The 576,716-nt window shown below is 44.2% G+C and overlaps 1 protein-coding gene across 1 annotated transcript; it reads right to left on the bottom strand.

Annotated features, from left to right (window-relative positions):
- Nucleotides 1-11,530: 11,530 nt before the first annotated feature.
- Nucleotides 11,531-398,293, bottom strand: DIPK1C (divergent protein kinase domain 1C). The gene is made up of 4 exons (XM_086965226.1): nucleotides 397,735-398,293; nucleotides 203,803-204,483; nucleotides 50,693-50,857; nucleotides 11,531-13,966 (listed from the first exon to the last, which is right to left on the bottom strand). The coding sequence occupies exons 1-4, from the start codon at nucleotides 397,912-397,914 to the stop codon at nucleotides 13,727-13,729; spliced, it is 1,266 nt and encodes a 421-aa protein (XP_086821352.1). The 5' UTR covers nucleotides 397,915-398,293; the 3' UTR covers nucleotides 11,531-13,726.
- Nucleotides 398,294-576,716: the final 178,423 nt, after the last annotated feature.

Consider the following 576,716-nt stretch of genomic DNA (forward strand, 5'->3'; position numbering starts at 1 on the left):
TAGACTTGAAAATAAATGTCTTCCCAAAAAATTATGCAATTTTTGATGATCAATGGTGTGCTGAGTGCTATATATATTATGATAATGAGAAAACATTATAGAGCTTATTTCAGCTTGGTTAGAAATCTCAACATGTGTGAGCGAATATTTTAACAAATGAATCATATTAGAAGCGGCTTGAGCTTTAGCCTGCCAGGCTAAAAATGTTCCTGTGAAGTTGCTTTCTTCGTAAACTTGTTGAGATTGATTACGAAAAGCCTCTTCACTCTGTGAATAGTAATAGGCATTCAAATCATGCTTTGCATCATTAAGTTGTTCCTGAACATTAGGAGATGGATTCAAATTTCGTTGTATTATTAAATCGTAAATTTTTTGTGAAAGAGAGTTTCTAATGGTTTTTACAGCGTGCCACTCAGCTGCGTCTTTACTTATGATTATGCCCCGAATAAAAGCCTTCAGAGAATCCCAAATGATGTGTATGGGGGCTGATCCCAAATTTCGATTTATAAAATCTGAAATCTCTGTTTTAAGTATCGTCACCCAATTTGTCTCTTGTAAGTAAGATTTATTAAACATCCAACGTTTAGGTATCTTAATGTTATTGTGGCTCAGAAAAAAGTTAATAACTAAGTGTGAGCGGGAAATCCGTTACGCTTGCGGATTTTGCGGATTTTTGGGAAATCCGCAATCCGCAAATTTTGCGGATTTCCCGCAAAATCCGCAAAAAAAATCCGCGAACGTAACGGGTTCAAAAGTTGAACCCCCACTCATGCAACTATTTTACAATGGCGCCAGCAAGCTGCCAGCGCCGTTGTAAAATAGTTACAAAGTTAGCTTGCACAGGAACCACTAGATAAAACGAAGCAGGTGCTGCTTTATTTTATCTAATTGCTTCCTGTGCAAGCTAACTTTGTAACTATTTTACAATGGCGCTGGCAGCTTGCTGGCGCCATTGTAAAATAGTTGCATGGCTGGGCACAGGTCTGCAGCTCGGTCAAGGGACCCCTGCGCCCTTCAGGGCGATTGCATAGTAGCACACACATGGTCGCTCGAACTAGTTGATGCTCAAATTCAGTGACTCATTCATTAGCCCAAAAACAATCGTGAGCGTCGTCGAGGCTGGACAGGTGTGCCTTCTTCCCAAATCTACCGTGGAAAATCAGCTGTGATGCTGGATAGGCTTTGCATCCTTGACTTTCACGAGCGCAATACCCGTTCTGTTCCTGTGACCAGGAGCTTCTTTCTCTTCATCTGCTGAACTGATATTTCTCTGACCTTTTATTCACACAAGAGGCACATACCCTACTGGGCACATTGTGTTCGCACGGGTTTCTGCAAGTTCGCACGCGTTTTGTACAATTTTGCAATTTGCGAAATTGTACAAAACCCTCGCGAACTTGCAGAAACCCGTGCGAACATAAAAAAAAAAAATCCGCAAATTTGCGGGAATTCGCGGATTTTGCGGATTGCGAGTCCGCAATATTCGCGAGCGAGAGATTCGCAAAATTCGCCCATACTTATTAATAACCAGCATTGCATGATCTGAGAAACCATTGTGACAAATTTTCTCATGTGCGATTAGCTCACAACGAGGTGTAGCCCTTTTTTTTTAATGAAAAACTAGAAGTTGAAGTTGTTCAGACGGATCAGGATGATCTAGGTCAATGGTGTTGGGCTTCATGCCGTTTCAAAACTCAACAAAGACTTATTACTTTTGTCAGTTACTATGCCCCTATAGAGGATAACTCCCAGATTTATGACGCAATGTTTCAATCTCTGCTGCTATTAAGAGGGGATATGGTCATAGGCGGTGATTTAAATTTACTGATGAACCCTAAATTGGATTCTACTTCATTTACAATGTAAACCTAAATCCCTTCGGATTATGCTAAATAATATGACAATATTTGATCTATGTGATCCATGGCTTGTGAAAAATCCAAAGAAATGTGAATTTACTTGGTGGTCAACTCGGTTTAAGACATGCTCTCGAATTGACTTTTATTTGGCATCTAGACAGCTTAATTTCACTTCACAGAAAATGTTGGATAGGGAATAGTTTAATTTTCTATCCAACACCTTCCCTACTATCCACGGGGACTGGAGTTGGAATAGAAAATTAAACTATTCCACTGTCCAGCGCCCCCAACACAAGTCGTTGTAACGACTTGCGTTGTAATACCTGCGTTGTAAAGGCATGCGTGGTAAAAGCATGCGTTGAAACGTCATACAACCTCCCTGTAATGTACCCTTCCCAGGACACATACATCCAGTACAGTGTCACTACTCCCACATTGGGCAGCACTTTACATCTAACTGATGTAGACCAAGGGTGAATTAATCACTCAGCAGCAGAACTTTTAAAAGGTGAATGAACCGGTTGGCCTCAATCCAGTGACACAGGGCAACAAGGTCACATTCACTACTACTGAGCACTACATGGTATGCTGCCACCATCTCGCTCATGCTGCTTAGCTATTGTTGAAGGTAGTAGCCTTTTACCACTTTGAGGGTAGTGCTTTGGGCGACACTCCCGTTCCAACAAGTCCTCAATCCATGAGACAGGCCTATGTCATGGTACACACGTGATCGGTGTTTGCAAATGACAAAACAAATCCGCATTAGGAATCTAAACAACAGTAAAGTTAGGCACTGAGGGCAGGGGTACATGCCTTTGCAATGAAGTGGACTTTTCCATCCCAACAAGGGAATGACCAGGGGAATCGGGATCACAACAACTAATTCCCCATGTAAATTCTCATGTCCAAGAGGACCCTCAAGGTCTGACTTGTAATCCCTTGTAACTATTACTCAGGACCCGTAACTCTTTTGGGTACAGAGGTACCGGGGCGATTCTTAGGGACCTCATAATAATGTAAATGTAAATGTGTGTATACTTGTAAAGCGCACTATCACCTAGAAGGTATCTTGGCGCTGTATACCGCTGTGAAACCCTTCCTGGCTTTCCCTGTGAGATGCCCCTTACTGGGCACCTCCAAGGTGAGGCCAGGCATCCTAGCGCTTTTGGGGCCGTTGTGGAGATTAAGTAAGCTATTGCCCAGAGTTGCAGAGTGGGACCCATGATTAGAGTAGGCCCCTAGGCGAGAATTATCGAGTCCGTGGACATTGAGCCCAAGACCCTGCCGCGTCAGGAATTGAACCCTGGTCCTGGGCCAGACCTCTGCCTCAGGGTCTGCAGCTCTAATCGGTGAGCCACACTTCTCAAGGCCCTATCACTGTCATTTCTTGCCCCTTTTCTGTCAGTAACAAGAGTTACCAGCCAAATTGAAATAACAAGATCGCCAGAAATTCCATTGATTTGTGGTGTTTTATGTTGCGATTCCAACTGCTCAAAACAGATAGTGTTTCATGGTTAGACACTGCGGAAATGAGGAATTACCATGGGAATCAGGTCAGAATTGCCACTTACTGATTGCCTTGTAATTTCCCTGTGGGTCCTCATCTCTAAAGGGACCCTCTGATTCCAATTTCAAATCTCTGGTAACTCCACCCATTGGATTTGACCAATGTTATTTTTATTGATGTAGTATGTAGAGCTTAACTTACAAGGTTCTTAGCATCCTTATTGTTTTTGGTCCTTCAAATGGGATAGGAGGAGATTATCATGGGTGAGGCCAGCTGGCACAATGGGAATTATTTGATAGCATTGCTTTGGCAAAAGTGAAGCTTTAAGGCATTTTTGTAGTTGGTGAGTGATTGGTTTCAACAGATGTGAAGGGGAAAACTATTCCAGAGGATGCAGCGTACATAAAGAATATTCTTTATGTTGCTTCTTTGTAAGTGTCCTGATAGGGTGTAGGATGACCAGGATGAGGTTGGTGGCAATTTGCAGGGTTCTGAGTTGGTCAATATGGCATGCAGGGCTGCCAAAGCACTTGCCAGTCAAACAATCAAGCAAAAGATTTAGGGCCACATGAATCAAAATTGGAATTTGTGATTACCTAATCGCTATTTTTTGAGAATTGCAATTAGTTAATTGCAATTTCCAATGTGTGAAACTCCATGAGTTTCAAATACCAATTTGTAGCAGGTCGCAAACCGACCTACCTCATTAATATTAATGCAGTATATCGAAATTTTTGACCCTCTAGGATTCATAAATCTGTGATTGACTTTAAATAAGGCAATCTTTTTTTTGTAAAGCAGCCCGTTTTCCTTAATGGAAAACGGGATGCTTGGGGTCACTTGGGAACCCCTTCCTATTTGCGAATGGGTTACCACCTTCTTGAAGTAGGTGGTAAAATGCAAATATTTTGCAATTGCATTTCTTCTCAAAACATTCATACATACCAATGAGATTTGGTATTATGAAGGGATGCTGTTAGCCCCCCCTTACTAATACCGAATCGCAAAAAACCCAATTTGTGATTCGGTAACAGGTTACTGAATCACAATTTGGTTTTGACGCATGTGAAAAGCCTTTTTTGAGTTCTCAATGGACCAATTCAGTGAATCAGCCTGTTGCGAACTCTAAAAGGCTTCATACATTTGGCCCTTAGAATTGATATTAGTGCTGACCGCTAGACAATGAAAGGATGTCAGATATGGCCTCACTTTTAAGGTCTAGCTGCAGACAACTTTGGCTGTTTGTCGTTAATACTTCAAAAAGAAGTACAAAAGAAGCATGTATTTAGAGAGAGTGGGTTTTGAATCAGCCCTATTCATCCATTGGCTTTCATGTGTTCTTCATGGTTTGCTAATGCTTGGATGGGGTGTTCTTCAAGGCCACGGTATTTGAAGATGGTCTTGTTATTTGATTTGTGTTCCCTTTTGATTTTAGTGATAGGCCAAGTAGTCCTTTTGATAATCCAAAGATGCAACAAAATGTGTGGGGTGAAACTGAGGCCCAGTTTGTGATTCCTGATGTGTTTATTTCACAACAAAGCTTTTCTTGTTGATGACTTTACTGCTTGCTGTTTGGCTGAGTAAGCATGCTATGGAATAAAGGCACAGTGCTATTTACTACTCACCCTTGTGCTTTCATTTGTTTTAGTATGCTGTCAAGATAACATGTTGTTCTACATATAGCATAAAGTAAAGATTTGTGGATCACACACGTTCTTAAAGAACAATAAGTATATTGATTCTTTCCAAAAGCCCATACAGTATAATATTTTGCTCTGAACATCTTTTAAATTCACCACTTTCAAACTTCATCTTTTGTCTCAGTTTTATAACACTTTTCTTTGATGATAATAATAATGTTAAAATAGTAGTTGTTGTTATTAATAATAATATTAATGGCAATAATAACATTATTATTAGAAGAGGAAATTAGGAATTACTGGGGGATCTGTAATTTCGGCCCTGGTCCCAGGTAATCCCCTATTTTCCCCAGGCTTTCACATAGAGATTTTGGCTCTTTTCAGTAACTAAACCCTCTATGTGAAAATACAGAGATCTGCAGTGTTCCCATGGAGTTCCTACTTTCAAAAGTCAGTAGATTTAAAGTTGGGCAGGCAAATGCCGCCAAAAGACTGGTGATGTCTACCTGACTGGTGCTATTTTGTCAGCAAACGTATTGTTAAGGAAGTTGCAGGGGAATTGATGAGAAGATGAGACTTCCATCTGGAGACAGGGATGAGCAAAGAAGGCAGGGGGATTTTACTAAGGAGCACCACAGGGAAGGACATGTTGCCTACAAAAGGGGAATGAGTATTTGCGCTGTTTTAAGCAAAGTATGCCTAACAACTTGGTCTTTCCTGCTAGCCATACGCAATGCGGATATAACAGGGCTTGAGGGAAAGCTTTCCACCAGAAGACCATTGTGTAGTTCTTCTCTATATTTGTTCCCATTACCTTTTCTTTCTGGCTGATGTTGAGATTGGTGACTAGAATATGTCGAGCTTCCAAGTCAAACTTAAACAAAAGACAGGGGATGGGTATGGCAGTTCCAAGCACATGTCTCTTCAAAGAAATATTGGCACACCATATCAGCACACCTTTCACAGGTGTTCCTTCCTGTGTATGAATTGTGCATCAGCCTGAACATTAGGAGAGTTTGGTTTAATTTGTATTTGGTTCCTTGCTCCTGTTTGGAGTGAGCCATGCATGCCAAATAAGCATCAATAAGAACAACACTGAAGTCGAGTTGTTTTTCATTTTATTCTAAGCAGGCATTATGTATCTATGTATCCATTTATTTAGGTTTTAGTATCGTGGGATCTGGGTAGTTTATACTGAAAGCATAGTATCTTAATAGCAGATGAGCTACAATACGATACCTGGAAATTGCTTATGTGTGGGTGACATTTCAGTAATCCAGTTATCCAATGCTTAAAGGGTTTGCAAATCAGACAAATACATGAGTAAAATGTGATGTCACTGTTACACTGTTGCGTTTCATTTGCACTGATCCCAAATTCCTGTGGGACCCCAACCCTGAACCTCCTTTTTTACACTGAGCCCAGCCAGCGCATGAGCTGCCTCTTTGAGACATGCTGTATTCACTCTGTGTTCTCCGAGCCCGGCCATCGCCTTTTTATTTTCTCCCTTCGATTGTCATTTAAAAATGCTTGCTTGCTAGTGGTTAATACTTCCTCTTTGTCCCTCCTTTTTGTGTTTGGTTTCCTCCCACAGACAGTTTTTTTCTTTGATTCCAACTCGTGTCACTGTTTGTCCATCTTCAGTGGTTCAGCTTTGGCGCCTGTCACTTAATCTCCCCGTCCCGTTCAAATACCAAGATGAAATGTCAGACACTTCAGAAGCTGTTTTCGTAATTGCCTCTTTCATTTTCTCTGACTTAAAAGTGTGAGGATTTCTCCCAACCCCCTTCCGCTTCGCTGCTTGTTTCTTTAGTGAACCTCGGTCACCGGAACTTCAGCAGCCCTACCTTGCATCACAGTTAAGGGCAAGGCTTAGGCAACTCCTGTTGCATTTTTTCTGATGCTTATTTATATAATGTGAACTCAAGCGACCCTAAGATGTTGGAGCACTTTACATGAGCTAGTTACATTATGCAATGTGAGGTTAATTTTTTTGTTTTTAGGTGCGCGGCTATTAAGTGAAGCCAACGCTGTCCCTTTTATTCATTATTTCTCCTCTCACTGACAAATGGGAGCAGCATTCGTCCCTCCCACATAGCTGCATGTCCGCCCCATTGTCTTTTGCTGTTGTCCTCCTCCAGTCAGAGCTCTAATTTCAAAGCTCATTCACAGCATCTTCCCTGGGACTGTGAGACATTATCTATTACATAATGCAAATGCTAGTAGCCCAAAGGTGTTGTAGTGCTTTACATGAGCGCTAGTTACATTACACAAGATGAGATTAATTTGGAGGGGGGGGGCATTTTCATAGAGTGCAAACTCGACTGACCCAAAGAGATTGGAGTGCTTTAAAAAAGCATCAGTTACATTACACAAGATCAGTTAATTTCTTTGTTTCTAGGTGTGTGGAGATTAAGTGATGCTTACAATATTCCTGTTTATTATTTATTTCCACTCTACCTTACAAATGGGGGCATTTTGTTGTTGTTGCTATGTCAAGCTTCCTATACCTAGGGGGCTGGGATAGAGGGTAGGGCTGGGGTAAAGAATGGTGCGAGCAGTGTTTTCAATGGAAAACTCTTAATAAGCGTGCCTGGTGAATAAAGGCCTGGGGGAGGAAGGATGTGACTTCCCCACCATTGGGAAGTGCTTCACTGCTTTTTTTCAAAGGCTGTGTATTACTCTAGTGATGCAGTTGCACACAGAATGTTATAGTGGAAACTACTTGCATTGAGGCAATTATCTTTCTGTCTGTGCACTAAAAAGCCTTGAAATGTGTCCATACATTTTTTTCCTGAGGCTACCATGCATTCCATGAATCACACTGTATGACCCAGTATGTAGTAATTGAATAGTTCTTCAATCTTTGGCAGCACAGCACCCAGGATAATGTGCTGCATGGCTAAACAATTAAAAGGTCCCGGAGGTAAGATTTATTGCTATGCCATGCTTTTTTCATAGGCTGTTCAATACTCTAGTGATGCAGTCCCACAAAGTGCTGTTGACTTGCATTGAGGCACTTGTCTTTCTGTCTGTGCGTTAACAAGCCTTGAAATGTGTCCATAAATGTTTCCTGAGGCAAGCATGTACTATTGAATCACATCGCACTACATGACCAGTATGTAGCAATTTATAGCTCTTCAATTCTTGGTGGCACCCAGGATAATGTGCTGCATGGCTAAACACTTATAATGTCCCAAAGGCAAGACATATTAGCTGTGCCAATGCTTGTTCTGTTATGTGTACCCTTATTTATTTCAAAGATGCAACTAACATGAATTCTACCACTACAGCTTCTAGAGGTCTTGTTCTTATTTTATGTACCTTAATATTCGAAACTGGTGTAGCCAACATTGAAAAACAACTTATTTTACCAAAACAGTCTTGGAAAATATGTTTTTGTCTTTCTACAATTGTAAAATTGTTGTGTTTTATTATTTTCCCAACTGCAACAATTTTCAGATCAATACAATTTTGCATCCGTTCTTATCAGGATTTCTCTCTTGCTTTTTCAACATGATCAGCAATTAACATCGTGGGCCACTATATTTTTTGTAACTTCTTGATTTTGTATCCACTGTGTCGGATGCTACTTTATAATAAGTAAAATCTGTACGGAAGATAGATCTTCTGTATAATCCAGGGCACTCATGTTCCAGTGTTACCCTTATGAAATCTTGAGGGCCATCAAGACGATCATCGTGTGAGTTCTTAGTAATAATACAATTTAGTTTCAAACTCATCCCTACCTGGTACATGGCCAAATTGTTGTTGGTATGAATGGATTTTGAGCTCCTTGTCTTATGATGGCTCCAACAATTTGTTGAAATTAGATGGACAAGCTAGGCAACAATACTTTCTCTGAATGATTATCTTTGGACTAACCAGTTACCAGCCTCTTGGAAGGAAAGTGTCACAAATGTTTTTTTTTTTATATGGAGAAAATGAAAATAGCCAACTTCACAACTGTACATCTCCCGGCTGGATCAGCTTGGCAAATATTGGTAAACATCTGCAACTGCATTACAAATATTGTAGTAATGCTATTACAATTCAATGCCACGTTGTATGAGTCTGCCAAACAAGTGCAAGAAAAGCATTCAATAGTTATAAGGCGTAACCTTTTAAATAATAAAATATAATTTGAGGTCTGGTCGATTAAATGTAATCCTCTATTTAAACAGCACTGGCTTCCAATTCCGCACTATTAGAAACGTTAAATGACAAACATTTGGGATACACTTAGTTGTTTTTATTTAAAGATCATTAATAAGAAACGTTTGATGTGAACCTCATAAAATGAAGTAGGCTTTCCATACAAATAAATAAATGGAACATTGGCTTTTAAAAATGACTGTGAGGAAAAATGTTTTTAAAAAATGTGCATATAAGATGGAAATTGGACAGCAATTGGGGAGCAAGTTGAATGGTAGAATTAACAAGTGGCCCATTTCCAAAGATAACCAACCATACATTTTCCTGAAGCTCCCCTCCAGCGCCAAAGGAACTATCAGTAAATACAAGAGAGGCATTTATGTGTAATGCACAGGGTTCCTTTTATGCCTCAATTCGAAAGAAGGTTGGGTTAGACAATTTATCTTTGAATTCATGTACAACAGAAGCTAGAAATGAATGCATGGGACCTCCAGTCTTCTTATTTATACAGATAATGCAGAGAGTATAAGGCAGTAGTTACTCAATAGTTCCTTGTTATGCCATTGGTGAAGATGCGTTTTCAGCTGCATAGTCATCTGTCTTGGTGTCTGTACCAATAAAATATGTAGGCAGCTAATGTGGTTAAGTCCAAGTTTAAAGCCACAAACGTGCAGCAATCTTCAACCAACCTGGAAACTATCCCAGCAATTACAGACAAAATTATAAAGACAACTAGTAGGCTTGGTACCCAAGTATCTTATTCAGAATATCACCAAACATACATATCATGTATTAAATATCATTCACAACAATATTGCATTTGGAGGTCATTTTGGAAAATCTCCTGCGAATGGGACAATATTTCTGTAAACGATATTTAGGGTATGATATTTATGTTAGACGCTATTTATGACTATGATATTTTACAACTCGGCCAGTGTGGAGAAAAAGTTAAGGACCTGAGAGTGTACCTGATCTGGTAATCCTCAAGATCGTCATCAATTTTGCGACTAGCGTCACCCAATTTGCTACATCAAAATGCACAATGCACATAAGAGGACAGTCATTATTTATGGGATAGGTGCTGGAAATTCCAGTTCTCAAAGCGAGGGAAAACAATCAACTTTCCAGTTGGATGTGTTGGTAAAAAGCTAAATTTCCTTAATTTCCATATTTTTTCATATTTTGTGTGTCAATTAAGTGCGTTTCTAATCCACAAACATTTTCATTGGCGTCCGGTCAAAAGCTGCATAATTTATGCATTGAGTACATTCTCATAGGAACCTTTCAGTAGTGAAATAGAAAGCTAACACCTATTCCTACTCTTCCCAACAATGCGCCATTTTTATAAAAATGTCATAAATACCACTGCGTCCATTTTATGGGCAATTTTACGACTGAACAGGCACAACGCAGCCGATTCGACAAAAGAAAAAAACAATGTAGGCCGACAAAAAGTGACGTATCCTCAAAGATATGTAAGCTTGTAAATATGGGGGCATATTTACTAGAAAATGATGCAGAATGGCGCTGTAAGCCATCTTGCTGCACCAAGCATCATCATTAGGAAATACGATGCATCCCTGTGATTTTCTCTGCGCTGGCGCACAATTGGCTGGCTAGCGCCAACGCATGCACCCTTGCACCATGGTGCAAGGGTGCCTGCATTGCAGGGATGATTGTGTTTGTGCAGGAAGAGACACCTTCCTGCACAAAAACAGTAAATGATTGTGTTTTCCTGGAACACACATACGGAGAACAGAAAAAGAGGAAAATAAAGGTATTTCTCCTCGTTGCGCTTTAACGCCTCCCCTGAGGACACCCACATCAACATCCATGGAACACCACTTTCACACAGAGTAATGCGTGAAAGGGGGCCATGTTTACAAGCTCACGAACGGCCATGCAGGGAGACTTTACATGGCCTTGTAGCTCCTTGTAAATTAGCTCCTCAGTATTTCCAGGTATATACCTGCTCTTCAAATACTATTCCAGCAGAAAATCTGGAGGTTTACAATTTTAAATATTTTGCCTTTCCACATTTTTACCCTAAGGGGTTTTGTAAAGTTTCAATTTTGTGCATTTTTCCAACATTCCCTATGGCCTTTTTGTTGCTAATCAATCCACTGTGAACAACAACTTTAATTTCTCTTTACTACTCTTGTGAATGGTAAAAAAAACTTGTGCTTTCAGATTTCTGAGTTATGGACACCAGCAAATCTGCAGATCCTAAGTCTCTAAATTATGATCTGTCGTTTGTGGCACACTCACACGTTTTGAGCCTCTACATTTCAAATAAGTGCACAATAATATGCTTTTCAATCAAGTCAGATGTATTTAAAGATGAATTTGACAAACTAATATTATTCAGATGAACTTCTTTATTAAAAGGTGTTTGTGATGGAGTGTGGTTCATACAGCAAAAAATAATACAATAACTTAGTCCTCTGCTTGCTAAGTAAGGCACTTCCACGAGCTTTAGGCGTTGCATACAAAAGCTTGCAAGGACTTCTGTACAATCATGGGGATGGCCACAAAATGTAAACTTTCATTATTCAAGTGTTATAAGAACTATGAAGAAGTAGGACACTGTACAAACATGGTAGGACAGAATGCAACCCCATGTGGTGTGGAGCGCAACCTGAATGAGTCAGTAGTGGCTGAAAGTTCTCGAAGGAGGATGACATATAGCACCTTTTATAAGTTTTGCCCTGAAAAGGGGGCATGGCGAGTATTTTGGTGCCTACGTGCCTTTTTCCCCTGTAAGATTCTTGATAGGTTTGACATACCAAAATGTAACAGGGATTGTGGGCTTCATTGAACTCAGTAATTACCGGGTAGGATCAAATCCACACCACTCATACTACCAACCCTTACTCAAATAGGGGATTTGCTCAATGTATTGGAATGTTTCCAACTGTTGGTAATGAGAGCCATAGGCTTGGTGAACAATGTGAAAGAGGTGTGTGATCTCAGTTGATTTGATAACGGGTGATCACCCACTCGTTCAAACAACATCTGTGAATTCTACACTGATCAACACATTTTGATTGCAATCATCACCTTAGATGGAAAGCACTTCTTGTGTTCTAGAGTTACACTACCATCCTCTTCCATGGTCCTTGCAAGTTAGGGGCTTAAGGGATGTTTGGTGAGCACTGTGAGGTCCTTTTGCTGCTTTCGCCCTGATAGTCCAGTGAGCAGTGCTTAACTTGTCTCATTGGTTTCCAGTGCTCGGCACCGGCACTTAGTTGTCAACACCGGCACTTATAAAGGTCTGCCACATGGTGGCGCTGTCTGTTTAATATAGAAATGAGCACAACAACACTCATTTATTAATTCAATACACATTAAAAAGGAGAAATACCTGCTGCCTAAACCATTCTAATGGCTGTGGGGGCTGAAATAGTCTGAATTATCACACCTGTAGGAGTGTGGTAGTGAGTTGTGCTAGTACTTTCATTGGCAGCGCTGACAGGGGCAATGGGTAGTACAAGCTACAGTGGCCACCTGACGAGGGCCCTGGCACTTATTTTTGTACAAATTAAGCACTGCTAGTGAGGCACACACACACTCCATCTGTTAGGGACAGTGGCATGTTTTAGTTAGCGTTAACTTGCCGTCAAAGCGAGGGAACAACTAGGGGCACATTCTGCATGCTCCCAAAGGATGGTGTGTACAACGGAGTCATGGTAATGCCATGCGCTACCATCGCATCTTGTGCGGCTTGGATGATGATGTTCGAAAATCCAGAACAGAGTAGATACTTTTTTTGAAAGGGAAAAAAACTTTACAGGGTTCTTGAATTTGTTAAGGAAGCATCATTTTGAGGCACAATTACCTCATATATTTTACATTCTTTCTTCACTCTGGTTGTAGCTGCAGAGTCTGACAGGCACATGCTGTACCTCTGTGTGGGGGATATTTTAGGAGCTGCTTCAAAAAGCTATAAAACAACTTATTACAACATCTGTCTTTAACTTCCTATCCCCAGTGAGCTTGGGTGGGCTCTTCATGTGATGGAATGGCAACAAGTTTGACATTACGGGCTGTTTCTGGCAGGATATGACACCTTACATTTATGTGCAGCGGGGAAGCAAACTTGGGAAGGTGATTCATGCCCCTCATGCTAATGAAGGGCGTTGTTTATGGACTGATCTCTGTCCTTTTCTACACAGCACTGGTTAAAGGGGGCTTCAGGTGAACAATGTTATAATAGGTCTCAAAACCCAAGCAGACATCATCAAAGGAACCTTCTGGGATGTCTATTGGTGGTGATTGTTAGAGATGCCAGACTGGTTAAAAATAACAGTTTTTTATCTCTACACTGGGTGTCCCTTTTCACGTAGTGGGCAACTACAGTTCAGTGTGCGGAGCAAGAGATGGTTCCTATACAACCTGTGTAGAGATCATGCTTGTCACTGGTACAGCAGTGTCATACAACACCATGTGCTCAATAAGTGGCTTTAATATACTTTGATCACCTTCCTTAAATTCCAAGAACAAAGGATAATTTAGTTAAGAGAAGCAGAATCTATTGGTCGTTAATACTCAATCAAGTCTTTTTAGAACCCAAAGAAAAAGAAAATGTCCCCATTGCTCTCAAGTTCTTTTTGGCTGTCCTGTAGCAAGCTGTACAGCTGGGAGGCTGATGCGAGAGATGGCCCATTGCTGGTCACATCCGTGTCCACTGGCTCAGCACACTGCTGGACTGCCCTCTGTATTCGCAGCAGCAAATCTGGGGACACCGAAGATCCCATAATGCTCGGCAGGAACCAGTGACGGAATATCTTGTCGCATATTACCTGAAGAAATAAGAGATAGCTGGTTAACTTTTTTTTACAGGAGACCAGTAAAAGTCATACTCTCATCTAATTGCATGGTAGCAGGACAAAAGTAGTGCATCAGTCCATTGCCTGTGTTTTGTGCCTGGACAGCATTTTAGTCTGGCATTTAGACAGACCGACAGCCTGTATTGTTATTCCCTACTCAGTGTGGTGTCGTCGTTTACCTTACCAGCACTGTGTCTTAGGTCCACACCACATTAAACAGTCCTAGATATTTTAGTGCCAAACTGCAACTCTAAGGCAGTGGGAGACTCCCTTGTGAGTACAATACTTTCATAGGTCCTTTACTTATGATTTTAGCAGCAGGGGAAGCTTTTACACACTGCCTCTTGCATTAAAATTAATTTGAACTAACCATAGGAACATGCATGCCATCTGCCCATTAATAGAAAAGTACATTTTAATAGAAGCAGCAATGCATTAAGGCAACCACGGAAAAACTGGGCACCTCCTGTTTGCCCAGTGTTGGGATTGTGAGAGGTACTTGGAATGGAAATTTTGGAAGTCCAGGCACTTACTATCACAGAGTACCTGTTTGCTTTTGAGATGTCTGCTACTCTCCTCTTAAAACTATTTCACTCTTGCTGAGAAATGCTGGTAGTCGCCTGTTTAAATTAAATAAAAGAAGAACAAGTCCTCAGTACCTGAGAGCACCTGCCGATTTAAAGCACAGACTGCGAGAGACCCATAGAGTTCCCAAAGTGCCCACAAGTCTGCACTGCAGGGGCAGTAATGCCGGCATTAAAAAATTGTCCTTCGAAACGCCTGCACATACCTGCCAACTTGAACAAAAAAACTCACTGTCTGCGGAGGGGGTGGTGCCTTGGAGTGGGAGGAGCCTCGTGCAGAGAGGTACCTATGAGGCACTTTTGAACACCTCCATGCCCCCAAGACCCCTTCTCCTCCCCCGAAAAAAGCTTGCTGAGGTTGGTGTTGATGTCCTGGGGTGTTTTCACACCCATTAGTGCCTCGGAAAATGAGCTGAAAAACAACTATTTCCAGTGGTTATTCAGCTCCTTTTCCCTGCAACAGTGTGATATCGGCTACTGACCATGTGACTGTGTGATGGGAGCCGATATCGTGTGTCACATTGCAACTTCGAGTCAGGGGCAAGCTGTGAACCTTCCTAAAGTCTGATGCTTGCATTGGCCAAAAGGGAAAGCTGTCCCTGTAAATCAGCTTCAAATTATCTCAGTAATCATGCTCTTCGTTTGAGGCAAGGCCCTGTTCTGGACTTGTTGCCCAGTTCAGGCCAACTATTGCATTATTCTGAGTCTATTCAGAGCTGAACGATTAAGGATCTGATGATGAGTGAGTCAGAGCAATGGTGCAATTTATCACACCCAATAAAATCCGCCTTCCGCGGTTCAGAATCTACCAAGTGCAGTATTAAGTTTTTTGGTAATAACATGCAGATTTTGGTGTTTATCAAATCAAAATACCACAGTAAATGCTAAGCAAGTTTTCCAGTTAAATTACAGCAGGTTTAACTTGTCAAAATGCAACAAAGGGTGAGGACTTTATCGTACCCGATATTTAAAGAGTGTGATAAATTCCAATCAACTCTCAATTCTGACACCTTCACATACTGAGTTTGCACAGGGGTTGGAAAACTTCGACCCACTCATAATCAGGGCGTGTGACTTCTTTTCTCACAACTAGCAATGAATTTCAACTGTTTTTAGACTTAGGTTTACAATAGTTTTGCAAGCCCGGTGCTGAACTTATGGAGGTGCATGGAGCTGCAATGAACAGTGTGCATAGAATTAATGAGAATTGCAAGCTATGGGCAGTATTTCGAGTGCTTTTGCCCCCACGCTACATTAACTTTACCACTTTGATTCTACTGAACCAATATATCATATTTAAGACACCACTACAACAACTCCAATACAGAAGATAATCACTTCATCATCAGCCTCATTCAGCATTATTTTTAGGTAAGCAACATATATCTATTTTTTTCAAAAATGTGCCATGTAAAGAGAAACATTTTAAAAGAAATAACAGAAGTGTTAAAGTTTTAAAGTGTCCAAAATAATAGAGCTTAATGTAAAAAAACTAGGCTTCTTATTTTGGTGCACTGAAGCATTTTTGTGTCTTCATACTTGTTTGTTGAAGAAGGTAAAGATCCCCCCATCTCCACTCTTACATTTCTCAAGATATCTCACATCTTTATAAATATATATATATATATACGAAAAACAGAGTCGGTAATGAAAGAGGGAATGCTAATGCTGCCAGTCTTGTTAGCGTGATCAAGACGAAAGTCGAAACGCGGTGCTGTGCAGTTGTGGAATAAATTATCTGCAAACGACTCAAGGTGTCCCTGATATTTTTGGATACGGAAATCATTGGTATTTTGGCATATATATAGGTCATGTGATCAAGGGAGGGATCTCCCGAAACGCGTCATGGCGGCATTGGCAAAATAAAATGATGCAAAAACCTGGGTCTACGCTTGTCTGTTCGAGTTTTGGATTTGAAGTAAAAGGCGAGTTTGGAGCTATATATATATATATATATATATATATATATATATATATATATATATATATATATATATATTCACTTAAAAAACCATAGGTTTCAGGCCTTATATAGTTAGGAATTAGCATTTAAAAAACCATTGAAATTGCTCCTATATAGTTAGTTGTACTAACTATATTTCGCGCACCCGCAATCCACTGCTCATGATGTCATATATTACATCATTCATGACATGGTCAGTGACATCACTGATGACATCACTGATGACATCTCAAATGACATCACTGATGACATCACTGATGACATCTCATTTGACATCACTGATGACATCACTGATGACATCATCCAGTGACTGTGTGTTTCTGTAAAGTTTAAATATGTTTTACATATTGAAGAATGAGTGGATGTATAAGTGTCAGAATGAAGGATTTAGTAGATGCGTGACTGACTGTATGAGTGAGTGATTAAATGTGTCTTACTAAATGCATGGGTTAGTGACTAAACTGTCTGAACGTGTGCATCAGTATGTCTGTTGTTGTGTTAGCTGCTGCATGTGTTGATCAGTAGCTATATGAGTGGTTATATGGGTTATTGATTTGTTGCCCAAGTATTTGAATGGGAGACTGAGTGTGTGTGTGGGTGGCTGGGAGGTGTGTGACTGTGCATAGATGTGTGAGCAGTTGATTCACTAGGTGTATGAGTTCAAGAGTGCATGTGGAAACAGCTATATGGGCGGTTGACTGTGTGCATGGGTGTGTTGGTGAGTGAATGGATATCTCAGTGCTACATGTCCAAGTAAGTACATATGTAAAACACAGTGCATGTGAGAGTTGGCATATATAAATGACTAAACATGAGAGCCAGTGAATTTGCGAGTGGCTGTATGGATCATTGTGTACTTGTATCAGTGATTGTATAAGAGAGTAAGTATGTGTTAATATATGTTTGAATAACTAAGGTGTTGTGTGTATAACTGTATAGTTGAGGAAATGGAAGTGTGGTTGATTCTTTGCATGACTGACTAGGTGTGTGAGTAACTCCATGGATGAGTGGCTGTGTGTGAGTGTCTGTATAGGTGTATGAGTGCATATGATAGTGTTGTATTGATGAGTGACTGTATGTATGAGTGATTCTATGGGTGAATGAGTGAATGTGTGGGTAGACCTAGGAATCAGTGAGTGTGTATGTAGTGACTGGTATTGGTGTGTCAATGGTTTCAAGAATGGTAGTCTGTATTTAACACTGGGTGTATCAAAGGTTATATTAGGTAGGAGGAGGTGCATCGTATTATCACATGAATGATATCATCAGTGATGTGATCAGTGATGTCAAATGAGATGTCATCAGTGATGTCATCAGTGATGTCACTGACCATGTCATGAATGATGTAATATGTGACATCATCAGCAGTGGATTGCGGGGGCGCGAAATATAGTTAGTACAACTAACTATATAGGAGCAATTTCAATGATTTTTTAAATGGTAATACCTAACTATATAAGGCCTGACACCTATGGTTTTTAAGTGAATTTGCAAGGTTTTTAAAATGCTATTTCCTAACTGTATAAGGCCTGAAACTTATGTTTTTTTAAGTGAATTTGCAAGTTTTTTTAAATGCTAATTCCGAACTATATAAGGCTTGAAACCTATGTTTTTTTCAGTGAATTTGCAAGGTTTTTTAAATGTTAATTCCTAACTATATCAGGCGTGAAACCTATATTTTTTTTCAATAAATTTAAAATGTTTTGTAAATGCTAATTCCATTAGCGGATAACGTTTATTTATGTTATTATCCTTCTGGGACCACCTGAGCAGCCATCTTGTTTCTCAGGAGAAGTGAGGCACAAGAGAGCACAAAACAAGAGTGGAAAATGTGAAAAGGGGGCAGTGTTGAGACCCCCTGACGCCCTAGCCCTTCTCAGGGGGTCCCAGAAGGACCACCAAGTGCAAACATTTTTTTTTTTTTTTAAATCGCGGGGTATGTGCACTGTCTGCGTACGGTGCGCGAACCCTGTGATTTTTAAAAAATTTTATTAATTTTTTTGCCCTTGGGGGTCCTTTTGGGACCCCCTGAGAAGGGCTAGAGGGTTGGGGGGTCTCTACCCTGCCCCCTTTTCGTGTTTTCCACTCTTGTTTTGGGCTCTCTTGTGCCTCAGTTCTCCTGAAAAACAAGATGGTGGCCAACACTTCCTGGTTTGGACAGTTTGAAACTCACTCGCGCATGTAAGCGTACGCGCACGTACGCGTACGGTTCGCGTACCGTATTCGTACGGTGCACGTACGGTGAGCGCATATCAATATATAATTTGCTCAAATTCAAATTTCTCAACAACTACTAGAGGGATTTTCACTAAATATAGAAAAGGCACTGCTGCATACCTGTCCCTACCATTTTGCCAAGTTTGGTGTAAATCCGTTCAGCCGTTCGGGCTGTAGCCGTGTCTAAAGGTCCCATAGAAAATGCCTTTTGAAAAATTTCAAATTCTATTTTTTCAAGAACTGCTGGAGGGATTTCCAAAAACATAGCAAAGGCAAATCTGCATACCAGGCCCTACCATTTTGCCAAGTTTGGTGTAATTCCATTCAGCCGTTCGGGCTGTAGCCGTGTCTAAAGGTCCCTATGGAAATTAACATTGTGAAATCTTTATGAAGAGGTTGTTCCAACAATGGCCCTAATTATCAAGAGGTGATGTAGATCCTATTACTTCAAAACATGTGACAGAAGTCTAGGAAACAAGTAATCATTTTTATTACTATTTTATTAGTATTTATTATGTTTTTTTCTTTTCTCTTGTTCGATATAAAACGTTATCTCATTTGCATATTTTATAAATATTTTCACTCAAAGGACATGATTTTTAGCAAATATATACAAAGTATCACAAAACAATTGTAAATACACCAATTACACAATTTGAGAAAAACACCACTTGATATCATATACACACACTCAAAAATTCATACACCCTCACATCCAAACTTCATTCATACTACACCAATAAAGGAAAAAGGGAAGAATAGATTCTGGGTTGGCCCGATCTCAATGCCAATATTAAGGTCTCAAAAGGGAATTGAGAGACCCCTCCACCAGGTCGACGCGTGTTTCGGTGGCTCTAGGCCACCTTCCTCAGGACCTTCTTGTTAACAGATTCCTTCAAGATATCAGGGGACCTAAAGATTATATGAAGAAGGCAAAATTCTGTCACTGGAGTAAAAAGGGGTAAGTTGATAGACTTGAGTAAATACGCATAATTATGATTAATTCAAAGACTCCTCACATAACCAGAGGTTGTGACAACAAAATTCATAATGAATGTACATAGGGGTGTACTGGACACAAAGACATTTGTTAGATGAGCAAGAAAACAGTTGTACAAAGACACCAACACAGAGATTTTCTAATTTCACTTTTCCGTCCATAATATGGAATCATGATGTATCAGATTTATATGATCGTCTACTTACATACAACAATGAGTTTTTCTTTTTAGTTTGTGTTTCTAAAATCCTATTGGCACCAGAGATCGACAGTATGGGTAGACAGGGTATATATATATCATGCACCCGAAAGATGCATAACGGTGTCTTAAAACTCCATATTTATAAATAACTTAACTTGTGTTGATTTATGCCTAAAAGAAAAGTGTTCTTACCTATTATAGGGACCCCATAATAGATACAGAAAGATGGAATAATATTTGTGATGGAGTTCGTATATTCCTTTCTATGTCCAGCTGGTAAAAAGGAAAATATTCTCTATTTAGAGGTGTTGGCTAACCCAATCTCGATGTAACAAAGTAGTGTAGTGAGAACACACCTGCTTGGCGGCTGGCATCTAACGTTCTGTTTGATACGAAGTAAGGTGACAAGAGCGGATATTTCTATAGATAGGGTATTCTCCTCATGTGAGTTTCTAAAGAAAATCAAACAAATGAAGGTCTTAAAATTGAAACGCCAGCTCTCGATATCTAATACCAGACCCCTAGGGATCCAAAGAGAAATCGGCTACATAAACAATGCCTCGAAGCGGAGGTGTCTTACACTTATAGATCTCCAAGAAGATTGTATTTATTTATTGGATACGCACCTTCTAAAAACGCTAACAGCTGCCGCACTGTTAATCCAAGGTTGGTTGAAGAAATAGCTGTTTCTTAAGGGGGAGTTATTTTCTTGTAGCAAGTTCTAAAAATGACAAAGAAATGAGGCTTAGAAAAATGAGAGCACTCAATTAGTTGAAATGGACCCCAGGCGATCTAAATCGTTTCAGTTATACATTAGATACGTAAAAATGAAGAGAATCTTACATTTGGCAATGTCGATGAGTTCTCAAGGGAGTGGAATTAAATATTAAGGCTGCTCGGTGGCTAAGTCCGGCCATCTGCAAAAAAACGGGATAAACGACAAAAAATCTGAAGGTAAAATTTACAAGAAGTAAAACCTCTATGGGTTCCACAGAGGAAGGAATCAGAAAATATAAGTAAAAGTGCCTACGGAGGCAAGTGCAATATGGTTGCAACCGAGAAATAGTTGTTCTAGCCGACATGTCTTGAATGTAAAGGATAGTACGTATCACAGCTACCATATAGGTCTTGCTTACCGGCGTTTCCTAACTCCGTGGCATGCACTCCCTTCTGTCTACCGATCTCGTGGTTCAAACGGCGTCCTCAATTCAGTGTCCGGTTTTATACGTCATATGAAGGTGTCCCTCCCCAGAAAAAACAACTACACTGCTGGCGTTCGCAATAGCACGTCATGGCGCTCTGGAAATAGACGACAGACTATGTTTCGCTCCACGATTGCTATCCGTAAAAACAAAGATTCGAGTGAGGACAGCAAATAGAGATGTCCCTTAATACGAAGGAAGGCTGATGCTTAAAAAATATATATATAGTACCCATGTTGTTGGCACTCGAAATGATGCATGATAACAACCTCTAATTAGCAAAATAAGAGAAAGTGGACCATACTACACTGCACAAGTTATCAAAATTAAGGATCAATGGACACGAAATAAGGACAAACACTAATGAAAGATTTCCAATCCAAAAAGAGCGATTCATACATGGGTCAGTGTATAAAACAGAGGGGTTTCTCATCCTGTGTGCATGGAGAACCGATCTGAAAGAAGAGTGATCGTATATGCTACCCTTTACAGTTATAATTCAAAATTCATAAGAAATAATTTTGTGCAGGTCTGCATACATGTATACAGTGGGTAACTGTACAGTTTAGTTCATTAGAGATATAAAGAGCAAATATTGTGCTACAGCTTAGATATCACAAAGGACTGAGATGGAGGAACAAACAGTTTAATTCATTAGAGATATGAAGAGCAGATAATGTGCTACAGCTTAGATATCATAAAGGACTGAAATGGGGGAAGAAACAAGAAAGAATGTGGTCAGAATCAAAAAGGGATCACCAAAGCTCTATTTGGTAACATACCAAGAAATCTCCTCATTTAGGGCCCGATGTAGGTAAATCCCATTTACCGATTTTGAAATACCGATTTTGTCAAGGGTGCAGGGGGTGTCCCTTTGACACCCTCTAGCACCCCCAAAACGGGCATGTGTGCAATGTGGCACACAGACATGCCCTAAGGGCACGTCTGTCTGTCACATGGCACATGTGTACATGCACAGATGTGCATGTACACAGGAATCGGTATTTTACCATGGATTTGTATACCATGGTAAAATACCGATTCTGTCAGCCATGTGCCAAAGGTAAATAGCCTACCTACATTGCATTTTCGGTAATTTTACCGAATCGGTAATTATTTTACCGATTCGGTACATATTACCGAATCGGTAATTTTACCGATTCGGTAATGATACCGATTCGGTAAAATTAGCGAAAATGTGCCCCTACATCTCGATAGCCCTTTACCGATCGGAAACGGCCGAAAATCGGTATTTTCGGCCGATTCCGATCGGTAAAGGGCTACCTACATCTGGCCCTCAGTCCGTGTTTCACGCAATCCAGATGGTAAATCCAGAAGGTTTCGCGTTTCTTCCGTGTAGTTTCATTTGATTGGCCTGGCCTCAACATTACCTTTTCCAGAATGGACCATCTGATTTCCTGCTCATTGGGATTTTTCTCCAGGCAATGTTGAACTAAAGGTGCCATAAGTTTTTTAGTCCTGATGGCAGACTTGTGTTCACTAAAACGTACTCGGAATTCGCGACCTGTTTCTCCCACATAGGCCAAACCACAACTGCAGAATAGAATGTAAATGATATTGTTACTGCGACAGTTTGTCAAAAAACGCAATTTTATTTCTTTATCGTTGTATTCAATGACATCAGATGTGATAGCTGAATCACATGCGTGGCATGAGCCACATCTGTGATTACCAAGGACAGCTGGCAAGCCTGTGACAGAGCGTAAGTTGTCTGAAAATGTACTTTTTATTTGTCTGGTATGAACCAGCATATCTCTGAGACTTTTGCTTCTTCTGAATGCTAACAGAGGAAGAGGCAAGGGAGGGGCATGTTCGTCAGAGTTCAGGATTCTCCAGTTCTTATTAATGATGTTTCTGATTTTAAAGTTCAAAGTGGAATGATTAATTACACAAGTAATCCGGTTATGATTTGGACGTTTAGTCCCCTGGAGTAGTGCCGCTCTGTCATAATATGTAACTCTTTTGTAAGCATGTCGCACAAGACGATGGGGATAGCCCCTCTTGATAAGTCTTTTTTGAAGTTCATCTCCATGTTTGTGAAAGGAATTCATATCCGTACAATTGCGACGGATACGCAGAAATTCCCCAAAGGGAATAGATTCCCTTTGGCAGTTAGGGTGGTAGCTGTCGAATTTAAGGATGGTATTTTTTGCTCTGCTTTTCCTAAAGAGGCTCACTGTCAGATGTCCATCATTGCCCTCAATGCTGATATACAAAAAGTCTACTTTCTGGTTATTGAAGATCACTGGGAATTTCAAATTTGTATAACTGGCATTAGGCCAAAGGATAAATGTTTGCAAAAGGTCAACTGAGCCGCTCCAAATAAAAAAAATATCATCTATAAAACGCTTCCAAACAGAAACATTTTCAAAAAATAGAGCTAGTTCATTATACATATACAGTGTACTATACCCAATAAATCAAAACAATTATAGATGAACTATAATAATAGACCTGGGTACTATACCCGAAAATTGACACATTACAATGGATATGCCACAGTGAACTTTCAGTCACAAAAGTGCAGTAATTGAAATGCACACAATGTCCTTTTTCTGTTACTTTTATTTTTTCTCACTAAATTGTAACTACAATTCCCATAATGCTTCATAACCGGCTAACATGGGATAGTACAAAAAGCAACACTGTGGAGGGACTAACCGACCGTGAGCAAGGCCAGTTGTGGCTGAAACGCGTTGGTGGGGTTAAGTGAAATAAACAAGGCTTGAAAAGTATCCTGGTTGTGCCGCCTCCTTTGTATACTCAATTTTCCCTGGGTCACACTGCGGAGCGCTCTCGACTGGCTTAAGGATCACTTTTAAGTATGGGCGGAAAATCCGTTCCGCTCGCGGATTTTGCGGATTTTCGGTTAATTCGCAATCCGCGAGATTCGCAAATTTCCCGCCAAATCCGCGCGCAGCGGATTTTATGGCTTGCTCGCACTGTTCGCGTGAGTTCGCGGCTTCCCAGTTCAACTTCGCGCCCCGCGAATAAGCGCTAAATTGCAGAAATACGATCTTAGCAAAACTGAAACTACTTACCAGGTTCAAAAGTTCAAGCTCATCATTAGTAGCCATTTCCTGTAGTGCTTCCTGAGTGGCCCCTCCAGAGTTCAGTTGCCTACTTGCAACTATTATGTGACCCTGCTCTGACCCTCAGAATAGTTACACATATGCCACAAAGGTCCTGAATTACAGCTAAGGGAGACAAGCAGGAGCCAGGCTGGAAGTTCAAATCCAGTGACACATTAATCAGCCCCTAATTCATTATTGTCAGTTGGGGCAGGGCAGGTGTTGTAACTAATTTTGCAACAATGAAAGCACTTAGCAAGTGCAAAAGATCACTAATCAGGAAGCACTAAGGAAGCAGGTGCCAGCTAAAAAAATATTCTGTGACACATTAATCAGCCCTAAATTAATTCAGGTCACTTGAGGCAGGGAAGGTGTGCTTTGCTTTGCCACAATAATGTACACTGGACAACCAGAGGGTGCTGTGATGAAACAGAGGGTGGCATGGGTGGGCCAGAGGGTGGCATGAGTAGTCAGAGAGTGGCAGTGGTGACAGAGGGTGGCAGTGATGAAGAAGAGTGTCCCAAACAGGCTGGACACGTAGAAACAACAAGTTCGCAAAACTTGCGACCCGACAGGTAAGTTCGCGTTTGCGAAATTGTACAAAAACCCTCGCGAACTGGCAGAAACCCGCGCGAACACAAAAAAAATCCGCGAGAATTCGCGGATTTTGCGGATTGCGAGTTCGCAAATCCGCAAAATTCGCGAACGCGAGATTCGCAAAATTCGCCCATGCTTGATCACTTTGTGTAGCGATATATATATATATATATATATTTATTTACTTCGATGGGGTGGACAGGGATACTATTAGGCATATGAAAGTAACACCAATGTCGGATTTTATTTGTTTTATTTGTGAATTATTCGTTGCCTTTTATTTACGACTAATTATTTAATGTGATGTGATTAAGTTACAAGTGGGCTATCGGAATTAAATTGTGACACTATGGACTAATAGTACACATTCAGGAAATTAGGACATGTATTGGCATTAAGAATATTATAATGTTTATTTGATTTTAGAAGATCTGGGACAGTAATTGCCATTGCTCTCAATGTAATGTCTGATCAATTTATAAAGATCGTCAAAAGAATGCCAGTGAAAAGCAAAAGGAATAACAGATGCTGGGAATGAGCATTACAATCAGAGTAACACATTCTAAGATGGCCCCCATTGTAAAAGTATTCGTTCTATGCATCATTTGGATTGAAACATACAGTTTTTGTTGTAGATGTCACTATAAACATGATCTGTATAAATGGGGCAATATGGCGTGTGGGTCTCCGACACAGAGATAGCAAGAGCAGAAACGCTTCTGTTTTGCGTATCTACTTGGCTATACATTGGTATATCAGCTACACCCCAGGAGTGCCTGTCTTCTGTACCGTGGCGAAATACCAAAATGATAAGTGAGTTATACCCTAACTGACTACGGCACCTGCTGATCATGGAGCTGTAGCTCAGTCGTGGAAAAACAAATGAGCATCACAAAAGAGACTTCACAGGTGATGTATGTATATAACGTTTGATTCAACACACACTGACACACAATAATGAACATCACATGACGATCATGTATTTCTGGGCATAAATCCCACTTGGAATTATTACTACCAGTACTGGGCCCAACTTTGTTAAAATGACATCAATGGTATGCACACTTGGGAGAGATCCTTTTCTATGCCATCAAGCACACTTATGTGGTGCACACTTGTGAAAGATCCTATTCCACACCCCCTGCACCTTTATGCAGTGCAACACATTTTCCACCCCAGGCCCACGCTGGGAATTCTTATAATTCAATACCACACAGTTATAGGGTGCACCCTAGGTCACAACAATATCAGAAATATGTTCAGGCAAAGAAATATAACACTTTTAGGCAGCATCGAAGACCCAGGACCCATGTGAAAAACCAATGTCAAACATAGTATTCTTCTGGCAAGAAATCAACACTGCCAGCAAGTGTCGTTCTTCACAGGCAGTACACAGACTTTCACTCATACATACACACTCACTCGGGACCGATACATAGTGCAACAATTATCAGGCAGGTCTGTATTGGACGCACTCGTACACATACGCACACAGCACCGTAATGCTGTGCAAATGATATCCAGCAGGCCAATTGATAGCACACTGCAGACCCCGTGGCCCAAGCCTCCCTTCACCCTCCAACTTACCCCGACTACCCAATGCCCACGGATTGGAGATGACCAGCCCGCCCTCTAGATACGTGCCCACTCAGGCCAAGGTCACACTTAGTCAGGGTCCCAGGGAAAAGGTTGGGATAGGCAGCAGGACTAATTAGGAGCCAGTCGTCAAATGGGGATTTGGCCACCACCCAGGAAGTTCACTGACCAAATGCGGAGCAGAAGCAGGCTGAGGGAGACAGTTGATCATTCAAAAGGGTTCCACAATGTGCCTTATGGCACCAGCCCAGTTCTGCGAAGCACAGGGGAGGGGTCATGCAGTCTCTTGACCTGTTTCCGATCGCTCTCAGAAGCATTTTTTCAGCCATTTAATCACTCTCACTACCTAAGGCTAGATCTGGACAACACTACCTGGCAACACGATGTTGTCAGGAGCTGGGTGAGGAGAGAGCAGTTGTTACGCCACACTGAGGGCCCAAAAGAAATGAAACGATAAAAGAGGAATGACGCAGGGAAGCCTCTCAGAAGAACAAGTTACCCCGGCAGGTACACGTTGATCAGAGTTGCACTCTGGCAATCTGAGCACAAATCTGGTGAGTGATGATATGAGTTGCACCAGGCAATTCGGGTCTCACACAATACAGAGTTGCCTTCCTCCCTGGAAATGGGGCACAACGTCTGATGCACGTTGCTCTGAGTCGCACCAGACCATTCCGGTCACACACTATGAAGCGTTGCTAATTTCATACCTCCCTGGATATGAGGCACAATATCCAGTGCGCATCACACCCGACAATCCTGGTCACACACAACAAAGAGTCTTAAAGTCCAGGCCTCCCTGGAAAAGTGCCACATAAGATGAGGCATTACTAAGGTTACACCCCCACCTCTGAGTGTTGCCACCTGTAATTCAGATACCGCATGCATTGAGCAAGCAGTCGGCGTGCCACATGAGAGAGATGCGGCACGATTGATCAAGTGGGCCACGCTGGATCCCACAACCAGTGAATTCGCTCACCACCAACAGGACGCTTATTCATGTGGAGGTCTCCACAATGCAGTGGCCCCACTCCTTAGCTGTGGGCAAGACTTCTGGGGCTCTGCACAAGGAAATATGGCCTTACAGACATAATTCTTAGTTCCACGCTCAAGCTGTGCTACCAGTTGGGATCCAGAAGATGATGTGGGCACTTAAGAGGGCACTGATCTCCATGTGTCACATGTGGAAAGTGTGGGTCCCTCGCATGAGATCTTTGATATCTGTGAGACATCCAAAAGAACAGGTGGCAAGCCAACAAGCCCTTGGAGAGCACACTTCATCACTTCATGGTGCCACACTGCAACAGGTAATCACCCATGGCCAGTCACTATTCAGGAAGGGCGCACGGTCCTTTATGAGGCTGCTCCACTGCAATCGTCTATTGCAGCCTGAAGTAATTTCAACAATCCCCCCCATGTTAGCCTATGGGAAGAGCAAACCTCATAGATAGTGAAAACATAGATGGGTATTCTTCTCTACCTGGATAGGGAACACATGTGTACCTTCCCTGCCTGTCACGTAACACTCACTTCACCCCTTATGATGTACCTTAGGGGTGCTCTAGTGGTAGTGAAAGGTCCCCCCAGGATTAGCTAGTGGTTTAGAGAGCCAACCAGAGCACAAGTGCAATTGCGCACACATCTCCCTGCAATAGCAGGCTGGACACATGTCTAAAACACCATAGGTGCACGTGCGCAAACACCGACCTGCAATGGCAGGTTGGACACTTATTTAAAACACCATAGGTGCAAGTGTGTGCACTCAGGCCTGCAGTGGCAGGCTTGAGATATACATTTAAAAACATCAGGTAAGCACCCCTTTCTAATGTGTGTAGGAAGGGCGCGCACACTTTCACACTTCATTTAGAGTGGTGAAGTGCCCAGAGCCCTAACGCCACAAAAAGAGAATCAGCAAAACCCAGGAGAAAAAAGCAAAAAGATTAGGGAAACACTATCTGACGAGTTTCAGGTCTGCCAAGGGCGCTTATTGAAAACATTGTTGACAAACATCCTGTACCAAAGATATACGACCTGCTTTCTATGTTCAATGGACCCACAGTATTTTCTACTTTAGACTTACATAGCGCCTAGCATAGCACCAAATAAACTTGGTGAATTCAAAGCATTTGACTGCTTTTATCACACCCTGTAGTATGTACCAGTTCAAAAGGATTACATTTGGTCTAACATCAGCATCTTCGGTTTTCCAGAGAGTCATGCAAAATATGTTCATGGATATGGAGAATCAAGTAAAATACTTTCAGGACGATATCCTGGAATTCGCCAAAACAGAGGAGGGATGTTTCGGTGTTCTTCAAGAGGTTTGCGGGAGACTATCCATGAAAGGTCTTGTTTTGTGCATTGAAAAATATAAATAGTTTGAGTCCCAAGTGGATTACTTGGGACATACAATGTCTGCCAAAGGTGTGGTGCCCTAAGAGAATCTTGGTGATGCTATCAAAGCAGCAACCGTACCTGATGAGAGAAAGAAATTGTTCTCCTTAATTGGGCTGTGTGAGTACTATGGTAGATTTGTGATATAATTTGCCACTGTGATGGAACCTCTGAGGAATTGATTATGTAATGATTACAAATATGTGTGGGAAACTGACCAGCAAAATGCATTGAGTATATCAATTCACTAATTATAAATTCACCTAACCTGCAGCCTTTTACAGAAGGAAATATGTGTGTGATATCAGTGGAAGTCAGTGCTGTTGAGCTTGGTGCTGAGCTGTCACAGAGATGAGGTATAACTGAGTGGAGAAGGTGGTAGTGTGTGCTTCTAAGACATTAAACAAAGCCAAATGCAAGTATTCCGTTATTGAACGTGAGTTATTAGCCTGTGTTGGCTACAAACTACTTTAGACATTTTGTCTGTGGAAATCGTTTTGCTATTGTGACGGATCACAAGCCCACTAGACCAATTTAGTCACCTAGCAGTGGAAGAAATTCTACTGCCTGTATTACCAGATTGTCCTCCAAGTTACAGGAGTATAGTTTCAATATTAATCATGTACCTGGACAATTGAATAAAGCAGCATATTTCCTCTCCTGTTTACCCCGATTTGAGATGAGAGAGAAAAATGAATGAGGATGAGGATTTTGATGTGGTGGCCCGTTTAAATGATGTATGTGTAAATAGTGCAGAAGATAATGAGGAAGATATGTGGATTGGTGAAGATGCTACGGTTGAAGAACTTAACATGGTCCAAAAAAAAATCTTGTTGAAGGCTGGCCAAGTATTAAAAATCGCTCCCTTTTGTTACTGTGGATACTCGTGGGGGCACTTGGTCACTCACCCCTGTACCCTGACTTGCTGGTTGCCTGGTCTCCTGTCCATCGCCGCAGTTCTTCAGCCTTCGCGGTCGCAGACCAGAGGGGGACTACGTCATCCAGGCTCCCTTGCGGCAGAAGCCGCCACCGCCATTTCCGCGCCCGGAGGCGCTTTAAAACTGAGGGCAGCCCCGCGTCGCGTGACCGCGCGCAGGCTAAGCCCGGGCAAAGGGCGGGCCGTCTTAGGCCGTCAAAGCAGGAAAAGGCTGGGCTGGGCAACCCCTCGAACATTCAGAGAACTGTAAGACATATCATCATCTTTGACTACCCTTACTGTTAATTAATGATTGCTGTTGCTTTGAGTATTGTTGAATCTTGTTGAGGTCTAGCTCCAATGCCTAAAGGGAAGAAAACAGGGGTGGGAGGGTCGGTGAGTGGTACGCTGGATCAGTTCATCACCAGGGCTGCGTCAGTCCTCAAGCATGAAATTGCCATCACTGAGCGGTGTCTCTCATTCGATCCAATGTACATTAGACGCTCATCCCTGGGGCCCCTAATGTGTGTCACCTCCCCAAATGTGGTAGAAGGGCCTACCTCTCTATTAACCAATGAGGATGATAGCCAAATGAGCTCAGATGAAAGTGCTTTAGTACAGCGGGTGCCTGCAAATGATGATCCATGTAAAATTGTAATAGCTTACCCGCAGACACGGTTAATAACAATGGGGCAAACACAAAGAGGAAGAGACTGGAGGTCACACATAAGGGGAGAAATCCTAAAATATCGAAAACTACTAAAACAACAAATCCGAAACAAGGGCCATCTATGAGCGATACCCCATTATCACCAGGTGCAGACCCACTGACTGATAGCCGAAAGATTCCAAATGACAGCGGGGCAATTAATTCTAGTTCTACCTCTCAGCAAGCTGGAGGATCAAGTGCTCACACAGAGCAAGTTGTAAGATCATTGATTCTCCCACTTCTTGAGAGGATAAAAGTGGTAAATGAAAGGCTAGAGAGATTTGAACAAACGACCCTAGATAATTTCTTCTCTCTAAAAAATTTGATAAAATCAGAGGCAAAAGAAAGATCGCAAAATGGTGCGGTTCCTTCAAGGGAAACTGTAATGGTACCAGTGGCTGTAACTAGTGAAGCTGCTGTGCAATCCTTAGACACCATAACACAAAATAGTTCTACTACTAACAAACAGGCAAGAATAGCTCCTGGTAAAGGCATACAAGGATCCAGTAGTAACACATGTAGATGCAAGTCGGGGAAGGGAACTAGCCCTAAAAGTGTAGCCAAAGTGAAAGATAATAACAACAGTAACTTGAAATCCTCATTGGCTACTGTTGATCTACCGCCAGAGTCACTACCATACGTTGTTGTACTCACCGGCGTACCTGAACTGAAGAGTGGAAAAGTTGAATCCCACCAAGAACTAAAAAACAAAGTGACATTCTGGCTAAGCAGGAATAGGCCGCTTCCAAGAGACATGAATGGAGAAGTCCTGTTTGTCAGAAGAGTCAACTGGGTAGGTAGAAGAGCTAAGGATATACCTGGGGATTTGATTATTGTAAACTTTAGAGATAGGCATGTAGCAAGGCTTATTTGCAATGAACAACACTATATGGACTACAATGGAATTGGCACACAAGATCTAAGTTATTTTTATAACTTAGCGGCTGTGCTACCATTGGCCCACCGCTCGGGGGGGGGCTCAGGAAGGGGTGACGGGCAGACTAAACACTAACTTCTCAGTAGTTACTAAAAACCAATTTGCAGGGTTATATGGGCTAGAGGAGGAGGACTGACTGGGGGAAGACGAAGGACGGAACCTAGTAGCCACAAGGGTTGTTGACTCAAAGGGGGTGGGCCCCAATACAAATATCAGTGACCCAGAAATGACTAAACAAAGTACAATAGACATGATGTTGAATAACAAACTCTTTGAAACAGGGAGCTTGGGGAATAGCATCAATATACTTAGTAAAGATAAGGCCAGCAACTTTCAGTGGGAAGGGAAAAATAAGGGTAGCACTCCTGAAGGCCTGAGTTTGATCGAGCTCGAAAAACCAGGAAATGTTGTCCCTAAAATAGTGATGACTGAAGGTGTAAAAAATACGGAATATAATACACTGGGCACTAGGCCCCAAGCAGAGGTTAAATTAATGTCCTGGAATTTTGCGGATATAAGGAAAAACTTGAGTGACCCCGCATGGCATGAGTATATTGATAATGGGGACATTATTTTGTTCCAAGAAACGTGGGGGTGGACAACTATTTCAAAATAGGATACAGATCTTTCCATATAGCGGCAATTAAATCAAACAAAGGAAGGCCCTCTGGTGGCCTGGTCATCTGGACAAAGATCACACTGGCAATTGACTATAAGCAAATTGACTGTAATAGCCCTGACATTTTAGTAATAAAGTTTAAAGACACTAACCATAGAGATGTCTGTATTTTTAATATCTATAACAGACCCATGTCTTCAAATAAGGAATCAGAGACCATAGTCCAACTAGATGATGTCATCTCTAGATTTGATCATAAGACCATGATGATTATAGGAGGCGACTTCAATCGGAAGTTCGAACCCATAACGGGCCTAGAAAATACCTTCGAGCTGGAAGATAACGCTAACAATATCCCTCTGCTGTCAGACTGTCCGATCAAACCTACTTTTAGACGGGGCTGTTGTGCTAGTCATCTGGACTATATAATGGTATCAATAAGCTTGTGGCCAAGGACGATAGATCTGGTGGTGGAAGATCGCATAGAGAGCGACCTCTATCCGCTCATCCTGACCCTTTCAAAGTCACTATTTATGCTGCCTGCAGAGGGGATAGCTCACCTTCAAAGCACGAGCACTTACCCTTTTGTGTCCAACAATCGTAGAGCACTGAAATGGCCCGTAGTCATGGGAAATGACTGTATTAATAAGAAAATATATGAGTTCTATGCAAAGCTAATGTCTCCCTAGTTGATGGTCCTGCCAAGAAAACTCCACTAATAGAGGTGCACGGAAAATTGATACCGGGGCTTAGCGAAATACTTACTAAAGCAATTAAACGGGCAAATACTGGGCAAAGTAACCCACCAAAGGATGGAATATGGTATGATAAAACATGCCAAGGAAAGTGTTATCCCGGTGCACTCAATATTTTTTGAAATTTTCAACAAAGTTAATTAATTGTTAAGGTGGTGCTCTAGTCGTCACACGTAGTCTGAACGTGCCTTACAAATGACCATGAATATTGAGGGTAGAACACACTATCCTCGAGGCTGAGCACTCTTTTTACAAAGAAAACAAGTTTCTACTCCAAGTTCATCTTTTTCAAGTTCATCAGCTTTATTTTCGTGATTCAAATTTTAGCAGTTGATGCGTTTTATACGTTTAGGCAAAAAATTCCTGACAAACATAATTCCATTCTTATGTAGTCATAGTGTGATTTTCAAAGATGTTTCCATCCACCCAATGCATTTTGGGTCCACAACAACATGACCCTTCGTCAGGGGTCTGAAAATTAAGCGCAAACAGGACCAAATTAGTCACTCTCATATTATAAAACAACACAAGACATTACACTTTGTCACAACGCGATACCAAAACTCTTCAAGTGATAGATCAGTGAAAATAAAACAGCGGTAATTCACATACTTTTTCCGAAGTTTAACCTGCGACTGCATTAAACTCTAACCAACAAATCTCAAAAATGCATATTAGACTCTTAAATCAAACTCTTTATCACTTACGAGTAACAGGACGCAACGGCGTCTTCACAGTTGGGATTCAAATTCCGCGTGTGTAAACGGAAGTTCTAATCGCGAGATTTTAAATCACATGATCGGGCTCGCGGCCAATGGCAGCGCGGTGGAACCGGTCATGTGAGAAAACTTCTCCGCTTACCGAACAGTCAGCATGGGAATGGTTCAGAATTTGAATCTCAAACTTTATATGTATCACATATGAATGACAATATATTGTGCTAAACGGTGACTTAAAATCTTGCTGTAATAAACAAACAATTCAAACATCAAGATACTGAAACAGTATATGGGGATCAGACAATGTCAAAAGTCAACGCTCTAGTTTAAATGGATCATAAAAAACATGCATGTTCAATCCGATCATTTAGCCCGACGGGCTGGGTTGAGTTCAGTTTTTTTTATCCAATGAAATTCTGCCCTTAGTCTCTGTTTCGAAACATTCCGCCATGACAAAGTGGAATTGATAGCAGCTGTAAAAGGGAAAGATATATTAACCGTAAGAGAAAAAAGGAAGCAATACAAAAGAACAACAGTGATGGTGAAAAAGGGTTGGGATGAAAATGTTTGGTCAGAATTGCTGGAAGCATGCAAACTAAAAGACCAGTCAACGTTCTGGGGTCCCCTAGCTAGGGGAAAGAAAGAAGGGACTTGTTTTTAGAGGCAAATGTCTGGGTCACACATTTGGCGGAAATGATCAAAGGTGTAATGAAGAAGATGTAGGACCAAATTGAAGTGTGACACCTTTATAGTTTAGCATGATAGATACTCTAACAGCCATTAATGCAATTAAATTGGGGAAAGCACCAGTTCCCGACAAAATACCTGGGAACCTTTGGAAACACGAGAACATGTTGTGGGCCCTCATATTAATCTTCTTAGTAATGAAATTGCAAGAGGTGCCCCAATTCCTGAGACATGGAGGGGTGCTGAAATTGTGACCATCTTTAAAAAGGGGGATAGACTCAACCCAGCGCATTACAGACCTATCAATCTGACTGACGTTCTTCAAAAGGTTTTTGCTCGCCAAGTACTAAGCAAGCTAAATGCTTGGATCCAAGAAAACTCTATTTTAACTAAGCACCAGGCTGGTTTTAGAGGGAAAATTAGCACATTCAATCAAGTTTTTAGATTTTCATGTTTGATATGGAAATACATTAATATTAGGAACTCCCACCTTTACGTGGCTCTCGTTGACCTCAGAGCGGCCTTCGATCTTGTCCCCAGAGGCAGCCTGTGGATAAGACTAAGGAACCAGGGTGTCCCTGGGGAAATACTCGAACAAATTAGTAGGCTGCACGAGGGCAATTATGCAAGGGTGAGGTGGGGCCCAAATGGAGAACTATCGGAGAGTATAGATATAAAGAGAGGCATCAGGCAAGGCTGTGTGCTGCCGCCGACTCTTTTCTCCTTGTATGTAAATGACATACCGGACTCCCTCTTGGGCTGCGAGCATGACTCTCCCAAGTTGGGTGGTCAAGCAGTGCGGCATTGTTATTTGTAGACAACACTATTTTAATCTCCCAGACCCCAAGAGGATTACAGAATTTGCTCAATAATTTTCAATCCTATTGTGTGGATAAGAAGCTGGAGATTAATTTGTCTAAAACAAAGTACATGTCAATTAGTCCCCATAAGAGTTTCAAAAAATTAATTACTGTTAATAATGAAATGATCGAGCACATGCACAGTTTTAACTATTTGGGTTTTTCACACTTGATGCAAAAATGAACTGGAAGCCACAAATTGATAAATCCAAAGCATTTTAACACAAAACCTAGCACCTATAGCCAGAAGGCACAGGAATAGTTATACCAGAGCCGTATCCCCCGCAATGGAGCTGTTTAAGTACAAAGCTCAATCTGCCACACTTTATGGGGCGGAACTATGGGGCCATACTGCCAAACATGCTTTTTAAGTACATGAAAATATCTTTTTTAGACAATTACTAGCAGTACCACATCGCACCCCCTTATCCCCTCTTTTTCTGGATTTGAATATACACCACTCTAATGACCATGCGATTTTAGATATATTGGATACGCCTGTGGTCAACGGACAAATTAGTTGACTACAGAGAAGCACTAAAAGAAATAATGGAAATAAGGATCACGACTCGGTTGGTGTGGTTGGCCCATATCAAGAATTGGTTCCTTAAGTTGGGGTTATATCATTACTGGACAGACCCCGGTTCTCTGACCCTATCCTGTAAAAAGGTATTGCGGGAAAGGTTCTGGGAATCTGTCCTAAACTCCATAATACATAACCCAAAAATGGGAGTACTGACCCTTAAGTTCCTTGTTGCGAAAATATAAAGTAAATTTGAATGTTTTATGGACGAAATTTTACCAACCACAGCAAAAGCATTGTATCTGAAGTTCCGCTATGGCATTCTCCAAATTAAAGCTAGCACAGCAAAATGGGCATGTAATAAGGGCTCTATGGGGAATGTTATGTCTGAAAATTGCGAACTGTGTGATATTGGCACAAGGGAGGATGAGGCTCATGTCCTATTCTCCTGCACGGCATACCATCATATTAGGAAGAAGTGGCTAAAACCTATTTGTCACCTTCTAGGTTTCAGACATATTAAGGAAGCAGAAAGAGTGTTTAAAGGTGAAACAACACAGACTATTGTATTCAGCTTAAGTCGATATCTCCTTGCTGTGGCAATAGTATGAAGAAGACGAGGTCTGAAACTGTAACAATCTGTGTTGTAGGACAAGATATTGGACACTAAAATAATATTGATGTAAAGTGGTTCTGTGTTTATTGGCGGGCACGAAATTGAACTATTCGTACATCCCAGTTCTGCTAAACTCAATGGATGCAATACCCTTTAAATTTTAGACGTTTTTAATATGTTTTTAATATTGCTAGTAACATTAACTAATAATAGTACCTGGTATTTATTACTATTTATTCTTGTTTATAACTTTAATACTGCATTTTCCTTGCACTGTGCGAGCCAGGATGGACTGAATATTATAGTGGGCTTGTAACTGAAAATGTCTGGTACCGTTGGTTTCCTTTAGAGAAGCTCTTATGATCTGTTTTAACTTGGAAATTGATATTTTTTTGGGATATTGTATTGATGCACACGACTCACTGTTGGTTGTTTTTAGAGATTGTATTGTTTTTATGCCTATGACTCCTTTAAGGTTTGTTTTAACCAAAATAAAGATTTTTGAATTAATGAAAAATATCTTGTAGTCCTTTACATTCCTTTGCCCAGGTTGCATCTGAATTATCTATGAATAGAAATTTCTTGTTTCGTAATGACAAATGTATTCCACCAGTGAAACTGCGAAACTGTCTCCTCAAATGGAGTCACCATGTAAAGGTATTTAGTAGAGAAGGCTTTTCTGAGAAATTGGTTATAGACAATGGTGTGCATTTCATTTTGGTGTGCAGTTCATTTCTAATCAGATGACACAGTTTCTCCAAACTCAAAGGATAAAGCATGTACATACAGCCTTATATGATCCACAATACAACGGTTTGGTAGAACGATTTAATCATTATTTGAAGGAAAGTATACACTTGACTGTGGTAGGAAAGATTCCTTTCTTTTTATCTATTCGCAAAAGGTTGTGGGCCTGTAGAATCACTCCTCAAACAATCACAGGGGTATCACCTTTTCGGCTTATGGAACGTAGACAACCCACCTCATTGATCTCTCCTTGGTGGTTTAAACTCAAATTCTCTAGGTACAAGGTAATAAATGAACATGTCATGAATGTTGTCAGAAGAAATGTTAGTGACAATTAGTGCATGTCAAAGAGACAATAAGATGTGGCACATAAAGTCAATCCACACAATATATCTGTGAGTGATGTTGTGAGAATAAGATGGGGCAGCAGAATAAGGGCAGGAGCAAATTCTCTTAACACACCAAGCTGACTAAAATTAGCAAAGTAAGTGTCATCACCCAAGATGGTAAATGTTGGCGTATGAAGAGACTTTCTAAATGCACTAATGAGGGGATTAGAAAAATGCCGGGGGAGTGCAGAAGAGATACGGAACATGATTTTATAAAAGAACCTAGTGTAGCAGACAGTGGGATGTTCATTGAGGAGAATTTGAGGGTAAATGAAAAGAGCTCAAAACCACGAGCTATGGAAACTATTTTGCCTAGGACAGGAAAAAGCTCTGTAGACTATGATAGCCCTACAGCAAGTGATAAGCCAAACTATAGAAAACCGTGTGAAAATTGCTCCAAGGTCTAGAGTACTGTCAGGCAAAATATTGTTTGATGCTAAACTTATAGTCTCACACACAGCATTGGACCTGTTCACACGGTGACTATTGCGTTGATTTCAACTGATGTCACCTCCACACTCTCCCTCCACTAATGTTAAGAGAATTTGTCCAGTGAGTGAGAAGAGATATGAAAGAAAAAAAATGTGAGAGGGCTGGTGGTGCCTCACCGAAGTAGAACCATGGGGTAAGCAGGAAGGTACTCACCTGCTACCTCAGGTTCTCACCATCAGCAACCACCAAACCTGAACATAAATTGTGAATGTGAAAAGAAAAAAAGGGTGAATACTGGTGCTAGGATGTTGAACACTGCCTGTACATCAGTAGGGATTCCAATGTACTGCAGGATCAACCTCACAATAATGACTACGGGGCCTGGACCATAGCTCCACTGTCCCAAATTAAAACCGGGCTGGATCACACTGGCTATTGGACTTTTATTCAGTGCTGTGTGTCTGCCCATTTAAAAGCCGACATATTTCATTGCCCAAAGAAAAACTCACAGGAATTTCTTCAGGGCGTGGGTTCTGTCACTCCACCCTGCACCAATTTAACTTTTATTTTAGAGTTCCTACAGGAGACAAAAGTAGAAAACAACGCAACATGCTCAGTTGGCACCTGATCACTAGATCTACTATGTTCATCAAAAACTACGGGATGTCATAAATATTTACCGGGATAAAGCCGATTCTGGGCATACCTGTACCCGTACTTGAGTTTGTGCTAAGACACTATCTCACTGGTTATCAACCGCACTGCCACAGTCAGTCTGGAAAACATAGTGTGTTAAGATGAATCATAACAGTATCAGACAAAACATATTCATTATATGGCATGTCTCACTCTCTGTAAGTCAGACTGTACTCTCTCTCCTATTTTTACACTCTTTGTGTTTGAGGACCTCATTCAGCTATGTTCTCAAGATTAATGCCTCACACCACCTCCAACTTCGTATTTAAATCCTTAACTTGTTAAACAGAATTTCCTTTGTGGTATAATAACGCATACGCTTAACATTGAAAAGCCAACACAAGTACTGTCTTTTGTTACACTTCTCACTTACTAGCTGGTGATAACACATTTATTGCCATGAGTGCGGAGTGTAACTGGCAGCTCAGCTCTCCTTCTTTAAAAGAGCCCATTTAGAAGCGGTGCGTGCCTCGCATCGTATTCACTCATCTTAGCCTTCCCCTCCATCATGGCCTTACTTCTAGATCTTAGTGTGGCTCTAGTTCCAGCTCTAAAAAAGCACCCCGCACTTACCGTGATCTCGTAGGTGTATCGCATCAACTCAGCACCTACCGGGTTCGGTACGCGGTAGGAGTTTGTATGGGTGCATACTTGCCGCGTCATCATGCGGGTCACGTGATTCTCAGTACCATTCTAACTAGGGGTAGGCGTAGTTCACGAAGTAGCGCTACGCGAAGCTACGCAAAGTGCACTTCGCACTACGCGACCTATGCGTAGCACTTCGCAAACTGCGTAGTAGCATATTCGCACTGTGCAAGATGTCGTTTTCAATGATTGCACAGTGCGGAAAAGCATCCGGCACTGTGCAATCATTGAAAATGGCATCTTGCACAGTGAGAGCTGTACTTTTCTGCAGCTCGAGTAGATTTTTACTCGAGCTGCAGCTTTCTCAACGCGGACTGGTAGTTTCTCATCGCGAGCTGTCGCGAGCATGTGTGACCACTCGCAATGAGATACCTGACCTCCCCGCGTTGAGAATCTCACCGGGAGGTTTATTTTCAATGCTCGCCATCGCGAACAAGGAAAAAGTCTTGCGAGGATGTAATTTTGCTTGCTCGGGTCGCCAACTTGACTTTGAGGACCGCCAGCAAGCAAAAAATGACCGCTGCACTACGCTATGCTACACATGTTTGCACTGTGCTACGTGCAGCTCGCGTAGTGCGAAGTTGCGCAAACTTCACAAACTACGTGAGCGTAGCGTAGTGCTTTACCCAGGGTTAATTCTAACCTGTAGGCGTGAGCCCGGGCACCATCTCAAAATGTACTATAAATGCCATATTTGATGTATGATATAGAATTTCCTTGTATACCGGCGCACAAACCTGGAGCAAAAGCTCTATGTCTATACAACTGTTTTTGATTTAAATAAATCAACGAGGAGCATACATAATTTAAGGGATAGTATCCTCTTTCACAAGTCCGTACAAAACACCATTTTGGGGCTGTAAAAAAACTCTTAGTTTACAATACATTATCTTGGTGTCACAATACTGATATATGGCCTCTCAATTTTGGGCAACCAGAAGTTCCTATTCCTAATGAGGAGCGGTCAGTTGTCCTTCTGCATCTTTATTGAGTGGCTGCAACTTTATTGAGTCCTGCTATTGACAATGTACCATTTGCAAGGTCTGATACCACCCACGATGAAGGGCCTGCCTTGAACAGGGTGTAATCAAACCCTCTTCCCACCATATCGTAGTTCACTACAGGTTTAAGGAGACACCTCAATCACAACTGTTTGTGCCCTTGTAGCTAGTGCACTTGCATGAAGTATGGGCTACTTGAAGGTCAGGTATACTGATTTAGGCAGTGACTTTGCCCCATTCAATGAGGTCATTCAGCCCCTGTTGGTCCACCCTCTCTTGGTAGATTCAACGTGCTTCCCTTGTGCTCAGTCTGCTTTCAATGTTGTAATGGTCGTCCACTACCTTCTCGAGCACTACCCACCGGATTTCTCTCGGTGTGTGTTTAAGTGCCTGAAAATGCTGCATCAGTTTTGTTGTGAATTTCCACATGCGTAGAGCACTCAAATGTTCCTGTATCCTTATTTTGACTATACGTGTCGTGAGACCTATATAATGTAGGTTTCACGGACACGTCAGTCTGTAGATAACGTTGGTGGTATTGCAGTTGCTGAACTTGTTCAGAAACTATGTCTTGTTCCCTGCGACGGTAACGCTTTTAACCGATGCTGTGAGCTCACAGACCGAGCAGTTCCCACATGGGAAATGTCCCTGTGGCACATTAGTCTCTTGTGATTCTATTTTCAGCCGTGAGTGAACTAAGCGGTCACGCAGATTGGCTGATCGCTTGAAGGCAAAGCGAGGTTGGGGCATTTTCATATTCTTCGTGCTGAGTAAATGCCAATGCCTTCTGATAATCTGTCTGATTTTGGTGGACAATGGTCCAAAAGTGGTGACCACTGGGATACACTCTCCTCTACTCTTGGGTGTCCTCTCTAACAGGGCAGCGCATGGGGTGTTAAGCGCTCGTTTTCTTGCCTGTCTAATCTTCCAAATTCATAGAGAGGTCCTGAGCTTGTTCAGTAAACTCTTCTAATGATGAGCAATTCCAGCTGTAATGCAGAAATTGTCCAACCGGTAAATTGTCACGGAGGGCTCAACAAAGGGAATAAAGTATAACAAGTTGAGGATTTAAATACGAAGATGGAGGTGGTGTGAGGCATTAATCTTGAGAACATAGCTGAATGAGGTCCTCAAACACAACGAGTTTGAGAATAGGAGAGAGAGTACAGTCTGACTTACAGAGAGTGAGACATGCCATGTAAAGTATATGTTTTGTTATGATACTGTTATGATTCATCTTAACACACTATGGGGCATATTATCAACAAATCAACAAAGGGCAATACATTATCACTGCTTTTATCGGCAGGAAACTGCTGCTAAAGCGGCGATAATGGGCTTGATAATATACCCTTGTAAATTCCCATAGAAGCCCAGGTTCTGGTGTTAACCTGGGCTTCTATGGGAATTTACAAGGGCATATTATCAAGCCCATTATCGCCGCTTTAGCGGCAGTTTCCTGCCGATAAAAGCGGCAATAATGTATCGCCCTTTGTTGATAATATGGCCCTATGTTTTACAGACCGACGGTGGCAGTGCATGTGATAACCAGTGAGATAGTGACTTAGCACAAACTCACGTTCGGGTACAGGTATGCCCGGAATGGGTTATATCCCGGTAAATATTTTTGACATCCCGTGCTTTTAAATGGAAATAGTAGATCTAGTGATCAGGTGCCAACTGAGCATGTTGCGTTGTTTTCTACTTTTGTCTCCTGTAGGAACTCTAAAATAAAAGTTAAATTGGTGCAGGGTGGAGTGACAGAACCCACGCCCTGAAGAAATTGCTGTGTGTTTTTCCTTGGGCAATGAAACATGTTGGCTTTTAAATGGGCAGACACACAGCACTGAATACAAGTCCGATAGCCAGTGTGATCTAGCCCGGTTTTAATTTGGGACAGGCGGAGCTATGGTCCAGGCCCTGTAGTCCTCATTGTGGGGTTGATCCTGCGGTACCATGGATTTCCTACTGATGTACAGGCAGTGTTTGACATCCTGGCACCAGTGTTCACTCTTTTTTATTTTCACATTCACAATTTATGTTCAGGTTTGGTGGTTGCTGATGATGAGAACCTGATGTAGCAGGCGAGTACCTTCCTACTTACCCCCATGGTGTTACTTCGGTGAGGCACCACCAGCCCTCTCAGATTTTTTTCCTTTCATATATCTTCTCACTCACTGGAAGTATTCTCTTCACATTAGGGAAGGGAGAGTGTGGATGTAACATCAGTTGGAATCAACGCAATAGTTTGAATTTTAGATTGTGTTTTAAAGTGGTGACCCAGATCCGGAAAGTACAGACGATATAATTTTGACTGCTGCCTCTACAGATAACATAGTATCTAGGTGTGGATCTGAGAAGGAGAACAGGTCCAATGCTGTGTATGAGATTTTGAGTGGGGGATGACCTGTTTTCTACCCCTATAGCTCCTTTGTGCATAAGGTGATGATTAACTTATGACATAGTTCAAATACTGTTAAGAAGGGAGATGTGTCATGTTTTAATTCATATGCATTTTGTCATATAGCATATCTTCTATGTCCTTCCTTATCTGGTTCTGCATTCCCTTCCTCCCTTTCTCATACCCTTGCCATTTCCCATGTACCTATTGGATATTGGGCTTTTGCCTGGAATGTTGAGGCAAAGAGGAACAGGAAAGGAAACAGTTGGGCATTATTACTGTACAAGGCGCTGATAAAAAAAAACCTGGAGATTTAAGCCTTCCGAGCCCTGTTTTTCAGAAAGCCTTAGGCTTCAAAAACAAACTTGTTATCGGTTGGAGAGGAAAAGGATACATCACCATGGCTCTATGAAAAGGGAAGCGTATAAACAGTTGTTGATAATCTATAAAGAGTTAATTCTCAAGGAAATAAAACCTCTTTACACTTCATATATTGATGCCTCAAAAAACTCATCTGAGGAACTGTTTGCCACCGTGAAAAAAATTGCTAGACCTCCAGAGGTCGTAAACACAAACATCAGCCAAGGGATTTGTAACTCTTTGGCAATTTTCTTCCAGGATAAGATCAAGTCCGTCGGTAGTAACTTTTCAAGCACATACTGTTTCGGACAACCTTTGACCCAGTGTTCGATGTTTACAATGAGCATTATAGATGCTATTCCAGACACAGCAGTAGACTCAACTAACATCCCTACTTTATCATTCTTTTCACACCTCGCCATTGATCATGTCAAAAACATGCTTCTTGAAACTGAGTCCGGTTCCTCTCTTGACCCTGGATCCCCAAGATTTTTCAGTTAGCTCCAGTACCTTTGCGAAACATCCCTTAACCATCTTTTACCAAATGTTCTCCTCATGTATCTTTCCCACCAAATGGAAGTTAGCATCAGTCCTTCTACTTTAAAAAAAGAGTCCAACTTCGACAACACCGATTTACTAGAAACTCTTTCCTGGAGCTTTAGCACACAAACTTGCTCAGGCATAGAAACAACACTGCCTACTCATTTTCACCATTTGTGATGTCTGTGTAATAGAGAATGGAGAAAACGCTATTTCATAAATAGTTTTTTCGTTATTATTATTACGCGATAAAGTGGAGAATGGACATTATCTTCAGTTATCAAAGTGAAAGGTTGGATTAGATTTTAGGCAATGAAACTGTTCCATTTTTCACGTAAAAACAGTGTAAAATCAGTTTGCTCAACATTTTTGTTATTACATTGGTTGATATTGGATTAGGGGTTTTTTGGAAAGGTATTATTGGGACAAAACAAGAGTACGATTTAAGTTGATGCAATGATTCCACAATCCATTTGCTCATTTGTGGGTTAGTGCAAAATATTTCTGTAATATGGAGTAGGGAAAAACATATTTGCTGATTTCCGTTCTATAAGGCATAGCAGAATAGAGCAAATTGTTTCTGTAATACAGCTCCAGATAATATGTGCCTCTCGTCCTTAGAATGTGAATCATTTTCTCTCTTGAGCATCACAATATCACCTACACTGCAAGAATATTATAAAAGAATATTTTCTTAATGCTTATTGTTGAATAATTATCCACCATGTTCTTGATTTATATGGAACTCAACGTCTTGTTTAAACCCCAGTTATTTGACTAAGGACATTACGTGTAAGTAATGTTTTCGTCATGGTTACAGCAAGCACTCTCGCGCGAAACTTGGCTCGAGCAGAAAATATCTTGGGGCTTATTTACAAGCCCCTTGCTCCACCCGTACGCCATTTTTCTCATGTATAAAGGAGAACCAGACTGGCCGTGGCAGGCACTGGGCTTTTTCCTGGTGTACTGGAACAGTGGGGGGTGGTTTTCGAGAACTAGGGGCTGGATTTGCAGTAGTGCTGCAGTATCGGTCCTCTTAACAAAAGCAGCATGGGTGCGAAAGTAGCCAGTAGTGCTTCTCAGGAGCATGCCCCCCTTCCTGGGCCGGTCCAGATGTATTGCCAGGGCTGGTTTGGGTTCCTGGTCTAGCCCTGGTAAAAAAGTGATGCGCCTGCGGTGCAAGGGGCTTGTAAGTAAGCCCCATTGTGTGAAATGGGAGACCAGATGTGTGATGGTGTCGAATGTGCAACTTTAGCAGTAGCGGCATGCACAGGTAAGAGCGGCGGTGGGGCAGGGTTTGTGGTGGTTGAAGTCGACATACGACAAGATAAGTAATATTAAATAAATAAATAAAACTACTTACTTTGCACTTGCCGCCCCACTTCGGCGATGCGAGGAGCGCAAAGTAAGTGGTTTCATTTATTTATTTATTTATGTAATATTACTTATCCCGTTGTCTATTGGCATCTACCACCCCCCACCCCGACCCGCTCCCACTGTGCCCCAGCGGCCTTACCTGTGTGAGCCAGCACTGAATTTTAGCAATGTCTATTGTGACTTTAAAGGCTGGATGGTCAAACGTTGGAGCTGGCATCTTACGAGTATTTTATATCCGGGTACCACATACAATGTTCGTCCTCATGTAATTCTCATGAGAATTGCAGGATTCCTATAAGAAATACATGATGGAAACATATACAGTTTGGAAAAGTGTGCACTGTGTTGAAGAATCTACTGCTGTGCATAAATTAGAGTGATAAATACTGCTCAGATGTGTTTCCCACTTTACTGCTACTTCCTCTGGTGACCTCCCTGGCTGAGAAGAGACTTCAAGACACAAATTACCTGAGGATATGCCGCAATGGGGCCTTTTTCAATTATGAGCTTCTGAAGCTGACACTTGTCGGCTCATCAGACGAGGGAAGAGGAGATTCAACCATAACGTCCAGCTCAACAGCATGCAGCGCATATACTTTGTTGATGACAGCAATCCAGCTGTACACTTGACACTTAGGCCCAGATTTACTAAATTATCAAGCGCCACAGGGCAGCAGCCGTGAATGCTGCTCTGTGAAGCAGGAGAGAGCTGGAAAGTGCCAAATTCATAGAAAAAAAGCACTCTACTCTCCTCTACCTAGAGCTGGTGTGGAAATGTGCTGGTGTGCACCACATACATACCTTTGCACCATAGTGCAAGGGTGTCTGCGTGAGTCTAGCATAGGTTTTGCACAGGAAGGATACCCTTACAGTACAAAATACTATGCTTAGACTAGCTTTGACATTTTCAAACTTTGCATGTGTGCTGTACAGTGCGGCACACATGCCAAGTCAGAAAAGAAAGGAGAAATAAAAGCATTTCCCTCTCACAGCGCCTGATTCAAGTTGGTGATATTTCTTGAAGCAACACCCTGTCTACTTTTTTTATTAATCGGGGTTTGCATCTACCCGTGGGTGGTCCCATGGGAACGCCCAAGCACACCGCCCTAGGACCACCCGTGCAGCACCACTGTGGTGCTAAATAATGCAAAGCAGCGCTATGTGCTGCTTTGCGCCACTTTCAAGTGATTTTCTAGCGTAAAATAAGTTTTGTGCTGATTAAAGTAAATCAGTAAAAAAAGATTTTCTGTCGAATTGTGTCACTTTTGTGACACAAACAAGTCGCAAAATCTTAGTAAATATACCTCTCACTTTTGACACATTGTGGAATAATGCACCAAGGAAACACTCTAGAAGGCCTTGTCAGTGCTTAATTTGAAAATAAATAAGCTCCAGAGCCCATCGTGTTTTATGCGAGGCTGCATCGCGTGACACCACCCACTGCCCAAACGGATCCGATAAATGCTTATGCCATCGATGCCCTCTAACTATCACATGCTGACAATGCCACTGTTTTGCCGATTCTTTCGCACCCAATAAAGATGCCAGGTCACGCAGGCTGTGAGAATTGCCTGTACGACCTGGTATTTTTACTTTTTAAATGTATATTCAGTTGTAGGAAACTGTTGCTGATGCGCTGGACAAAAAGAGACAAAGTTAAAAACACACATCAGTAACAATTTCTGCAAGAATACATTTTTGTCACACTGCAGACTTCTAAATCTAAATAAAAACAGGTGTCAGATTCCAGGTGTCACTAGAATTATTCTCATCGTTCATTATCACATGTGCTTTATTGCATGGTATACTGTCTCTATTGGCTTTCTTCCAAAGATTCACAAGAGTAAGAAAAACACTATGGGCATGAATGGGCCATTGCTAAGGATCACCAGGATGAAGAGGACATGGATATCCTTTTTTCAAAGGGTCCTCAAGGGACCAAACTGACATTAATTTCCCATCAGTTAAGTAAATACTAGTGAGTATAAAAAGCATTTAAGGAAATTAAGAGTGGCAGTAGGAGACACTCTCTTACACAGGGCTGATGTCGTTAAGCACATACAAGGCACCATCGATCACTACCTCTCCCATAATGCAAACTCGGATACGACCCTTGAAACCCAATGGGCAGCGCTGACGGCCGTTGTTACGGGGGAATGTATTGCTCTCTCTATTGCTGACAATAGGGAGCGCCAGCGTAAGCGCGATGAGCTCACACAGCGTGCCCATAAATTGGAGCAGATGCACCAGAGGACGGGAGCCCCGAGAGTGTGGCGACAGCTTAAGACTCTGCGCCACCAATTAACGGTGCTCGACCAAGACAGAGCAGAGCAGAGTTCGAGGCCCTAACACTGCAACACGCTTATTATACCGGGGGAGATAGGTGTGGGCGCCTGCTGGCCAACAGGTTGCGAGAGGTCCGTCAGCAACAAGGGGGGGGGGTTAAAGAAATTGTCAGGTCTGATAGGACTTGCGTATCAGAAGACGCTGATATAGCAGAAACATTCTGTAACTTTTATGATACTCACTATACTGGGAGCCCGTTAAATAGCTCGGTTTCCCTGTCCTCCCTGACAGCGGCTCAGGCCGAACAACTAGATAGAAATATCCAAACGGAGGAAGTCATCGCCAGTATTTCTCGCCTTAAATTGGTGAAAGCCCCAGGGCCGGACGGCTTTTCCTCCATTTTCTACAAGAAGTTTTGTGCGGTGCTCGTCCCAATTCTTCCCCGACTGTTTAATTTATTTGCTGAACGAGGAGCGATACCGAGTGACCTCTTAGGAGCCTCCATAGTAGTCATCCCTAAACCTGGGATGGATAGAACTAAATGCGGGGCATATCGCCCAATATGCCTTCACAATGTCGACCTTAAATTGTATACAGGGATTCTGGCCACTCGTCTAGCCCTTCATATGCCCGGCCTCATTGATCCGGACCTGGCAGGTTTTATTCCTGAACGTCAGACGCCAGATAACACCAAGCGGATTCTCCAACCAATAGAGAAAGCTACTCGGGTGCCCGGGGAATACATGATGTTGGCCATAGATGCCGAAAAGGCGTCCGATCGCGTTCATTGGCCCTACCTGGAGCAAGTGCTGGAGAGGGTGGTGATACAGGAGAAATTTTGCACCTTTATTTTTAATTGCTACAGATTCCCTACGGCCACGGTCAGAGTGAACAGATACACCTCCTCTAGGTTCACCATTTAGAGGGGCAAAAGGCAGGTGTGCCCACTATCACCCCTTCTCTTTGCCCTGTACATGGAGACACTGGCTCAGAAAATGGGGCAGAACTCAGCAATTGAAGGGATCAAGTTTGGTGGCTATGTCCACAAAATCAGCTTATATGCAGACGATGTGTTGATCTCACTAACTAATCCAAGGATAGCCTTGCCGGTGTGCTTGGCAGACCTAGACGCATTTGCCCGGGTTGCCAGATTCAAAATGAACGCAGACAAGTTGATAACCTTGGCTCTCTCGCTGTCCCCTTCCACCCGGGAATATCTGCAGAGCCTGTTTCCCATTCAATGGGCGGTGGATACAATCCCGTATTTGGGAATCCAGCTGTCCCCCTCAATTCCTGCCATGGTTACCACCAACTACGATATCCTTCACGGGAAAATCCGACTCGAAGTTGGTCAGTGGAAGAATTACCCTCTCTCCTGGTTAGGTAGAATTGCGGCGGTCAAAATGACTATTTTGCCCCAGATACTATACCTCTTCCGTGCCCTCCCTCTCCTACCGCCTGTTGGATGGATCCGACAGACGCAATCCGACTTGGCCCAGTTTATATGGAATGGTCCGAAGCCACGAATGCGGAGAACCCTGGTGGCGCTTTCCCAGGAGATGAGAGGTTTGGGAATCCCCGATCTCCAGCTGTACTTTCAAGCGGCACAATTGCGATACCTAGTCTAGTGGAGCAGATGAGAATCAGAGAAACATTGGCTGTTTCAAGACCAGGCGGTGGCGGCAAGACCATTACAGGAAATTCCTTTCCTGTGCAAGCCTCACAGGCCCCCTAACTTGTATTCCCCCCCACATAACACAGGTTCCCCTTGAAGTGTGGGACGCCACTAATATTACACACGATCTTACAACCTTCCCATCTCCCCTCACCCCAGTGGTCGACAACCCCAATTGCACCCCGGGTGCAGAAGGGGCGGCCTTTGCACATTGGAGGCCTGCTGGTTGCCGGTTCTTGCATCACCTGTATGGAGCTGAGGGGGTTGTTCCGTTTTCCCAATTTAAGCAGGAGTACGGCTTCCCGGAGACTGAACAACTAAGATACCTACAGGTGCGGCATTGAGCATTACAACCGCAGGTCCGCGTAACTGCAGATAGACGTTTCTCCTCATACGAACGATGGCTCATCACCTGCACGTCAGATGCCAAGCTCATCTCCGACCTCTACAAAATGTTACAGGTCTCCCGGGCATACTCACATAATCCAGCCAGGGTGCGGTGGGAGAGAGAATTGTGCAGGACACTCAGCCACAAAGAATGGGAGGAGATATACTATAGGGCCCGACACTGCGTACCACATGGGGCTCACATAGACATTCATGAAAGTTGTAACATATTGGTATTATACCCCAGAAAGACTGCATGCGATGGACCGCAACCGAGAGGCGACTTGCTGGCATGGCTGTGGCCAGGTTGGCAACCTGGTGCATTTGTTGTGGGAATGCGTACATATCCAGCCCTACTGGGCTCAAGTGTTGGATGAAGTGGACAAGCACTTTGAGACAGAATCCCGTGCTTCCTGGCTTATGTACTACCAGGTCGCTCTAATCCCCTGACCTACCCTTTAAAATCCCACAGAGGCAGGCAGATGGCTATTGCACTAGTTTCAGCAGAACAAAACATACTTACAAATTGGCGCACGCCCACCACACCCTCTTTTGTAGGATGGCTTCACTGATTATGGAACATGCTCGGGATGGAGAAACTGTCACTCACTATGGCAGGAGAGGGATTCACATATGACTACCTTTGGCACCCATTTCTGTCACTCTTGGCCACTGAATTCTGAGAAATCACATGTCCCCTTTATCTTAGGCTGCTGCGTCTCACGGAGCCACAGAAGAAGACTGTTAAGTAGGTCACTAAGGGCTTAGCATTGTTGGGGGAAGAGACGAGGGTTAGTGGGGGATAGGGGGTACTGGACGGGAGGAGTGGGGTACCTGGGGAAAGGGGATTGCTTTTTCTCTTTTTCTTATTCTTCCAATTCTTCCTCCATGTGCGTGCACTTGGCCGATTCTGTTTCGAATGCTGAGCTTATGCCTCAATTGGCTCTGTCCGGTTATACTGTTTGGTCCATGATTGACGACAGCTAAATGTACATGGAGATGTTTGCATGTTTAAAATCAACACAGATATTTAAACCATAAAGACAATTTGGTGTTTCTATGTGTACCTGGTCTTAGTTTTCGGTGCTGCCCCATCCTTGCAAATATGGGGCAGCGTCAAAAAGCAATGGTTGTTGCGTCAAAACGGCCATTGCAACACCCATTGCACATGCCTTTCAAGCTAAGTGAAGCGTAAAGAGGGTCCTTATTTACAAGGCAGCGTTAAGCCACGTTCAGTGGCTTAGCGCAGCTTTGTAAATAAGGAGAAGGGTATTTCGCCATCAGATCATCACTAAAAGTGACTTTCTGGAGGTACTACCCCCTTGCAAATATGCCCCAATGTTTTTTTAGCAATATCTTTTTGTTTTGTACTTGAAGTACTGTTTTCACAAGTGGTAGAAAAATGATTATGTAATACTCCTCGATTTTAAGATCTGTTGCTTAGCAGCAAAAGCAGGAAACCTTGTAATAATGTTTGGAAAGAAGACCGAGGTGGGGGTGAAATAGGAATATATTTAAAAAAAATGAGCAGGCTATTCAGTTTTTTGAATAGGAATATCAAAAGGTACCACTTACTTGCAGATTATTGTTGACCCTTTGAGCTCCACATCTATTAATTCTTCGATCACATTTGGAAAAACAATCAAAGAAGTTGCAGTCTTCATCGCCCGTGCAGTTCTGGTCCAGGATTTCACGCATCTTGGGTTCAAAAAACGCCATGTCCATGTCAATGGCCACTACCTGCAACCAAAATAGTAACATTATTTTTTGGGAGAATTGAGGTCAGAAGCAATGGCAGTGGGGTAATATTTGTGCAAGTTTCTTAAGCAAGCATTTTGGTAAAAACAAAACACAAAAAAACAACGACGACAACAGATTTGAATGCTAAAATCAATTGTGAAATTTGTAAGGGTTACACAATCAAGATCCTTCTCCACCACCCTGCTATCCCTATTCTGCTTTGGCCAGAAGTGGTCTTCTCCTGTCCTACACTTCCTGGCCCTTCTTCTGGTCACAGGAATTGGTCTCCCCATCGATAAAAAAATAGATGAGCTCCTAACTTGGTAGTAAAGCGAAGGGAAACAAATGCCAAATCACATCATTTTTCACAGCAGAAAATGTAATAGCTTCTAACATGAGTCATGCAGTGACTCACTCATATGCTCTAAGCATTATTTCAGTAAAGGTGTAAAGACAGAGGGGGTGGTCTTGCATTTTAACACTGGGTGATGTAACCTGTCACTTCTATGTTGAAGATTTTAGAATAATGCTGGCAGGTTGTTTCCTATAGTTCCTTTCAACTGTAGCCTTGTTTAATTGACTCTATGAAATGAGATGGTAGACTCCCTCTCGAGATTTTCCTGCTATTATTCCAGCCACAGTTTACGCCATTATGACAATGCCTTTCTCTTTGAAGTTTGAAAAAGGCGCAGGAGAATATAGCTGAATATGGTGACATTGAGGGGCATATTTACAATAAAGTGGCGAAAGATGTGGTTAAGCCAAGAAGTATAATGACATGCGTTTCACTTTAGAAGCATAGGGCTGCACCATATTTACTAGAATATGGTTCAGCCCTGCATTTCGCCTGTTTAAGACCAGGTTTTAACAACAATGGAGGAGTACCCCCTAGATGCAAGGTATACAGTGTAGGGATTTCCTCTGTATCTAAAGCATAAGGCTTAGGTTAGCAATAAGTGTCCCAACCTTGAACCGGACAAAAAATGTCTTTTTGAGAAGACCCCTCACTCACCAACCTAGTTGGTGACATGCTTCATCATCGGGGTCCCACCCCATAAGCCGAATGCCTATGGGGTGTGCTGCGACACCTGGTTACAGTGGAGCGGGTTCTTTGTTTTTTTATATGTGAGAAAAAAATTGTGTAAGGTGTGTTAAAAAGGGGCAAAGCTGCTCACTACAAAGACTTTATTCCTGAGTGATTTGTCCCTATTAAAAAGATCGTGTGGCACCCGTGCCTATTTAGGAAGGCTGTGGTGTCTCAAAACGTGTGGTATATATAAAAATAGCGTAGTGTGCTATGTGTGGTTTTAAAATTTAGGTCTACATGTTTCAACCATTTCAAAAAGTTCTATTGGTTTTCTTCAGGACCGTGTTTTTGAACGGGGTGGTCCGCACACGCTAAGGCGCGTCCAGCCCACGTCCAATATAAAGACCACAAATTATGGTCTTGTGAAAAAAGTGGTGTTTTATCCTGAATCAGGAAAAACACGTGAAGCGTTAAGGTATTGCTTCATGGGCAGCGGGAGTTCCAAGACGGCAAGTGTCCGTCACTTGCGGCTTCTGCTCGTCTTGTTTTTAAACCTACTTGGTTTCCTCTCACTCCTGCCCCGTGGAACCAATAGAATCTTTTTGAAATGGTTGAAACATGTAGACCTAAATTTTAAAACCACACATAGCACACTACGCTATTTTTATATATACCACACGTTTTGAGACACCACAGCCTTCCTAAATAGGCACGGGTGCCACACGATCTTTTTAATCTAATTATTGCTAACCTAAGCCTTATGCTTTAGATACAGAGGAAATCCCTACACTGTATACCTTGCATCTAGGGGGTACTCCTCCATTGTTGTTAAAATCTTTACTAGGGGACCAGGAGTTCCCACTACACATAGCCTGTGTAATTTCCCTTACTCTCTCCTTTGATTTGCACATAAGACCAGGTTTTCCCTGGTCTTAATTCTGGCACTGCCTCCTATTTAGGGCTCCTTTGTCAATAGGAGGCAGCGTCAAAATCAATGGGTGTTGCGGTGGGCGTTTCCCTCCCCTTTCATGTTAAATACAGAGTGAAAGTGACTTAACGCTGCCTTGTAAATAATACGAGATCCCTATCGCCATCACAAATTCACTGATATTTCATCAGATGAGCCGAATTAAAAAGCATAAACCACAAATACTGATGCAAAGAACATTGAAAAACAGATTATCATACAGTGAGCTCCTTGCTTGTCTTGAGCTTCCTCAACAATAACATTAAAATACGGTTTAAGAATGCAGTTCACTTCTTTTCCAAAAGTGTATTTTTTTACATAGTAAATTGTATTAAATTTCACAAGGTGACATTCCAAAATAAGAGTATAGTACATTTTAAACTCTGCTTTAATGTAAAACAGGCTTGTAGGTTAGTCACAGATACTATTACGATTCATAAACCCCATGGCATGTTGTATCTTAAAGCCCCTGATCAATGCAAGGTTTAGGGTCTTTCTTAGAGTTCGATGGATTGGGACCACCCCCAAAAAGTAGTGTATGTACTGTCTGCTGCACTTGGTGTGTCACCAACATCAGTGCAATCATACTATGGCGGGTGGGACATCTGCCAATTTTGGTGGATTTCCTGCACCGATTTAACTAAAAATAAGCCCCTTCGTTTTTTAGATCAAGCATTCAAGACCTCTTGTATATACTTTAGTATATACTTATATGTGCATGTACTTTGTGGGCTCTGGAAATCAGCCCTAGGACTTGTCTGCTTCTTTCTATTCAACTGGCTCTATTTAACTATCTTGATAGAAAACGACCAGCAGAGGTTAGTAAAATACCAGAATCACCTTAGCATTCTCTAGATTCCAGTCCATAGAAATTGTTTCCCACAAGCACCCGTAGACAATGATATTTTTTTCAAATCTTGTATTTTCAGTGATATGACCACTGTAGACCCTGATTTTATATTAAAACAGGAGCTTTGGGCTATACCATTTCCGGCTGAAAGGCAATATTTCTCTCCCTGTGTTCCAATACCTGGTGTGTCACGCAGTTTGGTGCTTACTTTCCCTCCATGTTAAAGAACAGTAGATGTTTCAACACCCAGGCTAATGGGCTGCATAGCTAAATACATATAAGGTCCCAAAGGCGAGACCGATTGCATTGCAAATGCTTGTTTTACATTAGGCTCACAAGTTAATTGTGTACCTTGTCCCCCTTCATGCTCTCGTGGAGCACAATAGGGGACAATCCTTTTAAAAGAACTGTTTGAGGAATTAATGTTGATATTTAAATCACAGCATTAACCACAAGCAGTTTGATAAGTAACTTGTTGGCAATCAAACAGAGGTCATACCAAGAGTGTACAACAGGGCGTACATTAAGCATGCAAAGACATTAGCAACCTTAAGGAGATTGGGAGACCTTAAAAGAAGCAGGTTGAAACGATCTCCTTCTTTTAAAATAAAACCAATAACGTGTAAGGGAGCATTGAAAACAGGTTGCCTGTGAGTTGAACGTGTAAATGCGCAGTGATCACATGCAATGAGCCATACCTCCTAAGAAATGTTGTTCCATCATCTCTGCACTACTGGAATAAAAATATTTTTTAAACTAGTGGAACAAAATATCAGAAACAGAAACAACAAAATACAAAAATGGTGGCAAAAAATATTGAGGACATATATATTGCCTTTTCATAATTTGAATATAAAGGACAAAATATCAATTAACAAAATGTCATCCCAAAATCGGTAAGTGTATAGAAATTTTGATATTAAACAGTAAATTAATATAACAAAAAGTAAGCATAAATAAATTACATGTAAAAATACATTTAATATACAAAACATAAAAATATATTTTACAACTTGCATAACAAAGTACTAAAAAAGAAAAGTAAAAAATAATAAAGACTGGGTATTAATATAATTATGGGATATACATTAGTAATAAAATAAAAATCCTGCTTCTAATAAATAATTAATACTACTCTTTAAAACATTAAAATATGTAAAGAATAACATTATTAAAATATGAAACATTCAAAAAATAGTATTAATTCAAAAAATGAAATGCAAAACTGAAAACATAAATTAAAATAACCTTTAAAATGAAATCAACAAGAATACATCTTTAAAAAAATAATCATATAAAATAATTAGAATAGTAGGGGTCAAATGTACTACTCCCACTCTAAAGTAAGCAACAGTAAGACAAGTGTAGGACTTTGAAATGATCACATTTTCCCTTCCCACTCCCACGTAAACAACAATAAGGCAACTGTTGGACTTTGGAGAGGTCAAATGTACCATTGCCACTTCAATGTAAGCAACAAAATGTCAGATTAACTATTTCTACTCCAGCTTAAACATTAGTAGGGAATGTGTTGCAGATTGGATGGGTCAGATTTATTACTCTTGCTCCAACTTAAGCATCAGTGGGGAAAGTTTTGAGGGGTCAGATTTACGATTCTCACTCCATCCAACCTGAGCAGCAATATAGAAAGTGTTGGGCTTTGGAGGAGTCAAAGTTACTATTTCCACTCCAATATAAGCAACAGTAGTGAAAGATTGGGCAGCCTAAATGTAGTAATACCTCTAATTAAAAAATATATACTTAAAAATAATAACATAAAATATAACAAATATCTGAAAAATATATTTTTTCCATTCCAATGTATAAAATAATTACAAATTCAAATTAATACATTAACAATCGAGAGTACATACAAATTACACTTATTTAACATTTAAATACATCACAAAATATGTATTTGAAACTCTTCCCGGCCTACTTGCCCAATAATCCAATGTCCACAAATACAAATTAAAAAACTACCTGAAAATAAGCAACAATACACAATACTTAGGAAATAATAATAACAAAACAATTAGTTATAAGATGTATTATAATTAATTAGTATACTAAGGGGCCTATTACGATGTGGGTCGGTAAGACTCTGATCGCTCGTCAGAGGCTTACCAACCGGCATGGTAGGTTTACAACCTGACCCCCGAATTACAATGCCGGTGGTCAGAGTGTAAACCGGCCGGTCAATACGACTGGCTTCCGACAGGCTCAAGGAGCCAGTTGGCCAGTTTTAAAAACTGCCACATAATCCCTTAAGGACGTTCTTTCCACTGGTGGGATTATGATTTCCGACATTGAAAGGCTGTCGGAGTGCAACTTTGGGAGCACCTCAAAGAGCCTCCATCTCCCCTGGCTCTCCGGTGGTGGGCCTGGGGGGGCACCATAGGTGCCCTTCTGTAATTCCCTGCACAGTGTGGCAGGAACCTCATTACAGATTTACAGAAACTCCCATTTCTCTATGGGAGCTTGTGCTGCGACAGGTTTCCGACCGCCGCACAAGCTCCCATAGAGAAATGGGAGTTTGCGAAGGCACCATGTGAAGTTGCATCGTAATTGCAGATTCAGGAAGGTCAACCAGAGGACGGTCGGTTCTGCAACCACAGAGATGTTGGTCAGAGGTAACTCTGACCAACATCATAATGAGAGCCTAAGTCTTAAAATCAAATACATAATTTAGATAATATAATTAATCAATTAGCAGTTACAACAAATAATTACCATTGTATTTAAATTGTTCTAGTAAATAATTTACATATTTTAAAATCACATTGAAACATTTTTTTTCAAATCATAAACACCTAAGAATATATGTTAAAAAAAACTTTCCACCGAATTTCCCTACAAATCCAAGAAAGCACAATAAATTAATTCAAATAAAATAAAAAAAATTCTTTACCTAAAATATCAAATCATAAAATATAAACTATACTTCAAATTAATATAATATTCACTTAAAAAACAAAAACTATTAAAACAACAAAACAATTGGAAAACAATATTGTATACAACTTTATTAAAATAAATATCAAGAACCTACACAAACAATCTTCTTACCTTCGATTTTATGTCCACAATAGTTTTCACATCACAGTTTATTTGGCAAGATATTTGTGTCAAACTGTATTTTTTAAATTGCAATTTGGAGAAACAGCAGCTGGAACAGTGTTGGATGGCTATCCTGATTTATTTGAGAAGGGGCTATCCCGGCAATGTCCCAGTCGTGAATGCTTTGAGTTACAAGACAGACTTTTTTGCAGATGGCACGGAGGACAGGAAACACTGTCCTCATATGGACAAAGGTGCATATCTATGTAGGTCAGTTCCAGTGCAAAGCACCATTCCTCGACCATAAAGCAGAGGATGCTTTGCTCAGGTGATGCAGCCGAAAGGAGAGAAAGGTCAACTTTTACAGAGAAGTACGCAGGGAGCGTAATCCAGCATTTAGTGCTATTTTCTTACTGCAAAATGCAGCCTTGCATTCAAAATGGACCTGTGGAATCAGTTTGTGCTAACAAAATGAAGCTAAATGCAACAGAACACGAAAAGAAACAGCCAGCATCCTCTCGTGCTAACTAAGTTCATTGTTTCTGTGCTCCTGCCGTAAAAATGTTATGGCAAATTACTTACGTGAGCAGGCATAATTGCATAATTTTCAGTCATTTTGTATCAAAAGAGAAATGGAAGCTTACTAAAATTACTCCGATGATTCCGGAGTAATTACAATTCTGCCCAGGCATACTATAAATTCCTTGAGAAGCTTATGATTAAGGTAATCCCCTGAGCACAGTTTACAGGATTTGTGAGATTTTAGCATTGACATAAATCTGGCTCATTTCTTTACATTCTAGTCCCTCGTGATTATTAAACAATCTACATAACTCTATTCTTCTTTACCTAGATGATATTGCCCTTCTGAAGCACACCAAAGAGAACAATTTATCCAAGCTTCAAATGGATTACATATGGCCTACACAATATGAAGGAAGTTTTTTTGGAAGCTTGAAACATATCGGAGATCCAGCCATGCCTCTTTGCCAAAACTATCTATCATTTTGTCTTTACAAGTTCAAAATTGCCCTAATTTACAAATGTCGGCCACTTTTTTAGCAATTTGATTCACTAATAGAGCAGCTTTTATTTTGGATCCTGGGCCTTTTTTGTCTTGGTCCTTACTTGATAGGATGATTTCCATAACATTATTTCTATACTTAATCCTGCTTAATGACCTTAGGGCCAGTGGCCTACAGCACTGCTGCTAATAGTTACTACTATTTTAGACCTGTTTCACTACATCTGGTAAATGCTTTCTTAAGCTCTGTCATGATTTCTGACAAGCTAAAATCTGGAGCAGGTGGGGGTTACTGATCTCTCAGGGCCCCATTTTGAGTCGGGCAGTCCACGGACGGCCAGACTCATGAGGGCGCGGCTGTAGCAGTCTTCCAACCATCCTATTATGAGCAGGGTGTTGGCCACCCTGTGACCATCACAACTGCAAGGGATCAGAGATCCCTGGCGGTAGCACTGCAGTCTTGAGGCCGCAATATGCTTGGCGGGGACACTGTGGCCTCGCAAAGCATATTACGAGCTTCCTCAACGTCACACTTGTCATGGTGGAGATACCGCTTGAAAAGTGTGGCGGTAAGGAAACAAAAGGGATCTCTACAGGGCCCCTTGTGCCTCTGTGCCATGGGGTGCATGCAGGGCGGCACATGTTGTGCCCCCCAGTGTTCATGCACAGCAATACCTGTACGGCATGGAATGCAGTAGTCTATGCGGTGCAGGTACTGGTTTTGACATTCCCATGGCAGCACGTATTTCATAGGCACCGCCAAAGAACCGCCTGCCAGACAGGAGAAAACATTAATCAAGCAGGCGGTTCAACTGCGGGTTTAGCGCTGCAGCCCGTTCCTAATCCACCAAACTCAATAGAGCCCATAGACTGAGCCGACTATAGGCCAATCTTACACATATTCCATTCTGCGTTAAACTGCTTGAGTGCACCCTAACTGCACAGCTCCAATTGTTTCTTGAGGCCAGGCAGGTTTTGGATCCCTATCAAACAAGTTTTACCCCCCAGATATGATTATTGCGTGTTTAGTCAGCAACGGCCCGTGTAGGGCGTGCCACCTGGCGGTGACGTGGGGTGGGGAGGGGCAGGTCGGGGGTTGTAAAATGCAGGATACAGACGATTTCAGGTAAGTACCGAAAAAAACAATTTTCGCGCGCCGCTGCATCGCCAAATGTGATGCAGCCCGCACAAAAAAATTCGTATTTTTTTTCGGTACTTACCTGAAATCGTCTGAATCCCGCATTTTACAACCCCCCACCCTGCCCCTCCCCACCCCACATCACTGCCCGGTGGTACGCCCTACATGGGCCGAGGCTGTGTTTGGTTGTTTCAGTCATAAATGCTCTTTGGATGTTGGTTGGAGCCCTGATACTGTGGAATCTTTTAGCAGCCTTCGACATTGTGGGCAATAAAAGCGTATCTAGTGCTTATTTGAAAATACAATTTGTAAACTTTCTTTCAAGTGGTCTCCTAGTTAATTTATCCTCCGATTCCCAAACTAGTCAGCTATTTCTTTTTGTGCCCTTCTCTAAGTCAATGAGTTGTGGCATACCATAAGCCTAAGATGTTTCTCACTTTGGTTTATATTGACCTGTTGGCCCCATTACTCCATTACTATTCAATAGAAGTATTCTGTTCATCAATGGCATAGACATTCTTTTCCATATGAGGGCGCCCTGAAAGCTCCATCTGCTAACATGTCTTTGCGATGGCCACTCTTCAGGCATGGCTGCATGGTGGATGATTAGCAACTTAATAAACATATCAGCAATACATCTGAAAATGATTGCAACACTCCTGACATTGGAAAATAAGTACAATTATCTTTGAAAATCAAACCTCTTACAAAATTCAGCTTTTCCCTTCTTAAAGTCTTGAGCTAAAAGACTAATGGTTTTGTAGCCTTCTCCCTCAGAGTGGCTGCAATGAAAGCTTTTGTATAATGCACACTGACGTTTGGAAATGGAGTATATCTGAGTTTTCAAACAAATACACTCCAATATTTAAGTCATATTTAGAATGCTGCACGCAGAGTCCAATTAGGGCTTAAAAAATATAATAAAGCTTTTAGGGTGGAAAACTGTGCTCAATACTTGGAAACTGTCTACCCTTCGGTTAAAATCTGAAGGAGAACATTTACAATTCTGCAAACAACAAGACATTACTGTTTAATATCTAGAAAAAAACCTTAGCAATTTTCTCCCCCCACCCTTTCAACGAGTTCATATTTGCTTCAATTGACAACACTGCCAAGAGGTGTTTTTAGGGTGAAAGTGTGCGCTATAAAATCTACATGACATGACATTGCATAACATGACATGGCATGACATAACATAATATAACTAAACATAGCATAACTAAATATAACCATAAACTCTGGTGGAGTGTGGAAGGGTCAGATATTTGTTTGTCTTGGTTTCAGTGCTCTCCTCTTCCCACACAGCCGAGACAAGCATATTGCTGATGGGAGCACAGAGAAGGGGAAGGCAATGTATATTCCCCTTATGAGAAGGAAGGTGGGTGACACTGATGAGCATTGTGATGCAGCCCGAGGACTGTGATTTATGTCGATGTTTTGGGGAACACTGGAATGGTAGGCTCTACATGGGAAAGAGGCCAAAGTAAAGACAGTGACATACTATTAGTGGACTCTCTACTGCTCGGGCAGAATAATGAGTAACAGTGAACAGGCTAATTAAATATGAATGGGCATCAAGAATTAATAGAGTATTTTACTGGGGAATGGCACATACTATTGCGGGACGATATGCTAATAGCAAAATAAAACATCATGGTATATAATGATGATCTTATCTGATGAGCATTCCACACTTAGGGATGCTGCATAGAACTACATATAGGGGCAGATTGTGGGGCAGATTTACAAGCCCCTAGCTCTGCCAGTACGTCACTTTTTGTGACGCACCGGCAGCGAATTTCTTTGCCCCATATTTACAAGGACAGGAAAAGTCACCTTACGTGGCTTTTCCAGTCCTTGTAAATATGGCTCCTTTACACGCAGCACTTTGCTTGAAGGGGGCATTCAATGGGTGTTGCTGTGGGTATTCTCACGCAACACCCATGGAACCAGACACATTTCCAGATATACAAGAAATCTTAAACCTGGAAATGGTCAGTATGCTACGCCACCCTAGGGGTGGCGTAGCGAGGTGCAACGAGGAGAAATGTTTTCATTTCTCCTCGTTTTTTCCTCTTTCAATGTGTGCTGCATTCTACAGCACGCATTGAAAGAGGAAAATGCCTGTAGTGATTGCTTTTGTGCAGGAAGTTGGCCCTTCCAAAAACAATCTCCCCATTACGCAGGCATCCTTGCACCATGGTGCAAGGGTGCCTGAGCCGGCGCATGGCAGCAGTTTGTGCGCCAGCGCAGGGGAGAGCACAGAAATGCAACATATCATTGTAGATATATCGCATTCCTGTGCTCTGAAAGTGCTGCAGCGTGGCACAGCCAAAGGGCTTGCGGTGCTGCATGCAGCCCTCTCTTGTAGATCTCCCCTGTGTATTTATTCACGCAGGGCAGTGCAGCAGCTGCAAATGCTGCAATGCGTGAGAAGGAGAAAGGGGGAGAGCACCAAATTTGCTGAAATATGGCACTCTCCTCCCCTATTCCTAGTGCCAGCGCTGAAATCAGCTGCTGTGTGCCACGTAGAAACATTTGTGCCATGGTGCAAGGGTAAATGTAAATGTAAATGTAAATGTATTGGCATTTATATAGCGCACTACTTACCCGTAGGGTCCCAAGGCGCTTCGACCACTGCGAAACCCTTCCTGGCTTCCCTGAGAGATGGTCCCTTAATGGGTATCTCCAGGGTGAGACCAGGCATGCCCGGCGGTCTGGTGGGGCCGTTAGTGAAGATGAGGCAAGCTAATGCCCAGAGTTGCCGAGTGTGATCGCTGATCAGAGTGGGCACCGAGGTGAGAGAATTATCGAGTCCGCTGACCCTGGTCCAGAAACCTGCCGCGCCGGGAATCAAACCCTGGTCCCGGGCTGTCCTCTGCTCTCGGGTCTGCCGCCTCTAACCAGTGAGCCACACTACTTCACAGGGTGTTTCCAGGAGTCCAGTATTGGTCTTCTACTGGATGGGTATCCTTCTAAAACAAAAAAACATGCTTAGACTAACTTCAGCCCTTTTCCCCCTTCGTATGTGTGCTGTAAGGTGCAGCACACGTACAATGTCAGAAAAGAAGGAGAAATTAAAGCATTTCTAATTCCTTGTGCCTACTTCAAAAGAGTGCAGATTTTTTATGCTAAACACTGTCTATGTTTAAAAAAATATATATATACATCTTTTTATTAAACATACTCGACATAGAGGTACAATTCCACATAGGTCAATAACAGGGAGCACAGCGAAAACAAGATAAATACAGATATAGTAGGATAATATTTGGAAATCACGGGGAGGAGGGATCATCACAATCAGGGTTACAGGGGGAGCACATAAATTGCCTCGGTGTTCATTCCATGGAGCCCAAATCTCAGACCATTTTTGGGGACATCCTCGGGCTGCGTACACTGTTGTTTCCCTCAGCATGCACCAATCAAGATCTTTCTTCCAATCTGCAACTTTAGGAGAATGTGCGCCCCCCGGAGTTGAGCGACGTTTCTCTTAGCAATCATGCAGCCAGTATGACCCATTGTATGGCGTGTGTGTTGAGGTAAGTGGGTTCCCAGATATTGAGAAGGCATCTAGGGACATCTGGCTTAATTTCAATTTCCAGTGTTTCGCTCATTGTTTTGTGAATTTTGTGCCAATACTTCTGGATTGGGTCACATTGCCATATGATGTGTATGAACCTGCCCATGTGGGTGCATCCCCTCCTGCAGGACCCGTCTGATGGACCACCCATGTGTATCAATTGGGGGCCTATGATGTAAATTCTATGCAGTATTTTTAGTTGCACCAGGTGGAGACGCGCTGGGATGGTGACAATTTTGGGGGAGGAGACTGCCGTCTGCCAGTTTTCGTCATCTAATTCGATCCCGTTTCCACCCCATTTCTCTCGTAGGGACAGTAGGGGATTGTCTATGTTGTTAATGAGTTTTCTGTAAGTCAGAGAAATAGCCGTCAAGTAATCTGTCTTCTAATGTGGAATACGGTACAAAAGGGGGTGGTGATGGACAGAGCATCTGAACCAATCAAACACTCACACCCAGTCAACAGATCTGGGTTTAATCCATCACCGTTCTTTAGCCCACTCTGCCACCCCAGTTCAGACATGGCCATATGCAAATCAGTCTGACCCTGTGCCTCATGGGAACAGTCCAGCCCGAACTACCAAGCCATGCCTTCCCTGGACCGGAAACAAGCTTCCGAGGACCGGTTTCTGGCATTTCAGCCGTCTTCAGCCCGGCTTGCTTGAATCCAGTGGCAAAGTGAGCAAGGGACTCACGTCTGAGCATACCCTGCCAACTTATGGCGAACAAAGCATTACAAAAGGGGGTGGTGATGGACGGAGCATCTGAACCAATCAAACACTCACACCCAGTGAACAGATCTGGGTTTAATCCATCACCGTTCTTTAGCCCACTCCGCCACCCCAGTTCAGACATGGCCATATGCAAATCAGTCTGACCCTGTGCCTCATGGGAACAGTCCAGCCCGAACTGCCAAGCCATGCCTTCCCTGGACCGGAAACAAGCTTCCAAGGACCGGTTTCTGGCATTTCAGCCGTCTTCAGCCCGGCGTGCTTGAATCCAGTGGCAAAGTGAGCAAGGGACTCACGTCTGAGCATACCCTGCTGAGTAATCTGTCTTCTAATGGGAAATAGTCAGGTAGGGAGGAGTCACGGGGCAATACTGTTTGCAGTGCTTGTCGGATTTGCAAGTAACGAAAACACTTTGACTCTGCCATTTTGTACTGACGCTGAAGGGTGTCAAAGGTCTTCACAACATTTTTGTCCCAAAGGTCTATAATGTAGGAGATGCCAATTAGATCCCATTTATCAAAGCCCTTTGGAGTTGCCCAAGTCACCCAGCTTCTGGGAGTCCCACAAGGGCGTGGCAAGAGTCAGCCTATTGCTCCAACCTAATGATGTAGTCGCCGAATGCCAGATCTTGACTGTGTGGTTAGTGGGACCAGTAAGTGGATACCTGTTCGGTTTAGAGTATAGGGCTCGGGTGTCGGTTCCATTTGGGAGGATCCATCTGTCCATATTGAACCCCGGGTCGTCGGGCCGCTCATAGGTGTCATGGTTTATTGCTATAAGATGTGCTGCCCAATAATATTTCTTGATGTCGGGCAAGCCAATGCCCCCATCATACCAGCTGAGCATAAGTTTTGGTAATGCGATACGTGGCCTCCCATCCCACAGAAGGTCCCGCTGTAGCCCCTCTATTTCTTTAAAGTATGAATTTGAGACAGGGTCGGCCGAGTTCTGGAGGACATAAAGGAGGCGGGGCAGGGACATCATTTTAAAAAGGGAAGCCTTTCCCAACGAAGAGAGTGGGAGTGATTTCCAGTTGGTAATATCACGTTTGAGCCTTTGCAGCGGGGGAACAAGGTTACGGGCAAATCTGAGTGAGCTATCAAGCGAGATGAATATACCCAGGTATTTGAATCCTTCTGAAACTATTGGAATGGGGCAGTTTTGAGGTTTCGGGGGTCTCCACAGAGGACATATAGAAGAGATTTCTGCCAATTAATACAAAACTCGGAGGATCTGCCTAAGATGGCCAAGATGTCAAATACAGCGATAAGGGACCGTTTGGGGGATGCAAGCTATAGAAGCATGTTGTCTGCATATAGGGAGATACAATCTTCCCAATCTGCCGACCACCGCAGACCTCGAATCATTACGTCCTGACGAGTCCAAGCCGTGAGGGGTTTGAAGGCCAAGGCGAATAACAAGGGAGAGAGTGGAAATCCCTGACGGGTCCCTCGGCTAAGTAAAAAGATTTCAGATTTTTTGTTATTAACAACTACCTGTGTCATAGGGAAGCTGTACAGCAAGCGCACCCACTGGCTAAATCCCGGTCCAAATCCCAACTTTGTGAGTACAGCGAAGAGGTAAAGGCACTCAATTGTGTCCAAAGCCATGGTGGCATTGAGGGAGACAATGACAGCATCTTCACGGATGGTCGGCGCCCTGCCCAAAACCCCATGGACTCTACGGAGGTCTAAAGCAGTGTTTCTCCTGGGCATAAACCCGATTGATCCAGATGTACCAGACCACCTATTACCTTTAGCAGCCTGTTTGCAAGCACTTCGGCCAAGATTTTATGTTCTGCATTAAGCAATGAAATAGGGCGGTAGGAGATGCAGTCAGTTTTGGGTTTCCCTTCCTTATGAATTGCGACAATGGTTTGAAGTGCTCGGATTGCGGTCGCTATTTCATCAGCGGTGAGGTCACTGTCCATAAATGCCCGGTCACCATCCAATAGCACTGGGTGGGTGATATATCTTAGGAGTTCGGAAGAGTCCGTCTCACTATACAGTGCAACAGAGCTGTAGACTGTGTGAAAGTGCGTTGCAAAGTGGTCGATTATGTCTTGGGGATCTGTTATGGGGGATCCCTCAGCCGCATTTAGTTCCGGGACAAGTCTACTGGCATGCTCTTTTTTGTCCAGCCAGGCGATTAATTTCCCTGCCTTATCTCCCCAGTCGTAAAGTCGGCCCAGTCTGTCTTGCCCCAGTAATTTAGCACGGTCAGTGACCAGCGCCCTGTATTCGTCCTGTCGGAGACGTAGGGTATGTAGCGCATGCGGTGACAGATCAGAATTAACGTCCTGCTTGAGATGATAAATCTCTTGCTCTACATAGGAGATGTCTTTTAGGTTGTCTTTTTCGGATCCCGCTAGCAGAGAGAGAGCCTCACTTCGGACCACCGTTTTAAAGGCTTCCCACAACATTTGTGGTGAGTCAACAGTATAGCCATTTTCTAAAAAGTAGTTGTCAATAGATTTGATCAGGTTTTTGCGTATTTTTGGGCTTTTTAGATACCATGGGGTTAATTGAAGCAACACGTCCAGCCTGGGATTGGTAAAGAACAATGTGGACCCAAAGGGGGGAGTGGTCAGAAATGCCCCTAGTTAGATGCTGTATCTCATGGATATCTGTAACCTGTGGGGGAGGGACAACTATATAGTCCAAACAAGATAGGCTGTTATGGGCCCCAGAATGGAAAGTGTGCTGGATCTTGACGAGGTGGTTCATTATCCAACCATCGACTAACCCCATCGCTTCCAAGAGGCTAGAGGAGGAGTGAACCCTGTCTATTTTATTTAGTAAATAGTGTTTAGCGTCAGAAACCTTGGGTGGTTGCATGGGCACGCCCATGCTCCACCCATTTTATGCCCCCTTGGCGCTAAGTAATGCTTTTGCGTTATTTCCAGTGATAAACAAGTTAGGCGATGGAAGGTAGATAAAAAATATATTTTGCGCTGATTTGCACCACTTTTGTGATGTAAACACGGTGTAAAATCTTAGCACATCTCCCTTTGAATGATTGAGACTAGAGCTCTGCAATAGGGGGCGGTAAATAAACACACTGATAGAAAAGCTCACTCTACTGTTGGCTCCCATATATTGAATGTTATTCTGTATTATGGGCCACTGCACTGAGGGTCTCTAGATAGGGATGAGCTCTAAAGTTGGATGAGCCCTGGTTCACGGGACTTCTATTTTAAGGCAGGTGCATTACACTGATGAGCATGAAAAGAGCCTATTGAGAGACTATCTTTGATAGCTTGGAGGTTGGCAGTCTAGTTGATGTATCTAGGAAATTAAAAGTAGGTAATGAAGAGGATGTTATAATTAAAGCAGAAATATTAAAGACAAGACGTGTGAAGAAGAGAAGAAACTTTAGAAATGTTAGATAATACTTTCAAAGAAAAACATAAGGGTTATAGATGCTAAGTGTACAGAAGCAGCCAAGTGAATGAATGACGCAGACAAGGTCTGAGGGGCATCAACTGTTTAACTCTATACAAGAGACAAGGAGAGGGGGTTTTGAATATCACATCAATAGTGCTGACTTTTCCAATTCACAGGAAAGGTTTTTTTTCCACAAAATATTTCAACTTAAATAGAAAAAATGGGGCAGGCACACCTAGAAGCCATTGAGACCTATACCGGGTTTAGAAAGTAATTGAAAACTTGGCTGTTACCAGCCTAATGGATGCTAAAATGTATCTTGTTTAATGTAATCTCTCAGTGGTTAGGTTAGGCAACAAATAAATAAAGTTCTTACATTCAGACAAATGAGCTTCACAAAATGCAGACAGCCTTTGGTGCTATATAATTAACAAACTGGGAACCTCGAAGATACTATTTAAATTGTATTTACAAACCTATCCTGTGTTATGAAGAAGTCTTCCTAGCATTCTTTTATAATCACAGATTTTGAAGACTAGAAAACATTGTGAGTCTCCCCCTAAAATTGTACCTCCAAAATCTTTAATGTTATGTCCAAGGTTCATAAAAAATGCACAATATAGCACCATTTAGAGTTTCATTGGAAAAAGACCCCCAAACTGCACTCTTCTCGGGAATGCTCAATCTCATACTCTCGAACAAAAGGCACGCCTTTCCCCATCAGAAGTGTTATTCCACAGTTCCAAAAAGAAAAACATTTTACTAGATATGTTCACTGTATTACAGAAGGCTTTGTTTTGTTACTTGGCTAATGTCTCTCTGTAGTTTGCTTCACTTCATAGGTTTTGCGCTTTCAATAAAGCCCAAAACGGAATTACCTATAACACAACATACCCCATAGCATAATATAACATAATGACACTGTTCACTTGCAGTGGGTACATTATAGATATGCAGTCCCTTTCCTACAGCAAAGGCGAGACTATCTCATTATATATCTCTGCTCCGGCTTTACCAAATAATGAGACGGGTACATATCCTAAATGGCATAGACATGAGGCCTTTTGTCAATGCTAAACATGATCAGAAAAGTATGTTTTGACCAAATTTACCTGACTTACACATAGCAGGAATTCACAAAGGGATTTCTGGCAGGCTTAAGCATGTTAATGTACATGGCGATCTGAGCCACAACTGCAGAGTTGCCCACATCTGTGAATCTCACTCAAGGGGTGGGAAAGTGAGCCTTCCAAAGCATGGTTAGCCTTGAAGTTTGTGAAAACCCACAAGCGTGACTGTGTCATGAACTCCTTTCCTACCACTTTTCACCATGGAGAGAGTGCTGGCCACCGGGTGAGCATTAAGGGTCCTATTCGAAAAGGTAATCTTGCTTGTGTGTGTATGCTCATGTGAAGATCTACAACGAGGTGTAAATCTCCACTCTTTCCTTTTCCACCATAAAAAAGGTCGGATTTCTACTTCAGTGAGTGCCTGATATGAATCTCTTTTCAGGGTGTTCAGGAGAATAGATCACCCCCAGATGTAGGAGTTGTAGGGGAAGGGCATTCTCTGAACAGAACAAAATGTCTGTTTGCCCAGGGGAGCCTATTCTTCCTGTGAGAGAACTCCTCAAGGTTCAAATAGGGCCCCATAGCTACTAGTGCATGACCTTTACAGGAATACGTGGAAGTTTATGCCTGGCATAGCTTTTTCACGGGTATTCCTGGGAATGTGTTTGTATTCCAGAAATTAGCAAAGGTACACTGGGGCCTAGGTGTAAACCTATGAGTGCAGATTTACTCCTTTCTTTGTAAATTGGGCCCAGTCTGTTGAAGCATGTTATCTCACCACACTGCCTGGCCTGAGGGGACACCTGAGAACGGAAGAGCCGCAGGATCAATGATGTCCCAGCGGCGGCGGTCCGTGCAGGTGAGTGTGGTGGGGCAGAAAAGGGAAAGTTAAATAAATAAATCATTCCTATTCCGTCATCTGTCGATATCCCAACCCCGCTCAATCGCCACACCATGCTTACTTGCACGGACGGCTGCTGAGTCTGTGTACCTAAGGTGCAAATAACACCAAATGGAGCTTAATAGGACAATCGTTGTACTTACTCATTCGGGCTGATAGCGATGGTGTGCAGCAGGGGCGGCTCTAGGCTCATGGCGGCCCTGGGCAGGGAGCGTAGGTAGGGGGCCCCAGACGAGGGGGTCCGGGCGGGACGGTGCGCGGAGGCCAGTGAAGGGGGGGGGGGGGCAGGGTGTTTGGAAGTGGATCAGAGCCGGAGGCTGCCAAATCTATGCCAGGGCCCACCACGCAAATATGTATCCATCCTCAGAGGATTATTATATTAAGGATATATATTAGTGTGGTGGCCCCTGTGGTTTGGTGGCCCTGTGCATGCCTAAGGCCGCCCCTGTGTGCAGCTTTCTTTCCCACACTGCTCCGGAACTTGCTGGCCGATGACAGCCTGGATTGGCTCACAAACAAATACTACTTCCCAAATAAGAATTCTTCTGGGTTTTTTACGAGCTGCTCAGAAGCATTCACACCATCCTGCAGTCTGGTCAGGCACCAGGCTCTCATGGATTGTAAACACACAACTCTTATTCAAGCAGCTTTAATCAACAGAAAGCTCTTTATTGGGTGACATCCCTCCAGTAACTATGCTTGTGCGCTTTCTCTCCCCTGCCTAAAGACATAGACCAGTTCCTCTGTGTTTCTAGATAGATCTGTTCACTAGAGCGTGCCATAATATATACAGATTAGATATTGTTAATGTGAATATTTAGTAAAGTTGTTCACACAAAAACCGGGCCCAGATTTACCAACCTTTTGTGTTGTGAACGCATCACTATTTTTTACTGCCACGACGCAAAATGTAAATTGGGAATTACATGGCAGCACAAAGTCTGATTTGGATGACTTTGAAAAAAAAACCAAAAAAAATCCCAGTGCAGAGCGCTGCCTTGCATTGCCCTTGCATTACTTTGCATCGAGGAGGTGTTGCATGGGGATGTATGGGCGTTCCCATGCATTTAAACATGTATTTTGATAGAAACCCTGATTTACTACAGTATGTAAGCCTAGGTTGGCGCCAAAATGGTGTGCCTACCCAAGGCTGGTGTAACGAGAAATATCTTTATATTCTTCTTGTTACTTCCTCTTTGTATGTGTGCTGAATTTTGCAACGCACATACATGGAGGAATAAACCTCTAACCTCTAACCATCGTTTTAGTATAGGAAGGTATCCTTCCTCCACAAAAATGATTCTGGCCACAACACAGGCGTTGTAGCACATGGAGAACGCATTGGCATTAGGATGCTACAATTGCACTAGCACAAGGAGGGAGCGCAAGTGTGACATATCTTAGTAAATATGGAGCATTTCTGCTCACTCACTTTCACGCAGTGCAACATAAGGGCGCATATTTACTAGGAAACTGTCGGAGCGTGGCGTTGAGCCAAGACGGCTATCACCACACTTCTACAGTTTCCAAATGCAGGGATGAGCCGTATTCACAAGAATCCATGCACCCTGCCTTTACCTTAATGTTGGAGCTAAATGTAGCTGCCTAGTGCCAACACAGGCACTAACGCACTATTGTGTAAGGGTGCCTGCATTGCAGGGAAAGATTGTTTATGTCTGTTGCATTAGGCAGCAGACATAGAAGTTGCAAATCGTATTTTTTTTAAATGATTGTTTATGTGCAGGAAGGGACACCTTCCAGCACATAAGCAATCATTCATGGTGCTTTGCTGTTTCTATATGTGCCGAACAATGCAGGCCACATAGGAACAGCAAAAAAGAGGAGAAATAAAGCTTTTCTCCTCGTTTTGCCATGTTAAGACCAGGTTTTTTTTTTAATCTTAATTTTAGTGCTTCCTCGTATATACAACACCTTTGTAAATAGGGTGCAGCGTCAAAATCAATTGGTATTGCAGTAGAACCTCTACCGCAACACCCATTGCCCACCCCTTTCATGCTAAGTATAGCGTGAAAGGGTTCCTTATTTACAAGGTGGTGTTAAGCCACACCACCTTGTGAATCAGGCGAAACCCCTATCGCCACAAGAATGTTGATAAAAGTGACATTCCTGTGGCGATAGGTGCTTGTAAATATGCCCCAAAGTTTCCTTGCTGCACTGGATGAACGCTTAGTAAATTTGGTTCCCCATATTAGACTTTGGCTAACATATGGCAGCAAAGAGCTCCACACACAGGAGCTCCAGAGTTTTTATTCTATAGATAGGTATTAATGCCCCTATTCCATGCTTCACTTTAGTTCTCTTACACCTGAGTTGGAATTTAGGATTTTTCCTCATGGGAAAGAGATTTCACACTCCTTTCTTACACCACACTATCTTCGTGTATACCTACGCCATGCAGCGTTTTCAAAGGAAAAATGCGTAAGATGATTTAGTTTCAGTGGAATGTCACCATATTTGCTCAAGCCCCCTATTAATTACGTCTTTCATCACAAAGAAAGTGAAATTTGTTTATTTCCAAGAGGCTGAAATCAAAGACTAGCGCGGCAAGTCCTTTGACCGATGAGTATGCTAAACTTAAGGTGTTTTGGGCTTTGAAAATTAATTTGGCTCTTTAAAATTGGCAGCCGCGGTCCTTGCAGATAAGACTGTTGGAACAGCTTGGGGGGGGGGGGGGGGGGGATTTCGACAGGCGATGATGAAGAAAAATTAAGTATTTCTTTATTTTCCCTCGTCATCGTCTGTCGAAATCCCCCTTCCCCCGCCCTTACATGCAAGCTTTTATGTACTCTAACATGCCTTTGTGAATAGACCCCAAAACATCTGAAATGGAAATAAAATGGGACTTTTTAGGTAGCATTATATACAATTAATACAAATAGAAATTACTGTGTCCGCTAGGCACTTTTACTAATAGCCTAGTTGGACGTTTTGGGGTGTATTTACAAAGGCACTTAAGAGCACATACTTCCTGGAGTAACACTTCCCGACCATACTCATACAACCTTTTGTGAATCCGCCCTATAGTTTTTAAAGTTTTGGCTGGGCATTCTACCACAAGATAAGTTTCCAGAAAGCAGCGTTACCTTGAATAAACCGACCATAATTTGAATGATGAGATTGTAGATGCATTTTAAGAAATTGAATCCATGTTACGCAATGGCTGTTGCCGGCATAAGGACACATGGACATAAGGATTATAAAATTAGCTAAAAGGATTGGTTAACTTGACCATTGTATATCTAATGTAGTGTCAAGCTACCTACAGTTTTCCTGAAAAGCCGGGAAATGTATTAGATTAGCTGTATTATTGCTTTGCTTATTTTGATATTTAAACACTTTCATTAACAAGGGACTATTTAATGAAATCCCCTAGGATCAAATTCACTGCAGCATCCTGTGGAGAAGCCATGGAAAATCAATGCAATTAATTTCTCGAATGCCCTCTTCCTTTCTGTACTTTATTGCCAGTCAGTCATAACCTTTATTTCGATTTTAAAAAAAATCCTAAAAGTCAGAACAACATTCAAGGGAATAAAAACAGAGGGTATCTAACATACATTTAAAAAAAAAATGTAACTAGATTTAAAACAATCACCCTGACATTTCATGATATTACAATAAATACCTTAGAACACTAAATCTCACGCCAACAACACTAATATCTGGAGAGCCATCCTTCATTGATCATGGGGCGGCATCATACAATAAAGTGCATAGTGCTAGATTGTTGATAAGCTCCTACAAAACATAGACGTAACATTTACCCAGTCGTTCTTGCTTTCCAACGGATCACCCATACCCAGGCCAGAAACTTTGCAACAGCAATGACTATGGGACCTTCAATAGATGTTTTTAAGATCCTGAATGCCTCGCTGCTGGACCTGGTCCCCATGTTTGAGCAGATTGGTTTCAACCATTGGGACCTGGGTTTATGGTACGATGGGCAAGCAAAAAAAATGTGTGCCACTGGTTCCTTCTTATCACAGAAGGGACAGTTACTATTGTTGGAAGCGCACCATTTGTTGATAAAAGCATTTGTGGGAATCGAACCCACCCTAAACTGGTGATACAGTTTCCTATCTCTTGGGGTAGTATTTAGATCCCAGTAGCCCTCATAAGAAGCCGCACGCTTGCTGTCAAGAAACAATTTGGACAAAGATGGGTTAATGTTAGCTGAGAACCGCCTCGTAATTATCATGTTCCAGTACGCTGCCTTTAACTCAGTTTTTGAATAAGGGTGTTGTCGGCAAACATTAATAGGGGGATCTTGGATCCAGCCAGGGATTGTGCATCCGTGGGAAAGTTCTCAAAGTACTGCACTACCCCATTAATATATATTGAAAAGAGGGTTAGTGCTAGCACGCACCCTTGTCTCACCCCCTTTTCAACTGCAAACTTATCGGTAGTATTGCCCCGCGCATCCCATCTCACCTGCGCGAAATTGTCAGTGTGCAATTTAATCAGTAAAGCCAGAATATCCAACGGCATACCAATCTTCAAGAAACGACACCACATCTTATTGCGGGGGACGAGGTCAAAAGCCGACTTAAGGTCGACAAATGCTGTATAGATTTTACCTCTCCCTAGTACAACGGTATGCCAGTATATGAGGATAAGCCTTAGCACCTGATCTAGAGTGCTGGTGCAGGGCCGAAACCCCGCCTGGAGATGGGATAGGATTACACGTTCTTCCAATCATGCCTGGATTCTACCCAATACCAGCCTTGCTGACACCTTTTGAATGCAGTCTATATGGCTTATTGGCCTGTAGTTCCCAGGTAGGGAATAATCCCCCTTTTTGTGGATGGGGAGGATTATTGCTCCTGCCCAGGTGGCGTGCATAGGTGCTCCATTAGCGATGGCATTCGCAAGAAGCTGAATGTATGATGCCCACATGTCTATATCATGGAGGAACAGGTCAGCGGGAATGCAATCAGGCCCAGGCACCCTGCCTCTTGGGACTAATAATAATGTGTTTTCCACTTCTTTCTTGATAAAATATAAAGTGGAAGTAGGAGTAGGCAGTTCAAACTGGTCTTGTGTATCTCCAACACTTGCAAACTGTGCTGTAAAATAAGAAACCCACTGGTCTGGTTCTACGTGGTTCGCGGGCACCTTACTGGGGGGTCCTCAGCCCTACTTAACCAAGTGCCAAAAAGCAGTCATATTTCTTCCCAAACATGCATTGAGCAATTCTGCCCAATGTTGTTCGTCCCAGTCCTTTTTGGCACAATGTTGAGCAACCTTATATGCAGCCCTAGCCTTACAAATGTCATCCCTGTCTTTTGACCTAACTGCCACTGCTAAGCTCCTATAAGCCTTACGACAGGAAGAATTATACCAGGCGGCAGCTTTGTAGCCCAAAAGAATCATTGGTTTCTTACTTTTTGTAATAAAATAGCTTTTAAACTTTATAAAAAGATCCTCATGGACCTGGACAACAATAGTATTAAGCTCATCCTGAGTATCACAAGTCTGTAGGGTGCCTAGGGCTTTAACAACCAAACTACTCATTTGTTCCATATGCTCTGCCTTTGAACTTACATTCGCCCATTTCACTCTGTTGCACTTTATTTGATACTGTTACATTAATTGTTCTCTTTGAAATACCTAACATTCATGTTGAATATTGGTATCGATTGTACAATATTATCTATATCCTAAATGTGAAGGTTTATATGTGATATTTCTGTAGCACAAACCTAGCGAAAAGGCATAAAGTCTATGACTGTACTACACTGGACACCAAAAGAGGGGGGTTTCCTTTCTGTGGTTCTTAGATAATGTTTGTACAATAAATCAGACCAATAGAGTAAGACCCCTGTTGCAGGACAAGTATACAGTATCCTCAAAAACATATACCTTTAGACAGAAAGATGTATCAAAAATTGTCACATTTATTTAAAAAGAAAAAACAAGCATTGGTATTCAAAGTTTCAACAGCAAAATACATACATATACTTATTCTTCCTAATATTACAGTATAAAATATTTTAAAAACATCATTTTCATTTTGCTATGCTTTTAAAGTAAGATTCTTTGACCACTAGTAGTTTAGACCCTGTTTCCAGTGAGACAAAAGTTTGTTTGAAAAAAATCCTCAAGTGCTTTGTATTAATTATATGCTATATATGTTTCTTTTAGATTTATGAAGTTTTTAACCATAAGTCCTGAGGAAGGTGTTCGATCTGAATAAGCACCGAAACGCGTCGACAACTTTGTTTTTAAAATATTTTATACTGTAATATTAGGAAGAATAAGTATATGTATGTATTTTGCTGTTTACATGTAATTGTTTGAAACTTTGAATACCAATGCTTGTTTTTTCTTTTTAAATAAATGTGACAATTTTTGATACATCTTTCTGTCTAAAGGTATATGTTTTTGAGGATACTGTATACTTGTCCTGCAACAGGGGTCTTACTCTATTGGTCTGATTTATTGTACAAACATTATCTAAGAACCACAGAAAGGAAACCCCCCTCTTTTGGTGTCACTATTTCCCAGTCCTTTCTGGGTTGCTTTGGGAAAACTCTCTTGTTTTTCGCTGTACTACACTGGAGCCTTAGATTTAAACGCTTTACAACAAATGTAACAACATTAAACCCCCATCTACCACTCGATTTTCGAATGTATTAGGGAACTGTTGTACTTCTAAAATATGTATGAATATGTTAAAATGTCCTAGATTCCATTGTGAACCCTTATGACCGCAAGTAAATGCTTCATATTTCCTAGAAGAAAGGGTTGGAATGTTCCAGCAATTTCTTCAAAACACAAGCCTGATTTAACATGCGTGGAAGACACAATGTAAAAACTGTTCTATTCGCAAAATGAATATACAAAACATTTTATTGGAGGACATTTGCACAAGTGGCTAATTTATCGACTGCAGATCAAAGAGACTTTGATTTAATTCTGTTTCCCTACTTGAACAATAATGTATAATTGTGTTCAAAATAAGCAACACTCTTGTGCCTATGTTCCCATATCTGCCAAAATGAATGAGCAGAAGTCCTTGGGTGTTGATTCACCAGAATGTCAGAGGTAGTGGTAGTGACAGCACATGTTTTGACCCCAATGACATCACAGGAAGGGATGTTGTCTGACTTTTGACACACTAACACCCTCCCATCAGCTGTTTGTGAACTGTTTAACTTTTCTGTTATCTGTAACATCTTTCTCACCAATTGTTGACTTTTGTTTGCCTCTCCTGTTTACCTCAACGGTGTCCTTCTCACTGATCTCCTTATAATACGTTGTCCCTCTCTGTCTTAACTTTCTCACCTGTTCTGTTTCTTTTTTCCACTCTATCTCACTTTTCGCCCACCCCCCCTACTCCCTTACCTGTCCTTTCTCACCTATGCCACAGTATTATTGGTGCCTCTTTCATCCCTCTTTGTTACTCCCAAATATTCATCCCCCTGCCTTTTTCTCTTGAACTCTCACCCTTCTCTTTGCAGTGCCTTCTTCCTTTCGTTATTTTACCTTTACTTTGCCTTAAATCCTTTTACCTTTACCTCCTTTCTCACTTTCTCCTTCCTTCTCTCCTCTGTATTTCTTTCTTACTCTCTCCAGAAGATATGAGGCAGTGGGAGGCATGGAGACAATCCACAACACTTTCAACAATACGTTTTTTTTCTAAATCAGCTTCTGTCTTCAAGGTTACAGGGTAGCATTGACAGTGGTAATGGCCCCAGAAGGGAAATCATTGACCCCAGCACACCTATTTGTTCTCCCTGCTGAAGGATGCTTCAGTGTGCTATAAATAAGTTGACGTTGATGATCGTGTTGCCACCGATGCAACGTTTTAGATGTGCTTTGCCCTTGAGTACGTCTGATTTATAGAACTACATAGTATTCCTTAATGTTCAAAGTTCACATTCCTCTCTGTATCTTTGACTATGCAGTTAAAGATGTGCACTGGCAACATTTCGGGGATCATGCCAGCAGGTGCATCCCATAATATTAAATCAAATGGACATCATTTAGGGGTCGCAGCTGCTACCCCTGGCTTACCCTTTGCGACTACTCCTTTTGTGATCCCTGGCCTCAGTGGTGGCAAAATCAGTGCCAGGAACACAATGACATCTTCCCTATGGACATCGGTTGATGCTCAACTCTTTGTTTTCTGTTAATTCTTTTATTAAACTTCTGGTGAATAGTATTATATTGTTCACCATCAGTGTAATAAAAGGTGGTGTTCAATTAGCTGCAATGTGACCTTTCAAAGCAAATGAGATAAGTAAAACATTCTTTTAAATGTATGTTGTATCCGTGCTTGTAGGTGAGAATGTAGTTAAGTGAGGGAGAGTGTGTGTAAGTGTGAATGTGTGTATGTGTAAGCGTGTGTGTGAGTGAAAGTGAAGGTCAAAGGGCAGGTGATTTCACTTCTGCTACCCCTGGCATTTTGGTGAATTGACATCCATGGTGGATCGACAAACAACAGAGGGTGTGTTTTCATTTTGTGCTTTAAATTATGGTTGGGCAGAACTCGTGGAGTTTCACTTCATGGAGGATATTATAGTTAGCCTCAGATTTCACTTGTACAAAAACAGTGAAATTCAGCAGTTATACCCACCTGATCTAACTATAACTTACGCCTCCGCAATGCACTGCTTATGACCTCACATAATACATCACCCATGACATGGTCAGTGACATCACTGATAACATCATCAAGTGTGTGAGTGTTTCGTAAATGTTTTTGAGTGTTATACATATATACTAAGGCACTACAAAAGTAAATTTGCATGTATACCTTATGTAATATTAATGAATATACTATTTCAAACATATATTATATCAGTGAATGTGTGACTTTGTGTATCCGTGTATAAGTGGGTGTTTGAGTGGCTGTATTGGTGTGTGGGTGGCTGTATTGGTGTATAGGTTGAAGTATAAGTAGCTGTATGGGTGAGTCAGTGGCTGTGTGAGTGGCTGTATTGGTGAGTGAGTGGATGTCTGAGTTGGTGTGTGGGTGAGTCAGTGGCTGTGTGAGTGGTTGTATTGGTGAGTGAGTAGATGTCTGAGTGGGTGTGTGGGTGAGTCAGTGGCTGAGAGAAAGGCTATATGTGTGGGTAAGTGGCTTTGTGAGTGGCTGTATGAGTGAGTGACTGGGTGTGTAAGTGGCTGTATGGGTGAGGAAATGCTGTTTGAGTGGGTGTTTGGTTAAGTGAGCTGGTGTGCAAGTGGCTATGGTGAAGAGGGTCGTGTGAGTAGCCATATGGATGAGTGAGCGGGTCTGTGAGTGGTTATATAGATGTGTGATTGGGTATGTAAGTGGGTGTGTGAGTTGTATGGGTGAGTGAGGTTCTGTAATGAGAGGCTGAAGAGGTGTGTGAGGGGCGGTATGCATAAGTGGTTGTGTGAGTAGCTGTATGGTGAGTGAGTGGTTGTTGGAGTGGCTGTTTGAGGTACTGAGTGTGTGTGTTATTGGCTCTATAGATGAGTAAGTGGGTGTGTGAGTAGTTGTATGGGAATGTGAAGGGGGAAATGAGTGGTTGCATAGGTGTATGAGAGGCTGTATGGGGTGTGAAAGGGTATGTAAGTGGTTCTGCGAATGATGTAATCAGTGATGTCATGAGTGATATCATCAGTGATGTCACTGACCATATCATGAGTGATGTAATATGTGAAGTCATAAGCTGTGCATTGCAGGATCATTAGTTATTGTTAGTCCAGATAACTAACTGCTGCATATCTATGGTTTTATACATGTAGAATCTGAGGATAACTATAACGTATTAACGAATAGAGGAGGGACTAAGGGCTATATTTATCCAGGTCCAGCATACATGCCGTAAAGTACTACAAAGCAGAACGGTATGCAGTTCCTAGTTAACACTATAGGTTGATGTGTGGTTAGTGTGTAGTGGATCACACACTAGGGGCAGGAGGAAATTTCCTCCTTTCGGAAAAGGGACCCTCACAAACCCTTCATTAGTGGGGTGTCTTGCTTCATCATCGGGTCTGCTCCTTATCGGGTTGGCGCTGCAATACCCGATTGGCGCCCTTAACGGGGCCTTTTGGCAGAGAACTTTATTTCCTTTTGCCGTAAGGTGCAGTGCATGTGAGGGCCCTAGTGAGTGTAGATGTAATAAGTAAAGAAGTGCGATTAAAACAGAAGGTAGTGGTCCACCCAGAACTATTTTAATGATTGTGGCCACTCTCCTGGTTAAAAAAACGTGAAAATTATGCACCCCTGTTATAAGGTCACAGGGATGTGCACGTTTGAGGTCAACATGTTTCTTGCCATTAATTCTATTTGAAGGCAATTCTTCAGGACCAAAATGAGATCAATCCACACTTTTTGGTAGTGGTACACAATTTACTAAGTGACCACCCATACAGCACCCTAAAAAGTGGTACCTGAAGATCTAGGACATCAACCTGTAGAAAAATATATAAGTGTAGCAGTATATCTAGGCATTGCATGAACCTACTATACTTATCTTGTGTTCTAATTATGCATTAAAATGTGGTAAAAAGGCATGCATCACACAGGGTGGTAGTGACCATGCACACAGCGATATGGAGTAGCAATTGAAGTAACGTAAAAAAATAAAAAATAATGATGAGCAGTATGTGTGGAATCTCAGTGCTCCTTGCGTCCAAAGAACTCACCCAGTTAGGGTCAGAATAATGTTTCGTCTGTGGCCGGCGAGTTCAAACACTGAATAGTGCAGTGTCCTTAAGGAGGCGTAAGATAAATGGAGATTATGTCAAGTTCTGGAGAGTAACTGAGAGTGTAATGCGGTAACGCAGTACGAAAGAGGCTGAGATACCCCAAGGCTGAGGGTTGATGCTGTTGTAGAGCATATACCATGTTATCCCCACATCACTTTAGCCGGTGTAATCCCCGAGTCAATCACCCCCAGAAGTCACCAAGCAGGTAATGCTGAGGGGCTGACAGAGAGAACTCCACCCATGCCTAGTGCATGGGAATAGCCTCCCCGTGTACATTGGCATCGTATCTACGTAATCATCAAAATGTTGTTGACAATGAGTCCACCTCAGGTTTGTTGGTGAGCCCCCCAATATCCTCAATGCAACCACACCCCATCTCTCAGTTTCGGGTCATAATTAGGCATTGGTGGCATTGGTTAGGCTAATCAACATACAAGTAATAGGCGCCAAGATGCCCCTGGGTAACTGCGCGCGTTACAAATTTTATATAATAATAATACTTGTGGGCTCAGAACTAGTTCTCACGTAGTCCCTGGTGTGGGTAGTAATCCTGCCAACAATGTTCCACACAACGTAATGAAACGGGCGCAAGTACTTACTTGGACATCCATGTGGATCGCTGAAAGACCTACCCCGGCACTGCCGGTCCCGGTGGCATACTGGAAACTGCAAGCGCTTTCCTGTATATCCACCAAGTGGCAGACGCAGGGGGCGGGTACTTCCGACCACACGTAAGCCACGCTACAGTGTGTGCCCAGTTGTCATTCGGCGCCATCTTGGGATTGGGGTATGAGGTACGTGGTTGGCTCGGTACGTAGCCAACAAGTAATGATGTAGCGTCAGGGGTCTCATTACTCGTATGTGTTGATGCCATTCGAACGCAGGCACACCGTGTTCTGCAACATATTAATGGGGTAATACCAGGTATGTTGTGGTAAATATTTTACCGTATACGAGTTTGCCATATAATTTCGGACAAGTAAAGAATAGCTCAATCAAATGAGAGGCAGAGTCCGTGGTGTCTGAGTCATAAGGGCTTTAATCATGAATGACTCGAGTCATGGAAATCAATTCCATCAGTACAAGGGTTCGGGGGTATGCAATGATGGCAGAAAGATGTCAACGATTTATTAACAGTACATGACATATATAGTAAAATGACACAATGGCAGTGAATACAGTAGGCGTGACAAGTGAAATGTATATGATAAGAACACATGTGCGTAGCAGAAAAGGCGTGTACAAGGGTGTGCACAGAGGCGTGTACTAGAAACGTCACAGAAAAGTGTCATAAGTGGGTGGATGCATAGAGAATTCTGCAAAGTCAGCAGGAAGTGCGGATGCGCGCGCAACTAGCAGGACGTGACATAGACGTGTAACTGGGGAGAACTTTAACACTAGTAAAGGAGACAGAAGTCTGGGATGTCAGTACGACCTGGACCTATAACATATCTGGTATCTCATGTTTGGAGGATGTTTTATCTGGAGTAAAAGGTCTCTCGGCCAGAGGCTATACTATACTGAATGCTAGTGCGTGCATAGGTGTCTGCGTGTCTACGTGCGGAGCCATGGGCCTACTATGGCAACGGGAACTGTGAATTACTTGCACGGAGACAGGAAGACTTGCTCTTTGCTCTGCAGCCGGGGATATGTTTACCTAAATCACTAGACAGGAATGTGTTTTCGAGGAGGCTGAACAGATAACTTGAGGCAAAATACCGTTTCTGGCAGGCAGGCCAGGCCGAGCCAGGCATCGCTTCGCTTGGCAGGAAGTAAGGCAGAGGTCAGGGATGCATCTCCATGCTGCAGCTTTCAGAGGCAGAGACAGAAGTGGCTCGAAGGCAGAAATCAGGGCCTAGCTCGGCAGAGCCAGGAAAAACGTGAAAATGCACCATGTAAAGACGGTGGCACGGCATACTTAGGAACTGAATTATCGATCCATTCATGGTGGATCTGATAGAGGACATGTTAACGTTGGACGCAAATGTATTTGCGTCTTCAGATTCGGTTGTGGAGGGAAACTACATGTACTTAAAACTTGTACATGGAGCCGTTGGGGTACACGTTAGGGGACACATTTGACCATAAAAATTTCAATTACCTCATTCCCTCCTTGTCCCCTACGGACCCTTCAGGATATGTCGATTTTCATGAGACCATCAATCTGTTCATATAACATCATCTGTTCTTCTTTCTTTATTCGGGAATGGGAACGTGAACTTGGATGGGGAACACAAGCTGTGGCGCACAAGCCGCAAATCGCTGGCCCACATTGTAGACATAGACAACAACTGAATACTATGGCCAATATGATTCCTAGGAATGACAGTAGCTTCCATCCCCAGGCTGTGATTACACTCCAGAGCCAACCGGACCAAGTCCAGGAGCCTGGATTCTGGTGTATCAGATGGGCAATTTCGTGAAGTCGGGTAATGGCCTTATAGACTGATGGCGCGTTATTAGGAATAAACACGCAACAACTGGATCCGATGACTCTACAAGCTCCGCCCCTATCGGCCAGGATGACGTCAAGGACAAGGCGGTTCTGAAGAACAACAAGTCTCATAGCAGACTGCTCCTCTGTTAAGTTGCCCAAAGCAGAAGTAGTCTCATTCACTACTGCTTCAAGTATTCTGGTTAATTTGCGTATCAGTTTACTATTGGAGACAGTGCCTAGATAGGGAAAGAATCCTTTATTGAAATCTGTATATTGTTCCCATGTAGTTTCAGTCTGATCGACTATTGGGAGACCTCTCTTGTGTCTAACGAGATCGAGGCGGGAATTCCTGTGATAGTCAGATGGGGCTAGGAAAACTGGTGGCAATAGAAATGCAATGAAACAGGTACCATCCCAGTCTGGAGGTAAACGGACATACGCTGTCTGACCACATATAAAATAGGAATGTCTGGAAGCTTTGAATGTAGACTTGCCTTTATCACTGAATTCGACCACAGTAGTACAGTCACTGTGACCTAGATTTACTGAACCATTCTTTCTGACACATAATACACCTTTTGCTGGTAAAACTGATATAGAAGGTAAGTCTGGACCGGTCTCTGACTGAACATTTAGAATCATGAGGTTAAGTGTAAAATTGCCTAATCCATACACTTCATTTTCTAGATCTGTCCCTGTCATTTGTGGAAGACCCTCCTCGTTTGGGAAACATGCTTTGTTCATGACTGTGTTCAGATTTCCCCATATCCAGTTGCCTTGGGAAACTCTGGATTCGTTGTCTATAGAAGATATTAAACTAAACCACGCACCACAGGAACCATTATGTGTAAACGGGTAAGGAAAAAGGGGCAGAGCTCCCTTGTAGTTCTGATAGGGAGGGAGTCGGCCACATATCCAACAATTGGTAGCATTGTTGATCTGGTGAGAATGGTGTAACATACGAATGAATGTATTGTTGCGCAGCGCAAGTCAATAAGACAATTCGTGTGGAGGTAGAGCACTAAACGTGTGCTCGGCAGTGTCATTAGAAAAAGAATGTGCAAGAGGAAAATACATGTATAACATCCAACTCATAATAATAATCGTAAGACTCAGAAAAAGCATAATAAGTAGTGTGCAGACGCATCTGCTTCGGAGATTTTTACAATATTTCTGTTTCTTGATCTCCTGTCTATCTCTCTCTCTATTTGGGTCTAACTTGTACATGTCAGAAACTGCCTAACCGCTTCACCCAGGAGGGGACTTAATCAATTAAACTGTCTGACTTACTAGACCTCAATTTCATTCGAAACTCCTCTTGGGGAGTTTTCTCTAAAAGGGGGAGTTTGGTATCAGTCTCTGGAATGTGAGAGTTCTGGGAATCAGTTTTTGGCGGAAGTCCATAAAAACGTTTCACATGGCTGGAGTGTACCCAGCCCTTCCTCCCCTCTAATTTCACTGCAGTCCTGGTTGTTAACAAAACAATCTTCGGCTCCTTCCAGCGAGGCTCCAGAGGTCTTGACCTGTCGAAATTTCGGACTACAACGACGTCCCCCGGGACCAGTTCATGTGGCTTCACCTCGGTGTTGTCTGGGAAGGCTGCCGCAACCTGTGAACGACATGATTGTAGTGCAGACATCAAGGAAGCAAGGTAATCTGTCAGCATATTACTGTCAACATCGGTTATTTTGCGCGGCAGAGGCGTCCCCCACATATTAGGAGGTCTACCGAAGACCACCTCATACGGGGATAGCCCTGTCCTGGAATGGGCTACCATTCGCATATAAAAAAGGGCAACTGGCAAAGCTACAATCAAATCTACTCCTTTCTCTTTACACACTTTGGCAAGACGAGTTTTCAGAGTCTGATTGTGTCGCTCCACGAGACCTGCTGCCTCGGGATGTCGGACACAGTGAAACTTCCACTGGTACCCCAAGAGAAGTGAAACCTGCTTCATAAGTTCAGATGAGAATGGCTGACCGTTATCTGAATACACGACACGGGGCAAACCGTATCGAGGGAAAAACTCACGAACCAACTGCTTGGCAGTGGTCGGGGCAGTGTAATCTGGGACGGGATATGCTTCTGTCCATCGGGATAGGGCACATACAACTACGAGGACATATTTGAATCCTTGGCATCTTTCCATCTGGATATAATCCATCTGGAGGACTTCAAAAGGATGGTCGGGAGGATGAAATCCACCTTGCTCTACGGGAATCCCTTTTCCTGGATTGAACTGACAACAGATCATGCAGGTACGCACTTTCTGTTTTGCTGCTGCTCGTAAATGCTTGTTGAACCAGAGGTTCTGTAAACTGTCTAACATGGCTTTTTCTCCTAAATGTGCTGGACTATGTGCTGTGTTGATGATAACTTGAACCATAGAGTCGGGGAGAAACCATGTGGTCTTTCCCTTCGTCATCCATCCCTGGTCTGTCTGGACCCCTCCTTGTTCAGCCCATTTCTTTATTTCATCTGGAGTAGCATGTGTCTGTATGTCGATGACATCTTGTGTGGGGTCCCTAACTGTCATGCAATGTGTCAGTGAGGTTACGTCAGTCTTTGTCATGTCAGTCGTTTGAGTATGAGTCAATGCTGTATGTTTTGCAGTTCGATCTGCAAAGTCGTTACCCTGAGAAATAGTGTCTGTGACTTTCGTATGTGCCTTGCACTTCATGATAGCTATGGCTGTAGGCAAATGTATTGCTTCCAACAGAGCTTGAATGAGGGGACCATGCTGGATCTTGGCTCCGTGAGAGGTCAGAAAACCTCTTTCTTGCCAGAGGACACCGAAGTCGTGTACGACTCTGAATGCATAACGGGAATCTGTGTATATGTTTACTTTCAGGTTCTTGGCTCGTATACAAGCTTGAGTCAGAGCAATAAGCTCTGCCGCTTGAGCTGACAGGGTGTCAATGCGATGTGTTTCTATGACTTCAGTTCCAGTGGTCACTGCATACGCGGCCACTAACTCTCCTGTACTTGTTCTTAAACATGAACCATCCACATAGAGTGTCAGGTCTGGATCGGATAATGCAACATCTGTCAAGTCTTGTCTGGGTTTCGTAAAATCATGTGGATGTAGGATCTGTTGTGCTCGATGGTAGAAGTGTAGCAGGATTTAGTGTATTGCAACGTCTGATTTCTATGTGTGGTTGGAATAATGTCAATTCATAACATGTCAGTCGTGCTATAGTCAAGTGTTGGGTCTGTGTTCTGTTTAGGAGAACCTCCACTGAGTGTGGGACCTGTACTGTCAATTGATGTCCTAATACAATGGAGTCACTTTGTCTGATTGCTAGAGCTGTTGCTGCAACTGACTTTAAGCACGCAGGCAAGGCCTGGGCTACTGGATCTAATGTACTCGAAAAATAAGCACACGGTCTGTGTTTGTCTGCATGAAGCTGAGTGAGAACTGACAACGCTGTGCCATCACGTTCTGTGACAAAAAGTGTAAAAGGTTTACTGTAACATGGTGTTGCTAAAACAGGTGCTTGACATAAGGCTTTCTTTAATTCGTCAAAAGCTTGTGTATGTTCCTGTGTCCATGGGAGAACAGTCGAAGACGCTGCCTCCTGTGTTGTCAACTGTATAAGTGGTTTCGCTAGAAATGCATATTGTGGAATCCATTGTCTGCAATAAGAAGTGAGTCCAATAAAGGCTCGTACTTCTTTCTGTGTCTTGGGTTGCGGTAATTGTGCAATTAACTGAATACGATCAGGTGTCAGCTGCCTACCCCACTTGGACAGCAAGTGCCCAAGGTACACCACTTGCTGGGCACAGAATTGTAGCTTCGAAGGAGACACCTTGTGTCCCTTGTCCGCCAGGAAATGCAAAACCGTCAGTGATGCTTGTTCACATTCTGGTTCACTACGGGCGGTGATCAATAGATCATCGACGTATTGGAGTAGGGCAGTGTTGGCAGGCATGTGAATACTGTCAAGTTGTCGTTTCAATGCTTGGCTGTAGATGCTGGGGCTTTCTGTGAATCCTTGAGGTGCGCGTGCAAATTTGAAGCTACGGCCATTTAAACAGAATCCGAAAAGGTATTGGCTTTCCGAATCAATGGGGACACTAAAGAAGGCGTTCTTGAGATCTATTACAGTAAAGAACGTCGCTTCAGAATCAATAGCTGTCAATAGTGACGAAATGTCTGGGACCACTGGATACTGTGGTACAATGCATTTATTTAACTCTCGCAAATAGATTACTAATCGATAGACTGGAGGTGCATTTGGATCAGTGCGTTTAAGAATCGGAATGATAGGGGAATTACAAACATTGGAGTCGGTTTCTACAACCACTCCTTGTGCAATGAGCTCGTCAATGATTTTCAGTAAAGCCACTACAGCATCAGGTGGTAACTTGTATTGTCGGATACGTGGTAGTACAACTCCTGGCTTGAGTGTGACACGGTATGGAGTAATGTGCATACAACCTACATCAGTGGGGCCTTTTGCCCATAAATGCGCAGGTACATTCTGTAACCTAGGATCAAAATCTCTCAATACATAATGTCCCTTAAAATCACGAAGGAACAACCTTACTCCTTCCGGAGAGCAACAAATTACAGCTCCTAGAGCTTTCAGTGTCTTTATACCAAGCAAGTTTTCTGGACATGATTTCGTGAGCAATAAGTCTGTAGTACGGGATAATGGACCAACTGCAAGGGGAACTGGTTTCGATACTTCATTAACAATAGGCTTTCCTGAAAATCCAAGGGAAACATTTTGTGAGCCTGAGAGGGGTGCCCCTGGAACCTCGTCATGACTGATGGTAGTTCTGCTTGACCCTGTGTCAATCAAGAACTTTCTATCCTTCCCTAATACCTGACTATGTACATAAGGACCCTCTTGATCTACAGGAACCTCAATAAGAGGCAAGCCAACCTCCGTCTCTAGGCTGTTTCATGTGTACTGCTGATAATCGGGGTAGTCTGATTGTGCATACTGGTACATCTGCTGTGTAACATGTTGTGTTGCGGCAATGGGCTGAGGCTGTGGTACCGCTACGGTCTGTTGTGGGATCTGCATAGGCTGTATATTCTGTGGGACGTGTTGTTGGACCTGGTCCTGTCTGGGAGGACGCGGTCTCTCTTTAGTTTTACCTGTGGCTATGTTGTGTTTCAAAACTGCACAATCGTTTACATAGTGACCTGGCTGTTTACAATAGTTGCATGTCCCTTTAACAGGAGCTGCTGAATTATTGGACTGTGTCGTACCCCTTTTATGACCATCAGTTGGAACTGACTGAGCAACTAGCACTTTCATTTTCGTGTCTTTCATGCATCTCTGTTCGTGATCATGTTCCTCCCTGATTCTATTCTGGTGATACTGTAACATCTGTAACATTTGGGAAGGCGTATTTGCTTGCCATGTGCTCTCGACCTTCAATACACGGTTCTTAACCTGGGGCAATGAATTCTCGACTAGTTTTGTTACAAAAAGATGTGGGTATGACTCGCTACTGGTTTTCAGGCCACTGTTAATAATAAAACATTTCTCGAATCTGGAATAAAAATCACTAGTGTCTTCGTCGTGTTTCTGTTTGCAGGCTGAGATTGCATCCCAGTCCTCCTTTTTAGTTGCCAACAATCTTGGCAAAACCTGTACTAATAATCCCGGTAATGCTTTAGTTTTGTCCCCAAGACCTAAACCTGGGGTTCGACCAGTTTCTTCGTTTTCTAATTCAGTCCAATTGATCTTTTTATCTCCCACCTCCCATTCTTTTTCTTTGAGTTTCTCGTATATACCGGCAGGCAATAATACTTTCAATATTTTCATAATGTCGGGATATGTGTAATCTCCCATGAGTAACATGAGTAACATGTCTTTTATTTCACGGTGAAAACCTGCAGGGTCTTTATCATGACTTGGCACTATTTTCTTCATTTCCAATAATTCCATTTTAGTTATGGGCGTGTATACAAACACGCGTTCAAATGTATTATCTGGTTTCCTGACTGGATGTACTTCTCGTAAAGGGTTCTGTATGTCTAGGTGATATGGTTGTCTTACTGGGGGTGGAACGGTAACAAGATGTGGAGTAAGGAAAGTTCTGTACTTGTGACGTTGTTCTAAAATGATGTCAATTAAATCGGTACCTAGACCTCTCCATCTTCTCAGGAGTAAGTCTTGCAGTAAATTATATAACGGACCTGGATCAGATGCTTGGTTTTCATACTGTACAATGAGATGTTGGGTCATGTATATACCAGCTAGTCGCTGTTCTTCTGGAGTATGACTTAAAAATGTTTGCACTACTGAATCGTCTTTATATATACTGTCATCCCCGGCCCATTGGACTGCGGACCGGGCTAGTTCCTGATCTCGTAAAGTGTTGAGTTTGCGATAACCTACTCTTTCTTTCAGGATTATATCAGTAGTTTGGAAAATATGTTCAAGGGAACATCGCTCTGGTATCGGACAAAGGTAACGTTTCTTGTTTTCTAAATGAATGGGTCTGTCGAAGGGCCTATCAAGAGGATACTGTCTAGGGAGTTTCTCTCTACCTACGTACGCTAACAGGTCTCTAGTTTCTGCGGTATCCTCTGGTTCTTCCTCATCTGAGGTTTCCTTATTGTCTGACTCGAGATGCCTTTCAGACTCTCGTCGGGCATGTATTGCTACTATTACTTTACGGATCTTTCTAGTCATAGCCTCTATACATTTCTCTTTATCATGTTTACACTCTGCAATATTCTGACTCCATTTTGACAATCCCTCCATCTCTTCATGCGGAAAGCTTGGCTGGTCTTGTTCCCTTATCAAACAATTAATCAAAAACCGCATTATTAAAGCGTGTGTCTCAACTTTCTGATGTGCCATGGCTTCACGAATACACTCTGGTCTCTCTCCTGTTCTGATAAAATGATATATATTGTCTAGATGTTCTGGCATTTCTGGTAATAACATCAAATAATCTGTAACACGTCTTAAACGTAATGAGGCTAACATCATGGGTCCTACTTTGCCAGGCACTGTATCATATCTACAATCTGTAAGATATTCTTTAAGCTTTTCGGCTGGGGTTGCTTTAGGTGTACGCTGCATTGCTAATTCTCTCATTGTCATTCGTTGTAAATGTGGCGGGGTGCCAAAGGGATTAAGCGGATTAATAACAGGGGGAACAGTAGGGGAAGTGACAACAGGTGCGGGAAGTTGGTGACGTGGAGGGGTCATGGCTTGATCAGCAGGAATCTGCTGTTGTAGATTATTAGCAGGCGGAAGCAGATTATCATTAACAGGTTGTACGGGTATATTGGTATATGCGGGAGCTACATCGTCTAAATAAGAAGAAAATGTCTGCTGCGGTCTTTTTATGACGTAATTTAGTCGGAACCAATGGAGGGGGCAGATCTTTCGGTATTTCCGGGGTCGCCTTGGGCAGGCCCTCGGCCAGAACTGGATACAGTCCTGTTATTATTGCATTGCTCTGTCTGTCGTGTTGTTCCATTCTGACTCGCTGTCCTTCTTCCAGCAGTTCTTTTTCTTTAGCTTTTTCGGAATCCTCTACTTTTCTCTGCTTTTCTGAGTGCTTTCTCTGTCCGTCTATGTGATTCTTTACGCCATAATTCAATGGCATCTTTCTGTGACTGTCTGGCTTTCTTTTTCCATAACGCTTCCTCTACTCTCATGATGCACTCGGCATCCCATGTCCCTGTAACGGGCCATCTCTGATTCTCTCCCAAGTCTTTGGTATAATCCACCCACAAGTCTAAGTATAGAATGGCATCTAAGCCGTGCTTGTGGTACATAAAATATCCAGGAGTGTCCCTAGGTGGGATGGGAACTGCTTCTTCAAGAATCCCTTTCCTAGTTCCTATCTGTCGTAACTTTGAAAACAAAGGCATTGCTACCTCGATCTAGACTCAAACACAATAAACACAGTAAAGAAAAACAAACAATCACTCATACCACGACATTAAAATACATTGAAACATGTCGAACGAATACTGACTCAACAAAAATATTGAATAACTGAATAACTGAATACTAGATGCACTGCTAAACAGTACAGATACACTTCTAAAACAGTGCAGACCGGATCTGTGTACCCAAACCCGTCTTGACCGGACACAAATTAATGCACCCGTCTTGATGCGTCCCCAGCAACGGTACTCACCGGGAAGCACGGAACGGAAGGCCTCGGAAACTCGACTGGACTGGACCGCTACGACGTCACTGCTGCTGCTGCGCACTACGCATGCGCCTCGACGCTACAGGTGGGCCTCACGATACCTCGGACACTGCTCTCTCGGCTGGGCTCTGGTCGGGATCCTCCGCACTCCTCACCGCCTCGTCTGGATGTCGACCGCAGTCTCCGTCACCTCCGTAGGCCTGAGGGAGATACAGGAAAACCTGCAGATGCGCATGGGGTCCGTCACGGCTGTGGCAGGGGGCAAGGCCTGCGACGCATCACCGGCGCGTGGGGTGGGGGAGGGGTACCTGTTCGGGCGCCAAATTATGTGGTAAATATTTTACCGTATACGAGTTTGCCATATAATTTCGGACAAGTAAAGAATAGCTCAATCAAATGAGAGGCAGAGTCCGTGGTGTCTGAGTCATAAGGGCTTTAATCATGAATGACTCGAGTCATGGAAATCAATTCCATCAGTACAAGGGTTCGGGGGTATGCAATGATGGCAGAAAGATGTCAACGATTTATTAACAGTACATGACATATATAGTAAAATGACACAATGGCAGTGAATACAGTAGGCGTGACAAGTGAAATGTATATGATAAGAACACATGTGCGTAGCAGAAAAGGCGTGTACAAGGGTGTGCACAGAGGCGTGTACTAGAAACGTCACAGAAAAGTGTCATAAGTGGGTGGATGCATAGAGAATTCTGCAAAGTCAGCAGGAAGTGCGGATGCGCGCGCAACTAGCATGACGTGACATAGACGTGTAACTGGGGAGAACTTTAACACTAGTAAAGGAGACAGAAGTCTGGGATGTCAGTACGACCTGGACCTATAACATATCTGGTATCTCATGTTTGGAGGATGTTTTATCTGGAGTAAAAGGTCTCTCGGGCAGAGGCTATACTATACTGAATGCTAGTGCGTGCATAGGTGTCTGCGTGTCTACGTGCGGAGCCATGGGCCTACTATGGCAACGGGAACTGTGAATTACTTGCACGGAGACAGGAAGACTTGCTCTTTGCTCTGCAGCCGGGGATATGTTTACCTAAATCACTAGACAGGAATGTGTTTTCGAGGAGGCTGAACAGATAACTTGAAGGCAAAATACCGTTTCTGGCAGGCAGGCCAGGCCGAGCCAGGCATCGCTTCGCTTGGCAGGAAGTAAGGCAGAGGTCAGGGATGCATCTCCATGCTGCAGCTTTCAGAGGCAGAGACAGAAGTGGCTCGAAGGCAGAAATCAGGGCCTAGCTCGGCAGAGCCAGGAAAAACGTGAAAATGCACCATGTAAAGACGGTGGCACGGCATACTTAGGAACTGAATTATCGATCCATTCATGGTGGATCTGATAGAGGACATGTTAACGTTGGACGCAAATGTATTTGCGTCTTCAGATTCGGTTGTGGAGGGAAATTACATGTACTTAAAACTTGTACATGGAGCCGTTGGGGTACACGTTAGGGGACACATTTGACCATAAAAATTTCAATTACCTCATTGTGAAAAGTCAATCATAGATTATGCCAGGCATATGTATATCATCAGACTAAAGCATGCTGAGAGCTATTAGCAACAGTGTGTTTGGTATCATGGTCATTTTGATGACGGGTAGTGTATGATACCACTGTAGGGTGTATAACCATTCTCTAGTGTCCCTTAACCCGTTTGTATTTCATATGCTGTTATGTTCTCATAGTGCAGGAGTCAATTTTGTAGTGACTGGCTAAGAGTTAGGCTCATTGGTAGTCTATTCTATAGAGGGTCATAGTATAGGATCCTAGGGGGGTGTGTGCCTAGTTGAATCCTACCACAAAATGGTTGTGTAACTGATGATGACATTCACTTTCATGACCTCAATGTGGTGGCACTAATACCAGAAGTATATCGGGCCCAAGTTGGATATTCATCTCGTCAGAGATGCCCAAGGTATGTCGTCATTGAGACCCTCTCTATTAGAGGCTAATCTCAGTACCCATCTTTGTTCGATTCTGAAGAGGGCACCCTTGGTTATCCCAGGGTGTGCTTCTTGGACACACCACCTGATGGAACCTGGTGGATGGTGTAAGAGGTCGAAGTGTGCTGTCATTTTGGTGTTGGTCTTGTGGCACCTGAAATTCCTGTGGTGTTCTGTGATTCGAGTCTTTATGGGTCTAGTGGTCATCCCTATATAAAGGAGACTGCACGGGCACATCAACATATAGCTACAGTTAGTCGTGTTGCAGTTGGTGTGTTTATTAATCAGCCACCTGAACCCATTAGCAAATGTGATCCATTTTGTCATTTTGGTGAATGGACGCACAGTACATGAACCGCAGGGGTAGTGCCCCTTCACAGGTGGCAAAAACCACAGTATAGTGTGCATACATAATTCAACTGGCATGAGAGGATCTTTGCTACCCGCAGTATTATTCTCACCTCTTTTCTCATGTGTTATAAACATTGTTTTTACCACAGGGCAGAACGCAAAGCAGTTTTTTCATGGGCAATAATAATACAGATCCTCTCATGCCAGTTGAATTATGTGTGCACACATCGCACTGAGTTGTGATTTACGATTATTCAAAATATTGATGAAATGAATTGTAAAATGCATATCCAATTATGAAATATTATTATGTATTCTTAAATTATTTTGGATGCATCTAATCCTTGTTATGAAATTTGGTTTACATTGTACATTGTACATAGTAGTCTGTTAGATAACGTGACAGTATGTTTACTATGTCTAGTATGACGTGACTTCCTTGTTTACAAATTGCCGTGATGCCCACTCCCTGGCAACTTGACAAAGGCCTTCACGGCTGAAACGCGTTGTTACTGGGCAATAAATTCTCATGGTTCCAACTGGTGTGCCGCCTCTCTCCCTCTGTGGTTTGAATCAGGCTATATATATATAAATATATATATATATATATATATATATATATATATATATATATATATATATATATATATTAGCTCCAATTGCACCAACAGACCGTTGCACTCGTGGGCGGGTGCTCTTCGCGGTGGTGCCCCGCGATATAGATTAATGCTCCAAAGTAAACTTTCTTCTATTCATGAAAAGCCAAAAAAGCACTCCAGTCGGGCGGCGTAGAAGATTTTAATCAGCCAAGCAGTGGTTCAAGACAGACGCGTTTCGTTTCCTTCGTCAGTGTGATTGTTTTGCACCGCGAGGACGTCATTTTAACTATTTGCCATTACTAAAGCCACACGCCCAGCAATGGCAAAAGCATATACATTTATGAGAAAATTGTCGGCCATCTTAGCAGAGTCAAATTACTTGTGTCTCTATAGCACAAATCAGAGTCACATTGCTAAAGCTTCGTCATATTTACACCAAATTCTTGCGGTATGTTCAGGGAAAATCCATGCAGCAAATCTCAAATTATTAAAATGCAATTTTCATCCTACCCGTTTTCGGCATTATTTTTAATAATACATTGTATATCGATGTAGTTATTTCAAAAATTACTTTTCTGATAGTATTGTGTGTATATCTAGATGAAATGAATGACACACATGCTTATATTCAGCATTTGCAACCCAGACATTCAGCATATTGCAAAATTTGCACCATTAATTGGTGTATATCAACTAAACCCCGAAACTCGGGAATAAAGCCGTGTATCGGCTATCAATCATATTGCTGATAATAGCATTGGTGTAAAAAACTCTCAGACCGGTATTCTTCTCATTGGTGCACATATATACAGTGTAGGGTAATTAAATCAAATCTTATAGAATAAAGGAAACATCATCAAGCAAAACATCAGAAAACTAATCATGAAACTCTGAAATTCAGTAAAGGCCAGGCATACTCTCAGAATAGTATTCTATTAAGGATAATGTTACATCATTCTCTTATGAGAGATGATCTCTACCTAAATATGAGAACCCTAAAAATGTTCATCTGCCCAAGTGTACAACTAATTCTTCATGAGTGATTTGATATTCACTCATGCACGAATCAACAAAATTAGTATTCGTAAAATTTCACAGGAGCCAAACTGAGAGATTCGGCCTGATCAAATGACCTTGGCAGGATAGAACATTTTTGGTAACATTATGGAGCTGGTGTAGCACAGACAAGGTCGGGCGGAAGATCTACGTATATGACGATGTGAGGCGGCATGCTCTTTGTGGCTTGCGAATTAACAAATAGAAACGGATCTCCGAGAGTCAGGGATCGGCCATCTTGGGGCCAGGCACATTGTAGTGGTGTAGCGAGGCTCCGATTATAGATGTGCGGGCTTGTTTCTGGAATCTCAGGTCATCCCTGAACATATAGAGAACGTAGGAGGCCTTGCTCTTATAGTTGGGGGCCCGGGGCTCTGCGAGCCCTAGTAGACATAGATGGATGGGGCCGTAGGATGTGCAGTGATGGCCATTTTGAGGACAGGCATTGGTGGCTTGTGGAGCAAGGCTCTGTTGGGGGCTTGCGCGCTCGTACCTTTACAGAGGAGCGGTCCTTGTCCCGGTGAAGACACTCATCAGGACAGGTGAATCTTGCATAGATTTGGCCATACGACGTGAGGCTGGTCCGTGACTGCTGCCCAGCATATCATCCTGGGCGCCGCCATTTTGTTTCTCCCTACAAGGGCGTTTGGATATGGGGCACACACCAGCATTACCTCGCTCTCCTTACGAGTAACACCGCGGGTTTTCACATCTCGTTGTAACCCCTCATTCGTCCTGATTCCTCTGCATATCAGGGCATCGCCATTTTGCGTCCTCCCGGCTCCGTCCCTTGCCCGGCCGTCACACTTGTTTTTTGCAACATTAGACCCTCGCTAGCAGGTAAGTGAAAATCGCATATTATATCCCAGGCATTCCGATGGTCATTTCAGAGGGCTGCAGGTACTTACTCATCATATGTACTCATACACCTATACATCCTGTTACACACCGCCACTCATCCATAGAGTTACTCACACACATAGTCACTCATGCTAATAAAGAATCAAACATCCATTTACTTGCATATACAGTTAAACACACACCACCACACTTACTTCGACAGAAACCTACACATACTTTTAAGAATCACTTATAGAAATACATACTTTTTCATACAGGAACTCTTCCAATCTCTGGCTCTTACATATACTCACTTATATACACCAATACTCACATATACTAGATTAAAATATATGTAGTTACTTATAAAGACACTATTAAGATAGTCATTCACTCACTAACACACCCATACACACACTCATCCACCCATACAGTCCTGCACACGTATTGTCTTCAACACATAAAAACAGTGACTCACTCATTCATGCATGTATGCACTAAGTAATACCCTCATTGAACCATACAAACACTCGGACACTCATACTGATAATCTAAAAACCAAGTAATAACCCATATAGACACTCATGTAGCTACTAACCAACCCAAGCAGTCCCTTATACACAAAGTGAGAGACTGATACAGATATTTATATATTTAAACATTACTCACTAATCCATGTATTCACTAAGATTCAGTTAATCAGTCCGTTATACAATCAATTTTACAAAAAAATGCATCCATTTAGACACTTATATACCCATTTATTCTCCCATCGACCTTGAAATATACATATAGAAACATATTTAATTTTCAGAAAAACACACATTCACTGGATGTTGTCATCAGTGATGTCATTTGAGATGTCATCAGTGATGTCATGAGTGATGTCACTGACTATGTCATGAGTGATGTAATATTTGACGTCATCAGCAGTGCATTGCGGGCGCGCGAGTTATAGTTAGCTGAACTAACTATAACGGGGGAATTTCAATGGTTTTGTACGAGTGAAATGTCCAGGTAACTATAACGCCCCTGAAACCTAAGGTTTTTTTAAATGCAAATTCCTAACTATAGCATGCCTGAAACCTATGTTTTTTTCAGTGAATTCCAATAATAAATTTCAAATAAATATATATAAATATAGGATGTTACTTGATATGTTGTCTTTTTGCTTAGAAAATAACCACTTCCTTCTTAATGGCCAATTTTATCAACAGGTGCAGGGTGTAGCTATGGAGGCCAGTTTCTCCCCCAGCTACACCTGCCTGTTATGGGCTGTTGGGAGGAACTGGTCCTCAGGCGTAAATATGAACATATCTGCACCAGTAACATAGTCTCCTCAATGCGTTTTATTGATGACCTTTTTATTGGATGGCGTAGAACTGAGGAGAGTGTGTTGAAATTTATGGAGGAAATTAACCAGAATGATCTTAACCTAAACCTTAACTTTACTTTTAATATCAGCAAGTACTCAGAGACGTTTTTAGATGTACAGGTTTTAATACAAAACAATGTTTTAACAACTACCCTTTGTAGAAAACCTACAGCGGGAAACACTTTACTACACGCAACAAGTGCACATCCCCCACATTTAGTAAGGAGTATAACCTATGGGGAGATGCTTCTTATCCGACGCATATGTAGTGACCCAATAAATGCGAAGGAGAAGCAAATGGAGAGTCTCGCCAAGTTTTTAGACAGAGGGTACAGCTACAGAGTAGTAGAGGCCGCCATGAAAAAATCTCAATTGAAGCCAAGAGAGAAACTCCTTAAATATAAAGTTAAGACCAAACAGGGAGTTGAAAATAATAAGGCTGATCCGGTCCGACTGATCCTGACATACTCTAAACAGGAAAAGGAATTGAGGAGCATTATAAGGCGTAACTGGCACTTTATCCAGGATGATCCTGTGATTGGTGACCTACTGCCCTCGAATCCTGCTATTACCTTCCGTAGATCAATGAGTATGGGCACCATGTTGGTGAGTAACAGTCAGGAGAGTTTTAAGAAAGATACCTGGCTGTCTTCCAGAAAGGGTTTTTATAAATGTTTAACCTGTAGGGCCTGCCAGTTTGGTACTAACACTAAAACCTATAGGACAGCATTTTCAGAGACTACTAGAGAAATTAAACAACATCTAACATGTAAAATGGAATATTCCGTTTATGTCCTGGAATGCGAATGCCATCTGATGTATATAATCAGTACCAAGCTGGCAGCGCACAAGCGTATTCTACAACATTTAAGTGCTATCACAAACAAAGATCAGAACTATCCTGTTGCAAGACACGTTCAGGCTGTACACAACAGTAACCCCCAATATCTCTGATATTATGCGATAGAGTCTATACCTTTGACAAAGAGAAGAGGGGATAGAGAGGCCCGTCTAAGAGGATTGGAGAGGAGCTATATATTGGAGTTCGACTCTAAGTGGCCGGGGGGACTGAACGCGACAGAGAATCTTCACACTTTTTTGTGATGGATCTTAAGCTCTAGTATAGCCTTTTTGTATATATTTATATCTGTACATTTATCTATAGTTCCAGTAGAAAACACTATGTATAGATAAGTTGAACCCCTGAATTTGAATGAGAACCTGTCCTCAGCTGAAAATTGGACGAGCATAAGGTGAACCCTCTGTATTTAGGTATCTCCTGGGCAATGTTTTTAATGATTGGTTTTATGACATTTTAGGTAGGTTTTATGTAAGTGTCTTTTTATCGGTTGTTTTAGACGTGTCGCTGGGTGATGCTTATTTATATTGGTTTTATCAATGCTGGGCAATTTTGCACATTCTCTTAGAACATCACAATTATCCGGAAGAATAACACCAGAACCTATGAATCACATTTTTTTGATGAACTTCTAATGACTATCTCAATGTTTGCACTTTATTAGCACTAGTCACTTTAATGTATAGTACTGAGGCATAGGTCACTTTAATTCATAGTACTGTAGCACCATGGCACTTTAACTCATTCAATGAATTATGTATTGAATGATCAGCCTATTAGTATGACTGTTTTGAATAGACAGTATTAGGCCCAGGAAAGGGTATATATGAGTTTGTTTATTATATCTTTTAATATGTAATTATGATTCTGCTGTAAACTCATAAAAATTATTTTGCATTAATTGGTGAAAAACAGTTGAAACTATAAAATGATTGTTGCTGGAGAAAGAGTAGCAAAGTGACTGTAGAGATTGCTTTTTTATAAAATGTTGTATTATTAGTTTATACACATGTTTAAATTTCTTTTCACGTTTAGGTGAGCACGTAGGAGTGAGGATTTATACATTGCACCTTATCAGTTTAACATTTATAAGATAATATTTCACAGCATTTATGCAGAAAAGTTTGTCTTGAATCTAATTTATTTTTAGAATTTGTAACTTTGATGAATTATTTATTTTTGTAAGCATTTAAGCTGTTATTGTTCAAAATAATAATTCCGGATTAAAAATCATTGCAAGACATTTTATATGTATTTATACGGAAAGTATTTTCTCTATGTCTCCTGATATTCTGATACATTGGCAGTTTAAATTTGGGGCTTGTCATCACGCATGGTCAGGTGATCAAGGCCGCTTGGACAGCCGAAATGCGTCTTGACTCAATGTAGAAAATAAAATAATGCTGGCACAAAAGTTGGTCTGCGCCCGTGATTCCGCGTCTAAGCGGGAGAGTATTGCAAGCTATTGCTGATATATATATATGCTTCACGATTGCAAAATAAAATCTACCACTGCTGACACGATTTTGGTGTGATGGCGATTTACTAAAATCTTGATTGGACACTTGGGGAGAGAGGTCAGCGCCTGCTAAGTCCGCGTTAATAGCGGACGGGACTGTTTTCGATATACATATATACATATATATATATCAAACAGCACTCCTGACCACTAACGAAGCGGCAATTCAGCAGGCGCAGACCTCTTCTCACTTGAATCAATGGGCTCAAAAGTAAGACGCCATCACACCATCAAATCAAGGCAGTGGAAAGTTTAATTGCAAAAGTGCAGAGCAAGTGCTCTCCTCGACGCGTTTCGCTCCGTGGAAGGAGCTTGGTCACATGATGCGCCCAAAGTAGATGTAACAATAAATTATGTGCAAAAAGCTCTATCACCCGTAGAAAACAGGATTAAAAGCATAACAAAATCGATTGGTATAGCATAAATTCATGGATTCAATGTCTCTTATCTGTTTGTGTATCATACATAACATTTGTACAACGGAACAAATTAAAGCATAGTGCTTGAATCCGTACATAGAGGAGACATAAATTATGACAAAGATTGTGCTCAATGTAAACAAGATATATAAGGGACACACCTATAAACAATTCGAGCATAGTGCTTATGTATATAAATGTAAGGTTGGAACACAATACTTATAGTTCATTAATAGCGGTTCCACAATCAAGTATGTTGTATTTACAAAATGGTCAGTCTTCATTTTTACGAATTGAATTTCCAAACATAACTCACTGTCCTCTAGAGTGTGATACTCAATCAATATATCGCAAAGTTCAATGCAATGATCGAAAAATTGTCAATGAATCAACTGATGACCCAACCATGATAATATAGACAGTGTGCCTCCCTTACAATACTAGACTGCACAACACATGATACATTATCTTAGTATGCCAGCCAAAACAAAAAGTGCTCTTGTGATTAGGGTGAAAAACTGAAATTATAAACAGTGTGTGATATTCAACGGTTAAGGCTGAAGCAGATTGTTTGAAAATCAACATAGTTCATTCAATGTAGCAATAAACTCATAAATTGTCTACTCATCATATAATCATTTAGACTAACATCGGGTGAACCTTCTCAAAATTTCAAAAACACACGATCCAATCAATCATTAAAGAAAATTATGCAGTTCATCAATGGCGTTTAAACCATTTGGTGCCTAAGAATCGAGCAATAAGATGAAATAAGTCTCTTTTTGTCTAAGGAGTTTCTCTCTATCCCCCCCCCGTCCGGGGTTGGGAACTGATCCTAATAGTGTGTATTACAAATCCTTTAATCTGTTTTCATGAACAGCCTTAAAGTGGCGAGCCACCGGGTAATTGTTGTCGGAATTGACAATTGTACGTATATGTTGTAAGATACGTTGATTGGCTGGTAGTTTGGTGCTGCCAATATAGGTGAAATTACATGTGCACTTGAGTTGGTAAATCACATGGTCAATCCGGCATGTCAAATATTCTGTAATCGGAATTGGTTTATCATTAAATGCTGACTTATAGTGCATCCCATTGACTGCGAACGTACACGCACGGCAGGACGTGCATTTAAAGAAATCTATGGTTTTTTCACTGAATTTCAAAGGTTTTTGAATTGCTAACTTCTAACTATAACAAGTGTGAAACCTATAGGGCCTTATTTACGAACCCCTTGAGCCTCCGGAACGTCAATTGTTTGTGACGTTCCGGTGGCACAGAAGACTGAGTGATGTTTATCAGGCAGGACTAAGCCACTTTTTGTGGTGGAATCCTGCCTGATAATTATCAGTCCCTTTAACGCAGTGTCCTGCGTTAAAGGGGCGTGCAATGGGTGTTGCTGCGGGCGTTCCCAGCAGCATTAATGTTCTTGAGTAATTTATAGCATCCTCAAAGACAGTCTTTCAAAAATTCCAAAGTAAAGGACATGTTAATCCAAATCCAAATGCTTCTCAAGAAAAGTCATAAACCGTGTACTTGGGTCATATCTGCCCAAACGCCGATATTCGGAACGATTGAAAATGACTTTTCTTGAGAAACATTTGGATTTGGAATATCATGTCCTAGTCTGACAGGGCTGAGGTATTGCAATCTAACGTTACTTACAGAGAAATGTTGGTGGAATGGAGAGAAAAAGGCTCACTAGAATTGGAGGAATTTTACTATTTTTACTGCCCACACCCCCGCATTCCAGTTCTCTACCTACTGCCTAAGCTCCACAAGAACCGGGTGGGCCCCCCAGGGAGACCCATAGTGTCATCCATGGGATCGCTCTTAGAGAACACATCGAGATTTATTGACTATTTTCTGAGACCGTATGTTCTGACATTGCCATCCTATCTGAGAGACAGTACCCACTTTCTGACCAGCATTAATGGGATACACTGGGAAGATAATTTTGTTCTAATCACCCTCGATGTTGGTAGCTTGTATACCAGCATCAAGCCCCAACTGGGACTCAATGCAATCAAACACTTCTTTAAGACCCGTTCCATCTCAATGTTAGATCATTCCAATATGATCATTGGGATGATTGAATTCTGCTTGAATAACAACTTTTTTGTTTTCGATGGGGGCATCTATAGACAGTCACAGGGCACGTCAATGGGCACCTGCTTCGCCCCCAGCTACGCGAATCTTTTCATGGGCTTGTGGGAGGAGCAGGTGGCCGCACGCATGGAGGAATTTGACACCAAGGTTGCCCTGTGGCTGCGCTATATTGACGATATTTTCGTCATTTGGAATGGCTCTGAACAAACTGCCATTGATTTTGTGAAGAAGCTCCATGACAACAACCTAAATTTGGTTTTCACTGCTAATTTCAGTAAAAAGGAAATCGAGTTTCTCGATATAGCAATCAACATCAATGGTCCTAACATTGAAACAAAATTACATCGCATGAAAACGGCAGGGAACAGTATACTGAGGGTTGACAGTTCACACCCCTGCAAACTGGTACAGAGTATCCCCTATGGGGAACTATTAAGGGCCAAAAGATACTGCAGCACCACTGAATCCTTTGAAGCAGAAAACCTGATAATGTGCGGCAGATTTAAAGACAGAGGCTACAGTACTAAAACCATTTCCACTGCATGTAAGAGGGTGGATGAGATTGCAAGGAATGATCTACTCTACCCAGCTATGGAATTAAACAACTTGAATTCATCACCACTTACTCTGGCCAAGCTAATAATATAAGGGATATTTTCAACAAACATTGGTATGTGCTGCTAAGTGATGAACACCTCAAATCAGATTTGGGATGCAACCCTCAGATCACTTTTAGAAAAAGTAGATCGTTATAAGACAAATTGGTCCACAATCATGTCACACATACCAGGAAGACAACTCCTGCTACCCAAGTAGGATACAAATGTTGCAATAAATGTAAAGCTTGTAGGGGAAGTGTGAATTGTGAGAAATTGGTGGTTCCACATACAGGGAAGGAATTTCTCATAAGGAAACACTTAGCTTGTAAGACGACCTACTGCATATACATGTGATATGCCCCTGTAACAAATGGTATGTAGGGAGTACCAAACACACTGGCAAGAAAAGAATCCTGGAACACCTCAGAGCTATCAGGAATAAAAACAAAACCTACCCTGTAGCCCAACACTTTCAGTCACACCACTATAGTGATGAAACCAAGCTACGAATGGTGGTGATTGACAATGTGGATTTGGGAATGAGAGGTGGTAACTGTGAACTTTCTTTGCGCAAACTTGAATCAACCTATATCATTGATTTCGAATGCACTGTACCTAATGGACTCAATGTGAATGAAGAATTGGCAATACACTTACATTAAGTATAAGTTTGATTTGCTATGATAGCCTGTCACAGCTGCTTTTCAGTAATTTTAATCTCTTTTCTTGCAGGTACATAGGACTGTCTGGCAAGATTATGTTTATTATGTGTGAAGCATTCAATAATCAGCACGCACTGGACACCTGTAATGCTACGACCCAATAGGTCGCCCACTTGGGCGAGGAGAACTTTGTTAGTCTTTGATTTCGACTTTATGACCTTTTGAATTGCCCACTGGGGCGGAACTGGTTGATTAACTTTATTGGGATGTTCACTGCACAACGTGGCACTTTGGCTCAATATGATGTGATATTTTACATGAATATGATCATTCATTTGGTGCCTTGCAACTTGACTATGCATTTATGACCACTTAATCTATACTGGCTTAGGTGATATGTTACAATGGCCGACACCTTTACTGGCATTCTATGGTGACCTGCAAAGTTGTCCTTTGTTTATGTTCATGAATGTATGTGGATTTAAATGGCATTTTTACGACAAGATGGTTAGCCTGATCAAGGCTTAATCGCCGAAACGCATTGTTGTTGCCAATAAACCTATATTTAATTGCACAAGAAAGGTGTCCGAGCAGTCTGTCTGTATCCAGCTGACTTGGAAGTACGTGTTTTGGGGATTCCCGGTGCCCTGGCTCGGACCGCCCGCTGACAGCACACCTGACTTTACCGGAACTCGTGGAGAGAAAATATATATATATATATATATATATATATATATATATATATATATATATATATATATATATATATATATATATATATATATATATATATATAAACAGTCCTCATCCTCTGAAGAAAAGCCAGGAAGGACACTTCTTGCCGCGGTGCACCTCCGGATCAGAGGCAACCCGGCTAACAATGCCACTCGCCGTGCAATTACGCACACGTGCACTCCTCTCAGCTAAATTACGCCACAGTCCACCAATTTACTGCAAAGATGTTGCTTTATTGCATATGAGCCAAACAAAAGAGCACCCTGCGCGTTTCGGCGTTGCCGCCTTGGTCACGGGTAAACTCATAACTGAATTCTACGGACATTTAAACAAATCTAGTGCATGTGACCAAACATAAACATAGAAAGTGGCTGTCTTCCAGAAAGGGTTTTTATAAATGTTTAACCTGTAGGGCCTGCCAGTTTGGTACTAACACTAAAACCTATAGGACAGCATTTTCAGAGACTACTAGAGAAATTAAACAACATCTAACATGTAAAATGGAATATTCCGTTTATGTCCTGGAATGCGAATGCCATCTGATGTATATAATCAGTACCAAGCTGGCAGCGCACAAGCGTATTCTACAACATTTAAGTGCTATCACAAACAAAGATCAGAACTATCCTGTTGCAAGACACGTTCAGGCTGTACACAACAGTAACCCCCAATATCTCTGATATTATGCGATAGAGTCTATACCTTTGACAAAGAGAGGAGGGGATAGAGAGGCCCGTCTAAGAGGATTGGAGAGGAGCTATATATTGGAGTTCGACTCTAAGTGGCCGGGGGGACTGAACGCGACAGAGAATCTTCACACTTTTTTGTGATGGATCTTAAGCTCTAGTATAGCCTTTTTGTATATATTTATATCTGTACATTTATCTATAGTTCCAGTAGAAAACACTATGTATAGATAAGTTGAACCCCTGAATTTGAATGAGAACCTGTCCTCAGCTGAAAATTGGACGAGCATAAGGTGAACCCTCTGTATTTAGGTATCTCCTGGGCAATGTTTTTAATGATTGTTTTTATGACATTTTAGGTAGGTTTTATGTAAGTGTCTTTTTATCGGTTGTTTTAGACGTGTCGCTGGGTGATGCTTATTTATATTGGTTTTATCAATGCTGGGCAATTTTGCACATTCTCTTAGAACATCCCAATTATCCGGAAGAATAACACCAGAACCTATGAATCACATTTTTTTGATGAACTTCTAATGACTATCTCAATGTTTGCACTTTATTAGCACTAGTCACTTTAATTTATAGTACTGAGGCATAGGTCACTTTAATTCATAGTACTGTAGCACCATGGCACTTTAACTCATTCAATGAATTATGTATTGAATGATCAGCCTATTAGTATGACTGTTTTGAATAGACAGTATTAGGCCCAGGAAAGGGTATAAATGAGTTTGTTTATTATATCTTTTAATATGTAATTATGATTCTGCTGTAAACTCATAAAAATTATTTTGCATTAATTGGTGAAAAACAGTTGAAACTATAAAATGATTGTTGCTGGAGAAAGAGTAGCAAAGTGACTGTAGAGATTGCTTTTTTATAAAATGTTGTATTATTAGTTTATACACATGTTTAAATTTCTTTTCACGTTTAGGTGAGCACGTAGGAGTGAGGATTTATACATTGCACCTTATCAGTTTAACATTTATAAGATAATATTTCACAGCATTTATGCAGAAAAGTTTGTCTTGAATCTAATTTATTTTTAGAATTTGTAACTTTGATGAATTATTTATTTTTGTAAGCATTTAAGCTGTTATTGTTCAAAATAATAATTCCGGATTAAAAATCATTGCAAGACATTTTATATGTATTTATACGGAAAGTATTTTCTCTATGTCTCCTGATATTCTGATACATTGGCAGTTTAAATTTGGGGCTTGTCATCACGCATGGTCAGGTGATCAAGGCCGCTTGGACAGCCGAAATGCGTCTTGACTCAATGTAGAAAATAAAATAATGCTGGCACAAAAGTTGGTCTGCGCCCGTGATTCCGCGTCTAAGCGGGAGAGTATTGCAAGCTATTGCTGATATATATATATGCTTCACGATTGCAAAATAAAATCTACCACTGCTGACACGATTTTGGTGTGATGGCGATTTACTAAAATCTTGATTGGACACTTGGGGAGAGAGGTCAGCGCCTGCTAAGTCCGCGTTAATAGCGGACGGGACTGTTTTCGATATACATATATACATATATATATATCAAACAGCACTCCTGACCACTAACGAAGCGGCAATTCAGCAGGCGCAGACCTCTTCTCACTTGAATCAATGGGCTCAAAAGTAAGACGCCATCACACCATCAAATCAAGGCAGTGGAAAGTTTAATTGCAAAAGTGCAGAGCAAGTGCTCTCCTCGACGCGTTTCGCTCCGTGGAAGGAGCTTGGTCACATGATGCGCCCAAAGTAGATGTAACAATAAATTATGTGCAAAAAGCTCTATCACCCGTAGAAAACAGGATTAAAAGCATAACAAAATCGATTGGTATAGCATAAATTCATGGATTCAATGTCTCTTATCTGTTTGTGTATCATACATAACATTTGTACAACGGAACAAATTAAAGCATAGTGCTTGAATCCGTACATAGAGGAGACATAAATTATGACAAAGATTGTGCTCAATGTAAACAAGATATATAAGGGACACACCTATAAACAATTCGAGCATAGTGCTTATGTATATAAATGTAAGGTTGGAACACAATACTTATAGTTCATTAATAGCGGTTCCACAATCAAGTATGTTGTATTTACAAAATGGTCAGTCTTCATTTTTACGAATTGAATTTCCAAACATAACTCACTGTCCTCTAGAGTGTGATACTCAATCAATATATCGCAAAGTTCAATGCAATGATCGAAAAATTGTCAATGAATCAACTGATGACCCAACCATGATAATATAGACAGTGTGCCTCCCTTACAATACTAGACTGCACAACACATGATACATTATCTTAGTATGCCAGCCAAAACAAAAAGTGCTCTTGTGATTAGGGTGAAAAACTGAAATTATAAACAGTGTGTGATATTCAACGGTTAAGGCTGAAGCAGATTGTTTGAAAATCAACATAGTTCATTCAATGTAGCAATAAACTCATAAATTGTCTACTCATCATATAATCATTTAGACTAACATCGGGTGAACCTTCTCAAAATTTCAAAAACACACGATCCAATCAATCATTAAAGAAAATTATGCAGTTCATCAATGGCGTTTAAACCATTTGGTGCCTAAGAATCGAGCAATAAGATGAAATAAGTCTCTTTTTGTCTAAGGAGTTTCTCTCTATCCCCCCCCCGTCCGGGGTTGGGAACTGATCCTAATAGTGTGTATTACAAATCCTTTAATCTGTTTTCATGAACAGCCTTAAAGTGGCGAGCCACCGGGTAATTGTTGTCGGAATTGACAATTGTACGTATATGTTGTAAGATACGTTGATTGGCTGGTAGTTTGGTGCTGCCAATATAGGTGAGATTACATGTGCACTTGAGTTGGTAAATCACATGGTCAATCCGGCATGTCAAATATTCTGTAATCGGAATTGGTTTATCATTAAATGCTGACTTATAGTGCATCCCATTGACCGCGAACGTACCCGCACGGCAGGACGTGCATTTAAAGAAATCTATGGTTTTTTCACTGAATTTCAAAGGTTTTTTAATTGCTAACTCCTAACTATAACAAGTGTGAAACCTATAGGGCCTTATTTACGAACCCCTTGAGCCTCCGGAACGTCAATTGTTTGTGACGTTCCGGTGGCACAGAAGACTGAGTGATGTTTATCAGGCAGGACTAAGCCACTTTTTGTGGTGGAATCCTGCCTGATAATTATCAGTCCCTTTAACGCAGTGTCCTGCGTTAAAGGGGCGTGCAATGGGTGTTGCTGCGGGCGTTCCCAGCAGCATTAATGGACTTGAGTAATTTATAGCATCCTCAAAGACAGTCTTTCAAAAATTCCAAAGTAAAGGACATGTTAATCCAAATCCAAATGCTTCTCAAGAAAAGTCATAAACCGTGTACTTGGGTCATATCTGCCCAAACGCCGATATTCGGAACGATTGAAAATGACTTTTCTTGAGAAACATTTGGATTTGGAATATCATGTCCTAGTCTGACAGGGCTGAGGTATTGCAATCTAACGTTACTTACAGAGAAATGTTGGTGGAATGGAGAGAAAAAGGCTCACTAGAATTGGAGGAATTTTACTATTTTTACTGCCCACACCCCCGCATTCCAGTTCTCTACCTACTGCCTAAGCTCCACAAGAACCGGGTGGGCCCCCCAGGGAGACCCATAGTGTCATCCATGGGATCGCTCTTAGAGAACACGTCGAGATTTATTGACTATTTTCTGAGACCGTATGTTCTGACATTGCCATCCTATCTGAGAGACAGTACCCACTTTCTGACCAGCATTAATGGGATACACTGGGAAGATAATTTTGTTCTAATCACCCTCGATGTTGGTAGCTTGTATACCAGCATCAAGCCCCAACTGGGACTCAATGCAATCAAACACTTCTTTAAGACCCGTTCCATCTCAATGTTAGATCATTCCAATATGATCATTGGGATGATTGAATTCTGCTTGAATAACAACTTTTTTGTTTTCGATGGGGGCATCTATAGACAGTCACAGGGCACGTCAATGGGCACCTGCTTCGCCCCCAGCTACGCGAATCTTTTCATGGGCTTGTGGGAGGAGCAGGTGGCCGCACGCATGGAGGAATTTGACACCAAGGTTGCCCTGTGGCTGCGCTATATTGACGATATTTTCGTCATTTTAGAATGGCTCTGAACAAACTGCCATTGATTTTGTGAAGAAGCTCCATGACAACAACCTAAATTTGGTTTTCACTGCTAATTTCAGTAAAAAGGAAATCGAGTTTCTCGATATAGCAATCAACATCAATGGTCCTAACATTGAAACAAAATTACATCGCATGAAAACGGCAGGGAACAGTATACTGAGGGTTGACAGTTCACACCCCTGCAAACTGGTACAGAGTATCCCCTATGGGGAACTATTAAGGGCCAAAAGATACTGCAGCACCACTGAATCCTTTGAAGCAGAAAACCTGATAATGTGCGGCAGATTTAAAGACCGAGGCTACAGTACTAAAACCATTTCCACTGCATGTAAGAGGGTGGATGAGATTGCAAGGAATGATCTACTCTCCCCAGCTATGGAATTAAACAACTTGAATTCATCACCACTTACTCTGGCCAAGCTAATAATATAAGGGATATTTTCAACAAACATTGGCATGTGCTGCTAAGTGATGAACACCTCAAATCAGATTTGGGATGCAACCCTCAGATCACTTTTAGAAAAAGTAGATCGTTATAAGACAAATTGGTCCACAATCATGTCACACATACCAGGAAGACAACTCCTGCTACCCAAGTAGGATACAAATGTTGCAATAAATGTAAAGCTTGTAGAGGAAGTGTGAATTGAGAGAAATTGGTGGTTCCACATACAGGGAAGGAATTTCTCATAAGGAAACACTTAGCTTGTAAGACGACCTACTGCATATACATTTGATATGCCCCTGTAACAAATGGTATGTAGGGAGTACCAAACACACTGGCAAGAAAAGAATCCTGGAACACCTCAGAGCTATCAGGAATAAAAACAAAACCTACCCTGTAGCCCAACACTTTCAGTCACACCACTATAGTGATGAAACCAAGCTACGAATGGTGGTGATTGACAATGTGGATTTGGGAATGAGAGGTGGTAACTGTGAACTTTCTTTGCGCAAACTTGAATCAACCTATATCATTGATTTCGAATGCACTGTACCTAATGGACTCAATGTGAATGAAGAATTGGCAATACACTTACACTAAGTATAAGTTTGATTTGCTATGATAGCCTGTCACAGCTGCTTTTCAGTAATTTTAATCTCTTTTCTTGCAGGTACATAGGACTGTCTGGCAAGATTATGTTTATTATGTGTGAAGCATTCAATAATCAGCACGCACTGGACACCTGTAATGCTACGACCCAATAGGTCGCCCACTTGGGCGAGGAGAACTTTGTTAGTCTTTGATTTCGACTTTATGACCTTTTGAATTGCCCACTGGGGCGGAACTGGTTGATTAACTTTATTGGGATGTTCACTGCACAACGTGGCACTTTGGCTCAATATGATGTGATATTTTACATGAATATGATCATTCATTTGGTGCCTTGCAACTTGACTATGCATTTATGACCACTTAATCTATACTGGCTTAGGTGATATGTTACAATGGCCGACACCTTTACTGGCATTCTATGGTGACCTGCAAAGTTGTCCTTTGTTTATGTTCATGAATGTATGTGGATTTAAATGGCATTTTTACGACAAGATGGTTAGCCTGATCAAGGCTTAATCGCCGAAACGCATTGTTGTTGCCAATAAACCTATATTTAATTGCACAAGAAAGGTGTCCGAGCAGTCTGTCTGTATCCAGCTGACTTGGAAGTACGTGTTTTGGGGATTCCCGGTGCCCTGGCTCGGACCGCCCGCTGACAGCACACCTGACTTTACCGGAACTCGTGGAGAGAAAATATATATATATATATATATATATATATATATATATATATATATAAACAGTCCTCATCCTCTGAAGAAAAGCCAGGAAGGACACTTCTTGCCGCGGTGCACCTCCGGATCAGAGGCAGCCCGGCTAACAATGCCACTCGCCGTGCAATTACGCACACGTGCACTCCTCTCAGCTAAATTACGCCACAGTCCACCAATTTACTGCAAAGATGTTGCTTTATTGCATATGAGCCAAACAAAAGAGCACCCTGCGCGTTTCGGCGTTGCCGCCTTGGTCACGGGTAAACTCATAACTGAATTCTACGGACATTTAAACAAATCTAGTGCATGTGACCAAACATAAACATAGAAAGTGGACTGAGGTCTAAACACAATTGTTGTCGGCCATCTTGAAATACATTCTGCTTTCATATCCGATAAGCAAAGATGCCTAGTACGCTAAGTGTACTCCATTCTTCGTACATATAAATAAATAAATAAACGTTGTGGCTTCTTCTGCATAATATATTACTTTGAAGAGGCAGACAATTTGAGGCACAGTTACTGCATAAATCTCATCATATTTACGATGTTAATTAAATGCGTGACCTATTGCAAAAACAATATCTTACACCAAACAATTGAAAACTTATATTAAGTTAATCTAGAAATCTCCTTGAAGTGGCACATTTTGCGATCTCAAATACTATACACTCAAATTTCCCAAGTGGGTTAATTCATAGAGATCTGTAACATACTCTTTTCTTGAGTTAACATTCCTGCATTACAAAATAAATGTCCCAAATGGGCATTCTATGGGCACTTCATAATTTTACACTTTCTTACAACAAAACAGAGTTTAAAAGCACTACTGTTGAAATACATCTTCCCAAGTGGGGTAACGTCAATGTTCATGCACAATCTTCATTATCGCAGTTGGCTGTAACTAATTTCTGTATTCACATTTCTGTGCCACCTACACAAAAATAGAAAACGTAAAGGGCAAAAAATACATTTTAACTTATGGTCTGACAGCAATACATTCTAATGATAAAAGATTGGTGACAGTGAATTAAATACATAATTGATCTAGAAATCACTTGCAGAAGGTTTTGGGATACATCTACTCTTTGAATATTTACAATGTTTATATACATCAATACAGTATCACTCCAGAACAACACAAGACTTGTGTATAAGTACTAACTCCAATGTAACTATTCTCCTAAGTACCAGGACATTTCTTCTTCAGAGTTTAAACCCACAGGAATTTTAGAATCAAGTTCTAAAATATACTGGGATTCCAACTGCCTGAGTTTGTGGATCCTATTACCACCTCTAATGCTGAGAGGCACCCTGTCAATCACAAAAAAACGAGTAGATCGCGATTACTTTTGTGAAACTCTTCGAAGTGCCTGGCTATTGGACATAGCTTATCCTTATTTTGAATCGCTCTCATGTGCTCAAGCACACGTTTTTTGGCTGCAAACATTGTGCTGCCAACATATTTCTTGGCACAAGGGCACATGAGAACATAAATGCAGTGGTCTGAGAGGCAAGAAAGATATTTCTCAATCGGTTTTTCTATGTCATTTATGGGGTAGTATACTTTCTTCACATTACTACTGTATTTACAAGCTTTGCAAGATATACAGGTAAAACCTGAATCTCAAAACTAGAATTTTCTGCTTGCTTCACATCATTACTCCACAATTTATCCTTCAACGAATTGCTTTTTCTGTAAGTGATGTTCGGATAATTATCTATTGCGTCTTCTAAAGACGGTTCAGTTTTCAAAGTTTTCCAATGTTTTGTGAGACTTTTTCGCACGGAGAATGAACTGGAGTTAAAGGTGGTAATGTACCTGATGGTATTAGGTTCTTGTTTTGGGTCAGAAGGAACTAGTAGCTCCTCTTGTTTGAAATTGGAAGCACGGGAACGGACTGATTGGATGGAATCTAGATTGTAGCCCCTTTCTAAGAATCTTTCAGTCATGCATTCACATTCTTTTTTGAAATCCCCTTCCGTATTACAATTTCTTCGGGCCCGAAGAAATTCCCCATACAGGATACTATGAATCAGGGTTGTCGGGTGACTGCTTTCAGCGTGCAGTAAAGTGTTGCCCACAGTCTCCTAACGATAAAGGCTAGAGACCAATTTGTTGTTAATCACCCTGATCTGTAAATCAAGAAACTCCACATTTGTGTCACTTACTCTTCCTTCAAATTTCAATTTGACATTCATTCTCATTTAAGATGGAAATGAAATTCAAAGCCTGTTCATGCCTGCCTCGCCAAATGATAAATGAATCATCAATATACCGCAGCCATGCGAATACATGGCTGTGGTACTGGTCATGAACCATGGCCACCTGCTGCTCCCACCTACCAATGAAAAGGTTGGCAAAACTGGGAGCAAAACAGGTGCCCATAGCTGTGCCCTGTTTCTGTCTATGGAACAAAATATTGAAGATGTAAAAATTGTTCTCAAGGCAATATTTGTTCATTTGAAGAATCATCACATTGTGTTTAAAGAACGAAATGGAACACACTATAAAATAATGCTTGCAAGCCTGTACACCATCATCATGCCTGATTGTGGCGTACAGGCTGCATACATCCAGGGTGATCAGGAGAAAGTCCTCCTGCCAGATGACATCCTCAATCTTCTTTAGAAAATCCGTACTATCCTGTAGATACGAGGGTAAAGACTCTACAAAAGGGCGCAGAAAATTGTCAATATATTTTGACGTCTTCTCCAAGAGTGAGCCCATAGAAGATACTATGGGCCACCCTGGTGGTCTAGCAGAGTCCTTATGTAGTTTGGGCAGTAGATAGAGGATGGCCACTTTCGGGTTGCGATTTAACAGAAATGCATACTCATCCCATTCCAGGATTCCACTGGTATGCCAATCTTTTAACATTTCATAATAGATAGAGTAGGATTCATCTATTCTGTTTTTGGGGACCTGCTCATAACAATCTGAGTTACTCAGTATGTATTCTTCTACATTTAAGATGACAATGTTTCACCCTTTATCCGATTGTCGGATCACTATATTGCAATCTGTTTGGAGGGATTTCACTGCCAATCTTGATTTTGTGTTATATTGTCATGAGGCCATAGTTTCTTTTTTGTCAATTTCTTAAAATCATTGATCATTACCAATTTAGATGTATCAATACCACTAGGAGGTAACACAGGGTTAAATGTAGATTTTGATCTAAAATCGTTAGGACAACTCAAATTGACATTGTAACCCAAAGATTGTGCATCAATAGGTGGTAATTCCGCATTGTCCCGTTCAAGTTCCTTTAAAGTAATCAGTGTGTCTATCTCATTCATAGATTCAACAGCCGGTGTGCCCGCTGTCTTTTCCCTGGGATGCATTGTATTTTTCACTTTCAGTTTATGCCATTTGTGTAATTGCAGTTTCCTTGTGAAATGATATGAATCAATTCTCTCACCGGGGATAGGAGTATGTACTGGTGGGGCAGAAAAATAAGCCAAATTGTAAAACTTCATATTAACAACATTTAAAATGCGATTAGAAAGATTTATCACATTTCTGGAGATCGTTTTCCTCGTCGTTTTTGTCCCCTTGTCTCCACTCCCACGGGCGTCGTCATTGTTTTTCCACCATCCGCCCCTCCTGACTTGTTTGCGGATACCGGTGAATCTCCTGAAGTTTTTCCTCTGCCTTGTCCGGTAAATCCTCTTCCTCTCCCTCTGCCCCTTTCTATTTGCCAATTGTGTTGATTTAGCCTCTGATTCATCATCTGAAATTCCTCCCAATAATGTATTGCCTTAGCCGATGTTTTTGCAGCCTGCGGTGTACCATCCTCAGAGACATTGCTTTCGCTGACATCACTGTCAGATCCTCCAGCACCCAGTGTACTATCCACACTGCCTTCGAATCCTTTGCAGCTCATGTTGTCGTATTTGCGGCTAAAGGTAAAAATCCTGCCGGATTGATAGTCAATTTTATCACGCAAAAACTTTCTTTCTTTCTTTGCAATAAATTCCTCTTCATGTTTCTTGATCTTCTTCTTAATTTCCTCCATCTTAGTTTTAAACATCTCAGCATTCTCCTCCTTTTCAATTAAATTTTTTAATTCCTCAATTGCTTTAATTAGCCCATTTCTCTCCTTCCATGAGAATTTTATTAGAATCGACAACATGCGATTGGAGCAATCCATTAGGTTCTCTGCCCATTCGTCTGCTAACTCAGAGTCAGGATCCTCATATGATGGAGCAATGAGAATCCTTAGTACATGTGGGACTCATTTTTCTTCCTGATATTTCTCTAATGTAATAGCTTCCCATCATTTTGATATTTCCTTCCTCATCAACCTTTCCAGCTTTAAATACTTTTGATGCAGGGAAGTGGGTGCTGTTATCTTATCCTGTGCCTGTATCTGCTCTGTTGTCTTCACAAACATTGTTTTATCCCTTAACCTTCTGCGTGATTCCGTGTCCTGATCCATGATTTGGCTCTACTTTCATGCAGATATTAACTGGATGACATTTGTTTCCATCCACTATCTTGTGCAGTGTAATGATTAAGTGCAGTCCCACCCGGGACCACACGGGCGCTGGCTGAGAGCCACTGATGAGAATGTTCTGTTCAGGTTGCGACGGGCACTTACGTGGAAGGCTGCGATGCAGTAGGTTTGGATATTCGGCATTCAATGAGCCCCAGCAGTTCTCCGATCAAATGGACATACCCACACTTCAAGGCAGATGCTTCAGACCCCAATACCATGCGTGTTAGAGCTTACCGGCAAAACTTCAGCATCTAAGTTCTTAATAACACGCTGGTCCAAATCCGGTTCGGGTCTTGCACCCGTGTTGCGCTGCCACAGTCCAAAATGCTCATTCTGCGTCACATAGTCACGAAAGAGTCCCTTAACATCGCGGTCAACCGGCTAAATGAAACAAACAGTCCTCATCCTCTGATGAAAAGCTGGGACACTTCTTGCCGTGGTGCACCTCCGGATCAGAGGCAGCCTAGCTAACAATGCCACTCGCCATGCAATAACGCACGCATGCACTCCTCTGAGTGAAATTACGCAACAATCCACCAATTTACTGCAAAGATGTTGCTTTATTGCATATGAGCCAAACAAAAGAGCACCCTACGCATTTCGGCATTGCCGCCTTGCTCACGGGTAAACTCATAACTTGATTCTACGGGCATTTAAAGAAATCTAGTGCATGTGACCAAACATAAACATAGAAAGTGGACTGACGTGTAAACAAAATTGTTGTCGGTCATCTTGAAATACATTCTGCTTTCATATCCGATAAGCATAGATGCCTAGTACGCTACGTGTATTCCCTTCTTCGTACATATAAATAAATAAATAAACGTTGTGGCTTCCTCTGCATAATATATTACTTTGCAGAGGCAGACAATTTGAGGTACAGTTACTGCATAAATCTCATCATATTTACGATGTTAATTAAATGCGCGACCTATTGCAAAAACAATATCTTACACCAAACAATTAAAAACTTATATTAAGTTCATCTAGAAGTCTCCTTCAAGTGGCACATTTTGCAATCTCAAATACTATACACTCAAATTTCCCAAGTGGGTTCATTCCTAGAGATCTGTAACATACTCTTTTCTTGAGTTAACATTCCATATTTCACGGTGAGTTGCATAAATATATATATATATATACATATATACCACCAAATGTCACATACTGCCAAATAGTCTCATGGGCGGGTGCCTCCGGCGTGAATGTATCTATCACGCAAAACACAATCCAACAAAAAATCCCCTTTGGGACATCGGAAAAAGGAGCACTAAACGGTTTTTCAACCTTCATTTTTATTTGAATTGGCAAACACATTTCAGCATAACAACCTTTTTTAATGCATTTGCACATCATTTCTTTTGAACTCACATTTAAAAGACTCCTGTCCTGTGCTAATTGGACAGATCAAAGTGCGGTAAGGGATGACGGACTGCCATATCCACAGTTTGTTCCCAATATTATGTCAGCCATTTTTGCATGATTCCTTTCAATTATAATCTCATTGTGAGTTTGTCTGCATGCTCGTTAACATTAGCATAACACTTTGTAGTGATGAGCGTGTACTCTGTAAATTTATACCATGCCTTATGTTTCTCACCATTTGTGAGTCACAAGTGAAAGCGGTCCCTCGCCCTGCCATGCTCCTCACCCATTCGGAAATGTAGCCACACGATTCAGTTATTGTACCCCAGTACTTCCTTTCTAGTAAAGGTGACTTTGTGTCAATGAAACAATCCGAAAGCGTTTGGCAGGGGTTCTTGCAGTATCCAATATTCATACCACCAAATACCACCTACTGCCGAAACGTCTCACAGGCAGGTGCCTCCGGCGGGAATGTGGCTATCACACAAAACATAATCCAACAAGAAATCCCCATTGGGACATTGAGCACTCAACGTTTTTTCAGCCTTCACTTTTATTTGTATTGGCTAACGCGTTTCTGCATAACAGCCTTTTTCAAGGCCATTGCATATAATTTCTTTTAAACTCACATTTAAAACACTCCTGTCCCTTGCTAATTGAACAGATCTAAGTGCGGTAAGGGATTTTGGACTGCCATATCCCCAGTTTGTTCCCAAAATGATGTCTGCCATTTTTGCATGATTCATTTCAATTATAATCTCATTGTGAGTTTGACTCCATGCTCGTTAACATTAGTATAACACTTTTTAGTGATGAGCATGTATGCCGTAATTTTATATCATGCATTATGTCCCTCACCATTTGTGAGTCACAAGTGAAATGGTGGACATAATATTGGGTGGATATGCCAGTCCGTCATCCGTTACTGCACTTGGATCTGTTCAAGAAGAGACATCAGATATTATTACCTCACACATATGATTATCAGGTATATTATGAGTACATTTAAGTGCATTAGGGGACATAACAAATAAGATTTGGGGTCGGGGTTGTGCCACAAACGTGGGGCAATCCTAATGCAAAATCTGGGCCTCACCTAAAACATTTATTTTTTCAAGCCCTGCCACAAAGAAATTGGCAACAAGAAGAAGCATGACCATAGATCTGTTATGCTTAATTGGTTGCAAAGTCTACATTTAAAAATTTCTGATTGGGTTAAGGCATCTGCTGTAAAGGTGTCAGTAAATCTCAGGGGATTGTAATAATGGTGAGATAACTCTGGAATTTAACTCATTTGTTGGAGAGATTTGTATTTTGTGAAGTCCCAGATTTGTATCAAATTAGTATAAAATTTATGGGGCCAATTCCAATTCTGGAGAAAAAAACGTCGTACAAATCGTATTCGTAGCCGTCTCCGTACGAATGAAAAAAGACCGTCCGAACTGCGTAGTACGATCCGTATCCCGATAATACGTCCGAATTTCAGCAAACCGTACGAACCACAATCGAAGACCCGTACGAAATGGCGTCGGAACTCAAACCATACGATTTGTAAACATGCTGTACGACCAAACAAGTATGATCCAGATCGGGGACCGAGTACGCGATTTATACGGGCAAACGTGGTCGCGCCTGAAGCATGATTCGTACGGAATACATTGCGTATGAGCGAGCTGCAACAACAAATACGAACCGCACACCCCTCAATAAAGCATAAATAAACACCCTCCACCCCCAAACGGCCCGTATCAGCCAGCCTCACCAACAAATACGAGCCGCACACCACTCAATAAAGCGTATGCGAACCCCCACCCCGAAAACATCACGTATCAGCCAGCCACACCAACAAATACGAACCGCACATCACTAAATAAAGCGTACAGGAACCCCCACCCCGAAAACGGCACGTATCAGTGAGCCGCACTAACAAATATGAACCGCACACCAATCAATAAAGCATACACGAACCCCCACCCCAAAAACGGCACGTATCAGCCAGCCGCACCAACAAATACGAACCGCACACCAATCAATAAAGCGTACACGAACCCCCACCCCGAAAACAGCACGTATCAGAGAGGCGCACCAACAAATACGAACCGCACACCACTCAATAAAGCAAACACGAACCCCCACTCCGAAAACGGCACGTATCAGCGAGCCGCACCAACAAATACGAACTGCACACCAATCAATAAAGCGGACGTGAACCCCCACCCCGAAAAGGGCACGTATCCGCGAGCCGCACCAACGAATACGAACCGCACACCAATCAATAAAGTATACACGAAACCCCACCCCGAAAACGGCACGTATGATCGAGCCGCACCAACAAATACGAACCGCACACCACTCAACAAAGCGTACGCGAACCCCCACCCCGAAAAATTCACGTATCAGCCAGCAGCACCAACAAATATGAACGGCACACCACTCAATGAAGCATACGCGAACACCCCAAAAACTTCCTGTATGAGCCAGCAGCACCAACAAATACGAAACGCACGCCCCCCACTAATAAAGCACGCCAAGCCCTAAACCAGCACAAGGAGGGTGCAAACTAGTTGCACAACACCACAAAACATGTCTCCTGTGTACACACCATTTTAAAACAATGCCCTGGCCACATCCAAACAGCCAAACAGAGGGCCCAAGTCACACCCACCCCTTATAACACACCCACCAAAAATTTTAAATAAGCCACACCCACAAATGGACCAATAAAAGGGCCCACACATACAACCCATCATCCATTGCAACATACCTATTTGCGCAGAGACACTGACAGGACACTAACAACTGCACCCATACACCTTCACACATACATCCTATCTCATTCACACCCACACCACCCCCTACACAATCAGACCCACACACCCTCATCCATACACACCATCACCCCCTCAATCACATACACCCCACACCATGACTACAACAAAGAATCCAAAGTTCACTAACCCGGAGGTGGAGATTCTCACGGATGAAGTCATCAGAGTTGAGCTACAGCTGTTTGGTGCATTGGTCAGACAGACCAGCATTGCAGACAAAACCTGCTTGTGGGAGAAGATCATCAATAAGGTCAATGCTGTTGCACCCATCAGGCGCACCAGGAGGGATTGCCAGGCCAGGTGGTACGATCTGCAGAGGATGGTCAAGAGGAAGATGGACGAAGACTACGCCAATGCGCATCACACGGGAGGTGGTAGTCCCCGCAGACCTGCCCAATACCAGCCCTGGGAGGAAAAAGTCATGGCCCTGCTACCACCGGTGGGAGTTCACAGAGTCAAAGGAGCCCTGGAGCCTGGTGAGTATCTAAACAACTCATGTAACATGGGGGACTCCCATTAGGGCCTAACAGTATGGGGGTGGGTGGTTATGACTCCCAGCAGTGCCTAACACTATGGGGGTGGTATGTGTGTGGGTGCAGAGGACTCCCAGCAGTGCCTAAGATGACTCCCAGCAGAACCTAACAGTATAGGGGTGGGTGGTCAGCACTCCCAGCAGTGCCTAACAGTATGGGGTGGTATGTGTGTGGGTGCAAAGGACTTCCAGCAGTGCCTAACATGACTCCCAGCAGTGCCTAACAGTATGGGGGTGGTATGTTGGTGGGTGCAGAGGACTCCCAGCAGTGCCTAACAGTATGGGGTGGTATGTGGGTAGGTGCAAAGGACTTCCAGCAGTGCCTAACATGACTCCCAGCAGTGCCTAACAGTATGGGGTGGTATGTGGGTGGGTGCAGAGGACTTCCAGCAGTGCCTAACATGACTCCCAGCAGTGCCTAACAGTATGGGGGTGGTATGTAGGTGGGTGCAGAGGGCTCACAGCAGTGCCTAACAGTATGGGGTGGTATGTGGGTGGGTGCAAAGGACTTCCAGCAGTGCCTAACATGACTCCCAGCAGTGCCTAACAGTATGGGGGTGGTATGTGGGTAGGTGCAGGGGACTCCCAGCAGTGCCTAACAGTATGGGGGTGGTATGTGGGTGGGTGCAGAGGACTCCCAGCAGTGCCTAACAGTATGGGGGTGGTATGTGGGTGGGTGCAGATGACTCCCAGTAGTGCCTTACAGTATGGGAGTGGTATGTGGGTGGGTGCAGAGGAATCCCAGCAGTGCCTAACAGTATGGGGTGGTATGTGGGTGGGTGCAAAGGACTTCCAGCAGTGCCTAACAGTTTGGGGGTGGGTGCAAGGGGGTGCCAGAAGGCTGGAAGGTGGAGGGTGAGGGGGTGCAAGGTGTAGGCTAGGAGGCTGTACTCATCCCATATGGCCCAGGTACACACCCATGCACCATGCCAATGCACAGGGAGTGTGAAAGTACTGACAAAATAGCTGACACTGGGCCGTGGTGTGGGCGGCACAAGGCCCTCCTGTGACCAGTGCAAACACTAACACCAGGACAAGGTCAGATATCCTGCACAGAAACTCACAACCACTGTCATGGCAGCATGCTTCATGGGGGGACAGACACACCACGAGGAACGTCCACTTGCAAATCACACTCAAATTACTAGCATGGCCTGTCACACACACCCCTTACAGAAACAGAGCCTCTAGGGACAGGCAATGGAGTGCACCACTGTCACAATCGTCATGTAACACAACAAAACAAATACTGAAGTGATGACGCATCCAAGATAAAAATACACAGTGCAGAATCACAAGTCCATTGTGCCTCTCACACAATGCTGTGGCCACAGGTTATGGACGCTGTGGATGCACTTGGCTGTGAAGCACCATGGACCTGTGCATTGACAAGGTGATGCATCTTTGAGAAGTGCCACGTTCTGAAGCCCAGTGCCACAAGTAGGTGTACTGGTCCAGGGGGGTTGGCAGTGGGTGGCCGTCACGCCACAGCAACAGCTCACAAAAGTTGCTGACTGAAATCAGAAAAACTTCCCCTCTGTCTCTATCATAAACATGCTGCATTTAAACCCTGTGCATGCTTGAACACGGCATAAGGATTGACGCTGCATTGTGCAGATTGAGGCACACGGAGCGCAGCTGGATGTGTGTCGTGCTGGCGACACAAGCCACAGCAATGGCTGTGGCAGTCATCGTAAACAGTACCGAACATTTCAATGACCCCTGAGCACATGTCAATCTGATTCCACAACATACCCATACACAAGTGAACTATGACAACAATCCAAAGCAGGTGGAACAGTGCTAATGAAAATGGACAACAAAATTGGATGTTGCATGATAGTGCATTAACAGTGTCTGTCACATAAAAACCCACAGGGCAACGTGTGGAAACTACCCCAACCAGGGGGAGATGAATCCCAGTCCCAGGCTCCGCAGGACTCTGACCCCACTGACAGCGAAGTCTCTCAACACACTGTGGTTGACCCCAACCAACCTGGCCCCTCTGGATCCCAAACCTATGCAGCAGCTGGATCAGACACATCTGTGCCAACCACCACACCCATTCCCGCCACATCCGAGCAGACAGCTCAGAGCCCTGACCATAATCCACAACAGAGCCAGTCTGATAATGAGGGACAAGGTTTGCCGGGCACCCAGGAGGTGGCAGACAACACCACCACTGGCATCACTCATCGGTCCCGTCGATCCGATGTGCCCACAAGCGCAGGCCAGGCTCGTTTTGGCAGGGGTGGTGGGAGTAGCGCAAGGCGGAGGCTAGAATCTGACCAGCAAACTGCAGGGACCGGTAAGTCAGAACTCCGAAACATCATGGAGGCATACCGGCGGGACATCAGGGAGTTCAGCCAGGTAGTGGAGACCCTCAACCAAATGAAAAGTCATCAGGTCGAGCAACATGCCAGTCAAGAACGACACCAGGGACGGATGGAGGCAAGACTCGATTAGGTCTTGACGGTGCATTGGGAAATAAGTCAATCACTCCGTCAGATTGCTGTCAACATGCAGCACCCTCCCTGTGTCACCAGGCCAGAAACATCAAGGCAAAGAACAACACCAGACACAGGGAGGGAGGAGGAGGAGGATTTGTCTGATGGAGCGTCCCAGGCATCGTCAAGCCCAGCACGTGAGGGTCCCCCAAGGAAGGTGGGTCGTCCATGGCTAAGACGTTGAGAGGCAGTGGGCAATGCACAACTCCCAGGTCACCTGGGAGCTGTGCATCTTGCTTTTGTGTGCAACAGCATCACCTTATTGACTCTCCCACATGGACTTGCTGGTCGCAGTGTGCCCAATGATGCCAAGCACTGTGGCCTGGACTCTGTTGACTCACACTGTAAGGCATCACATCTCCAGCTGTGAACTTTGGATTCCCCCACTTTTTGTACAGCACCTACTCACGTTTCACGCACAAGATCAGAAAATAAAATAAATAATATAATACGCAGTGGTGGAGACGTTTTGTACCCAGATGCAAAAACATATGTGTGGGGACATGTAAAAAATGCCAGAGTGTTGAACAAACTGCAGCCATCCACACACTGAGATCTGAGTCCGGTTGAGGACACACATAGGTCACAATATTCCAACAACTACATACATGGATGGCAATACACACCTGTGATGGTTACAAAATGTAGAAGGGGGGTTGGCTTGCAATACTGCAATTACAGACAGGTACAGAAGAGTCACTTGGAGGTGTACAGATCATGGGTAATATGTAGGTGTCCACGGAGGGAGTTCCAGGATCTGTGTTTGGAGGTATGAGAATTATCTGCTGCATGCAGTTGTACTGTGGATGGCATGAATGGTGCCCAGGCCAAGGGTGGCAGGACGGACTGCGGGCAATGGGGTGTTGGATGGTAGACGTCCATATTAGTTTATTGGCCTGGGCCTGTGGAGTGCCTACTGAGTGTGGCTGAGGAGTATGAATGTGAACCTGCAGTTGACTGTGGGACTATTGTAGGTATCTCAGGTGGACGGTCATGTGGCAGTAGCAGGGGATGTTGAGGATGAGGTGTGTGCATGCACCCTGGAGTTGCACAAGTACTCCTGGAGTCTGGTACTTGAACCTGTGTTGAGGTTCTTTCTGTAGTTGTGCTGGCTGGTGTCGTTGACGTCGACCAGGCTGAACACCACCTCGTCAACAGACATCACCATAGCCATCCCAGAAGGCTATAAGATCTCCTGCAGACAGCGCACCAACAGAGCGGGATGAGGAATCGCCATCATTCACATGAACACTCCCAGAGTCACTACCAACACCAACGACACCCTCCACACCACCTAGCACATGCACTTCCAGATCCACACTGACGCCAACAACACCCTCAGGGAAACACTCATTGACAGACCACCTGGACCCGGATCACAATCCATCAACTCTATCCCTGACCTCATCAGAACGCACGCCCTCAGATACACGGATTACATACTCCTTGGGGGCATGAACTTCCAGCCTGAGAACAACAACAACGCAAACTCCACTGCCATGATTGACAACCTCATCAACCTCTGATTAAAACTACTCATGACAACACCCACCCACACCGCTGGACACACACAAGACCCCATCTTCTCCGCAACTCCACACGTCTCCTTCAACCACACCACCGAACACCACTGGACAGACCACAAATGCCTCCACTTCATCTTCAGTAAACTCACCACACCACCCCGCACACAGCACATACCACGCCGCTGCTGGTGCAAGGCCAACGTGGACTAACTGACCGCCACCCTCGCCCTGGGATCACCCGCCGACCACACCTACCCCGACTCGGCTCCCATCAAGCTCAAACAGTGGATCAACGACTGCGCCAACACCCTCGCCACACTCAAGACCTCCACCACCTATCACAACAACAAGATAGCCACATGGTTCACCAAAGACCTCAGGACCTCCAAGTGCACCTGTCGAAAGCTGTGGAGGAGCTGGCTCCACAACCAAACACTATACAGCTACACCGCACACAAGAGCGCCACATGCAGACACCACCAACTCATCAGGACCACCAACAGGACAGCCTAGACAGCAATGCACACAACAGCAAACAGCACATCAACATTGTGATTGAACTCACAACTCCCACCTACAACACCAATGACATAGCACCATCACAAGACCTGTGTGACTCACTGTCCACCTTCTTACACTGTAAGACCATCGACATCCACAACAGCTTCCACTCCGCTACCCCCCCACACAAACGAGTCCACCCCCCCTTAGACCAACACCCACAAAAATTACCTGACCCCCTGGTACAACGAGAGCCACGAAGACACCATCAGAACCATGGACTCCATTCACTCCGGATCTCCATCTGACACATGGCTTCTCAATATTTTCAACAAATCCAGCTAAGCCAGCGCACCCCTTCTTCCAAAAACAATAAACATCTCCTTCGAACAGCTACCTTCAGTGGGAGCTGGGAGAATGCTGAGATCAACGTCTGAGTGAATATACAAAATGCGGACCACAAATACCTCAAGAACTTCAGGGCCATCTCCCCTTCACAGAAAAGGTCACATAGAAGATCGTCAACAGACTGCTGACCCGCTACCTCGAAGACAACAACATCATGGGACAATCTCAGTCTGGATTCCGCAGCAGCCACTGCACGGACACTGCCCTCATCACCGCCAACAACGACATCAGCATCCTCATGAACAAAGAAGAAACAGCCGTCCTCATCCTTCTGGACCTATCACCAGCCTTCCACACGTCTGCCAAGACACCCTAACAGCACGCATCCATGACGCCGGAATCCAAGAGATTGCCCTGGCCTGGGCCACATCCTTCCTCTACGGCAGAGCGTCTGCCTCCCACACTTCCATTCCAAGACCACTGAGACCATCCGCAGTGTCCCACAGGGATTACCCCTCAGCCCGACGTTGATCAATATCCACATGGCACCACTCACCCATGTTGCACTACAACATAGCCTCAACATCATCTCCTACGCCAATTACACACAGCTGATCATATCCCTCACCAAAGAAGCACACACTGCCAAAGGAAACTTCCACAGAGGAATGAAGGCCGTTGGCAAATGGATGAAGGACAGCAGGCTGAAGCACAATTCTGACTAAACGGAGGACCTCATCCCCGGCCCCACCACCTCAGCCTGTGATGACTACTGTTGGCCAACATTGCTAGGAACAGCCCCAGAACCCACCAACTATGCACGCAACCTGTAGGTCATCATCAAATCCTCCCTCACCATGACCAAGCAGGACAACGCCATCTCAGCTTCCTGCTTCAACACCCTCTGAATGCCCAGCAGGATCTTCAAATGGATCACCTCAAACATGTGAGAAACAGTCATCTGGGCCCCTCTCCACGAGCTCACTGGATTACAGGAACGCTCCCTATGCAGCTACAACAACCAAACTCATGAGACGGCTGCAACGCATCCAGAACGCCTCGTCACGTATGATCGGTGAATTCCCCAACACACCCACATCAAGCCACACCTGAGAGGCCTGCACTGGCTCCCTGTCAACAACAGGATCACCTCCAACCTCATCATCTACGCTCACAAAGCTCGTAACCACGCCGGACCAGCATACCATAACAACCGACTTAGCTTCTACACACCTACCCGCAGCATCCGCTCTACAAACCTCGCACTTGCCACAGTCCCTCACTTCCGGAAAACCACGGTCAGTGACAGATCCTTCTCCTACATTGCCTCAAAGACCTGGAACACCATCCCTACAAGGCTACAACAGAACCAGGACCTGCTAGCCTTCAGATGACTTCTCAAGACCTGGATTTTCAATCTGTAGCACCCCCCCCCCCCCTCCAGCGCATTGAGACCCTCACTGGTAGGTAGGGCGCTCAAAAAATTAATAGATTGATTGTTTGATAGATGGCCTAGCCAAATTGTGTGTGTAGGATTGGAGAGCTGTAGATGATAGTTACAATGAGGGTGGTCAGGCTGTTGGTGTGATACCGGATGTGCAGATGTTTGACAATGCGGAGTGTGTCCTTGGTGTTGTATGTGACTCTGAGGGTGTCCCTGGTTAAGGTGGAAAAATCATAATCCTGGCTTTGGTGTGTGGTCCCTGTGGGTTTTGGACTATCCGTCTGTGATGGCTATGTAGAAGTGGTGTGCTGATGTTGCGTACTGCCACGTTACAGTAATGAAGGCGATGTGTGGTGCTGTTGTGTTGACGTGGTAACGAAGTACAATGTGGTGCTGCTGGAAGTTGTGTGTGTGCTGTACAAGGCACATGACCTGGTTGTACGTAGACACACCGTTATGTGGGGCTGCATCGTGTTGCTAGTATGAGTTGCACACACAGGCTGAGAAGCTGTCATGGATGTGTTTGTGGTAGTGTGATACCAGGTGGATGATTGTCTTGTGTTCACTGTGTGGAGGGTGACTGGAGCAATCAATCAATCAATTAAGGAATTTGTAAAGCGCACTGCTTACCTTCTCGGGTCTCAAGGCGCTGGGAGGGGGGAGCTGCAGCTAGTGGTCGGAGAGCCAGGTCTTGAGCAGTCTTCTGAATGCCGGGAGGTCTGCGGTCTGTCGTAGGAGGAGGGTGAGGGCATTCAAGGACTTGGCGGCGCTGTGGGAGAAGGATCTGCCCCCTGAAGTAGTTCTGTGGATGCACAGGATGGCGGCCAGGGATAGGTCGGTGGAGCGGAGTTTCCTGTTGGGTACGTAGAAGGAGAGTCTGTGGTTGAGGTAGGCGGGCCGGTGTTGAGGAGTGCCTTATGTGCGTGGATCATGAGTTTGAATGTGATTCTTCTGTCGACGGGGAGCCAGTGCAGGTCTCCCAGGTGTGGGGTGATGTGGTCACGGTGTGGGACGTTGAGGATCAGGCGTGCGCAGGCGTTCTGGATTCTTTGGAGTCTGTTGATGAGTTTGGACGTGGTTCCAGCATAGAGGGTGTTTCCGTAGTCGAGTCGGCTGCTGACGAGGGCGTGGGTGACGGTTTTCCGTGTGTCCGTTGGGATCCATCTGTAGATCTTGTGGAGCATGCGGAGAGTGTGGAAGCAGGAGGAGGAGACTGCGTTGACTTGGTTGGTCATGCTGAGCTTGGAGTTTAGGATGATCCTTAGGTTGCGTGCGTGGTTGGTTGGTGCTGGGGGGTTCCCAGTGATGCTGGCCACCAGGAGTCATCACACACTGAGGGATTGGGCCTGAAGATGAGGACCTCCGTCTTGTCCGTGTTCAGTTTGAGTTGGCTTGCCTCCATCCATTCGGCAACGGCCTTCATGCCATGGTGTAGGTTGGCTTTGGCAGTTAGGGGGTCTTTGGTGAGGGAGAGGATCAGCTGGGTGTCATCAGCGTAAGAGATTATGTTGAGGTCGTGTAGTCTGGCCATGCAAGCGGGGGGGGCATGTAGACGTTGAACAGAGTCGGGCTGAGTGAGGATCCCTGGGGGACGCCGCAGATGATAGTGGTGGATCCGGAGTGGAACGGGGGAGGCGGACTCTCTGGGTTATGTTGGTGAGGAAGGAGGTGGTTCAGTCCAGGGCCTTGTCTCGGATCCCTGCATCGTAGAGGCGTGTGCGCAGTGTGTGGTGGCCAACGGTGTCGAAGGCGGCAGAGACGTACAGGAGGATAAGCACCGCTGTCTTGCCGCTGTCGAGTAGGATTCTGATGTCATCTGTGGCACCAATGAGGACGGTCTTGGTGCTGTAGTTGCTGCATAAGCCTGACTGGGAGGGGTCCAGGATGCTGTCTTCTAGGTAGCGGATGAGCTGGGTGTTGACGATCTTTTCCATGACTTACGCAGGAAACTGAAGCAGGGAGGTGGGCCGTAAGTTCTTGAGGTTGCTTGGGTTAGCCTTGGGTTTCTTCAGAAGGACGTTGATCTCTGTGTGTTTCCAGCTCTTCAGGAAGGTAGCGGTCTCGAAGGAGAGGCTGATGATGCTATACAGGTGGGGTGCGATGATGCTGATGGCTTTGTTGGCGATGTGGTGGGGGAGCGGGTCAGACGGGGAGCCTGAGTGGATGGTGCTCATGGTCCTGGTTATGTCTTTGGTGCTCACGTTTGTCCAAGTAGTCAGGGGGTTGAGGTCGGTGGGGCTCGAGGTGTTCGTTGTGGCGGGGTCCGTGGGGTGCATCCGGGAGGAAGCTGTTGTGGATGTCGGTGATCTTGCGGTGGTAGAGGCAGGCAGCGAGGGTGTGGCACAGGGCTAGTGATGGCGGGATGGCATTGGTGCAGGAGCTGGGAGAGAAGAGCTCTTTCACAATGTTGAATAGCTCTTTGCTGTTGTGTGCGTTGTTGTCAAGGCGGTCTTTGAATGAGGCTTTTTTGGTGGTCCTGATGAGGTGTTGATGGTTGCGGATGGCATCTTTGTGGGCTGTGCGGTTGGCGGGTGTTCTGTCGTTGAGCCAGATGTCTTCCAGTTTCTGGCAGGTGCGCTTGGAGGCTAGGAGCTCCGGGGTGAACCAGCTGGCACTCTGGCTGGTGTCTCTGTCAGTGGGTTGTTTCATGGGTGCTATGGTGTTGGCGCAGTCCTCCATCCAGAGTCTGAGGGTACGGGCACCCTCCTCGGGGTCGGTGGGGCTGGTTGGTGGGTTGAGTGCAAGGTGTGTTTCTAGTCGGACCTTCATGACTTTTCCTCAGCGTTGGCGGGGAATCTGTAGAGTGCGGTGGTGGGAGACGGGTTTCTGGAAAGTGAAGTGGACGCAGTGGTGGTCGGTCCAGGTGAGCTTGAAAGTGTGGCTTAAGGCAACGTGGGGGCTGGCGGTGAAGATGGCGTCGAGCGTGTGACCGGCTATGTGGGTCGGGGTAGTGACGATCTGTCTCAGTCCGAGGGTGGCGAGGTGGTCGATCAGGATGGAGGAGTTGCTGTCGTTGTTGTTTTCTATGTGGTAGTTCAGGTCGACGAGCAGGATGTAGTTTGTGGAGGTCAGGGCGTGCGTGCTGATGAAGTCGGCAATGGAGTTGCAGAATTGGGGGCTTGGGCCTGGTGGTCCGTAGATGAGGGTGCCTCTGAGGGTGGTCTTGGGGTCGGTGTGGATCTTGAAGTGCATGTGTTCGGTGGTGGTGATGGTGTCGTCGGTGTTTGTGGAGAACTTGATGGTGTTCTTGTGGATTGTGGTCTCTGCGCAAGATCTTGTATCCGTCGTGGATGGCCACTGCGATGTCTAGGGTGGAGGCATCGTTAATCTGGTCTCGGTCAAGAAGGCCACATCTGGTGGAGTGGTGGTGAGCAGGTTCCAGAGCTCGACGGCGTGCTTGCGTGCGGAGCGGGTGTTGAGCAGGATGCATCGTAGTTGGTTGTGTTCCGTAGCTGTGGTGGTCTTGGCCTTGTTGTAGCAGGAGAAGTTGCAGTTCTGGCAGGTGAAAGCGATGTGTGCTCTTGGGGGTGGCCTTGTTGCAGTTGGGGGTGCGTCCGTGGTTGAGTGCGATGAGGGTGCTGGCATCGTAGTGGTGGCGTGTGTTGCGGGTGGTGTAAGGGCCAGGGGTTCTGGCGCTGGGCAGGGTCCAGGCGCGGACGGGCGCAGACGGTCATGCAGCAGACGCCATTTAAGGGTAGGTGGGAAGAGAGGACCAGCTAGAAGGTGGGAGGCGGGAAAGAGGGCAGCGAATGGGCTGGGGGGCGGGGCCACAGGGGAGGCAGCGGCGGGAAAAGACAACGGGAAAAGCTGAGCAAGTGTCTGTTGTGTCACATGAGTCAGGAAATGAGCTGAGTGTCTTGCAGTGTGCTTGTTGGCGGTGCTGACGGACCTGCCTTTGTCATGGAGGTTGTGCAACAGTGGCACAGACAAGCTGCGGCATGCTTTAAGAATAGATGGATGGAGGAGTATCTTGTAGGCGTGTGTGGTGCAGGATCTGGCCACTCGGTGCTGCGTTGTGGCTGAGTATGCAGCAGCAGGAATGAGTGAACACATGACGGCAGAAGGGGTGAGACAACATGCTAAACAAGCACACAAAACTAAGGATTCTAGCAGGGCACTAAGTGACATGTGTATGTGAAGGCTGGAGTGTCTGGTTACCCATGGGTCACCGCAAGCAAAATTTGTTAACAGTCGCCAGAGATCATGGGCACAGGGTGAGGCAGCCTAAGGCCAAGCGGGGCACAGGGCACACAGCGTCAGCAGTGTAGCCTGCACGTCGTGTGTAGCAAGCTAAACAACACATACACAACCATGTACATCAGGCACAATATGGTACATTTGCCATTACCAACAGCATGCATGTTGTCATTGTACACGTAAACATATATGAACAATCATCGGAAACAATGCCATATTGAACACAGGCAGACTGGCAAGAGATGTGTGTTGACAGCAATGAGGCGCAATGTACTGTGGTAAACACACTTTCTACACAACAGGATAAAGTTGTTTGTGAGGCCATGCTGCATTAGCCAATGTACATGCCCAATGGCATTGCTCCGAAGACAATAACAGTCATGCAATGATGTTACCTGTAATGCTGCTGAAAGATTCTCCACACGACTGCCAGGGACTGGCCGTACCTTTGATCATCAGAGTGGTGCGATGCTGAAAGGGTTCCATCTCCAAATAGCCCCTTGGTCTGAGTACAAATGACAGACACAAAAGGGAGATCAGGCGAGGGAAGGAGAAGATGGGAACTGCATGGAGGGAGATCTGAAACAAAGGAAAACAAGCATAAGGTTTCAATACTTTTGTCACAGAATCACAGAATACCATGGGACCTGCACTGTACCAGTCACACCTGTGAAGTGTAACCACTGCCACTGTACCCTATGTGTGATCACAGATTGAGCAATGAGACTGGATCAGATGCTTGAACACATATACATGAATAGGTAGTACAGTTTCTCACCTAAACAAAGCAAGTGTAACACTCTCAAGGCTGCCACTATGCAATTAGATCCATGCGGCCATCAGATCTTTCACAGTGTATGACTGAGGGTCCTAATCTCAGAAAATGTAATGTATAGCAGTGCTTCTGGCACAAAGCCAACAATCCTTATTTAGCCCTGTGAATCCGTAAGGGCCATGACGGGAAGTAGACATCACCCGCAAGAGCCATTAGCAGCTCCTCCAATGAGGAAGGGAATGACCTAAACACAAGGAAGCCCCGCAGGATCCAGTCATTGGCTCTTGCAACTGTGCCCACTATGCTAAACATGACAAGCAGGTGGGACCAAACTCAACAGCGAGTAATGAGGAACAAAGCCACAAAAATAAGCCTACCGTGACTATGAGATTCTGCACGGCACAAGATAATCCTGTGAATAACCTCACTCGACTGGTGCCATGGAGATTTAACATTTGCTACAGCCCAACGTTGTGATGACATTAGTGCAACATACCTGGCATCATGGGAATGGAAAGTTAACATCAACTCACAGAGAAGGCTAGCGAAGCAGGGTTCTCCACCGGCACTGAGGTAACGACATGACCGTGACATGACATACTGGCACAAGGGGCAATGCATCCATGCAAACAAACTCACAGGGCAGTTGCATGAACATGTGGGACATAAACTGGCCCACACCTACCCAACATGGTTTTTGGTAAATCAAACTGTACTGGACCACAAGGTTGAGTGGATGATCCAGACACATCCTGCTGCACACAGCGTGCAATTCCCCACAGAGGCCGTGGTTGTGATGTCCCACACAATGTCAAGCCGTGGTAATTGCAATGTGTCAGGGTCAAGGTTTACACACATTGATGCATTCACCAGAGTCAAAACTCAACTACAGATGACTGTCAAGAAGGTGACTGTCCTGTCATGGGAGTGGGGTAACATGAAATTTGAGACATGGTAATGCTACATGAATGTATGGTCCGACCATATGCGCATGAACATTTATCACACGTTTGAAACCATACCAACACAAAACAGCCTGTTTGTAATCCTTACCCAAACTGACATTTCAACATGTCTGTGCATGTACAGCTGATTCGGCTGACGTTGCTATCTTCATGAGGAATAGCAGGAGGACTAAGATCACACTAACAGACAACAGGCAGGGCGACCTGGGAATGACAGTAACACAAGGGGTCACGTTCAGAATAATTCCATTCATACATGGTCATTTATAGTACACTAAGTATGTAGTACACTTGTACATTCCATGTTCACACATTGCACGTATGTGTGTGGCATCACATCAGCACTTGTATGACACTGCACAACAAACAACAAAGTGACATTGCATACAGTCAGCTGGACCCACAGTATTTCTACATATGCCACTCTATGGTACAAGCTTGCACAGTATTTTACTAGGACTCACCATCATGAGAAGAACTTGCGTATGAGCTGACTCCGGATATCATCCTCCTCCTCCTCCTCATAACTTGAATCCTGGCCAAGGCCTACATCCTCAACAGGTGGATGTTCCAGCTCATCAGGATCCAGGATGTGTGGCACGACCTTCTCAAATGCCATGTTGTGCAGCATGCAGCACACAATGAAGATGTTACACACCTTGAGCGGGGCGTATGGGAGGGATCCACCAGTCTTGTCGAGGCACCTGAACCGGCTCTTCAGGAGTCCAAACGTTCTCTCCATGACTCGCCTGGTGTGCCCGTGTGCATTGTTGTACTGCTGGTCTGCAGCTGTTCTGGGGTTGCGGAGCGGAGTCATGAGCCACAGCATGTAGGGATATCCTGCGTCTCCTACAAATTGACATAATGGCAATGAGTGTGTAATGTGATGCCGTCAGAGAAATACATAAAATTGAGACATACATGAGAAACAGAGTTTACCCACCAACAAGACATGCCCGATGGTTGTGCAGCTGCAGGATCATCTGTGGTACCCTGCTACGCCTCATGATCCATGCATCGTGGCACGATCCTGGAAAATGTGCACAAACATGTGAAATCAGCATGTTAGCAAGACACACCACCAGGGCATTTATGGAGTGGTAATGTTTCCTGTTGTGGTAGACCTGCTCCTGAGCTTGTGGTGGCTTCAAAGAAACATGTGTTCCATCAATGAACCCAATTACATGTGGCATCCCACCCAGGGCATAGAAATCACCCTTGACACCTGTCAACTCTTCTGAAGCAGGGAATTTGATGAATTCATCAATGTGACTCAACATAGCAGCTAACACATCACGTAGTACACGGCTGAACATGGTCTGAGACATCCCCCCCACATCGGCTATGGCAAATTGGAAAGTACCTGGGGCAAAGAAATTTAGGGCTGCCATCACCTTTACCTTGGATGTCAGCGCAGTTGGATACCTGTGTCGTGGTAGGAGATGTGGTTCCAGCCTGTCCGTCAAGTCCTGAATCAACTGTTGAGTGAATCGGTATCGGCGGATGCAATGACGTTCCCTCATGGCATCCAAGTCTGGCAACGGCCTTGGCAGAGGGGGTGCCCTGCACGACATGTTTGTGGAAAAAGGTGTACAACTGTCAGCCAACAACTATTACAATGTACATAGCACAAGCAACAATGCTTCAACACATTAAATCACCATTGAGTCTGGCATGGGCTGTACATCAAGGACACATATGCCAGCTGGCTGGCACTCGTCCATTAGAACTTATACACCTGTTGCCTGTGAAATGGACATGACATGCACACTAATGATCTGCTGGGCTGGTCTGAGTGAGCAGGACAATGTATCACGTCCGTGACACACGTCACGTGACCTGCATGAGAAGGTTGTCAACACATCCAGACAGCTGACTGCAAGGCACACACCCACGTCACATTTGCTATCAATTGCACAAATATGTAATATTGTGAATGAGGTGTGCATTTGACTAAACTACACCAAGCCATTATCAGAATGCAGACCTGTATGTTTGTGGACAAACGTTCTATGATGCCATCACACACATGAGCAGTTGAAATGGCCCTGTGGCATGGTGTGCGTACATGGGAAACCCTTGCAATCACGGCACATACCCATCATAGATACACCTACAGCAGATTAAGTATACAGGATACAAACAGCATGACTAATCTTTCACATGGCACACACATTACATTGTCACACAGGGTCATGCTGGGCGTCAATTTTACAAGCGAGGCAGTGCCCCTGTCCCTTGCATCATGTGACAGATGCCCATACTGAATAGTGTGCTATCCCAGTGTTGATGTGCATCACAACATGTTTATGAGGTTACTTATGTGACAAGTGTAAAGGTCATGTGACCCACATAGTGCCCCATCACAAATGACATGTCTCCACAGCTCATCACACATCAACTGTGCCACATGACCACATGCCCTGTGCTATATCACTGTCTGCCACACCTAGGGCCTGCTGATGTGAGGATGCCATGCCAATATATACATCGACATCCTCATTCTGAACTTACACCTACATCCCTGCCATGTGTTTTCCTGGTATCACTATTGTAATGCTGCCATGCGTGAGCTCGTAAAACGCACCGTACACATGCATTCACTAGAGCGCGTCAAACGCCCAGTACCCTAATAGTACGTGCGTGTATATGGGTGGTTTCACTATTACATTTGAGCCATACGCGAGCGGAGCGTACCCCAATAGTACGTGCGTGTGTTTGGGTCATTTCACTATTGCATTCGAGCCCTACGCGAGACGAGCATACCCCAATAGTACGTGCGTGTGTACGGGTCATTTCACTATTGCATTCGAGCCATACGTGAGCGGAGCGTACCCCAATAGTACGTGGGTGTGTACGGGTTGTTTCACTATTGCATTCGAGCCATGCGCAAGCGGAGCGTACCCCAATAGTATGTGCGTGTGTACGGGTCGTTTCACTATTATATTCGAGCCCTACGCAAGCAGAGCGTACCCCAATAATACGTGTTTGTGTACAGGTCATTTCACTATTACATTCGAGCCATACGCGAGCGGAGCATACCCAGCCATTGCGTGTGTGTGTGCGGGACGTTTCACTATTGAATAAGTTGCATTCGCAATGGAAAACACACTGTACTTGTGTGGGGATCCCAGAAAATACATAGGGAACATCTAGGGGACGAGTAGAATGCCCAGAATGCAGGCTAGTTGTCAAGGAAACAGAGATTTGAGTGTGTTCTACAGGTGTTCAGAAAAATTAATTTGGGCAAAACTATACATTGTTGAAAATTTGCTGTGGTGCTCAAGCTCAATTTTTAAACCATGCAAATGTGTGTCATGGCCTTATGTGTAATGGGATTGGATAAAACATAGGATGCAAACTAATCTGGCCTATCACACTGTACTCCTTGGACGGACAGCCCCTCAGCAGCACTGATTTAAGGCTGCATGTGGCTGTGAGAGGGCACTTGCCTGCACAACATTGGAGTGGACAACACTGCTGCTGTCTCTGCATTCCCTGGACCCTGATTTTGCTGAGCATGGAGAGGGCACCTGCATTCAGTGAGGAGGAGAACAAGGCCCTGCTGGATGCCCTCCTGCCAAACTACAGCAAGCTGTATGGGAGACTAGGGGAGCAGGTGAGTGATGACTGCACTACCTTGGACTGTGCACCTGTTGTTTGTGTGACTCTACAGCCATTGCGTATTTATGGGACAGAGATGCAATGTTGTTTGGATTGAGTGCCAGATGTGTACATTGTGGTATCTCCCATGCAGTGAATGATGTGGTGAAATAGTGTTTACTGCTTACCTGCATTGTGCTAACTGTGACATTCAATGCAATGTGAATCACACTTTCTGATGTGCCACACCTTGCATGTTTTTTTTTGCATGATTTACTGAGGTGTAACAGTGTTCCCCCCAGAGTGACAGATGAATGTACTCACTGTTGATTATTGTTTTTCATGACCTGTGCGGATTTTGGACAAATGCATGCTTTGAAGTCATGGACATTGAAGAGTGTGAATGTTCTTTGTCACCAGGTTAATTGTGTATGTGATTTTTTGCAACACTGATGCATGACGTATGCCACAGCTGTACCCGTCTGATGTGACAAGTATGCAGTGCCGTGTGCATGACTTGGACAGTTAGCATGACGCCTGTGTCACATCTTTCTAAAGTGTGACATGTACAAAGTGATGTTGTATACACTGTTGACAATGACAAGCAAATGATCTGTGCCAGGGTGTGCATGTGTGGTCTGCTGAGGGTTCTTAGGTGTAGTGGGATATGTGACAGCATGTCACGTGCTGTCCACCACCCTGAAGTAGCATATCTTGTTCAGTGTGTGCCATGCTCAGTGAGTGGTCTCCATCCCTTATGGCATCTGTTGCCTTTCAAAGGCATGTAGTGCATTGGTGTTTGCTCACAGGCCACATTCACATGGAAAATGATGCAAGTCCGGTCAGCATCCTATGCCCTGTTGTCATCGTCAATGTGGTGCAAGTGTGTGTCTTTGGGACACAGACCAGGTGTACTGATGTTGTTTCACTTTATCTTCCTGACAGGTATCTGCCTATGAGAAGGGGGAGATCTGGCTGGACATAGCCAGGGCTGTCAGGAGTGAGGGGGGCCTTCACCGAAGGATCCGTAACATCAGGAAGAGGTGGCAGGACATCCGGTGCTGGACCCGCCGTATCGCCCGGGTCCAGCTGAAGCTTGAAACTCCATGCCGGCATGGCGGCACCCGTCACTTCAACCCCCACATGCTCCGGGTCCTGGAAGTGGTTTTTCCAGACCTCCATAGGCAGTTGCAGGAGGGACAGCAGCAAGGAGGAGGTAAGTACATGTCTGTTTGTTGTCATGTGTGTCACATGCTACCTGCAGTGCTCAGAAGCCTGGTAACACTCCCACAGTTGGGGTGGTGTGGTCAGACAGGCAATTTATGCATTGTCATTTTGATGACCCATATTTATCTGATGCTCTTTTACATCCCTTCCCCTCCTCCACATGTGTCACCTGCTTTGGGTATTTCATTTTTGTGCATGTACTCCTAGGGTGAAATGTATTAGTATGCATAGTGCTTACCACATCATCATGTTGGAGGGAGTTCTGTGACACGTGTTGGTACCTTACCTGTTCCACGACCTGTGCACTGTGTTTGCCCTTCATGATTTTTTGGCACTTATCATGAGTCTCAACATGGAGTTCAGCACGGGTCTGCCTCAGTGGCCTTTGTACCTGGTATACTTTGTATTTCTCATGTGTTGGCTACATGTGCACATTGTCCATGTATACAATGTTTGGCTTGTGCATACTCGCACTGGGCGGTGCATTTGTGCATAATCAGAAGAATATGTTGCTGGTTGTTTGTGACTAATATGGATGGGCTGCCACACGAGGTGACCTTGGGTTAATTTAAATTGCTGCACAGTTATTGATACCCTGAAACTGACTTTTGACTACTTGAGCTGTATCACTCACATTGACCGGGTGATGGGGTTGTTGTGCAGGGGAGGTGTGATGGGCCAGCCTGTTTCGCCTTGTCAGTGTTGAGTTGTGTATATAATTTCTGATGTGAACTCATCACTATGCACTTACCCTGTGATGCTGGACAATGCTGTCATTGTTGGATTTAGAGGCTATGTTGTTGGCTCACAGAGATGATTGTTCCACATAGATTTGTGCAACATGTATGTATTGGTGGAGCTACGCAGTTTTGTCTTGGTGTGCACACTACTGTATTCACATTTCCCATGTGGTTGATGGTGTGTCAACAATGCAGCGATGTTTTTAATATTCACAATTGCAGGCAGATTAGCTTAGGCATTTTCAGGATTTTGGACATGCGGGCTACTTCACTTGACAGCCAGTGTGTGTTATGTGCTAGGAACTGTATGATCTGGTGATAGATGCCCCTGTGAGGAGTTTCACAATAGTGTGTGGTGATGGAGGGTGTCTCTGTACGAATCATATACTCACACCGAGTCAACAGGTCAGGGTTTTATCCATCACCTTTCTGTTGCACACTCTGCCCCCCAAGTTCAAACATGGTCATGTGCAAATCTGTCTGTCCATGTGCCTAATGGGATTAGTCCAGTCAAAAATGTCAAGCCATGCCTTCCCTGCACTGGAAACAAGGTTCCTGGGCCCACTTTCTGGCATTACAGCTGTCTTCAGCCATGCTTGTTTGTATACACATCTGTGTTTCACGCAAGCCTGGCTGTAGACGGCTGTGATGCCAGTGAGAGGTGATAGAAAGCTTGTTTAAGGTCCAGGGATGGCATTACATGGCAGTTTGGGCAGGACTGTTCCCATGTGGCACGGTCAGACAGATTTGAACTTGACCATGTATGGACTGGGGTGGCAGAGTCAGCAACAGAACAGTGATGAATCAGCACCTGAGCTATTGACATACAGTGGCTCATCATTGTGACTCTCATTCAAATTGTGGCCTGGTCTGTTACTAGTATCTTTGTATACAAGGAGCGTTGTGTCTATTACAATTGCGCAGTACTGGACTCAAATATGTGCTGAGTTATGTGGCATGTGACTCATGATGCAAGCCATGATTAGAAATGTCCCCAAATGATTTGTTGATCATATGTCTGATGTGTACAGGTGACTGATATATATATTCTTTATCCTTGCCAACAGCCTCATCACCTGAAAGTGGAGGAGACACAAGCATGGACCAGGCAGAGGGACCCAGCCACCGTGCCACCAGCTTTGAGGTGTCGGAGGGAGGCAGTGGCACAGAGGGTGAAGGGAGTCAGGCGGCCGGACGTCATGAGCAAGACACCTCATACCATGCAGACGGCTCGGCTTCGGACTCCCAGGAGGAGGGGGAATATGCAGCAACAGCATCTGCACCCACTTTGTCTGTCCCCTCCTCATCCAGACCCATCGTCGCACTCCCAGTTGCTAGGGCCCCTTTGGTCCGTGCTGCCCCCCGTGTCTCCTTCCTCCCCGGCACCTGCAGCCCCTGCCCCTGTCTCCCCTGCTGCCCTCAGTGCTGAGTCTGTGGACATACTCCGGCAGATTCAAGTTGGTCAGGCGTCAGTGCTGACTGTCCTCCATGGACAAACTAAGATCATGACACAGTTGTTGTCATTCATGGAGGGCATGTCATCTGACATGTCTGACCAACGTCGGAGTTTGTCGTCCATAGACTCAACACTGACGGCAGCACTTGCCATCCTGCAGCGTCAACCCCCCCCTCCTACCTACCCATCCACATACCCCTCTCCCATACCTGTCCAACATACACGCAGACGCACCAGAGCACACACCCCAACAGGAACACCCAGCACACCCACACGTAAGTTGAAACGCAGACCTCCAGGCACCCAATCTCAAGGGGATGCACGCACACCCACAGGGACAGGGGACAGACATCACCCACTCACCCACAGACAGAGTACAACTGACTCACAGCCCTCTACCTCCACTCCCATTGTGTCCGCGGCTTCAGGTGGTAGCCTGTCAGACCTGGCAGCAGTGTACAGTGCTGAATATGTTGCCACCTTTTGTGCTGCACCTGCCACTGTGGAGGAATCCTCCCCACCTGCACTCACTACACATACCCTTCCCTCTCCTTTCCCTGCGGTGCCGGACACTGACTCTGATGATGCCCCCATGTGTCCACAGACCTCTGACTCCACCATGTGCAGGCAAGTTTTGGGGTGACAACCTCCAAAACGTCACCACTGTTGTGAACAGTATTTTGAACTAGCCATTGGACTTCTGTGAGGCTGGACTCATTTATTTATTATTTTACATGATGGCGCTGAATAAAGCATATTATTTCTCATTCTAAACTATTGAATTTCAGGCAATTGCTTTAGGTGCTGTGTGCCTACGAGGTGGTGTAATGTTGATGTTTTGGATTGTGAAAGATGTCTATTTTTCTGATGGGAATGAGGTGGACCATGGTATCTCTGTGCTATCCCAATGTAGCAGCACATTATCTAGATTGGTGTGTGTGCAGTTTGCATACAGACATTATCTAATAGAGTGTCCTTTCCTCAGTGTCACATGAGATCTTCACTACAGACAGTTGCACAATAGTTGTGGTGACTTTTGTATGGATTTCCGCTAGGATTGTATGTATGTATGTATCGCATACTTTTATAGCGCAAGCTGTCACCCAGAGGGTATCCTGGCGCTTTGACTTTACCTGGCTATATGCGGTCACAGAATTTACACCGCCCTTGGGAAGGGATAAGACTTCAACCCTTTCTTGAAGGAGCTAAGTTCATTCAAACTCCTGAGGAACATAGAAAGAGAGTTCCAGAGTTTAGCAGCAGTAAAACCAAAGGAGCGGCCGCTCATCCGTATCATCTGAATTCTAGGGACTGCCACCAGGCATGCAGAGGAAGACCGTAAAGGTCTAGCTGCCGAGTACCAGGAAAGGAGCTCTAGCAGTAAGACAGGCCCCTGTCGGTGAAGAGCCCTAAACACAATACAGGACGGCTTAAAACAGATACGCTGGTGAATTGGTAGCAAATGCAGAGGAGGAGGCCGAGCGCATCCGAGAGAGGGCAAGCTTAGCTGCCATATTCTGCAAGCGCTGCAACTTCCTGATCAAAGTGCTTGGGGCACCCAGAAGTAGTGCGTTGCAGTAATCAAGCCTGCTGAGAATGATACTGCGCACCACCTCCGGTCTAGCCGGTGCCGGAAGCAAGGGAAGGATCTTACGCAATGTACGTAGTAACATCATACATGTCGCAATCGTTTTATTTACAAAGGCGTCAAGCTGATGATTTGGGCCAAACATAATGCCCAGATTGCGAGCAGCATCCACTGCCACAACTGTGCCCAAGAAGGAAACTGGCCAGAAACCCGTCGGCAAAGGGTGAGGGGTACGGTCCGTGGAGCAATACAACACCTCCGTTTTGGATCCATTGAACTGGAGGGAGTTGTGCAGTTCGGGCTGGACTGTTCCCATGAGGCACAGGGTCAGACTGATTTGCATATGACCATGTCTGAACTGGGGTGGTGTGGGGTGCAAAAAAACGATGGATTAGGCCTAGATCTCTGTACTGGGGTGAATGTATGACATTGTTCTGCATTCTGTCCATCAACTGTGGTTTTTGCATTTGTCACCCCGAGTGGGATGGGTATGCTCAGACGTGAATCCCATGCGTTCCACACCACTGGATTCAAGCAAGCCGGGCTGAAGACGGCTGGAATGCCAGAAACGGGTCCTTGGAAGCTTGTTTCCGGTCCAGGAAAGGCATGGCTTGGCAGTTCGGGCTGGACTGTTCTCATGAGGCACAGGGTCAGACTGATTTGCATATGGCCATGTCTGAACTGGGGTGGTGTGGAGTGCACAAAAATTATGGATTTAGGCCCAGATCTCTGTACTGGGGTGAATATATGACATTGTTCTGCATTCTGTCCATCAACTGTGGTTTTTGCCTCAACCAAGATGGCGCCTGTAATTCGGCACCTCCTGGCTCCCCCACCCAAGATGGCGGCCAAAACGCCGCGATGCGGTCACAATGAGCCCTGGATCGGCCTGAGTCCCGCAAAGTACGGGGTGATAAACAATTATAGTGCAGGTAAGCTCTAAGATCTATTTATAAATGATCACCCCCAAGGATGTCCAGAATAAAAATGAGCGCCTACGTCCAGAATCGAGCAGCGCGATAGTGAAAAGTATTTTTAAAATAGTAAAATCTCACCAAGGTAGTAGCAAGGCAAGTGAGCGCGCAACAGGCAAGTAAAGTCTACCTGTGCTGGAGTGGGGACCTGCTTTTAAGCGTTCCTCCAAGCGCGGGAGTCCTGCGAGGCAAACCTCTGGCCCCATAACCAAGATGGCGCCTGTAATTCCCCACCTCCTGGCTCCCCCACCCAAGATGGGGGCCAAAGCGTCGCGATGCGGTCACAACGAGCCCTTGATCGGCCTGAGTCCCACAAAGTACGGGATGAAAAACAATTATAGTGCAGGTAAGGTCTAAGATCTATTTATCGCCCCCAAGGATGTCCAGAATAAAAATGAGCGCCTGCGTCCAGAATCGAGCAGCGCGATAGTGCAAAGTATTTTTAAAATAGTAAAATCTCAGCAAGGTAGTAGCAAAGCAAGTGAGCGCGCAACAGGCAATGGCCATGCGTGCTCACACATGAAATCAGATAATTGGTCATTGCCATCCATGCTACTCCCTGTGCTTGGGTTTGTAATGTATAGTACTGCTTCAGGGGGTCCATCATGTTTTTTCACACTATGCATGACAATGTTATCCGCCTTGACCTCAAGGTTCAGATTGTGAACTTAGAACTTTGTGCACACAAAACACATTTGGGTGCTTTGTATCTAGGGGTTTTGTAGCCTCTTCCTTCCATGAGGGAGTACTTGTTTCACCACCTGGACATTCACATCATGTCCGGGATGTTCATGAAAAGTTATTAGTTCATTTGTGCTTCATTTGTTTGTTGGTCTGTTACATAACTACACACTATTGAGTCCTGATGGAGGGGGGGTGTGGCAGCTAAATACATGGGTGGATATGCATATGGGATCTGACAAGAAAAACCACATGTGTTGTGTCACCCAGTGTGTGACAGGATACCATTCAACGTGAAGTAGGTCACTGCTGTGAGTGATGTGTTGATATGCAACTATCATGAGTGTTACAGGTTAGGGATGTACACTTACAGGCATGTAGTTGTTGTATGCTGTTGGAAATGCACACCCCTATGACTGAGCACTGCTGGGAGTCCTATCCAGCCACCCCTCCTATGTCTGGGCACTGCTGGGAGTCCTGTCCTGCCACCCCTCCTATGTCTGGGCACTGCTGGGAGTCCTATCTACACCCCCTCCTAAGTCTGGGCACTGCTGGGAGTCATATCCACCCACCCCTGTTATGTCTGGGCACTGCTGGGAGTCCTATCTACACCCCTTCCTATGTCTGGGCCTTGCTAGGATTCCTATCCAGCCACCTCTCCTATGTCTGGGCACTGCTGGGAGTCCTATCTACATCCCCCTCCTATGTCTGGGCACTGCTGGGAGTCATATCCACCCACCCCTGTTATGTCTGGGCATTGCTGGGCGTCCTATCTACACCCCTTCCTATGTCTGGGAGTTGCTAGGAGTCCTATCCAGCTACCCCTCCTATGGCTGGGCACTGCTGGGAGTCCTATCTACACCCCCCTCCTATGTCTGGACACTGCTGGGAGTCCTATCTACACACCCTCCTATGTCTGGGCACTGCTGAGAGTGATATCCATCCACCCCTGTTATGTCTGGGCAATGCTGGGAGTCCTATCTACACCCCCTTCTATGTCCGGGCACTGCTGGGAATCATATCCACCCACCCCTCCTATGTCTGGGCACTGCTGGGAGTACTATCCATCCACCCCTCCTATGTCTGGGCACTGCTGGGAGTCCTATCCAGCCACCCACTATACTGTCTGGATACTGCTGGGAGTCCTATCCAGCCATCCCTCCTATGTCTAGGCACTGCTGGGAGTCCTATCTACACCCCCTCCTATGTCTGGGCACTGTTGGGAGTCCTATCCAGCCACCCCTCCTATGTCTGGGAACTGCTGGGAGTCCTATCTACACCCCCCTCCTATGTCTGGACACTGCTGGGAGTCCTATCTACACACCCTCCTATGTCTGGGCACTGCTGAGAGTGATATCCATCCACCCCTGTTATGTCTGGGCAATGCTGGGAGTCCTATCTACAACCCCTTCTATGTCCGGGCACTGCTGGGAATCATATCCACCCACCCCTCCTATGTCTGGGCACTGCTGGGAGTACTATCCATCCACCCCTCCTATGTCTGGGCACTGCTGGGAGTCCTATCCAGCCACCCACTATACTGTCTGGATACTGCTGGGAGTCCTATCCAGCCATCCCTCCTATGTCTAGGCACTGCTGGGAGTCCTATCTACACCCCCTCCTATGTCTGGGCACTGTTGGGAGTCCTATCCAGCCACCCCTCCTATGTCTGGGAACTGCTGGGAGTCCTATCTACACCCCCCTCCTATGTCTGGGCACTGCTGGTAGTCTTATCCAGCCACCCCCTATACTGTCTGGGCACTGCTGGGAGTCCTATCTACACCCCTCCTATTTCTGGGCACTGCTGGGAGTCCTATCCAGCCATCCCTCCTATGTCTGGGCCCTGCTAGGAGTCCCATCTACACCCCTCCTATGTCTGGGCACTGCTGGGAGTCCTATCTACACCCCCTCCTATGTCTGGGCACTGCTGGGACTCCTACCCAGCCATCCCTCCTATGTGTGGGCACTGCTGGGAGTCCTATCTACACCCTCCTCCTATGTCTGGGCACTGCTGCGAGTCCTATCTACACCCCTCCTATGTCTGGGCAACGACGGATTTAGGCCCAAATCTCTGTACTGGGGTGAATGTATGACATTGTTCTGCATTCTGTCCATCAATCGTTGTTTTTACTGCTGGGAGTCCTATCTACACCCCCCTCCTATGTCTGGGCACTGCTGGGAGTCGTATCCACCCACCCCTGTTATGTCTGGGCACTGCTGGGAATCCTATCCACACCCCCTCCTATGTCTGGGTACTGCTGGGAGTCCTATCCAGCCAACCCTCCTATGTCTGGGCATTGATGGGAGTCCTATCTACATCCCCTCAAATGCCTGGGCACTGCTGGGAGTCTTATCTACACCCTCTCTTATGTCTGGGCACTGCTGGGAGTCCTATCCAGCCACCACTCCTATGTCTGGGCACTATTGGGAGTCCTATCCACCCACCCCCTATACTGTCTGGGCACTGCTGGGAGTCCTATCTAAACCCCCCTCCTATGTCTGGGCACTGCTGGGAGTCATATCTACACCCCCTCCTATGTCTGGGCACTGCTGGGAGTCCTATCCAGCCACCCCTCCTATGTCTGGGCACTGCTGGGAATCCTATCTACACCCCCTCTTAAGTCTGGGCACTGCTGGAAGTCCTATCTAGCCACCTCTCCTATGTCTGGGCACTGCTGGGAGGCATTTCCACCCACCCGCTATACTGTCTGGGCACTGCTGGGAGTCATATCCACCCACCCCTGTTATGTCTCGGCACTGCTGGGAGTCCTATCCACCCACCCCTCCTATGTCTGGGCACTGCTGTCAGTCCTATCTACACCCCCTCCTATGTCTGGGCACTGCTGGGAGTCCTATCCTCCCACCCCCTATACTATCTGGGCACAGCTGGGAGTCATATCCACCCACCCCTCCTATGTCTGGGCACTGCTGGGAGTGATATGCACCCACCCCTGTTATGTCCGGGCAATGCTGGGAGTCCTATCTACACCCCCTTCTATGTCTGGGCACTGCTGGGAATCATAACCACCCACCCCTCCTATGTCTGGGCACTGCTTGGAGTACTATCCAGCCACCCCTCCTATGTCTGGGCACTGCTGGGAGTCCTATCCAGCCACCCACTATACTGTCTGGATACTGCTGGGAGTCCTATCCAGCCATCCCTCCTATGTCTAGGCACTGCTGGGAGTCCTATCTACACCCCCTCCTATGTCTGGGCACTGTTGGGAGTCCTCTCCAGCCACCCCTCTTATGTCTGGGCACTGCTGGGAGTCATATCCACCCACCCCTGTTATGTCTGGGCACTGCTGGGAGTCCTATCCACACCCCCTCCTATGTCTGGGTACTGCTGGGAGTCCTATCCAGCCACCCCTCCTATGTCTGGGCATTGATGGGAGTTCTATTTACATCCCCCTCAAATGCCTGGGCACTGCTGGGAGTCTTATCTACACCCTCTCTTATGTCTGAGCACTGCTGGGAGTCCTATCCAGCCACCACTCCTATGTCTGGGCTCTATTGGGAGTCCTATCCACCCACCCCCTATACTGTCTGGTCACTGCTGGGAGTCCTATCTAAATCCCCCTCCTATGTCTGGGCACTGCTGGGAGTCATATCTACACCCCCTCCTATGTCTGGGCACTGCTGGGAGTCCTATCCAGCCACCCCGCCTATGTCTGGGTACTGTTGGGAGTCCTATCTACACCCCCCTCCTATGTCTGGGCACTGCTGGGAGTCCTATCTAGCCACCTCTCCTATGTCTGGGCACTGCTAGGAGTCATTTCCACCCACCCGCTATACTGTCTGGGCACTGCTGGGAGTCATATCCACCCACTCCTGTTATGTCTCGGCACTGCTGGGAGTCCTATCCACCCACCCCTCCTATGTCTGGGCACTGCTGGTAGTCCTATCTACACCCCCCTCCTATGTCTGGGCACTGCTGGGAGTCCTATCCACCCACCCCCTATACTATCCGGGCACTGCTGGGAGTCATATCCACCCACCACTCCTATGTCTGGGCACTGCTGGGAGTCCTATCTACACACCCTCCTATGTCTGGGCACTGCTGGGAGTGATATCCACCCACCCTGTTATGTCCGGGCAATGCTGGGAGTCCTATCTACACCCCCTTCTATGTCTGGGCACTGCTGGGAATCATAACCACCCACCCCTCCTATGTCTGGGCACTGCTGGGAGTACTATCCAGCCACCCCTCCTATGTCTGGGCACTGAAGGGAGTCCTATCCAGCCACCTCCTATACTGTCCCGACACTGCTGGGAGTCCTATCCAGCCACCCCCTATACTGTCTGGGCACTGCTGGAAGTCCTATCTCCACCACCTCCTATGTCTGGGCACTGCTGGGAGTCCTATCCAGCCACCCCTCCTATGTCTGGGCACTGCTGGGAGTCCTATCCACACCCCCCTCCTATGTCTGGGCACTGCTGGGAGTCCTAACCAGCTACCCCTCCTATGTCTGGGCACTGCTGGGAGTCCTATCCACCCACCCCCTATACTGTCTGGGGACTGCTGGGAGTCATATCCACCCTCCCCCTATACAGTCTGGGCACTGCTGGGAGTCCTATCTACACCCCCCTCCTATGTCTGGGCACTGCTGGGAGTCCTATCGACACGCCCCTCCTATGTCTGGGCCCTGCTGGGAGTCCTATCTACACCCCCCTCCTATGTCTGGGCACTGCGGGGAGTCCTATCAAGGCACCCTTCCTATGTCTGGGCACTGCTGGGAGTCCTATCCAGCCACCCCCTATACTGTCTGGGCACTGCTGGGAGTCCTATCTACACCCCCTCCTATGTCTGGGCACTGCTGGGAGTCCTATCAACACCCACCTCCTATGTCTGGGCACTGCTGGGAGTCCTATCTACGGCCCCCTCCTGTGTCTGGGCACTGCGGGGAGTCCTATCCAGCCACCCCTCCTATGTCTGGGCCCTGCTCGAAGTCCAGTGCACCCACCACTCAGATGTGACGCACCGTACACATACATTACACACGTGTGTGTGGCACTTATCACTATTGCAATGGTGATATACGCGAGCGTGTTGCGCACCGTACCACGACATTAATAGCGTATGTGCCGCACTTATCACTATTGCAATGGTGATATACGCGAGCATGTGGCGCACCGTACCCTGACATTAATGGCGTATGTGCGGCATGTATCACTATTGCAATGGTGATATGCACGTGCGTGTGGAGCACCGTACCCCGACATTAAGGGTGTATGTACGGCACGTATCACTATTGCAATGGTGATATGCACGTGCGTGTGGCGCAACGTACCCCAACATTAATGGCGTATGTGCGGCACGTGTCACTACTGCAATGGTGATATGCGCGTGCGTGTGGTGCAACGTACCCCGACATTGATGGCGTATATGAGGCACGTTTCGCTACTGCAATAGTGATGTGGGCGTGTGGCGCACCGTACAGGTATACTTAGGTTGTTGTGGTACGTTGTACTTACCGTCTGCGCCGTCGTTGGTTTCGATGTGCGAGGTCATAGGCGTACAGGACTGGGATGACACGGACGATGGGGTTCATGTCGTGTACGTCGCGTACGGGGGTGCGGTTCGGGCCAGACTCTGCTTTTACGGCAGTGTTCAGCTCTCGTAGCAAAAGGGCAGTACGGAGTGTCGTCGACACGGATCGTACTACCTGCTAAGGAAAGAGCAGCTTATTTACATTCGGACGTAGTGTATAGCGTCAGCCGGATACAATCCGTATGTACTTTCTAGTTGTGTGGTGTTTGGTACGAGTCGTACAGAGTGGCGCTTTGGGTTCGGATCGTACTTGCTTTTTCGTACAGGGACGTTGAAGGTGTACGATTCGTACGGGAAAAACGCTCCGTAAAGTTAATCGGAGCGCTTTTTCCCGAATCGGAATCGGCCTCAATGTGTCTCCTGCAAAGCCCATTATGTAAAATACAGGTGACACATTTTTATTTGATGTAGATAATAAAGTGGGTTACTGCTTTTAACACAGATATCCTTTTGTTTCCTGTAATTCATAAATCGAAATCCTTGTAATATAACACAGTGAGCTATGAAGGACATGTGACTCCTACACATTGTAACCCTGTGTCATGTAGCTTATCTTGTACATTGATTTACACATGTACATGATTTATTTTCAATGTATAATGTGTATTACATAAAGAGTTCTGACACTCTGCATTGGGTTGGGTAGCACTATAAAAGAAATAAAATAGTGCTATTGAGACTGTTATTTGTGTAGATACTGGGACAGACAAACACATCCAACATTCTTACAGTGCATGCATGCATCTCATATGCAGGGAATGAACAAAGGCAAAAGCATGCTGCTTTTAAGTACCTGTGAAGAGCCAACAAGCCGTGTGCCTTTGTTTCCCCTCTGTGACATTTAAATTTAAGTGTGAGGTTCCAGGCCGCTGCCAGTAAGAATATTCAAACAAAGGGAGACCTGATGGCCCCTTAATTTCGGCCCAGCAGGAAGGGGAAAAAAAGCTCAGTCGATGCCTGCACGTTGCTTCTGGGAATTGAAAGCAGGCAATGTACAGGCCCTGCTGGACATGTCCCAGCGTTTTACACAGGGACAGGTTTAGTATATTTCTGTGGGGCCCAACTTCTTGTCAGGGTGTCGGAGTCCACACTCTGAAAATAGTGGGTGGACACCATGTACTTGCGGGTACCCCTGACATGTGCCCTGAGCAAAGTGATGTCCGTTCAAATGCGTTTCGGACAAAAATCCTTTATCAAGGTGAGAGTCCCCACCATCATTCGAAATAAATACAAAAGCTTGTGTAAACGTGGAAAATGCTAAAGATGTATAGAATTGATTTCATTTGCGTATTCAGACCATCAGATAAAAATGAATTCCATATAATATATAAATCGTAAATAGCATTTTTGCCCATGATCAATAAAAATCGCAAAACATAAAACACATAGGGGGATGTTTACAACAGAAGTGGCGGAGCGTGTCGTTAGCCTCCTTGGCTTAACAATACACTCCGCCTATTCAGAAACGCAGGGCGGCACCATATTTACAAGAATATGGTGCAGCCCTGTGTTTTCCCCTGTACTGGTGTTACACTTGGCAGTGAAGAGCGAACGCAGGCACCATTGTACCATAGTGCAAGGGTGTCTGCGTCTAGGGGAAGATTTTTTATGTACAGGAAAGTTCCCCTTCCTGCACATAAACAAACTTGAAATGCTGTTTTGTCACTTCTATGTGTGCTGCTTAATGCAGCACACATGGAAGTTACAAAATGACTTTTTTTTTGTAAAATATTGTTTATGTGCAGGAAGTGTCACCTTCTTAAACATAAACAATCCAAGGTGTTTTGCTTTTTCCATGTGTGCTGGAAAAAGCAAAAACGAGGAGAAATAAAGCATTTCTTCTCATTTTGCCAAGTTAAGACCAGATTTCCCCGGTCTTAATTTTGGCGCTGTCTCTTATTTACCCTGCCCTTGTAAATAGGGGGCAGCATCAAAATCATTGGGTGTTGCGGTGGTACGCCCACCGCAACAGCCACTGCCCATCCCTTTCACGCTAAGCATAGCGTGAAAAGGGGCCTTCTTTGCAAAGCAGCTTTAAGCCACGCTAAGTGGCTTAATGCTGCCTTGTAAATAAGGAGACCCCCCCATCGCCACACGAACTTCGCAAAAAGTGACATTCCCATGGCGATAGGGGTTTGTAAATATGCCCCGTAGGGGCATTTTTCCAACAGAATGGAAAAGCATGGCGTTAACAAACATTGCTAGCGCCATGGTTCTCCATTCAGAAAATGCTAGGATGTGGCAGGACAAAAATTTGATGGACCCCTGCGTTTCCCCTAGCGTTGGCACTGAGTTCAGCTGCCTAACTCCAACGCAGGCACCCATGCACCATAGTGCAAGGGTGTTTACGTTGGGGGGAAGGTCCCCCTTCCTGCACATAAACAATCTTTAAATGCTGTTTTGTAATTTCTATGTTTGATGGGTAATGCTGCACACATAGAAGTTTTGTTTTTGTTATTTTTTTAACAGAGTTTTACATAGCGCAAACTTGACCCGAATCGGGTATCACAGCATTTTACATAGCACCAGTGGTGGTACATGAGGACACATTCATTTTTTTTGTTTTTTTGTTAGGCTCAAGGAGATTAAGTGTTTTGCCCAGAATCACAGGACGTTCTGTATCATTGCCGAGACTCGAACCCAGTTCCCCAGATTCGCGGATGACCGCCCTAGTCGTTAGGCCAACTCTTCTCCCCACGTTGAAAAACATTTTTTTTTTTAAATGATTGTTTATGTGCAGGAAAAGGAATCTCCCTACACATAAACAGTGATGACCAATTTGCTGTTTCCATGTGTGCTGCACAAGCCAGCACACATGAAAACAGCAAAAACAAGGAGAAATCAAGCATTTCTTCTTCTTTCCCCTGTTTAAGTCCAGGTTTTTCCTTTTCTTAATTTTGGGGCTGCCTCCTATTTACGCTGCCCTTGTAAATAGCGTGCAGTGTCAAAATAAATGGGTGTTGCGGTGGAACGCTCACCACAACACCCATTGCCCTCCCCTTTCACGCTAAATACTGCTAGAAATCGTGAAAGGGTGCCTTATTTACAAGCCAGCCCTAAGTCTTGTAAAGTAGGCAAGGCCCCTATCACCATCACAATGTCACTGAAAGCGACGGTGTGCTGGCGATAGGGGCTTGTAAATATGCCCCATAGGTCATGAACATAAGAGAATTATTTTTACAGTTTATGGAGCAAACCCGTTTGTGCATTCAAATGTATGTCCACTGGGAGTTGGGGTTCAAAGTCAAAATAGGCAGCCCAAAGATAGCCCTCAGTAGTAAAATATATACTGGAGCCTCATGGCCACTCCTGAAATTGCAATCCCAATGGGCAACTGAAATGCAGCACTTGACTTAGGCAAAGGTGGACGAATCCATGCGTGATCATGGAGGTAAATGTATTAAGATACGTGATTAGTGAGATATGATTAGGCAATTTAAATGTATAGTCTCTGTGGATTCCACCCAAATGGGTTCATATATAAGAAAATACATATTCTGACCCAATGGGCACATCTTCACACACATGGTGTCAATAGTACCTCATGTAGTCATATCCTGTGAAATCCTGGTTTCATTAATCAAGTACACAATCATTTACACCTACATAGCTCATGCTGAGCGGTTTGTCCAAATCACCAGGAGTTCATTTGGCTACAGATAATCCGAAAAAAATAAAAGTTGCTCACATCTGTACTCATAACTTGGAAAACATCCTTGGGCTCCTCCATCATTAGGGTGGAGTGTTAGCCCTGTTAAAGGAGACCCAGATGATGAAGCATGTCACCTGGAATGGTGAGTGATGGGAATCCATACACATTTTGTTTATTTTGGTAGAGTCTTGGTTAGTTTAGGTATTCTATGTTCTTTTTCACTAGACCTCAGGGTATATATTGTGTATTGTACAGATAATCCGACCATGTTGCTGGCAGCTAAGGGCCATTTCTTTGGTCACTTGTGTTGGAAGTATGCTGCTGTTGACATATGTATATATATATATATATGTATATATATATATATATATATATATATATATATATATATATATACAGATGATATATGTTTATATATGTATGTATATATATATATTCACTGAAAAAACCATAGGCTATAGACCATATATAGTTAGGAATTAGCATTTACAAAACCTTGAAAATTCACTGAAAAAAACATAGGTTATAGACCATATATAGTTAGGAATTAGCATTTACAAAACCTTGAAAATTCACTGAAAAAACCATAGGTTATAGACCATATATAGTTAGGAATTCTCATTTACAAAACCTTATTTTACTCACACAAAACCATTGAAATTCCATATATAGTTAGTTGCACTAACTATATATCGCGCACCCGCAATCCACTGCTGATGATGTCACATATTACATCATTCATGACATGGTCAGTGACATCACTGATGACATCACTGATGACATCTCAAATGACATCACTGATTACATCACTGATGACAACATCCAGTGACTGTATGTTTCTGTAAAGTTATAATATGTCTTACATATTGAAGAATGAGTGGATGTATAAGTGTCTGGATGAAGGATTTAGTAGGTGCATGACTGACTGTATGAGTGAGTGATTAAATGTGTCTCACTGAGTGCATGGGTTAGTGACTAAACTGTCTTAATTTGTGCATCATTATGTCTGTTGTTCTGTAAACTGTTGCATGTGTTGATAAGTAGCTATATGAGTAACTATATGGGTTATTGATTTGTTGCCCAAGAATTTGTATGGGAGACTGAGTGTGTGTGTGTGGGTGGCTGGGAGGTGTATGACTCTGTGCATAGATGTGTGAGCAGTTGATTCACTAGATGTATGGTTTCAAAAGTGCATGTGGAAACAGCTGTATGGGCGGTTGACTGTGTGCATGAGTGTATTGGTGAGTGAATGGATATCTCAGTGCTACATGTCAAAGTAAGTACATATGTAAAACACAGTACATGTGAGAGTTGACATATATAAATAACTGTGCATAAGAGCCAGTGAATGTGTGAGTGGCTGTATGGATCATTGTGAACTTGTATCAGGGATTGTATAAGAGAGTAAATATGTGTTAGTATATGTTTGAATAAGTAAAGTTTGTATAACTGTATAGTTGAGGAAATGGAGGTGTGATTGATTCTTTGCATGACTGACTAGGTGTGTGAGTAACTCCATGGATGAGTGACAGTCTGTGAGTGTCTGTTTACACTGATTGTATCTAAGGTTATATTAGAGTCTGAAGAGGTTCATGGTATTATCACATGAATGATATCATCAGTGATGTGATCAGTAATGTCAAATGAGATGTCATCAGTGATGTCATCAGTGATGTCATTTGAGATGTCATCAGTGATGTCATTTGAGATGTCATCAGTGATGTCATCAGTGATGTCACTGACCATGTCATGAATGATGTAATATGTGACATCATCAGCAGTGGATTGCGGGTGCGCGATATATAGTTAGTGCAACTAACTATATATGGAATTTCAATGGGTTTGTGTGAGTAAAATAAGGTTTTGTAAATGAGAATTCCTAACTATATATGGTCTATAACCTATGGTTTTTTCAGTGAATTTTCAAGGTTTTGTAAATGCTAATTCCTAACTATATATGGTCTATAACCTATGTTTTTTTCAGTGAATTTTCAAGGTTTTGTAAATGCTAATTCCTAACTATATATGGTCTATAGCCTATGGTTTTTTCAGTGAATATATATATATATACATACATATATAAACATATATCATCTGTATATCTATATAAATACAAACATAAATGCATGCATACATATACTTATATGCATACAGATGCATGTTATTTACATGAAAGTTGAAAAAACACTAATAAAAGCAAAGCTAAAAAGCCACCTCATTACAAACAGAATGGCTTTAACTTAAACGAGGGCGAGATCTATTGCATTTTCAATGCTTGTTTACTTTGGTTCCATCAAGAAGGCATTCAGATGTGTCACACATTTGCCATAAATTCTGAATGTTAGCACTCTAGTTGCACATTAGATCACTGTAGTAAAGCTACTGCTCACCAGGGACGTCTGCTGCTGGTATTCAAAGTGCATGTTTCAGTCTGCATGTCAGAATTTTTTTAATGAAATAGAAGAGGATTTGAGAAGTCACTCAAAATGATCCCTAATTTTTCTTTCTGAAGCACTAATCATACTTTCTATGGCAAAATTAACCCCCTCATGTTGTTCCTTTTTAAATTGAGTGTTTTCAGACTTACCACTTCATTCCAATCAAGATGGCTTCTGGTGTGCCATACTTTTGTCATAAGTAAGACTGTTAGCGCTCTAGTTGTTCTTTAGAACACTCTGGGACATTCTGTCATTGGGCTATACTTGGGGTACATCTGGGTGATATTTGGGCTACATTTAGGCTCTTTTGTCTCTGGTGGCCATCTTGGGAGACTGTATGTCAGAATGTTTTAATGAAATTGAAGAGGGTTTGAGAAGTCACTCAAAATGTGCCCTAATTTTTCTTTCTGCAGCACTAATCATAATTCATATGGCAAAATATACCCCCTCATTTTGTTCCTTTTTAAATTAAATGTTTTAAGAGTTACCACTTTATTCCAATCAAGATGGCTTCAGGTGTGCCATACCTTTGTAATAAGTAGGACTGTTAGCGCTCTAGTTGTTCTTTAGAACACTCTGGGACATTCTGTCATTGGGCTATACTTGGGCTACATCTGGGTGATATTTGGGCTACATTTGGGCTCTTTTGTCTCTGGTGGCCATTTTGGGAGACTGCATGTCAGAATTTTTTAATGAAATAGAAGAGGATTTGAAAAGTCACTCAAAATGTGCCCTAATTTTTCTTTCTGCAGCACTAATAATACCTTCTATTGCATAATATACCCCCTCATTTTGTTCCTTTTTAAATTAAATGTTTTAGGAGTTACCACTTTATTCCCATCACGATGGCTCCAGGTGTGCTATACCTTTGTAATAAGTAGGACTGTTAGCGCTCTAGTTGTTCTTTAGAACACTCTGGGACATTCTGTCATTGGGCTATACTTGGGCTACATCTGGGTGATATTTGGGATACATTTGGGCTCTTTTGTCTCTGGTGGCCATTTTGGGAGACTGCATGTCAGAATGTTTTAATTAAATAGAAAAGGATTTGAGAAGTCACTCAAAATGTGCCCTAATTTTTCATTCTGCAGCACTAATCATACTTTCCATGGCAAAATATACCCCCTCATGTTGTTTCTTTTTAAATTAAATGTTTTAAGAGTTACCACTTTATTCCAATCAAGATGGCTTCAGGTGTGCCATACCTTTGTAATAAGTAGGACTGTTAGCGCTCTAGTTGTTCTTTAGAACACTCTGGGACATTCTGTCATTGGGCTATACTTGGGCTACATCTGGGTGATATTTGGGCTACATTTGGGCTCTTTTGTCTCTGGTGGCCATTTTGGGAGACTGCATGTCAGAATGTTTTAATGAAATAGAAAAGGATTTGAGAAGTCACTCAAAATGTGCCCTAATTTTTCATTCTGCAGCACTAATCATACTTTCTATGGCAAAATATACCCCCTCATGTTGTTTCTTTTTAAATTAAATGTTTTAAGAGTTACCACTTTATTCCAATCAAGATGGCTTCAGGTGTGCCATACCTTTGTAATAAGTAGGACTGTTAGCGCTCTAGTTGTTCTTTAGAACACTCTAGGAGGCTGCAGTAGAACACAAAGGAATCAACTGACAGCCTCTGTCCTTGTTGGATGTACATGTTTTACTGAGAATGTCAGACTTCATTTTCACATGACTGAGAAAGATACTGTGAATTTACAGAAAATATGCTTTCAGTTTAGCTTATAGATCCCCTTCCAAACCACTGTGGGAAAATCATGAGATATTAGTTTTCTTTCAAACAATATTCATGATATCACAGCAGAAGGTTTTTTCACATGGTAAAATCACCTTAGAACCCACCACAATTCCTAAAACGAGTATGGTACCATCAACAAATGATTTATAATGTAACTAAAGTCCTAAAACCCTCTATTAACTACAATGCTTTTCAATGAGGTGCTATCATGTATATTGGTCCCAAGATGGCTGCCAACACTTCTTGGATGAAGTGCTGACAGCCAATCAGATCAGATGTGTGGTTAGGCTCCGCCCAGATATATATCTTTTTTTTAACCTAAATTACTCAAAATCCACTGGAGCACATATATTGAGACCTAGCAAAGGCACATCGGGCTAACAGTCCCTACAATTTTACCAAGTTTCGTGCAAATCCATTCAGCCGTTCGAGCTAAAAGTGAGGCCAACCGCCCTATGGAAATTAACATGGGAAAAACGCGTTTTGGGACCCCCCTTTTTTTTCGGCCCCCCCTTGATGAAACCCCTCCAAATTGTCAGGGGCTGCTCAGAAACAAAATGTTCCATTTTCCTGAAAATTTCAGCCAATTCCGTCCACAAACGCCAAAGTTATTAGACATAGAATTTTCAAAAATCCCATAGAGAAAAAATCCTAACTATATATACCTACTGGCGACCGCCAGTAGGTAATATATATATATATATATATATATATATATATATATATATATATATATATATATATATATATATATATATATATATATATATTCACTGAAAAAAACATAGGTTTCGGGCCTTATATAGTTAGGAATTACCATGTAAAAAACCTTTGAAATTCACTGAAAAAAACCATAGGTTTCAGGCCTTATATAGTTAGGAATTAGCTTTTAAAAAACCTTTGAAATTCACTCAAAAACTATAAGTTTTAGTGGTTTTATAGTTAGCTGGACATTTCACTCATACAAAACCATTGAAATTGCTCCTATATACTAAATATGCACTAACTATATTTCGCGCACCTGCAAGGTTTTTTAAATGCTAATTCCTAACTATATAAGGCCTGAAACCTATAGTTTTTTCAGTGAGTTTGCAAGGTTTTTTAAATGCTAATTCTTAACTATATAAGGCCTGAAACTTATGGTTTTTTAGGTGAATTTGCAAGGTTTTTTAAATGCTAATTCCTAACTATATAAGGCCTGAAACCTATGATTTTTTCATAGAATTTCGAAGGTTTTTTAAATGACAATTTTTAAATGTATTAATTGTTATTTTTTTATGCTGATTTATTACATTTTTGCAGGCAGGTGTTCAGAGGGCACGCTCCCTTTTTACAACACTCTGCAGCGCAACCCCTGGCATGTTTGCAGAGGAGGAACTAATTCCCCTTGCATACTGGGGGTCCCTGGGGGGCAACTAGCCCACCAAGAGCCTCCAGTATAAACCAGGGGGCTGCATTGCAGAGAGGTGTAATGAGGCCACACCCTTTTGTACACCTCTCTGCAACGCAGCCCCCAGCGTTTTTGCAGAGGGGTAACTAATTCCCCTTGCATACTGGGGGTCCCTGGGGGCCAACTAGCCCACCTGGAACCTGCAGTATGCGCCAGGAGCTGCATTGCAGAGAGGTGTAATGAGGCAAACCCTTTTTTACACCTCTCTGCAGCGCAACCCCTGGCGTGTTTGCAGAGTAGGAACTAATTCCCCTTGCATACTGGGGGTCCCTGGGGGCCAACTAGCCCACCAGGAGCCTTCAGTATGCACCAAGGGGCTGCGTTGCTTTGCCCCGGGGGCGGCTGTCCCCGGGACAGTATGGGGGGGATTGTGGACCTCCTACACTTCTTTATCACTATGCCCCCGCAATTTGGTCCCCCCCGGGGTGTAATTTGTTATAAAACAGACCAGGTTTATTAAAAAAAAGATTGGGCCTATTTTGTCCTTGTGGGACCATCTGGGAAGGCTTAGGGGGTCAGGGTGTATCTACCCTGCCCCCTTTTTGTGTTCTTCACGTTTGTTTTTCTGCTTTCTTGTGCCTCGGTCTATCGAGCACAAGATGGATGCCAACACTTCCTGGTTAGAAGTGTTGACAGCCAATGAGCCCGCAGCTTTCTTGGGAAGGCATGCTGATTGGCTGCCACTGTCTGTCAACACTAGCACAAGATGGATGCCAACACTTCCTGGTTAGAAGTGTTGACAGCCAATGAGCATGCAGCTTTCTCGGGAAGGCATGCTGATTGGATGCCACTGTCTGTCAACACTCCAAACAAGGAAGTGTTGGCAGCCATCTTGTGCCTCGGTAGAACCGAGGCACAAGAAAACAGTGAAACAAAGGTGGACAACACGCAAAGGGAGCAGGGTAGAAGCACCCTGACCCCCTAGGCCTTTTTTTGAAAATTCGCGGTGTGCGCGCACGGTGCACGCACCCCGTGATTATTAAAACCCTGCCCCCTTTTTGAGTTCTACACGTTTGTTTTTCTGCTTTTTTGTGCCTCAGTCTATTGAGGCACAAAATGGCTGCCATCAATTTCTGTTTTGGAGTGTTGACAGACAGTGGCAGCCCATCAGCATGCAGCCCGTGCACGGGAAGGTGCTCGCACGGTGCGCGCTTATAGATATATAATTTTTTTCAAATTCAATTTTCTCAACAACTACTGTAGGGATTTACACCATTTAAACAAAAGGCCGTACTGCGTACCAGTCCCTATCATTTTGCCAAGTTTGGTGTAATTCTGTTCAGCGGTTCGGGCTGTAGCCGTGTCTAATCGTCCTATGGAAAATAACATGGAGAAAACACGTTTTGGGACCCCCCTTTTTTCTCAGCCCCCACTTGGCGAATCCCCCCAAAACTTTCAGGGAAGGAGCGGAGCGGAGAGGGCCATCTTCTTTGAGAAATTCGCAGAGATTCATCAACCGGCACCAAAGTTATTCCCAATGGAATGTTGCGGATATGGAAACTAGGTCCTGACAATATATACCTACTGGCAACTGCCAGTAGGTAATATATATATATATATATCAAAAGAACAGGCACCGACGCCGTGGATTTAGAATCAAAGGTTTTTAATCAAAAAAACTACCAGACGCGTTTTGGCGGACAAGTCCACCTTGTTCACTACATCTGTAGTCACCAAGGTAGCAAGCTCTTTTATAGTAGTGCAGGGCAATTCGTTGAAGATCAGGTGAGTGACTCATGTAACATGTGACATACCATAGACATGGAAAAATTGGTGTCAGAAAGAAAAGTGGAAGTCAGGTATGGAAAAAAATAAAAAAAAGACATGTAAATCACTCTTTACATTTTATGTTTTAAGTGCTAATATTAGGTTAGTACACCAAGTCTCATTAATGTCCTGTCTTAAACCGAAATTGTGGTATCATGTTTTATCTAAAAACCGACCTTTGGCTTCTGGGATGTCGTGCATTCCACCTCGTGTAGTAACTGACATAGAAGATTTATGCTTCTGTTATACGTGTGCCTGCGCGCTCTGTTTCTGTAAGGCCATTCTGACAGGTAAGCTCTTACTGTTGCTAGTGCTGTGAATTTTCCGTCCTGCATGAGTGTTTGTTTCCTTCCCCCTTGTCCGTAAGCATGTTTGGTGTGTGGATCATAATGGTCCCTGCACTGCACACAGACTATATGCTGCCCGTTTAGGTGGAATGAAGTCATTGAAACTTGATAGCAGGGGTGTATGTTTCTAGCGGAGGGAAGAGGGCGCGCTGCTTTATGTGTGGGCAGGAACGGCGGAAATTGTAGCTGTGTCAGGTATATTTGGAGTTTGATGCTTATCGAAAGTCAGCCTGCGCGCTGCTATATGTGTCGGCAGGGATGGCGGAAATGTAAGAGTCCGGATTACGAACTATTGGTCGAATGAGCCACTCGTCATCAAGGCCCATGGTTGGCTTGTTGTTAGTATTGCTAACAGTGCTAGGCCCGATTGGAATAAAATCAGAACTGTGGCTTCGGAGGTTTGAGTCAGCGTTTGTATGCGTTGAGAACGTGTGCCCTAATTAGCACAGTGTTCAAAGTATAGGTAGACTGGGATCTTATATTCACTGAAAAAACCATAGGTTTCACACCAGTTATAGTTAGGAATTAGCATTTAAAAAAACCTATTAAATTCACTGAAAAAACCATAGGTTTGACACCAGTTATAGTTAGCTGGAAATTTTACTGACGAAACCATTGAAATTCCCACGTTATAGTTAGTTGGACTCACTATAACTTGCGCGCCTGCAATGCACTGTTGATGACGTCACATATTACATCACTCATGACATGGTCAGTGACATCACTCATGACATCACTGATGACACCATCCAGTGAATGTGTGTCTTTCTGAAAAATAAATATGTTTTATATATGTATATGTAAAGGTTGATGGAAGAATAAATGTTTAAATAAGTGTCTTAATGGATGTTTAAAAAAAAAAAATTTGATTGGTTAACTGGCTTATTAAATGTATCTTAGTGAATACATATATTAGCGAGTATTGTTTAAATATTTAAATGTTTGTATCAGTGTTTCACTTTGTGTATAAGTGGCTGCATGGGTTGGTGAGTAGCTACATGTGTATATGGGTTATTAGATTTTTTTTAGTATCAGTATGAGTGTCTGTACGTTTTGGTGGGGGTGTTACTTAGCACATAGATGTATCAATGACTGACTCACTGTTTGTATGTGTTTTAAAGACAGCATATGTGCAGGATTGTATGGGTGGATGAGTGTGTATATGTGTGTGTTAGTGAGTGAATGACTGTCTCTCTAGTGTCTTTATCAGTAACTACATATGTTTAAATCTAGTATATGTGAGTATTGATGTATATAAGTGAGTATATGTGAGAGTGAGAGATTGAAAGAGTTCTTGTTTAAATAAGTATGTGTTTCGATAAGTGATTGTTTAAGAGAGTAAGTATGTGTAACTTTCCTTAGAAGTAAGGTGGTAGTGTGTGTATAGCTGTATATGCAAATAAATGGATGTTCAATAGTTTATTTGCATGTGTGATTATGTGTGTGAGTAACCTTTGGATGACTGTCGGTGTGTAACAGGATGTATCGGTGTTTCACTACATATGATGAGTGAATATATGTATGAGTGACTATATAGAACTGTTGGTGAATGAGTGGATGTGTATATAGATGGTGGTATTACTGAATTGGTTGTTGTAACTGGTATGGGTATCTCTATTTTTTTGAAAATTTTAGTTTCTATTTATGAATATGTGTTTCAAGGGTTACATTACACTGAAAGGAGGTCTGTCACTCTGTCACAAGGATGGTGTCATCAGTGATGTCAATAGTGATGTCACTGACCATGTCATCAGTGATGTAATATGTGACGTCATCAGCAGTGCATTGCAGGCGCGCAAGTTATAGTGAGTCCAACTAACTATAACGTGGGAATTTCAATGGTTTTATGTCAGTACAATTTCCACCTAACTATAACTGGTGTGAAACCTATGTTTTTTTCAGTGAATTTAATAGGTTTTTTAAATGCTAAATCCTTACTATAACTGGTGTGAAACCTATGTTTTTTCAGGGAATATATATATATATATATATATATATATATATATATATATATATATATATATATATATATATATATATATATATATATATATATATATATATATATATATATATATATATATATATATATATATATATATATATATATATATATATATATATTACCTACCTACTGGTCGCCAGTAGGTATATATAGTTAGGATTTTTTTGCATAGGGATTTCTGAAAATTCTATGTTGAATAACTTTGGCTTTGAAGGACGGAATTGGCTGAAATTTTCTGGAAAATGGCACATTTTGTTTCTGAGCTTCCCCTGAAAGTTTGGGGGGGTTTCGTGAAGTGGGGGCCGAGAAAAACGGGGGGTCCCAAAACGTGTTTTTAACATTGAGTTTTCCATAGGGCGGTTGGACTCACTTTTAGCTCGAGCGGCTGAATGGATTTCTATGGAACTTGGCAAAATTATAGGGACTGGTAGCCCGATGTGCCTTTGCTAGGTCTCAAGATATGTGCAAAAGTGGATTTTGAGTAATTAAGGTTAAAAAAACATATATATATCTGTAAGCGCGCCCCGGTACGCACACCGGGGGAGCGCTCCGGGCGCGCTATGCAACTTGCGCGCGTAAAGCTGATTGGCTCCCTGGTGTCTGTAAACATTCTAAACAGTCCGGAGCGGCCGCCATCTTGTGTCTCGGTAGGATCGAGACACAAGAGGTGGCCAAAACAAAGGGGGAAATGACCATAAGGGGGCAGACTAGATCCTCCCTGACCCCCTAGGTTTGATGTGGGGGCTTTAAAAGGGCCCCGCGGGGAAAAAAATAATATTTTTTTTTCTTTTTTTTGTGGGGGAGCGCCCGGTACGCGCACCGGGAAGCGGTCCGGGGAGCGTACTATGGGGAAAAAAGAATGATAGACTTTTTAAATATTGTATGTTTATTGATTGTTCTTTTTGTTGTTTTTTTTTTTTTTATTTTTTATTTAAGTTGCAACATGTAGGTACCAATGCAGAGTCAAAAAATTAATATACTCCGTCTCCTTTGTAGATATCTTGCATGTTGTTTCAGAAGTTATTGTGGGATATGGAATTCATACCATAGTCTGTCAGGAAAGCAGAAACAATATGGAGGCAGGAGATGATAAAGACATGATAAATAGACATTTGAGATAATATAGTTGGAGAAAGGAAGTAACTATGAGCAAACTTACTATGTAACACAAAAAAGTTGCACAGTATATTTTCAGTCTCGCTTTATATTATATCTTTTTGGGTACTATTTCATAATTTTCATATAAAAAAGAATAATGTCTCAAACAATTGTAACTTTTAAAAATAACATTTATTGTTCTGATTTTTCAAAATCTAAAAGAATTTGTAACATTGATTCATCTTGAATGTCCTCCTTTTCATTCCATGATTCACATTCTTCAACACATTTAATTAATTCTTGGTCTAAAGTGTCATCATAAAACTCAATTTCTTCATTTTCTTCCTTAGGATTGTTTTCAATCTTAATTTGAAAGGAAATATTATTTTCTTTCAGTTGTGCTTCCATTTTCTTGCTGTAAATTGCATAAAAAATAAATATATCAGTAGAGATAGGGCACTGTTGGGTTTAATTTCAAACAGGTACTTGTGAGTTTTTTTTTTTTCAAAACCATTTTTATTAGGAGTTCGATCAGGTTTAAGCACAGCCCTCCACAATCAGGAGGAGACTGTCAACAGTAGATACGAAAAGACACATCATTGTCACAGCATCGAACCCAATACATGAAGCGAATTTTAAAAATACTCCCACCCACCTACCCCAAAACTCCCACCAACCCCGTCCACTGCCCACCCCTTATCCCACCCCAACCCTGTGCCCGTGATCATCAGTCAACCATAAGAGAAGGTGTACAAAGGTGGAGCCGGCCAACGGCCTAGGGTGCAGGGTCAACATCCTGTGGTAATGCATCGTCCATGTCCATAGGAGGGTCAAGAGGCAGGCCCCTATAGTCTGCCCACCATTTCCATATGTTGAAATGTTTGCGGGGACAGCCCCGGGCCTCAAAAACTGGCTGTTCCAAACCCATGATGAAGTCCAGGCCCGCCCTCCAGGCACTGAGGGGGGGGGGGCTTGCTCGCTCTTCCAGGCCTGTGCCAGGTCCCTCTTCGCTACCACCAGCCCCAGCAGCAATTGATGGCGCTTGTATATGTTGCCCTCAACATTTTCTAGGACGTGAAGAAGGCCCAACCTAGGGGTACGGGGCAGGTCCCACCCCAGCACCTCAGACAGGCAATCCCAGACCCCGGCCCAGAACCGAGTCAACCGCACACAAGACCACACAGTGTGAAAGAGGGTTCCTCTCTCCGAACCACATCTCAGGCATTCCGGGGTTGCAATCAGGCCCGCCCGCCACAAACGGTCCCTTGTGAAATAAGCTCGATGCAGATATTTGAACTGAATGAAGCGGAGGCGGACTGCAATGGCAGCCCCTCGGGGGGATTCAAGGGCCTCGCGCCAGTCGTCTTTGTCCAAGGGGCCAACATCGGCCTCCCATAGGGCCTTCAGTGTCGAGAGTGAGGGGGAGCAGTGCGTGACCAAGGAGCAGTAAATCTGGGAGACTTTTTTGTCACCCAAATCTCCCATAAACAGCTTCGCCTCTATGGGACTGAAGTCTGGGAGCTGCTCCAGCCCCACCAGGCTAGGAGTAAGAGCGTGGCGGAATTGGAGATAACGAAAGAACTGGGACCTGGGCATGTTGAACTCAGCACTAAGTTCCTGAAAGGATTTAAGAGTGGTGCCAGAGAGGACATGTCCTAGCGACGAGACTCCTATTGCGTCCCAGCCGTCAAAGCCCCGCAGCGACGCCAGCGCCGGCAGCAGGTCATTACGCCACAACGGAGTCTCCGCCGTCAGTTTACCCCACCAGCCCAAGCGGTGCAGGGCCCTTCGCCAGACAGCAAAAACCACCTGGGTGACTCGTGGGAGCAGCCGCCTCCTCCTGGCCGAATACAACAACGTATGAAGGGAGGTATCGCCCATTAGAGAGTGCTCCAGGGCATAGGCCGGGTCACAGCGGTCCCCATACCACCACTCGTTGAGCACCAGGAGATGGGAGGCCTGATAGTAGGACAGCATATCCGCGGTAGCCAAGCCGCCGCAGTAAGTAGAGAGGAAGCACGTACAGAGCGCCACCCTGGAGGCACCTCCAGCCCATAGAAACCTGCCCAACACAGAGTCAACACTGCGAAACCACTGCAGATCAATCGGATAGGGATGATTCTGCAGCTGGTAAAGGAGACGGGGCAAAGCCACCATCTTAAAGATGGCCGATCGACCGTAAATGTTAAGAGGCATACGTGTCCACGTCTTGATGTCCAACTGGACCCGGTCCCAAACCGGTTGAATGTTCCGGCTCCACGCCTCTGTGGGCGAGGCAGAGAGGAAAACTCCCAGATATTTCACTCCCTCCACTGCGATCCGAAGGGACGCAGCCCATGGAAAGTCCACCGCGCCACCACCCAGCACCCATAGGGTCGACTTGTGTGGGTTAAGGAAGAGCCCCGACGCTTGACCAAAGCCCTGCATCAATTCCAGAACCCGCAGGCCCGTATTCTGCAGGTCGGTCATGAAGAACAGCACATCATCCGCATACAAGGCGATGCGGTCCGCATGATCCACGCTCCAGACAAAGCCACGATACAGCGCATCATTGCGAACCCTGGCGGCCAGCGGCTCCATGGCCAGCGCAAAGAGGTAGGGGGAAAGCGGACACCCCTGACGCGTGCCCCGAGTCACTGGGAATCGAGCCAAGGCCGCCCCCGAAATCCGCACCGAGGCCGTAACCTCAGTGTAGAGCAGGCGGACGTATGAGATGAAGACCGGGCCGAGGTTCAGCAGCGGTAGAAGGGTGAAGAGGAAGGTCCAGCTGACTGAATCAAAGGCGCTATCAATGTCAGCCAGCAACAACGCCGCCTGATCCTCCGAAGCTCCGATAGCATCAATCGCCGCCTGCGCCCGCCGTATGTTGTGCCGTGTTGCCCGGCGTGGCATAAAGCCAGCCTGATCAGGATGAACAAGGGCAGAGATATGGGGAAGCAAGCGATTCGCGAGCGCCTTGGCCAGAAGCTTGGCCTCGAAGTTGATAAGGGAAATGGGCCGATAAGAGTCATGGCGGTCCGGTGGTCTTCCCGGCTTCTGGAATACGACGATTTCGGCATGACGCCAGTCTGGTGGGAGGCGGCCTCGCTCTCGCGCCAGCTCCAATGCACGCAGGTAGTGCGGCCCGAGCTGTAGATGGAATTTCTTATAGAATTCACTGGGAAAGCTGCTCGGTCCCGGTGCCTTCCCCACATTCAGCTGACTCAGTGTGTCCCCGAGCTCCTCAGCCGTCAGGGGGAGATCTAGGGTGTCACGCACCTCATCAGACAAAGCAGCGGGGGGGACCAATGTGAGGTAATCTGCAATAGCAGCGGGGGAGAGAGTTTCCCGGGAGGCATATTGACGCCCATAATAGTGCGCAAAGCTCGTGGCCAGAGTGGCCGGGTCTGTGATTGCCACACCTGCGGCATCAACGAGACCCGGGAGCGTAATGGGCTGCAAGGTTTGTTGACAGAGCCGATGGAGCATTGTGCATGACTTGTCGCCCCATTGGTAAACCCGGCTACGGGTGGCCAGCCACGCCTGGCGAGCCTCGTTCAATAAGACCGAGGAGTACGTTTGTTGCGCCTGCAGGAGCTGTCGCAGGGTGATGTCATCCGCCGCATCTCTGTGGCGAGCCTCTAGTTCCTCCACCCGCCCCGCCGCAGCGGCTATGCCCTCCAGCCGAGCCCGACGAGCAGACGCACACCATGCCAGATCAATACCTCGCAGAGTGGGCTTCATGGCCTCCCAGACAGTCACCGCGTCCACATCCACGGCAAGATTGTCCTGCCAGTATTGGGCGATAGCGCCACGAAGATGCTGGGAATAGTCAGGTCGCTGCAGATGCCACGTGGACATCCGCCATCTGAAGGGCTGGCGCGGTCTATGTAGGTCTATCTGGACCGCTACCGGGGAATGGTCGGAGAGCCCGCGAGGCCGAATCGCCGCCCCTTGCACTCTGGCAAGGAAAGCCCTTGGGACAAAGACATAGTCCAGGCGCGAAAGGGAGCCATGAACTGCCGAGACGTATGTGTACTCGCGGCGCTCTGCATGTAAATGCCTCCACACATCCGCCCATCCCAGTACATCCATCATAGCCCCCAACCGCGTAGGAGGGGGGCAGGCGCCACCCCAGGCCTCCGCTGTCGGTCCACAGCCACATCCACAACATCGTTCCAGTCGCCACCAATCACCGCCAAGGAGTCGGGGAGTTCAGCCCATAAGGCAAATAACCGCTCAGCCAAGGCCCATTGCAGGGGGGGGGGAGCATATACACATCCAAACACCACGGGCTCCGCACCAACCTTCCCTTGAATAAACACCTGGGTCGGCCAGGTCGAGCCACTGACGCTCGTGAGTATATGCCAGCCGCCTATGAATAAGAATGGCCACCCCCCTGGAACCCCTGGTAAACCCGGCATGGAACACCTGGTGGAAGCCAAAGCGCTGGAGACTGAGGGCCTTCGTACCCAGCATGTGCGTTTCCTGGAGCATGAGCACATCTGCAAGATCCCTTTTGGCCCAGCGAAGTACCGCCCCCCCGTTTAATCTTATCCAGGAGACCCCGGACATTCCAGCTAAGAACATGCATGGAGGCACCAGAAGGCACCAAACGAGGGGACATCAACCATCATCACGACTCATCAAACCCCACAATCCCCGGCCCCCGGCCCAGGCCCCAAACCCCACAGTAGCATAGGTCAGAAAGATCACGTGCACCCCAACGAACAGTACCCCAATACCCACTACCCCCACAATGCCAACCCCAAACCCCCCACCCCCACCCCAATACCTCAAGAAACAATGAAGTATCTGTCGCGGCATACGGTACTTCAGGCACAAAACAGAGCGCCAAAAGTCAGGAATGCCAATGGATCCCACACAACCCCCTAGCACCAACCAAGCACACACCCAAAAACCTCCCCCAACCCCAACAGGAGGAAGCAGCCCACAAAACATGCCCCATCCTTCCCCCCATCAATAAGCACAATCAATCATATTGCAAGATGTAGTGCATTTGTCCACACGAGTCCCAGCTAGGCCCGTAAGAGCCAGGTAATACTGCACCAGATGAAGTCCGAACCGTCGTGCAGCAGGTCGCCGCCGCAGCAGGTGGCCACAATAGAGATGCAAGAGTCAAGGGTCAGTGGACAGAAGTCACGACCCCCCGCCAGAGTGGTCCGTCTCCGGCTGCGTGTCCCCCAAAAGGGGGTCTCGAGACAGGGACCTCCGCCTCGAACAGGACTTGCGATGTCGCTTCCCTTTGGCCTGTTGATCGCCCCGCTCCTGAGATGAACTGCGGGAGGAGCCGGAGTGCAGCCCCGGCTGGACGTGTGGACGAAGCCGGACCGCCTCGTCTGTCCAGGCAAAGACAGCCTCCGGAGTGTCAAAGAAGTGGGTCCTCGAATTGTAGATGACACGGAGGCGGGCCGGGTATAGCAATGAGTATTGAAGTTTCAGTCCCCGGAGCCTGGCCTTGGCCGCCAGAAAAGAGTGCCGCTGCTGTTGAACCAACTTGGTATAGTCTGGGAAGATCATAATTTTGCAATTATCAAACAGCAGGGTGTCCTTGAGTCTCGCTTCCCGGAGGATGGCATCCCTGTCGTGGTAATTCAGGATCCGAGCAATGATCGGGCGAGGCCGCTCCCCAGCCGGTGGCTTCTGTGTCAGGGCGCGGTGGGCGCGTTCTACCACAAAACAGCTTGACAGGGCGTCCGGGGGTAACCAGCTCTCTAGCTACCGGGAAAGGAACACGTCCATAGGCCCCTTCTCGCTTCCCTCCGGAAAGCCCACAAAGCGCAGATTGTTCCGCCGTGCCCGCCCTTCGGCGTCCTCCACACGGAGCGCTAGGCCCCGCTGCGTCTGCTCCAGGTCGGCGACTCTCTTCTTCAGGGCACCGACATCGCCCTCCACCGTCGTGACCCTGGTTTCTGCCTCCGTGATGCGAGCAACCGCGTTGCGGAGGTCCTGGCGCAGCAGCATCACATCGGCGCCCACCGCGCCGATCTTCGCATCCAACATGTCACGGGATTGCGTGATGGCCGTTAGCAGCGCTGCATTGTCCGGGCCCGCCGCCTGACTCCCTCCGGCCGCCCCAGCACCATTCCCGGGGCCGGTGAACTTGTCGATGGGTCCCGTAGTGGCTGAATTGAGACCGCCTTTGCCTCTCGTCATGGCCGCCGGCGGGGTAGTCCGGCGAGAGACACTCGCTATGGGTCACCCCACGGAAGCAGGCAGCAGATGGGACGTCCACGGCACCGCCGTTCCTCGGGTCCAGCTCGCCCCAGTTCGCCAAGAGATAGACCAGACCAGGGGGGGGGCCACACTCCGCCGAGGCGCCGGGACCACTAGGCAAGGGCCCACGGCTGAATCTCCGGATTGGCGCCACCAGATCTTCCGTCCCTGGAAACGCCGCTGCCCCACGAGAGCGTTAGGGCAGGTTGATCAGGATACACTTCTAGTCCACACCACCAATGCGTCGGGACCCCACCCCACAGGGTATGGTCACGAGCCCCAGTCTCTCGGCCCCAGTGACTCCGCTCCGGCGGCGCGGACTGAGATGGATGACGCCCAGCCGGCCTCAGGGCTTCCCGGCGGGCAGGAGAAAAATCGAGGCCCCGGCTCACCACGCGGCAGGTAAGCCCAGCATGGACGGCGCCCGATGGTCGCGCCAGCAGGCGTCTGGAGCTCCAAGAACCACACCACCGGGATCCACCGGACTCCAGTAAACTCCTGCACTAGTAGAGATGGGGGAAGAGGGTGTAGGGCAAGGATAAATTAGCGGATAAGGATCGGGCCGGCAGGAGCTCTACAGAGCCGCGTCCGCCATCTTCGCCCTCGAAGCCACGCCCCCTTACTTGTGAGTTTTTAACAGTGAAGTTATCTTTGGGCACTGTATGGTTTCAGGCAGGAAGTAGAACTATTGCCTGTGATGAAGCCTAAGTAAATTAATAATTATACCAGAGAAGCCTAACTCAATCCATAATTATAACAGAGACGCCTATCTCAATCTATAACTCCTACAGAGGGACAGTATATAACTATCTGAAAACGTTTTCCCAAATTAGCATAACATAGTTCTCCTTTCAAATTTTAAAAATAACATCTTACCTTTCAAAAAGAAGTTTAAGTTGTCAGTGAAAATGCTCTTGAAATGTACTTCAGGAAGTAGTAGTCAAAATGGCTGTGTTTCTCTCTCTTTCTTTATATATATTCAGGTACATAACCAATCAAATGTCATGAAATAATAGTAGAAAATGAAAGTAACATTTTAATTGGTTGTCAATTCTAACACTTCATATGTGTTTTTGTCATGTAATTTACCTCAGGATATTTAGTCAGGCCTACAGCATAAATGTCTCAATGGAATTCCATCAAATTTGGGTAAATGGTAGGGACTGCTATGTAGTAGGGCCTATTCTATATTTGATGAAAGAGTCTCCAGTGGTTTTTCTGTAAATTACTTTCGCATCTTTTTTTATCGAGCGCTTACCGGTGCGCGCCCCGGTACGCGTACCGGCAGCGTTACGGGAGTCCTCCATTTTGTGTTTCGGTAGAATTGAGACACAAGATGGAGGGCAAACAATGTTTGGAATGGGTAGAAGGGGGCACGGTAGACACTTCCTAACCCTCTAGGTTTTCTGAGGGGGGCTTAGGACGCTCAAATAGGCAAAACAAAAAAAAAAAACAATCGCATGGAGAGCGCCCGGTACGCGCACCGGTAAGCGTACCGGGGAGCTACTTTGGTGAAAAATAGTGAAATAATTTAGAAAAAGATAAACGATTAGAATGATCAGAGGTAGGGTAGCTCTGAAAAGAGCTATTTGGTTCTGTGGCTGATTTAGGTGCACTATTAAGAGGTTCAGGGTTTGGAAGATGCATACAATTTTTTAAATAAAAACATATAAAATATATGTTTCCTTTAAAAGAATAATACATTTTACAGATTTTGATATTTGCTATTTAAAAACCATTGAAATTCACTGAAAAAAACATAGATATAGACCATATATAGTTAGGATTTAGCATTTACAAAACTTTGAAAATTCACTGAAAAAAAACATAGATTATAGACCACATATAGTTAGGAATTAGCATTTACAAAACCTTATTTTACTCACACAAAACCATTGAAATTTGCCTATATAGTTAGTTGCACTAACTATATATCACGCACCTGCAATCCACTGCTGATGATGTCACATATTACATCATTCATGACATGGTAAGTGACATCACTGATGACATCACTGTTGACAACTCAAATGACATCACTGACAACATCACTGATGACATCATTCATGTGATAATACGATGAACCTCTTCAGACTCTAATATAACCTTAGATACATTCAGTGTAAACAGACACTCACAGATTGTCACTCATCCATGGAGTTACTCATACACCTAGTCAGTCATGCAAATAATCAATCACACCTCCATTTCCTCAACTATACAGTTATGCACACCTTACTTAATCAAACATATTCTAACACATATTTACTCTCTTATATAACCACTGATACAAGTTTTCAATGATCCATGCAGCCACTCACACTTTCACTGGCTCTTATACACAGTAATTTATATATGTCAACTCTCACATGTACTGTGTTTTACATATGTACTTACTTTGACATGTAGCACTGAGATATCCATTCACTCACCAATACACTCATGCACACAGTCAACCACCCATACAGCTGTTTCCACATGCAGTTTTGAGCCCATACATCTAGTGAATCAACTGTTCACACATCTATGCACAGAGTCACACACCTCCCAGCCACCCACACACACACACTCATTCTCACATACAAATACTTGGGCAACCAATCAATAACCCATATAGTTACTCATATAGCTACTGATCAACACATGCAGCAGTTTACAGAACAACAGATATAATGATGCACAAATTAAGACAGTTTAGTCACTAACCCATGCACTCAGTGAGACACATTTAATCACTCTCTCATACAGTCAGTCATGCACCTACTAAATCCTTCATCCAGACACTTATACATCCACTCATTTTTAAATATGTAAGACATATTTTAACTTTACAGAAAAATACAGTCACTGGATGATGTCATCAGTGATGTCATCAGTGATGTCACTTACCATGTCATGAATGATGCAATATGTGACATCATCAGCAGTGGATTGCGGGTGTGCGATATATAGTTTTTTTTTTGTGTAAGACGTTTATTTGAGATTGTCAAATTTACACAGCGTCACGCCGACATCCCTGAGGCTGTCCGCTATCAGATCAAAGCACATAATGGCACAGGTGTCCGAACAAACAGTGTACAGTGCATTATCATTGTTCATGGTTTAGTCATGTAGACAGTGAGCATGTGCAATAGTAGTAAATCAATGTGTCTTACATTTTTGGGGTAATAGACATGTAGCGTACCATCGGTGGAAGTGAAGAAACGAATTAACAGTGCAGGTATATAGGCACAGCAGTTCTAAGAGCAAACAGTGCGGATTGACCATTGTCTTCAAACCCTTTTTCCCCCCAAAAACCACAACAAAACCAACTCTGGTGCAGAGGAAAAGCATCAAATGGGCATAGTGTCTCTGGTATAGGAGGATCTGTGCCTCCGGGCAAGGCGTCGCACAGCAGATGTCTAGTTAGCAGCAAGGACTACGTTAGAAAGATAGTCTATGACAGTCCGAAAAAAGGAGGAACAGAATCATACATGGGGGCAACCGGGCAATGGGATAAGTACAGCAAAGCATTTAGATTCACAGGCACAAAGACATAATCATGACGCCACCGCCCCCAACGTTCTCCCACGAATTTCAGTCATGCTCAGGTCTTACCGCTGCAGGTGAGCACAGTCTCATGTTGAAAGATGTCAACCCATATCATCAGAGATCTCTCCTGTTAGCGAATGCATGGAGTCAGAGGAAATTGCACGTTCCCGTGACCACTGCGTGAAAGGCTCCCAGATGTCTCTAGGCCGGGAGGCAGTGGGCATCGTTTCCCAATAGTGTTCGAGCTGCGTGTTACCGTATGTCACACCCTTCACCCATGCATCAAATGTAGGCAGCGCTCGACGACCCCAGTGCACCGCCACCTGTCTCTTGGCATGAAGAAGCAGTAACCCATGTAACTTCCTATGCTTGGGTAGGGTATCCTGAACACATCCCAGCAGCCCCAGGAGTGGAGACGGCGCATCAGTCCTGTGCAGTATTTGATTAATGGCAGTGAAAATGCTTGACCAATATTCCTCTAGTTTAGGGCAGCCCCATGCCACATGCAGAAAAGAGGCATTCTCGCAGCTGCACTTCCAGCATTTAGAATCATCTCTGAGGCCCATGCGGTGTAGTGACAGTGGTGTGCGATAGTACCTATGTAAAAATTTTAATTGTACCAATCTCAACCTGTAATTGGGCGATAGTCACGTAAGTTGTCTGCAACAGAACTCCCACTGCTCCTCCGACAGGGGCACCTCTAGGTCAGCATTCCACGTATGCATGGAAGAAGGCACAGTAATAGGGAATTGATCTTGCATGCACTTATATAACCGAGACACAAGCTTCTTAGGAGAAGGTCTTGAGAGTAAGTTTTGAAGTGCAAGGAGCTGCGGTGGTTCCTCTGGGAATTGGGGCCACAGTGCTTTACAGGATTCCTTCAGTGTATGATACAGGAATAGGTCAGAGAATGACTCAGGTGGTCCCTCCGCGCCCGAACCCGGATCCCTAAAGGTGCGTTCGGGTAAAGGTCAGCAAAAGTGTGTAGGGTTTGCCCCCGAAGTGTAATGACTCCACCCCCATTGCGCAAGCAGGGCATCATTGGGTTTCCTCGCAGAGGAATGGCTGGTGCATATAGCAGTGGGAGTTTCGCCCTGTTCTGCAGTTCACGCCACGTCCAGCGGAGCATGTCTACAGTGTCCACATCTTTCGATGAACGAGACACCTTGCCATATAGTGCCACGCCCTGCGGTGACGGGGCTGCTGCGGCCAACTCCACCGCAACGTGTGGCTGGTAGGGAGTGGGGAAAGCCCAGAAGTGCAGAAATTGCGCTTGCGCGCATAGTGAATACAATTTCATGTCAGGAGCTCCCAGGCCGCCCTGTCGCAGTGGGAGTATAAGCAACGCCCAAGATGTCCTCGCCTGGCCACCAGCCCATACAAGTGTCAGCAGTAGCGACCGTACACGCGCATGGAAGCCGTCAAGGGTATTGGAATATTTACAAATAGATACAAAAATTTGGGAAGGACCACCATCTTTGCTAGGGCTATTCTCGCGACTAGAGACAAGGGGAGCTTGTTCCAGATCTCCACCTTTCCCTCCAGCCAGTCCACTGCTCTGCCAAAATTCAGAGTCCACAAGTCCTGTATATTGCGACTAATCCAAACCACCTGGTACTTAACTGCGTCTGTTTCCCAGCGCAGGGGGTAATCAGAGGGCGGTTCCCGGGTGGTGTCAGTTAATGGAAAAGCGACAGATTTGGACCAGTTGATGGATACACCAGCCAGGCCCTCAAAGCGGACGAATTCTCTCAGCAGGGGGCTCAAGTTCATAGCAGGGTCGATGACGTACAGCGTGACGTCATCTGCATACAGGGAGATCAGCAGACTTCGGGAACTGAAGCCTATTCCTCTTGCGGTATGATGCTGTCGAACTCTAGCCGCAAGGGGCTCCATGGCTATAGCAAAGAGCAAAGGGGATAATGGACATCCCTGCCTGGTCCCTCGGGATGTGGAAAATAAATACAAACTTGGTGAACATTATCGGCGCCATCTTGCCCCTTTTCCAAGCCCATTCGTGCGCGTAAGCGGCAGCCATTTTGAGCACCATGGCCTCCCTGCCCCTTCGCTGATAGCCAGCGCGTCTCTCTCTCTCTTAACCTCGCAAGCATTCCCCCGCACGCTGACAACCCCCGCTCTCTCATGCCTTGGGTCATAAACCCCTCTTCAGCGCAGCTTCACCACGGAATCCCATCCTGTTCCCAGCGCGACACCTCCCCTCATTCCTTTCATGGCCTCAAACCCTTTTGATGCAAACCCCCTTTTTCCTGTGTCCCCGTTTGTCTTCCTTGTTCCCAGGCCGCCACCTGGCTCTGCGGATACTGTTTATTACCCCGTACAGTAGGAAGCTTCCCCTCCCCATCAAAAGACCCCCGAATCGATCAAAGCCCCCACCCCATGAGATCCGACCAACCCCATGCATTCCGTGAATCGGCGGAATGCCCTGCTGTGCGACAACCATCACCTGTTGTGACCGGGGTGGGGAATCCAACTGTAAATGTATGTGGGAACGGGTCTGAAGGGGAGATTCCGAGGATGTTCTTTCAAGTACTAAAGTATTGCGAGAATGTGTTATGTGCAATAAAGGTCATAAACCCTAGTATAAGAGGCCAGGCCTCAGAGATGTGGTTAGAGCACCTCGTGACGATACTTGCTGTCTGAATTGATGTGTTCTCCTCCGGAGAGAATAAAATCCTCGTTTCCTGCCTTCCAGTCTCCAGCGCCTGCTTCTTCATTGATTAATATTGGTGGGTCATAGAGGCGATACCGCCGGGCAACATAAAAGGGTCTTTGGTTACCGGTTGTCTTTGGAACCCTTTTTAACAATTGGCGTCCCAAACGTGGGGCCCATCAGCGACTCGTGGATCCAGTGGGAGAGGTCCCGACGACAGAGTGAACGACTGCAACGATCGGAAGGTACCCTGTCCGATAGACCCTCGTCTGACAGCCGATCATCCGAACTTCACTGGTTCCGAACAGACCTCTCTCGAGTGATCTGCGGTCCTGACTGGGAACCATCAGGAGTGCCACGAGAAGTACGAAGAGAAGAGGACGATCGGGCGCTGGATTCGGAAGACGAGAAACTGTCCATCCGGTCCGGGTAAGGTCGTGTAAACACGACGAATTGCGAAAGTGATAGATAATTGAAAGTAATTGATAATTGTTGAGAAAATACTAGTATTACTTTTTGTTAATTTATTGGAGATTCACTGTCTACAAACGGAGAAACAACAGGCTCTCCCTTTATAAACAGCGAAGGATAGGTACGCACCCGTCGGACCTATCTTTCTCCCCCACTGAACAATTGCCCCTTCCCCCCATTGATTAACTGTTATAGATTGTTTTCTGGAGATTCTCTGTCTGCAAACAGGGAAAAATAGGTCCCCTCTTTACAGATAGTGAAAGGGTAGGTGACGCGAACCTTTGCGAGCCTACTTATTCTCCCCATTGACCATATTGATTTTTTATTTTTGACCTAACATTGATTGCTCAGAATTGGTTCATGAGGTATTCACTACGTGCAAACAACGTAGAATAGAAATATTCTGTCTAGTCTTTGCGCGCAGTGATAAGATAGGTAGTGCTGACTATTATCCCATTGTGATCCGTCATGCCTGTCTTCTCCCCACTGGTTAGTAGCCTGTTTTGCCCGGACCGCTTATTAGAGATGAACCATCCGGCTCCGCTGGAAGGCACCCCTAATAAGGACATGTTCATGAAGCATGGATTAATTGCTATAGCCTATAGTGAGCTGTGGCATAAATATACGAAAAAGGATCGAGAAAGACAGTGGCCACTGAGAGGATCCTTTGATCTCGACAAAATAGAAACAGTAGAAATAGCCCTTCGTAGGAATGAAACAACACCTATTATGCTCGATAGTCTCGGTATGTGGCGCAAAGAAGCCGCACGACGAAGGGAAGGCGACGAATTCGGAGAAGGTGAAGGGACACGACGGACAACCCTCCAAACGTCTAGTAGGCAAAGGGAAGGGCCAGCGATGGCACCGTCTCGAGAAGTAGACATGAAAAGCGAACGGTGTAAAGGGATGTGCCGACAAGCCAACCCCGGAACACAACGACCCGAAGGTAATCCCCCGACATTACGCACAGGACGGACAGATTTAAAACAAAACCAATGTGCTTTCTGTAAATGTCTCGGGCACTGGAAAGCCCAATGTCCGACTTTGCAGAGCATAGGTAGGAATGGAGGGTCGACAGAAAGGACAGGCCGACAGAAAGGGAAAAGGCACGAAATAAAAACCAATCAGACTAGTACGGACAGGACAGATAGAACCACCCCGTTCGATTATGCTCGGTGGCACAGATTTCGTCAGACCAATTTTAACGACATGTTAGAGTTCTGGGACTGATTGCTCTCTGTTGCTCCCCCACTCTGAAAAACAAACACAACTGCAGGTCAGTGTAAACAACCCCCCGTTAGAGAAAAGACTCAAGAAAGCCAAGCGTCTATTATATAACTTAGGATTTAATTACGGTAAAACACACAACCAACAGTAAATAGAATAACTAGTAGAACTCTCTAAAAAGCAAACTTTACTAATAGGGAAAATACAAAACATATTATGCTCACTCCGGAAGTCCTCCAATGTAACAGTTCGATGGTCCCGCCCATCCGAAACACATAGCACGTGTGGGGCGGGGCCTGCCAGCAACCATGGGCCAAAAAGAGATCGCTGGCGAGAAGGTACTGGAGACTCCACAAAGCAGGCAATGAAATGGTCTTTCCATACTACCCTTCCAGGGATGGCGTCCCCCGGGCCGCGAGTAGGGAGGGGGCGGCTGCAAATGACCCCCTCCCTCGTATCTCCTGGTCCGGCCATCACGAATTTCTCCATCGAACGGATGCAGGGTGGGCAGGGAGGAAGAGGCGACGCGGACGAGCCTCTTCCACCTCCACAGGTAGGAGGCTTCCCTGCCCTGGCCCGGCGCCGATGTCCTCCAGCCGGGCGACGGCCATATACCTACGCTGCACAGGACACATAATGCCCGACTGGTATATTTTCTCAGCACAGGACATACAAGACCCGGCTGGTATACTTGCATAGTACAGGACATACAATGTCCGACGGGCATATTTACGGAGCACCGGATGTACAGTGGTCCCCCAAGAGTCGGAATCAGGGGTGTAGGGTGGTCATCATGTGCGCCCCTGATTCCTAGGGACGGTGTAGGATGCGCCGGGAGAGGGAGACGGCACGGGTGAGCCTCCCTCACCTCCCCAGATGAAGGCTCCACTGCTGCACCCTGGCGCCCCGAACCAAAATGTCCTGCTCCAGCAACATGATGCTCCGTCTTTCGCCATCACAAGAAGTTTCTTCCTCTCCTGATAGATACAACGAAGGGCGGTTGCTGCAGGGTCTCAAAATGGCGTCTGGGCCCTCGAAAGGCGGGTCTAGGCCGCTGGAGTAACTTTGTCCGAAATTGCAACTCGGGCGCTTGCCCACCTGGGCGCAAGCCCCCACCATCGACAAACATCCCCTCGACTTTGAAGATTCTACCAAAGTCCCAAGAGCCCTCGGCCCCTTCAGGCTTCCGGTGAGGAACAGTTGCATTGATCTCAAATGAAATAACCACGGCACAGCAACAAGATGGCGGTGCTCTCGTGTCTGCATCAACTTCCGTCTGAACGACCCAGGAACATTATGGGCTAACGAACTCGAGCAAGTTCCGGCTGAACATCAACATGACCCGGTAAGAGAGACTCTACCCCCTCCCTCTCTTGATTGACGGTCCACACCACCAGCCCCTCTGTTAGCACAGTTTTCTTTTGAACTGCCGAAAGGGACTCTGGTCCAACCGCCAATTGTCGGGGATATTTTGCCCCTGATGCTACTTCCGGACTAAACCGGCCTCGCCCAAAATGGCGCTGGTATCAATGGAAACTAACGGATGCCTCGTGGTGTTCCTTAGCTAATGAAACTTGATGTACTAAGATATATATATATATATATATATATATACGAACCATTGCGCACTCGATGTTAAAGGGAGGAGGGTTCACTTGGCGAACATTTAAGAAGGGTTCCGTAAAATGTTGATTTCAACGAACAATTTATTTTTGATATTTGTTGTAACTGATACATAACGTCGCTTATGATGCACACCCGCGGTTTACATCTAGGAAATGTGATTACGATGAGCTTGACTGTGTTTCCATTTATGAACTGAAATGCCCCTGATTCCTTCGTCACGCAATGAAATGTTTTTGGTTACTTGCAAATAATTAATTAGACCTTTTTTACATGTTCTTGTGCTACAAAATAACCCCCTACTGTATGTGCTTCCATCGACGACATGTCAGGGCAAAATATGAATTGCGCTCTCACATTTCACGTACTGAATAATTCTACAAATAAAGGTCTTAAAAAGCTATGGATAGGCATCGCATACTTTTGTGAATGCGGGTATCGGTGGGAGGGTTTTTCTGTGCGCAACTGTTCTGCTCTTTTTTTAAGGTTATCCGAGAAATGGTTGTTCGGCCCTGGGTTGATGGTCGAATCGAAGGTATGATACGCTGCCTCCAAGATATGCGACTAAGCTCAGGAACTGACGTATGAAGAAGGACCTCGACTTCTGAGAATGGGTAAAGTAAAACGGTGTGATTGATAAAATGTTATGAAGATATGGTGATCGAAGGTACTAAGGTACAGGGTTGAACGAAGAACTGATATGCCTTAGAACATCACAGCTTTGGGAATGATTTAGGGATCCCGATGGCCGGATACATCTACAAAACCGGGTACCTCACGCTAGGCACCTCTGATTCCTCTTTTTAGCGTTTTCACTACACACGATCCTTAATGCCATCCTCGAACCTCCCCATGAACAACCTATCACATTGCCTGCCCCCATGACTTTAGGAAACCAGAACCCTAAGGGATTATATCCCGAAGAGATAAGTACGAGTATGTGGTAAGTAAAGGACTTTCGTGCCCATACATTTGATGTGTTCGAATGTTGTCCCCCTACCCCCCCCTTTTTTCCCCCTTTTTCCCTCTGCAGGTTACATTAGAATCCCGATTAGAGTATCATAAGGGATCTGGAACCACGTCACGCCCGATGCATGAAAACGGACTACCGCTGCAAGACGACACAAAAAGGACACCCTACCCAATGCACGACCTTTTTGTACTAGATCTAATGCTTTTCTGTCCCAAAACTGCATGCTTTTTTTACATCCTAACACAGACCCGAAACGTCTAACGTTGGGTAACGCACTGAATAGCCCAAACAATACACGGTCATTCTCTATGTCCCATGTATACTGTTTTGCCTATTGTCTCTCTCTCTCTCTCTCTCTCTCTCTCTTACTCTCTCTCTCTCTCTCCCTCTCTCTCTCTCTCTCTCTCTCTCTCACTCACTCTTCCACCCCTCCACACTTTCCCTCTTCCTAGCAACTGGCACCTAATTGGCGAACCTGGTGCACCTCCTGATTGGCCCCAAATACCACAAGTATTTGCACAAATTTGTCCTAAATAAAATTGTATCGATACCACGTTACTACCTCTCCTTTTCTACTAAAATATGGATGAAATTTAAATTGGCCGATAGGAAAGGGACAGGTAAGACGACTAAGGTTCCCTAAATTTGACCCACTCTCAGGGAACTATTTGTCAGTGGCTTCTATGATAAAATGTGTCTGTGGTAATGCGACCATCCCCATTGAAAATTGTCTCAGTACCCCAAGCTGTAAGAAATGATCGAGACACCCCCATCTACCCAAAATGCCCCCAGTTTGGTATCAGCCGCCCTGAACGAGAACTTGAAAAACGCCCCTTGCTCCGATTCGCTGTGTTCCTAATCGTTTTTCATAAGATCCCACCTTCCCCGAGGATAAGTTTAATAATTATCGCAAACCACCCCCCCGAGTTTTTGTAGTAACCAGGTTGCGAGGATTTATATAGAAAGTTAGAAAGATGTATGCAAAGTTAAAAATTAGATCGAAAATCGAAAGACCTTGTTGCTGTAAGCCTTGCTGAAAATAAGATGTTTTGATGTGATGAAGACTTGTTTAGCCTATGTTCGTCCCTCAGAAGGATGCCTATCAGACTATGGTGAATAGCACGTTGCACTTTTTGTAAAATACAAGGCCCTGAAGACCAGCCTAGCCTTGCAAGACTCGTACTAGGGAAATGGGTCTCTGCCAGAAGAACTGACATCTACTATAATAGACATATGACAAATGAACGTAATAATCATCAAAGCGTCAAAGAATTAGCCAACAAAAGGAAGTTGTAAGGAATCCAGCAAATCCATCATCAATTGTTTATACGTTAGCCGCAAAAATCTCAAATGTAGCGAGTGCTTACCCCAGTTGCTTGGTGTTGGGAGAGAAAATAGATTTATGTAATTACCTTTTTCTGCAAAATCTCTAAAGACTGTCTTTTCAACACTCATTTAAGGGTATCACTGTCGGAGGGGAAAGAGACCGGATGTGGGAGCACGCGGCCTGACTGCGGATGGTGGAACATCAGCGACGGAGGCCGAGGCGAGACCACAGCAGTAAGGAGTCGCAGGACGGGGCACTGTTTCAAACAAAGCTAAGGAAAGGGCTGACCTGAAGCCCCTGCTCTATGATCAACGTGTGCCAAAAAGTCCCCGCTCTCTGAACATGGTTACGGACCCGCCTGTCGCAAACCCTCCGTCCCCCTGATCTGTTCCCGACTTGGCCTTGCTCCATCCCCTCCTCCTCCGACCTACCATAAGGACTGTTCACACCCGCACCTTTCCACCCGAACTCCCAAGTTCCTCCAAATCCTACTGAGCTACCCAGAGAAGAGTACTCCCTGCGTCAGAAGGGAGGGAGCTCCGACTAAGTAGACCACGAACTATGTTAAATCCCAGAACGGTGACCTAGAACTCCACCAAGGGTCGCCCCCGAAGAAAAGATAAACAAAGTCTGTGGTTCTGCCCGCTACCAAGCACCCTGAAGATGATGGAAGCAACAGGAAATGCCCACCACAGAGACTCAAGAAACGAACAGATCTCACAATTCTGGAACAATTGCATTTTCCATTGCAAAATCTATGCTCTGCATTACGGAAGAAGATGCACCTGCTCCAAAACCGTAACGCATTTCTCCTACGAGGTCTGACGAAAACCAAACAGAATGCACCCCTACCCGCAGACCCCCAACAACTCAATCCACATGAACATTTCTGTTGATAGGTAATCCAGGTGCTCAACAGTGCTGACAGAAGACGACAAAGGACAACGAGAACTCTGATATTTTTTACTGTATCTCCTTTCTCTCCCAATCACCATTGGACTGACTATGCACCCGCCGTATACAAAAAGGACTTACTTATATGATAACTTACCAGTTCTTATTCTATGATCTGTACCCAACGCCCTCGCTACGTAATTCTAGTCTGATATTGCATTACGATGACTTTTTCTGCAACCAACTTAACGATGAACCCGCCTACTAAATGATGAGATTTTTCAATATGATGTTTATAATGTGATGTTTATGTACAGTTCTTTCGCCTAAGTCCCCTCTCCCTTACTTATGATCGCTGCATATAGGTGTAGATAGGAAATAGGCCAGCAAGATGTCTTGGAAATGTTAAAGGGAGGACTGTGGAAAATAAATACAAACTTGGTGAACATTATCGGCGCCATCTTGCCCCTTTTCCAAGCCCATTCGTGCGCGTAAGCGGCAGCCATTTTGAGCACCATGGCCTCCCTGCCCCTTCGCTGATAGCCAGCGCGTCTCTCTCTCTCTTAACCTCGCAAGCATTCCCCCGCACGCTGACAACCCCCGCTCTCTCATGCCTTGGGTCATAAACCCCTCTTCAGCGCAGCTTCACCACGGAATCCCATCCTGTTCCCAGCGCGACACCTCCCCTCATTCCTTTCATGGCCTCAAACCCTTTTGATGCAAACCCCCTTTTTCCTGTGTCCCCGTTTGTCTTCCTTGTTCCCAGGCCGCCACCTGGCTCTGCGGATACTGTTTATTACCCCGTACAGTAGGAAGCTTCCCCTCCCCATCAAAAGACCCCCGAATCGATCAAAGCCCCCACCCCATGAGATCCGACCAACCCCATGCATTCCGTGAATCGGCGGAATGCCCTGCTGTGCGACAACCATCACCTGTTGTGACCGGGGTGGGGAATCCAACTGTAAATGTATGTGGGAACGGGTCTGAAGGGGAGATTCCGAGGATGTTCTTTCAAGTACTAAAGTATTGCGAGAATGTGTTATGTGCAATAAAGGTCATAAACCCTAGTATAAGAGGCCAGGCCTCAGAGATGTGGTTAGAGCACCTCGTGACGATACTTGCTGTCTGAATTGATGTGTTCTCCTCCGGAGAGAATAAAATCCTCGTTTCCTGCCTTCCAGTCTCCAGCGCCTGCTTCTTCATTGATTAATATTGGTGGGTCATAGAGGCGATACCGCCGGGCAACATAAAAGGGTCTTTGGTTACCGGTTGTCTTTGGAACCCTTTTTAACAGGGACATGGCAAATGGCTGGGATATAAGCCCATTCAGGCTTACTCGTGCCCTGGGAGCATCATACAGCAACTTGATCAAATTTATGAAGAGTGGGCTAAAGCCCATCCTACCTAGAATCCTAAACAGGTAGGGCCATTCAAGCGAATCAAATGCTTTAGTGGCATCCAAGAAAATGACTGCGGCCTGTATGGAGGGATGTAAGTAATGCAAAATGGAAAATATTGTCCTGAGATTGTGTGACGTGGCTCGGCCAGGTATAAACCCCGACTGATCCGGGAGTGCCACCATCGGCAACAAGGGTTGCAGTCTGTCCGCAAGGATTTTTGCATAAATCTTGGCATCAACATTGATCAGGGAAAGAGGTCGGAATGAATCAAGGACCTGTCGTCAGACCATCCGGGCCCGGGGCTTTGTTCGCAGGCATGCTTTTAATTACCTGGGCTATATCCTGGACAGTTACAGGGACATCCATCTAACGTCGGTGGAAATCATTGAACCAAACAATGGCAATGGAGTCCAGGAAGCTTTCCAGAGACGCTGGGATCGTGGGCTGTCTAGTGGTGTACAGGGACTTGTAAAACTCGGCACACGTGTCAAGCACAGCTTCTTGCCCCACAACAAGTGTCCCCTCACTGTTCCTGATGGCGTGTATGTAGTGTGTTTGCGAGCGAGGAGAAATCAGTCTTGCCAGTGTTCTGCTTGGCCTATCCCCTTCCCCGTACCTGCGGGCTTCTGCTTGTTTTCCCAGGAATTTAACCTCTCGTTGTGCTTCCTCATTAAAGGCAATCAGTTTGGATTTCATCTGACCTGCTAACTCTGGTGAGGGGTCCCGGCAGAAGGCCAGGTCTAGCTCTTTTAACTCTCTCTCAAGCTGATTCAGAGTGTGCCGAATAGCCCGCAACACCCCGGCCTGTCTAGAGATACACTGGCCCCGAATTACCGCCTTGAATGCGTTCCACACTATAGCCTCAGTTGACGCCGAGCCCTCATTTTCTTCAAAATATTTCACAATATCCATTCTAATTTCTTCAGTGAAGGCAGAGTCAGTGAGTGCATGGGGGGGCAGGTGCCAGGAAAATGCTCTTTTAGGGGCATCGGGTACCTTTAACTCCAACAGGCAGGGGGCATGGTCTGAGAGTGATCTGGCCTGTATGTCCACCTCTACCGCCCACGATGCCACGTCAGGAGACACCAGCCAGTAGTCCAGGCGGGACCAGGCAGCATGATTGCTCGATATGCATGTTCCCACCGTGTCCCCGGGATGTCTAGATCTCCATACATCTGACAACAGACCCTCATCCATTACATCAAGAATCGCCTGGCGAGCTCTAGCATGTGTGGGTTTGCCCGCGCCTCTGCAATCCAATTCGTCACTAAGCACCACATTGAAATCACCCCCAAGACAATCTGTGAACAATCTAGTAGCATGACCTTAGCCCAAACATTCCGACAAAATTCCGGGTCTTCCACATTCGGGCCGTAAATAGCCGCAAGTACTAGCGGCCTGCCTTGAAATAAGCCATGTGCAATAACATATCTCCCCTCCTTGTCCAGTAAAATGTCATGTTCCTTCCAGTCTAGGCCCCTGCGGACAAGTATCGCCACACCCCTAGCATAGCTGGAATAAATAGCAGAGTATACCTGTGACCATCTAGAGTGTTTTAATCTAGGCGAAGGAGTGGAGTTGATGTGTGTCTCCTGCAGAAAACATATATCCACATTATGTCTAGCAAGCATCCCATGCATCAGTCTGGCCTTTTTATAGTCCCCTAGTCCCCTAATGTTCCATGTCCACAACTTAACGCCTCCCGTTTCGTACCTCTTTCAATTCAACATGTTCCAGTGCCCTGCACGACACAGTACCCTCGGACAAACCAACCCAGTATGAGCATAGCAATACCACGTACATATCGTTTGTTGTACTGAATCCTCTATTGCACCAACTCCACAACTCCCCCCACCCTCACCAACCCCCAATCAGGTTTTGATAAATCCCTTACAAAGACACGCATAGCGTGTTGGCAAACTAGAAACAGAAACAGTGGGAGACACCCCATGGGGGCGTGATGCTCCTGGCATACACCCCTGTTTGCGCAGGGTGGCTGCACTTAAATGGGAACCTCCACAACTCAAAAGGTTACCCCACCGCAGGGTCAACCACCGCCACCTCAGCAGAGCACAAGAAATGTAGTGTGAACCAGCAACCTCATATACGCAATGGGGGCCACTCCTCCGTCCCCACCCCAACCCAAATTAAGGCAGGTAGAACAATGGAAAGTGCGGGGGGGAATGGACAACTTAAGCAAAGTAAGGGAGACTCATAAAGATGATATCACAGTGTGCATAACAGCAAAATATTCAATCATTATCACTGAGCTGTTCCGATTCACCCCCCAGTGTCGGCGATTTCTGTCTCGCCCCGGGACCGCAAATGTGTTTTGCAAATTTTAGTGTGGATTGTGCATCTGTAAAGAAATGTGTGGTGCTCTCATGCACTACCTTCAGTTTTGCCGGATACAAGAGAGAGTATAGGACACCAGATTGCAGTAACAGTCTTTTGGCCGGCAAGAATTCCTTACGGGCGGCCTGAACCAGGGGGGTAAAGTCAGGGTAGAAGGATATATTATTTCCTTTGTGTGTGATTTTACCCTTCTCCCTAGCTAGGCGGAGGATGAGGTCTCTGTCCTGGTAATTTAGAAGTTTAACAAGAATAGGGCGTGGCGGTGCACCCACCGGAAGCTTCTTTCCAAGTGATCCATGCGCCCTTTCGACTGTAAATACCTGTGAGAGGTCCGGGTCGAAGAGTTCGTGTAGGAGGTCTGCTACAAAAACCTCCATTCTGCCAGTGTTCGCCGTTTCCGGAATTCCCGTGATGCGAATGTTTGATTTCCGGGAACGCGCCTCCAAATTGTCTGTCTTAGCCCGTAGGGACTCCAATTCTTTTTCAATGTTTGTGATGTGTTGCTTGGCGTGTTGTTGGAACTAAGCATAAGCGAATTTTGCGAATCTCGCGTTCGCGAATTTTGCGGATTTGCGAACTCGCAATCCGCAAAATCCGCGAATTCCCGCGAATTTGCGGATTTTTTTTTTTTTGTGTTCGCGCGTGTTTCTGCCAGTTCGCGAGGGTTTTTACAATTTCGCAATTTGCGAACTTACCTGTCGGGTCGCAAGTTTTGCGAACTTGTTGTTTCTACGTGTCCAGCCTGTTTGGGACACTCTTCTTCATCACTGCCACTCTCTGTCACCACTGCCACTCTCTGACTACTCATGCCACCCTCTGGCCCACCCATGCCACCCTCTGTTTCATCACCACACCCTCTGGTTGTCCAGTGTACATTATTTTCGGCAAAGCAAAGCACACCTTCCCTGCCTCAAGTGACCTGAATTAATTTGGGGCTGATTAATGTGTCACAGAATATTTTTTTAGCTGGCACCTGCTTCCTTAGTGCTTCCTGATTAGTGATCTTTTGCACTTGCTAAGTGCTTTCATTGTTGCAAAATTAGTTACAACACCTGCCCTGCCCCAACTGACAATAATGAATTAGGGGCTGATTAATGGATTTTAACTTCCAGCCTGGCTCCTGCTTGTCTCCCTTAGCTGTAATTCAGGACCTTTGTGGCATATGTGTAACTATTCTGAGGTTTAGAGCAGGGTCACATAATAGTTGCAACTGGCAACTGAACTCTGGAGGGGCCCCTCAGGAAGCACTACAGGAAATGGCTACTAATGATGAGCCTGAACTTTTGAACCTGGTAAGTAGTTTCAGTTTTGCTAAGATCGTATTTCTGCAATTTAGCACTTACTCGCGGGGTGCGAAGTTGTACTGGCAAGCCGCGAACTCACGCGAACAGTGCGAGCAAGCCATAAAATCCGCTGCTCGCCGATTTGCGGATTTTGCGGGAGATTCGCGGATCTCGCGGATTGCGAATTTACCGAAAATCCGCAAAATCCGCGAGCGAAACGGATTTTCCGCCCATGCTTAGTTGGAACTCACAGCACTCGGTATGTCTGTTTTCCAGGCAGTCCAACCTAGTTTCATGTGCGTCCACCTTAGTCTTAACCAATTCCAGCTGTGAGGACATGGCATCCATTTTGGTGTCTATGCTTTTCAGACTGGATCTGACTTCCATTATCAGTGCACCAAAGTCAATGTCTGCAGCAGCCCCTTGTGAGGAAGACTCATCTTTATCTTGCTCAGCCGCATTTTGCTTAGCCTGGCGTTTTTGTTCAAAATTGAGCTTGGGCTGCCGCGCGTCGTTTCTCCCTCCCATCTTGGATCTGAAAGTGTGTCACGTAGCGGGGTGCACAGTTCAGAGGGCCACGTGGGTGTATCCGCAAGTCTAAACAAGGCAACCCACTAGCACTAGCAGAGCTTGGGGGGCTATGCGTATATGACACAGACAAGTCGTATTTCCTCCGTGTGTGTGTTCTCGTAGGGCGGCTTGGGTCTTCAGGGAGGAACGATCTGCAGGAAGTGGTCAGCCCAGCACAGAGCACTACCCCAAAATGGCGGACACGTCAAAGGCGTGGCGCGCTGGAGCAGCCCAATCGTGACATGCACAAGAGCGCCGTGGGGGATCGGAATAACATCACTGGACAGCGGGCGCCCGTAGGCGCTGGTATATGGCCTCAGATGTGGGTACTCACAGTGTCTTATTGGGCAGATCGGTGACGCCAGAACTAGCCCCAGTGTCCAAGCGTGAGGGGCGCAAGTTGTCAAATGCTCCCCCTCGTAGAGCCGTCCTTCATCGTTCTCCCGCCGTGTGTTGGGGTCTCTCCCAGGCCTTGGCTCTCGGGACGAATCTGCGCGCCACCTCCTCCGAGCGCCAATCTCCTAAGCAAAATGGCAGACCCGCCTCCAGTGCCTCGCCAATGCCTGCCTCCGGGAGCCCTGCGCTAGTGCACTCGTGTTCGCTGGGCCAGCTGAGCCATAAACTGCCGCCCCCTTGTAGCAGCGTCCCACCGGTGCAGCCTGAATAAGCGGCGTGTCCGTATGCGGGCCCGTCCGTCGCCGCTCGGAGGATACCAGGAGGCCCTTCAATCCCCGGGCTGTAGTTGGCCACGTCGCCCGGTTCAGGCTCCGCAGCAGTGGGTCTCCGATTCCGCGTCAGCTTGGCCAGAACGCCCGAGGCCACAGCTCCGTCTCCCGGCGTCCGGTACACAGCAAAGTTTGGCCGAAGGGTCAGCTGGGTGCCCGCCGTCGACCCGTGTGCAGAGCAGGGCCCCTCGAGAGCGCGGAGCAGGATTAATCCAGGATTAGTGTGTGCAGCCGGCAGAGCACGCTCCCAGAGCGGCCATCTCGTTGCCCGGTTTGCCACGCCCCCGTGCGCGATATATAGTTAGTGCAACTAACTATATATGCAAATTTCAATGGTTTTGTGTGAGTAAAATAAGGTTTTGTAAATGGTAATTCCTAACTATGGGGCCGATTATGATGGCGGACGGACCTGAGTCTGTCCGCCACCATAGAGTAGGAGGGACCTTCCGCAGAAGCTGCGGAGGTCCCTCCGTGCAGATTAGGATGTGACCGCCAGGGTGGCGGTCACATCCTCAATCTTTAACATTGCGGCGGGTGCAGCTTGAAGCTGCACCCGCCGCAATGTTAAAAAAGCATGCACAGCATTTGCGTGCACAAAGCGGCAGGCACCGCGCGGTGCCTGCTGCTTTGTGCACGCAAATGCAGGGGGGTACCATAGGTACCCCCCATGTGCACCCCCACCCCCCCTTCACCTAGGGGGCCCGCAACGGGCCCCCGCAGTGAAGTTCCGTATGCTTTTCCACAGCGGAAAACCCGCCGCGGAAAAGCATATTGTACTGCCCATCCTAATATGGTGGACGGTGTCTGGAAGACACCGTCACCATATTAATGCTTTTCCGCCGCGGTTGTAAGCCGACCGCGGCGGAAAAGCTGCGGACGGAAACCAGGACCCACCAGCCATCCTAATGTGGTGGTGGGTCCTTGGTCAGTCCGCTGCGGTTTTTCCGCATCCTCGGGGCCGGCGGTGGCTTCCGCCGGCCCCAAGGATGCAGAAAAACCGCAATCCTAATGACCCCCTATATGTGGTCTATAATCTATGGTTTTTTCAGTGTATATATATATATATATATATATATATATATATATATATATATATATATATATATATATATATATATATATATATATATATATATATATAACATTTCTATGGCAAAATGAAACCCCTCATTTTGTTCCTTTTCAAATTAAATGTATTACGTGTTACCACTTTATTCCAATCAAGATGACTTCAGGTGTGCCATACTTTTGTCATAAGTAAGACTGTTAGCATTCTAGTTGTTCTTTAGAACACTCTGGGACATTCTGTCATTGGGCTATAGTTGGGCTACATCTGGCTGATATTTGAGCTACATTTGGGCTCTTTTGTCTCTGGTGGACATCTTGGGAGACTGCATATCAGAATTTGTTTAATGAAATATAAGAGGATTTGAGAAGTCACTCAAAATGTGCCCTAATTTTTCTTTCTTCAGCACTAATCATAGTTTCTATGGCAAAATGAACCCCCTCATTTTGTTCCTTTGCAAATTAAATGTTTTAAGTGTTAACACTTTATTCCAATCAAGATGACTTCAGGTGTGCCATACGTTTGTCATGAGTAAGACTGTTAGCGCTCTAGTTGTTCTTTAGAACACTCTGGGACATTCTGTCATTGGGCTATAGTTGGGCTACATCTGGCTGATATTTGGGCTACATTTGGTTTTTTTTTGTCTCTGGTGGCCATCTTTGGGCTACATTGGGCTACATTGGGCTGCATTGGGCTACATTTGGGCTCTAACATATATATAGCCCAATATATATTTTTTCAAAGTTAATTTTCGTAAAAACCACTGGAGCACATATCTTGAGACATAGCAAAGGCACATCGGGCTACCAGTCCCTACAATTTTGCCAAGTTTGGTGCAAATCCATTCAGCCGTTCGGGCTAAAAGTGAGTTTGACCGCCCTACGGAAATGAACATGGGGAAAACACGTTTTGGGACCCCCCTTTTATCTCGGCCCCCACTTGACGAATCCCCCCCAAACTTTCAGGGAAGGAACGGAGCTCTGCGAGGCAAATTTGAGAAAATTTTCAGGCAGATTCGTCAACCGACGCCAAAGTTATTGACAATAGAATTTTGAGATTTTGCATTGAAAAAAATCCTAACTATAACTACCTACTGGCGACCACCAGTAGGTAATATATATATATATATATATATATATATATATAAATATACATATATATATATATATATATATATATATATATATATATATATATATATATATATATATATATATATATATATATATATATATATATATATATATATATATATTACCTACTGGCGATAGCCAGTAGGTATATGGTATATATAGTTAGGATTTTTTCTCTATGGAACTTTTGAAAATTCTATGTCTAATAACTTTGGCGTTTGTGGACGGAATTGGCAGAAATTTTCAGGAAAATGGCACATTTTGTTTCTGAGCAGCTCCTGAAAATTGGGGGGGGGTCGTCAAAGGGGGGCCGAGAAAAAAGGGGGGTCCCAAAACGCGTTTTTCCCATTCATTTTTCCATAGGGCGGTTGGCCTCACTTTTAGCTCGAACGGCTGAATGGATTTGCACGAAACTTGGCAAAATTGTAGGGACTGTTAGCCCGATGTGCCTTTGCTAGGTCTCAATATATGTGCTTCAGTGGATTTTGAGAAATTAACGTTTAAAATAAGATATATATCTGTAACAACGCTCCGAGCAGCGCTCCGGTTCGCGTACTTTTCGCGTAACGGAACTTTGCGATGCGAAGCTGATTTGGTTCTCCGGTGTCTGTCAACATTCTAAACAGTCCGGAGCGGCCGCCATCTTGTCTCTCGGTAGGATCGAGACATCACTGATGACATCACTGATGACATCTCAAATGACATGGTTTTTTCAGTGAATATATATATATATATATATATATGAGCCAACAAGAAGAATACGCCAAACTCACAGAAGTGTGATTTAATCCTTTTATATTTGACACACAGCAAGCTCCCAGTCTTTAAAATGCCATAAGTGCCACTAAGCGTTTCAACTTCTGTCTTCCTCAGGTGGCACTGGTTCATCCCTCGCTGTGAACCAGTGCCACCTGAGGAAGACAGAAGTTGAAACGCGTAGTGGCACTTGTGGCATTTTAAAGACTGAAAGCTTGCTGTGTGTCTAATATAAAAGGATTTAAGCACACTTCTGGGAGTTCGGCGTATTCTTCTTGTTGGCTCTTATTTCAGGGGCATATGGCCTGACCCCCCAAAGCCGAACCAGCAGCTGTGCCCGCCGCTTAAAGGTCACGTTTGGGAAGAATATATATATATATATATATAGATATATATAAGGAAGCAAAGAACTCTGGTTAGTTCCCAAATTTAGGTGGAGAGCAGCTCCTATATAGAGCACCCTGCAACACCAGCGACATTCTGAATCTGCTCGCCTCAAATGTCTGTTTTTCTAGCAAGGTTTTTAAGCATAGAATTAGCACAGTGTCATCCACACCAAGCTAGAAAGGGGCAAAGCCTTTAGCCATTTATACAGCAAAATCTACAAGTATAGGATTAGCAAAGTGCTATTCATGCCGAGCTGTAAAATGACAAAAGCCTTTTACCACTTTAGGCAAAGTTTTACAGCTTTGGACCTGTAATAAGATAGTGCAGGCAGCTAATTACACTATAATCAAAGAAAAGAGATGGCGCTGATAATGTCAGACTGCTTGCACATCCACTCACAATCTATGGCAAGTACATATAATACAAAGGTAATGTGTGCTACAATAGACCGACACTACGTTACCTCAGCAGTGTACATAAATATATGAAAAAACTGAGATTCCATATATTGACAAATTGTTGGGAAATCCAGAGCACCACACAAGTATAGTATTTCTGTCTGCCAATATAGCAGATCGGGCTTTTAATTTTCAAAGAATCCAAAGTCTGTTGACACGTAGGTCAGTATCAGATGAAAAATACACAGCTGACATGTGTTCCATCAAAATACACGTCGGGAGACCACAAAAGCCGCTATAGGCACAGGTCTCTAAATCTGGCCGACTTTAGTCCATGTTTGCCAGCAGTCCTCATTTACCTGTTGGGGAAAGCTAACATTATTTAAGCAAGTATACACTTTGATCCGGAGATCGTTAGAAATTAAGACCTTTTTCCAAACTATCATATCTCGCCTGGTGGTATGTTATCTGCCACAATCATAGATTGGACACAACTCTTGTCTATCCAATTTCACTTGCCACAAAACAATTACAACTATGGGCTCCTGTCACACATTTCTTAGATAATAGTGCGAAAAAATCCTTCACTCCCCAGATTTTGTTCCAAAAAGTTGCTAAGCCTCCTTGACTTCCTTTATTTTGTACTAGAACTGTTTTACATTTCATGTTAATACTACGTACATACCATTTTGAGATAACATTACACTTTCCTTTTGCTTTATTATATATATATATCTTTTTTTTGTATCATTGCTGTTTAACATGAACCTGACTCTTTCTGCCTTTTGACTTATTTATTCTCCAATATGTTTTTCTTTCTTATTCTAATGTAACCATATATTGCTATTACCTTCCACTTGCCTATTCATTTATTTACCACTCCTATAATTGATTATTTGTACGAAATGATGTTCATTAACTGATTTATTTCAATAAACTTACTTTTGAAACTTAAAAAAAGAAATTAAGACCTTTTCACTTTGAACATATTTGTCCTTGAAGCTCCAATGACTTCTTTGTGGCACTTGCATGTGAGGTGCATTTAAATCATTTTACCTCACTTCAAAAGACTTATGAGCCTTGAAAAAGTTGTCTTTTCGACGCAACACGTGTCGGCTGTGCGTTTTTCATCTGATACTGACCTACGTGTCGCAAAACACACAATATGATGGTCCAGGATAGTTCGGGCTGGACTGTTCCCATGAGGCTCAGGGTCAAGACTGATTTGCATATGGCCATGTCTGAACTGGGGTGGCTTGGTGAGCAAAATAACGATGGATTAAACCCAGATCTGTGACTGGGGGTCAATGTTTTTTCCATTGTGCAACATTCCGTCCATCATCTTGTTTGTTTTCCTAACCTACGTGTCAACAGACTTTGTTTGGATTGTTTGAAAATTATATGTCTGGTATGCTAGATTGGCAGACCAAAAATACTATACTTGTGTAGTGCTCTGGATTTCCCAATAATTACACTATAAATTGAATATTGTAATATACACCGTTATGCTGTTAGAAAATAGCGCGTCATGACGAGAAGCATGCATACTCCTACATCCTGTCGAAATGACACCAGTTTTGTCGACGCAAACCCATACAGACAGTAAGACCTGCTTCGATCGCAGCTGTAGTCAATTACAGGATTCCCCCTTCCGGGAAAAGAAGTTCCCGGAAGCAGAAGCAAAAGCGCATGTGAAAAATGCTCTCCAAACCGACCGATGGGTGTACTCAGCAGTAATGAAGTCGTGTCACTGGAATGGATGTGCCGTCTGCCAGTATTGGCAGGCCCTTGCTTCTGGCAGTTTTGCAGAGCTGCAGTGGTTTATTTATTAGAAGGCAGGTTGACTGAACGTACAATGGACTAACATTTGAAAAGGGAAACGTGTAGTACAAGCTGAAAATCAAGTTAAAGAATTCCTTTTCGTCTACCTAGTTTATTCAGGTCCTGGGTAAATAAACAAAAATAATATATAGTGTATTTTATGCGAAAGAATGACATTCATTGGAGTAATATATTTTTTGGCTATAACATTCTTGAACCTTATAAGACAATTATGCCCTTTGGGTAGATAGGCAAAGATTCTCTGGGGGGAAAACAATTGTATGTTGCATAGAAAGTGGTTCCCAGTACATCAATAAGTACTTATGGCCTCAGTTTGAGTTGTCAGCTATTTGGTGCAATAATTTCGCACTCTGTAAATACTCATACTGCAGTACAAATTATGTATTTACCGGTTGCGGAGGGTTTTCCTGTCCATTCCGAGTTGCACAACTCAGGGCCTAATTTATGAAAAGTGTTGCATTGCTGGGTGAAGACAGCGATGCAACACTTTTCAGAGCGCCCTCCTTGGGACACCATCGATGTGCCTTATTTACTGTTTGGCGCTCCATGTCGCAAGGATTTACAGATGTGTCAGAAATATAGACTTATCTGTAAATCTTAGAGACATGGACCTGGACAGATGCGTCAGTATTTCTGACGTATCTGTAGGCGCAGTAATGTCTCATTGCTGGAGTGTGTCGCAAAAGTTACGCTACTCCAGCAATGGGTCATTACACATGAGCAAGTCCCATTTTAAAGGCGCCTGCGTCAGTCTTACGCCTGCTGTGAGGCAGGCATAGGATTTTGACGCAGTGGTGACCTAGAATTGGCATAGTGAAATCTCATAGATTTCACTGTGCCACTTCTACAACACTTTTTTACGGGGAAGAGCCCAACCTGCATAAATTATATCTGATGCAGGTATAATGTAGTGCAGGGCTTTACAAAGTGATGCATATTCTTAGATGCGTCATTTTGTAAATATGGCGCAATGTGGCGCATTTTGTACACTGCCGCAGCATCACAAAAAGTGACGCAGCCCAAAGGGATCATAAATAAGCCCCTCAGAATGTAGTATAGCGCAACAATGCTTCACGTTTTCCCTTTATTCTGAGCTGTGAAATTTTAAATATTACGGTGTTTCAAAGCACATATTTTGTAATGCACTAAGTGGCACAAACTGCTCAGGAAAAGACTGCACATTATGTATTCAAATTCGCCACAAAATCACCTTTCAGCCCAAATTAGAGTTACTAAATGTGTTACCATGGTGGAAAGGGAACACAAATAGGTTTCCTACGCAAGTGGTTCACCGTGGAAAAAATGTGTGCAAATGTATTAATCAAGTTCAGTTAATCAGGCTTCAGTTAACATGTCTGTGGTCTAGTCAGCCTGCATTGACATTCATTTTACAGTGACAGCAATAATTGTGCTCTTAAATTACAAGAATTAGTTTTCTAGTCTATGTTTGCCTTCTGTGTCCTTCCATTTCAGATAATAGGCAAGATAGAATTATTTCACAGTGCTGAAATATGTTAAAGCAATTGGTTTAGGTAACTTTATTAGAATAGTGTTGTACTCAAAGAGAAGATGGATACTTCATGTAAGATAGATCAAGTTACTTTATTTAAGTTAGTTAGTTAAGATATAAAGGAAACCCCATCAGGAGCAGCTGTCCTGCTGATCAGCCCTCACTCAACTGACATTCACAGCACAGCAACATTCCAATCATCCAACAATCCATATGACATACATACCAGCTGAGCAGCAGGGAAACACAAGTTATAACATATCTCCCTTGGTTATGGGTACAATTGCAAATAAGCAATAAAATGGTTGTCAATAGAATGCACTCTAGTACAAATAGTCAGTAATATTAACACAATGCACCAAAGTACAGATTAACAACACATACAATAAATTTTAACACATCCCGCACCGCATTACTTCCTGAAATAAACAACTATCTTCATCCTACATCCTTATGCCACTAATTATACAAGCTGGCCAGACCAGTATAACAAGCACGACACAAAGGAACCAACTAATGCAACAAATATCAGGAAACAATGCGCACACCATAAGTAACAGTACTCACATGACTCATCCATACTACGGGAAAATACACAATCACAACAAGCACACCTCAGCACCACGCGTGCATACAACAAGCACTTGGGTAGCCAGGAAACCAGGTGCACACAACAAACCCAAACTGGACATATGCGACAAACAACTTGTGCTAATGAGTGGCTCAACAACCTGACGCCAACTCACACGCAAGATCCATTGGGAACAAACACAACCAAAGGGTGACCATATACCACATAGCCCCCACAAACATGAGTAATGAGTTGCCTAACATCTAGAGACACTCACACACAACACCAGTTGTGTAACAACTCTTTGGTGAAACAATCACCGACACCAAAACAAAATAACCAATGAGTGACCATATACAGCATAGCCCTCAAATAACCAATGAGTGACCATATACAGCATAGCCCTCAAATAACCAAAGAGTGACCATATACAGCATAGCCCTCAAATAACCAATGAGTGACCATATACAGCATAGCTCTCAAATAACCAAGTGACCACATACCACATAGCCACTACAAACATGAGTTAATGAGTCGCCAAACATCCAGACACACTCACACACAACGTAAGCTGTGTAACAAGTCTTGCTAAATTAACTTTGACACCCAAACAACACAACCAAGGGGTGACCATATACTACATAGCCCCCCACAAACATGAGTAATGAGTCGCCTAACATCTAGAGACACTCACACACAACACCAGTTGTGTAACAACTCTAGGTGAAACAATCACCGACACCCAAACATTATAACCAATGAGTGACTATATACAGCATAGCCCTCAAATAACCAAGTGACAACATACTACATAGCCACAACAAACCCACGATATGCACAACACCAAATGTGAAGCAGCTCCAAGATCTCTACTCACACACAAAACCAAAAGTGAAACAGCTCCTAGATCTCCACTTATACACAAAACAAACTACACCCATCCTCAAGCACCCATAGCATTGTACTGTAAGTCAAATTCAGCGACAATTGTCTCATCAGTGTCCGCAGTGTCGTAATGACAATATGGTTCTCCATTGCAGTTACAGTTTTGTTGTATTGTCTCTTGTTACACGCTCGCAGTTTTTTTTTGTTTAAAAAAAAAAACCAGACACTTGAGTAATCTTCCTTTTTCTTTTCCTTTTCCTTTCAAGAGATGAGTCTTGCACTCTTTACAACGTTGTGCACGCAGCTTCCAACAGGACTTATTGTAAAAACACTGCTTGATGCTACTTCACTCACCGAGTTGTGATTCGAAATCGTGCTCCTTCACTGAGACACGATGTATCCACAAGACGAGTTGCTCACTCCAGCACTTGCTACTGCTCAACTCACCCGGTTCCAATAAAAACGGTGCTCCTTCACTGAAACGTGATGTAAACGTGATGTTGCCCTGCTAAAACAGGTTGCCTAGACTGACCCAAAATGGCCGCCACGTAGCGTCGTTACGTCACTGCCGCTTCCTGGCGTGACGCTTGCTTCCTCTTCCTGCTTCCAGTTGCCTAGCGACACCTTAACCAAGATGTCCGCCATGTTCGTTTGTGATACAATCACGCGCCGCTTCTGCTTCCTGCAACGCCGCTCTCAGATGCCTCCACGTACAGCACCATTCCAGGGAATCAACGGTGAGTTCCTTTTTGACACGCGCCACTCCGCTCGAGCCACCTCTTTACTTTTGAAATAATATTCAAAATCACCGATAAATGTAATGTGCCGAATTCTTCCGTTTTTGAAATAATCACACTGTGCAACACGCAGATCCAAGTTCCTAAACTCGCTAATGCCTTCTGTCATGTGAAACTTTTTTTCTAAAACGTTTACAGCGCTGGTCTCTTCTGGCTTACAACAGTTTTATGTTCCTTTTTAACAGTCACAGCGCTAATCTCTTCTGCCTTGACAAAGTTTTTTTTTCAACAGAAAACAATGCTAATCTCACAGCGCTAATCTCTTTCTTTTTGACAGTTACAGCGCTAATCTCTTGAGCCTTGCCAAAGTTTCATTTTCCTTTTCAACAGTCACAGAGGTAATGTCTTTTGCCTTATCAAGATGCTAAATACTGATCTTCAGGCAGACTACAGTGATACTCCACACTGCCGCTGGTAAATTAAACAAATCCAATCTGGCAAACCTTGGTTTCAGGGCGACCGATGTCAGGGTCACTGATGGGGTTTGTTTGCCAGTCACACACGCACTTTTCATCCAAACTTAAATTTTCTTTTTTTACCTTTAGTCTTCTTTTTTCCTCTTCACCAGTACCTTTTCCCTTCTTTACTTGGTCAAAATGAAGTTTTAATATAGTCTTTTTCCTTTGCACGCGTTGATTCTTTTCAGAAAAGTCCCCAAATGTCGCCAAAATGTTGTACTCAAAGAGTAAAGCAATTGGTTTAGGTAACTTTATTAGAATAGCCCTATTGTATCAGATCTCACCATGTAGAGTGTGTGGCTTTCACTGCCCCTAATCTATAAAATTAGCCCTTTTCGGGATATGTACCAGATTTTTAATTTCTATCAACATAGGTAGATTTCATGCCAGTCTGTCTATACTTGGGCTCTTCTTGCTTTCGGAACTGTGCAGGCTCTATGCTAGTTTGTCTTTTGATGTATACTTAAACTCTTTCTGACTTTATTTGAATAAACTCTGTGTTAATCCTTTTGCTGAACTATACTTTGGTTCTGACTATTTACTTGCTTTTGAAATTGGCCTTATGTTGATCCTCTCGCACTTGCGTTATTTGATACATTATTGAGGCTGATTCAAACTGTACTGACTAATTACATTTTGCCTTCAGTAATGATTCTTACATTTGAATAAACCTTTATGGTTTTGACTTAGAATTATGTGCTAGGAAGGTTTTTAGGTCGAGCTTGGGCAGCGCATGCGCTGCTCTGCGAGGCAGGCTGTATTCAGGAAGGGACTTGAAGGTCCTCCCACTCTCCGCCCATCTTTTCAATTGGCTGCTGTGACTGTCCTTCCTGAATGTTGGTTTTTGATTTGTTAATAGGCTCATGGGTCCCTTCTTACTACCTTCCTGTCTTCTTTTGTAACCTCCCATCAGGACTAGACTTTTACGTGTGTCCTTACGGTATTGCTTGCATTAGCCCTTAGGGAGAACTCTTTGCCTAATTATTTAAGAGCGCTGGTGGGACGCCACCTTTAGCAATGGCAACCGCTTTTTATTATTATTTTTATTTGCAGCGCACAATGCGCACTTTCAATATCATAATGGGGCCGTGCAACACTCGCCGTAAGGACAGCACAGCTCATCCATCTCATTTTATTTGTAACATTAAATCATGGCAGCCGCACGTCTTGTGCGCAACTCGCCCAACTAAATTTTTTCTTTACAATTGAAGTCCATGGAGATTGATTTGCGACCTTTCTGGGACATTCAATGTTTTGTTTTTTTGGGAGGAGGAAGGAGTCTCGCACTAAGCCATAACTCTCTCCATGGCCTCCACCTACCCCAATTGCAGTATGTGGTTGCTAGATCATGTCCCTTCTACCACCACTCTCTTGTCGCCACCAGCCCCCAGCACTCATGCATGAGTGTTACTTAATATGTGTGCACGTATGTTTATGTGTATATGTATATATGTGTGTACTGGTGTAAACATTTTGTGTGTATGTGTGTTTCTCTCTCTGTGTGCCAGCGTTTCTCTCTGGGTTTCTTCATGTGTGTTCATGTGTGTGCTACGTGCTTCTTCGAGTGGTTGTGTATTTCTCCTCTTCCTAGCCAAGCCTCCCTTCTCATAGCCCCTCCTATTCTTCCCTTGTTATTGTCCCACCGCCTCTTTCTCCGCTCCCCCTCTATTTCTGAAGATTTCACCTATTCTAAAGCGTTCAGTGTCTGTGCTCCATTCAGGTGTGCCCCTTTCCTTTAAGCCCCTTCATGCATAGTTACAGGCCCGGTTGTGAGAAGTTGGCCTGGTATATGATGTTCACTATTCTAGTGAGCACCTTGCACCAGTCCAAACAACCCTTATGGTGATGGTTGTAAAGTCAACCTTATAGACCAGCTATCCTAGGGGTAGCATGGAAAAAGCAGTCTTAGGCTAAACTCAAGAGGGCATGTGAAGCCAGCTGTTTTATAATATGCAATCCCTTTAATACCAAATGAAAGGACACCACACAGGATATATATTCAAAATATATATGTATTTATTTCTAAACAAACCCCTGAACTCTTTATGAGCACAGAAGCACAAGCGCAAAACAAGTAACTTAATAGAATAGACAACAGTTGCACAATTATGGATAGTGCCGGGTGGCACACTAAGCCATATATTAAAAAAGTGGTATAAGTACCACGTCACGAACAATGGTAAGGCCTAGGGCCTTTGGAATCGCTGGGGCTACACTGGATTAACAATGGTTAGGGAGCAGGAGGCCCACGGGATGTGTGTGCAGTGTCTAAAGGCACACATGTTCACACATAGAAGTCAACGGGTGCGTAAATGTTATAAAGTTAAAGATTTAGGAGTCTTCCGACTGGAATAGAACTTAACCACTTGAAACTAGGGAACTAGGAGTGTAAACCTCTACAGGAGCACCGTAGTACTCGCGTTACCTAACCCACAGGAAGCGGGTGCATAGGTCCCAAAGTGTGTCGGGTTTTGTCGTGGAGATCTATGGAGCCTTGGAGAAAATATGCTGCAGGCGGCCAGAAGAGAAGAGTCCGGGTGGATCCAAGGGTGGATCAAAGATGTAGAGGACCTGAAAGCAGAGGGGACAGAGTCTGAGTCACTAGCCAGTGACCAGGATGGTACCAGGATGGAACCAGGTGATGTTGTGTTGCAATCAGGTGCTGATGGGAAGCTTGTCTCTGCAGCCACGTGGACCAGGAGGCATTGATGACAACCAGAAGGCAGACACGGACTGTCCCACAAAAGTTCTCGCTTTCGGCAGTGTCGGCTTCAAGATTAGGGCCAACAAGCCTTGGCAAAGGCAACCCACGCAGGAATCGATGTAGGCTTCTTAATCAGACCAGCAAGGTCTGAGGGGCTGCTTCTTTTGAGGGAAGCAAGGGCAAATCTGGAGCAACCAGACCAGTGGTGTAGTTTCACAGATTTGTTGCCAAGATGGCCACTAGCCAACGGGCAAGTGACCGGGCAGACGCGTCAAGCAGGAAAATGCAAAAGGGCCCTCATACAGAACTTGTGGAGTGTGCAGGGCTGATCTTTGGTGCAGATGCTGCTCGGGGCTGAGGCTTCTCAATCCCCAATGCACAGCTTTGAGGAGGCCTCGGGGGCTGCACAGTTAGCAGGTCGCAGACTTTTCAAGATGGCCAGTCCCACGTCTCTCGTCGCCTCCACGGGTCTCAGCTTTTCAGGGACTGTGGATCGGGCTGTTGGATGTCTGGGAATCTGGTTCTTGTCCGGCTCTGAGCTCGGGCTCCAGCGGTAGGCACCGGCAAAGCAAATTGTCGATCGCTAGATGGTGCGTGCTTGTGCAGGGTGGTCACTCCTTGACCACAAGGGAGATTATTCAGTTGTCTTCTTCGAAAGTAGAGTGATGAAGGTCCAGAGTATCATTTTAATGTTTCAGTCAGGATAATCTAAAGTCTCTAGACTCAGCTCCTACCTATATACAATTCTTAGGGGCTGGATTACCTGCTAGGTCCCTCCTATGGGTCGGACCAGGGAAGGGGGCAGTTATACCCCTTTCCCTTTGTCCAGTTTCGCGCCAGAGCTGGGGAAGAGAAGCCCCAGCACCAATTTGAACTGGACTATGCATGGGACACCTTGTGTGCCCCAGGCAGTGTCTCAATCCTTTCAGCCCTCCCTGTCCCAATACACAAAGTCCTGTCTGGGGTGGTGCTAACACCTCCCAAGGCAGGAAACCTATTGCCCAAGCCTCCCTCGCTGGAAGGACTCCCAGCAGCAGGAGGTCAGACTTGCGTCTGTGGCAGCAGCATCCATTTTGTGATGCTCTTCCCTTTGGCATGGTACCCTTTAATGTCATAAATGATTATCTGATTATTTTCAGTAAACTAGAAGCGCACATATCACTTCCTTAAAGGCTTGCCACCTTCTCAGAAATAAGGATTGTCTGGATGTTAAAGGTTTTCATATCTTGTAAGGGACAAGTACTGGTGGATTCGTTCTACACACATTTTCTAAACTCTTATTAGTTTTAGCTCCCATAGTTTGCTTTCAAATAATTCAGAAAAATAGTACTGGCAAAGTAATCTGCTATTGTCAGATTGTTTCTATTAGGCAAATGCATTATATTTTGCGGATTTCTTTGCCAAATTTTTCCTGGCCTTGAAATACAAGCATTTGCAATGCAATAGGTCTTGCATTTGCGAGATTTTAAGCTATTGGCATTGTAAATGACAATTCCTTTTATATATGTGTTTTGAAAACCTGCAAGCAATGACTAGAAGTAAAAAGTGCACATAAATAAAAGGCATTGTCATGTACAATGCCAATAGCTCAAACTTTAGAAAATGTGAAACCTATTGCATTGCAAATGCTTAATCTTATTTCATAAGGGCCATCATCTTTTGGGACTCACACTGGCCCGGTCCTATGTCTCAACTCTCTTGATTAGGTAATTAAAAACAATGACACTGGAGAAGGGAGACGTAAATGATGGGGTGGGGAGAAACATTGATATTGAATATGAAACACCGATACAAGCTGTGAGGAAGGAGCACACCACAGAAGAGAAGGGAGACACAAGCAGTGTAACTTAGAGACTTACAGGCAGAGCCTTGGGAAGAAACACACTGAAATAGGAGGTTGGCGGCACAGATTAAGGCACTGGGGCAAAGATACATGGCCAAGCATCATCGCGATACAGATACAAAGGAACGGAGATGGTGTCTGTGACGGACATACACAAGCAGAAAACACTGGAAATGGGGACAAAGACCCTGAACTGAGTGTTCAAACATTTGACCTTGGAATGTGGCCTAAAAGTGGCTTATTTTTCTTGGTAATTCCAGCCCATTTTACTGCAGTTAAGGGTCAGATATAGTTTAATGTCTTAAACTGTCAGTGTGCATGCATATACCTACATTAAATGGTCAGGGCTTGTTGCAAGCTAAACCTAAACTCTAAATGAACTGGGAAATAAGAACCACTTGGATTCACTGTTCATCTATAGAAAGAGCATGTAATTCTAGGTATATTGTCTCTTCTAAGGAAGCAGATGTTACCAATGTTGTTGGTTTGTTTGCTTTGCCTTGTTGTTTTTACATCTATGATGAATTACAAGAGCCTATGTTAGATAAATGTATACATTTCAAGGGCATGTATTGGTGGGCACCTGACTCCATTTTACAAATGTACTGAGTTTTTTTATGTTGATAGTGGGATCTTAAAATATCCCAACTCTTTGTTCACAGGTTGGGTTCCTTGCTTTGCCACTAAATGTAGCCAATAAGCTCCTTGCTTTTTTATATTACCTTGCAACATTAAGATCCAGCTGAAGCTTCTATGGCTGTCTTCATATAGCCAACTCCTACATTTCAGTTAAGATTCTCTGTGTTCAAAGGCGGAGAATGCCAGAGCTTCAAGAAGCCTATAACCCCCCACTGCTCAAAGAAACCGACAATCAGCAGCAGTGCTTCTTGCACTCTGTGTGTTCTTGCATCTTGATGGTGGTAACTTTCCTGTGTACTCTTGCAACTGTATTGTGATAACGCCCTGCTCCGTGGCCTAATGGATTCCACACTGGCACCTATTAGGGGCATCCTACATGCCGCACCACATCTCATCCAGAGCCTGAAGAAATATGATCAACCACATCCTGATGGAACCCCATTGGCTCTCCTTGCCAGTCCACACCATCTTCAGAACCAGTTGCATCATTTACAAAGCCATCACAACCAGCGTCCCCACTTATCTTGCAGACAGGCTGACCACCTCCAGTGGTTCTCAGCACACCCACAGGCAGGACACCACAAAACTGCAGACTTATAAGTTTAAAAAAGAAAAACAAGACAGCAAATGTTTTCTATGTATTTACACAGATCTGAAGCATCCTCCTTATACCATTCAGGACTTCCCTAGTGCTGCTCCAATTTAGGAAAGAGTTGAATACCCACCTCTTTAGAGTACTCTACATCACAATGCATTAACCATCAACAATCCAGCTCCCTTTCCTACCACTCATTGACCTTATACCGCACACATACGGTACACATTGCTATTCACACCTCACAGCCATTTTTATACTTTCCGTAATTGTGTCTCTCCAAAGCACAAAACATGTGTGTCTAGTCCACTCAAGTACAGAGATGTTCTTCTTCCACCCAGCTAATACCCAGAGAGGGTCGCTTATTCCGAAGCCCCGAGATTGCCTTTACAATATTGCAAGGGAATCTCATTTCCGAAAGATCAGGTGCAGGATTACAAGAGCTAAGATTGTTAAAAAATATCCAGTCCAGACTTAAGAGCTTGGATCTTACCACGTATCACTTCAGCGTTCTCTTTCTCCAATGAGTTCCGCTTCTTGGGCGTTCCTGGTAACTTGGGTACTAACTTACCATAGACTAGCTAAGGGTAGCCCGTCATAATATTGTTGTCTAAGACCCCCGGTTCGTTTTGTTGTATTAAATAATTATTTGGGGATGTGAGCCTAGGCTGGTCTGTAAAATTTCCCTATGACCCTTCCTCTCCCTGTATTGTTGTAGTAAAAAATATCTAGTGCCTATTTTCTAAAATCTGTGCAAAAATAGAAAACAAAATTAACACGAAAAACCTAAGCAGGCAACAGTGCAAATAAGGAATCAATAAAAATATGTAAGATAATAAAAGCAATTATAAAAAGTTATGCGCGCTAAGAAGATAAAATAAAATTGAGTTGGTAAAAGGTAATGTGTAGTTATTCAGAGAATGTTGAATAGTATGCTTAGCGCAGCCCAGAATGTTCAGAGTAGAACAGAGAGTGTTTAAAGAATGGAAGAGGGCATTCTGTGTTGAGTCTGGCATGTGCCGAGCAGAGGACATGATGTGCACAGTGTCAAGAGGATGCGGATAGAGGATTCGAGGGAGTGGGGGAGTTGGAGACAGTGAGTGGATCAGGGTTAAAAGTATTTGCAGGTGGGGGGCAAAGGCCTGTAGTGGAGGGGCTGAGGATGTTTTGACCCTGGGAATGAACGCATTCAGGGCTCATTTTTCAATATGTACTCCTTAATGTTCCTGTGGGCTCCCAGTGGTTCAGGAGTCAGATGCTTGGTGGGCTACCAGTAACAATATCGTCATTTCAAAAGCTGCTAATAGTATAGAAAAGTATGATATACATTTTCAGATGTGTTGCTTTCTTACCTCAAGGGGGAAATCATTTTCATGCATTCTCTCTTTGACCAATTCATCTGCTGGTACATTCTAACAGATCTCAAATGTGTTGTGCAAGACGGATTGCTCGTGACTTGGGAAACAAACATTACCCCACATAAGAAGAGAGAGTGCAAATGCACATTTTTCCAGTTTTTCCGCTTACACTAAATAAACTTACTGTAAGGTCCTTTCTTATTGCAAAATTTTCTGGTTTGATATCACAGAGGTGAAGACGGTGAGTGAAATCATTGTCAAACTGTGTCACCATATCTAGGAAACTGAGTGCAATTACATTGATTGCTTCCACCCTGCGTTTGCCACTGGTGAACAGGGACTTGCTCAGGTCCTTTAGGGGAAACATTGTAGGGTGCCATGCTTGTCCACTGTCAAGATACTCCACTGCATAGAAATGGCCACAGGTACCGATCACCTGCAAGACATGCTTGCTGAAGTCTTGCAAGAGACTGAAGTAAACATATTCCTCCTGTTGAAGTAGAGACCACATGCTGGCCACTTGCGCTTTCCATTGTGGGCTTTTCTTCCTTCGGCTCCAAAAGGGTATACTTGTACTATTGGATAAATCCAGTCCAAGGACATTTTTAACCTCCAGTGCCACCAAAAGGAGAAGTTCTGTTTCAGGAAGGTCCTGGGCATCTGCTTCCTCAAGCACACTGAGGCTCTGGTAGCTGGAGAAGATGTCCTTTTTTGACTTCAGGATCACAGGACGTCCCTGCCAGTCAAGCTGGATGACCTTCTTGCCTTTTTCATAGTAAAGGCAATGCTTGTACACCAACTTTTCAGCCACACAAAGGTCGTCACAAAGGTCTCCTGTTAGGGTTTCTTCTCTGTAATCCTGGCACTAGAAAAAAAAAGACAGAATAAATCAATAGAAGGACATGAATGTGATATCCAAGGAGTTGGCTACTCATCATTAAAACCAACTGAACTGCGATTAGAGATCTGGTTTGTGATAAGACAAAAGGGCCATTTCTTCCTTCATCCTACTCTTTATCATAGAAATAGTCATATCTACCACATATCTCTCGTTTTTCAGATAAATGTAGCATTCAACAGTATTTATCATCCCAATTATTTAGAAACTACCATTGGATTGAGCTCAAACAACTATTCCTAATTAGCTTGTTGCATGGAATGCGGATAATTCTATATATATCAAAACGTCAAGGTTGCCCATGTGGAGAGTCACACACCTCAGAATCACACCACAGCGTGGGTGGACGCGTGTACATCAGGCGCTCCGCATTCCATTTGCCATACGCGTTTTGAGCAACAGCTCTTGATCACTGGCATAGAGGGGCAGGCATCAGGATTAGGAATAACACACTTTATTTAAACAATTAGAGCCCTGCCCCAGTGGGCGTTGTCAATGAGGCATGCTGGTAACGGTAGTTCATATCCACGCCCAGGACTCATGAAAGTTCTCTTGCCCAGTGGCCCCCGTCCTGCCACTCATTATGATAAAATTTCCTGTAGGGTGAAATGGTCAAAACCCCGATATTGCATGCTACCAATATCACCACGTGCGAGGCTCTGTAGGTCCCAAAGAGTGTCGGCATTCTCCAACACTCAGGATCCGCCTTCCAGCGTCGGGACTCCCCGCGGCCGAGCGAGCTGCTCAAACATCAAAACGTCAAGGTTGCCCATGTGGGGAGTCACACACCTTACAATTGTTTAAATAAAGAGTGTTCTTCCTAATCCTGATGCCTGCCCCTCTATGCCAGTGATCAAGAGCTGTTGCTCAAAACGCGTATGGCGAATGGAATGCGGAGCGCCTGATGTACACGCGCCCACCCACGCTGTGGTGTGATTCTGAGGTGTGTGACTCCCCACATGGGCAACCTTGACGTTTTGAAATTATATATGTATATATATATATGTATATATATATATATATATATATATATATATATATATATATATATATATATATATATATATATATATATATATATATATATATACATATATATCACTGTAAAGACCAAAGGTTGCAGGTACGTTATAGTTAGGAAATAGAATTGAAAAAATCTTAGAAAATCACTGAAAAAAACAAAGGTTATAGGGACTTTATAGTTAGGCTTAGATTTCCCTTGTACAAAACCAGTCAAATTTAACACTTATAGGTACCTGACCTAAGTATAACTTACGCCCGCAATGCATTGCTTATGACATAACATATTACATCACTGATGACATGGCCTGAAACATCACTGATGACATCTCAAATGACATCAGTGATGACATCTTACACAGAACCTCTCACACACCTACTCACACCCCCATACAACCTTGCGTACCCCCACTCACTTACCTGCACACTCTCTCACATACCCATTCATACACCCATATCAGTACTCACAAACCCACTCACTCACTCCCCCATAGAGCCACTCACACACCATTTCACTCACTGAAACCTTTGTCTTTTCAGTGAATTTCTAAGGCTTTTTAAAAATCTATTTCCAACCTATAACTTCCCTGTAAGCTTTGATTTTTAAGTGAATTTCTATGTTTTTTTAACTAGTAGTCACATTTGCAGAGTGGTGGAAAGAGAAAGAGAAAGAAGCGGGCCTCCGGCCAGCTCTCAGCAATCCCGCTGTGTTATGTTATTGGCTTTTTGTATAGTGCGTGAATCACCCGGGGGCATCTCAGCGCTTGTAGCTGGAGGAGGACCTCTGGAGGGATGGAAGTAGAATCGCAGGACTTGTATGGGGCTTACTGGAGGTCACAGAAAGGCTTGTTAGCTCCTAAGTACCCTCTGGAGCCAAGGGGACTTCATCCAGTGTGCCAGGAGACATGTTTGCAGAGTGGTAAAGAAAGGGTGTGTGGCCTCCGAAGACCTCTCAGTAATCCCACAGGAGGAATTGTTGCAGAGTGGTGGTGAAAGTGGGTGGGGCCTCTAGCAAGGTGCTAGTCTTTTTTCTTTAAAAAAAATAATCTATTTTGGGTGGTGGGCCATGCAGCCACCTTCCCTGGGCCTCTTTTGACCCCGGGGACCCCATCTCCCGGGGCAGGTATTTTTTCAATGGGGGCTGCATTTCCCCCTTACCTGGGGCACTTTCCCACATGTACCTGGGGTTCGGCCTTTTAAAAAAAAAATGATACATTAAAAGGAGGGGGAAAAGTGGCACCCCAACCGGGCTAATTTCAGCTCAGTGGATCTCATACCCCAGGGCCCAGCCTTTTAATATATTTTTTAACAAAAAAGGGGAGGGGGCTCCGCGGCCTCCCATTCCGGGTCAATTTTGGCTCAGGGACCACATCCCCCAGGACCAGGCCTCAATTGTGGGTGCCCTGGGCCAACCCAGAGCACCCACTTTGTTGGGGACTGTGGCGTGAGCCTCAAGGTCCCAGCAGTCCCTGCCGGCTCCCCACCTCTTGAAGGAGCCAGCATTGCTTTTACAGAGATGGAGCTGCTAACATGCAGCTCCCCTTCTCTAAAAGCAATTTTGCTCCACTTCTAAAAAAAATGTATGTTCTCACTTGCTAGAAGCGGAGTTTGCACAGCTCCCTGGCAATATTTGCAATTGAAGCCCTGGCATGGTGGTGGTCCCAGGGCAGTGGGGGGGACCGTGCACCCCCAAGCATTCTTTAACAAAAAAGCCCCTGGGAGGTGGTGGTCCTGAGGGCTGCATGGACCACCTAGTATTATTTGCAATTTTAACCCAGGGGAGGTGGCAGTACCCGGGGCTGTGGGGGGTTCATGTGGTCCCTGCATTATTTGCAATTTTAGCCCCGGGGAGGTCACGGTCCCCAGGGCCACATTCTTTAACGAAAAAGCCCCAGGGAGGTGGCGGTCACTGGGGCATCAATAAGCCCCAGGAGGGGGCCCGTTCGGCTCTGCGCCCCCATCTCCTATATCATTTAAATGCCCCGGGACCTGGCCCACCCGGGGACTGATTAATAACAAAGCACTGGAGCCCATGCTTCATTTTAAAAAAAAATCTTGGTGGGATCCGTGGATCCAGAGTGACTCCTGCTGAAATGTTTTTTAAGAATGCTTTTGTTGCCCTGTGTGGTCCCTCTGTGACCCCCTCAAAAGGCCTAGTGGTCAGGGTATTTCTACCCTGTCCCTTTTTCTTTTTATGTACTGTTTTACTGTGACTAGGTTGAAGTCGAGTCACAAGATGGCTGCAAACACTTCCTGGTTTGAAGTGTTGGCAGCCATTCAGATCGCAGCATGAGATCAGAAGGGGCTGCGGATCCTCTTTGTCCCTAGGTATACAACTGGAAATGTCTTTCAATTACTCCTCAACTACTGAAATGGATTTACACCTATTCACAAAAAGCGACTTCACTGAACCAACCACTACCTTCCTGTCAAAATTGGTGTAATTCAATTCAGCAGTTGGAGCTGTAGCAGTGTCTAAAGTTCCTAAGGAAATTGACATGAGGAAACTCACTTTATTTGACACCCCTTTTCTCAGCCCCCGCTTGACAGATCGCTCTGAACCTTTCCATGCACAACAAGAATCATCGGGGCACTTTTTTGGGAACATTTTAATGGAGATTCCTCAAACAATACCAAAGATATAGGCAAGTATGAAAAAAATGCTCCCTGCAATTTCATTTTTTATCTTAAAAATGAAATCTTACACGTGCTGTTTAAAATGTCACTTTTTAATACAAGGAGAGCTGGAAGGATGTTTACTTAATCTGCATCTTCATGTTCTCCATTAGCTTACAGCACTGATAGTTTGATCCAGAAGTATAAAGGTTACATCCTTTGCTATCACTTGTGATGATATGTAGAACTATAAAAATCTAATGTAAAACAGCACAAGTTTTGTTTCGCTTTGTTCTATGTAGACAATAAAGCAGGCCTTCTGGAGGGGAAGAGGGCAAAGGTTTTTTTTTCCGCCATGCCTCCTGCTTTTTGAGGGTCCGCACTCATGCTGCAACATGTTTATTTATTGATTTTAAATTCAAAGATGCCTTCTTTATTAAGGAGGAGGCAGGTAACGCAGCTGATTCCAACATATGGCACTAGATGCCGATATGCCATGTTTTCTCTTTCCCTAAGAAATAAATACTTAAACTTTGAAACAGGTTTTACTCCTACAAAGAGCCCCACTTCAGTTTAATGGCCCAAGCTCCATACTAATTTGTGACATCCCCAAAGTAATACCAAGGTGTATTTGGTCTGAGGCATTAAGACGATCCTAAAACGAGTAAACAGCTGTTACTAAGATCAACAGTGATGTTAAGACTGCAAAAATGTGTGGATGATACAGGTGATTTCTCACGAATGCAGAACTATTGACCCCCTGCCTTTTTTAGTACTGTTTCATTGACCTTTGCTCCTTCTGTAGTTGCTACTGATGGAGCAGGGTTTCTCAAATAAAACTTTAAAACCCTGCTTGGTTTGACACCCCCATAAAACATACTAACAGTGTACGTAAAGGGCTAACATACACATCACAGGAACACGAGGGAAACGGCTTTGCGCATGTGTGCACTAATGTAAACTAGCGCATGAAAGAAGTAAGTCGTATTCACATTTGATTTTTTAAAGAAACCAGAAATAATGCATGACTTGGCCGCATCTTGCATCTTGCTTTAAAAGTAATAAATAATGTCACTTTTGCCTTAAGCTTCTGCTAGGAAAAACATTAAAAGGGAATAGTACAAAGGTGGGTGGTAAACAATGAAAAGTGCATTTTCATATGATTAATGAATGTTTATGTTCCATTTGCTATAGTGAGCCCAATGGGTACCCATTATTCTTAAGTTGTCCGGATAGATGAGGGGTTGGAAAGAGAATGAAAATGTCATGACAGCGAAGACAAATGTGCTGAGTGCAGCAAAGAAGGGACACAAGTTCAAGGATACTCAGCACAGAGTGTATTGTTCGCCTGCCAACAGATGAAACTAGCCGTGGGACCCGAGTCATCTTCCTGGGACATTGTTGGAAAATATGTGCGAAAATGTAATGTATCATGTATTAAATCATGTGAACGAGTCAATTATTATGTAATGGAAAGGATGAAGAACAATAAACATGGTTGAATTATGAATGAAGTCACAATGGTGTGAAAGACCACCTCCTAAAATCCACCAATAGGCTGTCGTATTTTGTGAAATGTTTCAACTAATGTGGGACTGACGTAGGCTTTAGGGTATAACTGGGTTGCCTTTGAGGGTGTGGTTTACCTTTAGGATGGATGGAGAGGAGAGTGGGGTGATGCGTTGCTGTCCGTCGGTTTGCAGAGAGGCCTAGCTGTTCCTGTCCCTGTCCTGCTCTTGGGTTCTGAAGTCTTTGTTCCCGGACTCTATTTCAGGGGACCCCCACCATCACCTTGGCCAGGGGGATAGTATTTCACAGATTATTTGGGTTTTTATTATTTCTCTGTCTCGTACATTGCATAACCATTTGCAAATGTATTTTTGTCTCTGAAACCTTTGTCTCTTTGTTAGAACTGGGGGTCTCTAGTTAACTGAGGTAGGTACCTTAGTCCAAAATAGGGACCCTTGCTCCTAGTCAGGGAAAGGAGGGACACACTCTTAGATAACCTCTGCTCACCCTCTGGTAGCTTGGCACGAGCAGCCAGACTTATCTTCAAGGCAATGTGTAAAGTATTTGCAACCACACTCCCAGTAACACAGTGATAACATCACAAATGGACACTACACTGATTTAGGAAAATAGTGGTATCTTTATCAAGAAGAAATATGATAAGAACAAACGGTAAAAATATCCAGCATATTCGTAATATTTCACTGGGTCGGTTATTAGCCCGACAATTACTTGTAGGTTCTTGCGGTATTAATGAGCAGTTCACGATGATCTAATGCAGTCCTAATGCAATGCTATGCATTTTGTAATGCAGTTCGTAATGTAGAAAAAAGACAGTCATTAATGCAGGTACTAATGGGGATTGTACAAGCAAGGAGTAATGCAGTTTGTAGTGCAAGTACTAATGCGGATCGTAAAAGCAAGTAAGAAGGCAGTCTGTAGTGCACGTATTAATGCGGATCGTAAAAGCAAGTAATAATGCGGTTTGGCACCAATTGCGGTGCTCGTGCAGGTCTCTATGCCACTCTTGGCTGACTCATGGTCAACATTTGCCAAAATATGCCCCCAACACTGTTAAGTAGGAAACACAGTGCAGCTCCACAATCGGACCCCGGTACTGTTACTCCTTGGCGAGTACGGGCCACGATACTGACTTGAGCGGAGGCTCGTGCTACAAAGATGGGAAAAGCCGAGAGCGGTCTCTCGTAGCACGCACTCCGTCCCAGGCGGTGGGTGACACACGCACGTTCGCTGAGCATTACCAGGCTCTCTCTCCTCTCCTCGTGGCTTGGGCGTCACAATGTGCGGCTTCGTGTTGGCGGCGGCTACTCCTCGCAGTGAGAGTCGGGCTACCAGGCAACGGCCTCATAGCTGATCGGCTCCCGGCACAACTCCGTTGATCTTGGGCAAAAAACCTCGGACCCACGTTGGTGAAGGTTCACAGGTCTCCCCTTGGCAAAGGCATGCTCGTGCCGGCGGCGGTGATTTTTCGTGGCTCCCCCTTGGGACGACGGTTGGGGCCAATGGTGATAACGATTACAGCACTTCTGGTCACGCTGTTGATTGAAGCAGAGAGCAAGCCTGCCCTGGGGGACACAGTCTCAGGGCAATTCTCATGAAGGTCTCAGGCTGCAAAAAGCACACACACATAGCGTCGCTGAGACACACTTGGAAATTTTGATGTTTCTGAGTTTCCACAACAGGGAGCCAGCACCTCTTGGGCCCTTGAAGATAAGTTACTTCAGGACACAGCACAGAGCAAAGTCCTTTGAAGCAGGAGGACACAGCACACAGGAAAGTCCCTTGTCCTCTTCTTAGTCAAATCAGCAAACTGCAGGCCACCCCCAGAACACACACAAAGGGCAGTACTTCTCTTCAGTCTCTTCAACTGTTCTTCTTTGGCAGAGGTTCCTCTTGATCATGAAGTAGTTTCAATTCTTTTTCAGGATTGAGTTCATTCTTGAGTTCAGGGTTTTCAGCTCTCACATGTATACCTCTAAATGCATTTCATGTCTTTGTGTTCAGGGGCTCTGAGCCCGGTCCAAACCAGACCTGGGGGTATTCCTGCCAGTGCACACCCTCTTCATTTGATAGTGAGGGTCTGGGCCCCAGACGCTTCGCAGGAGGTGGAACCATCCTTTTGTGGCAGCAACACAGCCCTTTTCACATCCTGGGGGGTAGTCCTCCCCCACACCAAATGCAGGCCAGCCTGTTGCTGTCTCACCTACTCCTCTCTGGTGTCAGGACACTCCCCAGACCCTGTCACATCCAACTCAGACAGTCAATGCACAACCAGGCAGAGGCACGCAGGATGATTTAAGACAAGAAACCAGCCACTTCTAAAAGAGAGGCTTCTAAACACACAATTTAAAAACCATCTTCACAAAAAGATGTGTTATTAAATCCTGAGTTCAGGCACACTAAACTCCATCTCTCCATCTTATGCCAATGGGAAGATATGCTGGAAACATATGACACAGCATTCTCCATTCTGTCCTATGGGCAAGATGGCCTTGCAACAGGGAAAAACGAATTTGGAAGTACGTCACTGTCAGGACATGGTACACACCTAAGTACATGTCCTACCTTTCACATACGCAGCACCCTGCCCAGGGGGGTACCTTGGACTTACTATAGGGGTGTCTGATGTGCATAAAAAGGGAATGGTAAGGCCTGGCAAGTGGGTTCACTTGTCAGGACAACAAGGCAGTTAACAAATTGCGTGCAGGCACCATAGTGGTAGGCCTGAGATCTATTTTTAGGGCTACTTGTGAGGGTGGAACAATTAGTGCTGCAGGCCCACTAGTAGCATTTGCATTACCAGCCTTGGCACACATAGGGCACTTTACTAAGGACTTTACTAGTAAGGCAAACATACCAAATATGGACAACTAATTTCCATAACACTTTATACAGGGAGCACTTGCACTTTGACAGTGATCAGCAGTGGTAAAGTGCCCAAAGCATCTAAGTCGGCAACACAATGTCAGAAAAAGGTCTAGGAGGAAGGCAAAAAGTTTAGCCAAAAAAGGCCAAGTCCAACAATCTTCATCTATCCACTTCATCATATGTATTTTGTTTCGCATTACTTTTGCTGAAACTGATGTCTCTTAATCTATCCGCTCCTTCATGTGCATATTAATATTGACTATGAGTTTGACATTGTTTGCATTGCTGATTGTTTTCTCTCCCTCTTGTGAATTTCATTGTTTGCATTTGTAACCGTATGCATTGAGCATTTGTTCATTGATTTTGAGAGAAAGCTTTATTAATCTTACCAAGAGTCTGTGATTATTTAGCTGACTAAATAGTTAGTTAGTGCTATCATTACCCTCAACTATTCAACTAATTGGTCCGTCGACCAAGAGGAAGGAAAGTTGATGTACAGGTTTGAGTTATATATTTAGAAATGTCAAACATCAATTTGTGAAGGGAATTAATTTGACGTCATTATAAACTTGACCACCAGCGCATCAGGGATGTGGGTGAATGTGTATGGGCCAATTGAATGTTATTGAATTAAATTACCTGATTAGGTATGGCTAGCGCTGGATCACTACTTTAACCCATATGATTGCTACCAACTGGACCAGGAGTAATTCTGAATACTGTTCACATTTATGGACTTAAAAGTATTACAGGAAGAAGAGGTCACATGCAAGGCACTTGTGGTATATACACAGCGCTACTGACCAAATATGCAAACATTCAGAGCCTCTTTATGGATGGTTTGCCAGCCAATGCCCATGCAGGTAACAGCAGTGGGGCCTCTTGGGGGGGATTTTGAATGATGTTGCTGAGGCAAAATGAAATAAATAATACATTTTCCCTCTGCATCGTCCTTCAAAATCCCCCTATGGGGCCCCACCTCCCCACAGCTGTAACCTGCGTGGACCGTGGCTGTGTTTTGCCGTAGGGCAGCGCAGCAGGCCTTGCTGCTGCGCTGCCATACGGCAAAAGAAAAGTGCAGAAATGCGCTCTATCTATCAGTTACGGCACATTCCTGTTCCTTTTCACCTGTGCCAGCGCACAATGGACTGCCGTGCCGTACAGGAAGGGAAACCTTCCTGTACAAAAGCAATGACAAGAGGCTTTTTCCTCTTTGTATGGGTGCCGCATTATGCAGGACACATAGAAAGAGAAAAATTAAATAAAAGTATTTTCCTCGTTCTGCCTCACGTACACCTCCCCGGGGGAGCCGTACGGTTTTGGCGCTGTCTCAGACTTACGATTTCTCGTGAATCTGGGGCAGTGTCAAAAAGCCATGGATGTTGCTGGGACTGCCCCCAGCAACCATCATGGAACGCCCCTTTCATGCAGTTTTCTGCATGAAAGGGGCACATATTTATAAGGCCATGAAAAGCCACGTAATGTGGCTTTACGTGACCTTATTAATATGCCAGTGGCACATTGAGCCACCGAAATGTCAAAAAAGTGACGTTCCAGTGGTGCCATTTTTGTAAATATTTTTAATGTATTACAAAGAGAATGTGGCTATGTTAATACAAGCCACAGGACTGATGCCAAACCATAGTGAGTTCAGTTTCCTGGGCAAAGTGAGTGCTGTGTTATTTGCTGCTGTCGTAACATATTAGGTAAAGGCATGAGTTCATCCCTTTTGCAAGAGGGAAGGATTTGCTTACTGATTTCGTGGCATAATGAAGCAAACAATTTGTACTATGCAATTAAGTAATCACATGACCCATAACTGAAGTATTCAATCACTTGCAAGCAGACATTGCAAACTGAAAAGATAGGCTGTGCATAGGCCAGATTGTTCATCATAGCCCAGAGAAGTTGTAGTCTTCTATAGAGAACAAGAACTTATTGGCAAAGTAAGGATGGAAACCTACACAGATTGCAGAGTCCTTTTCTATACAGTTAGAGAAATATTCTGTTCGTGGACAGATATGTTGTTCTGGAACAATATGTGTGATGTTACTGGGATCCAAAGGGTGTAGTGGGCTCAGACCTGCTTAGGTGAGGTTTCTGCGTCTGCGTTACAGAGGTAAACTTAACCAATCTGTTTAGCCATCCTCAAGCTTGGAATCTCCAAGCTTGACTAACCCAACAGCCTATTCGTCAACTGCATCTAGTGTATAAAAAATACAACTCACCCAAAATGCTGCCGCAGGATTTCTTCTCCGCCTTCACTCAAGAGAACACACACCAGTCTTGCAATTGCTCCATTGGTTATTGATATCTAGAAGAGAAATGTTTAACTCCTTGCGTGCTGGTGACGGAACCACTCCGCCACCAGCCAGGGACGCGCTGTGCTGGTGACGGAATGGTTCCGTCACAGCCCAGCTGCCGCGCCTGCGCGGCATCAATTCCGCTCCTGCGTGGCGCGTTCTATTGAGCGGGCGGGCCGTGATGGAACCACTCTGTCACAAGCACAGCGCGCCCGTGGCTCGTGACGGAGTGGTTCCGTCACGAGCATGGCGGTGCCGCGTGGCTCCCTCTCCCTTACCGCCGCGGCCAAGGGGTTAAAGCATTCTGCATTCTCCACAGAGCCTTCTAAGGAAAAGGACTACTATACCTACAAGTAAATGCAAGCTATATAAACCCAAAAGAACACTGCGTTCCAAGCTTGCACCACTTTTCATCATGCCACTGTACCATAGGAAATCAGTAGGAGGCACTGCTTTTGCAGAAGATGCTATTAAGCTCTGGAACTCAGTACCAGCCAAGACTTGAAGACCTCAGGACCATAAACACTTCTGAAGACAGTTAAAAATCTTGGTTATTTCCTAGATAACTCTACCACCAGCATCCCAGCAATAGAACCCAGAAAACTGTGCCACCCTGAAGCATAATCCTCTGCTTACAAACCACAAATTGCAAACAACTCAACTACCAAACTGCTTTCAATATGCAGGTAAGTAAACAAGGGCTGACCTATCGCTCGCTGTGGCTTTATGCAAATCTGTACTTCCATATTTCTGAGTTATGGCCCATAATAATACTAAAACCCTAATACGCTGTGGTCAGCAACAAATTGTAACTTATACCCCTTACATTCACATAAGAAATATCTGATATGAGGATTGTCCATCATCAGCACTGCAGACTCAAACATCACCAAATTAACAGACAAGTAAAAACTGAAGAGATCTGTCACACATTAGTGACAATTTTGGTGGACTTTAACATAGTCCATTCACTACAGGTCCCAGATATCTATAGAATCTGACCACTTCTGTACATCTCACAGACACTCAGAAATGGGATGATAATAAAAATTTCCATCCCAATAGATCTCTCCACTTCACTCTCCCTCAAACCATTCCAACACAGGACCACAACTATACACAAAATCCCAGATCGGACAACCCAATGCAGTAACCAGCTAAGCAGACTATATCATGTAAAATGCCATAAAAGGACATGCAAAGCTGTTTAAAGCTACTAGCATGATGAAAACCATAAAACTGCACGTCTGTCTCTTTTACTCCATCATCCAACCCACTGCTAACGCACTGAGGGCCTCATTCACAAGGCTAATACGTCGCTGATGCATCACTTTTTTTGATGCACTGGTGGCGCAGGGTGCCTGTCCATGTTTACAAGGCCACGTAAAGTCACTCTGTGTGACTTTTCATGGCCTTGTAAATATGGGCCACTTTCACACATTAATCTACGTCAAAGGGGTGTACCATGGGTGTTGCTGTGGGTGATCCCCCGTAACATCCATGGAACCTGACACATTTCCAGTTTTGTAAAGCTGGGAATGCATCCGAATCCTATGCCACCCCAGGGGAGGTGTAGGAGTGGTGCAACGAGGAGAAATACTTTTATTTATCCTCGTTTTTCCTCTCTCTTCGCGTGCTGCATTCTGCAGCACACATAGAAAGAGGAAAATGCCCTTCTCGCACAAAAGCAATCATCCGCACAACGCAGACACTCTTGCAACATGACGCAAGGGGGTCTGTGCTGGCACATGGCAGTGAATTGTGTGCCAGCACTGGGAAAAGCACACAGATGTGTCCTATTGTTGTTAATACAATGCATCCCTGTGGTTTTAAAATGACGCAGCTCAATGCAACAAAATGGCTTGTGGTGCCTCTCCGTGTCATTTTTTTTGTAAATGAGGTCCTGTGTCCCATAACACGATAACCGCACCGCGGTGGCCATCAAACATTGCATAAAACACTTCCCACATGAGGGTAGTAAGAGCTATATAAATCTGCAATACAATACAATGCAACGAGGCATGCATGCTTCTTAGACCAACACCACAACAAAGGTGGTGTTGCATGCTTTGAAGCTGCACCATAGTGAACCAATGTGATCCTGAGTAGGCGGCATAGCAGATTATTCACTAAAGTACCTTAGCAACTTGTCAGCCGATGTTATTTGGTAGGACTACAAGCACTTCAACAGAAAAGCAGCACAAAATGTTTAAGAAACTTGACGAAATGATCTCACCCACACTGACTGTAACGCAGCCAACAACACCAGCGATCGTTTATTTCACATAGAAATGATATAACTCTGGCAGGGTTGTCAGAAATAATTGGAGCAAATTCAAGACTGTGTTAATGTGCTCTTCTGAGTGCAAGGCAGGAACACGCAAGAAAACGAGCAGAACATCAATAAAACGATGCTTTGCCTGAGTTAGGAAATCTATTGCAATCTCCGAACCTTTTCCAAACTATGTGGATTGATCTAACTCAAGCTCTTTTGTACTCAGAAAAGAGGAACATGTTTGAAAGTGATGGGCCATCATCAAATTGGCTCTGCTTTCATGGGCAAGTGTGTCACATTAGTAAAACCCATTTGAAGTGGCAAACCCCTACCATGCTTTTCTGTGTGAATTGTGGGCCGTGCGCGCTGTTCAAGTAGCATGACAAGGTGTGAGAACAGCTTTTGTTGGCAGGATTACTTGCCTCCATCCCATGGCTAATCATGAGATAGTAGGCGGCAATAGAGCAGCGGCCTGCCTGATACGATGGGATTTCTTTCCCTCATCCCAGACGTATTTCCTCTGCAGCTCCTCTCTTCCTGTGTGTGCCATTTTTTGTCACTTTGACTTATCTGAGTTGTACCCTGTGCAATCAATCACTCAATCAATCAATTGGGATTTTATAAAGCACGGCTAATCACCCGATAGACAACAGACTGCGTTGTAGTGCATCACTTCAGAAGTACTTGCCTAAACTTTGTCTAGGTCTGAAAGTGATTTGTAGGCCAGAGGTCAACGGTTCTGATTCTGATGTGCATAGCTGAGAGAAGGGTGTTGGTGGTGGTATCAACTACAGGGTTGATGATTGTTGTCATGCTGTTCTGCTTCGCTCTGATTGTTATTGTTTGCAAGGTATGCCATTCTGGTTGGTTTCCACCGACTTCAGTCTTTCAGTCGGGCTGGAAGGGTCATTTATCACACCAGTCATTTCTCGGGGTGGGAGGGGCTGCAGCATTTGGGGTATATGGCCTGGCGCCTCTATGCGCCCCTCAAACCCCTCTGGGTTTTTTTCTGCAACAGGAACAGTGAGGGCACGAGAGTGAAAGAGGAATAAAGAGAGGGAGATGAGAGAGAGAGAAGGAGGGAGACAGAATATAGATGAAATAAAAGAGAGGGGTTAGAGAGGAAGGCATTGGACTGGTTCGAACCTTTTGCCAGGGCTAATTTTGTGTCCTTGTCATCCCTGCTTCCATTCGTCAGACCACATGTATCAGCTGACGTAGGTGGCACTGGAATGGGCATATCTATGGTGGTAAAAGTTATTGTCCCTATCTGCCAGGCAACTTGTGCCATCTGTGCCATCAGCATCCCTGGAAGCTTGTAACTTGCCTTGCAGAAAAACGCTCCTGCTGCCTCTTATTTCTGAGTTCTACGCATACCTCAAGTCAAGGGAAAATAGAAGCATTTGCCCGGGACGCAGATTTCAAAAGACAAAGAAAAAGGACGCACGCCAGGCCACGCTGACAGTCACTAATGAGCACGTTCACTCAAGAGATTTCATCGATCATACAGATAAAGTGGAAATCAGCAGCAGCTGTTTATTAACCCCAGTCAAAGAGATACCCGTGGATCAGAGGGAAGCGAAATACAGCACTGATCGATCGATACATAACTGGCCATGTCTGAGCCATAATTCACAGATGAGAATAATTAGGGTGACCAACTGGCATTGGTGCAAATTCAGGACAGTGAGTGTAAAAATTCAGGACAAAGGGTCAAAATTCAGGACACACATTCAGGACAGGAGGTCAAAATTCAGGACAAAACTTCAAGACAATAGGTACGTTTTACAGACACATCAGAGGTCGCGCAATAGTATATAAGTAAGCCCAGCCATTTCCAAACATATTCAACCGTTTGCAAACCTATCCATCATGTATCCTTCCATCTATCATTTCACTCATCCATCCCTTCATCCATCCCCTCATCCATCCTTTCACTCATCTCCATTATCCATCCATCCATCCATCCATCCACCATTTCACCCTATCCATCTGTACACTTATCCATCCACTCTTTATCCCATCCTTCCATTCACTCATCCATTCAGCCATTTACCCTTTCACCAATCCAGCCATCCTTTCACTTACTAATCCTTCCACCCATCCACTATTTTAGTCATCCATCCATCCATCCTCCATTTCTCTCTCCATCGACCCTTTCACTTAGCCATTCTTCCTTCCATCCATCCATCCACCCACCCACCCATCCCTCCATCTACTCATCCACTCATGAATCCATCGATTGATCCTATCACTCATCCATCTATCATTTCACTCCTTCACACATCTATTCATCCTTTTGTCCATCTACCCTCCCTTTCACTCACTCATCCATCCTTACATCCAACCTTTCACTCATACGTCCATTCATTCACCCTTGCACTTATCAATCCATCAATCCATCCATCATTTCACTCATCCACCTACCCACCCATCATCCACCCAACCATCCACCCACCCACCATCCACCCACCCACTCATCCATCCTTTCACCCACCCACTGTCCAATCCACTGATCCATCCTTTCACCCACCCACTATCCACCCACCCACTCATCCATCCATCCGTCCTTTCACCCACCCATTCATCCATCCATCCATCCACCCTTTCACCAACCCACTCATCATCCATCCATCCTTTCACCCACCCACTCATCATCAATCCATCCTTTCACCCATTGACTCTCCATCCATCCATCCTTTCACCCACCCATCATCCATCCATCCATCCACCCATCCTTCCCCTCATCATCCATCCTTCCCCTCATCATCCTTCCATCCTTTTCCCTCATCATCCATCCATCCTTTTCCCTCATCATCCATCCATCCATCCTTCTACCCACCCACTCATCATCCATCCATCCTTCCCCTCATCATCCATCATCCTTCCCCTCATCATCCATCCATCCTTTTACCCACCCCCTCATCATCCATCCATTCCCTAATCATCCATCCATCCATCCTTTCACGCACCCCCTCATCATCCATCCATCCACCCTTCCCCTCATCATCCATCCATCCACCCTTCCCCTCATCATCCATCCTTTCACCCACCCCCTCATCATCCATCCATCCATCCCCTCATCATCCATCCATCCATCCTTCCCCTCATCATCCATCCTTCCCCTCATCATCCATCCATCCTTTCACCCACCCATCCATCTATCCTTCCCCTCTATCCATCCCCTCATCCATCCATCCATACCCTCATCCATCCATCCTTCCCCTCACCCATCCATCCTTCCCCTCATCCATCCATCCTTCCCCTCATCCATCCTTCTTTTCATCCATCATCCATCCTTCTCCTCACCCATCCCATCCATGTATCCTTCCCCTCTTCCATCAGTCCATCTCCTGATCCATCCATCCTTCCCCTCCATCCATCCACTCCATCCATCCTTCCCCTCATCCATCCATCCTTCCCCTCCATCCATCCTTCCCCTCCATCCATCCATCCTTCCCCTCCATCCATCCATCCTTCCCCTCCATCCATCCATCCTTCCCCTCATCCATCTTTTCCCTCATCCATCATCCAGCTACCCTTCCACCCATACATCCAGCTATTTACATTTTATCCCCATCCTTCCCCTCACTCATCAATCCACCCATCCTCTCTCATTATCCATTTATTCAATCTTTCATTCATCCATTCACCCTTTCACTAATTCATCCAGCCATTCACACATCCCTTCACTTACTTACTCGCCGACCTTTCCATATTAATTTTGAGCTGAGCCCTTTTGAGAAGAGGCCCATCAAGAACTTCGCCCTCGCTGCAGGGGCCGTTCCAGGACTGGGACGGAAGCCACCCAGGGAGGAGACAGGATCCACCACAGGGGGGGACAAGAGCCACCACAGGTGGGGGTGGACTGGAGCCACAACATGGGGGGACAGGAGCCATCCCAGGCGTGGGGTGGACTGTAGCCACCACATTGGGGGACAGGTGCCATCACTGAGGGGAGGGCAGGAGCCATCACAGGAGAGGGAACACAGGGGTGGGCATTCAGTATTCTAGTATCATCTTGGGCTCCTCTCCTGCACAAGACAACGAGAAGACAGGCTCTCTGTCCAAAATGCCATCCCCCACTGTGATGTACAGTACTTACAGGAGATACTCTAAGAGAACTGATTGAACTGATTGTCCTCCATACTCTGTTAATCAGTGTGGGTGCGATTGTGCCATTTCTGTATTTTCTTAAATTATAGACTGCATGTTTGAAGAACCGAGGTTTGCTTACAATTTAGTGACAGTAATTACGCTCCGTGAAGAGAACCATGTGCTGCCTCGGTGTAATCAGGGGTGTAATCTGGCCGAGTCTCGGATGTTTGGGGCCCGGGTAGAAATGGAACGTGTGAGCCCCCCTCTAAATAGCAGAGACATGACACATTCAGGGCTGTGTGCATGTGAATAGATGTCGCTGCTCCTGAAGCTGCAGCCCCTCCCTCTCAGTCACATTCGAAGCCCCTCTTAACAGGTCATCAAGGGCTGGAGGTGTGAGGGTTGCCATCCCGCTGTGCCTCTCCATTGCTGCTGAGTATCTGAGGAGCTTTGGTGCAGCATTGGAGTGAAGAAGGGAGGTGGGTGCAAGCTGTGCTGGCTTTAGGGTGGGGCAACCGGTGCCCTGTTAAAATGACGGACAAATGGCGTCCGTTAAGGATTCCTTCACGGACAACGGACAGACGGCCGAAATTACGGACTGTGAAATTTACGGACGGTTGGTCACCCTAAGAATAATACATCCTGCCATCACTCCAAACAGATGGCACATGCTGACGCACCTTTCTTCAAAGCGAGCATTTGCTATAAGCATATAAAAATGTAAATAATTCCTTATCTGCAAGACGTGTTGAACCTCAGTCCTGTAAGGAACAATTAGAGTCGACCACACAGGAAACCTCGTTCTCATAACAAACACTAGGCAGGTACTTAACTCTTGACTAACAAACACAAGATATCTGTAAGCAACAATTATGTCATTCTGACTGCTGTGCCACGAAACAGCTAGCTCAGAGAAGTGTGGCTCACTGGTTAGAGGAGGCATACCTTGAAGCAGAGGTCAGACCCGGGACAGGGTTCAATTCCCGACGCGGCAGGGTCTTGAGCCCAATTGTCCACGGACTCGATAATTCTCGCTTCGGTGCCCACTCTAAACACGGGTTCACACTCTGCATCTCTGGGCATTAGCTTGCTTAATCTCCACAACGGCCCCCTGTGGCGGGATGCCTGGCTTTCACCTTGGGGATGCCCAGTACGGGTTATCTCACAGGGAAAAGCCAGGACGGGTTCCCAAGGCAAGCGCCAATATGCCCTAGGGTAAGTCGAACGCTATATAAGAACATACATACTTCAGAAAGAAATACTGCCAAAGACTTTAGGTTAGCATAACCCTGTCAAAATGGTGCATTATTCAAACAAGTAGTGACAAAACCAGTTTACCTTGCTTTAATGTGTCAACGCATGCTAATACGTACATATCTGAGTGCGTGCATGCAGTAGCACTATAAAGAAATCCGTCTTGCCTTTGCCAATGCTTGTTCGCTTTGTTTTTGTCCTTTTTGAGTAAAGCTTTGCAGCTTGCAATTTTATCTCCTTTATTGATTCCCGGGGATTTTCAACAGGGTGAAGATGTTGCCCTCCTAATAAGTCTTCAGCACTGCCGATAGTCAGGCCATGGCTTTGATGTAGAGTGTGCTAACACTGCAGCTGCTCATAGTTTAAATAAATATTCTGGTCGTCGTCATTTGATGGTTCCGTATATTAATATCTGTAACATTCTGGCCATCCAGGTCAGCAGAGGCAATGATCTTCATTCCCCTGGCATAGGACGGTCTGCCATATTTAGGCTAGCGACTATATCTGCTGGGAAGGCCATGCCGAAGGACCTGATCCTTTGCTGAGCTAGTGTAATGTGTGGTGCAAAGTTCTTTGGTTTACTTCAAACAAACTCCCAAATCAATAGAAGTTTTTCGCAAAAAAAAAAACAATGGGGGGGGGGGGGGGGGGTAAGGTCTGTGGTTTCCTTAGCCAGCACCACAATGCCTCCCTTGTGAAGGACAGTGCAGCTGAACAGGGTGTTGATATGGTGTGCAGGGTGCAATGAGGATTTCTTGGAGTTGGGTAGGGACTCTATAATTCTGTGGGGGGAACACCAGGCTTACCTGTCCAACGTGCCAACGGGCACTGCCGTGAGGGGAACGGCCGGAGCAACCAGGAAGCGGAGGCACACGCCGGGAGGCGAGGGAGGCGTCCCGTAAGACCGGACTACACTCCCCAGCATTCCCTCTGCTGGAAAGCGCGCCCGTGACGCGCAGTGAGCGCCGGAGGCGCCGGATAAAGGCTGACACCCCCTCTCGCCCCGCGAGACGCGCGCGGGAGCGCCCAGGCTAAGCCCGGGCAAAGGGCGGGCCCTCTGTGGCCCTCCGAGGCCTGAGGAGTCTGGTCTGGGCCAGAAACGCTGCTCGGACTGGGTAGGCCCCTTTTTATTGTTTTTTGTCCGTTGATTTCCTGTAGCAACTGAGACATTTTAAACATTGTGCCTATAACTGGTAGGGATCTGAATTAGCACTGTTTAATTTCTTATAGTGTGTATTTTACAATCGCAATGTCAAAGGCTAAAGTAGGCAACATGCCTCTGGGACAGATTGCCATTGATAACTATATGGTTAAAAAGGTCGCCCAGATAAATAGCGATCGACGTGCCTCATTAGGGAAAGGAGACACCATAGTATGTACACAGGATGATCCCCTGATTGCTGTACAAGACATAGAGGCCACTAACAGGGCTAGTCTGTCCAATATAGAAATGCCCTCTCCGAGGGCACATGACCAGCCACCAGCCAGCCCATCAACATGTATGCTGACACAAACACCCAACACTATAAATGTTGTGGCTATGGTACATTCGGGAGAGAGGGAGCAACCCGATATAAATAGTGAAGCAAGCGAGGGGGTATCACCCAAGAAGAGGCCATTTAGGCAGTGTAGAAAGACGGCATCACGTAAAGGGGGACAACCAACTAGCAACTTAGCGGTAGCAAACCCTACCCACACTACAGATAACATCTGGTCAGCAGCTAACAATCCTTTTGTGTTCACGGTAGCTGACTCAGGCCCCCCCAAGCAGAATGCCAGTATTAACATTACTAATGAGCAGTTTACTGCCTTAATCGCAATTATGGAGACCAGCTTGGGGATGAAGATAGAGGAGGCTCTCAAACCTCTAGTGGAAAAAATCGATTCCCTTGCAAAAGAAGTAGGCAGGCTTGGGGGGCTTCTCTCCGCGCAGCAAAAGGCTGCTGGAGATACTAGTACTATACTAAAAGAAATAAGGTCCACCCAAGCTGTACAGGGGAAAAAGGTGCCAGCAGTAGTCAATCTGGCAGGTGCACAGAATACACCAGGGAATGGTCCCCAGCGGCCAGCCCCTGTTAGCCTCCCCCAACCTATAACAGGAAACCCGCAGCCACGGGTAGGCTCACCTCCAATTACAGGTAACAAGATAGTCCCTAGACCTGACAGAAGAAACCGCTATCTAAATCTTCCTCCGGATTGTGCGCCTTTTGTGGCGGTCTTAACAAATGTCCCTGCAGTTGGCACCCATCCGGCATCTCCATATGGCGAGTCATATGACTCACTAAAAAATAAGACAGTCTCATGGCTAAATAAGAACTGTGGTTTCCCCGTCGGGTACTCAGACCAGATAACGCTAGTTAGAAGGGTAAACTGGGTAGGGCCTTCTAACAAAGTGGGAAATGGGGACTGCATTGTGGTTAATTTTAGACACCCCCAACATGTGGCAACTGTGCTGCTGAGAGCTGCATCCCTGGTTTACAATGAGAGTAGTATTTGTGTTCGTCCTCTGGGTTATTTTTATGCTCACCTCTGTATGGCATCCCCACAACTGAGTAGGCCAACATTTCGGTTTGATACTCTGACCCCGAACACTGGGAATAATGGGATGCAATTTACATACAATGTAGTTAATTCTGGCGGGCTAGGTCTTCCATCTTACCCAGGGAATAGACTTGACACTGGAGGGCAACGCCAGATGGCCTATAACGTCAACACACATAACAGATACGAACTCTTGTCCGGTCTTGATATGTGTGACTGACATAAAGTACCTGTGGGCAAGGATGGATTAAATGTAGCTGAATTAACATGCAATATTGACTCTACCAACCCACAGGAGCCCAATAAATGTGTGAATATTGTGTCTTGGAACGTTGCGGGTCTAGCAACTAAAATGGCAGATGAAAAGTGGGTCTCCTTCATTAAACAATTTAAGGTTATCTGTCTCCAAGAGACTTGGGATGTGGAGTGCGAATTGTTCTTGGAAGGTTATAAAGCGTTCTCTGTGCCAGCAACCTCATCCAATAGAGGAAGACCAAAGGGAGGATTGGTGATTTTTGTTTCTGTTTTGATAACCTCAAGTATCCTCACCATTAATGTCCAACGTTTATGTGTCCAGGGTATTGTCTTGTCTGCCAAAAGTAATAGGGTTGGACTGGTAAATTTTTACAATGCTACTAATACCACCCTAGCACTTAACGTACTGACTGTACTAGATGAATATATTAATGTCTCCATGAAGAAACACAGCCTTAATCTAATGGTCATGGGAGATTTCAATGTGCACCTCTGTGGCGATCCCCTTAGGAAATGTATACGGGACTTAAACTGCAATAGAGCAGATGGGCTACATTTTGCACACACAGCAGAGGGTGAATTTTGTAATTCCTTGATGAACGATTTAGTTTTAACAATGGGTATGGAAATTAGAGATCCCGGTAAAAGCTTTGACACTCCGACTTTTAAGGGGCATGGTAGAGGCACCTTTATTGACCACATGCTATTTTCTGAAGCTCTGTTGCCTTTCTTAGAATCCTTTGACATTAGCAAAAGTGAGTTTAGTGATCACAACCCCCTGGTGGTTTGTCTCAGGGGTTTTGGCCTTTCAGATGTCATGCCCTTACGCCTTGAAAGCAACTTGACTACGACTGAGGGGAGGCGGCGTCTAAAGTGGTCAACTGTCACCCCAGACCTTCTGTATAAAACTATAGAGGAATCCTGTGCAGATGAAATTGTTAATTGTACAGGGACGGATCCGGTGGGGGTCCTTAATGCCTTTCAAGCTCTGGCGGGGAAAGTGTCAGGGTTACTCACGAAACCATCTAAGGGAAACTTAGAGAAATGTGGGCCAAGGTGGTTTAACCAAGAGTGCTCAAAAGCTGCCCGTAACCTGAAGGCAGCATTGGCAGATGTACCACGGAACCAGGAGAAAATCCGACTCTGTCGCAAAGTTTATAAGTCTTCCCTTAAAAAACATAAGGAGACTTTGCGTGTGGAGGCCTGGAATGAGCTTTTGGACCCCGAGACCTTAAATAGTAGCACGAAGTTCTGGCAGTTAGTAAAAAAACCATTCCTGTCAGAACAACCGGGGGATGGGTTGGAGTGCTGTATAATGAAAGAGGATTGGTTTCGTCACTTTGAATCTCTGTACTTGTCAGCCGATCCTGGTATTGGTGAGAGCTTTCCCAGTAAATCTAAAGGAGCACTCAGGTTTGAGTGCGGCGAAGTGTTTGAAGCCATAGAAGGTCTGACATCAAACAAAGCTCCCGGCCCAGATGGCATCCCCCCTGATTTATTTAAGTCCAGACCACACTTCTGGGCCCCTATCTTGTTGGCGGTTTTTAATGCTGCCACAGTTGTAGGATGCCCAGTGACCTGGGGGGTGTCAACAATTGTCCCGGTTTTCAAAAAGGGAGACAGGGGTAGCCCATCATGCTACCGTCCAATCTCCCTAATTGATTCAAAGGTTAAAGTTATCGGGAGAGTTCTGTTGAGGAGAATCACTAGTTGGGCAACTGCAAATAATGTTATGTCTATATCTCAATATGGATTCTGTGAGGGCAGATCCACGATCACTCAGTGTCTTAATTTATTCCTCATACTCAGCAAGTACACAGTGGCCCAGAAGGGCACGATCCACCTCGCCTTCATGGACCTGTCGTCAGCCTTCGACTGTGTCAACAGGGGGAGGCTGTGGCAATACATGAGGGCGAAGGGAGTCGACATTGGGATTGTCGACTTCCTGGTGGATATGCATCATCAAACTAGTGCCAATGTAAGATATTCATCTAATGGGGACACCACTGACAAGTTTATGATAAATAAAGGAGTACGTCAGGGATGTATTCTTGCCCCTTTTCTTTTTAATTTTTATATTAACGATTTGGATGCAGCTCTACAATCTATACAGGCTGACTGCCCCAGAGTAGGAAGAAGGGGCATCCCTGTGCTGTTATACGCGGATGACGCGGTTTTAATCTCGCGTACGGAGAAGGGGCTTCAGGCACTTTTAACTGCTTTTAATCTTTTCATGTCTGATAGGGATTTAATGGTTAATAACTCCAAGTCCTATATAATGCAGGTTGGCCAACGCCCAAGAAAGAACTTTGTATTTAAGCTTGATGACAGCCCCATTCCGGTAACAGAGACTTTTTCCTATCTGGGTGTGCTATTTGACTCGAAGTTAAGTTGGGCCCCTCATCTGGCGAAGAAGAAAAATGATATGTTGAGGGTTAATGGAACTATCCTTAATCTTGCGAAAAAGATAGGAAAGAAACCAATATCTGCAATGATTAAGTTATATAATGCCAAGTCTGTAGCGACGGCGGTATACGGTAGTGAATTGTGGGGCTATGTGTCAAATACTCAATTACAGGTTATCGAAAACACCTTTTTTAAACGGTTACTATGTGTTCCTTCGAGTACCCCGAACCTTGTTGTGCATGAGGAGTTAGGGACACCGTTTTTATGCGATAATCTAGCACTGAAGCCCCTGATCTGCTGGGTCTCGCTTTGGCTTAACACAGAGATACCACTCACCCACCAGATTGTACGGGATGTAACATCTCAGGATAGTTGTATGCGCATCCCCTGGTTAAAATATTTGAAATTCTGCTTTGAAATGCTGGGGTGCCCTAAACTGTTCTCCCACCCGAGTGGCATTGTGAAGGGGGACATAACAGCGGTCAAAAGAGCCTTTCTAAAGTTTAAATTGGCGGACAGAGAAAATGTGGAACTGCTGAAACCAAGTGTCAGAAAGTTTATCATGCTAAAGTCGTGTGGTGGAATGGAGCCCTATCTGGCTTGCGCCTTTAGCTCACATGAAAAGTTCCTACTGACTAGGTTCAGATTCAACACTTTTCAGCAGCTTTTAATAAGACCTAAATCAGACATTTTTAGCAAACATGTAGCTCCCTGTGGCTGCGACGGGAAGTCTCCTCAGGACATGCTACATTTTATATTTTTATGTAGGTTTTATGACTATCCCAGACGCTACTTTCTTGTTGATTTGCTGAGAACATTGGATTTTAAACAAATTAGACCTGCCCTCATGTATTTGCAGCTCCTGCACCAGGATTGTGTACTCCATATTTTGTCGTTTTTAAAACTTGCACTGAGAATAAGAACTTGCTTAGATCTATGATCAGGACCAGTAGGACACTTTTGCTACCCAACAATCATGATGATTTTTAACGATATTTGTGTATAACGTGTTTTTTAAATAATGTATTGTTGCAATTTTGAAAATGTAATCAATGCATGTACTTTTTATGGTTTGAAATATTAACCGAAATAAAGTCTTATTTGATTTGATTTGATTTGATTCTGTGAATTTGCAGAATTCATGGGTAAGGTAACATAGGTTATAGTTGTGCATATTCTAGTCTAGTACGTTCATCTGGGAGCACATTCCCAGAGAGATATTGATGACACAGTCAATTCTAATAAACAACGACAACTGCCATGGATTCTCTTCTGTTTCGACCTCATAATGTTGTGAAAAGGTCCCTCTTGCTGTACCTGAAGACTATGTGAAGGCCATATACTCAGAGAGATCCACCCCTCTGCTCCGGGCACTGACCTCTGTACTCGTTTTTGATCGGTTGTACAGTTCATGGCCTATCTAGTCTTTTCACTTTCGTCCCTATGTAGGCTGCAGGTATTTGGGAGAATTGAATGAGATTGGATTAACTTAGGAGCCTTGGAAGGAAATGCAAGAGAAATTGTGCATCTTCTAATGGTAGCCAGGAGACCTATAAATACTGGACTGATGCTGCCCTCCTACGCCTCAGAGGGAAGTCAAGATGTTATAGTGACATGGGCTTGGTGGTGGGTGCCACTACTGAGTAGTTGCAGCAGTGACTTGACAGATGGTGGTAGTGGCATGGTAGCCTTCTGTTGGTGCCCTGTTGTGGCTCACGAGGCAGACTTGTGGTAGGCAGCCTCCCTTAAGTGGATTCACTTGACAATTATGTACACTGAAATACAGATCCATTAATCTCTTTTTAAGAACCCCAATAACTCACCCAATAGAGAATTACCTAGCCATGCACCTGCTGTATTTACTCTGCTTCCAGTTAGTTTCTTGCACACACCGAAAACCTGGGTCTTAGGTGTAGCTGAAGAATGTCTCCCTTGCATTGCATCATGTTGTAATTATGAGTGTTGTGAAAGATTGATTTCTGTTGGCCCTGATTTGACTCACCTAATAGGTCGCAGTAGCCACATCTGTGCCATGTTTTTGTGTGGAGAATGTGGTAGCTCACTGAATGTATGTGTTGACTAGAAAAACTTTGAAGCTAACATATTCACCTAACATGTGAACATGAATATTTAAGTTAGTATAAGCATACCTTCACATGAAGGAGGTCTGTGATGGAAATCTCACATCTCTTAAGGAATTCACCCTGAGAATAAGTGAAAATGCTGCCTTACCAATAGTAGATTGTACATGGTATAACACAACAGAACTCAACACGACATAACACGGCAAACATTAAAATGACACAACATGACGTAACAAAATAAGATGTAGCATAGCTGTACATCAGATGCAAACTGCTGAAACTGATGCAACTACTGATGTTGTATTAGATGAAGGACCTTGTTGCTCCTTTACGGGACAGTGTGTGTAAAATCCTTGCCACCAATGGTGATAGCGATATACAAGATGTTGTAAAGGCCACTCTAGAACTGATGCTTCATCTGCTGTGGCGTGTGGGGAAGGTGACATACCTGCCCATATAGTGATTTAGTGTCGCTGTGACCTGCCACAGTCTCTTGCAGACTGATGGGTCTGGATGCCAAGGGTGGCATCACTCAGTGCCCTTCCACACTGAGCATTTAGCAGCTTTGGTTGTCATAGGGTATGTCATGTTTTTCAGGGGTTTGTTTTGGGTATCACGGGTGGCAGCAGAGCAACAATGAGGTAGTTAGAGAGTTTGAGTTTCTGTAGGTATTTTGAGTGGGTTTAGTAGCTCAGTGTTATCTTCTGTGGCCTCTCCTCCTTAATGTATGCAAATGTATTGCTTGCATATGTGTGGCAGTTGAGGTAAGAGATCAAAGATGCGCAAAGTTTGCCTAATCTTTTTCATCCATAGATTTTCCTTTGGTGCTATTATGAGTTCGGAGCATGCAATGTGTGTTTTTGCTTCATTTGGCTGTACTGGTGTGTTCAATTAAGACCATGAGGTTTTTCTTTGTTGGTGTGTTTTTTTTTCTGCCAAGTCCACTAATGTCCTCTACTCTACTGCATCCCATATGTGTGAGTTTCTGAGGAATGATTTTCTTTGTCAATGTGTCGGTTCTTTTTTGCTAAATGATGCATCAGAGGGCTTTTGGTTGGGGTGGATGAATGGATACAATTAGATTTTGGGATGTGCTTCATTCATGTGTCTCATTCTAAGTGTGGCTCAGCAAAACCATTTTAGGGCAGTTTTTAGGTACGTAAGCAATTCTTTATTGCTTGATTAATAAAAACCACTGCACTATAATACCTAATAAACACCTATACAGAAACACATAAAATCGAAACATCATCAAAAATGCATGGCATAAAATCAATTAAAACCCGTTCAAATTGCGAGGACTTATTTGAAATCAAGGAAAAATAAAATCCAAGAAAGCAGTACGACATTAAGCAGAGTCCATTATGAAGTGAAAGAGCAAATGCTCTTTTTAGCGCTCTAGGGCAGTGCAATGTGTATCATTGAAGTACAGATGTCAATTTATAAAATCAAATTTTATCAAATTTAGGGGCATATTATCAAGCACGGAGTTAAAATTATCGCCGCTTTAGCGGCAGAAAACTGCAGCTAAAGCTGCAATAATGGGCTCGATAAAATGCCCTTGAAGATATAGAAGAATAGAAGCCCATGTTGACACGAGAACATGGGCTTCTATTGGAATTCTCAAGGGCATATTATCAAGCCCATTATCGCCGCTTTAAAACTTTAACGCAGTTTCTTGATAATATGCCCATAGTGAGCAGATGCTTGTAGTAAAGTCTTGGGGAGCAATGGACTTGCGAGCAGCACCATTTGAGAAAAGAACGTCCAAAGTGCTCATTACGATGTCCAAAGTGGTGCGTTTGTTAAATGAAAGTGCAAGGGCTTACTCCGTTGACAGTTGGAATTCAGGCAGGATGCTAGGGAATATTTGAGGTGTGAGTGCATAGAAGAAAAACAGAAGCAGCAATATTTTTTCAGACAGTTCCCCCCACCACCTTCAGCTAGATCCTTGATTGCAGGCTTTTTAACAAATCTCTGTAGGAACTTAACCATTGCGCAGTTCAGACCAATGTCTGTTGGTACAAAACAGGCCAGTACCACCCCGATCTCTCCACTTCCTGCACAGGAGCCTCATTTCCCCATGCTAGCTCGGCACAGGCATAAGACGTGAACAATGACCCCCCGGCTCTTGCTTGAGTAGCCAACAGGTGTCTTGCCCCGGCCCCCTACTGCATGAGGGAAGATGGGTTAATAGCAGGCAATAATCCCAGTCTCTATTTCAGGAAGAGTAACTTGGCCTGGTTAACATATGTTTCTCTTAGGCAGCCCTGAGGTTTTAACCAGGTATAATTTTGAAGTGTCATCCACCCATAAATGCGCTTGGACAGTCTGTCTTTGTCCTCAAGCATTGGTAGCATCTGTGCACTGGATTTAGTTAATGTTTTGAACTCCAGGTGCTCTAAGAATAATTCCAAGGTATTTGTTAGGCTTAGAGAGAGACCAAGGCCTGATTTAAGTAGACCCGTGCCGGGGAGCTCAGCCCTAGTACCAGTTCATGCCAAAGGTGACAGCCCAAGGAGCCCTCTTGACCTGTGACACCAGATCGCAAAGGCCGCCTTCCAAGCCAGGGACTGTTTGGCAGTGCCAAACTCCAGCCTAATTTGTCCAGGCGATGTATTGGGTGGGGTAATCTACATTTACAATGAATTTTTTTTTACGCAGAATTTGAGCCCGTACACCATTACACCGCGAGGACTTTGACCCTGCATACCATCACTCCGCATTTTTTTACAACACGTGCGCATTTACCACGCATGCCTTTACAACGAATTAGGTTGTAAATGCATGTATGGTAAACGCACTTGAGTTGTGAAAAAACCCAATTTGGGCGATCAGAGTCGTTGTGAGGAAACAGAGGCTCTTCTGTTTCTTCACTACGACGTGCACCGCCCCTCAGACACAGACAGATATCGTGAAAAAGGAACCAGGAGGAGAGAGGAACCACGAGGAGAGAGAGGTAAGGGGGTTTGGGTTCATTTTTTAGGGGTGGGGGGTCATGCTGGGGTAGTGTTTTAGGGTAGTGTTTGTGTATTGTAGGGTAGTGTTGTAGGGTTTAGGGTAGTGTTGTGGTGTTTGTGTAGTGTAGGGTCTTGCTGGGGGTAGTGTTGTGGTGTTTGTGTAGTGTAGGGTAGTGTTTTAGGGTTTAGGGTAGTTTGTGTAGTGTAGGGTAGTGTTGTTGTGTTTGTGTAGTGTAGGGTCTTGCTGGGGGTAGTGTTTTAGGGTTTAGGGTAGTGTTGTGGTGTTTGTGTAGAGTAGGGTCGTGCTGGAGAAGAGTTTTAGGGTTTAGGGTAGTGTTGTGGTGTTTGTGTAGTGTAGGGTCGTGCTGGGGTAGTGTTTTAGGGTTTAGGGTAGATTTGTGGTGTTTGTATAGTGTAGGGTAGTGCTTTAATGTTAATGTTGTTAATGTTATGTTAATGTTAATGTTAGGTGGTGTTTTGTATAGCGCTCCGCTACTCCGGAGAGTGTCCCGGCGCTTTATGACCTACAACAGAAGCAGAAAGGCAAACAAAAGGAAGACAGGGTCTACTGAATAAATAGCCAGGATTTCAAGTCCTTTCTAAAAGCCAACTGATTGGAATTCCGGCGCAGAGCAATTGGCAGGTTGTTCCAAAGCTGAGGCGCCAGGCACTTGAAAGACCGGCCCCCAGTTCGAGCTCTTCTTATAACTGGGACACAGCAAGAGACTGCGACGCTGACCTCAGAGATCTAGCTGGAAGATAGAAGGCCAGCCGTTTTTGAATATATTTGGCCCCAGAGGCATGAAAAGCCTTGTGAGCCAGAGTAAGTGCCTTAAAAACTATCCGTTTACGGATAGGCAGCCAATGCAAAGACCGCAAGAGGTCAGATGATTTAGTTCGGCTAGATAAACCAAAAATGGCCCGTGCAGCCGAATTTTGGACCACTTGCAACCGTTGCAGAAGGTACTCCGGCAGGCCCAGGTAAAGGACGTTGGCATAGTCCAATCGCGACCTGATAAGGGCCTGCACCGTGATTTTCCTATGCTCCAACGGAAGCAAAGGGAAAAACTTCCAGAGCATCCTCAGAAGGCCGGAGCATGTTCCAGCAAAGCCGAGAATCTGAGGCCTCAGTGTCAGGCCATTATCGACTTTCACACCGAGGTTCTTGGCTATCGTGGAAGCGGTCGATGGTGGGAACATATCAGCAGGCCACCAGTCCTGCCAGCTCGGAGCAGACCGACAGCCAAAAAAGAGCACCTCAGACTTATCTGAGTTGCACTTGAGGCTGTTCTGCTGGAACCATTTAAAGACAGCCCCAAGGCACCCCCGGATGCTCTCTCCGCCACAATCCGACCCCTTCCCGCAAGCTTTAGGGTTTAGGGTAGTGTTGTAGTGTTTGTGTAGTGTAGGGTTGTGCTGGGGGTAGTATTTTAGGGTTTAAGGCAGTGCTGTGGTGTTTGTGAAGTGTTAGGTTGTGCTGAGGTAGTGTTTTAGGGTTTAGGGTAGTGTTGTGGTGTTTGTGTAGTGTAGGGTTGTGCTGGGGTAGTGTTTTGGGGTTTAGAGTAGTGTTGTGGTGTTTGTGTAGTGTAGGGTCGTACTGGGGTAGTGTTTTGGGGTTTAGGGTAGTGTTGTGGTGTTTGTGTAGGGTAGTGTTTTAGTGTTTAAGGTAGTGTTTGTGTAGTGTAGGCTCATGCTGGGGGTAGTGTTTTAGGGTTTAGAGTAGTATTGTGGTGTTTGTGTAGTGTAGGGTAGTGCATTAGGCTTTAGGGTAGTGTTGTGGTGTTTGTGTAGTGTAGGGTCTTGCTGGGGTAGTGTTTTAGGGTTGTGTTGTAGTGTTTGTGTAGTGCAGAATAGTGCTTTGTGATAGTGTTGGGGGTACGTGCTGGGTAGTGTAAATGTAGGAAAAGTACTGGGTGTCGAGGAAGGGTCGTGCAGGGGTACTACATTAGGGTGTAGGGTAGGGTAGGGTACTCTCACTTACCTTTAAATCTTTTACAATGAGTATACCTTTAGCACGCATGCCTTTGCGTTGTAGTGCCTCGCTCTTATAGGTCAAAGTGGGGACGATCTTAGCTTGTACCACATACAAAATTGGTGTGAGAGTAGGGCACTTTTGTTAGTTGTATAGAGACCTCAGGCCAAAAGTCAACACATTGCCTTTCTTCCTTATTTCCTCCAATCGGTCCCTATATCCTCCATTTCTACTGAAGTGAACTCCAAGGTACTTAAAGCTTTTTATTAATTCAATTTTTTCGTGCCCGAGGAGCCAGGCATGCTTCTGTGCCTTTTTTCCTTGTACTATTAAAATTTTGTTTTTTTCTGTTAATGGTCAGCCCATTTCTCGTGAAGTAAGCAAGAGTTGCCTCCTACAGACACTGTAAGCCGACCTTGGTTTTGCCTATGAGAACTTTGTGTAGCAGCTTGCGCCACTGATGGTAACATTTCCCAGTTGGTTGGTTTTTGCCTGTTTATTTTAAGTTTGCCACCAGTAGTTTGTTCTACTGCTTGTAAAGGGGCGACCATGCTTTTCATATGTCTGAGGTTAATCATTTAACCTGGAATTTCCTGATCCATTGCAGGTGTGTGAGCTTCTGAACCTATGTCTAGAATTATTTATTGTAGCATATGGTCGCTTTCTAGTTTCTTGACGAATTCATACGCTGTGGCAACCTGCAATAGTGGAAGGTTCACAAATGTATAGTTGATAAGAGATGCTCCAGGGCCAGATACAAATGTCCAGGTGGTTTATCAGGATTGCAACGGTCATTTAATGCTCTGAGGCCTAGACGTTCTAGATTTCTTTGCAATCTTTGACTTCTCCTATCTTCTTTTTGCCATTGGGGAGGCTCTTGTGTTGGAGTCATCCAAGGAGCACCTTGAGCCACTAGGACCTCATTATTGGAAGATTTGCTCACTAGCCACATGTTAAAGTTGCCTGTGACAATTCACTTTTTGTCCTGTCCTTTTACTATTTGCCCCAATATCATCTCGATCAAATTATTGGCTAGCTTGGCCCTGGCTGTGGCATTGGGATGGACGTAAACATTTGCCATTATAATTTTCTTAGGCAGGCTGTTCGTTGTTTTGAGAGTCAGTTCCACTGCCTGTGGGCCAACCTTTGTGACTACCTTGCTTTAGACATTCAATTCCACTAGCAGCAGAAACACATATTTCCACCACCCTTGTTGCGCCCATAGTTATGTGCTGTAGTTGCCGGAGTATAAAAATTTGTAAAACCCTCCAAACAGAGTCACCTGTGACTGAGTTCCTTGGAGGAGGCCTACTTGAAATGAGCAGAGGTATTGAGGGGTTTCCGGATCTTTTAGCTTGTGGGCAAGACAGTTAATGTTCCAGAAGAAGACCCTAAGTGCACTGTCAATGGTAAGAGCTGGACAGTTGTCATGTCACTGTAAGAGTCTGGTTGTATTCAGGGCACCCCGACAGCCAGCTTCGCACTGCAGTTACCTCAGATTCGAGGGCTGTCCTGGCCCAAGGCTGTCCTGCATATTCCATTTGGGGGCTCGGGGATTCTATCCATGCACTCTTTAGAATGGAGTAGACAGTTCCGAGTCAAGCCTGTTTTGAACTGCCCTTTTCCTGGGACTCCAGAAAATGAGGGTATCCTGTTCCCTTGAAAGGTGTAATGGTTTTCCTCCCACATTTAAAGGTCTCACCCTCATTCAGAATCTTCTGAGCCATTTGGGTGGAGCCTCACACTGCTTTTGTTGATTCGTTTCACTGACCAGGACCTGAATTGATACATTCTATTGACACAATATCTTGTGAGGTAACCTTCCCATCCCATCCAGTGTCTGAATTAGCTTGGGAATGTTGCCTCCTTTTAGGATATCAAAAAGGCCACTAGAGATGAATTCCTGGTGGAAAAATTCTAAAAGGAGAATTTTGTGAGCATCTCAAATCTTCCTGCTGTTATTTTCACTCTGTTCTATTAGCCAGTTGAGGCTGCAGTTTCTCTTGTGGGATGAGAGTCCTTATCCAGAAGAGTGTGGGGTTTATGCAGATAGAGGAAAGTGACCCCTGCCCCATTGCCCATAGCTGTGTCCCCTTCTTCCTTGTGGAGTCTGGTCCAAATGTTTAGAAGAGACCTTGTAATTATGCTGACCTATGAGATTGTTGGCTTGTTTAGGCAGATGGCCTGTGATGATATGTTTTGTGAAACCAAATGATTTACCATGGCTGGGGCTAAGGTGACCAGTGCAATGGCCGGTGCAGGAACCTGGATTGTCCCTGCACTCCTGTGAGAGTTGTTCACAGGGCTTATTTCCTTTGTGGTAGCCACTGTCACTGAATCCTCTCCCATGTCCAAAGCTGTTGATTGTTTATTGTAGTCTGCACCCCTAGCAGGGAAGGGCGGTCTGGATCTTGCATTGAAGATTGGGTAGGCTGCCAACCTGCTTGACAGAGGGAGCTTTTTATTGTGAGTTCTGCCAGATTCTGATGAGCCTGCCAATAGTACTGGTGCCACCCTCGTGTCAGATCCAGCTGTCCCAAGGTAGATGATCGTGTCTTCCTTGATTCCACCTGGAAGGTTTACCCACTGCAGTCCACCTGGCTCCCCTGTGAATGCCCCCTCTAAGTTAAGGTCTTGGGCGGGCCAATTTTCACATGAGATCCCGGCTTTTGCTTGCATGTGTCCTGACCCCTTTTGGGGTAATGTATTTAATCATGTCTTTAAGGTCGCGAATAGATTCGACATCGTTTCTGGAAGTGTTGACAGTTTGTCTAGAACAGAGGAGGAGTCACATCCTTGTCCTATTCCCTATGAAGAACACTGTGCTCTTTTTATCAGGTAATTAAAGTTTGACATTTTCTCATCAATTCCTACAACATACATAGCTAGAGTGTTCAGGAGGTTGATTTGTATGTCCATTTTGTTGGCCTGATTACTTTAGCGCCTCTACTGCACTCTGATTGATTCTTAACAATGTTGAACCAAGTGCTACTTGTGAGTTCTTACTTTCTTTTATATTGGGGCTTGAGTTTGTTGGTGCCTCATTGCCATACGAGGCACGCATCCTCTCCCATTCCTTCGAGTAAAGGTACAAGACGTCATTCTCCGCATCTTGTGAGTCCCTGTTGGTTGGACGAGCATAGTTGTCAGATTTTTCCTGCAACAATTTATGTCCCTGCTGACTCGCACTATAGAGAGAGTTGTCACTGCCACAGCGCAGCCCAACGAGGTTGGACTGTTGTTACAGGATCCCATTCCCATTGCTTGAAGTGGTTCAGTCATGAGTGTTTGATGTTTATATTCTTCCTCCTCCAATTAATTTATTGTATGGATGATTTATTAGATGGAGCCGTTTCCCCCTCCCCCCAGTGATGAGCTAAGTGCTTGCTGCGAGGTGTCTTCCACTAACAGAGAAATTAGATTGGTTTTCTTTGCTGTTCTCTCTGTCAGCTCTAACTGTTCAAGATGTGGAGGGCTGGATTTGATGCTCCGGCAAGCTCTAGTTGCTAGCTCCTCTTCCTTACCATGGACAGTCAGTTTATGCTGTGGGTCAGAGGACCAGTGGGTATTGTTAAAGGTCACAGACCCCTTGCAGGACACAGAGGCGGGGGGAGGGGTAGCCGATCCTCGTGAACATGTATGTACCAGCACTGTAGGGCTTGAAGGGCTAGAGAGCCCTTTGATGTTAAAATGACTTAAGAATAAGGCATCCCCTGCATCTTTAAGGAAAGAGAACTTAGAGACAGTTTTTGGATAAGAGAGCCCCTTGTTGTCCTCCCTTGGGGGGCTAGAGGCATCCACGAGTGAGGTTGTTTCAGTTGCTGTGGCGACACAGAGATGAGTGTCGATACCAGTGTCTGTCATGACTGCTTTGGCAGGTTTCTTTATCTCTTTTGGGTCATCAATGGACCACTGGGTTTCCCTGATCACATGGTGTGAACCTTTGTCACAGGTAAACTCCACTGAGAATCAAGAGGGCTTAAAATCCCCTTTAAAGCAATGCTCCAGATTGCCCGTTTACTCAAGGGCTGTGGCACAGGCAGGTTAAATTCATGTTAATAAGTAACATGGAGAGTGTCTAGCACATCTAGCACAGGATCCCAGTGTCTTGCACAAATCACGAAGCTGAGTACCAGTCGTCCTATAATGAAGCTATGGCCAATGACTCCTTCCTCTCGTGACTGCAAGTGACACAGTGTCAGTTCACTGGCCGCTAGGAGAGGCACAAGCAAGCTGGCTCCCAACTTATATTATGGCTCAGATTTAATCTTTTAGTTTCATTGTGGTTTCTTGTGAGTTCAGGCCTCACTGCAACAGTTCTAAATTGGCAATCATGAACTTTTGCAGCCCTTCCCACCCCTTTACTGCCACAAAAAGAGTGGTTAGCGCAGTGAGTCACGGCAGTGGGTTGTGTCATAAGCCGGATTCAGAGGCCAGATTCAGGGGCAGGGAGAATTATTGCAAGGAGCCCACTGTGGTTCTCGCAATGAGAGGAGCTGAGCTGGTGCGAGGCACTATCCTGGAAAGGCATAAGCCGTACTGGACTAATCTCGGCTGTCTCCGTGCCTTCCAGTTATGTCCCACAGCCCTATGTCGGCCTCCGGGAGAAGTAGGGTTGCAGACCAGTCTTCCCCCGGGGATCTTCGTGCATGGGCCGGAAGGACATGGTGGGGAGGGGTCGAGGTGCTGGGTAAAGGGAGGGATTAGGGTGGGGATATAAAGGTGCGGGAGAGGAGGACTCATCCTCTTCCTGATACCTGGCACCACTGGAGAGGGACATTTCAAGTTAGTCCACCCACCCACCCTACAAGTTATAGGGGAAAGGGGGTGGGGTGTTGTTAGCATGCCAATTTAGGACAGGTTGAGGATGATTCGGGTGGCAGTACTTTGGAGGGGTGGTGAGTCACATACAGAGGGATCCACCCCTCGGGGGACAGGTGACTGATGGTGGGGTGTGGGATGCAAAGAGCAATGGAGAAGATTCAAGTGAGAATTTTGGTGAGGAAAGTGAAGTGGAGGATGGGGAGATGGAGGAGTTTGCAGAGTGCAAGTGGAGGAGTGAAACAGGTGTGATGGTTTGAGGATGGATGGGGAGAATGAGGGGTATGATGATGAAAGTGTTATCCTTGCATTGATGTTTTGGTTAATAATGTTAAATGTTGCAACCTTGTCCTAAAAAAATGACCTTTTACGCTTCAAGTAACAGCATGGAGAGTGGTTATTGTGTAATAGCCTAACCTTCATTCAAGCTCCATGCAGTGCCCCAATGCTCGCAGGCGCTGTGCAGCAGTCCAGCTGCTTCCTTTTTCTGGTGAGCCTGAGCTGCTCACAAGCTGCATGCAGGCTACGCCACTTTATGAACTGCAGGAACTTGCCTCTTTTACCCTGCTCGCTAAGGATGCAGGATCCAATGTCTCCAAGGCGATCATTGGCTTTTCGGCTATCCTGTGCATCGCTCTGCCTGGGTACAGGAAGGGACTCAACACCCGGCTTAATCGATGTCCCTAGCCACACCCACTGCTCGCACACACTGTGGTCTCGGGCTCGCCTGCTGAAGAGAGGAAAGCAAACCATCCCTGGCCAGACCAGAGAATCGAACCCCTAGGCCCCCGAGGCCCACTGCAGTCTGCTGCTCACTGAGGAGCCCGGCATAGTAGTAATGGTGTCTGTGGCACAGCAGTAGCACTCGCAGATTCTGGTAAAGCGGGCGGCCCTGCACAAATACTGCCAAGTCGGCAGATCCAGAAGGTCGGGCAACAAATGACCAGGCGGGCTAAGCCTGAAGGCCTACATGGGCCGGGCAGCAGTGAAGAAGTAAAGCAGTAATGGAGCAATGGAGTAACAGACAGGAGAGCAGTGGAGCCTCGCCTGCCTAGCAAGAACTCAAGACGCAGCAAGTGACGTCAGCACTGGAAACAGAGAAAACTGTTTTTAGGTTGCTCGATTACTTGACCTGCTTTTCGTGATTGGTTGGGTATTTCAACTGTGTTTAACATAGAGACTTTTTGCCTCGTTTTAGTGTTGGTGCAACTTTATAATAATCCACTAGTGGCCATTTCTCTTGATGGGATGCTTGTTTTCAACATGATATCATAGTGCTTTAATGTGCTGTGTCACCAGCAATGTTCCCTACAATTTGTTTCCTCTGTGTGCAGCAAAAAAATGTGTGTGTGCACTACAGGCAAGGCTATGTGGACCAAAGACATCTAAGAACTCCCTATTCATGCAAGCATATCATTGCAAGTTACAATCAGTGGCAGTTGACATCTAAAGGCCGGCTTCAAATTCAGTGTTAAACAGTTCATTTTAATCCACGTTTAGGTTCATCGACATTTGAGGTGGGTATGCTAATGTAATTATGTCACAAACTAAAATACTCACACCAGCAGCCACATGATGACTTGCATTATTTACATTATTGATTTACTCTGATCAGCCAGGTGCAAAATTGCGGATGAGTTTCAGCGCATGTTTATTGCAGATGAATCAGTCATCCAGATAGAGTCTCTGCCAACTGCTTCATGCAGCCCATGCTTGGTATTCTGCTGTCAGCCTGGTTTATTGTGTTAGGGAGCATCAGATAAACTGTTTAAGGGTATGAAACCCCTCACTACCTGCTGCTCCATCGATAGCTACACCCCTGCCGGTGTGACCCTAGCTTAACATCATTAGCCGTGTCCCCATCTATCGAAGGATCAGGGCAAAGTCCTGGATACTGACCTAAAACGTTTGATGGTAACCTGAAGTTATTTGAGGGTAGATCAGAGGGAACGTGCCTCAACAATTTAGGCTGGATCACTCCAATTAAACCACAAGGATATGACAGGAATACTTTATGAGCTTGAGTAGTCGCTCTCCCAGAATATCACAATTAATCAATATAAGACTGTCAGTCTCCTGTGAGAGTCACACCATACAATGTGTGGTATAACAACTCCACATCTATGTGTCCCCTGAAAAAAATGCTTTGTTAGCTGCTATAGGACCTACCCTGCTAGGTTAGTGAAAATATTTGTAAATGCAACCCCTCACCTGGCATGCTTCATCATCTGAATTGTCTCTTTGCACCAGATGTAGTGCTTAGCGGGCTCAATTTGAGCTCTTGGAGATCTTTGCATGGTATTTCTATGTTGTTTGTTTGAAGAGATAGAATAGAATACATGCTGTTACAATTGTGTCAGGTTAAGGACTATGATGACTGAATTGATTGAACATGTAATCAAAAGCCTACCCTGTACAAGGTTAAAAGCACAAACAAGGAATGAGAGGGTATTGATGCTATTGGGATATCTCCTTCCAATCCTAAGTGGTCAACGTGTTTCAGTCCTTCAATGTGAAGACAATCATACATTGGCCTTCATCAGGACCTGTAAGAAGATCCTGCAGTTCACACAGGAGCACGTTGAAACAGGGCCGGAACTGATTTCCATGTAGTTCTCCCTATCTGAATTTTCCCAATGGATAAAACAATGTTGGACTGGAATGCAGGCTGGAGTATATGCTAGTGGCTGAGGCTAATTCAAGAAACCCATCCATCACATTTGCGGCTTCCTTGCAACTGGCAGCCTGTGAAAACCCTAAACAAAATATTTTCCATCTTCTGCAATTGTTAAGGTGACATGTGTGCTTCATCAATATGAATCTGAGCTCTGTTAACCCTTTTACAGTATCCCAGAAGGCATCGGTTTGATAACATACTGCTCATCCAAGATTGGTATGGCCATATTCCAATTACGGCAACCATGAGGCAACCATTTCCAGGTTATCCTCTATCATCCGTCCCTAAACATCTGGGATTAATATCTAGGGAATTTGCTGCTGGGCCCCTTTTTATTTACTGTACTCCTCTTGCTTTTCGTTTCTTTGGTCCTCATTTCTCTCCTCGCTGCCCCACAGCAATGCGTTCCCTTCTAAAACGGCTCTGAAAACTCCACATTGCCTCTTTATTAATCTACCTCTATTATAAATTAAGTCCAGTTTTCTCTGCCCACCCCTCCAAAGGTTGCTAATTTACTGTCTGTTCAATGGGGGAGTCTTTACAAGACCTAGGATCAGATATATCCACCCGATTGCCACCAAGGACCAACTCATGAAAGCATAGTGAAAAGTAGCATGCACAGTACGTAAATACATTGAAAAAAAAGTGCATTGAAATTGGAAAGGAGATGTCCCATTTTGGTGAGTTGGAGAGCTTTCGACCTATATTTCATTTTCCAATGCTAAAAACAAGTCTGAATTCATAGTCAAAAAGACCACTTTCGGTGGCTGTTGTAACTCCTTGGGTAAGTTAACTAATCAAACGTGACTGAATGAGTTGCTCTGCAGTTCCGAACCTCATTAGATGAGTGGCACCCATAACTGCAAGTCTGCAGTTTCTTTTTTTATGTTGAAAATCCCTCATGCGTATGACTTAAATTCTCAAGCTTAGAAGACCTGCTGAACAAGATTACACAGTTAGTCCGAATGGCGCCAACAAAATATTAAAAGGGAGTTTTCTTCCAGAAAGAGACTAGTCGCTTCAGAGGTATGCTAAATATGTTACTTTGCAGGAGCATTAATAACCTGAATCTGCTAAAATGAAAATAGCAGCAGCCGTTCACACCTGAATGGAGAAAAGAGCTACAGAAAAATTCAATTTCTACGAATTGCATTGTTAAAGATGTATCACTGTTTGCAAGGTTTTACCCATGTACCAATCATAACATCACCAAGAGTGTTATTTTGGACACAGTGATCCATACAATAGATCAATCATAACATTTCACTAAGATATATGATAAATGGTAAAAAAAAAACCAGCAGATCGACAGGTTGGCTCTTCATGGGAGTTAATACTTCTGAGTTTCTCTTTCTTTCTGAAGAGAGTAAACTGTTATTATTTGGCTGTGGCGCCATCTATAAAAGTTCATGTAGTCTACTGCAAAGAGGAACACGTGGCTCTGTTTCTCGCCAAACTAAGTATATTTTCATCCTCAATGGGTCCTTGCACTCCTGCTATTATCCAAATCCTGATGAAGCTTAATAGCAAGAGGTCTCAATATGAATGTCTTTCACAAATCAGGGTGTGGTTTAAATTTAGCTGCCTGCAGACGAGTGTAACCAAAACTAAGACTATATTACTTCATCCAAAAAGTTGACTCCATGATCAGGGGTTCTCTACTCAAAGTACTTGAACAGTCACTTGACCCAAGTGTTAAAGTTAAAAATCTGGAGTCAAACTTGTCAATGAACTTTTCAAGAAAGATTAACAGCCATTTTACGATGCCGAGTGGTTAGACCGCCGCCCGCTATTGCAGTGGTCAGGAGACCACCCAAAAAGCAGGAGGAAGTCCGACTGGTGTATTACCAGGCTAGCGGGCTAGCAGTCGCAAAGTGCTACTTTTCAAGGTGGCTAGTGCTGCGGCCCAGCAAAAGGGCTGCAGCACAAGCCGTCGTTAAAGTAGCACTTTTACACGTCCATGGATGTGTGCCATGCACCATGTGGTGCAAGGAAAACAGTGCATGGAGGTGAGTAGAGGCACTACATGTGCCCCGAGGGACACTTAGCAGTGGCCCACGAGGGACGGGGATCCCGTTTGGGCCCCAATATCCCTTAGTGACACCCTGTACATGGCAGCGTGCCTGCATGGACAGGCTATCAGAAAGGGATATCCAAATCCTGACTGTAGTGCCTTGTTCAGCACCGTCGCCATTATGGGCTGCGACTCCAACCGCTGCCCCATCAGGATCTGGGATCCTGGCAGAAGCGGCGGTGTGGATTCTGACCGTATTGGTCCGACCGACAGCATCATAATGCAGCAGTCGGACAGTCGTTTGGACCGCCACCGACAGCCTGTTGATGGCGTTCCGACCAACATCATAATCAGGCCCTAAGTCATGGAAGTCATTCACACTATCTTCTTGAGGCTGCTCCCCACCCCTCAAGAATGATGGATGGTGGTTAGGCCAGTTCAAGGTTGGACATTACCCCCGGACTCTAAACATGTATGCCTTCCTATTCCTTAATAAACTGCGACTGGCACTAAAATTTGAAGCAAAATTGCAGATGAGTGTCTTCAATTTGTACCCTATCCTAAATGAGAGGACAGCTGTATACTGGCTCAAAGTGGAAGATTGCATTAAGCCAAAATGAAAAAAGCTTTCCTCAGTATATAAGACCTTAAACAGAAATATCTTGAGTTACATGATCCCCAAAATCCATATATTGGTCCATAGCAAAGACTATACTCCGAGGCGGGGGAGGCGGGGTGGGGGGTGGTTAATATTGCCTATCAAAAAATGTCAGAGACAGAATGAGGGCATGTGCTTTCCTGTTTTGGAACAAGAATTTGGAATGTATTTCCATAAACCATTAAGCAATACAATATGCCATTAAAAGATACTACATGCAGGTCATGTATCCATTTAATCAAATACCTTTCACCATTATAGCCCCTGTAGTCACCACTTCTACATTTAAGAACTTAAGTATTTGACATGATTATGAGGTGCCCGGGAAAAACAAATTTGAGGTGGGCAAGTTCTGTAATTTGCACCTTAGGAAGTAAAAAAAATATCTTGCCATACCATTGCATCCAACTGGGCGTACCTGATCAGAACCACAACCTTGTCACTAATGACTTCCCGGATTTTGCTCCATACTTCCAACCTATGCTGACGGAATACTTCAGGTAGTGCTGGATAGAATGTGTGAGCCATGTGATAAATGGCGGTGCGGAACCGGTGTTTCCAAATATGGCTCTTTTTCAGTTGCATCCAGAAACACATTTTGCATACCGATCTTGGTGCACGGAGTTAATTGGGGGTAATAGACCCCTTTATCTTTACTGAGCCCACCTAAGGTATGTGGCAGGGAGAAGCCTGAGACCTATCCACTTACAGGAGATCAGTGTTCAAAAGAGCAGTTCCTGGCAGGCAGGTTCCAGGAGTGGCTGGAGCCAAGGTCTTGACTCCTTCCCCAGCAAACCACCCCAAATTTAGAAAGGCTATGCAAGCAGTGCTTTTCAATACATATTTCAACAAGATAGACTATGGCTGAGTTCTGCAGTGGGTAGGTTGTGTTCTGTTGGGTTTTGCACCCATTATTATTTTCCCCTGATAAATTGCTGCAGGCTAAACATACCAAGATTTCTCCTGAGAAAAGGCCTAGAAAAAAAGGTCAAACATGGAAAACAAAACAAAAGAGGTTAAAAAGCATTTGCAATGCAATAAGTCTCACATTAAGAACGTTTGAGCTATTGGTATTGTAATTGACAATTTTTTTATTTCTGTTTTTTTTAAATAGCGAAATTAATAGCTTTGTCATTTACAATGCCAATAGTTATAACTTTCGCAAATGTGACACCTATAGCATTTGTAGTGCAATATGTGTTGTATTTACATGACTTACAGGTATTGATATTACAAATAACAATGGCTTTTAATATTTTTTCAATAATTAATACTTAAATAAAAGTTATTGTCATTTATAATGGCAATAGCTTAAAGTTTTGTAAATAACTTTTGTGAAGATTATGTTCAGTGTATTTTATTGTGACGATAATCCAAGAACAGAAGTGAAATATTAACATCTTTTTGTTACATTTGTAATAAAGCTTGAAACTTTGAGAGAAAATATTTGAACCAGGTGTTGTTGAATGGCTGCACAGATTGATGCTGTGGTGGCGCTGAGTGATGTTGTAATGGCGAACGAGTGATGCTGTGGCGTTCAGTGATGCTGTGGTAGCGCATAGTGATGTTGTGGTGCCCCTGAGTGATGCTGTGGTGGTGCCGAGTGATGCTGTATGCTATGCTATGTATTGTTTTGCTATCCTATGTTTGTTTTGCTATGCTATGTTTTACTAGCCTATGCTTTGATTTGTTATGCTATGCTATGCTGTGCTTTGTTATGCTATGCTGTTTTGCTATGCTATGCTTTGCTATGCTATGCTTTGTTATGCTGTGCTATATTTTGTTGTTTTATTATGCTATGCTTTGTTTTGCTATGCTATGTTTTGTTATGCTATGCTATGTTTTGTTGTGTCTGATATGCTATGTTTTGCTATGCTATTATATGTTTTGTTTTGCTATGCTATGTTTTGTTGTGTTTTGTTAAGCCTTGCTATGTTTTGTTATGTTTTTCTATGTTTTGTTATGCTATGTGTTGTGTTTTGTTATGTTGTGTTTTGTTATGTTATGCTATGCTATGTTTTGTTTCGCTATCCAATGCTTTGTTTTGTTATGCTATGCTATGTTTAGTTTTGCTATCCTATGCTTTGTTTTGTTATGCTATTATATGTTTTGTTTTGCTATGCTAGGTTTTGTTGTGTTTTGTTAAGCTATGCTATGTTTTGTTATGTTTTGCTATGTTTTGTTATGCTATGTGTTGTGTTTTGTTCTGCTATGCAATGTTTTGATTCGCTATCCAATGCTTTGTTTTGTTATGCTATGCTATGTTTAGTTTTGCTATCCTATGCTTTGTTTTGTTATGCTATGTTTTGTTGTGTTTTGTTATGCTATGCTATGTTTTGCTGTGTTTTGCTATGCTATGCTTTGTTATGCTATGTTTTGTTATTCTATGCCATGTTTTTTTGCGTTTTAGTATGCTATGCTTTGTTTTGCTATGCTAGGTGTTGTTTTGCTAGGTTTTGTTATGCTCTGCTTTGTTATCCTATGTTTTGTTATGCTATGCTAAGCTTTGTTTTGTTATGCTATGTTGTGTTGTGTTTTGTTATGCTATGTTGTGTTTTGTTATGCTATGCTTTGTTCTGTTGTGTTTTGTTATGCTATGCTATGCTATGTTGTGCTATGTTTTGCAATGCTATGTTGTGTTATGTATGCTATATTGTATTGTGTTTTGCTATGTTTTGTTATGCTATGTTTTGTTATGCTATGCTTTGTTTTATGTTATGTTATGGTATGTTTTGTTATGTTATGCTATGTTTTGATCTGCTATGTGTTGTTGAGTTTTGTTATGCTATGTTTTGTTATGGTATGCTATTTTTTTATGCTATGCTATGTTTTGATTTGCTATCCTATGCTTTGTTTTGTTATGTTATGCTATGCTATGTTTAGTTTTGCTATCCTATGCTTTCTTTTGTTATGCTATGCTTTGTTGTGTTTTGCTATTCTATGCTATGTTTTGTTGTGTTTTGTTATGCTATGCTTTGCTGTGTTTTGCTATGCTTTGTTGTGCTATGCTATGTTTTGTTGTGTTTTATTATGCAATGCTTTGTTTTGGTATGCTTTGTTTTGTTATGCTATGTTTTGTTATGCTATGCTTTGTTATGCTATGTTTTGTTATGCTAAGCTTTGTTTTGTTATGCTATGCTTTGTTGTGTTTTGTTATGCTATGATATGTTTTGTTGTGCTTTGTTATGCTATGCTATGCTATGTTTTGCTATGCTTTGCAATGCTATGTTTTGGTATGCATGCTATGTTTTGTTGTGTTTTGTTATGCTATGCTATGTTTTGTTGTGTTTTGCTATGCTTTGTTTTATTATGCTATGTTTTGTTATGCTATGATTTGTTTTAGGTTATGTTATGCTATGTTTTGGTATGTTATGTTTTGTCCTGCTATGTTTTGTTCAACTATCTTTTGTTGTGTTATGCTATGCTATGCTTTGTTGTGTTTTGCTATGCTATGTTTTGTTTTGCTATCCTTTGTTTTGCTATCCTATGCTTTGTTGTTGTATGCTATGCTATGTTTTGCTATCCTATGCTTTTTTTGTTATGCTATGCTATGCTGCGTTTTGTTATGCTATGCTATGTTTTGTTATGCTATGCTGGTGAGGGTGTGTGAGTGTGGATGAGTGAGGGGGAGTGAGGGTGAGGGGGTGTGAGGGTGAGGGTGAGGGGGTGTGAGGGTTATGGGGTGAGGGGGTGCGAGGGTGAGGGGGTGTGAGGGTGAGGGGGTGTGAGGGTGAAGGGGTGAGAGGGTGAGGGGGTGTGAGGGTGAGGGGGTGTGAGGGTGATGGGGTGTGAGGGTGAGGGGGTGTGAGGGTGAAGGGGTGTGAGAGTGAGGAGGTGTGAGGGTGAGGGGTGTGAGGGTGGCCGGTGAGGGGGTGTGAGGGTGGGTGAGGGGGTGAGGGTGAGTGAGGGTGTGTGAGGGTGAGAGGGGGTGAGGGGGTGTGAGGGGGTGTGAGGCTGAGGAGGGTGAGGGGGTGAGGGGGTGTGAGAGTGAGGGGGTGTGAGGGGGCTGAGGGTGAGTGAGGGTGAGCGGGTGTGAGGGTGGGTGAGGGGGTGAGGGTGAATGAGGGTGTGTGAGGGTGAGTGAGGGTGTGTGAGGGTGAGGGGGTGTGAGGATGAAGGGGTGTGAGGGTGTGAGGCTGAGGGTGTGTGAGGCTGTGTGAGGATGAGGAGGAGTGAGGGTGAGGGTGAGGGGTTGTGAGGGTGAGGGGGTGTGAGGGTGGGTGAGGGGGTGTGAGGGTGGGTGAGGGGCGTAAGGGTGGGTGAGGGGTGTGAGGGTGAGGGGGTGTGAGGGTGAGGGGGTGTGAGGGGGTGAGGCTGAGGGTGTGTGAGGCTGTGTGAGGGTGAGGGGGTGTGAGGGTGTGTGGGTGTGAGGGTGAGGGGGTGTGAGGGGGTGGGGTTGTGAGGGGGTGAGGGTGAGTGAGGGTGAGAGGATTGTGAGGGTGAGCGGTGAAGGTGGGAGGGTGAGGATGTGAGGGTGAGTGAGGGTATGTGAGGGTGAGGGGGGTAAGGGGGTGTGAGTGAGGGTGTGTGAGGGGGGTGGGGTGAGTGAGGGTGAGTGAGGGTAAGTGGGTGTGAGGGTGGGTGAGGGGATGAGGGTGAGTGAGGGTGTGTGAGGGTGAGTGAGGGTGTGTGAGGGTGAGGGGGTGTGAGGGTGAGGGGGTGTGAGGGTGTGAGGGTGTGAGGCTGAGGGTGTGTGAGGCTGTGTGAGGGTGAGGGTGAGGAGGTGAGGGGGTGTGAGGTGGGTGAGGGGTGTGAGGGTGAGGGGGTGTGAGGGTGAGGGGGTGAGGCTGAGGGTGTGTGAGGCTGTGTGAGGGTGAGGGGGTGTGAGGGTGAGGGTGAGGGGGTGTGAGGGTGAGGGGGTGTGAGGGTGTGGGGGTGTGGGGTTGTGAGGGGGTGAGGGGGTGAGGGTGAGTGAGGGTGAGAGGGTTGTGAGGGTGAGGGGGTGAAGGTGTGAGGGTGAGGGGTGAGGATGAGTGAGGGTATGTGAGGGTGAGGGGGGTGAGGGTGAGGGTGTGTGAGGGTGAGGGTGGGTGAGGGGTGTGAGGGGGTGTGAGGGTGAGTGTCTGTGAGGGTGAGGGCGTAAGGGTGAGGGGGGGTGAGTGTTAGAGGGTGAGTGAGGGTGAGGGTGTGTGAGGGTGTGTGAGGGTGAGGTGTGAGGGTGAGTGAGGGTGAGTTAGGGTGTGTGAGGGTGGGTGAAGGTGAGTGACGTTGTGCGAGGTTGGGAGGGTGTGAGGGTGTGTGAGGGTGTGGGGCTGTGAGGCAGAGGGGTGTGAGGGTGTGGGGGTGTGAGGGTGAAGGGGTGTGAGTGTGTGGGGGTGTGAGGGGGTGAGGGTGAGTGAGGGTGAGAGGGTTGTGAGGGTGGGGGGTGAAGGTGTGAGGGTGAGGGTGAGTGAGGGTATGTGAGGGTGAGGGGGTGTGAGGGTGAGGGGGTGTGAGGGGGTGTGAGGGTGAGGGGGTGTGAGGGTGGGTGAGGGGTGTGAGGGTGAGGGTGTGAGGGTGAGTGGCTGTGAGGGTGAGGGTGTTAGGGGGTGTGAGGGTGAGGGGGTGTGAGGGTTAGAGGGTGAGAGTGTGTGAGGGTGTGTGAAGGTGAGAGGGTGTATGAGGGTGAGTGAGGGTGATGTTGTGTGAGGGTGAGGGTGTGTGAGAGTGATTGGGTGTGAGGGTGAGGAAGTGTGTGAGGGTGAGGGGGTGAGGGTGAGGGGATGTGAGGGGGTGAGTGGGGGTGAGGGTGAGTGAGGGGGTGAGATTGTGAGGGAGAGTGAGGGTGAGTGAGGGCGTGTGAGCGTGGGTGAGGGTGAGTGATGGTGTGTGAGGGTGTTTGAGGGTGTGTGAGGGTGTAGGGGTGTGAAGGTGTGAGGGGGTGAGGGTGAGTGGGGGTGAGAGGGTTGTGAGGGTGAGGGGGTGAAGGTGTGAAGGTGAGGGTGTGAGGGTGAGTGAGGGTATGTGAGGGTGAGGGGGTGTGAGGGTGGGTGAGGGGTGTGAGGATGAGGGTGTGAGGGGGTGTGAGGGTGTGAGGGTGAGTGTCTGTGAGGGTGAGGGTGTTAGGGGAAGTGAGGGTGTGAGGGTGAGGGGGTGTGAGGGTTAGAGGGCGAGTGAGGGTGTGGGTGTGTGAGGGTGAGGGTGTGTGAGGGTGAGAGGGCATGTGAGGGTGAGTGAGGGTGAGGGTGTGTGAGGGTGAGGGTGTGTGAGAGTGATTGGGTGTGAGGGTGAGGAGGTGTGTGAGGGTGAGGGGGTGAGGGTGAGGGGATGTGAGAGGGTGAGGGGGGGCGAGGGTGAGTGAGGGGGTGAGATTTTGAGGGTGAGTGAGGGTGAGTGAGGGTGTGTGAGCGTGGGTGAGGGTGAGTGATGGTGTGTGAGGGTGTGTGGCTGTGAGGGTGAGGAGGTGGAGGGGTGTGAGGGTGAAGGCTGTGAGGGTGAGGGGTGTGAGTGGTTGAGGGTGAGAGGGTTGTGTGAGGGTGAGTGAGGGTGTGTGGCTGTGAGGGTGAGGGTGAGGAGGTGAGGGGGTGTGAGGGTGAAGGTTGTGAGGGTGAGGGGTGTGAGTGGGTGAGGGTGTGAGGGTGTGTGAGGGTGAGTGAGGGTGTGTGAGGGTGTGTGAGGGTGAGTGAGGGTGTCTGAGAGTGAGTGAGGGTGTCTGAGGGTGAGTGAGGGTATGAGGGTGAGGATGAGGGTGTGAGGGTGGGGGAGGGTGGTTAACGGTGTGTGAGGGTGGGTGGGTGAGAGAGTGAGTGAGGGTGAGGGTGTGTGAGAGTGAGGGGGTGTGAGGGTGAGGATGTGTGTGAGGGAGAGAGGGTGTGAGGGGTGAGGGTGAGTGAGGGTGTGAGGGTGAGAGGGTGTGAGGGTTTGTGAGGGTGTGGGGCTGTGAGGGTGAGAGGGTGAGGCTGAGGGTGTGTGAGGGTGAGGGTTGTGAGGGTGTGTGAGGGTAAGGGGGTGTGGGGTGTGAGGGGGTGAGGGTGAGTGAGGGTGAGAGGGTTGTGAGGGTGAGGGGTGAAGGTGTGAGGGTGAGGGTGTGAGGGTGAGTGAGGGTGAGTGAGGGTGTGTGAGGGTGAGAGGGTGTGAGGGTGTGTGAGGGTGAAAGGGTGTGTGAGGGTGAGGGGTTGTAAGGGTGAGGGGTTGTGAGGGTGAGAGGGGGTGAGGGTGTGAGGATGTGTGAGGGTGGGTGTGAGGGTGAGAGGGTGTGAGGGTATGTGAGGGTGAGTGAGGGTGAGTGAGGGTGTGTGAGGGTGAGAGGGTGGGAGGGTGTGAGAGGGTGAGGAGGTGTGAGGGCGAGGGTCCGAAATAAATGGTGTTAGGGCAGACATCATAATACAGAGAAAAGAGACTGGTGGTGACTGCGTTGGTCAGTTTCAGAAACAGGAGGGGCAGAGTCAGCACAGTCTGCGAGGGATCAACGTGTCTAGAGGCAAAGCATAGCGGATGTAGCATTGCAGCTAACAAGTTGAGTGTTTTCAAGCTGCGTGTCCCTAGAGAGATGGCAACACAGCAACAGCATTTGAGGAGCAAGGCTACTGCACGGTAGGCTTTCACTTTCGTCCAGAAACAAGCTCTCTGCATTGCTGTGGCATGGGGGGAGGGGGAGCGGGAGCGAGAGCGTGAGCACATTCCTTTGAAGTCTGGTGCGTGGCTGGCGATGGCATACATGCGCATAGATCACATGAACTGTGTCTAATCCGCAGTTTTGGCAGACTTTTCTTACTGCTTACTGGAATCTCGCCGTAATGCTTACGAATTGCTTCAGCGAGACCTAACGATTGCCCATGTTATGCCTCATTTTCCTGTTGAAAACTCAGAATAGGAGGTATTTACCATACGTGGTAAATACCTTAGCCTGGGGTAATGATTTTTATGATGTGGGCAAATGCCCCAATCTATTTCAACAAACTATTAGTGAGGGCCTCGGGTAACAAATCTACATGATCCATAATGCAAAGTATGACTAGAAACAAAGAAAGCACAATTAAAGCAATAAACTGCACCATCAAGTGATTTGCTAGCCTGAAGGTGTGCATGCACCATTCTGTTGTTTTTGGAAAACATTTCCTGGTCCTGGCACATGCTAATATTTAGAGCAGAAATTCCATTTCCTAATATCAGAATATTTTCTTGTTTTGGTATATTTCATTTTAAACCAATAACACGATTCTTCGAGTCCACTTCAGCTATTTCTTAAAAGCACTAGCAGCTGCTTAGTACTGTGCCAATATACACGTGATGAATATTGTTGTATGGGGTTTTCCCCTGTGTGACTTCTGAGTATTGGCTTGATGGCCCAGAAGATAGTTGGAGAATCAATGAAGGGCAGACTGTATCAATAGCTAATTCCCACTGCTAAAATACTCATTATAAAACCTGCGCACATCCACTGCATGTGCATTAAAATACTTGCGAACCTGCATATGCAGAACCAGATCCGACAGTCGAGCATTCTGCTGCCTTATTCCTAAAACGTGGAACGACCTGCACCTGCACATCATAGCCTCCTTCAAAAATATTGAATTCCACAAGAAACTGAAAACCTGTTTTTTTAGCTAGCCCTGACCCGGACTCGGCCCAATGAGCTCTTGCTTCAGTGCCAGGATGTGCTTCAAGGGGAGTTGTGCTCAATACAAATGCAGATAACATAACATAACATAGCATTAGAAGGATGGACGGTTGAATTGACCTTGCTGAATTCAAACCACTGATTACAATTGCAAGCATTTTGCTCACTGAAACATCTTTCCATTCAGAGTTCTGGGCATTGTGAACAAGGGATGAACTGCCATTGGATGGTATCAGGGAGAGGAAAGGAGCAGTGCAATAATCGGCATGCATTGTTTGCTGTATCCTTCAATGCTCGTTATTATTTGCTTAAACAATTCAGGGGCATATTATCAAGGGGGTTTATCTCCACTTTTTTGGCTTTAAAAGCCAAGAAAGCGGAGATAAAATCATCTCCCTATTACCTAGCTGTCGCTAACACCAGTTAGCGACAGCTAGTAGGAGATAGCGACCATCTTGGGCCCCGCTTTGCATGTTAGTGAAATTTATCACTAATGACATGCAAAGTGGGTGTGCCAAGATGTTAGCGTCTGGAAACAGTCGCTAACATCGCTATCTCCTATTACTAACTTTTGGAGATATTCACGCCAAGCACGAATATCTCCAAAAGCTAACACCTGCCCCTGAGCAGTTCTTAGCCATGTTATCCAATGGTAGGTAGATAACATGGCTAAGAGCATTAGCTCGGTAATGCATGAATATCGCTGACTTTTCAGCGATATTCATGCATTCCGGCCGATTTTTATCGCTTAGGAGATAAACCTTGATAATAGCAAGGTTCCTAAGCGATAAAAATCGCCGCAGCTCGGCGATAAAAATATTGCCGCTAAGCCAACATAGCGATAATTATTGCTAGTTGTTGGTAATATGCCCCTCAGTTTTTTAGAACTCCAGTGAAGGACAGCTCATATGGTTCTGCTCACTCAGAGATCTTCCATGAGGGTATTCCACAGCCCTCTGCCACCTGCTGTATTGCCGAATTGTAAGTGTGATACATATTGAATAGTAAGGTTTTGAATATGGGCTCCGACCTTGCTGTGATGATCCTGAGGCTGGAGGTCCCTTTTTACATTTTCATATAATTATAGAGCTGGCAGTTGTCGCTAAGCAATTTTGCATGTGGAATTTCCACCTTTTCCACACATTAATATAGGTGGAAAAGAAAAGTGCTGTGTGAATCGGGCCATTTAACTGATCTCTTTGAGAAGCTAAATTTGTGAGAGGGGTGTCTTATGGGAATATCAGGAAACACATATTGTGTCAAAAAATATCAAGAGGGAAGTACAATGAGGTAACTATAGACTTACCATTCTTAACTCCCCAGCTACATTCCATGAATATATGTATATATTGTAAAGGTGCATATATGTGCCGTTAAGTATAAAGTTTGCTTATACATAGAAATGTACCTTCACAATATTTTTGTCCTCAATAATCTTGACAACATATTTCGCCCACATGATATTTTTTCTCCCTGATTTTTTGCAAACACCACCAGAGGATGTGTGAGAAAGTGAGACGTTAAATTTTTCTTTGGGAAATGCTACAGTAAAAAAAAAACATCCTGGCAGATTGCCAATAGAAACATTTCCTTATAATTTAAAATATGTTTTAACTACTCCTACAGTTCTTTCTTGAACAAACAAAAATTCGAATATATTTTTGCAATATGAAAACTATCATATTTTTACTTCCGTTTGTTTTTGCAGTGGAACTGACCTTCAAGGAAACTCACAAGCATATAAACAGGCAGCTCAAGCACTGAACCTTCAGGCAGAGAGTCTAAAGCTTTAATCACCAGGTCAGAAGTAATGCTACAGCTCTGGATAGAAACATAAGTACATTCGAATACAATCGTTGCTGCTTTCACTGGTGTCCTAGAGACATTGGTAGAAAAATTGCACCACATTCAGATAGGCAGATGCTGTGATGGCTATTTGTTTCACATCAGTGCCCACAGACTTACAGTAACATCATGCCCTCATAATAAAAGCATGGTTCTGTGCCTTGTATCAATCCTCACATGACTGTCGTTTATGTCACGTAAGCAATCAGCAGCACAAAAAACATAAACATAAACAGATGCAGATAGCAAAGCATGGCAGCAGAATTAAGATGAACTTGTTCAGGGCTTACTGCTATTGTTGTCAAGTGGCACAATTGGTTAATTCAAGATAAAGGAGGAATGAAAAAGCATGACATCATAGACATCAAATGTACATCTAGCACAGGGGAGAGACATTCAGGGCCAGACTGGGAACCCACAGCAGCCTTGGCAATGTTGACGGACCATCCGCCCACCTGCTTTTGTTACTGGGGGCCGATATAGTAGCACCGCTGCAAACCAGCCCTCCCGCTGCAAAAACGGCCCCCACCTACCCTTCCAGCCTCCCAGGGAAACTCCTGATGCTCGCTACGGCCAGTCCGGGCCGGAGACATTCAGTTGATATGTGTGATTTTTATTTTTTATTTTTACATCTTGTGAAATGCATTGAGTTTGCATTCCGTAATCTTAAAGTAAATAAATATTTAGCTAGCTTGCTCCTTGTACCCCGGAAACAAAGTTTTGAGTCTGGGCTTTGCAGTAACTATATGGGACCGCCCTTCGCAGTAACCGATCATTGCCGCCTAGGAGCTGAGTGCCCATTTGTTTCAATTAACCAATGTTTTTGGTAACAATGATTTGTAATTGTGAAGTGGATGCACAATGTTTGGTGTGTCACAAGTTAGAAATAAAGACTTTAAATATCTGAATCAATGTGCTGCATGAGCATGATTATAGCATTTAAAGAGTAATGCGTTGTTACTAGTTGCGCAAAAATGCCAATGATTAAGAGGTCATTGATACTGAAGTATTCCATCACACTGAAGAAGTGATTTCTCTGTGGTGAGACTAAGATTTAATTACATATTATTGCCAGTCTTTCATTTACCTCAAATTTAATTTCACAGCAAAATGTCTAAACATTAAAGCTTCGATTATAAGTCAGGTACAGTGACATTTCTGCATAGAATTTCACTCTGCTAGATTTAGAGAGGGAAGTTTTTTGACTCCTGTTTTTACCAGGCTTGGTAGAACCATATCTGAATTTTCCATCCAGGAATTCCAGCTGAAAAAATCACTTGAGGCTTTGGCTGCAGCAGCAGCTAAGCCACATTCTCCCGTTTGTTTTCTAATGGGAATATAGAGTACTTCGCCTGCTAGAAAGTACTTTCCCCTTCCCTCCCTTGCTTCCTATACCCCCATTTCCTCACCTGCACCCCACACCCAGGTCTGAGCATGGTTGTATGCGATTTCTTAGAAAAACAATTTAATGGACTGCCATTACTGAGAAACCAGTTCATCTTAACCGTTTAATGGAAATGTTCAGGAGGAATGGCATGTACCATTTAATAGAAGTCAATGCATAGAAAGTATACTTTTTTTTATTTGCTTCTACATACTTATTTTCGAGGTGTAGATGAAATTATTGCAGATCTTACTTTCGGAAAGAAAATTGCCTAAGTATTTATTTAAATCCTTTGCATCGGGGCTCATTATTTCCAATTTATATATTTTACATTGGCAATCAATTACTTTGGAAGTTTTTATTTTGCTGAACCTTCACCACCCCTAAAACCACCCATCTCTGCCTCCTAAGACTGCCACCCTACAATGAAACTTCAGCCATCCCTGACACCTAAACCCACCCATTCCTAACTTTAGAGCCCTTTCTACACCTACACTCTACCTATCTCTTAATCTAAAACTTCTCTCTACCACTGAATTCCACCCATTCCTGAAACCTAAAAACCCAAGTCTATGCTTAACCCACACCCATTCCTGATCTCTTAACATTCCATACCATCCTTCAACTCCACTCATCCCGGAAAAAGATTTTTTAACACCCCCTGAAAACAACCCATTCCCAACCCCTAAAAACCCTCACCACCCTTAAATCCCCATCCCTGAACCCTAAAAACAATTTCTTACACATAAACTCTACCTATCCTTGAGCCCTTAAAATCCCACACCGCTCTAAACTACACCCATTTCCAATCAGTAAAAAACACTCACCACCCAAAAATTCTATCCATCAATAAACCTTAAAAACACTCACCAGCACTAAACTACACTAATTCTTAAAACTTAAAAATCTAAATTCCTCTACACGCCCCCATACCTGCACCCTAAACACGCCTTACCACCCCTGAAATCCATTCATCCATGAACCCTAAAACCCTCACCACCCTAAACTCCACTGATGCTGAATCCCTAAAAAACTCTCACCACCCCAAAACTCCAGTCACCCTTTAGCCTAAAACTAAAAATACATCAATTGCTCCCAAACATCACCCATTCTGAAACCAAAAAAACCCTCAATATCCCTAATCTTCACCCAATGGTGTGATTTTGGATGTTTCCTTAAAATTATCATTCATATAAAATGTTTCCTTTAGTTTTTTTAATTATATGTATTTCCTTAAATTTGTCTTTCCTTGAAATTGTTTTTTTGTGATTTGGTTTCCTCCAGTGTGGTTTCTCAGTTTTGTGTATCCATTAATTCACATATATCACCCAGCATACATTAACCACAACCCCAGAACAGGTGGCAAATACTTACGGTAAAGCACCATGGATCTGGGAATTCTATAAAGTTTTAGGACCAGAAAAAAACGGTCTACCTCATTCCATAGGCTTTTACTAAGAACTTCGTGGTACTGGTGTGGATTCATTTAATAGTAGGGGCAAAACAGAATCCAATTTTACATTTCCCTAGTACCATGCAACTTGTAATAAGGACTTAAGTGGGCATGTAATGTAAATCCATAAATCCGCTCACATCTTTTTTTTTGTCCATTGGTCCCACTGTGCTCCCTTTGTAAACAGTTTGATGGTATCTGTGGAACTATATGTATACCTGGAGTTTTTTTTGCAGTTTTATATAGCGAAACTCGGCCCAAGGGCATTAGAGTGCTTTAAATTACGCAAGGTGAGATTTATGTTTTTTAGGCACAGGGACTTAGAGTGATTAGCCCAAAAACCACAGGACATTAGGCCGATTCTGGTATTCAAACCGGATTCCGTGGTTACAAGGCTGGCAGCTCTGCCCATTAGGCACATCTCCATTATTGTCAGTGGATGTCAGCCTCTCTGAGATGGTTTTTGGACAATGGAGAATCAACTCTTTCTGGCTTGCCCTCCCATTTCCCTGACATTGCACCAGGCCCTGATATTCACACGTTTTGGTATTCCCCTTTATTTATACCCTCAGTCTTCTCCCGCTCCCAGCTTTCCTTTCCTAAAACATGTTTTCCTCTCCTGCTACTTCGCATACGTCAGGGTTGTGTGCTGGCCCCGTTTCTTTTATCCTGATATGTTAATGGTCTGGAGGACGGACCAGTTGGTTGAAGCCAGGATGGATTGGCCCTGCATAGGCGACCACAGTATCCCCAATTTAATCTTAGCCAGGACTGCCATTGGACTGCAGCACATGCTGGATCGCTTCCACACGTTTATGACCAGCTTAGATTTAAGGGTCAAAAAGGCCAAAACACACATAATGGTTTGCAGGACAAAGAAGACATGCAGCACTACCTTAGTAGTCAATGCCTAGAAAATAGGCATTGCCCCCACTTTTTGTTTTCTAGGTATTCCATTTTATACACATCTCACGTGGAGACCTTTGGAGGCCAGTAGATCTAAAGCCTTCTAGAAATTAATTGAAGCTGTCCTGCATTTTTGCCCGTTGATTAGAGTAGAAGCCTAATAGGGATCTCACGGCCATATACAAAGCTAATTTCTGTGCTGTTGCTTCTGATGGGGCCGGGGTGTGAGGTATTAGTGAACAGGGGGGCTTGGAGTCAATAGAGAATGATTTTTTCAAGAGGCTACTAGCTGTCCCAAAGAGTACCAGCTCTTTCATTTTCCATTTAGAGGCTGGGATTGGGTACATTAGTGACTTCATTACATTGCAAATACTCCTCTTATGGTTCAGAATCTGGACAAAGAACCAGCCCTCATTCATCAGGACTGTCCTTGCTGATTGCTTGAAATTCGGCTGAGCATTTCCTGGCTAAGGTACATTCGGAATATCTGCCTTAGTATGGGTCCAGGAGGATTTGTTTACCTCTATTAGTAGTGTGTCAGCTACTTTTCTCACCACCGTGCAGAATACTTTTCTAACTTGGTGCCTGGAGGAAAGAATGCCAAGGACTGTAGACAAATTAACGGTCTAGGATTATATAGGGATTTACTCAGATACTAGCATTAAGCCATATTTAACATGGGTGAGCAGTCAGGGTCACAGATATTTTCTAATCAGACTGTGGTTATGGACTGTGCTCTTGCTTGTTGCCTTTCCTATTCAGGATTCCTATTTCTCTTGTTTGCCTGTGTTTCCTTGCGATGACCCCTATGCCTACAGCTCGATACATTTTATGATTTTTTGTAAATGTTATTCATTATTGAGAAAACGATGTCACCCAACTTAAAGGTGACGAATATACGCTACTGTCGAGTGGCCATCACTTTTTGCAAACATTGCTCTCTACCAAGATTTGCTTTTCAACTGCTGTTCACATTGAACATGCTATCAAGCACAGGGTGATAGCCCATATGTGATATTTTAATGTGTTCTTTTATAACTGCTTTTACTGTTTTCATGTCTTTATTGACTACTTATTTTTGATGGTCACAGTTTTCTGATTCTGTAACATTGTTATTTGAGGATTCATGCCTAATTGATGCTCTGTATTATTAGATTGACAAGCATGTTCCAACTAAGTCAATGTGTGTGTAGATGTTTTTATGCTTGTGTGCATGCACTATACAAAAGAAAAATCATTTGTCTTTGTCAGTGCTTGTTTTCCGACTGTTATGAGGATTACATGGCATCGATAAAATAGTTTCTAGACGGAAAAGAAATAGGGATTTTTGAATTGGTGAATTTGCTGAGCTCCTGTGCATGATTGATTGTAAATTAGATACATAGGTGTAAATCACGAGTGTATACGAAAATCATATTGTTACAAAGGCAATGTGTGCAATAATGGCATTGTACTTGAGTCCCACTGACATGGAATAAACTTACAAAAAGTTGTAACTTACGGCTATGGTTAAACCGAGTTTGACGTCTTCATAACGTACTACTTTTTTCTCAGACCTTTGTGAATCGAGGCCCAGTATCATGTTTGCCTCAACGCAGACTTTTCCTCTCGTTATTTCATCAAGGAGTAAGGAAAGTGGCTGGGCGGGGTTCATGTTCGGTCAAACAGATTCTGTAACCAGTAGTCTTGCATTTGCCATTTTCAAATGTGAAGTGTGTGCCAAGCACGGGACATCTGCTTTCAGTTAGGGTGTTGGAGAAGTATTGCAATATAGGCTTCAGGCTACAGCTTCTGTCTGACTTTACACTGTCAAACTACCTTCTCCGTTAGGGTATCTGTGTAGTGTGCAACCATGACAAGTGATGTCTCGAGTCCTGACAGCATTCTAGCCCTACAAGCACACATTTATTCATGTATAATGGCACGAAGCCTGGGTATGTATCTTGTACCAACCTGAAAAGTCTTTTTTTTTTCCAAAGTGCAAGCATATATAACAATGTACTGTAGATTTTAAGATAAACTACAAAAATGTACTTACTAAGGAAAAAAAGGAATTTTCCTTCAGGCTGCATTTTGGTAACTAAAGAACGCGATTGTGCTAAACCAAATCAAAATATGCTGATTTAATTTACAGGTAATACTTTAGGTTGAATGAAAGTTGCAGATCGCTTCAAAATTGGGCAAACGTTAGTAAAATGAGTAATCCAGACACATAAACCTATTTGAGTAAGATGCATTTGCTTGAGCCAATAGTCTTCCCTAACACATGCAGCATTCCAACATTCGAAAAAGTCAACAGGAGCAGAAATAGGGCTATATTGGGAAGTAGTCCGACATGCAGCTCAATGTTAGCAGTCGAATGGAGGCAGAAGGATACCTCCAAAGAGCGAATAGCATTAACTGAGAGATGAATAATCTACCGGGTTGAGCCGAGATATGATTGATAAAGTCTCTAGCAATTGGATGAAAGAGGCTAGCCAAAGATAACGATTGTCAGAAATGGGAGCACTCACAGCCCACTCAAGGTACATTGAAGCAATGGGCCTGTTTGACAACCGTGTTGTCAAGACCCAGCTGCTCTATTGAAATCTAGTTAGTCATTGGTAGAAAAACCTTTTTAGTTTTCGCCAGGCCCGGCCCGTGCAGGGCGTTATACCGGGCGGTGACGTCAGGCAGGGGAGGGTCAGGGTGGGGGGTTGTAAAATGCGGAATATGGACCATTACAGGTAAGGACCGAAAAAAAAAAAAAAAGAATTTCGTTGCCCAACTGCATTGCCAAATGTGATGCAGAGTGGGCAACGAAATTAGTTTTATTTTTTTTCGGTACTTACCTGTAATGGTCCATATCCTGCATTTTACAACCCTCACCCTGACCCTCCCCTACGTCACCGCCCCGGTATAACGCCCTTCACGGGCCGGACCTGGGTTTCGCCTGCACAGTGCTTGCGCTGTACTTGAAAAATCTATTGTTTTTAATTTAAACTTAAAGGGGATTCGATCCTGCCTCTTCTCTTTCCTGGCTTGTTATTGGTTCCTGTGTGTGCTACTTACTTTTTCTTTATTTCTATTGGCTGAAGCATATTTTCCTGAATTTACCAATGCTGTTCCTCCTCTGCTTCTCTTATCAGTTTCCTAATCCCGAAATACTGTTAACATCCGCTTTGGTGGAATTATTTTTTCCTACAGTTTTGCCTCTTTTTGCTTTTTACTCATGCAGCATATTTATATAATAATTTATCACCAGGGAGATTAAGTGATTAGCATTGAATCACAGGATGTTGCTGTTGCCGAAAATCGAACTAGGATCTCAGCTCTCATAGAATCCCAGGATGTTGCTGTTGCCGAAAATCGAACTGGGTCCCCAGCTCTCGAGTCAGCAGTTCTGGCTGCTGCGCCACTTCCTCCTCTATTCCTGTGTTATTTGTCAGGAAGCTCTTTCCTTTTACCAGACGATAATTGATAAAAATAGTACTTTATTCATCATATAGGCGAAACTGAGGCATTACCAATGTTTGTTAATTATTGGAGCATTTATGAAGTGCAAGGCAACACCTGAAGGCTTCATGGTTCTATAGAAAGAGGGAAAAGAGAAAAATAATTCGAGTGTGGCATAAGACTGTAGAACGTGGCAGGCAAGTTTAGCCACTTTGCAGACTATTGTTTGTGTATTTCAGCATTCGTATCGTGTTATGTTCCACAACGGTGCTGTTTGTGCCGTAAGAATCTCTGTCCACTTGCTTAAGTTTGTATTTAGGCACAGACAGTTCCAACAGGCCTATGAAATCACGCAAACATTTAGTTGACAGTGGATACATTCATTTGCCAATAAATAAAGGTATTGGTCGTCAAAAGCACAATGAGCCATAGATAGTACTTTGACCTGAAGGCACCTAGTAACTAAGAGCCAATGAAAGGGTTTGATGGCTGGGGAAACATGGACAAATGTTCCCAGTCCACACAGCAGAAAAGTTGCAGTAGAAGTGCAAAAATACTGTACATCATCGCAGCTGGAAAATTCCGACACTAAAACTGCTAAATTTCTGGCTTCCAGTGTGAGATTAGAGCCTTCCACCAATCCCATGTTATGCACAGTCAAGGTAATTTGAGAGCATTGGCCGATACTAAAAGGCCAGTCTTGGCATCCCGCAGTAGAAAGTCGGGATTACTAAAAAGAACATCTAGTGTTGTGGGACTCAATTTTAAGAAGTTGAAATATATTTTCTAATGTATCTTTCCCTACACTTGATGAATATCAGCTAACAAAATGCTGCTAGCTTTAAAAGAAATAACGAAAATGTGTATATCATTTGCGCACATGTATAATGCCAGTTTGTAATACTGATATGCACATTCTCTTTCACAGAATAGCATTTAGCATCTTACTTCATTTCTACATTCCTCTTCTTCTGAACTCTCTGTGCTGGCCCTTCCAAGTACTCAGTCATTTATTATATTACTTTTTAGAATCTACTTGTAAGGAACAGGTTGGGATTGGAAAATGAAAAGAGGCACACATCTCACAATCTCAAAATGTCGACACCAGAGATATACACATCTTACCACATCATACAGCACTGCCACCACTCAGGTTACAGAGTTTACTGATTTGGAGAGTAGAAAGATGTCATCTCTCTTACAGGCTCATACCTTAAATAGCAATAGAGTAGCATAAAAAGCTTTATCAATATAGATGGTTTATGAAATAACAGCACTAGACGTCAGAGCCATCTGGAACCTATGAACTGGCATCAGCAATAAGTCTCTCACAACCAGTGTGACTCATCAACCAGATTTATATATGTTTCAGAAATGAAATCATTTTGCATCCAAACATACGCATCAGTTTCTGTAAACGCACATATTTTGCTTTAAGACACAGGAATTTTATTTTGGATACATTGACTAAATCCACCCCAATCAATAGCATATATTTGAACGTATTTGGGGCCCAAAATACCATGTTTTTATTTGTAGTAAATGTATGCTTATCCCAAAACATTATCATCTCATTTTCATCATGTGTTACTAAAACATATAGAGAGATTCTTCTTTAAATGCTGATAGCATCACTAATTACTAGGGATGTCCATAATATACCAGATATGCCAACCTACATTACTCCTGAGTTGGAAAAATTATGCAGTCTGGAGACACGACTGCGTCCTCCACACGAGTCTAAGTGTAAGTTGCGATTGGATTTTTAAATATTAAGGACCCTTCCCATTGGACCCTGAAGAAACCCAGTGAAAGAAAAAAGGTTGGAGTGCCACCCCACCCGTTGATACCCTAATACCCATGTTACCTACACCAGGAAAGACGGTTGCATTGGTGTGAAGTGGTGTTGGAAACTGCTGTCGAACCTAATGGAGGACTTTAGGAAAGTGCCGCTGCTGAAGAAGGAGAAAGTGTCCGGGGAAAGCCAAAAATGGATTCTAGATGAGAGGTACCTTGACTCTGCAGCTGTGAGGACCAGGCGATGCTGAGGAAGACCAGGAGCTGTGCACGAGCTGTCCAACATCAGATGTCGAGTGCTGAGGGGTCGGTGTCTGGCGGGAGCACCAAGAAGCCTTGGCAAATGCACCCAATGCGGAAGTCAAAGAAGGTTCAAAGGTTCAATGTCGGGACCAGCAAGGTCCATGGGGACTATCCACAAGCAGGGGAGCCAGGGCAGACCCAAACAATCAGAGGAGCTTAAAAGAGGAAAAGGTGACCCTCAAATGAACCCTTAGGCTGAAGGCACTGGAGTAGTGAGAGGACCTCAAGCAGCTCACCAAAAGATGCAGTCCACAATGCACACAATGCGGTGTGGCTGAAGATTTTGGTGACTGGAGATGCTCGAGGTTGGAGCTACTTGGAGCCTGAAGATCATTCTTGAAAAAGAAGACAACAAGCCTTTGTAACTGCAAGTTGCAATGCACAGGGGTTCGGTTATTGTAGCCCCCTGAGGGATACTGACCTCAAACTTGGTGAGAGGGCAGGGCAGGCCTCAAGAGCTGTGGAGAACCACCACCTATGCTACAGAACCTTTCTGAGTCAGGAGTAGCTCAGGATCAGCAGATTGGTCGACCTAGTTGCTATGCCTGCGTATGCAGGGAAGTGACTCCTTCACTTCAAGGGAGATTCCTTCAGGTGTCTCTGATGCCCACAGGCCTTGTAGGATTCCTGTATGGTGCACATGCACAGACGATGCAGCAGACAAAAGGGGAACAAAGTCGAGCCCTTCGAAGTCCAGCAAAGTCCAGAGTGCCCAGACGGTAGAAGAAGAAGTGGTGTCTTATCTGAATCTTGTCCCACGATGAAACTAGGAACCTACCCACAGTTAAGCCCTTAAATACCCTAAGGAGAGCATTGGGACAATTTAGGGGACCCTCCCAAGGGAGGGTATGGTCAGGGGGGAGGTTACTCCCATGCCCTTTGTCCAGTTTTGCTCCAGAGCAGGAGCCAACTGCTCCCAGAGTTGGTTTGAACTGGACCATGCATGCGGACACCAAATGTGCCCCTCATAGAGACTGAGTGGTGCTGGCAAGGACTCCCACCCGGTGCCAATACACTAAATCCTGTCTGGGAGGTGCTCACACCTCCCTGTGACTAGATGCCTATTGTTCTGCCTTCTCCTGCTCGAGCTTGGCTCAGCAGCAGGAGGGCAGAATCGTGGCTCAGGTCAGCAGCAACCATTTTGTGCTGTCCAGGTCTAGAAGGGTGGTACCGGGAACACTGAGAGCCTAACGGAGGGCTCTTTCAGTGCTTGGAATCATACCGCCTAGACAGTTTACCATGTGGGGGTATGATTCCAACATGTTTGACACAAAACATGATAGAATTTGTTGCAGCCGTTTTCGAGATGGTCATTGCCTAATTATGCAATAGTATATAGCTGCTTCACTTACAACCCGGTAGAATAGACTCCATAGGCTGTAGGGGCGTCCTGCTGATGCAGGGGCACCCTCACACTTAGAACAAAGCACCATTCCTTCAGGATGGCAAAGGCCTGCTATAGAGGTAACTTATAGGTTTTAAGTGCAGATACCCTAGATATAGGAAACCTATATCTATAGTAAGTGGTGCTAGCACCCTCTTATACAGGCTGATATGGCAGGCCTGTAGTTGCAATTCGAATGGTCTCCCATTGGTGGCATAATATATACTTCAACTCATGGTGGACCTCAGGGGTACCTCTGCCATGGGGACAGTAGTACCATATACTAGGGACTTATAAGGGGACCTCAGTATCCAATATGGGATGTACCTAAGTAATGATCACAACAGTTTAAGGGAGAAAGCAGATATACTGGGGTCCTGATTAGCAGGATCCCCGTCAGACCAGTGAATAAGAGCTAAGCACAAGGCAAAAAGGGAGGGCAACCATAAAAGCAGATCCTACTTTCCTACAGCCTTGAAAAATCTAAATAGTCATTTAATGTTTCAAAACTTTAGCACTCCTGGTCCTTGTGATCCCCCAAATTATAAGGTAAACTTGGGCATTTTTCTGTTTACTGTATTTAACATGTTGTTAGTTTGTTAAAAAGGAATATCTTGTACACCATTTTTTAAAAAGACAAGTTCAAACCCAAGTTGTTAATAAATGATAGTTATTCAAAATTCAGAGGGGGGAAAAAGCTAATGTGTTTTCCAAATTGTGTGACAGAGAACAATATATTATTGCACACTCTGACCGGGCTCAAAAAGAACTGACCAGTATTCCAAATATGTCTCATGTACACATCTGCTTTGAGGCTGCATAGTAACTGGCAGTCATAGTATAGGGCGAAAAATTGCTTTCAGTCTTATTATAAATTAACCGGATTGATCGTGAGAGGGAATTCCACAGTTTAGGACCAACCATCAAAAAGATCTCTCTCAGTGTACAATTATCTAGAACAAGTAAGCTCTAATCGAAGAAAAGGGGGTGGTGATGTCCTTTAGACCTAGAAGAAACATATGTTGTGTGATGTTGGATCTCAAAAAGGAAGAGCTGAATACCTTACATTTCATGGTGATTTAAAGCCAGGGTCTTTACATCAATCCTCTATCCCAAATGCAAACAATGCTTGACGTGCAGGGCAACAGAGAAATTATCCATCTTTCTGTGACCATTTCGTTGGTAACAAAGTATTTTCGAGTCAACCCTGCTTTACATGATAAGGGGAGGGTTAGCTCAAATAAGCTGTGTTGACAAAATCCAAAAGTGATAGCATAGATCACACTTAGGCCTTGTAAATATGCAGAGTATGGGTGCAACTTAAGAAGTACCACATTCTTCTACCTTTTGTAATTTTAGGAAAGCCTTTGACTCTGTGTAATGCAATATTAATTGGATTATTCCAAAGAAGTGAGGGATTGCCATAGTAGCTCTTTTGAAAGCTCCAAGAAAAGACATACTGAAAATAAATTCAAGTGTGACTGTTATTTACTACCTAAATTATGTATTGCAGATGTGTCAAATGTAATAGCTGAGGCACATATCTTCCCATTCTAACATTGTATTTCTTTGTATTCATATTAAAACTAAGCTAAAATTTCAGATATTATTGAAGCAAGCTGAATTCAGAAATCAATTCATGCACTGCTTATTTTATATATGGCAAAAAAATTGCATATAGATATCATAAACTTTTCCTTTAAATAAGGTGTATATTGATTATTTACAGCTGCATTTTGTTATATTTCAAAATCCATAGTGTATGCTATTAAGGTAGTACAGAATTTGATGATGTTAACCGTTTGAGCCTTATTACGATGTCGGTCGGAAAGCGGCTTGCCGACCGACATGGTAGGTTTACACTCTGACCGCTGAATTACAATGTCAGTGGTCGAAGTGTAAACCGGCTGGGGAAACTGACTCAGTTCTGATGGGCCCAAGGAGCCTGTGTGCCAGTCAGAAACCGCTCATAATCCCTTCAGAATGGCGTTACCACCGTCAGTTTTATGATGTTGGTTTCTGACAGCCTTCCATGTTGACCTTTCCGACATGGAAAGGCTGTCGGAAAGCAACTTTGGGGGCCCTTACCAGGGCCCCTTCTCGCCTGGGCTTACGGTTGATGCCCTCATGTTGCAGGAATGTGTAAAATCTTCCATTGTACAATGGGATCTTGTGCTGCAAGTGGTTTCATAATGCCGCACAAGCTACAATTGTAAAATTGAATTTTGCGTCTGCACCATGTGTCGCATTCTAATTGCTCTGTTGGGACTACCAACCGGAGGTCGGTCGGTTCTGCATCCATGGCAATGTTGTTTGAAGGCAACTCCAACCATCATAGTAATCAGACATTATTTTCTGTTTTTAAAATTACGGAAAATGTATTTTTAGGAACCTCAATTCAAGCAAAACATGAGTATATCAGTATTAACCACATGGCTGCTAGGCGTTTTCCCGTCCTGTGCTGCAGAATCAAAATGACCATTATTCATGACGAGCTGGCCTTGTCATCCGCGCACGGCAGGTAAGCGCCATGACGAGCCCAGCTCGTCATTAGCTTCGAAGGGGTTAATATGAACAATTCAGTGATTGCTAATAATTCTGTATTTAAAATGCATGCTCAAAATTCAGCTTTTGCAGGGCTTCAATCTATGCATTCTAATGAATTAGCAGTAGGTATTAATCTAGTCAAGTCCTGCAGCACAGTTGGAATTCATGAGGATTATATGTGACTTGATTAATCATCAGGTTTCACTTTTCAGGACACTGCCTGGCATGGTAGGCAGTGAGAAACGACAGGATCGCTAATGGGCACATAGAGAAGATTTTGGACACCCCTTTGGGTGAGTTTACTTTCAATTGTGATAACATATTTCAGTTCAAGGCAGAAAGAAAACAGAGTACCATGTTCTGTGAACAGTCAACCCTGAATTTAGGAGGTAGTTAACTACAGAGACTGCCATGAACAATGTGACCTGATAACGCAGGCTGAACCAAGGTGAGGAAATCAACACTATTGTAAGGTGCAAAGGAACTTTTCTAAAATCCCTGGTAAAGAAATAATTAAATGGATTGAAAGCACCATGCTAGATATTCATTTTTATGTTTCCGCAATAACATCAGGACAATCTTGTATTTGTGTACATGCAGGTGTTGAAAATACATTATTTTTCAAAGTAGCAAAGTTTCATGACTACATTTATAAAACAGTAAAAGTGCTATTTACTATCCATTTTTACAGACTAACTGAAAGTGAAACGGCATACAGGTCCGGTAAAAACTTACACCAAGGAAACATTTTTACTTTGATTAAGTGAAGTTAAGACTGTAACTGAACTTAGTAGTTGCACTACATTTTAACTGACACATTTACTTATCAATGCCAGTTTTAGGGTAGCATATAATTACTGTAGAATAGCTATTTTTTTGGGGGTGGAGATGTAAATATTTGAGCATTTAACACAAACATAGGTTTATTAAATGTTTTATTTTATTTAACGTATGCATGTGAGTTGGTACTTGAATTATTGTGTTTAATGTTATTTCATCATACAGAGTTACTTTATAGACATTACTTAAGGACAGTGCTGCTAACATCATTGAATGCATTAATTTAAGCCATGGATAGAGTCATGCACTAGAGAGTGAATTTAAATAAAGATGTTGTTTTACCTTTACTAATCATATATGTAGAAACCTACCCTTATTTCGTCCCTCCTACAAGGAAAGGGCTGAGGTTATCTTATGCTTAACTTTATATGGAGAAAGAAAGACCCTCCACTCTGGTTGACACCCCCCACCACCACAATATATATTTAAAAGGAAACGGGCTAGATTGAGTTGTGAAATAGATACTTCAGTCAGTTAAGATGCCCACAGAGACCTTATTGATCACGTACCTACAATAGAGTTTAGAGACACCGCATGTCAATTTTGGTAAACACTGAGGGGCAGATTTACAAGAAACTAACGCAACGTGGTGCTGCAAGTCATTTTGCTGTGCTGCGCTGCATAAGCTTTGAGGCACAGGGATGAAACATATTTACAACAATATGTTTCATCTTTTTGCCTCCCATTACGCTGGCGCACATACTGCTGCTATGCGCCGGCAGACTTGCAGCATGGTGCAAAGATGCTTGCGTCGTGGGGAAATTTTTTTTCTGTACAGGAAGGGGCACAAAAACCATCAATTGAGATGATTTCCTCTTCCAAAGTGTGCTGTAGAATTATTAATTATAAAGGTACGTTCGTCGGTGCATTGCATATAGGCTCTTTATGACCACTGTAAGATGGCCGCCACCTTTTCCAGCTGTATGACGTCATCACCACATGGCGTTTTAATGCATGTGGTGTATGCGATTAGGTTGTTGCCGCGATTGTTCACGGAGAACACGGACTTTGTAGAGCCGGTGATCTGCTACTGACTGAGTAAGTACCCACCAGTACCTAATGGCTCCCCAACTAGAGTATCGGTAGTTCGGTTTAGGATTGTAGTTTTAATTCCTAACCGCGATGTGTATTCATTGTTTACAGGGCATTTGGTGGCCTTCTGATATGTAAGTGTGTTACCGATCACGTTTAGGTGTATTGGTTATGGGCATATGCCAATGCAACGTGTTGTCGAGCTGACCTGATCCCTTGTTATTTCATAGAACGACCTGTGTGGCGTATCAATTTCGGGAGTAACTTCTTTAACAATGCAGTATACATGTAATGCCTATCACGATTGTTTGGGTAGTCACGCCTTTTTGGTAATTACCGTTTTTTGTAGTCACTGCTTTGCCTGTCTCACTCAGTGGGACTAGTGAGTTTAACATACATTGGCTTGGTATGCTCCGTTTATATAAATCTGTCATGTGGTTCTGGTAACTAGATCGATATTGCACCCATAGTTTCACCTGGGGTGTAGATTTAGCTGGTGTTTTGCTGTCACGACTTCATTCTTGTCTCATTTTTGTCACATTGCTGTCACTTTATTGTTATTTTGAGCTGAGTATTGATCTCCTTGTACCCTAGGGTTTTATGCACATGTATGTTATTATGTTTATGTTAGATCCTTCTGTGCAACTCTTCTGTCCTGAAGATGGTCCTACGGATCGTTCTGACCAACGAGGACCGAAACGTCGACGCTTAACACCTTTTATGCAACATACTGTATAATTCACTTAAAACTCAACTTGTGAATTTTACTGTGTATAATTTACTTATATGTGGTCTTTTGAATGCATCCACATTATTTGCTGAAGGTGTTTGTGTACTACAATATTATTTGCTACACTTGCTGTGGTAGTACTGTTGTTGCCAGATCTTTGTTGTCAACAAAAAAGTTATTTATACACTAAAACAATAAATAATAAGTAATATATTTTTGATACAACTTTGATTGTTGCTTCTGAAGCCCTTTGGTCGCTATAATTAATTAAGTGTTCACGGATGTGACACATAGAAGTGTAAAAGTATACTGTTAAATGATTCCTTCCTGGACATCTAGCTTATATTGTAGAATGCAGCATGCATTGAAAGAGGAAAAAAATGAGGAGAAATGAAAACATTTCTCCTTGTTTCACCCCGCTTCGCGACCCATAGGGTGGCATACCATTCTGACACGTTTTCAGATTTACTAATGCTTGTAAATCTGGAAATGAATCAGTGGACATAGGTGTTGTGTGGGAACACTCAAAGCAACACCCATGTCATGCCCCTAACACGCAAAGTGCTGCGTGAAAAGGGTACGAAATTTACAAGCACAGGTAAAGCTACGTAGGGTAGCTTTATTTGTGCTCCTAAATATCGCACATCAGTTTGAGCTGCAGGTGTGTCACACAGCGTGACACACTGGTGGCACAAGGGGCTTGTAAATAATCCCCTAAAATTATGAGGTATATGAAGGGGTGAACCAGGCAAAGTAACCTTAGGCAGTTATCTGGGGCTATAAAGATAGAAACAGAAGACCCACATAGGTATGTTGGCGTTAGCTTCTACTCTAATTGAACTTGGAAATACCAGAACAAATTTGAGGTAACGAGTTTACAATAAATATGCATGCCTTTGCAAAGTTTGATTGGACATTGTGTAGGTTTTCCACCAAACCATTTGTTAAAGCTTACTGTGTAAAGATCATCGCTATAAGCATTTATGAGGCCTAGAGTTTGAGGTTTGAAAAAAGGCCACAGAACTAGCAAAAATAGAATACAAGACTCCACTAGAGTTATGATGTTGTTTTACGTAGAATGTATAAATGAATGAAATGTGCATTCTTTTCATGCTTCAAAAAAATGAAAGGATGTTTGAAATTAAGTTGAATTAATACAACTGTGAAAGTAAAATGCAATGACGTGATGCGTTGTATTTCCAAATCTGCATGAGTAACTAGCAGTTCCAAAACTGGTGGCCTGGTAATTCTTTTTGAAAAAATATTGCACGTCCTACCGGGCCCCCGAAACGGACGTAACCCCTATAGTTTAAAGTAAAAAGATTTACGTAGAAAGACTGGATCCGGCTCTTGTGTTTGTTGAACACTATTTCAAAATGAAAATTCTTGCATTTCTCTTGAGCTGTGGAAAGAGCGAGGGTGTTCTTGATGGGTCAAGGACTTTTGAAATGTGTAACAATGAGCTTTTATTTCTGTTCCCTACTGCATGAGGCAGGCCGAAATTGTTCACTAATATGGAACTGCTTGTGGTTGATTCTACCTCCAAGGATTTCGTGACATTTTTTAAAGCATTCTATTAATTGGTATTTGATTAAAGTGATCTAGGAAATAAGCTCCACTTTTATTAGAAAGCCTGATACTCTTGCGGTTTTTCCACATCCTCTGGGCCGGTGGAAGTGTCCGCCGGCCCGGAGGATCTGGAAAAATCGCTGTGGAGACTTTAAAGACCCCCGCCAGATTAGGATGGCTGGGGGTCAGGGAGACCATCCGCCGCGTTTCCGCCGCGGTCGCCTTACGACCGCAGCGGAAAATCTCTGATATGGAGGCGGGGTCTAACAGACACCAACAGCCATATTAGGATGGGGAAACACTGATGCCTTTCCGCGGCAGCTTCTCCGCCGTGGAAAGGCATACAGGGATTTCTTGGTGACGGGGGGTGTGGGGGGTGCACATGGGGGGTACCTATGGTACCCCCCTGCATTTGCGTGCACAAAGCAGCAGGCACCGCGCGGTGTCTGCCGCTTTGTGCATGCAAATGCGATGCATGCATATTTAACCTTGTGGCGGGTGCTGCTTCAAGCAGCACCCGCCACAATGTAAAATATTGCGGATGGCGGTCACATCCTAATCTGCAAGGAGGGACCGCCGCTGCCCCTGCGGACGGTCTCTCCTACTCCGGGGTGGCGGACGGACGCAGGTCCATCCGCCATCCTAATGAGCACCTTAGTTGGGGTCAAGTGATATCTAAAAGTGTTTTCTTTAAATTAAGGAAAATCACAGAATTTGAATTTTAACAAGTGCCATGTCATGGTATCCAATAAATATGCAGTTTTGATCTCAAGCAAAAAAAAATATCAATTCCTGTTGAGATCATAATGCTGACCTATACAGTATTCTTGTCTTTAAGGAAATGATGCTTGTGTGATATGTATGGAAATGGAATGTATAACTTTTTTATTAATGGAATCCTATAGAGTTTTTATACAGATCGTATTTTGAAATGGCTTTTAGAGAAAGATCGATGTGCTTTTATATGTTTTCGGACCAATGGTCTAAATAAACATTCTTTTTGACTGACAGAATGCTTGTGTGATATACAAAGAATAAAGATGTCACTATGAATGAATACTAATATATTTTATTTTTTTGATTATTCATTTTTGAACAATACAGAAGGAAAGTCAACTGGTGAAAAATACTAAGTGATGCTTATGTTAGTGTTTGATGAATTGATCCAAAAGTTAGACTTTGGGCATTTTTTATTTTAACGTTCAATTGTATTTATTTATTCCTTGTAACTGAACTGTTGCACATTCTTTTGGCTGCTATAATGTTAAATGTTGCATTTGTTTTCTTCTAATTTGTTAAATGGAGCTGACATGTTTTTGTTCATTTAAAGTGTAAATGCCTACTGAAGTAACACATTTTGACTTCGTTGTTCAGTCCACTTTAGCCACTGTCACTTAATAAGGTCTTAACCTCACTCGGCAATTTAGGGCCCACAGCCTGACTGAAAAAGTAAATTAGACTTATCTATTATATCTTTCATTAATAGTCACTTTTATTTCCATCTAAATTAGTGAAATCACTCATAGGGAGCTTCAATACAAACCTGGCAGTCTTTAGAAATCTAAAATGGCATTGTTCTTATAACAGGTCAAGAGAGGGAACACACTAAAATTCTGGACTCATCGTACTCCAAGAGACATTCTTAGCTTGGATCCTAGCATATTTAAAGAAGTAGAAAACCTAATATTTTCAGGACACTGTGAACAATCTACAGCCATCTCTAGTTGAAAGATCTAAATTTCACTTCATGGCACAGAGGCTAACATTGTACATTTTTGATGACATCACAAAACCGGCCAACACGATTAAAGGCCCACTAGGCAAGACACTACCTTCTTTCTTGCTTCTAAGGTATTTTATAAATATTCCCTAGCTTTCTTGTTGCATTTACTAATACTTTTGGCATATGTGTTATTTCTTGTTTTTATTGTTTTCAGTTACTGACTTTTACTTGTTATAAGGCTTTTTAACCTGCTGAGTTTCTTTCTCATTGTGTTAGTGGTTTCTGACACCTCCTTCCACTCTCTCTCATGCTCCGCACAACAATGCTGTTTTACCTTTTGTGCTGCGCTCTCCCTCTCTTTAGTGGACTCATGTTGGGTATGTTGGCTGGGTTACACATCAGATTTTCTGGGCTCTCCTACTTATCTATACAAAAAGCAACAAAAGAAAAAGAAGGGCTACAGTGTTAGGAATGCAAAGCAATTTTCACTTTTAAAAGGTTTTCAACTCAAAGGGCTTTTTTAAACTAATTTCTGTAAACCCGCTTTCAATTTCTTTACCTGCACCCCCCCTTTTGATTTGTAACCTCAGTGTTTTGCCTTATGTTTCAGCTACTGCTGACAGCCATTTGTATTCCTGTTCATTAAAGTGGCAGTCATAGATTATGTGCCTGGGTCCCCAGCTCTCGATTATGTGCCTGTTACACACTCATTTTATCTACGACCACCAAGGGTTCCTCTGATGGAATGAGGCTACTGTATATTGTGCCATGGGATACCATTCCCTTCTGTTGTGGTCTTTACTATCGAATGAACTCATTCCATGCCATTACCATTGCTAATTGGTTTTAAAGCAAAAACCTATAAGGCCAAAAAAATGTGTTGTGTGCAGGTGGTCACAGCAATATGATTATACTAATTCAGTGCTTTATTACAGAGAAGTGCCTAATCAAGTTGCGTCTAACCCAAATAAAAATATTTACTAACGTGTGATTTATTTCTTGTGAGAACTCCATAAGATGAGAGGCTGCCATGCCACCAAGCTCCGCATCAGATAACAACGCAACAGAGCGCAGTAACAGGCTTCAAAGTGCTCTCACCTAGTGTCAGGTTACTATCCACCCAGCAATTGGTTGCTGTATTATCCTCCACAGCCTCAGATAATGCAAATGATCATGCCACACACAGAGCTTGGTATTATATGTCTTTATTCCATCCAAGCACTTATGTCACTGTTCTAAGGAGTGCGTCAGAAACCACAAGGGTCCTGTCAACTCGAACTCACAAGACACTACATCTCCCTCTATGTTAATTAATATGTGCAGATTAATACATATATAAATCCTAACTCTTCAACACGTCTTTTTGGTGCTCGAATCAATCACCCAGATATTGTCATGTGATGCTTTGGAGATACAGGAGAAATGTCCATGGCTGGCACTGGTGGGGAATGTCAAGGTAGGTGCTTGAAATACAGAGGCGGCGGTTGGTTATACAATTGTAAGCAGGTAGAAAAAGCAAGCACTTACAAGTACCTGGGGGTCCACATGGACAGAAGGGGCTCCTTCTCTAAACATAGAGATGAGGTAAAAGCCAAAGCTCCGTCGGTCCAGGTTGCATCCAAGACACTCGCCAGACAACTCTCAGGGCCATACCTGACCCCTCTCATAACTGTCATGAAGGCAAAAATCACTGGCTTTCTTACCTACGGCCAGGAGATCATGCAAGGGAAGGACAACAGTCTTGTGAATAAAATAACAACAAGCATATTCAAACAAGCGTTGAACCTGCCAAAATCCTCATCCCCTGCTCAAATACGCCTTGAGTTCGGCCTTCAAGACCACCACGCGGTAGGGGCAGGAGCATTCATTAGGCTGTGTAATAAGCTGCGTAGTTCAAGAAAAGGAAGCCTGTAGGCCCTCCTGTGGCAGGAAATTCCGTTGGTCAGCTAGGTGGAACATACCGGCTCTATTTCCATGATTCATTAAAACTTCAGGACTCGGAGGAAATTTGGAATTTGAATTAATCACAGCAGGCACTCAAAATCTATATAAAGAGGAATGTTCGCCTCTGGTCCTTTCACTCGGACAGAGCTCAACTTGCTAAACGTAAGGATGCCTGGACAATCATTCCATGGTTTAAGCCAGGGGTCATGGCCCCATACCTGTTATGCACCTACTCCGTGTTATGGAAAAAAAGATTCATGGCCCTTAGAATGGGCAAATGGCCATTCTTGTACCATCTGCTGAGTTGGAAACGTGCAAACACCGAGGTAGCGTGCAGGGGGTGTGGTAGTGACAAGGAATCAATCGAGCATGCGGCATGTCACTGTCCAGTACTTCTCGACGACCGGAAGTCCATGTTAAAAAGCAAATGGAACAAACTGGGCATACCTACATGCAGACAAGCCATACTTGCATAAATGAACCCGGACAACCCAATGCTTAACATTCAGTTTACTAAGTTCATGACAAGAGCAGCAATAAGATTTTCAACCGGAAATGCCAACAAGTGAACAATGGTCAACATTAAATGGGACGGCCTACCCCTTTGTACCGTGAAATAGCAGCTGCTCGAGGCTGCATTCTTTCTTTATATAGACAATTTACGGACACTATGCGTCTCAGGATCATTAAGTCATCATACGTAGTGTTCTTACCGTTTCAACAGATTTGTGTTTTTAGCAGTACCAACTATGTACCTCCAAAATCCTGGCTTTCGCCTTGTGTTCATTTTTTAGTAGACGCTAACTCATACGGGACAATAACGGCTCCCAGGTGTCCTTTTTTAACATGACTAATAAGTTGCTAAAATCATGTGAATTAATTTTATATTATTTTTGTTTTATAACCTCAAATGAATGCTACTTTTAATATTCTGTGATGCTACAAACCGATGATTGTAATGATTTTAATTAATCAAACAATAAAGTTTTACTACAGCTGCTTGAAATACAAAGAATCTCACGTAATGGACTTTCCAGGACGGAGAGCAATCACCATGTGTTCTTTACTAGTCACAACCCCACAGTGGATCAGCATCAGAAGGAGTATCAAACTTACATTTTCGCTTCCATCTAATATGGACGCAGTTTCCTTCTGTGAAGAGAGTGTACCTCGCACATCGGTCTTCATTTCGTGTTTGTGATATGAATCTGTTTGATGAACTTCACCATTGTTAATCAATCTGTAATCATCCATTGAGGCAACTTTGTCTTCATGGCTCTCCCAACCATCAGGGTTGCAGGACTTTCACCTGTAGTTGAATTGGGAGTTGAACTGTATGCAGGCGCGCAACACCCATTGGGCTCACCGGGCTTCAGCCCCACCCGTCGCCTCCTCTGCCCGGGCTAAGATGACACGCACTGAAATGGTGCAGGAAAGCTGCGCATCCGATCCGAGAATGGGATTGTTTTAATGATTTCTGAGAGGCCCAGCAGCCCAAGCCAGACAGCGAGCCTCTGAAAAGTTTCAGCGAGTGAACCGACCCCCCTGCCCTGACCTCTTGTGTTTCCTTTAGAGTGGCGCAGAGGTGAAATCCTTGCCTGAAGGCAGGGATTTCACCTAAGCACTTGATGGGTTGTGAGCATGGGGTGTGAAGATGTGCACAGCAGGGGGGAGGCATGGCCAGTTAAGGTGATGCTTTTCCTTTGTAAAGGAATTTCTGCTGGCATCTTAGCACAGGGTGTGCTGTCTGTGCACTTGTATAGATGTGTATTCCATACAAGTGCACAGACAGCAAACCCTGGGCTATGGCGCCAGCAGGAATTCATTTTGCAAAGGAAAAGCTTCACCTGCACTGGCCATCCCTTTCCCCCTGCTGTCTGTGCATTTGACCCACATTGGTGTGCCAGGGGTAATTTTAAGATTTAGGGTGAGTATGGGTTTTGGGGGGCAATGCATCAAGCTAACAAAAATGTGTGCTTTAATTGTTGTCCAGTTTCAAATGCAGAATTCACCACTTTTTTTTCTCAGCTTGACCTGATCATTAACCGATCCTGATTATCTGCCATTTTAGCTCCGCCCCATTGATTTACATTAGCCACACCCCTTCATCTGCCATGTTTGCCCCCCCCCAAAATTAAGACCTAGTTGCGCCCCTGACTGTATGCATGAAGAACAGAATGAAAAGCTGATTTAATTTCAAGCTTTTCCAGAACAGCATGCTGAATAGTCTTTTTTTTAGGGTGCTCATAAAATGCTCAGCAATGTTGTTTTTTTGTGGCCAAAGAGGTGTGCTTTTCTGATGCTTAACTTTCAAAAGAGTAAAAAAGTGTATGAATTCTCGACTGTTTAAAAGTGGGCCATTGTCGGACTTTAGAATTGAAGGAACATCTCATGTTGAAAAAATACCATCTAGGCTCTATTTCCTGAGTGATCGACAAGCGGTCTTCTACAAAGGGAAACGAGAATACTCATCAATGACTATGATTGAATGAAGTCCATTGTCAAGTGCCCCAAAGAAATTTACAGCGATTTTCTCCCACACAAGTTTTAGAAAATCAGACATGCTTAATGGGTGCTGGGTTGTTTTGGGAGAGAAACAGTTGCACAAATGACAGGCCTTTAATTCCCTCTCAACTTTTTCATCAAGATGGGAAAATCAAACTCGATCTCGGAGAGCTCGCTTATTGGCGGCAATTCCACAATATCCCTCATGTGCCACTTGAATGACTTACTGTCTCTTGGATAACAGAAAGTTCATCTTTTACATTTATAAACTTTTGATATAGACTGTCATTTCTGAGAAGTCGATTGTGCTGTTTCCAGGATTATTATACAATAATGTCTTAGAGTATAAGCATATCACTGTCTGTGCACATGACAGCAATGATTTGTTCCACTGATATAGTAGCAGATGTACTAGATTTTACGTTGAAGTTAATGTAGGTTTCAGCTGTTTTGGAATGGGAACCATGACATTGTAAGGCAGAAGGTGGCATCTGTCAAGTCTGGTGGAAGCTGTGATCCCATATCAAAGGCAGCAGGGGCTTTGAAGTCCGTGGCCTTGGTAGGCAGATTCACCACCATTCTGTTGGGGGAGGTGTGAACACCTTCCTACGGAGAAGGCATTGTTTAGGGCTTGAGAGAGCATGGGCTGTCACCTGCAGGGTGTCAGAAACCTATCTGTGGTAACAGGATGGACGATATCAGTCAGCCAGCATACTAAGAGGCTGCTAGGTTTTCAGGGGGCATCTAAAAGGTATCATCTGGGTGCATGTTCTAATAAATCCACTACTGGCATCAGTATGGATTTATTAAGACATGGGTGTTTGATACCAAACACCTTAGGTTTCAGTGAAGCCATCATGTAGCTGGGGAACTTGTAATGACCAGTGCCTAGTACATGCACTTAAGATGTCTTCCCTGTTTACTTATACTATTTAGAAAGCTAGACAGTACCGGGGAATATCTGCTCATGGAGATATGTCAACACATGTAATATAATGCACCCTGCCTTAGGGCTACAAAACCAGCTGGTGGGGTAGCATACACATATTGCATGCAGTGGCTGTGAGCATGGCACACAAGGTGTGTGCCATGCATTGTTTTCAGTTTTGCCTGCACCGTTTTATAAGGTCTCAATGTCAGTCTGCATGAGTTTGCTGGTGGGTCCCTTAGGGGAGCACAATACATGTTACAGCCCTTAGGGACCCTCTTCACTACCCATGCACTAGGTACCAGGGGTGCCCTTTACCAGGGACTTACAGGGGTGCTAAAAGTCTTTCCAATTGGGGAACAGTTGCACAGTTACCTTGTTTTAGGGAAAGAGCGCTGGCACTGGGGACCTAGCTAGCAGGGACCTAGCTAGCGGGGACCCAGTGCGCGTCAATCAAACTTGCATCAAATACCATGCAAAATGTGGAGGTGATCATGTCAAAAAGGGCCACTTTTCCTACAATCCCTATCCTAACGTCTCTCCTCTAGTTGTGCATAACCCACTGGAGGTGTGTGAGATTCTTGTCTGCATTCTCTTTCTTTGTAACAGGCTCGCTACCACCATATGTCTGCAGACTAGAGAAATTCAACTAAAAGGCTGGTACACAACATCCTGCCATTACTGCTGTCATAGTAATCAATTCAAAGAATTTAGTATACCTTTCTCCTTCTAGCTCAGGGCTACAGATCAGTTACTATTCCTTTACAGGATAATGGCTGCACAAGACCCTGACCTAAACTATCACTTGAATAATTTAGGACAAAGGGTTGGTCTCTCTCTTCCTTTGCATATCAACATTTGTTTGTCCCAGACTTGGTATTCTCCAGGGATATCCCTTATGCTTTGATTTTGAGAATTGATTTTAAGTAAGAACTCAAATTGGCATTAAGGATCTTTCCATCTCTACATCATATAATTTTGACTCTTCAGAATAAAACATTTCTGACCACAGCATCACAAACAACCTAAGGGTAATAACACCCTGCCCCTTTTGTATCTTGGGGGCCCATTGTGGAATCCCATGTTCAGCGGCACTTTTTTTCTGGAAAGTCTCTTGTCCCCACATGTAGGTGAGTATGTCAACTATAGAACGAGAAGTGGAATTCTTAGTGTGGTTCACTTTTGGAGACCTCTAGGATGTATACCTTTTCTGCATGCCTGGTAATGACCCTAAAAGAGAATAGCTAAAGACCTCACAACCTGCAAATGCAGAGTCTCGAAGGTGTCGATGCTTTTATGGCTGCTTGGTGGCATAAAGGTACTGGAAGGTCGTAAACCCATAAGTAGATCCGGTTTGGTGTCCTTGGGGGTTTCTAGAACTTTCTCAAAGAAATGTTTCAACCATAATTTTCTGGTGAGTTTAAAAGTGCTGACTTCAAGATCAAGAAGGTTGGTATTGCTAGTGGGGACGAATGACATGCCCTTTTGGAGAATCTTAGTCTCGTGGTTTGTAAGATTATTATCCGAGATGTTAATTACTAGCGATGCTTCCTGGTCTTTTGTCTGTTCTTCAGAGGTTGTTGTATACCTTCGTTTTCTTTTGCCTGCCCTTTTGCCCCATCTGGGTCGTCGGTTCTGTCTGGGCCTACCTCTAAAAAAGGCTCGCTGGTGGTTAGATCAATGTTATGTGTTGAGGGTGTTTCACTGGACGAAGCGGCGGGGGTCGGTGCTCCTGTTTGATTTCTTCTTGGTGGGCGGTTAGAGGTATCGCTCCCGAAGGATGAGGTGTCGGTGTTGGGATTGAACGGTTTGTTCCTTCAACGTTGGGTGTAGACGTCAGCCCACGTATATACCTCTCCTAATTTGTAGTCCAGGATGCCCCGGCGAAATTTGCGTATTCTACGCTCATTGATTTCTTTCGTATGTCTATCCAATTGTTTATTAATGTCATCAAGGGTCGTGGTGAGTTCTTCCGGGGTGATTGATTCCTTTAATTCAGTTTCGATGGTGTTGATCTCATGTGTTAATTCAGTTAGGATGCCGGATAATTCCTCAATGATTAGTAGTATTAGGTCCAGACTGCACTTGTTAAGAATTGCGTTCCATCTTTCTACAAACGCTTTTGAATTCTTACATAATGACGGTTTCAGGGCGATCCGTAGGCCTCGGGGAATGCGGAGTACTTTGTGGTACTTAATTAGGGTGTTGGCGTGGAGTTTTTGGTTGATGCGGCGTTTTGATAGATATAAGAGTTGTTTGATACATTGTTCTTTAGTTCTGTTGGTTGTGGTTTGGGTCAAATCCTCGTGGATGATTCCATAAATTCTCTCTGAAGAGACCAGGAAGCATCGCTAGTAATTAACATCTCAGATAATGATCTTACAAACCACGAGACTAAGATTCTCCAAAAGGGCATGTCATTCGTCCCCACTAGCAATACCAACCTTCTTGAGCTTGAAGTCAGCACTTTTAAACTCACCAGAAAATTACGGTTAAAACATTTCTTTGAGAAAGTTCTAGAAACCCCCAAGGACACCAAACCGGATCTACTTATGGGTTTACGACCTTCCAGTACCTTTATGCCACCAAGCAGCCATAAAAGCATCGACACCTTCGAGACTCTGATTAGACAGGACATCTCCAAAACCAATTGCAGAAAAAAAATCCGTAAAAACCTTACCAACAAGGACATGGATGCGTTAAAGAACATTGCTAATAACCATTCCATTAAATGCGTGAAAGCCGACAAGGGGGCGCCCTAGTCATTCTCAACACAGAATTGTACAATCGACGGATAACGGAACACGTCATGGATTCTAACATTTATCTGCCACTAGATGGGAATCCCACCAGTGAATATAAAACCGAACTATCCCAAATCATTGAGAAAGCAACAGTGGATGGCACCATTGACGACAGAACCAAAAAATATCTGATAGCAGAACATCCTAGGAGCCCCTCCATTACCATGTTGCCGAAAATACACAAGAACCTTATGGACCCTCCTTTTCGCCCGATCGTCTCCACCAGAGGCTCAATACACGAACCAACTGGCAAACTCATTGACCGGTATCTACAACCCATGGTTTCAAAACTGGATAGATACATCAAAGACACTACAGAGTTTCTGAATAAACTTGCATCTTTACAAATCAATGAAAATGAGAAATTGATCTTATGCACAGCTGACGTAAAAAGCTTGTACACCTCCATCCCCCACGAAGGAGGGATTTACGCTGTAGAACAAGCCCTACTCCAATCTGACATCAGTGATCCTTTAAAATCTTTCATCCTGGAACTTATGATATTTACCTTGTATCATAGTTATTTCACATTTGAACAGAAATGGTACCTACAAATGTCCGGAATGGCTATGGGCAATTGTGCGGCTCCCACTTACGCTAATCTCTACATGGGCAACTTCGAATTCAATCACATCTACTCAAACAAAAACTGGACGGAGAACTTGAAACTCTATGTACGTTATATCGACGATTTGTTCTTTATTTGGAAGGACTCTCAAGAGAACCTTGAACTCGCATTGACAGACTTGAATACTAAAGACAATCGAATTGAATTCACGTGGAATATCAACCACCAGGAGATAGCATTTCTAGACGTCCTCATCAAAATCACCTCTCAGGGCATTCAGACAGACCTTTTCCGTAAACCTACGGACCGCAATAATGCCTTACTATTCAGCAGCTTCCACAAAAACTCTCTGAAAAGACACCTGCCATATAGCCAGATGCTAAGAGTAACCCACATAGTCTCAGACCCAGTCACCAGAAATGCACAAATCAAATCAATGGCAACACGATTCCACAACAGAGGATACCCCGACGAAATACTCAATGAGGCCATCAACAGAACTTCTGCAATCTCCCGTTCTGAAGCTCTCCAGAGCAGCATCAAAACAAACAGACAACCAAAGGATGGTTCTGGTCTCAATATACTCTACAGTCAGCAAATCCTACAAGAACATAATTTTAAAACATTGGCGTATCCTCTCATCTGAACCAGACTTTGGGGATCTTTTCAAGGATTCTCCAATCTTTGCATACACCCGTCCCATGAACATTAAGGAAATCCTAACAAAAACTATCACTACTCAGGTGGAACACACTGGCACATGTCCATGTCATCATTGCAATAATTGCAATAACATCATAAAAGGCAATCACATCAGTCACCCGATGAGAGGTTTCAATATCAAACTAAGCGTCGATGCTACATGCGACTCTTCAAACCTGATTTACCTCCTCAAATGCCCTTGTGGGAAAATCTACGTGGGTAAGACCAGCAGGAAGATTAAGATTCGTTTAAACGAACACAAGTCAAACATACGAACAAAAAACACTAAATCCAACGTGGCCATTCACTTCAATGAAACCAACCACAATGTGGCCCAATTGAAATACATGGTCCTTGAAGTTGTTCAAAAAATTGAAGGGAGAGGCAATAACAAAACCCTCCTACAAAGAGAAACAGCATGGATTTACAGACTCCAATCACAGAAGCCTTTTGGTCTCAATGACCGGACTGAATTAAGTTGCTACTTGTAAAGCCAATGGGCACTCTTTGATACATTGTATCCGCATTCTGTTGATTGTTTCTTTTTCAATGTTACTTGCATCCACATTCCCTATCGTGTTACCCTTCCTTTCCCCACTCCAACATGTCCTCCCCATTCTTCCCCCCACTCGAGTAGTCCTTCACCAGTTTCCATCATCCCGTCTACTTCTTCCCGGAACTCCGCGTTCACTCCGCGAAGTTACCGCACTCTGAACCCGATCATCATAGACACGTCTTCGACGTTACTCCAGTAAGTTTTAGCTCGACCCTTTCTTCTGTGTCACCTGCTTTCCCTCCGATGCCTTTTCATAATGATGTCTCCATTATTATGTTTTCCAGAGAACCACCCATAATCTTGAAGATGATTACGTAAGACTCGACAACTTCGGGCAGTTTGTTTTCCTTTATTCACTCTGTTCATAGTCCCCACACTCCCCAACCTCACTCCGTATTTTTAAGGCACGCCAAACGTTCGCTTTCACGATCCACCTCCGCTCTTCTTGCTTGATTGTTTCAATCTTTCAGCACGTCCACCCCAATCCCCGACACCGCCCATAACCACCTTGAAGTTTCACATTATTCGCCTGTTTATTTGGATGCATGTGGATGACCCACCCACACACGTTTGTAGCATTGTTTAGTTTACGTATTTGTATTCTAATGTACAAAAATTGATTTGGGTCATTTTATGTTCTTTGTTGCAGCGCTCCTTGAGAAAGGACTTCTTAGTCCGAAATGCATTGGAGCATCTTCCAATCTCATGTCGTTTGATGATGTTTATCAAGAACTTTGATGATTTGTAAAAAAAAAGCTTTAAATACGTTACAACGATAACCTTTCAATAAACTCTACAACTTCATTCATTTGGAACTTTTTTTGAACTTTATGGGATCTATCGTGTTGTTTAACACCAAGAACCATACAAGTGTGCCCAACAACAGGGATGCGCCTACACCCCAGTAGCGCACTCAACCTATCAACCACTCAGGACGCACCAGAACAGTTGCGTCACCTGTAGGAGCACCTTAAACTTATCTAACCCATCTCAACTTCGTTTCAACCAACTTTTTAACCACCATTGCAGTGCGCCACGCCTACATTCCTTTGTTTGCATACGTGATCTTTTGACACGATTACCCAGACAGGAGGTGTGCTGGTATGTGGTAACTCTGCCACCTCCAGGTGTTGAACGTCAAAACACCGTGGAAAGATTGTAAGGACGAAACCCCTGTAAGCGCTGACGAAGTTGCGAAAAAATATATAGCAACGAAACATGTCGGCAATTTGATTAAAGGTTGGCTATAATAGAAGCCAGTTTTAATTTGATAGGCTTGCAGCCCAGAATAAATATCGTAGTGGCCAGCAAACTTATCAATTTTAATGGTGTGAATTACACTTTTGGTTGATTCTTTCACGAGGGGTGTTTATGTGGACATGTACACATGTGGGAGCTATTATTTGTGTCTTCCGAAAACAGTGAAGTTGAATATATATTTGTTTGATTTCACTTCCTTTTCTTTCCTTTCTTCTTTACTTCACGAGTGAGAGGGAGTCATCGATGATGATAAGCGGGTAAAGCTGGTAAATTACTAGCCAGTAACCCCTTTTTGCGGTTCTTCCGTGAGGGGCTCTCTCTCTCTTTTCACATTTTTTCACTATCTGGTATGTGTAGTTTGATGCTGGTAGCTGATGTGTGGTTTACTGCATATGAATTTGACACAGTGACTTATAGGAATAAATTAAACTCCTATAAATAAGGAAACGGAAATAAGTGGGTTTCCTCATTTGGTCACATTGAAATTTGTGTCTGGTAGGAGGAGGTATTTTTTGTATGCACAGGCTTTGAGTGGGGGGCAGCCTCCTCCGTTACTTCCCCCTGTGCTCCTAGTTGAGTGAAACCAGTAGGGAAGCAATCAACACTACAAGGACCAAGATGCCTATTGGCCATGCCAACTGAAGCGGGACTTGGATCGTCAGTGTTAAAAACAGCGCCATCACGCAGAAGTGAAAAAGTGAAATCCTTAGTCCCTGATGAAATGCAGAGAGGCATGAAACGCGTCAGACCAAAAAGGATAGTTGGCAGGCATTTTTCTTCACTCGTACACGGCAACCTCCAATAAAGAATTGAAGCATATCTACCTGCTGTGGGCCCTTCTTCAGCGGGCAGCTTTTTGATATATATATATATATATATATATATATATATATATATATTCAAAGAAAAAACCATAGGTTTCAGGCCTTATATAGTTAGGAATTAGCATTTAAAAAACCTTTAAAATTCACTCAAAAAACTATAAGTTTTAGGGGTGTTATAGTTAGCTGGACATTTCGCTCACACAAAACCATTAAAATTGCTCCTATATAGTTAGTTGTACTAACTATATTTCGCACACCCGCAATCCACTGCTGATGATGTCACATATTACATCATTCATGACATGGTCAGTGACATCACTGATGACATCTCAAATGACATCACTGATGACATCATCCAGTGAACTTCCCCCGTTATAGTTAGTTGTACTCACTATAACTTGCGCGCCCGCAATCCACTGCTGATGATGTCACATATTACATCATTCATGACATGGTCAGTGACATCACTGATGACATCTCAAATGACATCACTGATGACATCACTGATGACATCATCCAGTGAATCTGGTTTGCATTGATATTTAAATATGTATTATAAATACACTACTTTGCATTGAAGAATGAGTGGATATATAAATATAAATGTGTGGATGGTGGATTTAGTAACAGTGTCAATGATTGTTTCCTTGACTAATTTGTAGAGTCTCACTATATATAATGTGTAGTTACTAAACTGTGTGGAAGTCTTTATTGCTTTGTCTTAATTGCTATGTTAAAGACTATATTTGTTATTGGTTTCTTAACGGAGTATTTGTATTGGTAAATGAATGTCTATGTGATTTGGTGGGGGGTGTGTGATTGCCAAAAAAATGTGTGAATGGTTCATTAATTAGGTAGACTACATGTTATAACAGTTGTTTCAGTGAGTGTATATGTTTTTGGGTGTGGTGGTGATGAAATATTTCTCTCAATGGTACATCTCCATTAAACTTGAAAAATAAAGGCAGTGTATGTGACAGTTATATCTAATTAAGTGTGCCTAAGACTTAGTGATTGTATGAGTCACTATATGGATAACTGCATACTTGTAATAGTGATTTTATAACACACTAAGTGTGAATTACTATCTATATAAATAGATGAAGTGGTGTTTGTATAAGTGTGTAGGTGAGTAAATGTAATTATAATCAATTGTTTGCATAAGTCAGAAGGAAGTCTTTATAAGTGAATACAATGTGTGCTGGTGTGTAATGTTGAAATAGGCGTATAAGTATATTTGATAGTGTTCTGTTGATTATTCACTGTATATAACACTGAATCTATAGGAAAGTAAATAGATGTGTGCATAGTTCTATGAATAACTGAGTGGGTGTTTAGAAATTTCTAGAGGTGTGTCAATGGTTTCAAATATGGCACTTTCTATTTTACAGTGAGTGATGAAAGATTATACTAGTGTGTGATGAGGTGTATTTGATCGTCACATGGATGATGTCATTTGAGATGTCATCAGTGATGTCACTGACCATGTCATAAATGATGCACTTTTTGTGACGTTCCGTGTGGCACAGAAGACTGAGTGATATTTATCAGGCAGGACTAAGCCACTTTTTGTGGCGTAATCCTGCCTGATAAATATCAGTCCCTTTAACGCAGTGTCCTGCGTTAAAGGGGTGTGCAATGGTAGTTGCTGGGGGCGTTCCCAGCAGCATCCATGGACTTGAGTAATTTATAGCATCCTCAAAATCAGTATTTCAGAAATTCCAAAGTATAGGACATGATAATCCAAATCCAAATGTTTCTCAAGAAAAGTAATAAACCGTGTCCGTGGGTCATATCTGCCCAAACGCCGATATTCCGAACGATTGAAAATGACTTTTCTTGAGAAACATTTGGATTTGGATTATCATGTCCTATACTTTGGAATTTTTGAAAGACTGACTTTGAGGATGCTATAAATTACTCAAGTCTGCCCAAATTGTGTGGGTAAAATTGATACCTAGTCACTTTGAATAAGAATGTACTTACGTCTCGTCTAACATTTGGAAGAAATATCTAGTTATATGACAACAGGATACCGACATAACTTGAAGGAAATAAGAACGCCCTGAAGAAGTTCTGTTTTACAGAACGAAACGTGTCGGCTGGCTGTGGTACATAAACTTAAGGAAAATAAAAGCATTTGAATATACACCAAGATTCAGCGCTTCAATAAGGACTCTAAGTGATATGATTTGATTGGACTTGTTGTGCAAGTGGTGCTGTGCCAAACTTTGGAATATTCTCCACTACTCTCTACTACTCACTCTCTACTACGCCACTACTCTCTAATACTCACTTTCTACTACTCATTCTCTACTACTCTACTACTCTTTACTACTCACTCCCTACTACTCACTATCTACTACTCTCTACTACTCACTCTACTCTCTACTACTCACTCTCTACTGCTCTCTCTCTACTACTCACTCTTTACTACTCACTCTCTACTACTCACTCTCTACTTCTCACTCTGTACTACTCTCTACTACTCACTCTCTACTACTCTCACTCTACTACTCACTACTACTCACTCTCTAATATTCTCTCTCGACTACTCTGTACTACTCACTCTACTACTTACTCTCTACTACTCTCTACTATTCTCTCTCTCTGCTACTCACTCTCTACAACTCATTCTCTACTACTCACTCTCTACTACTCTCTACTACTCACTCTCTAGTACTCTCTACTACTCACTCTTTACTACTCTCTACTACTCACTCTCTACTACTCTCTACTACTCACTCTCTGCTACTCTCTCTACTGATCTCTACTACTCACTCTCTACTCTCTACCTCTCTACCTCTCTCTACCTCTCTCTCTACTACTCTCTACTACTCACTCTTTACTACTCTCTACTACTCACTCTCTACTGCTCTCTACTACTCACTCTACTACTTACTCTCTACTACTCTCTACTACTCACTCTCTACTACTCCTTCTCTACTACTCACTCTACTATTCACTCTACTACTCACTCTCTGCTACTCTCTCTACTGCTCTCTACTACTCTCTACTACTCACTCTCTACTCTCTATTACTCACTCTCTACTCTCTACCTCTCTCTACTTCTCTCTCTACTAGTCTCTACCTCTCTACCTCTACCTCTCTACCTCTACCTCTCTACCTCTACACCTCTACCTCTCTACCTCTCTCTACATGCACACATACACACATATATGCATATATATGCATATGCATTTATATATCCACAAAGGTGCAATCTTCACCACATCCGCTCGTGCGAGTGAAAGAAAGATCACGCAACTCCAACATGCAGATTTGGCATAAGTTCCTTTTAACCTAAGTGAGAGAGAGGGAGTTCCCTTAAGGCGCAACTTAGTACAGGTTTAAAATAACGAACCTTATGACGTGACAATTACATACAACAAATGCATAGGGAAAGTAAAATATTCATTTATTTTGAATGCATTAAAAAAACAACAGTTAATAGGGATAACTAAACTAGACCCCTAATCTAAAACAAAAGTAAAATTGAGACAGTACAGTTAATTGCGACCTGCACAATTACAAGCAGACAGAACAGTTACAACATAAAATTGTTGGATACAGATTTGTATATTCTTGCTCCGATCTGGTAACACCAGTATTGTATCGCTACCACCTCAGCGTATCAATTGTAGTGTTGGAGACTTGAATTACACACTTTTAGTTGCGTCAACGCGTTTCGGTGATGTTTCCTTATTATGACCACCTTTATCAAGACATGTGAATTGTCTGCCAAGCACAGGGGGTGTATACACTCGCCCTAGAAGTAGATATCATGCAAATATTTAACATCAATTTTAATGCAGTAAACTAGTTGCAAAACTATCGGTGATGTGTGGAAAAAACACAAATTATTCACAATTCATTTTCTACATTGTTGCTAGACTCATTATTGATAGCATAGGAATCATAGATTCTGGACGTAAATCTGTCTATTTTCTATGGTTACACATATACTTTTCAAAAGAATTATCTTTTTTTATAGGAAGCAAAAATCTGATACTGGTTCTTAGCTATTACCACTCTAAATTGGGCCACAAAATTTATCAACATTGGAAAATTATTAACAGATCTGTCTTACACTGTCCCAAAGTGTGTTGAAACATTAAAAACAAGTACAGCTATTTGTTCAGAGAAGGGTCATTTTTTAAAACATTCATAGGTGACCCAATTTTACGTCATAGATTCCACATAGGACGGTTTTTCTAAAAATATATAGTAAAAAAAATTTAGCGAGTGGATATTTTTATATATATCTACCGAAAGTAAAACCAATTTAACTTTGCTCACTTATGTTTGGTGGGAACTACATAAGTCGTATACATTCAGAACAGGTAGGCATTGACCCAAAAATGTTTTTCTACATGTCCAAAAGTCTAGCTTAATATAAATGTACTAATGTAATATTTCCTGATACCACAGATTATTCTACTAGCAGCAGCATTTTCAATGAGGCGATAATTAAAGCCCATGCTCCAATCAGGAAACGGAACTTGATTATTAAAAGTGACCCTCCATATTATCCTAGGGTAAGCTGAATTTAAGTAGACTATTCCACACGTCTATCCTTGAATCTTGGGTGTTCCTTGGTATAATCCATTCGGGATATTGCCCTTTTCCCTTTTGAGTTAAGAGTAGTCTTAATATTCCCCCCCTGTGGCCTTCCCGCCATCCTTTTAGAAAAACCGTCCTATGTGGAATCTATGACGTAAAATTGGGTCACCTATGAATGTTTTAAAAAATGACCCTTCTCTGAACAAATGGCTGTACTTGTGTTTAATGTTGTCATAATTTCAACGCACTTTGGGACAAGAAAGACAGATCTGTTAATAATTTTCCAATGTTGATAAATTTTGTGGCCCAATTTAGAGCGGTAATAGCAAAGAACCAGTATCAGATTTTTGCTTCCTATAAAAAAGATAATTCTTTTGAAAAGTATTTGTGTAACCATAGCAAATAGACAGATTTACGTCCAGAATCTATGATTCCTATGCTTTCAATAATGAGTCTAGCGATAATGTAGAAAATGAATTGTGAATAATTTGTGTTTTTTCCACACATCACCGATAGCTTTGCAACTAGTTTACTGCATTAAAATTGATGTTAATTATTTGCATGATATCTACTTCTAGGGCGATTGTATACACCCCCTGTGCTTGGCAGACAATTCACATGTCTTGATAAAGGTGGTCATAATAAGGAAACATCACCGAAACGCGTCGACGCAACTAAAAGTGTATAATTCAAGTCTCCAACACTACAATTGATATGCTGAGGTGGTACCGATACAATACTGGTGTTACCAGATCGGAGCAAGAATATACAAATCTGTATCCAACAATTTTATGTTGTAACTGTTCTGTCTGCTTGTAATTGTGCAGGTCACAATTAACTGTACTGTCTCAATTTAACTTTGTTTTAGATTAGGGATCTAGTTTAGTTATCCCTATTAACTGTTGTTTTTTTAATGTATTCAAAATAAATGAATTTTTAACTTTCCCTATGCATTTGTTGTATGTAATTGTCACGTCATAAGGTTCGTTATTTTAAACCTGTACTAAGTTGTGCCTTAAGGGAACTCCCTCTCTCTCACTTAGGTTTAACAACCCCATTTCCCTTGGCTTATTTAAGGGGTACCTCTCTGTCTTTTACATAAGTTCCTTTTAATCCAACAGAGCATTTATATATATGTATGTGTATATATATATATATACATACATATATAAACATATATAATCTGCATATCTATATAAATACAAATATAAATGCATGCATACATATACATATATGCATACATATGCATGTTATTTACATGAAAGTTTGAAAAACACAAGTAAAAGCAAAGCTAAAAAGCCACCTCATTACAAACAGAATTGCTTTAACTTAACGAGGGCGAGATATAGTGCATTTTCAATGCTTGTTTACTTTGGTTCCATAAAGAAGGCATTCAGATGTGTCACACATTTGCCATAAATTCTGAATGTTAGCACTCTAGTTGTTCATTAGATCACTGTAGTAAAGCTACTGCTCACCAGAGAAGTCTGCTGCTGGTATTCAAAGTGCATGTTTCAGTCTGCATGTCTGAATTTCTTTAATGAAATAGAAGAGGATTTGAGAAGTCACTCAAAATGTGCCCTAATTTTTCTTTCTGAAGCACTAATCATACTTTCTATGACAAAATGAATCCCCTCATTTTGTTCCTTTTTAAATTAAATGTTTTCAGACTTACCACTTCATTCAAATCAAGATGGCTTCTGGTGTGCCATACTTTTGTCATAAGTAAGACTGTTAGCGCTCTAGTTGTTCTTTAGAATACTCTGGGACATTCTGTCATTGGGCTATACTTGGGCTACATCTGGGTGATATTTGGTCTACATTTGGGCTCTTTTGTCTCTGGTGGCCATCTTGGGAGACTGCATGTCAGAATTTTTTTATGAAATAGAAGAGGATTTGAGAAGTCACTCAAAATGTGCCCTAATTTTTCTTTCTGCAGCACTGATCATACTTTCTATGGCAAAATATACCCCTCATTTTGTTCCTTTTTAAATTAAATGTTTTAAGAGTTACCACTTTATTCCAATCAAGATGGCTTCAGGTGTACCATACCTTTGTAATAAGTAGGACTGTTAGCGCTCTAGTTGTTCTTCAGAACACTCTAGGAGGCTGCAGTAGAACACAAAGGAATCAACTGGCAGTTTCTGTCCTTGTTAGATGTACATGTTTTATTAGAGAATGTCAGACTTCATTCTCACATGGCCGCTCGGAGCCGGTTGGTGTGAATCGCTGTTCCCTGGTGTCAGGACGCTGCTAGGAGACCCGACCTGCCTGCCAGAACTTTGGTTTCTTTTCGTGGGGAAATTGGATTTTGTAGCACTGAGGGTGCGGGACTGCGAGTCCCAGTGGACAGTGCGCGAAGCCTATCAGGCGCACCTGTGACTCTTCCTGCCCCCAGCATCCCCCGCAGCTCTTCTACGGCTCACGGCCCCCGCTCCGCGGGAGCCGCTCGCAGCCGGTTGGTGTGAATCGCTGTTCCCTGGTGTTAGGACGCCACTAGGAGACCTGACCTGCCTGCCAAAACTTTGGTTTCCTTTCGTGGGAAAATTGGATTGTGTTGCACTGAGGGTGCAGGACTGCGAGTCCCAGTGGACAGTGCGCGAAGCCTATCAGGCGCACCTGTGACTCTTCCCGCCCCCAACCTCCCCCATATAAGCAACGCCTACCTCCGCGCACGCGGGCGTTTTTGCCCGTTCTTGACAGGTCCTTCCTTCTTGATTTGGTCATCGGTCTTCTCCTACAAACTCTGTAAACCATGGCTGGACGTGAAACGAGGAGTAAGTCTTCAACAGCTGGAGGGTCAACAGTGGGAGGTATGGAAAAAATTTTAATCAGAGCTAATACCCTAAATGACACTGAAATATCCGTTCTGGAAAAACGTTTGTCACAGGAAATTTCTGCAAATAAAAGATCTTCTCTGGGAACTATTGCAAACGCAAAAACGCCAGATAGGAATCTGGAAACTGCTTCTACAGTGCCCTGTGTGGCTGGCCAGGACATTATTCCTGAAGGGGATGAGCATGTTATGCAGGACTTGGACATTTCAGTCAATGAAAATTTGCCTGAAATTAATCTAATTCTCGATAATCATGCAACTCCATCCTCTGACCAAAGTGTTACCATTAATAATACCTTGTCACTGGGGGTCAAAGAAGGGGCTATCCCTAAAAGAAATAGGGCCTATAATAAGAAAGATGGAAGTAAGGCTAAATTAGCAAAGCTACAACATGATAGTAATTCCCCATCTACATCAACGGGGGGCAAAAAGCTCCTACAAAAGGGTCAGCTGTTCTAACTTCGCCCCCTTCTGTTACTCAATCTGGTAACGCCCTATCCATTGAAAGCTTGGGAGCGTTATTTAAATCTATTCTATTCCCCCTAGAAGCTAAAATGGAGCAAATCGAACTTAGACTGTCAAATATTGAGAAGGTTACATCTGCCCTATTAGCGAACACAAGTATGACCAACAAGCAGAGTGTAGCCTTAATCCCTGCATCTCAAACTGGGGGGTTACCCGCCTTAGTAGACGGAGGGGCATCTAACCATAACTGTAGACCCTCTGGTCTACCAGGCTCTAACCCTGTGAACCAGGTACCTCCAAAGCAGACACCTGCCCCCCTACAGGGGGTAGTAGTGTTCAGGGGAAAACTGATGACTGTCATCTGGGACCACCGGCATCAGCAAAAGAATGTAGAGCTAACAGATCACGCTTACCAGACCTTCCACCTGAAGCAAATCGCTTTATGGTGGTCCTGGCGGGAGCACCCGCTTTAGAAGAGGGGGAAGAAGACATTTTAGTTCACTAAAAAACAAGGTAGTCAGGTGGCTTAACTGGAATAGACCCTTGCCGGCATCATGGTAAGAAGGGTGCCTTGGTTGGGTAAGACAGTTAAGACCATAAATGGGGACTGTATAACAGTCAATTTTAGAGACCCCAGAACTGTCTCCCATATCTGTGCTGGTTTTAATAGATCATTTGACTCCACCATCCAGACCCTACCATTGTCCTTCTTTTTCCCACCTAATCGTATGACCTATGGAAGAGGAAAGGACGATTGGATAAGGGTTGAGCGGAGGGGAAGAAATAGAAGATTTGATGTAAGACCAGTTCCCATGCCTCTGAATGCTCCCTTCTGTGACTATAACTGGTTTAGTTGTCTCGATGCAGTAGACTGACTACCCCCTGCTGCCCAGCCATTACCAATGGGAGGAACCCCTGATATGTGCAATGAAATACTGGATGAAATAGTTGAGCCCCCTGCAAATGACCCTGTGGAGTGCTTGCCAGCGGTTATAGTTTCCCCGGATATAATTCATCTATTGGCCCCAACCACTACTAATTCTGTGGAGCACTCGCCAACGGTTGTAGTTCAATTGGATAAAATTCACCCGTTGGTCCCCAGCACAACTAATTCTAAGGAGCATTTGCCAGTAAATCTAGTACCCCCAATAGCCCCTCTGGTCACAGAGGATGTCCCTTGCGGAACTGGATATAAACTAGTGAGTTGGAATATCGCCGGCTGGCGACAAAAGGAAGAGACTCTTGGTTGGAGGGAATCTATTATTAATTATGATATACTCCAATCTCCTTGTTGGACTCTGCCGTTAAGATCTTGGGCAGAGTCATCCTCCAAAGACTTGGGGATTGGCTTGAGGAGAGCGGGGTTCTCTCTGATCTGCAGTATGGTTTTAGAGCACATAGGGGGACCATGGACCAATGCTCAAATCTTCACCTTATTATCAGTAAATACACCGTGGTGAAGGGGGGGGCATCTTTATTTGGGTTTCATGGACTTATCCTCTGCTTTTGATTTGGTTAATCGTTCAAAACTTTGGATTATTTTACGAGATCTGGGTTTGGACACCACCTTGGTTAATTTCTTGCACGACCTCCATCAAAATTTGTTTGCCTCTGTCAGGGTAACAAGGGAAGGAAGATGTACTGCGAAGTTTAGGTCAGGGAGAGGGGTTAGACAAGGCTGCATTCTGGCCCCTCTCCTTTTCACACTTTACATCAACTCCCTGGGGAAATCCCTGAACTCAGCTACTTTGGACCTGCCGCGTATGGGTGGGTCACCTATCCCGGTCCTCCTATACGCGGACGATGCCGTCCTCATAGCTCGCACAGGCACGGGCCTGCAAAGACTATTAGACCACTTCGGAGGATTTATGGAAGCTCTAGATCTAAAGATTAATACAGCAAAATCTCATGTCATGGTCACGGGCTCACGGAAGAAAAACATGAAGCTTAGAACCTTTAGTTGCAACAAATCTCCAATCTCGAGGGTACCCTTCTTTTGTTATTTAGGCGTCACCTTTGACGAAAGAGGAACTTGGGGTGCCCAGCTGAAACTGAAGGAAAATGGAGTTATTAGATCTACCACAGCTCTCATGCATTTTTCAAAAAAAGACTTGGTTCGAGACCTATGGAGGCCATGACTCGCATCTATAGATCCAAATGTGTGGCAATTGCATCTTACAGGGCAGATATTTGGGGCTATGTTTCAGCCCCAGGCATCCAAATTATAGAAAATAACTTTATACGAGCCTTGTTGTCACTCCCGAAATCATCTCCCACATATTCAATCCATAATGAAATGGGCTTGGGATACATTACTGACCTCCTAAAAATGTCCCCACTGTTATCCTGGATCAAAACTTGGACAAATGAGGAGATCACATTGAATCACCGCATTCTCAAAGACTGTATGGCCCTGGACAAAGCGGACAGCATACCCTGGCTGGCGTATGTTAGAGCGGCATGCGCGAGGCTAGGGCATCCGGACATGTACTCTTTACCACAGAGCCTCAAGAAAGAGGATGTAGGGTGGGTCAAGCAGCATTTTCGAAATGTGTTGGAGACAGAGAGGGAAGCGGTTGAGCTTAGTAAGCCTATGGTGAGGTCAATATACCAACTTTCTTCGTCCATGGCTATGGAACCATATCTAAAATATGTAACCAAACCATATCACCGTTTTCTTTTAATAAGGTTCAGGTTCAACCTGATACATCTTGTGCTTGGCTCCTATACAAAGTGGGGTACTCCAGAAAATACCCCACCCTGCACCTGTGACTGCTTTTCCACACAGGATACTCTTCATTTAGTTATGCTTTGCAAACACTTCCTGGTGGCCTGTAAAAAATTCCTGTTCCCAATCCTGAAAGACTTAAACTTTGCTCAGGTGAGGCCGGCCCTCTTATACCTCCAGATGCTTAATTCTGTGCAGGTCACATATGGTATAGCTTGCTTTCTGGTAGCAGCTGCCAGACTAAATAAAACAAAACTCTCTCAGATAAACAACCACCAAATCTGACATTTTGGTAAAATATGTTCTGGGGTAATGTGTTAAACATACTGGAAAGTGGTGCTTTAGGCGTTTTTCTTTAGGTTGTTTAGTATCCATTCTCTATATCTACCTTTTTAAAATTGTTTTAAAAAAAAATTCCCTCTTAAAAACCTTTTTAATGAATTCACATAGGATTTGTAATCATGTCTAAACATGTTTAATTGTAATTTTATTTTTGTATTATGAACTGTGTATTGCTTTTATGGTTTTAACTAACCGAAATAAAGTTATTTGACTGACTGACTGATATACTCTGCCTCCAAGAGACGTGGTCTATGGTCGAGATACATTTTGATGGATATGTGTCCTATAATTGTTTGGCGCAAGAATCTACCATGGGCAGGGCAAAAGGTGGGTTGGTGATTTTACTTTCTGTTAATTTCCCGTTCCGAGTTAAATCCCATACCACCATCGGATTCCACTCACAAGTATTATGGTTGGAGCAATGTAGGGGTCGAGATATCCTGCTAATTAATCATTATAACAAGGTGTTTTACTCCTCTAGCTTCTGTGTTGTTAATGATCTGGAGACTGCTGTCATGAAAATTGGAAGGGCTATCCATGCCCCATTTGACATCATATGGGGATTGGATTTTAACATTCATACCTGCCCCTTCTCATTTACAAACGCATGTGGTTTTGATGGGGCAAATGGGGAGGACCGGGCTCATTTTGTTCACACTACATATGGTGATTCCCTTAATACATGTATGCTCAAATTAGATCTGTTAATCCATCAGCCAGCAGACGACAGTGAGGGCAATATTGTTCCGACTTTCGTAGGGAGAAATTCAGCTTCTGTTATAGATTATCTGTTGGTCTCAGCCAAAATTAGCCCTCTCTGTGCCATACCGGAAATAGTTGATCTAGGCCTTAGTGACCATAATGCCATTACTATGCTGACATTTATTTGGGGGATGAATGCACCAGTCAATGGAGGGACTGTTTCTGATATAATACCCTGCAGACAGAATGGTATTAGGATCAAATGGTGTGGCGATAACTCAGATAAATTGCTACGTAAAATTATGGTAGCTAGTTTCCAAGAGCTGCAACGTTGCTTAGACGATGATGCAGTTGCATCATGTACAGTTGCTGAATTTGAGAAACTAAATGATATCATTAAAAGGACTCTAACCATTACCAATGACAATATTAAGAGGGCTACCGTAGGCTGGTTTGACAGGGCTTGCACGAAGTCCCTATAAGAGTTAAAGAAAGCTCTTTCCATCCGCCCTAGGGACAGGGAAGCCGTTAAACTTCTTAGGGCAACCTATAATCATCATCTGAACCATAGAAAGCTGGAGTTAAGGGAGGAGGCATGGGACAATCTCTCAAAAGCAGCGGAACTGCGGGACAGTAAGCTTTTTTGGAGTACCGTTAATAGTCCTTTCCTGTAAAAAGAGGAATTCCCTGTATTATCTGCCCAGGTCAGCGAGGAAAGTTGGGTTCAGTACTTCACCAGAATCTTTGACCCGGGCGGGGAGAATTCCCTATGTTCCGGTGCTGTAGCTATTGGCCCAAAGTTACCACTCAACATTACAATGCTTGAGGTAGATAACGCTATCCGGAATAGTAAGGGAGGGAAGGCCCCAGGACCAGACGGGGTCCCGGTTGACCTGTATAAAATGGATTTATTGTTATGGAGCCCCCTTCTGACACAGGTTTTTTAATGCGTCAGTCAAGGAAAGCACTCCATCCACATGGGGTGAGTCCATAATTTTACCAATCTATAAGAAGGGAGATAGAGGTGAGGCTAAGAACTACCGCCCTATCTCCCTTCTAGATTCATCCCTAAAAATAATGAGCAGGGTGCTCTTACTGCGTTTGGAAGAGTGGGCAGAGGATAACGGTATCCTTGCGGATTCCCAATTCCGATTCCGCAAGGGCCTTGGTACTATCGAACAGTGTATTAATTTAGATTTAATCATTGGCAAATACACCAGAGCCAAGCAGGGCTCTTTATTCCTCTGCTTCGCGGATCTTACCAGCGCATTTGACCTGGTGGATCATGCTCTACTGTGGTCCACATTACTTGACATGGGTGCCCCTGCTGCAATTATCTATTTCCTGACCAGATTATATAACAAGCTGTCGGCCCAGATTCGTTTCGGCCAAGCGGGGGAATGTACCAAGAAGATTAAGTTCAAATCAGGGATTAGGCAAGGCTGTGTCCTAGCTCCGCTGCTCTTTTCTCTTTTTTATGAATGCTATGGACTCTGAGCTGAAAACGGTCAATGGCAATGCACCGCTAGTTGAGGGCCAAGTGATTCTGGTACTGCTTTACGCAGACTACACTGTTCTATTATTTAGAACACCAGTAGGTCTGCAGAGACTAATAAATAGTTTTTTCGATTTTATAAAGGGGAGGAAACTAAAAATTAACAATTCTAAAACTTTTATTATGGCCTGTGGGAAGAAGGTGAAAAGGTTGAGATCATTCCAGTTTAAGGATCAAAGAATTGAAGTGGTGGATAAATTCTGCTACTTAGGAATCACTTTCAGTAGCAGTGGTACTTGGGCACCAGAGATCCTCAATATCAAGGCCAAGATGGGTAAGGGGGCCTCAGGGGTTTTTAGATTTGCCTCTAAATTAGGAAGTCACCGTACACATGATATGTTAAATGTTTACCGACACAGATGTGCTTCAGTGGCACTCTATGGTTCGGGTGTCTGGGGACATTGTAAACATGCGGATCTGCAAGTAGCCGAAAATTACTTTTTATAGAGGCTTCTTTGCCTCCCAACCTCGGCTTCAAATGAGTTGGTTCACCAAGAGGTAGGGTTGGAATATCTGTCTGATTTAACAGGATTGAGGCCCTTAATGGCTTGGAATTCTATCTGGGCCAAGGATGAAACAGGCTTCACTAGGAGAATAATTAATGACTGCCTCCGCCTGGATAAATTTAGCCAGATCCCATGGCTCAAATATGTTTTGACTTCATATAGAGACGTGTTTGATCTGGACGTTTTTGTGGACCCAGTAGGCGCCATTAATATTTCCAAACAGGAGCTCAAACATGTCTATCTGGCGGTTAAAGCAAAATTGCGTATTGAAGCCAGCCGCCAGTTTTCAACACATGTATTTTACCATTCTAATAACTTGGCTGGCTATGGCTTTTCAAAGAACCTAAAAGTTGTCACCAAGCAATCTCACCAGTATGTCCTTACAAGATTGAGATTACGCATTGCTCACAACCTGGTGGCTTTCCCACTGACGAAAAAGCATACGTCATTCCCCTGTCCATGTGACGGAACTTCCAAACAGAGCACTGTGCACTTTATGCTTATCTGCCCCCTGCATTTGCATCTCCGTATTGCTTACCTTAAACCCTTTTTTAAGAAATACTCTGTCTCCAATGTTAAAACTGCTATGAGGTTTTTATTTGCACTTGACGTACCGGATGTCTGTTTTTTTACTGCGACTTTTATTCTGAAATCTGTGTCCGCCAGGCAAAGCATGGAATTTATAACCTAACTGTAAATATACCCCTCCCTGTATATTTTGCTGCTATGCCGATCGTTATTCCACCCCTAGTTGTGATTGTATTGAATCCCTCATTTTTCTCTTAACAAAGGTTTTAAAATTTTTTATTGGATATGTATGTAATATTTTGTGTGCTTTTATGATTGTTTTTTCAATGATCGAATAAAGCTTTTGAACTGAACTAATGTAAATTTACAGAAAATATGCTTTCAGTTTAGCTTATAGATCCCCTTCCAAACCACTGTGGGAAAAGCATGAGATGATAGTTTTCTTTCAAACATGATTCATGATATCCCAGCAGAAGGCTTTTTCACATGGTAAAATCACCTTAGAACACACCACAATTCCTTAAATGAGTATGGTACCATGAACAAATGATTTATAATGTAACTAAAGCCCTAAAACCTTCTATTAACTGCAAAGCTTTTTAATGAGGTGCTATCATGTATATTGGTCCCAAGATGGCTGCCAACACTTCTTGGATGAAGTGCTGACAGCCAATCAGATCTCACAATGAGATGTGTGGTTAGGATCCGCCCAGATATATACATTTTTTTCCTTTTGATTTTCTCAGGAACGACTGGAGGGATTTACACCATTTAACCAAAAGCGTGATCTGCGTACCAGACCCTACCTCTCTGTCGAATTTGGTGTAATTCCGTTCTGCCGTTCGGGCTGTAGCTGTGTCTAATCGTCCTATAGAAAATAATATGGGGAAAACATGTTTTGGGACCCCCTTTTTTCTCAGCCCCTACTTGACGAATCCCCCCAAAACTTTTAGGGAAGGAGCAGAGCGGAGCGGGCCATCTTCTTTGAGAAATTGGCGAAGAATTATCAACCGGCGCCAAAGTTATTCACAATAGAATGTTGCAGACCTCCTATGGAAACTAGGTCCTAACTATATATACCTACTGGTGACTGCCAGTAAGTAATATATATATATATATATATATATATATATATATATATATATATATATATATATATATATATATATATATTCACTGAAAAAATCATAGGTTTTAAACACGTTATAGTTAGGAAGTTGCATTTAAAAAACCTATGATATTCACTGAAAAATCCATAGGTTTTACACACGTTATAGTTAGGAAGTAGCATTTACAAAACCTATGAAATTCACTGAAAAAACCATAGGTTTGACACATGTTATAGTTAGCTGGATATTTTACTCATATAAAACCAATGAAATTCCCCCGTTATAGTTACTTCAGCTAACTGTAACTCGCGCGCCCGCAATGCACTGCTGATGACTTCACATATTACATCACTCATGACATGGTCAGTGACATCACTCATGACATCAATGATGACATCTCAAATGACATCACTGATGACATCATCCTTGTGAAAGAGTGGCAGACCTTCACTCACCCTAATATAACCTTTATTACACACACTCAAAAATAGAAAATAACATTTTCAATACAATAGCCATACCAATGCCACTTAGAACACACCTATTTAGTAATTTGAAGATCTATATACACAACTGGCCCTGGAACTGGGCGCGGTCCAGGCACGGACGGGCGCAGACGGGCTTGCCTTTGGCGCACCTTCGGCACACAATCGGCGCTCCCGCTGTGCGTGACAGCTGCGCGTTCGCACGGTCGCCATTTATGGCTAAGAGGGAGGGAGGAGCAGCTAGGAGGCGGGAGCCTGGAGGACACAAAACTCACACATGCAAATAAACTATTGAACATCCATTTATTAGCATATACAGCTATACACACACTATCACCTTACTTCTAAGGAAACTTACACATACTTACTCTCTTAAACAATCACTTATAGAAACACATATTTATTTAAACAGGAACTCTTACAATCTCTCACTCTCACATATACTCACTTATATACATCAATACTCACATATACTAGATTAAAACATATGTCGTTACTGATAAAGACACTAGTGAGGCAGTCATTCACTCAATAACACACACATATACAGACTCATCCACCCATACAGTCCTGCACATATGCTGTCTTCAAAACACATACAAACAGTGAGTCAGTCATTGATGCATCTATGTGCTAAGTAATACCCCCACCAAACCATACAGACACTCATACTGATACTAAAAAAAATCTAATAAACCATATACACACACATGTAGCTACTCACCAACCCATGCAGCCAAATATACACAAAGTGAAACACTGATACATATATTTAAATATTTAAACATTACTCGCTAACATATGTATTCACTAAGATACATTTAATAAGCCAGTTAACCAATCTTTTTTTTTTTTTAAAACATCCTTTTAGACACTTATTTAAACATTTATTCTTCCATCGACCTTTACATATACATATATAAAACATATTTATTTTTCAGAAAGACACACATTCACTGGATAGTGTCATCAGTGATGTCATGAGTGATGTCACTGACCATGTCATGAGTGATGTAATATGTGATGTCATCAGCAGTGCATTACACGTGCATGTTATAGTGAGTCCAACTAACTATAATGTGGGAATTTCAATGGTTTTATGTCAGTAAAATTTCCAGGTAACTATAACTGGTGTGAAACCTATGTTTTTTTCAGTGAATTTAATAGGTTTTTTAAATGCTAATTCCTAACTATAACTAGTGTGAAACCTATGTTTTTTCAGTGAATATAGTTATAGTTAGGACCTAGTTTCCATAGGAAATCCGCAACATTCTATTTAGAATAACTTTGGGGCCAGTCGACGAATCTTTGCGAAATTTTCCTGAGAAGATGGCCCGCTCCACTCCGATCCTAAAATTTTGAGGGTGATTTGTCAAGCGGGGGCTTAGAAAAAAGGGGGGTCCCAAATGTGTTTTCCCCCTGCAATTTTCCATAGGGACCCCGCTACATGTCCGAACTGCTGAACTGAATTACACCAAATTTGGCAAAAAGGTAGAGTTTGGTTCGCAGATCACGCTTTTTGTTAAATGGTGTAAATCTGTTCAGTAGTTCCTGAGAAAATCAAAAGTAAAATCATAGATATATCTAGTAAGGAAGTACAGTATGCGTATGGTACGTACCCTCCCGAGCACAAGCTTTTTGGCTGTCAACACTCCAAACCAGGAATTGTTGGCAGGCATCTTGTGCCTCTGTAGAACCGAGGCACAAGAAAAATGAAAAAGAAACGCGAAAAACAAGAAAAGTCGCTGAATACGCATAGGGTACCCATTTCCAGCGGGAAAAAAACCCCCTGAAGACGCTTTGTTGGTAATTAGCCCAGGGGAGGGCAATTTTCTTAATTGTGATGGGGGGCCCAGAGGGGCCCCAGGGACCGCCACCCCGGGGGCTTCTTTTAGTTATAATAATGGGGGGCCCAGAGGGGCCTCCCCAGCACAGGGCACCGCCAACCCCCGGGGCTTTAATATTATGTATGCGGGGCTCACGGCCCCCCCGCCGCCCCACGGGCGGCCACCCCCGAGGCTTCTTTTTTTTAAATTAAAAAAAAACCAGTGTCAGGGGCTCAAGCCCCACCACACGCCCCAGGGACCGCCACCTCCCCAGAGCTCTAATATTTAAAATATACGGTGGTCTGTGATGGACCCCCCAGTCCCGGGGACCACCAACCCCGGGGCTTTTAAATGTTGGGAGAAGGGCCGTGTGACCCCCCTCCTGGAGCCTTGTGATGGCCCTGGGGACGCCACCCCCCAGGGCCGGCTCCTGCAGTGTCCCGGGGTGCCCACCCCCGGGACACTGTAGTTTGCTATAGTAGGGCAGGATCCTCACGGCTCCCGCCCTAACATAGCAAACTGCTTTGGTTTTTGAAAGAGAGAAACCTGCTCTCTCTTTTAAAAACCAAAGTTGATTGCTTTTCTGCATGGGGGGGAGCATGTTAGCTGCTCCCCATGCAGCCCTTTGGTGCGTTTGCAGAGGGGGAACTATTCCCCTTACATACTGGAGGTCTCTGGGGGCCAACTAACCCACCAGGAACCTCCAGCATGCGCTTGGTAAGGTACAGAGTACAGTACAACGTACCGCACAGAGTACTCTACTTCCTAGCCAGCGATTTAAAAAAAAATACTTTTTTTTTTTGGGCTTCGGGGTCCTTGTGTGACACTTTCTGGTTTGGAGTGTTGACAGACAGTTGACAGACAGTTGACAGCCAATGACCATGCAGCTCATACTCGGGAAGGTACAGAGTCCAGTACAGAGTACAGTATAGAGTACCATACTTTGTACCCCGCGATTAAAAAAAAATGGGCCTTGGGGGTCCTTGTGGAACCCCCTGAGCAGGCCTAGGAGGTCAGAGTGTTTCTACCCTGCCCCCTTTGCGTGTTTTGCACGTTTGTTTCACTGCTTTCTTGTGCCTCGGTATGGCTGCCAACATTTCCTGGTTTGGAGTGTGGACAAACAGATGACAGACAATCAGCATGCAGCTTGTGCTCCGGAAGGTACAGAGTACAGTACAGAGTACGGTACTTCGTCTCTAGATATCACTATGATTTTACTTTTGATTTTCTCAGGAACTACTGAACAGATTTACACCATTTAACAAAAAGCACAATCTACTAACCAAACTCTACCTCTCTGCCAAATTTGGTGTAATTCCGTTCAGCTGTTCGGGCTGTAGCCCTGGCTAAAGGTCCATATGGAAAATTGAATGGGGAAAACATGTTTTGGGATCCCCCTTTTTTCTCGCCCCCCCTTGACTAATCACCCCCAAACTTTCAGGAATGGAGCTGAGAGGAGTAGGCCATTTTCCTGGAGAAATTCACGAAGATTCGTCCACCAGCACCAAAGTTATTTCAAATAGAATGTTGTGGATTTCCTATTGAAACTAGGTCCTAACTATAACTACTTTGCAAAAGCGGTGGCTTTATGTATAATGTATAATGTATCTATGAGATAAAGAATTCAGTGTGTGATAGACTTTCATGCTGGAAAACAGTCCCCTGTGCTTTGCGATGCAGGCACTCAGTGGGAGGTGCACTGATACATCCAATATCCAATAGAATATGAGAAGAGAGCGTTGCTTGGTGAAGCCTAACTTTACTATGTGAGTATTTTAAAGAACTGCAAACAATTAACAATACGTGTAGTATAGAGCTGTACTCTCAAGCCAAAAATAAAACTACATTGAACATACACTTCAAATTGTACCATAAAAGCCACTTCTCCCCTTAGAGTGATGAAGTGCTTGCTATAAATATAGATAATTAGTACAGATGTTTCTGTGCCACAGGTGCGGCTGGGAAATGTCGGCGCCTGGAAATGGTATTTGCATGTGCGCGTTCGATACAGAGCTCATTTCCAACCCATTTATATCCAAGCACCCGCTCTCGGCCGGCAAGCATAAAAAATAGCAAACCTAATTCCTGCATGAGAGCCCTTGGAGTCTGCAGTGGAAGAAGCAGCATGGGGGTAATTTATGATGTGGAAACCAATGACTCGCTTGCAAGCAACAAAATAAAAGGAGCACATATATTCTTGTACGCTGCATTATTTTCCTCAATAAAAATAGTCAGGTAAAAGAAGATACAGATAAGTAGGTGTCGAGTTTTAAGAGCAGGCACTCTAATAATGTGATGTGTACAACAGAGCTAAAATGTAGACATGGAGTTGGGCTAGAACATCTCTGGATGAAAGTGACTTTAAGTGGATGAACATTATGTTTGATAGGGATTACACCTCAACAGGGTGGCAGATTTGAGCCCTTTTCTCCTTGGCAGAGAGAATGGCATTCTTCTTTGCCAGTATTCACCATCAACTGGCAAGCTGTTGTCCACTGTTATCATGTCTCTGTGAGGGATCACTCTTTCTTCCCCCCCAGCATGAAGAGCCCCATAGAAAGACAAGCGTTGGCATAGTCAAAGGGTCTCGCCTTTGGGAACCTTATACGTGGTTAGACAGAGCTATTGGCTTTGGCTTTGCCAATGTCTTTAAACTATGCTGTAGAACATAGCAGCTACTATGAAACATGTTGGGGAAAAAAAGTGTTATAAGCATTTTTGTTACCCTATTTTTAACCATGAAGACATTATGTACAACTGAACAACCCCAGTTAAAAAAAGAATTAACATTCAAAAATGCCTACTGGTATTTTTGTCCTTGCAATATTGGCAACTGCTACCTGCCTGTTCGAAAGCTTGCTTGTTATAGTTTTTTTTGTTATTGGGGGAGAGCATAAACAACGGGAGGGTGGAGGTTGAGAAATAGTATCTGTATTACAACAGGAGCAGCAGAGGGAAACTAGGGGAGAATCAACAGATGCCAGATTCAAAGGGCAGAGTGAGTCAGTGCGTAGTGATGCTGAGGTGGTGGTGTGCTGGTGCAGACGTGATGCTCTGGTGATGCTGAATGATACTCAGGTGGTGCTGCGTGATGATTAGATGGTGCTGAGGTGGTGGTGTCCTAGTGCGGAGGTGATGCTGAGATGGTGCTGAGTGATGTTGTGGTGATGGTGCTGCACTGTTGCTCAGATGGTGCTGAATAATGGTGAGGTGGTGCTGTTCTGATACTGAAGTGGTGCTGCACTGGGGCTGAGGTGGTGCTCCACTGGTGCTGAGGTGGGGCTGCACTGGTGGTGGTGGTTAAATGCTGCGGAGGTGGTGCTGCGCTGATGCTGAGATGGTGCTGATTGATGTTGTGGTGATGGTGCTGCACTGTTGCTCAGATGGTGCTGAATAATGGTGAGGTGGTGCTGTTCTGATACTGAAGTGGTGCTGCACTGGGGCTGAGGTGGTGCTCCACTGGTGCTGAGGTGGGGCTGCACTGGTGGTGGTGGTTAAATGCTGCGGAGGTGGTGCTGCGCTGATCCTGAGATGGCACTGTGCAGATGTTGAGGTGGTGCTGTGCTGGTGCTGAGGTGGTGATGCTCTCATGCTGAGTTGGTGCTGCACTGGTGGGGTGCACTGATGAGGAGGTGGTGCTCTGCTGATGCTGAGGTGGAGTTGTGGTGGTGCTTAGGTGATTCTGAGTGATACTGAGTTGGTGCTGAGTCATGCTGAAGTGGTGGTGCTGAAGTGGTACTCAGGTGGTGCTGAGTTGGTGCTGAGTCGGTGCTGTGCTGATGTGATTCTGTTCTGCTCAGGTGGTGCTGTGCTGATGCTGGAGTGGGGCTGCGCTGGGCCTGAGGTTGTGCCCCGCTGAGGTGGCAAGGCACTGCTGGTGGTGCACTGATGCAGAGGTGGTGTTGATGCTGGACATGGTGCTGTGCTAATGTTGAGGTGGTGCAGTGCGGGTGCTGAGGTGGTGCTGCACTGGCACTGAGATGATGCTGCGCTGATGCTAAGGTGGTGCTGCACTGGTGATGCTGCACTGATGAGGAGGTGGTACTGTGTTGATGCTGAGATGATGCTGATGATGAGGTAGTGCTGAGTGGTGCTGGTGCTGAGTGATGCTGTGCTGAGTGATGGTGTGGTGGTACTAAGTGATGGAGTAGTGGTGCTGAGTGCTGATGTAGTGGTGCTTAGTGATGGTGTGGTGGTGCTTAGGTGGAGCTGAGCTGGTGTTCAGGTGATGCTGAGTGATGCTGAGTTGGTGTTGTGCTGAGGTGATGCTGAGGTCGTGCTGCATTGATGTCGCGCTGAAGATGAGTCGGTGCTGCAGTGTGGAGGTGAACTGATGAGAAGTGGTGCTCTGCTGATGCTATGATGGTTCTGTGCTGATGCTGAAGTGCTCTTTGCTGTGCTGGTGCTGAGGTGCTGATGCTGCGAGGGTGCTGAAGATGGACATTATCCAAAATTTTGAGGGAAGAGTGATTTACAGTTCCCATTGCTACGGCTTTACACTTGTCACCACTACCTCTGGATTTATGATAAAAGCATGTGCAGAATATGTACAGCAACAATAACTGCATGAATTAATCACCACTTCTTGCACCAGGATGTAATTCAGGTGCAAAGTTTCACCACAAATACATTGTAAGTGATAATTTGAGTAGGTAGCTGTATATTTATATAAAAATGTATGGCAAGGCTTAATACGAAAAAGGTGAACAAAATGTTTAGTCAGTTGGATGTACTCAATCTATATGGCAGCTTAGTTCTTTTATCCAATCAAAAATGGCCTTTGACCCTGTATTCACATACAGCAGCTTGAATGTCCGTAAAACTGATAATTCCGTTCTAGATAGTGCTAATATCGGCAATACTACCCATCCCTCCTACAGCAATAAGCTGGAGAAAGAATCAGACAAGACACAGTGTTAGTGGAGAAAATTGCTGCAGGTTTATTTGCATAACAAATATGCCAACATGGTGAGTTATCTTATGGGCGATCCCAGGGCAGGCAGCCCCTCGCCGCCTACACGCCTGATGAGCCAAATTACACTGTGGCCCTAGCCAACCGGTGTTTGTTAGATTTGGGGGTGGGGATAGCCCCTCCCACGGGTGGACCGCCAGTCCACCCACTTACTCATGCCCCCCAGCTAAGGGGGGCAGAGCGTTGCAGGCAACCCCCGATTGCTCAGGGCAACAACCGCCCGTAGGACTAACGGGCGCCGTCGCTCCTCCAGGGTCCAACGCGAGGACCTCCATGGAGATATTTGGCTTTATGACTTCGTCAAATAAGAAAATCCCTCTGGCCACATTAATCAGAACAACATAAATGACGACCAACAATACAGGCAAACTTAATAGTGCAGTAGAAACCAAAACTATGAAACAACAAATAAATTACCAAATGTATAAATTTATTAAAATCTAATTAAAAACTAAACAAATAGTAGTGGTAAAATCAAGGGAACACAGTCAATATAGGGAACAAAAATCTTCACAGTTAATCACACAGGTTCCTAAAGTATAATAGAAGGAGGAACTCATTAAGGTTATATTCAGCAGCAGTCAGAATAGTCCTTAGTTGGTGATATGAGTTCTCTCCCCCAATTCTCAACGCGTTTCAACGGACCAGAGAAATTGTAGCCGTCTTCTTCAGGAAGTTTATTAGCTGTATTCCCCAGAGATACTTTCAAAGGGGTGTCATTCACTATAACCTTAATGAGTTCCTCCTTCTATTATACTTTAGGAACCTGTGTGATTAACTGTGAAGATTTTTGTTCCCTATATTGACTGTGTTCCCTTGATTTTACCACTACTATTTGTTTAGTTTTTAATTAGATTTTAATAAATTTATACATTTGGTAATTTATTTGTTGTTTCATAGTTTTGGTTTCTACTGCACTATTAAGTTTGCCTGTATTGTTGGTCGTCATTTATGTTGTTCTGATTAATGTGGCCAGAGGGAATTTCTTATTTGACGAAGTCATAAGTTGGTACCCCATCCCTTTGGTAGAGGGTCCCTCTCTCTTTTATTAGAGATATTTGGCTTTAGCAACCTTACTGTGCTCCTGCAGAGGGTACCCTTCTGTACCTTAGAGCCTCTGGATCACCCTGTAACTCCGCCTGCAACACAAAATAATAAGGTAGATAAACACACCCACCGTGCCTGTGCGCCAGGTAAGCAGCAGGGAGGTAAACAGCGTCAAGGTATCATAAACAGAGGGCGAACAGTGGGCGGGAAAGGTATAAGTACCTCTCACCCGCCCTCTCCTGCCTGGAAGTGACGCGGACATGGGGGACCCTCGAGCCTCTCAAACACTGGGAGGCTGTCTCTTTGTGCCATCCTGTGGCACTAAAGGGGGGCCTCCCTCTTAGGAGGGTCCCCTTCGTTGGCCAAGGGCAGCCCTGCTTGTATTGTATAAATCAGTGCTTGAATTGGAAATTTTAGAAGTGCACAGAGTAAGTGTCTGTACTCATAAAGTAATGAACCTCTACTGAGAAATGCAGTTTTTCTTACTCTGCCTTTCAAAACAAAGAAGTAACCATGAAACATCTGGCACAATGTTGAAGTCTGATCGCCCGATCTTGTGATACTAGGCTGAAATAGTCACAGAAGTTTGACGAAACGTGCCTCTTGTTGACTCCATGGCATATATTTCTAAACTCACTCAATTCACCAAAAGAATGTTACAGCCGTATTTTTTAAGTGTAACCCAGAAAAGGAGTCGCTTGATCAATCTACTCAAATAATAATGGGCAAGCTATTTCTGGTTTTGGTACTTCATTTATGTCAATGCCTTTCCTATGCTCTGCCCTCTAGAACATACATTACAGTTATCCAGGTCCCCACAAAGAACGTACATGTGTTGTCTAGAGCTCCCCTGAGCCCTTCACCTCCCGGGTTTGAAACTAGAATCTCTCTTCCCATCCTGGAGAGGCGAGTGGTGTCCATGTCAACGAGTCTGGGAAGTAGCAACCGCAATTGTGTTTACATCCAGCTGATTCCAGCCTCATTCAGTGACTGAGTGATAGACAGAGGCCCGCCCAGAGGTTGGAGATAGCAGCAGCATGGAGTGAGCATGACTAACAAACACAATAAAATAGTAATAAAGTGCCGTGGCCCATGAAACATCGTATCTAGCCAGCTCGATTCCCAATAGCTATGTATGCTCAGTAATAGGAAACAAACTTACTAAACACAAAGCGCACGTGGAAGACATTTAAAAGGGAAATACATGCACTCAGTAACAATAACACAAGCGCAGATTCAAATACAAACATAGCGCTCTACAGTGAAATCCCAAGCCCTGCACAAACACAGCACAGACATTTGAAAGATACATTAAAGCAACAATGCATAACATTAAAGAAACATTGCATTATATACAGCACAGTTTGGTGTCCTGTCCGGCCCTGGTGAGTGGGCGTGTCACTCTGGCCAGTGCTGTTTCACTGTGCCTATTGCTGGCACTATGTGGATGCCACAGATAGCTTGGTGAGGCTGAGGAACACAGCAAGTGGGCCATGCCTTCTTTTCAGCTACTGGCAGTTGACTTTAGCCCACTCCACACTCATGACAGGCCTCCTCAGTTCATGTAATTGCCAGAAGTGCCTCTGGGAGGAGCCTAAGGTGTATCTACACCACAGGCCACCGCAGAATCTCTGGAAGATCCTGCCAGAGGCCTGCTCCACCAGATTTATAGGAAAGGAGCTTATTGTGCATGTGTGTGATGTGATACCCTGCACCAAACGGCCAGGTGAGGAATCCTGACTGTTGATTCCTGTGGCTAGGGCTAGGCCACCGTAAAGATGGATGCAAGCTCCTTGAGTTGAGACCCATGCTCCTTTGGTAGGAAGGAACTAGCTCCTCAGAGCTTCCTGCTGCTTAGCTGAATGGACACTATTGAGGGACATGGCCTACTTCATCTGCAGTGGAAACTCTGCCACTGCTGATCCTCAACCTGAGCCTTACCAATTATGAGCATATTTGCCCAACTTTGTTTCTTACGGATTAGGTAAATAAATAAACAATCTCACCACTAGAATTGTTTATTTAAATTGCATTCAATGTTGTGTGTATGCTAAGTAAGAAAGCTTGGTGTGGTCATCTGTCTTACAGATTTCCTGACTGGAATCATGGCTATTTGTTTGAAATGTGGTTTATGGTTGGCTAGGGTAGTCACTTAAGCCAGGCAGAACCCTCAACTCTAGTCAGGGTAAGTAAGTAACGCACCTAAGATAACCCATGCTCACCCCCTTGGTAGCTTGGCACAAAGCAGTCAGGCTTATCCCAGAGGCAATGTGTAAAGTATTTGTAAACCCACACACACACACAATAACAGAGTGAAAACACTAAAAAAGACTCAATAACGGGTTAGAAAATTAGCCAATAATTATATGAATCAAACAAAACCAAAACGACAAAAACCAACATACACAAATCAAGATAACATCTTCTAAAGATTAAATCAAGCATAGGTCTTAGAAATCAAAAATAACTCCAACTGGGGGTATTTGGGTGTTAGATCTGAGGGTCTCTAGTTGGCAATGATATTCACTTTTGTCCAAATAAGGACCCTTACTTCTAAGTCAGGATAAGGGGATTACACTCCTAAATAACCCCTGCTCACCCCCTTGGTAGATTGGCACGAGCAGACAGGCTTATCTCAGAGGCAGTGTGTTTAGCATTTGTGAATATACACAGTAATACGGTGAAAACACTACAGATGGACACAACACAGGTTTTATAAAAATAAGTATTATTTATATAGACTTAACACAAGACCATAAACGACAAAAATCCACAATACTTTACTAAAAGTTGACTTAAAGATGATAAACGTTGCTTAGTTCAAGTTGATGTTAAATGCAACAAAGTACCTGGATGCGTAACGCAAAGCGAACAAAAAGATCTGAGGGTCTCTAATTGGCAATGATATTCACCTTTGTCCAAATAGGGATCCTTACTTCTAAGTCAGGATAAGGGATTACAGTCCTAAATAACCCCTGCTCACCCCCTTGGTAGCTTGGCACGAGCAGACAGGCTTATCTCGGAGGCAGTGTGTTAAGCATTTGTGAATATACACAGTAATACAGTGAAAACACTACAGATGGACACAACACAGGTTTTATAAAAATAAGTATTCTCTATATAGACTTAACACAAGACCACAAATGACAAAAATCCACTATACTAAAAGTTAACTTAAAGATGATAAACGTTGCTTAGTTCAAGTTGATGTTAAATACAACAAAGTTCTCAACAAAGTACCTGGATGCGTAACGCAAAGTGAACAAAAGGCTCTCAGAAGGGGAGATGCATCGGTTCCGTGATCTGGGAGAACAGTTGCTTACTGCCTCAAAGCTTGCGCAGAGTAGGGGATGCGTCATGAGCCTTACCGGTGCGGAGGTGATGCGTTGATTCTCGGCCTGCGGGCCCGTTGTGGTGCACAAGATGGCACCTTGATGCGATTATCCGGTGGCGATGCGTGAAGATGGCGCCCTTGAAGCGGTGATGCGATGACGATGACGCCCTGGCAACCTTGCAACAACTCTGTACTTTGGAGCTGCGACAGGCCCTGCAACACGCTTCTCCGGTGATGCGATGGCGACTCTCTCGATGGCGTCACCCTTCTCCGGTGATGCGACAGCAGGCAGCTTCAATGAACACACGCTTCCAGGGAGATGCGGTGGCGGCACGCTTCTCCGGGATACGACGATCTCAGCTGCGGCGGCGACACACTTCCTCTTGGTGCGTCGCACTTCCAGCTCCCAGCGACATGCAAATGTCTGTCGATAGAATTCCCAGCAAGTGAATTCACAAGGGGAGCTGGAGGTGAAGTCTTTTGTCCCTGAGACTTCAGTAGGAGGCAAGCACAGTTCAAGCCCTTGGAGAATATTCTGTAGATGATGAAAGTCCTTAAAAAGTTCCTTCTCCTTTCCCTTGGCAATGAAGCAACCACTGCAGGCCAACCCAGCAAACAGCACACTTGCAGAGGGGCAGTCCGAACTCCTGCAGCTTCCTTGGTTCTTATCCTTGGCAGAAAGGTTTCTTGTTCCAGAAGTGATCTAATTTCTTGGTATCAGGTCCCAATATTTATACCCCAAAATCCTTTGTTCTCTGAAGGCAGAGAGGCCTCTGCCTAGTCCAAACCAGTTCCTGAGCACTTTGTTTACAGGACTCCTTCCTTCTATTCACTGTGCGGGGCAGAGACATCAGACACCCCACAGGGGGTGGAGCCAGCACAGGGGAAGGAAGGCATAGCTCTGGAGCACTTTATTGACATGATTCCTTCTCTTGGTTCACAGTACAGGGCAGAGACATCAGACAAGCCACAGGGGGTGGAGCCATCAATGTAGAGGGAAGGCCCAGCCCTATTCAGGTTCCAGGTGCAACTCCTCCTTCCCATCTACATGCAGATCTCTCTATTTACCACTGGGCTGCCCCCTCCTGTTTTCTGGAATCCCCCAGCCTTGGCACTCACAAACTCAGACAAGGAATACACAACCTAGCAGAGGTAGGCCTGAACAGTTAGGCAAGAAAATACCTACTTTCTAAAAGTGGTATTTTCAAACACAGAATGTTAAAACCAACTTTACTAAAAGATGTATTTTATCATTCTGAGTTCAGGCATACTAAATTAAAATTCCTACCATGTTCCCTGAGTCCGTTAGGATTATAAGAATGTAACAATCTAACTGCCCATTCTGGTCTATGAAGAATAGGTAGCCTTCAATAGTGAAAAACGAAAATGGCTGTAATTCACTATTAGGACAAGCTACACATATCAGGGCATGTCCTACCTTACACTTATAATGCACCTTGCCCTTGGGCCTACCATAGGGGTGTCTGATATGAAGCAAAAGAAAGGTTTAGGGACTGGCATGTGGGTGCACTTAGCCAAGTCGACATGGCAGTCACAGACTGCCCACAGGCCTTGCAATGGCAAGCCTGAGACACACTTTACAAGCTGCTTCTGTGGGTGGCACAACCAGTGCTGCAAGCCCACCAGCAGCATTTGATTTACAAGCCCTGGGCACACATGCTGCACTATACTAGGGTCTGACAAGTAAATCAAATAACCCAATCATGGAATCACTAATCAATACACCAATTTAGCATAGGGAGCACTTGCACTCTGGCACTGATTAGCAGTGGCACAATGCCCAAAACATATAACCAGCAAAAACATATCAAAACAAAGGAGGCAATCCATCAAAAATGGAAGGGAGACTCACGCCAATGATGTCAGGTCTAACATTGGTAAACTTTGACAACTCCAAAAAATGAGTCTGACCTCAATGGAGCAAGGGCTGGTTACGGAGTCCAGCACAACCCAGTATAGGACATTGTAAGTGTCGTGAAAAACAGAGACGATGCAAAACACAGAGGGGAAGAGGCGTTGCGGAGGCCAGTGCGGCATCGTTCCTTACTTTGCAGGGGAAGTGATGCATCGGTTCCTTAAAGGCAAGGCAAGGGAGGTGATGCGCCAGTTCTTTGCTGCTGCAGGGGAGATGACGCAGTGGTTGCTGGTGCAGTACTTGGTTCCTTACTGTGAAGCGGCAACGATGAGGTGTTGAGAGTCAAGCCGCGAAGCTTCGGCTTCTGCAGTATCGATGTCTGACCAGGCTACAGGTACCAGAGTTGGAGCAGTACACCACTGACTTCGGTGGTGGGTGCTTGAGACTCATGTAGTGGTGAAGCTTTGGAGGCATTGCGGTGTCATCGGAACCTGCGGTACAAGTCGCGGTTGGTGAGTTGAGCGGGACCATGGCTCTGGTGCAGGCAGCAGCACGGAGTCAGAGTTGCACATGAGCTCCGCTTCCAAAGTTGATCCCTGTTGATGCCGTGGTTTCTGCTTAGCAGCACCCCAAATTCAGTTCCAAGGGCCACGGAACTGGAATTGGCACCACTTGGCAAGTAGGACTCCTCAGCAGAGGTGCCTAGGGGTTGCAGGTGAAGTCTTTGATGGTCCTGAGATCTCATAACAAGAGGCATGCTCTGCTTAAGCCCTTGAAGAACCTTGGAAGCAGGATGTAGAAAGCAAAGTTCAGTCCTTTCACTTCCAGGACAGAAGCAACAAGCAGCAGGCCAACAGAAGAAAGTAAACAGCAAAGTGGCAGTCCCTCTTGACAGCTATTTAGCTCTTCTTCCTCAACCCAGATGTGTTCTAAGTATATTGTGTCAGGGGTCGAGTACTTATACCGATTTCAGCCTTGGAAGTAGGCAAACTTCAAAGTAAACTCTTTGTAGTGCACAAGACCCAGCCTTTTTCCTACCCTGGCTCCAGACACACTGCAGGGGGTCAAGACTTCTTTGGGTGAGGACAGGCACAGCCCTATTCAGGTGTCACTGTGTCAACTCCTCCCACCACTCTAGCTCAGGAAGGGTCATCAGCCTGGTGATGGGACATCAGGATATGCAGGGCAATCCTCAGCTTCCTTTGTGTGACTATTTAGAGTGAATTCATAAGCAGCCCAACTGGCATCCTAACCCAGACGTGTATTCAGAGACAGCAAAACACACAAGATGATGGACGGAATATTGCACATTGGCAAAACATTCACCCACAGTCACCGATCTGGGTTAATCCATCGTTATTTTGCTCACCATGCCACCCCAGTTCAGACATGGCCATATGCAAATCAGTCTTGACCCTGTACCTCATGGGAACAGTCCAGCCCGAACTGCCAAGCCATGTCTTCCCTGGACCGGAATCAAGCATCCTAGGACCGGTTTCTGGCTATCAGCCGTCATCAAACCAGAATAGCTTGACTCCAGTGGCGTAGTGAGCACAGGAGCCACGTCTGGGCATACCCTTCCCACATAGGGCGAACAGCAAAACACACAAGATGATGGACGGAATGTTGCACATTGGCAAAACATTCAACCCCAGTCACATCTGGCTGATGACAGCTAATAGCCAGAAATCTGTCCGAGGATGCTTGATTCCGATCCAGGGAAGACATGGCTTGGCAGTTCGGGCAGGACTGTTCCCATGAGGCACAGGGTCACGACTGATTTGCAGATGGCCATGTCTGAACTGGGGTGGTGTGGTGAGCAAAATAACGATGGATTAAACCCAGATCTTTGACTGGGGGTGAATGTTTTGCCAATGTGCAACATTGCGTCCATTACCTTGTGTATTTTGTGTTTTCAGAGACAGACAGAGGCACAGAATGGTAAAAGTAAGAAAATGTCAACTTTCTAAAAGTGGCATTTTCAAACCTGCGATATAAACCAACTTCACTAAAAGATGTATTTTTAAATTGTGAGTCCAGAGACATCGAAATCCAATTTTCTATCAGCTCCCAATCGGAAGATACACTTCTAAAATGTTACGAGCCTGCTACAATGCTAACCTAAGGGAGAGATAGGCCTTGTTGTAGTGAAAAACGAAATTAGCAGTATTTCACTACCAGGCATGTAAAACACAACAGTACATGTCCTACCTTTTAAATACACTGCACCTTGCCCATAGGGTTAATTTGGGCCTACCTTAGGGATGCTTTGAATGTAATAAAAGGGAAGGTTTCGGTATGGCAACTCGGTGTCCCTGCCAAGATGAAAGTACAGTTTAAAACTGCACACACAGACACTAGGGTGGCAGGTCTGAGGCACGTTTGCAGGGCTACTCATGTGGGTGGCAACATTTGCGCTGCAGGCCCACTAGTAGCATTTGATATGCAGGTCCTGGGTACACACATATTGTACTGTGCTAGGGACTTATTAGTAAATCAAATAAGCCAAATCATGGAGAAGCCAATCATACGATGCTTTCAGGGAGAGAGCTTATGCACTTTGGTACTGATTAGTAGTAGTAAAGTGCCCAGAGTCCTAAAGCCAACAGAAAGAAGTTCAGAAAATTAGGAGGAATAATGGAAAGCATTTGGAGAGAACCCAGCAAAAAGGGCCTTGTCCAACACTATTTTACCCATCTTTTATTTCAGGAATATGTACAACTAATGGGCCTGAAATGTATGCTCACTGAGTCACACATTATGGCTGGGCATCCCTACATCCAATCTTCCCAGGATTCAGCTTTGTTTTAGCCACCATTTCCCAGCTCCAGGACTTAGGTCACTAACGGCATTCTGTTTGTGACACTACCTCTGAGGATGGTTAGATGTCCTCCTTATACTTACAAGGCACGGATGCAGTCTCAGCTGGCATGACTCGCGGGTGGGGGGTGGAGGGCCTCGCAGGGAGGGGGTAGCATGATAGGTTAATTTAATAATAATCAAACTTTAAACTTACCTTCCAGCATTGCAGCCTACATGGAGAAAAGCAGAGTGCGCATGACTGGTTTGGTTGGCCCCAGAGGGTCGACCAAACCAGTAATTCGCACTCAGGAGTGGGCACACCACTCCTACCAGACCTGCTCGCAGAGCAGCCCTGCCCACCCAGCCACCCGCAACCAAACCCTTCTGCTTTCTCGCAGTGCAAAAAGCAGAACCATAAAACGGATGATCACCAGTACCTGCCTCTCTATAAATATGGGAGCTCTACAGGCCTTTCTCAAAGGAGCTCACTTCACAATCGAGGTATGGTCTGAAGTATTGAGTCAGCAATACTTGACTGTGAAGCATTGTTAGCACCAGATTGCAAGCAGAACCTCTGAAAATCATTGTAATCTGAATCCAGTGTCACTATACGAGTCTTCCAAACAAAGACAGCCATTACTCGAAGATATTATTTAACCACAGATGAACTTTCTCTTGTTTGGAGATACTCAATAATACAGTGTGTACTTGTTAAGCACGCATTTGCCTCAGTGACCTCTTGGCACTGAACAACTAACAGATGTCCATTTTAACCCAATTAAGTGACAACCATGTTATTAACCTGTGTAGGATGAAAAACTGAGGAGTATATTAACAAAACGTAGCGATAATTATTGTTAAACTCGCTTAGCGCGTTTTTTTCTATCATCGGCTATGGCTGGATTTCATCGCCAAGATAGCGCTGTACTAACAACGCTTTGCGAATTGGCGATATAAAGTCCCACGATAGAGGCCGAAAACCCCTTTAGCGCGAGAAATCCGGAGATAAATGATCAGCGATAATGGCAGAGCTTGCTGATATTGAAGTGTGGATTTAACTTCACAATCCACCTCCCATAGGACATAATGCTAAGTCTGCTTTTTTGCAGATGTTAAAATCAGGCAATAATGGGTGCTTAGAGCAAGGTTACGCATCACTTTGAGAGTCCGCTGCAGGTTGTTAATTTTGCGAAGCCATGTCAGCACATATTGCAATGCAGTTTTCCTCAGGAACGCCTACTTTGCATCTAATTAGCGATGCAAAGCGAGGCGTTGGGGAAACTGCTGCTAACATGCACTAATGCATGTTAGCGGCGCATTGTAAATATCACAAAATTATGATCGCCGTCTTTCCGGCGCTGTGCGCCGGAAAAGTGGCAATATGTCCGTTGTTAATATGCTCCTGAGATTTTGCGATAACCTTACCCGTGACCATCAGGCCAGAGACACCTTCACTGGGTGCATTTGAATGAGCGGTTATGAAAAGTATACAATTTCAATGAAACAGAGAATACAGAAAATGGGAAAGATGTGTGTCACATGATCCTGCGCGCACCTCACATGCTTTTCAGAGCCCCTTATCAAGATGTTGCACCTCAGGCTCGAAAGCGCATCTTGGGGCTGTTCATTGAGAAACACCCAGTTTTATGCTTAATTTTTGTTAGTATTTATTTTTATACTCAGGAACACACACACACACACACTTAGATAGATAGATAGATAGATAGATAGATAGATAGATAGATAGATAGATAGATAGATAGATAGATAGATAGATAGATAGATAGATAGATAGATGTTTTCTTGTATTGCCAAAACTTGCAAACAGTATTACAAATTACAATCAGCGCTGAAGTAGTCTACATGATTCAAATTAATAAAATACAGAGCATTTCCATCTCACTCTATACTTTGTAAGCTTAGTAGATTTCGTAGGTCTTTCAAAGCATTAATTAAACCTTTCAAATAAAATACAAATGTATGACTTAGCCTAACATATTATAAATTCACCAAATCATGAATATTTAATAAAATATTATTTTCTGAGGTATACTGCGAAATAGTTAATATTCTGCAAATTATAATAGTGTCACCTTTATGACACTTGGGTAGGACAGGAAATGCACTCCAGAACCTGCGTTATGGAGGCAACTTCTCTCGTGTTGAACTCTGCCCTGCTATTTTGACATAGTTTCTAGAAATGAGAACTCCAATTATTCAACTGAAAAAGACTCACTTAATGATTTGGAAGGTACTTTTACATGTGACTTTGTCAGCGAGGCAGCTCACAGAGATATGAAGTCATCACAGACACCTTTAGCCCTGTTTTGGGATTGTCAACTGAATTCCTAAAAATCCTCTGCAGAGAAGAAGCAGCAGGCTGGCTAGTAGTACACATCTTAAAATCTGGTGGATGCAAGGAATGCGGATGATTTCATCATATTTTCCTTAAGATCTTAGAATGTTTGCAAATGTAGCGGTGAGTGCGAGGACGTTTGAATTGAGACGGGTTATTTTTGTAAAGTTCTGATGACCCAAGCAGTGGTTAATTTGTAAAACAAAAATCTGTTGGATGCAAGGAATGCGGATGATTTCATCATATTTTCCTTAAGATCTTAGAATGTTTGCACATGTAGCGCTGAGTGCGAGGAACTTTGAATTGAGACGCATTATTTTTGTGAAGTTATGATGACCCAAGTAGTGGTTAATTTGTAAAAAGAAAATAAGTGCCAGGGCCCTCGTCAGGAGGCCACTGCTGCTTGGGCCACCCGTTGCCCGTGTCTTCGCTGCCTATCACAGTACAAACACACCCACTGATCACCACACTCCTACAAGTTTGACAACTCTGACTATTCCTGGCCCCCAAAAGCTACAAGAATGTTTTGGGTGGCAGGTATTAGTCATTTTATTGTATGTTGAATTAATTGTAATTGTAATTAAATGCATATAGCCCCGATGAGGTGTTGAAGCACTGTGCCCTATGCGATTACAAACGCCCAAAAGTAAGCTGTGCCAAGTATGTAAATTTGCAGAAATCTCAAACAATATCTCCCTTGCCCCTTGCTTGTGCGTGGAACAATGCACAATCCCGTTATACAAAGCAATTTGGCGCTGCGATCCCGGGAACTTTTGGCGCAAAATACCTTTCCATGCTAAAGTTGATTGTCTCTGCCATTGTTACTGCTTCATACAGTGAAGCGCAGACTAGTCACATGAGTGCCCAAGCGAATGTGTTGTAAATCTAGGACTGAGAATGCAGTCTAGTTGGTGATATTTGAATGTGTACAGATTGGAAAGTTAACAGCCACACAACTTGTATAAATCTACAGAAGATAGTAGACGACCAGTGACAGGGAAAGGTAAGGATCCAAGTAAAGGGGGCCCAAAAGTGTTTATTAAAAGAGTAAAGTCTCACATTGGTCCCAGTTGCTTGCCTACACCTAGCAAGCAGAGTTCCATGATTTCCACATGTTTATATCTTCACATAGTTTCCATCGCAAACTGCAACATGGTTTGTGCGTGCAGGTTAGCTCAGAGAATAAACGTTTCATGTTTTTTAAGAGTCAACTTGCAAACAGTTTTTCTCACCATTTGAAGTCGGTGGCCATTTTTGCTTGAAACACCGTTAAAAAGGTACAAACATCACGACGTTATCTTGAAAAACCACATGCAGCAACATTTGCGAGCTATTGGTAGAAATAATTTCTTCGGGAAAGAGGCTTATTGTAACGAGCATAGCCATACAGGGGGCCAGTTCATTGCTTATGATTTGATGGCTGTCTTGTTTATCTCAGAAACCTGCTCCTGACTAATGGTTTTCCTTGCTAGTCTTCTGTTTGTCCTGCCAACAAGCATTTTGGTGTCACTATGTTTTGAGTGGTTGAGTTGTATCCTTCCACTGCTAATTAGGACCTTGCACTGCAGTGCACGAAGGACTAACTTCTCTGCCTCTGTTCTCCCTGCTCCAACAACGTATCAACCACACTAACTTTATTAAAAACATACAAAATTACATTACCCCAGTGTTCAATTGCATCACTCTGCGCTGTTTGCCGCTGACAGCTGATACAGTGGCAAGCAGCCACTTAGAAAGTTGTTAAAACTACTCTAGAATGTCTAGTTGTATACTTACATGCATTGCAACCACAGTCAAAAGCTTTTTTCTTAAACTTTATGAGCAGATGTCTGCTATGCATGTGCATGCATAGCAACATCCATAATAGATTTTATGTTATGTTATGTTAGGATATGTTAAGTAATGCAAAGCTCACTGTCACCCAGGAGGACATCTTTGAGCTGAGGAGGTGAGTCTAGACCCACCTAGAGCCTAGAGGGACTACTGGAAAAGCCAGGTCTTCAGCGTCATGTGGAACTCAACAAGTGAGGAAGAGTCTCTCATGTATAGCGGCAGACGTGCCATGCTTTAAGAGTGATGTAGGAAAAGACTCGAGCACAGGATCTGGTTTTCTGTATGCATGGGATTGTGCAAGTAGGATTCAGGACGAGCAAAGGTGTCTAGAAGGTTTGTGAAAGCAGATGCAATTGTTAAAGTATGCTGGGTCAGTGTTCCTTGGTGCCCTGAAAGTGTGGGTGAGTTTGAATTGTGCTCGTTTGTGAATGGGAGCCAGTGGAGCTACTTCAGGTGTGGTGTGATGTGAGTGCAGCCTGGGACGTTGTGAGTGATTCTGTCCACCAAGTTCTGCTTCATCTGCGGCCTTATGGTGAGTTTTTTGTTGATCCTCGCATAGGGAGGGTTCCCACAGTCCTGCTTTTTGTCACCATGGCATGCATGAGGGTTTTGAGGCTGCTGATTGGGAGCCATTTGAAAATATTTCCTCAGCATCTTCAGAGTTTGAAATCCTAAAGCGGTGACGGCACTGCCTTACAGGATCATTTTGAGTTTTCTGTTGGGGATGACCCTGAAGTTCTTGGTGTGGGTGGTGGGTGGAAGGGGTGGTTGTCATTCTAGCTCTGTTGGTCACCAGTGGAGACCCACGGTGATGCACTCTTCCTGAAGATCATGATTTCAAGTCTTGTTAGTATTCAGTATTAGACCGTTGCTCCCTGGAGTACCAGCTGACCCCTCCACTGTCGACCAAGCCCTGGACCCTCTCCCCGGTGGAGCCTCTTCCGGCTGCTCCCCGGGACAGCGACGGGGGCTAAGGCTGAACTGCCCGGACTCTGCAGTGAGTGGACTGCGCGTCTCTCAGGGTCAGGACTGCTACTCCGTGGAGGCCCGGTGGTAGGGACTCTCAAGCCGATGGCTCTCAAAAGTTGTGGCGGAATTTCATGCCAAAGATTTACTGTAGTGAATCCATGGCATCGGCTCCAAAATGGCCGACGCTCCCGATCGCAGCGCCTGGAGGCTCATCTGCTTTCTGCACAGAGTGGCCGTTTTCTGTGGATGGAGACCTTTTATGCCCCTCAGCTCAAGGTACCCTCAGGTTCTAACTGTATTTGCGCTGTATTACGCTACACGGCCAGTACACCAGTACATCAGGAAGAAGACGCCTGACCTTAAGATGGTGGCTTTACCACAGTGAATCCGAGCGGCCCAGAACGAGAAATCCGGGGTAAGGGGAATTATAAAAGCACCAGACACTAAGAGGGGGCAACTCCCAGAGCCTTGGCTCGCGGACACCAGGTTTGGAATAGTGTATTTTGAGCACCAAGCTGGATCACCATGTTGCCTGACCCTACAATGGCTGCCACCATGAGGTTTATAATATTACCAAAGGAAGAACGGGCCAAGGAGCTATTTAAGGTCCAGTGTCCTTGCTCCTAATACATACATCCAAACAAAAAGGGGACACTGTTCGTATGGCAGGGTGCAAAAAGTCACCCACGCCCAAGGGTGCAAAAAGTCACCTGTGCACAAAAAGAATGAAAAGGTGAAAACGAATACCACCTATTGTCCTTCGATGCCCTCACACACCCAGAGAGGTGTCATGTTTCATCATTGGGCAGATGCTCCTCGTAGGGACGGCGCTGCAATTCCCTACGGGTCCCCCGAAGGGTCTCTTTATCGGAGATATTTTAAGGACTGCCGGATGGTGCATGCGGGTGTGCGGGGTGAGAGTCAAACAAAGAGGGTGATAAAAGTGCGTGCGAAGTGATGGGAAGATTAATAGAAGGTAAACAACAGTTTACCTTGTATACCCCTTACGGATATACTACAAATTAGGTAATAAAATCTGGCCCTATAGGCATACTGTGCCCGGGAGTCCAGGGTCAAAGTCATGAGGTTTATGTCACTCTTGATCTCCCTGGTCACATGCCAAGGCAACAGATCTCTTTGCCTCACATATCTTGAAGCTAAGTAGAGGTTAGTCCTTCAGTGCGGTGGTCTACAAAATATTATTACACCTCTGATTTCCTTGAACATTCTGCCTGTCTTCAAGATGGCCACCACCCTTGTGTTATAACCTTGCCACAAAAGACTTCTATGTGATCTGTGGGTTGGAGGCGGAATGAACAAGGAGCACACAATCAAATAACATACCCCCACGAGATCCACTCACCCTTATGATAGCACGGCAACATGGGACTGTGAGGAGGTGATGTAAAGGACAGCACCCACGCCAGTTAAGAGGACTAAGAGGCCCCGGTAGAGACAATGTAACTGTAACCACCCTTCACTGTGTGCCGGAAATGCAGGGACACTGGGAGTTACATTGGAGGAAGAACTGCGCTGTACTGGGTGGCAGCCTCATGGCTCCGGGGGAGGTCTGAGTCTACAATGCCTGACTTTAAAATGGTGGATGCACTGCGCGGAGATTGGCTGCACCGTCTTAAACCTGCTGCCATAGTGTGGCAGATGCAGATGATTCGTAATCAATCTTGATGCCGCGCATTGCTACTCCTCTCACAACCACACAATATTTCTCCAGGTATGACAGTGGGGGAGGGGAGATCACCAGAGAAGCCAGCCCTAAATGTCCCTGGGGGATAACCTGGGGTTAAATCGGACTGCGGTTCTCATCTCTCCAATCTCCCGTGTTTATACTAGAATTCTTCAGAGGAACCGTAATTATTACCCTGACCGTGGAGACCGAGCAATATGGCTGATGCCCGGTGGAGCTGCCTAGACAGCTATAGAGGAGATCGGCTTTGGTTCAGCCCCTCGGCCATCACCGACCCAGACAGAAATTGGACATTGCTTTCCTCGTCTCTACGCTGTGTCTCCTTTCCTCCCCCTCCTCCAACCACGTAACATTGTTTTTTTATATGTCTTTGTACTGTGTAACCCTGTAACTAATGTAATTTGTAACTTGTAACTCACTTGTCCTCATGTAAAGCGCTCTGATACCGCCGGGTCTAGCCAGCGCTATATAAAACTCTTCAAATAAAGTCATGCAGGCATTGAACATGATGCGGGAACTGGGCTTATTTTCCTTGAGAGAGAGAATGAGCTGCCTGTAGATGGCTTAGGAGAGGACATTGATATCATGAGAGCGGATAATGCTGGTTAGACGGATCATGTATAAACTAAAGAGGGTTGAGCTCAGGGAGGATCCTTGTGGAACTTGGAAGCTGAGGTCGTGGTGTATGGTACCAGGCTGACTGACTGGATCTTTACAATCTGGAAGAAGCAGATCGATTGGAGTGCATGTCCATGGATTATGATGTTGAGTAGGTGTTGGATGAGGATGGTGTCAGATGCTGAGGAGAGGTCCAGGAGGATGAGAGCTGCCCTGTCTTCTCTCTCTAGAGTCATGCGCTTGTCATCTGCGGCAGCGATGAGGGCAGTTTTCGTGCTATGTTTGGGTCTGGAACCAGACTGAGTGGTGTTGAGGAGTTAGTGGTCATTGAGGTATTCAGTGAGATGTCAGGTTATGATTTTCTCTAAGACTTTGGCTAGGAATGGTTGGGAGATTGGTTTTTAATTGGTGAGTGTTGACGGCTCAGCAGAGGGTTACTTCAGCAATGGAACGATAGTTACATGTTTCCAAGCATCTGAGAATGTTGTAGAAGAGGTGGAGGCATTTGGGATGAGTGTGAGCATGGCGTTGATGAGTTGATGTCCTTTGGAGTAGGCATTGTTGGGGAAGGGGTCCAATGGGGCCCTGAGTGGATGGAATTCATGGTGGTGACGGTTTCTTCTGGGATGATGACAGGCCATGTGGTTAGCATTGGTTCTTTGATAAGACCAGGAGGCATTCGGTGAGGTCTGTCAGGCCCGGTTGCCAAGTATTCAAAGATTGCCAAGGACAGTGACCACTATGAAATGTTGTCTCATAAAGATTACTAAAAAGCATTCCAAGATGCTTACAATATCTGCATATGTATGGCAGCCATCTAGAGAAAAAGAAGCACTGGCGAATCCAATAGGTATGATCCGTTGTGTGCTAGGCAAGACTTATTGACTTTGTCAAAGCGTGTTCATATTTAGGTGTCTTGTTTGATGCTAATATTAATTGAAGTCCCTCGTTAGCTGGCGGGAGTGCATGCATGGTAAGCTCAAGCTAGTGTATTTACCTTTGGCAGTTATTAGGCGGGAAATTAGTTGAATCTATGCTAATAATTTGTAGAACTGAAATTGTCCTCTGCATTTTATGAAGCTGGCGTTTGGCACTACATAAATTCTTAATGCATACACATGGCAGTAACCTGGCTCATGAGGAAATTATTGGGCCTCCATCATTTGGTACCAGGCTTTGCCACTCATAAGGAAATTTCTGATATTTATTTACACGGCCATAAGGAACTTGTCCCCCTCAAATTGTGGCTTTCTGAATGGTTAAATCCGCAGACACGTCTATCAATATTTATATTTACAAGACATTTTGCTTCAAGAAAAACTAGAAATACCTGGATCAGACATATTATGAGGAGCTTAAGATACCTTGGCAGACCAGGATTGTTTACAATGCCTGCAGGTCGGGTCCGGGGTTTATACATTGATGTTTAGCGCTGCTACTCGCATGTGCTACTCAGAGCAGAGGAAGAACTGACGAAACCCACAGTGACGTTTACTATGTTGAAATATTGGCCAGAAATTGAACCCTGCATACTCTGGGAAAGCAAATCCCACATTGTACATTTGCTCAAAGTGTTTCCATTTTGAGATCATTAATTATGCCTAGTGATTTCGTCTGGTATGAATGCCTTTAAATGGGGGCGTGGCTTGGACGCCGGGAAGATGGCGGCGTAACCCGATTGCTCCTCCAAGCACGATCAATCTATGTTGGCTGGGAACTGCATATTGGATGTTTCCCTCGACTTCAAAGGGAGAATCAAGAACCGGAGTGTCTCCCCCGACTACGGAGCAAGTTTGGTCCGGTTCCGAGGTCAGAGAGAGAAGCGAGCGACCCTTTCGTCTTGACCGCCAGCGAGCACGGGAGAGACGGAGCTCGGCGGCGGCTAGAGCGACGTGATCCCCGGAGCAGCGGAACACCTCGACTATCGGTTGCAGCTGACCTCACCACAGACGCAAATGAGACCCTGATTCAATGCCACACAGCATAACAGCAAGTATATAGCCCAAACCGGCTGAAAATAAACTTGTTGCTATGCGGTGCTAAATTGCAAAACGGCGTTAATGGCGCAAAATCTCCTCTTCAAAATGGCGGCATGAGCGTTACTCTCCGTCAGATATCCCAATTATAGCCAGCGACCTCGCGCATGTAACCCAGGCGCAGTTGTGATTGCTGACCGACGTTTTGTCTAAATAACTGCCGAAGGTCACTGTAAACCACTAAGGTGAAACGCGAGCGTTGGAATGGAATGGTCGCGAATACCTCATAGGAGAAGTTGAAGTACAATTAACTGTGGAAATCATTAAGGAAGTTGTGCAAGCGCCTGATCGCTATATCCGGCAAGAGATGGCTTGGGAAGACTAAATAACGGCCAATAAGTTTGCCGATAGTACTACGTCATGTAACCAGTAGTGGGTCACTTGTAAATTCACTAAGTAGCTCAACGCTGCACAGAGATCATGCCACGCAGTTAAACACTCAAGACAATGAAAGCAGGCTAGTATTTGAGACTCTGCCAATAAGTGTGCCAGTGACAAATGAGGATAGCGATATGTGTTCCTACATCCTGATGAGGCTATTACAAAATGGCAGCTAATGTTGTAGCACCCTCAAGTCAAACACGAGAGCTGATTAACTGCGCAACACTAGTAAAACGAGTGCTTGGGGGGCCTGACCACAGATAAGAGTGATACAGAACCAAATATCTTCACATCCTCTCATCGTCTTGTCCTTAAAATGGGGGATAAAGAAAACAGAAAGACTTCTAAGCGGTTGAAAGCGGAACCACCACTGCCGGTCTCACCTTTCAAAGGAAAGAAGGAATTTGGCGAGGCCATGGAACTCATTCTAAACCAACAAAATGAGAATGCCAGTACTGATACACATAATTACAAAACACCTAATGACTACCACAAATCTGAACAAACAATCAGAAGAGGAGAATGACTATTTAATAGTATTTTATTCAGGATATTTGCAACATATATCTTCACTTTTAATTTTTTATATACAAAAAAGTTTACAAAAAGACACGTGGGACAGAGGAATGAGGGCTTACCTTTCAACCATTCATTCGAAATTCAGACATATCACAAGCAACCACAACAATTATACAACACTTTGGGGAAAGGGGAGGGGAAGGTTTATGAAAACAGTGAGAACAAATACCAAAGTCTACAAATATTTACAAAGCCGTTTGAAATGACTGTTTTGTATGTACATTCTTATATTTACAAAAATATTCAGAACTTTCATGGGAATATTGTATAGTAATGTACAATAATGTGCTTTGGGTACAATGAATCCGATGCCCAAGAGCTGGTGTAGACTGGCAGAATGGGGCCTACGCGTTTCGAATCCCACTTCAATCATAGGGGATTCTCTTCAGGGCCACTGGAATTCCTGTAAAAACAATAAGAGACAGGAGGAAAGGAGGGGAGAAACAATCATGAGTTGCGCAGAGTTTGAAACATTTGTATTAGTTGTATTAGGCAAACAAGAACCAACACAAGAGACCAGCCAAGTGATGCTGACAACCAGAAATTCAGACGGTATGGCGGCCATTTTCGAACTAGCGTTATAGAAATGACACCCCTCACCTAAGTGGACCTGAGGTTTATAATAGGTCTTCTACTACTGGGCACTAAGCTGACTTTAGGGCAACTGCACTATAACCAAGGGCTTGAGCATTTACTTACCTTTAAATGATGAAAGGACAGGTGTCCTAATGATAAATATCCACGTTTTGTATTGCTACGCTGTGGCGTGAAGAAATACCTATAATAGAAATGAATATCATTTAAACTCATATATCAACCTGGCGGCCTTTCTTCGCGACAACGAGTAAGGGTGAGGTCGACTTACCCCTAACTTCGTGTCATTTTTCTTAGGGGTTCCTTAGTGGACCGGCTGCAGGAATACTCAAAGGGCAGTAAGGGCTGTGGAGGAATAAAGGAAATGAAGCCATTGTATGTACGGCCATTGTATATGAAAAGAAACGGCCCAACTAATTTGTTAACAATGTAGCCGATATTGATAAGATACTGGTGGCGATTTCGGGGCAAGAGGTAAGGGGAAACTTTTAAAAAAAGACACAGTGTATAACAGAAATAGACCTCTGGTGAGGAGCACGTTTACTGGCTCCTGTGGGGACCTACAAGGTAAATGTGGCTTCTTACCCGATGCGATTGATGCCTGGTTCGTATCACTATGTGGAACTTCAGGATATATAGCTTCAAATAGATCAGTGTATTAACTGGATCTCCGGAATTTTTCTATAAGAATTGGAGAAAAAGCCGGGGCACTGAATGAAACAATAACGATTTAAGATAACCAGCCAAATAGGCGGGGGCAACATCATTCATGCGATCTCACCTGAAGATTACAGAGATTTATCACGACAACCACTGGTTTAAAATGTTGTAGCTGGGTGTCGTACAGGTAGCCAACGAGTGAATCTCGTCACTATTTCAAAGAAAAAACGAGAGACAACTGGGGTCAATATCTACGCCATATGTTATAAAATTAATTGTCAGCCACTAGCAGTCCAACCGCTCATTTTGAATCAAGATTCGCCGGCTCCGTATTCAAAGGGGGGCTACTATGAATTAGAGGCACGAACGGCTGTATAAGCAAAAAGAAAGCCAAGCGTTTCAGTAAGGTTGCAAGAAAGTAAAGCGAAAATCAACGACTAACGGGGGGGGGCTGTGGAACTTACCAGTTGGATAGAGTATCCGAGCAGAGTGGCTGCATCTCAATCGGCACTAATCACTCGCGCATGGGCAGGAAAGCGCGTATCACGGGAGCGATCTTTTTAAAGGAACTAAGTGGCCGGGGCATGCCCAAGAGGGGCGGGGGAAGTTTAAAGACTCGATAGCGAGAAGGGGATACATTTTAGCAAAAAGGTGGTGTTGGGAGCTCAAGAAAAACGATCTATGTGCTCGAAAACGTTTCTCAATGGAGTGCGTGGAGTGCCCTATACATGGTGACCAAAGACAGACGCTGTTAGCTTGCAAGCAGCGACCGGGGGTCAAGAAATTGGCATTCATATACTATACCAAAACAGAAATAGTACAGAGAAGGTGGGGAAAGCTAGAACTGCATTTTCGACTTTTCTTTTCAAAAAGTCGAAAATGCACCTTTGGTAAACCACTGGAAAAGGATGCAACATCAGATCAGTGATTTACGGTGGACGGTCATATCAAAAGTTGAAAAAGATCCGCGTGGCGGAGATTGGAACCTCATGTTGTCTAAAAGAGAGGCACTGCTTATCATTAAATTTGATACAGCAATGTCTGGTATAAATGAATTGAGTGAAATCTTCAGACTATGAAAATACTGCAGTTCTAGCTTTCTTCACCTTCTCTGTACTATTTCTGTTTTGGCATAGTATATGAATGCCAATTTCTTGACCCCCGGTCGCTGCTTGCAAGCTAGCAGCATCTGTCTTTGGTCACCATGTATAGGGCACTCCACGCACTCCATTGAGAAACGTTTTCGAGCACATAGATCGTTTTTCTTGAGCTCCCAACACCACCTTTTTGCTAAAATGTATCCCTTTCTCGCTACCGAGTCTTTAAACTTCCCCCGCCCCTCTTGGGCGTGCCCCGGCCACTTAGTTCCTTTAAAAAGATCGCTCCCGTAATTTCCTGCCCATGCGCGAGTGATTAGTGCCGATCGAGACGCCGCCACTCTGCTCGGATACTCTATCCAACTGGTAAGTTCCACAGCCCCCCCCGTTAGTCGTTGATTTTCGCTTTACTTTCTTGCAACCTTACTGAAACGCTTGGCTTTCTTTTTGCTTATACAGCCGTTCGTGCCTCTAATTCATAGTAGCCCCCCTTTGAATACGGAGCCGGCGAATCTTGATTCACAGTAAGCGGTTCGACTGCTAGTGGCTGACAATTATTTTTATAACATATGGCGTAGATACTGACCCCAGTTGTCTCTCGTTTTTTCTTTGAAATAGTGACGAGATTCACTCGTTGGCTACCTGTACGACACCCAGCTACAACATTTTAAACCAGTGGTTGTCGTGATAAATCTCTGTAATCTTCAGGTGAGATCGCATGAATGATGTTGCCCCCGCCTATTTGGCTGGTTATCTTAAATTGTTATTGTTTCATTCATTGCCCCGGCTTTTTCTCCAATTCTTATAGAAAAATTCCGGAGATCCAGTTAATACACTGATCTATTTGAAGCTATATATCCTGAAGTTCCACATAAGGATACGAACCAGGCATCAATCGCATCGGGTAAGAAGCCACATTTACCTTGTAGGTCCCCACAGGCGCCAGTAAACGTGCTCCTCGCCAGAGGTCTATTTCTGTTATACACTGTGTCTTTTTTTTAAAGTTTCCCCTTACCTCTTGCCCCGAAATCGCCACCAGTATCTTATCAATATCGGCTACATTGTTAACAAATTAGTTGGGCCGTTTCTTTTCATATACAATGGCCGTACATACAATGGCTTCATTTCCTTTATTCCTCCACAGCCCTTACTGCCCTTTGAGTATTCCTGCAGCCGGTCCAGTAAGGAACCCCTAAGAAAAATGACACGAAGTTAGGGGTAAGTCGACCTCACCCTTACTCGTTGTCGCGAAGAAAGGCTGCCAGGTTGATATATGAGTTTAAATGATATTCATTTCTATTATAGGTATTTCTTCATGCCACAGCATAGCAATACAACACGTGGATATTTATCATTAGGACACCTGTCCTTTCATCATTTAAAGGTAAGTAAATGCTCAAGCCCTTGGTTATAGTGCAGTTGCCCTAAAGTCAGCTTAGAGATCACTAGTAGAAGACCTATTATAAACCTCAGGTCCACTTAGGTGAGGGGTGTCATTTCTATAACGCTAGTTCGAAAATAGCCGCCATACCGTCTGAATTTCTGGTTGTCAGCATCGCTAGGCTGGTCTCTTGTGTTGGTTCTTGTTTGCCTAATACAACTAATACAAATGTTTCAAACTCTGCGCAACTCATGATTGTTTCTCCCCTCCTTTCCTCCTGTCTCTTATTGTTTTTACAGGAATTCCCATGGCCCTGAAGAGAATCCCCTATGATTGAAGTGGGATTCGAAACGCGTAGGCCCCATTCTGCCAGTCTACACCAGCTCTTGGGCATCGGATTCATCGTACCCAAAGCACATTATTGTACATTACTATACAATATTCCCATGAAAGTTCTGAATATTTTTGTAAATATAAGAATGTACATACAAAACAGTCATTTCAAACGGCTTTGTAAATATTTGTAGACTTTGGTATTTGTTCTTACTGTTTTCATAAACCTTCCCCTCCCCTTTCCCCAAAGTGTTGTATAATTGTTGTGGTTGCTTGTGATATGTCTGAATTTCGAATGAATGGTTGAAAGGTAAGCCCACATTCCTCTGTCCCACGTGTCTTTTTGTAAACTTTTTTGTATATAAAAAATTAAAAGTGAAGATATATGTTGCAAATATCCTGAATAAAATGCTATTAAATAGTCATTCTCCTCTTCTGATTGTTTGTTCAGATTTGTGGTAGTCATTAGGTGTTTTGTAATTATGTGTATCATTACTGGCATTCTCATTTTGTTGGTTTAGTATTGGGCTCAGCCTTACTGATTAGAGCCAGCCCTTCGTTGTTTTTCCATGGAACTCATTCTAAGCAGACTGAGGAAGTCAAAGACCTGGCCAAATCCACTAAAGAGGAAGTTGTCGCGGTGAGACAGGACATTAGGGATATCAACTCTAGGTTGGCAGAAACTGAGATTAGAATAAGCAAGTTGGAGGATACTGAGAACAAAACCTGCGGAGCCATTAAAAATCTCACCCTCAGCTCTGACCACCTTTCCAGGAAACTATCGGAATTGGAAAATAGAAACAGGAGGGGGAGCCTGAGAATTTTTGGTATTCCAGAGAATTCGGAGGACTCCTATGGCACATGCGTAGCCTTTCTCGAGCAATGGTTTACACAGGCCACAAACCTCACTTTTGCCCAACCACTGGAGTTCGACAGGGCTCACAGAGTTCCCGGGAGACTAACAAAGGATCAAAAAGGCCCAAGAGCGATTATATGTAAACCCCTGAGGTTCCAGCACGTCGAACAAATTCTTACTTTTGTCCGTAAACATAACCATGTTCTATGGAAAGGGCACAAAATATACATATCGCAAGACTATAGTAAAGAGACTATGGATATTAGGAAAGCATTTCTTGCGTTGAGACCACAACTGAAATCATTGGGTCACCAATATGGTTTTATTGGCCCTGCGAGATTTAAAGTGACAATTAATGGTGCAACCCATGTTTTCTCTGACCCACAAAAACTCAGACGCCTAATATATAACCAAGACGACGGGAGCATGAAAATTACCTCACCGGAGCTAGTAGGAGCGACGGCATCTGACTACAAGTGATCAGCTACCAATGGAACCTTAGAACCCATATTAACTCTGACTTTGCACAGTCCTCGTGCGCTCTGGCCTCCAGTTACCCGATAACAGTTGCATTTATCCTACACACAGCTGTCTTCGTCCTGTGTTATGGTCCTTAACTCTGACCACTATTTGTTATGCCTAAGCTACTGTACCCACGATGTGACTCTCACTGCTAAACAATATGCTCGGTTCTCCACTCGTTGTTTAATGCTCTAAGTTTATATGAAAGTTGCACATCTTACTGACCCAAAGTATGGTCTGCCTGCTAGTTAGTACAGATCTACCTGTCACTTACAAGAGGTTTGTCTATACAGTCTGTTGACAAGATGGAAGTGTTGGTTCCGTGATGAGGTACGACTGGTCTGCAAGTTAGTCTCTCTTGTTCAGATATCTTAATGCAGTTCCTAAAAGTAATTTGACACAGTGAATTGCTTGGAGGCGGTCTCATGGTCGTTCCCGAGTCGCCATGTTCGTTTTCTACATCTGGGGTGGGAGGGGAGGGCTGAAGGAGAGGGCGGGGGTGGGGGGGGTCCCAGGGTCAGGGGTTGGGGGGGAATGTTGTAGATTGCTTTTGCTTACACTCTCTTTATTTTTTGTGATACTCCTTGCTGTGCTTCACGAATCTGCTAGTGCTCTTGCACACTCTGGTGCTAATACCTATGCATTAATACAGGGGCTCCGCGCACACACAATCCACCCACTAATGCAGTTCGGAAAACCTCAAGCAATTACTGTAGTTATGGCCTTGTATATGGCAATCAAGCTAGGAACCCGACTCCCACTATGGGGCTCCTCAGCTGTAATATTACGTGGGCTACTGGGTTCAATCTCTTCTTCTAAAAGATTTGAATTTGTTACATGATGGCAACCGCCATTGACACACCTATAGGGTCAGCGAGAGTGGGAAATCTCAAAATTCTCTCATTAAATGTGAAAGGCTTAAATCAACCGGTTAAAAGACAGAAAATATTAGACTACCTACGCAGACAGAAAGGAGACATAGCCCTACTACAGGAAACGAAGCTAGAGGCTAAACACTTCCATACACTACGTAACAAATTCTACACAGAATTTGTAGGGTCTGAAGTCATCCCCAAGAAAAACGGGGTTGTGATACTAATAGCAAAAAAGTCCAACATAGATATAGTTTCTTCCTCAGTGGACTCAAAAGGTAGATGGGTGACGGCGAAGTTAAATAAAGATGACACTGAATTCTACATTACAAACGTGTATGCACCTAACTCATACGAACCTTCATTCTGGTCAGGATTAACGAAACAATTGGGAACCATTCCGGATACAGCGACCCATATCCTTGCTGGTAATTTCAATCTACCGCTAGATCCCACCCTAGACAGAGATTCTAAGTGTAATTTCCGACCCAACAAAGCCCATAAAGACTTTACCAAGCTCTACAACAGATTTAACATGATAGATACATGGAGCCTACAAAACCCTGTTGGTAGGGACTATTCTTTTTATTCACCACCACATGACTCTTTCTCTCGAATTGATTATTTATTCATTACCAAAAATGCTATAGCCAGGATTGAACACACAGGTATTGAACCAAGGGTGGCCTCAGTCCACTCCTGTATCTCGCTCACTATAACTAATGTAAAACCAATGTTACGTCAATCAATGTGGCGACTTAATGATGCCATACTCAACGATGGGAAAAACAGGGACACCATAGAAACAGTCATTAAAGAATACTTGATAATCAATAAAAAGGGTGACTCCACTGATTCCATTAGATGGGAGGCACTTAAGAGTACCATTAGGGGCCTCTTAATAAAAATAACGTCTGCTGCAAATAGGAACCACAATGCTGCTCTATTAAAACTAGAGGAAGACATATCATAACTCCAAACTGAGTACCTAAATGATAGATCTGCTGCAACGCTTAATAAACTAACAAACCAAAAATATACTTACAATAAACTGATAAGTGAAAGAGCAGGAATCTGGCTGGACAGAAGTAAGAGGTTTAAAATATGCGAATCTAACAAGGCAGGTAAGGGGTTAGCAGCGTACCTTAAATTTAAAATAAAAAAAAACATAATCAACTCCCTGATGGACGACAAAGGAATACCCAATTCAGACCCCCTCAAAATAGCGGAATTGTTTGGAGAATTCTATGAGAAACTCTATGCCAAAAATGACAAGGTAGAGATAGAGAGGGTGGGACACTGCCTCACGAAATGTGACCTACCAGCACTTTCTGCGTTGGAGCGAGAGACCCTTAATAAGCCGATTTCTGAACTGGAGGTCTCAAGCGCGATCAAATCACTTAAATGTGGGAAAGCCTCAGGACCGGACGGGTTTACGGCGAGGTTTTATAAACGTTTCTCTAACTCACTCACGTCACCAATATTAGACATGTTCCATGAAATAGGCGAGACAGGGGAAGCGACAGGAACACTAGCTGAAGCAGTCATAGCCGTTATCCCTAAAGAAGGGAAAGATCCTAAGCTCCCAAAGAATTATAGACCTATCTCGCTAATGAACCTAGACTGTAAGCTCCTGGCCTCAATATTGGCTCATCGAATACAGAAAGTCCTTCCTACACTTGTACACCCCTCACAAGCCGGCTTCCTTAAAAACAGGCTATCAAGTGACAATACTAGAATCCTAGCACATGTCATTGAAAAGGCAACATTTCTATTAACACCCACTGCAGCTGTAACACTTGATGCTGAGTAAGCATTTGATAAGGTAGACTGGTCATATCTAGAGTCCGTCCTGCACAAGTTTGGCTTAGGTCCCTTTTTCATAAAAATGTCACTATATGCCTGTCCTACTGCAAGGGTAAGAGTGGGAGGGGCCTTTTCTTCACCATTCAAACTACAACAAGGGACTAGGCAAGGTTGCCCCCTATCCCCTTCTCTGTTCCTATTGGCGATTGAACGTTTTCTTTATCAAATCCACAACAATGATAACATCCCAGGGATTCCCTTTAACAACTGCATTATCAAACTTACAGCTTATGCTGATGATGTCTTAGTGCTTACTGAGAGAGCTGAGGAAGCGATACCTGCCCTGCTATCCACCATACAGGAGTTTTCTGGGGTGTCTGGCTACTCCCTGAACAAAGACAAGACTGAGGTCAAGTTGTTGAATAATATGGGTAGTAAGGATATACTAGGCGATTCTGGGCTTACCTGGCAACCCAAGAGCTTTAAGTACGTAGGCTTAGAATTTGAAAAAGACCTAATCACAACTCTGAAAATTAATGAAGAACAACTTCTTAAGAAAATAAACAAACTTCTTGATGGATGGTCTCCAAAATATCTTTCGTGGTGGGGAAGGGCGGAAACATTAAAAATTATGATTACTCCCCTAATTCACTACTTAGCAAGCATGCTCCCAATGACTTTTTCGGAAGATTTTCTACAAAAAATAAACAAATTATTCAATACGTTCTTATGGCAAGGGAAGAGACCCAGGTTGGCTATGAAAAAACTACAATTGGCTAAATTACAAGGTGGCATAGGCCTTCCCAATTTTAAGAACTACCAAACTGCCTTTTTGTGTAAACAGGGGGTATACTGGTTTGTTGAAACCACAAGCTACACACCACTATGGATTGATATAGAGAAATCCATCATAGGCAATGCGCCTCTCCCGACGATACTAACCATGGACTTGTCACATCTCATGCATTCCAAGTACATTCTGCTTAACACTAGAAGAGCCCTCCTTAGATTAGACCAAACACACAAAACTGGCCTGCAAATAAAAAAGACGACCTCTTCATCCCTATGGCATAACCCATCCATCAGGATCAATGGGGAATCACCCTTCTGGGAGCACTGGTCAGCTAGTGGCATCAACATGGTCTCCGACTTGTACAAAGGCCAACTACTGCTACCGTACTCCACGATCCAAGAAAAATTTACCCTTTAACCAAAAGACTTCTACGCCTTCCTGAAATTAAAAGCGGCCTTGTCCACCCGATCGTTTGCACCCTCAGATCCTTGGCTGAAATCTACTCTCCCACGCCTACTATATGCAGGTCACTTTGTCTCGAAAGCGTATAAAATGCTTTTACCTACGCTAGGCAAAGTCCATAGGAAGAACGAGGTTAAATGGGAAGAAGAACCTAATAACACGGGAATAGACCTTGACTGGGATAAAATTCATACTTCAGCTCTTACACATAAAGTCTACCCGATTCTCTCACAAACAAAGTACATGTTGATCAACAGGGTTTTCTGGACCCCCCAAAGGCTATTCAAACTGAAACTGAAAGACACCCCTACATGTTGGAATTGTTCCTTAGCTGACGGAGATCTACCACCCATGCTTTTCCATTGCCCCTTACTACAAAAATATTGGTCCAATGTCTTTGACTGCATTGAACACATATTTAAAATCAAACCACCGAGCGAATTTATTTACGTTCTGCTAGGTGCCTTAGAGCCATCACTTGCAAGGGAACACGACCGCCATCTTCTTGACCTGCTACTCACACTAGCGTGCAAAGTTGTCCTGTGCAATTGGAAAAGTACCTCAGAGGTCTCATTTAAACAATGGAAAGAATGGGTGTCATGCATCAGAGGGTCTGATAACCCTGCTTTACACTCCTCTCCATGGCGTGTATCCAACAAAAAACTGTGAAGTGCACTTGACGCTTCTTCCTTTTCGTTTGAAACACCGTGATAACTTACTATAATGTCTGTGTGCCTGACAATCTCCTCAAATACTGTTCTACATAACAAGATCATTGCTGTGACTCCCTATTGTAGCTCCATACAGTTCACTGGACTGACAACTATGCCATAAACACCTGTAGTAGAGCCACCTTGCAACGCTGTATGCATTGCATTATCAGATGTCACTCACTAAGATTACACCTGATGAAACACAGTGTATGTTATGTTATGTTATGCTACTGTTTTAGTTTTCTTTTTCTTAGGCCGCATATGCTTGTCCTAATGACTCCCATGAAGTGGCGTAACTGATATGACCCCTGTACTAGATACTGCCACCATGACTTAAGACACCCTACATGTATGCTTACCTGTACTTTTAATGTTAGATCATATATGTACTTTACTCATAATTATGTCATCTGTCTTATATGCGCTATGTGACCTGACTTTACTTTTATGTGCTTTGCTTATGTACTGTATATCTTGTACTATGCCACATTACTATACTTTTCTTATTTGATTATGGAATGACCAATGTATGTACGTTTCATTCTTTGCACCTTATTTATTATTTTTCCTTTTTTACTTTACTTTCCTTGCTTAATAAAAACGATTTGTACACAAAAAAATGAACGCCTTTAAATGACATTGCTTTCTTTTATTGTGATGAGCAAACGTGTGCATTCTTTCTCTTTTTTTGCTTTTATGTGTACCCACATCATACATCTGTTTTTCCAAACCTAAAATATAGGGGTAGCACACAATGTAGACTGGCCTTTGTATATCCACAGTGACTTCAGTCACCAAGAGTTCCTTTTGCTCATTGGACGCTGTTTAGCAGCTGCATTCAAGATAAGATCACCTTTGGGGGTATGTCATATTCAAATAAATTAGCCAATGAATTTATTGGACACCCTGCTCAGTGGCGTCCGCCACAAATCGAAGTTGGTGGGGCAGGGGGCAAGGGGGTAGTGGGACTGTTAAAAAACAAAACATACACTTATCTCCTCGCCGCTCTGTCCCAAGCGTATCTCCTCCTTTGGCCGAACAGGAAGCAGCCAGACTCCCCTGAGCCAATCACAACGCTGCAATGCAGCATTGTGATTGGTCTGAGTGCCGAAATTCGGCGCTCAGATGGAGACTGCCGGTCTAGGCATGTTCTCCACCCGGGCTGCAATGCAGCCTAGGTGAAAAACATGCTAAGTGCGCCTGACTGTTTGGCCGGCACAAGACGGCCGACCAAAACATCATGCACACTTCAGAGTGCCCACCACTCCTCCCGTGCCCTTCTCTGTGCGTAGAGCAGCCCTGCCCCACCCCCATGCTGCTGCAGCAGGAACAAAGAAAATGATAATAACATCACGTTATTAACATTTTATTTTTCCTTTTCTTCACTAATGCAACGGAGTAGGGCGACGCTCCTCTGCCTTAGCGGAGGAGCCGCCACTGAACCTGCTTTTGTTTGATCATTTATACTGTTCTCATACTGGGAGTGGAGTAGCCCCCATCTTATGGTGTGACTCGTGTTACAAGTCCTTTCAAGAGGAGCTCATTATAGTATATTAATATCAGGAATATTGAATTTTTTTGTGACTTTCTTCAGCGTCAGCGTTTCCTACATAATTATAAACATATCCCATTTGCCAGCCACATAAATCTCCAACTTCTGCCCAATTTGCGAGTTCCAACTCAAACATGTTTTTTATGGATCAATGTATTTACAATTGTGTCACATATGGTGCTGCACAGCGGCAGCCCCACTACAAAGTTTAACTTTTCACATTTATGCTAATGACTGCCTACTAAGGTGTTAACTGGTACCAATGAATGAAACCATTGCAAAATCTGTAATACATTGTGTTAAACTGTAAAAACTGTGAACTATTACTGCCATAGAATATTTTGCATTCTGTAGCGCAAATTGTCTTTTATTGACCCATTATATAGTCAACCCTGCTGCATAATTTTGTCATCTACTTCTGTATAATTCCAGAGGTCCTGATTCTAATACATAAATCAATGTATGCCCTTTTTTTTTTTGCTAGCATTAATTATGTTGTGCATTGTATTTTATATTTGAACTGTCTTTCTTATGCCTATTGTGTATTATGCAACTCATCTTTTTAAATTATAAACTTGAATATCTTATTTACTATGCCTGCGTCATTTTGCTGTGAAGCAGTTTTTAAACAAGTTTTAGCAAAGGTTATAGTCACGTTTGTTTTTATTTTATCTTACTACTATGTGTCACAGAAACAAAGAAGGGGAAGTGGTGCCCCTATGCTCATAAACAAGGGAAAAATTAAACAAAACGTTAGCGATTGTATGCAATTTTCATAGATGTCTAGCCGGCATCCAGTCTTAAAACAGGCATGGAAACCCCTTACAGTTTTAATTCACATCACAGGAGAATATGACTCTCATTGTTTCTACGAATATGAAGTATTATCTTTTAATTACTCTAGCATGAAGACTTTGTTTCAACACACATGGAGGACTAACAAACGACAAAGAATGGAGGGAAAAACAGCATTGACTAAATATAGCACTGGTCCACCAGCTGGCACTAATGTACTTTTGTTTTAGGGAAGAGTGGAAATATACGGAGGATATGGTTCACGAGCACAAGAACCAATGGCTGAAGTGGCTGAACCACCGCACCATGTTGTGCGCTGTGGTGGGCGAAACCAAAAAGCAAATGATTGCTGAACAGACCAATGGTAGACCAGGGCTGACGCAAGACCTCTCTACGTATACATGTTTGTGTTTTTCATTTTGACAACTTTTTTGATTTTATAAGGCTAATGCTTTCTGTAGGCCAGACATAAAAAGGCACTGTGTTGTTTAAAAATGTGTTTATTTGTCTGAGTATGGATTTAAATGTTCTCGTAAATCTGATTTGAACTGATCAGCTTTCAAAGATATCAATGTGTACTTTCAGAAACCTTTCTCAGTTTCCAATAAGTCAGAAATCAAAAAAGTCAAAGGACATAAATATTGACGCTTACATGGGACTTTAGAGGAGCCACTGTACAAAGGCCACGAGACCAATTTCCATTTCTTCTACAGAACCACAAATTCTCCGAAGTCTAGGACTCTGGGTCACATTATCAAGAAAGGGCGATACATTATCGCCACTTTTATCGGCAGGAAACTGCCGCTAAAGCGGCGATAATGAGCTTGATAATATGCCCTTTTGAATTCCCATAGAAGGTGTTAACCTGGGCTTCTATGGGAATTCACAAGGGCATATTATCAAGCCCATTATCGCCGCTTTAGCAGCAGTTTCCTGCCGATAAAAGCGGCGATAATGTACCGCCCTTTCTTGATGATATGGCCCACTGTTTTTTGTTCTTTCACTTCCGTTACTTTCCTGCATGTTCCCATGCCATTTCGGCTAACACTGTACATAAAGAAGGCACGCTTAGATTTGAGAAAAATCTTATTCTTTTTACTCAAAAACAGTTTTGATAAAGTGTTCTTTCTTTGATGACGTAAGTGGCGGTGTTTGTCCCATTTTTGCTTAGTGCAATTAAAGGTATGTATTTTGCAAGGTTCAGCAAAGTCATATTTTTGCATTTATTTAGTGTGTTCCATAGACAGAGACATATGTCTCTTTACATGCCATTTGTCACACTTTCTGGCAACTGAGAGAGGAATAAGCTAATTGTCATTAGTGGGTAGCATAAATAAGAGTTACACACAAGCTCCTCAACGGCACATCGCTATTTTAAGACCACTCTAGGCAAATATTAAAGTTTACAGGAGAATGCTAAACTACAACAAATGGCCTTTATAAGATCATGTAACTCCAAGGTGACTTACAATTTCCTTATAATGTATGACAGGGAGTACTTTATTCCTTATAATACAAAGTCACACCTTAACCCTTCCCGCAATCCATTCAATTCCTTGGTGTTGTACTCTTTCATATGAAAGAGAAAAGATGCTTGTAACCATGAAGAATACAATTCGATTTTCTACAGCAAAATTAAGCACCAGAAAGCAGTTAGATATTTGTCGCAAAAATAAATCAGTTCAGTACAAGTCAGATTAAAAAAAACACTGTCTCTCAGAATGTATAAAATCATGCTGATAGATCTATCTGTGGTCTGATTACCTTAAATGTGAAAAAAATAAACAAGTTGTATACATATGTCACCTTTCATCTAGAAAAACATAAAAAAAGGAAAGGGCAGGAGGTTTAGTTTTCATTTGTTATACTTCAGCTTTAATTAGGCTCATGGAGCCATGACTTATGGTTTATGTCAGTGCTCGATTTCTATAAACAGGACTTTAAATCTTGTTCTTATCTTGTCACATTTGCTATGCATTCAATGCCAGAGGTCAAATGTGAGGCTCCATCATCCAAGGAAGCTTGGTGTTTACTTTTCTTTCTCTGACTTCAAAGTGAGAGGATTTTTTCGGCAGTCATGCTGTCTATTAGGGTGTGGTGGATGGCTGGCTGTACAATGTAATTTTTTTCGAACACAACAAAATTAAAGTTTCTGTGTATGAACTGTGTAGATATTTCAGAATATTTTAGATTTAGGGAAGAACAAACAAAGCAAATTTTTGGGTCATTCTAAAGTGTGGTGGAAACACATTTTTTAATACTATCAAAAAAGTCAATACAGTAGGTGATGAAATTTGCATACATTATTGTTTGTGCCCTGCATACTTTCATCAGTAAAACTGTATGTCTGTGCAAAAGCAAAAGCCATTTCATCTGAAGATGTGTTGCCTGTAATGGTTGTGCGCCAACACATTATACATACTTCACTTCATGCCACTCCACTGTGCTCTGCACTGTATACCACTTCATTCTATGCCACTCTACTCTGCACCACTGTATGCCAATGCACTCTACTCTGTACCACTCTACCCTACCCCAGTGCACTTTAAGCCAATCCACTCTAAGCCACTATAATCTTTCAAAGAATCAATTAATTAATCAATCAGTCAACCAATCAGCGTTTGTAAAGTGCAACACTGTCATCCCTAGGGGTATATGGACGCAGTGTCTAAGAAGAAGAGCCAGGTCTTGTGTCTCTTTATAAAGTCTGACAATGAGGGGGCTGTACGGAGCTGGTGGGAAAGGTCATACCAGGTCCTGGCAGTGATATAGGAGAAAGAGAAGCCACTGTTACAGCTGTTACAGATGCTGGGCGAGCAAGGGCACATGAAGAGGAGCACAGGTGTCTAGAGGGCTAATGGAAACTCAATTGATGGTTGATGTAGACAAGTCCTAGGTGGTGACGGGCTTTGTAGGCATGTGAGGATATTGAACTGGCATCTCTTCTGAATGGGGAGCCAGTGGAGATCTCTCAGGTGGGGGGTGATGTGGGTTCATGTGGGGAGGTGTTGGATGAGTCTGGCTGTGGTGTTCTCTTATGGTCTGGATTCTTCTGAGGAGCTGGGTGGAGATGCCAGTGCAAGGGGGTTGCCGTAGTCGAGGTGGCTGGTGAGGAGGGCCTGAGTGGCTGTCTTTCTGCTGTTGGTTGGGATCCATCTGAAGATTCTGGGGAGCATGCATAGTGTATGGAAGCAGAAGGAGGTGAATGCGCTAACTTGACATTTCATGGTCAGTTGGCTGTCAAGGATGAGGCCAAGGTTGCATGCATGGTTGGTCGGTGTGGGTGTAGGTTCGAGTTCTGCAGGCCCCCAGTTGTGGTCCCATGCAGAGGTGTTCTTCCAGAAGATTAGTACTTTAGTTTTGTTGGAGTTGAGTTTGAGGCAGTTGTCTCTCATCATTTGTCTACATTGGTCATGGCATTGCAGAAGTTGGTTTTGGCGTTGGAGGGGTCCTCTGAGAGCGAGAGGATCATTTGAGTGTTGTCTGCATGGGAGATTATTTTGAGTCTGTGGGATCTGATGATGTCTGAGAGGGGAGTCATGTAGATGTTGAACAGGGTGGGGCTGAGGGATGATCCTTGTGGTAAGCTGCATATGATGACTTTGGGGGCAGAGGTGAAGGGAGGCAGTCAGATGCTCTGTGTGCATCCTGTAAGCAAGGAGGCGGTCTACTTGAGGACTTTCTGCCTGTATGCCTGTGTTGTAGAGTCTGTTAATAAAGGTGTTGTTGGAGATGGTGTTGAACGTCGTGGAGAAGTCGAGGAGGATCAGGGCCACTGTTTCTCAATGTTGAGGAGTGTTCGGATGTCGTCTGTGGTGACAATCAGTGTGGTCTCAGTGTAGTGGTTGGCGCGTAATCCTGATTGTGAGGTGTCTAGTAGGGGGTTTTGTTCCAGGAATTCAGTAGGCTGCTGGTTGATGGCTTCCCCTATATACTTTGCACCACTGCACTCAACACCACTGCACTCTACATCACTGCACTCTACTCTACACCACTCCACTCTACCATACATCACTCAACTCTATACCACTTCACACTAGTCTGAAACAATCTACTGAGTGCCACTTCACTCTGTGCCATTCCACTCCGTGCCACTCAAGTCTACTCTACGCCATTTGATGTGAATCCATGCCACTGCACTTTATTCTAACCACTGCTCTCTACAGCACTGCGCTCCACACCAATGCACTCTACTTCACTGTACTCAAAACCAACAAACTTTATGCCACTGCACTCTACACCAGTCCACTCTGCACCACTGCACACTACACCACTATACTCTACTCTTCAAAACTCCTCTCTACACCACTACATTCTATGCCACTCCACACCATTGCACTCTACATCACTGCACTCTACGCCACTCTATTTTACTAAAGGGGGTGGTGATGAACAGAGTGTCTGAATTGAGCAGACCACTCTTACCCAGTCCAAAGATCAGGGCTTGATCCATCACCGTTATTTATCTCACTGCCCCATCCCAGCTCAGAACCTGGCTATATGCAAATCAGTCTGTCCCTGGCCCAGTGCATCATGGGAACAGGGCAGACTAAACTACCAAGCCAATTCTTTACCAGAAAGGAGACAAGCTACCGGGGACCGGTTTCTGGCATTTCAGCCTCTTCGGCCCGGCTTGCTTGAATCCTGATGGAGCAGTGAGAAAGGGACTCATGTCTGAGTATACCCTGCCACACCTATAGTGGCCAAAATCGATTTACAAAAGGGGGTGGTGATGAACAGAGTGTCTGAATTGAGCAGACCACTCTTACCCAGTCCAAAGATCAGGGCTTGATCCATCACCGTGGGATGGTGCAGTGAGCTAAAAAACGGTGTTGGATCTAGCCCTGATCTCTTGACTGGGTGAGAGTATTCTGTTTAATTCAGAGACTCTGTCCCTCACCACCCCTTGTTGTAAATATTTTTGTCCACCCTAAGCGTGGAAGGGTATACTCAGATGTGAGTCCCTTGCTCATTGCACCATCAGGATTCAAGCAAGCCGGGCCGAAGAGGCTGAAATGCCAGAAACCGGTCCCCGGTAGCTTGTTTCCTTCCCAGTGTAAGAATTGGCTTTTGTAGTTTGGTTTGCCCTGTTCCCATCATGCACTGGGACAGGAACAGACTAATTTGCATACAGCCAGGTTCTGAAACTGGGATGGTGCAGTGAGCTAAAAAACGGTGTTGGATCTAGCCCTGATCTCTTGACTGGGTGAGAGTATTCTGTTTAATTCAGAGACTCTGTCCCTCACCACCCCTTGTTGTAAATATTTTTGTCCACCCTAAGCGTGGAAGGGTATACTCAGATGTGAGTCCCTTGCTCATTGCACCATCAGGATTCAAGCAAGCCGGGCCGAAGAGGCTGAAATGCCAGAAACCGGTCCCCGGTAGCTTGTTTCCTTCCCAGTGTAAGAATTGGCTTTTGTAGTTTGGTTTGCCCTGTTCCCATCATGCACTGGGACAGGAACAGACTAATTTGCATACAGCCAGGTTCTGAAACTGGGATGGTGCAGTGAGCTAAAAAACGGTGTTGGATCTAGCCCTGATCTCTTGACTGGGTGAGAGTATTCTGTTTAATTCAGAGACTCTGTCCCTCACCACCCCTTGTTGTAAATATTTTTGTCCACCCTAAGCGTGGAAGGGTATACTCAGATGTGAGTCCCTTGCTCATTGCACCATCAGGATTCAAGCAAGCCGGGCCGAAGAGGCTGAAATGCCAGAAACCGGTCCCCGGTAGCTTGTTTCCTTCCCAGTGTAAGAATTGGCTTTTGTAGTTTGGTTTGCCCTGTTCCCATCATGCACTGGGACAGGAACAGACTAATTTGCATACAGCCAGGTTCTGAAACTGGGATGGTGCAGTGAGCTAAAAAACGGTGTTGGATCTAGCCCTGATCTCTTGACTGGGTGAGAGTATTCTGTTTAATTCAGAGACTCTGTCCCTCACCACCCCTTGTTGTAAATATTTTTGTCCACCCTAAGCGTGGAAGGGTATACTCAGATGTGAGTCCCTTGCTCATTGCACCATCAGGATTCAAGCAAGCCGGGCCGAAGAGGCTGAAATGCCAGAAACCGGTCCCCGGTAGCTTGTTTCCTTCCCAGTGTAAGAATTGGCTTTTGTAGTTTGGTTTGCCCTGTTCCCATCATGCACTGGGACAGGAACAGACTAATTTGCATACAGCCAGGTTCTGAAACTGGGATGGTGCAGTGAGCTAAAAAACGGTGTTGGATCTAGCCCTGATCTCTTGACTGGGTGAGAGTATTCTGTTTAATTCAGAGACTCTGTCCCTCACCACCCCTTGTTGTAAATATTTTTGTCCACCCTAAGCGTGGAAGGGTATACTCAGATGTGAGTCCCTTGCTCATTGCACCATCAGGATTCAAGCAAGCCGGGCCGAAGAGGCTGAAATGCCAGAAACCGGTCCCCGGTAGCTTGTTTCCTTCCCAGTGTAAGAATTGGCTTTTGTAGTTTGGTTTGCCCTGTTCCCATCATGCACTGGGACAGGAACAGACTAATTTGCATACAGCCAGGTTCTGAAACTGGGATGGTGCAGTGAGCTAAAAAACGGTGTTGGATCTAGCCCTGATCTCTTGACTGGGTGAGAGTATTCTGTTTAATTCAGAGACTCTGTCCCTCACCACCCCTTGTTGTAAATATTTTTGTCCACCCTAAGCGTGGAAGGGTATACTCAGATGTGAGTCCCTTGCTCATTGCACCATCAGGATTCAAGCAAGCCGGGCCGAAGAGGCTGAAATGCCAGAAACCGGTCCCCGGTAGCTTGTTTCCTTCCCAGTGTAAGAATTGGCTTTTGTAGTTTGGTTTGCCCTGTTCCCATCATGCACTGGGACAGGAACAGACTAATTTGCATACAGCCAGGTTCTGAAACTGGGATGGTGCAGTGAGCTAAAAAACGGTGTTGGATCTAGCCCTGATCTCTTGACTGGGTGAGAGTATTCTGTTTAATTCAGAGACTCTGTCCCTCACCACCCCTTGTTGTAAATATTTTTGTCCACCCTAAGCGTGGAAGGGTATACTCAGATGTGAGTCCCTTGCTCATTGCACCATCAGGATTCAAGCAAGCCGGGCCGAAGAGGCTGAAATGCCAGAAACCGGTCCCCGGTAGCTTGTTTCCTTCCCAGTGTAAGAATTGGCTTTTGTAGTTTGGTTTGCCCTGTTCCCATCATGCACTGGGACAGGAACAGACTAATTTGCATACAGCCAGGTTCTGAAACTGGGATGGTGCAGTGAGCTAAAAAACGGTGTTGGATCTAGCCCTGATCTCTTGACTGGGTGAGAGTATTCTGTTTAATTCAGAGACTCTGTCCCTCACCACCCCTTGTTGTAAATACTCTATTTTACTATGCACAACTAGACAGTATTCTACTGCTCTCTATGCCACTCTACACCACTGCACTGTACAACACTCTACCCTGAAAAACTGCACTCTCAACCACAGAACTCTACACCACTACACTCTACTCTGCACCACTCTCCTCTATGCCAATGCACTCCACCCAATTCTATGCTACTTTGCACCACTCCACTATTCTCTAACGCATTCTACACCACTCCAGTCTAGGCCACTCCACTCCACTCTACTCCATACTCTATTCTGCACCACTCTCCTCTATGCCAATGCACTCTACCCAATTCTTTGCAACTATGCACCACTCCACTATTCCCCAAAGCATTCTACACCACTCCAGTATAGGTCACTCCACTCTACCTGACTCTACTCTGCAACACTGTACACTGTGCCACTGCACTCTACACCAATGCACTACTCTATACCACACCATGCCAGAGCACTGTATTCTGCAACTCTACGCCTCTCTACTCTACACCACCCCATTCTACCCTGCACTACTCATTGCCACTCCATTTCACTCTACTCTGAAACTAGTCTACGTCACTGCACTCTATGCCACTCTGCACCATTTTACTCTACACCACTGCACTCTGTGCTGCGGAGCTCTACTCTACTCCAATTTGCACCATTCTACTCTACACTACTGTGCACTATACCACTTTACTCCAAACCATGGCACTTACCCCCAAAGCACTCTACATCACTGTACTCAAAACCAATGCACTCTATGCCATTGCACCCTATGCCAACAACTCTGCACCACTGCACTCTATGCCTCTATACTCTACTCTGAACACTCTAAACCACTGCACTCTACACCACTCTATTCTACTCTGTACCAATGTACTCTATACCATTGCTCTCTAAACCACTCTTCTCTGCACCACTCTACTCTACACCCCTGCACTCGACCCCACACCACTGCACTCTATGACAGTTTATTCTGCAAGACTGCCCTCTCCACCATTGAAATCTTCACTACTCTACTCTACACCACTGAACTTTATGTCACTGCACTCTACTCTGCACCACTGAACTCTACGCCATTGTACTGCAGTCAATGCCACTCTACTACACTGTATGCCACTGCATTCTATGCCACTACACGCTACTCTGCAGCACTCAACTCACTCTAATCTACTCAATACTTTACGCCACATCACTCTGGGCTACTCTCCGACACTCCACTAAATGACTCTCTACTTCTTCAAACTCTACTTACCTCTCTGACCTTGTACTCCACTCTATGCCACTCCGCACCACTCTACTCTGCTCTATGCCACTATATGACACTACTCTACTCTGCAACACTCTATGCAACTTACTCCATGCCACTTTACTCCACTCTAATCTTTGACACACACTACTCCAATCCACTCTACACCACTCCATTCCAAAACTCTATGTCCTCCACTCTACAATACTCTACTCCACTCTAGAAAACTCTACAGCACTCTACTCCATTCAACTTCGTACTATACCATTCCACGCTACTACACTACTACACTCTATGCTGTTCCAGTCTACTCCAATCTACTCCACTCTATGCCACTGCACTCTGTGCTGCGGAGCTCTACTCTACTCTACTTTGCACCATTCTACTCTACACTACTGTGCTCTATACCACTTTACTTCAAACCATGGCACTTACCCCCAAAGCACTCTACATCACTGTACTCAAAACCAATGAACTCTATGCCATTGCACCCTATGCCAACAACTCTAAACCACTGCACTCTACACCACTCTATTCTACTCTGTACCAATGTACTCTATACCATTGCTCTCTAAACCACTCTTCTCTGCACCACTCTACTCTACACCCCTGCACTCAACCCCACACCACTGCACTCTATGACAGTTTATTCTGCAAGACTGCCCTCTCCACCATTGAAATCTTCACTACTCTACTCTACACCACTGAACTTTATGTCACTGCACTCTACTCTGCACCACTGAACTCTAAGCCATTGTACTGCAGTCAATGCCACGCTACTACACTGTATGCCAATGCATTCTATGCCACTACACGCTACTGTGCAGCACTCAACTCACTCTAATCTACTCAATACTTTACTGCACCCTACGCCACTCTACTCTACACCTCTCTACTCTACAGCACTGCATTCTACCCTGCACTACTCAACGTCACCCCATTTTACTCTACTCTGAAACAATCTAGTCTATGCCACTGCATTCGATGCCACTCTGCACCATTCCACTCTATACCACTGCATTCTGTGCTGCTGCACTCAACTCTACTCTACTGTGCACCATTATACTCTATAATACTGTGCTCTATGCCACTTTACTCTAAACCACGGCACTCACTGGCAATGCACCCTACATCATTTTACTCTAAACCAATGCACTCTTTGCCATTGCATCCTTCGCAAACAACTCTGCACCACTGCACTCTATGCCACTATACTCTACTCTGAACACTCGACTCCACTGCACTCTACACCACTCTATTCTACTCTGTATCAATGTACTCTACACCATTGCTCTCTACACCACTCTACTCTGCACCACTCTACTCTACACCCCTGCACTCTACCCCACACCCACTGCACTCCATGACAGTTTATTCTGCAAGACTGCATTGTTCACCATTGAAATCTACACTACTCTACTCTGCACAACTGAACTCTATGTCAATGCACTCTACTCTGCACCACTGAACTCTAAGCCATTTTACTGTAGTCAATGTGACTCTACTGCACTGTATGCCAATGCATTCTATGCCACTACACTCTACTCTGCAGCACTCACCTCACTCTACTCAACACTTCACTGCACTCTATGTCACTCTATTCTACACCTCTGCACTCTACCCTGCAACACTCCACTCTACACTGCACAACTCCACTGTGCACCACTTCACTCCATTCTGGACCAATCCCCATACAACTGCACTCTACGCCTCTTTACTCTATGCCACTTTACTCTACCCTGCGCCACTGCACTCTGCACCATTGCAGTGCACTCTGTGCCACTCTACTCTCCAACACTCTATGCCACTCCAATGTACTCTACATCACTACTCGCTATGTGATGCACTCTACACCCCTTATTTTGAAATCAATGTAGTCTATGCCACTGTACTCTACTCCAATCTACTCTATACTTTACGCCACATCACTCTGGGCTACTCTCCGACACTCCACTAAATGACTCTCTACTTCTTCAAACTCTACTTACCTCTCTGACCTTGTACTCCACTCTATGCCACTCCGCACCACTCTACTCTGCTCTATGCCACTATATGACACTACTCTACTCTGCAACACTCTATGCAACTTACTCCATGCCACTCCATGCCACTTTACTCCACTCTAATCTTTGACACACACTACTCCAATCCACTCTACACCACTCCATTCCAAAACTCAATGTCCTCCACTCTACAATACTCTACTCCACTCTAGGAAACTCTACAGCACTCTACTCCATTCAACTTCATACTATACCATTCCACGCTACTACACTACTACACTCTATGCTGCTCCAGTCTACTCCAATCTACTCCACTCTATGCCACTGTACTCTACACCACTCTACCCCAATCCACTTTATGCCACTCTATTCTGAAACTCTATGTCACCCCATTCTATAATACTCGACTCCACTCTAGGAAAATCTACAGCACTCTACTCCATTCAACTTGATTATATGCCATTCCACGCTACTACACTACTACACTCTATGCTGTTCCACTCTACTACAATCTTCTCCACTGTATGCCACTGTACTCTACAGCTCTCAATTCCACTCAATGCACCACCATGCCACTCCACTCTGCTCTATGCTATTCCACTCTATGACACACTATATAAATACAGCTAGATAGATAGATAGATATAAATATCGATAGATAGAAAGATAGATAGATAGATAGATAGATAGATAGATAGATAGATCGATAGATAGATAGATAGATAGATATGGATATAGATACTCATAGTTATACAATATCTTATAATATTTATAAGTATACCATTAGTATATTTGATATTTTGATTTTTAAATATTTTTGAAAAACAAGAGGCTAGTCAGACAGCAAAAGGCAGCTATGAAAGAGTTAATTAAATAGTATTAAACCACATACAATTGACACACTATCAATTTTGTACACAAAATAATTATTTATAAATATGGATCGAGCATGCTGTGCACAACTGGACCTGCCTGAGCCCTGCTGACGGCTCCTGGAGTAAGTTCTTGATCCTCAAGAGGTGTGTCCCCATGTCTTGGGCCCTTGACAGGCACTTGACAGGCATCAGCTGAGTTCCACCTATGAAACACCGTGCGCCAGACTTTGAGAAGGTAACTTTTTCAGCAGGACTAATCTGATACATGTATCCAGCACACACTCCATTGCAGTCGGACTGAACTTGTGACTTTGTGCCGGTATCACGCAGACAGATATCCACAGCTTTCTGTTTCTTTGTACTATTTGTACTCAAACCTGTAAGATGGCATATCTCTGGTTCTACTGATTGGTCTATTGTCATTGGGTCTCATTTTATTTATTAAATTTTTCTCTATGCTTTTTAAATTGATGTGGGATATACCTTGTGTTGTGTTTATACTTTAATACTGTTTGTGTGCTGCATAAATACTTAACACAGTGCCTTCAAGGTAAGCCTGACTCCTTTTGTTCCCATGCACAGAATGTTAAGCACAGGTTAATTTAGTGACTTTTGTGGTTCACTCTAAGACGAATTGTGGTTGTTGATGAGAGATGGGTTTCACCTCCCTCAACCAATAAGCCAATTTCTCACACTCTATATATACACAAAGTATTTATGCCTACAAGTGCTACCTTTATTCACACCGCTGTAGGAAGTGATTCATTTTAGGCATACATCAACTTTTATGCCTTCAACCAGAAGAAATGCCTCCGGTAGGGCTAACCCATAGTTAGAGCACTTTTACAGGCAAATAAATACAGATCAATTAATCAAAGAAATACATCACAAATGATCTGAGGAATCGGATTACTGTACAAATGGCTGGATCCTTTATGGGAAAGTCACTCACTCAGGTTGGGGAGACATTTTCGGTGGACCCCCCACCCCTTTGTGGGAAGAGCTTTACCCTGCTAATAACCTGTGAAGTAAAAAAATGTGGAACACCTTCCAGTAAATTCACAGATTACAGTTCACTGAAAAAAGAGCAGAGCAGCAAAGAAAAACACACAGGACAGGGAGGACCAACTATTTGAGCCATGCAGGGGACTTTCATCTCAACATGTACATAATGCATCCTGATGACTGTGATGGAAGTGAACAAATATCTGTGACTGTAATGTTCTTTGTTCAGGAATTTGTGGGAATTGCACCGGTTTAGAGGCAAGTGGTTTTTGCATGTCCTTGGTTAAAATGCCAAATGAGGTAGGTCTACAAAACCCAGCATTTCTGTAAAAACCATGTGGTGGTTGCTGTGGACCTTTGCAGATTATCTTGCAGGAGAAGTCTCGCCCCACCATGCACCAATTTCTCATTAATATTTTTACTGCACACGTTGCAGTGATATTATTATTTATTTCATAGGCGATGCCATCAGTGATGTAATATATGAGGTAATTAGCAGTGCATGGCGAGGGCAGAAGTTATAGTTACCTTAAGGCAAGAGCTATTTCTTTAGATAAGTATAAATTTAACTGCTGAATTTCTATGGTTTTGTGCGTATAAAATATGACCCTAACTATAACGTCCCTGCAATCTTTGTTTTTTAGTGAATTTCTAAGATTTTTAAAATTCTATGGAGTTGACGTGTTTGTTTAATTGTATTTCCTAACTATAACGTCCCTGTAATCTTTATTTTTTTCCAGTGAATTTCTATTTTTTTTAATGTAAAGTAATGCATAATTACTTAATATTTAATTACTTAATATTTAATTTCTATATGTTAATCCAATACTTCCCTCCACCTTAATTCATTCGGCTGGGCCCGGCCGTTAGTGATCCCCAGGGCTGAATTTGGCATGGGAAGGAGGGCCATGTGCTCCCCCTTTATAATATTAATTGTATCCCCAGGGACCTGGCTCACCCGGGGGGGGGGGCATGTACAAAACAAGCGGTGGAGACAGCACTTGATGTTAGGTTTTGCCTGCACAGCGCTTGCACTGTGCTGGAGAAGACTTTTGTACGTAAAAAACATTCTTAAAAGGGGCTTACAGCCTGCCTTCCACTTTCCATTGGTTTTCCTGGTTGTCACTCTGTCTATCTTGCTTTTTATTGGTTTGGTTGTGTTATTCCCTTTTTGTTTCTGGTCAATTTTGTGTGTTTTTGGTTCTGTGAAGTGTGGACCAAGTACTCCTTCCTGTTGCAGATTTTATCCGCCTACTCATGCTACTTTTTTCTTAGTCATGCAATTCGATTGTTGACTGTACATCTTCTTGAAAGCTGAAGATAGTAATTAAACGTGTTCTAACCGGATTTCCTTTGCCACGAGGACCGCCATAGACTCCTGTTGTTGCCTGTCTTCCTTTCTGCACGCAAGCCACTTTTCGCGACACCCGCTTCGCGGGTGCCGCTCATCCGCTCCCTAAGGCTGCCACTCGCTGGTGTGAGCGGCTCTGCAGTCGGCAGAGAGTCACGCGCTCCCAGCTGAGGACCGGCCTGGTGAGAGCACACTGAGCGAGTTAGTGCGTTGAGCCTACCAGGGGGACTGCGAGGACCAGCAGCCTCAGCTCTACACAGCTGGTCCTCTTCCCCCGGCGGCCACGCCCCCAGCCTCCAGCACATTTCAGACGCGGACAACTCCAGCTGAGTGGGTGTTCTAACCGGATTTCCTTTGCCACGAGGACCGCCATAGACTCCTGTTGTTGCCTGTCTTCCTTTCTGCACGCAAGCAACTTTTCGCGACACCCGCTTCGCGGGTGCGCTCATCCGCTCCCTAAGGCTGCCACTCGCTGGTGTGAGCGGCTCTGCAGTCGGCAGAGAGTCACGCGCTCCCAGCTGAGGACCGGCCTGGTGAGAGCACACTGGGCGAGTTAGTGCGTTGAGCCTACCAGGGGGACTGCGAGGACCAGCAGCCTCAGCTCTACACAGCTGGTCCTCTTCCCCCGGCGGCCACGCCCCCAGCCTCCTCGTATATCACTGCAGTGTCAACTACCGCACCGCGGGACGCGCGCGGGGCGCAGCTCGGGGCGAAGACCGGGCAAAGAGCGGGCCGTTTGAGGCCGTTAGAGGCAGGTAGAGACTGGACTGGGCCTGACTATTTGATCCTACCGCTCTCCCCCACAGCCATCATTTTCTTGATTACCTTGCATACCCACTATGGCAACCCGCGAGTTTAGAGACAGAGCGGCCAAATCCAAATTGAAAAATGGCACTTTGGATGATTTTATCACTAGGACCCACACCGCAATTGACAACGAAATATCTAAAATGCAGCATAGGGTGTCTATTGAACTAGAAGCCGCCAGAAGACTGTCTGAAAGCTAACTGCTGCCAAAAAATCCTCTTTAGGGTCTATCGCCTGGGCTAAAACAGCTGATCGCCCACACGGCACTGCTCCCACCTTGATTGTCACACACGCTGACATCCATCAGCCGCAAACGGCTAGCATACTTCATTGCAGGGGGGATCCCCACCAAAACCCACCTACTCCCCACAACCCCACCTGGGTGAAATTGCTGAGCAGAAGAAGGAAGCTGAGGTAGGCCTATCTTCTACAGCGATAATCAACAAAGCAATTCCACCAAAAGGAGGTAATTCCCCCACGCCACAAAACGGACCATATAACAAAAGGAAGCGCAAAAACAACTCGGAATATTCAAGGAAAAAGGCCAAAATAGCAAAGGCCCAGCTTCTAACTAAGGCACCATCTCAGGCTCCCTCAGTTCCCTCCCCAGTGACTACTACTCACTCCTCTGAAACGAGCCCAGAAAATATCCCCCCACACTCGGTAGTTATTCAAGAAAATAATGATCTCACAATAGAAAGTGACACCACCGGAGCTTCGCTCTGTACCATCAGAGGGAAGGACGTTGAGTTCCTAACAATTGTCTGGGAAACACTTAAAAAACTGCTCTCCCCCTTGAAGTGAGATTCTCACATATAGAAACACAGCTCCTGGAAATTGAAAAAAGTATCTTAAATTTGGCAACCATTACCATGCAGAACAATAAATCCACTTGCCCGCACGGAACTTTGCCCCTCACAGCACCACCCATTCCCACAATCCCAGCTGTTGCTAACTCGCTGGCCCCCGCGAAGGCCAAGTCTCTGGGATCTATCAATGCTACCCCACTTCCTTCCCCTACTGTACCTTCACCCGCCACCTCTACTGCTATTCTAAAGGCCAAACCAATTCCAAAACCCCGGCGTAAGGTAAATACTCATGTCCCAACTAACAGGGCAACGATGACCATCAACCAACCGCGGCTGAAAATCTACCACCAACCCCATCAGCCATGCCAGGTCAAATGGTACCATCCTCGATAGGTCAGCTAAATTCGAGGCCAAATGGCCATAACTCTAACCATCTCTCATTTCAGAGAGCCAGTACTAACTACATACGCTCCAGGGGCTATGTAGATCTTCCCCCAGAGGTAAGCTCCTATGTTGTAGTGCTGACAGGGGTCACAGAATTGACGTATAACCAGCAGGAAAACTTTGCCTCATTAAAGAACAAGGTGATCCACTGGCTCAACTTCAATAAGCCAATACCCAACCACCTAAGGAGTAAAATCCTCATGGTGCATAGGGTATCATGGGTAGGCACCATGCAAAAGTCCAGCAGTGGCGATTGCGTGATTGTCTCCTTTGAGGATCCAAATACTGCGCATGCCATCTACTCCTGGAATAACTATAGCACAAATTCAAGAATAGCAGCCAGACCCCTCACCTACTTCTACCCACCCCGTCCCCATCCGAACCAGGGGGGGAACTGGAGTAGGATTCCGGAGAGGAATGGTACATGGGGAGGGCAAAGTTATCACAGGGCGGACACACTTGGCGGCTGGAATGGGGTACCGATTTCCAATAGATACGGGTGTCTTGAGGAAGTGGATTGACGACCACACCTGCCAATCACCGCACCCTCAACACCCGCCCCAACAAGATGCCAGTTCCATCCTACGGGTCAATCATTAACTCTCACTACACTAAATGTACACACGGGTTGTTTAACTCCTCTTTCACCACCAAACCAGTCGGAGGTTTACAAATTCACCGTAGGGCCAGGTAGGCGTGACACCACACTACCAAAGTTAGCAAAAACAGAATCTCATACGATTGACAAAGATAGCCCTCCTATATTGTATAGCCCAAAATTGAAGAGCGACCTATCGGACACTCCTCTACCTAAACAACAAGGCATACTCTCCCTACATGAATGTTCTTAGCCACCAGCCACTAATAACACACCAGGGGCTCCGGGAGTAATTTCCATCCTCTCCTGGAACGTCGCTGGGTTAGCCAACAAAGTAGACACGCCTGAATGGGGGGAACTCATCGAAGGGTATGATATATGCCTTTTTCAAGAGACATGGGCAAGAGAAAAATATTCTCGGCCAGGTTTTGCTACCTTTGACATCCAAGCAAAATGGGGAGGAAAGGGCCGCCCATCAGGAGGACTCTCGACCTGGGTTGGGTCCCACTTGGGTTGCAGGGCCACACATCTGGAAACCAACTCCTTGGACTTCCAGTGTGTTTTACTGGAATGGCCAGGCGGAGGAAAAGTAACACTGATCAATACATACTCAAGACCGGTGGGGGTTGCAGCCACCTCGGGAACAGTTGAGGACCTAGCGCTGTTTCTCGACTCACTCACCCTCTGCTCCCCACTAATTGTAGGTGGAGACTTTAATCATCAGTATGAACCTCTTCCCGACCACCTGGCGGGTATATCTAGTGAAGAGGACGAATTGTGGAACATCCCCACCCTGTCAGACCCATTGGTCAGGGCTTGGACTCCACTTGCCACCCAAATAATGTCCCTCACGCTTAGTCACTCGCTGAGGGCCTGCAACGGCCGGATTAAAGGTGATATCCCGCCAAATATACCTTTAACAGATTGGGCTATGAGTCACGAATCGACTACATCATGGTCTCAACCAGGGACTGGGGGAAAGTGAAAGATTTTGGTGTAATCCCCAGATTCGATAGTGACCACAATTTGCTTTCATTAAAATTTGAGCTACAGGGGCCACAAATAGTCGAGGTTGATGAAAATTCCGTACCTCAGGTGGACCTGGCACTATCCAGCAATAGGCGCAGAATTAAATGGGCTAAACTGCTGGAAAACCAAAGTAACATCGGGAGACTTTATGCACTAGTCGTCCCCGCCTTGGAAAAAGTTGAGTGCTGCATGTACCACCCAGTTAGTGAACCAGAATTCGATCCCACAGGTAATCCTGGGGTATTCAATTCCTCCTTATATAAGCCGGCACAAATGATCGAACTTGGCACCATTCACTCTGAGTTATGCACTAACCTCGCAGAGGTGCTGAACCCGGTGGCCAGGTCAAATAAGTTTAAGCAGAAAAGAGCCACCTGGTTCAGCGCTTCCTGTGGGGCAGCAAAAGCTGCACTATTGAAATCACTTAAAGCGCGAGACACTACAAGTGTAATCAGGGAGAAACGATTAGCCTATAAACTAGCCCTCCGTGCGGCCAAAGTAGATTGGGATGAGGGGAATTGGACCAAAATGACAGCTGCTCTTGCATGTCGAGATGCACGGACTTTCTGGCAGATCGTCAAGCACGGCTCAGCTGAACCACTTGTAGCAGTGGAGGCCAATATAGCACCCTCTGTCTGGGAGGAACATTTTAAAAATCTATACAAATCACATAGTAGCGACCAGGCGATCACCCTACCCGTAGAAGTGTCGTACTCCTCCCATGACAGTGTGGCCGACATGGACGTATTTAGCGTGGAGGAGATCACCATGGCAATTACGTCCTTGGCTGCTGGAAAGGCGCCGGGCCTTGACAGGCTTCCAGGCGACCTTTATAAACACGAACCAAAGATATGGGCTCCCTATCTTAGGGTGCTATTCAACTCGATCCTGAAAGGCATGCCAATCCCCCCGACCTGGCCGGGGGCAGAGATAGTCCCAATTTTTAAGAAGGGATCGCCTCTGCTCCCGGCCAACTACAGGCCAATAAGCTTGATTGACGTGTCCCAAAAACTCTTTGCAAAGCTACTGTTAAATCGCCTACACGAGTGGATCAGGGATTTTAATATCCTGAGCCCCTTCCAGGCAGGTTTCAGGGAGAAGGTCTCTACCATTGATCAGGTCTTTCGGCTTGTCCTCATTTATTGGAAAACGGTGCAGTTGGAGGGTGGCAGCCTCTATACTGTATTCGTGGACCTGAGGGCGGCGTTCGACCTGGTCCCTCGGACCAAGCTGTGGGAGGTCCTGGCGAAACTGGGGGTTCCTGAAGGCTTGTTGAAAATGCTAGTTCGCCTTCACAGCGCCAACTTCGCACAGGTGAGATGTGGCAGGATGGGTGTACTGTCCGAGAGGTTCCCCGTTGGCAGGGGGGTAAGACAGGGTTGTGTGCTTGCACCGACCCTGTTTTGCCTCTATGTCAACGGGGTTATCTCTCACTTAGAGGGGGTATCCAATTCTGATGCTCCAAAACTGGCTGCCGAAAGGGTGCCGGCTATCATGTTTGCCGATGATACTCTGTTGTTATCAAAGTCGGCAATGGGTATCCAGCGCATCCTTGATGGCTTTGTGGATTTCTGTGAGGCCCATGGCTTGGAAATTAACGCCATCAAAACTAAATTCATGGTCCTCAATCCCCCACAGAAATTCCATTTTAGCCCCAGCATTGCACACAACAGGCTTGAGAGAGTGAAAACCTTTGAATATCTGGGCATTATGTTAAATGATAAACTAACCTGGAACACGCACCTGGAGAAGGTCCTACTTAAACTGACCCAACACTCGGGGGGCATCATGAAGCTATTGGCGAACAATAAATCCTCAATCAGGCCCACTGGTCCTCCGATGCAGATTTATAAATCACAGGCCAAGGGGGCTGCCATCTACTGGTCTGAACTCTGGGGCCATGTTGGAACATCAGACCTCTTGAAAGTGGAAAATAAATTCATCCGAAATCTCGTTGGATTACCTCCTAGTATGCCCCTAGTCCCCCTCAGGATGGATCTAGGTTTATGTCCGCTAGATGACGACTTGGCTTTCCGCCCGCTGGCCTTTTGGCGCAGACTATGGACAACCCCAGAATTGGCCAGCTACAGACAGGGACTCCAGGAGGTCCTTGCTATGCCGGAAGCTGGAAAAATCAAATGGCTCAATTTCATCAAACTGGAACTGGAGGGTTTGGGACTTTCTAAAATGTGGTCCGATCCCTTGCCTACTTGCCAACTTATTTCCAAAAAGGAGCTAGCCAAGACATACCGTGACAGTAAATTATCCCTGCTTCTCAATCAATCTAAACTTGGGGCTTTGACAGACTCTTTTATGTCCTTCAAGGCCACTTACAACTTTGAACCGATTCTGGATAAAGTTTACCCTCCTCTACTTAAGGAAATTATACCTACAGTGGAGACATGGGTCCCTCCCTATCAGATCATTTACAACTAAATGGAGTGATGACGCAAACAGTACTTGCCCAGCATGTAGAACCTCGGATGAAACTGAACTTCACATTCTTTTTTTCTGTCCTGTCTACCGAGAGATCCGCAAGTACTGGATTGTCCCTCTATGCAGGAATCTGGGTTTCGTGAAGTGCATGGCCGCTCTTAGAGTCCTGAAAACTGATTTGACCGATTACATTGTGTTTGCGGTGGCTAAGTACCTGGGCGCTGTCTGGCTCATCAGAAGGAAATGCCTCAGGGCTGGTAACTGACTTTTCTGTACACAGGACACGCCAGTGTAACATGGGATTGTGTAAAAGCTTGATTTTAAATTTTTTTATATTTCATTGTATAACTTCCAATCAAATAACAGTTTTAAAAAATGTATGTTTTAAACGTCTTTTATGGTAAAATCTTACTGAAATAAAGATATTTTGAATTGAATTGAATTAAACGTGTTCCTTACTTGCATATACTTTATTATTGTGAAGTATAGTACTCTATCCCAGTGCATCATTTTCAGGCTTTTTCTTTTTTTTGCCACTTTAATCTCACGCAAACTTGATCCCAAGATCTCGGAGTACTTTACATGCCTCATTCATACTTAGGCATGGAGAGATTAAGTGATTTGTCCAAAATCATAGGATATTGAGCCGCCAAGACTCAAATCCAATTTCCAAGTTCCAAAGACAGCAGCTCTGGCCATACCACAAAGGCGCTCCTTTCACAATTCTGTCATGCTTCAGCCAAAACCTCTCATTTCTCATTGCCGCAGAAGGACAATGAAACATTACAATGTTGTGTTTATCTCTTTAAATAATTTTCTCACGTGACATCCAGTGGACATGAGAATGGATTACTGGCATAAAATCCTTGGACGTCATATCACGCTAATCACCGTAGCAATACATTTCTTGACAAATCAATACACCCCAAGATTATTCAAAGGAATAGGTCATGGCTCATAACCAAGTTGCCCGATTTTACCACTTCACTGTTGCAGATTATATAAGCATTGCAGCTCTCAAAAATTGTAATCAGGTCCTCAGTGATTTGCCCAGAATCACAAGATGCTAAGCCTCGCACTGAGGCTCAAACCTCGTGCCCCATTTTCAAATTCAGCTGTTCTACGCATTACGCCACATCCTCTCTGTATATTGGGTGCATACATGTACCTCCGAATCATGTGCACAAAAGCAAAAAATACCTTTTACGGACATCTCTTTGACCCAAGGACATCACCAAAACACAATTGCCTGCTTCGAGCGAGTACCCTGCTCTCACTGTGCTACCTTGCTCACAATAAACCAAGCTCCTGGAGCAGCACTGCGCAACTAGTGAATGATCACACCTTTCACTGCTTTTAACTCCACTCCCTTGCTCACATTAAAATGCTGACGGTTGTTCTAGTGAAATGACAGGACTTTATCCAATGCTGTTGCTCAATGATTCATAAACTCAAGACAGACGATACTCTGTGCAATAATAAGCACAAATTACATTGAAATATACATATTACTATCTATTGCCTGCCCGCTCGTGTTTTCCTGGTTTTCAAAGAATGTCAGAGAACATGTAAAGCACAGTTCAATGTTTATTGTTCTATCAGTCTCTTCCCTTTTATCGGTTTATAGGTAAGAAGGCAGTAATTTCTTACTAACTCAGCTGCTCTGAATGCATCATCCATGCGATATGTTACTTGTTGAAAATTAGAGGCTAAGACCAGGGGCTTCTTCTGAAATGTTTGTGGACTGCGAAACAAAAAATAATATATAAGAATAACAAAGCTAAAAGATGTGACATAGGTGAAATATATTTTTTTTGCCAATGTTTGTTTCCCCCAAATTTTCTGTGAATTCCTAGATCCACTGCGTTTCGTGGCTCAATTGAAAAGAAATGTTATTGGCCCCAAGTGGGCTCCCTCTGAGACCCACCTACTGAGGTCACGGTATTCATATCCTGCACCCTTATGTTTTTCATTCCTTTTTACTTAGGACTCGGCTGAGTTTGAGTTCCAAGATAGCTACACTTCCTGGTTTAAGTACTGGCAGGTAATCAGATCTCAGTATGAGATCAGTCCGACCCGCAGAGAATTTGCATCCCTAAATACATATAAACCTTTTTGTTTTACTAACTCAAAAACTACAGAAAATATTTACACCAAATTGCAACAAGCATTTGCAATGCAATAGGTCCCGCATTAATTACGTTTGAGCTATTGGCATTGCTAAATATTGCAACACCAATTGCAACAAAAGTCTATAAATTGTAGGCCAAAAAAATGTGTATTATATTTGTAGTAATGGTGGCATGCTGCGCTTTAGATGAATATGTTTAAAGTAAAGTGTGCCATACTGCGATTGTTACAATAGTTAATTGTAGATGTGTTAACAATTGATGTGTGCACTGACATCTGGTGGTGTGTGCCTGGTGGAAGCGTGTACTGATGGCTGGTGGTGTTTGTGCCCGGTGAAAGCGTACACTGACGGCTGGTGGTGTTTGTGCCCGGTGAAAGCGTGCACTGACGACTGATGGTGAAAGTGTGTACTGAAGGTGTGGCTGTGTGTGGGGTTGTGTGTGTGTGGTTGTGTGTGTGGCTGTATGTGTGGTTGTATGTGTGGTTGTGTGTGTGGTTGTGTGTGTGGTTGTGGTTGTGTGTGTGTGCGTGTGTGTGTGTGTGTGTGTGTGTGTGTGTGTGGTTGTAAGTGTGGGTGTGTGGGTGTGGTTGTTGTGTGTGTGGTTCTGTGTGTGGTTGTGTGTGTGTGTGGTTGTGTGTGTGTTTGTATGTGTGTGGTTGTGTGTGTGGCTGTGTGTGTTTGTGGTTGTGTGTGTTATGACTGTGGTTGTGTGTGTTGTGGTGGGTGGTTGTGTGTGTGTGATTGGGTGTGGTTGTGTGGTTGTGTGTGTGTATGTGTGGTTGTGGGTGTGTTAGTGTGTGTGTGGTTGTGTGGGTGTGTGGTTGTGTGTGTGTGGTTGTGTGTGTGTGGGTTGTGTGTGTGGTTGTGTGTGTGCTTTGTTGTGTGTGTGTGTGTGGTTGTGTGTGTTTATGTGTGTGTGTGTGGTTGTGGGGGTATGTGGTTGTGTGTGTTTATGTGTGTGTTTGTGTGTGTTGTTGTGTGGTTGTGTGTGTGGTTGTGTGTGTGGGTGTGTGTGTGTGGTTGTGTGGTTGTGTGTGGTTGTGTGTGTGGTTGTATGTGTGGTTGTGTGTGTGGTTGTAGTTGTGTGTGTGGTTGTATGTGTGTGTGGTTGTGTTGTGGTTGTGTGTGTGGTTGTGTTGTAGTTGTGTGTGTGGTTGTGTGTGTGGTTGTGTGGTTGTGCGTGGTTGTGTGTGTGTGCTTGTGTGTGTGCTTGTGGTTATGTGGTTGTGTGTGGTTGTGTGTGTGTATGGTTGTATGTGGTTGCGTGTGTGCGTGTGTGTGTGGTTGTGTGTTGTTGTGTTTTTCATGTGTTTGTGGTTGTGTGTGTGGTTGTGGTTGTGTGTGTGGTTGTGTGTATGTGTGGTTGTGGGTGGGTTGTGTAGGGTTGGGTGTTTGTGGTTGGGTGTGGTTGTGTGTGGTTGTGGGTGTGTAGTTGTGTGTGGTTTTGTGTGTGTGGTTTTTATTTTATTTGTATTTATTTATTTAACTTGTAACGGGCAACAGCTACCCACAGTGGGTCTCCCGGCGCTAGGGATAGACTCAAGAAGAAAAGAACATATCAGGTAATACCAGCAAACTCAGGACAGCGGTGCTAACTAAAGACAAGGATCACTCAAAAAGCAAAGTCTTGTGTCCCTTCCGGAAACGTAACAGATTATTCTCTAATTTTAAGACAACTGGTAGGGTGTTCCAGAGCTTGGGGCCTAAATGAGCGAAAGATCGCCCACCCATTCTAGCAAGTTTAAATCTTGGGATACTAAAGTCTCCATTGCCAGAAGATCTACGGGTGAGGTGTGTCCTATATGGTTGAACTAAGTTGTGTGTGTGTGGTTGTGTGTGTGGCTATGTGTTTGTGGTTTTGTGTATGTGTGGTTGTGGGTGTGGTTGTGTGTGTGGTTGTATGCATGGTTGTATGCGTGGTTGTATGTGTGGTTGGTGTTGTGTGTGTGGTTGTGTGTATGTGGTTATTTGTGTGTGGTTGTGTGTTGTTGTGTGTGTGTGTTTTTTTGGGGTTGCGTGTGTTTTGGTTGTATATGTGGTTGTGTGTGTGGTTGTGGTTATGTGTGTGGTTCTGTGTGTGGGTGTTGCTGTGTGTGTGGGGTTGTGGCTGTGGTTGTGTGTGTTGTGTTTGTGGTTGTGTGTGGTTGTGTGTGGTTGTGTGTGCTTGTGTGTGTGCTTGTATGTGTGGTTGTGTGTGTGGTTGTGTTTTGGTTGTGTGTGTAGTTGTGTGTGTGGTTGTGTGTGTGGTTGTGCATGGCTGTGTGTGTGTGGTTCTGTGTGTGGTTGTATGGGTGGTTGTGTGTGTGTGGTTGTATCTGTGGTTGTGTGTGTGTGTGGTTGTGTGTGTGGTTGTATGTGTGGTTGTGTGTGTGGTTGTGCGTGGCTGTGTGGTTGTGTGTGTGGTTTTGGGTGGTTGTGTGTGTGGTTGTGTGTGGGCTTGTGGTTGTGTGTGTATGTGTCTGTAGTTGTGTGTGTATGCTTGGTTGTGTGTGTGGCTGTGTGTGTGTGGTTGTGTTTTTGGTTGTGGTTGTGTGGTTGTTTTGTGGTTGGGTGTGGTTGTGCGTGGTTGTGTGTGTGGTTGTATGTGTGGGGTTGTATGTGTGTTTGTGTGTGTGTGGTTGTGTGTGTGATTGTGTGTGGTGGTTGTGTGTGGTTGTGTGTGTGTGGTTGTGTGTGTGGTTGTGGGTGGTTGTGTGTGTGGTTGTGTGTGTGGTTGTGTGTGTCGTATGTGTGGTTGTGTGTGTTGTGTGTGGTTGTTTGTGTGGTTGTGGTTGTGTGTGTGTGTGTGTGTGTGGTTGGGTGTGTTTATGTGTGTGTGGTTGTGTGTGTGTTTGTGGTTGTGTTTGGTTGTGGTTGTGTGGTTGTGTGTGTAGTTGTGTGTGGTTGTGTGTGTGGTTGTGTGTGTGGTTGTGTGTGTGGTTGTGTGTGCAAAGAGTAAAATAGTATGGAGCACTCCTAGAAATTTGCTTATATGAACTATTTGAACAACATTCCTACATGAGCCTCGGTTCAAGGTGTTACTTCATGGGGAAATTATCCTTTAAAATGATGAAGGGAGAATATTCTGGCTGTAAAAGAAAAGGAATGGTATCCATATGTTGGTCTTGAGATACCACCAGAAAGGATCAAATTTAAGCTTATTTTGCAAGCCAGAATCCTTCAAACCAAAGATGTAAAAGCAACGTTTGAGTCTTTGCATAGCTAAATCACAAATACAGAATGGTAAACAAAAACAAAATAAACGTTAACCTATTATCAGAGTAATACTCAACGGGTAGTCCGTAGGTATAGAGGAAAGCATTATGTTCACGCCTCCTTCGTCACAAATCAGGACAAGAACATGATCTGCTATGCGGCCAGGGTGGCTGTGCCGATTCCCATTTGAAAATGATGCCTTCGGCAGTCAAAGAATAAACAAGGCTTACTCTCTAAATAGAGATTTTTCAGTTTCTCTAATTTGATATTGTTTGTGAATTTTTCCCCGATGCTTGTGAATTAAACGCGCACGAAGCGCAATAGTCACATATCCTAGGAGGTCAAACGTAAGTCCAGGATGGACAGATGCACATCAGATTTTCTGGAGTTTCACATACAATAAATGTAAATGCAATGAATCTGAAGGTGACTTAGTTACATGTTTTTTTAAAATACTGAGATGGATACAGTCCTCTTAGATCAATGCTGGACACCACATTTGAACTCACTCCATCCTATCATGACCCCTTTCCAGAAACCTGAGAAGTGTTCACCTGGAGGCAGCTGGGCAGAGAATTCACTGATATTAGTGGCTCTACCACATATGGATTTAAAGCGCCTGCTAAAAGTTGGCTGAATAACAGAGCAATAACTACTTTCATCAGTGTCAGACTTTTGGAATATGGACGCTTGGCGTGAGAATGAGATCTTGGCGCTTCCTAATTCACTTTACAGCTTAACTGGGCGAGAACAAGGCTTCCATCCAGTGTTAATCAAGGAGCTGACAGCATGTTAGAGGCATAAAACTCGAGAAGTGTTCTCCATATTTCCTGTCTTAACATCGTGCATGTGTTCCACAGTGCATACACTCTTCCACTTAAAGCCTCGGTGACACCAAGACAATGTTACTGCTCCTGAGTTTCAAATAGAGATGGGAAATCCAGAGAGAAAATGACTTAAAGGTTTTCCCTTCACTGGCATGACTCATGCTGTAACTTCTCTACTGGTGAGAGGTGTGAGCAGCGCACATGATGGGTCTACTGTCACTGCAGTCCGCCTGTGCCAGGGCACAATGCAGAGCCCAAAAGAGACCCATTTCGAGGCCACCTTTAAAAACCTGCCGGTGCTCATCACCGGTAAGACCCAGATCACTTAAAGCCCTGCTTACAGTTAACTTGATTGTAGAAACTTCCACAAATAACATTATTAGAATGAATTCTTTAAATCAAAAAAATGCCTGCTTAGTGAAGCAGTTGTTCTGTAATCTCAGACTGCATAAATTGTTTTCATCCGGTGCTAAATGGGTATATGTGTAACACACTGTGCTTCAGCACCTTTGTGTGCTTCACATGAACTCTCCGTTTGATTACAATATGCTAAATATACTTATATAAATGATCTACCACAACTTTCATAAAACGCAGTTTGGTGTGTATTATTCCATCATTTGTAAAGCGCTGGCTTGCGATAGAACTACTTTTGGTGCTAGGGTTAAATTCTGACAATGCCTAGTCTTTGTCAACTTTGATGTTACTGCACAGTCATCTATTGTCTGTCTGTTTGTTAATTGGTGCTCGAATGGTTAAAGAGAAGGAGAAACCTCAACCAGCAGGGACAGAGAGTTCAATGACATTCTAATGTCGGAGGTCCCTTCTGTTTGTGCCTGGTGGAAACAGGGGGCGCGTGCTGCCTAAGAGGGAGGGATTAGCACACTCATATATCACCCGACTCTGCGTCAATCTACCTGATTGACCATTGCCACCTTAGCACCTGCAGGCGACCCTTTGTAGTCAAGATGATCTGCGGCACTTTGAGGACGCTTGCCCTTTGTGGTTTGATCAATTGATAATTATGTTTCTTACTGAAATGCAAAAAACAGAATATAGATCGGCAGTGCCTCGGAGAGGAGAATGGTGAATGTCATCAATATGAGGTAAGGACAGGGCCAGTGAGTGATGAGAACCGCAGGGAAGCCTGGGCTGCACTTGCAAAGTTGCTACAGAAAGAAGATAATCACCACGTTATACTCGATGGAATGGCGGTGGCCCGTTCAGCTATGTCACGGGGCTCGAGCTGCTTTGACAACACAAGGTTACAGAAAACAGACGCTGCTCTAGAAAGAAGCCACGTTACCGAGTCTGGCAGCCACATGGTTTGTTAATGCGGAAATGAGAATAAGTTAGTGTTACTTGAGGACAAACTTTGTCTCTTGACTGTGACAGGTTTTGCAATTTGTTCTTCCCCTGAAAACATGTGAGAATCACATGTACCAAAATGCAAAACAAGCTGCGAGACACGCTGCATGGTAGGGGAGGGGCATAGAAGTGAGGCGCATGCCAAGAAAATTGGTGTGAAATAACAGCAGGGAAGGGGCGGAGAGGAGGCTCTGAGGGAGAGCGACGTAAAGCCATATGGCTGCTTTGCGCGTGTGCACGCCTCATGCACTGTAGCTCTAGGAGCTCTAGGCTGGCCTGGTAGCATCACTAAATGTCTTGCCAGACCAGCGCATACGCTGGGTCAGGTCGAGACCTTAAAAGGTGTTTCTTGACCAAGAGCTAGCCTTCTGCCAAATTTGGTGTCATTCCGTTCAATGGTTTCGGCTGCAAATGTGTTTGAAATCTTTATGGGAAATTGCAAGTGAAAAATGTTGTTCCAAAGTTATCCTGTGCCCTGGGCACCCCCCAACTTTTAGTTGAATGGTTCTGGTGGTAACTGACTCTGACTGACCACGTGCTCTGCCTAACCAGGGCCAGTGCTATGCTGAAAGAGTCACATTTAGAATACAGTGAAAACACCTACATACACTAGGGTGCACTAAGGGTTGGGGTACCCCTGTGGTTGGCATGACCTACCCTATCAGACCCTGTTAAATATTAGGGCAGGGGAATTAAAATTACCTAAAAGTCCCTAGCCCACAATAGGTCATGGCAGTTTGAAGGCCAGCAGTTTTTCTGCAATTGTATGTGTGCCCTGCTGAAGCCTGAGGTCAGTTTTAAAAGTAGCCCTGGGTGGCAGGACTGCTTTTAAAAAGTAAATTGTGCTCAAACTCGACTTTGGGGCATTTAAAAATGGCTAACCTACAAAGTTTTGGCATATTAGGAACTCCCAGTGTCTCCCCTATGTGTCTCAGGGGTGGGGGGTCAGGTAGTTATAAGAAAGACCCTTATGAAATGAGTTTTATGTGCCCTGGGTTAAGTGACATTTTACATTTCGCTCCCCACATTGTGAAAAAGTGCTGCCCAAATTCGACTTTGATGCTAGGAGCCCTGTGGAGGGAGGATATGCAATATTTCTACAGATTCAGAACCCCTAAAGTCTCCCCTAGTTCTCCCATGGGATGGCGGTCCTGTAGATATAAGCCAAGTACTTATAACATATGTTTTTTTAGGTCCTGGTGCTGGAAAAATTGCCCAAGTAATTTTTAGGTCTCGCGCCTAGCATTGCAGTGTGTAGCAATGCTCGCGTAGCGAGAGACATCTTGTAGGGGGTTTGGAAACAGACCTAGGAATCGCACACGCTCGTGCGTGTGCTTTTCCGTTGGGCCACGTTATTGGCCTTTGCGTGCGTCTTTTTATGAAAGACAGCACGCAATTGGCCAAAGGCGGGTGCATTGCTTCGCCCATGGCCTATTGGTGTCTGTTACGCACCCCGCTGCCATGTGTTTTCAATTACCGTGCCCAGACACAGGCGCGATATTTGAAACCACTCGCGGACCTGTTTGTTTTTCCATAGCGATCGCTTTCACTTTCGCGATTGCTTTCACTGCCGCTTGTTACCATTGGATGAGAAAATGTTGCCGGCTGCATCTGTGTTAGAACTGTGATTTTTGCAAGGATAACGTCCCATTTCTTAAAATTATTTCACTGCAAACTATTAAGGAGAAACTCCGACTTCCAAAATGTCTGCTAAAGCAGAAACCAGGAGTGAGCCGGATGAAGCTGCAATTTACACAATTGTGATTCACAAATCACATGGTGCAGCTACCACGCATGCGCCCGGCCACCACTGGATTTGTGTAGTCCCCCTTGTCCTGTGAACGGAAGAGCTGGTTTGCACCCAGAAGTAATACTGCTGTTTCCTTTACTCCTTTGAATTAATTCTGGCTTATTGATCGCAGGTCGGGAGAGCAGCACGAATTGAAGAGTGACTAAGAAACAGTCATTTGAATGCTAGAAAGAGACAAAACAGACTTCATTTGTTGTACAGTGAGAGGCATGCATTATCACTTCCTGGTACCTACAGTTGCAGTACTTCTTTACCTGTGGTTTCGCTGTACACCTCGCCGCCCAGTTGTGAGACCAATCTATATCATCCCTTAGTTTTACAGTTGTCTTTCTGTCTGTTCCTGCAGGGGCGGCTGCTAAAACAGGGTTTCCATGTCTGCTTCCCTGCTCTCTATTTCCCACGTGGGAGAGTGCATGTTGACTCCTGATCCCAACATTCTCTTGTGCTGCAATACTTCCACTTCTTTTGAAGCAGCCATATGTAAACTCAGGCTTTCAATTACAATTGGACGTAATGCACGCAGTAGGAAGTTATACTATCATCTTGACCCCCAATGTCCCTCTCACGAACCTAATTTTAGCTGGATTGCTGCTGTCCCGTCATAATTACAATATCATTATTACTAGCCTTATTTGCAGCCTAGACTGATGGAATTGTGAATGCTGGTGCACTTGCTCATTAGGTGCTCCTTAGGAGTACGTTTTGATGACTGTTTTTTGCTTTGAACATCAGATGAGAGTAACTTGTCTTTAAATGTCATTATACTTTAGTAGGAATGCGCTGTCAGTCCATGTATGTGCTTTTATCTGTGGAACTATGTTTGCGGTCTTCGTTCCCTTTTATGCTTGTAGAAAAGTATTTAATCAATTTGTAAACTATTAGAACTGCAGAGTTTTGGCAAAATATTCAAGCAGCCTTGCTCATTTTAATGAAAATGGATCGATCCTTTATGTATTCTATAAATCATGTGGAGGTTTTGGGCGTTAAACTACGTATTATTGTTGAAGGAATAGATTATTAAAAGTAGTTATAGATCCTAACCGGAACAATAGTCTCTATTTTGGAATTTCATACTGTTAAGTAGCCATGAGAAAAGCCTGGAGTTGGTTTTTCACCTCAACCCAAGCTAATTGAGAACTGATCCCTTGATGTTTATGCACAGAATGTGAGATGTGATGTAGCTATTCTCTCTCTGCCAGAACAGAGATGCATAATTTCTTTTAATACATTGGAATGTTGAGCTCTCCGTTAAAAACATTGAAGTGGCTCACAGCTAGTAATACCTTCTGCTCTAAAGTTCGAGTCTTAGTATTTCTTTTTCTCCTTTAAAATGTATTACTTGGGTGCATTGGTTGCACTCTCTGGTTTTACTTTTCAAAATTTTCAATAAAAATTATTTGAAATACAAAATGTATTACATTTTTCCCACACTGGGTGGAATGTTGTGATATCCTTAGAGCCCTTGGGCTATAACAGCTGTGAAAGACGGTTATCTTGGTTACACACCCTTGTCTGTGGTTCAGGCCTGTATCTCTAGCTTGGGCCCATCATTCATTATTGCCCTCAGCAGCAAGCTATAATGCTTAATAGCTGTTTGAGTTTGGCTTAATCACTGTTCTTTCTCTATGGAAACTATTATACTGCCTAACCATAATTTGTCTATCTAAATATTTATTAAATTACGATTGTGGAATGATTGATCCATTTTTGCTTACTGAATATGTGAATTTGAAAAAAATATAGTGCTTTGCTGGATATCTAGCCTTGTGTTGCAGAACCTAGGCTCAGTATTCGCACAAAGACGTGTAGTGTCATTGAAACAGTGATGCCTTTGGACTATTTAACTATATATTTGACTGGTACTCTTTATATCTCTCATAGTTCCATCTCACAGTCGCTCTGGCCACCTCTAAACTCTATTTTCACAGTCTCCCTTTCTATCTATGTCATCCACTATTCTCTATCCCTTGTGTTCCTCTCTCATAGCTACCTCATTCTCAACTCAATCTTTGCATCTCCCTACCCTTTCCATAGCTCTATCTTTTAGTCTGTCACCACCCCCCCCTACCCAACCTCTAGCACGCACTGACATCTATCTTTTCCGTTGTATTCACCACCATCAAGCCTCTTCAGACCTTTGCGTCTAAGGTTTTCAATACAACCGATCATGGAGCAAATACGCATCTTGAATGGGCATATAAACATGTTTCTGTAGAAAACAGTGGGCATATAAACATATGTGTTTTGTAGACATAGAATAGTTAACAGCAGAACATATGAACTACTTATATGTTTAGAGTGAAACCACAAACAAGCTGGTCTGCATATAGAAATTCAACATGATAAATGCCTTCCTATTTGTAAGGCCCCGTGAAGGAAGCATACTATTGTTATGTGAAGAGATGATTTTGGGCACATAAGTGATGTGTGTCACAACTAGGTCTGAAGTTAACAGAGATTTCTCAGATGCCTTTTATTTTTGTTTTTAAAATATAAATCAATGGCATTGTCTCTTACAATGCTAATAGCTTAAACTCTCGTAAATACTAGACCTATTTCAATGCAATAGGGAGACCTATCGCAATGCAATAGGTCTCGCATTACTGAAAGCTTGAGCTATTGCTGTTGCAAACAATAATGCAACGCCAATAGCTCAAACTTTCAGTAATGCGAGACCTATTGCATTGCAAATGCTTGTTCCCATTACAAATCCCCTGCTACATAGGTTAACATGGTAGGAAGTTATCAACTAATAACTCTTGATAGGGGAGGGCTAGAAGTCCCATTCAAAGACTTCCCCGAATGGTATTAATAAACTCAATAATATGATATGGTTCAAATTCTCCTAAAGTGTACCTACAGGAAGTTATAAGACCTTTTTGTTTGTAAGTCCAGATTCAGCCTTCCAGTGGTCTGTCCTGATTGATCAGAGTTAACTGGATTAGCAACGGTGCCTTGAAGAGGTGATAAAGAGCCCCTGGGGTTGACTAGCTCTGCTTGGAGGGCAGTGTGCTGCTACACTGGAATGCCAGAGCAAGGGGAGGAGTCGTAAACCATGGTCTTCAAGGAGAATGGGAGGCCTTAGTGTAATTTACAACTCATAACTTTTCCCCTCAGCCAGAGCTAGGTTTATGGAAGGAATGCACAGATGCAAGGGGTAGTGTTTATGGAATGTAAGCCATCATAGGGATGTGTTTAGCCTGCTCTGACCTCCTTGCTGGAAAATCAGCCATTATGAATTTGGAGGATTTGGTGCACTCTGGGACAAAATAATGCCACACTTTACAGGATGTGGTCATATTCTTGGGGAGTTGCCCTGCTCCAATTGGTCAGCAGTGACCTCCTGCTTGACCCAGAGAACTTGGAATAAGTATCTGAGAGGGGCAGAGCCTTTCAAATTTCCAGTCGGCTGGAGGATTGATGGCCCACGTATCTACGCACAGGAGATTTATTTGATTAATTTCTGCAGCTTGTTGGTAGGAGGATGTCATTTTAAACCCTACACAGTTATGAGTTATTGGACTCAGTGCAACTTAAAGCCATACGATTTTGGGAATAAAAGCATCTGCATAAACGTCTTGCTTTACCGAACTAGAAATTTGAGTCCCGTTGAGACACTGTCTCTGTTGAAACACAATTTTTTCATCCACTGGACACTACATGAAAGTGTTCTATATCATACATTCTCTTTACAAGATGCTGCTGCACATTCCGTTAGCAGTATAATGGCCATCCCCATAGTCTGTCCCCTGGGTGTTTTGTAACTTTTGTGAGTATCTGGAAAGGTCCTGAAGAAGGTGGCCGCACTACTCCCTTCATGCCACTGAAACGCGCGTTGACCTAATGTTCAGACCAAGTGTGAACATATACATCACACTTGGTCGTGGAGATCTTGCAATCTTTAGTCTCCCCTTTTTCCCAGATGCACTTTTTTGTGAATGCTGTATGAGTCTGTATGTGTCTGGATGAGTTATGTATTTAGTCTTTTTGGTATATGTACATGTTTTCTTTTCTTGGGGTTACTTGTTCAACAGTAGACTGAATATAGTTCTGAATTCTATGTAGAAATACAGTTGACTTTTATAGTCACTTAGACAGTCAATCACAGTGCTACTAAATCCTCCATCCAGACACTTATACAGCCACTCAGTCTTCAATGCAGATTACTATATATATAATACTTATTTAAATATGGCACCAAACCACATTCACTGGATGGTGTCATCAGGGATGTCATTTGAGATGTCATCGGTGATGTCATCAGTGATGTCACTGACCATGTCATGAATTATGTAATATGTGACATCATCAGCAATGGATTGCGGGTGCGCAAGTTATAGTTAGTACAACTAACTATAACGGAGGAATTTCAATGGTTTTGTATGAGTGAAATGTCCAGCTAACTATAACACCCCTGAAACCTAGGATTTTTTCAGTGAATTTCTAAGGTTTTTTAAATGCTAATTCCTAACTATATGTTAACAAAGAGAGAGTAAGGGTATACTAGTTCACTCTCTTACCCCTAATAGATATTGCGCCTGTGACTGTCAACTATTTTATTATTACTAGTTGGACTATTAATAAAATAGTTGACAGTCACAACTACGCACTTTTTAACCTTTTTGCACTCACCTAGCACGATTTGGCTTTCCTTTTTGCACCCTCAACACACACAAGAACCAGCTCCGCTGTAAACAGGCGTTGTAGCACACTGGAAAGACATTAGGTCTTTCCAGTGGGAACCCAGTGATGAAGCATCTCACCACTAGGTTGGTGAGTGAGGGTTCTTATATAACCAGTTTTATGTTTTGATTTCTATACCCCCCCTTCCCTTTCACTTTAACCTCAAAGGAAATTTTTCTATTTGAAGTTTTTTTTTTTTGTTGGAACTTTCACCCTTTTGTTGTTTAGCAAATAATTCCTAACTATAACATTCCTGAAACCTATGGTTTTTGCAGTGAATTTCAAAGGTTTTTTTAAATGCTAATTTCTAATTATATATCATTAAGCATATCTGTTTTTTTCTGTCTTTTTTAATTATCATCCTATTCTCATCGAGTAAAAACTGCAAATATCACCACTCTTCCATTGATTCCTTCCGCCAACAAAATCGCCCCAAACAAGAACCACAACTAATGCTAATGATATACAAACTAGGCGTTCCCATTGAAAAAAAACACGAAAACACTACTTCCCCATATTTTCAACAACTAGCCAAATCTGGAATGCTACCTAAAAACAGATGATAGCCCCACTTACTAGTAACAAATTAACATCAACATTTAACTGGTGTAAGGAGGTCGACTGTCTACTGTGTGAATTACACCCAACTCACACCCATGTCTAAAGACGAATATGTGATAGAGGTACTTATCATGCAGCTCCGACACCCAACAAAATCATAACACCCAGTGCCACCACAACCACCCCCACGGACCACTCTCCTCCTGCTACCTCAGAGGCAGCGCAAAACATGACAACGGACCTTCCCAAAATACCATATCCCCTCAACTGCACAATAGCTGAATGTTCAGTGATGTGACAACCAACTATGTATAAGGGAGTGAACTCACACATCAACAATAAGTTACACAATCCCAAATGTACCGGTGATATGCTGTACACAACTCACTATACAAATAACAAACCTTTCCGTGTGGAGATATAGTATTGATACATGTAGTGTACTGAACAGTGGACGAACCCATATTATCTCAAACACTGAGGAATATCTCAAGTCATGTAGCTGTGCTGTCCCCCCGGTTGAAGCGGAAGCGGAGTGGGCTGGTCCAATGTTCAACTCCAGCGTAAGAGTATAAATACATAGGCTATGCTTGTGCGAAGACAAAAGAGTCTGCTAGAGCGATGGCCCTCACCCTTTCACATGGCTGCCGCCATGACCAAGGGCTTCCTCAACACAGGCCTCCTGCCAACCCACCGCACAGCACCAAAGATTTATGTCTGTATCGAATACTGCCTTTGATCTACACTGCGGACAGCTAGGTTCACACCTTGAATTTTGATTTGGATCTACACTACGGATAACATTGAATTTAACCTTGCTTTATTTAATGCAGAGACAATTGTACTCTATGTTCTCAGATTTTGTTAAAGGATGTGACAAAAAGCATTCCTCGATGTCTGTGCTGACTACTGCCTTCGATCTACACTGAGGACAGCAGGGTTCACAACTTGAATTCAACTCTTGATCTACACTACGGACAGCATGGAATTCAGACTTGCTTTATTTAATGCAGAGACATTTGTACTTTATGTCCTCAGATTTTGTTAAATGATGTGACAAAAAGCATTCCTCGATGACTCTTCTGACTACTGCCTTCGAGCTACACTACGAACAGCAGGGCTCACTATTCAGGTGGAATGGCGATTGCAGATGTAACAGTTCAGTGGGCAAGATACAATGTACTAGTGCGGCCCACCCGGACCACGCTTCATCGCAGGGTGCGCACACACTGAGTTCTTCAGGTGCCACTAACTCATTGCACCACAAGTCATCGCCACGTGGCCTTATTGAGGCACAATCCTTTAGACAGAAGACATTGCTCCCAGTGCTGCCCGCCTGGACCACGCATCTTCGCAGGGTGCGCACATGCTGAGCGCCAGAAGTACCACTAACTCAGTGCACTATAAATCATCGCCACATGGCCTTATTAAGGCAGAATTCACAAGTCAAAAAACATTGCTACCAGTGCGGCCCCCTCCGTACCAGGCATCATCACAGGGTACGTACAAACTGAGCTCCAAAGGTACTACTAACTCAGTGCACCACAAGTCATCGCAAAAAAGAGTGAACAGGTTTATGTCAGTAATGAGGCATATTATCACTCGAAAATCGAATTGATGCAGAATTCAATAGGCAAAAGAAATTGTTACGAGTGCGCAGCCCCCCCCCCCCGACCACACATCATCGCAGGGTACTTAGACACTGAGCTCCAGAGGTACTACTAACCCAGTGCACCATAAATCATTGCCACGTGGCAGAAAACACAAGGCAAAAAACATTGCCACTGCAGCCTGCCCGGACCACGCATCATCGCAGGCTCCACAGAACCTGGTTGCTTCAGGTGCCACTAACTCAGTGCACCACTTATCATCGCTGGCTGCACACACACTAAATTGCCAATACTGTACAGCTCTACTCAACACCACTTGGCCGCGGGCCCTTGCTAACCGCTGCCTCCTGCCTACACTGGGGTTATCAGGGCTCACAAATAAATTTACTCTTCATTCATTAATTGCAGAGTGCAGTACAAAACTAAGTATGACGTCCCTCAACCCTACACGATATCCTTTTAGTAGCCTTCCTTCAAGAACTTGTTTGATATCAGTTATAGGTTTAGAACAATAACCAAATTCATCCTGCAAGTATAAATGAACACTGAATGGCAGAGTACACTGCAGACATCACAGCTCACAATTTGAACTATAATGTCCCTGAAACCTACATATTTCGACAATGTTTTCCATACATGTTCCACCTTTTGCTCGAATTGCGATTACAGATGATGCAGTCCAGTAGGCAACAGACAATGCTCCTAGTGCGGCCCGCTCGGACCACACATCATCTCAGGTTGCGCACACGCTGAGTGCCAGACGTACCACTAACTCAGTTCACCACAAGTCATCGGTATGTGGCCTTATTAGGGCAAAATTCAGTAGGCAAAAGACATTGCTACCAGTGCGGCCTGCCCAGGCCACGCATAATCCCAGGCTCCACACAAACTAGTTTCTTCAGGTGCCACTAACTCAGTGTACCATTCTCATTGCTGGCTGCACACACGCTGAATTGCCAATACTGTCCAGATCTACTCAATGCCACGTGGCCGTGGGCCCTTGCAGACTGCTGCCACCTGCCTACACTGCGGTCATCAGGGCTCACAATTAAATTGACTGTTCGTTTATTAATTGTAGAGTGCAGTACGAAACTTAGTATAACGTCCCTCAAACCTACACAATATCCTTTTAGTATCCTTCCTTCCATAACTTGTTTTATATCAATTATAGGTTTAGTACAATAATCAAATTCATGTTGCAACTCCAAACGAATACTGAATGGCAGTCTACACTGCGGACAGCACAGCTCACAATTTGAACTATAATGTCCCTGAAACCTACACGTTTCAACAATGTATTGCATGCGTTTCATCTTTTGTTCGAATCGCGATTACACATGACGCAGTCCAGTTGGCAACAGACAATGCTCCTAGTGCGACCCAACCAAATCATATCATAGCTGGGTCCACAGATGCTGAATGCTTCTGATGCAGCTACCTCAGTGCAGCAAAACTCATGGACCCTTTATGATAGAATGTTTTGTGTATGATTTCAGATCTGCTGCCCCTTCCTCAGTGCACCACAAGTCATGAACCCTTTACAATAATATCTTTTGTGTATTATTTTACATGTAGTGCTCCTACATTTGTGCAGCCCAAGTCATAAACCCTTTAAGATGGAATATCTGTGTATGATTTGATGATTACTATTGTACTTGTTACCAACAGCAACGATATCTGGAGGGCTAGCTTACACTCACCCCACATTCACCCAGCACAGACATAACTGGACATGTGACCCTGGTAATAAAATGGAGTTGAGCACACTTGCCTGTACCCAGTTCAACTATCTATCTGTGTCTGTGTATTCATTATGTTTGTATAATGCTGTCCCTGGGCCCTACCACATTACATTGTGCTGTAAACAGCGTATGCAACCATCTTACCTCTGGCAGTAGGAAAAACGTTGGTTATGTAACTTTCTCTCGCTCGTTCTACAAGTACGAACTCAGAAACTGGATCATTACAGTACTGCAAGCAAAGCGTATAGTAAATTTATAAGTGCCTGCGATTGACAGATTTTTTTTTGTATCATATTTATATATCGCGAACTCGACCCAAAAGTATTTCAGCGTTTTAAATGAGCACCGTATTTTACATTACACTTTCAGACGTGATTTTTCTACAATAACAGGATGTGTACGCGACTTTGAGGCTCGAACACTGGTATCCAGCACCAAGTTCGACAGTGTACCCGACTGACCAGATAAGTATATATGTTGGCTCAGCTGAACTCTGACCAAGAGCCTCACTCTAATTATCTGCTCTTCATGTGCTAAATACTGCAACCTGAAGGTTTCATAGCCCTGTAGTGCTATAGCTACAACACTCCACTGAATGTGCAATAAACATTCATATCCACAGAAATGCGTCATGTTCACCATCTGTTATATGTGGAACTATGGATGAATACAGGGTCAGTGATACCCCGTACCTTCCATGTTGACCATGTTTTGGGACTTCACTGACATAATGACACATTTACGTTTAAGACCAGGGTGACGGCCAATGTTCCCTCTAATTTTTTTCCTCTGTGTGCGGCAGTGGAGGGTCTCTGTGCGCTGCAACCATGGCTATGTGCGCTAGGAACTAAACCGTATGTGTCTGCGGCACCAAAGGGCACTCAAAACATTCACTTTATAAAAAGTGAAAAGATGGTGCATTTTCACACATACAGCGCCACAATAAGGGTCTTAAGGGCAGGTTGCAAATTTATTGTATTGCCTGTATTTTCATTGTTGTGCCTGTGACTGCTGTTGTCTGTCTTCCCCGCTGCCTGTACGTGGTCCGTGCCCCTTTTTCTTCCCTCTGTTCCCCTCGCTGTCCCCGTGCTCTCTCTGCCCGGTCTTTCCTTCTGTACCCCTCGCTGCCCGTGCCTCTGCCCAGTTTTCCCTTCTGTTCCCCTCGCTGCCCCCAAGCCTCTCTGCCCGTTCTGCCTTCTGTTCTTAGCTGCCCCTATATTTCTGTATTTTGCCTCTGTGCCATTCGTTTTTTGTGCCCGTCTGCCCTCTGTGCCACTCGTTTTTGTGCCCCTTTTGCCTTCCTTTCCACTCATTTTTCCCTCATTTTTTGTGACCTTCTGCCCTCTGTTCCCCTCATTTTTTTGCCTTTTTGCCCTCTGTCCCACTCGTTTTTTGTGCCTATCTGCCCTCTGTCCCACTCGTTTTTTGTGCCTTTCTGTCCTGTGTTCCACTCGTTTTTTGTGCCTTTATACCCTCTGTCCCACTCGTTTTTTGTGCGTTTCTGCCCTCTGTCCCACTCGTTTTTTGTTACCAGCAAGACAGGCAAGGTCCAAGGATTCTAAGGTTTAAACAACACTTTGATAAGCTGCTTTTATAGGTGAATGAAGACACACTCGAAGCTCTGGACCTCTTGAGCTTCGTACAAAGATGCAAGTTTGAAAGGTGGAGAGTGTGTACTCCATGAGAGATCACGATTGTACTTGTTAGGATTAATATCCGTTCTTTCAAGTCGTCATACAAAGGACAGAACTATTTCAGGTTGCATTGTGGCATCTTTATTACTTTTTAGTGGGACATGAACAGCCGACACGTGTTTCGCCCCCTATTGGCGAGTTGCGCCGGGGCTTTCTCAAGGCTATTTCCACATATACAGTGTATATTATTACTGTTTCCAATTTTGACAATATCCAAGAGACAAAACGTTCAATACTCGAGGAGCAAGAGTTCTTCTGTAAGTTTTTAAGGCTGAGAGTGCAGTTCGGTCCCTGCTCCCAGTACTCCGTCTACGGGTTAGTCTATGGGTTGAATCCCAGGTATTCAACCCATAGACTAACCCGTAGACGGAGTACTGGGAGCAGGGACTGAACTGCACTCTCAGCCTTAAAAACTTACAGAAGAACTCTTGCTCCTCGAGTATTGAACGTTTTGTCTCTTGGATATTGTCAAAATAGGAAACAGTAATAATATACACTGTATATATGGAAATAGCCTTGAGAAAGCCCCGGCGCAACTCGCCAATAGGGGGCGAAACACGTGTAAGCTGTCCATGTCTCACTAAAAAGTAATAAAGATGCCACACTGCAACCTGAAATAGTTCTGTCCTTTGTATGACGACTTGAAAGAACGGATATTAATCCTAACAAGTACAATCGTGATCTCTCATGGAGTACACACTCTCCACTCGTTTTTTGTGCCTTTATGCCCTCTCTGTCCTACTCGTGTCCCACTCGTTTTTTGTGCCTTTATGGCCTCTGTCTCTGTCCCCCTCGTTTTTTGTGCTTTTATGCCCTCTGGGTCTGTCCCACTCGTTTTTTGTGCCTTTCTGTCCTGTGTTCCACTCGTTTTTTGTGCCTTTATGCCCTCTGTCTCTGTCCAATACATTTTTTTGTGCTTTTATGCCCTCAGGCTCTGTCCCACTCGTTTGTTTTTTGTGCCTTTCTGTTCTGTGTTCCACTTGTTTTTTGTGCCTTTATGCCCTCTGTCCCACTCGTTTTTGTGCCTTTATGCCCTCTGTCTCTGTCCCACTCGTTTTTTGTGCCTTTATGCGCTCTGTCCCACTCGTTTTGTGCATTTATGCCCTCTGTCCGACTCATTTTTTGTGCCTTTATGCCCTCTGTCTCTGCCCCACTCGTTTTTTGTGCCTTTATGCCCTGTCTCTGTCCCACTCGTTTTTTGTGCCTTAATTTTTTTGTGCCTTAATGCCCACTGTCCCACTTGTATTTGTGCCTTTATGCCCTCTGTCCCACTCGTTTTTTGTGCCTTTATGCCCTCTGTCTCTGTCCCACTCGTTTTTTTGTGCCTTTATGCCCTCTGTCTCTGTCCCACCCGTTTTTTGTGCCTTTATGCCCTCTGTCCCACTCGTTTTGTGCCTTCATGCCCTCTGTCCCACTCGTTTTTTTGTGCCTTATGCCCTCTGTCTCTGTCCCACTCGTTTTTTGTGCCTTTATGCCCTTTGGCTCTGTCTCACTCGTTTTTTGTGCTTTTATGCCCTCTGGCTCTGTCCCACTCGTTTTTTGTGCCTTTCTGCCCTCTGTCCCACGCTTTTTTCTGCCTTTCTGCCCTCTTGCCTTCTGTTCCGCTCGTTTACCCAGCCGCTGTGCCTCCTGCGGCCCGCCCTCCTGACTGCCCACTGTGGCCTTTTGTTTAAGTATTGCTGTTAATCGGAGCCCCTTAACTTAAACAAAAGGCCACAGTCTGCCCCGCGCTTTACTAACAAAAGCGTAGAGACAGTTTCCAAACACAGAGTGTGCTAAAGTACGCGCTGTGTTTGGAAACTGACTACGCTTTTGTTAGTAAAGCGCGGGGCAGACTGTGGCCTTTTGTTTAAGTATTGATGTTAATCAGAGTCCGTGAAGGGGCTCCGATTAACAGAAATACTTAAACAAAAGGCCACAGTCTGCACCGCGCTCCTACATAGCCGCAAGCGCCACAATCCCCACCAGCCCCCCCCGCCTCCTTACCTGCACTCCTCACGCCCGCTCTGCCGCCACTGCATGAATCTCGCCGCTCGCTTCTTTAAAGAGCCCGGCAGTGTGACTCTTTCTAGCGACGTCCTGTGTGCGCACTCCACGTGAGGTGGTGTGCGCTGACGTCAGGGGAGGTGCGCACGCCCTAGAGGGAACGGTGGTGATGGCAGCACTACAACACAGACACCTGAATCAGTTGATTTCTCATATAGTTCATGACGGAGCCACGCCCATAGCTCCAGAGTCCTTCTTCACAGCCTCACGCAGCACTGGCATACGTCAGGCCAGCCCACTCCACTCCACAAACGCTTACAGGAAAAGACAACAAGGCTCATGGTCCAGATTTTCATTGTAGTGATCTGCTAGTCACAGGTCTAGTTGTCAGAATGGCACAGACACTCTCTCATGGCTAGTATACACCCACACCACACCCATCCAGCACAAACGTCACAGGACACGAGACCCTACCAATAAAAAAGACCGGGCGCACGTGCTGTACGTCATTTTAGAGTTGCTCCCATCGCATGCGCTGTGATGGCCCGTCCTGGTGGTCCGGACACCTCATGTAGGCCTGAACCATCAAACAGGGAGGCCTACCACCACAAGCATGCCCTCTTTGGTCACTGAGTTAGTGGTACCACAAGGACTGAGTGGGTGAGCAACCTGCGATGATGATGGGTGCATGAGTATGTCCTTTGCCATAGTGATATCAAGACTCAGCACCAAATGTGAGACTTCTTGGTGGCAGAGCGGGACTGCATGATGCAGAAGGTGCCCTGTCTGCGAAAAGGTGAGCAGTGAGGCATGGATGCGTAGCGGAGGAAGTAGATCGGGTGCAGCAGACTGGATACAAAAAGGGGACACAGCGATTTAGGCGTACGCAGTCGTATATACCCTGTCTTATTGCATTTAGATTTTTATTCGAATAGCAGGACAGTTTTTATAGTCGCCCAAATGTCCATCGCTCCCACATCTGTAGCAAAGTAGATCAGTATTTTTTTTTTTATAGTATTGTTAGAAACGGGACCCCTGGCTGGCCAGGGCTCGGCCCAGAGTCAGTCAGAGATCACCATTCCCAAGTCAGGGCAAGGGAGTTACACACCAAGATAACCCCTGCTCACCCTCTAGGTAACGTGACGCGAGCAGCAAGGCTAATCACGGAGGCGATGGGTAAAGCGTTTGCGCGCGCACCCAGCAACAACACCCAAGGCCCACCACAAAGGAAACTCCACACAGGGTTATATAAAAAATAGCCTTTGTATTATAGTAAAACACATTAGATAAAAACACACACTTTACAATGTGCCAACAGGCACGGGCAGAATTTACAGGGGATTATGTACAGCACAGGGCCACATAGACCACTGTCAGGGGTATGCACTTTTAGAACTAGAACTTGTTGTAATTAGCACTTTGTAGGAATAGTAATACTTGTAGGTATAACACTAGCACATAGAACCTATAATAACTGTAGCATCAAAACAGTACATGTAGCACACAACCAGTAATTACTGGTGAAGGTAAGTACCTCCTACGCAACCCTAACCACCTTAGGAAAATCACGCAGGGAACTAGGACCTTACTAGCAGGACCTATAGGAGAAAAAACAATCACCTAAGCACCAAACATGGGGAAAGAAGCAAAACACATGAAGCATAAAAACATTCAGAGGTGTAAGTAATAACAATTGCGCAGAAATCACATTAGCAAGTAAATCACAGATTGCGCAAGGTGCACATAGGCACTACACTAGAACTGTCCCTCAGGCCAACTGGCCTCGCAAGGGCTGAAATGCCCTTAGTCCAAGATGTCAGGGCAGGCTGCGCAGGCAGCCAAGAACACAAACCTAAATGTAGCAGCTGCCCACTAAGTGCTGGACAGCTGGAGATACAATAATGGGGCCACGTGGGAGCCTCACAGGCTCTGAACAACTGACTTGTGTCCCCCAAGAGCCTTGCTGGGCTCTAAAAAGCAGAATGGCACCCTGAGCCTCTCTCAGGGCTCAAGAACAATTATGGGCTCGAGCCTCTCGGGGCTCGACAAACAAATGGGCCGGTCTGAGCCTCTCGGACTCTAAATACACAAAATGCGGGCCTTGAGCCTCGTGGGCACGAAAACAGAAATGCCCCTGAGCCTCGCAGGTTCTGAACCAATGGGGCCCACAACATTGGAGTTCCTCGCGGACTCAAAGCAACTATGCCCCGTGAGCCTCTCGGGGCTCGTCACAAATGTGCCCCGAACGTTGGAGTCCCCCCTGTGGGGACTCGGAATCAAAGAAATGCCCTTCAGAGCCTCGCAGGCTCGTAAATATAAAGGGGCGCGCTGAGCCTCGAATAAAAGGCAATGCCCCTGGGGTTGGAGCGTCGGGCCCTAAGGAAATGCGGCCATCGGTGGAGTCCCCCCTATGGGACTCAAAGCACAAGATGCCTCCGAGCCTCTCAGGGATCGTCCCTCGGTAGGCCCCTGATACTGCCCAACAGAGAAGCGACCCGGGGCACGCCCGCACTCACCAGCTACTTCGAGAGGCGGCGTCTCCTCGCAGCGTCGGCACTTCTCTGCTGGGTTTCTCCGGCTGGAACGAGGTTGCGGGGGGGCAGCGTGTCTCTTCCCTCGTGGCGGTGCGGGCTCTCCTACAACACCGGAGCCCTGCCTGCCTTCCGCCGCCCTGCTCTTCCTCTCGTGCTGCGGGGCGGGACTTCCGGGTGACACCTTCGGCTTCCGGGTCGTCGCAGGCAGCGCGGTGGCCCGACGGGGGGGGGGAAAGCAACTGGTGGCACGATCCGGTTCTCCAGCAATCAATAAATCGAGGTGGGCACTCGTAATGCCGCTATCTAGCGAGGTAATGCCGGGTGGTCACTGGCTGTGAACATAAAGCGCTTCCCCAGCGCTAGTGGAAAATAAAGGGCTCCTAAGCGCTAGAAGGGCACCAAACAGCGTTCCCCTGCGCTATAAGGAAACAAAGTCCAGCAAAGTTCTTTTAGGCAGGCAGGGGCAAGGCTGGGCCCAGAGCCACTGGGCCTCCAGGCAGGGAGGCAATCCAAGTGGCAGTCCTCCTGGCGCCCAGCAACAGCAGCAGCCCCCCTCAGATAGGATCCTGGAAGAGAACAAATTGTAAGGGGACACAGCCCCTTCTTATACTGTAAAATCCTTTTTCTTTGCTCAGGGTGAGGGTAAAAACCAGTCGCAGCTAGTTTTTGAGCACTCTTGATGTGCTCAGCCCCTCACTCTATTTACTGGCAGGGCAAGGGTCATTAGACGCACCACAGGGGGCAGAGCCAGCATTGTGTGGGGAAAGCCCAGCCCTATTCAGGACCCACGTGCACCCCTCCCTCACATCACTCATGCTAATCTCAACACTCACCACCGGGCAGACCCATCCAGACTCCTGAAGCCAGGCTCACCAGCCAGCTCCAGCCAATGACACAGCAGCACCCTTACTGCACACACACCAATGTCTAGAAGTGGCACTTCCACACTAGACACATACACACCGCATACATCATTGCGCAGCATTCAATCTCACGAGTTCGCACATACCAAACTCGAGCCTGCACTCCCCACACATCTGGAATTAACATGGACACACACATCACCCATGCATTCCTATGGGAGGGCGCGCCAGCCCCACTACACGCACGCACTTTACTCTGGGACACAGGGAAAAAGTGCACAGAGACCAAAAATTACTAACACAGATCACATACTAAAAGCAAAAAGATTAGGGGTGAACCTGCCAGAAGGGCCAAGTCCAACAAATATGTACCCTTAAATTTACTGTCTTATTTTGACAACCTTTCCATTCTCAGTTGTTTTAGGACTCGTGCCTGTGTTGCTGTGCGCAGTACAGCTCCTGCCTTCATTGCAGTGCGTAGCGCGACACTTTTTGTAAGTGAAAAAAACTGAGATATGAACCTAACCTAGGAATCGCACACGGTTGTGCGTGTGTGTTTCCTTCCGTGCTTCCCCATTGCCCTTTGCGTGCGACTTATTCTAAAAGGCTGCACGCAATTGGCTAAAGGTGGGCGCATTGCTCCGCCCATGGCCTATTGGTGTCTATTACACGCTTGCTGTGCATAATAGACACCAATAGGACATGGGGTTTCAGTTATCGTGCCCAGACACAGGCGTGATAATTGAAACCACGTGCGTGGCTGTGCACCACTTGTTTTCTATAGCCGAATTGAAAACATTACTACTTCTAGTAATTGTTGATAAAACGAAGCCCATTAAAATAGTTTTGACCATGCAGATGTTTGTGTTTTTAATAGGGGAGGGAGGGGTGTGAGAGGGCATTGTTATTATACTCTACATTAAGATAGTGCCAATTACCATTCATAACATCTTCCTTTGTTTTATTCCTGTTAAAGAATTTGTGTCATACATAATGGTTTGTGCAATATCACTTTAAGTTCAACGCTATCATAGAACAAGCATTTGCAATGCAATAGGTCTCGCATTATTAAAGTTTGAGCTATTGGTGTTGCATTATTTAGCAATGCCAATAGCTCAAACTTTATTAATGCCAGACCTATTGTATTGCATATGCTTGTTTTCAAGTAGGTATGGTGTGTTGCAAGCATCAAAGTATGTAGACACGAGTGTGACATTCGTGTCACAGCTCGTGGCTGCTTCGCGTCGCTTTCGGAATGTTATGTTTTACATATGAGAAAGTTGAGAAGTAGAAATTAATGGCTGTTCAGTCATTCTTGCTTTAAATTTGTTGCATACAAGACATATTCTGAGGATCAATTCACATCAACAGAATTACTGTCTTTGTCTTTTTATTCCTGCATACTGGACTTTCTACAATTACTAATTCTCTACTATCTTTTAAATGTGGAGCTTCAGGGTGCACTATGCCCCGGCACGTGGTGAGAGACACACCGGTGACAGAAGGTGAGCTGCGAATATTCTCTTCAGTATCACTCTCTCTCTCTTCCACTCTCCTTTGATGAACGAATGACGCACAATCTTATCTTTCTTTTTAACTAACAAGTTGTGTTTCACGAATTGCTGTCTGTCCCCCCTCCCCCAACACCACCAGAGCTCAACGTATGTGGAATCTGCGAAGATGTGTGGCCATCCTAACTATGCCTGAGTAGGTTGCTTCGGCACATGGTGGACCCTCTTCTAAAACACGCTGGTGACAGAAGGTGAGTAGAGAAGCTTCCTTCCGCAGCAGCGAGATGTCACCTCTGGGCAGTGAGAGTGGATAGTGTGCAGCAACCTGAGTGTGTAGGAATGGACAATCACCTCCGGGCAGTGGGATTGGATGGGGTGCAGCAGTCTGTGTGCGCAGGAACGGGCACTCACCCCCGGGCACTGGGAGTGGATAGGGTGCAGCAGTCTGGGAGCGCAGTAATGGGAAGTCACCGCTGTTCAGTGGGAGTAGATGAGGTACAGCACCCTGGGAGGAAAAGAGCGCACGGACACCTCCTTGCAGTGGGAGTTGATGGAATACAGCAGCCTGGGTGCGCAGAGGCGTAACACAGAATATGCGTGTGCAGTTGTATGTACTCTGCAATTACTAATTCTATACTATCTTTCAGATCACTAAACTCAAGGGTGCACTATGACCCGGCACGTGGTTGGACACACACTGGTGGCAGAAAGGTGAGCTGTGAAGATTTTCTCCAGCGTGAACACTCCCTCTCCTGCTCTATCTCTTCCTTTCTCTCTCTCACACTTTCTCTTTTTCTTGTTCTCTTCATCTCTCTGTCTCATTCTTTCTTTCTCTCTCTTCCTCTCTCTCACTCTTTCTCTCTCTCTCTTCCTCCCTCTCACACTGTTTCTCTTTCTCTTTTCAAGTTTTGAACCCTGCTGTCCGCAGTGCAGATTTATAAATCAAGACTGAATTCAAAGCTGTCCGCAGTATAAAGCTTGAAGAATGTTGAGGCAAAAAAAAAGCTTGAGTGTATGAGATCCATGAACCCCCTGCCACACATTCTAAGGATATTTCAAACCACTGTGGAGTTCTGTGGCCATATAGAGAATCGAGGCTGATGGCTAAGATCCTTGATATGGTCATGGTGCTCAGAGGTAACTTGCAGTATCATCTGAGCATATGGCACGGGGTTCTTTTTTCATTATAATACATGGTCACACATCACCTTTTCCTCAAACCGCTTAAATTCTTTGTGAGGTTGCTTTTTCATTTAAAATAGAAAGACTGTTTTCAAACATGAATATTAAAAGTATACTTGCTAGTGCAAAATAAACATGCCAAAAAGCAGTTAGATATTTGATGAGAAATATTTTAGAATAAGTTTGATACAAGTCAGATTTTTTCCCAAAACCGCTGCAGATCAGAACATATAGAAATATACAGAGATTCCATCTTTCTATAATTACCTAAAGTGCAAAAAATTAACATTGCAATATATAACTCCTTTCTGCTTGTCACCGCTCAACTAGAAAAGTAGAGCAGAAAAGGGAAATTCAAGATCTTATTTTCTTTATGTAAACTGAAGCTTTAATTATGTTCCATGTTCAGACTTTCCTCTTGCCTGCTGGCTCTGGTAGAAGACGTTTTGATGTCAGAACTCAACTGTAATTAGTTATCACAGTTGAGCAGCTAGTCCTTTCTTTATCACAGGGACTAGAGAAGTCACACATTGCATGCAATAAGGAAATTAGAGACATGCTTTTATACAGAGATTCAGGCTCCCATGTATTATAATGAGAATAAGAACAATATTATTAAAAATAATGTTTTCATCTTGCTCTTCCTGTCGTGCTGATTCGTAGCGTTTCAAACGCTGCTTGTGTTTGTGCTGCACCTGCATTGTTCTGTGGGGCAGTGAGCCTGGGTGTCAGGTCCTGAAGAGCGACTTGTCCCATTCATTGCAAGACTGCCCCCTGGTGGACTAGACACACAAGGGCTGTGGCTGACACATCTCAGTCGGTTCATTCGTCATACCACTGGCTACGGTGCCAGGTCCGTTTGCGCAGAAGTGGGGTAGAACTGTCCACGTTTCTAGAGGACTTTCTGTCATGTGTGCTGAATATTTGATGATTAGAAGCAGTCTCTTAGAGCTGTTTAACTGGATCGATCGTTCTGCCCGGCTCAGCCCGAGCTTCACATGTTTATTGTGGAAGCAGTAAAAATGCATGTCTACTGTCCTGGTGAATTTGTAGCTGTCTCTTGCCTCGCAGTGAGCGCGGAGGAGGTCCATCCGCTGCCCTGTGTTTCAGCGACGGTCTCCTGGCCCCGCCCATGGCACGGTAGTGACAGGGGCTGTCCCAGCTGCTGCCAGGTGATCTCGGAGGGAGATTGGAGAAGCGAGGAGTGAGACCCCCTGAGCAGGGACAGGGGAGGCAAGGATGTGTCCTAACGGCTACAGTGCTCGACCTCCAAACTGGGGAACCAGGTTCAAGTCTCGGCGCTCAACATCCTGTGATTCTGGGCAAATCGTGTATTCTTCCCTTGCTATATTAAAAAAAACCTCAAAGCACACTTATCACACACAAAAAACTGACTGTCACAACGGAGAAACTGTAATGGCCCCACGGACTCAGTTCAATGCAGGGGCAGCAAAGCCGCTGCGATGGCGTGCCAAAAAAGAATAGCAAGGTGCAACATAAATCATTCAAACATAGAAAAGATGAAAACATTATTCTCGTGCTGTGTATGGGCATGTTGGCCTTCTGGCAGCAAAGAAGCCTTCTTGTCTCCCCATCTTCAAAGACTGCCATACTAAAATGTTAAACTGTAATGTACTATTTTGATAGAAAAAGCTTAGATTTCACAATTTTACATAAAACCTAGTAAAAGTCAATAAGCGCGTTGAGCCAATGTGCTGGAAGTATTTAACTTTTCATATAGTCTCTTCTCTCCTATTAGTTATTGCACTTGTAGTGGACGCAAATTGTGAGCAAATGGAAGTGAGGTATCATAGTACATCAGTTAAGTGTTCCATATAGTTAGCATATTTATTCTTTAAATATCTATTTTCCTCTAAATACAATTATGGTGCCCACTTTATAAATAGCTTAATCACTGTAGCATTTTGTTACACAGCACCTATTACAACAATCTTAGGCGCGTTGTGAGCACTGTCAAATGCCTTAGATCACACTAAGCATCCGCTAATTACATTGCGAGACAGGAGCTTTCGCGGTCCGTCCCAAAACACACTTTATGCAAATCTTGTTTTTACAAACCAGCGTCTCTGGTGGGTTTGTTTGTAAAGTGCTTTCTGACTGCCCCATTGTGCACATGCAGACATGTCAGCTATGCTTGTCGGTGTAGTGTGGCACGAATGCCTCCGTCTACGCACATGAAAGGAGGCTGTCATCACTGACAATGCCATATACCTACTAGAGGTCTTTCTTCATAATATACTCACATACGTAGAGAATGCTATGGAGCAGACCTCGCGCTTCCAACTGCGTCTTCTGTGGGGAGTTGACTAGTTCCTCTCTGCGCCAGTGGCGTAGCATGGAGGTGGCGAGTTTTGTGGGCAGCCGCAGCCTCCCAAACCCTTTCGCACCCCCCTTTACCTGCGACCGCTGACGAAATACCACCCCCCCCCCTCCCCCCCCCCCCCCCCTACACACAACCGCAGGGGGGCAAATGCAGGGGCCGCCACGGACGGGCATATGTCTAGCTACGCAATTGCCCTCAGCTCAAGACTTTGGTCCAATCTTTGGTGTTGTCAATGATCGATTATGGCCACTCTGTCTTGACTGGACTTTCTAAAATATGCCTCCCCCCCCCCCCCCTCCAGGGCTGTGGTTCTTGCTGCAGCATGTTTTGTCTCTGGAATTAAGATATATATCTCACCAGCTCTACGAACTATTCAGTGGAAATCCATAGAAGCCGGGGATCCCCACAGGACGGTGTGCATCACCCACAGCCCGTTTCATTGCAGAGAATCTGCAAGGGCCTGCTGGGTCTAGGCACCGAAACAGTGCTGTTAGACCTTACAACGTTCAAAATTCAATATACAGTGGCGCGACCCCTCCTGGAGGCACGACCAGAGATTGGGAACTCTCACAGACGTGTGGCTCAATGGTTAGAGCGGTGGACCCTGATGCTGAGGTCTAGCCCGGGACCAGGGTACAATTCCCCGCCTCAGAGGGTCTTGGGCTCAAAAATTCCACGGACCTGATAATTCTCGACTCAGTGCCTATTCCAATCATGGAGTCCCACTCTGCAACTCTGGGCAATAGCTTGCTTAAACTCCACAACGGCCCACAGCCCCCACAACGCTAAGGATGCCTGGCCTCCACCTTGGGGGTGCCCAGGAGTGGACCCCTCACAGGGAAAGCCAGGATGGGTTCCACAGCGGTATTCGTACAAGCCCCTTGAGACCCTTGCGGGTGAGTAGTGCGCTATACAAGTATCAATTGACATTTTTTTTTACATCCCCAGGTCTATTAACCACTACCTCTCTAGCCGTCTTCAAGTACGAACAGAAACTTCTTCAATGTCAGACCTATTACTAGAGCTCCTAGATAATTTCTGCTATCTGATATAACCATCCACCTTTGTTACATCCTTTCTTTCCTCTCTCCCTCTATATTTTAGCGAATCTTCTCATGCCGGCTTCCTTCTCCCCCCTTCTTTTCTCTAACTCATCTATTTATCTTGTCCCTGTTTTGCACAGCCTGCACCTTTCCTTCCGATCGAGTTCTTCTCCTTAGGTTTGCATCACACATGGCCACTCCGCTGGTCTAACCAATAGGCTTATCCTGATTCTCTTGCTACCTAATGTGATGTTCTGTAATCAGCTTTTCGCCACATGATTAAATCCCTTCTTGCTTCTTTTGTTATGTTATTCTTGACTTGCGTGTACAGTGTCTCTTTATTCTGCCTGTACTAATGTATTTGTTAATATCTCTTGTTTTGTGAAGCACTCTAATGCCTCCAGGCTATGCTCATGTTATATAAAACTGCTTGAATTGATAAATAAATAAAACATTGGCGGGCACATTTCAGGACATAGAGGCTCAGATGTGGTAGTCACTGTGCAATTACTTACATCCTTTACTTATCCTGAAATGTTACTAAATAGACATAACATTGTAAGTGGTGCTCCTAAATTCAGGTCCAACAGTAATTTTCCTGCTCTGAATAGTTTTCAAGGCCAGGATTCAGTCCAACCAGTGATGATCTTTTAGAGCCACGCAGCACCAGGAAATGGAGAGAATGTGATCAGACAGATCTGTCTGTAGAGGAATGAGCAGGAGTAGTCCCTTCTCAACTTCAGTGCATTGGGCAACGTCATTCTGAGGTCAAGTGATGCACCCAGAACCTTTATCATGAAGAACTACAATTGACTAAAATTCACGGCTGTTCTTTACAGGCACATTACAATATGAGGTCGGTTGTCTCCTTGTCATCATGCAAGGGGCCCAGTAAAGCTGATCGGGAGCCCTTAATGACGGATATCAGAATGTTCTAAGAGACTTTTTCAGGTTGATTACATTCAAATATTTCAGTGGCGGCTCCTCCGCTATGGCGGTAGAGCGTCGCCCCACTGCTTTCTTGCAGTGCGAGAAGCAAGTACATAAAATGGCAATAACTTTCAGTTATTAGCATTTTATGTTTCCTTTGCGGGCGGGCTTGTGGGCACGGCAGCTCTGCTAACTGGGCAGGGGAGGAGTGGTTTGCCCACTCCAAAGTGCACAATTACTGTTTGATCAGCCCTCTCGGGCAATCCAAACCAGTAATGCGCACTTTCTACTCCAGGCAGACTGCATTACAGCCTGCATGGAGAACATGCCTATTCCTCCAGTGCCTGGCTGAGCGCCGTGTCAGCCGCAACTAAAATATTTTGAGGTCAGGCTCCCAGTTTCCGTACTTTAACTTTAAATCGTGGAATTCGTTTTTAAAAGATGTGTAATAGTTTTGTGTGCTTGTACTTTTCTAGTGCTAAAATATAAGTCCTCTTTTGATTGGCCCCTAAATACTTACATCCTACCGAAGAGTATCTGTACTGTGCCATTTAAAACATTCTAGGCTTCTAGGGCAATGCCATAGCTGTCCCATTAAAAGTATGGCAGCCGTGAAAAGAAGTGCTTGTACCACACAATGCAGGTGTAGAAGATATCAAAGGATGTGCTGGTACTGCCCATTGCAATTATAGCAGAACTGCAATGAAGCGCTGGCACTGCCCATTGCAGGGATAGCAGACCTCCCAAAATGTGCTAATGTTGCCCAATAAAAGTAAAGCAGACTCTCTAACAAGCTCTGGTAAAGCCCATTGCCAGAATGGCAAACCTTCTATGAAGAGCTGCTACTGCCCATTTAAAAGAGAGCAAACCTCCAACGAAAGGCTAGTCCCACCCACTGCAAGTAAAGCAAAGCAGACCTAAGAAGGACTAGTACGGCTCTTTGCAAGTATGGCAGATCTGCTCAGAAGCGCTTGTATGCCCACTGCAAGTGTAGCAGCCTGTTACAACTAGAGCGCAAATGCTAAATGCTTGTACTCATCATTGCAATTATAGCAGAACTCCTATGAAGCACCGGTACTGCCCTTGAAGGTATGGCAGCCCCCCTAAGATTTGCTGTTTACTGCTTTTAGAAGTTAGTAAACCTCCTAAGAGGTACTGGCACTGTACATTGCGAGCATTGCAGACCTGCTCTGAAGCACAGGTACAGCCCATTACAAGCATAGCAGACCTCCTAAGAAACTCTCATACTGCCCATTTCAAGCATATCAGACCTCATAAGAAGCCCCGGTATGAACCATTGCAGGGGCACCAGACCACCTAAGAAGCGCTGGTATGGCCCATTGCAAGTATAGCAGACCTCCTAGGAAGCCTTGGTATGGACCACTTCAAGTATAGCAGACCTGCTAAGAAGCGCTGGTATGGATTATTTATTCAAGGACACCAGACCACCTAAGAAGCTCTAGCCTCATAGCTGCTATGGAACGTCCAGCTCCACTGCTGGACGTTCCATTGCGCAGGTGCAGTTCGAACATTAAACGGCCGATGGCAGCACTACGGAGGTAGTGGTGCCGTCGGCCGGTGAACGTGCGCAGCACCTAAGGGGCTAGTATGGCCCATTGCAAGTAGAGCAGACCTCCTAGGAAGCTGTGGTATGGACCATTGCAGGTACACCAGACCTCCTAAGAAGCCCTGGTATGGCCCATTCAAGAAGAGCAGACCTCCTAGGAAGCTGTGGTGTGGACCATTGCAGGTACACCAGACCTCCTAAGAAGCCCTGGTATGGCCCATTCAAGAAGAGCAGACCTCCTAGGAAGCTGTGGTGTGGACTATTTCAAGTAGAGCAGACCTCCTAAGAAGCCCTGGTAAGGACCATTCAGGGACATCAGACCACCTAAGAAGCGCTGGCATGGACCATTGCAAGTATAGCAGACCTCCTACGAAGCCTTGGTATGGCCATTGCAAGTAGAGCAGACCTCCTACGAAGCTTTGGTATGGCCATTGCAAGTAGAGCAGACCTCCTAAGAAGCCCTGGTATGGACCATTGCAGGGACACCAGACCACCAAAGAAGCCCTGGTATGGACCATTGCAAGTATAGCAGACCTCCTACGAAGCCTTGGTATGGCCCATTGCAAGTAGAGCAGACCTCCTAAGAAGCCCTGGTATGGACCATTGCAGGGACACTAGACCACCAAAGAAGCCCTGGTATGGACCATTGCAAGTATAGCAGACCTCCTACGAAGCCTTGGTATGGCCCATTGCAAGTAGAGAAGACCTCCTAAGAAGCCCTGGTATGGACCATTGCAGGGACACCAGACAACCTAAGAAGCGCTGGCATGGCCCATTGCTAGGATAGCAGACCTGCTATGAAGTGCTATACTGGCCACTGGCAGTGTAGCAGACCTCCTACAATGCACCGGTGATGCCTATTGCAGTTAAAGTAGCCTGACAACGAACTGCTTGTACTGCCCATTGCAGTTATAGCAGATCTCCTACATTTAGCTGATACTGTCCCCTGCAACTAAAGAAGACCGGCTATGAGACACTGGTACTACCCATTTCAGGCAGAGCAGACATCATAAAATGTACTGATACTGCCCATTGCAAGTACAGTAGACCCTCTCTTGTCTTCTTCCAGCCTTTACCGAGAACTGGGGCAAAGGTATTTTCCTCACTAACAAAGCAAGCGCAGATGATCAGTCTCTCAGCCTCTCGAGGACACAGGGGTTTTAGAGGAGCGCAAAAGATAGCGAGGAGAGAAAGGAATCGAACACGAAGGTCGCTTAAGGATGGATACTGCCCAAATACAAGTGCAGCAGACCTCCTACGAGCGCTCAAACTGTCCCACGTAGGGCAAAGCAGCCCCAGTGATAACTACTGCTACTGCCTGATGCTGGAATGACCAGCATCCCTCCAAGAAGTGCCAGTACTGTCCCATTAATGCATAACTACCCTGCTTTGAATATTGCTACCGCTCCCAAAAAATTCAAACAGCTCCGATAAGAAGAGCTTACCCTTTCTAAAAAGAATATTGACGCTCCGTAGAGATTTTATGATTCTATAGCATTGAAGTGAGGCAGCAGTAGTCCACTGTCATAGGCGCCTGGTTATATGGGTGTGCGGGGCTTGGCTCCAGCCTATCATTTATGATAAGACCTGGGTCAGGACTTTCCACATTTCTTACAGGCTAAATATATGCGAGGCTTGTGTATTGCCAGGCACCCACTTGATAAAGACAAGTCACAAGGGATCAGCATTTTTAAAGGGACTTAGGTGGGTTGTCAGAGACATATAAGGCTGCAATTCAAAGCCATCTTTCAATCTCTTATACCTTAGCACCTAAGCATTATAACATTCGGAACATAACATTTCCTTTACGTGTTGACGAAACTGCCCTTTATAAATACACCAAGCAAGTGTAGCCCCTGTGTAAAAATGTCATTTTGACCCACTTATAAGGTCGTCTCTCCAAAATGTGGAAAATATGTATGTGATTTATGTATGTAAAATAAATGTTCTTCTCACATTTCCACTCATAGTGTACAAACAGTCGGGAAGCCTATTTGTGGCACCAATAAAAATAAAATTTGATCATAAACCTCTTAAATTTCAGCATTTGGTCTATAAATGAAAACATGGACTGCATATTGTGGTTGGTGCTACACAAAATGAACAAATACTGCATAAATATTGTTCCATTTTAAGGTTTTCTCCATGGACCATCATGTATCTGAGTAATCCTGCATCCTGCCGGGTACACCCATCATCTCTCAATGACGCTGGCTCCAACAATAACCTTGTGAACTTAGCTCCAATTGAAGTATTAGTGTGTTAGCAACATGTTGAGTCGTTGGAATACATTTTTCCCTGGCAGCCTATTAGCTTGTCACCATGACTTATTCACTCCACCCTCTTCCTTGCTGCAGCGGCAAATATTGGTGAGTTTGTGCAGTGGTGCTGGAACTATTTTCAGATTGTGGGGTGCTGCCAACAATCTGACATCACTGAAGTCATTGGGATTGTGAAAAATCCAAGCGTCACACAAAGAACAAGGGTAGCAAATGATCCACACCCATTTTGAAGGAGAGTGGTAAGGAGATGGTACGTATCGGGTAAGGCATTTTGGAACATACTGTGCAAATATATTACTAAATGATGGTGTGGAATCACACTGTTATTTACAGACAACACGTTTTTCATTGAAATGGTCAGAAAATGTCGTACTGGTATACAGTTTTACTGATACAACTATATAGAGGACAAACAATAACGTGTGGAATTTGGGTTTCGATGAATAGTTGTCATTTGCACACCACCAAGTAAAGTGCCTTGATTAGTTGTGATCCTATCAAAATCTTTGCTTCCTTCACACAAAAAATATGCTTCCTTTGTGCTTTCCTACCAGCTGATATATTTTTACGTATTAGTACAGTTCATTTATAGATATTTAAGTCTGGTGGGTGCTATAAAAAAATCTAACTTTAAAGTTAGAGAAAGAAAAGTAAACACCAATCTCCATATCAAAAAATAATTTTAAAAAACTTGCACAGCAATTTGTCAGAAGACATAACCTGCCATAGGACCTCTGTGTGGAACCCACAGCAAATGTGATAATATAAAAATGTAAAGGTATCTGTATTGCTCATTCACCTTCGGAAGTCTAGCGTGGTAATTTTTGGGAAGCTGCAGCCCACCAACGCCCACCCCTACTTCATGCGTCTCTGAGTGTTGTATGTATTTGCGCGCGCCTTACCAGCCGGCCCAGGATCCTCCGGCTCTCGGCGTCTGTGCAGCGCTCGGAGAAGACGCTCCTGTGCACCAGGAGGAAGGTGTTCACCAGCACCCAGGCGGCCGCCCAGCAGAGCAGGAAGAGGAGCGCGCCGCGCCGGCACCCCCGCAGCTGCAGCCTCCTCAGCAGCGCCGGGGGTCTCATGGTGACACCTGAGGGGGAGGCGCAGGGGACCCATCCAGCTCTAGGGGGCGACTGTCCCGGGGAAGGGAGCGGGCATCCGGCAGGGACGAAGCACCTGTGGAAGCAGAGCCAGGGCGCGAGGGGTCACAGAGGTGGCAGTGATGCCGGTTGCAGGTGCTCGCGCAGCATGCCTCCGCCCGCACGTGGACTGTTGCTGCAGCTGCGGTGGGACTGGTGTCCTCTGCCGCCGTACAAGACTCGCCTGCTGCTACCGAATCCCCCCGGGCCCTCACTGATGCTGTCAGGGCATGGCTGGTGGTGCTGCCGCCCCGCCCCACCGCCCGCGCGGCTGCTGCCTCTCCACTCTTCCGAGAAGCCGTGGACCCGCTATCCCGCCCTCGTGCAGCGCCCAGCTCTTTTGCACTGAACTGAAGAGGCATTGAGAGTTAAGCCTCGTAGTTCCGCCCTCTTCGGTGCGCTCTGAACTCAGCCTTCCCGTCGCCAGGCAGCCCGCATTCCACCTCTCCCCGCCACCCCCTTTTGTAAATCTACGCACCGGCAAGAGGGGTTTGAGTCCCAGATTCGACCTTTTGTCTTGGAGTTGACTGCCCTGCTGTAGTTTTGGGGACATTGCTGTCAATGGTACACAGGGGGCAGTGGCACCGGGTCCCACGGTTGTGAGGGGTTCTCTGCACCATGGCCATGGCTGTTTATTAGTACTATTAATACAAACTAATAGGCTGCGGGCTCGTGTTCCTGATTTGCACCAGAGCCTACTATGGTGCCCTGGCTACTCTGTGGGGATACGCAGTGGGGCTCTCAATTTGACAACACACGGAATTATGGACGAGGTACTTGGAGACATATCACGTTTCAGTACACGATGAATCTTTGGCGCCAAGCCCATTTTAATGTCTGGAAGGCATAACACGAATGTGCGTCGTTTTGGTGAGGCGCATTTAGGTATCCGAGAGAAGTGGTGACAGGTGAAAGCTTATTCAGAGACAGCAAAATGTCTAAGGAGTCCTAAACTGACTGAAAAACACGTTCTGCAGGTGAACGAGACACACTCTTGCCCTTCCACGCTACTATTCCTGCCAAGAGCATTGTGCAAGGCAAGAGCCCTAGGCTGATTATGGCGTGACGGCACGTGCCAAGGGTGCACCTCAGAACTATTTTCACAGGCAAAATAAAGGAATGGAAATCACTTTAAAGACTGTATTTATTAATTATGCTATTTTGTTCAACATTAGCTCGAACCAGTCTGCTGTGGGTACTAAGGAGATGATATTTTCTCCACTAACAAAGCAAGTGTTTTTTTTGTGGACTTAAGATCACAGGGAGGGCTAGGCTCTCAGCCTCCTGAGGCTAGAGGGGTCACAGGGGAGCGCAAGAGTGAGCGATTAGAAGAGGGAATTAAACGAGAGGGCCACTCAGCCGTTGCGTTCAAAAAATGTTCTTTATCAATGGCTGCCGAATTCGCCTTTAGGTCTACCATGGTGATAGGCCACCCTGAATGTTCTGTGGTGAAGGCTGGAGGTTCATGACATGGTGCGCCTTTATTTCACGAGATTCTTGGCTTCCATTGGATGCCACTCAGTTAAGGTGGGTGCGTGAGTTGTCGCTGCTCATTTGTGAAAAGTTTCATGGTTGGCGCTATAGCGTGGGCTTTCCTCTCTAGGAATTAGAGGACCTTGAAACAAAGCTGGTTTGTCTCTCCTCTCGGTTGAGGCACTCAAATGTTCCCATGATTCTGGGCCTTGTACTCATTGGAATCTGCCGCTTACTTTCTGTTATTCGGATGTTGACTGATGGATTGAGTTGAAACATGGTCGTCTGAAGCCGCTCATGATGTGTAGTGTTGTGACTATATCTGGAGGGAGTCGAGTCCTCAACTTTGGTCAATTTGAAAAGGATTTAGTGCTCAATTTAGAGTTTGGCGATTTTTGTCTACTACAAACGCGGCAGATGTCCTCTCAACTTTATTACTAGAGCATTATATGCTATGGCAATTGTAATAAGGGGGGCAGTACAGCCATCATGTTTGCGAGAGAGTAACCTGCACACCAAACTCTAAATCAGCCCCTAAAACTTTAATCCTAGCCTCCACTGGAAACCAGTGAGGAAAATTGGGGGTGTTTAATGTGCCCCCACCTTTTTTTTTAGACTGAGGTTCAGTGTGGATGCCTGGTTTGGTGTAAAAATTTTACAGTATTCCAGTTGTGGCATATACAATGAGGAGGTGGTGAGTCGGGTGGAGGGAGTGTGGGGGAGCGCAGGGTTGTTAAATATATTTTTTAAAGGCACTTACCTGAAGCTGGAGGCCGCCTCCAGCATTGTTCCTCCGTGTTCTGATGCTTCCTGGTCCTAGCATATGATTGGGACAGCAGCAGAGACGCCCTGTGCCATCCCAGTGCTGCTCTCATGCTATGAAAGCAGCGCAGGGATTGGCATAAGCGGTCTGGCTTCACGCTCTGCTCAGGACAGGGAAAGTCGTGCCGGCATTGCCCCTGCTTGGAGGTAATTCACGGGGGGTTGTTGTGGGAGGATCGCTGGTAAATTCAAAAAATATTAAATTAAACTTACTTTCCTTTCCACAGGGTCCCGCATCTTCTCGGCTCCTGCTCTCCTGCCTCCAACAGGAATAGGAAGCAGGAAGCAAGGCTCCCTCCGGACCCTACCCTAAGCTAATCACAATCCTTCAAGCAGTGTTGTGATTGGTCGGGACGCCACCTAGCCAGGGGCTAACAGGGTGGCCATGTTCTCCATGTAGTCTGCTATGCAGCCTGCCTGGAGAAAGGGCAGAGTGCGCATGACTGGGTTGGGCAGCCTGAAAGGGCCGACCAAACAGTCTTTGCGCCTTCAGGAGTGTGCAAACCACTCTTCCTCTGCCCTGCTCAAAGAGCAGGGCAGCCCCATCCATCCACCCACACTGCACAAAGGAAAAATATAATGATAATAATTTTTAGTTATTACCATTTTATGTTTTAGATTTTTCGCACTGCGAGAAAGCAGTGGGGCGGCGCTCCTCGGACCTAGTGGAGGAGCTGCCCCTGGACAGGGAGTGTGTGCTGTTTCTCCAATCCAGCTGTGCAATACAGCCCGGTTGGAGAAACCTAACTGGGCATGTCTGTTTGGCCAGCTTAAGACAGCTGACCAAATAGACATGTGCACTTAGAAGTGCACTCCACTCCTCCTTCTCCCTCTCATGCCCCGGGCTGCCTCTCCCTACGCACACTGGCTCAGCCAGCAGGTGAAAAATAAAATGATGATAGAATATCATTTTCTTTTTCACCTGCTGGTTCTGAGCTGCTCCGGCAGTAATCCTGCCGTGCCAGCATTAAGGCTCTTGTCAGCTTCACCAAATGAAATGTGGAAACCTATAGCAAGAATTTTCATTTAAACTTCGCAGGTCGACAGCGTTGGTGGTGCCTGGTGTGACATTCTTTGTTGGCGCCCCATTACCTCCTTCTTCTCGGATTCCCTAACTCCCATTCCCCAATGCTGCCCTTTATTTCTTCTTATCCACTCTCTCACATTTATTTATTTATTCAATTGTGCTAATCATTCCAATTTAGACTCGGAGCACTTCACATCACAAACCTATTATACAGAGACAATGAGTCATACAAGTGTATACATCCATGTGTAGGAAATGTAACTTAAGACAATGAGCACTATAGGTGTGGGAATACAATTTTTATTTTATTACTTTATTTCGGCCAATTTGGCCATAAAAGTCACATACATACATAAAAATCAAACATTAATATAACAATATTTAAGAAAGTGTTGTACGGGGAGGGAATAGCTTTTACAATTCATTTTTTAGGAACAATCACGCAGTATATTTCATTTCAAAGAAATTTTTAAAAGTTATGTTAAAAAATATTACAAATGTAAGGGTTATGTAAACATATACACTTTTCCAACTCAGAGACAGTGTCCTTGTTTTTTACGGATTATGTAAGCAGAATATAGAAATTTACTTATACTAAATACAATGAACTGGGTTGAGTTACTTTTCATGATCCTAAAGGCTATTGAACAGGACCTAGTTCCCAAAAGGTTACACATTGGTTTCAGCCATTTCTTTCTAGGTTTCATATATGAGCTACAAACAAAAAACATGTGAACCTCATTCTCAGAACAGTCATTGGAGCACATAGGGCAACACTCGGTTTTAACAGTTGAAGCTCCCAGTCTTTTTTGTGCCCATCTTTCGATATTGTAATTCAGCATAAGTATCCCATATCTGAACTTTAGGTAAAGGGTTTTTGCAATGGGTGGCTCTATCTCGTCCAGGAATGATTCAAAATAGAACTCATCCTTAAATGATAAGAAAGCCTGGACTGCGGAACCAACACTACTTCCATCTACTAGTTCTCTACTCATGTGGGTCCAGAAAGCTCGCTTAACTACTAGTTTGGAAAAGGTAGGCATTTTGTCTGGAGTCTCCCACATTGAATATAGGCCCAAGAGTGTAAGCCATTTTTTAATATGCACTAGCCAATGGATGGAGTTAAAAGAATCAAGAGTCATCAATTCTTGCAGACCATTTCTATAATCTATCAACTCAGGGGTAGTCCAAAGCCTAACCCAAAATAATAATGGCCTTAAGATAACTAGATGGTCTGTTCTCCTAAAGTTTAGGTCAAGTTGGAGGGGTAAAAGGGGTGTACTATTAGGAACCCTTACAGAAGCCCGCATGAATTTATTGTCCAAGATTTGAAAGCTATTCTTTGCCCATGGGCCCCATATCTCTGCTCCATATAGCACAGCAGATTGTATTTTGTATTTAAAAAGTTCTAAAACCGGGGTTACACTTTTGCTTGTACTAGAATTCATTTTACATAAAATTGGTTTGACATTTTGGGCATATGTTATCTTACTTTTCTCGATTTGGGGTTTCCAGCTTTGCTTGGAATCGAGTACAACACCCAAATAGGAAAAGTTATCCACAGTATCTAGTTTTTGGCTGTTCAGGGTCAAAAACCCTCTATCTGGTATACTGGGATTTAATGACATGCATTTTGTTTTGTTTGCATTAATTTCCAAGCCATTTGTCTGGCAATAGCAGCTGAAGGAGTTAAGGAGTGCCTGGAGGCCCTTTTTTGTTTGAGATATGAGGATAGTATCATCTGCAAAGAGCAGCGCAGGCACCCTTACTCCATTGAGCTGCGGCGAATCATTAACACAAGCATTTAAATAATCTGGGACATCATTAATGAACAGAGAGAACAGGGTAGGGGCCAGGACACATCCCTGGCGAACCCCACGTTCAATGGGAATGTTACGAGTCAACTCGCCATTTGGGCCCCACCTGATGTTTGCGAAATTATCAGCATGCAGCTCAACTATTTGGGCTAAGAGGCATCCTGGTAAACCTATTTCTTGTAAGGTTTTCCAAAGTAGACTGCGTGGGACTAGATCGAATGCAGCCCTCAGGTCAACGAAGGCTACATACAGGTGACCTTTTTTCAGCTGCACATATTTCCAAATCAAACAGCAAAATCGAAAAATTTGGTCTGTTGTGCTGGTCTTACTCCTGAAACCAGCTTGGAATTTGGAAATTATATTCGAGACTTCAAGCCAGTCGTTGATCCTGAATAGCAGGTGTTTGGCGTATAATTTTTGGAGCGTGTCCATCAGACTGATTGGTCTGTAGTTGGAGGGTATCAGTCTATCCCCCTTTTTAAAAATTAGCACAACCTCCGCTGCCCGCCAACTGTCTGGAAAGTTGCAATTTGAGGATAAGACGTTGAACAGACGGTTCACATAGGGGGCCCAGACGTCAACTTCGTGTTTGTAAAGATCCCCCGGTATTTTATCCGGGCCAGGGGCTTTAGAGTTTTTAAGTTCGTTGATCGCCCTTACTGTCTCTTCCAATGTGAAGTTGAGGGGTTCAATAGGAGGGGGGGACCTTAAGCTCCATTGGCTGTCACTATCGTATTGTTTGTACAGGTTTGAAAAGTGAGTTACCCAGGTCATCTCGTCCAGGAATACATCTTTCACAGCTCTCCCAGCATGTCCCCCATTAGCCACTAGCCTCCAGAAGCCAACATTGTCATTGATTTTTGCAGCGGTTAGCATTTCGGCCCAGATTGATTCCTCCCAAAGTTTTTTGGACATTTCTAATGTGCGTTTGTATTCCACCCTTGCAAATTTTACTTCTTCTTTTGACTTGTTTTTAATGGCAAACAATAAGTTTGATTTTGCAGTTCTACACGAGTGGTCGTACCATAACTTTCCGTGGTTGGCCACTCTTGAGTTTTGCTGCTTCTTTCTCGGCATTTTGGATAGATGCGTTTTTAGTTCGGAAAAGAAGACTTTGTGTAGATCGACAAAATGTTCAAAGTGTTCAGGTAGGAAGGTGTAGTCAGCTATATGTGCAAATGTTTGGTCGAAAAGAGAATACACCAGCGCTAAGGCATTACCATCCGCCAAAACACGTGGCCATCTTACTGCGCGTCTGTTGTTGTTTATGTGGACGTCCTCACATATGCTGACATGGGTGGATTCAGTTGTAGTTAAAGTGGTGTCACTAACCATGTTCATGTTGATGTAAAGTTCCACAGGGTAGTGATCACTTTCCCCCCTGCTTACTACTTTCAAATCAATCAAAAAGTGCCAGATGCTAAGAGAAACAAGTATAAAGTCTAAATTGCTTTTAGCTTTAGAGAAGGTTGGTTGTTTTTGCAGGTCCGATGGGAGTCGGCCATTGCCTGCTCTAAGGCCGTGGTCTGCGGTAAGTCTTAATAGTTGGCTGGCCAATGTTGAATATTTAACAGGTTTGGTGGTTTCAAGCTGGGGGATGTTGTACGCTATGTCCTCTTCTTCAAACACATCAGAGATTCCCAAGACAGGTTCAAAGTTACAATTTAAGTCTCCTCCCAAGATGACCAGGGTATCTCCAATTACATTTTTCAATAGGAGATCCAGGGCTTCAAGTGTTGTTGACACCTTGGAGTGACTGGTGGGTCTGTTATAAACATTGATGATGTAACATTCCTTTCCACATGGTGGAGTGACCCTTAGGACTAAAATATCCGGAGAGCCTGTATCAACAACATCAACCTGCATGACCAGGGTGATTTTTAGCCAAATTAATAGGCCCCCTGATGGTCTTCCTCTATCAGACTGAACTGCCTTGATACCATAAGTTTTATATCCTACCCGGTGAGGAACTTCTAAAGCCCAAGTTTCTTGTAGTAGACAAATATCACAGGTGTCAATATAGTTTGCCCACTCAGGGTCTTTTAAGTTCTTACAGACACCTGCGATGTTCCATGATAGAATAAGTAAACAAGGAGCAGTGCTCTGATTGTCAGGGGGAGAATTGGCTACACACTGATTAGGTAGGCTGCCTACCTGCACATTTGTTATATTTTTCTCTGCAGCCTTTGCTTTTTCTCTAACTGCAGTAATTAATCTCCCAGCACGACCACCCTCAGCTGTGCAGTAGCATACATTTCCAGCTTTGTAAGATAATTCCATTTTCTGGGGATCTGGGATAGTCCTGTGCAACATATTCCTATTAGTCTGGTCATCATCGTGCAATTGTAGGACATCTTTAGGTTTGGAATTGCCTTTGCCCAATCTACAGAAGGTGTCATATAATTCATAGATACAGTCAGGCATAGTGGCAAGTCAATCCACAGCATCTAGACAACTAAATCTATTGAAGGTGGGAATGCCAGACCACATATTATAATCACCATGTCTAGCCAAGTTTGGAGCACCAGACCACATATTGTAATCACCATGTCTAGCCAAGTTTGGAGCACTGCCATAGTACTGGTTGACAGGGTTCCACTTGGGGCCGTGATGAATAGGTCTGGGTGGAGGATAGAAGAATGATAGGGGTCTGGCTTCAATAGGGGGATTCACACCGTACGATTTCCAATTGCAGATTTGTTCAGCACTCTGGGGTTCTTCAAAGGATATGACAATACAGTCACCCGTGATTGTTTTGGCCGTTGGCCCTACCCATGGTACCCTCCTAACCATAAGGATCTTGCTTTTCGTCTGGTTAGGAATGGGTTTATATTTATTTAGCCAAAAAATCACTTTATTTTTTAGCGATTGAAAGTTTTCTTCATATTGACTATCCAATTCTGGCACCCCTGTGAGAACAGCTACAAATGGACTAGCGTCTGGTGGCAGATCTATGTACCCTCCTCTAAAATTATTGTGAGTGTGGCTAATCTGGTGGTTTGGCTTATGGGTGATATTTGAAAAGGATTTGTCAGGCAAAGATTGGATGCCTGCGGAAGTAATGTAGGGGTAATCAGGGGGATTGGATTGAGGTTTGTTTGAGGCTAATGCACTCTGATTGGAAGAGTGGGAAGAAGAAGGAATTGGCGGTTGGGAAGTGTTAGTGTGAACCTGATTTTTCTGCATGAATTTGCTAGTAGTATTTACAGCTGAGGAAGTTGAGGGGGTTGGATTCGATTGGGTTTTAGTGCTAGTTGATTGGTTAGCATTTGTACTACTTGCTATCCCCACCTTTTTTTGCTGCACATCCAATAGACTAGTATGTGAATTTGTTGATGTACCCGGAACGGGGACTGGAGCTTGCTGGGTGACTCTAGGCGCTTCAGTATAGTTGAGGCTTATGCTTGAAAGAGTGATAACACTTTTCTCAACTTCAAGAAGCTGGTTCTCAATACCAGTTAACCTAACTTCTAGTGGTTTGAGTAGTCTCTTAAGCGTCTCCCACACTAATTTTAAAAATTCTTCCCTTCCACCATCTTGATCTGCCATATCACAGGAGACTCTTTGCCCCTCACTAACTAGATGATCAGACATAGCAATGGAGATTTGCTCATCTATGCTGTTGTTAGTATTTTCTGCAGTTACTAGCGCTACATCGTGTACAGAGATCTCAGATGTTGCAGTAGGCATGTTTGGTGTTCCCCCCTTAATGTTATGGCTAAGTGCTACTTTTGCTTTTTTCCTTGCGAAAGCGGTTAGATGTTTGCGCTTTCTTTTGTGCTTGGATGGTATCTTGGCGGGTGATTTATTTTTGATAGACTCTGTCTCAACTGGCAGCCGACAGGTAGGTGATGGGCTTATGTTAGGTATCATCTCTACTGGTGACTTACAGGGCGCCCCATCTGGAAGGACCTCAACACTCTCCTTTGAGAGAGTCAACTGTAGTGGGCTTCCTGGCTCGGCCCTAGCCGAAGGCCCATGGGGTTCGTGATTGATAGGAGGAATTGGTTCCTCTACTATCGAGTGCACCTCGGCTAGGGCTATAATTGGTTTTGGGCCAGAAATGCGTTCAGGAGTTTTGGAGGTAGCAATGCTGCCTAGGGAGGATTTTTTCCTAAGCGCAAGTTCAGTTGAAAGCCTCCTAGCACATTCGAGTTCAATTGATACTTTGTGCTGGAGTTTAGTTATTTCATTATCAATAGAGAGGCTGGTCCTGGTAATAAAGTCGTCTAAGGTGCCTGTTGCTTTTTTGGAAGTCTTGGTTGCCTTGCTCCGGGTTTCGCGTGAGGACATTGTGGGGAAAGGATATTACAATAAATATATAAAAATGCAAGTATGCTAGCTGCAAAGACTCGAACAATAAGACCAAGAGAAATGGCCCGGTCCGGTCTTAAAACGGTCTCTAACGGCCTAAAACGGCCCTGTCTTTGCCCAGTCTTAGCCCGGGCTGCGTCCCGCGCTGCGGGAGTGAGATGTTGTTTTGAAGCCTCAGGAGGGCGGGGGGCGGGCCAGCAGGGAGAGCGGACCGGAAGCTCTCCGTCGGTCTAGCAGGGACTTCTGGGAATTGAAGTCCCCGCACGCTCGCAGCCCCGCTGCAGCCACACGCCCGGTTCCGCTTTCTCCTTACCGCTTCAGTGCTCCTCCCAACAGCAGGTGTGATTCCCTCCTCGATGCAGGCGATGGGGCACCCGCGGAGCGGGTGCGCCGAGAGGTGACGATGTGCCTGGATGGAAGACGGGTAAGCCGCTTGATAGTGCTCTGTTCCTCCGTTCGCTTTGCTGCAGTATAGGTTAAGTGTCCCCAATTAGAAGTCATATGTCAACCATATTGGTAGGCATTATATATTATGAGTGCAGGGTCTGAGGAAATCTGGGGGCAGATGAACTAAATTTGTAAGATGTGCAGTAACCAATGTTGCTGCCTGTGTTGTGTGAAAAGGAGAGAGCACAACAGCTCCATAGCTACTAAGATATTGTGATGTTGCTCTGGTGCAGGTCTACCATAGGCTGCCTTGGGCCATGGCAAAGACCCATGTTCTATAGTTCAAGGGTGTTTGTGTGATGTCAAGCTTGGTTTAATGCAGAGGGATATCCTTCCAGCATAAAAATCTATAAATTCACATTGTTTAACATTTTACCAATTTGTGTCTGTGCTGTAGGGTGCAGCACATGTGCAAAGTTCTAATTGTTTGGAGAAAATAAATCTTTTCTCTAAATTGACGCCGTCATCAAGGCGGCAAAATCTTTTTATATTAGTCCCTTGCTATCAAAGTTAATAGGTAGGGATTAGCATCAAAATCCTTGAGTCAGAATATGGGAATCCATGTACCGCCCTTGGTATGCCTCCTTCATGTAAAGTAGTGCACAGTGCTAGTTTCTGTGTTTTTAGGGCTACTGTCCAACACAGTTCAGGATTTGAGCCGGTAAGTAAGCCCCATAACAACACCTTACATCAGATTTTCATCACTTTTGTGATGTAAACCAGGCCCAAAGGGTTTGTAAATCTGCTCCACTAACACAATGTTTGTAATGCCATACTAATAAAATTGTTCTGCTACCCAAAGGAACTCTTTTTTTTAGCAAGCTTAGAATAATAAAAGATAGAGGGTAAAACAATAAGGTCCCAAAACTACGTCTTTCAATTCGCATGCAGGGCCTTGATGTCAGTTCATTGCTCAATGGGCTATTACTATAGAAGGATAAAAAGGTTTGTTACATATAAGCTACAGTAAACAAGCCACTGAGATATCTACATGAAATTATTAATTTATGATCAGCATGTCACACTTAGTGCTTTGCGGTTGGAACATTACCCCTCTATGCTACTACAGTGAGTCAATGAACTCAAAAAAACTGACTGGAACATTTGCAGATCTCTCCTTCAAGTGCATTAGCCACCAGAGTTGCAATACCGTTGTAATTTTACCCTGAAGAAATGCTGTACACACCAATATCTCTCATGGCTGCTGTTATCTTGTTTAGCTTGTAAAGGTGCCCCCCTTGACCTTGATGCCAGGTGAGATTGCACGGGTCGCACTGCCCTAAAGGATGCCTAAGGCTTGACTTTTTGAATCGGTGACGGTGACAGCAAGTCCAGAGGGCCATTCAAATAGAAATGATCTGGTCCTTGTAACCTTTAATTTCACCTTTTTCGGTTTCACCTGCACAGTGCTTGCACTGTGCTTGTGAATTTTCTTGTATCTAATATATTTTAAAGAGCGCTCCTTGGAATTCCAAATGTCCTAATTACTGTGTTCATTCACCTGTTGTGTGGAACTTTTTTTTGTTACCTTCCCCAGGCTGCACACATTTACGATACTTCTACTAAAGCTGTTAACACTGTTTAAGCCCCATTCACTGTCAAGATAAGATCTCCTCCCACTGAAACAGCGGACAGCTTCTAACAGTATGCTTACTTTTTATTACTTAGTTCTGTAGAACAGATGCTTTAGCCTTAGAAGGTTTGTGGCCTTTCCTATTCATGCCTGAGTACTTTTCTTTGCACTCTGTCAGCATATTAGGATTTAATTGTTCAACTTAATCTATTTGTCATTTTGATCAAATTCTAGATGTTGTAATACAAATAATATTGCTATATGTGACTACTAAACAGGCAGTCACAATTGCAGTTACCTTTCAGTTAAAAGGAGCTTGATTTGCTGGTACAGTAGATGCTGTGGCACCGTGGCTAAAAGCTCTAGGGACCCCGCTAAACCTAGATTATTGCTCAGATTTAAAACTAAACAGGCAGTCACAAGTGCAGTTCTCTTGCAGACAACAGGGTCATGATTTTAATGGTGCAGCATGTGCAGTGGCACCGGGACCAAAAGCCCCAGGCACCCCACTAAACACTTATTATTGCTATATTTTACAACTAAACAGGCAGTCAACAGTGCAGTTATCTTGCAGGCAACAGGGTCATTATTTGAATTTTACATCAGGGGCAGTGACATCGGACCCAAACGTTATCAGAACTTCTCTAAAGACCTAATATAGAGCTTTTCAACCTCTGTGTCGCGACACAGTACTGTGTCGCCTGCCATGTGTGGGTGTGTCGTAGTCTATTCATCGTTAATGACGCAGTACGCAGAGAAAGGAGATGGAGACAGGCGAGCATGTGAGCGCGGTCTCGTTTCTCTTTTCCGCACGCGGCGCATGTGCAGCCGATCCGCACAGTAAAGTTGGCACCGGGTTATTCCAGGCATAAGGGGTAACTTCACCCAAATGACTGTTCTTTTGCTGAGCGAATTGCACACACACAGCCACGCTATCACGTCAACACACGCCTCTTTACAGCTAGACAGTGGAATAAGCACCCACCACTAGATGGCAGCCTAACAGCGATCTAAGACTGCCGTTCTCTGATCGCATCAGGTTGGAAAAAGGCTCCACGTTTAGGAAGAATGGTGATGAACGGAAGGCTAGCAGTAAGAAGGGAGTATCACCTCAGATTATCAATGCAGCGAGAAACACTAAAAATCACAGATCCAAGTGTAACTTATTTCAGTAGTTTTATCCACTGAAAAATATTTGAAATGTATGTGTACACGGTCTAGGAATAAAATGAGGTTAACGATCAAAAAGGCATAGGTGTAAAGTTAATTTTGTTCAAAATTAAGTTTTGTGGTTTAACTTTCCAGCCTGTTGCTGACACACGGCCCCTAGGTGGGGTGCAGATCATCGTACTAACAGAGCCAAAGTTGTGTGTTTTATGCCTTCTCTAGGGTCACTCGACCTAACCTGTTGATACCTAGCGAGCTAGTCCCACGTTTTAATTGCAGCCAGGGGACCCCCAGAATAAAGTGAATTCCGGTACCCCTTGCTACATTTTATTAACCTCACCATAGCAACACACCATCCTGCCCACACACCCCCACTTCACCATAAGGCTGTTGGATAAAAAGATCTCCGCCAAAGAGCCCCTCTTTGAGGTGAGCCCGTCGGGGGTTGCACCGCCTCCCCGACGAGGAGCAAACGCCTATGATGAAGCATGACACCCTTCTGGGTGTGTGAGGCAACTACACCCAACAAAATGGATGCCCTAGGGTGTCATTCAAACACCTTTGGTCACGCCAGCTAAACCTCCCCTATCTCTCCACAGGAACAGTTCAGCAACCTTTCTATTGCATCCTCTGTACTAGATACGGACACAAGCTGTTACTGGACCTTTCACCATCCTGAGTGGTAATCAGTGTCCGTTGATCAAGTGATCAATTGTCCTCCCTCCCCTTTTTGATAAAAGCTTAATGTATTTGCACATAATACTAGTATCGGTTATGTGCAATTGTTGATTTGCCTGTCTGCCACTGCGTGCCTGTCATTACTCCTGCAAGCCTACCCCTCGTCAACTCCTAGCAGGGATACCTCTCCTGTCAGAATCTACCTCTCCTGCCAATCACTCTGGCCCACCCCTGTTTATAATGAGACCTGGATCTCTGCCCCCCTGTCACTGCCCCTGTCAGTCCGTCCTGTCTTCAAAGTCCCAGACCTCCCTCCTGTCACTGCCTCTCTCAGTCAGCCTCCTCCTGTCAGTAATATTCCTGACCCCCTCATGTCAGTCAGCCTATTTAAAAAAATATGAATGAAAGGTTTTCGTGAGATATGTTGTGTCCCCATAAATTTTGTATCTACAATTTCTATGGCACATATGTATTTCTCCTTATCACTTATATGCAGTTAATTTAACTTCCAGTTTGCTAGTAAAACTGAATTACAGTGTCGCAAAAAGATGCATGTCTAAAAATGCAGCTAATTAATCCTCCGGTTTGCTAGTAAAACTGAATTACTGCGTCGCGAAAGGATCCATGTCTAAAAACTGTGTCACCAACGTGAAAAGTTTGGAAAGCACTGACCTAATATTTCTATATAGTAAAGAGGCAGTCACCTTGCCGCTAAAAAGGACATGATTTAAATGGTGCAGCAGGTGCAGTGACACGGGGTCCAAAAGCTCTAGGGACCTCAATTAACCCAGATTATTACTAGGTTTTTATGGCCAAACTGGCAGTCACAAGTGCAGTTACCTTGCAGACAACAGGGTCATGATTTGAATGGTGCAGCAGGTGCAGTGGCACCGGGCCCCGCATTTGACATGACCTCCTCGAAATACATGATATTGGTATATTTTACTACTATACAGGCAGACACAATTGCTGTTATCTTTCAGTTAAAAGGGGCTTGATTAAATGGTGCAGCAGGTGCAGTGGCACCAGGGCAAAAAGCTCAAGTGAGGCCACAAAACGCAGTATATTGCTAAACTTTACTACTAAATAGGCAGTCACAAGTGCAGTTATCTAGCAGGCACTATGTCCTGCAGGTGCAGTGACACCAGTGTCAAAAGTTGTCAGAACTCCTCTAAACACCAAATATTGTTACATGTAACTGCTAAATAAGTAGTAGCAATTATAGTTACCTTGCAGGCTCTGGGGTCAGGATTGCAATGGTGCAGCAGGTGCAGTGATACCGGGTGCCCAAAGCTGTAGGAACGCCTCTAAACTCCAAATATTGCAATATTTTACTACTAAGCAGGCATTCACAAGTGCAGTTACCTTACAGTCATGATTTGAATAGTGCAGCAGGTGAAGTGGCATCAGGGCCAAAACTTTTCCCAACTCTTCTAAACACCAAATATTGCTACATTTTACTACCAAACAGGCAGTCACATGCAGTTAACTTGCAGGCACTAGGGGCACGGTGTGACTGGTGCAGCAGTTGCAGTGGCACTGGGCCCAAAAGTTATCAGAACTCCTCTAAACATATAATATTGCCATTACATCAATGAATTATATGACCTTTTTCATTCCATTTTTCAAAATGTTGCTTGCTTACCCACACTATTCCGCTAGTAACAGCACAATATATTGATTTTTTTAACACAAACAAGTCATAACACTTTAACGGACTATATGTAACTTCTATTGTACAACTACTGGGCAAGCTACAACCTACACTAAAAACAGCTTATTAGTAATCACAAAGGCAAAACCTAACACATTTACCAATGCTTGTTTAGAGAGCTACAATTCCATTATCTAGAAGTGCATGCAATCAAGACATTGAGAGGTGAAATTCTTGATCCTGGATTTATTCTACAAGTGAATGTAGATCTGATTGTCATTGGTTACACTTGCACCTCAACGCTATAAGTGTTTATTTTCTACACCAGTGGGCAGAGGTAAGCATTGAACAAAAAAGAAGTGAGTGAGCGGCCCCTGTGGTAAGCTACACTGGAATATGCTGGGTAAATTGTGCAGCTTCATTCTTGATGAGCTGCCTGTGATCAAGCTGGGGCAGTTGGATACACTCAAAGGATCCACTGGCTACTTTGATCCATTCTATATGTTTTTGACTCCAAATTTCTCGGCACCTGTAGTGCATGCAGCTGAGTGCCATGGTAGTATCAGTGGTGAATAGGTGTCTATATTAAAGACAGTGTGGAGGCCTACCCTTATGCTGACCAGCAGTGCTTCTGGTCCCCTACGCATGCCCATAGAGGTGATTTTACCATTATTCATACATTTGAAGTAGCCTAGTGGCTGCACCTTGCAGGGCTGTGCTTGGTGAAGGGAGGCCTGGAGCATAAGGGTAACCAGTGGTGATAGGGTCAATAAGACATCGGAGATTCCATTTTTGGTACCAAATGGATAGAGCGTCCCGTTGCCTGCACAGCTGGGGTGGGACACCAAATATGCCGCTTGTTGGTGCTCACAGCTTTGCAGCCTAACAGGACACTTCGAGCCATATGGCAGTGTCTCTGCATTTAAACTCCATTGTATGTATGAATGACACAATTCTGGGGAATTGTCCTGGGAGTATGCTTTTTGGAGTTTATTTCGTCCATCAATCCTCTTTCAAAGTGAACACGCATTACCAGATATGGGGAGAGATAAGGGAAGGGAGGCATGGGAAGACTATGATTTGCCTAATATCAAACAATTCGGTAAAGTTGTTGACCCAAAATTGTCAAAGCAGCGCTGCCATTTTCAAATGTTATTACTTTGTCAACATATTTCCTTTTGGTAAATAGATAATGAGAGCAGACACTGTGTACTCACACTCATTCGAGTTCGCATTCAGTCCAGGTTTTGTCTTACCTCATCCTGCTCATAGCTTTTAGATTGATTCAAAATCCATTCAATCTTTGACAAAAAAATTAGGACAGATTTCAAAAGGTGACTGCCTTGGATCACAGAATTTAACCTTATGGGGAGGCTAGGAATGCAAGTCATGTCTCAATACTCCTCAGGTTCCAGCTAGCTCATCGGACCACAACTAGAGCGGTAGTGATCCTGCTAGAAAGGCCAAAAGACTGCCTTCCCAAGCAAATGTCACTGTATTGCGATTCATGCTCAGATTCATAATGTGGTGTTCATTTAAAGCATATTTTGTTAAAGTGGTAAAGCCAGGATTAGAAGTTAAATCTAAGGGTGGCTCTTCAAACCCTGTGAATTGCCTACCTTGTTGGGGGTCTTGTAAATTAGTTTTGAGAGCACATGCTACCTGTTTCAATCCTATTTAGGACCACCGGAAATATTTTCTTAGAATGGGAAAATAGCAAAAGTAGGTAGTGAGCCTTTTTCAGTAGGTCCTGGGGAGGTACTAGGCATCATCCTGTTGTTTTCCATTGGTGTTTCAGGTCTTAAGACAATTTTAATCCATTTGGGCAATTGTGCTATCCATTTTCTATCCAGAAAGTGCCAATAGCGATCAGTCAACGCTTACTGAAGCAGGTGGTAAAATGGTTAGAACTCAAATGCAGTATCTCACAGTAATCAGACTCAAAAAGTTCAACACATGGTCAACTTATAGCTTTAAAAAAATCTAAATAAGAAGAGGATATGGTATTACACTCACAACATGCAACCCACAAATCATAATCTCGCTTCACCCCGGCAAATATTTTCTGACATGTCTATGCACACAAAGTGTTTCCACATGTGTGAAATGTCTCCTAGCATGCAAAGTATCCTCTTAAGTGGCAGTTGAGTGAAAGCTGCCAACCCTACTTCCTGGAGCATACTTGATACTTTCAGTTGTGCCTACCAGCTGATGGCACCTGGATGTTCAATAATCAACGTGAGCTGAACAGTAAAAGACCTTGTCTTCTTTTAATGAGACCCTACATTCGACCAATCATTTCAAAACATATTATTTACTCTGGATAAAAGCTCCTGCAGACGAAATGCTTGGTACAAAAATAAACATTATGGCCTCAAAAACATTGGATACAAATTTTAGCAAAAATACTGTTAAATCTAAGGGTTACGTTTAGTGGTAGTGTTTGGTTGTTATATTTAGAAGTGGCCAGAGTGCTAGATTTAGGATGTGGCTTAGTAGTAGGTAAAGGGTATTGAGAGGGAAAGGTTTCCTGTTAGGAATCGAGGATGAACAAGGTTTTGGTTCAGCATTACATTAAGGTTTAAGATTAGGTGTATTAAGGTTAAAGGATGTGACAAGCTATAATAGATTTGGGACCAGGGTCAGAGGTTGGTGTAGGTTTACAATTAAGGTCAGGTTCTGGGCTAGGTCTAAAATTAAGTATATGTTAGTGTGACCGGTATGTTTAGACATTGCTGTCTCTCCTCTGTTTGGAACCCTTTCTTGAACGTATTAGAAATATTCCTAATATTACTGGTTTCAATCCTAAATAACATCAAATTAAATTATCTGCTTACACTGATGATATTCTTATTTATATGTCTAACCCATCCGTATCCATTCCACCGTTTTTACAAGAGATTACTTTATTTTTTAAGGTTTCTGGATACAAACTGAATTTTTCCAAAACTGAGATTTTACCTTTAAATTAAACATTTTATTAATATATGTTTGATACTACCAATTTTACTTGGTGTCCTCAAAAGATAAAATTTTTAGGAACATGGTTTTCCTCAAATATTTCGGATACTCTATCCCATAATTTTTCTGCATTAAAACTCAAGATTACTAATTTGCTTTTTTCCTGATCCCCATTATTTTTATCCTGGTGGGGTCATCTGGATATGATTAAAATGATGATTGTTCTCCAAATACTTTTTCTACTCTCAATGATACCTTTTAAAATTCCTAAATATTATTTTCCTCAAATCAATTCTATTTGCGACAAATTCCTATGGAATAATAAACATGCCCGTATTGCTCTGTCTCGATTAATTCGCCCTAAAACAGAGGGTGGTATTCATTTTCCTGATTTTAAATTATATCACAATGCTTTTTTAATTTGCCAATTTTATGCTATGTCCAAAGATTATCTAGAATTACCGATTCCAACTTGGGTTACTGTTGAACGCTCCCTGTTACAAGACGTTTCCTTTCAAGATATTATGTTTATGTCAAATTGTACTTTCATTTTCAAATATCCTATTTTAAAATACTCTCACCACCTAATACATACATTATGTTTTCAAAATTTTCGACCCTTATCTCTCTTTTCTTTTATCAGCCATATTGTTTACTAAGCACATTAAATTTCGCCACAAATCTTTTTACTACAAACATTGGAAAGAAAAGGCAATTTTTTACGTGCACCAATTGCTAAATAATAATTCGATAATGCCTTTTATCCATCTCCAAGAGAAATGTAGTCTTCCTGACTCTTGTATTCAACAATACAATACATTATCACCTATTATTCAATCTTGTTAATAAGGATTCACCTCCACCCTTCCCCCTATTTCGTTTACTCCCAATACACCATTGTTTAATGTTCCTTATGATCCAATTCCCAGTGCTTCCTTTATACATAAAACCCTATCCTCACACACCAATACTCGCAGTAAATCCCAAAATGAATTATCTTGGGAACTCGACCTATCTCAACAATTCTCTACCCTCAATGGGATCGTTTTTGGTAAAAGATTTTCAAGACTTCGAAAGCTTCCAACATTACACAATCATTATATTTTATTTTTAATACAGTCTTAATTACTCCTCTTTTTCTCCATAAAATTGACCATTCTATTTGACAGTTATGTTGGTCATGTCTTTCCTCTGAAGGTTCACTGATACATTTACTTTATTATTGTCCTAAGGTTTTTAACTTTTGGAAAATTATCTGGTCAAAATGTTGTTTGATTTTTTCATGTAATGTTCCTTTTGCTATTCATAATGTATGTTTGGGTACGTCTTTTGATTTTGACCAATGTTCATCTAAAACTATGTTATTTGACCTCTTTGTTGCAGTTGCTTTTAAAGTTATATAAACAAATTGGAAAGACAACTCCAAAATATCACACAAATGCTTTGGTGGAATCTAATATGTGATGAACATAGAATTGCATCAGTCTCCCATTGTTCTATTCACCAGAAGATTAAGCTAGATTTACTATGGTTACCCTTTTCAACATTCCTGTCCTCACACTCTTCTTTCTTATAATGTTCACTTTTCTTCCTTTTTCGGTTTTACCCCTATTTAATTCTCTCTTCTCCACTCCTTTCTTCTTCTTTCCTCTTCTTTTTCATTTCTTTCCTTTCTCCCTCTATATCACAAAAATACACTGACTTTATAACTTTTTTCATTTTCTGGAACACACATTTGAGTAAGATATTATAATTAGTATACTGCTCTTGTACTTCATTTTATATAATTATAATATTCTCTTATAATAGTTGTAAATGTGACTGTGCAGTTCTATTCATTCTAAATGGACTTAACCATTATGTGCCGATTCCTGTTTCGATTTGTCATCCTGGTTATGTAATGTTTTACCTGTTGTGTTCATTCTTTCAATAAACAGTATTTAATTAAAATATTACAGTAACCCAGCTATGCCAGTATCAAGTCTCTTGTTAGCTCCATTTGATGAGATGAAGAGAGATATAAATAATGCCATCTCGCTCTTTGGATTGCAGACCCATGGGGTAACATATCAATTAAGGACTTGAAGCTGGTTCTGGTTTGAATACAGGCACAACCAGATGAGAAGGAGGTGGCACCCTTTCACTTTACTGGGTCTTCTTTGGCCTAGCATCTGTCTAGCTCTCTTTAATTTTTAATCCATGCCGGCCAAGCTTCCAACACCAAACAGGAAGAGAAGAAGCGAAACAGTAACATAAAAAGAAAGCAAATACAATAATCCAAAACAACGGTACCCTAAAGAATAACTTCAGTAAGATCTTGAAGAGCAAATTATAAACATAAACGCTAACAAAGAAAATTACAAACAAGTCTTAAAATAAAAAATGACCAAAAAAGTGAGGATATGAGGTCAAAAACAGACAGGTAACCAAACTTCCACACCTGCTTAGGTTTGGAAAAGCAGGAAAGAATCTATCTAAGTTAGGTATATCAAGGAGCAGGGGAAGTATTCATCAAGGACAAAATATTTCAGAACACATTCCAAAATGAGAAAGGATTTGATGAGTACATGGGAGACAGAATAGTATTCCACACTCTAGGTGCACATCCAGAGAACGACTGATTCAGGTGCTGCTGCTTATTGCAGACAAGGATTTCCAGTAAAAGAGAATCTTAGTTGCTTAGAAGGTGGCACGCCCTTGTGGGTTGAATAATGTTGTTAAACGTAGGAAAGTGATGCACGAAATACGTTTGATACAACCAGATATTATTTGTCTCCAGGAGACACACATATCATGGGGGAATCGTAAAGTGCTGAACGAATTTGGGTATACTGTTTTAGTTGTATCACAACAGTCTACCATGAATCGGGGTGTTGCTATTTTGGGGCGCCAATCAATTATTGCAACTACAAGAGTCAAAGCTGATAATATGGGTCGCTGGGCAATCTGTGAATGTGTGATAGGGAATATTCCTGTGACAATATGTACTGTATACGGCTCAAATATTGACGACTCCGCTATACTTGAATTTTTGAATGTTGAACTAGCACTTTGGCGCACCCCCGTGTTGGTAATGGGAGATTTCAACATTCATGGGGATATAAATACTTGGGATCCAACCTTTAAAGATTACAGGGGTCGAAAACCGAAGGTATTTAGGGGGTTAAAAAAACTATTGCTGCAACATGGTTTGCTAGACTGTTGGCCACTTTCAAATCCACTAGATCCTGGTTATACCTTATTTTCTTCCCCACATAAAAAATTTGTCCGGCTTGATTATATTTTTTCAATACGAAACTTGACAGTAGGTGCCCGGATGTCCTTAATGCCACGTATCACATCTGACCACGCACCCGTAGTGTTGGATATGTTAATAAAGTCTATTCTAAAATTCTTGCGAACCGGCTGATCTGTGTGGCTCCTAGAGTGGTTTCTAATCAACAGCACGGATTCCTACCTGGGCGGGATACAACTAATCACATTCATCGAGTCATTACAGCCCTTGACTACGCCGAGACGACACATAACAATATAGGTTTAGTATTTTTAGATGCAGAAAAGGCGTTTGACCGCGTCTCATGGCCGTATTTATGGGCTGTCATGACTAAAGTGGGGTTTGGACCTCGATATTTGCAGGCCATTCAGGTTATGTATAGGCATCCAAGGGCGCAGATCTCTATTTCAGGGCAGCTTTCAGGGTATGTAAATATTAGTCGTGGTACACGTCAGGGTTGTCCCTGTTCACCACTCTTATTCGCCATATACATTGACCCACTGCTACAGAAGGTGGCACGCCCTAAAGAATTTCAGCTTTTAAGACTAGTAAGAATTGTTAGAATGTAGGAGTTTGTGCATTGAACATGAACGTTTGTATACTGTCCTTACATCAAGAGGGAGTAAAAAATCAGCAAGACACTATAGGCGTAATGTGAGCAGAACGGTCAATCCCAGAGATCAGATGAGGTGTGGAATGCAGTGAGGGTTTCAAGGACGCTTGATGGATTTTAGAAATGTCCTTGAAAATGGTGCTACTGTAAACAATTCTGCTTGTGTCACATCTCTGAAAGCCTGCTCTGCTGGGAAAGGTTTAATTCCACAAATTCATTCAAAGCTGGTGAAATGTCCTACTGGCCTGGCATTGATATACTTCTTGAGACTGTGCTGAGACCCTAAAACGAACCCCAGATTTTTCACACTGTCGATGGATAAAGTGTAGCTTAGGAAGTTGGTAGAGTCAACCCAATCTTGAACTATAGTGTGACTGGGTAAAGAAGAAATGAAGAGGAGTTTTTTATCTGCATTGATTTTTAAGATGGTGTGCAGCCATCCAACTTTAATTATTATCTAGAGCAATGGCAGCCAAGGTAACATCATTCAGAGGGTTTTCCTTCAAGTAGTGCTGAGCGTCATCCAGACACAGATTGTTAGACCTGGTATCCATTTCATGGGTTTCCCCTGTTTTTTTGCCTCTGCCTTCTGTATTTGTGCTGAGTGCTGAAGTTAGTTTTTGCTGTTTGAGTTGCTTTGGGCAAGTTGCTGCTGTTGATCAGTGACAACGTGCACGGGCTCCCTCTGTAAATTGTGAATATGGATTGGTGTTTCCATGATTGACTTGTTTAACTTACTACTAAATCCCTAGTACAGTGCACTGTCTGTGCGCAGGGCCTGTAAATCAAATGCTGCAGGTGGCCCTGCAGCGCTGATTGAGCCATCCACACAAGCATATTTTCAAAGGGGTCTCAGACCTTCCAAGGCAGTTTCTACTCAGAGTCTCTACTGCCATGTCGAGCTGGCAAATGCACCCACTTGCCAGGCCTTAACCTTCTTTTTTCTTACATATCAGTCTCCTCTAAGGTAGGCCCAATGTACTCCTGTGGGCAGGGTGCAGTGTATGTGAAAGGTAGGACATGTACTGATGTGTGTGACATGTCCTGACACTAAAATACAGTGTATTTAGTTTTTCACTATTGAAAGGCTATCGTCCAATAGGATAGAATGGGAGTTTATTCATAACATCTTATAAGTATAATTTCCCATTGGGACAAGATTTAAAGATAGAGTTTAGTGTGCCTGAACTCAGAATATAAAAATGCATCTCTTAGTAAAGATGATTTTTATATTGTGTGTTTGAAAATACCACTTTTAGGAAGTGGATATTTTTTTCTTGCTTAGCATCCTTTGTGCCTCTGCTGGTTTGTGGATTGACTCTCTGGCTTTGGAGTGACAGGGGCTGGGGTTGTGCATTCACTATAGACAGCCACTGGAGGGGTTGAGCTGTGTCCTGCCTTTCCTGGATGAGTCAGGGCTGGGCTGAATAGACCTGGGCTGCATTTAGACGAGGCTAGGGGGAGGAGATTTCCTTGCACCTGAATGGGCCTGGTCCACCTATACAATGTTGTCTCCACCTCCTGCAAGTAAGCTGGACCAGAGAGGAGAAAACTGGTTTTGATTGAGCAGAGAGCCTTTCTGCAACAAGGAACAAAGAGAATTGAACATAAATAGTGGGGCCCAGACCCCAGAACTTCAGAATACTTCTGGACTCAAGAGGAACCTCTGCCAAGGAGACGAGCTGGGAAAATTGAAGGAGAAGTACTTCCCCTTTGCTGTGTGTTGCCTGGGGTTGGCCTGAAGTGGCTGTTTCTGCCAAGGAAAGGACCAATACTTTGCTGTGTGCTGTGTATCCTGCTTCAAGAATATCTCTATGGGCTTGATGTAGTGCTTGCCTCCTGTTCTGAAGTCTCAGGGATACAAAGACTTCATTTACCCTGTCCTCCTGCATCTTGATCTGCTCTTTCAGTTGCCTTAGAGGGAAAATGCAACACCAAAGCCGCGATCTGCATAGAAGCCAAGGGCACCACTCATGAAGAGTATGTCACACCGCCCCGATTTTCACCGCAGCTTCACCGCCTGCCGCCACCGTCCCACCATACCGACTCAGATACCGTCACCGAGGCTGCTGCCTGCACCGGAGCCAAGGGCACCGCTCGTGATGCTCACAGTGCACTGGCCCGACTCGCACCGCAGCCCTAACCTCATTGACGCCGGTGCTTTGTTGTTGCGGAGCCAATAAAGGACATGAGGGACTCCCAGAATCCATCAACATCGCACTGTCGTATGGAACCATGCCTCGCTGCCACTGCAACATCACCTCCCGCAACCGTAAGGAACCGATGCACCACCTACCCAACAACAGTAAGAAACAAAAGCCTCAACTCCCCTGCATGGCAGTAAGAAACCGAGGCCTCACCTTCCATGGGGTCAAAAGGAACAAACTCATCACCTCCCATGTGCTTGTAAGTAACCGACGCTGCCTGGCACCAACAAAGCAACAACTCCCCGACACTGTGCATCATCTTTACTTTCGTTTTCCAAGGTACTGTTCTTTAGGGGGTCTGTGTGACTCAGCGCCTGAAGCCATGTATCTCGCGGTCACGCCGTACTTAGGATTTTCACCTGTCACAATGTCGTAATAGCTCCGGGTGGAGTTATTTGTTGCTACGCACTTTATTTTTGTGAATAACCTATTTTTGAGGATATTGTGGTATATGTATTATTGTTTTTTGTCATTTTGGTCTTGTTTGGTTTAGATAAAGATTACTTATTTTTCTAAATTGGTTTGGTGTCCATTTGCAGTGTTTTGACTGTAAAGTGTATGTGTCCACAAATTATTTACACACTGCCTCTGAGATAGGAGTGTCTGCTCGTGCCAAGCTACCAAGGCGGTGAGCAGGGCTTGTCTAAGTTTGTAAAATACTTACCCTGACTAGAAGCAAGGGTCCGTACTTGGACAAAAATGCAAACCATTGCCAACTAGAGACCCCCATTTCTAACACAGATGACATGTGATTACATATTAGGAGATGAGTTCCAAAACGGATTAAAGATAGAGACTGAAGAGAGCCAGCATATAGGGCTGGAAAAGAAATTGTCAGTTTTGATCACTTGGAAGAATGTGTTAATTATTATTTAGACCAATCAAGAGCCTTGCCTTTGAAACCCATATGTCCATTTAATGTGGGAATCGGCGTCAAAGGCTGCAGAGGGATCCAGTAAAACCAAAAGACAGGAATAAGCTTTGTCAATAATTTGTAAGATGGCATCTTTGGTGCTAGACTCAGCCCTGAAACCAGATTGAAATATATCAAGAAGAATGTTCTTCTTGACAGATTGATTTGATTGATTATTCAAGTAAAATTCAAGAACTTTGGCAAAACGTGTAGGCCGGAGCCAGGGTGAACGTTTTGTAAGTCTGAAGAAGGTTTTCTTTAAAAAGGGAGAGACCTGATTCACATTTAAACAGAACAGCTAGGAAACATTACTTTGGAAAGCTATACATTGATCAAGTTCACCCAGCATGCATTTGGAAAGGTAAGACATTATTCATGATGCTGAAATTCGCAATACAGCATAAGCATGCGGGCTGAGAGACTACATCATAAAAGACCAACTGTTTTTATGCAAGTGACATGCACAAGGGACTTACAGAAGAGGGAGAAGGAATCTTCAATACCTCTGAATCTTTTTTTGCAGTCATTCGTGTCCTGGGACGCAGAACTCTTGCTTTTGATTTTTTTTGCCAGTAGAGCGGTGCCAATAACAATTTTAGAATGAATATAAATGATGCTTTTACTGGCTTTGTTCACATCACAATCTTCTGGCTACCTATGGAGATACATGCCAAATGTTCAGGCAAGTTGGCCAGTGTCGGTGTCCAGTACATCTCAAATCAAAAAGTTCTGAACTTTGGTTGCCCCACATTTACCGTTTTCGAAAATATGTGAGGAAAGCATCCTGATAATGGTACGACCAATCAACTTAAGTTCAACTGCAAGGCATTGAAAAGTGAGATCTTTAGGTCACGGGATGGCATGGTGGGTATTTGCAGGAGGTTAGGGCCACTGGATCCTAATCTTGGCTTCCCTGTCAAGATGTTAAATGGAGTAATCAGCAGGTGGGAGTAGGCCCATAATTATTTGATCAGCTTGATTAAACCAGGTTTCAGCTAGCCAGGTAAGATCCAGTTTCATGTTACATATAGTGTCCGCTATCACAATGCGGTGTTTGATGGCTGAAAAATGGTTATAGGGTAAATATCATAGGGGTAGGGAGAGGTGAGCTCATAGGAAAAGAATCGAGCTGGATCTCAATAAGATTATTCAAATTGCTTAACTTGGGGCCATATGTATCATGCCCAACTGAGGTTACAAATTCCGAAATTCACAGAATTTCGGCGTTTGCGAACGCATTTTTGCAAAATGGTATGTATCACACAAATCTGCATGCAAAATAAGTAATCGCAAAATTTGCGATTCCTTATTTTGCGATTGCATTTAAGGAATCACAAATTTTGCTATTCCTTAAATGCAATGTAAGAAGCCAAACAAAATTGCAAAATGTCCTTAAGGAATCGCAAATTACCACCAACTTCTAGTTGGTGGTAAGTTGCGAATTCCTTAAAAAAATGCAAATTTTTGCATTTTTCAAAGTGCCATGTTGTAGAAAAAGGTAGGGCTAGGACCTTTCTCAAGATTTGCCCGGCGCTAACCGCCCTTGTACCATTCAAGTTTACCAAGCAATGAGGCAGGCGCCGGAGACCAGAAGGCAGGAAACAGAAGTTTATTCCGACGGAGCAGAACACATCAGATCAGACAACAAGGTATCGTCTCGAGGTGCTCTAACAGCCACTCAGAGGCCTGGCCTCTTATACACTGGTTTATGGCATGTGACCTTCCTTTAATACAATCACAACTTTGTAAGGCATAGGAAAAGACATCCCCGTAATCCTCGTGTTAATCCCACCCCCATATTCATTCACAATGGAGGTCCTCAACCTGCTGATAAGAGAGAGAGAGTCATCACGCAGCTGAGTGTTTCGTCGAGTCTTAGGATGTGTGCGCCTGATTATGTCACAGGGGGGTGGGGAGCCCTGGATCAATAGAGGGTCCTTTGAAGGAGAGCGACCTCGTGCAATAAGGGGCAGTAAATGATATCTCCCGGCTTAGGCAGTGGCCTCGGACCTGTGTGGACAGTCGGACACGGGGTGAGGGGTCATCAATGGAGTGGTATTCATGCCGCATGAACAATCCAGCGCAGAGGGGAGGTTTATCAACAGAGGGGCATTCATGGGAGGAGAGGAGGTGTTGGTCAGGCGCTGGCGTGACTCCCAAGGACAGGGTCATGCAGAAGGGTCATGCTCATAAAGAGGAGGGAGGGGGAGCCAGGGTGCGCGGAGGATGCTTGCTGGGTCACAGGGGCGCGCTGGCGATCGATCGTGGGCAGGGAGACCATGATATCTAAAATGGCTGCCATGCACGTAGCGCATAGGTGACAAGCTGGCGCAGATGATGTTCAGATCGTAAACTAAAATTCCACAGTCCTCCCTTTTAACATATCTCGCCAACTTGTCAGTTCGGATTTATCCCCATAAGACCACGTATCTCTACTTCATAGAGGGGGCTCATGTGCTCATTTCGGAAGTCCAAAGTCTTTGGGCACATACAGTGAGAAACAAGGCCGAACAAGGGTGGCAGACATTGGATACCTAGGCAACACCCACATAATATCACAACAGGTACCAGCACGAAGGAAAACAGCTTCCAACCCCACTGTTTCAAAGTGTCCCAAAACCAGCTCCCAAGCGACCATCCTTCCTGTTCTTGGTGAACCTCTGAGGACAGTCTGTGGAGGTGTTCAATGGCTTTGTAGACTGAAGGCGAGTTGTCAGGCACGTAGGTGCAGCAGCTGGATCCGATGATGCGGCATGCTCCTCCTCGGTCGGCCAGGACCACGTCTAAGACAAGACGATTTTGGAGGGTCACGAGGCGGACCGCCTGAAGCTCCGCAGTGTTGTTGGCGAGGATGCCAGCCGTGATGTTGATCGTTGTTTCTACTGCCTGGGTCAGGTGTCGGATAGCACGGCTGTTTGCCATTGGGCCCCACAGAGGAACAAGTCCCTTTGCTGCATCCAGGAACTGTGCTCCAGTGGAGTCGGCTTGCCCAAGGTCGTCTGCACGCCTCTGCCGGTGGTGGTTGGCAGGGGCTACATATGTGGGTGGAAGAACGAAGGCAATATAACAGGTGCCCTTCCAGCCTTTCGGGAGCCAGGTGTAAGCCTTGGTGCCACACACAAAGTACATGTTCGGAGAAGCAACAAAGGAAGGGGGGTCAGCTGAGTCCAATGTTCTGGTGATTCGGCAGGCGCTGTGACCCACCAGCTGCGTTCCATGGCCTTCGAGACACACGAGACCTGTGACATTGATAACGGACAGGGCCACAGTTAGAGTGGCAGTAGTTTGTTTTTGCAGATGAGTGAAGGTGGTTCTGGCTGGATTGTGGAGCACCTGTACTTCGACTCGTTCTTTGGCTGGAATGTCTTTGATGAAGGAGGCGCCCGCGAGCGCAGGACACAGGGCAGTTGAAGTCTTTCCTGTTTTGTTCAGCCAGAACCCAGAGTAGAAGTGTGACACTGTCCGGCTGGAGGTGGCGTTGTCCCTGTGGCTCTCTTGCATGAGGATCAACCAGGCGAGGCAAGAGCCGTGAACTGAGAAGGGTGAAGGGATGAAGGGGATGGAGTGTCCAGTGGCATGCGGGAGCAACCCACAGATCCAACAGTTCGTAGCATTTGCAGCAAGGTTATGTTGGTGCAACAGTTGCACGAAGGAATTGTTCCAGAATTCCCTGCGCCTTTCTCGGAGCTGAGGCGACAGAGAGATTAGGTGATGCTCTTTCAGGGGTGTTGGCTGTGCAGTAGGTAGCAATGTCTCATGAGCCGGTGTGCTCTCTTCCAGAATCCAGAAGGAGGTCATGAGAAGGAGGCAGAAGAGGAAGACAATGAAGAGTGCAATTGTCTTCGATTTGTGCAGGTTGTCAGTCTTTGGATTTCTATACTGGGTATTTCCCGTTGCTTCCATCATCTTCTTATCTGGCGCTTCCATCATCTTCTTATTTGGCGCTTCCATCACCTTCAAGGGGCTCGGTAGTGGGCAGAACCACAGACCTTGTTTAGCCTCTCTCCCGGCAACCCTTGATTGTGTGTAGGTCACCGTTCTGAGATTTTAACTTAGTCCGTGGCCTACTTAGCCGAGACTTTCTCCTTTCGACGCAGGAAATACCCTTCTCTGGATGGCACAGTAGGATCAGAGAATTTTGCAAGTTCGAGTGCCCCAGTATCTGGATAACAGTCCAATGTCGGTCGGTCTTTGTTCAGGAGCTCTTCTTGGGTGCTGACGTTTTCTGTCGTGGCCAGGTTTGCAGGGACCTTCCGACAATGATGCGCGTGCAGCCAGTGCTTCTTCCCCTCCACTCGGAGTGCCGTTCGGGTGGTGATCAGCACTTGCCAGGGGCCCGTCCACCGAGGTTCCAGACTCTTGGTTCGCTGGAAATTTCGTATCAATACGAAATTTCCCGGTTGGATGTCGTGACCGGGGCCCCTGGAAGCATCGGGGATGGCCTGCTGCACCTGTTGATGAATGACAGACAACGTTTTAGTCAACTTGCACAAATAATCAGATAGTAGGACGTCTGGGACGTCATGAATGGAGGTCGGTTTGGGAGCAGTCCAGAGGTTCATTGGCCGCCCGAACACGACCTCGTAGGGGGTCAAATGGTGCTTGGTGGGAGTGGAGCGCATTGATAACAAAGCCAGTGGGAGGGCATCCGGCCAGTTAAGTCCAGTGGTGGCCACGATTTTTGACAATTTCAGCTTCAGTGTGGCATTATGGCGTTCCACTAGACCGGCGGATTGGGGGTGGAAGACCGCATGGAATCGTTGCTTCACCCCCAATCCCTTCAGGATTAGTTGGATAACCTCAGCTATGAAGTGGGGGCCATTGTCGCTCCATAAAATTCGGCAAAGGCCATAGCGAGGGAAGAATTCCTTCAGTAGTACTTTGGCAGTAGTCATGGCAGTGTTGTCACGGGTTGGATAGGCTTCTACCCATTTGCTGAAGGCACATACGATGACTAGTACATACTTCAGGTTTTGGCATCTCTCTAGTTGGATATAATCCATCTGAAGGACCTCAAAGGGGTGATTGGGGGTCCCAAACCCTCCCCGGGGCACTACAGTCCCTTTCCCGGGGTTGTGTTGCAGACAGATAAGGCACTGCTGAACTAGGCGTCTGGCTGAGTCAGGGATTTTGTCGTTATGCCAGACTTTGGAAATGAGTTCGATCATGGGTGCAGATCCTATGTGTGCGGGGGAGTGGGCCATGGTCAGTATGGGAATCAGATATGAGTCGGGCAGCATCCATTTGCTTGCATCCTTCGTTCGCCAACAGCCTTCCTCATCCTTCAAACCCACCCCTGCCCATTTAGTCAGCTCGTGAGGGGTGCTGGCCGATTGTATGTCTCTGATCATTGTCCTTGTGTCACTCCATGTTTCTGCTTGTGACCTGGTCATGTACATGCGTGTCACCGTCCTATTCTCGGCTGTGGTTCGTGCAGTAATGTCGGCCAATGCATTCCCTTGTCCAACTAAGTCTGTCACCCTTTTGTGTGCCTGACATTTTATCACCGCTAATCGTTTGGGGAGGAGAACTGCTTCAATCAGGGCGGAGACTAAATCTCCGTGGAGGATCGGGGTGCCGTGGGACGTCAGGAATCCCCTCTCCCTCCACAGGAGCCCAAAATGGTGGACCACTCCGAAGGCATACTGGCTGTCCGTATATACATTCGTGGTGGTCCCTGCGGCTATGATGCATGCTCGAGTGAGGGCTATCAGCTCTGCTGCTTGGGCAGATCGTTGTGTGATGCAGGCTGTCTCAACTACTGTTCGGGCTGTCGTTACTGCATAGGCAGCTGAAGTGGTGCCATCTGGGAGTTTGATGCAAGAGCCGTCTACCCATAGCTCTCCATCGGGGTCAGGGAAAGCAGTGTCTCGGAGGTCAATCCTACTCCTAGTTTGTTCGTCCGTGAGGGTCACACAGTCGTGGATGGGAGGAACGTCAGGGTCATTTTCAGGCAGGGGTAACAATGTGGCAGGATTCAAAGTCGTGCATCTTTTTAGGGTGATGTGGGGTGCAAGTAGCGTCAGTTCATACCCTGTCAGTCGTGCGCTAGTCAGTTGCTGGGTCTTTGTCTGATTCAAGAGGGTGTCGACTGCATGGGGTACTAGCACTGTGAGGGAGTTGGAAAGTACAATTCCCTCGCTCTGACGGATAGAGACAGCAGCGGCGGCTACTGCTCGAAGGCAGGCAGGCAAAGCTCTGGCTACAGGATCAAGAGTGGCGGAGAAGTAGGCACAAGGGCGCTGCTTAGGACCAATTGATTGAGTTAGAGGATTGGGCTGTTGCAGACGTTGCTAACCACTTCTTCAACCACTCCTGCGTCTACCAGAGACTGAATGATCGCTACCAGTGCCTTCTCACCCTCTGGCGATATCCGATACTGCGGGAGTTTCGGGAGCATAGCGTCCTGTCGTACAGTTATGTGAATAGGGTCAATCATCATTCGCCCCACATCAGAGTCATTTTTGGCCCACAGGTACGAAGGTAGGGTGTCAAGCAGGGATAGGTCAGTGTCAGTTATAGAGCACATGTGTCGTGGGGGACGGGATCTGGGCATGTCTGGGTTGTCGTACAGGATGACTCGTATTCCATCTGGGGAACACCTAATAGTAGCTCGAAAATGCTTCAGTAAGTCAAAGCCCATAATGGCGTCAGGGGAGTTGGAGGAGAGGAGAAATGTCGCGTCAGTAGTGTTGTTTTCTAGGTCAAAGGTAATAGGTACGGACAGGGGGTTAGTGGAGGGCGTCCCATCAAAACCTATCGACGTTATGTGTGAGCCAGACAAGGGTGCCCTTGGAATCAGTCGTTTTGATAACACACTACGTGTCGCCCCAGTGTCTACCAAGAATGGAGACTCTGTACCCAAGACCTTAGCGGTGACATAAGGACCTTGCTGGTCAACACAGAGCTCGACTGGATCCCTCCCTTGCCCCTGGCAGTCCTATGCAAAGTCGGGGGCATGTTCACCTTCGGATAGCTGATATTGGTTCTGTCGGGGACGGTCAAATGTGTTCAGTCTTCCTGATCTGTCATTATTGGTGTCGTTGGGGCTCCCTCGTCCCTGTATTCTATTCCTCGGTCCACCCGCCACATCCCTGGACTCCCTATTTCTGTTCATTTCTATCAGAACTGGACACTGAAATTTCCAATGACCGAGCCCTTTGCAGAAGGCGCATTGGTCATTGCTAACGTCTCTACGTCCAGTGTGGGGTGCTGGGGTGTGATCTTTAGGAGGTAGATCTCTGGGGGTGGTTGATTGGTAGTTCCCCCTTTGGTGTTCCCGTCCTAGCGCTATACCCTGTATCTGGGCTATCATTACCCTTTCCTTCAAATCTTTCTTCTTTTTCTCGGACGCCCTATCATTCTCATTCTTTTGGTGCTCGTAATACTGAGCCATCTGAAGGATGGCTGCGGGTTTGGAGGCTCCCCAACTACTCTCACTCGTCTGCAGTTTTTGGGAGACTTCTTGCGTTAGTCCCTTTACATAATTTTGCACAAACAGGTGTTGTCCGGTTGCGGTGGTCATGTCTTGGCCACTGTAGTCGGAGAACACTGTCTCGAATCGGGAGAAGTATTCTGACACATCCTCCTGGGGTTTCTGTCGACAGGCCGTGACTATCGACCAGTCTACTTTTCTTTCCGGGACCAGGGTTTTTAACTTCTGGACCAGTTTGTCTGGGAGTTCCAGTATGTCCTTCACTGGTTTACTCCCCGGCTCTCGCTGTCTATCGAGCTTACCGAGTTGGTCCCAGGTATGTCCAAACAGATCCGTGTGGTCGACTTTCCGGATTTGCTTCCACACATCAGCTGGCAGGCATAACCCAAAGAACAAGTCAATATCTGCTAAAGTCATTATTGTCGAACCCAAGGCTGTGCCTAATTCAGTATAAAATGCCGTCGGGTTCTTTCTTAAGTCGGGCAAGGTTTGCTTGAAGGTTAGGATGTCTTGTCGGTCCCATGGTTGGTAAACCCAATTGTACACAACCCTTCCCTTTGCATGTTCATTATTAATATCATCGCTCGTTCCCTGGCCCCGTGGCGGGATCCAGTAAGGAGCCGCTTCTCTGATAGGCATCATAGTATTGGCTACCTCTGCCGAGGTTGTTTCAGGGGCCGTAACCTTGGTTTCTGGTTTCTGTTCTGCGAGGTGGCGGAAGACCTCAAGCATTTGCATGAAGAGCTCCGTCGCCTCACGTTCAGTCCCATCTCCGACATCAATCTTCCTATACAGTGTTGTTAGTCTAGCGGGACCCTTACTCTGATACCTATCTTCATACGCGTTCAGGGTGTGGAAGCGGAATCGCAAAATGAAATGCCGTCTGTGGCTGTCGGCATGTGAATTATACACGCTCATTGTGTATTCTTCGCTCTCCCTTCGTTCTACCAATGTCTTTGCTATTTTGTCGATCCCATCCCGCTCATCTTTGCTTAACCTATTTAACCTGGCTGATGATTGTTTGCTAGCCTCGGGGTCGCCTAACGAAGTTGCTAATGCGGCTGGTGCGGAGGCCGTGAGGGCCGGTGCACTAGCATTAGGGTCACTTTCACTCACACTCGGGGCTTGCAGGTTTTGTTGGCTGGGAGCATATGGAGGGGGCATGTAGATGATTGGAGGACCTAGCAATAACTCATCGTTTGCCCGTTGTTTGGAGGGTAGTTCAGGGTAGAGCGCAGAGGGGGTCCTAACAGGACATTGGCCTGTTGACCCCGATTCTTGGTTTTGTGTAGCTTCGTTTCTTTCTTTTATTTCCTCTTCTAGTTGCTTTGCGGCTAGGTGGGCTGCCTTTCGTAATTCTTTCCCTACTTTTGCTTCTTCTCTTTTCTTTCGTTGTTCCGTTTCTTTGCGCCACATGCCGATACTGTCGAGCATGGTGGGCGTGGTCTTATTTTTCTGGAGCGCTATTTCTAATGTTTTTATTTTATTTTCACTAAAGGAACCTATCAGTGGCCACTGACTTTCAGGGTCCTTTTTCGTGTATTTATGCCATAGTCTAGTGTAAGCTATAGCGACTAGTCCATACTTAGTGAACATGTCCTTATTAGGGGTGCCCTCCAGTGGAGCTGGATGGTTCATCTCTAATAAGCGGTCCGGGCTAAACAGGCTACCAACCAGTGGGGAGAAGATAGGCATGACGGTTTACACCGGGGACAAAAATCTGCACTACCTATCTTATCACAGCGGGCAAAGACTAGGCAGAATATTTCTATTCTCCGTTGTTTGGCGGCGGTGAATACCTCAAACGAACCAATACCGAACAATCGGCCAATCAAAACAATTCAGTGGGGAGAATAAGTGGGCACGAAAAGTTATCGCTACCCACTCTTTCTCTACCTGCAAAGAGAGACCTTGTTCTTCCCTGTTTGCAGACAAAGAATCTCCAGACAATAATCCACGAACGACAGTTCGGGAAACAGTGGGGGAGGAAGATAGGCACGACGGATTACAATGGGGACAAAAGTCTGCGTTACCTATCCTTCACTGTTTGCAAAGAGAGAGCCTGTTTGTTTTTCCCCGTTTGCAGACAGCGAATCTCCAGAGGTTTCAACAAAGCGTAATACTAGTATTATCCAAACAAAAACAATTTTCCTCAATTCGTCGTGTTTACACGACCTTACCCGGACCGCATGGATGGTTTCCTGTCCTCTGGATCCAGCGCCCGATCGTCCTCTCTCCTTCGTGATGTTCGCGGCACTCCTGATGGTTCCCAGTCAGGACCGTAGATCACTCGAGAGAGGTCTGTTCAGAACTAGTGAAGGTCGGATGATCGGCTGTCAGACGAGGGTCTATCGGACATGAGCTCTTCCCGATCGTTGCAGTCGTTCACTCTGTCATCGGGACCTCTCCCACTGGATCCACGTGTCGCTGATGGGCCCCACGCTTTGGGACGCCAATTTGTAGAAAAAGGTAGGGCTAGGACCTTTCTCAAGATTTGCCCGGCGCTAACCGCCCTTGTACCATTCAAGTTTACCAAGCAATGAGGCAGGCGCCGGAGACCAGAAGGCAGGAAACAGAAGTTTATTCCGACGGAGCAGAACACATCAGATCAGACAACAAGGTATCGTCTCGAGGTGCTCTAACAGCCACTCAGAGGCCTGGCCTCTTATACACTGGTTTATGGCATGTGACCTTCCTTTAATACAATCACAACTTTGTAAGGCATAGGAAAAGACATCCCCGTAATCCTCGTGTTAATCCCACCCCCATATTCATTCACAATGGAGGTCCTCAACCTGCTGATAAGAGAGAGAGAGTCATCACGCAGCTGAGTGTTTCGTCGAGTCTTAGGATGTGTGCGCCTGATTATGTCACAGGGGGGTGGGGAGCCCTGGATCAATAGAGGGTCCTTTGAAGGAGAGCGACCTCGTGCAATAAGGGGCAGTAAATGATATCTCCCGGCTTAGGCAGTGGCCTCGGACCTGTGTGGACAGTCGGACACGGGGTGAGGGGTCATCAATGGAGTGGTATTCATGCCGCATGAACAATCCAGCGCAGAGGGGAGGTTTATCAACAGAGGGGCATTCATGGGAGGAGAGGAGGTGTTGGTCAGGCGCTGGCGTGACTCCCAAGGACAGGGTCATGCTCATAAAGAGGAGGAAGGGGGAGCCAGGGTGCGCGGAGGATGCTTGCTGGGTCACAGGGGCGCGCTGGCGATCGATCGTGGGCAGGGAGACCATGATATCTAAAATGGCTGCCATGCACGTAGCGCATAGGTGACAAGCTGGCGCAGATGATGTTCAGATCGTAAACTAAAATTCCACAGTCCTCCCTTTTAACATATCTCGCCAACTTGTCAGTTCGGATTTATCCCCATAAGACCACGTATCTCTACTTCATAGAGGGGGCTCATGTGCTCATTTCGGAAGTCCAAAGTCTTTGGGCACATACAGTGAGAAACAAGGCCGAACAAGGGTGGCAGACATTGGATACCTAGGCAACACCCACATAATATCACAACAGGTACCAGCACGAAGGAAAACAGCTTCCAACCCCACTGTTTCAAAGTGTCCCAAAACCAGCTCCCAAGCGACCATCCTTCCTGTTCTTGGTGAACCTCTGAGGACAGTCTGTGGAGGTGTTCAATGGCTTTGTAGACTGAAGGCGAGTTGTCAGGCACGTAGGTGCAGCAGCTGGATCCGATGATGCGGCATGCTCCTCCTCGGTCGGCCAGGACCACGTCTAAGACAAGACGATTTTGGAGGGTCACGAGGCGGACCGCCTGAAGCTCCGCAGTGTTGTTGGCGAGGATGCCAGCCGTGATGTTGATCGTTGTTTCTACTGCCTGGGTCAGGTGTCGGATAGCACGGCTGTTTGCCATTGGGCCCCACAGAGGAACAAGTCCCTTTGCTGCATCCAGGAACTGTGCTCCAGTGGAGTCGGCTTGCCCAAGGTCGTCTGCACGCCTCTGCCGGTGGTGGTTGGCAGGGGCTACATATGTGGGTGGAAGAACGAAGGCAATATAACAGGTGCCCTTCCAGCCTTTCGGGAGCCAGGTGTAAGCCTTGGTGCCACACACAAAGTACATGTTCGGAGAAGCAACAAAGGAAGGGGGGTCAGCTGAGTCCAATGTTCTGGTGATTCGGCAGGCGCTGTGACCCACCAGCTGCGTTCCATGGCCTTCGAGACACACGAGACCTGTGACATTGATAACGGACAGGGCCACAGTTAGAGTGGCAGTAGTTTGTTTTTGCAGATGAGTGAAGGTGGTTCTGGCTGGATTGTGGAGCACCTGTACTTCGACTCGTTCTTTGGCTGGAATGTCTTTGATGAAGGAGGCGCCCGCGAGCGCAGGACACAGGGCAGTTGAAGTCTTTCCTGTTTTGTTCAGCCAGAACCCAGAGTAGAAGTGTGACACTGTCCGGCTGGAGGTGGCGTTGTCCCTGTGGCTCTCTTGCATGAGGATCAACCAGGCGAGGCAAGAGCCGTGAACTGAGAAGGGTGAAGGGATGAAGGGGATGGAGTGTCCAGTGGCATGCGGGAGCAACCCACAGATCCAACAGTTCGTAGCATTTGCAGCAAGGTTATGTTGGTGCAACAGTTGCACGAAGGAATTGTTCCAGAATTCCCTGCGCCTTTCTCGGAGCTGAGGCGACAGAGAGATTAGGTGATGCTCTTTCAGGGGTGTTGGCTGTGCAGTAGGTAGCAATGTCTCATGAGCCGGTGTGCTCTCTTCCAGAATCCAGAAGGAGGTCATGAGAAGGAGGCAGAAGAGGAAGACAATGAAGAGTGCAATTGTCTTCGATTTCTGCAGGTTAGCTGCGGGTTTGGAGGCCCCCCAACTACTCTCGCTCGTCTGTAGCTTTTGAGAGACTTCTTGTGTTAGGCCCTTTACGTAATTTTGTACAAACAGGTGCTGTCCGGTTGCGGTGGTCATGTCTTGGCCACTGTAGTCGGAGAACACTGTCTCGAATCGGGAGAAGTATTCTGACACATCTTCCTGGGGTTTCTGTCGACAGGCCGTGACTATCGACCAGTCTACCTTTCTTTCCGGGACCAGTGTTTTTAACTTCTGAACTAGTTTGTCTGGGAGTTCCAGTATGTCCTTCACTGGTTTCCTTCCGGGCTCTCGCTGTCTATCTAGTTTACCGAGTTGGTCCCAGGTATGTCCAAACAGGTCCGTTTCAACAACAGCAAGTAGTATCAAAAATATATTTTTATTTTTTTGCTTTTCAATTATAAACTTATTTTATTTTCACAGTTTTTCACAAATCAGAAAGTCCGGCAACACAGGACCACCAAAACCATATCTCATAAATCATATGGTGGCACATAAACACCTTTAACACATAATGTGGGCACAATAAAGGACCACATGCACGTTATTACATATGCAGCCTAATTCACAAAGTATAGTTTTAAGTGAATTATACAGTATGGTTGTATAAGGTGTTAGGCGTCGACGTTTCGGTCCAAGTAGGCCATAAAGATCCTGAGGACCATCTTCAGGACAACAGAAGTTGCACAAGGGTATCTAATATAAACATAACAATATAAGACAATCAATGAAACCCTAGGGTACAAGAAAATATTTTCAGCTCAAAAAAAGAACAAAGCACTAGTGACACAAACACTTAACTAAAGACATGAAAGTGATGTACCATGCACCTGTAACCTCCTAATATATACAAGACCAACACAAATGTGCCAAGAACACAAAACCACCAAGTGTACTTCAAACCGATATAATTGTGCCAAAAGCGACCAAGTGCCTGTAGGACCTTAGTGGTATCATGCCAGGAAAATACAAAGCGACAATCCAGTAGTACAAAATGTACCTGTATATTCAATCATGTTCAATAAGCCAACGAAAACGCCTCACAGGTCGTTCTGTAAACCCAAATGTATAATTAGTTACACTGCGTGTAATCAAAACGTCCTTTTAATGTTAAGCCTGGATTTGGGAAACGTAGCATGCATCAAAAGTAACTTACGTCAGGCAGCCGCCACAAGCTCTGCAAAAACAGGCGAGCGTCATAAAATATGTCAAACAGTAAGTCTATGCCAAGCTTAGTAACATAGTATCGTTAACCAACTGTCAGCTTACCGAAAGACGCCGGCTCTGAAGAGTCCGAGTGTCTTCTCCGTGAGTGAACGCGGAAGTGTTGTGGTGCCGCGTCTGACGTATATAACGTCAGGCGTCAGTTCACTGGGTTACCATGGCGGCCATCTTGTAAGTGTACTCGAAGGGGCTAGGAACAGTGTTTAATGTGCAAAGAATACAAAGGCATTATAGTAAATGCGAATCGACGGACCCGGCACTCTATTTTAAAGGGATAAAGCGCACAATGTCGTAACAGGGGAAAAAATAATAACTCAAAAACATATGTACACGAACAATATTTAATTGGACATCAGTTCACTAAGTTAACATCGTGCTAACCTTAAAATGTACTCGATGGGGCTAGAAACAGTGATTACATTGGACAATAGGTACTGGGAAAATATTGTAAGTATGAGAAATGAGTGCGTAGAAAAGACGCATCACATTTAAAAAAAACATAGTGCGCACAATGACGTGACAAGAGAGCAATAGTTAACGCGTCACAACAACACTTATATAATAACACAATGAAAACCAACAAATATTAACAGATATGTCCAAATGTCCTTAAATTACAGAGACAAACATACAGGGTATCTGTCTCACATACAGCCGTATGTGGCAATACAGAATCAAAGACCTTTACTAGAGAGTGGCCAATGAATGCCATTCTATAAGAATGTTAAGCCCATTCTCTACTGTGTCACAAAGCCAAATCAGTTTGTTCTCCCTTTGAGCGAGAAGTTTATCCACATTGGGACGTCTTCTTGTACCCTTTACACACTCAATGACAAACCATTTCATATCGGTGGGAGCATGTGACAAATTGATGAAATGTTCTACTAACGGTGCTGTTTGAATTTTGCATCTAATGCGTGATTGATGTTGTGTTATTCGTTTCCTTACTTCCTGTGTTGTTTTTCCTAGGTAGTTGAGTCCACATGGGCACTGGATACAATAAATTACATTTTTAGTCAAGCAATTTGAGAATTGTTTAAGCGTCAACTGTCTCCCATTTATGCATCAAGTTTTGGTTATCTGTGTGGTCGCACAAGCTGTGCATCCACCGCATGGATAGTGTCCGACAACGGGTGCCATGCCCCACATACTACTTAGGGTATTGATCTTGGGTTCCCTGTAGGCTTTGACCAAATGGTCTCGTAGATTTTTACCTCTTTTGAAGGCAAATCTAGGAATAGCTAATTGGGGTTCGACTTTTTGAATCAAATGCCAATTGCGTTTAATGATCTTCTTTATTTCTGTAGATTCAGTGCCAAAGGTCAAGACACACGTTGGGGGTACAGAGTCTGGTGTGGTATTGGGGTTTGTGAGTTGTTTGGTTTGTAGGAGGGCTTGACGGTCATAGAACCACGCACGCTTCATAGCATGTTTTACCAGCCGATATGGGTATGACCGGGTCACCAGTTTTTCTTGTAGTACTTTTGCTTCCCTAAAATAATCTTCCCTTTTGGTACAATTCCTCCGAATGCGGAGGAACTGACCAAAAGGGAGATTATCCCGTAGGTTACGGGGGTGGTGACTATTATACCTCAGAAGGGTATTACGTGCCGTGGGTTTGGTATATAGACTCACGGCAAGTGCCCCCTCTACATTTACACTTAGCTTATACGATTTACTTTACCCAGTCCCGGTGGGATTATTGGGTGGCTCTGTTCTAATACTAGCATGAACAATCCAGCGCAGAGGGGAGGTTTATCAACAGAGGGGCATTCATGGGAGGAGAGGAGGTGTTGGTCAGGCGCTGGCGTGACTCCCAAGGACAGGGTCATGCAGAAGGGTCATGCTCATAAAGAGGAGGGAGGGGGAGCCAGGGTGCGCGGAGGATGCTTGCTGGGTCACAGGGGCGCGCTGGCGATCGATCGTGGGCAGGGAGACCATGATATCTAAAATGGCTGCCATGCACGTAGCGCATAGGTGACAAGCTGGCGCAGATGATGTTCAGATCGTAAACTAAAATTCCACAATGTGACGCACATACATGCCCATAGGGCCCATAGGGCATGTATGTGCGCCACATGTGCACCCATGCATATTTCAGGGGTGAAACAGGGTGTCCTTTGGACACCCCTGCACCCTTGAAATTGTTCTCAACTTGCGATTAGCAAATTGCGAATCGCAAAATTGAGAATAACTTCCCATTCATTCCTATGGGCCTCCTGGCCCATAGAAATGAATAGGAAAGTATTCCTTAATTGCGATTCGCAATTTGCGAATCGCAATTAAGGAATTTTAAGAAATCGCTAAAAAAATGTGATTTTGTACATACATACCTATTTACGATTCTCAAACAGCGATTTCTTAAAAATCGCTATTTGAGAATCGCAAAACTGGATGATGATACATATGGCCCTATGTAATTAAGTGATAAATTGGTCATACATTATTAGGGATATTAATAGGAATTAGGGATATTAATAGGAATTACGGATGTATTGTTACCTGGGAGCCTTGTTGGTGTTCAGGGACCAGTTTGTAGCATTTACACCTATCGCATTGGTCCATCATGTCTGTATCTCAGAACTGTAGTCATTTAGCATCCCCTTAATCTACCCAGAGAGAAGAGGAGTCGCTCCCTACCCTGCAGCCAGCCCTTTACTCTCTTTGGCTCCTGATTTCCAATCCGGCCAAGGGATTGCTACGATTTGCCACAGTTAGCCATCACTGTGCTGCAAACATTGCTCACATTCATGACAAACCAGACCACTGACTCTGATATATAGATTTATATAGATTACGGCTAGTAATAAAGTAACACTTGTTTTCATTGCCTTATACATGATTTCCATGGGTTCATACAATGGTAATGGTATGAGTTAGTATTAAATGAAATTAATATAATAAAAAAATATAAATGAAGCCTGATGGAAATCGTTACAGCACATTTCATCAACCTCTACTCACATTTTTGCCTCTGTTTTCAATTCCATACGACTGCAGAAATCGGGATTTGCAGAAGTGCCATCACATGGAGCTTCGGAGACAATGTCAGCAAATACAGTGTATTTATGACTGCAGCACTTGCTGAAATTGGACTCAGCATGATATTGTGCATATTCTGCAGAACTCTTACCCTATGTCAAATAATCCCCGGACAATTAATTGTTCTGTCTTGTCTGCAGTTTCTGATCGGAAGCAAAGTAAGATCAATACTGAAGGAGTACGAATGCTTCCCCAAACCCTATCCAATGAAACACTCCCTTCCACATTTAGCAATGTTACTGCTAGTCTTTATTCAATATACACACTTTTTTTCTGTAATACAATACATTACTTCAATATTGAGAGTCGCAATATAGATTGAACATTTTAGTTGAGTAAACCCTGGAGAGTACCTCAATTCAAGGATGGGCATTTCCCTACAAATAGGATAGGATATGTTCTAGTCGCTCTCCTCCAATTTGTTGACATTTAATAAAGCCTGTGCTTCTCTTTATTAATCAGTGTGATCTTTTTGTTTTTTCTTGGTTTATCTCTGCTGCTCTCTGCACATTGTTAGCTGACCCTCCCTTTACATGGCACTACCTTCTCTTGTATCTCTTCTCGAATATGTTTTAATTGTTGTTATTGCTCTGCTCCCTGTAGGTTTGTAAAGCTCTCTGATGCCTGCAGGTGTCCTGTCCGCGCTATATAAAAAAAAATCAAATAAATAAATCTCTGGTTCCTCGTATGTACTATAGTGCTGTTTTTTTGGGGGGGGGGGTCATGTTTATATAGCACAAACTTGGCCCAAATGTATCAGAGTGCTTTACAAGAGCACCAGTTGCATTACAGATGACACATTCATTGTTGGGCACAGGGGGATTAAATGATTTCCCCAGAATCCCAGAATGTTTGAAGTTCCCGCTAGACTTGAAACTGGTTCCCCAGCTCCAAAATCGGCCTCCCTAGCCGTTAAGTCACACCCTCGTTATACTCCATTCCTCCTCCATAGGCATAGTGACAGCCAGGCATGAGTCTGGTGACACAATGATGGACGATATGCCCCAAACTCTTCAATGACGAGTGCTTCTGTGGAGGAAGTGTGGATGCTGTGCTCTTTGGTCCTCAGTGGTTGCAGGCCATTGCCTTCTTTGACAGCAGACCAATACTGCGTGTGCATCCTGGGAGTTAGAGGAAGGGACAGGAGATGATGGGGTCAAGAGGAGAGACCCGGTATGTGCCTCTGCTGGTGAGTGTAAGGAAGGTAGTTAATGTGTGTGTGTGTTTGTTTAGGAGTGTGTGTGCCCATGTCTGTGTGCATGTGTGTTTCTGCATCTGCTTGTGTGTGAAAGAGAGAGAGAGAGCGTGAGTGTGTTTGTGTACCCGACCCTGATGTTGTGTCCCTTCCCCTTCATCCAAAGCAGATGGTGCCCCCGACCAGCCTACAGGGATTTTACCTCACTAGCACTTCCACAAGCACGCTATATCCAGGTAGAATAATCAATGAAATTTCTCCGCCTCGAGGCAGGTGTAAAGTTGGGGGAAAGTATTTTTTCCCCAAACATTTTAAGCACGGCAGTTGTACTGTACTGTACAACACGCATGAAAAGTCAGAAAAGTTTTTAATGATGTCTAAAGATAGTTGTACTGGAAGGGTAAGAAATGTAGGCATGGCTTTGTGCTAAACAACATAACACCTCAAGGCAGGCTTTAAGTTAGAGAAATCATTTAATTTCTCCTAACTTTTCAAACATTCGAAGTGTGCTGCACTGTACAGCACACATCAGTGACATATTTACTAACATTTCTCGCAATGCAGCACAGCAAGTAAGGATGCTGCACTGCACTGAATGAGAGGAAAAGAGCAGAACTGCGCCATATTTTTAACCCCTTCGCTGCGGCGGCAATTCCGCCGCAGCGCTAGGGGCGGGGGGGGGTGAGCGGCGCTCGCATGCTCATGATGGAGCCGCTCCGTCACGAGCCGCGGTTACGCTGTGCTCATGACGGAGCGGTTCCGTCATGGCCCCGCCCGCTCAATGGAACGTCCAGCGCAGGCGCGAAATTCGCGCCGCGCAGGCTCGCGAGCGGGCCATGACGGAACCGCTCCGTCATGAGCACAGCTCAACCGAGGCTCATGACGGAGCGGCTCCGTCATGAGCATGGAAGCAGTTAAAGACATGGTGCAGTTCCGCTCTCTCCTAGTGCGGGCACACTTTTGGCTTCCTAGTCCCAAAACAAGAACCATTGTATCTTGTTGCAGTGGTGCCTGTGTTATCGTCAGAATCGTTTTTGTGCAGGAAGATATTCCTTCCTACACAAAAACTTCCCGTTGAGGCATATTCCTCTTTCTATGTGTGCTGCAGAATGCAGCATATAGGCAAACTGGAAGTAACAAGTAGAAATAAAGATATTTCTCCTTCTTACACCAGCCTTGGGTAGGAACACCATGTTGGCGCAAACCGATGTTTACAAGTCTATGTGAATATGGGGTTGCATCAAAATATATGGGTGGATGCACAGGAACGCCCTTGTAACACCCACCTGACGCAATGTAACAAAAGGCAGCCATGCAAAGCCACACAGATTGGGCTTTGCTTGGTTTTATAAATTCCAAAATAGATTTTGCGTCTGGGCTGCACCGCAAAATAAAATAATGCAACCCCCAATGCCAAATCTTTTTGAATCTGGACCCCGAGGTGCAGAAATGTTAAACCTTGTCTAGGGGCATTATTATGCACTGCAAGTTGCCCTTCTGTCGTAATTGGCATGGCCGCGTTAGCGATTAGCTGAAACTACACGTTGTCCTCCTTAACTTGGCTATGTATGAAAACGCCATTTTGAATGTTACGGCGGCCATCTTAGACCATAAGCGGCCTCGTGGCCGGCGTGCCCTTTAGTCCGTTGTCCGTTCCACTGACCACTTCAGTCTGCCCAGCAACAGGCTATTTTTAGTACTGGTCAAGCTTGCACATGCGCAGTCCCAACTGACCAGTAAGCCTTTAGGAATGTGCGCCAAACTGACCAGCGGAGTTGTGCCCCCTCCAATGAGCTGGCAGTGTTCCAAAACATGACCATATATGTACATAAATGTGTCCTAACTTGTGCCGCCTATCTTTTATTGCCCCAAAACTGTATATAAATCGGGGTCACACCGGTGTTCGGTGTGATACCTCTTGCATTGCCGAAGGGTGCTGTTTGAGTGTACCACCACCCCATGGGGTCTTAATAAACTTGTTCTTTGACTTTTACAGTTTCCGTGCCAACAGTTCTTGAGTGTAAGTGGGTTATCTTCGGAGCATGTAGGCCTTGGGAACCCTGATTACTTCAAATTGGCGACCACGAAGGGACTCATCGGCGACTCGGATGCCCGAAGGAGAGGTCGTGACGAAGGCTTGGAAACTCGCCATGGACGCGCGCTGCCACGAGTGACCCGAGTCTTGGCTCCCACGGTGTTTCTTCCTTTCCTTCCGATCTGACCTTCCAGGTGGCGCCGGTCCCCGACTGAGTTTTCGATCGCCTGTGTTGCCGGGAAAGTGCCGTTTGGCTGATTTGATCACAAGACCTTGGCAGTTGGAATCTGGACATTTGAGAATTTGGGTAAGAGTTGTGTTCGGTAAGGTAGTCTTCGGACGCTTACTGAAGTTCTATGATTTGTGTTCGGTAAGGTAGTCTTCGGACGCTTGCCGAAGTCCTACGATCTGTGATTTGACTTGAGTTAGCTAACGTTTGTGAATTTGTGATTTTGAACTTATATGTGTAGTGCACTTCACATAGGCAGGCATGTAGAGATGTTTCTCTAACTTTGTTTTTTCCTCTGAGCGGCACATCTGTGTGAAGTACTGTAAGTGCCATTTTATACGGTGTCACGCTTTCGTGATACTTTTTGAACATGCCTGTTTTCAGCACACTCCGAGGAATGTGCTGTTTTGGAAATGGTGCCACAATTAGGTTAGCAGAAGCACAGCCGGCTCCTCCAGAAGGAACACCAAATCGTGAGATGTATATAAAATTTGGCCTTCCCCCTATAATGTACAGCAAATTATGGCATAAGTATACAAAGTCTGATCCTGAATTGCAATGGCCTCTACATGGGTCGTTCGATTTACGAAAAGTACAGTTTGTAGAGCAATGTTTGTTTCAACGCAGGTCTAGACAAAATATGTTTGATTGTGTGCGAATGTGGGAGAAAGCAGTGCGTGAGCGAATGAAGCGTGAAGTTGCCTTGGCGGACAAAGAGCAGCGCAAGGCTGCTCGGGATAAGGCTTTACAGCTTGAGGAAAAGGAGGCTCAGGAGAAGAAAGAGAGGGAGGAACGAGAACGTAAATTGCAAACGACTGGTCAATTTCCTATCCGCCGACCGCTTTATCCTGTCCTTAATAATGAAATTGATGATTTTTCATTGCTAGATCGGTCACCGCCTCCGTACGTTTCGCCAACGGCTCCAGCTGAAGATCCGAGAGATGATGGGCAGGATAAGTCGGACCAGAAGGGTGTATCTGCTCTCAGGTTTACTGCGGCGAGGTCTGCACATTTACGTAGTTGGGCTCGTAAAGTAAATAAGAAATGTGTTTCTCAGACTGAGTTGATTGCAGAGAAGGGCACGTGGTCGGATCTTGAATTAATGTATTTCTTGTCTAATTTAGCGGATGAAGTCGTTGTCGCGTATCGAGAACTTTCAGACACGCTAGAACCTAAATCTGTGTCAGTGCCTCGTGAGAATTTGGTTAAAGGTGAATTTGATCTTTCAGATGTTGATGACCTTTTCCAGCAACTGATCAAGCTGCGGGATGAAACGACCAGATTGCGGGAGGAGCGAAAACGGAGGCAAAAGGAGGCTGAGTCGGAGCCTGACGAGCGGATTAAGCAGTGTTCCCTCCGTGGTTCAGATAAGAGTTCTGCGTTGCATGTTATGCCTATGCGTGAAGCCGCGCCCTTGTATGTTCCACCTAAAGGGGAAGGTACAGATGACGATAAATCGTCAAAGGATGCGAAAGGGTATTTTGTATATAACTGGGTATACACGCCTTGGAATAGAGCAGACGTTATGGCATTGAAAAATTCTCTACCTGATCTTCGAAAAAATCCGGCGGCATTTTATGAAGGGGTGGAAGGGGCTATTTCGTCTTGTGTGATGACTCTTGTGGATATAGATTTGTTCTTTGGGCTAATTCTACCACCTGATATGTGGAGGCAAATTCGTAAAAATAATGATGAAACATTGCTTGGGGGGACATGGAAAGAAATAACTACTGCCGATTTAGATAGGGAACCGGCATGTAAGCCCTGTCAGTTGATTCTAGATCTTCCGGCAGCTATTTTGATTAAATTAAAAACACTTGTTCCTTCTAAAAAGATCGATTGGACTATGCTAACGTCGTGCAAACAAAAGCCTGATGAAACGGTTTCAGATTTCTTTACACGCTTCGAGGAGGCATTTCATGATTACAGTGGTCAATCTTTAACGGACGATACGGGTCGGCATTTGTTTGTAGATAAGTATGTGGCTAATCTCCTACCGGAGATTGCAAAGCGATTGAAGTCGAGTGAAAGTTCCTGGGCCACGGCGACCCCTGCGTCCTTGTTAACTATGGCTCAGTATTATGAGTGGCAGGAGTTGGAGGCTAAAGAAAGTGTTGATAAGAAGGCGAAAGAATTGAAAACGAAGGTGATGTTGGCGCAGGTTCGGGGAACACAGGGTAGAGGGAATGATAGAGGTAGACGAGGTGGAGGGAATACGTCGTATGGTCGTACGGATATAGCGGAGGATCAGTGTGCTTATTGTAAGGAGTTTGGGCATTGGGCTGAAGATTGTCCGGTACTTCGTGAGCAGCGTAGTCAGCGTGGTCGAGGAGGTGGTAGGTTGAGAGGAGGTTATACGGGAGCGAGAGGTGGCGGAAGTGATCGTGGAAGGGTTGAGGACAGGGGCCGTGGCCAGGATGAACAAAACACGTTTGATAGACGTAATCAATATCAGATTTCGGAGGGTGAGAATGTGGAGCATCAGGATTATGTGCATGCATAGGACTGCGTAGGATGGGGTAAGGAATCAGTTGAAGTGCCGGTAGATCAGCAGGGTCCATATGTAACAGCGGGTATTCTAGGTTCTACTGATCAATTTCTAGTCGACACAGGAGCTACACGTAGCGCTTTGTCGAAAAACTTGGTTCCGAGGGCTCCCCTGTCTGGCGAAATGATTACATGTGTAGGGTTCGATGGCACACCCTCCCCTAGCCCACTGTCTAAGCCCCTTGCGCTATGTCTTGACAAATATTTTAGTTTTGGTCAGTTTTTGTTATCACCCCATACACCAGATAATATCCTGGGTATTGATTTGCTTAAATATTTTCGAGCAACGATACGTTGCGCTCCTGAGGGAGTGAGGGTTATCCTGAATGACAATTATCCTGACCCCGACAGGTTTTATGCCATCTCAGATATTTCAGCTTTGGCCTCTCTGCCGCATACGTTATGGGCGACCTCAGATACGGATGTGGGGGAGATGCGTATTCCACCAATACACATTACTGTTAAGGAGGGGGCCCCTCTACCACGAGTACCACAATATAAGATCTCGAGAGAAGGTGAAATTGCATTGACACATATTGTTCAGGATCTGATTTCTGAAGGGGTAGTGGAGGAGGTCCCTTATTTTGTTTGCAACAGCCCTATTCTTCCGATCCTTAAACGAGATACTGACGACAAAGTCTATCGCTTTATTATTGACTTGCGAGAGATCAACAAAATTGTCATTCCCCAATACCCGGTGGTGTCCGATATTACGACCTTGCTTACGCTGGTCCCACCCACGGCCACCACGTTTAGTGTAATTGATTTAAAGAATGCGTTCTTTTCCATCCCTGTTCATTCTGATAGCAGATACTTGTTTGGCTTCACGTTAAATAATAAATCGTATAGATTTTGTCGTGTTCCCCAAGGTTATACTGAAAGCCCTAGCATCTACAGCCAGGCTTTGAAAAGGCAGCTAGATTTGTTTAAATTGCAGTCTGGCGTTGCTCTCATCCAGTACGTGGATGACCTTCTGCTTGCTGCTGACACTTATGCACAATGTGAAGAAAGAACAATTGCGTTGCTTTCCTTTTTGGCACAGAACAATCATAAGGTTTCGAAAAAGAAGCTCCAATACTGTAGACCCCAGGTGACCTACCTCGGTCATCTGTTGTCTAAGGAGGGGCGTGCATTAACATCTGATCGAATTCAAGCAATTTTAGACACACCAGTCCCCCGCACGCAGAGAGATGTACGTGCCTTCATAGGATTGACGTCTTTTTGTAGACAGTGGATTATGGGTTTTTCGCACATCATAAAACCCTTGCTAGCGTTATTGTCCAAAGCTACACCAATGCCCCTAGAATGGACAGATGATTGTCAGAAGGCTTTTGAACAGTTGAGACAGGCCCTTTGTTCTGCACCCGTGTTAGGCACACCAGACTACACAAAACTTTTCACATTGTACGTGCACGAGAATGATGGGTGCGCATTGTCAGTGTTAGTGCAACTACACGGGGATAAGCAGAGACCATGTGCATATTTCTCTGCCATTTTGGATCCGGTAGCACGAGGGTTGCCTGGGTGTTTTCGAGCGGTAGCAGCAACGGCAGTGGCCATACGACAGAGTGAGGGAATAGTGTTATCACACAAACTGCTGGTGTTAGTTCCCCACGCAGTAGATGCTCTGCTAAACCAAACAAAGACCCAATACCTCACGAGTGCACGGCTAACGGGATACGAGCTGACACTCTTGGCGCCACATATTACACTAAAAAGATGTGCTACTCTGAACCCTGCCACTTTATTGCCCTATCCGGCCGAAGAAGGTCAGGAAGAAAAACATCATGACTGTGTTTTCCTGACCGAGGAACAGACAAAGGGTCGTGTCGACTTACAGGATGTGCCACTTCCAGATGTGGACGGGGAACTATGGGTTGATGGATCGTGTTTAAGGCTGCCAGATGGTACGACTTCCGCAGCTTATGCGATCACGACACTTAAGACAGTGGTAGAAACAGCTAGGATACCACAGAAATCGGCTCAGGCAGCAGAGCTGATAGCCTTAACAAGAGCCTGCGAATTGAGTACTGGCCTATGTGTGAACATATACACAGACAGCCGGTACGCCTTCGGGGTAGCACATGACTTCGGCCTACTCTGGAGAGAGAGTGGGTTTCTGACATCTCACGGAGAACACATTATGCACGGAGAGCTGGTGCGTGATCTCCTAAATGCGTTGCTTGGCCCAAAGAAAGTAGCGATAGTAAAATGCAGTGCTCATAAAAAGATCACGGATAAAGTGGGCCAAGGAAATGCCTTTGCAGACAGCATAGCGAGACAAACGGCTATGTCCCGAACTAGCTCCCCCATGTATGTGATACAATCGCAGGCTGAGCGATGGAGTGATGCTAGAGCAGAAATATTGGACATTCAAAAATCATCTACTGAATCTGAACTTGCGGCATGGGCAGCAGATGGGGTACTAGATGACGAGGGTTGTTGGAGAAGCAAAGACATGGAGAAATGGAAATTGCCTGCGGCTTACTTGCAGGCGATGGTCCAGATGACACATGGACTGGCGCATGTCGGAGCTCTTGCAATTACTCGGTTGTTGACACGAGTTTTGGAACATTCTGAGATTGCCAATACTGCGAAGAGAGTAGTGCAGACCTGCCTGGTTTGTTTACAACACAATCCTGGAAAGGGGACCCATACTCCGAAAGGAGGGTTCGTTCCACCTTCTGCACCATTTGAGATACTCCAAATGGATTACATCCAACTCGAGCGCTGCAACAACCTGAAGTATGTCCTAGTGGTGGTATGTGCCTTTAGCAAATGGGTTGAGGCCTTCCCCACGAAAGACAATACGGCTTTGACAACAGCCAAGGTGTTGCTTAAGGAATTCTTTCCTCTCTTTGGAGTTTGCAAATTTCTGTGGAGCGACAATGGGCCTCATTTTGTTGGAAAGATTGTGGAGTATGTACTGAAGGGGTTAGGGATTCAGCAGAAGTTCCACGCTGTATTCCACCCGCAGTCGGCAGGTCTAGTTGAGCGGTACAATGCTACGTTGAAACTTAAGCTGGCCAGAATTGTGGCGTCCACGTCATTGAAGTGGCCGGACGCTTTGCCGCTAGCACTGCTCTCTCTTAGATCAGTACCCCATTCCCGAACTGGCCTTACACCCTACGAGGTGGTGTTTGGGCGCCCCATGAATATCTGGGGGGTGCCTAAGCCGCGATTAATACATGATGTGCCTTGTGTTATGATGAACGATTATTTGGCACGATTAACAAATGATTTGCTTTCTATTCATCAACAGGTTCGAGAAGCGCTCCCTGACAACTCTACTGGAGAGGGCCATGATCTCCGTCCTGGGGACCACGTAATGATCCGATCGTTTGAGAGAGCGAGCAGTCTGGAGCCCAGGTGGAAGGGCCCCGAACAGGTCCTCCTTGCAACCCGAACCGCTGTACGAGTGACCAACAGGAAGCGGTGGGTGCACTCAACACCCTGCCGCCGTGTCTCTCCGGATCTGGTGACTCCTGCTGTGCTGACCGACTACAAAGAGATCTTGGAGAAAGAAAAGAGCCCAGCTGTGACGTCGGCCGAAGTTGAGGGAGCCTTCCCGGACCACGCTGTTGCCGGACGAGAGCGCTACAACCTGCGTCCTCGATAAGAAGATTTTTTGGTTCCTTTTTATGACTGGTTGGTTACCGCTCCAGGTTTGTGAAACGGAAACCGGGAATTCCAAGGGGGGGGGATCAGTTCTTCCAGTGTAGCGACACCCGTCTTGGCCCGGAGAAGAAAACAACGGCTACCTCGGAGTTCAGCACCGCATTTTTCTTTTTTTTAGGTATACACATACGTGTATCTGAGACTCTGTGAACAATTTGTACTATTTGAGACTTTGCACGAATATTCCTGAACTATGGCATCAACGGCATCACGAGATAAACGAATATTGGGTGCCTTTCTCTTTGGTCTGACTATTGTGGTGATAGCTGTAATAGCCTGGGTAGTTGAACTTGTGGTGCCTGTACGTGAACATTTGCTGCCGACTACCCCGGCTCCATCTGAACATTTTCACTTTACATTACCCTATCACGAAGAACGACATCGGCAAACCTATCTGAATAACAGTTTTATTCAGATTCTTCATCACACACACAACATGACCAATACCTCGAATTGCTGGGTTTGTGGGATGTTGCCAGGCCACCAGAAGCGAGGGGGCACCCCACTCATTCCACTCCCGTTTTCGCACAATGGATCATGTAACGCCTGGTACACCCTCCTCTTTACTTTGAGATGGCCAACAAAAGGGGGGGTGCTTTTCTGTTTAAATAAAGTATGATGATACATGATAAGGATGGGTTTCCACGGGCTGAGGGTACTCGATTTGAATGGGAGGAGTACAGGCCCGACAACGTGTCTGCCCCACGTGTATACAGCAATCAAAGAAATGTTAATGTATCCAGTGCACATGTCATTAATGTCATTGCTACTAAAGCCGATTTGTGTATTAGGAATAAGGGTTCGATTGCAGTGGGGAAAAGCGAATGTAACACTACTCTTACTTTTGATAGCCCGAATGGCATCTCATTTGTAGCATCACGAAACACGTACTTCATTTGTGGAACGAAGGGTTACCATCAGCTTCCATTGGGATGGTTGGGCACTTGCTATGTATCGTTTGTGCTACCTCCTGTATTCATTGCCCCACCAATGTATCACAATGATTATACTTTGTATCATGATTTCGTCCTGAATAGGGTTAAGCGGACTGTTGTTTTTGATGACATAGACCAAACGGATACTGCTTTGCAACAGTATGTGGACTTCAATTTGGGACTATTCTCCGTCGTGGGGGCTGCATTGAACAGCCGGAAAATAAGACGATTGACACGTGTTGTTGAGGCTGTAGCGAATGATACTGCCATTGCCCTGGGAAACATCACTGAGGAACTACAGATTTCCAGAATTGTTACGCTTCAAAATAGGATGGTGTTAGACGTAGTTTTAGCTGATCGTGGGGGGGCATGCAGAATTATCGGAAGTAGTTGCTGTGTATACATACCTGAAAATTCTCCATCTGTTTATGATGCCATATCCAAGCTCCACAAAATCGCAGCTGAAATACATCCGGACAATGGAACTTGGACACTTTCAGGATGGTTCTGGTCCATGCTTGCTGCCTGGGGCTGGAAACTGTTGACGGTTCTATGTGCAATTGTGGGAGCAATGTTTTTTATATGCCTATGTATTCAATGTGGCCCAGCCTTATGTTCTATGTGTCTATCAGCTTGCATACCATCAAGACGAGCTCTTGCTCATGACAAAATGATGCTTCATAAAGAAGTAACTCAAATAATGTTAATAGACATCGAGGACGAACATCCTGATTATGTTCACTATGAGGTAGATTCAGCTAAACGCTAAAAGGGTCGTCTGTCGTAATTGGCATGGCCGCGTTAGCGATTAGCTGAAACTACACGTTGTCCTCCTTAACTTGGCTATGTATGAAAACGCCATTTTGAATGTTACGGCGGCCATCTTAGACCATAAGCGGCCTCGTGGCCGGCGTGCCCTTTAGTCCGTTGTCCGTTCCACTGACCACTTCAGTCTGCCCAGCAACAGGCTATTTTTAGTACTGGTCAAGCTTGCACATGCGCAGTCCCAACTGACCAGTAAGCCTTGAGGAATGTGCGCCAAACTGACCAGCGGAGTTGTGCCCCCTCCAATGAGCTGGCAGTGTTCCAAAACATGACCATATATGTACATAAATGTGTCCTAACTTGTGCCGCCTATCTTTTATTGCCCCAAAACTGTATATAAATCGGGGTCACACCGGTGTTCGGTGTGATACCTCTTGCATTGCCGAAGGGTGCTGTTTGAGTGTACCACCACCCCATGGGGTCTTAATAAACTTGTTCTTTGACTTTTACAGTTTCCGTGCCAACAGTTCTTGAGTGTAAGTGGGTTATCTTCGGAGCATGTAGGCCTTGGGAACCCTGATTACTTCACTTCCAGTACAAAACCTATGCTAAACATCACACACACGCCTTTGTGCTATGGTGCGAAGGTGCTTTTGTGAAGGCTAGGTAGTCAAAATGTGCGTCCGCTCTGGGACAGAGAGCAGCAAGTTCATGTCTTAGTAGATAATGTGCTCCACTGATCTCTCAAACTAGCACAATGCATCAACTTTGATTACTAACCTACATTGCAGTAGAAATGACTTGACGTGCCTAACAAGGACTAGAGTGAGCAGCTGAAGCAGAAAAACTAAATTGTTTGTGAATTAACAATATGTAATTTTCATTATGCATCGCTCACAACCAAGGGCAATCCCTCTTGAACTCCTTCTTCAGGTCCAACACTTCTAGCTATTGCAGATAAACCTCTGTCCTCAGAGTTGGCATGAGGCAGCCTCTTGAGGACTTCATTTACATTCTGGAAGATTACCATCTCTTTTTTGTTGCTGACCATTCTTCTACTTCCCATTATCCATTGCTGTTGAACCTATCAATGCAGAAACTCTCATAATGATCTTAACCATGCTAGTAGTGATGTACGGAACCCTGGTAGGTCCCAGTTCTGACAATGGGCCCTACTACAAAATAACCATTGTCAACCTTTGCCCACCAGCTCAGCTTCATCCACCACTAAACAGTTCAACATTAACAGTCGGAGAGCCAGATCACATCAGAGAGGTCTATCAAAACTCTAAACAAGTTTTGCATATTGCATGGGTGAAGCAGTGCCCAGGGTTGGACTGGGAACAGAAAATGGCCCTGGCAAAGAACTTGATCAGCCCCGGGGAGTCGGTGGTTTGAGGGGGGGGGGGAGTAGTGGAAAGCTTTGTGCCGCTTTTGTTGCAGGGGGACGATATTGAGGATATTCTGCAAAATCGGCCCTGGTAACAAAAACAGTCCCCCCGGGGGTCTAAACCCAGCCCCCACCCTGGCGGCCCACTGGGAAATGGGAGACATCCATTACAACGCGGTCTTTACACTGCAATACATTTACAATGTGGCCATTACAACGCAAGTTGTTACAACGACTTGCGCTGGATGGCACTAAATACTAAGGAATAGTATGGTTTCCTATTCCAACACCTTCCCTACTGTTAGGTAGGCTGGAGTTGGAATAGTAAATCATACTAAGTCCAGCGCCTCTAGTGCAAGTTGGTGTAAAGACCGCGTTGTAACGTCATACATTCTGGGGAAACACCCGGTGCCCGCTACTGCCAGTCCGGCTCTGGCAGTGCCCCTTTCACGAGGAGCTCATATGTTTCCTATGAATGTTCAAAGACACACCCTCTTCACTATCTTAGTTGAACAGTACTCTTTGGAAAGGTTTTGACATGAAGACCCTGCAATCCGGCGCGAGAATTAGCTTTGTAGAGTAAGGTATACAATGCTGGTTCCTGACAGACAGCTGTATGTTTCGAGACTACAAAACCAAAACTTGCACATTGTTCGTCCAATCACTTTTCAATGCACTCCGCTGGACACTACATCCAGATTACGGAGGCATTGATTTAACAGTCTTACCCCAAAGAAAGGAAAGTACAATGGCATACAACTGTAACAATGGTGAAATAATAATGAAAGCAGGAATAATACATTATTGTCAGGGCCACTGGAATTATCACATAATTATGGATTTGCCACATAATCAATCATCTGCTGCATATCCTGCAGAATTTAACAAAAAAATTGTTTCTAGCTCAAACGGGTTAAAATTTACAAACAATATTGTGACTGGTTCCTGTGCACTGAAAGGGTTTTTGCAAAAGTTTACTTCTCGTCTTTTAGTAATTAATTGTTGTATTTTGGTGCTCAATTGGTTCTAATTAAGGTGAACTCTTTTCTCAGACACTGTTACCATGTGTAAAAATTACAAAATAATGGTGTACTTTTATCGCAAAATGTGCCGCATTATGCCACATAATTTGCTTTCCTTGCTGCATAATTTAGTCAACCTTGTTGCATACTTTGGGCCTCCTCTGACGCAAAATTCCTGTGGCCCTGACTATTGCACAGCATTTGCTGTCATTCAGCTTTGTAGCACTGTTTACTAAGGGCCCTAAACACTGGGGTATCTCCTACAAAGCTAATACTGCAGTGTCTGTACAAGATTGCTCACCGCATACCACAGTTTAAAATATAGCAAACTTCCACTCAATTTCACATCATTGATTATAAACCAATATCTCACTGTGAATTTTCACTATCGATATCAGCTGAGTCTTCTCAGACTTGGAGGAATTCCCTATTTCAAATCAAATTCAATCCTGGGCAAAACTACTTGCCCATTCAGTCTGGGCAGCGCCACAAGTGAGCCCGCCCCTCACTGTGGTTGTCAGTCATCCAAAATGCGTTCTTGGCTCATCAGTATTGCTTGGTGGGTTTCTTGCAATTGTGTGCATGTATGTTATCTTTGGATTACCTACCAGTAATGAATGACATGTATGACTGTTTGTAAAACCTATAACGATTTCTAGTGGTGCCCTCTGGCTGGATGCCTCAGCTTTTTTTTTTGTTACATTTTCTTTCTTTTTTTTATCAATCAACAAAGCTTTATTTCGATATTTGATATCATAAAAGCACATTTACAAATTAAAACACAATTCATAATAAATACATTAAAAAGAGAATTTCATCTAAAAAACTTGTTACATTTTCACAATTCTTTACTGCTCTGGATTTAAAATATTTTACCATTTCGTATGTCTGTATCTATTGAATTGCTGGGTGGTGTAGCTAACCCCTGAATGCAGTTTCAAGAGACAGGTATCAATGCAACTTGTATAGAAGCTGCGAAAATCCATGTTTTTCTACATACAGCCGCATGGGGGTCGTGTTTGTGTGTTTTCAGAGAGAGAACAGAAGGTGATTCACATTTTAGTGCGCAACTGACCCAAATGTGGTTTTAGAACATTTGTTTTCAATTTTGTGTATAGCTCGTCTGCGGTGCTGAGTCATTAGTTCTGTTTCGCCTGAGGAAGCTGGCAGGGAGTGAGCGGCTGGCTGCTGTGGGAGAGTGCGTAATGCGAGTGCCCTGTGGTTGTGATGCCCAGCCTGCCGTCTCTTGGGCAGTGGACACCTCATCTGACCCGCCCACGCGCAGGGTGCTCTCGAGGGCAGATTCCGCTGCTGCCAGGTGTTCTGACGGCCAGGGGAGACCAGGAGGTCAGCTGAGGGCAGAGAAGGGGGTGGCTGACAGACGTATCCACACCTGCGTGAATGCGCGCATTCCTTGCGGCACTTACTGAGCAGCCTCAAGGCGTTTGATCCTCGACAGAGATCAAGGAAGGCGCCGAAGCGGCGGGTGACCACCAGTATGGGCAAGAAATAGTCATTAGATGGACTTTGGACGGATGCATGTACAGTTACTCGCACACACGGGTAAACTTAAAGTAACAGTAAATGTTAGTGCACGGTAGCCATGCGAAAAGCGCCATGAAATCAACTAATTGTACTGAGACGTGCTTTTACAACGTTTACAAAGTTACTACCAAATAGCACCCTCATGCTGATGCCACTTTTACTAGGAGCGATACCTCAGAAACAGAAATACTGAAATTAACACGAGATTAGGACACCAGGTTGCTAAATTTACATCACATGCCTGTGTCCCACGCGTTTCCATTAAATCTCTATATACTCTAGGAACATGCTGGTAATGTTGAAGATCGCAGCCTGAAGCATGTTTGGATTTTCAGTTAACCACCATCCCACCCACCAGGTTAATAATTTTATATAACGCTCACTGAGTCCTAATGTGTGTGTTTTTTTAACGTATTAAGTTTTCTGTAGCGCTGTCAGCGTCAAGGCGCTTTGCAGCAAAGTATGGATATCGCACCCAAAACAGCAACTATTCACGCCCGCCCACACTGCAACCCCTCCCGCCCTCTGAAAACCGTCGCCAGAAAGTGCTTCTCAGGTAACTAATGACCCAAATCCGCCTGTCAACAGTGGCACTTCAATAACTTGGCAGGAATCCCCGTCCCTCCCACTCCCCTTCCCATTAATTCCCGTTTGCAGAAAATTGGCATATGTGGTTTTCTGCGTAATAGTGCAGCACTAACGGGGAGATGTGTCTATCCTGGGCTATACATACGGTAAGCTCTCCTTGAAAGAAGTGCTTGGATGTTCTGTTTTGTTTTACGCGCGCCTTACCAACCGGCCCAGGATCCTCCGGCTCTCGGCGTCGGTGCAGCGCTCGGAGAAGACGCTCCTGTGCACCAGGAGGAAGGTGTTCACCAGCACCCAGGCGGCCGCCCAGCAGAGCAGGAAGAGGAGCGCGCCGCGCCGGCACCCCCGCAGCTGCAGCCTCCTCAGCAGCGCCGGGGGTCTCATGGTGACACCTGAGGGGGAGGCGCAGGGGACCCATCCAGCTCTAGGGGGCGACTGTCCCGGGCATGGGGCCCATCAGCTGTCCTTTCTGGGGCCTGGACCCGTTGGGATGGTGAAGGGGGACTGTGGAAGAGCACAGAAGCGTCAGTGATGCATGGTGGACTTGAGCTGCACCCGTCACCTCTGGACAGCTCCTGCACACAGCTCTGCTGCCGCCCGCCTGCTGCTTCGCCGGACGGCGGTTCTGTGTTCCTGCCAACTCGTCCCCGGAAAGCGCAGTGTGGTCCTGCACCGAAGTGAATACTACTTTTTAGGTTTAAACCGCGCAGTTCCGCCTCCGTTTTGTGCGCTGTCAGCCCAGCCTCCCGGTCACCAAGCAGCCCGCATTCCTCTCCCAGTCCACCAGCCCCTTCTGTGGGTTTACGCGCAAGAATAAAGGGATTTTCAGTCCGCGACTTGAGCCGCCCCCTGAGTTCTCCCAGTGTAGGTGGCTGCCGTAGGGCCGAGCTGTGGGGGGCAGGGTCCGGGGAAGTGTCCGTGGCCAAGGCTCGGTAGCTCCCGGCCCCACACATCTCTGAGGCCACTTCCAGCCCATTAAATTCGACATGTGATGAGGCAAACATTTTGAACAATCATCGTGGGATCTGCAGTCTGGTCACGTCTCAGTAAAGTACAAAACAATCGCCTGTGCCAAGCGGGCATGAGCGTTTGGAAAGCGTGCCAGTGGTGGGCCGTATAGCACGGACTCTGCACGAGCTTGGAAACTATTTTCATTTTATTAAATATTATATGAAAATTGTTCAAGCTTGAAACCGGTTAGAATTCTAAAACTTCTAAGGCACTGAAAGGAGTTATGCGTTGATATTATATATCAGGATGTTTCGAAGCTTGGAAATCCAATGTCTTGCAGTACAATTCTGAACGTTTTTGCTTTTTCTGCATCTTCGTTTGGGATTTCGTCGAATACGGAGGCTTGTCCACCCGTACTTGACAGAGACTTTCAGTCGCCCCTGTGTAGGTGAAGGGGGTACCATGAGTGAGGACTTCCGACAACAGTCAGACATACGTGTTTGTGCATGGCCATGTCTGATTACATTCATTGTGCATCATTTTATTGCTGTCATGTGGGATAAAGTTGCTGTGCTTAGCTTGGCATTAGCCCAGAGCTTTAGATTTTACTAAACTTATATGCATAATATACTTATGGAATCTGCCAGCGACCCCTTTATCCACTGGCATGTTACTGCAGCATTCATATTTTGCTTCTGCCCACTTCAGCATACTTCTTGAGGCAATGGGCCAACTCACTTCCTCCACTGACTAACTTCACTGGGACTAAGGACATTTTTTTCCCTTTTACAAGGAGCGTATAAATGCACAAAGTAGTTCCCTTCAAAACCAAGGACTATTATAATGTGAGAAAGAGGATTAGTTGGGTTGGATTGTAGTCCACTATATGTAATAATGCCACTATTCTTGTTAGGTCCAGTAAAGGTTTCAGTAAATTAAACCTGAGCTCAACCCCTGGAGCTACGGCACAGATCAGACAGGCTGAACTTAAGAAGATGGTCAAAGCATTTAGAAGTTCCAAAACAAGTAAAAAGTCAAAACAAAAGACATTTAAAATCCCACTCCACTTTATAAAAACAGAATAATTTAATGATCAAAGTGACACAAAAATGGGGGGAGTGGCTTTGTGGGCACCATGGTGAACGTGAGGTGTGTGCGCTCAGTCCAACCACACCATACTCCTTAATTTATCCTGCCTCTCCCATGTTAGATGCGGTCCCTGGTCTGTCTCGCCACCGTTGACTGCTGAGGGCTGCCCCCAGAGCCGGATTTGGGAGCCGCAGCTGGTTCACATGTGGAGGTGTGGCGTTCAAAGGTATCTGCTGCCCGCTTGTGACGCGGCCCCATCCTGAGCTGCGGTGTCGCGTAGTTTCCTGCCGCATTGCCTGGCCACCGCCGTGGGGACAGAGGTGGTGTGCCTCGTGGGGACGGCGATCTGGGCCTCGGCGGAGGGTATACAACCTTTACAACAAATCTTTTACCACGCACTACCATTACAACACAGTCATTACAACGCAAACCATTACAACGCATTGCGCTGGGGGGCGCTCTAGGATAGGGAATAACTTTAATTTACTATCCAACACCTTCCCTAGTGTCCACGGGGACTGGAGTTGGAATAGTAAATTAAACTATTCACTATCCAGCACCCCAAAGCGCTATGCGTTGTAATGGTATGCGTTGTAAAAACCGCGTTGTAAAGGTATGCGTGGTAAAAGTATGCGTTGTAACGTCATACATCCCAGCGGCCTGATCGGGCCGGGGTGCGGTGTAGCGGAGGAGTCGGGAATGCTCAGCCGGCTGGTCGCCATCTTGGTGCCGCAAATCCATCCCAGTGGCGGCCCCTGGGGCTTCTTGCAGACAGGGGGACCCCGGGACTGCTGGAGTTTCTTCAGCTTGGGTGCCCAGTGCGTGAGCACAGCTGCGCTGCCTGGGGTGGTGGCCTGTGGTGGCCTGTGCCTCTTGCCTCATCATCTCTCCCCCTCCTCAGAGTGTTAGTGCTCTATGGGGGTCCAGTGGTATTGTCGGGCCACACAGGGGGAGGGGTGCCTGCAGCCGTATGGTGATCTGACATGAGTGGCATTAATGGAAGGAAGACCCTGAGCTGTAGCCGACGGGCGGTTTACAAGGTTGGAGTGATCCGCTGGGCTCTAATTGGGGGCAATTGTTCAGCACAGCAGGTGGGGACTATCTGGGACTTCGGCGGCCGAGTCGGGCGGTGGTGGGGAGCACCCCTGAGTTCATTGTTGAGGCCCGGACATTCCTTTTCTTTCCCACCTTGCCCCCGCCCTTCTCGATCTCTTCAGGGGTGGTGGCAGCAGGGGTTTGGCAGTCGTGCTAGGCCGCTGGGCATGGGCCACATACCGGGGGTGGCTCCGGGGGGCTCCACTGGGCCGGCCAGACGAGGGGAAGCTTGTGGGGCGGCCTGCCTTCATCTAGACGCCATCAGGAGTGGGACCCCGCCCTCCGTTTGAGCGACTGCATGTCTGCCCCCATGGGGGACTCACAGCAGGGCTTGGGGACAGCACCTGGGCCACTATGACCAGAGACAAGCCAGGCGGTGGCTCGACTAAACAGAGCACTATGGACAAGTTCACTGGCCAGAGGGCTCCTATGCCAGGACCTAAGGAATGCGGTTGCCCGCTTCACAGAGATGGAGACGAGGATCTCTGGCATTGTGGATCTGGTCGCTACTCTGCAACAGAAAGTATTGTCCCTTGAAACTACAAAACGGGGCCTGACATCGAGAGTGGAGGACGCGAAGGGAAGGGCGCAACGCAATAACTTGCGTTTTGTTGGTTTCCCGGAAGACTGCGAAAAGGGGAATAAGGAGCTGTCATATGGATACTTCGTTACATATATTGCGTTAAGTTAGCATGAGTGTATTACATGCCTAACAGCCATTTTTCCTTCGGCTTCAGTTTTGCACACGACACCTACTTGTTGTTGTCGCTTTCACCCTAGAAGCGGTGATGTGATTTATTTGAGAATAATATGTTATTACTATGCTATCAGTATTGCTTGGTACACTTGGTACAACTGTCTGCACACTGAGAGCTGCACACTCTAAGAATAACCTAACACAAGGTTGCTGGGAGGCCTGATCCTCGCACCACATTAAACATAGCACAAATAATGTTGATGCCAACATTTGGGCTCTACGCGGGTTTAAGATAGAGTTACAGGGAATGAATCAACACACTTGGTGCTGCGCATGAAGAGAGCTGGTAGCTGTTGATGTGATCTACTCCTACTGACATTTAGAGGTATGGGTCCGCCCTGCTAAAACCCGAATGAGACCTTCTTAGATATAATATAATATGCTAAATAGGGTGGGCAAAATATAGGTGATATAGATTTCTATAGATTTTGCATTGTAACATGCTATCACCTTTTGCTTACTATGGATTAGTGACTATGCTGCTAACTCTGATTTTTATAATATGCATTTTGGTATTATACAAGATACTGCGTTTGAGAACCTTGCATTGAATAATAAATATTTCAAACTTGCACGTGTGTTCTTTGACCCTCAGTTTTGGTTTGAAATGATTATATAACGAAAGAGTGTTCATGTGTTCCACGATTCCTGAGGTATTCTAAAGATCATGTTCTGGTTTGTCTAAGACATGGATCATTTCATAATGCTCCATGAGACACTGTAGCTAGCTAGGTAAGGGGATTTCTGATACTGAGATGAGTTTTGGATAATCCTAACTCACTGAGGTTCTAGATCTCTATGCACAGTTCTGTGGGAGAACGGAAACCCTGCTACATGGCGCCCGTACGTTGTTGGCCTTATATCATGACACTCGAGTAGTATATCATTCAAACCTTAACACCTTCATTCCCGTTTCCGGTAAATGGTGGTGTCGGAAAAACCTACCTATTTTTAAAATAGGTCTTTTCAAGCTTGAATTCTTCTAAAACGGTTTCTTTGACTTGCTACCCAGTTGTGCTACAAAGTGTTCTTTGTCTTTTTTCTCTTCCTGTGCTAACATGGCCGTGGACATCCCACAGCATAGCCGCATTGCGGTTCGTGACCACTTGCGGGCATATAATGTCCCTGTGGATGGCTTAGCTGTGGTTCTAGTGGTGAGTGCGGAACATGCGTACCCGTACGAATTGTTTTATTCATGGGTGACATTTCCGGCAGTGGACGCTAATTCTGGTGTGTTCCATTCATACACTGCCTCGGCTGTACCGGTGGCTTATGCTCCGTACAGGGCACTGGAAGTACCTATAGATGTTTGGCAGCACGGAGTTTGGTTTGGTGGCACCCTACCCCATTCTTTAACCAATCCGAGGTTAGGTCCTTTGTCCATTCCGGGCACAAATTGGCCCGCTTTGGGTGGATTTACTCCTCACCCTAATCGCGCCACTTGTAATGTGGCTGACCTGCGGCGTCTTCATGAAGTCGCGGTTGGAGTGATTCGGGCGCTTGTTCATTACATTGGTCGTAATGTTCATGGCGCAGCCCCCGCAGGTGCGCAGCTTCGAGCAGAACAGGCTGGTTTGAAAATCAGTCCTGTCATGGTGAATTCCGTTATGGGCAAGAAGCCCCAGGATAAGGATGATTTTCCTTTCTGGCTTGCCGAGAAATTCGACCAGCTGGAGGCTGTGTTTCCTAATACGACTCCTGGTGAGAAACACCGGATTCTTACGCTCAGTTTACCGAAAGATTTAGCCCCTGAACTTGTTGACTGTGAGACATGGGGTAAGACTTTTGCAGCGGTTTATTCGAGGTGCTATGGCACCCCGACTGTGTCCAACCTGTCTGCGGTCCTTAAACGTGTTCAAGATGATCACGGACCGGAGTCGGCGGTTGAATTGGGTATGCGTCTGAGTGGCTCCTTTGATGTGGTTTGCAAACTCATCCTTGCGAATGTCAAGGGGGATGCAGTGAACTTTCAGGTGGCCAATGCTCTGGCGTTAGTTCCCGATGCCGATAAACCCCGTCAGTTAGCAAGGATTATTGTGGCGGCTTATAAAATGGTCGGCCGCACTTCTAAGGGTGTAAAGGCTTTTTCTGAAAAGGAGAAGAAACAGCCCCAGGGACAGTCTTCGGAAACGGGTGGACAACCCAAGTCCAAAAAACAAAATTGGCCGAAAAAGCAGAATCAGGGTAAGCAATAACAACAACAGCAGACACAGGTTTCTAGTCCTGCGCCTTCGCTGCCTGCGCAGTCGGATAGAGTTTATGATTTGCGCGATCGCGCGACGATTAAATCGCCTGAAAGATTTCAGGCTTCTGACCAACGCTCTCCTCGTTCCTTTCAGGACTCATCGGCTCCGTCAACCGGTGGTGGAAGGGGCGGCAGGGGCAGGGGTGGCCAGCAAGGACGTGGTCTGCCCCGCCCGCGAAGTGAAGGGGATCAGCGGGACGACTCTACGCCCAAGAGACCGCAGTTTGCCAAGAAGAAGGTCGGAGCCTTAACGGCGCATCGATATGCCCCAGATAGTGAGAACGCGGCTTCGGAATCTGACGTGGGCTCTGACCTTGCTGGACAGCGCGGCGGAGATTACCATAGTGAGAGAGGCCCTCCGTCCACTGTTGAAGGTGACAGCGACTGACACTTATGTTGTGATTGAAACGGCTGATACACATGTTGCTCCCCCTGAACGACTTTTTGAAATTGTCCTGTTAATAGAAGGTGACATACAGCGAACTGTAAAAGGGGTATTTTGGGAAAATCTTTCGTCTACGTATGACATTTTACTTTCGGAGGCTGACTGGCCCCCACCTTTTGTTCTCGCAGCTCCGCGAGGGGAGGAGGTGATCCTCCCCAGTTTCGCGCACACTGTATCGAGAGTGGAAGCGCTGCATTTTGCAGAAGAGTGGGCTCTGGCGCTTGCGCCGGCTGTGTACCGAAATCAGTGTGGCTGGGATAAATTGTCTCCTAGCCATGAGATTCCTTTACGGTCACAGCCGCAGCCACAACCTCAGTATCCCATACGGCGTGAAGCTAAAGCTTCTGTCGCGGCTATCCTTGAACAATTGGAATATCAAGGTGTAATTGAAATGTGTGTGTCACCAATGAATAATCCCCTTTTTACTGTGAACAAGCCGGACGGCTCATGTCGTCTGGTTTTGGATTACCGGCATTTGAACTCGCATTGCCGTAACTGTGCAGTACAGAATACTCACGGCTCTGCCCTAGTGAAAAGTCTTGAGCGTAAACGGTTCAAAACCACGCTTGACATTTCCAATGGTTTTTATGCACACAGATTAGATGGTCTAAGTTCCCAATGGACCAGTTTTACGTGCGGCGGTGTACAAAAAATGTTTAAACGACTCCCAATGGGCTATAAGAATAGTCCTGGAGTGTTTTCCGCCCGCATTGTCTCTCTTTTGGAGAGCTTCGATCCAGTTGCTTGTTCTTATGTGGATGACATTTATCTCACAGACGACCAACTTTGGGAGCATCTGTGTCGAGTAAACAGCATAATTTGTAACTTTGCAGACATGGGTTACAAGTTTAACTTTGCGAAATCACACATTGCGGAGTACACAGTGTTGTTTCTGGGTTATGAACTTAACCACGAAGGAAAGGGGTTGGCTCCTCACTTCCTGGAGAAGTGCGCGCAGTTGCGCTCTCCGACAACGCTGAAAAAATTACAGTCTTTACTGGGTTTTTTAAATTTCGGGAGGACATACATTCCGGAATATGCCCAGCGTATCAAGCCTTTGTATGCCTTGATACAACCATCTTTTTCCAAATCATGCTGGCTGCCTGAGCATTCACACATTCTGCAGTCTTTGCAGGCTGATTTGCTCGCTTCTGACTACTTACAGACTCGTGATAACCAGACCAACCTGGTGATAAGAATTATCCCTGGGGCGGTGGGTTTCACGTACCTGACTTTTAATGAAGGAGATACAGTACCTATTGCTTACAAGTCACCCTTGTACACTTCGGCTAAACTGCGTTTTTCCACTGTGGAGAAAGTTTTAACGGCTGTGCAGATGGCAATTCTTAAGGAACGTGCCCTGTCGCAGGGAAAGCGCATGTTGGTTGTTACCCCGTGTCCTGCCTTGGAGGCAGTCACGAAAGCCAGTGTACCAAATTCTAAAGCTTTACACCCTCGGTGGATTCAGTGGGCTACATCCTTGACATCCCAGGATGTCACGTTTATTTTTGACGCCGCTTTACGGTCGCAGGAGTATTTACAGTATGAATTTGTTCATCCGGCTCCTTTAGCGATGCGGCCGTTGGAGGATTTCCATTGTATCATTTACACTGATGGTTCGGCGCAGGTTGCGCATGGCTCTAAACATGCCTACGTTTCCGCATGCGCCATTGTGGTCGGTGCCATGGTAAACGATGAGTTCAAGTCCAGTGTCGTGCACACGCAAACACTAGGGGACTGCACCGCACAATTAGCAGAGCTTCGTGCTCTAATGCTCGCATTGGAGTACGCTGATCCTAGTGTGACGACTTTAATCGTAAATGATTCTTACTACTGTGTCCAGTCTTACAATGAGAACTTCTTCTTTTGGATTCAGAATGATTTTCGTGATTCCAAGGGTAGCACAATAAAACATAAAATGATCTGGGTCCGAGTGGCGGAACTTAAAGAGAAACTGCCGCTCGTGTTTGTGATTCATACTCTCGGCCATCAGCGCGTGGGGGTCCACGCTGTTGGAAATTCGCTTGCTGATGAGGCAGCGAAGTCTGCGGTATCAAAATATTTAGTTGCAGCAGTCACAAGGTCTAAAAGCAAAATAGATGATGACATCTTGGCGGCTGTGGCTGCCGCGGAGAAGGGAGGTAAATATCCTGCGGGGTTCCCTTCGAAGTACACATACCACTTAAGTCCCGATAAGGTTCCTTATGTGAAAATTCCTGGTGTTGGCGAACGACTAGTTCCCAACTCGGATCGCAGGGCTTCTCTGATTACAGCGGCTCATGAAGGTGTGGCGTCTGCGCATGCGGGCGTCTCAGCCACTGTAACTCAACTACAACAAAGGTTCTGGTGGCGGGGACTGTACAAACAGACGCGCGATTATGTCCTTATGTGTGACATTTGCCAGCAGATTAAGCCTTCTACTGCTGCGCGTCCGCCTCAGACACAGTTGTACATCTCTAATAAACCGCTTGGTTGCGTTTATTTGGATCACTGCGGTCCTTTTTCTTCTGATACTGCGTATAAATACATCTTAGTAGCAGTTGACTCATGCACACGCTTTGTGTGGGTATGGCCACATCGAAGCGCTGATTCGCGGACTGTCATTAAGGATTTGCGTGTCTTTGTGGGAATTTTTGCCTGTGGTACTTTCCATTCGGACCAGGGTCCGGCTTTCGCCTCTAAGGCGTACAAGGATGCTATGGTTTCGTTGGGAGTCCAAGTCAAGTTTTCAAGTCCCTACAGGCCCGAGGGCAATAGTGTAGTAGAACGAATGAACCGCGACTTAAAGCAATCTTTGACAGCCCGAGTTATAGGCACTGGTAGAAACTGGCTGGCCCACCTCAATGGCGTGCAGCGTGCGCTTAATAATCTCCCTAGAAGGTCTCTGGGTGGGCGGACCCCATATGAAATGCTCTTTGGTATCAAGATGTACGTCCCTGACCTCGATGGTTTAGACTGCCAGGCCCAGGCCGCGGCCTTTGACGTAGATGAACATTGCAATGTTTTACAGGATCTACAAAAGACCAGAGACAGTCTTGCTAAGGAACACTTGCCCTCCACGTCGGATGATGCGTTGCAGATCCCGGTAGTTGGCTGGCTACCCCAAGTTGGAGAACTGGTTCGTGAGAAGATCGATAACAAGAAAGAGTTTGGTCCCTCATATCGAGCACCGGTTCGAGTTCTTGGTGTGAAGGGCACAAGAACAGTCATATTACCACCACTTCCAGGTCGTAAAGAAAACAGATTTATTTCTATTGACAATGTCAAGGCACACAGGGTGGCCGATTCTTCATAGCATGACACCGGCTGTATCCTGTCCTTCCATGGTGAGGCACTCTGTGCTGGCTATTACATCTGGTGCAGAACAGGAGGTGTCCCTCGAGATGCCTGCTATATCCAGTCCTTTATTAAATACTATTCCTGTTACTAACATTGATGAGCTGACCTATGCATATCCTGCTGATTTATCAATGCCTGATTTACAAGCTCGTTTGGCTAACCAGTCCAGATTCTCTTTTGACTCTGATTCGGAACTTTCAAAGAAACCATCGACTATTGCAAAATATACCACGTTATTTAAAAAACATTTTTTAATTCCACCTTGGACATATATTTGGCTGATACTATTTTCATTTTAACTTTTTATGTCAATTGGTTTTGTGTTTTATTTTTTCCGCCTGATCGATGGCCATTATGTAAAAGAAAGAACAGGAATTCGGTACCTTAATGGAACATTGGCCCCTCTTTCCTCCTCACATTCAGCACACAGGCTAAAACGAGACTTAAATACAGTAGAAATTACTGCTTGGCCTGTCCTTGATGGAATTGTGTGGGATGCGGTTAGGTTTCAGATTCATGGCCCCACAGAAGTTATTAATGTTCCTAATGTGCTTAGAGTAAACATGGGGGATGTGATTAAACAAAATATTCGTTCTGATGATTGGGATCTTCAGGCCGTAGAAGCATTGTTCTCTGATTTAAAATATTATGCGGCCTTTGATGCTGACGATTTGTACTTGGATTCTGTCAATTATGGTGATTTGTTTTGCTTTCAACATTATGGAAATCATTTCTTACATAAAACAAGTTCCAGGAGGGTTCCTGTGAATTACACACAGTGGGAACATTGCCCTGCTCCTTTACAAGGGAGCTCTAGTACATTTCTGGGTAAATACTCTTATTTTACAGACTTTAATCAATCACATCCTGAGTCATTTTATTTTAAAGTGACACAGAAATTCATGTCCAAAGTTAGACTTACCGATACAAAATTATTGTATTCGAAGTCCTTTCTAGACAGGTTAGCTATAGATGGCTATGAGTTATGGAAGGAGGTTATTGACCTTAAATCGGTTTGGGGTACCAAAGATTGGCAGGTACAAGGCACTGAGGCTTTGCATCGTGCATGTCTCATCCCGAATCACATGTTGTTTTTAAATTCTACCATTTCCCAAACAACATGCTTTGGATTGGCTACATCTAAAAAATTGAATGCACCAACTATCCCTGATTTGGAAGAATATTCAGGTTGGAATAATTTCACTACATTGTCCATCAGTGAGATACAGGCCCTCTTAGACAATTCCTCCTTTAATATTACCAGTTTTGATCCGGAAGGGTGGCTTTTGTGGCAAAGAAGCTCTGATTCTTGCCAACGTCGTTTTTTGGGTTTGTCTGAAGGTTTTACACACATCAGGCCAGATCCCCGTTTTGAAACAGATCACACTGTTACTACTTATTCAGTGGGCAAATTGTGTCAGAACTGGTTACAACATTCCACTTTGGCTGCAGTTAAACTGCATCTGTCCCAGTTGAATGAGAATATAGAGCTGAGTGATTTTATAAAAGGCCCAGCTAAGGGTAGTTCTAAGCGCTGGCTTTATGCTGTGTACAATGAAATTTGGAAATTTTCACAGATTGAGGCAGCTAAACGCCTAAGAGCTATTGATCAAGCAAATTTGGAAAAAGTGCTTGCGGTGGTCGATAACAGTATTAACATGCTTTCTTCCAGAATTTACACGTTGGATAATATTGTTTCTTCTGTTGTTGATATTGTGCATGATGAAGTGTCCACGTTATACCATGGTCAGAATCAATTACGCTCTGTAATGCAGTTTGCATGGACCCTACAGACACTTAAGTCTGGTCGAGTTCCCTGGAACTCATTGAACATTTCGTCCCTTTTCGCCCCTTTTAATCTGACTGAAAAGCAATGCATGCTTTCAATGCGTGATGCATCATTCTCTATGTTACATATTGAAAGGCTAGAATCCTTACCTTTCTCTGTTGCTGAAACCACTACTGCTACATGGCTTATTCATGGATTAATTACATTACCATTTCCCTTATACAAATTTACTAATTGTATGCGGTATATTGCTATAGGACGATATGAACCACTAGGCAATGCATTCCTCCATGAGGCATGGTCGTTACCATACACATACAGATGTCTGAAGGATGGAAAAGAAGTAAATCTTAATGGTGAGGACTGCACACAGTCACCTGACCATTCATTAATATGCAGACACATTCAGTTACACGGTTCTTGTAATCAGGACCGGCCAAATTTAGCATGTGTTTTAAAAGGCACGCCAGTTCCAGCAGTAGTTCCCACATTTACATTATTGACTAATGGTAGTTATTTGCTTTTAAACAACGAGGTATGTTGTGGGTTATTAATTGGTGTGGCTTATGTGGTAACTGTATCAGAGCGTGTGGTGTGTTGCAAAAACGTTTTATACCCACCCACGCATGGGTCTTCAGATGTCTCCATCTGGCCACTAATACCAACCTTGAAAGCGAAGTTCAATGGTTTAAGCAGAATAAGGGCCCTTTTGTCTCAAAAACAAGTGACCCTGAGTTCAGCCCGGGAAAATTATGTCCTTCACATAGCTAACACACGCACAGAGGTGCAGGCACTTTTAAATACTGACTTGCCGTTTCATTTCTGTGAGCTGGTGCACCAGATCTTTAATGCATCTTCCACGACTGGGCTCCCACATTTTTTTAAATTGGTTAGCAGTGGCCTCGTGACTACATTTGAGAAAATTTTTTGGTATCATTCCCACGTTTTTCCATTCTATTTTTTCAAGTTTGTTTGGTGGACTACCTGTTTTACTGGCTGTGGCTGCGGGCATTTTGGTATTGTTTTTCTTTATAAAACATGGATGCCCATCCTGCGCAAGAAGCCGTTCAACGCCTCCTGACACTGTGCCGTAATCGGATGCTCAATTACTATGGAACATTGCCGCTTGCAGCATTAAGCACGGCTTATAGATTGTCATTTCGGTTCACTGACTTCACGTGTGTCCAACCTGTGTTTCACTGCCTGAGCTGCGAGTTCGATTGGGCCATTGATTTGTGTTTATGCTTGAAGACTGCTCCTGACGTCGATTTTGATCAGCTAATGCGTCCCGTAGTGGCTCACGAGCTGATTTGTTCTGGCGAAAGAGTTATGGCCTTGGCAGCGATAAATGGAGTACTGGGTCAATGGGAGATCTCTGCAGCGGCGCATGCCTTTCTGACACACAGCGTTCTGGTGAACCCACCGAGTTGTCCTCTGACGTTACAGGAGGATCCGATGCTGGAGGAACACGTATGTTCTTTCCCATTGCTGAATTGGATTGCTGAACTATTTTCGGATGATGGCAGTGATTTCATACTGGAGGCTGTTGCAGCTTACTTTGCATATACTGTCCAATCGTGGCTTGGGCGCTGGCTCCCCCCTGGGGAATTTTCAGGTTGGTTCGTGGTGGAGCGTGCACATAGGGCCTTGATGCAGAAGCCCCCCAAGGTGCCCGTCCAAGGCCTGTCATCACCAAGCTCCTCAATTATCACGACAGGGACACGATCCTGAAACAGGCCCGGGCTAGGGAACCGCTGCTGTTCGACAACTCATGCATCTTAATCTTTCCGGACTACACTAAGCTAGTACAGCAGTGTTGGCAGTCGTTCCTAGCCGCTAAGGCCCGCCTCCATGAACTCAAGCTCCCCTACGCCTTGCTTTATCCAGCCAGGCTCTGTGTGGTGTATCGGTCCCGCACCCACTTCTTTGATACACCAGAGGCGGTGTTCAACTGGACAGATGAAACTATGCAGCTATGTCCTCACTCCCCCCAGGAAGGGAATCCTACTCCTCTCTGGGTGGGCCTACCCGGAATCAGCACAGGCTAAGGGGGAGAGGGGGAAGGCGCTCACAGTCTGAAGGTGCAGTGGCTCAGGAGGGGTCCATTTCTGTGCCATGTGTTTCAGCAGACTGAACCCAGGATGACCATGCACTTTTCCAAACCTGAATGTTCCTTACAGACCGGAGGCAAGTGAGTAATGGCAGGTGTCTCCGAGGGGCTCCACAGAAGGAGAGGAGGCCAGTAGACAATGGGCTGTGTATTGGGGATCCATTGGCAGGTGAGGGGTGGGACCTCCTGTTGGGATCAGCCTGCTCTGCCTGCCGCAAAAGGTACTTCACTGATTTGGAGGTACAGGGTGGGGGGTGTTGTTGGGTTGTGATTTTGGGGGTCAGGGGTTGTGGGGTTGCTGCGCTGTCTACCGGTGTTATGGACTCTGTTGTCTTATGTGCAAGATTATCTATGCTGCCATTGTACTGTATAGGACCTGCAGGGCGTAGGAATGTCAGTTAGCACACCGGAGGCCTCTGGTCTTATTAGAGTCCTTAGCTGGAATGTTAGAGGGGCACTCAACAAGAACAAACAGGGGGCTATACTGAAGTCGGCCAAGCGCGCCCGCGTAGATGAGTTGTTGTAGCAGGAGACCCATCTCATGGGGACTAAGGCATTATGTTTCCAGCACTTTGGATTTACACAGGTCTTTCATTCCGAATTCGTGAGGGGTTTCAGAGGGGTTGCTATTTTAATACACCGTAGAGTTGCATACACACATGTCAAGACCTGGGGGGATATTCAGGGCAGGTATATGTTTGTGCAGGGCACTGTGGGGGATTGGTGTCGTTACAACGCATACATTTACAACGACATACCATTACAACGGAACTTTTACAACGCAAAAACTTTTACAACGCATGTATTTACAACGCATTTTTTTACAACGCAGGTACCTTTACAACGCATACCATTACAACGTAAGTATTGGTAAATATATATTAATTTTATAATCGTAAATTAATTGAAAAAAATATAATTTAATTTCATTTAATTTCATTTAATTAATTTAATTTAAAATTAATTTTAATTTTTTTTCCCTGTACCCCTGTACCCCAAAAACCCAAAACTGACCCTCAACCCCAAAAATACCCCTATACCCAAAATCCCAAAACTGACCCTCAACCCCAAAAATACCCCTTTACCCAAAAACTAAAAACTGACCCTGAACCCCAAAAATACCCCTTTACCCAAAAACTAAAAACTGACCCTGAACCCCAAAAATACCCCTTTACCCAAAAACCAAAAACTGACCCTGAACCCCAAAAATACCCCTTTACCCAAAAACTAAAAACTGACCCTGAACCCCAAAAATACCCCTTTACCCAAAAACTAAAAACTGACCCTGAACCCTAAAAATACCCCTTTACCCAAAAACTAAAAACTAACCCTGAACCCCAAAAATACCCCTTTACCCAAAAACTAAAAACTGACCCTGAACCCCAAAAATACCCCTTTACCCAAAAACTAAAAACTGACCCTGAACCCCAAAAATACCCCTTTACCCAAAAACTAAAAACTGACCCTGAACCCCAAAAATACCCCTTTACCCAAAAACTAAAAACTGACCCTGAACCCTAAGAATACCCCTTCACCCAAAAACTAAAAACTGACCCTGAACCCTAAAAATACCCCTTTACCCAAAAACTAAAAACTGACCCTGAACCCCAAAAATACCCCTTTACCCAAAAACTAATAACTGACCCTGAACCCTAAAAATACCCCTTTACCCCAAACATATAACATGTAAAATATAATTATATACTTACCAATACTTAAGTTGTAATGGTATGCGTTGTAAAGGTACCTGCGTTGTAAAAAACTGCGTTGTAAATACATGCGTTGTAAAAGTTTTTGCGTTGTAAAAGTTCCGTTGTAATGGTATGTCGTTGTAAAAGTTGCGTTGTAAGTGATGTTTCCCCACTGTGGGTGGTGAGATTTTGGTTCTGGGGAGTATCTATGTCTCCGCTCTTTCCTGGGGGCTGTCAATAAAGATTATGACCTTGTGGGCGGATATACCTGAGGGCCTGGCATTTGTTGGGGGGGACTGGAATGATGTGATGGATGTGTCCAGGGACAGACGGATTATCTGTTTATTCCACTGGTCTTTGACAGCAGATTTGGTGGCGGTGGATATTCTCCTGCGTGGAACTGGGATGGTGCAGTGAGCTAAAAAACGGTATTGGATCTAGCCCTGATCTCTTGACTGGGTGAGAGTAGTCTGCTTAATTCAGAAACTCTGTCCATCACCACCCCTTGTTGTTAAATATTTTGTCCACCCTAAGCGTGGAAGGGTATACTCAGATGTGAGTCCCTTGCTCATTGCACCATCAGGATACAAGCAAGCCGGGCCGGCGACGGCTGAAATGCCAGAAACCGGTCCCCGGAAGCTTGTTTCCTTCCCAGTGTAAGAATTGGCTTGGTAGTTTGGTTTGCCCTGTTCCAATCATGCACTGGGACAGGAACAGACTAATTTGCATATAGCCAGGTTCTGAACTGGGATGGTGCAGTGAGCTAAAAAACGGTGTTGGATCTAGCCCTGATCTCTTGACTGGGTGAGAGTAGTCTGCTTAATTCAGAAACTCTGTCCATCACCACCCCTTGTTGTTAAATACTGGGGAGTATCTATGTCCCCGCTCTTTCCTGGGGGCTGTCAATAAAGATTATGACCTTGTGGGCGGATATACCTGAGGGCCTGGCATTTGTTGGGCCGGACTGGAATGATGTGATGGATGTGTCCAGGGACAGACGGATTATCTGTTTATTCCACTGGTCTTTGACAGCATATTTGGTGGCGGTGGATATTCTCCTGCGTGGACTTTCGGACCACTCGCCGGTGGCCCTTACTATTCGAGCTGGGGGGGCCTGTGGGCCATTCCGATGGCGTCTATCCGTCTGGAACCTCGAGAAGGAGGATTATAGTCGACGAATGGAGGATGCCATTGATCAATATCTGGCTATTATTTTGGGTTCGGACTCAGGGGCGGGGACTCTTTGGGAGGCTTTGAAGCCCACCATTCGGGGGTGGATATTTCATTTTGCGCTCCTGCCCAAAGACTCAGTAGAGAGGCCCTGGTCCGTGCAGAAGCTACTATTCTCAAGTTGGAGATGCATGGCGGGGAAGAGGGGGGGCAGCTGGCTCGGCACCTGTTATTGTTAGCACAACAGGAATACTCACATATCCTCTTAAATGAGGCTCACCAGGCTTGGCTGGCAACTCCTGGTAAAAAGTTACATCAATTGTGTGAGGGTTCGCTTTGCTCCCAGGCCCTCCCGGGCGTTGTGGGGTTAGATGGGCTCCCTTTGCCTGGCGCATCGGCTACCGCACATAGTTTTGCAGAGTATTACACTCAATTATATGCCCCCATGGAATGCTTCTCATTGGAAGTCATTGATCGTTTCTTGGCCGATCTCCCACCGAAGGCAATGCCAGATGCAGTTAAGTTAAGGAAGAACTGGAAGGCCCACTCACTGAAGAGGAATTGGGGGTGGCCTTGGGAGATCTGAACGTGGGCAGGGCACCAGGCCCTAAGAGCCTCCAGTGCAAGTTAAAAAAAAATATATATTTTTTGCAGCTGGGGCCCCACTACCATAAGTGGTGGAGGAGGCCAGGAACTGGTGGTCTCTGCCCAGTGATTGGAAACATGCAGAAATAGTGTTTTTTCATAAGCCCGGTAGACCGCCGGAACACCACGCATCGTATCGCCCTTTCTCCCCCGTGAACGTGGAGGTCAAGATATTAGCTAAGGCATTGGCGAACCGCCTCCACCCCCATATAGCCCTACTTTTACATCCAGACCAGGCTGGGTTCATGCCCCAGCATGCAACCCCTCATAATATTAGGCGGGCACATGTGGCTGTCGCGACGGTACAGGGATTGGGGGAACGGGCAGCGCTCTTGCTGGCGGATATGGATAGGGCGTTCGATTCTTTGAGTTGGTTCTATCTAGTCACGCTCCTGTGGTGTCTGAACCTCGGAATGCGTTTCTAGTCCTTCCAGAACCCTGTTATACACTGACTTGAAGGCATCAGTGTGAGTCGAGGGCTTCGTATCTTTTGCATTCTCTATTAGACGGGGCACCAATCAGGGGTGTCCCCTGTCCCCATATCTTTTCGCTCTAGCAATGGAATCCTTGGCTGCTTGGGTGCAGATGGACGCTCAGGTGTCCGGTTTTGAATGGGCGCATGGATCTCTGATTGCATCGCTCTGTATGCAGATGATATTTTGTTTTTTCCTACCAACCTAGAATGAAGGGGCCCCCGGTTGTTGCGTATCATGCAGATCTTTGGTTAAACATCAGGTCTTTATATGAACTCGCGGAAATCCATCCTGTGGGTATTGGGAGGTCAGGGCGAGCTCGGATCTTGGGCATCATCGGTACAGGTGGTACATGGGGTCATGAAATATTTGGGGTTGTATTTGTCCAATTCCCCCACCACGGCTTGAGAGCGGAACCTTGCACCTGTATGGGGGCGTGTGCATGAGGATATTAAGACCTGGTCCCACATGCCCCTCTCGATCTACGGCCGGTCAACCATTTTTAAGATGGTAGCGCTCCCGAGACTTTTGTATAAATTACAGAATCATCCCTACCTGATCCCGCCACGGTGGTTCCGGCAGGAGAATTCTGTCCTGGGGCAGTTTCTTTGGAATGGGGGCACAGTGAGGGTGGCAATTCGGAGGTGCTTCCTATCCACATATTGCGGGGGGCTGGCGACCTCCGATATTTGGTCTTATTATGTAGCATCACATCTACTTGTCTTAAACGAATGGTGGTATGGAGACAGAGCGGACCCGGCATATTCCGTGGAGCGGCGCTCCATGTGTGACCAGTACCTACATACGCTTCTTTATTCTGGTCCGTTGAGGCATCTCCTTCCGTCTGCTACACGGAATGTTTTTTAGGTTTGTAGGCAGGCATTGCGGAGGATGGACTGGTGGAACAGATTGACTCGGGAGACCACATTATGGCACAATGGTCGTTTTCCGCAATTATAGAGCCTTTCCAGGTTTCGCGATTGGGACAGCATTGGGATATCTGGAGGACGTTATGCGGGCACAATTTTAAAATCCTTTCACGACATCCAGAAGGATTAACAGATGTCAAAGACGCAATTCTTTAAATATTTGCAATTTAGGCATGCTATCTCCCCCAGCTTGGAGGGCCTGGACTTGCCGGAGTTCAGCCCAGTAGAGGCAAAGGTATTTATGGGGGACCTCCTAGACCATAAGATCTCTAAAATCAATCAGTCCCAGGCCACACACTGTTTCCCCTCCTTGCAGCGTTTGAAGGAGGCGTGGGAGGGAGATGTAGGTCAGATGGAGGAAGAGGACTGGACAGAAGCCTTGGCACGATTCTGGAGGGGGGTTCTGGCTTGTCTCTCTGAAGTACTGGGGTGGGAGCTCCCCAGTTCCCCAAAACTTGTCCTCCTTCATGTGATGAAAGGGATCGGGGGCAATATCTATAAGCGACATCTCATGCTCCTAGGTTTTACTTTAGTATCAACAATAATTTACCTGGTATCCTTGTCACTTATATTTAAATCACTTAGAAAAAACCACACTATATTCTTTTCGTGATTGGGTTATTTAATCACCCAGTTTTTTCAAAAAATTCATTTTTTTTTGGACGGAAGGAATCTGACCTCCACAGAGCTATACATACAATTTACAAACATATATCACATACATTAATATACAATTCACATTTATATAAACGAACAACTAAATTAACATCAATAGATAAGACTTTTACAGTACTTTTCACAATACGACCACATAAAGGAACAAAAACCAATGTGGAACAAAGATAAAACTCTTTGTAATTCAACCCAATTGAGCAAAAAAAGTTCTTTTTTAAATTTCAATGATATTGTGTCTTTCTAAAGTATCATTCATATTTATTTGTATGGATCCTTTAGTTTGACCCAGCGATCATATCACTGTACCGACGCGTTTCAAGCCCCACTGTCGCCTTTGTGGGCTCTCATCAGGGCATCTTAGTTTCCCACATTGGACTCATCTATGGACACAAAAATTGAAACACCTATCACTGATTTGCACCATTCTTTTTAATCCTTGCTTTTACCTTTGGCCAGTTGAACACCTACCTGCCAATATGGTAAAGCTCTTTTTTTCCGTCTCGGCACTCCTGGACAGCTATCTTAAATTATTTGGTGGCGGACCTGTAATTGACAGAATTTTGTTTTTTACGAGCCACCCATACACCATACTGTTGCTTAAGGCTATTTAATCGCAATGTTAGTTTAACATACCTGCACTTCTGTTTGTTGAATAGAGTTTTAAGTTCTAATTTCAGTTATCGGGGCATTCTGTTTATAAGACAAAAATGAGGGCACACGCCTAATCAGTACAGCTTTTGTAATCTGTGCCGTTGTATTCAAAGGAATAATCATGTCGTACACATACCTTTCGGCGTTTTGTTTATTCTCCGCCTACTTTCATGCAATGCCTGATCTCAAGTACTGTAAATAATTCCTGTGAAGGTAACACAAACCGTGCCACCTTATTAACTTCAGTGCTATCTGATGAGAAACGCTAGATGCTTACCTCTAAGCGTTTTCGTGGCCCCCTTTCCAACTTGCTCGGTGAACTGCCGACACGTTTCCTCAATGTGCGGCGTGCATGGGATTGCACGCACAATAAACGTGTCCATTTGCTGCTGGGAGTTGTAGTTCGTTAAAACTCCGCAGCACAACGCTATTAGTATTTTAGCTTTGAATTAAGTATTTAGTTTAGCTTTAGTTTGCTTACCCGGTGTGCCTCAGTCGTGGGCACGAGGAGGGGACTCTGTTGCACACCGTATGGCACTGCACAGAGCTAGCACGAGTCTGGAGGGGGGTTCTGGCTTGTCTCTCTGAAGTACTGGGGTGGGAGCTCCCCAGTTCCCCAAAACTTGTCCTCCTTCATGTGATGAAAGGGATCAGGGGCAATATCTATTAGCGACATCTCATGCTCCTAGGTTTTACTTTAGTATAGAGGGATATAGCTAGAGCCTGGAAGGCGGTGGTTGCCACTTCAGTTTCGATTTGGAAAATAGGGCTGAACTTCTGCCGCAAGGCGGCCTAGGCCGAGACCCAGAGTAACCTGTTGGCCTCTTCTGTACCTTACACTTTTCCATGTGTTGCTCGCTGGTCCTCAGCAGGAAATGGTATTGTGGATGTTGAGCTCTTGTGTAGATCAATGGCAGTTTAGGTCAGTGATATATTGTTCTAAATAAGGAGACAGTGCGCTGGGGGGGTGGGGAGGGAGGGGGGATGTTGGTTGTTTTGCAGGGATTGATTTTATTTGTATTGCTTTTCATATTCTCTTGTTCATAAATGTGTAAAATCGTCAAAGTAAAATTTTGTATCCTATAAGCAGCAGTTGTCTCTGAGACTCAGAGATCTGCATCGTATGTTCTATTCCGACAAATAAAATCTGTTAAAAAAAAAAAATTACACCTAAATGTCATAAAACCAGCAATGGGAACCAGAGATCTTTTTATCACACCTAACTTTAATGTTACTTTATATTATGTTTTTTTTCTGTGAATTTCTAGTTTTTTTTTTACATAAAGTGATATTTAATTACCATATGTAATTCAAACACCCAGCAGTGCATATATATATATATTTTTATATATATTACCTACTGGCGGTCGCCAGTAGGTAGTTATAGTTAGGATTTTTTTCAATGTTAAATCTCAAAATTCTATTTGGAATAACTTTGGCGCCAGTTGACAAATTTGCCTGAAAATTTCCTCAAAATGGCCTCGTCAAGCTCCGGTCCTTCCCTAAAAGTTTGGGGGGGATGCGTTAAGCGGGGGCCGAGATAAAAGGGGGGTCCCAAAACGCGTTTTCCCCATGTTAATTTCCATAGAGCGGTCAACCTCACTTTTAGCCCGAACGGCTGAATGGATTTACACCAAATTTGGCAAAATTGTAGGGACTGGTAGCCCGATGTGCCTTTGCTATGTCTCAAGATATGTGCTCCAGTGGATTTTGAGTAATTTAGGTTAAAAAAATATATATATCTATGACAGCGCCCTGGTACGCGCACCGGGGAGCGTACCAGGCGCGCCACGCGACTTGCGCGCAGAAAGCTGATTGGTTCTTTGTTGTCTGTAAACATTCAAAACAGTCCGGAGCGGCCGCCATCTTGTGTCTCGGTAGGATGGAGACACAAGAGGTGGCCAAAACAAAGAGGGAATTGACCATAAGGCGGCAGAGTAGACCCTCTCGATTTTTGCGTGGGGAGCGCCCGGTACGCGCACCGGGGAGCGCACCGGGAAGCGTACAACAGAGAGAAAAGAATGCCAGAGTTTAAAATTTTTTGGCAATATTTTATAAATGGGAGGTAGTTCTGAAAATAACTTTTTTTAAATTCTTTTTGTTGTTTTATATTTTTTTATTATTTTTCTGAACATTTTGTAAATTTTTTTGTGTTTTTAAACAATTATATATATATTTTTTTTTTTGAGGGAACAAACAAAAAACAGGGAATTAGAAATGGCTCAACAGGAGCAAAAAAAAAGAAAAGAATTACTGTTTTCTTTCCTTGCTGCATTTGTGGTTGTCTATAGCAGTATTTATTAAGGTGACGCTAAGTTCACCATAGCATAAAGTTTTGCCACACAAAATGCAAAGAAATTTGACCTTGCTAAATTTTGGTTGAATATTTGGCACCATTTGCCGTTCTTCTGGTCCAGAAAGTGAGGGTACTGAAGAGGAAGTGCTGGCCACAGGGGGTGGGTTGTGCCGAAGTTCCCGGACTTCAGCCTGGGCCAAATTATTGGGATGCCACCTCTCCATGTGGCGGATCATGGTATAGTTACCAAAAGAATATTTCTTGGAGGGATTGCCCCTGGAGAGAACTTTGTCACAGATGAGACAGGTAACTTTGGGGGCGTTCACCTTTTTTTGGTCATCTGGAAAAGAAAAAAATTGCCAAATGAAGTGCACTTTGACGTGCCTTTGTCTTGGTTCTTCTGGGAGGTAGACCCTTTGATGCTGATCCTCCTCCTCTTCTTCCTCCTCTTCTTCTTGTCCTCCAAGAAACTGTGGTGGTGGACCTTCTTTTCTGGGTGGTGGGGGTGCACCAGCTGCAGCAACAAGTGATGCCATTCTTTCCTCCAAAATAGCTCTTGCTCTCTCAATGAAGAAAGTAAGAATGAGGAAAAAAGGAGGGGGCTTTCATTATTTGGAGAAAAAAAATGAAGAGAACCAATGAAAAGTGTTATTTTCAAGTCACATGACCCGATGCGCTTACGTTACGCGCTCCGGCGCGCTTACGTTACGTGCTCCGGGCCATGCCGCGGAGCGCTTCTGGGTGCATTTACGCAGCGCGTCATAAGACGCATCACGCGGCTACGCGATACGTCACGCTTACGCGACGCATCACGATGTTGTTTTCGATCACAACATTGGCGCTAATGGGACGCTTCCCAGTTCTCACACCGGGGCGCTTCAAAATAGTACGCTTTCCGGGGCGCTCACCGGGGGGCGCACCGGAAGCGCTCCAAGACAAAAAAAAAAAATATATATATATATATATTTTTTTTTTAAATGAAAAATTGTAAGGACTGATAGCTATGTCTAAAGATATATGCCCAGTTGTTTTTAAGAAAATTAACTTTTAAAAAATATATATTGGCCTATATTTGAGCTTTATATATGTTAGAGCCCAAATGTAGCCCAATGCAGCCCAATGTAGCCCAAAGATGGCCACCAGAGACAAAAAAATACAAATGTAGCCCAAATATCAGCCAGATGTAGCGCAACTATAGCCCAATGATAGTATGTACCAGAGTGTTCTAAAGAACAACTAGAGCGGTAACAGTCTTACTTATAAAGTGAGACTTTTAGTTAGGAATTAGCATTAAAAAAACCTTTGAAATTCACTGAAAAAACCATAGGTTTCACACCAGTTATAGTTAGGAATTAGCATTTAAAAAACCTATTAAATTCACTGAAAAAACCATAGGTTTCACACCAGTTATAGTTACCTGGAAATTTTACTGGCATAAAACCATTGAAATTCCCACGTTATAGTTAGTTGGACTCACTATAACTTGCGCGTGTAATGCACTGCTGAAGACATCACATATTACATCACTCATGACATGGTCAGTGACATCACTCATGACATCACTGATGACACCATCCAGTGAATGTGTGCCTTTCTGAAAAATAAACATGTTTTATATATGTATATGTAAAGGTCAATGGAAGAATAAATGTTTAAATTATTGCCTTAATGGATGTTTTTAAAAAAAAATGATTGGTTAACTGGCTTATTAAGTGTATCATTTGCGAAGATTCATCAACCAGCGCCAAAGTTATTCCCAATAGAATGTCATTTGAGATGTCATCAGTGATGTCATCAGTGATGCCATCAGTGATGTCACTGATCATGTCATGAATGATGTAATATGTGACATGATCAGCAGTGGATTGCGGGTGCGCGATATATAGTTAGTGCAACTAACTATATATGAAATTTCAATGGTTTTGTGTGAGTAAAATAAGGTTTTGTAAATGCTAATTCCTAACTATATATGGTCTATAACCTATGGTTTTTTCAGTGAATTTTCAAGGTTTTGTAAATGCTAATTCCTAACTATATATGGTCTATAACCTATGGTTTTTTCAGTGAATTTCAATGTTTTTTTAATAGCAAATATCAAAAGCTTTAAAATGTCAAGTACGTGGTAGGGAAAAACATTTTCGTGTTTATGCACGCTGATGTGCTTTGAACGCTGCCCCCCCCCCCCTCCTCTTTTCTTTTAGGAGTATTCTCTCTTTGCAGATAGTGAAGGGTAGGTAACACAGGCCTTTGCCCCCGTTGTGACCCGTCGTGCCTGCTTCCCTCTCCATTTGATTGATTGTTATCCTAGCATTTATTGTTTTGGAATTGGTTCTCTTTTGTTCATTCTCTATTTACAAACAAGCACAGAGTCGTAATACTCTGTTTAGTCTTTGCAGATAGTGAAAAATCGTTAAAACAAAAGGAATCAAGCAAAATCAGTAGGCCACTAATGGGATCTCTTTTTGACCTCGCTAAAATAGAAACATTATGAACAACCCCTTTTGAGAAATACGAAACTAGTGAGAGGAACTGAGCTCGACACCATGATGGCTGCAAGACAGCTCGGATCCACCGCCCACCCCACCCAAAATAACGACAAACCCTATGCAAATATTATAAATATATACAACACACCAGCAAAGTAACAGGGTAAAACGTTTTATTAAATAACTATTTACATGGCAGCCTGCTGCAACATCGATCCAAACAAGCCTTTGTATTTGGGGCTCAAAATCAACAAAGGGGCTGCCATGATTGATTGCGGAATGGCCACGACGGAGCCACGAGATGGTGGTGTTCTCATGCTGACGCCAGCGTCAGTCTGACACATCCAGAAACACTGTAGACTACCAATTCGATCACTTCCGGTAGAGCCCCAACGTGACCCGGAAGAGAAGAACTTGCCCTCCCCTCTTTGACTGATGATTCTTGTTGCCTGTCCCTTCTGTTGTCATTTAACAGAACTTTTTGGACTACTGAAAGGGGTTGTGTTTCGACCGCTGGTTGGTGGAGATATTTTGACTATAATCTGGACCTGCGTTGTCGCGTAATGCGTCATATGACGCGCCGCGTTAGCGCACCCGGAAGTGCTCCGGTGCGCGAGGCGCAGCTTCCCGGAAGCGATCCAGAGCGCGGCGCGCAGCGCGTAACGTAAGCATAACAGGTCATGTGACTTGTTAATAAAACTTTTCATTGGTTCATTTTACTTTTGTTATTCTAATGATGGAAGGCTTGGTCATATGACCTAAAAATAACACTTTTCATTGCTTTCGAACATTTTTTTTTCCCAAATGATGAAAGCCCCACCTTTTTTTTTCTCACTCTGACTTGTAAAGCAAAGGACCCAGATGCATTTACAGTTTACCACTAACAATGTTCCAGGCTAATGTATTTTCCCGGGAAATTTACAACTGTCCTGCAAGTAAAATATTCCTATTTCGAGAAAAAGGGCGTTTCTTCGTCCCATGAGGGAGCCGTTGAAGAAAAGAGGCTCGGCCTGCTGTCTTAGTCGCTGATAGGCATAAATATCGGATTCTTATCGATCACTTTTTATGTTGCAGGAGTGGAAAACACAACAGCCCTTGACCATTTATCTTTACTGCGTTCCTGCGTATTATACCTTTTAACCGTCATGTAATCGGGCTGCTTTATTTCACTTGCCTTTTACAGATTCGAAAACAGTGGCTATTATTCAAAACTTTACCAATCTAGGTACTACTACCATGTTTTGTTTTAAAAACCTTTATTGTGAAAATGTCAGTATACAAATACGGGCCTATAACCACGTGGGCCGGCCACGGAGCAAACTGGAATCGTATATGATGAGGGGACATTTACACTGTAAAAGAACGTAATGGGCGGGCCATTAGGTTGCAAGAACTAAGGTGTCTAACAGTTGTGGAATCGGTGGACGTACATTTTAAAATTAAAGTACGACAGGGCCAGTTACAATAAAATTATCTAGATATACATTTGCCGTCAAGTACCATGGGTGACGTTAATTCGAACTTTCAATAGTACAGTAATCAATAACACATCAGAACTTAATATCAATAGGGATGTCCAAATGTTCAATCAGTACTCGTCCCCGCCCGCCATGTGCTTCAAAACTGCATACGTATCTCGTGATATCAAGGTTGGGCAACCAGTACACAACAAGGAGTTACGAGTCCCATTTATACCGGCGTCATTTTGGGCGAGGCCCGGCAGGTCCAGGATATAATCAAAGTGTCTCCACCAACCAGTGGTCGAACCAGAACCCCTTTCGGCAGTCCAAAAAGGTTCCGGTAAATGACAACAGAAGAGATAGGCAACAAGAACAATCAGTCAAAAGAGGGGACGCTTTCGGGAATGGGGCCCATGCCCTAGCAGGCAAGCGTCCGAGTTCCAAGGTGTCCCAGGGCCATTTTAGTGGACCAGGCCCAAATCCAAAGAACCGGCCGCCATTTTGAGAGTCCTGTTGCAGCCGCCTATCGCTGTAGCCGCAAGAGCGGGCGAAACTCAGCTGGACGGCGAGTGAAACGCTAAGAGGCGCCCCACTGCAGATGAGGTGCCTCCACCTGGGGAGGCGGGAGAGGCTCGTTTGTGCCGCCTCCCCCCCCCTTCGGGCACCCCACGCCGACTTTCGGCGCAGCATTGTAGGATGGCCACACCAGTACAACAACTTGCTGGACACCACCTCGGTGCCATCCGGATCTCGGCGCGTTGTGCTGCCTTCGGCCTACTGTAGCCGCAAGAGCGGGCGAAACTCAGCTGGACGGCGAGGAAAACGCTAAGGGGCGCCCCACTGCAGATGAGGTGCCTTCACCTGGGGAGGTGGGAGAGGCCCGTTTGCGCGGCCTCCCCCCCCCCCCCCGGGCACCCCACGCCGACTTTCAACGCAGCATTGTAGGATGGCCACACCAGAACAACAACTTGCTGGACACCACCTCGGTGCCATCCGGATCTCCGCGCGTTGTGCTGCCTTCGGCCTACTGTAGCAGCAAGTGCGGGCGCAACTCAACTGGACGGCGAGTGAAACGGTAAGGGGTGCCGCACTGCAGATGAGGTGCCTCCACCTGGGGAGGCGGAAAAGGGCCGTTCGCGCCGCCTCCCCCCGGGCACCCCACGCCGTCTTTGATGGCCACACCAGTGCAACTTGCTGGACACCACCTCGGTGCCATCCGGATCTCGGCGTGTTGTGCTGCCTTCGGCCTATTCGCACATCGGAACTGTTAAACAATTGACGAAGGCTATACGCCGAAACGCGTCTTGTTGATGTGCTGAAGGTTTCCGATTAAACAACTTTTGTGAAACCTCCCCTACGAGTGCTGCTGTCTATTACAGGCTATTCCTGTAGGATGTCTTGGAGCTTTATATGAATAACGGGTGCACCCCCGGTAAGCAGGCACCCGCTCGAAGTTGTGGCAGGCTGGTGTTTTGGAGCTGTTATATATATATATATATATATATATATATATAAGCAGTCCTGACCGCTATCAACGCGGACACAGCAGGCGCAGACCACCTCTCCCATAAAGTTACTCCAAAAGAAGATTTAAAGAGCCGCCATCGCACCGTTAGTCGAGTTGCAGTGAAGATTTTATTGTGCAGCATTGACAGGGCAAGCGCTCTCCTTCCTATATATATATATAGTGGCTTCAGTTCCTCCGAATTTAAAAAGAAACTCAGCACTCGCGGGGGCGTTTGAATACAGTTTTATTTCAATCGACCAGCAATAGCAACAAACGTGTTTCGGCAATATGCCTTCTTCCATGTTAATGAACACATCGGAAGAGGCCATTTTTAAAGAGGCTTCATTAGCGGTGCTTGCAATGCAAAAGAGGGACAACAGTCATATCCTTAAAATATGCGCCATCTTAGTAGTTCACAAGTTGATTATGAAATGATATATCTTTCCACAATTAAATATCGTAATACAATCAATCAATTTGTTTTCTTTAAAACACCAGCTGCGGACTGATCATTACATTTACAAATGTACATATAGTTGACAGACACATATTAGTTTGCCATCAATCGACTTTTCTTCACAATACACTTTTGTTTTGCAAGCACGGCTAATGAAGCCTCTTTAAAAATGGCCTCTTCCGATGTGTTCACTAACACAGAAGAAGGCATATCGCCGAAACGGGTTCGTTGCTATTGCTGGTCGATTGAAATAAAACTGTATTCAAACGTCCCCGCGAGTTTCAAATCAGAGGAACTGGAGCGACAATAATTTGCGGTGTACACAACCACACACTGCACCCGCCCGAGAGTGCTTCACTGGAGGTAGAGCCTGAGCAGCAATATATATATATATATATATATATATATATATATACAAGAAAGTTTGTCCCAAAGGATCGAGGCCGCACACAATCAGGGGCTATTTGTTTGCTTTATTCACACGTAGAGGCGGCAGTTGTATTTGGCAATTCACGTCTGCCTGACGCGTTTCGGGCTAGCATAGCCCTTGATCACAGGCTGGAAAATGAAAACTGCACAGCTTGACGGAAAAACGTTCCGTTTGCACCCTTCAGTGGGTGTGCAGAGTTACAGTCCATAGTTGACAGAGGTTGTAACTCTGCACACCCACTGGAGGGTGCAAACTGAATGTTTTTCCGTCAAGACTACACGTAGGACTACCAGTCCCAGCATGCCTACACGCAACCGACCTCACCAGGGAGGTCCGACTGCGGAGATAAATTAATTAGACATGTGGAGCTGTGGGATACTGCGGGAGCTGTGCAGTTTTCATTTTCCAGCCTGTGATCAAGGGCTATGCTAGCCCGAAACGCGTCAGGCAGACGTAAATTGCCGAATACAACTGCCGCCTCTACGTGTGAATAAAGCAAACAAATAGCCCCTGATTGTGTGCGGCCTCGATCCTTTGGGACAAACTTTCTTGTATATATATATATATATATATATATATATATATATATATATATATATATATATATATATATATATATATATATATATCCAACGTAATCAGGAAGCACCAAAGGGGAAGACCGTAGGAAGCTTGCAATAATTCTTTTTATTTTTCTCGAGCACCTGCTGACAATACAACTCCAAACTCCAGCTTCTCCTAGTTTCTTTATGCCAGACGCGTTTCAGGTTACAAACACCTTTCCTCAGTGGCAAGAAGCAGGAAATGAAAACATCGCATTGCGATCTGCTAATAAAAAGCACCTGCCTGTGTAGGCGTGGCACTCCCTGTGCCTCATGGTGCTTGTAGTCCATAAACCCCGAGTGGGTGCCATGCTCATTTCCTCAAATTCAGCAAATAATATTTTACCCCAGTGGGTTGATGCACTGTGCCTGGAGTAAGTCACTGTCCTGCTTTTTGGTGGACGAGAAATGAACTCTGCGCAAGCAGCATCCCTGAAATGCCACATGCGCTGCTCCCTCTGTATTTTCTTTGCTTGATTCGAAGCTCGGACAGACCCGCCCAGTCGCGGTAGGTCTTTCCCTGAAAGGCGTGCAAAGCCCCAAACATCCAACGTAATCAGGAAGCACCAAAGGGGAAGACCGTAGGAAGCTTGCAATAATTCTTTTTATTTTTCTCGAGCACCTGCTGACAATACAACTCCAAACTCCAGCTTCTCTTAGTTTCTTTATGCCAGACGCATTTCAGGTTACAAACACCTTTCCTCAGTGGCAAGAAGCAGGAAATGAAAACATCGCATTGCGATCTGCTAATAAAAAGCACCTGCCTGTGTAGGCGTGGCACTCCCTGTGCCTCATGGTGCTTGTAGTCCATAAACCCCGAGTGGGTGCCATGCTCATTTCCTCAAATTTAGCAAATAATATGTTACCCCAGTGGGTTGATGCACTGTGCCTGGAGTAAGTCACTGTCCTGCTTTTTGGTGGACGAGAAATGAACTCTGCGCAAGCAGCATCCCTGAAATGCCACATGCGCTGCTCCCTCTGTATTTTCTTTGCTTGATTCGAAGCTCGGACAGACCCGCCCAGTCACGGTAGGTCTTTCCCTGTAAGGCTTGCAAAGCCCCAAACATCCAACGTAATCAGGAAGCACCAAAGGGGAAGACCCTAGGAAGCTTGCAATAATTCTTTTTATTTTTCTCGAGCACCTGCTTACAATACAACTCGAAACTCCAGCTTCTCTTAGTTTCTTTATGCCAGACGCGTTTCAGGTTACAAACACCTTTCCTCAGTGGCAAGAAGCAGGAAATGAAAACATCGCATTGCGATCTGCTAATAAAAAGTACCTGCCTGTGTAGGCGTGGCACTCCCTGTGCCTCATGGTGCTTGTAGTCCATAAACCCCGAGTGGGTGCCATGCTCATTTCCTCAAATTCAGCAAATAATATTTTACCCCGGTGGGTTGATGCACTGTGCCTGGAGTAAGTCACTGTCCTGCTTTTTGGTGGACGAGAAATGAACTCTGCGCAAGCAGCATCCCTGAAATGCCACATCCGCTGCTCCCTCTGTATTTTCTTTGCTTGATTCGAAGCTCGGACAGACCCGCCCAGTCGCGGTAGGTCTTTCCCTGTAAGGCGTGCAAAGCCCCAAACATCCAACGTAATCAGGAAGCACCAAAGGGGAAGACCGTAGGAAGCTTGCAATAATTCTTTTTATTTTTCTCGAGCACCTGCTGACAATACAACTCCAAACTCCAGCTTCTCTTAGTTTCTTTATGCCAGACGCGTTTCAGGTTACAAACACCTTTCCTCAGTGGCAAGAAGCAGGAAATGAAAACATCGCATTGCGATCTGCTAATAAAAAGCACGTGCCTGTGTAGGCGTGGCACTCCCTGTGCCTCATGGTGCTTGTAGTCCATAAACCCCGAGTGGGTGCCATGCTCATTTCCTCAAATTCAGCAAATAATATTTTACCCCAGTGGGTTGATGCACTGTGCCTGGAGTAAGTCACTGTCCTGCTTTTTGGTGGACGAGAAATGAACTCTGCGCAAGCAGCATCCCTGAAATGCCACATGCACTGCTCCCTCTGTATTTTCTTTTCTTGATTCGAAGCTCGGACAGACCCGCCCAGTTGCGGTAGGTCCTTCCCTGTAAGGCGTGCAAAGCCCCAAACATCCAACGTAATCAGGAAGCACCAAAGGGGAAGACCGTAGGAAGCTTGCAATAATTCTTTTTATTTTTCTCGAGCACCTGCTTACAATACAACTCCAAACTCCAGCTTCTCTTAGTTTCTTTATGCCAGACGCGTTTCAGGTTACAAACACCTTTCCTCAGTGGCAAGAAGCAGGAAATGAAAACATCGCATTGCGATCTGCTAATAAAAAGCACCTGCCTGTGTAGGCGTGGCACTCCCTGTGCCTCATGGTGCTTGTAGTCCATAAACCCCGAGTGGGTGCCATGCTCATTTCCTCAAATTCAGCAAAAAATATTTTACCCCAGTGGGTTGATGCACTGTGCCTGGAGTAAGTCACTGTCCTGCTTTTTGGTGGACGAGAAATGAACTCTGCGCAAGCAGCATCCCTGAAATGCCACATGCGCTGCTCCCTCTGTATTTTCTTTGCTTGATTCGAAGCTCGGACAGACCCGCCCAGTCGCGGTAGGTCTTTCCCTGTAAGGCGTGCAAAGCCCCAAACATCCAACGTAATCAGAAAGCACCAAAGGGGAAGACCGTAGGAAGCTTGCAATAATTCGTTTTATTTTTCTCGAGCACCTGCTGACAATACAACTCCAAACTCCAGCTTCTCTTAGTTTCTTTATGCCAGACGCGTTTCAGGTTACAAACACCTTTCCTCAGTGGCAAGAAGCAGGAAATGAAAACATCGCATTGCGATCTGCTAATAAAAAGCACCTGCCTGTGTAGGCGTGGCACTCCCTGTGCCTCATGGTGCTTGTAGTCCATAAACCCCGAGTGGGTGCCATGCTCATTTCCTCAAATTCAGCAAATAATATTTTACCCCAGTGGGTTGATGCACTGTGCCTGGAGTAAGTCACTGTCCTGCTTTTTGGTGGACGAGAAATGAACTCTGCGCAAGCAGCATCCCTGAAATGCCACATGCGCTGCTCCCTCTGTATTTTCTTTGCTTGATTCAATGCTCGGACAGACCCGCCCAGTCGCGGTAGGTCTTTCCCTGTAAGGCGTGCAAAGCCCCAAACATCCAACGTAATCAGGAAGCACCAAAGGGGAAGACCGTAGGAAGCTTGCAATAATTCTTTTTATTTTTCTCGAGCACCTGCTGACAATACGACTCCAAACTCCAGCTTCTCTTAGTTTCTTTATGCCAGACGCGTTTTAGGTTACAAACACCTTTCCTCAGTGGCAAGAAGCAGGAAATGAAAACATTGCATTGCGATCTGCTAATAAAAAGCACCTGCCTGTGTAGGCGTGGCACTCCCTGTGCCTCATGGTGCTTGTAGTCCATAAACCCAGAGTGGGTGCCATGCTCATTTCCTCAAATTCAGCAAATAATATTTTACCCCAGTGGGTTGATGCACTGTGTCTGGAGTAAGTCACTGTCCTGCTTTTTAGTGGACGAGAAATGAACTCTGCGCAAACAGCATCCCTGAAATGCCACATGCGCTGCTCCCTCCGTATTTTCTTTGCTTGATTCGAAGCTCGGACAGACCCGCCCAGTCACGGTAGGTCTTTCCCTGTAAGGCGTGCAAAGCCCCAAACATCCAACGTAATCAGGAAGCACCAAAGGGGAAGACCGTAGGAAGCTTGCAATAATTCTTTTTATTTTTCTCGAGCACCTGCTGACAATACAACTCCAAACTCCAGCTTCTCTTAGTTTCTTTATGCCAGACGCGTTTCAGGTTACAAACACCTTTCTTCAGTGGCAAGAAGCAGGAAATGAAAACATCGCATTGCGATCTGCTAATAAAAAGCACCTGCCTGTGTAGGCGTGGCACTCCCTGTGCCTCATGGTGCTTGTAGTCCATAAACCCCGAGTGGGTGCCATGCTCATTTCCTCAAATTCAGCAAATAATATTTTACCCCAGTGGGTTGATGCACTGTGCCTGGAGTAAGTCACTGTCCTGCTTTTTGGTGGACGAGAAATGAACTCTGCGCAAGCAGCATCCCTGAAATGCCACATGCGCTGCTCCCTCTGTATTTTCTTTGCTTGATTCAAAGCTCGGACAGACCCGCCCAGTCGCGGTAGGTCTTTCCCTGTAAGGCGTGCAAAGCCCCAAACATCCAACGTAATCAGGAAGCACCAAAGGGGAAGACCGTAGGAAGCTTGCAATAATTCTTTTTATTTTTCTCGAGCACCTGCTGACAATACAACTCCAAACTCCAGCTTCTCTTAGTTTCTTTATGCCAGACGCGTTTCAGGTTACAAACACCTTTTCTCAGTGGCAAGAAGCAGGAAATGAAAACATCGCATTGCGATCTGCTAATAAAAAGCACCTGCCTGTGTAGGCGTGGCACTCCCTGTGCCTCATGGTGCTTGTAGTCCATAAACCCCGAGTGGGTGTAATGCTCATTTCCTCAAATTCAGCAAATAATATTTTACCCCAGTGGGTGGATGCACTGTGCCTGGAGTAAGTCACTGTCCTGCTTTTTGGTGGACGAGAAATGAGACTCTGCGCAAGCAGCATCCCTGAAATGCCACATGCGCTGCTCCCTCTGGCAAGTTTTCGAGTCCATTAAAGAACTTTAAAAAAGCTTCCTGGGGCCCTCCTTATTGTGCTTCCTGATGAGTTGGATGTATGGGGCTTTGCACGCCTGACAAGGGGAGGCTCACCGTGCTCTGCGGGTCTGTCTGGGCTTGTACTTCGAGCCTGGAATCAACAGGAGGAAGCAGTGCAGGCTGCATTTCAGGGCTGCAGCTTGCACACAGTTTGAAACACGAAAGCTGCAAAGCAGGACAGTCACAAACTTCAAGCCCAGTACTTCAATCCACATGGAGTTTATTTTTTTAATTAAGGAGCGAACATCGCACCCACTTGGGGGTCACGAACTACAAACACCAGGATGCACCGAGAGTGACACGCCCACATGGGCAGGTGTTTTCAATCAGAACTGAACAGCGCGATGACTTCACTCCTAACATACTGCCACTGAAGAAAGGACTTTATTCCTGAAACGCGTCTGGCAAGGTATTTACTGAGAAGCCTGTGGTTTGAAGCAGTGGCTGTTGGCAAGTTTTCGAGTCCATTAAAGAACTTTAAAAAAGCTTCCTGGGGCTCTCCTTATTGTGCTTCCTGATGAGTTGGATGTATGGGGCTTTGCACGCCTGACAAGGGGAGGCTCACCGTGCTCTGCGGGTCTGTCTGGGCTTGTACTTCGAGCCTGGATTCAACAGGAGGAAGCAGTGCAGGCTGCATTTCAGGGCTGCAGCTTGCACACAGTTTGAAACACGAAAGCTGCAAAGCAGGACAGTCACAAACTTCAAGCCCAGTACTTCAATCCACATGGAGTTAATTTTTTTAATTAAGGAGCGAACATCGCACCCACTTGGGGGTCACGAACTACAAACACCAGGATGCACCGAGAGTGACACGCCCACATGGGCAGGTGTTTTCAATCAGAACTGAACAGCGCGATGACTTCACTCCTAACATACTGCCACTGAAAAAAGGACTTTATTCCTGAAACGCGTCTGGCAAGGTATTTACTGAGAAGCCTGTGGTTTGAAGCAGTGGCTGTTGGCAAGTTTTCGAGTCCATTAAAGAACTTTAAAAAAGCTTCCTGGGGCCCTCCTTATTGTGCTTCCTGATGAGTTGGATGTATGGGGCTTTGCACGCCTGACAAGGGGAGGCTCACCGTGCTCTGCGGGTCTGTCTGGGCTTGTACTTCGAGCCTGGAATCAACAGGAGGAAGCAGTGCAGTCTGCATTTCAGGGCTGCAGCTTGCACACAGTTTGAAACACGAAAGCTGCAAAGCAGGACAGTCACAAACTTCAAGCCCAGTACTTCAATCCACATGGAGTTTATTTTTTTAATTAAGGAGCGAACATCGCACCCACTTGGGGGTCACGAACTACAAACACCAGGATGCACCGAGAGTGACACGCCCACATGGGCAGGTGTTTTCAATCAGAACTGAACAGCGCGATGACTTCACTCCTAACATACTGCCACTGAAGAAAGGACTTTATTCCTGAAACGCGTCTGGCAAGGTATTTACTGAGAAGCCTGTGGTTTGAAGCAGTGGCTGTTGGCAAGTTTTCGAGTCCATTAAAGAACTTTAAAAAAGCTTCCTTGGGCCCTCCTTATTGTGCTTCCTGATGAGTTGGATATATATATATATATATATATATATATATATATATATATATATATATATATATATATATATATATATATATATATATATATATATATATATATTACCTACTGGCGGTCGCCAGTAGGTATATATAGTTAGGATTTTTTCTCTATGGAACTTTTGAAAATTCTATGTCTAATAACTTTGGCGTTTGTGGACGGAATCGGCTGAAATTTTCAGGAAAATGGCACATTGTGTTTCCGATCAGCTCCTGAAAATTTGGGGGGTTTTCGTCAAGGGGGGGCTGGGAAAAAAGGGGGGTCCCAAAACGCGTTTTTCCCATTCATTTTTCCATAGGGCGTTTGGCCTCACTTTTAGCTCGAACGGCTGAATGGATTTACACGAAACTTGACAAAATTGTAGGGACTGTTAGCCCGATGTGCCTTTGCTGGGTCTCAATATATGTGCTCCAGTGGATTTTGAGAAATTAACGTTTAAAAAACAGATATATCTGTGACAGCGTCCCGGATAGCGCTCCAGTTCGCGTACTTTTCGCGTAACGGAGCTTTGCGAAGCGAAGCTGATTGGCTCTCCGGTGTCTGTCAACATTCTAAAGAGTCCGGTGCGGCCGCCATCTTGTCTCTCGGTAGGATCGAGAGACAAGAACAGGAGAAAAACGATGGGCGAATTTAATGAAAGGGGGCAAGGTAGACCCTTCTTGACCCCCTAGGAATGATGTTGGGTTATTAAAGGGTCCCGTGGGGTAAATAAAAAAAATTTGATTTTTTCCGGATGAAGCGCTTTCTGGTTCGCGAATCTGGACGCGAAACGGGAATTCGCCATTTTGTGTTTTGTTTTAATTAAATTACAAGATGGAGGAAAAACAATGTGAGAAATGGGTATAAGGAGGTACGGGAGACGTATCCTGACCCCCTATGTTTTCTGAGGGTGGCTGAGGATGCTCATATATGTTAATACTTGTCTTCCAGCGGCTGCGCGTGAGCGTTTTTTTTTTTTTTTGCTGCGTGACGTCTGTTAATGTTCGATTCGAAGGAAATCAGGAAGTGTTGACCGCCATTTTGACACTGCGAGTAAATATATTGTTAAAAATAATTGTTATAAATTAATCCGTATTGATAAACATTGTCTGCGCCATCTTGCTTTTTTCCAATGCCACACTTTTGTCGTGCACGGCAGCCATTTTAGATGCCTTGACCAGACCCACTCTCTGCACGATGCCGATCGTGACGTCTGTTAACGTTCGATTTGAAGGAAATCAGGAAGTGTTGACCGCCATTTTGACACTGCGAGTAAATATATTGTTAAAAATAATTGTTATAAATTAATTCGTATTGATAAACATTGTCTGCGCCATCTTGCTTTTTTTCCAATGCCACACTTTTGTCATGCATGGCAGCCATTTTAGATGCCTTGACCAGACCCACTCTCTGAACGCCGCCGATCCTCAGCATGGCTCCCCACCCTCGCAAGCATCTCCCCCACGCACTGGTCCCCCCCGCTCTCTGTCTTATGCATGGGCCATAAACCTCCCCCCATCTGCGCTGCTCTTCCCTGAGAATCACACCCTGTGCCCGCCCGACACCACCCTTTCACCCTATTCACTACCGCACCCTCTGACACTCCTCTTCCTCTGTGTCCGATTGTCCAGGTCGGTCCCAGGCTATCACCTAGCCCTGCGGATGTAGTTTATGGCCCCAACTGTAAAGAATCACCCCTCTTCAAAGGAGTTACAGTAGATCAAGGCCCCCACCCCATGAGATCCGTCACACCACACGCGTTCCTACTATCTGATAACGATCCTGTGTTGTGATTGGGGAGGAGATTCTCACTGTAAGGGTGTGTGGGACCGAGCCTGAAGCGGAAGATTCCAGGGATGCCATTTTGTACATCAAAGTCTTCACAATTATGTGTCACATTAAAAATATATAGCACTCCAACAAAGTAGTAGAATTATAACACTTTAATAACTTATAAATATATACATCGCAACAAAAACAGTAAACACCTTAAATTTTTTTTATTAAAACAGAAGCAACAATGGTCAGTAGCGGTCTGTTGTGCGAATAGTTCCAAGGCAGCACAACGTGCTGAGTTCTGGTCGGCACCCAGGTGAAGACCATCCCTTCTTTAAACCCCATGGTGACCAACTATAGTTTATTCTCTATTTCGTTCCCTTGCCATAACAAAATAAAAGTCTTGGGTTATTTATGGAAGGGAAGACTTTTTGTTTCTTCCAATTTTTTTTTAAAACAAAGGTTTAAGGAAAGGCAACCCTTAATGTGCATGTTTTCCACAGAAATTTGCCTTTGAAAACTAGAGGCAATAAATAAGGCCGAAATCTGTATTTTGTTTTTGGATACACATGTTATTTGTGTCTGTGTATTCATTTTTATGCATGACTTTATATGGAATGGTTAAAATAACTTATGATGCAACTTAACAGGAAAGATCACAAACATTCCAATGAGTGCTATGTCTCAGGTTTTACATAAAGTAGTGTTTACCTAGAGTGGTGCTGTGTAGGACACTCTGAATGGAAATTAACCAGGACTATAACCATCTACTTCCAATAATATAACTTTTATGCCCAAATTACGCAAAGATTTAGCTAATCTGCTAAAGGGGGGAGTCGCCATTTCTTTTGATAATTTATTCACCCATCCGTAGCCTCTCTAATCTCCATTACAATGTGTTTGTTGCTGTCGCTAGCTGTTGAAAAAACTAAAGTGACAACTTCCTCATCCTTAATTTGTCTTTCTTTGTTCCTTAAGATGTCATCTGTGTCAACCTCTTCCGAGAATGCTGATGCGTTAGGGATTTCCTTGTGTTTCTTAATTGGTGTCTGCACACTTCTTTGTCAATTCTGTGAACATGACAACTGCTTCATAGACAGACGATATCTTTGTTAAGTCATTAGTGTTAAGTGTGTCTGAAACTACAGTGCCCTTCTCTGATTTACTTTCCTCAGACACTACAGAGTTTTGTGTGTTGTTCTTCTGAGCGACAATTATTCCGGAGGTTTCAGGTTCACTTGTTTTGTCCTGCAGTGAGTTAACAGCTTCAGAGACTTCATGTTTATTTGCTATGTCCTGCTGTGCGTCAACTGCTTTAGAGACGTCAGCCTCATTTGTTATGTTTGACTATATCCTGGACCTGCCCGGCCGCGCCCAAAATGGCGCCGGTATAAATGGGACTCGTAACTCCTTGTTGTGTACTGGTTGCCCAACCTTGATATCACGAGATACGTATGCAGTTTTGAAGCACATGGCGAGCAGGGACGAGAATTGATTGAACATTTTGACATCCCTATTGATATTAAGTTCTGATGTGTTATTGATTACTGTACTATTGAAAGTTTGAATTAACGTCACCCATGGTACTTGCCCGCAAATGTATATCTAGATAATTTTATTGTAACTGGCCCTGTCGTACTTTAATTATAAAATGTACGTCCACCGATTCCGTAAATGGTAGACACCTTAGTTCTTGCAATCTAATGGGTCGCCCGTTACGTTCTTCTACAGTGTAAATGTGCCCTCATCATCTACGATTCTAGTTTGCTCCGTGGCCGGCCCACGTGGTTATAGGCCCGTATTTGTATACTGACATTTTCACAATAAAGGTTTTTTAAAAAAAACATAGTAGTAGTAGTACCTACATTGGTAAAGTTTTGAAAAATAGCCACTGTTTTCGAATCAGTAAAAGGCAAGTGAAATAAAGCAGTCCAATTACATGACTGTTAAAAGGTATAATACGCAGGAACGCAGTAAAGAAAAATGGTCAAGGGCTGTTGTGTTTTCTACACCTGCAACATAACGTGATCGATAAGAATCTGATATTCATGCCTATCAGCGACTAAGACAGCAGGCCGAGCCTCTTTTGCTCAACGGCTCCCTCATGGGTCGAAGAAACGCCCTTTTTCTCGAAAAAGGAATATTTTACTCGCAGGACAGTTGTAAATTTCCCGGGAAAATACATTAGCCTGGAACATTGTAAGTGATAAAATGTAAATGCATCTGGGTCCTTTGCTTTACAAGTCAGAGTGAGAAAAAAAAGGTGGGGCTTTCATCATTTGGGAAAAAAAATGTTCGAAAGCAATGAAAAGGGTTATTTTTAGGTCATATAACCAAGCCTTTCATCATTAGAATAACAAAAGTAAAATGAACCAATGAAAAGTTTTATTAACAAGTCACATGACCTGTTATGCTTACGTTACGCGCTGCGCGCCGCGCTCTGGATCGTTTCGGGGAAGCTGCGCCTTGCGCACCGGAGCACTTCCGGGTGCGCTAATGCGGCGCGTCATATGACGCGTTACGCGACAACGCAGGTCCAGAATATAGTCAAAATGTCCCCAACAACCAGCGGTCGGAATACAACCCCTTTCAGCAGTCCAAAAAGTTCTGTTAAATGACAAGAGAAGGGACAGGCAACAAGAACAATCAGTCAAAGAGGGAAGGGCAAGTTCTTCTCTACCGGGTCACGTTGGGGCTCCGCCGGAACTGATTGAATTGGTAGTCTACAGTGTTTCTGGATGTTTCAGATTGAAGCTGGCGTCAGCATGAGAGCACCCAATTCTAAAACAGTAAATGCTTGGATAACAATCAATCAAATGTAGAGGGAAGCAGGCACGACGGATTACAATGGGGGCAAAGGCTTACGTTACCTACCCTTCACTATCTGCAAAGAGAGAATACTCCTAAAAGAAAGGAGGAGGGGGGGGGCAGCGTTCAAAGCACATCAGCGTGCATAAATACGAAAATGTTTTTACCTACCACGTACTTGACATTTTACAGCTTTTGATATTTGCTATTAAAAAACCATTGAAATTCACTGAAAAAACCATAGGTTATAGACCATATATAGTTAGAAATTAGCATTTACAAAACCTTAATTTACTCGCACAAAACCATAGAAATTCGCATATATAGTTAGTTGCAATAACTATATATCGCGCACCCGCAATCCACTGCTGATGATGTCACATATTACATCATTCATGACATGGTCAGTGACATCACTGATGACATCACTGATGACATCATCCAGTGTTTGTATGTTTCTGTAAAGTTAAAATATGTCTTACATATTGAAGAATGAGTGGATGTATAAGTGTCTGGATGAAGGATTTAGTAGGTGCATGACTGACTGTACGTGAGAGTGATTAAATGTGTTTCACTGAGTGCATGGGTAAGTGACTAAACTGTCTTAATTTGTGCATCATTATGTCTGTTGTTCTGTAAACTGCTGCATGTGTTAATCAGTAGCTATATGAGTAACTATATGGGTTATTGATTGGTTGCCCAAGTATTTGTATGGGAGACTGAGTATGTGTGTGGGTGGCTGGGAGGTGTATGACTCTGTGCATAGATGTGTGAGTAGTTGATTCACTAGATGTATGGGTTCAAACGTGCATGTGGAAACAGCGGTATGGGCAGTTGACTGTGTGCATGAGTGTATTGGTGAGTGAATGGATATCTCAGTGCTACATGTCAAAGTAAGTATATATGTAAAACACAGTACATGTGAGAGTTGACATATATAAATAACTGAGCATAAGAGCCAGTGAATGTGAGAGTGGCTTTATGAATCATTGTGAACTTGTATCAGAGATTGTATAAGAGAGTAAACATGTGTTAGAATATGTTTGAATTAGTAAGGTGTGTATAACTGTATAGTTGAGGAAATGGAGGAGTGATTGATTCTTTTCATGACTGACTAGATGTGTGAGTAACTCCATGGATGAGTGACAATCTGTGAGTGTCTGTTTACACTGATTGTATCTAAGGTTATATTAGAGTCTGAAGAGGTTCATCGTATTATCACATGAATGATATTATCAGTGATGTGGTCAGTAATGTCAAATGAGATGTCATCAGTGATGTCATCAGTGATGTCATCAGTGATGTCACTGACCATGTCATGAATGATGTAATATGTGACATCATCAGCAGTGGATTGCGGGTGCGCGATATATAGTTATTGAAACTAACTATATATGCGAATTTCTATGGTTTTGTGCGAGTAAATTAAGGTTTTGTAAATGCTAATTCCTAACTATATATGGTCTATAACCTTATGGTTTTTTAAGTGAATATATATATATATTCACTGAAAAAACCATAGGTTATACACTATATATAGTTAGGAATTAGCCTTTAAAAAACCAATGAAATTCACTAAAAAAAACATAGGTTTTAGGCCTTATATAGTTAGGAATTAACATATAAAAAACCATTGAAATTCCTCCTATATAGTTAGCTGGACATTTTATTGATATAAAACCAATGAAATTCGACATATAGTTAGGTGCACTAACTATATATTTCGTGCATCCGCAATCCAATGCTGATGATGTCACATATTACATCATTCATGACATGGTCAGTGACATCACTGATGACATCACTGATGACAGCTCATTTAACATCAATAATTACACCACTGATAATATACTTCATGTGATAATACAATGCACCTCCTTACACTCTAATACACCTAGTGTAAAATACAGAGTATCATTTTTGAAACTATTGACACACCAATATCATTTACTACATACCCACTAACTGATTCCTACATCTACATGCACATTCATTCATTCACCCATAAGGTCATTCGTACATACTGTCACTCATCATTGCAACACTATCATATGCACTCATACACCTATGCAGAAACTCACACACTGCCACTCATCCATGGAGTTACTCACACACCTACTCAGTCCTGTAAAGAATCAATCACACTTTGATTTCTTCATCTATACAGTTAAACACAGAACAGCTTACATTTTCACAGATATACAAACACATACTTACTCACTTATACAATCAAATCCTTCATCCATACTCTTATACATCCTCTCATTCTTCAATATGTAAAACATATTTAAACTTTACAAAAACACACAGACACTGGATGATGTCATCAGTGATGTCATCAGTGATGTCACTGACCATGTCATGAATGATGTAATATGTGACATCATCAGCATTGGATTGCGGATGCGCGAAATATATAGTTAGTGCACCTAACTATATGTCGAATTTCATTGGTTTTATATCAATAAAATGTCCAGCTAACTATATAGGAGGAATTTCAATGGTTTTTTTATATGTTAATTCCTAACTATATAAGGCCTAAAACCTATGTTTTTTTTAGTGAATTTCATTGGTTTTTTAAAGGCTAATTCCTAACTATATATAGTGTATAACCTATGGTTTTTTCAGTGAATTTCATTGGTTTTTTAAAAGCTAATATATATATATATATATAAGGCCAGAAACCTATGGTTTTTTCAGTGAATTTGCAAGGTTTTGAAAATGCTAATTCTATTAGCGGATAACGTTTAAATATGTTAATATCCTTGTGGGACCACCTGAGCAGCCATAGGGATCCGATTTTTGATGCATGAACGATGGTTGGATGCATGATGGATGAATGATTGTTGGGTGGATGCATGGATGGATGCATGCATGATAGATGGGTGAATGGATGCATGAATGATGGATGGATGCAGGATGGATGGATGGGTGGGTGGATGGATGGGGTGCATGAATGGTGGGTGGGAGGGTGGCTGGGTGTTGGATGGATGCATGATTGTTGGCTGGAACATGGATGGATGGCTGGTGGATGCATGATGGATGAATGATTGTTGGGTGGATGCATGATGGGTGAATGCATGATGGGTGGGTGGAGGAATGAATGCTGGGTGGATGCATGATGGTTGGATGCAGGGTGGATGCCAGCGCTAACAAGTTCAAACCTTTGTTCACACAGTGGTAATGTCTACAAGTGACAAAACAATGAAGTAATATTATTTAAAAAATGGCAATAGTATGCTGCATAATTTGACTTTCTAGCCGCGTAATGTAGTCATCCCAGCAGCACAGCTAGGGCACAGGGGAAAGACATGTGCCCATAGAGAAAATAAACTTGGTCAAAAACATTCACGAACGAGCTTCCTGGGGATTCAACATGAAGAAGGTTGTGCGTTTCCATGTCACGGTGATTTGCATTATGTCTGAGATCTCAATCCTTTTGTGCTGAATAGCTGGCCACCACTGCTGTAAAAGGGATTCCGCTTTTGGTAGCTAAGAGAAACGAGACTTGGTCACAATTACTCAAGTTAAAGCCATAACCACCCAGTAATAACTGCCTACCAAATCCAAATAACGGCATTCTGGGACTTGTAGTCCTGATTTATAAGGGCGCAATTAGACCTAGACAGCAAGGACTCTAAGCTCCTCTCGTGGACCTGGGAAGCTTGAGAGTGTGTACAAATACAGAATTAAGTAACACATGCCGTACCTCGGGCTCAAAGTCATCAGATCGCTGCAATTTGCGCGCCTCTTACCTGTACTCTGGAAGGTCTGGTTGCAGAACTTGACAGGCCACCTCTCCCGGTAGTCCACGTTCCGCATGTTGTAGGGGCCACTCCACAGACACTCGTCCACGCATACTGGCACGCATCTGCACTGGCTGTGCAGAGAACTGCACACAATGTAAGGCTCCGGCCCCAGCGGCGGGCAGCACTGCTTCAACACCAGTGATTCCACCATCATGCATGCTCCGAGGAACTGGGCGTGCACAAGCCCGAAGGGTGACAGCCAGAACAGAGACCCCAGAGCGCTGGCACCGTTCTGAAGCAATGCTGCGCCATTATTAGATGTAGGCCAAATTACAGTGTTAGCACACCTAACAGCGCCCTTTATAGTTTTCAAAGGCTACCTTTAGAACACACGGCGGATGACTGGCGGGAACGAGTAAAAAACGTGTGTCATGGTCTTTGTTATGTTATGTTATAGCCGTACTTTTAGAGCGCACGGCTACCCCGAGGGGTGTCCCGGCACTTTAGCAAAGAGGCCTGAGAAACCCAGAAACACAAAGGCAGAGACGCAGCAGTCACAGAGATCACATGGAGAAAAGCACGGTCTTCAGCTCCTTCCTAAAAGCCAGGAGATTATTAGCTTTGCGGAGGGAGAGAGGGAGCTCATTCCAAAAACGAGCCGCCACATATTGGAAGGACCGCCCACCCATCCGGACTCGTTTCACAGCAGGTACCACCATTTTTGCCAGATCGGCAGACCGCAGCATCCTCCGCGGAACATAGGGAGCGATGCGCTTCCTGATGTAGCTGGGGCCGATAGAATAAAGGGCTTTAAATGCCAGCGTGAGGATTTTGAACCTAATTCTGCTAGAGATAGGTAGCCAGTGCAGCCTATTAAGCAGCACTGAGGCACTGGCTCTCCTTGGCAGGCCGAATATGGCTCTTGCCGCCGAATTTTGGACAATTTGCAGTCTGGACAAGAGGTACTTTGGCAGACCTGCAAAAAGCGCATTTGCGTAGTCTAACCTAGACCCCACAAGCGCCTGGACTACGGTCTTACGGTATTGCAGGGAGAGCAATGAAAGGAATTTCCTGAGCATCTTGAGGATGCCAAAGCATTTCCCTGATAGCCCCAAAATGTGGGGTCGAAAAGAGAGATCGTCATCAAATACAACTCCAAGATTTTTCACTTGGGAAGATGACTTCTCAGGAGGGAACATGTCCTGGGGCCACCACGACTTCCAACCAAGATCAGGGGCACAGCCAAAAAAAAGCAGCTCAGACTTATCCGAGTTGCATTTCAGGCTGTGCCGCTGAAACCACGTGAAAACTGCACTCAGACAGTCTTTAATTCTGTCGCCGTCAAACACCTCACCCTTCCTGCATGTAAACAGGAGCTGAGTATCATCAGCATATGAGATGACTCGGCCCCATGAGCCTCCGCTACCCTCGCCAGAGGGGCCATATAGATGTTAAAGATGGTGGGGCTCAGAATGGACCCTTGAGGCACCCCCACCTCTAGCGATGGCATTTCCGCGGAGAACGGTGGAGCCCAGATCACCTGCCGACGGTCGGCTAGGAAGGATTGAAACCAGTCCAACACCGTCCCCCTCAGACCTATCTCCCTGAGTCTTAAAAGGAGGCCTGCTTGGGGGACGGTGTCGAAAGCCGCCGACAGGTCTAGCATGACTAACATAGCCTTTCCCCCCCGATCGAGGGTCTCCCTGATGGCGTCAGTCACCTCCACGAGGGCTGTCTCCGTGCTATAATTAGCACGGAAGCCAGATTGAGAATCATGGAGAAGGTTGTTATTCTCGATGAAGGTGGTAAGAGTGTGTTGAACATGTTTCTCAACCACCTTCGCCAGAGCAGGGAGGAGGGAGATCGGTCTGTAGTTAGTCAGCTGCAAGGGATCTAACAGAGGTTTTTTGATCAGCGGCAAAATGAGTGCATGTTTCCATTCTCGAGGTACCACCCCGGAGCTCAGTGACAAATTGAGCAAGGGATTCAGCAAGCTGTTTACTGCCGAAGCCACCTTGGCCAGACACTTAGCTGGACAAGCATCCAGAGGGGAGCCGGATTGAAGCCGGGATAGTAGCTCAAGCGATGTTTCACAGGACAACTGGGGAAAAGCAGATAGTGTGGGCCCGGGCTCTACCTCTGAGGCAGGTGCCGACCTCCAGTTGGAGCCAGAGGCAGCGGCATCCAGGGAAAGATCCACGGGGGGAAAGGAGTCCTGAATTTTTATGATTTTTGTGACAAAGACAAGACTTTCTGCCTGCAAGACATTCTGCCTGCAAGTGTAACGAGTAAAAACAAACCTTGCGCCCAGCAGCCCCTTTGAGTTTAAATACCCCCCCACGTCATTTCGGTAGGGATTATTTGGCGTCTGACACATGACAGACAGCACGGCACAGCCCCTTGAGAAGTTTAGCTAAGTAAAGAGCCTGGCCTGTTTCATGATTGTCCCGTGGTTCTGAAAGAATCGCAAACGCACCACAAACGCCGGGGTACGTCGCGCACCATGGTGCATGCGCAGTGCGTTGCAGGCAAAATGGTTTTGCTTTTAAAGTTTTGCCAAGCAGGTACGCACTGCACAGGCATCGCTCGCACTCGAAACGACGGCCGCGCGGCACTGGGCCCTTGCGGCGGCCTTTATAATTTGGGTACACTGACTAACTGACTAATTTATAAAGGCCGCCGCAAAGAGCCATTGCCACCCTCAAAATATTGCCGCCTGGGCGGACCGCCCCCCTCACCCTCCCCTAGGTACGCGGCTGAGTGCGCCTCGAAGGAGCAGAGTAGCAGAGGCTAGCACTCACCAGGATGCGTCCGTCTTTCCTGAGCAGTGGTGAAGCCCGTGTAATCCAGTGTACATCCAGCTGTGCGCGGTTCACTGCGCCCCCATGCCGCCGCTGCCTGCTCCGGACTGGCGCTCCCAGGCTGCCTCGCTTCCTCCTCTGCCGGCCGGGAGGCAGGCGGGCTCTCTCTCCCCACCGGCGGGCAGCAGCAGTCCCTTCCTTCCTGTGTGTAATCCAGCCTGCTGCCCCCCACCTCCTGTGTGTGCGGCCGAGCCCGGTCTGTGGCGCACAGGAGCACCCCACGCTGTGGAGCACCCCACTCTGTAAAATCCAGCCCGGCTGTCTCTCACAGACCCCTCCCCTCCGAGCCGGCCCTCGGTGCATACGAGCCAGCCCGGCTCCTCGCTCACAGATCACCTCCGTGGCTCTGTGGCGCACACACACTTCCTGCTTTGGGCAGCCAATCACGGCGAGCCTCCCGGGCCCCGCCCACAACCAGGCGGCGGCCATCTTGAGGCGGCTCGGGCCGCGGCGGTGATCTCGGGGGTAAAACGAGGGGTGGGCACCCTCGAAATTAAATGAAATACATTAAAATAAAAGAGAGAAGCCCCCCAAGCCCCCCTCCAAGCACCCCCCCCCCCCAAAAAAAAAAATCGCGAAAAATCGCGGGGTGCGCGCACCTGTGCGCGCTTATAGATATATAATTGATTTCTCTTCTAATTTTCTCAGGAACCACTGGAGGGATTTACACTATTTTACCAAAAGCGTGATCTGCATACCAGACACTACCATTTTGACAAGTTTGGTGTAATTCCCTTCAGCGGTTCAAGCTGTAGCTGAGTCTAAAGGTCCTATGGAAATTAACATGGGGAAAACACGTTTTGGGACCCCCCTTTTTTCTCAGCCCCCACTTGGCGAATCCCCCCCAAACTTTCAGGGAAGGAGCGGAGTGGAGCGAGCCATCTTCTTTGAGAAATTTGCGAAGATTCATCAACCAGCGCCAAAGTTATTCCCAATAGAATGTTGGGGATTTCCTATGGAAACAGATCCTAACTATATATACCTACTGGCTACCGCCAGTAGGTAATATATATATACACATATATATATATAAATTCTATTTGGAATAACTTTGGCGCCGGTTGACGAATCTGCCTGAACATTTCCTCAAAATGGCCTCGTCAAGCTCCGGTCCTTCCCTGAAAGTTTGGGGGGGATGCGTCAAGCGGGGGCCAAGATAAAAGGGGGGTCCCAAAACGCGTTTTCCCCATGTTAATTTTCATAGGGCGGTCGACCTCACTTTTAGCCCGAACGGCTGAATGGATTTCCACCAAACTTGGCAAAATTGTAGAGACTGGTAGCCCGATGTGCCTTTGCTATGTCTCAAGATATGTGTTCCAGTGGATTTTGAGTAATTTAGGTTCAAAAAAATATATGTATCTATGGCAGCGCCCCGGTACGCGCTCCGGGTAGCGCTCCGGGCGCGCCACGCGACTTGCGCACAGAAAGCTGATTGGCTCTCGGGTGTCCGTAAACATTCGAAACAGTGCGGAGCGGCCACCATCTTGTGTCTCGGTAGGCTAGAGACACAAGAGGTGGGAAAAAAAAGGGGGAAATGACCATAAGGGGGCAGGGATAGACCCCCCTGACCCCCTAGGTTTGATGTGGGGACCCTAAAAGGGCCCAGCGGGGCCCCCCCAAATTTAATTTTTTGATTTGCGCGGGGGGAGCGCCCGGTACGTGCACCGGGAAGCGGACCAGAGAGCGTACCGTGTGGAAAAATGAATAATATAGTTTTTAAAAAATGTAGCCTTTTTTTAAATTGGAGGTAGTTCTAAAAAGAACTGTTTTTTTTCTTCTTTTTGTTGTTTTATATTTTTTTTAATGTTTTTTGAACCATTTTGTACTTTTTTTGGGTTTTCAGAACACTTTTATATTGTTTTTGTATTTTTCGAGGGGAGAAACGAAAAAACAGGGAATTGAAAATGGCTCAACTGGAGCGAAAAAAAAAGAAAATAAATAATTAGGGTTGATGGGGGCATTTGTGGTTGTCCCCAGCAAGGACGATGAGCTTTACGCTCTGTTCTCCGTAGGAGATGGTCTTACCACAATATTTACATGTGATTCTGAAATCTGCAAATCGGGGCTGAATGCACGGCATCGTCTCACTTTCCTCGGGTGCAGACGCAGTGGGTTGCTTCCTTTTTGAGCTGGTTCTTGTTGATTGGGGAGGGTTACTGGCCAGTTCCCTCATCTCTGCAGCAGAATAGTTTATAGGATGCTTGCGCTGCATGTGGCGGATCATCGTGTGATTTCCAAAGGAATATTTTTTATTTTTATTAGGGTTCCCCCTAGAAAGTTCCATGTCACAGATCAGGCAAGTCACCTTGGCTGCATTTACCTTTTACTTCCCCTGTGGAACCGAAAAAAACTTCCAAATAATGTGTGGTTTGGGTTATAGTGATGTAATATGTGACGTCATCAGCAGTGCATTGCACGCGCAAGTTATAGTGAGTCCAACTAACTATAACGTGGGAATTTCATTGGTTTTATGTCAGTAAAATTTCCAGCTAACTATAACTGGTGTGAAACCTATGGTTTTTTCAGTGAATACATATATATATATATATATATATATATATATATATATATATATATATATATATATGAGCGGATTACCTCTGCAGGCAGCAAGAAGGTGAGGCGACACAGGGGAGTCAAAATGGGGGTTTCCTTTTATTTCACAAAAGAACCAGGTCCATGCGAATGCATTTCGGCTCCGTTTGAGCCTTCTTCAGCGCGTCGTGGTTCAGGCAGAGTCTGGGCAAATTAACGGTGAGTGTACCTGGTCCCAGCCTGCCAGGTGGATAAGTACTCCGCCCCCCACAGCTCACAGTGTCATTGGCTGCAGGACACACGTGGTAGGACGCCCAGTGCGTCAGGACTACCGACTCCAGAATGCAGTGCGCTGGTCCGGCACCGCATCAACGATGTTAAAATGTTCACGGAATAATATCCACCTCTGAAATGTCTTTGCAGGAACCACCTCTGCTCCCTAAAACTGCACCAACCACATCAAAAACGGCAGTCCCATGCGGCAGGGGCGGGATCAATGATCCGGTGCCCAGTGTGAAGTAAGTACTCCAGCACTGCCGTGCTTTCATGCCGCTTCCTAGTGGTGGGCTCCTGGAATCCCGATAACTCGGGCACAACAAAATTTCCACTGAGGCAGACACCAGCAGCCAGGAACCTCTTTTCAGAGCAGGGGCCTCCTACAGCGCGATTCTGGCGTGCACGCTAATTGATGAGCGGATTACCTCTGCAGGCAGCAAGAAGGTGAGGCCACACAGGGGAGTCAAAATGGGGGTTTCCTTTTATTTCACAAAAGAACCAAGTCCATGCGAATGCATTTCGGCTCCGTTTGAGCCTTCTTCAGCGCGTCGTGGTTCAGGCAGAGTCTGGGCAAATTAACGGTGAGTGTACCTGGTCCCAGCCTGCCAGGTGGATAAGTACTCCGCCCCCCACAGCTCACAGTGTCATTGGCTGCAGGACACACGTGGTAGGACGCCCAGTGCGTCAGGACTACCGACTCCAGAATGCAGTGCGCTGGTCCGGCACCGCATCAACGATGTTAAAATGTTCACGGAATAATATCCACCTCTGAAATGTCTTTGCAGGAACCACCTCTGCTCCCCAAAACTGCACCAACCACATCAAAAACGGCAGTCCCATGCGGCAGGGGCGGGATCAATGATCCGGTGCCCAGTGTGAAGTAAGTACTCCAGCACTGCCGTGCTTTCATGCCGCTTCCTAGTGGTGGGCTCCTGGAATCCCGATAACTCGGGCACAACAAATTTTCACCGAGGCAGACACCAGCAGCCAGGAACCTCTTTTCAGTGCAGGGGCCTCCTAAAGCGCGATTCTGGCGTGCGCGCTAATTGATCGTGACTTTGGTGATCACCACTAGGAGGTGGTGTTGTCATCACTAAAAGTATAAAAAAGCACTATTATTCTTAACATGTTGCAGCGTGAACAAGGGCTCTTTAGCTCGAAACCCGTTGCTGGTTCTGTTGGAACAATAAAACATCTTTTGCTGACTTCGTTGGTCCGTTCCTCATTTCTGCTGGCATGGAAGCGGTGTCTGCGAGCGCAGAACGTGCTGAGGAGGAGCTTTAGTTTCATATATATATATATATAATTATATATATATATATATATATATATATATATATATATATATATATATATATATATATATATGAAAAATCACAATCCCACAACTCCAAGTCTTCGGAAACACAGGTACAGACCACAACGTGCTGTAGGTTCAATTAGTGCAATTTATTTCGTGCAGATCGGCATGATGCGTTTCGGCTGTGTTGCCACAACCTTGATCACATGACATGCTATGTCCCATTTTTCGTTGATATAGCAACACAAAGTACCCTCCTCCCTGCTCAGTCAATAGCAGCATACAATGAAACTAAACAACATACCACTAGGAACAAAGGAAAAGCATGTAAAAAAATACTTATTTTAAGTCACAGAGAAAGCCTTCTCCTGCTCATTAAATTTATACACATTATTAATGAATAACACCATAGTGATCAATTACTTAACAATGCATTTTCCTGATCCTACAGACATCATATGCTAAATAAGCTGATCAAAAAGAGAGGCTAGTGAAAATAATAAATAATTATAGTTAAAAATAGTGCAAGTGCCAAATGTTAACAACTTAAATAAAATAATTTAAAAAAGAGTTGAGCTCTCCATTTACACGGCCACTATTCAGATCTATAGTTTGGCCAATGGTAAACAATAAATGTAAAAAAATTATGAAAAAATCTGGGGAGACCGTAGTGGTTAAGTTCATATTTGACTATACGTTTGAAATCCAAATAAATGGTACCTTATCATGTAATGGGGTGATAAATGTTTGCCCAAAGTGATACTCCTCACAGGCCTTTGCTACCCAAACAGGATCATAGAATGAGGTGAGTCACTCATTTAGCACCATTGTCTGAAACCTAGAGACACATAACTCCTCCTAATCATTAGCTATTGTGAAAAATTGCATACAATGCCCCTAAAAGAAGAAGGTCAGGATTGCATATATATACACACCAAGATGTTTTGAAGAATGAGTGGGTGTATGAGTGTCCAAATTGGATGATTTAGTGGGAACATGACCGCCTGTATAAGTGAGTGATTAAACATGTCTTAGTGAATGCATGGGTAAATGACTAAACTGTGTGGATGTCTGTATCAGTCTGTCAGTCTGTCAGTTGGTGTGTAAGTGTCTGCATGAGTTGGTGAGTAGCTTCATGAGTGTTGATATAGGTTAATGATTGGTTGTCCGAGTACCTGTATGGGTGCCTGATTGTCTTTGGGGGTGGGTGGGGGTGTGTGTGACTCCCTGCATGGATGTGTAAGTGGGTGATTCACTGGGTGTATGGGTTCATGAGTGCATCTGCAAGGGGCTGTATGTGTGAGTGAGTGTGCGTATGGCTGTGTTGGCGAGTGAATGGATGTCTCAGTGGTATGTGTGTAAGTAACTACATATGTGAAAGGCAGTATATGTGATTGTTGGAGAACATAAGTGACTATATGTGAGAGTGAGTGATTGTGGGGGTGGCTGTGTGGATGAGTGTGTGCTTGTGTCAGTGATTGTAGAAGAGAGTAAGTATGTGTTACTATCTGTATGAATAAGTGAGGTGGTGTGTGTGTATAACTGTATAGGTAAGTAAATGGCAGTGTAATTGATTCTTTGGGTGACTGAGTAGGTGTTTGAGTAACTCTATGGATGAGCAGCGGCGTGTGACTGTCTGTATGGGTATATGAGTGCACATATCAGTGGCTGTATTGATGAGTGACTGCATGTATGAGTGACTGTGTGGGTTAGTGAGTGGATGTGTGTGTAGACTTATACATCAGTGAGCAGGTATGTACTAACTGGTATTGGTGTGTTTATGGTTTCGAGAATGGTAGTCTATATGTTAGAGTGGGTATATCAAAGGTTCTATTAGGGTGTGAGGAGGTGCATCAGATATTGAGTGGATGATGTGATTAGTGATGTAATTTGAGATGTCATTAGTGATGTCATAAGAGATGTCACTGACCATCTCATGAGTGATGTAATATGTGACATCATCAGCAATGGATTGTGGGGGAGCGAGTTATAGTTAGCTCAGCTAACTATCACAGCAGAATTTCTCAGTTTTTGTATGAGTGAAATGTCAGCCTAACTATAATGTCCCTGAAACCTGTGGTTTGTTCAATTAATTTCTAAAATTTTCTAACTTCTAATCACTAATTACAACGTCTCTGAAACCTTTGTTTTTTCAGTGAATTTGTAAGGTTTTTTTTAATGCTAATAGCTAAATATAACATCACTGAAATCTGTTTTATTTTCAGTGAATTTCTAGGTTTTTTAAATGCTAATTTTGAACAATACCTACATAGGTAAAACGTACATAAAGAGGAAGAAAGGCGCAGAAAGAAGCAAGAGAAGTACAGAAAGAGGGAAGAGAGGTGCAGAAAGCAGAAAAAAGGTACAGAAAGAAGCAAGAAAATGCAGAAAGAGGCAACAGAAGTCCACAAAGAGGAAGAAAGGTAGAGAAAGACACAAAATAGGTGCAAAAAGAGGCAAGAGAACTGCAGAAAGAGACAAGAGAGGTACAGAAAGAGGCAAGAGAGGTGCACAAAGAGGGAGGAAGGGTGCAGAAAGAGGAAAGAGGGGTGCAGAAAGAAGTAGGAGAGTTACAGAAAGACACAGAAGAAGTACAGAAACAAGCAACAGAGGTGTAGAAAGAGGGAAAAGAAGTACAGAAAGAGACAAGAGATGTGAAAAACAGGCAGGAGAAGTGCAGAAAGAGGGAACAGGAGTGCCGAAAGAGGCACGAGAGGTACACAAAGAAGGAAGAAGGGTGCATAAAGAGGCAAGAGAGGCGCAGAAAGAAGTGAGAGAAGTGTAGAAATAGGCAAGAGAATTGCTGAAAGAAGCAATATAGTTTTAGAAAGAAGCAAGAGAATTTCAGAAAGAGGCAAGAGAGGTGCAGAAAGAGAAAAGAGGGGTGAAGAAAGAGGCAAGAGGGTGCAGAAAGAAGCAAGAGAGGTTCAGAAAAAAGCAAGAGAAGTACAGAAAGAACCAACGGAGGTGCAGAAAGAGGCAAGAGGGGTGCAGAAAGTGGCACAAGAAGTGCAAAAAGAGTGAAGAGGGGTGCGGGAAGCGAAGTAACGAAAGAAGAAAGAGAGGGGCATAAAGAAGGAAGTGCAGAAAAAAGCAACAGAGTTGCAGAAAGTGGCAAAAGGGGTGCATAAAAAAGCAAGAGGGGTGCAGAAAGAAGCAAGAGAAGTATAGAAAAGAGCAAGTGAGGTACAGAAAAAGGTAACAGAAGTGCAAAAAGAGGCAAGAGAAGTGAAGAAAGAAGCAACAGAGGTACAGAAAGAGGCACGAAAGATGCAGAAAGAGGGAAGAGGGGCGCAGAAAGAAGCATAAAGGGTGTAGAAAGAAGTAAGAGAGGTACAGAAAGAAGTAAGAGAAGTGCAGAAATAAGCAACAGGGATAAAGAAAAAGGCGAGAGAAGTGCAAAAAGAAACAACGGATGTGCAGAAAGAGTGAAGAGGGTGCAGGAAGATAAAGAAAGAAAGAAGCAACAGAGGTGCAGAAAGAGGCAAGTAAGATGCAGAAAGAGGGAAGCGGGATAACGAAAGAAGCAAGAGAGGGGCATAGTAAGAGAAGTGCAGAAAGAAGCAAGAGAGGTACAGAAAGAGGAAAGAGGGGTGCAGAAAGAGGCAAAAGTGATGCAGAAAGAAGCAGGTAAGGGTGTAGAAAGAAGCAAGGGAAAAGCAGAAAGAAGCTAGTGAGGTGCAGAAAGAGGCAAGAGAAGTGTAAAAAGAAGCAAGAGAGTGAAGAAAGGAAGAAAGAGGCAAGAGAGGTGCATAAAGAGGCAAGAGAAGTGCAGAAAGAGACAAGAGCACTGCTGAAACAGGCAAGAGAGGTACAGAAAAAGGCATGAGAGGTGCACAAAGAGGCAAGAGAATTGCTTAAAACAGCCACAGAGGTGTAGAAAGAAGCAAAACAGGTACAGAATGAGGCAAGTAAGGTACAGAAAGAAATAAGCAAGGACAGTGCAGAAAGAATCAACAGAGTACAGAAAGAGGCAAGAGGGGTGCAGAAAGCGGCACAAGAAGTGCAAAAAGAGTGAAGGGTGCAAAAAGAGGGAAGAGAGGTACGAAAGAAGCAAGAGAGGGGCATAAAGAAGTAAGAGAAGTGCAGAAAGAAGCAACAGAGGTGCAGAAAGTGTCAAAAGGGGTGCAGAAAAAAGCAAGAGGGGTGCAGAAAGATGCAAGGGAAGTATAGAAAAGAGCAACTGAGGTACAGAAAGAGGCAACAGAAGTACAAAAAGAGGCAAGAGAAGTGAAGAAAGAGGCAAGAGAGGTGTAAAAAGAGGGAAGAGGGTGCAGGAAGAGGCAAGAGAAGTGCAGAAAGAAGCAACAGAGGTGCAGAAATAGTCACGAAAGACGCAGAAAGAGGGAAGAGGGGTGCAGAAAGAAGTACAAGGGGTGTAGAAAGAAGTAAGAGAGATACAGCAAGAAGCAAGAGAAGTGCAGAAATAAGCAACAGGGATAAAGAAAGAGGCAAGAGAAGTGCAGAAAGAAACAACAGAGGTGCAGAAAGAAGAAAATTATTGCAGAAAGAGGTAAGAGAGTTGCTGAAACATGCAAAAGAGATGCAGAAAGAGGGAACTGGGCAGACATATGCAAGAGAGGTACAGAAACAACCAACAGAGGTGCAGAAAGAGGCAAGAGGAGTACAGAAAGATGCAATAGAAGTATAGAAAGAAGCAAAAGAGGTACAGAAAGAAGCAAAAGAAGTACCAAAAGAAGCAACAGAGGTGTAGAAAGAGGCAAAAGAAAAGCAGAAAGAAGCAAGAGAGGTACAGAAACAGGCAAGAGAGGTGAAGTAAAAGGGAACAGGGGTGCAGAAAAAGGCAAGAGAAGTACAGAAAGAGGGAAGAGGGGTGCAGAAAGAGGCAAGAGGGATGCAGAAAGAAGCACATGAGTTGGAGAAAGAAGCAAGAGAGCTGCAGAAAGAGGCAAGAGGGGTGCAGAAACAGAAAAGAGAAGCACATAAAGAGTCCAGAGAATTGCTGAAAGAAGCAAAAGAGGTGTAGAAGGAAGCAAAATAGGTACAGAAAGAGGCAAGTGAGGTACAGAAAGATGTAAGAGAAGTGCAGAAGGAGGCAAGAGGGCTGCAGAAAGAAGCAAGAGAGGTGCAGACACAGGCAGAAGGGGTCCAGAAAGAGGCAAGAGAGGTGGAGAATCAGGTAAGAGAAGCACAGAAAGAGGCAAGAGAATGGCTGAAAGAAGCAACAGAGCTATAGAAAGGAGCAGAAGATGTGCAGAAAAAGGTAAGTGAGGTACAGAAAGAGGCAAGAGAGGTCTAGAAAGAGGCAAGAGAACTGCATAAAGAAGCAATAGATATGCAGAAAGAGGTAAGTAAGGTGCAGACACAGACAAGTAGGGTGCAGAAAGAGGCAAGAGAAGTGCAGAAAGAAGCAACAGAGGCGCAGAAGGAGGCAAGAGAACCGCAGAAAGAGGCAAGAGAGGTGCAGAAAAAGGAAAGAGGGGTGCAGAAAGAGGCAAGAGGGGTATAGAAAGAAGCAAGAGATGTGCGTAAAAAAGCAAGAGAAGTGCAGAAACAACCAATGGAGGTGCAGAAAAATGCAAAAGAGGAGCAGAAAGAAGCAAGAGAGGTGAAGAAAGAGGCAAGAGAGGTGCAAAAAGAGGGAAGAGGGTGCAGGAAGAGACAAGATAAGTGCAGAAAGAACCAACACAGGTACAGAAAGAGGTACAAGAAGTGCAGAAAGAGGGAAGAGGGGTACAGAAAGAGGGAAGAGAGGTGCAGAAAGAAGCAAGAAAGGGGCATAAAGAAGTAAGAGAAGTGCAGAAAGAAGTGACAGAGGTGCAGAAAGAGGCAAAAAGGGTACAGAAAGAAGCAAGAGGGGTGCAGAAAGAAGAAAGGGAAGTGCAGAAAGAAGCAAGTGAGGTGCAGAAAGAGGCAAGAGAAGTGCAAAAAGAGGTAAAAGAGGTGAAGAAAGGAATAAAGAGGCAAGAAAGGTGCTGAAAGAGCCAAGAGAAGTGCAGAAAGAAGCAAAAGAGGTGCAGAAAGAGGCGAGAGCACTGCTGAAACAGTCAAGAGAGGTACAGAAAGAGGCAAGAGAGGTGCATAAAGAGGCCAGAAAATTGCTTAAAAAAGCAACAGAGGTGTAGAAAGAAGCAAAATAAATACAGAAAGAGGCAGGTGAGGTACATAAAGACGTAAGAGGGATGTGAGGTACAGAAAGATGTAAGAGGAGTGCAGAAAGAAGCAAAAGACAGACAGAAGGAAGCAACAGAGGTGCAGATGGAGGCAAGAGAAGTACAGAAAGATTGAACAGGGTTGCAGAAAGATGCAAGAGAGATACATAAAGAAGGAAGAGGGGTGCAGAAAGAGGCAAGAGGGGTGCAGAAAGAAGCTAATGAGGCACAGAAAGATATGAGAGGTGCAGAAAGAAGCAAAAGGTATGCAGAAAGAGACAAGAGAAGTGCAAAAAGAGGAAAGAGAGTTGCAGAAAGTGGCAAAAGAGGTGCAGAAGGAGGGTAGAGGGTGCAGGAAGTTGTGAAAAGGGGGCAGAAAGAAGCAAGTGAGGTGGGGAAAGCAAGAGAGGGGCAGAAAGCACCAACAGACGCGTTTCGGCGTATAGCCTTCGTCAATTGGAACTGTTAAACAATTGACAAAGGCTATACGCCGAAACGCGTCTTGTTGATGTGCTGAAGGTTTCCGATTAAACAACTTTTGTGAAACCTCCCCTACGAGTGCTGCTGTCTATTACAGGCTATTCCTGTAGGATGTCTTGGAGCTTTATATGAATAACGGGTACACCCCCGCTAAGCAGGCACCCGCTCGAAGTTGCGGCAGGCTGGTGTTTTGGAGCTGTGATATATATATATAATATATATATATATATATATATATATATATATATATATATATATATTCACAGAAAAAACCATAGGTTATAGACCATATATAGTTAGGAATTTGCATTTACAAAACCTTGAAAATTCACTGAAAAAACCATAGGTTATTGACCATATATAGTTAGGGATTAGCATTTAAAAAACCTTATTTTATTTGCACAAAACCATTGAAATTCCATATATAGTTAGTTGCACTAACTATATATCGCGGACCCGCAATCCACTGCTAATGATGTCACATATTACATCATTAATGACATGGTCAGTGACATCACTGATGACATCACTGATGACATCTCAAATGACATCACTGATGACATCACTGATGACAACACCCAGTGACTGTATGTTTCTGTAAAGTTAAAATATGTCTTACATATTGAAGAATGAGTGGATGTATAAGTGTCTGGATGAAGGATTTAGTAGGTGCATGACTGACTGTATGAGAGAATGATTAAATGTGTCTCACTGAGTGCATGGGTTAGTGATTAAAGTGTCTTAATTTGGCAATCATTATTTATGTTCTTCTGTAAACTGCTGCATGTTTAAATCAGTAGCTATATCAGTAACTATATGGGTTATTGAATGGTTGCCCAAGTATTTGTATGGGAGACTGAGTATGTGTGTGGGTGGCTGGGAGGTGTATAACTCTGTGCATAGATGTGTGAGCAGTTGATTCCCTAGGTGTATGGGTTCAAAAGTGCATGTAGAAACAGCTGTATGGACAGTTGACTGTGTGCATGAGTATATTGGTGAGTGAATGGATATCTCAGTTCTACATGTCAAAGTAAGTACATATGTAAAACACACTCCATGTGAGAGTTGACATATATAAATAACTGAACATAAGAGCCAGTGAATGTGAGAGTGGCTGTATGAATCATTGTGAACTTGTATCAAGGATTGTATAAGAGAGTAAATATGTGTTAGTATATGTTTGAATAAGTAAGGTGTGTATAACTGTATAGTTGAGGAAATGGAGGTGTGATTGATTCTTTGCATGACTGACTAGGTGTGTGAGTAACTCCATGGATGTGTGACAGTCTGTGAGTGCCTGTTTACACTGAGTGTATCTAAGGTTATATTAGAGTCTGAAGATGTATTATCACATAAATGATATCATCAGTGATGTAATCAGTAATGTCAAATGAGATGTCAGTGATGTCATCAGTGATGTCATTTGAGATGTCATCAGTGATGTCATTTGAGATGTCATCAGTGATGTCATCAGTGATGTCATTTGAGATGTCATCAGTGATGTCATCAGTGATGTCACTGACCATGTCATTAATGATGTAATATGTGACATCATTAGCAGTGGATTGCGGGTCCGCGATATATACAGTTAGTGCAACTAACTATATATGGAATTTCAATGGTTTTGTGCAAATAAAATAAGGTTTTTTAAATGCTAATCCCTAACTATATATGGTCTATAACCTATGGTTTTTTCAGTGAATTTTCAAGGTTTTGTAAATGCAAATTCCTAACTATATATGGTCTATAACCTATGTTTTTTTCTGTGAATTTCATTGGTTTTTTAAAAGCTAATATCTATAGCTGTAAAATATATTCTTTATTAAGTGACGTATCACGTAGCCCGTGAGACGCCTCATGATGCATCGCATAACCGTGACGTATCGTCTCTGCAGCGCAAACCAAACCCAAAACGTAAGCGCGCCAGAACACGCTTAAAGATATATATATATTTTTTTAACCTTAATTAGACAAAATCCACACGTGCACATATCACAAACGTTCAAAAAACACAATATGTCAGACTCCCGTTACGCTGGCGGTTAGCTGCCCGGTTAACGTACCAGGAAGCACCTTTACCGCGAAAAATCGCAATTTTTTTTTTCACCCCCCAGGGAACTTTAATAGCCCCCTCATCAATCCTAGGGGTTCAGGAGGGGTCTGCCTTACCCCTTTCATTCATTTACACCTTTTTTTTTTCCACCTCTTGTCTCTCGATCCCACAGAGAGACAAGATGGCGGCCGCTCCAGACTGTTTACAATGATAACAGCCAATCAGCTTCTCCTCAGACTCCCGTTACACTGCCGGTTAGCTTCCCGGTTAGCTGCCCGGTTAGCTGCCCGGTTCGCGTACCAAGACGCGTCTCTATGGCGAAAAAATCGGATATTTTTTTTTTTTTGGCCCCGCGTGGCTTTATAATATCCCCCTCATCAATCCTAGGTGGTCAGAAGGGGTGTACCTTGCCCTCTTTCCTTCATTTCCCCCTTTGTTTTGGCCTCCTCTTGTCTCTCGATCCTACCGAGAGACAAGATGGCGGACGCTCCGGACTGTTTACAATGTTGACAGCCAATCAGCTACTCCTCAGACTCCCGTTACACTGCCGGTTAGCTTCCCGGTTAGCTGCCCGGTTAGCTGCCCGGTTCGCGTACCAAGACGCGTCTCTACGGCGAAAAAATCGGAATTTTTTTTTTTTTTTTGGGCCCGGCGTGGCTCTATAATATCCCCCTCATCAATCCTAGGGGGTCAGAAGGGGTCTACCTTGCCCCCTTTCCTTCATTTCCCACTTTGTTTTGGCCTCCTCTTGTCTCTCGATCCTACCGAGAGACAAGATGGCGGCCGCTCCGGACTGTTTAGAATGTTGACAGACACCGGAGAGCCAATCAGCTTCGCTTCGCAAAGTTCCGATACGCGAAAAGTTCGCGAACCGGAGCGCAGCCCGGAGCGCTGTTACAGATATATATCTTGTTTTAAACGTTCATTTCTCAAAATTCACTGAAGCACATATATTGAGACCTAGCAAAGGCACATCGGGCTAACAGTCCCTACAATTTTGCCAAGTTTCGTGGAAATCCATTCAGCCGTTCGGGCTAAAAGTGAGGCCAACCGCCCTATGGAAATTAACATGGGAAAAACGCGTTTTGGGACCCCCCTTTTTTCTCGGCCCCCCTTGACGAACCCCCCCCCAAATTTACAGGAGCTGCTCAGAAACAAAATGTGCCATTTTCCTGAAAATTTCAGCCAATTCCGTCCACAAACGCCAAAGTTATTAGGCATAGAATTTTCAAAAGTTCCATAGAGAAAAAATCCTAACTATATATACCTACTGGCTATCGCCAGTAGGTAATATATATATATATATATATATATATATATATATATATATATATATATATATATATATTATATATATATATATATATATATATATATATATATATATATATATATGTATATATATGAGCAGTCCTGACCGCTATCAACGCGGACACAGCAGGCGCAGACCACCTCTCCCATAAAGTTACTCCAAAAGAAGATTTAAAGAGCCGCCATCACACCGTTAGTCGTGTTGCAGTGAAGATTTTATTGTGCAGCATTGACAGAGCAAGTGCTCTCCTTCCTATCTATATATAGTGGCTCCAGTTCCTCCGAATTTGAAAAGAAACTCAGCACTCGCGGGGGCGTTTGAATACAGTTTTATTTCAATCGACCAGCAATAGCAACAAACGTGTTTCGGCAATATGCCTTCTTCCATGTTAATGAACACATCGGAAGAGGCCATTTTTAAAGAGGCTTCATTAGCGGTGCTTGCAATACAAAAGAGGGACAACAGTCATATCCTTAAAATATGTGCCATCTTAGTAGTTCACAAGTTGATTATGAAATGATATATCTTTCCACAATTAAATATCGTAATACAATCAATCAATTTGTTTTCTTTAAAACACCAGCAGCGGACTGATCATTACATTTACAAATGTACATATAGTTGACAGACACATATTAGTTTGCCATCAATCGACTTTTCTTCACAATACACTTTTGTTTTGCAAGCACGGCTAATGAAGCCTCTTTAAAAATGGCCTCTTCCGATGTGTTCACTAACACAGAAGAAGGCATATCGCCAAAACGGGTTCGTTGCTATTGCTGGTCGATTGAAAAAAAACTGTATTCAAACGTCCCCGCGAGTTTCAAATCAGAGGAACTGGAGCGACAATAATTTGCGGTGTACACAACCACACACTGCACCCGCCCGAGAGTGCTTCACTGGAGGTAGAGCCTGAGCAGCAATGTATATATATGTATATATATATATATATATAAACACTCAATCTCCAGCAAGAAATGGATTTTGTGGTAGAAGAGAGGCTCCTAACTCTGAGGTCTTGGCAACCCAACTCGCAAGCAGGCAAAGGAGGAACCAACGCCGGAAAGCACGACGGCGTAGATGGAAACAGCGCCGGTGCTCAGCAACAACAAAAGAAAAAGAAAAAAGCATGGGGGAAACGTCGTTAGTGGATAATACCATCATCAATCTCTCTAACGTCACCCTGAACAAAGCTGAGGAACAACTACTTTTGTTAGGTTTGAATTATTCTCCTATACAGAGTTTTAATTATGCCATGACCAGAGTGGATCTCTTTTGCTTTATTAGAAAACTAAAACTAAAAAAACATTTTGCCTTACAATCTGCTAAAGACCTCAACAAACCAAATAATCTGAATGAGGAGACAGAGTCCAACGAGATACATGCATTATGTGCGTCAGATACTCATACCTTTCTGGACGCCAATGACTTACTCAACTCACCTGATATTTCGGAAATAAACCCCGAAGAGGCAACACGGAGTCGTTTAAGGCAAATATCCATCTCTCAAAAAGGTGCTGGTTTGAGTCCTTTTTGCAGCAAATCGAAGTTCATCCCTTTAATGCCTAAAGATGCGATCGACATCTTTCACGACTGCGTCACTAATGATATCAAAAGACTTTATACTAAAGTAAACAACAAACATCGGAAAAAAGAGATACATATGAAATACGCTTATGATAAGTTGATGAGGAAATTGGGTGATAATCCGGATATCGTGATCAAAAAATCAGATAAGGGGGGCAAATTGGTGATTCGGCCCAAACAGGACTACATCAATGAGGCCAAACGCCAACTTGAAGACCCTTCATGCTATGTTAAAGCCTCACAAAAAGAGTATGAGAAAGCTACATCTAAACTCCACAAGTCGTTAAGCCAATGGAAAAGAGAGGGTCTAATTTCATCTGAAGAACACAAATTTATGTATATCAATTTTCCTATCTTGCCTTCTCTTTACCTTATCCCAAAGGTACACAAAGCTACGCAACCTACACCCGGCAGGCCAATTGTATCGGCCATAGGTAGTGTGGGCGAGAAAGTGGGGTAATACATTGACTTTTTCCTCCAGGATTTTGTAAAACAACTCCCCAGCTTTACTCGGGATATTAGAGACTTTATAACGAAAATTTCTATTATCAAGTGGGAGAGTGATATGTGGCTCATCTCATTAGATGTTGAGTCGCTGTATACCAGCATAGATCACGAACAAGGGCTTTCCGCAGTACAACATTACCTCTCCAGCAGACCAATAATGTACTATGAACATAATAAGGTCATCTTGTGCCTCATGGAATGGTGTCTCCACAATAATTTTTTCTCTTTTGGTAAAGAGATCTACAGACAGCTTAGAGGAGTGGCGATGGGGGCCTGCTTCTCTCCCAGCTATGCGTGATTCCACGTTGGCTGGTGGGAGGAGCAGGTCCTCAATGTGCGCCACAAGGCTTGGATGGAGGGCCATGTAAGTTGCTTTCTGAGGTACATTGACGACATTTTTATTGCTTGGAGAGGCAGTAAAGAGGAAGCCCTTTTATTCATCCAAGATATTAATAGCAATTCACTCAATCTCAACTTTACAGCGCATATTGATAAAAATAGAATTCAATTTCTTGATGTTGAGGTGTATGTTACCAACTGTACACTTAACACCACATTACACAGAAAACCCACAGCGGGCAATGCTACATTGCACGCAACTAGTATGCATCCGAAACATACCATTTCAGGAATCCCGTATGGTGAAATTTTAAGGTTAAAAAGGATCTGTAGCTCCCCTTCAGACTATAATATTTGTCTAGGAGAACTCATGACAAGATTAAAAGCGAGGGGCTATTCTGACACCATTTTAAATGCAGCCATGAATAAATCCCTATCCAGATCTAGGGAGAGTCTCTTTCTTACACCCACTTCTGAGACTGAATCCCCTAATAGCATTGAACCCCAGTTGGATTGCCCGCGTCTAATTACTACCTATAGTAGAGAGGACAGAAAAATTAGGTCCATCATGAATAAAAACTGGCCTATCGCACTGAGTGATCATATACTCAACACCAGATTGCCTGCTTCCCCTACTGTGACTTTTAGACGTGCTAAAACTATGGGTAATTCTTTGGATAAGGTAGCCCCTGAACTTAAAATGAAAAAAACCTTGGTTACGTCCTACCAGAGGATTCTATTGATGCTCTAGTTGCCGAGCATGCATATTCGGTACTACTACTACACACTATTCCACCCCTTTTAGTACAGTTGCCAAACCGATCACTGGTAACTATACTTGTAAGACAGATCATGCTATTTATGTCCTGACGTGCACCTGTGGGCTTAGATATGTTGGCAGCACTAAGCTCCAGGTGCATGTCCGGATACTACAGCATTTGCAGGCTATACTACATAGTGACCCGACTTACCCGGTCGCCCGGCATTTTAAACGGGTACACAAGAATGATCTGAACTGCCTTAGTTACTTTGTTATTGGAGCATTACCATGCTTGAAAAGAGGGGGTGATCGAGAACTACAGCTTAGAAAACTGGAGTCCAGATTTATTCTCGAGCTCGATTGCCGTTGGCCCAATGGGCTCAACAATATCGAAGAAATGCGCCATTATCTGTAAATACGCATTTGGTTGCAGCTTATCTGAGCTATCTGTCTTTATCCAGTGTTCTCATACATGTGGTCCTTGTTCTCCTAGTTAGGTTCCCTATTAGGAGTTACACTGTATCCCAGTACCTACATAGCTGATAACATATATTTCACATTGTACCGATTTGTAGATCAGTGGTTTCTGAGTGTTTTTGTATCTGATATTTCATAATTTACATGCATTTTTCCTAATGCACACCTCCATCTGTTTCATTGGTATTTTGCAGTTCTGTATTTATTCTGACACTTAAGTCTCCTATACTTACTTCCTATCAAGTTATACATTTGAACTGTATTATTTTGAAACCAGATGAAATATTTTCTACTTGTTATATAGGTTTTGTATTGTACAGTTGTTCTTGATATGTGAGTGTATATATATATGAGATATGGTATTATTTTTACATATTCCCATTTTTAACTTTTTTGATATAGAGTCTTACCATTTGTAATTTTTAGAGAACCTTCTATTTAATAAGACAGTCTATTATGAACTCAGTATATTATGAGTGTAGATTAACATGAAGTATTGGGTATCTCTGTTCTGATGGTAATGCGGCTTGTCCTCTCACTTTGCACTTTTTGAAACTCTTTCACTTATGCACTTTTTTACACACTTTTTGCACTTTAACTTTCGCTGCTATAATATATAGATTTGCATATGTAACATACATGATTTGACATGGCCCATCGAGCCTATTTTGATGGTATTTTGATTGTTTACATTGTGTGACATTTTGGACTTTTACAACCAGCTCAATTTTGTAGTTTGGTTATTACTTGGATTTAACCAGTAATTGTATTTTCTCTATGTATCATAAGCAAAAGAAAAAATTACCAGCGGAAGTATTTCTTCACTATTTGTCACACACGTGACTTTTGTGATCACCACTAGGAGGTGGTGTTGTCATCACTAAAAGTATAAAAAAGCACTATTATTCTTAACATGTTGCAGCGTGAACAAGGGCTCTTTAGCTCGAAACCCGTCGCTGGTTCTGTTGGAACAATAAAACATCTTTTGCTGACTTCGTTGGTCCGTTCCTCATTTCTGCTGGCATGGAAGCGGTGTCTGCGAGCGCAGAACGTGCTGAGGAGGAGCTTTAGTTTCATATATATATATATATATATATATATATATATATATATATATATATATATATATATATATATATATTCACTGAAAAAAACCATAGGTTATAGATCATATATAGTTAGGGATTAGCATTTACAAAACCTTATTTTACTCGCATAAAACCATTGAAATTTCATATATAGTTAGTTGCGCTAACTATATATCGCGCACCCGCAATCCACTGCTGATGATGTCACATATTACATCATTCATGACATGGTCAGTGACATCACTGATGACATCACTGCTGACATCATCCAGTGACTGTATGTTTCTGTAAAGTTAAAATATGTCTTACATATTGAAGAATGAGTGGATGTATAAGTGTCTGGATGAAGGATTTAGTAGGTGCATGACTGACTGTATGAGAAAGTGATTAAATGTGTCTCACTGAGTGGATGGGTTAGTGAGTAAACTGTCTTAATTTCTGCATCATTATATCTGTTGTTCTGTAAACTGCTGCATGTGTTGATCAGTAGCTATATGAGTAACTATATGGGTTATTGATTGGTTGCCCAAGTATTTGTATGGGAGACTGAGTGTGTGTGTGTGGCTGGGAGGTGTATGACTCTGTGCATAGATGTGTGAGCAGTTGATTCACTAGATGTATAGGTTCAAAAGTGCATGTGGAAACAGCTGTATGGGCGGTTGACTGTGTGGATGAGTGTATTGGTGAGTGAATGGATATCTCAGTGCAAAGTAAGTACATATGTAAAACACTTTACATGTGAGAGTTGACATATATAAATAACTGTGCATTAGAGCCAGTGAATTTGTGAGTGGCTGTATGGATCATTGTGAACTTGTATCAGGGATTGTATAAGAGAGTAAATGTGTGTTAGTATATGTTCGAATAAGTAAGGTGTGTATAACTGTATAGTTGAGGAAATGGAGGTGTGATTGATTCTTTGCATGACTGACTAGGTGTGTGAGTAACTCCATGGATGAGTGACAGTCTGTGAGTGTCTGTTTAAACTGATTGTATCTAAGGTTATATTAGAGTCTGAACAGGTGCATCGTATTATCACATGAATGATATCATCAGTGATGTGATCAGTTATATCAAATGAGATGTCATCAGTGATGTCATTTGAGATGTCATCAGTGATGTCATCAGTGATGTCATCAGTGATGTCATCAGTGATGTCATTTGAGATGTCATCAGTGATGTCATCAGTGATGTCACTGACCATGTCATGAATGATGTAATATGTGACATCATCAGCAGTGGATTGCGGGTGCGCGATATATAGTTAGCGCAACTAACTATATATGAAATTTCAATGGTTTTATGCGAGTAAAATAAGGTTTTGTAAATGCTAATCCCTAACTATATATGGTCTATAACCTATGGTTTTTTCAGTGAATTTTCAAGGTTTTGTAAATGCAAATTCCTAACTATATATGGTCTATAACCTATGGTTTTTTCTGTGAATTTCATTGGTTTTTTAAAAGCTAACATCTGTAGCTGTAAAATGTATTCTTCTTTAAATCCCAAAATATATTTTAGATGTTTATTGATAATTTTTTTTTAAATATTTTTTTTCTTCGCTTCCGGTAAGCGAACCGGGAAGCTTTCCGTTAGCTCATCTTGATGCCGCGACCTAGTCCGCGAACCGGTAAACGTTTCGTTAGCGGAACTGTGACGCGTCGCGGAAGCGCGACGTATCATTGTCGCGTAATGTGTCTTATGATGCGCCGCGTTAGCGCTCCCGGAAGTGCTCCGGACCGCGAACCGGAAACGATCCGGGACGCGGCGCGCACCGCGTAACGTAAGCGGAACAGGTCATGTGACTTGTTTATCAAACTTTTCATTGGTTCATTTCACTTTTGGTTTCCAAATGATGTATGACTAGGTCATGTGACCTAAAAATAACACTTTTCATTGGTTCAGAACTTTTGCTTTTCCCAAATCATGAAAACCCCTCCTTCTTTCCTCACTCTGACCTTCATCTTGGTGAGAGAAAGACCATTTTCCAGTAGTTCAGCAATGGCTTCTATCCTTGCTTCAGCTGGTGGACCCCCACCACCACCTCAACCTCCTCATGAGAAGAGAGGACCACCATCTCAATTCATCTCCAACAGAGAGGAGGAAGAGGAGGACCTAGAAGAAGAGGACACAGATGAACCACAGTTTATACAGGAGTTGCCCCGTGTTTCCCGAAGGAAAACAAGTTTCATATGGCAGTTTTTTTCAATCCCTCGAGGGGAGAAGAAGGTCAATGCGAAGTATGCCACCTGCCTCATTTGCAAATACAGATTATCTAGAGGCACTGATAAAAAATATAGTATGGGCAACTATACTATGCATCGCCATATGGCCAGGTGGCATCCATTAAACTACAGCCGGGCAGAATTAAGGGAACTGCAAGATAATCCCCCGACAACTCCTGTGGCCAGGTCAACGTCAACTATCTCTTTGACAGGAGGAGAGGCACAGGAAACTGTGCCAAACATACAGCAAAACTTCAAACACATGAAGTTTACCTGCATATATTGTGGTGCTCTGCTCTCATGTGGGAACATGAGCGTGAAATTAATCAACATTGTGTACGAAAACCACAATTGCCCTAACCCACCCAAACAGTAAATTTTTTTTTGCTCCTGTTGAGCCCTTTTCAATGCCTGTTTTTTGTTGTTTCCCCTCCATGAAAAACACAAAAAAACATAAAACTGTTCTAAAAATACAAAAAAAACAAAAAATGTTCAGAAAAAAAATAATAATAATAAAACAACAAAAACATTAAAAAAAAGTTCTTTTCAGAACTACCTCCCCTTTCAAATAAAATTGCTAGAATGTTTAGCACTCTGGCAAGCTCTATTTCTTTTGGTTCGCTTTCCGGTTCGCTGCCCGGTTCGCGAACTTGAAGCGAACCAAAGAAATATTTTTTTTTAAAAAAGAAGAGTTAGTATAAGGGAAGTAAACAGAGAGTAATGTTAAAAGAAAGACAGCTATAGGGAGTAAACCAGAGATACTGTTTAATAGATCTATTTATGAATTCAGGATGACGATAAGGTGTGATCTCTCCTGAGGTTTGTTTAAGGTGAGACTTACTCAGGGTTACAGATCAATTTTACACTTGTTGAAGAATACAGAGCAGATAATGCATGTGAAGGCCTACCAATGAAGTAAGTCATGTCCTCTTATTACATCATTCATGACATGGTCAGTGACATCATCAGCAGTGCATTGCGGGTAAAAAGAGAAGAAAACATTTACCTTATAATTCTTGTTAACTTTTTAAAATATTTTTTCATACTTTCAATCTGTAAAAGAGAGAACAAACATTTCCAAAAATATTAAAACATGTATTTAAAAATTAGAAAAGAAAAGGGAAAAGGTTCAAGAAGAAACAGTTTTTCAACAACTTTGACATTTACAGAAGCCTCTGCTTCTCTACGTCCCCTACACAATCCTAAAGATATATATTTTAAACAAACAGTATATTCATGCTGATGGACTGAGGCCTATTTTGGAACATGGTGCTTCTTTTGCACTGCTGATGTCTCACAATAGTGATGCAATAGCAGCGCAAAAAAGATGTAAAGCCATCATAAAATTGTGTCTAACATTTTAAATGATTGTTTCAGGATGCAAATAAGATGTGTGCTTTCAAGAGCTTTCTTTGAGGTGAGGCCTATTCCTTTTTTAAAAAAAAAACAGCACCCAGAAGTACAGCACTGTAAGCATTAAAATTGACACTTACAGAAGACTCAGTTTCTCCATATCTACCTCACATTTCTAAATGTATATCATAAGTACAAAAAGCAGAACATTAATTATACATGTTAAATGGTTTATTTTTGCTGTTCTCAGAATGTATCAAATTTCACTTAAATCAGTGACTTGAAGGTATTCATCATGTAACAGCGGGGGAAAAAAAACACAATCAAAATGATTGTGTTTAAAAAACCCATACAACCTAAGAAATCTGAATTCAAAACTCCTTAAAATTAACTTACTTTCAATGACGTCGAAGGATGTCCTATGAACAGCGTCCACTCTGTTGTGCTATAAATATTTTCAGCCCGCCACTTTCTGAAAGAAAACCTCCATCGTTTTGAAAAATATGTTACATACAAGAAAAGACTTCTCACATTCTACCACATGTTTCCACTAGGCCAAATCATGTTGCAGCGATTCACAACTCTTGTAATTCTTCCAATCAAATCCCGTCATTTTCTATTTTCGCAACTTTCAAAAATAAATCATTTAAGATTATTTTCACAATCCTGGACTACTAATATCTTACCCTTCTTTGTCACTCATGTTCTCCTTTTCCTATGACACTGAAACTGCTTACTATGAAGCAGACTTACTTGCATCAGGTTTATATAGTTGGATTTTTAAATTGACATTATAATTAAAAGTTTTGGACCAATAATCTAGACAGCATTGCAGACTTACATTCCCTCTACTTGATGAACCTTTTGCAATTCCTCACAGGAAATCCAGAGATTCTTTCTTTAAAATTTTGGTTTTAAAAACACCAGATAAGAATTTTTAAGGTCAAACTGCAATTTTTTTTTGAAAGTTACAACGGAATCATTGCAGAATGACCAGCCGTTTCGAGACTTTAAATAAGCTGTATAATGTCCTGATGTTGTTGAAGGACCATCGTGATAGATAATTGCTACAGTTACAAAAGTCCTTTCTGATATTGACAGCTGAGAAGCCACAAATTTTTTTATTAAAGTTGACAATTTTGATCCATCAGGCCTACATCGTTGGATCATTAAAATGACATACTGGCCATATCTACGTATAAATAATGTTGACATCATTTCAGATTTACATTGGCTACACTCCATGTTGTGATCCGCTGCATTTACTAGCTTATTAAAGGAGACTGAGTTACTGTCTGGCAAAGTTAAATATATAAATCTTTCTGAGTCTACACTAGTAGTACTTGATACCATACAGTTCTCGCAGTCATGCTGCCATTGATAAGAAAGCCCAAACAGGTGATCTACATCTACACCCTCATCTTGCAATACATCAAGCATATACATTAAAAACTCTTGACAATCTTGCTGATTATTTTCAGAGAAGTCTGTTTGACCTGAACATTCATCTAACAGATAACGAACTTCAGACACACTTTCTACTTTTGTTCGATCAGTGCTACATTTCTCGAAAACAGAATTCAACAACCAGCATAAAATTTGTTCTGAATTCAACAGAATCTGTTCTTTTAAACTCTCTAGTGAAAAGAGAACATTAACCACTACATTTGCATAGCAGTTGACACCAGAACTGTTTTCAAATTGAAAACCGACAACATCTTCAACAGAATCCACTTTCTTTCTGCTAACAATTTTCGGTTCATTGACTTTTGGTCTTTTTGCTACAACCTCCCTACTATTACTGATATTTCTACATTTCCGGCCTACCACACGTTTCTCAAACAAAGGATATTGAGGCAAATGTGGCGCATACTCTCTTCTTAACCTATTGTATTCCTTAACACAATCTAGATCCGCACAAATGTTTGTGACATCACAGTCAATCAAGTACAATCCCGATAAAGTTCTAACTCGTGACAATGCCACATATGCCATACCCTCCTTGAACACAGAACTGCCAATATTCACCAATGCACTGTCTACACTTAAACCTTGCGATTTATGGATTGTCACCGCATATGCCAAGCAAACAGGAAACTGTTTACGGCGAACATATAAGTCTTTAACAAGCAAAAACCTAGCAGAACAACGACCAATTAGCTGTACTTCCTCAATGCCATCAAATTTAATTTTTAAAAATTCTATTCCATCTCTATTTCTGTATTTCTCAAAATCAACAACATTACCCATTGATCCATTTACCAGACCTCTTTCAACATGTAAATTCCTTCTCAAAATGATTCGGCAATTTAAACACACATTCAAAGTCTTTTCAAAACCCGCTGTTTTAGATATAGTCTTCTCTAATGAATCCAATTTTGATTTCAAATTCTCTGACAAAATAATTGTTGATCCCATATGCTCTATTTTGTCAATAGCTTCAAGTTTCACAATCTCTTGCTTTTCTAAATTCAACATTTTGTTGTTGAAGATGGCACATTCTGCAAGAGTTGGCATCAAACATATTCCGGATTTCTTCTCAGTAATTTTCTGAAAAATATTCTCAGGCACAATCTCTTGTTCGGGATATAAATTTGAAAGTAATCGTGCATTTAAAGCTTCTTTTCCATGCTCGGTCACTTTTCCAATTCTAATATCTTGTAGAATATTCTTGTAATCTTCATCCTTCGCCTGACGCATATTTTCATGCAGTTCAGCATAATTGAAGTTTAACCATATATTGACGTTGCCAATGCTCCCTAGGCACTTCCTGGTATCTTCATGCGTGAGTATTTTGAACACAGGTTGACCTTTTACTGGTGTCAGCTGCAGAAGATCTCCGAAAACAATGATGTGTTTGCCACCAAATAACACATCATATTCAGTTTTAAGTACTTCTTGCATTCTCAAATGCACAAAGGCAAGCATGACATTGGAAACCATGCTTACTTCGTCAATGATAAGTAGATTCATTTTCCTCAAGACTCTTGAAACTTCACAGCAAGCATCCCCAGATAACTTGTGGTATTGTAATTTGTTGTCATGCTCCACTGGCAGCATCAGTAGACGATGCAAAGTAATACCTTTAATGTTATGTGCTGCCAGTCCAGTAGGAGCGGTGACAACACAAGACAGCGATGACTCAGTCCTTTCCTGCAAATAACAAGAAATTGCTTTAATGAGGAAACTTTTTCCAGTTCCCGCTTCTCCACTCACGTACAGTCGGACAGGCTTCAACGATGTACATGAGCACTCTTTCTTCTCATGACTTAATCCGTGCTCAATTTGCTTGGTAACTTCATCATATATTTTCCTCTGCTCAACGTTGAGTTGTTTTTCCAAGTCTTCTAAGTTAACTGAATCCTCCTGAGCATGTGCCATGGCTCTTTCCACTTCATTCATAGCAGTGGCAGCTTCATTTTCGATAATAGGTCCTCCAAGTGGATCTTGACTCAATGAAACAGAACTCTGACTGTCCTGAGAACTGTCTCTGGCAATCTCGGCTGCAATCGTTACTTCCTGCTCAATTTCCAAAGTTAGCATTTCTTGATATTTGGGAAAAGCAGGACATTCTATGGTCTCCTTAGCAGCAGTGAAAGAGTCTTCGTAACAGAGGAAATCTCCAAGCAGTTCCTCTTCTGCACGCCAAGGCTTGAAAAGTTGCAAAAGTGCTAAATAGAAAAACTCCTTTTTTTCTGGAGATTCGCCACTCAATTTTCGATGGTTTACTAATTGGCATTTTCTTTGCTTGACCAGGCATCCCTCACTTCCAATTACAGCATACACTCCTTTCTCAATATCTTCTTTGATGTTCCTCTTGAATATATAATTTTGTAGAACCTCATATAGACAAACATTCTCAAGGTGACTGCTTCGATTTGGATAATATGTATCCAACATGTTGGTCTTCAAAATGTCGGTACTGTTTGGTTCCTTTTCTGCCAAATACTCAATTTCCCGGACAGGTTTTAGAACTCGATTTCGCGTTGCAGCAAGACCAAGACTCGCCCAAATGATACTCCTGGATTTGGCATAGAGACTTGCTGAAGACAATCGATCAGAACATTCGTAAGCTCCGATTTCTCGATGCAACAACATCTTCAGACTGAAACTGTACAACTTCTTGCTGAGGCTCTTTTCATGGGAAATGTCCTCCCACATATCCTTCAGTTCTGTCTTTTCTTTTTTGGTGATGTAAGATGTCACATACCGAGCCACAGCCATACAGTTGTCAGCCACAAACTGTATATCCATGTTAGCATTCCACATGGACAAAATCACTGGGTTGTAGTCGTTGATGTACTTGGACTCTTCGTTCCTTTTCAAATTGTATGTATTTTTGGGTGATTTCCTCGTCACATTATGTCGCAGTGAAGACATCAAACTGTTCACTCTTCCTTTAGAAATCACCGGTCATGGAAAGTTGAAACGACATTTGGTGTAGAACTTGTCCTTGTTTCTGAATTTACGACGACAGTACTTTCCACAACGATGGCTTTGGAAACGTAGAACTTGTTCTCTTAGGCTTTTCTTCTCCGTTGCGTTTGGAACAGCACACGTAGAATACTGTTCTATGAAATTCATCACTAAGTCATCCGGATCTGTTCCAAATTTAGGTGCATCCTTGATCCACAACAACATATGTATATGAGGAGCACCTCTTGCTTGGTACTCCTTTCTCCAGAAGAAATCCAACACCTCTCCAAGAGGTGGATTCTTCTTATTTGTGATGAAAGACATCATAGCTTCAAATCTATGATTGAAGTACCTGCATACATTCACTGGATCCAAAGAACACAGTTCTCCAGGTGTCTTGAATTCAATGTTTTCAATATTTCCATTTGCCTCTCGTAGAAATTCAAGTAAGTCTTCCCAGCCATACTCGGCACAGCTCAGAGTGAGGAACCATGTCGGAGTTCCTAAGTTCCTCAGCATACATTTTAAATCACCATGACGACGGTACCAGTACTCATTAGTACCACGCTGACACGCCATGAGATTAATTAAGTGAGAATCCAAAATACTGTCTTGGACATTGACTTTATGCATAAAATCACTTGCCGAGATGTTTCGCATCTGTATACCACTTTTTAAGATGTGGTTCACTGCATATGAAAGTCCAGACAGATCGCTTTCAAACAGGAGATGAAACAAATAGGGAATGCATTGACGAAACCTAGGATCTTCTGCATACAATCGTAAAGTCCGGTATTCAGATGCAGGAATTTGATGAGGTCGCTCATCATATCTTCCTCCTCGACCTGTGGGAAATAGCTGTGGGAAACACCGAGCTTCCAAACTTTCCTCCCAAACACTAATGGGACTCCCTTTGGCTTGTTTCATTTGAAACAACTCAATAGCATTCCCCATGACTTCCTTGGAATGCAAAGGATGAACACTATAATGTTCATATATTTCTTCACTTTTAGAGGCCTCTACTTTCTCAATTTGGCCAGCACACAAATCGCTATCCTCTTCATCACTTACTTCCTCTTCTGCAACATATACATTCTTATAGTACTTATTATTTTTCTTCAAATACAATGTTGCCTTTTTGACTTTCCTAACATCCACTAAATCTTGCCATATTTTCTTATTCTTTGTCGGAACCCCATTAACCAAGATAACCAGAGGTTCCTCTTCCACTTTTTCTACTCCAATTGTGTTAATGTTTTTGTTCAAATCTAGAGGCAAATAAACAACTCTTCCCTTTAATCCTCTCTGTAAATCTGCTGGAGGCAACTTCCCTGTCTTTGGCTCCATTCTTACAATAGCCTGAAAGGGATGGATACTTTGAATCAAAATAGATTCATAAGTATTTAAATCCTTCAATTCAGAAGGAATCTCAACCAATTCCAGATTATTATGAACTGCCCTAGCAGGCATCTGGTTTTGGTTTAATTTATTACAACAATAAGTACACACACGTTGATCCGATCCCAAATCAAAATAATTTTCTACCATCAAGTATGTGGCAAAATCCTTCCATTCACTATTATTTTCCCCTTCACTTTTTGCATATAAATCCACTAACTTAGTCTGATTCTTATAATAAGTGCGTCGACAACATACACAAGTGAAATTAGGCCTCTCACTTGATTTCATCTGAAACGTGGCAATTTCCTTCTGAAAATTATCTGTAGTGGAAACCTGTACATTATCTTCAACATTACCCTCTACTTCTGGGTCAATTTGAACATTCTCATCTTTACTACCAAAGTAACAAAACTCAATTTCTTCACAAATATTCTTCACATCTATTTCAGAACCATGCAAAAAAGCAGCACATAATTGTTTAAGCATAATTGCTGGACTCTTAGCATAATACAACATTCTCACTAATTTTCTCACTTTATTATGATGCACTGCTAGCATCCTGAAATGATGAAAAACACTCTGGCATACTCTCCTGGAAAGACAAGCCAGTGAATGACCACGTAAACCTGTCATTTGTCTCACTCTGCAAGGATCTAAATCTTGCAGCAACTTCATTTTCTGCTTCAAACTTTTCTTATTAAATGTCCGTATAAAATCACAAAGCAAATTGATGGGAACCTGTCGCACACTGCAAATAGAACTACACTTCCAAATGTACACAGGACCCTTAGGACGTCTTCCTAAAACCTCATCACTTAGCGCCTCTTCTGTCTCTGTTGTCACAAGTTTTTCTTTTTCAACTGGACAACCATCCTTCACTTCATAAGCTCGACCACTGGTGTCAACTGCAAACACCAAGTCATTATCCTGAAAATACCTCTCCTCATTAAAAAATGCCTCACAACTTGAACTATGCATCCATTCTCCGGAAAAAACTTCACAAAAGTTACTACGATTTACTACTCTCTTCCATCTACTTTTTGTTTTGAAATCAGAAATTACCTTGCTTAGTTTCCTAATTCTATTGATTACCAAAATAAACAACTTTCGCTTAATTTCAAAAGCATGATCAATAATTTTCTCTACATTTTTCTTCTTCTTATAAAATGCCACTTTCTGTTGGCCTTTCTTAATATTTTTTAATAAATTAACTATTATCCTGTTACGGAACATTCGTTTTCGAATGTCCCTAAACTGTTGTTTCCTTCTACTATCATGCACAGAGTTATCTCTTCCTCTACCAGTAACATTTTTGATGGGTCTTTCCTTTCCATTTAAATTGCTTTTCTTTTTCTGAACTGAAACATTTTTTGGATAAATACTTTTTTTACTAAAAATATTTCTTAAGAATGATTTTGTGCTCTTACCCGGAGCTTTCTTGGTGTTTTGAAAAGTATTTGGGGAAGAGGACTGCTGCAATAAAAGATCATCCTGCTGTCTTTGACGTTTTCTAGCCTTTCTAATTCGATTTTTCGTTGGCATTTTTCAAATTAAGAAAAGATCTGCAGTTGAATCTGTGGAAAAATATAATAAAAAATGTTATTAACCACTATTACCAAACAGTAAATGAATAACAGTCATCAAAAACTTAATGCCCTACTTATTATTTAACATAGCAAATCTTTTGCACCAGCACTGCATCACAAAAATGACACACAGTGGTACAAAACAGGCATACAACAATCATAAATCTCTCCCTAAAATTTTAAATGATTAATTCAGGATGACGATAAGGTGTGGCCTATCTAAAGGTTTGTTTAGGCCCAGATCTTTGGACTGGGGTGAATGTGTGTCATTGATCCACATTCGGTCCATCACCTGTTTTGTTTGTTTGAGGTGAGGCCAACACATGGTTGCAGATAAGATTTTCACTGAAGAAAACAAAGGAGATAATACATGTGAAGGCCTACCAATGAAGTAAGTCATTATTTGAAATAAATTACATTTCTGGATATGTACTGCTAGAGCTTCATAGGTTGTTTTGGGTCATATTTATAAGGCATATGAGTGTCTATGATGTTATTTTTCCTTTTTAAATGGAAAGCGTTCTTCATGGTGCAAGTTTCTTGTAAATACGCTCCCACTTGCGCTTGGCAAATTTAGATTTTGATTATGGGAGTTACATAGCCATGTTAATAATGTCCAAACAATGGTGCTAGGGCATTCCAGAAAACGCTTTCATGTGTCTCAAGGACATTTTCAGTCATTTCCTCTTGAATGCAGGTATACAATTGATTTATATGCTATGTTTAAAAACGATTTTTTGAAATCAATTACATTTCTGGATATGTACTGCTAGAGCTTCATAGGTTGTTTTGGGTCATATTTATAGGGCATATGAGTGTCTATGATGTTATTTTTCCTTTTTAAATGGAAAGCGTACCTCATGGGGCAAGTTTCTTGTAAATACGCTCCCACTTGCGGTTGGCAAATTTAGATTTTGATTATGGGAGTTACATAGGCATGTTAATAATGTCCCAAAAATGGTGTAAGGGCATAATCAAAATCTAAATTTGCCAACCGCAAGTGGGAGCGTATTTACAAGAAACTTGCACCATGAAGAACGCTTTCCATTTAAAAAGGAAAAATAACATCATAGACACTCATATGCCTTATAAATATGACCCAAAACAACCTATGAAGCTCTAGCAGTACATATCCAGAAATGTAATTGATTTCAAAAAATCGTTTTTAAACACAGCATATAAATCAATTGTATACCTGCATTCAAGAGGAAATGACTGAAAATGTCCTTGAGACACATGAAAGCGTTTTCTGGAATGCCCTAGCACCATTTTTTGGACATTATTAACATGGCTATGTAACTCCCATAATCAAAATCTAAATTTGCCAAGCACAGGTGGGAGCGTATTTACAAGAAACTTGCACCATGAAGAACGCTTTCCATTTAAAAAGGAAAAATAACATCATAGACACTCATATGTCTTATAAATATGACCCAAAACAACCTATGAAGCTCTAGCAGTACATATCCAGAAATGTAATTGATTTCAAAAAATCGTTTTTAAACACAGCATATAAATCAATTGTATACCTGCATTCAAGAGGAAATGACTGAAAATGTCCTTGAGACACATGAAAGCGTTTTCTGGAATGCCCTAGCACCATTTTTTGGACATTATTAACATGGCTATGTAACTCCCATAATCAAAATCTAAATTTGCCAAGCACAGGTGGGAGCGTATTTACAAGACACTTGCCCCATGAGGAATGCTTTCCATTTAAAAAGGAAAAAATAACATCAAAGACACTCAAATGCCTTATAAATATGACCCAAAACAACCTATGAAGCTCTAGCAGTACATATCCAGAAATGTAATTGATTTCAAAAATCGTTTTTAAAAACAACATATCTGTTTCAGCTTACATAAGAGACCATGGAATGGGCTCCATGTACAACAATAACTTGTGTTACTGCATGCCAGAATGCTACACCGAATATGAAATTACAATTTCTCAAAGAAACAAAATCTATTTGTATATCACTAGAGACAAAGCCACATTTTAAAAACACAGCTTTCTTCATCATTTTCTCCTTAAATCATACTATTCTCTATCTAAATTAAATAAATCTTTTCTCACCTTAGCAAATACTTTTTGAGTTTTGAAAACAGTCTCAGAAACACACCAAATTGTCTTCAGCAGAAGAAAAAGGATGCACTCCAGAGGCTGCAGCTATTGAAAGCACAGAAATACAGATATTCATTTCACAGATCTCTCATATTAGCCAATCATAACTCTTCCCTCACTTTTTTCAAATCAAAACCCTTCCCCCCTCTGCCCTCTCTGCCTTTTTTCCATAGCAACCACCTCCTGGAAGACCTCTCATGTTTGCAAATTCACACAACAATGTTTCAATTGAACTCTGAACTCTCAGTGCACCTGCGTATCCAGTGCAATCTTTCATTAAATGTTTCTTCCTTGACCATTCAAATTACATCTTTCAAAGAACACATCCATGCACCCTAACTTTCTGTTTTCAGAAATGGAAATGCACCAATCACTGCTAATGAATCATTAGCATTGGAAATCCACAGTTTTTTTTCTTTACAAACTCCTACTGTTTCAACTGCCCTTTCATTACCACACTTCTTCTGACTGCAGCACGACCTTCTCCCACCATGTTTAATGTCTGGATTTTTGGACATAGTTACATCCACTGGGCTCAAAGGTATGCTGAGAACAGAAATTTACCTAACCTCAATTTACAAGATGTGGAAATTAAGTGGTTGGGCCAAAGAGGATTAAAATGTCACCAATTGATACCATTGGTGAAAACCTTTATGCATTTGCCAAAACCTGACCTGTTAATTGTGCACTGTGGAGGTAATGATTTGGGCACTTTGACTGGGGTAGGTCTGGAAATGCTTTTAAAGGACACCTTTGAGCAATTAATGGCACTTTTTCCTCAAACTGCCTTGGTATATTCCAATATATGCCAAAGACAGAAATGGAGGTGGTCCAACCAATTTTGTCCACAAATTGAGAAAACGAGGAAGCATGTAAACAAATCTGTTTCAGCTTTCATGAGAGACCATGGAATGGGCTCCTTGTACAACAATAACTTGCGTTACTACATGCAAGATATCTACAGAGGAGATGGAGTTCACTTCTCAGATGAGGGCAACAGAATTTTCATTCTGAATTTAAGACTGTGCATTGGTACCTACTTATAAGTACCTAAATGTACCATAAACCCAAAAGCTCTTCTCAGAGCTACCCTTCATCTGATCACTCACAATTATTATTTTTTTCTAACTTTTTTCACTAATTTTCCACAAAATACGCTCCCCGGGGCGCTACCCGGTTCGCTAACCGAAAGCTAACCTCGCGGAATTTTTTTTAAAAATGTTTTTTTTCCGCACATATAAGCCTCCTCAGCCACCCTCAGAAAACCTAGGGGGTCAAGATAAGTCTACCATGACCCCTTCTACCCATTCTAAACATTATTTGCCCTCCATCTTGTATCTTAATGCGACCGAAACACAAAATGGTGGACTCCCGTGACGCTTAAGGTTCGCTAACCGAGCCGCTTTCCGGGAAGCGGTCCTAAAAAAAGGTGGGAAAGTAATTTACAGAAAAACGACTAGAGACACTCTCACCAAATATAGATTAGCTCATACTACATAACAATCCCTTTCATTTTCACAAATTTGATTGAAATTTCATTTAGCCATTTAGCCTGTAGACCTCTCTAAGTACCGTGAGGTAAATTACTTCACAAAACACATCTGAAGTGTTGGAATTGACAACCAATGAAAATGTTACTTTCATTTTCTACTTTTATTACCTGACATTTGATTGGTTATATACCTGAATATATATAAAGGAAGAGAAGGAAACACAGCCATTTTGACTGCTACTTCGTGAAGTGCACAACAAAAAATCAACTGATAACTTCAACTTATATTTAAAAGGTAAGATATTATTTATAAAACTTAAGTATGTTCTGTACTGAAACCTAATTAGAAAAACATTTTCTGAGAATTATATTCTATCACTCTGTAATACTTATAGAAAAAAATAGACTACTCTGTTTTAGTTATGGCAGAGCCATTCCAAGAATTTGCAAGACCATAGGCTAAAAAGGAACGTGTGCGAAGCCCCCTCCAATTTACATAAGTGTCCCCTTGCAAGGAGACCATTCACAGGCACTGAGGGGGCCCCATTGTCCAGCATTTTGACGCCCCCACAGTTTTAACTTTAAATCCACACGCATATCTCACACCTTCATAGGTGTGAGAATTGATTGTGGTCTAAAAGTTAAAACTGTGGGGGCGCAAAAATGCTGGACAATGGGCCCCCTCAGTGCCTGTGAATGGTCTCCTTGCAATTGAGGGAGCGTCTCCTTCTCCCTCCCCTATACCTCCTGACACCATCCATGGGAGGCCCAAGGAGGGGGCCCCCTGCAATAGACCTTAATTGCAGGCGACACCTTTCTTTGTGAAAAAAACACTATATAAATAACCAAACTGCCAATCTGTACTGAAACCCAACAATGCCCTTTCTGTACTGATATATTTTTTAAAAATTCATTTTTCAGAATTGAAAATGGAAGAACAACAAAACAACATGAAAACTGAAACAGAAGACAAAATTGAGACACAAGATGACATGGATTTCTACGACGACACAATAAATAATGAACTTCTGCAATGCGTAGATGCAGTAGATTTTCTACTAAAAAATGAAGAAAAAAATGATCACGATTTTTTAGATTTTCTTTTAAATTTTGAAAAACAAAATGAAAAAAAAATTTTAATTTCTTAATTCAAAAATTGTTTGACACATTATTTATTTTTATATGTTTATTGAATGTTAAAAGTTTAATGAATTATGACACACAATCAAAATAAAAAATAAAAATTTTAAATAAAGAAAACAAAAAAAAACCAACAAAAACAACAAATAATTAACATACAGTATTAGAAAAGTCTATCATTCTTTTATCCTTATAGTACGCTGCCCAGAACGCTTTCCGGTTCGCGAACTTGGCGCTTACCTCCTGTGCCCTTTTAAAACCTCCACATAAAACCTAGGAGGTCAACGAGGATCTACTATGCCCCCTTATGGTAATTTCCCCATTTGTTTTGGCCTCCTCTTGTCTCTCGATCCTACCGAGAGATAAGATGGCGGCCGCTCCGGACTGTTTAGAATGTTGACAGACACCGGAGAGCCAATCAGCTTCGCTTCGCAAAGTTCCGATACACGAAAAGTTCGCGAACCGGAGCGCAGCCCGGAGCGCTGTTACAGATATATTGTCATGTGCTTATCTAGGTTCCTGATCGATACTGTGACCTTATGCCCCTATTCGGCTATAAAGCCCTTTTTCCCTATATTGGCATAACCGTTCAAGTACGATTTTCTGAAAAGTCATCTCTGGCCTCACACGAGCAGAGCCACAGAGCCACATTCCAGCATGACTCTCTGCTACTTCCTTTGCGACCAATTAGTGCAATGACAGAGCAGCAGTCACTATCTGATATTCCTAGATAACACTCCGAGTTCTTCAACAAGATAAAAACTTAGCAAACCTGGAAATCCCCGCTTGCTATGTTTTGATTAGTAATGGAACTCTAATGAGCAACTGATAACTATCACTTCCTAGTGACATCTTTAATTGACGTCTTATGTCCAGCAAACTTGCGTCAAACCCGGCACCTGTCAGGTATAAATATTACCAACGTTGCCTTAAGCAATGAGCGAACATGTTGCTGATGCCAGCTGCCTGCATGACCCCGTGTTGGTAAAAACTAGCACTCTGTCGCTGCAGCCTGCTATCCTGTGGTGGTGAAGCTACTGATTACCATTATCGCCGCTACAGCGCGACCTATGGTGCAGTACGCTTGAGGAGCCGTGCAGCCGTCCTCTGCGAAGACATCCAGCCCAGCTGCCCGCGGACGCTGTCACCCCTCCTTCCTCCAGACGCGCTGAGAGAAGCCGCTGCCTTTCTCGTGCAGAGAAATCCAGTCCCGGCGCTTCCAGTTTACCCTCGCAGGTGACTGGGATATCGAGAGAGACCCCTGAAGGAGATACCAATCCTCCATCATTCTATTCAGAGGTATGGTGTTGACTAAACCCTTAGAAGAGAATTCTTGAAACAAACCTTGGCAAAACCAACTTAACTTAAGCTACTTACTTACTCCCCTTCTCACGTGTTAGGCCTAGGTCAGGCACACTGGGGTAGGCTTAGTTAGAAGCACCAGTTGAGTATGTTAGCCTAATGTATATATGACTGTATAAATGTTTTATTACTTTTAAACCATTGTATGGCTAAGAAACCATATCAATGCTTTTACAGTTCTATTTTGCTATTCTTATCTTACTGTACGTACTTTTTATAATAACAGTTATTGCAATTGTGGCAATACATTTCTCTTGTACGAGAAGAAAGACTGTTCAATAAATGTTAACCTTTATTGATACACGCCCGTCTCTCTATTCTCTACATACCGTGAAAGTAAACTGCACTAGACTGACTGAGTGAAATCTATGTCTATTGTTTCACACGACCCTAGAGATCGACTCTTGATCTGAGGAGCAAAGTTGTCATGTTGCACGGTTGTTGGAAAGCTGAATCCCTTCTTGTCTGTGCCAAGGAAGCTGATCACTTCCTATGCAGAGAAGAAAGTTTCCAGTGACCTCTGAGCTAGTTGGTAACACAACCCAATTAAGTTTAGCATAGTCAGTGGAGGCCTGGAATATAAGCAGTTCCACGTCGATACTACTGTTTATGTTATTCCAATGCGCAGGGCCTAGTGGGAAACTAGGAACTACACTACATGGCGCCCAACGTTTGGTAAGGCGATAAACTAACGCAAGACTTGTAGAGTAACTCAGTCGTGCATATTTCACACCCCTTTCTCCCGTAAATACTCCAATAGACGTCTGGAGTGGGTGAAAGGTTAAAATCCGCCCGACCTTAGTAGGAAGAGATTCCTATGTAAAGCTCTGGTTTATTCAACGTTGAAGGATACAGTGTTCCAAAATATTGTGCATCTAATCTTTGTCTCCTTGGAGACCTACTCTGCAAACCTCGCATTTTTACAATGCCAGAAAACGGCACCACTGGGGCCGCAGTAGATGCGACTCAGCAAGGTCCCGAATACACAGACCCGGATGCTATTATCATCCCGGTCCAGTTAAGAAGATCTATAACTTTAAAACTTATAGAACATGGACTGACACCTCAGGGTGGTACAGTAATTTTCGTGATAGAGGCTCACGAGTATCGGCAGACAGAGGTATTCTATTCATGGATAAACTTTCCAGCGGTAAACGCTATAACACAAGAGTTTCACTATTACAAAATAGAGGAACCTCCGGATGAGTACGCCCCTTTCGAGGAGGTTGAAATTCCACTTAAATTTCAAGAGCACCTGCTCTGGTTTAATGGCGCCCTAAAACACAATGATCACATAACCAGGCTCGGTCCACTAGGTAGACCAGGAGCCATGTGGCCGGTTCTAGCCAGCTACACACCACATCCTGACATTATAAAAATGTCTAGAGAAGAGCTGTTAGTACAGCTAAACACATTAATAAAAATACATAGGCAATTAGTCCAATATGTAATACGGACTGCAACAGTCCAGCCAGCTGTTAATTCACACCAGCTGACCCCTCATCAGGGGAACACAAATAAAATTACACCACAGAACATACAGTCATGTCTTGGTAAAACACCCGTAAAACGGGAACAAATTCCTTTCTGGTTAGCCCAGAAAATCACTCAAATAGAGGCAGTATTTCCTGATACTACCCCTATTGAGAAACACAGAATCTTGACCATCTGCCTTCCTATGGGAATCGCACCACACGTGGAGGACTGCGACACTTGGGGTACAGTCTTTGCTTCCATCTACACAAAAACACACGGTGTTCCGTCTATGGCGGTAATACCAGACGTGCTAAAACAGATTCAAAATGAATTCGGTCCAGAACCAGCTTTAAATCTAGGTATGAAATTACTGAAAGACTTCAAGCAGGTCACGGCTATATTATTAGCCAATGTAAAGGGAGAAGCAGCATCTGTGGCGATTCGCCAGAAGTTGAGGGAAACAGATATAAAAGATCCTGTTGAGCTTGCAAAAATCATAGAAAAATGCTATGAAGAATTAGGTAGAGACAGCTTGGGTGGGAAACCAGTTAAGCCCCAACTGCTCGAAAATCCAGAAAAATTATTTATTAAAAATAATTCAAACACTCCTAAAAAGAGCTGGGATGGAAATAAACAATCCACTCCCAAGGAAAAAGTTTTCCAGTCCAGAGGAAGGTCTCCTCGACGGAGGGAAAGAACTCCGACTCGAGAACGCCAGTCTCCCCAACGGGAGCCCTCTGAGAAAAGATATAACCTTAGAAATAGGGATAATATAAAAAAACCTGATAGATATCAAAGTATTGATACACGTCCCTCTCGATCTTTTCCACAGAATTCGGAAAGAAGAGGACGGTCAGACCCAGGAGAGCACACCAAGTCCAAAGACAAGGAACCTGCTCAAAATAAGAAATCTCAATTTCAGAAAAAGAAGGTAGCCAGTATTAGAGTAATCAACCATGCCGAGAATACTGAGGACACAGTTGAAAAACGGGGAGTGGGCATTGACAATGTTGGACAGTGCAGCAGAAATCAGTATAGCGCGCAAGATCTTGATGAGTCATCTGGAGACAGTGGACACGAATGAATACATTCAGGTTGAAACTGCCGACGCCAGGCTTAGCGAGCCCCATAAAATATACGAAATAACATTGCGTATAGAGGGTGATAAGACTAGGAAAATTAAGGGTCTGTTTTGGGATAAGCTCTCGAAAGGCTATGATATTCTGTTAGCTGAAAAAGATTGGCCCCCGGAGTTTGTCAGGGAGTGCCCTCGTGGCGAAGAGGTAATTATGCCTGCCTTCTCGAATCACATACCGATTCACAAAAAATACACATATGCAAGGAAATGGGCAGTAGCCCAGGCACCTGCATTGTATAAAAATCATGTAGGATGGGATGAGGATTCAACGCCTCACAAAATCCAACTAAAAAGTGAACCAACTGCCCAACGGCAGTATCCCATAAAGCAAGAAGCTAAAAAACAGGTCAGGGAGATCTTAGATCAACTTGAGTACCAGGGGGTGATTGAAACATGCACCTCTCAAATGAACAATCCTTTGTTTCCTGTCTCCAAGCCAGACAATTCATATCGTCTAGTTTTGGACTACAGACACCTTAATACATGTTGCAAAACTTTTGCAGTACAAAACTCGCATAGTGCAGCCCTAATGAATAACATAGTTAGGAAAAAATATAAAACGACATTAGACATTTCTAATGGTTTCTTTTGTCAAAACATTGCACCAGAAAGCAGATACTTGACCGCTTTCTCCGCATTTGGGTCACAGAAAAAATTCTGTCGACTCCCACAGGGGTTCAAGAACAGCCCAGGACTATTCTCAGCTAGGGTAACAGAGTTACTACAAATCTATGATGATGAAGCATTATCTTACGTAGATGATATTTATCTCACAGACGACGACTTGGATACTCACTTGAAAAGGGTGAACACCATTATACTTGGGTTCGCAGCAGAGGGTTACAAATTCAACTTTAAAAAGTCCCGAATTGCCCATCTAACAGTACTATTCTTAGGGTACGAATTATCAAGTGAAGGGAAAAGCCTAGCGCACAACTTCTTAGAGAAGTGCGCTGTACTCCAAGCTCCAAAAACGCTGAAGAATTTACAATCCATACTAGGTTTTCTGAATTTCGGAAGAACTTACATCCTAAATTACGCAGAGAGGGTTAAACCTCTCTACGAACTAATAAAACCTGATTTAAAACAAATCAATTGGACTCAAAAACACACAGAAATTTTGAGATCACTGCAAACAGACATGTTAGCAAAAACAAAATTAGATACACGTGACAACACACGTGATCTTGTAATCCGAGTCATCCCAGGAAGATGCGGATTCACATACCTAACCTCTAATGAGGGAGAAAAGGTACCAATTTCAATTAAGTCTCACTTGTACACACAAGCAGAAAAAACATTCAGTCGCACAGAAAGAACTGTGAACGCAGTACAAATCGCATTAGCAAATGAACGAGAACTAGCACACGGCAAACGGATTAATATCCTTACAGCGGAATCCGCCTTCGAGGCGCTATTCAGCCCAGTAAACCTGCCTACAGTGTCACTGGATCCAAAATGGATACAGTGCATAGATTCTCTAGGAGCGGAAGACGTGAAATACTATTTCGCCCCGCAATACGAAGAACTGAATGATTTAGAATATGAAGAAGAATATCCTCTGCCAATCGAAATCCTGCCTCTCCCACAATACGCATGTATAATCTATACAGATAGCTTTGTACAGCATTTCAACGTAGAGAGAAAATCCTACGATGCAGCATGTGCGATTATTAAAGGTCGTTGGCTGTGCGGTAAATTCAGACCGAAAGTAACAAAAACTGAATCTGTAAGAAACTGTTCGGTTCAGAGAACTGAAATCAGATCTTTAAAGATGGCGCTCGAAAATGCAGAACGCGAATTCCCCACACTTATCGTGTGCGATTCTCATTTTTGCGTCAACTCTTACAATAACAAACTGCAGAGTTGGATCGAAAACGACTACAAAGATGACACAGGTGCCACAATAAAGCATAAATTGCTTTGGGAACAAGTAGCTCTTTTACACAAAGAACTACAAAAGACTCACGTGATTCACGCACAGAGTCTTCAACGTGATGGCGTTCACGTTGCAGGGAATTCATTGGCTAATACAGCCACCGCGGAAGCAACTAACCCGGCTTCCGTAGCCACAAAAAAGCGTACAGATAAGTATATAGACGGGGAAACTATGCTAGCAGTAAAAACGACCGTAAAAGGCGACTGTGCAGCACTACCCGTAAACTATCCACTCAATTATGCATACATAATCGATGCAAACTCCGTTCCTTTTGCTCGAATCCCTGGAGTGGGGGATAGAGTAATTCCAAACATGAACAGGAGAATATTTTTAATAGCAGACGCACACATGGGTTTGGGTCTTAGGCACAGAAAGATCAAGGAATCACTGACTGAATTACAATCAGTATTCTGGTGGCCGGGAATGAGTGTAGAACACCAAATATATGCAAACAACTGTGAAAACTGCAATAGGGATCGCAGTAGCGAACCTTGCTACCGGCTACCAATCAGAAAGAGCGTAACGCTGCCTACACCCCGTCCTGCGTCCTATTAATAGTTAAGACGAAATGCACTTAAAATAATGAGGCCACCAGCGCTCGGCTGACGCTAGAACGGTTATAAAAGATTAGCGAGTCCATATCGGCACATACGCAATTACCACGTTCCATTCTGACCAGGGTCCTGCTTTCAGCTCTCGAGCTTATAGGGAGGCCATGGCCAGCATGGGAATTGGGTTGCGGTATTCTTGTCCGTCGCATCCCGAAGGGAATAGTGTGGTAGAAAGAAAAAACCGGGACATAAAGCAATCTATAACAGCGAAGGTATTAGGTTCAGGCGCTGGGTGGGTCAAACATTTAATAAGTGTCCAGACTAGTCTTAACAACATGCCAAGAAATTCTCTAAAAGGTTTCAGCCCATACGAACTATTGTTCGGAATAAGAATGCGCGTTCAGGACCTCGATAGTCAGATGTCAGTGGTACAAAAAGAAACAAAGCAGTTTGAAGTAAAAGACCGTTTGGCTGTTTTACAGGAACTGAATGAAACAAGAAAATCATTAAGCAACATAAAGTTAAAGCAACAGCCAAGTACCACTGACGAGGCACCACCCGCAACAGCCCCAGCAAGGCCTGTCTGGATTCCAAAGATTGGGGATCTAGTCAGAGAAAAGATCACGGTTAAGAAGGAATTTGGGCCTTCTTACAGAAAAGCAGTACCTGTCTTAGCAGTTACCGGAACAAGATCAGTTGTGCTACCGCCCCTTGCTGGTAAAAAGGAGAACAGAGTCGTGTCCATCGATCTGGTAAAACCACAAGCATGTGGCCTATAATCAACAGTAGGCCCAGTGGACTCCCAAGAAACAACAGAATACCCAAACTTGCAACAATCCAAGAGGTTCAAACTGAAAGACTAATCACATTCGATCAGCCTGCAGTGCACAATGAAGGACTATGCAATAATGCCATGGAACTCGTGCCTCTTGAAACACAGATTGAAACAGTTCGTCAAGAAACAACACCAGTCTACAATGATGTGGCATCAGAAAGTGCTACCGAGAGACAGATTGAAAGAACAATCCCATCAATTGACAGAACTGCCTCTGGTTATTTCATCAACTTCGACAACTTCTCTGAAGATTTAAATGACCCCGAAGTGATGCCAGAAACAAAAAAGTATTCTAAAGAAAATACAACAGGACTCCTTCAACAAATCAAAGAACTTTATCTGGATTCGCCGTTGATTGAGCATTGGATTATTACAGGGGTATTCATACTCCTACTCTGCCTAATTTTAGTTTTAATTTTAGGGAAGTTCATTACAATTGAATGGACACAGCAAGTCAGAACATCAACCTAGTCCTGAAACCTCACAGATCATCCCACGTGAAGAAAAGAGAACTGTCAACAGTAAATGTCACAGCAATTCCAATACCTGGTGGGGTAGTATGGGAGAAAACAGACTATGAGATCTATGGTCCGGTCGAAATCCTGAAGTATCCTCATCAACTAAAGGTTTCCTTAAGTGACTTTGTTACACCAAGTACATTCTCTGATAATTGGGACTTTAACAGTATTAATGACATGATGTCTGATTTAGTAATGTCAGCTAGATTCACAGATCATGATTATTTACAAGGTTCATCTAGTTATGAGCAGTTATTCTGTTATACCCACTATGGGGATCATTACTTGCATAAATCTGCACAGCCTAGAAATGTTTTTATGTATAACCAATGGGAACATTGTTCTACACCACCTAAAAGCAGTTCTAAAGCATTTTTTGAGAAATTCAAATATTTTTCAGGGTTTAACACCAGTGATGCAGAAACGTTTTATTATAAACTGTTAGATAAAACAGGAATGAAAACAATGCTGACAAATTCAAAATTGATATATTCAGAAGCATTTTATGACAAAATGATGACATTTGGTTTTGATTATTGGAAAACTAATATTGAAACGAAATCAATTTGGGGTACAAAAGATTGGCAGGTGCAAGGCATAGAAGCACTTTTTAGAACCTGCATGATACCGGAACAAATGTTATTTTTAAATGACACTGTACACCAAACATCTTGTCTTGGCCTAGCCAAGAACAAAGAAATGAAAACACCGTCTATACCAAAGCCAATAGCTGAGAATACAACTGCAGATAATGAGTTAGACGTGTCACACATTTTACATTTCAACAGAACACATCCTGATTGGAAAAAGTGGTTAATCTGGCCTACAGACACAAATAGCTGTCAAGATAGATTCCTGAACAAAACACAGGGTTTAAAAATGACCAGATTAGACCCTAGATATTCCCAGAGACAACATCCAGGAATTATAACCACATACAGTGTAGGCAAACTCTGCCTAGAATGGCTAACTACATCCACACTGGCTGAAATTAAGCAACACTTGTCTTTATTAAAAGATGGTGCTGATTTGCGCGATTTCATTCTTGGACCACGCAAACAGCGTCAAAAGCGTTTCATAGCGACCAGCATCTATGCTGCTTACAACGAGGCTTGGAAAGTAAAGCAAATTGAAACTGCTGAAAAGATACGAGAAATTGATCGTATTAATTTGGAAAAATAACTTTCTGTAGTAGACAATGGGTTAATGACTCTGTCTTCCAGAATATATTCTTTGGACAATATTGTATCATCTGCCTTTGATGTGATAGACAGAGATTTGCTAATGTTACAACATGGCCAATCTCAATTACGCTCTATTATAGAATTAGGCTGGACGCTGCAAAATCTTCGTTCAGGCTATGTGCCTTGGCGTTTGATAAACACAACGTCATTATTTTCCATTTTTAACCTTACTGATAAACAGATCAGTTTGGCACAGAAAGGAGCAGACTATACAATTTTGAGCATCGAGAAACTCGAGAGATTACCATTGACAATGTCAGGGAGCCCTGTCATTGAATGGATAATACACGGGGTTATCACTATTCCGATAACAACTTTCCGCTTTAAAAAGTGCCTTGAATACATACCTGCTGGCCAATATGAACAATTGGGTAAGGGATATGTTAAATCCGAATGGAAATTACCATACACTCATTCTTGCTATAGTGACAGCGACAAAAATGTATTTCTTAGTGGTGACAACTGTAAACACTCACTAAGCGGTATACTTTTGTGTCAGGGTATTAATTTACACGGAGCATGTGATGGCAATTCAAACAACCTTTCATGCCACCAGCTAGTCACACCTGCAACTCAGATAGAGCCCTTCTTTATGCAACTCGCAAATGGGAGTTACATTCTAAGAACGGATCACAGGTGCTGTGGCCTCGCGCCCGGAAAAAGTTATCTAGTACAAGTAACGTCCATGGTCAAATGTTGCATGCAAGCATTGTTCCCGAGCGGGCCTCCAGACATAGTGACTCCCCTCTGGCCTCGTCTGAATCTCTATTCTATACGAATTGATACATTAAGCAAAATGAAATCTGTGCTTTTACAGACAACAGTGCCTATAACGTCATCTAAAGAGACGTATGATCTTCTAGTCGCAAGGACGGCTACTGAGGTTCATGACCTTTTATCAACAAATTGCCCCGTGCATTTCGTACAAATGCTCGACCAACTCCTTAACATGTCTAGTGCTACAAGCATCCCAGGCATATTTAAGACAGTCTTTACGGGACTGCTAACACCCTTCCAGGCAATTTTGGGAATCTTTCCTAATTTTGTGCACTCCATCTTTGGTGGTATTCCACTATTTTTTGGACTCATCGCAGGGATTCTATTTTTGACCCTCCTGCTACGTTATGGCAAGCCTCGGCTCAGACATAGCTCCCATGGGAATGGAAGAGACAATCCTAGCAATGCGCTACAGGGACAGGATAACTAACGTCCTCGGATTGGCCAGGCTGAGAGATCTAAACATGACCTGGTTCCTTTCATTCAGACCGATATGGCAAAATTGCATTTTACCTGTGCTACGGTGTATGCTTTGCGGCGAGGAATGCGTGTTGGACATCTGTCTTTCACTTCCATCAGCAGTACCAATGGACGTCGATACTTTGCTAAGTCCAATAACGGCTCACGCATTGTGTTGTCCCCAGCGGCTACCAATCCTGATGACGGCATTCGTGGAGACTCCTGTACTACAGCCAAGTGGTAACAGTGGAGCGAGTGACAAAAGCAACATCATCCAGGTACAACGTTCTGTGATCATTCTCACACCTGCCAAGTTACAGCGCTATCTAATTTGGTTGAACTATCACCTGATTTTGTAGACCAATTCTTTGCGAGCCTGTCTGATACGATGTTCTCACCCACAGAGAAACAATAACTTTTGAGAAGCTTTCCGACACACAGCGTTCCCATGAACTCTGAATTCGGCCTTCAGTTTTGATCAACAAAAAAACTGCCAGGAGCTTTGGTAAACTGATTTTTCTTTGAATTGGACAATTTTTTAATATTGACCCTCTCCTTTTGGCACGAACAATTCTTTGCTTAACGTAAAAACTATTCTTAGAGAACAGAAGCTTCACACTTCTATTTCTAAAAACACATCTAGAGACATAACAACATAACACCAGCCTCTAGCACACATATTATTACAATGCATTTTTATGTGATGATTTATCTCGCATTTCTTCTGTCAGAGATACTTCATGTGTAATTCTTTATGCATAATCGTTCATTGATTTCATATGCAATAATTTTTTGAATGATTACTATGCTTTAACACTACGTACAGTACCTAAATTCCATGTATTACAAGTACGCCTATTTTCAAATGCATTTATGTATTTTGGGGTGGGCTATGTTACACAATGTTACACATACATCCAATTGCTTAGTTTTAGTAATTTTGATGGACATGAATTCGTGGAGTGGGTGTCATGTGCTTATCTAGGTTCCTGATCGATACTGTGACCTTATGCCCCTATTCGGCTATAAAGCCCTTTTTCCCTATATTGGCATAACCGTTCAAGTACGATTTTCTGAAAAGTCATCTCTGGCCTCACACGAGCAGAGCCACAGAGCCACATTCCAGCATGACTCTCTGCTACTTCCTTTGCGACCAATTAGTGCAATGACAGAGCAGCAGTCACTATCTGATATTCCTAGATAACACTCCGAGTTCTTCAACAAGATAAAAACTTAGCAAACCTGGAAATCCCCGCTTGCTATGTTTTGATTAGTAATGGAACTCTAATGAGCAACTGATAACTATCACTTCCTAGTGACATCTTTAATTGACGTCTTATGTCCAGCAAACTTGCGTCAAACCCGGCACCTGTCAGGTATAAATATTACCAACGTTGCCTTAAGCAATGAGCGAACATGTTGCTGATGCCAGCTGCCTGCATGACCCCGTGTTGGTAAAAACTAGCACTCTGTCGCTGCAGCCTGCTATCCTGTGGTGGTGAAGCTACTGATTACCATTATCGCCGCTACAGCGCGACCTATGGTGCAGTACGCTTGAGGAGCCGTGCAGCCGTCCTCTGCGAAGACATCCAGCCCAGCTGCCCGCGGACGCTGTCACCCCTCCTTCCTCCAGACGCGCTGAGGGAAGCCGCTGCCTTTCTCGTGCAGAGAAATCCAGTCCCGGCGCTTCCAGTTTACCCTCGCAGGTGACTGGGATATCGAGAGAGACCCCTGAAGGAGATACCAATCCTCCATCATTCTATTCAGAGGTATGGTGTTGACTAAACCCTTAGAAGAGAATTCTTGAAACAAACCTTGGTAAAACCAACTTAACTTAAGCTACTTACTTACTCCCCTTCTCACGTGTTAGGCCTAGGTCAGGCACACTGGGGTAGGCTTAGTTAGAAGCACCAGTTGAGTATGTTAGCCTAATGTATATATGACTGTATAAATGTTTTATTACTTTTAAACCATTGTATGGCTAAGAAACCATATCAATGCTTTTACAGTTCTATTTTGCTATTCTTATCTTACTGTACGTACTTTTTATAATAACAGTTATTGCAATTGTGGCAATACATTTCTCTTGTACGAGAAGAAAGACTGTTCAATAAATGTTAACCTTTATTGATACACGCCCGTCTCTCTATTCTCTACATACCGTGAAAGTAAACTGCACTAGACTGACTGAGTGAAATCTATGTCTATTGTTTCACACGACCCTAGAGATCGACTCTTGATCTGAGGAGCAAAGTTGTCATGTTGCACGGTTGTTGGAAAGCTGAATCCCTTCTTGTCTGTGCCAAGGAAGCTGATCACTTCCTATGCAGAGAAGAAAGTTTCCAGTGACCTCTGAGCTAGTTGGTAACACAACCCAATTAAGTTTAGCATAGTCAGTGGAGGCCTGGAATATAAGCAGTTCCACGTCGATACTACTGTTTATGTTATTCCAATGCGCAGGGCCTAGTGGGAAACTAGGAACTACACTACAATATATCTTGTTTTAAACGTTAATTTCTCAAAATCCACTGAAGCACATATATTGAGACCTAGCAAAGGCACATCAGGCTAACAGTCCCTACAATTTTGCCAAGTTTGGTGGAAATCCATTCAGCCGTTCGGGCTAAAAGTGAGGCCAACCGCCCTATGGAAATTAACATGGGAAAAACGCGTTTTGGGACCCCCCTTTTATCTCAGCCCCCCCTTGCCGAACACCCCCCAAATTTCCAGGAGCTGCTCAGAAATAAAATGTGCCATTTTCCAGAACATTTCAGCCAATTCCGTCCACAAACGCCAAAGTTATTAGACATAGAATTTTCAGAAATCCCATAGGGAAAAAATCCTAACTATATATACCTACTGGCGATGCCAGTAGGTAATATATATATATATATATATATATATATATATATATATATATATATATATATGAAAAATCCCAATCCCACAACTCCAAGTCTTCGGAAACACAGGTACAGACCACAACGTGCTGTAGGTTCAATTAGTGCAATTTATTTCGTGCAGATCGGCATGATGCGTTTCGGCTGTGTTGCCACAACCTTGATCACATGACATGCTATGTCCCATTTTTAGTTGATATAGCAACACAAAGTACCCTCCTCCCTGCTCAGTCAATAGCAGCATACAATGAAACTAAACAACATACTACTAGGAACAAAGGAAAAACATGTAAAAAATACCTATTTTAAGTCATAGAGAAAGCCTTCTCCTGCTCATTAAATTTATACACATTATTAATGAATAACACCATAGTCATCAATTACTTAACAATGCATTTTCCTGATCCTACAGACATCATATGCTAAATAAGCTGATCAAAAAGAGAGGCTAGTGAAAATAATAAATAATTATAGTTAAAAATAGTGCAAGTGCCAAATGTTAACAACTTAAATAAAATAATTTTAAAAAGAGGTGAGCTCTCCATTTACATGGCCACTATTCAGATCTATAGTTTGGCCAATGGTAAACAATAAATGTAAAAAAATTATGAAAAAATCAGGGGAGAACGTAGTGGTTAAGTTCATATTTGACTATACGTTTGAAATCCAAATAAATGGTACCTTATCATGTAATGGGGTGATAAATGTTTGCCCAAAGTGATACTCCTCACAGGCCTTTGCTACCCAAACAGGATCATAGAATGAGGTGAGTCACTCATTTAGCACCATGGTCTGAAACCTAGAGACACATAACTCCTCATAATCATTAGCTATTGTGAAAAATTGCATACAATGCCCCTAAAAGAAGAAGGTCAGGATTGCATATATATACACACCAAGATGTTTTGAAGAATGAGTGGGTGTATGAGTGTCCAAATTGGATGATTTAGTGGGAGCATGACTGCCTGTATAAGTGAGTGATTAAACATGTCTTAGTGAATGCATGGGTAAATGACTAAACTGTGTGGATGTCTGTATCAGTCTGTCAGTCTGTCAGTTGGTGTGTAAGTGTCTGTATGAGTTGGTGAGTAGCTTCATGAGTGTTGATATGGGTTAATGATTGGTTGTCTGAGTACCTGTATGGCTGCCTGATTGTCTTTGGGGGTGGGTAGGGGTGTGTGTGACTCCCTGCATGGATGTGTAAGTGGGTGATTCACTGGGTGTATGGGTTCATGAGTGCATCTGCAAGGGGCTGTATGTGTGAGTGAGTGTGCGTATGGCTGTGTTGGCGAGTGAATGGATGTCTCAGTGGTATGTGTGTAAGTAACTACATATGTGAAAGGCAGTATATGTGATTGTTGGAGAACATAAGTGACTATATGTGAGAGTGAGTGATTGTGGGGGTGGCTGTGTGGATGAGTGTGTGCTTGTGTCAGTGATTGTAGAAGAGAGTAAGTATGTGTTACTATCTGTATGAATAAGTGAGGTGGTGTGCGTGTATAACTGTATAGGTAAGTAAATGGCAGTGTAATTGATTCTTTGGGTGACTGAGTAGGTGTTTGAGTAACTCTATGGGTGAGCAGCGGTGTGTGACTGTCTGTATGGGTATATGAGTGCATATATCAGTGGCTGTATTGATGAGTGACTGCATGTATGAGTGACTGTGTGGGTTAGTGAGTGGATGTGTGTGTAGACTTATACATCAGTGAGCAGGTATGTACTAACTGGTATTGGTGTGTTTATGGTTTCGAGAATGGTAGTCTATATGTTAGAGTGGGTATATCAAAGGTTCTATTAGGGTGTGAGGAGGTGCATCAGATATTGAGTGGATGATGTGATTAGTGATGTCATTTGAGATGTCATCAGTGATGTCATAAGAGATGTCACTGACCATCTCATGAGTGATGTAATATGTGACATCATTAGCAATGCATTGTGGGGGAGCGAGTTATAGTTAGCTCAGCTAACTATCACAGCAGAATTTCTCAGTTTTTGTATGAGTGAAATGTCAGCCTAACTATAATGTCCCTGAAACCTGTTGTTTGTTCAATTAATTTCTAACATTTTCTAACTTCTAATCACTAATTATAACGTCCCTGAAACCTTTGTTTTTTCAGTGAATTTCTAAGGTTTTTTAAATGCTAATTCCTAAATATAACATCACTGAAATCTGTTTTATTTTCAGTGAATTTCTAGGTTTTTTAAATGCTAATTTTGAACAATGCCTACATAGGTAAAACATGTACATAAAGAGAAAGAAAGGCGCAGAAAGGAGAAAGAGAAGTGCAGAAAGAGGGAAGAGAGGTGCAGAAAGCAGAAGAAAGGTGCAGAAAGAAGCAAGAAAATGCAGAAAGAGGCAACAGAAGTCCACAAAGAGGAAGAACGGTGGAGAAAGACACAAAATAGGTGCAAAAAGAGGCAAGAGAACTGCAGAAAGAGACAAGAGAGGTACAGAAAGAGGCAAGAGAGGTGCACAAAGAAGGAGGAAGGGTGCAGAAAGAGGAAAGAGGGGTGCAGAAAGAAGTAGGAGAGTTACAGAAAGGCACAAAAGAAGTACAGAAAGAAGCAACAGAGGTGTAGAAAGAGGGAAAAGAAGTACAGGAAGAGACAAGAGATGTGAAAAACAGGCAGGAGAAGTGCAGAAAGAGGCAACAGGAGTGCCGAAAGGTACACAAAGAGGGAAGAAGGGTGCATAAAGAGGCAAGAGAGGCGCAGAAAGAAGTGAGAGAAGTGTAGAAATAGGCAAGAGAATTGGTGAAAGAAGCAATATAGTTTTAGAAAGAAGCAAGAGAATTGCAGAAAGAGGCAAGAGAGGTGCAGAAAGAGAAAAGAGGGGTGAAGAAAGAGGCAAGAGGGGTGCAGAAAGAAGCAAGAGAGGTTCAGAAAAGGCAAGAAAGATGCAGAAAGAGGGAAGCGGGGTGCAGAAAGAAGCACAAGGGGTGTAGAAAGAAGTAAGAAAGGTAAGAAAGGTACAGAAAGAAGCAACAGAAGGGCAGAAATAGGCAACAAGGATAAAGAAAGAGGCAAGAGAAGTGCAGAAAGAAACAACAGAGGTTCAGAAAGAGAAAAAGTACTGCAGAAGAGGTAAGAGAGTTGCTAAAACAGGCAAAAGAGATGCAGAAAGAGGGAACAGGCAGACATATACAAGAGAGGTACAGAAAGAAACAACAGAGGTGCAGAAAGAGGCAAGAGGAGTGCATAAAGAGGCAATTGAAGTGCAGAAAGAAGCAAAAGAGGTACAGAAAGAGGCAAGAGAACTGTAGAAACAGGCTAGAGAGGTGCATAAAGAGGCAAGAGAGGTGCACAAAGAGGCAAGAGAATTTCTGAAAAAAAGCAACAGAGGTGTAGAAAGAAGCAAAACAGGTACAGAAAGATGTACGAGAGGTACAGAAAGAAGCAAAAGAAGTACAGAAAGAAGCAACAGAGGTGCAGAAAGAGGCAAAAGAAGTGCAGAAAAAAGCAAGAGATGTACAGAAACAGGCAGGAGAGGTGAAGAAAAATGGAACAGGGGTGTAGAAAAAGGCAAGAGTGGTACAGAAAGAGGGAAGAGGGGTGAAGAAATAGGCAAGAGGGATGCAGAAAGAAGCAAGTGAGTCGCGAAAGAAGCAAGAGAGCTGCAGAAAGAGTCTAAAAACAATTGCTGAAAAAAGCAACAGAGGTGTAGGAAGACACAACATAGGTACAGAAAGAGGCAAGTGAGGTACATAAATATGTAAGAGTGGTGCATAAAGAGGCAAGAGGGCTGCAGAAAGAAGCAAGAGAGGTGAGGACACAGGCAGGAGAGGTCCAGAAAGAGGCAAGAGTGGTGGAGAAACAGGCAAGAAAAATGCAGAAAGAGGCAAGAGAATTGCTGAAAGAAGCAACAGAGGTATAGAAAGGAGCCGAAGATGTGCAGAAACAGGCAAGTGAGGTGCCGAAAGAGGCAAGAGAGGTCTAGAAAGAGGCAAGCAAACTGCAGAAAGAGGCAAGAGATGTGCAGTAAAAGGTAAGTGACATGCAGAAATAGACAAGAAGGGTGCGGAAAGAGGAAAGAGAAGTGCAGAAAGAAGCAACAGAGGTGCAGAAGGAGGCAAGAGAACTGCAGAAAAAGGCAAGCGAGGTCCAGAAAGAGGAAAGAGGGGTGCAGAAAGAGGCAAAGGGGGTGCAGAAAGAGGCAAAGGGGGTACAGAAAGAAGCAAGGGAAAAGCAGAAAGAAGCAAGTGAGGTGCAGAAAGAGGCAAGAGAAGTGCAAAAAGAGGCAAGAGAGGTAAAGAAAGGAAGAAAGAGGCAAGAGAGGTGCAGAAAGAGGCAAGAGAAGTACAGAAAGAAACAAAAGAGATGCAGAAAGAGGCAAGAGCACTGCTGAAACATGCAAGAGAGGTGCAGAATGAGGCAAGAGAGGTACAGAAAGAGGCAAGAGAATTGCTTAAAACAGCAATAGAGGTGTAGAAAGAAGCAAAATAGGTACAGAAAGAGGCAGGTGAGGTACAAAAAGAAATAAGCAAGGGCAGTGCAGAAAGAATCAACAGAGTACAGAAAGAGGCAAGAGGGGTGCAGAAAGTGGCACAAGAAGTGCAAAAAGAGTGAAGAGGGGTGCGGGAAGCGAGGTAACGAAAGAAGAAAGAGGGGCATAAAGAAGGAAGTGCAGAAAGAAGCAACAGAGGTGCAGAAAGTGGCAAAAGGGGTACAGAAAAAAGCAAGAGGGGTGCAGAAAGAAGCAAGGGAAGTATAGAAAAGAGCAAGTGAGGTACAGAAAAAGGTAACAGGTGTGCAAAAAGAGGCAAGAGAAGTGAAGAAAGAAGCAGCAGAGGTACATAAAGAGGCACGAAAGATGCAGAAAGAGGGAAGAGGGGCGCAGAAAGAAGCACAAAGGGTGTAGAAAGAAGTAAGAGAGGTACGGAAAGAAGCAAGAGAAGTGCAGAAATAAGCAACAGGGATAAAGAAAAAGGCGAGGGAAGTGCAAAAAGAAACAACAGAGGTGCAGAAAGAGTGAAGAGGGTACAGGAAGATAAAGACAGAAAGAAGCAACAGAGGTGCAGAAAGAGGCAAGAAAGATGCAGAAAGAGGGAAGCGGGATAACGAAAGAAGCAAGAGAGGGGCATAGTAAGAGAAGTGCAGAAAGAAGCAAGAGAGGTACCGAAAGAGGAAAGAGGGGTGCAGAAAGAGGCAAAAGTGATGCCGAAAGAAGCAAGTAAGGGTGTAGAAAGAAGCAAGGGAAAAGCAGAAAGAAGCTAGTGAGGTGCAGAAAGAGGCAAGAGAAGTGTAAAAAGAAGCTAGAGAGGTGAAGAAAGGAAGAAAGAGGCAAGAGAGGTGCAGAAAGAGGCAAGAGAGGTGCAGAAAGAGGCAAGAGAAGTGCAGAAAGAGACAAGAGCACTGCTGAAACAGGCAAGAGAGGTACAGAAAAAGGCATGAGAGGTGCACAAAGAGGCAAGAGAATTGCTTAAAACAGCAACAGAGGTGTAGAAAGAAGCAAAATAGGTACAGAACGAGGCAGGTAAGGTACAGAAAGAAATAAGCAAGGGCAGTGCAGAAAGAATCAACAGAGTACAGAAAGAGGCAAGAGGGGTGCAGAAAGCGGCACAAGAAGTGCAAAAAGAGTGAAGGGTGCAAAAAGAGGGAAGAGAGGTACGAAAGAAGCAAGAGAGGGGCATAAAGAAGTAAGAGAAGTGCAGAAAGAAGCAACAGAGGTGCAGAAAGTGGCAAAAGGGGTGCAGAAAAAAGCAAGAGGGGTGCAGAAAGAAGCAAGGGAAGTATAGAAAAGAGCAAGTGAGGTACAGAAAGAGGCAACAATAGTACAAAAAGAGGCAAGAGAAGTGAAGAAAGAGGCAAGAGAGGTGTAAAAAGAGGGAAGAGGGTGCAAGGAGAGGCAAGAGAAGTGCAGAAAGAAGCAACAGAGGTGCAGAAATAGTCACGAAAGACGCAGAAAGAGGGAAGAGGGGTGCAGAAAGAAGTACAAGGGGTGTAGAAAGAAGTAAGAGAGATACAGAAAGAAGCAAGAGAAGTGCAGAAATAAGCAACAGGGATAAAGAAAGAGGCAAGAGAAGTGCAGAAAGAAACAACAGAGGTGCAGAAAGAGGAAAATTATTGCTGAAAGAGGTAAGAGAGTTGCTGAAACATGCAAAAGAGATGCAGAAAGAGGGAACTGGGCAGACATATGCAAGAGAGGTACAGAAAGAACCAACATAGGTGCAGAAAGAGGCAAGAGGAGTACAGAAAGATGCAATAGAAGTATAGAAAGAAGCAAAAGAGATACAGAAAGAGGCACAATAACTGTAGAAACAGGCAAGAGAGGTGCATAAAGAGGCAACAGAGGTGCACAAAGAGGCAAGAGAATTGCTGAAAAAAGCAACAGAGGTGCAGAAAGAAGGAAAATAGATACAGAAAGACGTAGGAGAGGTACAGAAAGAAGCAAACGAAGTACCAAAAGAAGCAACAGAGGTGTAGAAAGAGGCAAAAGAAAAGCAGAAAGAAGCAAGAGAGGTACAGAAACAGGCAGGAGAGGTGAAGTAAAAGGGAACAGGGGTGCAGAAAAAGGCAAGAGAAGTACAGAAAGAGGGAAGAGGGGTGCAGAAAGAGGCAAGAGGGATGCAGAAAGAAGCACATGAGTTGCAGAAGAAGCAAGAGAGCTGATGAAAGAGGCAAGAGGGGTGCAGAAACAGAAAAGAGAAGCACATAAAGAGTCCAGAGAATTGCTGAAAGAAGCAAAAGAGGTGTAGAAAGAAGCAAAATAGGTACAGAAAGAGGCAAGTGAGGTACAGAAAGATGTAAGAGAAGTGCAGAAGGAGGCAAGAGGGCTGCAGAAAGAAGCAAGAGAGGTGCAGACACAGGCAGAAGGGGTCCAGAAAGAGGCAAGAGAGGTGGAGAATCAGGTAAGAGAAGCACAGAAAGAGGCAAGAGAATGGCTGAAAGAAGCAACAGGGCTATAGAAAGGAGCAGAAGATGTGCAGAAACAGGTAAGTGAGGTACAGAAAGAGGCAAGAGAGGTCTAGAAAGAGGCAAGAGAACAGCATAAAGAAGCAATAGATATGCAGAAAGAGGTAAGTAAGGTGCAGACACAGACAAGTAGGGTGCAGAAAGAGGCAAGAGAAGTGCAGAATGAAGCAACAGAGGCGCAGAAGGAGGCAAGAGAACCGCAGAAAGAGGCAAGGGAGGTGCAGAAAAAGGAAAGAGGGGTGCAGAAAGAGGCAAGAGGGGTATAGAAAGAAGCAAGAGATGTGCGTAAAAAAGCAAGAGAAGTGCAGAAACAACCAATGGAGGTGCAGAAAAATGCAAAAGAGGAGCAGAAAGAAGCAAGAGAGGTGAAGAAAGAGGCAAGAGAGGTGCAAAAAGAGGGAAGAGGGTGCAGGAAGAGACAAGAGAAGTGCAGAAAGAACCAACACAGGTACAGAAAGAGGTACAAGAAGTGCAGAAAGAGGGAAGAGGGGTACAGAAAGAGGGAAGAGAGGTGCAGAAAGAAGCAAGAAAGGGGCATAAAGAAGTAAGAGAAGTGCAGAAATAAGTGACAGAGGTACAGAAAGAGGCGAAAGGGGTACAGAAAGAAGCAAGAGGGGTGCAAAAAGAAGAAAGGGAAGTGCAGAAAGAAGCAAGTGAGGTGCAGAAAGAGGCAAGAGAAGTGCAAAAAGAGGTAAGAGAGGTAAAGAAAGGAATAAAGAGGCAAGAAAGGTGCTGAAAGAGCCAAGAGAAGTGCAGAAAGAATCAAAAGAGGTGCAGAAAGAGGCGAGAGCACTGCTGAAACAGTCAAGAGAGGTACAGAAAGAGGCAAGAGAGGTGCATAAAGAGGCCAGATAATTGCTTAAAAAAGCAACAGCGGTGTAGAAAGAAGCAAAATAAATACAGAAAGAGGCAGGTGAGGTACAGAAAGACGTTAGAGGGATGTGAGGTACAGAAAGACGTAAGAGGGGTGCAGAAAGAAGCAAAAGACAGGCAGAAGGAAGCAACAGAGGTGCAGATGGAGGCAAGAGAAGTACAGAAAGATTGAACAGGGTTGCAGAAAGATGCAAGAGAGATACATAAAGAAGGAAGAGGGGTGCAGAAAGAGGCAAGAGGGGTCCAGAAAGAAGCAAATGAGGCACAGAAAGATATGAGAGGTGCAGAAAGAAGCAAAAGGTATGCAGAAAGAGGCAAGAGAAGTGCAAAAAGAGGAAAGAGAGTTGCAGAAAGTGGCAAACGAGGTGCAGAAGGAGGGTAGAGGGTGCAGGAAGTTGTGAGAAGGGTGCAGAAAGAAGCAAGTGGGGTAGAGAAAGCAAGAGAGGGGCAGAAAGCACCAACAGTGGTGCAGAAAGAGGCAAGAGAAGTGCATAAGGAATCAACAGAGGTACAGAAAGAGGCAAGTGAACTATAGAAAGAGGTAAGAGTAGTGCAGAAAGAGGCAAGAGAGGTGAAGAAAAAGGGAAGAGGGGTGCAGAAGGAGGCAAGAGGCGTGCAGAAGGAATCAATATATGTGCAGAAAGAAGCAAGAGAAGTGCAGAAAGAAGCAACAGAGGTGCAGAAAGAGGCAAGAGGGGTGCAGAAAGAGGAGTGCAAAAAGAGAGAAGTGGGGTACAGAAAGAAGCAAGAGAGGTACAGAAAGAAGCAAGAGAAGTACAGAAAGAATCAACATAGGTACAGAAAGTGTCAAAAGTGGTACAGCAAGAAGCAAGCGAGATGCTGAAATAGGCAAGAGAAGTGCAGAAAGAGGCAAGAGAGGTGCAGAAAGAGGCAAGAGAGGTATAAAAAGAGGAAAGAGGGGTGCAGAAAGAATCCACAGAGGTGTAGAAAGATGCAAGAGAGGTGCAGAAGATAGAAGCAAGAGAGGTGCAGAAAGAAACAAGATAGGTGCAGAAAGAAGGGAGGTGCAGAAAGCAGAAGAGATGTGCAGAAAGAGGCAAAAGAAGTGCAGAAAGAGGAAGAAAGATGAAGAAAGAAGCAAGAGAAATGCAAAAAGAGACACGAGAGGAGCAGTAAGAAGCCAGACTGGTTTGCGCACCAATAGTACCAATTTAACACTCACATTTAGCAATAAGTAACAGGTGTCCATTCCAGCTAGCTAAGAGCCTTCGAACACGCTGTAACACTTGTCACTGCATTTTTGATAACGTTTGAGCTGTTTGAATTAGAAACAATGTTTTTGTTGTTCTAATCTGCAGAATATGCAGCAAATGATGGATTATGTGGCAAATGCAAAAAATGTATAAGCAAGGACTTCTGTCTGTGGGGTGTGTATACGTTGGTGTTTCGTCGGGCTGTGCAAAGTGTGGAAGTCATCATCAGCTGCTATAGTATCTGTCAGGGGTGCCAGGCACATGCAATTCCAAGGTCGGAGGTGCAGATGTGCTCCTGCCTGATAGTTCAGACAAAAGAGCTTTCATCCCTAATTTTATTTTGTCATCTGCTTGCATTCAGGAAATGTGAAGTGGCTTGTTGGGGGTAGGGTGGGATGTGTGCGACTTTGAGATTCATGTTGGACATGTCTTGCATGTGGCAAATGTGCAGCATCACTGTGTGTTACCTTGCCTCACAGCTGCTACTCCGTCCCCCGAGCTTATTTACTTGTGTGCTCTGCACGGTTGCATCACTTGCACTCCTACGGCACACCATTGTCATGCCTGTCTGTGCATGTCCACCAGCCTGACAATGACACAGTGATGTTGGCAGTTGTCGATGGGCGGCCACATGAGTGTAGGCCTTTGGTACGGATAGGGCGGACACAGATGTAGAGTTCAGGCCTGGCTGAACTTGCACTGCAAGTAGGGCTAGGCATTTGGCTCATGCTGCGGCAATACAGATACACACAGCACTTGGCATGTATGAGCCAAGACCCCAAGCGGTCTTGCGCTCCTTCATTTCTTCGTTCGTGTGAGCCCGCCCTCCGGATGCATGCTAAATTGCAACATTGTCGATTGTGGGCCGGGTGGTGCAGACACTACAACAGAAACACACACATTAGTTACTTCCTTGTCCAGGTCAGAACTGTACCACGCCCAAAGCCCCGGGCAAATTCTTCACACTCCTAAGCTGGACTGACGTACACCAGCCCAGCCCACCCCACTTACGCTTATGGGGGGGACAAAGCTACATGTCCAAGGTCTTAGCCACTGCCTGAGGTGACATGGTTGTGTCCACTGTCCACAGTACAATGTAATGTGGTAGGGCCCGGGGCCATCATGCATACATAATGACCACATGGACAAACTTAGATAGATTGTGAAACTGGCTACGGGCACGTGTGCCTGGTCCTTTTTATTACCAGGGTCACATGTCCAGTTACGCCTGTGCTGGATGGGTGTGGGGTGAGTGTAAGCCAGCCCTCAGGGAGTGGTTGGTGCTGGCAACAACGCGAACAGTGATCATCGGATAACACACACAGATTCAATCATAAAGGGTCCATGACTTGTGGTGCACTGAGGTAGGGGCACCAGATCTGAAATCACACACAAAAGATTCTAACATAAATGGTCCATGACTTGAGTTGCACTGAGGTAGGGGCGCCAGACCTGGAATCACACACTAAGGATTCTAACATAAAGAGTCCATGACTTGAGCTGCACTGAGGTAGGGGCACCAGAGCTGAGCGTGCTCATGTGAAGAAATTGTTAATCATTGTCTCCTTTTGGAATATTCCTGCTGCAGCTGCAGTGGGGTGTGGTACACCTGCCTCATCACCATCGTCATTGTACCAGGTCTTCTCCACTGCCTGAGGTGACATTGTTGCGTCCGCTGTCCACAGCATCAAACTCAATCATAAAGGGTCCATGAGTTGTGGTGCACAGAGTTAGTGGCACCTGAAGAGCTGAGCAGGTGTGCAGCCAGCGATGATTGCGTGTCCTTGCAAGTCAGTATTGGATTTGACATTTGTGAGCCCTGCTGACCGCAGTGTAGGTCGGAGGCAGCGGTCAGCAAGGGCCCACACTCACGTGGCGTTGACCTGAGCTGCACAGATTTAGTGGCACCTGAAGAGCTGAATGGGTGCTGATTATTTTCTTTATATTGTTTTGTCTCTTTAAATGCTTTTCCTTTAAAGCCATTTACATTTGAAATACCTTTTGTAATCTGTTACCATGGTACATGGCATTCCATGTTCCAGGGAGCAGAAGCTGAGAAGATCTCTACCTGAGCAGTTGGATGTACTGCGCTAATTTGGAATAAATCTTATATTTTATACAATATTCTACTTGGATCCATTTATTACAAATTTGGCAACAACTGGAAACGTGTCTGCTACTATTCTCTATATAGAAAAACAGGAGTATGGACCCATCAACCTATTGGGATTGGGGTATAAGAAGGTATGCACAAAACAGTATCCCAATGGGTATAATTGAACAAATTATTAAACAATATCTAGTCAGGATACCTATACAGTATTATCCTAAAAAGGATCAAGGAGTCATTATTTTGTTCATGGTAGTGCTGGAAATGATGCTTTCCAGCACTACCATGAACAAAATAATGTATAATTGTTCAATTATACCCCTTGGGATACTGTTTTGTGCATACCTGCTACTATTCTCAGCACACAAGTGACTTGTTTTCAAGAACCTGCATGAAAATGTTTTAAAAATAATTTTTCTCGTTTATGGACCTTAATATATCTCCTTTGGATTCACGTTCATTTGCACCCCAGGACTTTAATTTATTACCTTTGGATTCATCAATATTTTACTTTTTCATACAGTGCTCTATTTCTACGGTCTGCTTTAATTTTGTTTCATACCATCGTTTCTCTTCAACAACATTCATCTGGGACCTTTTTGAGTAAAGCTGGGAATCACACCCCCGAAGCACATTCCAAGACACAGTGATCTCTTTACTGAAAAGGTAATTCATAATTGTAATACTTTTATGTATTTCACCTCAACTTTAAATAGCATTCACTGTTGTTCTGTTGTGCCTCGCAACTGTTCTCGTGCTGTGTCCATTTGAATTGTTGCCACTCAGCTTGGGAGTTCTCGAGCCTGCTCTCTTTGGAACCTTCGAGGAGTGGATATAACTCGTCGGTGGCACGCTGCGTGTGATGTATTTATGCATGCGTGAGCCGCCATCTTTGTTTCTTCTGTGTATTTGTTTCTATAGCAACTGGAACACAGATTGCTCACACCAGTTTGTCTACTTTATGTGCGATTAAGGATTCAGCATTACAGAGCATTTATTCTTCTATTGTGACTGCCATGTAAGTTGTTTAGTTATTTTTTTTAACATTGAACCAGTTTCTGCCTAGCAAACATTTCCTTATTGCACAAAGAGACCTAATAGTTTATAAATTAAACCAGTTTCTGCCAAGCAAGCATATCTTTATTCTTTATTGCACAGAGAGACTTAATATTTGATCTCGTATTTTTGTGTTCTACTAAAAGATAGTGGGGCCCATGCATCAAAATTCGGTAAAATGAGTCCTTATTAGCGATAAATAAGGAATCGCAAATAAGGATTCTTTTTTCGCGACGCATCAACAGATTCGGTATTTTTTACCAAATTAGTAAAAATCGCAAAGAAACACTGAAAGCACGATAGCGAGTGCTCAATATAAAGATTAGCAATTGCCGAATTCAGTATTACCGAATTCGGTATTACTGATTTCGCTAAAACCGGGTTGCTTTGGAAGCAGGCTGATGACATCACAACCAGGAAGTCATCCAGCCCATGCTTCATTCAGTGCCCTGAGGAGCTCAGAGGAGGAGGCAGAGCACAGAAGCTAAGCTGAGATACTCAACTCTCACAAACCAGCCACACAACAGCAATCCAGGATGGACAAGGATGCATCCCAAACCTCAGACACGCCCAGAAAGAGGAAGAGAAAGTTCTCTAACAAGGAACTAGGACTTCTGATAGAGGGGGTGAGTAGCAAGCATGACAAGTCATTTGGAAAGCTGTCACTCAAGGTACCTGAAGCAGAGAAGCGCAAGATCTGGCTGTGCATCAAGGAGAGGGTAAATGCGGTAGGAGTCCCGCACCGCAGCATAGACGATCTTAAGAAGAGGTGGTATGATCTCAGAAAAAGGGGCGAAGGAGCGAATCGCTGAAAGGATGATGGATGCAGCTGCCACAGGAGGGGGGACATCCAGGGTAACTCCCAACACAGCCCTGGAGGACCTCGTCGAGGGGACCATTGTGCCTGAGGCAGTCATGGGAGTCACCCACATGGACACTTCCGGCGCAGCGATCATAGAACAAGGTAAGATGCATGCCTGTGCTGATACACTGTGTGCTGTGTACCCATGTCTATTCCACAGGCTAATCACAGTGTCCAGGAAGAAGTGACTAACACATATACCCTCACAGAAGTGTTGCATCATGGGCGTTGTAGTCATGTCATCCAAGTGTGCATGTATGGTCCCCAATGTGCAAGAAATGAGACCAGCAGCACAGGTCTAACAGTCTGTCTAAATATGTCATTTATTAAGTACAAAGTATTCAAAATGAATAACAGATACAGTTAGAAATAAAAATCAACAATGCACTGTTTCACACACAGATGCATCTCCCGTGGACTCTGATGACAGCGAACGCCTCATCATATCCGAAACACCGGCAGGGACCGATGGAGAGACTCCGCAGGGATGTCAATCCACACCACCACCACCACCACTGACATCAACACCATCACCACCACCACTGACAACACCACCAAGACGCAGGGCACATGTCCCCTCCCTGCAGGTGATGGAGACGAAGCAGAGGCCAGCACCCACAAGTGTTCCCCCGCATGTCACATGTCACTCTCCCAGCTCCAACACAAGCACGTGTCTGAGTCAGACAGCGGCGTAGGCCCCTGGGAAGACTTGCTGAGGGATCCGAACAGCCTACACACGGCTACGGTGGGGTAGAGTCCTAGATGCTGCATGTTCAGTGCCTGCAGGGGAGACACGTGGGAACAATAAACATGAACATCTTCAAATTGGCAAGCAACATGTGCACAATGACAGACGCTGTGCGTCAACTGACCACAGTTGTAGCAGATTGGAATCAAGACATCAAGTAGTGCCTACCGCAGCAAACCCGTGTGGTCCTAGCAGGGCAACACAGCGCGCGCAGGAGCCATCGTCAGAACTTGCTCCGTTCAAATTCATTGACTCGGGCCATCACCAAGCTCTGCAACAGCACAGCTGTATTGTCACACAGATCAGTGTCACTGCAGATAGACCTGGGTCATTTCTACGGTGATGTGGCCAAGGGCTTAGGCCAGGTGACCACTGCAGTAGAACATCTGCAGTCTGGCACATTTAGTGCCAGCAACTTGGGAGTGGAGGAGGGGAGTGGGGTGGCATAGAGCGTCAGCAGCGTCTCTGTGTCGGAGACCAATGATAGGAGGCGATGTTCGTGCAGCTCTACATGTAAAGGAGTCACGCGACAGGAGGCTGGGGGTACGTGTATTGCCCAAATAGACATGTACTACCGGCTATTTGGCCATGGTGATGTAACCATGGGCCATCTACATATCGTGATCATACTCCTGTGATGCCAACGGATATGTATCTCTCACAATGTGTTGAGTCAGCGTCATGTTGACGTATTAATCATATTCACTTAACAAGTGAATATGTGTATTAAACATTTGCACACCAGAAAATGTAGTGATGGCTCATTCTTACTTGCCTCTGAAGTGATGTTGTATGATGTATGTCCACCTCCTTTGACCTTCAGCTGTGTTTGGCACGTGTGCCTGTCGGTGTTGTGCGTGGCGTTGGTCATCACGAAAGTTGTCATCTGCGTTCACCTCTATTGGTATCCCCCTTCTTATAGCAATGTTGTGCAGCATGGCACGCACTTCTATTATCCTGCAGCAGGTTACAGGGTTATACTGCAATGCACCTCCTGTCTTGTGTAGGATCCTGAAGTGTCTTTTAAGGATACCAAAGGTTCACTCTACAACATTCCTGGTACTGATATGTGCTGCGTTGTAGCGTTGCTCCTGAGGTGTTGCTTGGTTGAGGTAGGGAGTGAGGAGATATTCACGCAAGGTGTATGCGCTGTCACCTGCAGGGTGGGAAGCAAAGGGTAAGGGGCATAAATACAATTACATATGTGATGATGGGGTAAAAAATTAGGTATATGTATGTACCTAGACAAGTAAAGTACCCTATGCACACACGTGAGAATCAATTTTGTCGTATATGAGTAAATATACAAACAAGAAAGCAACAAAGCAACAGAATAATCAGGGATCTCCTGCACAGTATTATTCCGATGGAGTTCTTTAATTTTCTTTAATAAACAGCCAGCCGACACGTGTTTCATCGCTTCCGCGAATCTTCAGGGCTCTGAAAAGGCTGTGTCTGGAATTGAGGTCGCTCCGCCGTTGATAATTCCGACCCGGCACGGCCCGAAACCTGTTCAGTAGTTGTCAAAAGACGTAGAGTCGGCACCCTCAAATGAGACGTCGGAGATCAAAGTGTTGATAAAAGAATCTACATCAGAATATTGGAAGGATGGCATGTATGTCACTACCTCCTTCCCCAGAATGAAGTCAGAAAGACAGTAGGCCCAGGAGTGGCGGAGTTAGAAGAAAACAAGAGCGGATAACTCTATCGTCCCTCTTTCGTCAGATGCGGAAAGTAGGTGTCTATCAACGGCGACCCGAGAGTGATGTGGGTATGTTTTATTGTCACCATGGCATCAAGGAATTTGCTGAAGAAGGGTGAAAGTGCGCTTTGCGATACGACTCCTGCAACCACCACGACCCCCTGGAAACTTCCAGACACCATCAGGTGCAGGCTGCATAGGACCTGGACATGCGCTGGGATGGCATTGGTGCTACGGGTCTGGTGCTGCAGTAGTGGTTCCAGGTCAGCAATTAGGCTCATGATCATAGCACGATTCATTCTGTACTTGTCATCGATTTCGTCCTCATTCTGGCCCAGCAATGTGATCTGCACCCTGAATACCCTCTCCTGTATCCTCCTCCTGCGCTGTGCTGCTGCATTGATTCTCATTACTAGCAAGCACGTAGAGGGAAGCCATTTTGGATAACATACGGGGTCTCCAGTGGCATCTTTGAAGGGTTGCTGATTGTATCCACCTGTTTTTTGTGTGTGTTTTTTTCCTTCCACCAACTGTACCTCCTGGTTGAGATTCCCCTTATTCTGCTCATGCTAAATAGCAAATTTGGGGATTTTCAGTATTGGCGCATTTTGATGCATTCTGTTGCGATTATTTAATTGTGTTTCGGTATTTCCGGGAGTAAATGCATTTCTCGGTATTAACAAATCGCTATTTTGCAATTCGGTAATTTAGCACGGGGTATATTTGCGATTCTTTATTTTCTTGGGATTGGGGTTGATGCATTGGGAAATCAGGTTTTGAGTTCAGTAACGGCCTGTTTTACTGATCGACTATTTTACAGAGGGCAATTTTGGTTGATGCATGTGCCAGATAGTTTCACTGTGAAAATGATTTTTTTACTTGTTACATATTCTTCAAACTCATCTGAGTTTTGCCTTTAGCCTGTATACTTCTCAAATACCTTGGAAATTTATTTTTTTTCTCTCATGCTCTCCTTTACATATACATTGTTTTGAGATGATGCAATTTGAACCTCCTTACAAGTTCCTTCAAAGTAAAGGAGAACCACTCATTCCATTGACAAGGTGGAAAGAAGATTTTTTTACTTATCTTAAAGCTATTGATGGGGAAAGACTATCTCATGAAAGAAATACAAATATTCTTCTAAATTCGTTAGGGTCAGAAGGCCAAGTTTTTTCCAGAACACTTCCTCAAATGGATGGCAGTGGTGATAGAAATGTTTTTGAAGATGCTATGGCCCGCATTGAGACTAGATTTAAACCTGCTTCCAGTGTTGCTTTGAATAGGTTTAAGTTTTATACCAGGGCACAAGAGAATTCTGAATCATTTGATGACTTTCTTACTGCTTTGCATGCTCTTTCTGTAAACTGTATTTTTTGTCCCCATCACTGATGAAATGATTAGAGACCAGATCATCGTTCATGTCAAGAGCAAAAAAATCCAGGAACAGTTGTGGATTATGGGTGACCCAAATTTGAGAGTTGTTATTACAACTGCCAAAGCTATGGAACAATCAGAGAAGTGGAAGAAGTCCTTGGATAAGGAAGGAAAGGAAGATATTGAAGATGTACGTGCTGTTAAATCTGAATCACCTCGTAGTACGACAAGTAGTCAATGTAATTTAAAAAAAATTGACAAAGATTTTCCCTGTTTTAGGTGCGAAAGTGTAAACCATGGGACATCATTCCCTAGATGTCCTGCTTTGGGTAAATAATGCAAGAAGTGTGGACGTCGTGGCCATTTTTCCAGTGTTTGCGAGAATAACTATGGGGGAAACGGCAATAGAGGGAAAGTTTCCTTTTTGACTGAGGAAGAGTGCGATGACAGTGTTAGTGAAAATAACAGAGGTATTGTAGTCTCTCTTACGGAGGATGGAATCCCAGAGAACACTGGGTTTAGTTTGAGACCTCCTAAATGTTCTATACATGTTCTGGTTTGACATTAGAGCTCATGGCTGACTCCTCATCACCTTGGACTAATAATACATATTTCATTGATTTATTCAAAGGAGTTATGAGTCTACAGGACTTAAAGAAATCCAATATCATTGCTAAGGCTTTTGATGGAACCATTATCGACATGGAAGATTTTTCTGAAGTCAAGGGTCGAGTTGCACCTGTAAAATTGTATGCTGCAGTAAAAGGAGTGAATGTTTTGGCTTTGAAAGATCAGTGGAGTTTGGGAATAATTGTCAACCCTAGGAGTTGTGATCCAGCAATGGTCATACCGGAAGGACTTAAAGGGGATGAGACCAATAGTGAGATTATTGAATCTTTTCCCAAAGTCTGGGAAAGCTCAATTATTTCAGTCATAAAATCAGTTTAAAGAATGGAGCAATACCAGTCAAACAAAAACTTAGGAATGTCCCAGTCAATGTGAGAGAAGATCTCAAACTTTTATTACAAAATCTTATTGATGATGATAACATTGAAGAAGTAGAATCATCTGAGTGGGTTTCTCCCATCGTTTTAGAGAGGAAAGCCGATAAATGTTTGAGGCTCTGTGTAGACTTGAGAGCATTAAATGTCAATTAAGTTGTAGATTGTCATCACCTACCGAAGATAAATGAAGTTGTGTGCATGTTGGAGGGAGCTAAAGTGTTTTCCACTTTTGATTTGCGTTCAGCATATCGTCAGATCGCATTGACTGATGATTCCACGGAACTTACTGCATTTCTTACAACGCAGGGGCTATTTCAATATAAAAGGATGCCTTTTGGTTTAGTCTCTGCGGCATCAGTTTTTCAGAGAGCTATGCATCATATTTTCAAAGATTTAGATACATTCATGAAATGTTTTCAAGATGACATTCGTGTGTTTTCTCCCAATTGTGAGTCTCATAAAGAACATGTTATGGAAGTTTGCAGATGTTTGGAGTCACATGGTTTAACTCTCAAGGATAACAAATGTAAAATGTTCCAGTGATTCTGTTGAATATTTGGGACATACTCTCTCTGGAGATGGTGTGGTTCCAAAAAAATCTATTGTTGATGCCATAGTTAAAGCCCCGCCTACTGATAACAAAGAGAAACTTCTGTCCTTTGCTGGTTTATGTGAGTATTATAGCAAATTTATAAAGAGATTTGCAACTAAGATGGAACCTCTTAGGAAGCTTACCGGACAAAAAGCAAAGTTTCTTTGGGGAAGAAACAAGATGCTTTTCAGCTAATTAAAGATGGGATTGTGCAGGCACCTACCTTAAAACTTTTTTTGTGTGAACAAGTTATGCATTGGTACTGTTGATGCCAGTTTGAATGGTGTTTGTGGCGTCCTATCCCAGAAGTATGGAAAGGATGAGTGGTGTGTTGCTTTTGGTTCCCGCACCCTCAGTGATTCAGAAAGAAAGTACTTTGATATTGAAAAAGAACTGCTGGGGTGTGTGTGGGGAATAGAACATTTTTTGTATTTTTTTTATGGGGGAACAGATTTCTACTCAGAAGAGATCATAAACCCTTGGTTTCCATTTTATCACCAGGTGGCGGTCGTAATGCCACTGCACGCATAAGCAGACTCATGTCAAGGTTACAAAAGTATAATTTTGCTGTCGAATATGTTCCTGGTAAAAACAATGTGACTGCTGACTGCCTTTCCCGCTTACCATGCTCTGATGAAGAAAAGTCTGTAATGAATGATGATATTGAATTGCTTCTGTGACTGATTATGTTGCCAAGGAATTTCTGCCATTACAGAAGATTCATGGAAAAGCAGTGTAGCAGGAGATGATAGACAGAATCTCTTGAAACATTTCATTTTGATGGGTTGGCCCAAAGTCAACGAAATGCCTGCAGAGTTAAAGTCTTTCCACCAAGTGTCAAATGAGTTAGAAGTTGAGAGTGAGTTTATTTTTAAAGGTGGTAAGTGTGTGCCTCCAGAACTTATGCAAGATGAAATTCTTAAGCTTGCCCATGAAGGTCATCCTGGAATGTCTTCAAAGAAGGGACTAGTGAGGTCAAGTTTCTGGGGGCCTAGCATGAACAACATGGTTCAAAGAGTTGTGAGAGAGTAGTCAAAGTGCATCAGTAGTGACAAGAAACCTTATCCTGTACCCTTGATACCAGTTCCTTGGCCAAAAAATCCTTGGCAAAAAGTGGCATTTGACATTTCTGGTCCATTTTACTGTTTACCGCAAGATGCTTGCTTTGCTCTGTTGTTAATTGATTATCACTCAAAATGGCCAGAAGTCAGATATGTTTCTCACGCCACCACTCAAGTCATCATTGAATTTTTTAGGGAAGTCTTTGCACACAGTCCTGAAGTTCTAATCACAGACAATAGTGTGCAGTTAAAGTCTCATGAAATGGGAGATTTCCCTAAGTTGTGTGGCATTAAACATATTACAACTCCTATTTATGAACCGCAGGGAAATGGTCAGGTAGAAAGATTTAATAGAGTTCGTAAGGAATGTGTGGAGTGGGCCAGAAAATCCTGGAGGGAGTGGAAGACTGCATTAAGAGAGAGAATGTGGATGTATCGGATTAATCTCCATTCTGTTACTGAGTTAGTCCCTTCTGGGTTTTTAGAGGAAGAGAACCTTTTGTCAAAGTTATGTCCGTGGGGAATAAAGAAGAAAATGTAAAGTGTTGAGTCTAATGATTGCGTAGTACCTCTCTAAGAGTTAAACAACACCAAAATAAAATGAAAGAATATCCCACTTTTGTTGTGGGTGAAGGGGTCAGGATACTTAAGCCTTGGTTCATTGCCAAAGATTTTTCTAAGTATGGTCCTGCGCGTAAAGTTGTTAAGGTCAATCTCAACAGTATTGTGACCCACAATGGTAAAGTGTGGAATGTGAGACATGTTGTCAAGTGTCGTGCTGGAACTGATGCTAATTTCCGGAACAGTGAAGATGAAACCTACTCTGTTAGAACCAATTTTCCGAATTGTACTAATAACCTTTGTATGGATGGAGATGCTGGAATTCGTATTATTAATTCTATGGATAATTCTCTTTATAGTGGTACTGTGGCTTCCAGAGTTAAAGTGAGTGGAAGGATTGCTAGTCCTCTAGTTAAATTCAGAAATTACGTTTGATCTCTATTCTCTGTTTTCATTTGTTATTTTGTTTCTTTTCTAGGGATTAGATGTGTTCTATTTTCTTTATATTGTTTTTTCTCTTTAAATGCTTTTCCTTTAAAGCCATTTACATTTGAAATACCCTTTGTAATCTGTTACCATGGTACATATGGCGTTCGATGTTCCAGGTAGCAGAAGTTAAGAAGATCTCTACCTGAGCAGTTGGACGTATAGTGCTGACTTGGAAAAAATCTTATATTTTATAAAATATTCTACTTGGATCCATTTATTACAGGTATGCAGCCAGCGATGATGGCGTGTCCTTGCATGTCAGGATTGGATTTGATATGTGTGAGCCCTGCTGACCGTAGTGTAGGCTGGGGACAGCGATCAGCAAGAGCCCACAGCCACGTGGCGTTGCCTTGAGCTGCACAGAGTTAGTGGCACCTGAAGCGCGCAGCGGGTGCGCAACCAGCGATGATGCACCGTCCAGACAGGCCGCACTGGATGCAATGTCTGTTGCCTACTGGACTGTGCCATAAATAAATCAAGACTTGATTTGAATTGGGGGACCTGCTGACCGCAGTGTAGGCTGAAGGCAGTAGTCAGCACACAAATGACTCCGCGGTGCTGTGTCGCTGGGTGCGATGGGGGCCTGTGTTACGGAAGCAAGCGATCGGCTGAGGAGGTTGGCAGTCATGGTGGCAGACTCATGGCAGGGTGAGGGGCGACACCTTGGCAGACGTGTTGGCCATCCCAGAAGTGAACCACGCCTAGAGCTATTTATTTACACTCCTACGCTGGACTGGCGTACGCTGGACCAGCCCACTCCGCTTACTCTTACAGGTCGGGATGACAAAGCTACATGACTGAGGTCTTCCCCACTGCCTGAGGTAACATGGTTGCGTGCACTGTCCTCAACACTACAAACACCAGCAGTATATGTGCACATGGACATGTCTGTACTCTGCATACTGAAGTCTGTCCAGCCCATTACCGCCACACTTGGCATTGTGTACATTCTTATTCATGGGTTACTTTCCTCCTTCACACATACTTGGTTCCCACTTCTCCTCACATTCTGCAAATGTGTGACTGGGGCCATACCGTTTTTGGAAGGTCAGCTGTTTTGTTCTGCGCTGCCTCTGTGGTAGTCCGGGGAGGTCCGAGGGGATGGTCTTGGGGGTGGTGGCGGTGGGTGTTGTGGCTCTCTTGGGCCTCCGAGCTGCCTGATCAGTAGCTCCATCACATGTGTTGGTCTTCAGATGTGGCTCTGGGCTGGGCTCCCTTTCATACCGCAGGTTGTCATCCTGCTTAACACCAGTAAAAGGCAGGTGTTAAATCCCTGCTGCTAATGCGCCTTATCGCCTGTTTTTGGATCGCATCGCAGATCTGGCCGGTCGTTGAGATAGTCGAAAAGTTGTGTTTTTGTGTGTTTTTGCACGGGAATGCCTACTCTGCATCTCATTAGCATTAGTTGTCACTCTCATTTGTGGTAATGTTTTTTTGCGGCAGCTATCTCTGGAAAACTGGTGATGTCGGCAGTTTGCACCAGCTTGGGTATAGGGCGATAAATCTATTGCCACTTTTGTGGCGCTAAAGTGCATATAAATAGGCGATACGTACTTCGGACAATGCCGCTGTGTGTGACTTACTGGAGATAAAAGATGGGGTATTTGGCTCCCAAGGAAATCCTTGGGGGCCAACTGCCCTTCCCATTACCTCCACTAAGTCTCACACAGCAGGATTGCTAAGTTCTGATAGCAGACCACACTCTCTTTTCCCACCACTCTGCAAATGTGCTTCCTGTAGTGGTCTGGGTTGGGGCTGAAGTCCCCTTGTCTCTAGAGGGTCACTGGGGGGGCCAACTAGCCCTCCTGTTACCTCCAGTAAGCCCCACACAGTGGAATTGCTGAGAGGTGGTCGCAGGCTGTGCCCCCTTTCTCCACCGCTATGCAAACGCACCTCCTGGTGTGCTCTGGGTTGGGGGATGAAGTCCCCTTGCCTCTTGAGGGTCCCTGTGGGCCAACTAGCCCTCCTGTTACCTCCAGTAGGCTCCACACAGCTGGATTGCTGAGAGATAGTAAGAGACCATACCCCCATTTTACACCGCTCTGCAATTGCACCTCCTGGCACACTTCTGCTTGGGCGATGAAATCCACTTTAGTCCGGAAGCCCTCAAGATGCAAGGGGACCTCACTTTTCATTAAAGAAAATTACAAAGAGAGGGGATGCCGACTCCCTACCAAGGCCACTTCTGGTCCCGGCGACCCTATCTCCTGGGGCTAGGCCTCTGCTTACATAATTTTTTTAAAGTGAAGGGGGCTGTGTGGCTCCCCTCCCCAGGCCAATTTCAGCCTGCGCTTCTGGCCCCGGGACCCATCTCCTGGGGCTAGGCCTTTGCTTATATAATTTTATTAAAGGGAAGGGGCCCCCTCCACAGGCCGATTTCAGCCCTGTGGTCCTCATCCCCCGGGGCCTGGACTATTAAAAAAAAAATAGTATAAGTCAGGGGTGCCAAGTGCCCCTTCGAGGCCATTTTTGGCCACGGGGACCCCAGGCCACTGGGCTTCACCATTAAAAAAATAACTTTACATGTCATTTTCAGTGGGTGGGACTGCGTGGCGCCCTTCCCTGACCGATTGAGGCCTATGGGGACCCCATCCCCGGGGCTTGACCATTTAAAAAAAAAAGCAGTTTCAGTGAGGTGGACTGCGTGGCCCCTTCCCCTGGTCTATTGTTGCCTCGGGGACCCCATCCCCGGGGGCATGGCTATCTTTAAAGGGACCGCGGGAAGCACCAATGCTCCCACGTCCCTGGCAGCTCCAGTCACTTGCGGAGGCGGGCATTGCTTTTTACCCCCAGGGAGCTGCTAACATGCAGCTCCCTGTGGGTAAAAAGCAAAGTGAACTGGCTTTGAACAAGCAAGAGCAAAGTGCTATCTCTTGTTTAAGTGAAAGGGTAAGAGTGCCTTCAAGGGACTTTGTTTTGTCTGTATTCGATAATTCAAATTATTTGAGGAAGGATCAATCAATAATCCTTGGAATGAACTAATCCAATATCAATTGTCTCAATACAGAATATGAATACTTCGTATTGTCAACACACAACATATAAACAAAGACACAAGGTGTATACGAAAAAATAGTTTTATCCAATAGTTCATTAAGATAAGTGACTTCATATACAGATAAATAAACAAATAAGATTTAGGACTGTGGGTACACACATAAGTAAATTACTAAGTGACTCAACAGAACCTAAAAAACACCTATCCCAAAATACATTGAATAAAACAAGAATAGGGTTAAGATGTGCTGTTGACGTTTCGGTTTCTTAGGAATCAATTGCAGAAACCATCCTCAGGACTGTTATCAATTGTGATCTGTATAGAGGTATTGTAATCTGAAAATTAAAAAATATTTACAGTTACAAATCTACACTAACTGTATTCGTTACACCCTGGTGACAAAACAATAGAACTTCACAATGATGACAGAGACAATACCGTGATATGTACAACATAATAACAATGTGAACATAAAGTTCATTTCCATAAGCACAAGAAGCATTTCAATATTTTACAAAGCCTTGTATAAATCAAAAAGATATTTTCATGTATGATCATATATATCCAATTTATCCATGCGGAGTCAAACCCATATTCTTTTAGTTCAACAAAAACAACTTAATATATTTAACCGTTGAGAGAGAAAACGAGAGCCTCCATTCCATTGAGGTCCATCACTACAATTCAAGTAAGTCAAGTGAATCAGATGCGATCATTTACATCTAAATCAAGGTATCAGTCTTTTGGTGCAAAACGCAAATCAAAGATGCGGGGTTTTCTAATAATAACTCCATAGTTGCTCATAACTGGTTAAAAACATGATGATGACAATTTTTAATTGATAGTGTTGCCCAGCGGATGTTATATGAAGCCATGTTAAGCCAAGTGCTTACAGATAAAGAGGCTATATTAATGATTTAATTCTGGATGGCCAAGAAAATTAAATACCTGTTTACAGTAATACTGCCACTTCGTCATATAAAGGATTTGTTGAAGATCGAGGTGTCTTTAAGAATTAACTACAACATAAGGAATCAAGCATGTTGAGTCTGCATATTGAAAGGTGAAAATAGAAACACCTATTTAGCCGTTAGAGAACATACCTGTTAGTTGTTTGAAATCTGGGCTCAAAATTAAATCAAGCGTAGACGTGAAGTCGTGTCTGATCTTCACTCGTGGAAGGCAAGTAATTGCTATGAGGTGATAGTCTGAAAAATGATAGGAATTATTAGAAAATCTCGATGTCTTGATAAATCGATTGATTTTATTATTTAGTGTGCTCTCAATAGGATCCTGCTTGCTTACTTGACAACGTGAGCTTCAGATCGCCCGGTCCACCGCAGCCTTCCTTGGTTGATTGATGTGGAGGGTGAGTTGAACCCGACCGCTGGAAATCCTCACTTCCAATCGGCCACTTCTAGACGCCATCTTGGCTGGCGGTCTAGTTGTTTTGGGCTCCTGACACTACCGGTATTTAACCAGGGTTTGGGCGCATTAGCTCAATTGATTGACCAGCTGATGTGCAGTTCTGCACTACGCTGGTAGCGCTGCTAATTTGAACCCTTTCTTTCTTTTGTGGTGCCTTTGCTGATTTTAGCTGCATTATACTGTTTAGTGTGCTCTCAATAGGATCCTGCTTACTTTCTTGACAGCGTGAGCTTCAAATCGCCCCGGTCCACTACAGCCTTCCTTGGTTGATTGATGTGGAGGGCGAGTTGAACCCGACCGCCGGAAATCCTCACTTCCGGTTGGCCACTTCTAGATGCCATCTTGGCTGGTGGTCTAGCTGTTTTGCGCTTCTAGACGCTACCGGTATTTAAACAGGATATGGCATGGGAGCAAGCCCGTCTGCGCCCATGCGTGCCAGTACGTCACCTCTCACCAGGGACACCGGTCGGGGCTCGCCTGGATTGCGTACCTATTCCAGAGAAGACCTATTAGCTGTTAACCCCACAGTTAAGGTATGTAGTGCACCGCCATTTAACTCTCTGGAAGGACCATTTGGTTGTTTATGCTGTAGATATGTCTCCCCTACGCTACTACCCCTTTTATCCCCTTCCATCACTCAGCCCCAGAGTCTGCTGAAAATTCTCCAGCTAAATGTGAGGTCGCTGGCTAAGCACTACCTCGAAATCCATGACTTAGTCATAGAGGAATTCCCGGATGTATTCTTCTTGACTGAGACCTGGCTCAATGAGGATATGAGGATATGGTGGCTGAACCGAATCTAGCATTGCCTTCCGGGTACTCCATTTGCATGGTTAACAGAGAGTCCAGGGGGGTGGTATTGCGGTGATTTTTAAATCATGTTACTCATGTCTTTTCATTAAAAAGTAATTAAGGGCTGTGAGTGTGCTCGTTTTAGTATCACTGTTAGTAGCCATCTGACCCTATCTGGGCTGCTAGTTTATCGCCCACCAGGGTCTGCCTCTAATTTTAAAGTCACCCTTCTGGAGGCTGTTTGCACGCTCCCTATGGGCACTGCCAATTTCAGTATTCTAGATTTTAATCTTCACTTTGATTTAACGCAAGACAATAAGATCTGTAGCTTGCTTGCAGACCTGGCTGCATACAAACTAATTAACTGGTCCCCGGCCCAACCCACTTAGCTGGCCATTTGTTGGACCCTATTTTCTCGAATATTCTGTCTGCAACTCTGGAGACTCCTAAACCCATGAGTTGGACTTACCATTTGTTGGTAGTAATGTCCGTTCCGGCCACAGAGCCCCTCAACAAAGTTACCCAAACTGTCTGTCTTCAAACGCCCTTGGCATAAACTGAGGTTGGAGGACTTTCACATGCTTCTCGGCACGAACCCTCTGGGACCTCTTAATAACGGTGAGACAGGTTATAGTTCATTTTGTGATTGGATCACCCAAGGGTTAGGCTCTCTTATTCTGGCTAAGTGGTCTAAGGGCCATAACTCTGACGCCAGCCCTTGGTATAATGACTCATTGACCTTCCTTAAAAGGCCTGTAAGAGATCAGAGTGCGAGTGGAGAAAGGACTACGACCCTAGGAAAAAAGTATGCTATTTGGCCGAGATCAAACACTCTCACAGAACCATCTGCAATGTTCGAGCAGCATACTATGCCAATGAAATTAAGCTTAGCCCTAACCCGGCCAAATGTATTTTCAAGATCCTTAAAGACCTCAGGGCTAGGGCATCCCCTATTTCCTCTGAACAGCAGTGTGAGGATCTGGCCACTTTCTTTGTTGAGAACGTTCGTACCATCTATCGGTCCTTCCCACAAGTGTCCTCTTCTCTTCCTACTGCTCTTCCTAGATT

The sequence above is a fragment of the Lissotriton vulgaris genome, chromosome 4_1 (assembly GCF_964263255.1).
Source record: "Lissotriton vulgaris chromosome 4_1, aLisVul1.2, whole genome shotgun sequence".
Taxonomy (NCBI): Eukaryota; Metazoa; Chordata; class Amphibia; order Caudata; family Salamandridae; genus Lissotriton; species Lissotriton vulgaris.

What these genes read in the sequence shown, in the direction of transcription:
- DIPK1C (XM_086965226.1), bottom strand. Translation starts at nt 397,914, where the DNA reads ATGAGACCCCCGGCGCTGCTGAGGAGGCTGCAGCTGCGGGGGTGCCGG. An exon ending in GGAGGATCCTGGGCCGGCTG is followed by an intron (nt 204,484 to 397,734) that starts GTAAGGCGCGCG and finishes TTTTTTTTCTAG; the next exon opens with TGCCAGGATTACAGAGAAGA. An exon ending in GGGTCAACAATAATCTGCAA is followed by an intron (nt 13,967 to 50,692) that starts GTAAGTGGTACC and finishes TTATTTCTTCAG; the next exon opens with GTAATATGCGACAAGATATT.